The sequence below is a fragment of the Erpetoichthys calabaricus genome, chromosome 15 (genome assembly GCF_900747795.2).
Source record: "Erpetoichthys calabaricus chromosome 15, fErpCal1.3, whole genome shotgun sequence".
Classification (NCBI taxonomy): Eukaryota; Metazoa; Chordata; class Cladistia; order Polypteriformes; family Polypteridae; genus Erpetoichthys; species Erpetoichthys calabaricus.
Window position 1 is genome coordinate 27,442,255 of NC_041408.2, and position 576,716 is coordinate 28,018,970.

A 576,716-nucleotide genomic window follows, 5' to 3' on the forward strand; every position below is an offset into this window, starting at 1 on the left:
ACGGATGCCGCGCTGGGCTTTTATTATATAGATTTATTTATTTATAAAGCACTTCATAAACAACATCAAGGCTGACCAACGTGCTGTACAATAAAAACCCAACATATCAGACACACAATAACCAAAGGGTTAAAGAAACAGAAACACATAAACACATAAGAGCTGAAGAAATTCATAATAAAAAGTACACAGATAGTCAACATATCATACTGGGTTAAAGGCCAGGGAGTAAAAGTGTGTTTTTAAATAAGATTTAAAGACAGCAAGAGAAGGAGCCTGCCTAACGTGCAACAGCAAATCATTCCAAAGTTTTGGAGCTGCAACTGAAAAAGCCTGATAACCTTGGAGTTTGCATCGTGCCTTAGGAACACGTAAAAGAATCTGGTCTGCTGACCTGAGAGAGTGAGACGGTACATAAGGGTGCAGCAGTTCCGACAAATAAAATGGGGCACAACCATTAAAGGATTTAAAAACAAATACAAAGATCTTAAAAAGGGTTTGAAAACGAACTGGAAGTCAGTGAAGGGAAGCCAAAATCGGGGTAACATGCTCATGCTTTCTTGTGCCAGTTAAAAATCGAGCAGCGGCATTTTGCACCAGCTGTAGGTGAGCAATGGAGGCCTGGCTAATTCCAAAAAGAAGCACATTGCTTCTTCTTGGAATTAGTTAATCTAGATGAGAGGTTATAAAAGCGTGTATCACTGTTTCAAGGTTGTATTTAGACAAAACAGGCTTGATTTTTGACAGTCGCCTCAACTGGAAAAATCAAGATTTTACCACTGCGGTCACATGGCTATCAAGTTTTAAAGTGGAATACATTTTCACACCTAAATTTGTGATCATGGATTTCTCAAATTGAGCCACAGTGGAAAGGTCGATGCGGGGGGTCCCGCTGGTGCCATTGGGTCTAAATAGCATGACTTTTGTCTTGTTCTCATTAAAATTTTGAAAATTTCAGGGCTCATGCATTCCTGACAGTGTCACCTGATTAAACCACCTCCGCAGGATACCCTAGCATCACCAAACCAGTCTGTACTTCCCAGTTTATCAGATTAGGACCTAACAGTAGAGGGATGATGTTGAAAGAGTTTCTATTCTCAAGTGTCTTTAACATGCTGCAAAGTGGACACAGTGCTGCATCATCATATCCTTTCATACTAGACAAGCTTTTGAAGGTGAGCACCAATTTGTTATAAGTGGCATATTTAGCTTTAGTGTGGGCTTAGATTATTATCCAATTCCTTTTAGTATGTCTGAGAATTTAAGTTGTCATCAATATTTGGATATTGATATTGCAAAGGATTTGTGGCAAATTACTGTGATAAGAGAGGACTGTGGCGAGACATGGTTTTCAATAAATAATCAGGGGTCCCAGGTCATGCAGGCTCCAGGTGGGTACAGGTGCACATGTGAATGTGCACATGCCATTCCAAGGTTGATTGGCTGATTGTGCATTCATGACCACATGCGAGTCAGTTAAGTGCTTCATTCACACCCATCACCTGCACCCACTGGGGCTATAAAGGGAGCCTGCACAGTGAAATCAGGGTCAGAAAAATGAAAGAAAGTCAGAGGTTAAAGGGACACTAGACAGAAGGCAGGATCAGCAGAAAATACGCTATGAGAAGGAATATCCAGGAAGAGTCCCAGGAGAGGAGTATGTGGCCGCTGCTCAATATGGGACTGAGGGCTGCTCCTGCTGGGTGATTTGGAGATTAGAAGTGATGGACCACTTCAGGAGATCTTCTACATAAAGCCAAGGAGCAGCAGTGGGAGTCAGAGGAGTGAGGCTTGGTGCGGAGCCATGCCAGGGGCCTGTGACGCCAGTAGGGGCCCGAGCAGAGTTAAAGGATTGACTGTGCCTGTTGGAAGGACATCTCCTTGGGCTGAAGGATCCCATTCAGGGTAAGCAGAGCAGATGTTGTTTTTCAGAAAACTGCACTGGGGCTTGTATTTTTTTAAGTAGTTTGACAGAATACTGCCGTGACTTTAACCATGTTTTTATTGGATTTGTTTATTGAACACTAGGGGGCTCCGCCCCCTGCTCGCTTCGCTCGCCAACCCCTGGTGTTGGGAATGACAAAGAGCGTGATGTATGAATGAGATATAGAATAGTGTGACGGTGTAGATGATGCAAATAGAAAGCAAACAATAAAGTGTGTGGCACAGTGTAAAGGTTTATTTGAAAATTTCTTTGTACACACCGTTTAAGTGTAAAAGGTAATTCCAGCTCAGAACTTGTAAGGTCATTTAAGATGGTTATTGTTGTGATCAGAGTCAAGTTTGTCAGAGCTTAGAAAGAGTTGTGTCTCTCCAGGAAGTAATGGAATGACTTGGGTATTAATGTTTTCCATATTAATATTTTTTGGACATAATATAGTGCGTTGTGTTAAAAGGGGCATTTGGTCTAATGAGATTGCTGTTCGAAATGTCTCTGTAACTAAGTTGTCGCAGATAAAGGCTTGAGGAATTGTAATAATATGTGCCTGAAGTCCAGCTGTATTGGTGAGTGTACTATCTCTCAGTTGTAATAAGCAATTGTTATGATCTGGTTCTGGACATCGTATCTTTTTTACTAACTGTATCTTTTGAAAGCAATGCCAATTGTCTGCGTATTTTAAGGTGCACTGAACAATAGCTGAGTGCATGGCATCTGGAAGAATAGCTAATCACTGTCTAAAATCTCCTCCTCATAAAAGTACCTTTCCTTCAAATCGAATATTATTATTCATAAACGTTTGTAGAAGTTTATGAATGGTGTTGAGTAAGTGACTTCATGCCATTGAACATTCATCAATAAACAACATTTTTTCAAGACGGATGTCACGTGCAGTGCCACCGTTAATGTTCATAGTGGATACCGATTTGTAGGATCTAATGCAGTTGATAAAGATTTCACTTTCAGGTACATCGTCAGTTATAAGCCTCTGTAGATATTCAGGATATGAATGTAAAGGAGGCAGTCTAATTTGACCCTTTTGACAACAACGTGTAAATGTATAACTTGTATTTCCAGTTGTTTCTTCAGGGAAGTGAACTGAATGACAATGATTGCAAATGACATTCATTAATCCGAATGAATTTTACTGGTGTATGTTTTTCTTGTGCCGTTTGAGAGGCGCGTTGTTGCATGTGTAGTATTTGGGACGTGTTGTTTTGGAGCTGTAATCGATTTGCCTGTGCTGTGTGAGAAGCCTGTTGTAGCCTTCGCTGCCATTAACGTATGTCTGAGACGGGAGGTGTTTCGTTTTGAATCCGTGCCTGTTGCGATGCAGCACTTTGATTGATAGTTTGCGTCATGTGGATCTAGGATGTAGATTTGTGCATATTTGCGTTGTTGATTTGTTTCAGGGTGCACTGTTCCAATGCGATGCAGTATTTGTGCACATATGCGAAAGCAGTATGGGCCATTGCCTTTTGGTGGCCTGATATTTACTCCGGTATATGCAAAAGCAAATGAACCATTGTAGGATCTAATGCAGTTCATAAAGTTTTTACTTTTAGGTACATCGTTAGTTAGAAGCTTTAGTTGAGCTTTGCGTTTTTGGAGTCGAGACATTTTTTCTTTTAGAAATATGGATAAGTAATAAGGAGAATTGCACTCACTGTTAATATGGAGCCTTTTCTGCGGTTGAACGGTTAATAGTGCCTTATTGTAATGAGATCCACCCATGCTGCATAGCCGTCTATTTTGTTGTTTCTTTCGTGTTCGTGTGTTTGTTCCTGTTATCCTTTCCTTTTCGTTTTGTACCCGTGACCGTGTATTCATGACTTGTTTCTTTCTCAGCATGCGAAATATGGATAAGTAATAAGAAGGATCGCAGTCACTGTTAATATGTTTCTTTTTCTGCAGTTGAACGGTTAATAGTGCTTTATTGTAAGGAGATCCACCAATGCTGACACCTATGCTGTCTAGTGTGAAGGTGTTGATGTTCACTTTAGAATATGTGGCTTTGGGTGTCACTTCTTATGGATGTGTGTGTGTGTGGGGGGGGGGGGGGGGGGGGGGGTGTTGAGGATTGTTGTCGCGCGAGCGTCTTCTTTCTTTTTGTGTTCCTGTGTCTTGTTGAATCCCCCTCTTTGTGTGTGTCCCGTCCCTTGCTTGTAGGGTCTGTGGGGTGGTTTTGTGTTCTTTTTTTTGTGTTCCATGGGCTTGTTGAACCCCCCTCTTGGTGTGTGTCCCGTCCGGTGCCTGTGGGGGGGGGGTGCCTTGCTGTTGTGCGCGAGCCTCTTTTTTTTTTTTTTTTTTTTTTTTTTTTTTTTTGGGTCTAGTTTCGTGTGCAATGTGTTTCGTGCTTTGCTTGCGTTTGAATACTTTTTTATGTGCCGTTTCCTTTTTTCGGTGCTCTTTGCGCCTCATTTCTCAATTTTTCCTGAGCTCACTCCTTTTTTCTGTGGTCTTGTCCGCCTCTCTCGCCCTCTTCTATCCGCCTTTCTCGGCTCCTCAGCCGACCCTCGCGGACTCTTTTTGCGCCTGCGCAGTACGTCTTTTTGCAGCTACGGCCCATTGCCGGATGTGCCTGCGTCCATCATCCGGTTTAGCATTCTCGGTTAGTAATATGGATTTTAACCTCCACTTGTCACATTTTATGGATTATTTATATTTATTTATTAATTGGACTGCACTTTCAACAATGCTTTGTTGTCAAATAAAAACTCTATCATTTGCATCAACCCTACCTGACTGTGTGTGTCCTGACTTGTTGCGGCTCATCCTTGGGTACGTTGCCAATGGTTCCAGGTTCATGTGACTTCAAGAAGCAACCAAGCTTCTGGGACGCCAACCCAGACCTACACAATTATTCCCCATGTACTGTATGTTACGATCCATCTAATCCACTTCTGTTTTAGAAAAATGCTTTCAACATGTTTACTTAAGTTAATTGTATTTTAACCTGTATTAGCATATTTAGCAGCTGGTTATTTTTAAACACTTCTTACATCAAGCCTCTTGTCTTTTCTATTAGAAATTTCTCCCTCTCAGCCTGCAACCAGACAAGTAATAATACCTTAATAAGTTGTTCTCTCAATAATGTACAGCTCGTCACCTCCTTTGTCTCTTTAACCCTTTTATATTAATCTAATATTTCTTTTTACACACTCAAAAAACCCTGTTCTCCCTTAGGTTATTTTTCTTTCTAATATTACTTTTGATTTTTTCTAATCAGACTAATAGTTATTAAATGTAGAAGACATGAAGAATGGACATTCTCTTGCATGCTCACAAAATTAATTTGCGCCTATCAATACATATTTTGTCTGTGGACCGCATGTTTATTTCTGATTACCCAAAGGGGGGTGTGGGACCCGCTGGGTTGTAGGGGCCACAACTGGGCCCAAAACCCCAGACACAACTACACACTGACAGTCCCCATTTCAAATCTAGTGCCTTTATTAATAACAAAGCGAACATTAAACAGGCTTCTCTCCAAATAGCACAATCCAATCCTTTGTTTTCATCTTTTTTTCTCTTCCACTTTTCCCAGACAAGTGTTGGCCTTCTCTCCAGACTCCAACTCCCTGGGACAAGTGAAGGGCTCTTTTTTAACATCCAACCTGTGAGTATTTCCGGGCTTAATCCATTGTCTAGTGAAAGCACTTCCACATCAGGCAGAATTATGCCCTGGTCCTAAGGAAGTCAATTCCTCACAGCTCCCTCTGGTGGCTACCACAGTATCTGACATGGCAGCCCTATGGAACCACACTCCGATGCTGCCCTGCATACATCCATACTGTTGCTTGCCAGAAGGGATGCTGCCACCTAGTGTTTTTGGGGGACAATCTGCATATAGCAGGCAGTCTCCCACAGTCCCATATTTCTAATCTTCTGATTCAGGTTAGGTTGCATTCCAATCCATCATGTCCGCACATGGCTTCTGGGACATTAACCCTGGTGCACTTGCTGCTGCAGCATCCCTCCCTGTCCACCTCTAGGCACCAGTGGGGGGATATTGCAACTCCCTTCCTGACCATTCTTTATATTGGACTTCCTGGGCAGACAAGGGAGCAGGGTCCATTCACACCACATATGACTATTTATGATTCCTTGCCTCAACACCCACAGTCTACATGTTACAAAAGACAAAAGGTTACCAAGGCTGCTCCAAAGGTGCAACTTGCAAAATTTCAACAAGTTCTAGAGTAGCTTGAAGGACTTGGCATCTTTTGTCTAAGTGTAACATCTCTGTCTTACGTACACATTAATGAACTTACACAAGTCTTACACGTGGTGACCCAAATGTTGAACTATAGTTGTTGCCCTGAGGACTGTTGCTCCTCAAAACTGATTGGCCCTGGACATTTTACTAGCAGTTCAAGGGATATCTGTGCAGTGATTGGCTGTCGCTGTTGAATCATATTTCTGATGTTTCTTCATATCTGATATTTCTGCCTGATCATATCCATATTACTAACCGAGAATGCTAAACCGGATGATGGACGCAGGCACATCCGGCAATGGGCCGTAGCTGCAAAAAGACGTACTGCGCAGGCGCAAAAAGAGTCCGCGAGGGTCGGCTGAGGAGCCGAGAAAGGCGGATAGAAGAGGGCGAGAGAGGCGGACAAGACCACAGAAAAAAGGAGTGAGCTCAGGAAAAATTGAGAAATGAGGCGCAAAGAGCACCGAAAAAAGGAAACGGCACATAAAAAAGTATTCAAACGCAAGCAAAGCACGAAACACATTGCACACGAAACTAGACCCAAAAAAAAAAAAAAAAAAAAAGAGGCTCGCGCACAACAGCAAGGCACCCCCCCCCCCTACAGGCACCGGACGGGACACACACCAAGAGGGGGATTCAACAAGCCCATGGAACACAAAAAAAAGAACACAAAACCACCCCACAGACCCTACAAGCAAGGGACGGGACACACACAAAGAGGGGGATTCAACAAGACACAGGAACACAAAAAGAAAGAAGACGCTCGCGCGACAACAATCCTCAACACCCCCCCCCCCCCCACACACACACACATCCATAAGAAGTGACACCCAAAGCCACATATTCTAAAGTGAACATCAACACCTTCATACTAGACAGCATAGGTGTCAGCATTGGTGGATCTCCTTACAATAAAGCACTATTAACCGTTCAACTGCAGAAAAAGAAACATATTAACAGTGACTGCGATCCTTCTTATTACTTATCCATATTTCGCATGCTGAGAAAGAAACAAGTCATGAATACACGGTCACGGGTACAAAACGAAAAGGAAAGGATAACAGGAACAAACACACGAACACGAAAGAAACAACAAAATAGACGGCTATGCAGCATGGGTGGATCTCATTACAATAAGGCACTATTAACCGTTCAACCGCAGAAAAGGCTCCATATTAACAGTGAGTGCAATTCTCCTTATTACTTATCCATATTTCTAAAAGAAAAAATGTCTCGACTCCAAAAACGCAAAGCTCAACTAAAGCTTCTAACTAATGATGTACCTAAAAGTAAAAACTTTATGAACTGCATTAGATCCTACAATGGTTCATTTGCTTTTGCATATACCGGAGTAAATATCAGGCCACCAAAAGGCAATGGCCCATACTGCTTTCGCATATGTGCACAAATACTGCATCGCATTGGAACAGTGCACCCTGAAACAAATCAACAACGCAAATATGCACAAATCTACATCCTAGATCCACATGACGCAAACTATCAATCAAAGTGCTGCATCGCAACAGGCACGGATTCAAAACGAAACACCTCCCGTCTCAGACATACGTTAATGGCAGCGAAGGCTACAACAGGCTTCTCACACAGCACAGGCAAATCGATTACAGCTCCAAAACAACACGTCCCAAATACTACACATGCAACAACGCGCCTCTCAAACGGCACAAGAAAAACATACACCAGTAAAATTCATTCGGATTAATGAATGTCATTTGCAATCATTGTCATTCAGTTCACTTCCCTGAAGAAACAACTGGAAATACAAGTTATACATTTACACGTTGTTGTCAAAAGGGTCAAATTAGACTGCCTCCTTTACATTCATATCCTGAATATCTACAGAGGCTTATAACTGACGATGTACCTGAAAGTGAAATCTTTATCAACTGCATTAGATCCTACAAATCGGTATCCACTATGAACATTAACGGTGGCACTGCACGTGACATCCGTCTTGAAAAAATGTTGTTTATTGATGAATGTTCAATGGCATGAAGTCACTTACTCAACACCATTCATAAACTTCTACAAACGTTTATGAATAATAATATTCGATTTGAAGGAAAGGTACTTTTATGAGGAGGAGATTTTAGACAGTGATTAGCTATTCTTCCAGATGCCATGCACTCAGCTATTGTTCAGTGCACCTTAAAATACTCAGACAATTGGCATTGCTTTCAAAAGATACAGTTAGTAAAAAAGATACGATGTCCAGAACCAGATCATAACAATTGCTTATTACAACTGAGAGATAGTACACTCACCAATACAGCTGGACTTCAGGCACATATTATTACAATTCCTCAAGCCTTTATCTGCGACAACTTAGTTACAGAGACATTTCGAACAGCAATCTCATTAGACCAAATGCCCCTTTTAACACAACGCACTATATTATGTCCAAAAAATATTAATATGGAAAACATTAATACCCAAGTCATTCCATTACTTCCTGGAGAGACACAACTCTTTCTAAGCTCTGACAAACTTGACTCTGATCACAACAATAACCATCTTAAATGACCTTACAAGTTCTGAGCTGGAATTACCTTTTACACTTAAACGGTGTGTACAAAGAAATTTTCAAATAAACCTTTACACTGTGTCACACACTTTATTGTTTGCTTTCTATTTGCATCATCTACACCGTCACACTATTCTATATCTCATTCATACATCACGCTCTTTGTCATTCCCAACACCAGGGGTTGGCGAGCGAAGCGAGCAGGGGGCGGAGCCCCCTAGTTAGTTAAGAAACAAATGATATCGCTTCTTTAGCATTATGTACAGTATACCCTTAGAAACATTAGACAAATGTGCTGAATCTGTTTAACAACAAAAATGTTATGTGTAACAGAAATGTGTAAATACCAAAACATCAACATAATCACAGGAGGAAAAGTACATCTAGTGTCCATTGAAGTACCAATTCAGATTTAGCATGCTGTGTCTGCTTCATGTGATATATTTTGAAACAATCACTAGGGTGCATAGGCACTGTTCTTTGCAGATTTTGAAAGATTTTTTTGTAATAATGTTTCTACTGGTAACTGATTCGCTAAATTTTCAGCATCTATCTATCTATCTATCTATCTATCTATCTATCTATCTATCTATCTATCTATCTATCTATCTATCTATCTATCTATCTATCTATCTATCTATCTATCTATCTATCTATCTATCTATCTATCTATCTATCTATCTATCTATCTATCTAGTATTGATAGTTACTGCATTGTGAACAGTGCTCAGGGGCCATACGTGTTTCTTGTTCTTCTACTAGATGGCAATCATTTTACCTTTTTGCCACACAGCTTCACTACTTGACACATTTACATGACATCACAAGAAATACAACAGCAATTTGGTCATACAGTGACACATGCATCGGTTTTCCAGGTGTACCCTTAGCTTCTTTTTTACAGCGTGTGGAACTTGATACTGAATTGTGCTGTTTCGATGCGGTGTACAATATTCATTTATAACCCATTAGACTTTCGTCAATACTTAAGTTGTGATCAGAAACAATCACCTTCTGTATATTTTTGATGATTGTCTGATACATATCCCACAGTTTGTACAATTTTGATGCTGGGTGATTGGCTTAATCATAGTCATCATTATTAGTGAAATGCAGGAATTTCATAATGAGTGAAAAACAACACTTACTCATAACTTCGCTGATAATGGGTGTCTGCAATAATCAGTTACTGGACCAATACTATCTTTGGAGTAGTTTACTCATTATATCTTGCAGTATCAGGAGACTGAAAAACACCCACATGCCAGCAACTGCAACAAGCAAATAGTTTACTGTGACTTAGCATAGCGGTTCATTGCAATGATTGTTTTCTCTATCATATTATCTTCGACAAACTGTGAATAGTCCAGATAACAATGATCAACAGACATCTTTACACCAGGGTCATCCATAAATGTGCAACAAGGAGGTGAAGGATTGCCAGCAGTAGTATGAAGCTGACATCAACTATAAACATCACTGAAATTTGGCATTTTGAAATCTACAAAACAAATGTCAGTTTCATTGACAGTGTCAATGTTTGATGACCAATTCACATTGTCATTACTATCCCTCGATTCAAACAATGGTCCAGGTTTCAGTTTGTTCTAAAACTGGCTTTATGTTTGCCATTGTGTTTTAGGCTAAAGGTTCCGGACCCTCATGAATATTGATGAGTTACCATAGCATTACCATAAAGTGGCAGAGGCTTAAAAATATTCAGAATTTTTTGCAGCAGATTTCATCCACTAGATGGCAGCAAAATACTATCCCATGAGTTATTCAGACTTACTGTAACACTGTAAAGCAAATTATTACAGGTCACCTTGAGTCTGACTCTGGCTTAGCCAAACTTAATAGAATTCTGAACCTGAGTCATGTTTAGGGTTAACGCCAAGGAGGATAAGCAAGCTCCTTTTCTTTTCAGGGGAGAAAATGATTACTGGTTAACAGATTGATTTTCTAAATTGGGGATACACAATTTTACAATTCTTTTTGGTCATTTTAAAAACTTTGTTCTGTACTGGTCTTACTGCCGCTTGTATTTTTTTTCAATTTGTAAAAGACCTGTTTTTAGTAATATGGTGTCTATTGCTGCTCGCTGATATCCCTTTTGCACCACCCCTGTCACCTCTACTTAAAACTGATGCTTATATTACTTTATGTATTCTTCAGGATTTTCCATATTTTGAATATACTACTTCTTATATTGATTATCCTTTGGATAAAATGGGGGGAATTATGGATTAACATATTATTTTATATGTTAGTAAAAGTTTAGCTTAAAAGTACCTGTATGTACAGAGATGCTGGTTTAAATTTCATTTTCAGATTTCTTAATAATTTCTACTTTGCATCAGCAAGGTCGGTTTGAACTTATTTTTCAGACTTGCTTGCCAGACAGGACTGTTTTTCTACTTTTATTATGTTTACTTGAACTGAAGGTTAGAATAGACTTCTTATCATATATACAGCCTTGCCTCTGTCTTTGCTATTATTTAATGCTTTGTGAGAACTGCTTTCATCACTGTGCACATTTGGCTTTTGGCACACTTCTCAAGTGTTTTGCATGTGTTTTGTTTTGCCTAATAAACAGTATCTTAATGTTATGATTCAAATGTACATGATGAAGAGGGTGGGGGCCTGCAAAACATCCAGAGACAAGGCCTACTCCAGGCAGTCTGACACCAAACTCCACAGGATAGTTTCAGCCTACTTGGGCCTAAAGGGCGCCCTAGCCTGTAAAGTTCAAAATATATTAAAAATGCCCTTCCAGGGAAAACAACTGAAAACAAAAATCTGGATAGCTAGGATAGAGCCAAAGCAAAATCTTTATAAACAAAGATTTTTTATTTATACAGGGGATACAAAAATTATTCAGAGGACTTTACTTTTTAAACACTTTATTGTGATGGAGTTTTATTTTAAATGGATAAATTTGTCATTTGTGCCCATAACTCTACACTTAATATCCCATAATGACAAATTGAAAACATGTTTACAAAAATGTTTGCAAATTTATTACAAATAAAAACCTGAAATCTTTCATTTCTGCTGTGGCACTCCAAATTGTGGTCAGTTAGAGCCTGTTTGCGGTAATCATCCACAAGATGTGTTTAGAACGTGATTGGACACCACCTAAGGCAACTTGAATTTTTTGGATTTCATTTTTAAAAGCACATAACTATGTGGAGAAGGTCCACAATTCGCATAGCATATCAGGACAAACACCAAGCCATGAGGTGCAAGGAGATCTGTGTAGACCTCCACGATCAGGGCCATCTGTTAAGCTTTGAGTGTTCCCAGGAGCACAGTGGCCTCTGCAATGGAAAAACTTTGGATCACCAGGTCTCATCCTAGGGTTGGCCATCTGGCCAAACAGAATAACTGGGAAAATGGGCTTTAGTCAGGGAGATGGCCAAGAACCCAATTTTCACTCTAATACAGCTTCAGAAGTCATCTGTTGAAATGGTAGAACCTGTTGGAAGGATAACTGTCTCAGCAGAACTCCATCAATCGAAGCCACTCTGATCAAATGGTATTTAAAGGACTCTGAGGATGAAGATTCTCTGGTCCGATTAGATAAAAACTGAACCACTGGGGCAGAACTCCAAGTATTATGTATGGTGAAGACCAAGCACTGCTCATCAGCTGCCTAATACCATTCACTCAGTGAGGCATGGTGGTGGTAAGATCAGGCTATGGGGGTGCTTCTCAGTGGCAGGGGCAGAGAGACTGGTCAGAACTGAGAAAAAACAATGAATGCAGCCAAATGCAGAGATGTTCTTAAAGAAAACTTGCTGCAGAGTGAATGTGACCTTAGACTGGGGTGATACCCTTCAGCATGACAATGACCCAAAGCATGCAGCCAAGACAATGGTAGAGTGGCTTCAGGACAAATCTCTGACTGTCCTTGAGTGGTCCTTCCAAAGCCCATACTGAAACCCCATAAAACATCTGTGGAGAGACCTTAAAGGTGGTAGTTTACAGATACTTTCGATCCAGTCTAACTGAGCGTGGGAGGATCTGCCAGAAAGAATGGGATAAACTGCCCAAATCCAGGTGGGCAAAGCTTGTAGTGACTCACCCAAGAAGACTGAAAGCTGGAATTGCTGCCAAAGGGGCTTCTACAAATACTGAATTAAGGGTCTGAATACTTACAGTATATGAATAAGAGATTTCAGTTTTTGATTTTTAACAAGTTTGCAAATCTTTCTGAAAACAAGTGTTATGGGTTATGGGAAATGTATCTATTTAAAATGAAATCTGTAACACAATAAAATGTAGAAAGTAAAGGGGTCTGAATACTGTCTGACTCCATTGTAAATGCAAATACTGGTAAACACAAAAGTACAAAATGTTAAACAGAAGGGAAAAAGGGTGTCCCTAAAAGACAACCCAAAGGAAACAAGTCAAAACATATAATCCAATAGTCAAAAACCAGAAACAGAAGCAAAACTAATTCAGAACCACAAAAAACAATACATACTTTTATGTGCACTCTTAGAATGACAATGGTGGTCTTTCAGGTATGGCATCACGGTAGCCCTACCTCTTGGGTTTCCACCCACAAAATTTGAGGAACATGAGAGAGCAAGACAAAATACATGGAAACACAATACTTATGATTTAAATAATTAAAGGAAACATAATCAAAGAAAACACAATGTTACAAAAATCACAAAAAGACAAATCAGTACCACAAACATCTCTATATATATAAAATCCAACGTCTGTCTCTTTGTCTGTATGTCTGTCTGCTTTTCACAAAAGAACTACTTAATGGATTTAGATTGAGTTTTTTTCTATAATTTGCTTGAACATGCCGGTTGATTTTGCGACCTTTCTCATTGTGCTAAGTATCATAGTTAGCTTGTGGTACCGATTTATTTGAGCAAATCCAAGAGAGACGCAGCAGGCCAAGGAGAGGGGGATGGGGCCCTCCTCACTCACGCGACAGCCTCGGGGCATACTTTACCTCCGCTTAGCTAGCGAATGAGAGATCTACTTAATAGATTTGGATCGGGTTTTTTTCTATAATTCACTGGAACATTCCAGTTGATTTTGTGACTTCTCTCTTCACATTATGTATGCGATGTATCATTGTTGGCTTGCAGGAGTTATATATTAGTGCTAATCCGAGACAGAGGCTGTGGGCCTAGGGGAGGGTGAAAGCATGATGTCAGGAGTGAGGAGTCAGTCTACCACTGCGTTTTGGAGCACACCTTGCCTCCGCTTAGCTAGCGATATCTTTTTGTTTATTGATTGTTAAAGTTTGTCCTGTTTCACTACTACATGGGCAAAGCCCTGGGGGATGGCTGGTTATCAATAAAATAAAAAGGCAAATAATGTTTGAAAAAAAAATGAAATAAGCAAAGAATAAACTTTGTTCAGGGCTACAACCCCGTGCAGAGGCGATTCTAGGGATTATGGGGACCTTAAGCAAAAAACAAAAAACTCTCTGGGGCCCTCCAAATCACACTACCCCATGTCCTGACATGGTAAAATTGATTATTATTATTTTAGTGTAATATCTATATTAATAGGATCAAGAGGAAAAACTGAATTATCACAAATCCTTTATTTTAATCTTTCAAAAAACAGATTATATAAATAAGACAAAGCAATAAATACAACATTTGGAGGCGATTCCAGGGACTATGGGGACCCTAGGCAAAAAACAAAAAACTCTCTGGGGCCCTCCAAATCACACTACCCCATGTCCTGACATGGTAAAATTGATTATCATTATTTTAGTGTAATATCTATATTAATAGGATCAAGAGGAAGAACTGAATTATCAAAAATCCTTTATTTTAATCTTGCAAAAAACAGATTATATAAATAAGACAAAAAAATAAATACAACATTTGTGTAGAAAAAAACAATAGAATAAGTACATTGTAAAAATCTAAATATGAAAATGTTAACTAAAATGCAAAATAAATGTACTGGGTCATAAAAATACAATTTGCACATCCAGATATTTAAAAAATAAATTAAAAAGTGCAAATAATAGAAATTTGCAAAACATAAAGCAGTTAGTAAAGATATTACTGTAACTTTGAAAAGGGTGTTGGCTTCAGCAAAAGTGGCCAGTCCAGGTCCTCCCGGTCCACAGACCTTTCAATATTGTGCTCTGTTGAAATCAGAGCAAGCTAAATAACTACGTAACTTAGTTAACTATACTTGGCGCTATGTTAACATGGACATGCTTAGCTAAATCAGCATTAGAGACTCTCTACTACTTATCACTGTCCAGCTTCTTCTTTTCTTTCTGCTTTATCCTTTTTAATGCTTTTCGCTCCTAGACATATAAATCCTCTTCATGATTTACGAAAAAAACGCTGATTACATTAAAAAAGACTAACAGTAACATTCATCACAAACATATTGCCCCACACCTTGTTTTCCAACTGTGTCGTTCTCGTGTATTGAAGCTATACTTCAGGGGTTGGGGGACCTGCAGATTTATCTTTGCAGTGAGTATCTGTGTAAATGGGTGCACCCCCCAAGAGGTCAGAGCCCCAGGCAATTGCCTGCTTTGCCAGTCCTGTTGCTAGCCTCTGACCCTGTGTAAAGCATAACAGCCAATCTACTAATTCTCTTGTGTTTATTTCACAACAGTTACAAAAAGGGCAGGTCATACCCACCCAGTTCCTAGATAGCAGCACACTCTTCCTCTCTGAGATGACTGGGGCAACATCTTTCCCTCTAAGCCTCTGCAACTGGTGAGGTTGGTTAGAGAACCATGTTTTTAAGGAGGATTGATGACTCATGGATGCAATAACCCTAAAGAAGCCTAAAATGGTGAATAATTTTCAGTTCTTTACTTTCTCTTCAGTTTAAATCAAATAGTGCTCAATGAAACCACAGTAGGTGTAAATGGAAGCAAGTTAGATGTTCGTTTGTAATTTGCAACTTATTGCTGATAAGGAGCCATTAAAACAGTGACTGCAGCTATTTGAGACTAAAATAAGCTATTAAGGGTCTGAAATCTTAACAAGCAACACAATTGAAACACTCAAGCAATAAGTGCTTCATTGACAATAAATGACTACTCATGAAACAAAAACCCGCAGCCACTGCGGCCCTCCAGGACTGATGTTGCTCGTCCATGATTTATGACATATTTAAATGAAACAGGGAAAAACAATAGTTGTTGAGAAGAAAACAAGATAAAAGATTTAGAAAGAAATCAAGGGAAGGAATAAGGCACATTTTTATATAATAACTAGCTGTGTAAGCCCATGCTGTAAAAAGCCCGGGCTCCTAGAAACTATTGAAATAGTCATAGAAAAAACTGAAATGCAGAGTCAGTGGTTTCATTTTGCGAACGTGCTCGCCCTCCTTGTCTATCAACGGCTAAGCGAGTTTCTCTCTCATTTGTCTATCCTCGGTGGTTTCACTTTGGTAACAGAGTTGGTTTCTTTCAGCTTCATGCTGTAGCCTCGTACTTCTTTCTTCTTCCGACTCGTTAACTTGGGACCGCCTTGCCAGCTCTTTGAGCTTCATGCTGCAGCCTTGCACTTCCAGGCCGGACAGACAGACATACAGTGGGTACGGAAAGTATTCAGACCCCCTTCAATTTTTCACTCTTTGTCATATTGCAGCCATTTGCTAAAATCATTTAAATTAATTTTTTCCCTCATTAATGTACACACAGCACCCCATATTGACAGACAAAAAAAAGAATTTTTGAAATTGTTGCAGATTTATTAAAAAAGAAAAACTGAAATATCACATGGTCCTAAGTATTCAGACCCTTTGCTCAGTATTTAGTAGAAGCACCCTTTTGAGCTAATACAGCCATGAGTCTTCTTGGGAAAGATGCAACAAGTTTTTCACACCTGGATTTGGGGATCCTCTGCCATTCCTCCTTGCAGATCCTCTCCAGTTCTGTCAGGTTGGATGGTAAACGTTGGTGGACAGCCATTTTTAGGTCTCTCCAGAGATGCTCAATTGGGTTTAAGTCAGGGCTCTGGCTGGGCCATTCAAGAACAGTCACAGAGTTGTTGTGAAGCCACTCCTTCGTTATTTTAGCTGTGTGCTTAGGGTCATTGTCTTGTTGGAAGGTAAACCTTCGGCCCAGTCTGAGGTCCTTAGCATTCTGGAGAAGGTTATTGTCCAGGATATCCCTGTACTTGGCCGCATTCATCTTTCCCTCGATTGCAACCAGTCGTCCTGTCCCTGCAGCTGAAAAACACCCCCACAGCATGATGCTGCCACCACCATGCTTCACTGTAGGGATGGTATTGGCCTGGTGATGAGCGGTGCCTGGTTTTCTCCAAACGTGACGCCTGGCATTCACACCAAAGAGTTCAATCTTTTTCTCATCAGACCAGAGAATTTTCTTTCTCATGGTCTGAGAGTCCTTCATGGCTGCCATGTGCCTTTTACTAAGGAGTGGCTTCTGTCTGGCCACTCTACCATACGGGCCTGATTGGTGGATTGCCGCAGAGATGGTTGTCCTTCTGGAAGGTTCTCCTCTCTCCACAGAGGACCTCTGGAGCTCTGACAGAGTGACCATCGGGTTCTTGGTCACCTCCCTGACTAAGGCCCTTCTCCCCCGATCACTCAGTTTAGATGGTCGGCCAACTCTAGGAAGAGTCCTGGTGGTTTCAAACTTCTTCCACTTACGGATGATGGAGGCCACTGCGCTCATTGGGACCTTCAAAGCAGCAGAAATTTTTCTGTAACCTTCCCCAGATTTGTGCCTCGAGACAATCCTGTCTACAGACAATTCCTTTGACTTCATGCTTGGTTTGTGCTCTGACATGAACTGTCAACTGTGGGACCTTATATAGACAGGTGTGTGCCTTTCCAAATCATGTCTAATCAACTGAATTTACCACAGGTGGACTCCAATTAAGTTGCAGAAACATCTCAAGGATGATCAGGGGAAACAGGATGCACCTGAGCTCAGTTTTGAGCTTCACGGCAAAGGCTGTGAATACTTAAGTACATGTGCTTTCTCAATTTTTTTATTTTTAATAAATTTGCAAAAATCTCAAGGAAACTTTTGTCACGTTGTCATTATGGGGTGTTGTGTGTAGAATCCATCCATTATCCAACCCGCTGAATCCGAACACAGGGTCACGGGGGTCTGCTGGAGCTAATCCCAGCCAACACAGGACACAAGGCAGGAACCAATCCTGGGCAGGGTGCCAACCCACCGCAGTGTGTGTAGAATTCTGAGGAAAAAATGAATTTAATCCATTTTGGAATAAGGCTGTAACATAACAAAATGTGGAAAATGTGATGCGCTGTGAATACTTTCCAGATGCACTGTAATTTACCAGGGAAGGATGAAGGTCTTTTGTTCACCAGATGGCAGCAATACATCAAGGGCAATAATGTATGTCAGCCTGGCATACAACTGAAAAAACAGAAGATGAAGATAGCAAATTTCATATTTACCAATACAAACAATGTTTTCTTCTTTCAATCCCGTTACATTTAAGTTTCAGACTTTCATTGAATCCCCTAAATTTCATAAAAACGAGAGAAGCATCTGTATTTTTAATGTCTATTCTGATTTTCTGTTATAGTGATTTTTGTTGCTATTACTTATTCAAACCATTTAAATATTGTAACCGTACTGTTATTATTGAATTAATTCTTGTTATCATTTTTTTTATTTTGATTGTTTCTAGACTCTTTTATTATAAATTAACAATGTTAAAAAAGAAACACCAGTTACCCATACTGTAATATTTCGGAACAAAATGTCAGGCTATAGTTTTTCTCACGAACGCTTTATACCGTTGCACAGGAAGTGAGCTGTCGGTGACGCTTCCGGTAAGTATTGCCTCCGCCGTAGAAGTGTGTGATTCATTTGTATCGTACTGTTTTATTAGTAAAGTGGGATTTTTCAGTGGTTGAAGGCTAAAGATTGGACTTCGGGTATTTATTTTACTATTATTTAATGATTTTTTTGTATGATTGTCCGTAGTCTGCATGGAAGCGGAGGGTTCGAATCGTTGCAAAGGCACTCGCGGTTCCCTCGCACATCTCCGTGCCTCCCGTGTTATATAGGCGTTTCTAAATTGTCCCGGGATGAGTGTGACTTTAGACGGACTGGCGTCCCATCCAGGACGGGTTCCTAAGTTATAGGCTCCGATGGCGTATGTTATAATGAGCTGTTTCAGAAAACGAGGTGAAGATGAAAGAAGTTGGTTAATTTCCAGTGTACCCGGGGAAAGGCCAAGCAAAATGACACCTTTTATTGGTTAACTAAAAAGATTACAATATGCAAGCTTTCGAGGCAACTCAGGCCCCTTCTTCTTCTTCTTCTTCAAAAAAAAAAAAAAGGTGTAATTTTGCTTGGCTTTTCTCTACATCCATAATGGCTAACACAGTACAACACCCTAGTACTACAGTGTACCCGGGGCGATTTAGTAATACTTCACTTTTTACGCTCAAAGAACGGGAACATTGGTCCTGAAATTTTAATTTGTTGCATTCTGACGCGTTTATAACTCTCGGCGGACTGTGAAGCATGAAGCTTTGTGTCGCTATTATCACGCTTATGTTTAGAGACAACCAGTAAGACTGTATCAAATTAAAAGCTTAAATGGTCACATTACTGCCGTGTGGCTTAATTCCCCTTCAAGGGTTTTTTTTTTTTAATGGGTTTATGTATATGCATGTTGGTATACATTAGTAAGACGTGCAGAATGCGTTTCTTGGTCACACTAGATTGGCCCAGAGATGGACTGGTACCCCCTTTAGGACTGAATCTGGTCTTGTTCCCAGGTGCTGCCGACATAGCGATTTTATCCTGGGTAGTATTAAAAAATGTTGGATGTCTGATTAAAGAAGCAAGAACGTCAGTGTGAAATTAATATTTTTAACACTGTCTTAAAATAGACTTGTGCATGTTGGATTTTGAATTGCATTGCATTACTTGTGATGGTCAAATCACACCAAGATGGTTTATTAAACTTCAATTTTATTCAACTTAGAAACAAAAAAAAAAAATCACCATTCCAGAAAATAAAGACTAAAACATAATGGAGCACTACACACCACACCCCCCTACCCAGTTCGGAGATCCATAATAACCAAAAGCCAAGTTATGAGATAATCCCTCATAAATACTAAGACAGCAAAAGAAAACAAGACAGAGGCAGAGCCCAAATCGGCTCTTTTAGAACAACATTAACAAACCTTTTGTCAAATTCTGGTGAAGTTTTCCTTGTAAGGAAAATTTAATTTCTTTTCTAGTCATTGCTTTTTCATTGAGTCATCAATGGTGGATTGGGATTGTAGCCGTTCAGGAAGTTAGGTTGATGTTTGGCTAATGTAGTATAGGAGATCACAACAGATTTACTGATACATAATCTAATCGTACAGTATCTAGTATTACTTCTGATCACAAAGTACAAATATCTAGAGCAGGGTTCTGAAATTGGGGCTGCATGGCAGCCATGTTGAGATGGACTTTCTTTAAAAAAAAAAAGAGAGCGGACTTTTAAAGAGTGTCTTTAATCTGTGTCACGTAGTTTTTAAATAAGTATAGTTTTTTAGTTATTGCTTTAAAGTAGTCCTGTATCAACATAATTATAGACTAGAGGTGCAGATTTGCAGCCTGTGCAGTACACAAGCATCTCTCAGGGAAGACACACACACACGCCAAAAAACAAAAAAAAAGAAAAAGAGTGAGTTCTGTCTTTCTCACTCTCCACCACTCCTCAACAAGGAGTTTGCACCACGTGTGTGCCTTTATCTTAGGTCCAATTCACCAACATTACAATATTTTTAGTTTTGGTAAATTTTTTTAGTGTACCATCCTTTTTATAATACTTGTAGAATTTGTCAGACTAGGGCCGAAGAATACACAATGTTAACAGTTCTTAATAAATGTGTCTTAATATTGCATTTTAATATTTACTAATATTAATCAGTAGATAAAAAGCTTCTGCTACTGACAGAATTGTCAACATTCGGGAACCTTCATCCTTCCTTAAGGATGCATCCAAAATGCATACGGAAATTAAAAGTATGGAACTTTTTATTTTATATTGAACCATAGTACTGTTCTTACATTAAAAATAACTGATTGAAAAACAATTGTCTTGCATAAAAATTAGGACACACATTAACATAATAAACTTTCAGTAATCATTTGTTAAAATTCCAGAATGGAGTATTAGGGAAGTGGGGCTGAAGAAACATTATCTTAAGTGGTTTGTGCTTTATAAGAGTTCAGTACTGAACAATTTAAGACTGAACAAATAATTGTATTTTGAAACATTCAATTTCCATAGGGGTAGGGCAATAAAAAAAAGAGAAGCCCAGGCCTAGGGATATCACACAACATTTGATTGTATGTGTGTCAATAGTGTGCTGTAGCTAACCATTTACTTTGATTAATAGGTCTACCATTAACCTAAATCATGGTGTGTGATGACTATTAGCAGTAACCAAGGATCCAAGATTGTGTTCAGCTTTGCAGCATGGGATTTGTATTAGTGGGGTGACCTTAAAAGATGGTACTACCTTTTGGGTATCCTCGACTTAAAAAATTTTGGGAACACCTGATCTAGAGCATTGTGAGTTCTAGAGTGTGTAAGAAATAAGTAAATATTTTCCTGCCCAACAGTGTTGGTGTGGAACATTCATAAATGTCTGTTTTTTTACCTGCATTTTTATTACTGTTTAATATTTTTCTTTCTATCTATCTATCTATCTATCTATCTATCTATCTATCTATCTATCTATCTATCTATCTATCTATCTATCTATCTATCTATCTATTTTATAGTGCCTTTCATCTATCTATCTATCTATCTATCTATCTATCTATCTATCTATCTATCTATCTATCTATCTATCTATCTATCTGACCTAGAGAGAGGTCAGTGTATGATCTCATTTGCAGTTAAGAGTTTGTCCTTGACAGATCTTAGATAATTTTTTCTTAAATGATTAGCATGGGTACACAGTTTTAAATGAATCGCGCAATGCTTTGCATCAGTTGAAGAAGAGTGCATGTTATAAAATAATTGAATTTAATTTCTACTCTGAAATATCAATTGAATGAACCCGTAGGTGTTATTGCCTAAGACTGTATAGTAGTGCACACCAGAGCATGTTTTGGGGATGTCGAAGGAAAATCAGAAATGGGTAAACAGCTAGCTAACATGACATTGTCCACATAGAGGTTGAGGAGTAGTGGATAATTTACTGTTTTGGTTGATGTACAAATACTGTATGTGCAACTTTTACTTTGACAGTACAAATCACAATGACTGAGAGAGGCTTTTGGCTCCCTTTGACCCTGTATTGGATTAAGCAGGCTTGAGAAAATAAAATTGTAATTTGTATTATAGCTTTTTTGATAACAATGCTTTCATGTGAAAACTGTAGATACATACACGTGTGTTTTTTATTTTGCTTTTTTTGTGCACTATTCTGGCATTAAGAGTTTTTTTTTTTCTTTTCAGCAAAAGATACCATCATGGATATAAGACCAAACCACACAGTTTATATCAACAATCTAAATGACAAAATTAAAAAAGGAGGTGAGTGAAACCTATTAAATATATACAATATATGTAATTTGGGGTTCTCAGTTATAGTACTAAAAGGAAAAAATTGCCACAGGTTTTTGTGACATTCCGTGTTTTAATTAAAATCCTATTATTGCCACTAATGCAACATATTTTTATGAGTTTCACTTTAGTTCACTGCCTTTGTTAAGTTTCAGAACTATTCCGTTGTCTTAAATGGTTGCTTTCAAAATATAATTGCTTCTTCATTTAATTACTTCTTGCTTTCTTAACTAGCTGTCATATAGTAGTTTGATGCAAATGAACCAACAGCTCAACATTTACTGTAACTTGCTCCCATTTACACATGTATGTGCTGATCATGAAGTAATTGTTTTTAAAGGGTATTTAGAAAGAGAAAAATTAGAGAAGATAAAGTGACGTACTGAGAATTAATAAGCTGCTTCAGTCCACAAAGTGTTTGGGTAGCATTCTCTGAAGAGAAAAACGCTGTCTCCTGTTTTATGGCAGTTAATGGCTGATGTGGAAGAGTATGAGCACTAGGAAACTATTTGTCAAGTTTCATAACCAGCAAGAATTAGTTTCCAGTTTAGATTGACTTTTGCAAAATGTTGCAGACACTGCACCCTTCCAACACCATGATTAAGCTTGTGTGTGTGTGTATTAGAGAACATAAAGATGTAATTTTGATATTTACAGTAGTGACACTTCTTCTCAAAATAAGTTTGACATTTTAACTATCAGCTTTAATACTGAAAGTATCTAAGACACCAACTCCTGATTGCTAAAATAACAAGTACAGTAATCCCTCCTCCATTGCGGGGGTTGCGTTCCAGAGCCACCCGCGAAATAAGAAAATCCGCGAAGTAGAAACCATATGTTTATATAGTTATTTTTATATTGTCATGCTTGGGTCACAGATTTGCGCAGAAACATAGGAGGTTGTAGAGAGACAGGAACGTTATTCAAACACTGCAAACAAACATTTGTCTCTTTTTCAAAAGTTTAAACTGTGCTCCATGACAAGACAGAGATGACAGTTCTGTCTCACAATTAAAAGAATGCAAACATATCTTCCTCTTCAAAGGAGCAAACAAATCAATAGTGCTGTTTGGCTTTTAAGTATGCGAAGCACCACGGCACAAAGCTGTTGAAGGCGGCAGCTCACACCCCCTCCGTCAGGAGCAGGGAGAGATAGAGAGAGACAGATAAAAAAATCAATACGTGCCCTTCGTGCTTTTAAGTATGCGAAGCACCGTTCAGCATGTCGTTTCAGGAAGCAGCTGCAGCTGCACAAAAGATAGCAACGTGAAGATAATCTTTCAGCATTTTTAGACGAGCGTCCGTATCGTCTAGGTGTGCGAACAGCCCCCCTGCTCACACCCCCCTACGTCAGCGCAAGAGAGAGAGAGAGAGAAAGTAAGTTGGGTAGCTTCTCAGCCATCTGCCAATAGCATCCCTTGTATGAAATCAACTGGGCAAACCAACTGAGGAAGCATGTACCAGAAATTAAAAGACCCATTGTCCGCAGAAACCCGCGAAGCAGCGAAAAATTCGCGATAAATTTTTAAATATGCTTACATATAAAATCCGCGATGGAGTGAAGCCGCGAAAGGTGAAGCGCGATATAGTGAGGGATTACTGTAGTCTGAATTTAAAATGAAAATAAAACAGTAATTGATAAAATTAAAAGAATATATATAGATGAAACTGCCTCACATACTTCTTTCTCTGGGTGTTGTTTTCTCTTGGCCAGCTTTAAAAACAGTCTTTGAGATCTTAATGCATAAGCTTCTTTGAATAATGAAACCTCTAGGTGGTATGTTTCACCTACGATTTTGATTGTGTCATAAAATTCAGAACAAAATGTAAAAATGAGAAGTTCCATGTTGTTAAAGGATTTTGATCTTGGTTTTTGTGAAAATTGTTTCTGCTTGGTCCCTAATAAAATTTCAAAATATTGAAAAGGTGCTCTGGATTTTGGATTACTGTACCGCAAAATTTTCAGGGGAATCCTGCCATCATCAGATATAATACGTCTTGCATGGTGGAGTGATGCTTCTTAATAATTTCATTTAGTTTCTATGTGTAGACAAGCATTTCAAAACACAAAAATTGTAGTGTAATTTTTTCCTAATATTGTGTAGGCCTAAAACTCCTTAACAATTAACTTGGCAGTTATTGAGATTTATAGAGTTACAGTAGTATGGCATGATAAAAAAACAAAATGTATGTCCTTTTACTGCACTGTTTTTCATACCATCAAAGACCTTGCCATTATTCTAGCCAATGTTAACTGTCCTCCTTTCTATTAGGCTTAATTTTGTCAAAATTGAGAGTTGGTTATTTTATACCAGGGAGCTCAAGAGTGATGGAAGTTTTATTTCCTCACATCATGAGTTAAAGTATGTACTCATAATTCCCTGTAACTCATCAAAATGCAAAATAAGATACAGTGCTGTCTATAATGTTTGGGGCAAAGACATGTTTTTCTTTGATTTACCCCACTGCAACACTTTTTCTACTGGAAACCCCCACCCCACCCCATTTCATCGCATCATAATGTTTGGAAGACAGCAATGGCAGGTCTATTAAAGCCGTCATATTTAGTACTTTGTCACATATTCCTTATGTGAAATGACTGTTTGAAATTTGCGATTCACAGACATCACCTGGGGCCTCATGTATAAACGGTGCGTACGCACAGAAATGTTGCGTAAGAACGTTTCCACGTTCAAATCGCGATGTATAAAACCTAAACTTGGCGTAAAGCCATGCACATTTCCACAGTACCTCATACCCTGTCGTACGCAAGTTCTCCGCTTTGTTTTGCAGACTGGCGGCACCCGGCATCAAAGCAGTGCTACTGTTCCTATGTGGTTTATCATTCTTTTTCAGACCCACATCCCTGACACGGCTTTATAAATACACTGAAATTAACTGCATATTGTTTATTAGTTTAATGCATCTGATTGTAATTAACCAGTAACAATATAATGGTCCACGGAATGGTCAAACTATTCCAAATACCATAAATGCTTTAACGTTGTTACTCTCACTGCACCTCCTTCTTCTGCTTTCAGCTGCTCCCGTTAGGGGTTGCGGATCATCATTTTCCATATTACTCTCACTGCACCACTCGGAGCAGCTGATTGGAAAGAGAATTATCGGTATACAGCATCAATCACACGCTCAGCCATGCTTCCTATTCGAACTGCTTCTCACACGGCAAACGCTTCAAACCTTTCCTGTACGGACCTCGCGGTTCAGAAACAGTTTCAACCCAAGAGCTCTAAACACACTCAATCAGTCTATCAACTGTCTCCTTGTAGAACTGTTTTGACTTATAAGTATAATCACCTCACTGACGATATCATTTTTAAGATGAAATGCAGCAAAATATGTTTATTATATTATACAGATGAAAGCACTGTATGCTTCATTGGGACAGGCGTGAACGATAGAATAACTAAACATGTACTACGAAGATATTTCAATGTTCTTTAAAAGTTTTGAAGAATATGCGTTATAAGCTTACAGATGGCTTAACGTCTATTACAGAGCTGATTGTGTGGCGATCGGTTACTTGGAGAAAGAAAAGGAAGGACAGGAATTGGAGGTTAGTACGTTTGAAAGGGACAGTACTGCAGGGGCGGCCTTAGGCATGTGCAAACTGTGCACGTGCACAGGGCCACCAAATCCCAGGGGCCGCCACGCCAATATATATTGAATATAAAACAGAGAAAATAACGACACAGCTAAAAACGCAGCGGCAAATTTCGGCAAAAGTTAAACGCTTGTGTCATGAGCACGAGGCGGCTATGCAGTGTTCGCAGCGAACGTGGCCATCTGCCGTGCATAAGATACCATATTGACATTGGCGGGCGAAGGGGCCACAGATTCTTTCTCTGCCCAGGGCCGCAATGAGCCTAGAGCCGCCCCTGAGTACTGCTGCAATAAATTATTTCATCGAAGGTCGTGCACAGTCACTGCGTCACCATATTCCCATGTTTAATAACGTGCTTTAACTCCTATCATCATGAAAATGATATCACGTATACATCTCAGTATTTTAGTTATTCAGAGAGCTGTAATATCATGAATGTAATGGATTTTGTGTCCTGTCGGAGGAAGAGAAAGCCTGTTTAAGAAGCACGTAGTGATTCACACACATAAAACACATAGAAGAACACATACAAAACAAAGCATTTAACGTGCTATTTTCATTACGATGTGATTTGAGAAACTGGTTAATTAAACGATTTTAAGATGAAGTTTATGATGTTCTACTTTAATGACAAAATAAACTACGTAATTAAAGTGGAAATGTCGAGATTGAAGTTGGCATTTCGTGCTTTTTCCCCACTGTGTGCCTTTTTTTTCACTGTACCCTAATAAGCTTTCATATGACACTCAGACGGTGGGCTACGACTCGCCTTTTCATGCCGATATGTGACAACTTTTTTATTTCGGCACTGTGTGACTTTGTGAACTTGAGCTTTCGAGTTTCTCCGACACGCTATGTCACTCGATTAGCTTCCTTTTGTTGTTTATACCACTGTTTAAACCAACAAATAGTACGTTTTTCCTTGCCTCCATTTGGTATTCGCTGAAATTCTTCCATTTTCCCTTTTGCTTTTCCCATTGTCTTTTCACAGAACACTGAGCTTAAGGGCTATTTATATTGCTTTGCATATTCAAAGAGGCGTAATTCTGGGAGGAGTTGGGGCGGGACAGCAGGCGCGTGCACGAGCATTACTTTTCACGCTGATCGGGATTTATGTAGCTGAAGAATGTGGAAGTTTGCGTATGCACAGATTCCTGCATCTGGATTTTTCTGTGCGTAAGCACATTTCGGCTTTTGTGCTTACGTCATGTTATAGTGCGAATTCTACGCACGGCGTTATGCATGAGACCCTTGGTACTGAGGATCTTCTCTAGTGATACTTTGCCAAGCCTCTATTGTAGCCATCTTTAGCTCCTACTTATTTTGGAGGCTTGTCTCCTTTAGTTTTCTCTTCAACATATGGATGCAGTTGGATTTAAATTGAGTGACTGGCTTGGCAATTCATGGATTCTCCATTTTTTAGCTTTGAAAAACTCCTTTGTTGCCTCAGCAGTATGTTTGGATCATTATCTTATTGTAGGATATGTTTGCTGTCCAGTGAGTTTGGAGGCTTTTACTGAAACTTAAGCAGAGCAGATGTTTCAGTACACCTTAGATTTCATTGTACCACGGCCATTAGCAATTCCATCATCAGTGAACAGAAGTGTGCCAGGACCTATGGCAGCCATACATGACCGAGCCATAACACCCCCAGCACCATGTTTAACAGATGAGGTGGTCTGCTTTGGATCTTGGGCAGTTCCTTTTCGTTTCCATACTTATTCCTGCCTGATGCAGGTTTTCCTTTTGTCTGCCCACAAGACCTTTTTCCAGAATTCTGTGTTTCGGTTAATGACGTGTTCTGCAGATAGTCGTCTCTAACACATCCACATCTGCCTCCTGAAGACTGTTTCTGGTCTGTCAGACAGACGTTTGGGGCTTTCTCTTTGCCATAGTGAGAATTCTTCTGTCATTAGCAGTGGAGGTCTTCCTTGGCCTACCAGCCCCTTTGTGATTACTGATCTCACCATTGCATTCTTTCTTCAGGCAATGCTAAGGTTTTTACTGATGTCTCTAATGTTTTTATTCTTTATTTTTAGCCTCATAATGGCTTCCTTGATTGTCATTGGCAAAGCTCTTGTCCTCATGTTGAACAATGGCAACTACAAACTCCAGAGGTAGTCTCTAGGTAGAAGCAAACCTAGGTATGTTATACATGCACTAATAAGGCAATGTGACACACATGAGTAATCACAAACAACTGTGACACCAATTGTCCAAAACATTATGGTGCCTTGAAATAAGGGGACTATGTAGAAATAGTGTTGTAATTTCTACATGGTAGAACAAAATGTATAGAAATACCCCTAAATGAAAGTCTGCAATGCACACTTTAATCAGTGAAATATATATAATCAATTATTTGATTTGTAATTTTAAACTGTGGAGCAGAGGAAAAACATGTTTTTTTCCCTAACACTCATTGACTCCCTTTTTTCCCTTTCCCTCTGTTCCATAACTGACTACAAAGTGTTGCAGTTATCCTTGATGGGTTTTCTGTTGTTTGGTTTAACATAACTCACATTTTAAATTTATCTGTGTATCTCTTGGTCAGTTATTTACTTTGAAGCCATGCAGATATTCTTAAAATAGTTGTATGTCTGTAGAAAAGCTATGTAAAAAGAAAGAAAAGCATTTTCTTTATTCAGACTAGGGGGCTTTGCCCCCTGCTCGCTTCGCTCGCCAACCCCCGTGTTTGGTTTTCCGAACACACTTTTATGATTTTTTTTTCTTTGAATTGTTGCTATTTCATTAGTTTCACTTTTATTTCAGAACTTATGTAAAAACAATATTTGGAATCTTTCGAGTCCAAATATGCTGAATCTTTTAAATGAGGTCAGTGAGACATGTGTTTAATGACTTTGTCAGGTTAGAGATAATGAATACTGGAATTCAAAAGACTCAAAATAAAAAAAAATGTAGGCGCAAAACACATGCAGAGCAAGATACAGAATATGAAAGCAGAAAAAAAAATGACAGTGTCAAAAAAGAAAATAAACCTCGCATTAGCACAAAAAAAAGAGAAATTATTACTCGGAGAAATAACTAAAAGGCGAATAGAGATCGAATATATGGACACAGGTGATATGTCAGAAGTATGTAAATATTTTAATGCTTTGAAGTTTAAGTCTGAGAATTTCAAAAAAGTGTTTACCTCACGTGTATTTATTGGTTACTTTGCAAAAAATATTATTAACTATAATATGTAGATCGCTTTGTCTGTGCTGAAATTCCATACAGTGAAACCTTTCCTGAATTATTTCTAACCTGCTCTGCATGTGTTTGGCCCTTTTGTTTTGTAACCTTTTTATGACGTTTTACTTTGTTTTCTACTCTGTCTTTTATTTCTGACCCTGCTTTGTCCTGCTTTTTTTTCAATGACACCTGGGGCCTCGTGCATAACGCCGTGCGTAGAATTCGCACTATAACATGATGTAAGCACAAAAGCCGAAATGTGCTTATGCACAGAAAAATCCAGATGCAGGAATCTGTGCGATTGCCAAATTCCGCGTTCTTCCGCTACATAAATCCCGCTCAGCGTGGAAATAAATGCACGTGCACACGTTTGCTGTCCCGCCCCAACTCCTCCCAGAATTACACCTCTTTGAATATGCAAATCAATATAAATAGCCATTAAGCCCAGCGTTCTGTGAAAAGACAATGGGAAAAGCACGGGGGAAAATATAAGAATTTCAGTGAATACCATATGGAGGCAAAGAAAAACGTACTATTTGTTGGTTTAAACAGTTATATAATCAACAAAAGGAAGTTAATCGAGTGACATAGCATGTCGGAGAAACTCGAAAGCTCAAGTTCACAAAGTCCCACAGTGCCCAAAATAAAAAAGTTGTCACATATCGGCGTGAAAAGGCGAGTTGTAGCCCACCGTCTGAGTGTCATATGAAAGCTTATTAGGGTACAGAGAAAAAACAATAGGCACACAGTGTGAAAAAAGCACAAAATGTCAACTTTAATCTCGAAATTTCCACTTTAATCACGTAAGGAACAAACCGTGAACGAAGCTGAAGCTCGCTAGTGCTGTGGCACCGTGTAGTTAAAGTTTTATCTGTATAATATAATCAACATATTTTGCTGCATTTCATCTAGGGGTGGGCGGTATGACCAAAATTGTAGTTAAAGTTTTATCTGTATAATATAATCAACATATTTTGCTGCATTTCATCTAGGGGTGGGCGGTATGACCAAAATTCTATATCACGGTATTTTTCTAAATTATCCCGGTTTCACGGTATTGGACGGTATTTTTTTCCCCATGCATGAGTGAATGTTAACCACATTTTCCACTGCAATTACTGCAGTAGACTGGCTAAGAATAACCTATTCCACTGTTATGAGAACTGTACATTGTACAAAAAAACATTTTAATATGCACACAAGTATTAATACAGGTTTGCATGGCCCCATAAAGTGATACTTGTCAAGGGGGTGACACTAATGAAGAGAAGGAATCACATTGCATGACAGTTGCAGTCAAAATATAGAACCTTTTTATTGAACAAATTTTACAAAAACTTAAACTATGATTTTGACAACATATTTTCAACAATCCAAAGAGGCATTTAGACTTAGTAAAATATCCAGAGGTGCTTGTCAAAAGTTGTATTGCACTGAACATGTCTTAGAAAAGTAATAAATAGTAAATATTTTTTGTGAACCAACTACACTTTGTTAATGTTAACCATCTCTGTCCACTGACATGTTAAAGTGACTTTTTCAACAACTTTACCATCAACAAACTGCATAATATTTAAACTAATAAATAATAACAATAAAATAAATAATAGTATTATTACTGATAGCTGCACTATTACTTCAAGACTTAAAGCCCAGGTGCATTACACAGTATTCACCAAATTAAAATAAAATAAAATAAAACAAGTGCAACTTTGTGATGACATCCTTACCAACTGTACCATCATTTAGGCAAACTGCATTAATATAGACCTTGCTTCAAGCTAAGCTATATACATAAATAATAAAACTGCAACTTGCATTTACTGTATAATGCTATTTGTGGTATAGCCCTACGGAAGTGCATTAGGGCCACGGTGAAGAAAAAAAAAATACAGACAGAGGGAAGAAAAAAAACAAACTACCGGTATATGTCAAGAATAAAGTCGACATGCTGACTTTATTCTCGACATTTCCACTTTAATTTTGATGCTTATGTCAAGATTAAAGTCGACATTTCCACTTTATTCTCATAGTTTACTTCATAATTAAAGTAGAATGTCATAAACTAAACTTCATCCTAAAATCAATATTTAATTTACTCGATTTTCTCAAACCCCGTCACAAGTTAATGCAGCACATTAAATGCTTTGTGTTGTGTTCCCCGACCCAGTTGTTAATCACTATGCACCTTAAACTGACTTCCTCTGCACGAAGAGGAGGCAGCAATCACCACACAGAATCCATTCATTTCATGGTATTCCTGCTCTCTAAATATTTAGACTGCTAAGATAAATACTTGATATCATTTTCATGATGAAATGCATTAAAGCATGTATTAAACAAGCACGGTAGTGAGGCGGTAGTGCTGCTCCCTGGCAGTAAGGAGTCCCCAGGTGTATGTTCAGTGTAGAGACCTTTATGGCAGGTGTGACGAGGCTCCAAAAAACTGGATGTATGAATGGGTATCGCACAGGTTTAACTTAAATACAGTAATCCCTCCTCCATTGCGGGGGTTGCATTCCAGAGCCACCCGCGAAATAAGAAAATCCGCGAAGTAGAAACCATATGTTTATAAGGTTATTTTTATATTGTCATGCTTGGGTCACAGATTTGAGCAGAAACACAGGAGGTTGTAGAGAGACAGGAGCGTTATTCAAACACTGCAAACAAACATTTGTCTCTTTTTCAAAAGTTTAAACTGTGCTCCATGACAAGACAGAGATGACAGTTCCGTCTCACAATTAAAAGAATGCAAACATATCTTCCTCTTCAAAGGAGTGCGCGTCAGGAGCAGAGACTGTCAGAAAGAGAGAGGAAAGCAAACAAATCAATAGGGCTGTTTGGCTTTTAAGTATGCGAAGCACTGCGGCACAAAGCTGTTGAAGGCGGCAGCTCACACCCCCTCCGTCAGGAGCAGAGAAAGAGAGAGAGATAGATAGAGACAGAGAAAAACAAACAATCGAAAATCAATACGTGCCCTTCGTGCTTTTAAGTATGCGAAGCACTGTGCAGCATGTCACTTCAGGAAGCAGCTGCACAGAAGGTAGCAACGTGAAGATAATCTTTCAGCATTTTTAGACGAGCGTCCGTATCGTCTAGGTGTGCGAACAGCCCCCCTGCTCAATCCCCCTACGTCAGGAACAGAGAAAGTCAGTGCAAGAGAGAGAGAGAGAGAAAAGTAAGTTGGGTAGCTTCTCAGCCATCTGCCAATAGCGTCCCTTGTATGAAATCAACTGGGCAAATCAACTGAGGAAGCATGTACAAGAAATTAAAAGACCCATTGTCCGCAGAAATCCGCGAACCAGCAAAAAATCTGCGATATATATTTAAATATGCTTACATATAAAATCCGCGATAGAGTGAAGCCGCGAAAGGCGAAGCGCGATACAGCGAGGGATTACTGAATTGTGTAAATATTGGGTTTGTGATCTGGTGGTCGGAGACACGAACACAGAATTCAATGGATGTACTTCTGAGCGGACTTTCTTTATTGCACGCGTGCTGTCTGCCTGATGTACCAAAACCCCAGTTCCTATCCTTCCTTTTACTTTCTCCACATAACCAATCACCACATGATAAATGACTTTGTGAAACTGAAACTAGTTATAAACTTAGCCCACGGAGTGTTCAGAACTTTAAAAATATCTTCACCATACATGTTTAATTATGCCATCAATTCAGGGTTGCGCCCATCCCAGCAAACATTGTGTGCAAGGCAGGAGAAAATCCTGAACGAGTCGCCAGCAAATCGCAGGGTGAATACGAGCAACACATACACTAGCAGGGTCAATATAGCATAACAAAATCCCACATCCTACATGACTTTGAAAGCAAATTGAAGCACATCAAGTAAACCCACCAGAAACAAATGCAAATTCAAAGCAGGGAACACCCAGGACCCCTTTGCTGCGAGGCAGCAGTGTAACCTCCATGATTAATACATGCTTTAATGCATTTCATCATGAAAATGATATCAAGTATTTATCTTAGCATTCTAAATGTTCTGAGAGCAGGAATATCATGAAGTGAATGTATTCTGTGCGGCGATCGCTGCGGGTGCCTCCTCAGTACAAGAGGAAGTCAGTTTAAGAAGCACGTACTCGATTTAACATGGCTCGGGGAACACTTAACACAAAGCATTTAATGTGCTATATAACTTATGACAGGGTTTGAGAAAATCTAGTAAATTAAATATTCATTTTACGATGTTCTACTTTAATGGCAAATTACAAGAATAAAGTCAACATGTCGACTTTAATCTTGACATAAACGGCAAGAATAAAGTAGAAATGTCGAGAATAAAGTCAACATGTAATCACACTATTACACAATACCCAGGTACATTACACAGTATTGAAAACAAATAAAACAAGTACAACTTGGCTTGCAGTATTATCCAGTAGTATAGAAACAGTATTTACACATTTGAACATAATGGTCCACATCTGACCTTTTAAAACTAAAGCATCTCCAGATAACGGACGCGACTCCTTTTTTTCGGCAAAAGTTATTCTGTGTCATGTTCAACTTTATCGTCTGCTACAGCTTCAGTTTCAGTTTCGGAATGTTCTCTGTCCATTTTCAGAGTGCAATACCTACACTACCACTAGCTATTTAGCGGTGTAGCAGTGAAAAAGAGCCCCCGTGCAACACCGCTGTGATTAGCGGTGTAGCAGTGAAAAAGGTCCCCACGTGAACAGTTTCCCGCTGCGTCACGTTCCGAACGTCGTTTAGGCAATTTAAACCGGTGTTGCGGTATAACAAAAATCCATATCATAACAAAAATAAAAAACGGTTTTCGGTAAGAACCGGTATACCGCCCAGCACTAATTTCATCTTAAAAATGATATCGTCATCATATGTAAATACGCGCTTTATACAGTGGCTCAGGTTGTGCAATATTATAACTCTATCATAAGTACAATTACCTCACGGTAATTTGCAAGTACAAACAGTTCTACAAGGAGCACTTGATGGACTGATTGAGTGTGTATATAGTTCTTGGGATGAAACTGTTTGTGAACCGCGAGGTCCGAACAGGAAAGGCTGTGAAGCGTTGGTCGGATAAGAGCAGTTCAAATAGCGAATGGCTGAGGCAGCTAGTGCTTGATGCTGCATACTGATAATTCACTTTCCAATCGCTGTAGATCTGTGATTCACACTCAGATACAGTGATATAAATATTCCGAGTGGTGCAGTGTGAGTAATATGGAAAAAGATGATCCGCTGTTGCAACCCCTAACGGGAGCAGCTAACAGAAGAAGAAGAAGAAGGTGCAGTGAGAGTAACAACGCTAAAGCAGTTATGGTATTTAGAATAGTTTGACCATTCTTTGGACCATTATATTGTTACAGGTAAATTACAATCAGTTGCATTAAATTTATGAACGATATGCGGTTAATTTCAGTGTATTTGATAAAACCGCCGTCGTGGATGTGGATCTAAGAAAGGGTAACCACACAGGAACAGTAGCACTGCTTTGATGCTGGGTGCCGCCAGTCTGCAAAACTGAGCGGAGAACTTGTGTACGACAGAGTATGAGGTACTGTGGAAAAGTGCGTGGCTTTACGCCAAGTGTAGGTTTTATACATCGCGATTTGAACGTGGAAACGTTCTTACACAACAGTTCTGTGCGTACGCACCATTTATACATGAGGCCCCTGGTCCGTGGTGATTATTTTCCCTTTTTCGAGTATTAATTTCCGTTTGTTTGCGCTACTGCAATCTTTACTTTCTTTTTTTATACTTTCTAATTTTCCTACTTTCATATTCTTTAACTTTCTCCACATTTGAATCACGCATACGTTTTTCTTTTTGGAGCCTTTCGAATTCAACTGCTTTCATAATCTGTTCTGTATGTATATAGCGCCAACGTTTGTGAACGTCTTTATGAAGTTCTACTTTGTCTTTTACTCATTGTCTTTTAATTCTGAGCCTGATTGGACGTGCTTTGTTTCATTTCCAGTTGTTACGGGCTGATAATTACTTGCCTTATTTTCTGAATTTGCACCTAGATTATTTTTTCTTTTTTCTTTCCAACACTTTTGAGTCTCTTTTCTCCGCGCTGCTTTCTTCTTCACTTATTTGTTGACATTTCATTTATAACGTATTGTCCTTATACGCTTTATATGCGCTGAGACCCTGGATCTGTATGTGCTCAAATCCTTCACAAGGCTGAATGTTTTGCTGCCCCGTTGTCTTATTTGATAGATTGTAAGTAGGGGCGTGCAAGAATCTCATGTTCTACGTCATCGCGAGACGGTCCTGGGTCAATCTCTTGGCACAATGTCTCATGTTTACGGTCCCTGCAAGACTCACTGTGGCAAGTCTCTTTTGTCTCGCGGGTCTTTTAAGTATCTTCCAAGAAGGTCACGTATTGTAGCCTTGCTTTTGCTTTCCAGGATTTTTTTTTATAATAGAGAGATGTGCATAGGGAAACACGATTTAGATAATCTGTGCATCTTTTGCAAATTTCAAAAACAGCATTATACATTTATAGTGTTGTACCATTCATTTGTGGTTATGTAACTGGAAGTGGATTGTATTGATTTGGGTTTACAATCTTTCATCTAAATTGTTTTGCCATGTACTGAGCATGCAAGTCTCGTAACCACCACTTTGCCAGTGACAAATATAAATCCACCCACAGGATGCTTTGCTGTCAAGTGAATTCCTTGGAAACCATTCTTAAGATTGGTTAATAGTTGAAATGGAGCAACTAATTTGCCTGTGTAAAACTGCAGAACCATTTTAAAAGTGCAGTGTAAAAGAGGCATCTCTGTCAGCCAGTATGTTGCTTGGCTATGTTGAGTTTTGAGTTTATAATAGTAAAATATTTGAAAATGACTTTAGGATGCCATGTTATGAAATGCAGTATACAAAAGCAATGTTTTAGATTAGTAAGTATATTTAAAGTCCTGACTTTAATATATATATATATATATATATATATATATATATATATATATATATATATATATATATATATATATAAATAAAAATATTAATTTATATATATTTTTTGAAGTTTTTTTGCCGTTACGTTTTCTCATTATTTCCACAAACTGTTGTTTTTAGTTTAAGTTTTATTTGCTTTTTTGCCTTCTTTAGGATTTTGTGCCTTATCTAGTGTCCAGGTTTCCAGCGTGCTACTTGGAATTGTCCCAGTTTTCTGGGTGTGTTTGTCTTTTGGGCATTTCCTTTTTCATGACCAAGATGCATGGAAGATCTGATGTCTGATTGCTCTGGCGGCTTTCTAGTTTATTTATCCATCAGTGATACATTTAAGAGGACAATGTATTTTTTTTTCTGTTTCATCTACACTATTACATCTCCAGGACTACCCTTTGAAAGCAGTGTATTAATATTTGACAATTTGTATGTTACAAATAAAAATAGAAGTATAACAATTCATAACACTTTATGATGCTCAGTGTCAGTTAATCATTTACATCTGTAGTTATGAGTTATTTATTGGAAATTGATTAGAAAAACAGAAATCGAAAAAGAATGTAAAAAATATTACACGTCATTTTACAGCTTAGTGCCAAAAACTTGTGATAAATAATGGTGTTAATACCGTAATATGTAACTTGTTTAAACATAAAATGTTGAAATTACCCAACATTGGTATTGCGATTGAAATATTTTTATCAAGCAGTAAGTTTTGTCATTTGGTTTTTGAGACAGTTGTTGTTTCCAATACATTACATGCAAAATATGTAATGTTTAACGGAATTTTAAATATTCTTTATTTTTATTTTTTTGTTATTGTAGAACTCAAGCGCTCTCTGTATGCACTGTTTTCTCAGTTTGGCCAAGTAATTGAAATTGTGGCATTGAAGACAATGAAGATGAGAGGCCAAGCTTTTGTTGTTTTTAAAGAGCTTACTTCAGCTACAAATGCTTTACGGCAGCTCCAGGGATTTCCCTTTTACAATAAGCCAATGGTGAGTTAAAATGCTTTCATTATGTATAATTTAAAATTGAACACTTATTTAAGCTCTTGCTCAGTAATGGGCTGTTCATAAATTATTAATAGGCTGTTAAAGGAGTTCTAGTCTTAATGTGACATTTGCGGAGAAATGAATTAGTAGATTCTGTTCATAGTGTGAGAAAATATTTATATGTGTATTGTAAATGTAATTAAGTTCTCTTTCCTTTTACCAGCGCATTCAGTATGCTAAAACAGATTCCGATATTCTTTCTAAAGTGAAGGGTACATTTGCTGATAAAGATAAGAAGAAGGAAAGGAAAAAGAAAGCTCAGGAGCAGGCAGCTGCAAATGCATTGAAGAAACCCCAACAGGTAATGAGTTGCTTGCATCCACACTCGAGTCCAGATGAATTAAGAATGTGTGTTTTATTGAAAATGTGGGCAATTCACAAATGTGTTTTCTTAATGGGGATTTTTTCATTCTTCTTCCTTTGTAGGGAAGCTCAAATCAACCTGTTTCTGCTACTCAGAGTTTATCGGTATGTTGTTAACTATTAATATTTTGGGTGGCTATTTTGACAAATGCAATGTCTGTTAATGTTTTATGTACGACTGTGTACTAACATTAACTTATTCTGCAGTAACACGCAAGCTAGCACAAGTTCTACATCCATAATTGTTTATTGAAAACGTGTTGTCCTCAGGTTGAATTGTTTTTGTACATTACATGAAATAGGCACAAACATTCAAAATATAACTCAAAGCACATCATAAGCTATTGAAATATTATATGCTTCTATAAATATATGCCAGTGATAGAGCACTTTTTAAGTTGAGAGATATGCTTTTGCCAGTTACAATTTGTGTTTGATAGGATGAAGGAATTTTTATTGTTAGTGATTTGCTGAATAGAACCTCTATATTAAATGTGCAGTAATGCTTTGTGTAATTCTGTCCACTTCAATCACTGCTTGTTTTTCTTCTTTTTTCCTTTATAGACGCCTGACAATCCTCCTAATAATATCCTGTTCCTTAATAATCTACCTGAAGAAACTAATGAAATGATGCTGTCTATGCTTTTTAACCAGTGAGTTTTGAGCAGCTTTTTTATATATATCTCCCAAATTACCAAAGAAAAAACAATTCTGAGATCAATTGTTTATTGCCAAAACCCTTGTTTTCCATATTTTGCAGAACTTCTTAAACAACTCAAATTTACACTGAATTGACCAGCTCAGTTGATATGTTTTTAGCATCCTGGGTGATAATTTTGGGCGGTTGAGACTGTGAAATTATACTTGTTATTGGCAGCATATGATAGCAGTGCAAGAAGACTGCTTTAAGCTATATGCAGGCAATTATGCAGATTGCTAAATATCTTGGTATATAATAGTAAATGACAGTCATAACAAAATTTTATTCCTAAACCTGTTTACAATTGAGTTACATGTGTGGTGGTCGTAATGTTATAACAAGCTTTTTTGACCCAAGCCTGAGTATATGAGAAGACTGTAGACACCTAGACACCTAGAAAAAATATGAACATATTATTATAAAAGCACAATTGTTTTGCTATAGCACTGTTTTTCTGTTAAACAAGGATGCAAGAAAGGGCAGCGAGAGTATACATTTACAATTTTAAGTGATGCTGGGTAGAACTTAATGTTTCTGCTACACCTTATAATATATACTACCTGGCTAAAAAAACGTCACCTCCTGGATTACACTAAGCAAATAGGTAAGCACCATCCAATGGATAAGTACTGGAGTGATTAATATGTTTCAGCTGGCAACAAGATATTTAACACTAACTGATGCAGTAAATAGCTTCTCATTTTTAAAACAACCATACTGGAAGATGTATTCTGTGTGTGTGGAAAAGATGTTACACTGTTTCTGAAGGGTCAAATTATTGGCCTGCATCATGCAAAGAAAACACCTAAGGAGATTGCTGAACTAGTAAAATTGGGTTAAGAACTGTCCAACCTGGAAGCATAGTGGTGAACCATCATCTTAAAGGAAGAAATGTAGTCAGAAAAAAAATCAATGATCGTGATCAGATATCACTTAAATATTTTGTGAAATCAAATTGTAAAAAATTAACAGTACAAATCACGGCTATGTTTAATAGTGAAAGTAAGAGCATTCCCACATATTCAATTAGAAGAGAACTCGAGGTATTGGGACAAAACAGCTAAACCACTTATCAGTCAGGTTAATTGGGGGGAAAAAAGGCTTTGATTTGCTAGGGAGCCTAAAGATTGGACTTTGGAGCAGTGGAAAAAGGTCACATGGTCTGATGAGTCCAGATTTACCCTGTTCCAAAGTGATGGGTACATCAGGGTATGAAGAGAGGTGGATGAAGTGATGCACCCATCATGCCTAGTGCCTACCGTACAAACCTGTGAGGACTGTGTTATGATGTGGGGTTGGTCGGGTCTAGGTTCAACAATGTTATGTGCCCAAAAATGAGGTCAGCTGACTCTCTGAATATACTGAATGACCATGTTTTTCCATCAGTGGGTTTTTTTTCTTCCCTGATGGTACAGGCGTATTCCAAGATGACAATGCCAGGATTCATTGGGCTCAAATTGTAAAAGAGTGGTTCAAGGACCTTGAGACATCATTTTCACACACTGATTGGTCACCAGGGTCCAGACCTTAATCCCACTGGGAATCTTAGGGATGTGCTGGAGAAGACTTTAAGCAACAGTCATCAATATAAGATCCAATCATCAGTATAAGATCTTGGCGAAAAATGAATGCCACTCTGGACAGAAATAAATGATGTGACATTGCATAAGCTTATTGAAATGATACCATGGCGAATGCACGCCGTAAAATCAGCTCTACTAAAGGGCGTGAGTTTTTTTTGGCCAGGCAGTGTTTATAAACACAAAATGGGTTTATGGGTTGCTTAAGTATAATAAGTGATTAAATCTTTTAACTGCAATTACATTGATATCATTTGAATAGCTATTTGTTGTAAATTATAGTTGTGTGAATGTGTCTTCAGCAGCAAGTATACATGTTAGTATGCCCTCCTTGGGCCCAGTGCTCTTGATTTAACTTCTGCTGCCCTGTATTGGAAAACCAAGGTTCAGAAATGAATTTTTGAGTCGGGCATGCAGTTTTTGTCTCTCTGTGTTTTTCACTTCTCCTATTTTGATTGCTATTGTATATATTTAACATGACACAAAGTAATGAGCATTTTTACTCAAATTTAAAAAAAAAAATTTTTACATTCACATATTCAAAATCTATAGTAATGTTAAAATGTGAGGAAGAGGCTTACAAGCTAATGCAAATACTTAATAATATAATGATATTGTTTGCAAGCATCTGTGAAAGAGAAGCAAGAAGATTAATTCCACTTTTTTAATGATATGATGTGAATAATTAGTTTTCTCCATTTTCACATTAAGAGGTGCTGTTCTGTTAATACATGATTATGGTGAGTTTTAATCAGAAATTTAAAAATATATCTTATTCTTTTAGGTTTCCTGGTTTTAAGGAAGTTCGGTTGGTACCTGGACGCCATGACATAGCATTTGTAGAGTTTAAAAATGAAGAAATGGCAGGAACTGCAAAGGATGCTTTACAGGGCTTCAAAATAACTTCATCAAATGCAATGAAGATCACGTATGCCAAAAAATAGTGTTATAGCTATTTGGTTTGGAAATACTTTAGGGAGCTTCATTTTTTAATATGTCATATAAAGCCATGTACACCTGGTTTCAATCTTTGAGGTATTTAAAGTTTTTGTTGTACATGTCGGATTTTCCTTTCCAGGAATATAATGTTTGGTGTGTCTTTTGTGGAAAAGCACACATTTCTAGTTAAAGTCAAAGTTGGATAAAATTTCAAATGCTGTATTGTTTCCTTTGTATTTTTTTGTATATTTTTTTCAGTAAGCATTTCTATAAAAGTAGTGTTATAGAATACTGCATGTTTGTACAGTACTGTTCACTGAAATATGAATGATGCATTTTTCTTTTTCAATAAATAACATGTTAAGTATTTTTTTTCTTTTCTCATTCATGTTTATACATCATCATAGTTTAAATATCTGGTATTTTCTTGCATAAAATGTTGCAATTTTTAGAAAACCTAAATGTGAATATATTAATTTGCTGCTGCTTTGTGTGAATATCCTCACACGAGGATTTCTTTGAGAGTTGTTGGCTGTTCTTTAGAGTTGAATTCTGAGGTTGACTGCACTGTGTAGCTCTGTAAAATTTGCAAAGAGCGGATTTGCATTGAGCCATTTATGGCATCCTAAGTTTCTCTGTTCTTGAATGGTCTCCACTGGTTATGGTTATGGTGTCCATATTACAAAAAGGACACAGCAGCACTCAAGAAAGTTCAGAGAAGAGTGACCAGACTGAGTGGTCAGAGCTGTGAGGAGAGATTGAAGGAACTGAATCTTTTCAGTTTAAGCAAATGTGGATTAAGAAGAGATATGATTGAAGTGTTTAAAATTATGAAATGAATTAGTACAATGGATCAAGACTGTGACTTTAAAATAAAGAATGCAGAGTCAAGGTTGGAAATTTGTTAAAGGCATATTTCTTGCAAATATTAAAGTTTTTCTTCACACAAAGAACCATAGACTCATGGGATAAATTGCTGAGTAGTGCAGTAGAGAGTAGGACTTTAGGGGCCTTCACATCTCTGCTTGATGTTATTTTGGACAATCTTGGTGAACAGGAAGGATGAGCTTGTTAGGGCTGAAAGGCCTGTTCTTGCTACAGTTTTCTAATGTTTTAATGAACTTTTCATTTACTTCAGTTTAGAAATAATGACTTCCTGTGCTAAAAAATAAAATTTGTAGCAATTTGGTGTGTAACATTCAAGAACTATTAGATCTTCTCCTATTCAAGTGGTAGGCTGATACTTTTCCTCCTAAATGGGCATTACCAACTGCAGTCCTGTGTGCTTAATTACAGGATTTTGTTTTAGATAGTTATCTTCTTTATAATAACAGATTTTGTTAAGTGTTCTTGTTTTTCTTTGGTTTTCTCTTGTTTTTTTTCCACTTTGAACATTCAGATAGTGGTATTCTTTCAGGGTCCACTACAGACCATAGGTTGCAACACCTAAATCCTTAGTGTATGTCAGAGTCATATACAAAAAGTAGATTAAGACCACCAACAAGTGATGATCTTCCCAAAGGTTGCTTGTCCAGCTATCTCAAGTCTCAAAGCAAATTTATTCTTTTTGCCCACTGCTGCCCTCCTTTGCTTTGTCTGTTCTGCCCACAAGCTTGCTTGCTACTGGGACACATTTTTCCTAATGGACTTATTGTTGTTCTTCAGTCAAGCCTCTTGCTAATATTTTCAGGCACTGGTTGACCAACTACAGTGATCCCTCACTATATCACGCTTCGACTTTCATGGCTTCACTCTATCGCGATTTTTTTCTAATACACGCTTACATCACTATGCATGTGCTTTCTGAAAACTTTTATCTGAGCCTCACGATGGCTCCTAAACGTGCTGCTTTTTCTAAGCCTTCTGATAATGAAACTAAGCGCCGGAGGAAGATGCTTACCATCCAGGAGAAGGTGAAACTCTTGGATATGATCAAAGATGGCAATACCCTACAAAAGCCTCCTTACGCATATGAAAAGACAGCGCCAGCAACTGCCTATCAAGATGTTCTTCAGCCGCGCACCCAGACACCCACTGCCTACTCCTAGTACTCCTTCAGCGGAAGAAGACAACGAAGCACCTGCTGAAGATACTGCACCACCTACTGAGCTCGTGCCTTCATAGGTTAGTGGTTGTGTGTAAGAACTGTGTGTGTGTGTAATTAAATGTACAGTACAATAATAATAATATATTTTTAATGTCTAATGTGTCTTATTTTCTCTTATTTTGTCTAATATATTGGGTAATACGAGTGTAATGGTGACTAAAGGGTGTTATTTCATGCCTAGAGGGCTCTAATAATGTTAAAAAAACGTATTTAGAAGGTCGTAATCAGGTTTTCTATACTCTAACTGCGAAAATATTCGATTTATAAATAAAGAATCCTAGTTCGCGAAAATTCATTTATCACGGTAGAGTCTGGAACGGATTAACCGTGATAAACGAGGGTTCACTGTAATATAAAGGATGGGGTTGGCTTAACATTTCCCAGCTAGGACTGGACCTGACTTACATGTTCCATCAATGTTAAAGGTGCCCTTAGGTGGAAATCCGCTAACTCTTTGTGGTATCTTTTTACGACGGACCCTGTAGCTGATAAACAGAATGTAAAGGGAGCCCCATTATCTATATTTCCCTAGTGGATCAGTTTACTTGTCTGTCCTCTGTCTTCAGTTTACTGTTAGGTACAAACACACAGTGGAGTGAATACGCTAAAGATTACTGGGCATATTAAATAAAATAGTTGTAGCCTTGTGAACATCCTTCACTGAATATGTGATGGATGGAGCTTTGCGTGTGGTTTCAGTGAAAGGAGCATGAATAAGTCCTTATACCCCACTGGATTTTCATCCACTGGCTGCCAGTGGACTTCTGGGGGCATCAAGAAATCTGTACCTGTGTACCTTGTGATGACCACCACACCATGTCTACTGTAATAGGCAGAACGGCGGTCAACCTACAAGACTTTGGGTAATACAGTACCTGAAGGACGTACATTTTGTTCCTTGCTACCTTTCAGCCCTGGCCCAGGGGTTTTAGAGCATTCTCTCCATCATGGTGTTCACTTTGGTGTCTATTATACACGTTTGAATATTTAGATGATGCATTTATCAAAAGTGATTTTTGCATGTCAAAGGGAATGGAAACAAATACTGGGTAACCACACCTGTACTAATCCAGACTGTTATAAATTATTTTTGAGTGCTATTTAATTAGATGTCACATCTAAGTGGTAAATTTATAGGAAAAGGTGGAAATTTAATGAATAATGTGGATAGTGCATAACAACCAGAAGAACTGGCTAAGGGTCAGTTGACCTCTCGAGATGATCTCATCTTATGATGATACACAGGCAGCACATAGCAAGGTATTACTATAGACTGTACTGACGTTGCTTTTTTTTTTTTTTCCTGTCTGGTGTTACTCTGAACTGTGATCGTGATATTGGAGGACTAGTTTAGGATTTACTGTTACACAAACAATAAAATATATTATCTGAATGTAGGGCATTCCCAACACATATCACCTAGAAAGGCAAACACTTGATAACATAACTCATAATCTATGTCTTGTTCTGCATATATTTCTTATAATTTTAGTTGAGACAGATGTGCGTGACCCCTCCTTTAACCGCCACCTTATCGTGGTGGAGGGGTTTGCGTGTCCCAATGATCCTAAGAGCTCTGTTGTCCGGGGCTTTATGCCCCTGGTAGGGCTACCCAAGGCAAACTGGTCCTAGGTGAGGGATGAGACAAAGAGCGGTTATACAAACCTCCTATGATGGAAAACAATTTTGGACGGCGTTTTCCCTTGCCCGGACGCGGGTCACCGGGGCCCCACTCTGGAGCCAGGCCTGGAGGTGGGGCTCGATGGCGAGCGCCTGGTGGCCGGGCCTGCACCCATGGGGCTCGGCCGGGCACAGCCCAAAGAGGCAACGTGGGTCCCCCTTCCCATGGGCTCACCAACTATGGGAGGGGCCAAGGAGGTCGGGTGCAGTGTGAGTTGGGTGGTGGCCGAAGGCGGGGACCTTGGCGGTCCGATCCTCGGCTACAGAAGCTGGCTCTTGGGACGTGGAATGTCACCTCTCTGAAGGGGAAGGAGCCTGAGCTGGTGCGCGAAGTTGAGAGGTTCCGGCTAGATATAGTCGGACTCACCTCGACGAACAGCTTGGACTCTGGAACCAATCTCCTTGAGAGGGGCTGGACTCTGTACCACTCTGGAGTTGCCCCCGGTGAGAGGTGCCAAGCGGGTGTGGGTATACTTATTGCCCCCCGACTTGGAGCCTGTACATTGGGGTTTACCCCGGTGGACGAGAGGGTAGCCTCCCTTCGCCTTCGGGTGGGGGGACGGGTCCTAACTGTTGTTTGTGCGTATGCACCGAACAGCAGTTCGGAGTACCCACCCTTGTTTTGGAGTCCATGGAGGGGGTGCTAGAGGGCATACCTTCTGGGGACTCCCTCGTTCTGCTGGGAGACTTCAATGCTCACGTGGGCAATGACAGTGAGACCTGGAAGGGCGTGATTGGGAGGAATGGCCCCCCCGATCTGAACCCGAGCGGTGTTTTGTTATTGGACTTCTGTGCTCGTCACGGATTGTCCATAACGAACACCATGTTCAAGCATAGGGGTGTTCATATGTGCACTTGGCACCAGTACACCCTAGGCCTCAGTTCGATGATCGACTTTGTGGTCGTGTCGTCGGACTTGCGGCCACGTCTTGGACACTCGGGTGAAGAGAGGGGTGGAGCTGTCAACTGATCACCACCTGGTGGTGAGTTGGCTTCGATGGTGGGGAAGGATGCCGGTCAGGCGTGGTAGGCCCAAACGTGTTGTGAGGGTCTGCTGGGAACGTCTGGCAGAGCCCCCTGTCAGAAGTAGCTTCAACTCCCACCTCCGGCAGAACTTGACATTGAGTCCGAATGGGCCATGTTCCGTGCCTCTATTGTTGAGGCAGCTGACCGGAGCTGTGGCCGTAAGGTGGTCGGTGCCTGTCGTGGTGGCAATCCCCGAACCCGTTGGTGGACACCGGCGGTGAAGGATGCCGTCAAGCTGAAGAAGGAGTCCTACCGGTCCCTTTTGTCCTGTGGGACCCTGGAGGCAGCTGATAGGTATCGACAGGCCAAGCGGAATGCGGCTTTGGTGGTTGCTGAGGCAAAAACTCAGGCGTGGGAGGAGTTTGGGGAGGCCATGGAGAACGACTTTCGGATGGCTTCGAGGAGATTCTGGTCCACCATCTGGCGTCTCAGGAAGGGGAAGCAGTGCAGTGTCAACACTGTATATGGTGGGGATGGTGCGCTGCTGACCTCGACTCGGGACGTTGTGGGTCGGTGGGGGGAGTACTTTGAAGACCTCCTCAATCCCATTAACATGCCTTCCAATGAGGAAGCAGAGCCTGGGGACTCAGAGGTGGGCTCCCCCATCTCTGGGACTGAGGTCACCGAGGCGGTCAAAAAACTCCTTGGTGGCAGGGCCCCAGGGGTGGATGAGATACGCCCGGAGTTCCTCAAGGCTCTGGATGTTGTAGGACTGTCTTGGCTGACACGCCTCTGCAACATCGCGTGGACATCAGGGACAGTGCCTCTGGATTGGCAGACCGGGGTGGTGGTCCCCCTCTTTAAGAAGGGGGATCGGAGGGTGTGTTCCAACTATAGAGGGATCACACTCCTCAGCCTCCCTGGAAAAGTCTATTCAGGGGTCCTGGAGAGGAGGGTCCGTCGGATAGTCGAGCCTCGGATTCAGGAGGAACAGTGTGGTTTTCGTCCTGGTCGCGGAACAGTGGACCAGCTCTATACCCTTAGCAGGGTCCTGGAGGGTGCATGGGAGTTTGCCCAACCAGTCTACATGTGTTTTGTGGACTTGGAAAAGGCATTCGACCGTGTCCCTCGGGGAATCCTGTGGGGGGTACTCCGAGAGTATGGGGAACCGGACCCCCTGATAAGGGCTGTTCTTCGGTCCCTGTACGATCGTTGCCAGAGCCTGGTCCGCATTGCCGGCAGTAAGTCGAACCCGTTTCCAGTGAGAGTTGGACTCCGCTAGGGCTGCCCTTTGTCACCGATTCTGTTCATAACTTTTATGGACAGAATTTCTAGGCGCAGCCAGGGCGTTGAGGGGGTCCGGTTTGGTGGGCTCAGGATTGGGTCACTGCTTTTTGCAGATGATGTTGTCCTGTTTGCTTCATCAGGCTGTGATCTTCAGCTCTCTCTGGATCGGTTTGCAGCCGAGTGTGAAGCGGCTGGGATGAGAATCAGCACCTCCAAATCCGAGACCATGGTCCTCAGCCGGAAAAGGGTGGAGTGCCCTCTCAGGGTTGGTAGCGAGATCCTGCCCCAAGTGGAGGAGTTCAAGTATCTCGGGGTCTTGTTCACGAGTGAGGGAAGAATGGAGCGTGAGATCGACAGGCGGATCGGTGTGGCATCCGCAGTAATGCGGGCGTTGCATCGGTCTGTCCTGGTGAAAAAGGAGCTGAGCCGCAAGGCGAAGCTCTCAATTTACCAGTCGATCTATGTTCCTACCCTCACCTATGGTCATGAGCTATGGGTAGTGACCGAAAGAACGAGATCGCGAATACAAGCGGCTGAAATGAGTTTCCTCCGCAGGGCGTCTGGGCTCTCCCTTAAAGATAGGGTGAGAAGCTCAGTCATCCGGGAGGGGCTCAGAGTAGAGCCGCTGCTCCTCCACATCGAGAGGAGTCAGATGAGGTGGCTCGGGCATCTGATCAGGATGCCTCCTGGACGCCTCCCTGGTGAGGTGTTCCGGGCACGTCTAACCGGGAGGAGGCCCAGGGGAAGACCCAGGACACGCTGGAGGGACTATGTCTCTCGACTGGCCTGGGAACGCCTTGGGATTCTCCTGGAAGAGCTAGAAGAAGTGGCCGGGGAGAGGGAAGTCTGGGCATCTCTGCTCAAGCTGTTGCCCCCGCGACCCGACCTCGGATAAGCAGGAGACGATGGATGGATGGACAGATGTGCGTGAGGTAACACGACTGACTGCCTGCCTGCCAAGTGGTGTTCTAGTGTGCACTTGAGCTGTGGGTGAGAGGTGAATCGAGACTTGCTGTAGATTAAAACCAACTGCCATTGCAGGGGGTACGTTGGAGCTGTTGAAGGGGAACAAATTTGTGAATTAACTTAAACCACCATGTGAGGAGTTCTGATTAAGTACAGTAGTAAATGTCAGATGACATGGGGAATACTGATTGGTAAGGACAAGAAAAAGCACATAAAAGCAAATGCATCCATTGGAGGCGTTACAAATGATTTGAATCATTTTATATACAATAACAACATGAAAACCACCTGCCTAATATTGAGTAGGTCCCCCTTGTATCACCAAAGCAGCTGTGACCCGTTGAGCCATGGACTTCACTGGACATCTGGAGTGTCTTGTGGTATCTGGAACCCAAGACATTAGCAGATGATCCTTTAAGTCTTGTAAGACTTGTGTTTCCATCATATTCCATTGATGCTCAATAGGACTGAGATTTGGGGAATTTGGAGGCCAAGTCAGCACCTTGAACTCTTTGTCATGTTCTTCAAACTGGGCCTGAACAATTTTTGCAGCGTGGCAGGGCACATTTTCCTGCTGAAAGAAGCCACTGCCATCAGGGAATTCTTCTGCCATGAAGGGGTGTGTATGATCTATAACAATCTTTAGGTAGGTGGTATGTGTCAAAGTAACATCCACTAAAATGCTAGAACCAAACGTTACCCAACAACAACATTTATTCATATAGCACATTTTCATACAAATAATGTAGCTCAAAGTGCTTTACATGATGAAGAAAGACAAAATAAATAAGAATTAAAATAAGGGAGCACTAATTAGCATAGAATAAAAGTAAGGTCCGATGGCCAGGGAGGACAGAAAAAAAAAAAACAGAACATTACCCAGAGCATCAATGTGTCTCTCCTGGCTTACCTTCTTACCATAGTGCATCCTGCTGTCACCTCTTCCCCAGGTAAATGACGCACATACACACTTGACCATCCTCATGATTTAAAAGAAAACCTGATTCATTAGACCAGACCACCTTCTTCCATTGCTTCATAGTCCAATTCTGATGCTCACGTGCCCATTGTAGCAGTGGACAGTGGTCAGCATTGGCACTTTGACTGGTCTGCTGCTGCATAGCCCCCCATACACAGCAAGCTGTGGTGCACTGTGTGTTCGGACACTTTCCTCACATTGTTTTTCAGCAATGTGTGCTTCAGTAGCTCTTTGGACCAGATGGGTTAGTCTTTGTTCCCCACAAACATCAATGAGCCTTGGTAGCACACCGGTTGTCCTTCCTTGGACCACTTTTGATAGGTCCTACCACTGCATATCAGGAACACTCCACAAGACCTGCCATTTTGGAGTTGCTCTGATCCAGTTGTGTAGCCATCACAGTTTGGCTCTTTGTTAAGGTCACTCAAATATTACGCTTGCCCATTTTTGGTGTTTCCAAAACTTCACCTTCAAGAACTGACTGTTCACTTGCTGCCTTATCTATCCCACCGCACAACAGGTTCCATTGTAACGAGATAATCAATTTGATAATTTGATTCACTTCACCTGACAGTGGTGTGAATGTTGTGACTGATCGGTGTAGACAACATCCATCCTGATTTGGACTGAACTATAGTGTGGTAATGAATCTGTCCTACATATGTAACTCTGTTGTGGCACAGAAGTTTTCAAGTTCAGTCCTTGCAGACAGTCCCTGTGTCTGCACATTATCGTCTCAGCTAACTTCTGCGCTTCTGCTTATTTTTCATCTGTCACAATCAGAATTTTCATTCTGCTCTCCTGAATAGTCAGGTTATTCTTTACTAATAAGGGTGTCGGTGGGTCTGACACTCAAGTAACCACAGCATTTCAGGATTCAGCATCGTTTGCCCCTTGTCCTAAGAAATGTTTAAAAAGAAGCAAGGAAAACAATTATGAGTTGTAGTGAACTCACCAGCACAGAACGTCTCCATGTAAGGGTGAGAGAACAGAAGCCATATTAGTTGCTACTCTGCAATCAATACAACATCTCCTTCAGTGAGCTCTATCCAGGACTAGAAGGTTACTGACGTGCTGCGCTGTAGGCTGGGGGGAGTGTTTTCAAGTTTAGTCCTGAACCCCGGTGGCTGCAGGCTTTTGTCCCAACCAATACTTTAATCAGTGAGTCATTTTCTTTCCTTTAATTGATAGCATTGTTTAATTAGCTGACATTTTTCCTTCTGCTATTTTGCATTAAGGATAGCGCAATAATGAGAGATTTGTAAGAAATGAATTTTCTGCCATAACTTTAAATGCAAACCTCATTTATTTTTTGATTCAGCTTTTCTGTGGCATTTGCTTTCTTAAACGTAGCCAAATACAGACAATTACATTTTCCCGATTGCTAAGACGCATTTTCCAAAACGTTAACATCTGTCTCAAAAGTGCATTTCCCAAGTCTGTAAAGGCAGTTATCACAACACTGTATCACAAGTGCAAAAGGGCCAAAAATGCCCAAAACTTTGACAACATGTACCGAAACACGCAAAAGAAGTAATCACTAAAATATCGTCCCCATAAAGAAAGCACACTTGACCAATACATAGGTCAGGGGTCTCTAACTCTGGTCCTGGGGGGCTGCAGTGGCTGCAGGTTTTCATTCTAACCCTTTTCTTAATCGATGACCAGTTTTGCTGCTAATTAACTCCTTTTCCTTTCATTTTCATTGACTTGTTTTTTTTAAAGATTTGTTCCCTGAATGGCTTCATTTCTTTTCTTAAATGGCACCCTAACAGAAATGAAATGTGTAGTCAATGAGCCAACAGATGACCAACTAAGTCAGGATCTGAAACTCCAAACAGTTGCTTAATTAGGCTCTGATTCTTGTTGTTAATTAAACCCATATCTTTAATTCCATTGCTTGTTGCTGCTCTCATTGTGCAATAGCAGACATTTCCCTCAACAACTTGTGTACCCTCTGAACTGGCTTACATTGGTGGTGTCACATCATTTGAAACAAGTGTCATCAATTTTGGGTCCCAGTGTTCAATTCATGACAGCTGTGCTTTTTTTTGTGTTTACCTTGAGCCACTTAGGGTTACTGTTATGCATCACAAGTGCAATGCGGTACAAAATCTGTTTTATGGCATCAGAATATGTTTAGAGTTTTGAAATAAGAGTCAATGAGATCTGCAAATTGTGTTTCACTAGGTGAACATTGTTCATGGTATTGTCAAAGAAGGAGTGATTCGATAGATTAGTTCACGCCACTGAGCTTTTGGCTCAGAGAATGGGGTTTAGTGTTGTAGAATAATGGCACAAGATCAAGATAACGATTTGCGGATTGGCCCTTTAGTTTGTCTGGCAGAGTAGCCAAAAAAGACTGAAACCAGTCTGGAAAGCTGTAAACAATGAAAAAGACCACAGATAAATGAAAAGACTGAGAATTTATATCAAGGTGACAGGAAGCAGGGTGAGATCATCAGGGGCCTCATGTATAACGCCATGCGTAGAACTCACACTATAACATGGTGTAAGCACAAAAGCGGGATTGTGCGTACGCACAGAAAAATCCAGATACAGGAATCTGTGCGCACGCATACTTTCACGTTCTTCCACTACATAAATCCCGATTTGCGTGAAAAGTAACGCACGTGCACGCGCCTTCTGTCCCGCCCCAACTCCTCCCAGAATTACGCCTCTTTGAATATGCAAATCAATATAAATAGCCTTCTGTGAAAAGACAATGGGAAAAGCACAGGGGAAAATATAAGAATTTCAGCGAATACCAAGTGGAGGCAAAGGAAAAACATACTATTTGTTGGTTTACACAGTGGTATAATCCATCCATCCATCCATTGTCTCCCGCTTATCCGAGGTCGGGTCGCGGGGGCAGCAGCTTGAGCAGAGATGCCCAGACTTCCCTCTCCCCGGCCACTTCTTCTAGCTCTTCTGGGAGAATCCCAAGGCGTTCCCAGGCCAGTCGAGAGACATAGTCCCTCCAGCGTGTCCTGGGTCTTCCCCGGGGCCTCCTCCCGGTTGGACGTGCCCGGAACACCTCACCAGGGAGGCGTCCAGGAGGCATCCTGATCAGATGCCCGAGCCACCTCATCTGACTCCTCTCGATGCGGAGGAGCAGCGGCTCTACTCTGAGCCCCTCCCGGATGACTGAGCTTCTCACCCTATCTTTAAGGGAAAGCCCAGACACCCTGCGGAGGAAACTCATTTCAGCCGCTTGTATTCGCGATCTCGTTCTTTCGGTCACTACCCATAGCTCATGACCATAGGTGAGGGTAGGAACATAGATCGACTGGTAAATTGAGAGCTTCGCCTTGCGGCTCAGCTCCTTTTTCACCACGACAGACCGATGCAATGCCCGCATTACTGCGGATGCCACACCGATCCGCCTGTCGATCTCACGCTCCATTCTTCCCTCACTCGTGAACAAGACCCCGAGATACTTGAACTCCTCCACTTGGGGCAGGATCTCGCTACCAACCCTGAGAGGGCACTCCACCCTTTTCCGGCTGGGGACCATGGTCTCGGATTTGGAGGTGCTGATTCTCATCCCAGCCGCTTCACACTCGGCTGCGAACCGATCCAGAGAGAGCTGAAGATCACGGCCTGATGAAGCAAACAGGACAACATCATCTGCAAAAAGCAGTGACCCAATCCTGAGCCCACCAAACCGGACCCCCTCAACACCCTGGCTGCGCCTAGAAATTCTGTCCATAAAAGTTATGAACAGAATCGGTGACAAAGGGCAGCCCTGGCGGAGTCCAACTCTCACTGGAAACGGGTTCGACTTACTGCCGGCAATGCGGACCAAGCTCTGGCACCGATCGTACAGGGACTGAACAGCCCTTATCAGGGGGGCTGGTACCCCATACTCTCGGAGTACCCCCCACAGGATTCCCCGAGGGACACGGTCGAATGCCTTTTCTAAGTCCACAAAACACATGTAGACTGGTTGGGCAAACTCCATGCACCCTCCAGGACCCTGCTAAGGGTATAGAGCTGGTCCACTGTTCCGCGACCAGGACGAAAACCACACTGTTCCTCCTGAATCCGAGGCTCGACTATCCGACGGACCCTCCTCTCCAGGACCCCTGAATAGACTTTTCCAGGGAGGCTGAGGAGTGTGATCCCTCTGTAGTTGGAACACACCCTCCGATCCCCCTTCTTAAAGAGGGGGACCACCACCCCGGTCTGCCAATCCAGAGGCACTGTCCCTGATGTCCATGCGATGTTGCAGAGGCGTGTCAGCCAAGACAGTCCTACAACATCCAGAGCCTTGAGGAACTCCGGGCGTATCTCATCCACCCCTGGGGCCCTGCCACCAAGGAGTTTTTTGACCACCTCGGTGACCTCAGTCCCAGAGATGGGGGAGCCCACCTCTGAGTCCCCAGGCTCTGCTTCCTCATTGGAAGGCATGTTAATGGGATTGAGGAGGTCTTCGAAGTATTCCCCCCACCGACCCACAACGTCCCGAGTCGAGGTCAGCAGCGCACCATCCCCACCATATACAGTGTTGACACTGCACTGCTTCCCCTTCCTGAGACGCCGGATGGTGGACCAGAATCTCCTCGAAGCCGTCCGAAAGTCATTCTCCATGGCCTCCCCAAACTCCTCCCACGCCCGAGTTTTTGCCTCAGCAACCACCAAAGCCGCATTCCGCTTGGCCTGCCGTTACCTATCAGCTGCCTCCGGGGTCCCACAGGACAAAAGGGTCCTGTAGGACTCCTTCTTCAGCTTGACGGCATCCTTCACCGCCGGTGTCCACCAGCGGGTTCGGGGATTGCCGCCACGACAGGCACGACCACCTTACGGCCACAGCTCCGGTCAGCTGCCTCAACAATAGAGGCACGGAACATGGCCCATTCGGACTCAATGTCCCCCACCTCCCTCGGGATGTGGTCGAAGTTCTGCCGGAGGTGGGAGTTGAAGCTACTTCTGACAGGGGGCTCTGCCAGACGTTCCCAGCAGACCCTCACAACACGTTTGGGCCTACCACGCCTGACCGGCATCCTCCCCCACCATCGAAGCCAACTCACCACCAGGTGGTGATCAGTTGACAGCTCCGCCCCTCTCTTCACCCGAGTGTCCAAGACATGTGGCCGCAAGTCCGACGACACGACCACAAAGTCGATCATCGAACTGAGGCCTAGGGTGTCCTGGTGCCAAGTGCACATATGAACACCCCTATGCTTGAACATGGTGTTCGTTATGGGTTGATCGAGTGACAGAGTGTCGGAGAAACTCGAAAGATCAAATTCACAAAGTCGCACAGTGCCCGAAATAAAAAAGAAATCACATATCAAAGTCGCTGTGAAAAGGCGAGTTGTAGCCCACCGTCTGAGTGTCATATGAAAGCGTATTAGGGTACAAACAAAAAACATAGGCACACAGTTGGAAAAAAGCACGAAATGTCAACTTTAATCTCGAAATTTCCACTTTAATCACGTAGTTTATTTTGCCATTAAAGTAGAACATCATAAACTTCATCTTAAAATCGTTTATTTTACTAGTTTCTCAAGTAGCACGTTAAATGCTTTTCTCCGTGTTTGATCTTCTATGTGCTCTATGTGTGTGAATCACTACGTGCTTCCGTACTTTCTCTTTCTCCGACAGGACACAGAATGCATTACATTCGAGATATTACAGCTCTCTGAATAATTAAAATACTGAGATGTATACATGATATCATTTTCATGATGATAGGAATGAAAGCATGTTATTAAACATGGGAACACGGTGGCACAGTGATTGTTCATATCTCACGCAAGAGGCTTGCTGCACCATGTGTGACCTTCGATGAAATAATTTATTACAGAAGTACTGTCTCTTTCAAACGTACTAACCTCCAATTCCTGTCCATACTTTTCTTTCTCCAATCGCCACACAATCAGCTCTGTAATAGACGTTAAGCCATTTGTAAGCTTAGAACGCCAATTCTTCAAAACTTTTAAGGAAAATTGAAATATCTTCGTAGTACCTGTTTAATTATTCTATTCGTCTATCCTTCCAGTGTCGCATCAGCACCAGCAAGAATACAGCGCAAGGCAGGAGCTATCCTTGAACTAGCTATACGCTGCGGCACCGTGTCCTCACATGTTTAATTATTAGCAATACAGATTATTTAAATGAAGTTAAAGTTTAATCTGTATACTATAAGCAACATATTTTGCTGCATTTCATCTTAAAAATGATACTGTCATCATACGCGCTTTATAAAGTAGCGCAGGTTGTGCAATATTATAACTGTAGTGCAAGTTTACAGTGAGGTGATTGAGTGCGTTTATAGTTCTTGGGATGAAACTGTTTCTGAAACGCGAGGTCCGTACAGGAAAGGGTATGATGCTTTTTGCCGTGGTTGAGGTAGTGTGTACTTGAAACTGTATACCGATAATTCTCTTTCCGATCATCTGCTGCTGTGATTCACACTCAGATACAGTGATATAAATACTCCGAGTGGTGCAGTGAGAGTAATATGGAAAAAGATGATCCGCAGTGGCAACCCTTAACGGGAACAGCAAAAAGAAGAACAAGATGCAGTGAGCGTAATAACGCTAAAGCAGTTCTGGTATTTGGAATACTATGGCTATTCCCTGGCCCATTATATTGCAGCAGGTTAATTACAATCAGATGCATTAAATTTATGAACGATATGCGGTTAATTTCAGTGTATTTGATAAAGCCACCGCCGTGGATGTGGATCTAAGAAAGGGTAACCACACAGGAACAGTAGCACTGCTTTGACACTGGGTGCCGCCAGTCTGCAAAACCGGGCGGATAAATTGCGTACGCCAAGGAATGAGTTACCGTGGAAATGTGCGTGGCTTTACGCCAAGTTTAGGTTTTATACATCTCGATTTGAGCGTGGAAAGGTTTGTACGCAACATTTCTGTGCGTACGCACCGTTTATACATGAGGCCCCAGGTTAGGATTGAAGTGAGGTCATCAGGTTGGGACAGAAGTGAGGTCATCAAGGTGGGATGGAAGTGAGGTCATCAGGTTGGAACGGAAGTGAGGTCATCAAGGTTGGGACAGAAGTGAGGTCATAAGGTTGCAATGGAAGTAAGGTCATCAAGGTTGGATGGAAGTGAGGTTATCAAGGTGGGACGGAAGTGAGGTCATCAAGGTTGGGACGGAAGTGAGGTCGTCTGGAAGGGAGGAAAGTTACTTAATCTTCTGTGGGTCTGTTAGAAGAAAGAGAGAAGGCATTAGTACCCTTTCTCTAACTCTTTTCCTGCTGTATTCACGCCCTGAATTGGACCATTTCGCTGTCCTCTAATCACATGTGTGTGACAGTGTTTTAGCACTTCTGAAAAACTGCAACGTATGGTCTCAAATTTTATTGACTGCACCTACAGGAACCTTTGCTCCTTCAGCCTCTTATTATTTCTGGAGAAAGGAACCCTGTAGAGCCGTTTTCATTGTTACAGGACGTCTCTTCAGCACCCTATCTATAGTAGCGAGGCTAACAGTGGTGGTGTTCTGGAAGGTGGGGTCATCTTGAAGAATGGCGCTCTGGATGTCACAAAGTCTAATCGCATTGTTGGCCCTCATTATGTTAACAATTGTTATCTCTTGTTGTGGTAAAAATAATGGGCCTCTGCCACCAGAATGGGGTAGTGGTACAGTCCTGAAATGGCACAAACATGAATCCACGAAGTCAACAGTACAAATGTCTGTTACAGTATGCATTACCAAGTTTGCACAGAAACAGTCAAATATATATGCAATGTGCAGGATTTTGGTTACATAACGTTTTCGTTTCTGAGCGCTCCTATGGATGCCACTGAGGTGTGGCTTAGTTGTGCCTGGACCTCTTCGCCCAACCTCAGACATGCTTAGGCCATGGTTTATTAAATGGTCAGCAACAGTGGCTCTGATCTCATTTGATTTTTTTATTCAACTTTGATGCCCCCTTGCATCTTCCTTGTCCTCTCACCCCTCCACCATGCATTCAGACACCTCTACCTCTTGCTCTTACATTTGCTGCTTGCTCCATTGTTTTCCTGTAACAACACTGAGGTAGACCTTATTATGGTTTGTATTTAGTAATTGGTTACAAATAGCCATGACTTGCACATGTAGAATGGGGGGGGGGGGGTCCTCATTATTCTTATATACCTTCTAACAAACTGCCAAACAAATACACTGCTCATTGTACATTATATTTAGCATGCAATGAATTTATACAATGAACTGTTATGCTGATATGAATGAGGAATGCATGTTCCTAAATGATAAAAAGTCCATCTGTTCTGATTGCTTTATCAGCATCAATTGAGAATTGTGTCTATACAATGGTGCCTGTACTTGGTGATTTGCAAAATGTGCTTTACTAATTGCCAGATAGCGCATACACATTAAGCAATGAAACAGCGCTGTGGCCAGTGGTGTTAAGGTTGTGGAGTACTGAGTCTATGTTACGGGAATGAGGTTAGCAAAACTGTAATGATCAGCAGACAGAGGTGCAAGAGACACTGAATGCTAAAGGGCTGCAGCTACAGTACACCACTGTTATTTACTTGTGCACCTATTACCCAATAATGGCTTAAATAATATTACCAAAGAATAAAATATTAAATGTCAAGATAAGAATAATGAATTTATACCTGTCTGACACACCTAAATACTTGATTCATCCAGGAGTCATTTAACACAATACGTTTTGTCTTTTCTGGTGCGATGGTGGCTTAGCTCTTGCCTGCCATCTCCCAGCAGATGGTGCTGTTGTGCAAAAATTAAGAAAGCAATAAACTCACCTCAATTGTTGTAAAATGTTTAGAGCCAACTTAACTCAGTCGTCAATATATATATTGTCGTGGATGGCCGTGTGCCTTAGAAGTACCGGGGGAACAAGTTTGGACAGATCATTACCAGCCCCCCTGGGTGGCAGCCATGCCTCAGACTCCTGCATGGCTTCATGAGAGATGGAGTTGGACACAGCCCTGTTGGGATCTGGGGGTGTCGCCACGGGGCGCTGCAGCTGTTCCTGAGCCCATGTGGGCGGTTCTTCTGCCACACCGGGTGACTTATATAAGGGGCCAGCGGACATTACTCTGTGAGCCAGAGTTGGGAGTAGGGAGACAAAGCTTGCCGAGGAGGAGTGGAGGAAAAAGGAGAGAAAAGAAAAGAGTATTGTGTTTAGAGGTTGTTACCTACCAGGTAACACTTGTGGTTTGTTGGTCACTTAGCAGATGTCCGCCACGTCCCCTCAGTTGCGAGAAGCAGATCATAGATATGTCATACAGTATCTGCCAAATAATACAAAGAGTACACAACACGTGTTCCGCCCTAATTGGGGCTCATCAGGTTTACGCACCTTTGCTTCCACTTACAGGGATCAAACCTCGGCTAATGACACTGCGCCACAGCAGCTGGTACACTTATTTGACAGGGTAACCACCTGATAATCAGACTGCAATTCAGACTTAAAAAGAATTTAATACTCCAGTCTTTACCCTGCCAAATAAGCGAAACCAGCCACGATGGCACAGCATCAGAGGTTTTGCCTTTGGCGCTGACATCCGAGGTTCAATCCCTGTAATGGGATGCAAAAGTGTGTACATCTGACCCGCCCCAGTAAGGATGAAAAATGTGTCATGTACTCTTTGTATTATGTGGCATATACTGTATCACAAATATATAGTAGTGCCCCAATGGATGGATTCTCTGCTCTTCACCTGGCTCTTTGAGGTGGCTCACTATCCTTAAAAGGACTACTCAGCTTTTGTCATACTAGTTGTAAAAGCATGTGTGTCTGTGTAGTGTTGCCGTTTTTATAGGTGCCCCTGTTATTGATGAAGTAATGCCAGCTTAGTGTCTTGGCAGATGTAACTTGTCCAGCTCTGTTGCATAGCCCTCGCTTCAAAGTTACTGTCCCCAGCGGCCACTTCCAGCTCGTTGAAACTTCAGTCGTGCACCAGGAGTTGAGGGCACATCAGTAGGGTTTGGGAGCGCTGTGTTGTCAGATGGCACAGCAGGGATGTTGCGTACGTGCTACACTGGCAGGTGGCACAACAAGGATATTAAGTGCTGTGCTGCCATGCGGTGCAACAGAGGTGTTCAACATTGATCAGTTACAGGCAAGAAGGCAAACCTTCTGGTGTGGAGATGCAGATGTGCCGATCTCAGTGCTGTTTTCCATTACTGAACTGGCACTGCAAGCCATCTTCTGTAATCCTTACATTATGAATGAATTTTATTATATGGTTTGTTGCAGCAAGCGTTTGGGTGATTTGTTGAAAAATAGTTTATCACCACATCAGAAATACAGGGAACAAACATGCTAAACGTTTGGGCATCAACCCAGCCATCCCTGTTTAATTCTCTTTCCACAAGTGCCCTTTGGTGAGAGAAAGTCAAAGTCAAATAGAAAAACAAGCCCTTCATGAGTTAAACATTTCATTGGATCTCTGATTACATCTCTGGGGGTCGCTCTGTTCATGGACTCAACAGAACATTAGAAAGATTTAGACGAGAACAAGCCATTCAGCACAACAAAGCTTGCCTGTCCTGTTCCCTCAGTTCTCCTAAAATAACATCAAGTTGAGGTTTGAGGGTCCCCAAAGTCCTACTGTCTACCACTCTACTTGGTCGCTTATTCCAGGTGTCTGTGGTTCTCTGTGTAAAGAAAAACGTCCTAATGTTTGTGTGAAATTTACTCCAACTGTGTCCTTGTGTTCTTGATGAACTCATTTCTCGATCCACTGCTCTCTTTATAATTTTAAACACTTCACTCATGTCTCCTCTCAATCTTCTTTTGCTTAAACTGTAAATTCCCAGCTCTTTTAATCTTCATAATTCATCCCCTGCAGTCCTGGACTCAGCCTGGTTGCTCCTCTTTGGACTTTTTCTAGCACTTCTATGTCCATTTTGTAGTTTGGAGACCAAAACTGCACACAGGACTCATTCCAATGTGTTTGAATTTTTTTCTGCCCCGACTGGAAAGGTAGCAAAACATGGCAACAGGCTGGCCTCTTCTATAATGGCTGAATACTGACATACAAGTTCTACCGTACATCCTGCCATGACAGGCTGAATGAGATTCGACTTCTCTCATATGTTGCCCTGAAAATATCAAGTGTAGGGAATTCACAAAAAATGGCCAGGCCCTTGATGACAGTGCTCACAGGCTGGATCTTGTCCTGTGTACCTTTTAGATAATTTTAAAATAGTTTAATGTGGCAGATCAAAACGTTTTAGCTGAATCATGTTGTTTCCGTCATTACCCAAAGCTCATGACCACAGATGAGGTAGGAATGTAGATCAACTGATAAATCGAGAGCGTCACCTTCTGACTCAGCTCCTTCTTCACCACTACAAATTGGTATAGTGACTGCATAACTGTGCTCACCACCCCAATCTGTCTGTTGATCTCACTATACCTTTTCCCCTCACTCGTGAACAAGACCCCGAGGTACTTAAACTTCTCACTTCAGGTAGAAACTCACCGTCCACTTGGAGAGGACAGTTCAGCTTTTTCTTACTGAGGACCATGGCCTCAGATTTGGAGGTGCTGATCCTCATCCCCACCTCCACACACTTGGTCATAAACCATCCTAGTGTGTGCTGGAGTTTACAGCCCGATGAAGTCAACAGCATCATGTCACCTAAAAAAGGAGTGATGCAATTCTAAGGCCACTGAACTGGACATCCTCCTCACCTTGATATCCTGTCCATGAAAATCACAAATAGAGGAAAGGAGAAAAACAGTACCAGGAATATATGATAAAACGATTATGTCCAGATCCCTTTTGTTGTCACAGACATGCATGGGATACTTGGAAGGTGTGGATCAGTACTTGACAACTTGAACTCTGAGGACTTTCAAAACTTGACTTGATGTTATGTTATTTTGTAAGAATTAAGTGGACACGACTGGCAAGCTCTTTTGGGCTGAATGGTCCAGATTGTTGTAATGTTCTGCCTTGGCTTGAAAAATGGACGTACTTGGTAGAGTTTTGTATCTTTTCCTCCATGCCCCATACTCTCCATTGTAAAGTGCCAGGGTAGCAGGGTATTTTTTGAAATTTATAGAAAGTGCTTAACTTCAGAACACAATTTCTCATGGCAAATACGTATATAGTATGTTTGTGAAGAAGTAACTTTGACTTTAAAAATACCAAACTTATCCTTTGAGCTGTTTTGATTTGCATTTGGAGTTGCAGCATATATACATAAGGAGAATTATTATATTTCCCTATTCATTGCCCCAATTTGGACTTTTTGATTGTTTATCTGGGTTCCCCAAACCATCAAATTGTACTAAGCAGGATTAACAATGCAATGTTTTCAATGACATTTTTAAAAGTTCTCTAAAGTTTCCAATTCTTATTTCCCTTTCCATTGTCACCCAATCATTTTGTAATTTTGTTCCCCTTACACTTGATTAACTTACTCGATTGTTTTTCCCAAATAAGAGTGGGAGGTCCATATGTGCAAAGCATACAATTATTCAACTCAAGATTATATATCGAGCACATCTGCTTGTTTAAAATTGTCAAAAATGTTTCCAGTGCAAGATCCAACCTGCGAACGTTGCAATCAAGTTCAAGCCTCACAGGGCCGCTTGTTCTGGACCTGCACCAAATTAACATTATTCTGGACCAAAATCTTTAAATGCCTATCAGACAGCCTTGGTATCACAATCCCTCCTAATCCACTAACAGCTGTGTTTGGTGGGCTCACAGGTGGGTTTAAAGTGGAGAAGGACAAACAAACTGTGATTGCCTTTACTACACTACTGGCACGTAGACTTATCTTGCTCAACGGGAAGAATCCTAACTCTCCTATTCTAAGTCAGTGGGTAACTGATGTTATATATTATTTGAAATTGGAAAAAATCAAATTCTCACTTAGAGGATCTGTGCAGGACTTTTTCAAAATCTGTCAGGATCTGATCAATAACATTTTAGAATAAGCTTTTAAAGCAATGAGGCAGCAGATTCTCTCCCCTTTTTTCCTTTTTTTTCTCCATTTATCGTTATTCACTTATTAATTCATCTACTTACTTATTTTTACTAGCTTTAAGTTTTACTCTACTGGCTTAGCTCTCTTTCTCAGGGGTGGGAGTTGTTTTATTTTCAATCTTATTTTTGTAAGAATTGATTTATTTGTATGGAATGATGTGTGATTTTAATAAAATCAATAAAATAAAATAAAAAAAAAGAGTGGGAGGTCGTGTTTTTGGTTACAGAACCCCAAACCTGTGGACCGGTCTGCCTGTTGCTGTAAGAGGAGCCCCCTCAGTCTCAGCCTTTAAATCCCAGCTGAAGACCCACTGTTTCAGTTTAGCATACCCTGACTAGAGCTGCTGATTAACTGTGTCATAAAGTATGCAGTTTTTGAATTGCGTGGGATTTTTTTGTTTGAAGGTTGTCAGCACTGTTCCTATCATTTTTGCTATCTAGTATCACTCCGATTAGTAGACCATTTGTCGTTTTTCCATTTAGTAGCCATGGAGCGGTTCAGTATCGAGCAACGCATTCTTATTGTGAAAACTCATTACAAAAACGGGGAGTGCTACACAGAGACTGTCCGTAAACTTTACGAGATCTTTGAATGTGACAATGCCCCCTACTGCAACAACAGTTTCAAGGCTGGTACAGAAATTCGAAGAATCTGGGTCAGTTGCAACCAGAAAATCGCCCAGTCGAAACTGTAATGTTTGAACGCAACAAAACATTGTGGTAATGCAAGACAGTGTGAATGTGAGCCCCATGAAGTCGTTTACAACAGCTGGGTATGTCACCATCTTCGGTGTATCGAATACTGAAAAAAGATCTTCATATTCACCCCTACAAGATTCAGTTGACACAAGAGCTGAAACCAGCAGATAATGCAAAATGGCAAAGATTCGCCGATTGGATTTTGGAACAAGAGGACGACAATTCTTCAAAAAGAATATTTTTCAATGACGAGGCACATTTCCATCTCTCGGGGTATGTCAACAAACAAAACTGCTGCATTTGGGGTGACAAAAACCCTAGAGTGATCCAAGAGCACGAAATGCATCCCCTATGAGCCACGGTTTGGTGTGGTTTTTGGGCAGGAGGCGTGATTGGCCCCTTCTTTTTTGAAGATGATGATGCAAATTCAATTACTGTAAATGGCAACCATTAATAATAATTAATACTTCTTTGCATTTATATAGCGCTTTTCTCACTACCCAAAGCGCTCAGCAATTGCAGGTTAAGGGCCTTGCTCAAGGGCCCAACAGAGCAGAGTCCCTATTGGCATTTATGGGATTAGAACCGGCAACCTTCTGATTGCCAGTGCAGATCCCTAGCCTCAGAGCCACCAGCTACTCAGAACTATTATCGGGGCATGATCACTAACTTTTTGTGGCCTGCTCTGGAAGAAATGGAGGATGACAGAATTGATGAAATGTGGTTTCAGCAGGACAGGGCTGCCTGCCATACATCCCAGGAGACAATCACCTTTCTTCATGAAAAATTCCCTGAGCGTCTGATCTCGCTTCACGCCGGCGACCAAGAATGGCCTCCGAGGTCATGTGACCTCACACCTTGTGACTTCTTTTTATGGGGATATGTGAAGTCACAAGTTTACGTGAACAAACCTCAAATGATTGCCGAACTGAAGAGGGAAATTCAACGGTTAATCGGTGAAATCGACAGGGACGTCTGCGAAAGAGTTATCTTTAATTTCAACAATCGGGTGACTGCCTGCAGAGAAAGTGGAGGTGGACATATGCTCGATATCATTTTTCATTATTAAATTGAAGTATATGTTGAATGAAATTAAATACAAATTTTGAATTTTGCTTCGATTTTGGCTGATTTATTGCATTTTTAAAAACTGTGTACTTTATGAAACACCCTCTATAATTTACATATTTACAACAACAACAACATTTATTTATATAGCACATTTTCATACAAAAAAGTAGCTCAAAGTGCTTTACATAATGAAGAAAAGAAAAATAAAAGACAAAATAAGAAATTAAAATAAGACAACATTAGTTAACATAGAAAAAGAGTAAGGTCCGATAGCCAGGGGGGAAAGAAAAAACAAAAAAAAAACTCCAGACGGCTGGAGAAAAAAATAAAATCTGCAGGGGTTCCAAGCTACGAGACCGCCCAGTCCCCTCTGGGCATCTAACATAAATAAAATAGTCCTCTTTGTATTTAGGGTTCTCACGGAAGGACTTGATGATGATGGTCATGCAGACTTCTGGCTTTTAATCCATCAATGTTGGAACATCACGGTGCTTTGAGTTGCGCCACCACCAAAAGGACACTGGAAAAGGATACAGAAGAGAGAGTAGGGGTTAGTACAGATTTTAGGAGCCACCATGAATAGTTATTATAATGAATTGGATATACAGAGTATCAGGATTAAATTACAGTGAAGTTATGAGAAGGCCATGTTAAAATAATGTGTTTTCAGCAGTTTTTTGAAGTGCTCCACTGTATTAGCCTGGCAAATTCCTATTGGCAGGCTATTCCAGATTTTAGGTGCATAACAGCAGAAGGCCGGCTGCCTCACCACTTCTTTTAAGTTTTGCTCTTGGAATTCTAAGGAGACACGCATTTGAGGATCTGAGGTTACGATTTGGAATATAAGATGTCAGACATTCCGATATATAAGATAATTATTTAGAAACCTTTACTTATCCTCCACGATTCTGTCTCACTTGGTACCACTGCTCTACTGCCAAGTTGTTTGCCTGCCTATAGAAAAGTCATCTCAGATAAATGAGCACTGCAATCATTGGGTAGAAAGGTCCTTTCATCTGATTGGCTGGCCCAGCCCTGACTCAGCTGTATGTTGGCCAGTAGGAGGGGGAGACGGCTTGTTGGCCGAGGTCTCCAGGACTCTCACTCTGACTGGCTTTGTCTGACTCCTTTCCTACGATCTGGCCGTGGTTCTACAATAAGCTGATGGGGAGATGTTGTTATTTTTCATTTTCACTTTGTTTTTCTGTATCATTATATGTGATAGTTCTGTACGAGGGTTGTCTGGGTTCCACGTGGAATCACTCGAAATAAGTAGCCAAGGATTTTTTTTTCTATTTTTCTCATGTACTTCGATCCTTTTTAAACTTTTTCCAAGTATTCACTGCCAACATCAATGCACTTTTGGGCTCTTCTGACCCAAGCCGCAAAACACTCACGAAAGGCTGTCTTTGGGAGGTTGTCCAGCTGTTCTTTGACAGCTGCAATCAGTTCCTCTCGAGTTTCGAAGTTGTGGCCTCGCAGGGGTTCTGTCACCTTCGGGAAGAGCCAAAAGTCACATGGTGCAAGATCAGGCGAGTAGGGTGGCGGGTTCAAAACGTTGACACCACTGTCTTCAATGAAATGCTTCGTCGCATTAGCCGTGTGGGCTGGCGCATTGTCATGATGCAAAAAGTGCCTTCGCAAGTTCTTGGACCGGCCTCTAGCCATCGCAGAAAAAACGTCAGGCAGGCACTGAGTGGTGTACCACTCAGAGGTTACAGTTGTCCTCTCCATCAGTGGAATTGACGCGACAATGCCATCAATGTTGAAAAAGATGGCAAACATGGTGCGTTTCACCGAGCGGATTCGCCGAGCTTTGAGTGGTGGCGGCGCCCCTTTTTTCGACCAAACCATGCTCTGGCTCTTCGTTTCAAGGTCCAAATTGTAGATCCAGGTCTCGTCTCCAGTGGTGATCATCTTGAAAGTCCTTGATTGGCCATTGTTGAACTTGTCAAGGAAAAACCTGCACCATTCCACGCGAGCTTGCTTTTGTTCCACAGTCAGCAGCCTTGGAACCCATCGGGCACATTTCTTTGTAAAGCCAAGATCTCGTCAAATGATTGTTTGCTTCTCGTGTTCATTCTGAAAGAAGAGAGGGAGCAAAACATCTGAACAAAAACATGCAACCACTTGAATAATCCCTCTACACAGCAGAACAGGTTTTGACAGGCTGACACTCGACAAACGATAAAATTTCCCGCGGAACCCAGACAAACCTCGTATTTAGTGAGTGGTGTGATTTATTCTTGCATTTTGTCTTGAGAGTTGTCACGGTGGGCTGTGCCTTCACTTGGTGAGGTGCTCTGTGCAAGAGCAAAGTAGTTTGTACTGTTGTGAGGTGGCCATGACAGACTGGCCATCGAGATCTGTTTTGTGTGTTGTTTTTACCCCATTGTTTGACACCCATTGTACGCCCAACCTAGCTGGAAAGGGGTCCCTCTTTAAATTCTTTTTCCCCAGATTTTTTCCATTTTTTTTTGGAGATTTTTTTCTTGTCTTCTTAGGCTGGGGGGCTGTCAAAAAACTGGGCCTGTTAAAGCCCACTGAGGCATTCCTTGCGTGAGTTTGAGCTTTACAAGAAATCAGTTGTTGTTGTTTAACTCTAATTATCTTGTACACCTCACTGCTGTGTCGGCACTGAAGCTTTCATTCATTTTATATGACGTGTCCTGAAGCCTGATGGCCATTCTTCAAAGAGAACTTTGATTAGCGTGATTTGAATATCGCTGAAGAAGTAAATCTTTTTAATCAAGAACAAAAATGCCCACTGCAGGGGAAAATTCCAAGTGACATTGAAACAAAGCTCACTAAGTTGGGGAGAAGTCCATAATGCCAAATATCAAACATCAGGAAGAAATATTTGAGTGAGGCTCGAATGGGGGGCTTTGAAGTGAGACCAGCTTCAGCGCTGCTGACTAGGGGGTGCTTGTTTATGTCCATTTTGAGTTATGGATCTTTGGATTTTTTTTTTTTGTTTCGGGGAAGCAGTGGGCGTTCGGTGTGGAACTGATTGGTTAGACATGTTTATCCAGATGTCAGCTCAGATGACTGTGAGCGGCTGGCAGAGTGTTTCGCTCAAAAGAAGCCTTGTTTTACAGGAATGCAGCACACCATGGCACAGCTCCTCGGCTCACTTTTTCTCGTTGGGATTTTATTTCAAGCCACAAGTGGGATTTTTATGGAGAAGTTGTCAAACAAAAAGCTTTGCGCAGATGAAGAATGTTCCTGTGAGTTGAACGACAAGTTTCAAACTTAACATTAGCATAAGCAGGCAGCGAGAAAAGTAAGGCAATGACCAAACCGACGGCGGCAGGTGCTGTGCTTTGTCACTTTTTGAGTGAACGTTGAGAATAAAGCGCCTGGCTTGTCTCTTCCCCGATGACTTTGTGTGGTGGCTTTACTTCTGATTTGCAGCTCATGAACCTCTTGTTTCTCTTGTTTCAGACACCATCTCACTGGCTCAAGCTAAAGAGGACTTCACTGCTCCTGACTGCAGGTTCATAAACTTCAGGAGTGATCAGCTCATCTATGTGTACGCCAAGCTGCTTCCTGATGAAGGGGCTGGAGAGTACTGGTTGGGAAGTGTAAGTCCACTTTTTGATCTGTCACTTGTTGCAATGGTAAGAATATTCTAATGCAGCCACAGAAATGCAGGCACTCACAACTTTTTCATCTTCAATTTCAATTTTTCAATTCGCCTCAGAGTTTATTGTTGTTATTTTGTGGTACTCTTTTTGCTGACCATGTAACATGTGCAGCACTCAACTCTTAGGGATTCAAGTTCTCGTTTGTAGCCCTCGTCAGGGTTGTACACTTGTTCTTTTTTGGGAGATTTGTCTTGTCTTCTAAGAGAGTCATGGCTGGGGGTCTGTTAAAGCCCACTGAAGCATTTCTTAAGTGATGTTTGAGCTTTACAAGAAATCAATTGTTGTTGTTGTTCTCCATGTCTCTGTTGGCTGTAGAACCCAACCAACAAGAGACTACACTCATGCCTCAGTGTAGGACTTGGGCATTTTGGAAAGGACATTCGAGAAGCTGCTTGTCACACAAGCATACAGTGCATCCGGAAAGTATTCCCAGCGCATCACTTTTTCCACATTTTGTTATGTTACAGCCTTATTCCAAAATGGATTCAATTCATTTTTTCCTCCGAATTCTACACACAACACCCCATAATGACAACGTGAAAAAAGTTTACTTGAGGTTTTTGCAAATTTATTAAAAATAATAAAACTGAGAAAGCACATGTACATAAGTATTCACAGCCTTTGCCATGAAGCTCGAAATTGAACTCAGGTGCATTCTGTTTCTCCTGATCATCCTTGAGATATTTCTGCAGCTTAATTGGAGTCCATCTGTGGTAAATTCAGTTGTTTGGACATTTTTTGGAAAGGCACACACCTGTCTATAGAAGGTCCCCCAGTTGACAGTTCATGTCAGAGCACAAACCAAGCATGAAGTCAAAGGAATTGTCTGTAGACCCCCAAGACAGGATTGTCTCGAGGCACAAATCTGGGGAAGGTTACAGAAAAATTTCTGCTGCTTTGAAGGTCCCAATGAGCACAGTGGCCTCCATCATCCGTAAGTGGAAGAAGTTCGAAACCACCAGGACTCTTCCTAGAGCTGGCCGGCCATCTAAACTGAGCGATTGGGGGAGAAGGGCCTTAGTCAGGGAGGTGACCAAGAACCCGATGGTCACTCTGTCAGAGCTCCAGAGGTCCTCTGTGGAGAGAGGAGAACCTTCCAGAAGGACAACCATCTCTGCAGCAATCCACCAATCAGGCCTGTATGGTAGAGTGGCCAGACGGAAGCCACTCCTTAGTAAAAAGCACATGGCAGCCCGCCTGGAGTTTGCCAAAAGGCACCTGAAGGATTCTCAGACCATGAGAAACAAAATTCTCTGGTCTGATGAGACAAAGATTGAACTCTTTGGTGTGAATGCCAGGCGTCACGTTTGGAGGAAACCAGGCACCGCTCATCACCAGGCCAATACCATCTCTACAGTGAAGCATGGTGGTGGCAGCATCATGCTGTGGGGATGTTTTTCAGTGGCAGGGACTGGGAGACTAGTCAGGATAAAGGGAAAGATGACTGCAGCAATGTACAGAGACATCCTGGATGAAAACCTGCTTCAGAGCGCTCTTGACGTCAGACTGGGGCAACGGTTCATCTTTCAGCAGGACAACGACCCTAAGCACACAGCCAAGATATCAAAGGAGTGGCTTCAGGACAACTCTGTGAATGTCCTTGAGTGGCCCAGCCAGAGCCCAGACTTGAATCAGATTGAACATCTCTGGAGAGATCTTAAAATGGCTGTGCACCGACGCTTCCCATCCAACCTGATGGAGCTTGAGAGGTGCTGCAAAGAGGAATGGGTGAAACTGGCCAAGGATAGGTGTGCCAAGCTTGTGGCATCATATTCAAAAAGACTTGAGGCTGTAATTGCTGCCAAAGGTGCATCGACAAAGTATTGAGCAAAGTCTGTGAATACTTATGTACATGGGATTTCTCAGTTTTTTTATTTTTAATAAATTTGTAAAAATCTCAAGTAAACTTTTTTCACGTTGTCATTATGGGGTGTTGTGTGTAGAATTCTGAGGAAAAAAATGAATTTAATCCATTTTGGAATAAGGCTGTAACATAACAAAATGTGGAAAAAGTGATGCGCTGTGAATACTTTTCGGATGCACTGTATGCATGTCATCCTGAGGCTCCACACTGAGCACACAACTGTTCATTTGCTACATCTTCCAGGTTGGAACCATCACTGCTCTTAACAGCAGGAATCAGCTTTGAATGGGACCCGTCCACACTCCCAAGAGACCAAATTAGAGTCACCTCTCCGCATGTCCTTGAAAATTTACATACAGACACCCCACTACTGGAAGGTCCCAATTTAAACAATAAAACACAGGCAGGAGAAAGCGTCAATCATTATTCTTTATCTTATTAGTGCGTATCTTATTAGCAACATGTTACAAAGAAAAAAGTGTCCTCTGCGCAATATTTATACAATTCATGGATTAGGTCACTACTCAAAAAAGGAATTCATTACATAATCAGAAAACTTTTAACATGATTGGTTACACCAAGTTGCTAATGGGACATGGCAAATGTTGATAGCTTAAATTACTTTTTAAATCTTATTTTTATTCTTAGTTTTGGAGACGTGCGAGTTCCCCTACAGGTTTATTTGGTTTTGAACAATAAGACAAAGACCTACTTCTTTATGATTCGGTGGAGTGGTGGCTCTGAGGCTAGGGATATGAAGTGGCAATCGGAAAGTTGGTGGTTCGAATCCCGCAAATGCCAGACGTGACTCTACTTTGTTGTGACCGTGAGCAAGGCCCTTAACCTGCAATTGCTCCGTCCTGGGTATGATGTTAATCTGCATTCAGCCCTGCATGAGGGCCTTCCAACCTGCGGGTTGGTGGCAGATTTGGCACACCGGCCACCATAAAAAGCCTCTCACTGGTTCCATTCCATTTGAACTAGTGTGGTGCTGAGGTGTCACCTGCCACATGGCTGCACTTGGGTCCTAATCTGGGATCCTGAGTTGGTTTGTCATATGGTGGGTGCAGCAATGTGCTGTATCAGCGCCTGCTCCTAACCTCTCCTCTCTCTGGGTACAAAACAGGAAACTTAGTACTCAGTGAAAATATAGAAAAATGATTATGCCATAAAATATAACATTTTCTCTTAAGGGGTTATATAAAATAACAAGAAATGTATTTATCATAGTGAATAATAAAATAACAGCGTCAGCTTTTAAGCATAAGTTCAGAAGGATATGAGACTCAGACACATGCCAGGTGCACACTGGACCAGGGTTCAAATTCAATTCTTACAAATCCTGGACTTCTCAGAAAAAGTCCATGCATACATTGGGAGAAGGTGTAAACTGTAAATGGTCAGAGACAGGGCCAGGAATTCTCTGAGTCAGCCAAGCTAAAGACTGCGCCACCGTAACACCCAGCTATTATAAAGATGAGTTCATTGATGGATCATAGATAGTTCTCATTGTTTGTCCAACATGACAAAAATGAAATTGCTCTGAATGAATAACGCAATTTTTTTTTTAAATATACTGTAGTCTTGCCTTGAGTGCACTCAAATAAAAAAGGGCTGTCTTAACGTACGGGCACAATGGGCACTGGCCGGGGGCCCATTATGTTTCTGATGCCTATGTATGTTTCAGTTTTGCTATCAAACCAGGGGCACCAGTGCAGTACTTTGCCCAGTGGCCTGCGATGCTGTCTAAGATGGCCCTGAGTGCAGCCATTGAATGAATTCTTGACCTCCACAGTAAAATGAAGAACTTTGAAAATTTTGTTCAGGGTTAATTAGGAGTAAGGCAGACTTCGGGGGGCTGCATTCAGATAAGATGTTAGGAATACAGCCTGTTATATTTATCAATGAATTCCTCTAGCATTTTTGTTTGTTTACCAAGTTTACACACGGCCTGACAATGACCAATAGTTTTCTCAAAAACCCCCATTTAATGTGCGTTTCTATAAATTGTCATTGAAATGCGTCTCCAGTGTCTGTTCGTGTTTATCTGCGACGTACAATGCATTGCAGCTACTAACCCGTAGTTAAAATGGGAACCTACACACTTCATAATGACCCCAAAACAAAAAGTGAAAAGAAGGTGGTAAAGTAATTTAGTGGTATTGCACAATGCCAAATATGTGAGAGGCTCATGAACGAGATGGTAGCTTCACTATCACCAGTGGTTAGTGGTCCTGGACACTCGCACAGGGCCTGTTTTTGAATAGCAGACCATTTAAAATGCACATCTTTGGGATGTGGGAGGAAATTCAGAGCATTTCAAATAAAAAAAAGAAACAAGAAAAATATGCAAACTGAACGCAGGTAGTGACATGGCCTGGGATTCAATCGCTGCCCTGTAATTAAAACTGTGCTCAGGTTGTACTGTACCAAGATGCTACTTTTAAACTAAAAAAAAAACAAAAGTATTAAAAAGAAAAAAAAAAACACCAAAAATTCAATTGAATTCTTTATTGTCATGTGTACAAGTCAATAGCGTAGCGTGGGTGTCACCCGCCCGGGGCGGAGGAAAATTCCGCCGCCCCCTTATTTAGGTATGGTTCAAATTTTTACAAGACATTATTATTATTTATTGTGAAATTTTGCCGCCCCCTAAAAGTGCCGCCCGGGGCGGGTCGTCCATGCCGCCCCCACTACGCTACGCCACTGGTACAAGTACAAGTACCATGTACAATGAAATGCTTGCTTGCATGTGCCCCCAAAGACAGTGAACATAGACAAAAAAACACACAATAAATAAATGAATATAAATAAGTAAATAAATAAAACCAGAATCCTAGGAATAAATAGAGACAGTGGCAGAAGTATATGTGCACGTAGCAGTGGAGGTGACACAAGGTTACTGATTGTTCATGAGTCTGATTGCAGTTGGGTAGAAACTGTTCCTGAACCTGGTGGTGCTCGTCCAAATGGACTTTAGTCGCTTCCCAGATGGGAGAAGGGTGAAAAGTGACAGTGCAGGGTGGCTGGGGTCCCGCCTGATACGGTTCATTTTCCTGAGACAGCGTGTAGTGTGGATGTCATGGATCGCAGGGAGCCTGTGATCTGCTGTACTGTGTTCACTACCTGCTGCAGAGCTCCACAGTCCTGAACTGAGCAGTTGCTGTACCAGGATGTGATGCATCCTGTCAAGATGGATTCCACAGTACACCTGTAGAATCTGCACAGGGTTGTGGGGGACATCTGAGACTTAGTCTCCTGAGGAAGTAGAGGTGTTGTTGGGCTTTCTTGACTACTGCCAAAGTGTGACTTGCCCATTTAAGGTCAGCAGTGAGGGTGACTCCGAGGAATCTAAAGCTGCTGACCTGCTCCACAGCCTCACCTCCGATGTAGATGGGGCTGTGCTCTGTTGCCTGTTTGCGGAAATCCACAATTATCTCCTTAGTTTTGCTAATGTTGAGGGTGAGGTTGTTGTCCTGACACCATTCTGCCAGGAGTCTGACCTCCTCCCTGCAGGCCATCTCATCGTCCTCGCTGATCAGACCTATTACAGTGGTATCGTCAGCAAACTTGAGGATGGTGTTAGAGCTGTACTTAGCTACGCAGTCATGGGTGTAGAGAGAGTAAAGCTGGGGGCTCAGTACGCTACCCTGCGGGGTGCCAGTGTTGATGGTGATGATGGAGGAGGTTTTTCCACCAATACGCACTTGCTGAGGTCTGCCGATGAGGAAGTCCAGTACCCAGTTGCACAGTGGAGAGCTAAGCCCCAGATACAGGAGTTTAGCGATGAGCTGGGATGGAATGACTGTGTTAAATGCAGAGCTGTAGTCCACAAACAGCAGCCTAGCATAACAGTTCTTGTTCTCCAGATGAGACAGGGTGGTGTGAAATGTTATGGAGATGGCATCCTCAGTGGACCTGTTGCAGTGTTAGGCAAACTGGAGGGGGTCCAGACTGTACAGAATGGTGCATATGGCACTTCAATGCAAATTTCACAATAGTGACACAGCAGGAAATCACTCAACGGCCGATTTGACAATACAATACAACCAATACTGTGTAATAATATACAGAGAGGTACATTCACTTATATTATATTTATTATGCACGCAGATAAATTTAGAGTCAAATGAACTGAAAATTAAATGAAGTGAACAACCTCAGTTACATTTCAGTTTAGACTAAGCACAGTGGGTCAAATGAAGTAAACAAGGTGCATAGACAGACAGATTGTTACCGGGGTGGTGGCTTCCTAATGCCTCCGCGCATGTCGACCTTTACAGATCCATGTGTGCTTGTGTGTGTTTGTTCATTTCTTTCTCTTCATCACCCAGCAAGTGCTCTGCTGAGGCAAACAAGCTGTCTTTGTGTGTGTGAATGTGTGTGTGTGACCTTTGACCCCCCCCTTTGACATAAAAATAAATAATACACTACTCTGTAACCCTGAACCGGATGCACAGGTTAGAGAATGAAAGAATAATACATGAAAATAATTACATTGCATTCATCTTTTGGCACAGTATGTAATAATAAAAAAATGAATTTATATGTAAACATTCTTTCCAATAACTCATTAAACATTCCATAAATATAGCTCTTGAAAAGGCGACTCTGAAGCTTTGACACCACTGTACCACAATGCCACTCCTGAATGCGATCAAAACAATGAAATACATCTTGCCATCAAAATCACTTACTGTATATGTATCCCAAGAGAAATCAACTTAATTTCTGTCACAAAATCAGACCAGCAGGGTGGTTAACTGTAGACACATTCCCAGCCCACAAACCTCTCTTTCTAAAATAATAGATTAGGCACCGGGTGAGGGCAGTGGTCTGGTGGGCCGTCATGGGAATTTTCAGAAGAGCACACTGTAGGTAAACAGACTGCTGTTAATGACTTTGGCTTGGAACAGGCAGTCCTGTAGATTTGTTGTACAATTTCTTAACTAGACCAGGGTTTGGGTTAGGGTTAGGGTTATCAGGTGTCTCAGAATAACTCCTAGGAATTGGACTAAAAGTCTGGGGAGGATAAGACTAGGACATGAGAAGTAGTTATGAAGCGCCCTGCACTCACTACCAGGGAAGAGTAGGAGATCACATTTGAGAATGAATGACATCACCTCGAGACACAAAACGGCACTGATGAAGGTGTTTTGTAGTGTCATTGGAAACCATGCTAATGCTTTGTAGTTTTTAGATACAAATGCTAAGGCTTTGTCACAAAGAGCTACCCTTAGAAGGCAATAATAACAATTCTTCTTCTTCTTCTTTTGGCTGCTCCCGTTAGTGGTTGCCACAGTGGATTGTCTTCTTCCATATCGTCCTGTCTTCTGCATCTTGTTCTCTTACACCCACCACCTGTATGTCCTCTCTCAGCACATCCATAAACCTTCTCTTAGGCCTTCCTCTTTTCCTCTTCCCTGGCAGCTCTATTCTTAGCATCCTTCTCCCAATATACTCATCATCTCTCCTCTGCACATGTCCAAACCAACGCAATCTCACCTCTCTGACTTTGTCTCCCAACCGTCCAACTTGAGCTGACCCCCTAATGTACTCATTCTAATCCTAGCCATCCTCGTCACTCCCAATGCAAATCTTAGCATTGTTAACTCTGCCACCTCCAGCTCTGTTTCCTGCTTTCTGGTCAGTGCCACCTTCTCCAACCCATATAACATAGCTGGTCTCACTACCATCCTGTAGACCTTCCCTTTCACTCTTGCTGATACCCGTCTGTCACACATCACTCCTGACACTCTTCTCCACCCATTCCACCCTGCCTGCACTCTCTTTTTCACCTCTCTTCTACAATCCCCATTACTCTGTACTGTTGATCCCAAGTATTTAAACTCATTCACCTTCGCCAACTCTACTCCCTGCATCCTCGCCTTTCCACTGACCTCCCTCTCATTCACACACATGTATTCTGTCTTGTTCCTACTGACCTTCATTCCTCCCCTATCCAGAGCATATCTCCACCTCTCCTGGGTCTCCTCAACCTGCTCCCTACTATCGCTACAGATCACAGTATCATCAGCAAACATCATAGTCCACGGGGACTCCTGTCTAATCTCGTCTGTCAACCTGTCCATCACCATTGCAAATAAGAAAGGGCTCAGAGCCAATCCCTGATGTAATCCCACCTCCACTTTGAATGCATTCGTCACTCCTACCGCAGACCTCACCACTGTCACATTTCCCTCATACATATCCTGTACAACTCTTATGTACTTCTCTGCCACTCCCGACTTCCTCATACAATACCACAGCTCCTCTCGAGGCACCCTGTCATATGCTTTCTCCAGGTCCACAAAGACGCAATGAAACTCCTTCTGGCCTTCTCTATACTTCTCCATCAACACCCTCAGAGCAAACATTGCATCTGTGGTGCTCTTTCTTGGCATGAAACCATACTTCTGCTCACTAATCATCACCTCCCTTCTTAACCGAGCTTCCACTTCTCTTTCCTATAACTTCATGCTGTGTGCTCAATAATAACAATAATTAATAATAATAATAATATTCAAAGGTTTTGTGCAAAACATTTTGTGCCACACTCATGAATTATTCATGCATTGAACTGGCCACTTCACAAGAGCAACATTGTTAAGAAGTACAGAGATAGCAAAACTGAGGCACTTAGACACACCGAATGATAACGGGCACATTTATTTAACAATGTATGGTCTCAGCTGTACTTCCAGAAGAATCAACTTTCCGTTCACCACGGTGATCCTTGTGCTTTTTCTCATTTCCATCATCTTTCAGAGGTGCGTACCATGTCTGTCTCCAGGATCCCGCATTTATCCTCTTTGAGGCTCTATTTACTGTAAGTAAAGCCTCTGGAGTCTCTGCCTGCCTCCTTGAACCTTCCTGGTTTAATGTGAATGCTTCAGAGAAGTGTGGAATACACTGTGACATTTAACTGTCAATCATCCATCTTGCCCCGCCTGTCTTCAGGGTAATATGCTGGCTATCACATAGCAGTTTGCATCCATGGCCATCTGTGTGTTGATGCTGTCATATCGCTTGTGATTCACTTGTGTGTGCTCATCCACATGCAGATCGTGGAGGCCAACTCAGGATGAATTTGACTCTCAACACTTCTTTTCTTCAACAGTTTTGCATGTTAGGCTTTGTCAGGGTTAGGATTACCAGTCCTAGGCCTGCCACAACTGCAACCCAGGTGACTTACCGTACAGGCCACTTCATGAGCACAGTATTAAGAGGGGCTTTATGATCAGGTCAGTGTGTTATGGGTACAGTTGCATGGTATCACTCCACAGGTCCATACTGTTTCCTCATGGCCATGTCACAGTGTTGCACTCAAGGCTCCCATCTGTATTGTTAAGCTGGCCCTGAAGGATCCCTTCTTATAAGCTTCATAATTAGTCATATTTTGAATTCTAAACCTTTCCATTTGTCTATCTGAATGGGCATCCAGGCTTTATTAACCCTTTTTCAAACTCATGCTCAGGTGGGATTTCCTAGTGTGCCACCCTTGGCCATGTGAACCCAAACCAGAGGTGGAAATGTGAACTGCCATGATTATAAAGGAGAGAGAAACAGAACACAAGTAGAAGAAGAGCTTGTGACGGAGAACAAAATAAATGCAAGGAGCGATGAAAATTGCCAACAGGAGGATCAAAGGAAAGTAGGGATCTGCTCCTGATTATCCCGTTGTTTTACAATGTTTGTCTCATTTTCCTTTCAGAAAACATTTACAATTAATTCTGGAATGATTCTGCCTCCAGGTTTCCAAAGTTCAAACCCATAAAGTGAAGTCATGCTTCTTTATCATGTTTTCTCTTTGACAGGTTTACAGTGAACGTTTAGTGGAGCAGATGGGGGTCATTGGTTTTTTTCCAAGCAACCTAGTCACGGAGACTAATGTTTTCAAGAAAGAAAATGTTGAAATTCCAACAACAGTAAGTAGCGTGACAAACTGCGGACATGCTAAAATGATTTCCTTCTTTCTGGTCTTTGAGGCAGCTCTTGCCAGATGTTTCCTCACTGACAAGGTAAATGTTGGTATTATTAAAAACACACCTCTAAGAACTTTGACAACAGATAAACTTCTATTAGTTTGTCAGGATGGAAGAGCTAAAACATAGTGGATAAATGGCATTTGTTTCATGGTTTTGGAGCACCCTTACACAAATATACTGTAGTAGAAATAAGTGCAGGGTGTAGCTTGCTCCATCATGACACTTGTGACTTAGTTTGATGGGGCCTTTGGCCCTTTCAAAATGCGGTTTGCTCGTTCTTCTCATGTTTGTGAGGACTTCCTTCTGTGATCCACAGATACAGTCAGGTCCATAAGCATTTGGACAGTGATACAGTTTTCATTATTTTGGCTTTGTGCGCCACCACAATGGATTTGAAACAAAGCAATCAAGATGTGATTGAAATGTGTAGACTTTCAGCTTTAATTCAAGGGGTTTAACAAAAATATTGCATGAGTTGTTTAGAAAAGACAGCCATTTTGGGTGCAGAAAAAGCATTTGATATGGTCAAATGGAACTACCTCTTCGCTACATTGGAGAAATTTGGGTTTGGCCAGAACATTTGTGCATGGATCAAACTACTGTATACCAATGTAGAAGCTCCAGTTTGTATTAGCAACATTAATTCAGACTACTTTAAACTGGAATGTGGTACCAGACAAGGATATCTCTTGTCACCACTGCTATTTGCAGTCACTATTGAGCCACTGGCAGTTCACTGTCGAAATACTTATGAGATAAAGGGGATTATTGTTCTTTATCAGTATGCTGCTGCTGGAGTATGTGAATTTCCCCTTGGGATTAAGTATCTATCTATCTATCTATCTATCTATCTATCTATCTATCTATCTATCTATCTATCTATCTATCTATCTATCTATCTATCTGTCTGTCTGTCTGTCTGTCTGTCTGTCTGTCTGTCTGTCTGTCTGTCTGTCTGTCTGTCTGTCTGTCTGTCTGTCTAATCAAAGAAGGACTGGAACAGAAAGTTTCTCTATATGCAGATGATATGGTGCTGTATATATCAGACCCACAAAATACTGTGCCTGCAGTCCTAACAGCACTATAGGAATTTCTGGTCTCAGAATCAATTTGAATAATTGTGCTCTTTCCAGTGAATTCTCAAACACACAATATTAGATTGGACACCTTCCCTTTTATCATTGCAGATCAGTTTAAATACCTAGAGGTAAACATCACAAGTAGGCATAAAGCTCTCTATCAACAAAATTTCTGTGTCTGTATGGAAAAAATTAAGCAGGACTTGCATAGATGGTCAACCCTTCATCTCACTCTAGCTGGAAGAATTAACTTTGTTAAGATGAATATCCTTCCTAAGCTTCCCTTTTTATTTCAAAACATTCCAATATATATCAATAGATCTTTCCATCCATCCATCAATCCATCCATCCATTATCCAACCCGTTATATCCTAACACAGGGTCACGGGGGCCTGCTGGAGCCAATCCCAGCCAACACAGGGCGCAAGGCAGGAACAATTAAAAAAAAAAATTAGATTCAACCATAACCTAATTTATTTGGAATTCAAAACATCCACATATCCAAAGAGCGACCTTACAAACACGTAAGGCAGAAGGTGGCATGGTTCTACCTAACTTTCAATTTTATTACTGGGCAGCAAACATACAATCTAAAAAAAGCTGGACACAAATGGATGAACATACAAAGGCTTGGTCCACTATGGAAATAAAATCCTGCAGTACTTCTTTATATTCCCTGCTTTGTACCCCAATAAGTACAAGTCATTGCTAATATACTAATAACCCAATTGTGCTTCATGTGGAACCAATGTAAGAAGCATTTTAAGACAGAGAAGCTTTTATCTGTGGCACCTCTGCACGAGAACCACCTTTTTCCACCCTCTCAAACGTATGCAGTTTTTAATATCTGGAAAACATTCAGGATTAAATCACTCAGAGATCTGTACATAGACAACGTCTTTTCATTCTTCGAACAATTACATTCCAAATTTAACTTTCCAGCAACGCATTTTTTTCACTACCTTCAAATCAGAAACTCTGTTAAACAGAACCTGCCCAATTGTCCTTACCTCCCACCTACCTCTATGCTGGAAAAAATATTGATCAGTCTTGAGGACTCAGACAGCATTTTTATAATATATAAAAACATTTTACAGTCCCTCCTTCTCAAAGATCAGAGACCAGAGGACAGTGGCAAAAGGATCTCTCACTCAACATCTCAGAAAAGGAGTGGAAAGTAGCAATGCACAGAATTCACTCGAGCTCCATATGCGCAAAGCTTAGAATTATTCAACTCAGAATTATATATCGAGCAAATCTCTCTCCCTTAAAATTGTCCAAAATGTTTCCAGCACAAGATCCAACCTGCGAACCCTGCAATCATGTTCTGGCCTCATTAGGTCACATGTTCTGGACCTGCACCAAATTAATATCATTTTGGTCCAAAATTTTTAAATGCCTATCAGACAGCCTTGGAGTCACAATCCCTCCTAACCCACAAACAGCTGTGTTTGGTGGGCTCACAGAGGGGCTTAAAGTGGAGAAGGACAAACAAACTGTGATTGCCTTTACTACACTACTGGCACATAGACTTTTCTTGCTCAACGTGAAGAATCCTAACTCTCCTATTCTAAGTCAGTGGGTAATTGATGTTATAAATGATCAGAAACTGGAAAAAATCAAATTCACACTTAAAGGTAAAGGATCTGTGCAGAACTTTTTCAAAACCTGGCAGGATCTAATCAATAACATTTTAGAATAAGCTTTTAAATTGAGGAAGCAGATTCTCTCCCCTCTTTTACTCTATTTATCTTTATTCATTTATTAATTTATCTATTTACTTATTTTTACTAGCATAAAGTTTTACTATGTTAGCCATGCTGTCTTTCTCAGGGGTGGGGGTTGATTTGTTTTGAACCTTTTTGTTTTTTTTTTTGTAAAACTTGAGTTACTGTATTGGTATGGAATGTTATCTATACTAATAAAAGGCAAAGCCCTCACTCACTCACTCACTCACTCACTCACTCACTCACTCACTCACTCACTCACTCACTCACTCACTCACTCACTCACTCACTCACTCACTCACTCACTCATCACTAATTCTCCAACTTCCCGTGTAGGTGGAAGGCTGAAATTTGGCAGGCTCATTCCTTACAGCTTACTTACAAAAGTTAGACAGGTTTCATTTCGAAATTCAAAGCGTTACGGTCATAACTGGAACCTCTTTTTTGTCCATATGCTGTAATGGACTGCAGCTCGCTGGCCGTGGGAGGTGGGGTTGCGTATCGCGTCATCACGCCTCCCACGTAATCACATGAACTGACTGTGAACGCAGTACGTAGAAAACAAGGAAGAGCCCCAAAGAGCGCTGAAGAAAACATTCATTACACAATTGAGAAGGCAGCGAAACAATAAGAAGCGAGCGAGTGACGAACACAAGCATATTCATAAGTGCAGCTAAGGCGGAAGCAAAGCACGATGTAAACCGTAAGTTTAAATTAAGTTTGGCAAGATTGCTTTTCTCCTGTACAACTATACGTTGCATTCTCAACAGTAAGCTTGCACGACTTGGTCATATTACAACCGGAGTGCTGAACTGACAACGTGGTATACAAAGAGAACTATAACAATTGTAATAAACGAACAATAAAACAATACAGAACCGCTAAGCAAGGAGAAAGGACGGCCTTATATGGCGTTCGTTTATAAAACAGAGGACAGGCTGTGTAAAGGCAGCTTCACAAAAAAACAGATCCTTAACAAATTGTTATTGGTATATTTTCCCTCAATTTAAAAAGGTTTTCTTTTCTTCTTAATTCAAATTTAAAAGCAATACTTCACCGCTGCGAAGCCCCTCTAGCGCTGACGTCCGAGGTTCGATTCCCGTAAGGGAGTGCAGTGAGTGTGTACGCCTGATGAGCCAAGAATTAGGGCGAAACACATGTCGCGTACTCTTTGCATTATTTGACAGTAAACTATTTTCAACCATTCTATGATCTGCTTCTCACAACTGAAGGCACCGTGGCGGATGTTAGCTGACTTGCTGGCCAACCATAAGCGTTACCTGGTAGGTAACCACCCATACAATCAGATTGTGATTCAGACTACGAATGCCGTGAATATATATACAGTATATATATGTTTACATAAACTCTTTAACACACTACTTCTCCGCTGCGAAGCGCGGGTATTTTGCTAGTTTGATTTTAATAAAATCAATAAAATTAAAAAAAAAAAAAAGACAGCCACTCTTATATGTGGTCCCCCGTTTTTCAGGGGCTCAAAGTATTTGAACAAACTAACATAATCATGAATATAATAATCATTTTCAATATTTGGTTGAAGATCCTTTACAGTTAATGACTGCCCGAAGTCTTAACCCATGGCCACCGCCAAGTGTTGTGCGTCCATCCTCAAGATGCTTTACTGCGGCTGTCTTCAGTTTCTGTTTGTTCGTTGTACTTTCTGCCTTCAGTTTTGTCTTCAGCAAGTGAAATGCTTGTCCAGTTGGGTTGAAGTCATTTGATGGACTTGGCCATTGAAGAACATTCAAACTACTTTGCCTTGAACAGCCCTTGGTTTGCTGTCACAGTATGTTTTGGCTCATTGTCCATCTGTACTGTGAAGCGTCATCCTATCAGTTTTGCAGCATTTGGCTGAGTCTGAGCAGACAGTGTCATCATGTACACTTCAGAATTCATCCTGCTATTTCTGCCATCAGTCATATCATCAATAAACACCAGTGACTGACTTCAATTGGCAGCCATGCATGCACATACCATAACACTGCCTTGTTTCACAGATGATGTGGTATTCATCAGATCATGAGCTGTTTCTTCTCTTCTCCATACTCTTCTCTTCTCTTCTCTTTCCAATATTCTGTTATTATATCAATCTTTGTTTCCTTTGTCCAAAGAAAATTGTTCCAGAACTGAACCAGGGTTTTAAAAATGATTTCTGACAAAGTCTAATCTGCCCTCCCTATGCTTGAGGTGTTTCAGTGGTTTACACTTTGTGGCAAACCCTCTGTCTTTACTTTCATGAAGTATTCTCTTGATTGTAGACTTTAGAAATGATAGGCCCACCTCCTGGAGAGTGTACTCGGTTTGGCTAAATGTTCTACTTCACCAAGGACAGAATTCAACAATCATCCAGCACAGTTGTCTTCTGTGGTTTTCCAGACCTTCTGGTGTTGCTGAGCTCACCAGTGCGTTCCTTCTCTTTAAGAATGTACCAGATGGTTGATTTGACCACTCCTGGTATTTCTGCTCTTTCTCTAAAGGATTTGTTTTGTTTTCTCAGCCAAATGATGGACTGTTTTTACCTGTATGGTCAGCTCTTTGGACCTCATATTAAGAGTTCACAGTGACAGCTTCAAAGTGCAAATTCCACAGTTGGAATCAGTTACACAGACCTTTCACCTGTCTAATACTTAATGAAATAATGAGGGACATGCTCCCACCAGGATATGGATCAGCTTGTCAGTCAAATGTCCATGTATTTTTGAGCCCCTGTAAATGAGGGGGTACTATGTAGAAAAATGGCTATCATTCCTAAACGCCTCATACAATATTTTTGGTAAACCCGTAAAATTAAAGCTCCAAGACAACACTTCAATCACATAATGATTACTTTATTTTAAATCCATTGTGCCTGAGCCAATTGTGCCACTGTCCAAATACTTATGGACCTGACTGCTTGTCTCAAAAGTTAGTGGGCTCTCCTCTAGTGGTACTAACTAATGCAGTCCGAGTTACAGAGTACAGTGAAATTCTTACCTGAAAGTCCAACAGTGGGCGGCACGGTGGCACAGTGGGTAGCGCTGCTGCCTTGCAGTTGGGAGACCTGGGTTCGCTTCCCGGGTCCTGCCTGCGTGGAGTTTGCATGTTCTCCTCGTGTCTGCGTGGGTTTCCTCCGGGCGCTCCGGTTTCCTCCCACAGTCCAAAGACATGCAGGTTAGGTGGATTGGCGATTCTAAATTGGCCCTAGTATGTGCTTGGTGTGTGTGTTTGTGTGTGTCCTGTGGTGGGTTGGCACTCTGCCCGGGATTGATTCCTGCCTTGTGCCCTGTGTTGGCTGGGATTGGCTCCAGCAGACCCCCTTGACCCTGTGTTCAGATTCAGTGGGTTGGAAAATGGATGGATGGAAGTCCAACAGGCTGTATGTCACCACTCTTGGCCACCATTAGATATCTCACCATTAAACAGAAGATAACTGGGCTGATCCAAGTAAACCAAAAGTCAGTAAGCATAATTCATTCAATTAAACTCAATTCAATTTAATTTTATTGTTCCAAGAGGGAGGTTTGGTTTGTTGGCAGGTTTCACAGAGAGACCACACTTAGTACAAATAAATATAATATAGCAGTGAGCAAACATGTGAGTGTGAAACATTACACATAGAAATTGAACCAACATTTGAGTCTGACTGATGACTGGTGCGAATGATAGCTGTTCATATCATGATTTACTCTGCCCCATTGCTTTGGACCAAACAATAAAGGAAATTAAAAAAAACTGCGTAAAATCATTGTTTCCTTATTGCTATAATTAACATACAGTGTTTTGTCATTAAAATGTTATGTTGCATACCCCAAAGCTATGTTGCAACATTTTTTTTTTTTAATTCTCTCAAAGATGGCCAAATTGCGGGCGGCACGGTGGCGCAGTGGTAGCGCTGCTGCCTCGCAGTTAGGAGACCCGGGTTCGCTTCCCGGGTCCTCCCTGTGTGGAGTTTGCATGTTCTCCCCGTGTCTGCGTGGGTTTCCTCCGGGCGCTCCGGTTTCCTCCCACAGTCCAAAGACATGCAGGTTAGGTGGATTGGCGATTCTAAATTGGCCCTAGTGTGTGCTTGGTGTGTGGGTGTGTTTGTGTGTGTCCTGTGGTGGGTTGGCACCCTGCCCGGGATTGGTTCCTGCCCTGTGTTGACTGGGATTGGCTCCAGCAGACCCCCGTGACCCTGTGTTTGGATTCAACGGGTTGGAAAATGGATGGATGGCCAAATTGCAGCATCACGGCACCAAGTGGCCCTCTTGAGCGTCCTCATTGACCTGCACACAATGTGACGGACAGACTCTTATCTACTAAATGAGAGGGATGATACCCTGTTTCAAAAGGTTTTTGAAGGCATTTTTGAATCTTGTATACTATACCCAGTATCATTTCTTTGTCAGCTGTATACATTCTGACAGAGTTAGATCTGCGCTTCACAAAGGGGGTGGTGTGGGGGGATTGGTTTCTTCAACAATGCCTATTTACGCTATGGATACTTATCTGAAAGATAAGAGAGAAAGTAAAAGCAGAGAGAAAGAATTCTGTTTTTGTACTGCTTCAAAGACGTGCTACTTGTAGATAATTCATGGCAGTTTTTTTCTGGGTACTTCTGACACATTCACTGACACTTTTAATGGAGTTTGTAAGCTCAATCCAACCCTATGGAAATAAGAATAATATCCAGAGTGCAGTTTTTTGTAAAAGCAGAATTTTTCTGTTTATTCTGCTGTACCATATTTGTACAACATAACCAGCTGAAAGAGGAATATCTGACCTTTACTTTGAGGTACAGAACCTGAATACCAAGTGAAAGATGATGACATAATAGCAAGTTAAAGTAGCAGCTAACCCTTTGAACACGGTCCTCCCCAGCAAAATGAAATATTTTGATTTATAAAAGTAAAATGTATTTGCTGATGACATTGTGATCTGTAGCGATAGTAGGGAGCAGGTTGAGGAGACCCTGGAGTGGTGGAGGTTTGCTCTAGAGAGGAGAGGAATGAAGGTCAGTAGGAACAAAACAGAATACATGTGTGTAAATGAGAGGGAGGTCAGTGGAATGGTGAGGATGTAGAGAGTAGAGTTGGTGAAGGTGGATGAGTTTAAATACTTGGGATCAACAGTACAGAGTAATGGGAATTGTGGAAGAGAGGTGAAGAAGAGAGTGCAGGCAGGGTGGAATGGATGGAGAAGAGTGTCAGGAGTAATTTGTGACAGACTGGTATCAGCAAGAGTGAAAGGGAAGGTCTACAGGACGGTAGTGAGACCAGCTATGTTATATGGGTTGGAGATGGTGGCACTGACCAGAAAGCAGGAGACAGAGTTGGAGATAGCAGAGTTAAAGATGCTAAAATTTGCAATGGGTGTGATGAGGATGGACAGGATTAGAAATGAGGACATTAGAGGGTCAATTCAAGTTGGACGGTAGGGAGACAAAGTCAGAGAGGCGAGATTGCGTTGGTTTGGACATGTGCAGAGGAGAGATGCTGGGTATACAGGGAGAAGGATATTAAGGATAGAGCTGTCAGGGAAGAGGAAAAGAAGAATGCCTAAGCAAAGGTTTATGGATGTGGTGAGAGAGGACATGCAGGTGATGGGTGTAACAAAACAAGATGCAAAGGACAGAAAGATATGGAAGAAGATGATCCGCTGTGGCAACCCCTAACGGGAGCAGCCGAAAGAAGAAGTAGAAGATAAAAGTAAAATGTATAAAAGTATACTTACAACAACCAACTAATGGGTCACTTACATGGGCTCTGGACTTCAAGTCCCAAAGTAAAACTGGAAAGCTGAGGCTGCACAAGTGCACACCAGAGAAAAGCTACGGAAGAACACTGCATGGCTAAAGGACCTGCGCATGCAACCCAAAAACAGGCCAGTAGTGCCAGACTCAAGGAAAAGTTCACATCTTCTAGAAGGAAATTGTTTTTTTCTAGACAAGAAATTGAATTTAGCATGTCATGGAAAACTGGATAAAGAAAATGGATAAAAAAATGCAAGAAATTAACTCACATTTCCGAGGGTAAAGCAAAAGGTAAAGGCAATTTAAAAATGACATGGTAACCGCAACGTATAAAAAGAGAAAGAGAATTTTGGGGGTGCAGAGACATCAAACTACGGATAAAATGAAGAGTCTACAATGCAGTTCGTATGAGCCAAACAATTAAGAGAAGATTGGATGTGTTTGTGCAAAGATGCTGGAGACAAACTATGGGAATAAGATTAGTAACGAGGATTTGAGAGAAAAGACTGGTCAAATGGAGCTGAGTGAAATAAGCGTATTGAGAATGATAAGATGGACAGGACACATAAGGCACATGTGTGACTCAAGAAGACCAATAAGATGTATTTCAGTAGGAAGGAGAAGAGCAGGAAGGTCAAGAAAGAGGTGGAAAGACATGGCAATAGATGAAGCAAGAGACAGAGGAACAAGAGGATGAAACCTGGAAGAAGTGGCACGGGATAGAGAGAAGTGGAGGAAGCTTCATAGCTGGTGGGGACGCAGCGTTGAAGATGATGGAAGTGTGGCTAACTAACAAAATAACCAACCACATCTGGTGAGGTTGTGCCCCACTGGTCCTTAATAGAGAAAATCCACTGTTTTTCACACCAATAATTTTTCATATGTATATCTATACATATTCATATGTATGTCTTTTTGATCATTCTTGGATATTTGCCCCAATAGTGATTTTGTGGCCTGGATGTGACACTATAAGTGTAAGCGTGTGCGTGTGTTGGCACTGCATTGTATTATTTAATGTGGCATTTTGTGATGTCCGTTCACACTGTATGCATCTATGAAAGGGATTAAACATCGAGGAATCCAAAAATAACTAGTTTTTCATTTTGTTGTGATTTGAGAAAGTAAAAAGTGTTTATCATCTTGCTTCATCGCCATTTTGTTTGACCTCAGATACCGCATTTTTGTGCACTTCCATATGAGTGACATCCAGGGTCACACCACGTGTGTCACTAGGAGTCAAGGGGACATCAACCACCTCCATACACTTCCTGGTTTCCGAGACTGGATAAAAACTGTGGTGGTGTGAGACTCTTGTGATGAAACTTTCTCCTGGCTGGAAACCTTGTTTATGGCATTCAAGTCTTTGATTTTTGGTTAACATTTCAATTCTTGATGACAAATCAGTTAGACTTTTGGTTATGACCTGGCCTTGATTTTGATCGACGCTTCATCTCCTGATGTTATTTAATACAAACTCACTTTATCTCATTCTGAGTCAGTGCACCTTGTAGCAGTGCCATCTCCTGCTTTAAGTTTAAAGCTGCTAAGATGGGCTACAGGTCTTCCTGAACACTGTATTTGAATAAGTAAGGTGAAACATTCAACAATAACTAAGATTCTTACATCAGTGGAAAGTGTGAATGTGCCACTGGCAACAAAAAAGGAGAAAGTAATGAAGTAAAGTGGCCATGTTATTCAGTTAAGCAAGATGTTCGTTCTTTGGAACATAAATGAATTTTTTGTATGTTTCTTTTCAAAATAGCTCATATTACTCACCTAGAGGAGACACTGGAGGTGCTCTTAGTGGTATACATCTGCTCAAGTGCTGCATGCATTTCCTGAAAAATGTAATCCTCAACATACAATTTCAGAAATAGTCCTGAGACATCTGTTATGTGTCCATCTCAGTAAGCGGGCACTTTGAGGAGGCTGAACCCACAAGTACTTGCAATGTTTGCCTGGTGCTTCATAATGTGTTGTCATACTTGATGTAGTCTGGTGTCCTGCGAAATCCCTTTGACGGACATGCATTGCCACAATTTTCTGAAGAGCATGAGGCAGCCTTAGAGTTGTGCGGTGCCAGCGCCAAGAGTAGCTGACACAAGGCAGAAACCATGCCTGGACAAGGCACCGGCCCATCTGAGAGGATACTCATGCATTCATTCACAACGGGATGGTTTTAGAGCTGCCCATACACCTCACCTGCATGTCTTTGGTATGTGGGAGGCAAATTCATGGAAACATCTACATGTGTAGATTTGAACTCAAGTGCTTGAAACTGTAAAGCAGTACCGCTGACTTCTGCATGATCCATAAAGTAGCCGTAATCAGGTACTAAGCACTCTAAAAGCTGCGTTGCCTCCTCGGTGTGGTGTGTGCTTTTCATTCCAATTCCTTTTTTTTTTTCTTCAGGACATCGACTTCTTCTGTGACTGAAATGATGGAGGCTGGCTGATGCAGACGTGGCTTATTAAGTGAGGGCACGCGCAATGCCTGAAATTGGGAAGGAAAAGCTGCTACTTTCAAACAGAATGCAAATGTAAGCGCATCTGACATTGCAGAATTACTGGCAAATGCTTTTTTGTGGCTCGATCAAATAAAAGTGCATGATGCAGTGCGTGTCTCTTTTCATTATTTTTTTCTCATTAGTTTTGAGATGAGAGTCTAAAAAAATCTGTAAAACAAAAGCATGCATGACCACGCACTGACATGTAAATGTTTTGTCTTACTTCTGTGACAATTTCTCATGTTAACAGGTCCAGGTCATGCTTACTACATGCACTTAGCATGTGATTACATTCTTTGCCATCTTTTGAGGTGGCCACGTCTTCTAGCCTAGGATGAGACCTCCTTCCAGTGCCACCTGCTAGGAAAACTGAGGTCCTAAGTGCAATCTTTTTGGGCCCCCACCCACACCCACACCGAGACCACACCAAAGCTGGCAGCACTGTAAGGATTATTGTTTTTTGATTTCTCAGGTGTCTTCAGTACCATCCAGCCATCACTGTTAAGGGGTAAACTCAGAGATATGCAGGTGGATAAGCCTGTAGTGTCTGGGATGATGGACTACCTGTCAAGCAGACCACAGTTTGTGAGACTCAAGGACTGTGTGAGCAACACTGGAGCAGCACAAGGAGCCTTCAGTCTGCACACCTCAGACTCCAGGTCATGTCACTTGCAGAAATATTCAGATGATTCTGCACTTATGGGGTGTACTGATAAGGGGATGAGATAAAGGAGAAGAGTCAAGGGGAGAACTTTATTTCTTGGTGCAAAAACTCTATAACTTAACATCAGCAACACCAAGGAACTGGTTATTGACTTTCACAACACTAAAGAGCTTCTATGTCTGTTCATTATTCAAGGAGTTGATGTAGAGGTGGTTCATCCTACAAGTGTTTGGGGGTCTACATTACTGATAGCTTGGGCTGGTCTCAGGACACAGAGGAACAATGGGTGACATCAAGGGTCGTGCTGCATGTGTCACTAGGACTCACTTGAGCCTCACAAACTGTGGTCTGCCTGACATATAGTCCATTATCCAGGACACCAGAGGCTCCTCCACTTCATATCTCTGAGTTTAACTCTTAACAGTTATGGCTGGATGGTATTGAAGGTGCTGGAGAAATCAAAAAACATAATCCTCAAAGTGCTGTAAACTTTGTCCAGGTGAGAATAATTCTTATGGAACAGACCGATAACTGTATGCTCCACTCCAAAATTTGACTGGTAGGCAAACTGCAGTGGATCCAAGTGGTCTACTATAAGAGGACTCGTATAGACCAGGACCAGTCTCTCAAAGGTCTTCACGATATGAGATGTAAGTGCCAGGGGTCTGTAGTTATTAGGTGAAGAGGCACCAGGTGTCTTTCAACATCTGCAATAAGATGCTGCAGATGTTCTATCAAACGGTTGTGGTGAGCGCCCTCTTCTACGCGGTGGTGTGCTGTGGAGGCAGGGACGCCTCACGCCTGGACAAACTGGTGAGGAAGGCAGGCTCTATTGTAGGCACGGAGCTGGACAGTTTGACATCTGTGGCAGAGCGACGGGTGCTGAGCAGGCTCCTGTCAATTATAGAGAATCCACTGCATCCACTAAACAGTATCATCTCCAGACAGAGGAGCAGCTTCAGCGACAGACTGCAGTCACCGTCCTGCTCCACTGACAGACTGAGAAGATCGTTCCTCCCCCACACTATGCGACTCTTCATTTCCACCAGAGGGGTAAACGTTAACATTATATAAAGTTATTGTCTGTTATACCTGCCTCACACTCTCCACCTTGCACTTTTAACTTGCACTGTGTTTTTATCACTCTTTAATTAATATTGTTTTTATCAGTATGCTGGTGCTGGAGTATGTGAATTTCCTCTTGGGGATTAATAAAGTATCTATCTATCTATCTATCTATCTATCTATCTATCTATCTATCTATCTATCTATCTATCTATCTATCTATCTATCTATCTATCTATCTATCTATCTATCTATCTATCTATCTATCTATCTATCTATCTATCTATGTTGCTACAGGACCAACACAGGATGTTTTCCACACTAGTGGCACTTTCTGAATCCTTAGGGACAGACTGAACAGGTGACAGAGGACACCTCAAAGTTGGTCAGCACGGGCCTTAAGAACTCGTGGACTGACTCCATCTGGTCTCACAGCTTTTCCTGTATGTAGCTCCCTCAGTTGTCTCCTTACTTGTTCTTCAGTTATGAACAGTCCTAAGTGATGGCCAGAGGTGGACTGCAGTTGACCTGATAGGAGTTGTTGAGGTAGTAGGGATGGTGTGGAGAGACTGCTCATTGGAAGAAGGTGGAAGTGGGAGGGAAAAATTTATTGCAAGATGCTACAAAAAAATTACAATTACAATTACAAAAGATAATTCATTAACTTAAATGATACTAAAAAAATAAATAATAATATTGATGTAAACGTAACTACTACATGACACTAGGGCGTGCGATCGCTGACTCGTCTCTTTTGTCACTCACAGCTCAGACAAGACTCCCATTGACGGTCACTGCTAGAAACACAAGGCGACTCATTCGGGAGGTGAGCTACCCGCACTCTGGAGCTCCAACCCTGAAGCCTGACCGCTCTCCAGAACCAGTAAACCACAGCTACAGAATAATATTTTGCTTTTGTTTCCTTACCACGCCACCGAGCACTTGCTACTTTAAGTTACTTTATTATTTTCAGTAAACAGAGCGGCAACATTTCCTCTTGACTCCTGTCATATACTCGACTGATGACAAAATACATAACATTAGAAATGGCAGAGTTGTTAAATATGGATTCAGTTGCTAACCTCATTTGTTAAGCCTCTGATGATTATAACTACTGTATAGGTCGCATGGTATGGTCAGATAGCCAAGTAGGACAGGAAAATTAAAACTGCAAGTGGAAAGATACCGGGGAAAATTACAGACCACCCAGCTGTGACTAAGCGTTCTTTCTATACAGCATAATTGAGCTAATGCAGTTCACTGCTGTTATGATGCACTGTGTTAGAACACTGGAGTGTCCATCTTCCTTCCAATATGGCTAGAGGCTGCAGAAAAATGGAGGAGAAAGGTAAGAGGTAAGTAATATTTACAGATTTATGAAGTAAATGATTCCATGACAAATTCAAATTTTTTGGCTCCGTGGCTAAGGATCTGCGCTGGTATCTGGAAGGTTGCCGTATCAAATCCTGTTACTGCCAGAAGAGATCCTATGCCGTTGGGCCCTTAACCTGAAACTTGCTCCAGGGGTGCTGTACAATGTCTGGCCATGTACTGTGACCCCCAAAGGTCATACAAAAAGATAATTTCCCCTCAGGGAGTCAATTAAATCAAAAGGAAAAAAAACACAACTATGAGAATGGCAACTTTAAACAGTGTAAGGCGACTCCTACGCTACAAGGCCCGTGTGCTTTAGGAATTTTCTAGAATGTTCCGTGGTGTCAGACTGGCATATCTCTATTGGCATTTCAGATATTTTGTGCCTCACCACTTCTCTATATATATAAAATCCAATGTCTGTCTCTCTGTCTGCTTTTCACGAGAGAACTACTTAACGGATTTAGATCAGTTTTTTTCTACAATTTGCTTGAACATTCTGGTTGATTTTGCGACTTCTCTCATCACGCTAAGTATCATAGTTCACTTGCAAGAGTGCTTTATTCACACTAATCCGACACAGCGGCTCCGAGCTGAGGGGAGGGGGATACGTGACGTCAGGAGTGGGGAGCCAGGCAGGGCCCTCCTCACTCACACGCCAGCTTTCGTTCAAGTCAGTGTACCTCTGGCCATGTTTTGGAGCGTATCTTACCTCCGCTTAGCTAGTGATACCTATTTGTTTATTGATTTGTCCTGTTTCACTGCTACGCGGGCGGAGCCATGGGGGACAGCTAGTCTTTAATAATAAGCAAATAGTAATACGACGAGAAATGCCATGCTCAGCTCTTAATCGTCCATTCTGAAATGTTCTGGTACAATGCACAGCTGTGAGGTCAAAGCAGGACCAGCCCTGGACAGGACACAGGTCCCTATCACATGCACACCATGTTTAGAATGACTACTTAATCTGATCAGCATGTTTCTGGGATGTGGAAGAAAAACTGCAACACCTGGAGGGAAACTCACAGTGTTATGAGGAGGCCATGCAAACTTCATTAATAACAACCAGGCATTTGGTTTAATCCGAGGACCCTGAACTCGAGGGGCAGCTGTACTCATCACTGTGTTGTACTTGACACTACCCACAAAATAAAGCTTATAAAATGGTGGCATTTGGCTTTGCTTCTTCCAGATTACAAGATTTTATTGGGAATACTACGAGGCTGAAAGCAAGACATTATGGGGGACTGGTAGGACAAGACCAGGTGTGTGCTACTCCTGAAAAAAGTCGTGCATTTTTGTCACTTGAGGGATGTCATTGTGGTAAAGTGAGGTCAGTGGGTGTTTGGCATTTTAAATAAATAATTGCTGCATTTGTGTCTCTGTGTGGGGGTTATGGTAGTGTGACGATGTGGGTGCAGACGGCCCTGCACTTGTGCACAGGTGAAAGATTGTTCACGACCCTAACTGACGCCGGGAACTACTGATGTCCAGCTGTGCCACGTCCCCATTTTAAAAGGGAAGCGAGAGTGCGATAGAGGACAATCGAGAAAGAAGAACAGACGGAGGCTAAAGGGAGAAAGACAGAGGGCAGGACTTGGAAGGAGCCGGAGTGAGCGAGCAGAAGGGAACAGGCTTCAGGGAGGGAAGGAAGGCAGCTGGAAAGGAAAGCCCCTTGAGTGACGTGAGAGGTTGATGCCCTGGGGGCTAACGGAGTGATCAGTCTGACTGAGCAACTTGTGGGAGCCAGAGCGATGCGCACTAAAAGGAGCGACTCGCCATGGAAGACATCGGGGGTCAAGGAGGCATGGGAGGAGAGCTCCAACAAGAGCGCCATGGCCATTGCGGTCTCAAGCCTAAGGTCCGGAGAAGGAGCCAGGCTGTAGTCATGGGACAACAGGGACCCAGAGCTGCGGAAGGTCAGCTGTGTGTGTCAGTAAGGCGACTCCTGCGCTGCAAGGCCTGTATGGGATTTTAACCTCCACTTCACCTTATGTTTTTATGGGATTATTCAATGAACTATTTTCTGAGCACTGAGCATTTTGAAGACTTGTTTCTGGACTTGGTTTTTAATAAAAGCACTGAACACTTTTACACCATCCCCTGGCTTCATGTGTGTTTTGTCCTCATCTGTTATACTCATCCGGTTACATTATGGATGGTGTCGGATTCAAGAGGCTCCCATAAAAATGAAGAGGGAGCAAGGAGTTGACCCGCACCGTCACACTCATACATTATACAGATGACCAGCAGTGGAATTTGTCAGGCTTTAACCTTATCATAGGGATGGCCTACGACAGACTAGCTCATCTCTTAGGCAGAAGATAATGGAAACCATGAAATCCACAAGGGAATCTGAAGAAAGAATAAGTAAACTGAATAATGATACTAAGAGTAAAATAAGAATTAATTACAAAGGGTATGCTGACTGCCTTTGCAAGAGGAGCAATGCAAACGTGACTTTTGTCAGCACTTTCCAAACAAGAGGGGATAACACGACAGAAGGAGCGGTAATCCTGGGCAGTGGAGAACAGTGAGATAAGGTTCAATTCTGTACTAAAGCATATGCAGGATGTGACCATCCTGAGCATGGACAGAATTGAATAAACTGTGTTTGGTGAAGCCTAGGCGTGAAAAATGTGATTGTGCGTTAAGAGGGGAATGTGAAAATAGGAGGAAAGGAGACAGCAAGCATTCTCTGAATTTGCTATTAAAAGAGACTTATAGAAATGGAGAGTTGGGAAAGCTTTTAAAAGTAATTATATATGGAAATGGAAATGTTAAATGTATTTAATTAAGATCATCCTTACATATATATATATACACACTGGTTAGTTTATCTGAATTTAAACATATACTGTAAACAGGTAGTAATATGTAGCCCGTCTACTCTAACTGTGTGTAGAAAGGGCCCTGAGTTCTTTACTCCAATGCCTAATTTACTCTAACGCTAATTACTTTTATATTTTGAGTCTCGGGTCACTATAAATAAAACCTTATTACTTAAGTCTAGCAATACATTGGTCAGGTTATAACAAATAAATAAAGGTAGTTAATATTTGTTCCCAAAGCAATAGTTTATGCTACACAGAAAAATATAATAAAACATCAAGAAACTGGGTTATAAAAAATGATAAACTCCCCGTTTAATTATAGACTAACAAAACAAAATTAATAGAACTGGAAATAATCAGGAATTCTCTTTTACCCAAACAAATAATCATAAATTATATTACACCGTTCCAAAAAAACAAAAATACACTCAATCTTGTCAAACTTATAAATCGCTGCAGGCCTGATTCGGTGCTTGGAAGCGTTGAGACCAAAAACTCAGCGGTCGGTTCACTCCACCAGGAGCAACAAATAAAATAAAAGTGATACCTTACTTTACGTCTGTGGTATTAGTTCAACAAATCCTCCTAATCCCTCTGTCTCTGTCCGTGAGCAGGGAACAGCTGCTGAGTGTATCCTAAATCGTCTCCGTCTCCAAATCAGCGATCGTCCATAAGAAGTGCGTTGAGCTGAGTTAGCTGCTGCCTCCGTCGGTTCACGCTGCTACTTCCCCTCACTGAATTAACGAGTGGCTCTTCGCCGGATAGACACTGCAAACCTCTAATTGAAATTCTCAGTCTATATCAGCAATTTGTACTCCTGTAAATTATCTTTACAATTTGCCTCCCAAACTTTTTGCCACACCACCTCGGCGTCACGTCCTTTCTTTTTGCACATTCTCTCTCAGCCTGTTCTCCCACCCCCTTCTGTTTTTCTACAACATCCGGTTACTAAAATAAAAGTCTGCATAACCACATAAAATAACTACTACTCTAAAATTAACAGTTTAAAACACAAACATTTCACATTTTTACATCAGTAACTTATTTACATCAATCACTTATTTATGCAAATTTCTAGCTGGGCTACAAATATAACATAGGAGGGGGAGTCAAGCTTCTTCTTCTTCTTCTTCTTTTGGCTGCTCCCGTTAGGGGTTGCCACAGCGGATCATCTTCTTCCATATCTTTCTGTCCCCTACATCTTGTTCTGTCACACCCATCACCTGCATGTTCTCTCTCAGCACATCCATAAACCTCCTCTTAGGCCTTCCTCTTTTCCTCTTCCCTGGCAGCTCTATCCTTAGCATCCTTCTCCCAATATACTCATCATCTCTCCTCTGCACATGTCCAAACTAATACAATCTCACCTCTCTGACTTTGTCTTCCAACCGTCCAACTTGAGCTGACCCTCTAATGTACTCATTTCTAATCCTATCCATCCTCGTCATTCCCAATGCAAATCTTAACATCTTTAACTCTGCCACCTCCAGCTCTGTCTCCTGCTTTCTGGTCAGTGCCACCGTCTCCAACCCATATAACATAGCTGGTCTCTATACCGTCCTGTAGACCTTCTCTTTCACTCTTGCTGGTACCCGTCTGTCACAAATTACTCCTGACACTCTTCTCCACCCATTCCACCCTGCCTGCACTCTCTTCTTCACCTCTCTTCCACAATCCCCATTACTCTGTACTGTTGATCCCAAGTATTTAAACTCATCCACCTTCGTCAACTCTACTCCCTGCATCCTCACCATTCCAGTGACCTCCCTCTCATTTACACACATGTATTCTGTTTTGTTCCTACTGACCTTCATTCCTCTCCTCTCTAGAGCATATCTCCACCTCTCCAGGGTCTCCTCAACCTGCTCCCTACTATCGCTACAGATCACAATGTCATCAGCAAACATCACAGTCCACAGGGACTCCTGCCTAATCTCGTCTGTCAACCTGTCCATCACCATTGCAAATAAGAAAGTACTCAGAGCCGATCCCTGATGTAATCCCACCTAATCCTACGACTAGCCTAAAATAAATAATTAAAAAAAAAAATCTGTCATAGATACTAATAGTGTTTATATTTATATTAACTATATTTAGAATGAAACATCCTTAATTTTAACATTTTTGATACTTTAATGACCTTTTTAGATATTATTTTATATTGAATTACACTATATTATTATTTTTATTATTTTTTAAATCCTTTCTTATACCATAGACAATCAAAATGTTTAAGTAATGTGGACTAAAGTTGCTTCTGGGGTCCCTCCAGGATTGGGAGCCCTGAAGCTTAAGCTTCCTTAGTTTCATAGTAGATGATCTGATGTTCCCTTCAACCTGACTCCATAATGGATGGATATTTTATGCTTTTTAGCAATACTGAGTATAAAGAGTGCCCTCCATAATGTTTGGGACAAAGACACATTTTTACTTGATTTACCCCTCTGCACCAAAGTTTAAAATTACAAATCAAACAATTCAGATGTGATTAAAGTGCCTATTGCAGACTTTCATTTAAGGGGATTTTCATATATTTTGGTCACACCATGTAGAAATGACAACACTTTTTCTACATGGCCCCCCCCCCCCACTTCAGTACTCTGTACTGTTGATCTCAATTATTCAAACTCATCCACCTTCGCCAACTCTACTCCCTGCATCCTCACCATTCCACTGACCTCCCTCTCATTTACACACATGTATTTCGTCTTGTTCCTACTGACCTTCATTCCTCTCCTTTCCTCTCATATCTCCACCTCTCCAGGGTCTCCTCAACCTGCTCCCTACTATCGCTACAGATCACAATGTCATCAGCAAACATCATAGTCCATCATAGTCCAGGTCTGTCAACCTGTCCATCACCATTGCAAATAAGAAAGGGCTCAGAGCTGATCCCTGGTGTAATCCCACCTCCAACTTGAATGCATCCGTCTAAAGATAGAAAATTGGATTTATTAGAAAATGGAGCGAGCCTTAACAACACTGCTAATGTCGTTTCTCAATGTAGTCTCCACCCTTCTCAATGCACTTGTGCCACCTGCCAGGAAGTGCCGGGATTCCAGCAGAATGAAAGGTTTTGTCTTTTCCTCATAATCCACTCGTGCACCCGAGTTATTGTCGAACACAACATGCTGAGGGGTGCTACAGTCACTAGTGCAAGTTACTGTGACTTGTTGGAGACCAACGTGAAGCCTGCTATTTGATTCATGAGGTGGGGACTGCTGTCTCAAGGAGACCTTGTGTTGCAAGACAATGCCCGTCTACCCACACACTGCTAAGAACACCAAGACTTCTCTGGAGAAAGTGAAGTTTGAGGTATTGCCACATCCTCCTTATTCGCCAGATTTGGCACCATGTGATTTCCACCTTTTTGGACTGCTAAAAAAACATCTGGGTGGTCGTCGATTCAAGAAAGATGACGACATGATGAAAGCGGTGCACGAGTAGTGGTGAGGACATGACAGGACCTTTTATTCTGCAGGAATCCAGGAAATGCATTGAGAAGGGTGGAGACTACATTGAGAAATGACGTTATCAGTTTGGTTAAGGTTCATCCCATTTGCTAATAAATCCCATTTTCTAACTTTAGCTTGACCCCCCCTCATAAAATAGTATTTGCTTTAACATTTACATAGCTCCCAGCATTCTTCCATATTATTTGCATGCATTCCAGAATTCTCTGTTTCTTCAAAAGCATTCCTATGAGTTATTGTCATGTGGCCCCCCTTTATGAGTTAACTGGACCTGCCTACAGTTCATGTTACAAACCTGGGAAGTGAACCCACAATCTCCTTACTGCAAAGCAGCAGCACTACCACTGTGCCACTTGTGCGCAACCTTCTGGTGATCCCTCTTTGGCCTCACCGTGTTTACAGTAATAGCAATGGGTCAGGCATCGCTGCCAAGTGTTGGGTTGTCTGCCTCTTAGTGCACCAAGTGGAGCTTTGCAGGTTTTCCTTCGGGCTGATTGTCTATCACCCATGCATTGTTACCCCATAGCAGCTCAGTCCTGTGCCATCTTGCTGATGTTCTTGCTCCTAGAAAGCTCTTGCTGACCAAGTGCCTTCTAACAAAGAAAAAAGTTGAAAAAGATATAAGGAGTATATAGGAGGCAGTCCAATCAGTAATAAAAGTAAGGAAGGATTTAAGGCACAAGAGATTTTGAGAGGGCGGCACGGTGGCGCAGTGGGTAGCGCTGCTGCCTCGCAGTTGGGAGACCTGTGGACCTGGGTTCGCTTCCCGGGTCCTCCCTGCATGGAGTTTGCATGTTCTCCCCGTGTCTGCGTGGGTTTCCTCCAGGCGCTCCGGTTTCCTCCCACAGTCCAAAGATGTGCAGGTTAGGTGGATTGGCGATTCTAAATTGGCCCTAGTGTGTGCTTGGTGTGTGGGTGTGTTTGTGTGTGTCCTGCGGTAGGTTGGCACCCTGCCCGGGATTGGTTCCTGCCTTGTGCCCTGTGTTGGCTGGGATTGGCTCCAGCAGACCCCCGTGACCCTGTGTTCGGATTCAGCGGGTTGGAAAATGGATGGATGGATGGAGAGGATGGGGTGGCTTAGTAGGTGCAGAGGAGAGTGCAACATGGAAGACTGAGGAATGAATACAAGAAATGGTCGTCTGAGCAAATACAATATGTCATGAAAACAGAAAAAAAGCAAAACACTGTGACAGTTCATAAAAAAATGACCGCTGTACAAGGACAACAAAAATTAAATGGATTTCTCAAATGGCACTAAAGACACTCAGAACTATGCAGAGAAAGACAGAAGAAAGATGAAGAGGAAAGTGGATGAGAACCTGGAGTTGTGGTCCTCAACAACTTACCTCATTGATTAAAAGACCAGAATTTGTCTGTTTTACATAACAGATTTTGTTCAAAAAATAAAAATCTAGAAAACACTTTGTCTGTGTTAAATTGCTAAAGTACAAAAGGTTTCTACTTGCAATGTTTATAAGGAAGACCAGATCAAAATCAAAATGAGTACAGGATACACACGTGATCAAGAGCACACACTCCGCACATGGTGACTCGACCCCAGAGCTCAGTCTGCACTGTGGAAACTGGCAGGACAAACTCTCATTGAAGATCTGGATTTGGAGCCTTCAAAAATATTAAAAAAGCGACGCTGACAAGATCCGACTGACTGGACGAGTGAGTGAAACATTAAGAAGGTTTAAAGGACTTGAAATTTAAAAAGATTACTTTATAACAAGAAGTAAGTATGTGTGAGTCAGTGTAATTGGGGGCAGTGCAGGTCCAAATCACATAAAATATCAGCTGTTTCAGTAAATGTTCTGTCATAATGCTCAGGTAGTTCTAATAAATATTGATTTGTTTAGAATATTTATACTTGTCTGTTTTTTTTTTATGTACTTTTATTTATTTTCCACATTCTTTTGATTGGTGTTAGATAATAATATTAATACTACTACCACTGCTAATATTTATTATTATTATTATTATACATTAATATAGCGCAATTAAAATATTGAATGCAAGTCAATGTACTGTCACAGGTGGCTGAGTGTGGTCCGCATTCAGCTGCCTATAAAAGGGTCCGCCTCCCGACAATCAAGGCTGGAGTCGGGTGAGGAGGTGGGCGAAGAGAGGCCCTGTGTGTAGAGAAGAGACGGCTAGGGAAGAAGCTGGGATTGTGAGAGACTGTGGAAGGTGTTTGGTGGCGGTGCACATAGGACTTGTAAATATTAGAGTGTGAATAAACGTGTGGTGATGCCTGAAACCGTGTCCTCCTGTCTGTGTCCGGGCTGTACCCTTTCACAGTGGCGTAGTCAGCAGGATGCTGCACCTGGCTCAAGGTGCGGGCCTGCATATCAGAAAAAGTCTATGGAAGGCCCGGCACAGCAGGAAAGCTCAACCACATGCCGCAGGGGCGGCGTGCACCAAACCCCGCAGGGAAATGTGGAGTCGCGGACCAGTAGCGGTCCGCCATTGGACTTTATATTTCAGGGGCGGCTCAAGGACGCGGTGGCAGCAGGAGGAGTTGCCGTGAAGGACGGGCTGCAGCTTCGACTCCCTGTGAGAGAGGAGGACGAGATGGCCGCCGACCAGAAGTCCCTCCTCGTGACAGGCACAGGATTGGACAGTGTGTCCTGTTTTCTCGCAAATGATTGGTCGGAGGCGGGAGCAGGGAATATCCATCTCGTGCCCCGAAGAAACCCGAGTGGGCCGCAGGGAAGGGCCCATAGAGAGCAGTCGGCGAGTGACGCTGCTCGCAAGGTAAGCTCACCGCCATCTGTTCCTCTCTCCTTGGCAGCGGTTTTGCAGGAGCTGCAAGAAGAGCTGCGGCTTGTGCTATCGCTGCCGGCAGAGCGATGTGCCCTTTCGGGCGGAGACGCAGGAGTCAGGAGGGATGGCAGTGGCGTTTGATCAGGAGCCGCAGGCAAAGGAGGATTGGCGCGCTGCAGGAGCTTCTGACCAGAGAGGCACAGCGGGGAAGGTAAGTGGGACTGACCTCGTGAAGCTCCGGACGCCAGTGGGGCTGGGTCTGCCCTCTTGCAATGGGCAGATTCGAACCGTCACGGCGTCCCAAAATGAAAGGAGGAAGCGGCTTGAGGAAGCCAGTTCCTCCAATACGGGAGGACGTGCAGCTGGGTGTGTGCGTCCCTCAAAGGGCCGTCCTCTGCGGAGGCAGAGGAATAAACCATTGGCTGGGAGGAGACGAGCACATGTGCTCCCGCTGGTGGTCCCGGGGCAAGGACTGAGGACTTGTCGGGCTGGGAAGCCGAGAAAAGGAGCATCGGGGTGCTGATCGCGGCCAAGAGCGTTGGCCCAACTGAGGACAAGCCGATGGGCCGCGTCAGGGCAACGCCTCCGCCCTTGTTTTTCTTTTGAAATTGCAGGATCGGGCCCTAGGCTATGGAGTGTCAGCTTGCCACCGAGGAAGGCCAGTCCTCGCGGATCGGTCTGCTGGCCCCTGGAGGTCTCAGCTAGCAGGGGAGTATTGTCACAGGTGGCTGGGTGTGGTTGGCATTCGGCTGCCTATAAAAGGGTCCGCCTCCCGACAATCAAGGCTGGAGTCGGGTGAGGAGGTGGACAAGGTCGGAGAAGGAGGTGGGTGAAGAGAGGCCCTGTGTATAGAGAAGAGACGGCTAGGGAAGAAGCTGGGATTGTGAGAGACTGTGGAAGGTGTTTGGTGGCGGTGCACATAGGACTTGTAAATATTAGAGTGTGAATAAACGTGTGGTGATGCCTGAAACCGTGTCCTCCTGTCTGTGTCCGGGCTGTACCCTTTCACAGTGCTTAATAAAAAAATTACAATATCAATTACCATTAATATACATACAGTTTAAAACAGATACTAGTAAGTGATACTGACACAACAAAAATAATAATACTAATAATATCTAATCTCTAAGGCACAATTCATGTTTGTTTGTTAATTGTCTGCACATCTTTATTTTTTAAGCCATAGGCTTGATATTTGGCACACAAACCAAAAGTCAGGTATTTAGTTAGATAGATTTGAAAGGCACTATATGAGATAGATAGATAGATAGATAGATAGATAGATAGATAGATAGATAGATAGATAGATAGATAGATAGATAGATAGAACTTTATTTGTCCCCACAGGGAGATTTGGCTTTTCATAGAAGCTCGTTAAATAAATAAATAATTGCGCAGATACATAAATAGACCTCCACCCATGATACGGTCTTGACACACACCAGAATGACTCCAAAGGATGACTTCAGACATGGCAGTCCCACTCACAGTGAGGCATTATGCCAGCATATTGCATTTGGGATTATGTAGCCCCTATTGCATTTCTTGACACACTTGACATCAGCCCCTCCTTCAGATTCACCATTTCAGATACACAGCCACACAGTTAGAAACATTTTCACAGTGTAGCCCTCAGGCCAGGTATGGACGTGTGAAGTATAAAGTATGTTGTGTGTGTGGTGTTTGTATGATCTCTCCATGTCTGTGTGTTTTCCTCTGGCTGCTCTGGTTTTATCCCATAGTCCAAAGACATGCACATTAGGTGGATTAGCAATGCTAATCTGGCCCTGTGTGTGTTCCCCCAGCAATGGATTAGCGTCCTGACCTGTCCTGTTCTTGTCTTGCATAGCTGGTCCTCGCTCTGCCACTGCATCTAAGACATGGCCACTGGGAAAAGAAAACCAAAAGGACCCCACGGAAGTCATGTTGCTGTTCAGGTTTAATTTAGCGAGTTGTCTGATTAGGATGACACAGAAAAATAAATACATCATCAGCCCCTCGTCATATATATCAACGCTCTCTCCAGCCAGATGAAATGTGCGATTGGCAGTCATTGAGTCATTATCCACAAATTACATAAAATTACATTTTACAAATGAAACACCTTTACATCAAACGCAACATATGCATATATAATTAAACAAAAGCCTACCTGAATAGCATGATACAGAAGAATAAGCGACACATTGTCAGCCTCTCATCATGTATATCCCCTCTGCACTCACAGGACATAGAAAAGAAAAAAGGGAGAACAAGTTACAGGCCAAATGAACGTCATAAAATGAAGAAAAAGAAGAACAAAAGGTATATAATTCACCCCATTCATTACTTTCACAGTAAAAAAAAATAATCAGAATGGCAGCTCACGCTTTCTGTTCCTCCCTCCAGCCAGACTAAGTGCGACTGGAGTATGGGGGTGTTGGGCATGACCCCCCATGTGTAGAGAGGTGTGCAAAGCCTGCAAGTCATGACACAGGAGCAAAGGTCAAGAATGTATATACAGTATGTAAATACAGATAAAAAATAATTTAAAACAATCGTATCATAACCTAAATTCAATATTATTAAATGAATGAGGTATTTTGGGGAAATTAAACACATTTAATAAATCCCTGCAGAGATTAAATAAAATTAAACGTGAAAATGTCAACATTTTCTAAGCATGAATCTGAAACTGAAATAAAGCTAATATTACAAGATCTTTGTTGATGATATAATAGAAAGTGCAAATGTGAGAATATTATTATCCATATTACTAACCGAGAATGGTAAACTGGATGGCATGGACGCAGGCACAAGGCGAAAACCGGATGGCATGGACGCAGGTACACAGCGATGGGACCATGAGACGTACTGCGCAGGCGCGTACAGCGCACGTCTCATAAACCGCAAGCGAAGTCGTATCCACCGCGAACGAAGGAGTCACGGCCCAAACACGAAAGAGCTCAACTGACGTGAATGAGAAATGAAGCAACAACGCGCCCATAGCTAACGACTAACGACACAGCCACACACAAAAGAGGATTCTGTGCTGCACCCCAGATTCAAACGGAAGAGGCTACGGAGGCCCCACAGGTCTACAAATATAGGGCGCAGGCGTCACCGCCATATTGTGAGTGGCACTACTGCGGAGTGAAGGCGCAGGCGTCACCGCCATATTGTGAGTGGCACTACTGCGGAGTGAAGGCGCAGGCGTCACCGCCATATTGTGAGTGGCACTACTGCGGAGTGAAGTTAGGAATAATGTGCTGCTTAGGATTGTACAAACCGCTGAACGCTTTACACCAAATTCAAACACAATACAGCTCAACGATACAAACACGAGCCCACCTGGATAAGATCAATGGACGCAGGCGCCCACAACGTGCGTCTGAAACTGCGGAAGCAAAGCAGGCACGGGTTCAAAAAGAACGAGCTCGACTGATATGTAAATCACATTACAGTGATGCATCATTGACAGTACAACCACAGAAAATGCTCAGTATTAACAGTATAACAGTAAGTGCAATTATCCATATTACTAACGGTGAACAACGGATAACTAATGGAGTCACGGTCACGGCTCCAAAACGATCCAGCTCGACTAACGGAGCTACAAACACACGCCCGCATGGATAAAGAAAATAAACGTGGGCGCCTACTACGCGCGTCTGAAACCGCGGAAGCAAAACTGTCTCAGCTCCAGAACCAAACAGCTCGACTAAAGGAGCTACAAAAATGCGCCAGCATGGACAAATACAATGAACATAGGCGCCTACAACGCGCATCTGAAACTGCGGAAGCAAAGCAGGCACGGGGGATTGGCAAGCGAAGCGAGCAGGGGGCAAAGTCCCCTAGTTATTTACTGTTGAATTCTGCAATGTACTTGTAATATTTCTATTGTATTGTATTGAGGATTACTTGTGTTCTGTTCTGTGTATTGTATTGTATTGTATTGACCCCCTTCTTTTTGAGACCCACTGCATGCCCAACCTACCTGGAGAGGGGTCTCTCTTTGAACTGCCTTTTCTAAGGTTTCTTCCATGTTTTTTCCCGACAAGGGTTTTTTGGGGAGTTTTTTCCTTGTCTTCTTAGAGAGTCAAGGCTGTTGGGCTGTCAAGAGGCAGGGCCTGTTAAAGCCCATTGCGGCACTTCTTGTGTGATTTTGGGCTATACAAAAATAAATTGCATTGTATTATTTTTTTTGTAAATGTGAGTGATTGAAGGGGATCTGCTTAAGTACTTTCATAAAATGATTGTATGTTTTACATGCATTAAACAAATCACCAAATCTATTTGAAAATACAAAAGCTCAACTTATCCTTATTATCATTAATATTTATTTTGTACGACATTTATTATGATGACCTTGATCTTGTGTTGTGTTATTAGTTAACTTAAATATAGGCTGACCTGTAGCAATTAATAATAGCCATGTTAAAACACTCTCCTCATTTGAATAAAAAAGTCCTATGCTCATTAAACAAAAACACTCAGAAGTGCTGTCGGAAATTGTGTGTCACGCCTGGGCACATGGGAGGCACCTTAAGGGCACTGGTGATGGCAATTAGCCACTGAACCAAGGGTTGCTGCCATGGTCTAATGCCTTCTCTCTTCCTTCCACCGCAGAACGGTAGACTGACAGCCACTCCACCACTGACATCACTTCTGTTGTCCTCCCTCTTAGGACCCGCCCCTTCCTGCCATGTGACTATATAATTCTGGGAACCGGTACCTCTTGTTCTCAGTTCTGTTCTGAACTTGCATCTGGAAAGACATCTCCACAAATTATTGGGTGCTGCATTATTGTGCATTCCTTCAAACTATATGTGGTCACCAAGATGGTGTTACAGATCTTTTACTTTGTTGTGTCTCCTTTTTACCAACGATACATAAAATACTTGTATTGGTATCAAATTCAGAAAGAGTAGTATTGACCATCCCTGTTGTCCACCACTGAAAGTTCTGCGACTATTTAAGAGGCTGATTGTGATGTGATATGATTTATGTGAGCAGAATGCACAGTGGCAACTGACAGAAACAAGATAACAGGCAAATGCCACATAGAAGGGTCTTTCAACAGGAATGACAAAACAAAAACTCCAAAGGGGCACCAATGCCTGCTGCATATTTTCAGTTAGTAAATCTCTTGACATAGAAGGTGTGTGTCATATAGACACAGTAAGTATAATGGTGTGTCTGAAAGGTAGAATTACTGTACACTCACCAAACAAATTATTTGGAAGACCCGTACACCTGCTTATGTCTGCAATTATCTAATCAGCCAATCATGTGGCAGCAGCACTATGCATATAATCACGCAGACAGGTCAGGAGCTTCAGTCAAACACCAGAATGTAGAAAACATGAGATCTCACTGATTTGCATGATTGTCGGGGGCCGGCTGGAGTATTTCTGTAACTGCCGATCTCCTGGGATTTTCAAGCATAACTTTCTTTAGAGTTTACTCGGAATGTTGGGAACAATAATCATCCAGTGGAAAAACGGAATGGAATGGAAACAACAAGGGGACAAAAGAGGTCAGAAGAGAATGGCTAGAGTGGTTCAAGCTGAGAGAAAGGCTATGGAAACGTAGATAACCAGTCTGTACAACTGGGGTGAGCAGAAAAGCATCTCAAATTGCACGTCAGACCTTGAGATGGATGGAGTGCAACAGCAGAACATCACGTCAGGTTCCACTCCTGCCAGTGGGGAACAGAAAGCTGAGGCTGCAGTGGGCACAGACTCTCCAAAACTGGACAGCTGAAGACTGGAAAAATGGAACCTGGTCTGAGGAATGGTCAAACTGCCTGAAGAAGGGGCCTGAGTTGCCTTGAAATCTTCCATATTGTAATTTCTTCAGTTAGCCAATAAAATGGGTCATTTTGCTTGACTTCTCATTACAGCAACAGCATGAATCCATGCATCCAACCTTCATTGTGTCAACAACCCAGGCTGCTGCTGGTGGTGGCTTAATGGCGTGGGATATGCTATCTTGGCACACTTTGGGCCTGTTAATTGTGATCAATCATCACTTGAATGCCACGGCCTATCTGAATGTTGTTGCTGACCATGGGCATTCCCTCATGGCTACAGTTTACCCATCTTCTATTGGCCACTTCCAGCATGGTAATGCATCAAGTCACAAAACAACAGTCATCTCAAACTGGATTCATGAACATGACAATGAGCTCAGTGTTTTTCAGTAGCCTTCGTAGCCCCCAATGCTGAATGGGATGTGGTGGAACAGGAGATTTGCAGCATGAATGTGCAACTGACAAATCTGCAGAAACTGCGTGATGAAATCACATCAACATGGAGCGGAACCTCAAAGGAACATTTCCAACATCTTCTGGAATCCATGCCGCAAAGAATTGAGGCAGTTATGAGAGCAAGGAGGAGGTCCTTCTCAATGTTTGTATGGTGGTCCGTAGAATTTGCTCATTGAGTGGCTTCACAGTATGGAGATCTGGGTTCACATCCCGAGTCCTCCAACTGTGGACTTTGCATGTTCTCCCCACGTCTGGTACCTCCGGTTTCCTCCCACAGTCCAAAGACAGGTTGGTGAACAGGCCCTAGTGTATGGCTGAAGTGTGGGTTTGTATTTGGCCTGAGATGGGTTTGTTCCTGTCTTGTGTCTCATGCTAGCTGGGATAGGCTCCAGCAACCCCAAAAACTCTAGTCTGGATTAGGTGAGTTAGAAAATGGCTGAGTTATGGTGTAATAAGAACCACACAGTATCTATCACTCCTTGACTCATGTGAGAACAGACCTTGATAGGGCTTCAGATCTTTTGAACTGTAGTAAAGACATATGGGCATAGGGTGCCCTTCACCTTTTGTACTTCTTCATGATAATTCTGGTTTTCTTGTTTCCTGGATGGACATACTTTATTTGAAAGCCAAGCTGAAATACACCTTCTAGCATACAGTTATACTTGTATGGAAGAAAATGCCTGTCTGAAGGAGATGTACTAAGGCCGACTGGATGTTTGTCACGTAAGTCCTTTGCCAAATGAATGTTTCAGCAAGACATAAGAAATCCGATAGTTATTAAAGACACTTTGCTGTTCTTCACAAACAGGCGGCTTGACATTTATTGGTCATTTAGCACAATTTCCAAATGAGGCAAGACTGTCATTCCATCTTGTTCATAATACTGCATAATGAGTGCTGAATAGAAACGAAGGATGTTACGCTTTAACATTGTTATGTACTAATGAGAAATATCATGTACTAAAAAGTCATAGCAGCACTTTAAACTGTGCAGATAAACAATACATAGACTGAAAGACTTGGCCTACGTTTACAAGCTGAGGGAAATAAATCTTTTAGGCTTTTGTAAGGAAGGCTGTGTCCACTGTAACAAAAATAAAAATGTTACATTTATGGTAAACATCTTCCAGCTGTGGATGCCAGAATTTTACCGTAAAAAAGAAGGTGACAGTATTTTTAGGTCTAGAGCATAACTTTATAGTAAATAACTGTTTTTTCTTTATAACACTTTATAGTGGAAGTCAATGTTTAGCCATAACCTGATATCCAAGCACTGTAATAAATATGCCAATCATTATAAAATGTTATCAGGCGCAAACCCCAGTACACAGCCAAGTAACAACAACCAACTGCAAACATGGTATATTACTTAATTATTTACAGTGGGACCTCGGTTCACGAACGTCTCAGTACACGTACAAAACGGTTTACGACCAAAAAGTTCGCCAAACTTTTGCCTCGGTTCACGACCACACACTCGGTATACGAACAAGACAGGTTCCCTTTCGGTTTGTACATGTTCAGTCTCTCCCTGTGCACTTCCTGTGCAGCGAGCAAGAGAGAGAGCGTGACACACACACATACACTCACACACACAAACACAAACACAGGCAGCGCGAGAGAGAGGCAGCACGAGAGACAGAGGCACACACACAGGAGCATGAGAGAGAGAGACAAACGCGCGCACACACACACAGGAGCGTGCGAGAGAGAGGCGGCACACACACAGGAGCGCGCTAGAGAGACACACACACAGGCACTCCAGGCTTGCAAAAGAGAGACGCACACACACACAGGCGCACGGGAGAGAGAGAGAGAGAGAGAGCGAGAGAGAGAGAGAGAGGGAGGGATGCATAAGGTAGAGAAGGCTTGTTTTTGTTTTCAGTTCTGTTTGCAGTGATCGGTTCGTAGCCTGCATTTTTGTAATGTTACTTTTCTTGGTGGTTTATTAAATTACGGATTTTTCAAATGTTCATTTTTTCCCCTGTGCTTAAAACTCATCAAAAAATAGTGTTTTTAGCAAGCGGTTCCTAGCACTATAGCACGAACTATTGCAGTGTTAGTTTTCTCTGTTGTTCAAGGTTTTCTCAGTGTTATTCAATGTTTTTACATTTAGTTTACTATTACGCTGTGCATTCTATGGTGTTATTAACTATATTTGTGCTTAAAAACTAAAAAAATATATATATTTACATACAGTTCGTACGGTCTGGAACGGATTAATTGTATTTATATACAATCCTATGGGGGAAATTGCTTCGGTTCACGACCAACTCGGTTTACGACCAGAGTTTTGGAACGAATTATGGTCATGAACCGAGGTTCCACTGTACATTGAAAAGAATTCAATTTATAAGGAAGTTATGGCACATTGTCTGGTGGAGAAGTAAAGTTTGCTTTTGTGGTGTACACTGTAAAAAATGTCAACAAATTTAATGGTAAAAATACTGTAAATGGTGAAAATAAAATACCTTTTCTGAAAAAAGGAAAGTTGCCTTATATTGTACTGCAAATTACCTGTATATCTTAAACAGTACATTTCATTATTTTTTACACCCAAGTTCTGTAAAATCGATATTTTTCTACCTTCAACATATGCTACATGCCAATTGCTGGTACATTACTGTCACACTGAAAAAATCACTGTTAATTTTACAGCGTAAAACTCTTAAATAGCGAAGGTAAACGACTGTAAAGTGTAAAACACTAAAGTGCTGGACCAGTAACACCGAGGTCATGATATTTGCATAAGGACACGCCCCTTTCACCATATCGTTCCTGGTGAATCACAAAACTTTGCACATTAGGGAAAAAACTTCAACAAAGTGAGCAGACTTATTTTTCTCTGCGTGCAGAATGTTTTTTTGAAGTTATGGAAGCTGATTTATTGTGGGTTGTATTCGATAAGCTGGCACACCAGTAGGGCACCAAACAGCACAAAAGCAAACTTTACTTCTCCACCAGACAAAGTGCCGGAACTTCCTTAAACACTGAATTCTTTTCAATGTACTTAATTAAATGATACATGTTTGCTATTGGTTGTTGTTACTTTAATGATGCAAGCTGTGCACAGGGAGTTTGATCCTGACAATACTTTCTAATGGTTGATTGATTGGCATATTTATTACAGTGCATGGATTTCGCAAGAACGACAAAGAGACATTGGAAAAGTTTAGGGCAGCCACCCGTATAATATTTCCCGGGTGCAAAATCTATCAAAAAGAACAGACATGTTCACACGACTGAGTCCAAAACAGAACTGACTTGCTGCCTTAAAATGGTGGCCTTTAAATGCGAGTAGAGGAAGTGATGTCATTAGGGTCGGAACTGGCAGTGACGTCATTGGTTGCCCCAGAACCGGGTGGGACTGCCCAAGAATAGTCTGCAAGGAATTGAGAGGGAGAATCAGTGCACTTCGCTGCTCCCTGGTCAGGCGTGGAATTACTTTTATTCAAGCCCTTTAGTTGTCCCCTAATCATAAGTGTGTGTCACTGGTTGTGGTTAAACATTCCCTTCTGTTGGAATGTGTTGTAAAGAAAAAACAATTATTTATTACAAAGTTATACCGTAGACCTAGAAATACTGTCACCTTATCAAATTACAGTAAGATTCTGGTAACGCAGAATTGTAAAAAATGACATTTTTATTGACCTAAAAATATCATCACCTTTTTTATTACAGTAAAATTCTGGCAACCCACCCGCCAGTATTTTACTGTAAATTTAACATTATTTTTTTTTTTACAGTGCCCTACCGATGTGCCAGCTTATCGACTACAACCCACCATGAATCATCTTCTATAAACTCAAAAAATCTTCAGCACGCAGGGAAAAACAAGCCTGCTAACTCGGTTTCAGTTTTGTTTTCTCCCCACTGTGCAAAGGTATGCGGTTCATCAGGAACAATATGGTAAAGGGGGCGTGTCCTTATGCAAATATTGCATCTTCGGTGTTACTGACACAGAGTTGTACCACTTTACACTTTACAGTCGTTTACCTTCGCTATTTTGGAGTTTTACGCTGCAAAATTAACAGCATTTTTTTCAGTGTGACTGTAATGTATTAATAATTGGTATGCAGCATATTCTGAAAGTAGAAAAATATCTAGTTTACAAAACTAGGCTGTAAAAAATAATGAAATGTATTGTTTGAGATATACAGGTAATTTTCAGTAGATTATAAGGTAACATTCCTTTTTTCAGGAAAGGTATTTTACTTTCACCATTCACAGTATTTTTACCGTTAAATTTATTGACCTTTTCTTAAAATGTGGAACTGCATCCATTTAATCTTCTAAACATGCTGTTCCCTCATGGAGAGATTGACAAGCCTGGCAGCATCAGACGCAATGTAGGAACCAGTCCATATTCAAACTGGCCCATTTAAATGTACCAGTCTACCTAATATGCACGTCTTTGGGCACTCATAAAAACCCAGGTGTTGTGATTAGTCTTACTTATAAAATTTTCTTGGGCTTCCTTGAAGCTGGAAACCTAATTTTAGTGTCAAGTTTTGGGTTTTGTCAACCAAGGAACCTAAATCTATAATTAGAATTATATTTAGCGCCTTCATTTTGAAGTTCATTAATTGTTACGGTCTGCCTAATCTGGGTGGTTCATCGTGTGGTGGGTGCAGCAATCCGTTGTAATCAGAGCATGCTCCCAACCTTGCTCCATGCACCCTCAGAAGCCATGTTGCTTTGGCAGTTGGCATCCAGGTGGCGACATCAGAGGTGGCTGTAAATCATCCGGTCTGCACAGGAAGGAAGAGAAAAGGCATTAGTAAACAGTGCCACCCTGTGGATTAGTGAGGAATTACCACCACCAGAGCCTTTAAGCTGTCCTCAAGGTGCACATGTGTGAACTAGTACATACATGCATTTATCATACTTCCATAATCCTTGTGTTTACTAATAAACTAGCGACTTGGCGCACGCTACGCTCCGCGTTGGATGACCACAGTTGAAGGACTCCCTGTTTAAACGCGGCTGCCAGTCGTGAACTGGGTCCTTCATCGCACCGCATTTGATTTTTGCATGGGAAACAAAATTTCAAAACAAAACCCATGATTCATGAAGTGTGGGACGCAGACTAATCAGAATCGTATACGTTGTGTAAATGGTTGTAAGGAAGAGGAGGATCATACCGTTGAGGACGTCCTGTGCTTGTCGAGGGGGCATGTAGTGGTACTTCATTCTGAAGAGCAAAGCGATGTAGGTCATTTGAGTGGTCTTCATTAACTTCGTCAGTGACATGCAGCACTGTGTCATCGCGTCCGTCACCTTCATTGCACATAGTAATGTCTGTGGAGTCACACAATCCCGTGGCATTCGAGTGGACAGAGTCGAGTACTTCTTGGTAAACAACGTTCTGTGTGAAGTATTTATTAGTATCTTGTAGTAATTTCCCTTGACTTTTGCAAGGCAATATTTTGACTTTCACTTTTGGAAAACGTTTTCCTCTGGAGAAGGCGACATAGAGCTGGCCATGTGTGAAGACAGGCTCAGGTAGGAATATACCTACAAGATCTAGTGTTTGTCATACGCTATTACAATAAATAAGGCGCCGGGTCAATCGGAGTGGGAATTGCCTTCTGTGCATGTCAAAAGGCAGGTCAGAGTCATCCATAGTATCGAGACCTATCCTGGGGATGAAGACGTGTTGACCACAGTGTTTACCAGTGATTATGTTTGCTTCAAGTAAGTGGTCATGCGTAGTGTGTCCTCTCTCTCTGTAGGAGTTTGTCTATTACGGTTGTTTTGCAATCGTAAGGACCTCTCGTCGGGTGTCTCATTGGCACACTTTTGCCTCTTTCTTTCGCGATCACGGCGTAATGTGTCTTCTCTCTCTGTAGGGGTTTCAGTTGCCTTTCGTTGTGCGGCAGAGACGCGTCGTTGAGCTAATCTGTGTGAATGCTGAGTGTCCGTTTCTTGCGAGCGACTGGCATGCCTTTGCCTCTTTGCTTCGTGATGACGCTGTAATGTGTCCTCTCTCGCAGCAGCAGGTTCAGTTGCCTTTCGTTTCGGCATTGTTCCGTAAGGTCTCCTCCGTACAAGTGCACATGGGTACCTGAAGACGGAAAGGCATAGTGGGCCGGAAGGGAGAAAATAGAAAATCGCGGCTTGAAACACACGAATTGGTGACCAGGGGAACCATCCGACTCAGACGCAGGGATCGAAATACTCACGTGCACAAAGGGGAAAGAACGGAGGCGGGTAAGCAGGAATTCTGAGAGGGGAAGGACTGGGGCTTTTCTACGGGGGCGGCTATACAGCCAAAAGGAACCCGGACCCGGACCCGGACGCCGCGCTGGGCTTTTATTATATAGATTGTATTATGCTGTTCCTTAAAACGAGTGTGCCTCAGTTACCTTGATATATATATATATATATATATATATATATATATATATATATATATATATAGTGAATAAAGGTGCTATATAAGCGTCCGACCCGGCACAGACTCACACTGAGACACGTATAAATTGAACACAACTTTTTATTTTCTCTTCAGCCGTGGGGCACGTCTTCCCCGTGTCCCACAGGCCCAACACAGTCCCACAAGCACTTAGCACAACACAAATCTTTTTCTTCACCTGTGGGGCACGTCTTCCCCGTGAACCCCACAGGTATAACACAGTCCCAAAGTACCTCTTTCTCAAGACAGCAATCCTTCCTTTGGCAACACCACTCCTCTCAGGCACCTCGTCCTCTTCCTCCCGATTCTGGCCCTGAGTGCTGGTTGCTGGCTTCATTTATGGCCCTCCTGGGAGTGCTCTTGGTGCTTGCTCACCTGTTCCCAATTGCATTCCCATGTGGGGCCCATGATTAGACCAGCTGGGCTTAACCATCTCTGTCTCGCCCCCTGGTGGCCATCCCAGGTCTCCACAGGGTTGGGAAGAACTCCATCTTCCATGAAACCCTGTGGGAAACTGAGGCATCAACCAGGGAGGCTGCCACCAAGCGTCCCGGGGGAGGTATTGAGGAGTCCATGGCTGCTCCCCCGGAATACAAGTAGAAGGGACGTCCTGGCCGGGCATGAACCCTGGCCATCCTCTTCAATATATATATAAGTCTAAAATATATACATGTTACAGCCAAAACCCAAAGTTCAGCCAGTTCCCGAATTGGCCGGCCATTTTGCATTTTGGCTGCGAGGTGTGGACAAAGTCCAAATTGCTAGAAATTACCAGTGTATATGCTACTTTGGCCGGCCATTTCGCGAAGTGGAGAGAACTCCCTGGCCAAAATCTGATGTGATGATGTAAGACTGTCCTCTCAAGGTGTGAAGATGCTTAAAAACTTTCAGATGCAGATTCAGTTTTCAGCACGAGAAACTGCTCAAGGCGGGTCTGGTTCAGAAAGCGGATGCCACTTGAGACGGCCTTCCCCTCACCCAAACACTAACCTTAAGGTCAATAAAATAGCTCGCAGATGTTAAGTCACTATTTTAGGGGTAAAATGATAGCAGAAATATGAAACCTACTTCTATACCTAATCTTAATTATTGTGAAACAACCAAGTGGCGTCCGCTTTCTGAACAAGAGCCGCCAATGGTTGCACTCGATGCAATTGCACTACTAAGTGCGCAACAAATCGCTGCTCGTGCCTTTAATCTTCCGACTTTGGCTGTTCGCTCCATTCCATTTCGCAAACTGGCTGGCCAAATCCCGAAATCGAGGAAAAGATCGGACATTGGCTGGTCAATTTTCAGCGACATTGGCCATTTCCCGATTTGTCCGGACACTTCCCACTTTGGCCGATTTCAGGTTTTGGCCGTAACATATATATATATCTAAAGGCCAGAGAAAGGTAAGGTAAATAAAGTAGGGGCCTTGCTGAAGTATTTGGTTAATTACCAGTACTGATGAAGTTAAGATGGATGATTAATTAACTTAAATTTCACTCAATTCCTACATTAAATTGGCAGCACTGGATGGGCAGGTTAAAATTTCTTCTTCAAACCCTGTAAACCCAAGGAGCTTGATGAACTGAATGGTCTCCTAAAACATTAATTTTCCTTATTTGGTAAGCTGGTTTCTTTGCTCTCTCAGTGTCTCATCTGTCTGTTTTTAAAACATGAAGGGTACTTTGGTAACAGACACCTACCAACCATTAGGCCTCGCTGTATCTGACATCTGACCTGGCCAGCTTAAAATGAAGTAGCCTAGATCGTCCAGATTTATGAGACTTGTCCAGAACTCTGCTGCCTATCACATTATTCTTTTGAAAGCAAACACAGCTATAATAGTTTTATGTAGTCAACCTCATAAACCTCCAGCGACTTTATTTTTTATAAATCATTCAACATTATTTCCTTAATTGAAATTAACTTACAAATAAAAAGTAAGAAAGAAAAAAGCTTCTGAGGCTGATAAAAAAAAATGGTCGGAGCCATTCAATGAAATCTCATCCAGGCAGAAGACAGAGCAGGTGCAGGTTGTGCTAATAGTCTGATGAAAGCTGGAGCGGAGAGGCGGAGGAGTGGGAAAGAGTTAGAGAATAATGAAAAGTGCTTTCTCCTTGCAACCAACTGCAAATGAAAAACCTTTCAGTAATAATTGCCAAGTGCATCTTAGTGCATAAACGCTTCAAATGCATTGCCACTTGAAGAAGAACACAGAGACAATGGAACAGGCCACTGACCTTAACGGAGAGAAGAGAGGTATTTTCTTATTGTTACTGAAGGCAACACATCGAAGTCAGTTTTACCAAGCAATGCTGCCACCTCAACACGCAAAAAGAGTAAAAGGTAGTGCAGTGCTGGGAACGGCCCCTATGGCAGAGCAAAGTGTCCAACGAGAAAGACTGTCCATCCAGCATTAAATGTGAGCCAACTATATATAACATGAGGATAGGTAGAGCCAACATTGTCTGGAATCCTCCTCCATCTACCCGTAAGACTTACTAAGCTTAGCAGCTGCATGTCTCTTTTCATTTTTTTGCTTACTGCTATTTTCTGAATTGCTCTTTTCACACTATACATTACTTTTCAAAAAGAAGAACAAGTGCACTATGGCCAGATTATTTCTGAGAAGCCAAGCTAAAGCAGGAATGACTCTAACGTCTTCAGCCTGGTAAAATGCTATCAACTTCCATAAGTATACTTTTGCAACCAGAATAATAACGACTTACACTTTCACCTGAGCTGCGTGTGACAGAATGATAAAAGGTGCTGGAGACAATAGATCTGAAAAAAGAGGCTGATAGCCTTGAGAATGTAAGGACTTGCACTAGCTGACAGACAGGTAGGCAAACATCAATTCTTCTTCTTCTTCTTTCGGCTGCTCCCATTAGGGGTTGCCACAGCGGATCATCTTCTTCCATATCTTTCTGTCCTCTGAATCTTGTTCTGTTACACCCATCACCTGCATGTCCTCTCTCACCACATCCATAAACCTCCTCTTAGGCCTTCCCCTTTTCCTCTTCCCTGGCAGCTCAATCCTTAACATCCTTCTCCCAATATACCCAGCATCTCTCCTCTGCACATGTCCAAACCAACACAATCTCGCCTCTCTGACTTTGTCTCCCAACCGTCCAACTTGAGCTGACTGTCTAGTGTCCTCATTTCTAATCCTGTCCATCCTCGTCACACCCAATGCAAATCTTAGCATCTTTAACTCTGCTACCTCCAGCTCTGTCTCCTGCTTTCTGGTCAGTGCCACCTTCTCCAACCCATATAAGATAGCTGGTCTCACTACCGTCCTGTAGACCTTCCCTTTCACTCTTACTGATACCCGTCTGTCACAAATCACTCCTGACACTCTTCTCCACCCATTCCACCCTGCCTGCACTCTCTTTTTCACCTCTCTTCAACAATCCCCATTACTCTGTACTGTTGATCCCAAGTATTTAAACTCATTCACCAACTCTACTCCTTGCATCCTTACCATTCCACTGACCTCCCTCTCATTTACACACATGTATTCTGTCTTGTTCCTACTGACCTTCATTCCTCTCCTCTCCAGAGCATATCTCCACCTCTCCAGGGTCTCCTCAACCTGCTCCCTACTCTCACTACATATCACAATGTCAGCAGCAAACATCATAGTCCATGGGGACTCCTGTCTAATCTTGTCTGTCAACCTGTCCATCACCACTGCAAGTAAGAAAGGGCTCAGAGCCGATCCCTAATGTAATCTCACCTCCACCTTGAATGCATCCGTCACTCCTACCACAGACCTCACCACTGTCACACTTCCCTCGTACATATCCTGTACAACTCTTATGTACTTCTCTGCCACTCCCGACTTCCTCATACAATACCACAGCTCCTCTTGAGGCACCCTGTCATATGCTTTCTCCAGGTCCATAAAGACACAATGCAACTCCTTCTGACCTTCTCTAACTTCTCCATCAACACCCTCAGAGCAAACATTGCATCTGTGGTGCTCTTTCTTGGCATGAAACCATACTGCTGCTCACTAATCATCACCTCACTTCTTAACGTAGCTTCCACTACTCTTTCCCATAACTTCATGCTGTGGCTCATCAATTGTATCACCCTGTAGTTACTGCAGTCCAGCACATCCCCCTTATTCTTAAATATCGGCACCAGTACACTTCTTCTTCACTCCTCATTCATCCTCTCACTTTCCAAGATTCCATTAAACAATCTGGTTAAAAACTCCACTGCCATCTCTTCTAAACACCTCCATGTTTCCACATGTATGTCATCTGGACCAACGGCTTTTCCATCTTCATCCTCGTCATAGCTGTCCTTACTTCCTCCTTGCTAATCCGTTGCACTTCCTGATTCACTATCTCCAAAATCATCATTTCTGCTTCACTTTACAACTCAGGCCACCTTGGTTTATGAAGATCTTTCTCTCAAAAGATTCTGTGAGCATACCCTGGCCACCAGATTACCAGATTTATAGTTTACCCATCTGCTTGTCACCTTTCATACTTTCATATATTTTTTTTGGATGCACTGTTGATGGGTAAAAATAATGTGATGTCTATCAAATTTCAAATTCAAAACAGAAATAGCCTTACTGGGTTTTTTTTGCACAGATTTGGGACTGGTGAAGCATGGAGTAGGGGACTGACTCAAGCCTTCAAAGGGGATGAAGGACTACATTTCATAGTACATTGTGGCAGCGTGTAGCTGGCCCCTAAAATCTGATGAGTACATAAAGATTAAGTGCTACCTTAACGGCCGATTCACACTTAAGCCTTGCAAATTCCTAGCGTTGCTTGGGCATTTGTCATGTGTTTTAAAGATGTTTTACAAGGATCTTGCAAATGTTTTCTGGCTTTTTTGGGGATTTTTGGGTGTGCTTTTCAAGCACTTTTTCAGCATTTTCAAAGAAGTGTTTTGCAGGGAGAATATGGCGAGCATTGTTTCTACATGTGTTGTGAAGTGATTTTTAATTGGTTTCAGTGTCTTTTTGAGTTCAATGCAGTTCCTATTATTTTACAGTTACTTTTTATTTTTTAATTGGACTTTTGTTTTCATTGAATGGGTTTACCAGGGCTGCGGTGGGTTGGCACCCTGCCCGGGATTGGTTCCTGCCTTGTGCCCTATGTTGGCTGGGATTGGCTCCAGCAGACCCCCGTGACCCTGTGTTCGGATTCAGCGGGTTGGAAAATGGATGGATGGATGGATGGTTTACCAGGGTGATACCCCAACCTTTCCCTGCTCTTGACTGCCTCCTTGCCGCCGGTCACAAGCTTCAGACCGTACACAGTAATGTATACAGCAATGCAGTTGGCAACACATATATAGTAATGAACACTGCTACTTAAAGAAACAAAACTAACATATATAAGCCTAATACAATGGAACCAGTCAGTCAATCACTTTCCAACCTGCTATATCCTAACACAGGGTCACGAGGGTCTGCTGGGGCCAATCCCAGCCAGCACAGGGCACAAGGCAGGAACAAACTCCGGGCAGGGTGCCAGTACACTGCAGGACACACACACACACACCAGGGACAACGCACATAACCTGCATGGCTTTGGACTGTGGGAAGAAACCCACGCAGACATGGGGAGAACATGCAAGGAGGAACCGGGAAGCGAACCCAGGTCTCCTTACTGCGAGGCAGCAGTGCTACCACTGTGCCACTATGCCACCCACAATGGAACCATCACAAGAAATTATTTTTTGTGCTGTCACACACATGTGAGTAGGAGGAAGATGAGAAAGTAATTCCATGCCAGGACAGGGGGTAACGGGGCGCACTAAACCTTTCTCTATTTTTCTCTGCAGACCAAACGCAGGAAGTCCTTCCTGATTTCTCATACAAGACATCACTTCCGGTTCCGACTCCCAATAAGATGTTACTTCCAGTTCCAGCACCAAGAAAGACGCCACATCTGGTTCCGACATAGATGACATCACTTCCTTTGATGGCCTTTAAAGCCACCATCTTTGCCACTGCTCATCAGTTTGTAGCGGGGCTACATAGTAGAAATAGTGTTGTTCAATATTTATACTGAGTGTGTTTTGTTTCCATCGTGCCGTTTGCTGTTTGTGTGCGTCAGTGAATGTCGTCCCCATAAATACAGGGGGGATGGATGATGGAAAGAGACCGCAGCCCCAAGATGGAAAACACCTGTTTACAATCAATCAATTACATCTGGCTCAGTACTATATAAACAATCAGGAGAGAACAGGGAGTAGAGAGGAGAAAGACGGAGATTACATTTTCACGTCAACGCACCAACTTTACCTGCTGTTTCCACATCGTGCTTTTGTAACCAGAATTTTTTTTTCATTCCGCCGGACTTACTTCAAACCAGTCATCACCAGATACCCCAGGGTTGGACTACATCATCCACCACAAGCCGAGGATTCACGGTGAGGTTGCTCCATTTTTTCCGGGAAATTCAAATACATCACTTATCTGTTGATCAGTCATCCGCATTCAGGACAGTTGTATACTCGGACTCAAGTTCACTTTCATTGGCATTTTCCGTATTCATTCATTGTTATTCGTGTCTTGTGTTCGTTGTATGTTACTGGGACAAGGGAGGGTTTGTTATTGTGTATATACAGTGCATCCGGAAAGTATTCACAGCGCATCACTTTTTCCACATTTTGTTATGTTACAGCCTTATTCCAAAATGGATTAAATTCATTTTTTCTCTCAGAATTCTACACACAACAACCCATAATGACAACGTGAAAAAAGTTTACTTGAGGTTTTTGCAAATTTATTAAAAATAAAAAAATTGAGAAAACGCATGTACATAAGTATTCACAGCCTTTGCCATGAAGCTCAAAATTGAGCTCAGGTGCATCCTGTTTCTCCTGATCATCCTTGAGATGTTTCTGCAGCTTCATTGGAGTCCACCTGTGGTAAATTCAGTTGACTGGACATGATTTGGAAAGGCACACACCTGTCTATACACAGGTCCCACAGTTGACAGTTCATGTCAGAGCACAAACCAAGCATGAAGTCAAAGAAATTGTCTGTAGACCTCCGAGACAGGATTGTCTTGAGGCACAAATCTGGGGAAGGTTACAGAAAAATTTCTGCTGCTTTGAAGGTCCCAATGAGCAAATGTGGCCACCATCATCTGTACGTGGAAGAAGTTCGAAACCACCAGGACTCTTCCTAGAGCTGGCCTGGCATCTAAACTGAGCGATCGGGGGAAAAGGGCCTTAGTCAGGGAGGTGACCAAGAACCCAATGGTCACTCTGTCAGAGTTCCAGAGGTCCTCTGTGGAGAGAGGAGAACCTTCCAGAAGGACAACCATCTCTGCAGCAATCCACCAATCAGGCCTGTATGGTAGAGTGGCCAGACGGAAGCCACTCCTTAGTAAAAGGCACATGGTAGCCTGCCTGGAGTTTGCCAAAAGGCACCTGAAGGACTCTCAGACCATGAGAAAGAAAATTCTCTGGTCTGATGGGACAAAGATTGAACTCTTTGGTGTGAATGCCAGGCGTCACGTTTGGAGGAAACCAGGCACCGCTCATCACCAGGCCAATACCATCCCTACAGTGAAGCATGGTGGTGGCAGCATCATGCTGTGGGGATGTTTTTCAGCGGCAGGAACTGGGAGACTAGTCAGGATAAAGGGAAAGATGACTGCAGCAATGTACAGAGACATCCTGGATGAAAACCTGCTCCAGAGCGCTCTTGACCTCAGACTTGGGTGACGGTTCATCTTTCAGCAGGACAACGACCCTAAGCACACAGCCAAGATATCAAAGGAGTGGCTTCAGGACAACTCTGTGAATGTCCTTGAGTGGCCCAGCCAGAGCCCAGACTTGAATCCGATTGAACATCTCTGGAGAGATCTTAAAATGGCTGTGCACCGACGCTTCCCATCCAACCTCATGGAGCTTGAGAGGTGCTGCAAAGAGGAATGGGCGAAACTGGCCAAGGATAGGTGTGCCAAGCTTGTGGCATCACATTCAAAAAGACTTGAGGCTGTAATTGCTGCCAAAGGTGCATCGACAAAGTATTGAGCAAAGGCTGTGAATACTTATGTACATGGGATTTCTCAGTTTTTTTTATTTTTAATAAATTTGCAAAAACCTCAAGTAAATTTTTTTCACGTTGTCATTATGGGGTGTTGTGTGTAGAATTCTGAGGAAAAAATGAATTTAATCCATTTTGGAATAAGGCTGTAACATAACAAAATGTGGAAAAAGTGATGCGCTGTGAATACTTTCCGGATGCACTGTATATGGTGTTGTCACGTTGCTGCTTTGGTGGAGGGATATACATATGTATATTTTCTACGTGGGGAATGTGCAGTACTGTTTTGTTGTGTTCTATATAATATATTCACTTATTTTTACATATCTGCTTTTTTTTTAGCTTATTTTTAAACCATCGATTGTGGGGAAAAGTTTATTTGTTAGAGATACGGGTTGGTATTTATAGATTAGCCTCAGTTATTTATCCAGGCCACAGGTCTTGGAAGTTTAGCTGCCGGCTGGGTAAGGGGTCGGCCGTTACAAATTCATATTGAGAACTCGCGCTGAGCATATCTGTGCAATTTCAATTAACCACTGCAGCTAGGTAAAATATATGGGTGGCTGCCCCAAATCTTATTGTGCGTCAGAGGGTGTCTTCTTTCACAGTGCGTATCATCGATTTTTCTCTTCAGTTTTGTGCAAACTATTTTTGCTATAAATTTTACTAAGATTTTCAAAATGAAGACACTTGGACTTGGAAAGTCTTGCGTTGTACCCAATGTTTGAATCTTTGTAGTAGCTGCAGAATTTTGGAAACATTGAAAAAGCACAGCTACAGTTCCAATTCAATGCAATTTATTCTAATGGAATGCAATAAAGATAGATAGATAGATAGATAGATAGATAGATAGATAGATAGATAGATAGATAGGTAGATAGATAGATAGATAGATAGATAGATAGATAGATAGATAGATAGATAGATAGATACTTTATTTGCAAATTGTTCGTTTCATTCTCACAATCTTTTTAACATTTGCTTTAGATGCTTAAAAATGTCTCCCTTGGGACATCTCCTCTTATCAACAGGAGTGGGAGAGTCACACGTTCTGGAAGAGACTTCAGGTTTGGAGGTGAGCCTCTGTTACTGTGCCTGCTCCTCGGAGTCCAATGAAGCAAAAATGGCAGAGAAGCAACAAACTGGACACTCTTTGAGCCTCAAAACCACCAACTGTCTATAACATGACAAACTCAATATGCCCTTTAGACACTCACGACAAATACTTCAAATGAAGTTATGCAAACATAAACAATGCGGTTAAAACAATAGATATACATTTACTGGATTGTACAATCATAAGGCTTTTACCGGTGCACAAATGATGTGTAGAGTAGAAAGGCAACCTTCCATGACCACTAGAAGATTCACAGCAAAATAAATCACTGGCCCACAGTTCCATGGCCACGATAAATGTGTTACTTCTCCATGTCTGATAAATGAAGCCCACTGTGGCTAAGTGCAGGAACGACAGGTCGTAACAACTGGAAACAGTTGGGACATCAACCGGGTTGTCCCTTTTATTACACTTCCTAACGTAAAGTGCGCTTCTTTGGTGTTAATGAATGGTCAAATTAATGACATAATACAGTGGCTCTGAGGCTGTCACAAAAAGTAGGGTCCTTCACGGAGCTCTGTCCGGCGGTCTATTCAGGTTGTAAAAAGACACCTCCTTTCAGGCTGTCGGGCTTCTCATATTGGGTGGTCCGGAAGTGTCATCTGTGGGTGGGTTCTTGCAGCTGCAGGGAGAAAAGGAAAAGAAGTGTTTAGTGACAGCGCCCCCTCTTGCCCCACATCTTGAGTGAGCCAGTGAGGAGGTCCTCCGATGCGCATGCGTGACACAACTAAATAGTTCTACCATCACATCATTAAAAAAATGATGCATTTTACTAAAATAAAAAAAATAACTAAACTAGAATCAGAAAACTGTCAAAAAATGAGTCTCACTTAATGCATTTACGTGCACTTCAATAACCAGGTTAGTCACTGAAACCTGATTTCCAAAAAGCCACAAAAACCCTTATTCCAATCTGAGAAAATGGAGTATTGGCCTCTGAGAAACCTTATGAACAAAGACAGAGTAATCCACAAATAATCCAATCGTGTGGCCATGTCAGTCCTTCACTGGTTTACTGTTACGGATCTGGAGTTGCACTCTGTCAGCCTGCTCATGCATTTGCTTCTAGCAGCCATAGGTAGAAGTGTTCACAAAATACATTTTTTAAAGGCAAAGGTTCTGCGATTGCTTTATTCCTTCTCCTGGTTTAAACAATCTGTCTCAATATTTCAGAAATCTCTAAATGTATGTGGATGAGCTGAAAGTACAGTGCTACGCTCAGCAACACAATACAATACAATTTATTTTTGTATAGCCCAAAATCACACAAGAAGTGCCGCAATGGGCTTTAACAGGCCCTGCCTCTTGACAGCCTTGACTCTCTAAGAAGACAAGGAAAAACTCCCCAAAAAACCCTTGTAGGGAAAAAAATGGAAGAAACTTTGGGAAAGGCAGTTCAAAGAGAGACCCCTTTCCAGGTAGGTTGGGCGGGCAGTGGGTGTCAAAAAGAATACACAGAACAGAACAAATCCTCAAAACAGTATAAAAATAAAAAGTTTACAAGTACAGAGCAGAATTCAACAGTAGATGATATCACATAATATGATTTGGATTTGTTTAGAGTCCTTGAGACCTCAGCCATCAAGCTGCCTCCCCCTATTGGCCATTCCACAGCTGAAACAGCGCTGGGCCAGCCAATCCGATGAAAGGACCCCTCTTTCCCACAATTCCTGCGATCCTGCATCAGGGATGACTTTATCTTAGACAGGCAAAACAACTTGGCAGGTGGGCTGTGGCACCAAGTGCCACATTTGAGTATCAAGAAGAGAAACACAATAGGTGATGGTTAGTATCCAATTCTAACTATCATGTTACTTATGTTTTAGTGCTAATGACTAACAACGGAGATGCAGTCTGTACAGTTAATCAGCAGCTCTAGTCAGGGTATGCTAAACTGAAGTAGTGAGTGTTCAGCCGGGATTTAAAAGCTGAGACCGAAGGGGCATCTCTTATAGTAGCAGGCAGACCATTCCACAGTTTAGGGGCCCTGTAACTAAAAGCTTGACCTCCCACTGTTATTTTATTAATTTTTGGAATCATAATCTTGATAACAGCACATTAAAGGTAATATGCGTTACGTGGTCTGATTATTTTTTAAAGTAACACAGTACTTATGCTACTGAAGTAAGAATACCTGCTTTGTTATTATTCCAGCAGCACTGCGTCTAAGACAGGAGGCACACATAGAGGATTGCCGGGCCTTTGCAGGGCTCAGTCTCACCACCAAGCAGAAAGGAGTTTGGTGCTTACAATCCAGTAATGAGAACTTATAAATAAAGCATCAGTTTGACCAAACTTATTTATAAAACACCCATCGCAGGCGTCGTGCTTATTTTCAAATTCCTGGTGGTCAAAGATGGTGTTGTAACTCTTTCTTGTGCAGTTTAATGACATCAGAACATTTTGCCAAAGGAGAACTCCAGAAGATTACTTGCGCATGATGCAAACGGGGATATTTAAGAAAGCAGGTGTCACCTTAACCAGGCTATTCATTTTAATCTGATACTGATTGCGTTGGTTTGGACATGTGCAGAGGAGAGATGCTGAGTATATTGGGAGAAGGATGCTAAGGATAGAGCTGCCAGGAAAGAGGAAAAGGCCTAAGTGAAGGTTTATGGATGTGCTGAGAGAGGACATGCAGATGATGAGTGTAACAGAACAATATGTAGAGGACAGAAAGATATGGAAGAAGACGATCTGCTGTGGCGACCCCAAATGGGAGCAGCTGAAAGAAGAAGAAGACTGTGTATAGGTGAGTACTTAAAATAACGGTTTGATGACACTCTACTGAGTTGTGCGGTTCCTCACAGAATCATTACTTGACAAAAGACACACTACATTTTGTTCTTCGCTTAAGAAATTTGTTCTTTGGGCTTTGAAAATGAGAAGAAAACGTAAAATGTTAATGTACAGTAGCTACCTGGAAGGATACAAGCAGATCAAGAAAACCTGAACTTAGCCTGGGTGATAGCATGCATCAAGTGTCCTTTAAAAGCCACGAAGCATTTCACAAATCTATTACCAGTTATTCGTGGATATTTTTGGAACACAGATAAAAAAGGTTTTTTCATGGTCTAGGATGGCTCTTTGGAAACCAAGAGATATGGTTCTCACTCTTAAGAGAGCATAGGGGTGAACGTCAGAGAATTAAAAAAGCAGCAGTTACCCCATGTTATCTCTGCAGACAAGTGATCCAATGTCTATCTAGTTTTAGTTTAATGTCATTAGTGCTCAAAAAACATGCAGCTTGCTATGGCAACATAGATTGAACCAGGCGCCCCCTTCTGGTGTAGGTGAAATTGCAGCAGCAGCTTCAATGAGAAAACCTGCTTCAAACTTGGCTTGTCACACCTTCATTTAATCAGTAAATGTTTTGCCTTTCCTCACGAATTAAAGAACCGAATGCTAAAAGGAAATCTATTACCGTAAGTGACATTTTGATGACGTACTAAAAAGAGGAGTTTACTCTGTGACTTTGATTTGCTGACTGGGTTTCCGAGGCAGCGTGAGTTTCGATTGACGTTAGCCGCCTGAGTCCTTCTTAAGTTCGCGATTGCCGTTAGCCGCCTGAGTCCATCTTAAGTTCGCGATTGCCGTTAGCCGTCTGAGTCCTTCTTAAGTTCGCGATTGCCGTTAGCCGCCTGAATCCTTCTTAAGTTGGCGTTTTTCAAAGGACTGCAGCCCCGTCTGAGCGGCGGCTCTTCTTTTTAATCGCGTCTTGCAGTCGCAGATTGTATTGAATGAGCCGCCTGTCTGGCGCGGGCGCGCGCACGCGCACTTTGCTCGTCCCTTCAGGCGCTTGTCCTCTCGTCGGCCCACTGTAAGAAGACACCGCGTCCGCGCCGTTCCCGTTGTCTTGCCGACTTGCTTGAAGTGTGCGGCTTTTTTGTGTTGCCGTGGACACACCGTCAGCGAGCGCTCACCTGTGGCAGGCAGCATGCAGGACGGGAGGCCGGTGGTCACGCAGATGAGCGGGTATTATTTAGGAACGGTAAGGTCCCGTTTCTTGGGGCAGGGCAGGTATGACTTACACCGCGACTGAGTCTTCTGAGACTCGTACAGTTGCTGATCAGAGAGGCATTGGAAAGTTTGGCGGTGTAACTGGAGTCTACATGGTGTTAGTGTTTGATTTTGGAAATGTTGTTGGACACCTCAGAGAAATGAAGGGAGACCATACTTTAACGAGAGAATACCCTTCGCGGTTAGGAAAGGTGACATGACTAGAGTGGGTGCTGAATTCTTTTTTATCAGTGGCACGTGTAAGATAAAACAAATAATTTGTATCTCTGGAATGGATTGCCCTAAACAGTCCAGTTTGAGTTTCGGAAGAGATTTGTAGATCAACAGGAAAGTATATTATTGGGCAGAACGTCGTGAATGGGTTAAACTGAAATCCATATTGTCTGCCTTTGCTCCAGTGCTGCCTGGATAGGCTCTGGCATTGGGAGACCCGGAAATAAATGTTAAGAGAAGAGGTAGAAAGAGAATTAGTTCTCTTATCACCTGCCTGTAGTTAATTAGGCTGCAGTATGTAGCTTCCTTTATACTGAACCAGCTTGTAAAGTCCTTTATAGGTGAAACTGCAGTATGACACACAGTTCTGTCGCCTAAAATAAACAGTGCGCCCCACATGATGATAAGTGAAACTACCAGCACTGAAAAGTGAAGAAGTATTACACTCATACACATGTCCTACTTACAAACGATTCAAAGTATTACACACATCCCAATCTGTTCCTTGGAGAGTCGTAGTCAGGGCAGCTGATGGAACGGTCCTTACTGATGACATTACAGTTGTGATCTGCTGGGCTGGCTACTTTGGGCAGTTGTTCAAAGCTGATCCTCCGGCTAGGATGTTGGATGTCTCTGGGTCCACGGTTCTTGAGGCTGATCTTCTAATTAGCTGTGAACCTCCCAATCTTACTGAGATTGCACAGGTGGTGAACTAGCTGAGGAGGGGAAAGGCTGCAGGGATCTGTGGTATCCGGGGTGAACTTCTCCAGGCTGGTGGTAAGGCTGTCCTCCTGGCAGGCCAAGCTATCTTTTCTTCCATTTGGGAGACTGGCATCATCCCAACTGAGTGGAAAACGGAACTTGTCGTCCCTATCTGGAAAGGGAAGGGTGATCGCCTGGATTGCGGCAACTACAGGGGGATAACACTGCTCTCGGTGCCGGGTAGGGTTGTCCTCAATAGGATCCGTGATCACTTGCTCACCTACCAGCGACCGAAACAGTCTGGTTTTACGCCTAAGAAGTCTACCATCAACTGCATCCTGGCACTGAGGGTTCTCATGAAGTGCAAATGCGAATATTGGCAGAGTTTCTTTGCAGCTTTTGTCGATTTTCATAAAGCATTCAACTCAGTTGATCGATCTGCCTTTTGGGACATCCTGAGACTTCATGGGATACCCCCAAAGTTTCTGGATATCATGAGCAGACTGTCCACTGGTACTGTGAATGCTGTGCAGAGTGGAGGCAGAGCCTCTGTGTTTTTCCCAGTTGATTCTGGGGTTTGTCAGGGGTGTGTTCTGCTCCTACTCTGTTCAATGCTTGCATGGACTGGGTGTTGGGCAAGGTCGTGGGGTCCAGCGGCTGTGGGGCATCTGTTGGTGAAGAGAGATTCACTGATCTTGACTTTGTTGACGATGTGGAGATCTTCGCGGAGTCAATGGAGGCTCTGATCGGGGCGTTCGAGAGACTGAGTGAGGAGTCTGAGTGTCTGGGCTTGTGAGTGTCCTGATAAAAACCAAGATCCAGGCGTTTAATGACCTCTTGGGCACAGCCATCAGCAGTGTGTCTGTTTGCGGAGAGAGTGTTGACCTTGTTGAGAGGTTTACTTACCTTGGCAGTGACATTCTTGTCTCTGGTGACTCTTCCTATGAAGTCAGTAGACAGATTGGTAGAGTATGGAGCTGGATCATGAGGTCACTGGAAAGGGGTGTGTGGTGCTCCTGATATCCTTGCAAAAGGACGAAGGTCCAAGTCTTTAGAGTCCTTGTGCTATGGTTGCGAGACATGGACGTGGTCACGGAGTCCCAAATGAGGCACATTACTTGCATTGATGGGGAACATCAGTTACAGCACTACGGCCATGTGCCACAATTCCCCAAGGGTGATCTGACTCATAGGATACTCACTGTTGAGGACCTGAGTGGCTGGACCAGGCCAAGGGGATGCCCATGTAATACCTGGCTACGGCAGATAGATGGTCATTCCTGGAGGGTGGGACTGGAGCATGTGTCTACCTGGGGGATTGCCAACCGGGATCCTGCACCCTTTTGTTGTGTGGTAAGTGCATGCTCCCCAACCTGACTTGAACTGCTAACATGCTAGGAATTACCAGAAGATGGTATTCAATAAGAGATTGGCACATACATTCCAGAAGAGGTGGCATGATTTGGAAACACTACATTCACACAAAGAAGTCATGCACTGCCAGCAAATGGAAAAGTTGGTAACATTACATTCTTTGGCCACAGGGAAATTGCAGGTTTGCAGAAGTGATGGTTTGGATATGTCACAACCAACTATTTCTTGAATTTGGCACCAAACTTTGAACTCCCTTACAGCACGTGAGGTAATACACAGATTTATAGATTTCCCCACCACTTCTTGTGACGTAATGTTAAAGCAAGTTGTATTAATGCTGTTTTTCTTGGAGTTTTTGTGTGACTGATGGCATTTGCATGAAGATCATTGCCCTAAATGTGAATCGAGCACCAACAGGTGAATCATAAGAGATACCACAGTATCAGCACACAGGTGGTTATGGCTGCAGACTCTCTTATTCTTGATGTCGTTGTTAAGTGTTAATAGTTATGTGCAGCTTAGCTCAATATCCTACCTTTATTATGTTTTCCTTCTTCATCTCCCCCTATTACTTTAATTATTATTATGGTTACAGTTATTATCATTGTGGTGAAGCGTCCTTATCAGAAGACTACAAAACATCTCCTTGATTTTCAAGGAAAACTACGAAATAACTTCATGAGTGCCGTTTCGTGGCATGGTGATGACATTCATTCTCAAAGGTGAACTCTTACTCCTCTCTGGGAGGGCCTTCATAACTACGTCTCGTGTCCTACTCTGGGTTAAGGCAGATTCTGATCCTAATCAGACTTTTAGTGCAATTCCTGGGAGTAATTCTGAGATTTTATACATACTGGCACTGGAGTATTTTTAGAGAAATCAACACATATGGGAGATTTTGTAAACTCAACCCAGCCCACCCGGAGTAAGATTTGAGCCCCGGGTACTGACTGCCATTTTTTAATTCACTAATTTGCGTTTTATACATTTCGACCGACGCGTACAATGAGACAGACTGGTTGGAAGAAGACAAACACTGAAATCGTTTTTTAAATGGCACCTTTCTCTTTATTTCTCATACTCCTCAGGTCTGATGCCGATCCATTATTTTCTATTTAAATATCAGCAGAAGGTGAAGCAGCAACTTAGGTCTTAGTCTGAACTCTGACTGCGCAGACACAGTCAACAGTGGACATTTTTAATATGAAGTTAACCTTTAGCTTGTGACTCTCAGGTGTCATTCTGCTTGAGCTCATTTAAGTTCTATAAAAGATGAGTGAACAAGATTTATGTCTTATGTGCAATTTGAAAGAGTATACCTTTTGTATCCTTTGCTGAATTTAAATCTCTGTATAGCAAAGTACGTAAAGGCATCTTTAACAGCGTACTTTCAGACATTCAAAAAGATATTTATTATTGTTTTTTTTGGTGTATGCAGTGAGAAATCAAATAAAATGACCCCTTTTATTGGCTAACATAAAAAAACATTACAATATGCAAGCTTTCGAGGCAACTCAGGCCCCTTCTTCAGGCAAGCTGAATTTTTTTGTAGAAAGAGAAATGACAATGTGGCCTGCAGAGGGCAGTATAAAGCAAGCAGAGCTTTCTCGCTTAATTCCTTTAGTTGGTTTGTTGTGCAGCTTAAGTGTTGAGGTGAGAAGTGAAGTTCTGTTTCTGGTTCTTCTTCAAAATATCTCTTTGTGAACCCTGTGTGCACATCTTCTGCCTATATCTAAAAAAAAAAAAATTTTATCCTTCAAAGAAGATGACATACCTATGGAAGCATGGAGGTGTTTAGGAGAGATGGCAGTGGAGTTTTTAACCAGATTGTTTAATGGAATCTTGGAAAGTGAGAGGATGCCTGAGGAGTGGAGAAGAAGTGTACTGGTGCTGATATTTAAGAATAAGGGGGATGTGCAGGACTGTAGTAACTACAGGGGGATACAATTGATGAGCCACAGCATGAAGTTATGGGAAAGAGTAGTGGAAGCTCGGTTAAGAAGTGAGGTGATGATTAGTGAGCAGCAGTATGGTTTCATGCCAAGAAAGAGAACCACAGATGCAATGTTTTCTCTGAGGATTTTGATGGAGAAGTTTAGAGAAGGCCAGAAGGAGTTTCATTGCGTCTTTGTGGACCTGGAGAAAGCATATGACAAGGTGCTTCGAGAGGAGCTGTGATATTGTATGAGGAAGTCGGGATTGGCAGAGAAGTATGTAAGAGTTGTACAGGATATGTACGAGGGAAGTGTGACAGTGGTGAGGTCTGCGGTAGGAGTGACGGATGCATTCAAGGTGGAGGTGGGATTATATCAGGGATCGGCTCTGAGCCCTTTCTTATTCGCAATGGTGATGGACAAGTTGACAGATGAGATTAGACAGGAGTCCCCGTGGACTATGATGTTTGCTGATGACATTGTGATCTGTAGCGATAGTAGGGAGCAGATTGAGGAGACCCTGGAGAGGTGGAGATATGCTCTAGAGAGGAGAGGAATGAAGGTCAGTGAGAACAAGACAGAATACATGTGTGTGAATGAGAGGGAGGTCAGTGGAATGGTGAGGATGCAGGGAGTAGAGTTCGTGAAGGTGGATAAGTTTAAATACTTGGGATCAACAGTACAGCGTAATGGGGATTGTGGAAGAGAGGTGAAAAAGAGAGTGCAGGCAGGGTGGAAGGGGTGGAGAAGAGTGTCAGGAGTCATTTGTGACAGACGAGTATCAGCAAGAGTGAAAGGGAAGATCTACAGGACAGTAGTGAGACCAGCTATGTTATATGGGTTGGAGACGGTGGCACTGACCAGAAAGCAGGAGACCGAGCTGGAGGTGGCAGAGTTAAAGATGCTAAGATTTGCACTGGGCGTGAAGAGGATAGATAGGATTAGAAATGAGGACATTAGAGGGTCAGCTCAAGTTGGACGGTTGGGAGACAAAGTCAGAGAGGCGAGATTGTGCTGGTTTGGACATGTGCAGAGCAGAGATGATGAGTATATTGGGAGAAGGATGTTAAGGATAGAGCTGCCAGGGAAGAGGAAAAGAGGAAGGCCTAAGAGAAGGTTTATGGATGTAGTGAGAGAGGACATGCAGGTGATGGGTGTAACAGAACAAGATGTAGAGGACAGGAAGATATGGAAGAAGATGATCTGCTGTGGTGACCCCTAATGGGAGCAGCCGAAAAAAGAAGAAGAATGAATCCAAGCAAGCATGGCATCAATTCCATTGTTTTGTTTCATTCATGGCCAGCTTGACAAAAATGCTTTCCATTTTTTTGGAACAGTGCTTTTGCAGCTGCCTTCCCTTTTTTGTACTTAGGCTGTCTATTATTAGGTGAAGAGAAGCTACTTTACCATTTAATTGTGCCCTTTGGATTCAATTCTAAAGACTAAAGCTGAACTGTAACTTGCAACACTTTATGCATCACAAAAAAACAGAAAACTACACAAAACATTGAAGAAAGAGGATAGCTTCAGTAAGAGCTGAATGTGAATGCCGATCGTTTTCCCAGATTCTTGAAAACATACAGTAGCTTCATCTGCCCAGCGTCCAAGCTACACAGACACGGAGTGTCCCTGTAATATCTCAGCAAAAGTCACTGGGAAACTAAAAGGTAAGCAGTGAGAGTCAAGGGTACTTTAGATGGTAAAAAGGTGCAAGAAAATGATCTCGAAAGGGTCCTGATGCTTACATTTAAGACTGATTAAAGCCCCCTGGTTTAACTGCCACTAATGAAAGAAGCATTTTCTTGATAGTAAACAGACGTTATCTTGTAAATGTCTCACAGGCATTGACTCAGCTGCACCTTTCAGAGAAAAATGGATTGCTTTTCAATACTAAAAACGGTATTTAATGTAGCAGTGGTTTTCCCCCAGGAATTCTACTAAAGTAAAGTACCTTAATGTTTAATAATAAGAATAATTTGATCACACATTCATTGACAATTTTAATTGCACTTTGTCTGCTTTGCCCCTCACAGGCCGGCTCTCCATTAATGAGGCGACGCACAGGAGCTGCTGGAATTTACAGACGGGGAAGATGTAGAGTCCAGACTGTAGCAGAAACCCAGCGTTATGTAGGTACTGATAGAATACACGTTGCATTTGGGGTATTTTTTTATCAGCTTTACGTATATAATATGAGACTGAAATAAATTTATTGACATATTCCCATTGTATTGATTCTATGTGGAACTCTAATGTAGAACTTTCTCGTCACTGGCCTTAAAGCTACTCAGAAGTGCTCAGAAGCCCAGTGTAATGTAGGCCCTGCTGGAATATACAGTACATTTAATTTGTGGTATTTTATCTGCTTTAAGTATATAATAACTGCTGAAATAAATTGATTGACATGTTCATTGTTATACTGCTTCTATGTGGAACTCTAAGGCAGGGCTTTCTCATCTCTGGCCTTAAAGCTACTCGGTAGTGCTCAGATTGCTTTATTTTCGAGCAAAGAGGAGGTAAAAAAAAACTGTATTTGTTTCCCATTGTATCACCGTTTAAGAGGGGATTTCGGAGGAGCAACCATGTCTCCTTGGGGTGTGTTCAGCTCCCCTCTTCACAATGCGAGTGGCAGAGAGGCGAAGTGGCTGGTGAGTGAAGTGAGCAGGAGGTAAGCCATCTTGTATGTATATATATATATATATATATATATATATATTCATTGCATTCGTAGTCTGTGTCACAATCTGATTGTATGGGTGGTTACCTACCAGGTAACGCTTGTGGTTGGTCAGCAAGTCGGCTAACGTCTGCCACGGTGCCCTCCTTCAGTTGCGAGAAGCAGATCATAGAATGGTTGAAACAGCTTACTGTCAAATAATGCAAAGAGTTTGCGACACGTGTTTCGCCCTAATTCTTGGCTCATCAGGCGTACACACTCACTGCACTCCCTTACAGGAATCGAACCTCGGACATCAGCGCTAGAGGCGAAGCCCCTAACATTGCGCCACAGCGTGTGGTTCGTTTATTTGACAGCATGTAGATCGGGGTAATTACATTCATTGCATTCGTAGTCTGTGTCACAATCTGATTGTATGGGTGGTTACCTACCAGGTAACGCTTGTGGTTGGTCAGCAAGTCGGCTAACATCTGCCATGGTGCCCTCCTTCAGTTGCGAGAAGCAGATCATAGAATGGTACGCCTGATGAGCCCAGAATTAGGGCGAAACACGTGTCGCGTGCTCTTTGCATTATTTGACAGTAAACTATTTCAACCATATATATATATATATATTGTAACAAAGGCATTATATAGCGCCCGACCTGACACAAATTGGACATGGGAGACACATATAAAAGTACAAAAGACTTTTATTTTCTTCAGCTGGAGGGCACGTCATCCCCCCAGCCACAACACAGTCCCAAGTACAAACCCCACACTATTACACTCCTTTTCTCTTCCTCTCTTTCACCATCACTCCTCCACAAGCTTTGTCCTCCTTCCACCCGACTCTGGCCGCTGAGTGGTGGTTGCTGGCTCCTTTTATGGCCCACCAGGTGCTTGATCACCTGTTTCCGGTTGCACTCCCGGTTGGGGCTGAAGATTAAACCAGCTGGGCTCAGGGACCCATACCACGCCCCCTGGCGGCCACCAAAGACCCCAACAGGGCTGTGGAGAACTCCCATCTCCCATGAAGCCCTGCGAGAGACTAAGGCACTGCTCCAACCCAGGGGGGTGGCCATTCAGTGTCCAGGGGGAGGTACTGCACTGTCCAGGGCTGCTCCCCCTGAATACACATCGAAGAGGCGTCCCGGCCAGGCATGGGAACCGGCTGTCCGCCACAATATATATATCTGTATAATACGCTGTTCGTTTGTCTGTCCAGGATTTTAAATCACCTGTAGCTCGCAAACCATTTCACCTATTGACTTGAAATTTGGTACACATATACTACGTGATGTCTACTATCCACTTTTGGGGTGATGATTTTATTACTGTTTTTATTTTTATTTTATTTTATTGTAGAATCAACTCTCAGCAGCGTGCAGTACGGGCGCCGTTCTCATTCCCTACCACCTTCGCTAATGATTCTTGAGGCAGATTGAAGACTTAAGTGCCAGATTAAGTGAAAAATTAAAGAAAACGTACTAAGTAATTGCAACACAAAAACTAACTTAATCAGTTTTAACGTGAAAAGATGCTGACAAAAGAAGAGAAGCAGTGGGCCACTAGGGTGGAGAAAAGAAGATCTGCTCAGGAAGGAGCAAGCACATCAACGTCTGAGCAAATGAATGCTAAACGTACGGAGAAAGAGGATGAATACTAGGAATGCTCAAGTCAAGTGTATTCACTGCACGTCATCGTGCAGTGCGCCGTTACTGGTATATATATAAATTACTAGCTGTGTAAGCCCATGCTGGTCCTAGAAACTATTGAAATCGCTAGAAAAAAAATTGAAATGTAGAGATGTCAGGTAATTGACAGGAACTACTCTGGGCATCTCTCTCCTAGGAGGTTTCGTTTTGCTGATGTGCTCACCTCGCTTCTGCGTTAGCGGCTAAGCGAGTGACACTTTCTTCGTAGGTTTCATTTTGCCGACATTGCTGGCTTCACTTGCGTATCCTCGGCGGTGGAGCCCTTACCCCGACTGCATCTCTCACTTCCGGGCACACTTCCACGTGTAGACGTTTATATACAAGATATGGTATAGAGAATACAGTATAAGTAAAGAACAGCTAAAGAGTACAGGAGAGAATATAAAAAAACAAATGATAAAATTAGGATGGGTACCGTTATCATAGAAGAAGTGAAATAGAATTGAGCTAAGAGTCAAGTTGAAATGGGGGCAACAAGGAACATGGGAGTCTTTACACAATCTCACCACTTAAGCGTTCTGATGCGGCGTTTGCCCTGAAATAGAGGCGTTTCTGTGGCGTCCTCCTGTGTTTTTGTTGTTCCTCACCATTGCTTTTTCGGCCTGTTTGAGGTAAAGCTAGCTTTCACATGGTGAGCTTGTTTCTGCTGGGCTTTGTTGATAAAGCTCCTTAGTATTTGAAAGGTGAAAGGTGTCTTCTGCAGACAAGCAAAATAAAAGCAATAAGACATGAAGATAAAAACTGCAATAAATTAGCCTCATGAATTAGGTGCCTCGCTCTTACTTCTCGTGACTAGAGGAAATAAGACTTGCGTTTTAAACAAACTGCAGGGGCGTTAATGTATACCAGCAGTTCCGAGAAAACATTTTCCGAGATCAATAAAATAATCATTAAGAAAAGAATGTTGTTTTTCTTTTCAAGAGCCTCTTAATACATGGAGCAGGCGAATTCAAAGTTAGCAGACATAACATCGCCCCCGCTTTTGCATTTAATCTCATTTTCATTTTAATAGATCAGGTTTCTATGGCAACATGTTCCACTATAACTCCAGCTTGGTCCCTCAATTTCCTGAATCACCTATAAGGATGATATCAGGTGCTGAGAGAATGTGACCAGTAAGAAAGATGACCTGAAGTTATATAAAAACTAATCTAGCGTACCTCTCAGAGTGGCTCAATTTGTGTTTTGTATAAAAAAAAAACAAAATGGAAACTGATGCAAGCGCAACTCTGAACCCAACTTTATTCTTGATATAATAGGTAACCTTAATAGTCAACTGAGGGGAAAAAAAGAAACGCATCCTGAGCCTGACTGTTTGAGTTCTGATGGTCTTCCTTTCATTAGGTGCTTATAACTACTACCCGCCCAGGATCGCAACCTATGACAATAAGCCAAGCAGTAAGCAGACAACGCCATTCACTTGTCAAATTATGAAACTGCTCTGCCTAGTTATTATTTTGGAAAGAAGACACCTTGACCTGGAACAAAGTAATCAATGTTTACTGAATGAGGAGTTATTTCAGCTGTTTATTTTCCTTGCATTTCATTTTCCCTTTAAACTGTTTGCTGGTTACTGAGGTCATATGTGATTTGCTATAAATGACTTTTCTATTGATTTTTGTTTGCTAGCTGGTGCTTCAGATGAAGTGGCCGATTCTCTGCTCTTTGTGCCGGCAGCACAGCTTTCTTTGCTTGCTCTCCTTGGATAATTAAGGTCATCCTTCATGAGACTTTCCACTAAGACTTTCTGTTTCTACAGCCTCGCCATTATAATCTGTCATTTTTGTTATTCTGCTAGTATACAAAGTCAGCAGTTGTCATCATTCTGAACTTCTTGGCCTGTTGCAGTGTGTGTGTGTAACCCTGGGATGTATGTCTTAGTCTCGAGCATGTATTAGAGGAATAAATAAATGGACTGAAAACATCGTGCAGAACACGATTCAGAAGGACACAAACTATTCATCCATCCATCCATTTTCCAACCCACTGAATCCGAACACAGGGTCTCTGCTGGAGCCAATCCCAGCCAACACAGGGCACAAGGCAGGAACCAATCCTGGGCAGGGTGCCAACCCACCGCAGGACACACACAAACACACCCACACACACACTAGGGCCAATTTAGAATGGCCAATCCACCTAACCTGCATGTCTTTGGACTGTGGGAGGAAACCCACGCAGACACGGGGAGAACATGCAAACTCCACGCAGGGAGGACCCGGGAAGCGAACCCAGGTCCCCAGATCTCCCAACTGCGAGACAGCAGCGCTACCCACTGCGCCACCGTGTCGCCCACCAAACTATTCATTTTGTCTTTAATATTTTTGAGTTCTTTTCATTTTTACATCTACTTTTCTTTTTGTTCACAGGCCATGGCTTTTCCTGTAGAGAGTGTTTGAACGTAAATGGCTAAGGTTTTACATTGAAGTAAATCAATGTCTGAGGGCTCCTTTCCGATTACTGTCTCTCGTGCAACTTTCCCTTTAGTCGAAAACCCAGAATTACCGATTGTTTAATGTGTAGTGCGATTGAGTGTGCTGGGTCATACAAAGGCTAAGAGCATCTGTAGACCAGAAAGAAGATTAATCTAATAGGGGACGTTATGGCTGAGACGCACAGAGGCTTCTCAGTGGGCCTGTATCATTATTGGTGTAAGACCCTCGCTGGCCAACTGATCTGAGTAACTGCTGATGTGAGTGTTTTAGTGGTGGGCCTGTGAGGGGGCATTCTTTTGTGATATGTATTAGGCCCTGCTCCAAACGGCAACACGGAATGAGAAAAATGGAAACTGTGGCATCAGTGAAGAATTTAAAAATGAGGCCAGTATTATTTTGATGTCATATTGTCCCTAGCCGCTCTTCTTGTGGTTGTAACTAGGCTTTCAGAACTCATCACGATTTATGTCAAATTATCTTTTAAATGTTTGGATGAAAATACTCGTCGTTTAGTGAAAATGTGGTAAGCTGAAATTGAGTTGCACATGTTAATCCTTTAGTCATTCATAAAAACACTGCAGAAAGAATAGTAACATGTGTTGCACTCAGTATATGATAGTGCTCATCCATTGACTTGCCTTCCATTAAGGAGATGGCTTCATAGACTTCAAGGAGGCATGCCTTGATGTAGGGGAGCCATAGCCTGTTTAGACTTTCCTTAGTTTGTTTGCGGACAACCAGAGGGGCTGCCCTTTTTTTATAGAGGAAGGCTGACAAGCAGGAATAAAAGTTTCTTGCTTGAAAGCTGACTCCATCTTCTTACCCATCCTCAGCCATGCTCATGAACTCTGGGTAGTGACTGAAAGAATAAGATTGCAAGTACAGTGCATCCGGAAAGTATTCACAGCGCATCACTTTTTCCACATTTTGTTATGTTACAGCCTTATTCCAAAATGGATTAAATTTATTTTTTTCCTCAGAATTCTACACACAACACCCCATAATGACAGCGTGAAAAAAGTTTACCTGAGATTTTTGCAAATTTACTAAAAATAAAAAAATTGAGAAAGCACATGTACATAACTATTCACAGCCTTTGCCGTGAAGCTCAAAATTGAGCTCAGGTGCATCCTGTTTCCCCTGATCATCCTTGAGATGTTTCTGCAGCTTAATTGGAGTCCACCTGTGGTAAATTCAGTTGACTGGACATGATTTGGAAAGGCACACACCTGTCTATAGAAGGTCCTACAGTTGACAGTTCATGTCAGAGCACAAACCAAGCATGAAGTCAAAGGAATTGTCTGTAGACCTCTGAGACAGGATTGTCTCGAGGCACAAATCTGGGGAAGGTCACAGAAAAATTTTTGCTGCTTTGAAGGTCCCAATGAGCACAGTGGCCTCCATCATCCGTAAGTGGAAGAAGTTTGAAACCACCAGGACTCTTCCTAGAGCTGGCCGGCCATCTAAACTGAGCGATTGGGGGAGAAGGGCCTTAGTCAGGGAAGTGACCAAGAACCCGATGGTCACTCTGTCAGAGCTCCAGAGGTCCTCTGTGAAGAGAGGAGAACTTTCCAGAAGGACAACCATCTCTGCAGCAATCCACTAATCAGGCCTGTATGGTAGAGTGGCCAGATGGAAGCCACTCCTTAGTAAAAGGCACATGGCAGTCCGCCTGGAGTTTGCCAAAAGGCACCTGAAGGACTCTCAGACCATGAGAAACAAAAATTCTCTGGTCTGATGAGACAAAGATTGAACTCTTTGGTGTGAATGCCAGGCGTCATGTTTGGAGGAAACCAGGCACCGCTCATCACCAGGCCAATACCATCCCTACAGTGAGGCATGGTGGTGGCAGCATCATGCTGTGGGGATGTTTTTCAGCGGCAGGAACTGGGAGACTAGTCAGGATAAAGGGAAAGGTGACTGCAGCAATGTACAGAGACATCCTGGATGAAAACCTGCTCCAGAGTGCTCTTGACCTCAGACTGGGGTGACGGTTCATCTTTCAGCAGGACAACGACCCTAAGCACACAGCCAAGATATCAAAGGAGTGGCTTCAGGACAACTCTGTGAATGTCCTTGAGTGGTCCAGCCAGAGCCCAGACTTGAATCTGATTGAACATCTCTGGAGAGATCTTAAAATGGATGTGCACCGACGCTTCCCATCCAACCTGATGGAGCTTGAGCGGTGCTGCAAAGAGGAATGGGCGAAACTGGCCAAGGATAGGTGTGCCAAGCTTGTGGCATCATATTCAAAAAGACTGGAGGCTGGAATTGCTGCCAAAGGTGCATCGACAAAGTATTGAGCAAAGGCTGTGAATACTTATGTACATGTGATGTCTCAGTTTTTTTATTTTTAATAAATTTGTAAAAACCTCAAGTAAACTTTTTTCACATTGTCATTATGGGGTGTTGTGTGTAGAATTCTGAGGAAAAAAATGAATTTAATCCATTTTGGAATAAGGCTGTAACATAACAAAATGTGGAAAAAGTGATGTGCTGTAAATACTTTCCGGATGCACTGTATAAGCAGTTAAAATGAGCTCCTGAAGAAGGGTTACTGGACTCGGGAAGACCTTGGAGTGGAAGCGCCTGCTTTTCTGGATTGAGAGGTGCCAGCTGAAGTGGTTTGGGTAGGTGCTTAGAATGATGCCCCCAGATGCCACCCCTCTGGTAGGAGAACATCGAGGAACAGACCCAGGACACACTAGAGCAGTGATTTGTAACTTTTTTTGAGTCATGGACCCCTTTAAGAATCTGATGAAAGCTATGGACCCCCTTCCCCAGAAATATTCGCATAAACATGATTTTGCATGCAATGGAGGTGGCCGAGGAGAGGGAGGTCTGGGCTTCCCTGCTTAGGCTCCTGTCCCCACGACCCGACCTTGGATAAGTGGTGGATGATGGATGGATGGATGGATGAATAAAATGTACTTTCTTTATCGAGATTTGATTGTCTCATACATATATGACATACACAAAGTATTATTAGCCTTTAAAGCAGTGGTTCCCAACCCTTTTTTTGGCCATGCCCCACCTCGGCCTCTCTAAAATCATGATGTCCCCCACTGTAACATCTGCCTTATTCTTATTATTACCTGTTCAAAAAGTGAACTCCTACTCATGTGGAGGAAGCCTATAATGTCATTAATTTGGTCTAAACAAGCTTCCAAAGAACATGGAAACAAAAGAGGGAAAGAATAGTTGAAGTACTGACAAAGAAATCACTAAGAAATTGTTAAAAAAAAAATATATAATATGAAATAATAGGAAAACACAGTTTTGAAAACATATAATAAGAGACATGATATTCATAAATATAAAATCACTTTAATGACAGCTTTTTCTGTAATATTTTGATCATTTTATATTTTTGTTATATTACAAAATTTTATAATCATTGTTACAATTCATATTATTTTAATGGTAAAAACGATTGCTAAGGGTGGCACGGTGCGGCAGTGGTAGCGCTGCTGCCTCGCAGTAAGGAGGCCTGGGTTTGCTTCCCAGGTCCTCCCTGCGTGGAGTTTGCATGTTCTCCCCATGTCTTCGTGGGTTTCCTCCCACAGTCCAAAGACATGCAGGTTAGGTGCATTGGCGATCCTAAATTGTCCCTAGTGTGTGTGTGTGCCCTGTGGTGGGTTGGCACCCTGCCCGGGATTTGTTCCTGCCTTGCACCCTGTGCTGGCTGGGATTGGCTCCAGCAGACCCCCATGACCCTGTGTTTGGATTCAGCGGGTTGCAAAATGGATGGATGGATGTGTGCTGTGTGTGTGTGTGTGTGTGTGTGTGTATGTGTGTGTGCCCTGTGGTGGGCTGGCACCCTGCCTGGGGTTTGTTCCTGCCTTGCGCCCTGTGCTTGCTGGGATTGGCTCCAGCAGACCCCCATGACGCTGTGTTTGGATTCAGCGGGTTGCAAAATGGATGGATGGATGTGTGCTGTGTGTGTGTGTGTGTGTGTGTGTATGTGTGTGTGCCCTGTGGTGGGCTGGCACCCTGCCTGGGGTTTGTTCCTGCCTTGCGCCCTGTGCTTGCTGGGATTGGCTCCAGCAGACCCCCATGACGCTGTGTTTGGATTCAGCGGGTTGCAAAATGGATGGATGGATGTGTGCTGTGTGTGTGTGTATGTGTGTGTGCCCTGTGGTGGGTTGGCACCCTGCCCGGGGTTTGCTCCTGCCTTGTGCCCTGTGCTGGCTGGGATTGGCTCCAGCAGACCCCCATGACCCTGTGTTTGGATTCAGCGGGTTGCAAAATGGATGGATGGATGTGTGCTGTGTGTGTGTGTGTGTGTGTATGTGTGTGTGCCCTGTGGTGGGCTGGCACCCTGCCCGGGGTTTGTTCCTGCCTTGCGCCCTGTGCTGGCTGGGATTGGCTCCAGCAGACCCCCATGACGCTGTGTTTGGATTCAGCGGGTTGCAAAATGGATGGATGGATGTGTGCTGTGTGTGTGTGTATGTGTGTGTGCCCTGTGGTGGGTTGGCACCCTGCCCGGGGTTTGTTACTGCCTTGTGCCCTGTGCTGGCTGGGATTGGCTCCAGCAGACCCCCATGACGCTGTTTTTGGATTCAGCGGGTTGCAAAATGGATGGATGGATGTGTGCTGTGTGTGTGTGTATGTGTGTGTGCCCTGTGGTGGGCTGGCACCCTGCCCGGGGTTTGTTTCTGCCTTGTGCCCTGTGCTGGCTGAGATTGGCTCCAGCAGACCCCCATGTTAGGATATAGCGGGTTGGAAAATGACTGACTCACGGACTGAACGATTTCTAAGTAGAAAAACCCAAGTCGGTTGTAAAATCATAAATTGAAGGGTTCTTCACTATCCCTTCTATATTTATATAAATATATAAATGTCTCTGTAAAAAAATAAATTTATTTGTTCATTTTTTTTCTTTCATTTTTAACAGTGAAATTCTGTTTTTTTCATTTTATAAATTGTTTAAACGTACCTAAATTCTCGAATTGCCCCCCTAAAAAATCAAATTGCGCCCCACATTGGGAATCACCACTTTAAAGTAAACAATCTAAAAAAAACGCTCCTTTTTATGTCAAAAGTAATGGCCACTGATTATAATTATGAGATACAATCCTCTTGTGCAAATTAAATCAGATCTACTACTACTACTATGTTTTCCACTACTACTACTGCTTTATCTACTCTAAATCAACAGTACCGGGCAGTACAGTGAATATAAAAGTTAGTTTTTATCTGACCCTCACGGACCCCCTGAAACCCATCCATGGACCCCTGCACTACAGGAATCATATCTATCCACTCCCCGAGTGTGGAGTTTTCCTCATGAAATTCTGGTCACCTCAGCCAAGAAAGCTGCTACTGTGATCCTGGGAGCCTAGGAAATGTGAAACAGAAATAATGTTGTTGGTGAAGCTGAAACAAGAAAGCCGAACTGCAGTTTTCATGGCTTGGTGCCAGTGTTTGTGTTATTTTTGTTCTATTTGTAACCCACCCATCCACCTTTGCTTTTTGTAGAACAAGATCGAGTTGCTGCGGGTAAGAGAACCTGATCGTATCCTGTGCGCAGCCCAAGTGCAGGTCAGTGGCTATAATGTAATATTTTTACTTCTTGCCTGTGGATGCTGGTACAGCAGGAATCTTCTGCTGCTGTTTCTCACTTCACAGAAGAGGATGAGGAGCATTGTTTGGAGAGGAAAATGCTTGTTGTGGCAAACGCATCATTTTTGTGGGGTTTACACCAGAAGCATTCTGACATTTACTTTTGTGTGCTTCCATTGGATTGTCTTAATAAGCAACTTTCATTCAACTTAAACACTAATTAGTCTGCTAAACCTAATGACTTCTAGCTTCTTAAAGAGCCAATCAGGAGCAGGGAAATGGGTTTCCAAGGCGACGTTCTTAATTGTTGCCTCTGCTGAGTGACAGCAAGCGACTGAGGAAGCCATGTGCACATTAACCAGGACATTCTGTACTCTGGTGCTGCTCTCTGCTCTCCCCTTACTGGCCTAAAAAGCCATTTTTAGCGGATCAGCAGATGCTTGATATTGCGGTTTGTGAGTTGATTTCATCTGAGAAAGCAGAGAAAAGCCAAGCAAAATGACGCCTTTTATTGGCTAACTAAAAAGATTACAATATGCAAGCTTTCGAGGCAACTCAGGCCCCTTCTTTAGGCAAGATGTAATCAAGAAAGCAAAAAGGGAAAGCAATCTGCTCTGGGATGCTCTTCTCTGTGGCAAGCATCCTGCCTTTTATTTGATCCTATTGGTAACATTAATTCATTTGGTCCTGGAAATTGTCATCTAGGTGGAAATGCCAGCATATACATTATATCTGCCACCATTCAAATGATCATGAAACTGTGTGGCTGAAGGTAAATGACTCTCTCAGAAAGGCAACTTTCATGTGGCTGAAATCCACTTGATGATCTTGCTAAGTGCTTACCTACTCGCTGAAAATCACTGTTATGATTGTAATCTACTAGAATAACAGCCATAGCCTACTTTGCAACAGTTAGAGTTTACAGGTTTAAGTTTAAGGGTTAAGGTTTAAGGTTTCTTTATTCAGTCATGTTTACACAAGAAAACATAAAATTTGCCTTCTCAGTTGCATCTAATAACAGACAGAATGAAATAAAACAGACAAATAGAAATAATAAAGGTTAAGGTAAGGCAGTTAGATATATATTTACACCAAAAAAAAAAAAAGGTTACAGGATATATATTTATCCATTATCCAACCCACTGAATCTGAACAAAGGGTCACGGGGGTCTGCTGGAGCCAATCCCAGCCAACACAGGGTACAAGGCAGGAACCAATCCCGGGCAGGGTGCCAACCCACCGCAGGACACACACAAACACACACTAGGGCCAATTTAGAATCGCCAATCCACCTAACCTGCATGTCTTTGGGAGGAAACCACGCAGACACAGGGAGAACATGCAAACTCCACGCAGGGAGGACCCGGGAAGCGAACCCAGGTCTACTAACTGCGAGGCAGCAGTGTTACCCACTGCGCCACCTTGCCGCCCTACAGGATATATATCAAAGCCATAATCATTATCTTCGATATTTCTTATTGAAAAGTCGTATGGCACTAGGAAGAAAGGAGTTTCTGGAGCGATTTGTGTGGGTTTTCAAAGCGGCCACCCTTCTGATTTACTGAACTTTAGTTCTACATGTAATGGATGACTGTCATCAGTTGAGATGATTTCCAGTTTCTTTAACATTGCCCTCTGACACACACTAGTAAAATCATCTACATCAGCCCCAATAACTTTAACTGCATATTTCGTTATCTGCTGGAGCTTTTTTGAGTTTTGGTTTGTCAGACTATTTAACCAGGCAATGAAACTGAAAGTGATCACAGACTGGATCATACTGCGATGGAAGGACAACAACATACAGATTTCTGTCTCTTAAAATCAAATATCATTTCTTTGGTCTTTTTTACATTCAGAGTGAGAGAGTTTTTATTGCACCAGTATACCATACAGTCCACTTGATTTCATCCTCCCCAGATATGCATCCTATGATCATGGTGTCCTCCGCATACTTGATAATGGAGCATTGGTCATTGTTCTGTCTCAGGTGGTTCTATTCAATAAGGGCGCGCACAAAAAGGCGACCTTCAAAAGGGCGACCTAAATTGGGCGCGGAGAATAAAAGCGCACATAAATAAAAGCGATCTTCAAAAGGGCGACCTCAATTGAGCGCCGAATAAAGGCGCGCGTAAATAAAGGAATGCTTCAAAAGGATGACCTTCGGAGCGAATTAAATTAATTGTCCTTGATTATGCTAATAGACCGCACCTCGAATATCTACGTGGCATTGTACATAATCTACAGCTTCAAGTGTAACTTGCTTTCACCTTTTTATACATTCAGTCATTGCCTTAATCTAATTTTCTGTAATTTTGAAAACAACGAAATATAGAGAGCTTTAGAAATAATTCGTTAGAAGTAGTTTGTTAGAAGTTCATGCATTAATTAATTGGACGTTTTAATATTCTTGCTTTCACCTTTTTATACGTTCAATCATTGCCTTTATCTAATAAATTTTCTGTAATTTTGTTGCGTTTGCCTTTATTCGCTGCGCCCAATTGACGTCACCCTTTTTGAAGCACTCCTTTATTTATGCGCGCAGTTATTCGCCGCTCAATTGAGGTCATCCTTTTGAAGGTCGCCTTTATGTGCCCGCCCTTATTGACGGATACCGTCTCAGGTCACTTGTGTACAGAGTAAACAGTAATGGTGATAAGACACACCCCTGCGGACTTCCTATGTTTGAATGAATGACTATTGAAAAAGTGTCCTGAACTTTAACTGTCTGTGAACGATTTAAAAGAAAGTTCTGAATCCATAGGGCGGAGTGGTGGCTCTGAGGCTAGGGACCTGCACTGGCAATTGGAAGGTTGCCGGTTCGAATCCCATAAATGCCAAAAAGAGACTCTGCTCTGTTGGGCCCTTGAGCAAAGCCCTTAACCTGCAATTGCTGAGCACTTTGAGTAGTGAGAAAAGTGCTACATAAATGCAAAGAATTATTATTATAGTGTAATAAATAGGTTTACATTCATACTGTTCAATTTCCCAATCAGTATATGAGGCTGTATAGTATTGAACGCTGAAGAAAAATCCAAAAATACTGCTCTGACATATGAACCAGGCTGATCAAGAAAGGTGTAGATTTGATGTAAGATAACAAGCAGAGCATCTTCCATACTTCTGTTTGCACAATAAGAAGGTACACTTCTTCTTACAGTACAGATTGGGCTAGTTTATAACTTTGGAAATATTACTGACCTTTGGCCTCATTTTGATGAGTTCGTTAAGATGGCATAAGTCTGAAAGCATGGGAGACAGGGATGTGACTATAACTCCATAAAGTCTCCGGGGATAGCTGTCTTCGCTTACTTTGTTTATAGCAGGCTGCCACGATGTAATGTGACTGACTACCTGACTGTATATGTTGGTAGTTTTCTAATTTCCTCTCTTTAGAAATGAATGCTCCCTCACTTTATTACCATTGGTTTTTGGGGATGGAAATGATTGTGTCCCTCCATATTCCATCTGGAATACTGAACAGATGCTGTCCTGATCCCTCTTATAGTTGATCCCACTGAGGTGTGTGCTCAGAAGTTTAACACCAAGGCTATTTCCACCAGGGGTCATCATGGTCGCGGCAGCATCTTCTAATGTGTCCAGGTGGGCGGCCATGTGTAACAGAGTTGTGTACACACTGCTAAAAAGCTTTAGAAGACAGCAGGCAGATGGTGATCATTTACCATAGTAAATAAATGTTATTCATTATGTAAGGAATGAGTGCCTCAATGAGAGCATGAAGTGCAAAGAGGGTGGCTTCCAGGAAATTATTTCTCGAGTGTTTGCCAGTAGGTAAACAGCCTATTCAGTTTGCACCGCATGGAATGCACTTTGCAGCTAGAGCTGTGCTAGACTTTCAAATGTGTGCCACGGGTAAAGTCAGCTATTCATGTGTCACCCTAATAAGATGGCATCATCTCACACAATGCACATTTGTGTCCCTCCATCACATATTTATAAGGGCAAAGTGCAGAGGAAGAGGCCCTCACATTTGCCCTTTTTCTCATTTTGCCCACTGCTAACCATCACTTTAACTCTGCTAAAGTGGATATTTATTGTGTCTTCTGTGTTACTTCCCTTCATGCTTACAAAATACAGCACAGCATTTAAGCTGATGTACTGTATGGTAATAATAGACAGTGACTACTCAAATATATTATATATTAAATAATAGTCCCCCGAAATAACTGTTCTGGACTTTCATCTTAGTGAACTTGACGTGCTGTATGTTTGCATCAACGAAGATGTCTTGTTTGGTGAATTTCCATCTAAATGATATTAGCTGTTAGGTTTTTTTTTATTATCCAGGAATTGTAACTCACTTGTATTTTTATTCTGAGCTCTTCACTTGTAATGATCAATCTTGTAACCTTGTCCTGTAATGTTTGTTCCCAAACGTTCCCCCAGAATGACATTTACTTGATTATGTTAATCTCTTTTGTAAGCCGCTTTGGATAAAAGTGTCTCCTATGCAAAACTCTCTATTATAAAAAAAAGTCTTGGAAGGTTGGAAGGAGACGAGACGTGATTTTCTCAGAGAGAGACACTTTCACGTCCTGTGAGACAAATCTTTGTGCCAAAAGATTTAACCACGCCCAGGGCCGGAAATAAAAGACAAAGAGTAAATGACAAAGTAGAACGTTGTAAAGAATTCAAACACGTTGGCGCGATACACATGCAGAGCAGGTTAGAGATAATGGATGTGCGAAAATTCGAAAGTCTCAAAAAAAGAATAGTAAAGATCGCATTAGTGCAAACAAACAGAAATTATTACTCGAAGTAACGGGACAGCGAAAAGAGATTGAATATATTGTTCTGATTTAAACTTTAAGTCGGAGACTTGTAGATCATCTAATTCGTGTTGCCATCAGGGAAAAAAAAAAGTAGTGTTTCTTCCCAATCAAGAGTCGTATCCGCGAGAATGCAAAGATTTGTTGTTTAGTGAAAGTGAATTCCCATGAGAGAAAATTTCAAGCCCCGCGAGACAAGAGCTTATGCAAAGAGATTTGGAAAAGTTCTGCCCACATAACCACACACACGGTTCAATCAGTTCTCATTTGTGTGAATGCTATTGTCAGACACATTTCTTGTAGAGAGAAAGAAACGATATTCACTCACAGGCAGTCATACGTTGCGTTGTCACGATGTTATTCCAAACACGGAATCAAAATTCAATGTGATATTGACGAAAAGGTAAAAGCGAAAAGAGATCGAATATATGGACATAGGTGATATGACAGAAGTGCGCCGCGTGAGATGCAGATCATGTGGCACCACCACCACCACAGCAGCAGCAGCAGCAAGCCAGCAGCTGATTGAGCAAAGAGGAGGTAAAAAAAAACTATTTGTTTCCAATTGTGTCACCGTTTAAAAGGGGAGTTTCGGAGGAGCGACCGCGTCTCCTTGGGGTGCATTCAGCCCCCCTTTTCACAACGCAAGCGGCAGAGACGTGAAGTGGCTGGTGTGTAGCACAGGCCATTGGCGAGTAAAGCGAGCAGGTGGCAAAGCCGCCTAGTAAATATAAAATGTAAATGGGTGAGACACACTGTATATGGGAGGAAATAAGTATAAAGTAAGGCGCTTCCTTCAAATTCGAGTTTACTGCCGTGTTCAGAATGCAATGAAATTCTTACTTGCATGTAGGACCAGCAAGTATTATCAGCCAAACATGGACCTCTCTACTTTACCAGCTTAGATGGTATTGTGGGGTAAAGACAGTTAGGTTGTCTCACCGGGGAATCCAAAGCTAGCCAGGCAAACATGAAGTAAGAATGTATTGTTTCTGCCCACTAAACTAGTGCTGGAGTTTCCTGCAGTGTTGGATTTGAGTTCCCTGCATTGTTATGGAGTCCTTGCTAAAATTGTACTACATTGACACTCTACTCGAGTTAACAGTTCTGGAAAAGAGAGAAATGAGCTCGTGAAAGAAAGATGTATCTGGTGTTTGAGACATTAAAGCCCAATCTTGAAAAGCTGTTAGGTTTTGGTGAAAAATGTGAGCTCATTTGTTTTTTGTCATTTTTAGTGAAGTTAACACCAAGAAAAGACTGAGAATGGAGATTCCTGTTATGTAGATACTGAGCGTGTTTTTCATTTTTTTGCTTCCTTGCAGCCAAAGAACATTAGAGAAGAACAAAAGAAATGCCCTCTTCTCCCACTTCCTCCTCCTCGCTCTCAGAAACGCACTCCCCAGTCCTTGGAAGAGCTAAGAAGGCTGACAAGGTAAGAACTAACATTCTAAGGGGGCCCAAATTTATAAAACACTGGATAGTGAAGTCTCTGTGAATGGTGGGATTTGGCCTCTTTTTCTGGATGTGGATTCATGTATGTGACATCACAAACAGTCTCTGCACCTAGTTCTTGGCAGTGCTGTTGCCAAAATGGGCTGTTTCACTTGTTTCACCATTTATAGGCAATGAATTTGATCTTTAAATTGCTTTGTTTTGGCCTGTTGACTCTTATCATCTGTTGGGTTACTTCTTCAAGCCATTAGAAACAAGCACTAGTACATGGAGTAAGCATCCTCACCAGATATTTCTGAAGAAGCTCTTCACATGACGTCACCTCCGTTTTACAATTTAGTGGATGCATTTTCTTTATTTATATTGCTAGATTGCCTAGGAGTCATTGGGTAATAAAATGGCCTTAGACCCACAGAGGTCAAGTTTTTCTAAAATTGTTATCATCCTGTCTCAAATGTATGTTTGTGTACTCCAGTAGCCTTTTAGTATAGATAATCTGTGATGCTACTCATTGCCTTTTCAGAATATTAAAGCTTTGTCTATACAGGTAGTCCCCAAGTTATAGACATCCGACATACGACTTACAAACGGGGCCGCAGCTGCTCCTTCATCTGTCTGGGGGACGCGACGCAGGCTCCTCAGTAACTGTCGCTCCGTCATCTTCGGCCTGGGGATGCTGCAAGTGGTGGCTGGAGGGGCAATTTCGCTGCTCGCGCAGTGTAGTGTCCCTTGTAGCAGATAGAGGCGTGGTCCACCTCTTGAACCCTCAGGTACCACTCTGAACACCAGGTGAAAGTATAATTATTACAGTAATCCCTCCTCCATCGCGGGGGTTGCGTTCCAGAGCCACCCGCGAAATAAGAAAATCCGCGAAGTAGAAACCATATGTTTATATGGTTATTTTTATATATTTTAAGCCCTTACAAACTCTCCCACACTATTATAAACATTTCACGCACAGTTATACAGCATAAACCCTTTGTATTCTCTTAGATATTAGGTAAGATTCGTTGAAATTATGTATGTAAAGACAGTTTACATACAGTAAAACCTAAATATTATTTTAAAGATATCGAGCGTCTCTGATATCATACGTTACAGCCATTACAACAGACAGGCCACCAGCAATAAATATGTACAATGCAAGAAAAATTGTATACAGTAAAATGAGTGTACAGCGACACTAAACTATGTACATGTAATAAGTACTGTACGTAAATAATTAATTATGGTTACTCACCAACAATGACACGGCGACTTGTCCGATAACGATGAGTTTAATTTTACTGCACAACAAAGGATAGCGTTACAGCTCTTCTAAAGGAGCCTCTTGAGGCGACTGTTTAGCACCGCCGTTGTTCTTCTTCCAGCACTTTTCAATCCAAATCCCTAAAGCAGATTCCATCCAGACTACTGCCTTATCACGTCCCCTTGCAACTCGTTTTGCGCCCTGATTAAAGGACACTGCAGCCGTAGATCTTATATGCTTTTCCTCCTTTTTAAATAAAAAGAATCGTGGACTCATTGATGCTGTAATTTTGTCCTGCAGCGATGTAGCTGTTTCCTTCCTTCAACATATCCAAAACTTTTACCTTTTCTGCAATCCTGAAGCATTAGCAGTAACGTGCATTAATGCTGAATGAGTGAGATGAGACTTCCTGGTTAATGCAGCACTCCGTTGCTGAGCCAATCAGCAGCACACAGGAACTTAACTGCGTGCTCTGATTGGGTAGCTTCTCAGCCATCCGCCAATAGCGTCCCTTGTTTGAATTCAAATGCGTCCCTTGTTTGAATTCAAATGGGCAAATCAACTGAGGAAGCACACGTACTGTAGACCGCAGACATCCGCGAAGCAGTGAAAAATCCGCGATATATATTCACATATGCTTACATTTAAAATCCGCGATGGAGTGAAGCCGCGAAAGACGAAGCGCGATATAGCGAGGGATCACTGTATTTATTTTATAATTAAACTGTGCACAAATCACCCTCCACTCCACACTCATAAACTACAATTCTCTCTCTCTCTCAAACAATCCTCCTCGCCCAGACACTTCGCCCTCCTACCTCCCAGCTCAGCTCAGTGTCTGGGCTTTCCCACAATCCTTTTATATCCCCTGACCCGGAAGTGGTTCCCGTCCAAACCCACAAGTCCTTATTCCCTCCGGGTCAGGGTAAACAGTCCTTTTCTTCAGCCCGGGAGCACGTCATTCCTTCCTGTCACATGATGATGACGCACTCCCGGGTTATAGGGCACATAAGAGCCCACTAGCCCCCTTACAGTGACTCCTGGTGGTCCGCAAGGTATCCAGCAGGGCTGTGTATACAAACTACAAAGTCCATGAGGCCCTGCTGGAACTCGGGGCACGATCATGCTGTCCGGAGGGCTCCTCCTGGCGGCCTGGGGGTGGCGACCGGAGTCTGTAGCCGGCCGTCCATCACACCCTCGAGCAGCTCCGATTGATGAATGGCCACACCCCATTCATTCTCAGTGGGCAGCTAGGTGCACGGCAAGCTATGACCTGGGGTCCATAGACGCCGGGGCCACAGCTACCACTTGTGTGCAGGACGGAGGCTCGATGGGGTGGTTCACTGCCTGCCCACCACGCCGCCGCAGCTACCGTTCCTGACTGCCCTGCTTGTTCTCAGTGGCTGGCTGGTGATGCTGCAAGCGGCGACCCGGTTGTGGCTGAATGGAGGCCATTGAGGGTGAATGGGGCAGCGGGGGGCAGCATTGTAGTGTGCCTCGGGTGGCTGCCTGTTGAATGGGGGCAGTGGTGGGCGATTCACTACCCACCTTGGCTGCACCCTGTTCGCTCTTGGTGGGCTGACGCTGCAGGCAGCATACTGTATGCAAGTGGAGGTGACTGTGTGGTGGGCGAATGGTGAATCGCCCCTCGCCACCCCCATTCATTCTCAATAACAAGCCTGCTTGTACTGTTACGTACATAGTAAGAATTTGTCTCTCGTCAGTACACCAGACGTGCTGGCGAGGGGTGCCTTCCTACTGTGATAGTGGGTACAGTGCTGTGCAGAAGAGCTCATCTTAACCTTTTGTCTTCACCCTTCAACAATGTCTCTGAAACACAAATCTGATGCAAGTGCTGGTGATATAGTAAAGAAGAGAAAAACTATCACCATGGAAGATAAAGTAGAAATAATAAAAAGGTCAGAGAGGTGAAACTCCATCATTTATTGGCAGAGCACTTGGTTACAGTCGGTCAACAACAACATTTATTAAAATAATGTACCTGTTCTGACTTACATACAAATTCAACTTAAGAACAAACCTACAGTCCCTATCTCGTATGTAACCTTGAGACTGCCTGTAGTCAGTTTCACCTGGGCTCTGGTCATCTTCCCTGTAATTATTTTTGTTTTATTCGCTGATCAATTTCCTGTAATCTTTTTTTTCTGTGTGCAATTTGCTTTTCTTAACCCTCAGCTGGCTTTATATTAGTCTAATCTATAATGGAACTAGTTTCAAGTCAATGTCATCAAAATCTGCAGTCCGCTTCATCGGGGTCATTTTTCAGCTCAGTCTTGTCTCTTTTTAATTAAGAGAAAGTGTTTTGTAGTGGCATTTGTCTATTATTTTGGAATAGGATGTCCATCATGGATGCTAGATGCTGGTGGTGTTCTCATATAATAACATCAATCACGTGTCTTTCAAGTAAAGTAATTCATATTCTGTCCCAGCTAATGAACCGTAACATAGAAACTGTACAAAGTGATTAATATAAATGGAAACCAGCAATATCTGTCTATTAATTAAGTGTTGAACTATGGCCAATTGACAATGGATGAGAGAAGAAAACTCTGGGGGATTAAATGTCCATTGTAAGAGAGAAAATTGAAGGCAAAGTCAGACATAGTTACTATCCTAGAGACTTAGACCAGCTAGCTGATCCCCAAATTGTTCCATCCAATGATTCCAAGACTGGCAGTATCTGAGATGACTTTTCCATTGGTGGAAGAACAGCTTGGTTGTAGAGCAGAGGCACCAAGTGCTGCAACAAGATACAGAGAAGAGAAACAGAATAGAGGAGGGTTAGTAACAGTTTATAAATATTGTATTACTTATATTTTTCCACATATCACTATCAAACTAAGATTCAATATGCTCAGATACTCGTCCTGTTCTAGTCGGGGTATGCTATACTAAAGGCGTGAGTCTTCAGCCTGGATTTAAAAGGTAAGATGAAAGAAACATTTCCTACATAAACAGGCAGGCCATTCCATTGCTTAGGGACCCTTTAGCTAAAAGCTTGACATCTCACTATTATTTTAATAATTCTTGGAAATCTAAGTAGGCCAGCATCTTAAAATCTTAATGTGCACTCTGTTTTTTGAGTAATGATTTGATTAGTAAATGATTTGATTAGTATAAGTTTTGATAAGTAAGCAGGGCCATGGCTGTTAAAGGCTTTATAGGTTAAAAGGAGGATTTTGAATTCAGCTCTAAGCTTGACTAGGAATCAGTATAAGGACTTGTGATCTGGAATTATGTGTTCATACTTTCTAGTTCTTGTAATGTGTCTTGCAGCAAAATATTGAATTAACTGAAAACTGCATAAAGAAGGACCTGAACAGCCAGTAAGCACACTGTAGTAATCATTCCTACTAGAAATAAAGGCACGATTCATTTCTCAGTATCCTGTATATTTAGAATGTGTCTTAAATTTTCACATTTTTAGGGTGGAAAACAATGTTTTAGATGTTTTTGTGATATGTCTTTTAAAAAGATAATGTCTAAACAGTGTGCTAAGTCAGTAAAAACTAGTGGCAATTCCAATGGAGTTAAACAGCAACAGAATATTGCGTTTGTCAGCATCATCCCCATGTAAATAAAACTACATTATTTTCTGTATTCAGGGAGAAGTAATTGTCATCCATCCTTTACTTTAACTTACTGACACAATTAATTAATTAATGTTCTGACCTCAGTGGCTATTGTATCACAGAGTCTTCTATATCTCTGATAGGCTATGTAAATTAGAAAGCTATTGTGCTTTGTTACTTAAAAGGGGCACATGATCCCTGTAGGAGATAGATAGATAGATAGATAGATAGATAGATAGATAGATAGATAGATAGATAGATAGATAGATAGATAGATAGATACTTTATTAATCCCAAGGGGAAATTCACAGTTAGTCAGCTAGCTGAATCCATTGTTCAGGAACAATTAAACACAATACCATTGTGTTATGATTCTGGTATTTGAATTCATCCTCTTTCACTTTTGTTTTAATTTTGAGCTTTTGATTATTTTTCATCATTATATTGTTAGTCATTATTCTTATGTTGGGGAGTTCGATTCCTGTTGCTATTCTGTGGCTTCCTGTTATTTTTCCATTCATTATTAATTTTTATTGTTTTATTTTTAATATATTGTGCCACCATTTTCTTGGCTGGTGGGCATTGCCATTTTGTTCTGTTTTGTTGTTACATCATGGCGTCAATGAAGCACAATTTCTAACAGGCTTTTTCTCATCTCCTTGTCTCCAACACACTGAGTGTCCAGAACGTCTTGGTATAATCGATTTAGTGCTCCAAGGAGAATCTCGAGCTAACATATTGGAGTCATTGTGATTCTCCAGCACCAAAGTATGAAGAAAATCAGACAAAGTGGTTGCTTTTTTTTTTTTATGATTCTTATTGGTGAGTGTGTCATTCGTGTTGAAGTCTTTTTGTTACTTAGTATCAGCGATTCAAAGTGATGGTGTGTTAGAGGTGGACATTAGGCAGAAAGTCCAGGTGGGATGAAAAATCGGAAGAAACTGTAGTGGAATACTCAGTGATATAAGGGTAACTGTCAAAAACAAATAAGGAGAAATTTACTAGAACAATGAGTTTTCCCCACCCTGGACCGTCAACGTGTTGTTTTGTTGGGGTTTCCACACCTTAGTGACGCTCAAGGCCAGGATGTCTGGAGATTTGTGCTCCTGGTAGGGTCTCCCTTAGTGAACGGTTTTGGGCTGAGAGGTTACAAAGAGAACGGTTCTCAATGACCGTCATGATGGTACAAATTCAAAGACTGTGGGCCCTCCCCAGTGTAAGGTTACCAGGACCCACCTCTGGAGCCAGGCCTAGGGGTGACATTCGCTTTGTGTGTCTGGTAGTCTGGCAACCCACATAACCTGCTGTGGCTCAGCCCAAGACAACAGCATGGAGCTTTCTTGTGTGCTCACCACCTGCAAGACAAAGGATGAGGGTCAGGTTGGATGATGGTTTTTGTGACAGGCATAGGCAGGAAAGATCTAGTCAGACAGTTTCCTTAGGTGAACGCAGTGAGAGTTGTGCCTGAATGCTTGACGTTAAGTGAAATTCATTCGCTGTGGGTGTTGGACTTTGTCTAGGATTCCTGCCTTGCACCCTGTGTTGGCTGGGATTGGCTCCAGCAGACCCCCGTGACCCTGTGTTAGGATATAGCAGGTTGGATAATGGATGGATGGATGGATGAACATCTTGTTATTGCTGTCGTTTGTGGTTTTCATGGACAGGATATTAAGGTGCAGCTGAAGATGTGAGGATATTCAATTGAGGAGACCATACAGATGATGGTGTTGCCTCATCTGACTGTGACCATTTGCCTGCACTTAACTGATTCGCTGTCAAGTGTCAAGTGGCTGGGATGAGGATCAGTGCCTCCAAATCTGAGGTCATGGGTCTGTCTGTAAAAAGAATGGATTGCACTGTCCAGGTGGTGGGAAGGGCAACTGCACTTCGTGCAGGAAATGTTGGCTCTTGTAAAATAAAAAAAGGTAAGTCAAGCTGTTATCAAATCGAGGCAGCACGATTTGATAAGATAACATAGTGGGGTGTCAGTCGCCAAATAAAAACATACAGGATTAAACTAAACAGTATTCTTTTCCCTTTTACACATTCAGTAAAAATATATCCCTAATTTTAAATTTCATCTTTGTGTGTCAAGCAAGCAACCTCAAAAGATATGCGTTGGTTGAGGAAGCTAAGTATGCTTTCCTCACACTGAAATTACCATCCATCCATCTATTATCCAACCTGCTATATCCTAACTACAGGGTCACGGGGGTCTGCTGGAGCCAATCCCAGCCAACACAGGGTGCAAGGCAGGAACCAATCCCGGGCAGGGTGCCAACCCACCGCAGATATCACGTCATCCATCCATCCATCCATTTTCCAACCCGCTGAATCCGAACACAGGGTCACGGGGGTCTGCTGGAGCCAATCCCAGCCAACACAGGGCACAAGGCAGGAACCAATCCTGGACAGGGCACCAACCCACTGCAGGACACACACACACACACACACACACACACACACACACACTAGGGACAATTTAGAATCGCTAATTCACCTAACCTGCATGTCTTTGGACTGTGGGAGGAAACCCACGCAGACATGGGGAGAACATGCAAACTCCACGCAGGGAGAACCCGGGAAGCAAACTCAGGTCTCCTATCTGAGAGGCAGCAACGCTACCACTGCACCACCCTGAAATTACCATTTTTATTTATTTTTTTATTATATTAACCGCCATATTTCAGATTTTCCTTTTATTCCCCATTATGTTTGTTGAGAAAGGAAAGCAACTTTTATTGGCTTTGATAAATGCTTAACATTTTACAACAGCAAATTAGGGATCTCAGGTTCAACAGTAAAGAGGAACAGGATCAGGAGCAAAGCGATACTTGTAGGGTGCTGGAGAAGGCTTTAGAATGTATTGTCAGTACAGCCGCTAATCAAAAAGCAGAGAAGTGGGGCAGAAAAATCCGTCCAAATTAACTATTAAAAATTGTTAAAATGCTGATCTTGGAAGTATTGTGTAAAACACTTGCAAAATACAAAAGTATTCTGTTTGGAGTAACACTAAGCTGAAATTAGTGTGAGGTTAAAAAAAAGGATCATTCTTTAACAATCAAATATAAGTGTTTAGTTTTGAATAAGAATGTTTTAATGTAGATTTGTATTATATTTGAATAGTGATGTTCATTCTGACAGTCCTAATATACTGTATATAATACTACCAGACAAAGGTTTAAGAAGACTCCGATTTTTCCAGTTTTCATTAGTAGTGGGGTGTTAGCCAATATGGCTACAATGAGAAGTCAAGCAAAATGACACCTTGTGTAGGCTGACTGACCAGTTTACAATATGCAGGCTTTCAAAGGCAACTCAGGCCCCTTCTTCCATCAAGTTGTAGTCTGTTCAGCTAGCTAATAAAAGGGGTTGTTTTGCTTCACTTCTCATTGCTTCCAGTTTTCATTGAAATGTAAGCTGTTCAAGTCCAGTGAGTAACCTAAAATGGAGTGAACTGACAGAGGTTTAAAAAAAAACAAGGTTACAAAAAATAGAAAAATTAATTATGCATGGAACAAGTAATGGGTTATCAACTTACAGCTTTTCTACAGCAATGGAAGTTCATGAAGTCTTGAAAGTTAATGCAAACAATTTCTTCAGGTGTGCCAGCTTTTGTTGATTACTTAAAAACCTTCAGTCTGAGTAAAAGCAGAGTCGCTACACACTCTGAAACAGGGGTAGGCAACGTCAGTCCTGGAGGTTGTCATTCGTTTTGTTGCTTAATTAGAAACCAAAGATTGCCAATCTCAGACCTTATTTAATTTTATGGCTTGTTACTCTGCTGTGTAAGGTTCTTATATTCATAGATTTTTTCCTTTCCAATGATATCATCCAAATGATTTGAAGCCTAAAACAGATCATTTTCAGTCTGTCACATTCTTCTCTTAAGTGTTTTATTAAACCCAACAGTGCATGATGAACACACACAGATGTAAATGGAAACAAGCTAGATGGAGAATTGCTATCTGCTTTGACATTTACATCTTATTGCTAATAAGGAGCCATTGAAGCAGTGACTGCAGCTCTTTAAGATTGAAATAAGCAATTAAGGGTGGAGAACCCTAATGAGAGACCACTAAAATGAAGCATTAAAATGTAATTTCAGCAATAAGGGCTTCATCCACAATAGTTGACTTCTCATTAAGAAACTGGGTTGGAACAAAAACCTGCAGCCACTGTGGCCCTCCAGGACCAACACTGCCCACCCCTGCTCTAAAGCATTATTTGGACAATATATCTAATTGGAGAGTAAAAAGCAATTAACAAAGAAAGCTGGACAGACCATTATAACTCATAAAAGTGTCTGCCTTTCCTTTAGAGAAATTGCAAAGAAAGCCAAGGTGTCTGTGCGTCCAGTCTCCTACACTATCAAAGAGAACTGGAGGAGACTTAGATGAACACGTCTGACAGACCCAAAGCTACAAAAGAATCAGAAGTCAAGTTTCTGAGAGTGAACAGCTTGTGTGAGCGAATGGATAAATTGAGTACTAGAATGAAGAAGTTAAGTATGATACAAGTGGAACAATGTCAGGATATTCAGACGGACAGACAGACAGACAGACAGACAGACAGACAGACAGACAGACAGACAGACAGACAGACAGACAGACAGACAGACAGACAGACAGACAGACAGATAGATAGATAGATAGATAGATAGATAGATAGATAGATAGATAGATAGATAGATACTTTATTAATCCCAAGGGGAAATTCACATACTCCTGCAGCAGCATACTGATACAAAAAACAATATTAAATTAAAGAGTAATAAAAATGCAGGTAAAAACAGACAATAATTTTGTATAATATTAACGTTTACCCCCCCAGGTGGAATTGAAGAGTCGCATAATGTGGGGGAGGAACGATCTTCTCAGTCTGTCAGTGGAGCAGGACAGTGACAGCAGTCTGTCGCTGAAGTTGCTCCTCTGTCTGGAGATGACACTGTTTAGTGGATGCAGTGGATTCCCCATGATTGACAGGAGCCTGCTCAGTACCCGTCGCTCCTCCACGGATGTCAAACTGTCCAGCTCCATGCCTACAATAGAGCCTGCCTTCCTCACCAGTTTGTCCAGGCATGAGGCGTCTCTCTTCTTTATGCTGTCTTCCCAGCACACCACCGCGTAGAAGAGGGCACTTTCCACAACCGTCTGGTAGAACATCTGCAGCATCTTATTGCAGATGTTGAAGGACGCCAGCCTTCTAAGAAAATATAGTCAGCTCTGTCCTTTCTTACACAGAGCATCAGTATTGGCAGACCAGTCCAATTTATCATCCACCTGCTCTCCAAGGAATTTATAGGTCTGCACCCTCTGCACACAGTCACCTCTGACGATCACGGGGTCCAGGAGAGGTCTGGGCCTCCTAAAATCCACCACCAGCTCCTTGGTTTTGCTGGTGTTCAGGTGTAGGTGGTTTGAGTCGCACCATTTAACAAAGTCCTTGATTAGGTTCCTATACTCCTCCTCCTGCCCACTCCTGATGCAGCCCATGATAGCAGCGTCGTCAGCGAACTTTTGCACGTGGCAAGACTCCGAATTGTATTGGAAGTCCGATGTATATAGGCTGAACAGGACCGGAGAAAGTACAGTCCCCTGCGGCGCTCCTGTGTTGCTGACCACAATGTCAGACCTGCAGTTCCCGAGATGCACATACTGAGGTCTGTTTGTAAGATAGTCCACGATCCATGCCACCAGGTATGAATCTACTCCCATCTCTGTCAGCTTGTCCCTAAGGAGCAGAGCTTGGATTGTGTTGAAGATGCTAGAGAAGTCCAGAAACATAATTCTTACAGCACCACTGCCTCTGTCCAAGTGGGAGAGGGATCGGTGTAGCATATACAGTAGATGATGGCATCCTCCGCTCCCACCTTCTCCTTGTATGCAAACTGCAGAGGGTCGAGGGCGTGTTGAACCTGTGGCCTCAGGTGGTGAAGCAGCAGCCTCTCCAAGGTCTTCATCACATGTGACGTCAGAGCGACAGGCTGGAAGTCGTTCAGCTCACTAGGACGTGATACCTTTGGGACTGGGGTGATACAAGATGTTTTCCAAAGCCTCAGGACTCTCCCCTGTTCCAGGCTCAGGTTGAAGATGCACTGTAGAGGACCCCCCAGCTCCGATGCACAGACCTTCAGCAGTCGTGGCGATACTCCATCTGGACCCGCTGCTTTGCTGGCACGAAGTCTCTTCAGCTCTTTGCTCACCTGCGCTGCCGTAATTGCGGGTGGGTATGTCTCTCCTATGCTGGTATCAGCAGAAGGATGGGTGGAGGGTGCAGTACTCCGAGGTGAGAGTGGGTTAGGGTGGTCAAACCTGTTAAAGAAGTTGTTCATTTGGTTTGCTCTCTTCACATCTCTCTCGATGGAGGCACCCCGCTTCGAGCTGCAGCCAGTGATGATCTTCATCCCATCCCACACTTCCTTCATGCTGTTATTCTGCAACTTCTGCTCCAGCTTTCTCTGGTACTGCTCCTTCGCTGCCCTGAGCTGGACTCTGAGTTCCTTCTGCACGCGCTTAAGCTCATGCTGATCACTGCCTTTAAAAGCCCTTTTCTTCTGGTTCAAAAGGTCCTTGATGTCACTTGTAATACATAGCTTGTTGTTAGCATAGCAGCGTACTTTTCTTACTGGAACTACAATGTCCATACAGAAGTTGATGTAGTCAGTGGTGCAGTCAACAACCTCCTCAATGTTCTTACTATGTGTTCCCTGCAGGATATCCCAGTCTGTAGTTCCAAAGCAGTCTCTCAGTGCCTGCTCTGCCTCAGGGGACCACTTCCTGAATGAGCGTGTGGTTGTAGATAGATAGATTAGATACTTTATTAATTCCAAGGGGAAATTCACATGGACCCTCACTTTTGGTTTGTAGTGAGGCTGAAGCAGAACCAGGTTATGATCTGCTTTCCCAAGCGCAGGCAGCGGGGTGGCGCTGTATGCGTCTTTAACGTTTGCATACAGTATGTCAATAGTCTTTTTTCCCCGGGTGTTACAGTCCACATACTGGGAGAAGGCAGGTAATGTTTTGTCCAGCGTCACATGTTTAAAATCTCCAGCGATTAGCACAAGCGCCTCAGGGTGCTGCGTTTGTAACTTAGCAACAGCAGAATGGATGATGTCACTCGCTGTCTCCACGTCCCGAGGAGGGATGTAAACAGTAACAACTTTGACGTGTCCAAACTCTCTGGGCAAGTAATAGGGACGCAAACTTACGGCCAACAGTTCGATGTCCCTGCAGCAAGTGGAGACTTTGACGTTAACATTTCCAGAGTTCCACCACCTTGTATTGACATAGAGAGCTAGACCTCCACCTTTGTGCTTCACACAGGTACTTGTGTCTCTGTCCGCTCTAACTGTGCTAAACCCGGGTAGCTCCACTATGATGACTAACATAACACTATGTGACCTGTAGGGAGAGTAACAGCACCTCTCCAAACCCCAAACACAACCTCACAGGTAGAGTCCCGGGTTCAAACACGTACTTTTATTTTACAAAGTACCTTTACCAGGTGTATTCCTTGACAGCACAGCAAAGTACAAGAAAGCAAACCCTTTCTCCTCCCAGGTGAGTGTTGCCCAACTTCTGTCCCAATTCCGACTTGCCATATGATGTCGAGGGCCTCCTTTTTCAACCCAATCCAGGAGTTATTCAGGCATCTATAACTCATCTTTCAGCTTAGGCAGAAACTCAAACCTTCACCTCCTGATTGTTTCCCCTGGTGGCGCCCAAGGGACCCAACAAAGCAGTGCTATGGAGCCGCAACTCCCAGGTTACCCTCTGGGTGACCATACTGGAGTTTATTATAAGGGATGGAGGAACAACCTGCACATGGAAGACAGTCTCCCATTGCCTCATATGTGTGGTCTCCCGATATTACTTGTCCCATTCGGGATGCCCATTCCATTTTGTTCATCCTGTGTGCTAGCATCCCATCTGCATATGAGATTCCCATCTATTGTTTCTGGGATGCCTAAACTGGTGCACCTTTCTTCTATATCATTCATGATGTTGGCCTCCCAACCAGATAAGGGAAGGGAGTCTGTTTTGGTTGGGATGCTGGTCTGTCCATTACAACTAGTACAGCACTTCCTTAGTGTGTACCTACCTTACCATGGCATCAAGCCTACATGCAGCCAAGGCTGCACTCCAGCATGGGTACTGCTTCTGCTCTGTGGAACTCTATGTTCTGTTTGTCCTGCATCCTTTCTTTATGGACATACCTTCTTAAAGGCCCTCATTACACTTTAAAGTCGTGACCCCTGCTTCTAAGCACGCAGTAGCACCTTAGCAGCAGCTGGACTGGTTTTCCCAGATCTGTGAGCCTTCATAACACAAGGCCTGCTGTTGATCTTACTCTGTCTGTTGGGTAGCTGTGTCTTAGGTGTTTTGCTAGACTTGGTTAGTGTCCTTGTCAATTTCTCAACATGTGGTGTCCTTGGTCGATACCAAGATACTCTCATTTGAAATGCTCCCTGGGAATCTGCAATCTATTCCATTACCATGCCAGGTGCTGCGGGGACGTGTCTGGCGTGTTCTTGGCTAGCCGATTCTTTTATTCTCATGCTCAAGACAGGCCTCATGTGTATTAAGTTCTCAGCAGACCTCCTTACCTTGCAGTGTTGTCCCTAAGTGGGGCGTAAATGCAGTCGTTTCTCACCAATTTGCTAGGCTAGCTTTTGCTTTATGTGATCATGAGAGTGCAAGTAATTTTTACTTATAAAGAGGCCTTTATGTTTAGCAGTTGATCTTTCTCAAGGCATGAAAACAGGAGATGGAAGACGGATGTTCATAAGAGAGAGCAGGTGGCACATGCACTTTGACGTGCGGTAAATTAAATGTAATCTAAATTAATGTGAAGTTATGCATGAGGGCCTTTAAGCATATATGTATAGATACACATATTCTAATATATATGTTACCGGCAATGTATGAAACGCAGGCATTGTATAGAATGCCTAGGCAATATATAGAATGCCGAAAACTGGACGTCAATTAATCAAAACGATTAATATGTCACAGATTTCCTAGGCATTCTATGCAATGCCAAAAGACAAACTGGCAAAGTATAAAATAGTCCCGCTAATGACGTTTCTAATGTCACGTGACTTTCGACGCTCGCCTCAGACGGAGAATTCCCCATTTGCATTTCAGTGCAATTTAAAATAAAATTGTTTCCTTCCTTGTTGCAACAAGTAGGTTCATATTTTATTTTCTGTTGTTTTCCTCAGTAAGAAGTCCTATACTTTATTTTGTATTTCTTTCTTTTTCATATACGTCTTTTCAATAAAAGCCTTTTCATGACTCTCTTTTTAAACTTTGCCTAAATAGCATTTGTCGTTCTATACAATGCTAAGGGAAAGTATATATAATCTTAATACATAATTCGCCAGCCTCCTCACTCACTCACTCACTCACTCACTCACTCACTCACTCACTCACTCACTCACTCACTCACTCACTCACTCACTCACTCACTCACTCACTCACTTACTCACTCACTCACTCACGTCTGTCCAAAGCCGAATGCGCAGTCGCCTTCTGTGCAGCTGGCCGAAAAACCTTACGAGACCGACATTGCGGCAGGCGACGGATTTACGGCCGCGAAAATTCAAAGAGAAAGTCGACTTCGACCGACATCCAACCCCAACATCGCGGCAGGTGGCGGATTTACGGCCGCAAAAATTCAAAGAGAAAGGCGACTTCGATTGAAGCTCTAGAGACCTGAAAGGTGATTTCGACTACAGCTCGAGGCCTAATTACGCATTCTGATTCAATTACGCATTCATTCAATACACCTATATCAGGTTTGTGGTGCTTATACTTATTACTATTCCACTCGTGCCCGTTTCATCTTACGTTGTCGAAACGGGCTCTTTGTCTAGTATTAAAATAATTCTGATATTTCATACTTTGCCCAAAAACACCAGACATTCTATACAATGCCCGCGTTTCATACATTGCCGGTAACATATATAAAATATTCATCACTAGGTGCTAATGCAAGATTTCTGTCAGCTGCAGCCTATCCTGGCATCATCAGGCACACCTTGGATGGTATGTCCACGTTCTCTTTATGTCTTTGCCAAGACACCTTATCATTGTCATATGGACATACCCGCAGACGCTGACTAAGTTGGGGATCAGACCTGTGCCCCTCAGAGGAGTGAGGTAGCAGCTTTGAACACTTTATTACTGGACCACCCATCCACTCATTCCCAAGTAAGGTTTAATTCACTTTTGAGGTGCATATAGAGTTTAGGGTACGGGAAGCTGGCGCCTGTTCTGACAGTAATGGGTATAAGGTGAGAACAAACCCAGTACCGGACACTAGTCCATCACAGGGCCCTCACGTTCACCCAGGGCAAAATCCATGCAGCCAATCCCTGAGACCCTGGACCCTTGATGCAGCTCCGACTGTGTTACCATGCCACCTTTATACTATTGTGAGGAAGAAAAATGTTTAATAGCTAACTTTTTTCAAGCCTTTAAATTGGCATCAGAAGTGCTGTGCACGATAAGTAGAACTTTTTACACTGAAGCTGACATCACTGGTCATTGAAGAGCAACATTTTGTGTTTTTTCGATCTTTTTAGGGAGCAGGGAATAGAAGACCTGCCCGTGCTTTCTTGGTTGTGCAATGTGAGAACTATGTCTGTACATCAAAGAGCAGCCTCTTGGCCTTCATCCTCCTGACATTTGTGTAGAAATAATGGCTTAACCCTTGACATGTGAAATGCTCCACCTTTAACTCAAAAGTCTTTGTGTCTCTCATTTTCTGCTGTTTATTCCCCTGTGAAGAGATAATTTGTCAGGTCTTGCCAAAAGTCACACAAAGCTAGGAATACTTAAAAAAAAAACTGGTACCAGCTGACAAATGTATGAGACTAAGGGGGGCCCTAAACGTCTGGCCTAAAATCAATTCTGAATGTGAAAAGACATTTTGGTTCAGTGAAACTTTCTGCAGGCCTTTACTGACCTCTTGGGCACAGCTGTCATCAGTGTGTCTGTCTGCAGAGAGCATGTCGACCTCGTCGAGAGGTTTACTTACCTTGGCAGTGACATTCACGTGTCTGGTGACTCTTCCTATGAAGCCAGTAGACGGACTGGGAGTGCAAAGGGGGTCATGATGTCCCCGGAAATGAGTGTGTGCAAAAGGTCGAAGGTCCAACTCTTTAGAGTCCTGGTGCTTCCTGTCTTGCTATATGGTTGCGAGACATGGACGCTATCCAGTGACCTGAGACAAAGACTCGACTCCTTTGGTACTTCGTCTCTTCGGAGAATCCTTGGGTGCTGCTGGTTTGACTTTGTGTCGAATGAGTGGCTGCTTACAGAGTCCCAAATCAGGCACATTACCAGCATTGTCAGGGAGCGTCAGTTACAGCACTTTGGCCATGTGGTGCGATTCCCAGACGGTGATCCTCATTGCTGAGGACTTGAGTAGCTGGATCAGACCAAGAGGCCGCCCACGTAACACCTGGCTGCAGCAGATAGAGGGTTGTTTCTGGAGGGTGGGACTGGACCTCGTGTTTGCCTTGGGGGTTGCCAGCTGGGATCCCATGCTGTTTTGTCATGTGGTAGGTACAGCAAAGTACAGAAATGTAGCTGGCTGGTGAATCTGCCAAGCCTTTATAGGAAGGAGGACGTGTGTGGGGTGATACTTGTGTTTCTTGCTTCAATCCCACGACACATTTAAGATGTTAGATGTTTATTCACTGTTATATCATTGAGTTGGCAGCAGTAGCACTAATGCACCATGGATGCAGTGCCCAGAGTTGATTATCCTTGTATGCTTGTATCTCACTCGGTGCTGTTATTCCTTCCAGATCCTCAAAGAAATGTTGGTTTGGCTAGTTAATTAAAAAAGGAGCCTCTCTAGGTGTGTCAGTCAGTGGGCCTAGTGATGGACTGGTGACATGTACAGGGATGATTCCTGCTGTGTACCTGGTGCTGCCAGGGTTGGTAAACCCCACCCCATGACCCTGCAACCCTGAATTGGATGAAGGAGGTTTGAGAATGTTGTGCTATCTTGGAATTGGTCTGCTGTCAGGCCTTTATTATGTTGCTTATCTCGCCCTGAGGCGGCATAAGGAAATCTCTTAGCATGGTTTTGGCCAAGATGAAGCAATTATCCGTTTCTTATAAGCAGATGGCTCTTGATTCTGCCAGTTTCCCTGTGGGCGTGCTGAATGAATACATTCTTTCTGAAAGTACTAAATTGTTCACAAGTGATGTCTATACTGAAAACTAAGTGTCAGGATTTGATAGGCTGTGTCTTAGGAGCACATTGATTTGTAGCTTTGGTAAATGGGTACGTAGAGAAAAGAAAAACTGCTCATATACCCTAACAATTGTGTCAGAAAATGTTCTCTATAACATGATACATATTGATAGCTTACTTGAATAGAATGACTCTGCATCACCAACCACACAAAAGAAGCAGCGCTACATTGGTTATTAAATGGACTCCCTTTCTGTGGTCAGAAAGCTCAGTAATAGTTATGTCATTGTGCACAGTCTAAGGATTAATCTCCCCTCATGGGGCTATATGATTAAAATGGGATGTCCAGAGAAGAGAGGGAATGCCAGTGAGAAATTACTGAGACTCATATGCAAATGTGAAGCCTTGTGTCTTATGCTGCTTTCCATGTTGGAAAATGGGGTCAAATTTATTAAACTTGCATACGCACAAAAAGAAGCCCGAAATGTGCATACGCCACTTTCCACACAAACGTTGGGACTTATAAAAGAAAACTTGATAGGACATGCGTATATTTTACTGCAACTCTGAGCCATTCATACACAACACTGCAGAGAAACTGGGGAATGAGGACACCCTTGATAAAACTATCTATCTATCTATCTATCTATCTATCTATCTATCTATCTATCTATCTATCTATCTATCTATCTATCTATCTATCTATCTATCTATCTATCTATCTATCTATCTATCTATCTATCTATCTATCTATTACACAGTGCCTTTCATATCTATCTATCTATCTATCTATCTATCTATCTATCTATCTATCTATCTATCTATCTATCTATCTATCTATCTATCTATCTATCTATCTATCTATCTATCTATCTATCTATCTATCTATCTATCTATCTATCTAGGTGGGCCTCATTCTCGGCATACAGAATGCTCTATATGTCATGGTTTATAGCCAATTACTAGCATACTGGTCTGACACAACATGGCTTGTTTGGCCCTACTTGAAAACTAAGCAAATGGCCATCTCTGGAAAGGAACAAGCTTTTCTGTCAGAACTGGCAGGATTTTTTTTGCCTATGATCACAACTAGCTTAAGAGCTGATTTAAGTTCCCAGAAGCCATTTGATTTTCCTAACGTAATAAGGGCAACTGCCAGTACTTATAGTAAGCAATAAGGGCACCTAGCAAGAATTTTTTTACCCGTAAGCAGTGACAATCCATTAAAGTACAAGTTATTGGTGATGCCAGGATGAGACTGACGGACCTCATGGGTTCGTGGCCAGATCAACTCATGATTCATTCTTTCAGGGTAGAGTAGTGTTGGCAGACGACTTGCTCATTGTACTATACTTGATGGCTGGCTTCTTGGTACGGTAGCTAGCTGAACCATTGGTGTTTTATGTGTTCTCTAGCATTCATTGTAACAGTAATGTCATTACATGTGGCATGCTGGTGATGCTGGTGCCTTATGCCTTACTCTGACCCAGAGCACACTACAGGATTTAAACTCAGATGCTGATCTCTAGATGCATCAGGTGAGAGGCTGGTCTACCAGACAATGGATGTCCAAGGTTGATTAGAATGATCCATATATGACTGTTTCAGGGTGGCACCTGAGCAGGGTTCGAGGCACATTCATTTACACACATATACAAGATGACTGTGATTTCCTAAAGGTAAATTGAACACAAAAGTGCATATGCCAGGATTTATAAATCAGATTTTTTTCCAGCAGATGCATATTTTCATGGTCAAATCCAGGCAAACCTTTATAAATGGGATCCCTGGCCTGGAGTTAAAAGCAACATTTTCTTTTTAAAAACTAGGGGGCTCTGCCCCCTGCTCGCTTCGCTCGCCCACCCCCAGGTTTGTTTTACCGGATATACAATTTAAAGAGATTGTTATTTTCATGGGAATTGTTACATATACATTATTTTCACTTTTACTTTAAAACTTTTGTAAAAACAATACTTGTCCTTTATTTCCGGCCCCGGGTGTGGATAAGTCTCTTTCTCGCAGGACGTATAACGCTGCTCGTGTTGTGAAGGGGGTGCTGAAGGCATTTGAAGAGATATGATCGGTTCAGCTGCTGTCTTTCTGCTCCTGCTGCTGGCGAGCTGCGTGTTCTGCTTGTCACATGTCGATCATTTCAAAGCCTGTACTGCAGCTGTCCTTTTGCCACTGCATGTCTCTGCCACTCGCGTTGCTGGGGGGGGAGGGGGGTGGGGCTGAACGCATGCTAAGGAGAAGCGGTCAGATCATCTGCTGGCTTGCTGCTGCTGCTGGTGAGCTGCGTGTTCTGCTTGTCGCTTGTCGTTGTTTTAAGAACTGGGAGCACATGAAGTGTGTCTGCCAAAAGCATTCCAACAACTGCTAGGTTTCGATATCCGTGAACTTGTTTTAAATATTGTCTCACTGCCTTGTCTCACGTGACGTTAAAGTGTCTCTCGCGGGACGTCAGATTGTCTTCCGAGAAGATCACGTCTCGTCTCCCTTGTCTCCCTCTCAAGATTTTTTTTATAACAGAGAGATGTCTACAGGGCCATGCAGGTTTCTGTTTGCCTTATTTGGTTTTTTGAGTGAGTTTAACTCTCTTTGGTTTACTATCCTTGACGCTTGCTCCATCTCTTCTGTTCCAAGACATTTGATTCAGTACTTTCTGTTTATGCCTGGAATTACTGAGAAATCAAATGGGTGGAGTCCCTGAACACGTCACACAACGTCTACTTACATAAACACAATCAAGCACTGAATAAGACAGAAGCTGTACGTGTGCTGCAGGTGCTAATTCACATTTTGAAATACTGTATATACAGTATATTACCACTTTAAGTGCCATAAAGTATTCTACTTTATAGTAGATAGATAGATAGATAGATAGATAGATAGATAGATAGATAGATAGATAGATAGATAGATAGATAGATAGATACTTTATTAATCCCAATGGGAAATTCACATTCTCCAGCAGCAGCATACTGATACAAAAAATAATATTAAATTAAAGATTGATAATAATGCAGGTGAAAAACAGACAATAACTTTGTATAATGTTAAATGTTAACGTTTACCCCCCCGGGTGGAATTAAAGAGTCGCATAGTTTGGGGGAGGAACGATCTCCTCAATCTGTCAGTGGAGCAGGACAGTGACAGCAGTCTGTCGCTGAAGCTGCTCCTCTGTCTGGAGATGACATTATTTAGTGGATGCAGTGGATTCTCCATAATTGATAGGAGCCTGCTGAGCGCCCATCGCTCTGCCACAGATGTTAAACTGTCCAGCTCCATGCCAACAATAGAGACTGCCTTCCTCACCAGTTTGTCCAGGCGTGAGGCGTCTTTCCTCTTAATGCTGCCTCCCCAGCACACCACCGCGTAGAAGAGGGCGCTCGCCACAACCGTCTGATAGAACATCTGCAGCACCTAATTGCAGATGTTGGACGCCAGCCTTCTAAGGAAGTATAGTCGGCTCTGTCCTTTCTTGCACAGCGCATCAGTATTGGCAGTCCAGTCTAATTTATCATCCAGCTGCACTCCCAGATATTTATAGGTCTGCACCATCTGCACACAGTCACCTTTGATGATCACGGGGTCCATGAGGGGTCTGGGCCTCCTAAAATCCACCACCAGCTCTTTGGTTTTGCTGGTGTTCAGGTGTAGGTGGTTTGAGTCGCACCATTTAACAAAGTCATTGATTAGGTTCCTATACTCCTCCTCCAGCCCATTCCTGATACAGCCCACGATAGCAGTGTCATCAGCAAACTTTTGCACGTGGCAGGACTCCGAGTTGTATTGGAAGTCCGATGTATATAGGCTGAACAGGACCGGAGAAAGTACAGTCCCTTGTGGCGCTCCTGTGTTGCTGACCACAATGTCAGACGTGCAGTTCCCAAGACGCACATACTGAGGTCTGTCTTTAAGATAGTCCACGATCCATGCCACTAGGTATGAATCTACTCCCATCTCTGTCAGCTTGTCCCTAAGGAGCAGAGGTTGGATGGTGTTGAAGGCGCTAGAGAAGTCTAGAAACATAATTCTTACAGCACCACTGCCTCTGTCTAAGTGGGAGAGGTTTAAATTTAACATTTAAGGTTTAGTTTAAATTTACTCTAGTAAGACGCTTTCCTGTCACATTTTAAAGGTATTGCAGCATATTACAGCCACACACATGTAACAAAATGAAACTCAAGCCTTACGACACATTAAATCATTTTTTCGGACTCTGCCTCAGACTATAGAGCCCTGTAATGACAAATGTAACGGTAGAGATAATGTATATTGTGAAAATTTAGAATCCCAAAATAGTTCAGCTTAACATCTTTTTTTTTTTTTTTTTAATAAATCAATCTAAGCTCTAAAGAGCCCAGATCGTTGGTTGGAAAATTAGTGAACTGACAGCTGAAAGGAAATGTTGCTATTTTGAAATGGTGCTTGCATGAATCAGCCAACACGCAGAACTGTTGGGTCACAGTATGCAGGCTGTCATGTGGCTTCATGTGGAGCCTGAATTTCACAGCGGCTTGCTAAGATGCTGTCAGAAACATTTTATATTACTGCAACTGCCGTCACAAAGGCTGTTTGTGCGATGCGCTTTTCACACAATGCATTGGGCAGGAGCTGCTAATCCACACATATCTTTTAATGGAAAAGGGCTTTAAGCAAACTAGACCTTTAAAGGTTACTGAATCAAATGTGGACATGGTTATTAAATGCTCTTTCATGCAAACAAATTGCAATTTTTTTTCCACTTTTTGGAGACACTTTTCTGCACTTCTTTAAAATAGGATTTGTGTTTTACCCAATGCTCCCAATATTTTTATAGTAGAAACACATGGGTCTGCGTTTAAAATAATGTTTTACATGCGTACGATAGATAATACACACACCGAGAAAAATGCAACGACAGGAGCATATTCCATAAAACAGACCAATTGTGCAAATATTGTTTTGATTGAAAGAGGGTCTTATGCCAGCCATTTTTGGTTCCACCAGAGGATTAGGGTGAGTTCTGCTCGGTAACCAAGGCTACTAAGTGTCACCCTTTAAGATGAAGCTTAGCATAGCATTGTGGCCTGAGAGTTCAGGAAGTGTTTTTTCAGTCTTGGAGGTTGATCACTTTTTTTAAGCATGCCTAATGTTGCTGCATTCCTTATTACACTATCTGATATGAGTGGCAAAATAAAAAAAAAAATTTGAATGTGCACGTCAGTAGGCTTTGTGCCCTAGGAATCAAGTTACCTGAACTATTCTATAACATTTCAGTAATCATTTACCACTCTGACGCTGATCTTCCTGATCATAAAATAGGTAATTATGATAGCAATTGACGAGAAGAATTCAGAATTAATTGCAGAATTGCGATATTTGGGGTTCCTCTAGTTTGCCTCATTCTCTTGCACGATTTGGCTCATAAACTAATCGGCACGTCATCATCTCATAACAGGCTTAAGTTTCGAGTTTGGTATTTTCTGTCCAAGACCCTCCTCAAGAATCTGTGACACACACATCCCATAATTGAGATATCAATATTTTCGGTATCAGGGCACCCTAAAACATCGAGATCCGTCAAAAACCGGAGATCGAAATATTTAATGACTCTAAAGCTTTCGCTCCTCCCCCATAGATGATAGGTTATGGTGGTGGAGGGCGCAAAGCCAAAAATGGACCATGTCTGGTTTCTCTCAGGGAAAGGTGAATAAACATGTTAGAGCTAGTGCTAATCGTTATGATGGAGTCCATGGGGTGTTTAACGTTGGCTCCAGGAATGCTGAGGGTGAGAGAATTCTGGTGTTTGCTGATGTGATGGACATTATTGTGTACAACACCACATTTTAAATGGAGGAAATGAAGTTAAATCTGGTGGTGTAAGGATCACGATGGACTAGGAATGTCGATAGTAACTTGGTAAAAAAAATGTGAAGGCGATTCCCAGGAGAAGGTTGCTTAGTTGAAGGCAATCTCTTAGTCAGAGGCATGAAGAAAAATAAGAGGAAGTATATCCTAAAGCTGAAGGTCATGAATTTGAAGGCAAAGGTTGTAGCAACCGCAAGATACAGGAACGCGATTCCTGCACTTCACAACCCGAAAGGGAAGTGGACGATATTTGAAGGATAAAATAGCATTACCATATTTGGTTCTCGGCCCCTCTTGTCCCCTATGCACACCCTGAAATAACTGGCAAAAACTTACATGCAAAAGAAAGTGGGACTGATAAATATATTGAAATTTGCTGTTTACATTTACTTGCCCGGTACCTGAGTGCTCATTAGTGAACCCCTTCCCCAGACGCCCTCCCCAGCGGCCAAATCCTAACCCCCAGTTTGACACAGACAATAAAAAAAAATAAGTAAAAAAAACTGTTCTTTGAGAATGCAAAAAGAAAGATTTAACGTAGTCAACATATAAGGAGAAAAACCCTGCAGTTCAGTTCCTACCGTATGGCAGGAGAAAACACAATAGTCCTCTGACGAAATGGCTTCTCCGTGGACTATCACGAAGAAACGCAACTCATGAATCCGACGCACCAGACGGGAGCACCCGGAGAACACCAGTACCTGGCGTCTTCTCGGGGATTCGTCACCTGATTATTTCTTCGGGGTGGCCACCCACAAATAGCAGATGTCCCTGGGTGAAGTAAGATCCTGAATGATTCTTAGAACGTAGATAGTCGCATCCTTGCCTTCAGCTTTTTCCTTCCTTTTGTTTTTTTCCCCTTCCTTGATCCGCCATTTCCCTTAAAAAGAAAAAGTTTCCCGCCAAAAACATCCTTTCCCCTCTCGGTTGTTATGGAAACATGACGCCGGCAACAGGCATCTGGAATATTTACCAGGCGGGATCCTCCCAGCACTGGGATGTCATCAAAAGTGCCTGAAGGGCTATTTACAGACAGCCAACATTATAAAGTGACGGACAGTCCAGCAGGCCAATCCGACTGTCAAGTTATGTAGCCTTGCTACAAGGTGAGTAGCAAATTTGCTAAAATATTGATATTGTCTTAGACGGATCCTTGCCTGGCCGGGATGCCTCTTCATCGCAAGGACCAGAGGAGCAAGCGTGGTCAGAGCATTACCTCCCCCGGGACGCTAGATGGCGGTCCACATGGGTTGCAGCGGTCCCTCAGACTCGCGCAGGGCTTCATGGGAGATGGAGTTGTATACAGCTTTGTTGGGATCTGGGGGCGCTGCCAAGGGGCGCTGCAGCTGCTCCTGAGCCCGTATGGGCAATCCTTTCACCACACCTGGAAGTCCTGCTGGAAGTAGGTCATCAAGCACCTGGAGCACTTTTGGGTAACATATAAAAGGAGCCAGCAGCCACCACTCAGGGAGCCAGAGTCGGGAGGAGGGAGACAAAGCTTGCTGAGGAGGAGTGGAGGAAAAAGAAAAGAGAGTATTATGTTTAGATGTTGAGCTTGTGCTTTGGGACTGTGTTGTGGCTTCTGGGAATGGTGAAGACTTGCCCACAAGTGAAGAAAGAAAATAAAAAGCTTGTGTTTTTATAAGTATGCCTCCTGTGTCTGTCTGTGTCGGGATGAGTGGCTGCTACGTCCTCTACATTTGTCACAATAGCAAGAAATAGTGAGATTTCAACATCGTCAGCTGTGACTGGCGAATGGGGAGTGATATGAATGTCTGGTTGAAAAAAATCGAGTTACGTTTGTGGATGGACAAAGGGGCCTCAGAGTCTCAAAGAAAAATGATGGTGGATTGCTGATGTAGAGATGGCAATAGATGGAAAGAGTAGGTGCTATAAGGTGTGGCACAAAGCAAAAGTAGAAGGTGACAGCGGTCTATAAGGAAGTAAAGTAAAATGTTAGAACGGCTATTCAGAGAATGCAAGAAGGAAAGAGACAGGAGCATGGAAGTGAGCTGCAGTGTGAGAAGAAAGAGAAATGTTTTCCTGATTGTGAAGCAGATGGCAGTAGAACGTCAGGATGTAATAGGTATGAATTGCTTTAAACTGCTGAAGGAAACATTGCAATTGACCTTAATGGGAATAAAGATACCTGGAAGATGCTTGTGGAAAAATGACCACATGAGGAGCACTAATGGGGTTTTCATTGTGGGAAAGTAGAAGGACTGGGTTGTACGTCTTTGAAAGTGGAGGTCATCAAAGCACTGAAGAAGATTACAATAGACACAGGAGAGGCCCTAGCTGTAGTGGCGTTGGAAATTCTGAATGCGACAGATTGTTCTGGAGTTGAAGGTTGACTGACCACTGCAACATGATTTTGTGTGAAGTGAGGTTCCCAAAAGAAGTACACTTATTCTACAGTAGTATACAAAGGAAAATGGAATTCACTGGAGTGTGGATCATATCACACAAGCAAGGTTTTGGAGTGCATAATGAAGGGAGATGAGCGAGTACTAAAGATAATAATCAGGAATTGAGGGAAATTTATTGAAATATAGTTTGGCTTCATGCCTGAGAAGGAAACAACAGATGCAATCTTTGCTGTCAGTCAAATTCAGAAAAAGCATCCTTTGATGGGAAAGAAGCTGCATTATGGTGTATCTGTAGGCCTGGAGAAGGCATATTGATAGGGTGTCATGAGAGGTGGTGAGGAGAGAGCATTGAGAGAAATTGGGCTGGATGAATGGTTAATGTCAATAGTGATGATTATGTACGCGGAAACACAAACCACATTCTGGACAGAAGATAGGAATGGGGTCATTTTTGAGGTACAGGTGGGGCTACACCAAGCAGTGCGGTTCAAAGGTCATAAGGAGCCCTAGGCAGTCTTCAGAGCACACACTCATTGAGTTTCCAAAATGGCACCCCTCGGTGTCCATTAAGCGTGGACTATATGGAAAAATCCATAGCGCCCCTTGAAATACCAAATCAGTGGCCCCCTGTGTCCAGAGCACGTCCCTTAACTTCCATAAATGGTGGCCCTTGGAGGACTGCACCCTCAGTGGTTGCCTGTGTCACAAAATAGATTGTCTGGCTCTGATATTGTGAGTCTGTTGCTTGCCATGATTGTGATGAAAGTGTGATGAGAGAGGTTCATGGTGTTGTGCGTTTTTAAGTTAAATAATCTGAGGGAGCAGACTTCAGGCGTACACATGTGCATGTAAAAATGGGATGCGGTGCTTGGCTGATCGTTCATTCATGTGTATATACATGAGGGTCTGTCAAGCATATCATGCCTCGGAGTTGGCGATTGCAGCACCTGTGCACAGAGGCAGCTTAAAAAAGAGACTGGATAAGAACTGTGAGTGAGAAGGTAGTATCAGGTGTCTGGGCCAGTGTGAGGAAGAAGAGGCAAGTGGTCTGTGATTTCGTGAGAGGAGCAAAAAGAACAACGCTCCTGGAAAGGATCGTCCTCCACTGAGTTCATGTGGAGGAGCGGAAGACGATGGTGGTATCCTCCTAGGGATCCCAAAGATGCTGAGTGGAGCATCCCCACACCCCACAGCATTACACTGCCACCACCAGCCTATATTAGGGGTGTGAGTTAAACTTAGCACTGAGATTAGAAAGCGTCACATTAAAATATATATCTATATGAGTTTAAATACAATATATGTGAATGTGGGTAAAAAATTCCATGGCCTACTTTTACATTCCCATATGAAGTGTAGATATCTAGCAACGTGATTGCTAATGGGCAAATGAGAGAAATCTGAATGTTACATTTCACTTTAGGATCGTTGATTTGATTCCACTCTGTAGCTAATGTTATTTCTTTCAAATCACCTTCCCACCCAAATCAATGTTTTCGTAACGTGTGGCTGTGTGGCATTAGGTGGGCTGTGTGGCATTAGGTGGGCTAAAAAATATATAAAAAAAAGATTTTTAAATGACACGATTTTATTCAAAAATGTACTAAAAAGTGAAAAATATTTTTTTTCTTGTACTAATATTTCATTGATCATATGAGACTAAAATTAAATCGTGAAGTGCCCATAAACAAATTGATTTTGTGTCATTAGAAATTAATTTTATTTCAAAGTCACTTTGGATTAAATTGACAAGTATTCAATAATAATGGTGAATCACTCACTAATGATTACAATGCACTACTTAGTTCATTCAGTTGTTTCAAATGTGAAACACTTAAAGGCCACAATGTTCCCTATTTATGTAAAAGAGAGGCTAGCAGGGACGTTCAGAGTATGGATTTACTGTACCATGTTTGACATTTTTTTCTGCACAAGATTCCTTGCATTTCTGTACATGCAATAGGCAAAATAAAATCCATAGCTGGTGTGTGCTCATCATCTTTCTTTTTAATTACATCAGCTGGAGTGAGGAGCAAATCCCAAATTTACTCCAGAATTAAGCAGAAATCAGCCTCAAAGCAGTCATTTTAGTAATTATTTTTTACAGATTAAAGAGCCCTGAAATCATGGGGTCTTCCAAGTGGTATGTCGGCTAACCAGAACTGCATACAATTTTAAAAAAGTTATGTGTACTATTTGTTATTAGACTGAGGCCTGTCCATGTCATTGTTATATTGTGGTGCAGAAAGCTGGCATATACTGTATAGGAACCATTGGAACGTTTTGGTTCAATTTTAAACAATCAAACTGTAGAATATATTTTACACCCCAAAAAGAAATTAACTGTAAAAGCATTACGAGGAGGCAGCTTTAGCTTTTCAAACGTCAAGCAGCTCAATTTAGGTGCAGTTTCATTTAATATACAGTACGTCCCTTGAGGTTATAGGAATAGATTGAAATATCTAAGTGGTATGGAGGAAGTCTGTAAATTGATATCTCTCTATTATAAAAAAAATTCTTGCCTTGAAAGCAAAAGCAAGGCTGCGATACATGATCTTCTCGGAAGACATTTAAAAGACATGCGAGACCAAAGAGACTTGCCACGGTGCATCTCGCGGGGACCGTAAACATGAGACATTGTGCCAAGAGATTGACCCAGAACCGTCTCGCGACATAGAACATGATATTCTTGCAAGACACGCCCTACTTACAATCTACCAAATAAGACAACGGGGCTGCAAAACTTTCAGTCTTGTGAAGGATTTGAGCACACACAGATCCGGGGTCTCAGCGCATATAAAGCGTATAAGGACAATACGTTATAAATGAAACGACGACGAATAAGCGAAGAAGAAGGCAGCGCAGAGAAAAGAGACTCAAAAGTGTTGGAAAGAAAAAATAATCTAGGTGCAAATTCAGAAAATAAGGCAAGTAATTATCAGCCGTAACAAGTGGAGTTGAAACAAAGCACGTCCAATCGGGCTCAGAATTAAAAGACAGAGTAAAAGACAAAGTAGAACTTCATAAAGACATTCACAAACGTTGCCGCTATACACATGCAGAGCAGATTATGAAACAGTGCAATTCGAAAGGCTCCAAAAACAAAAAAAATGTATGCGCGATTCAAATGTGAAGAAAGTTAAAGAATATGAAAGTAGGAAAATTAGAAAGTATAAAAAAAGAAAGTAAAGATTGCAGTAGCACAAACAAATGGAAATTAATACTCGAAAAAGGGAAAATAATCACCACGGACCAGGTGTCATTGAAAAAAAAGCAGGACAAAGCGAGGTTAGAAATAAAAGACAGAGTAGAAAACAAAGTAAAACGTCATAAAGAAGTTACAAAACAAAAGGGCCAAACACATGCAGAGCAGGTTAGAGATAATTCAGGATAGGTTTCTCTGTTTGGAATTTCAGCACAGAAAAAGCGATCTACATCATCATCAGTTAATAATTTTTTTTGCAAAGTAACCAATAAATGCATGTGAGGTAAAACACGTTTTTGAAATTCTCTGACTTAAACTTCAAAGCCTTACAATATTTACATACTTCTGACATATCACTTGTGTCCATATATTCGATCTCTATTCGCCTTTTAGTTATTTCTCAGAGTAATAATTTCTCTTTTTTTGCGCTAATGCGATGTTTACTTTCTTTTTTGACACTTTCGTTTTTTTCTGCTTTCATATTCTGTATCTTGCTCTGCATGTGTTTCGTGCCTACATTTTTTTGGGGTCTTTTGAATTCCAGTATTCATTATCTCTAACCTGACAGTCATTAAACACATGTCTCACTGACCTCATTTAAAAGATTCAGCATATTTCGACTCGAAAGATTCCAAATATTGTTTTTACAGAAGTTCTGAAATAAAAGTGAAACTAATGAAATAACAACAATTCAAAGAAAAAAAAATCTTAAAAGTGTGTCCGGAAAACCAAACACGGGGGTTGGTGAGCGAAGCAAGCAGGGGGAGTAGCCCCCTAGTACTTCTTTATTTTCTTTTTATGACGAGCTACAGCATTTTTGATTCTGGTTTCACAAGTGCTGTAATAAGAAGTTAGCAGCTAAAACCGAGATCTTTATAGCACCCTTAGAGCTGCTTGTTACAAGTTCACTTGCTGAAAGTGCATACATATCATCCCATTAAGTTGCAAGGGGCTCTTTTTTGTTTTTCTATACACAAGAAGGCATTTATTATGCTGCATACTTTCATTCTGCTGCCAAATATTTTGTTAAGTATACACCTCTATGCTGTTTAGAATTAGATGTTTACTTCTTTCTTTTTGTAAATTAAATGAAGAGATTACAAAAGACAAGACAGAAAATTAGCAATCCAGTACTGACATCAAAAAGACAGCCTTGGTGTTGAAGGAAATTCTGTGTACTGCAAATGATTTGTAACATCTAATAGTAATGCATGGGGCGGCACGGTGGCGCAGTGGGTAGCGCTGCTGCCTTGCAGTTGGTAGACCTGGGGACCTGGGTTCGCTTCCCGGGTCCTCCCTGCGTGGAGTTTGCATGTTCTCCCCGTGTCTGCGTGGGTTTCCTCCCACAGTCCAAAGACATGCAGGTTAGGTGGATTGGCGATTCTAAATTGGCCCTGGTGTGTGGGTGTGTTTGTGTGTGTCCTGCGGTGGGTTGGCACCCTGCCCAAGATTGGTTCCTGTGTTGGCTGGGATTGGCTCCAGCAGACTCCCGTGACCCTGTGTTCGGATTCAGCGGGTTGGAAAATGGATGGATAGTAATGCAGTGTATGATACAGTATCTTCTTAGAACAATCCACTAACGTAGTGTTTCTAAACCCATGGGTCGCGACCCACTCAAGATAAAAATAAAAAATACAACTCTGTGATATTGCATTCTGTTTATCACCATGCTCATTACACCAAGGGAAACCCCCTGTTCTTTGTTATCATTCCATTTAGCATCAGGCTCATTACAGTTAGGGGAAAGCGCTTCCATGTTTTTGTATTATATTCTGTTTATTATTACGCTGCTTACACCAAGAGGTACACACACACTTCGTTCTTATATTCCATTTAGCATCATTACAGCTAAGGGGGAAGTTCTTCAACATTTTTTAACTCATCATCACGTTGTGTGTCCTGAGGTCAAAAAGCCCGTGAACCCCTGTAGTAGAGTCTTAAGCATGAAAATATAAGAGGCAAGGATTCAGAGCAGTGAAAACATTAGTTTAAATAGAAAACAAATCATCATAGAGCAAGCCTCTTTTTTTGTCATTTGTATATTTTAAAAGTGAGGTTTGATTTTTTTTGTTGTGTGAAGTGGAAGTTTAAAGAAATGATTCTTAAGCAGTGTAGTGCACCTCTGATGCTCCAGTTGAATTATTTGCACAGTTTTGGGAGCCATAATTGATATAAGGGGAAAATGTCTAGAGAAGAATTACTGGGCTTACTTCTGTCATCGGAAGTGTACAATATAAATATATAACTTTTCATCTCAGTGGCGTAGCTAGCTTGCTGAAGACCACTGTGCAGCGCCCTGAGGTGGGCCCCTCCTGTCTAGTATAATTGTTAGTAATTTATTTGCAACTACATCCCAGGGGCCGGCTGGGCAGTGGCATCCACGTCACTATCAGATCACACGCTGGTGACAAACAAACCAGCTCTAAATAAAATTTGTAATAACTTTGTAGATTGCTTTATTACAGCTGCTGTTACTTAGCAAAAATAAAATAAATTGTGAGAATGTGATGTGGGAGGTTTAGGTAGTACAGTGATCCCTCGCTGTATCGCGCTTCGCCTTTCGCGGCTTCACTCTATCGCGGATTTTATATGTAAGCATATTTAAATATATATCGCGGATTTTTTGCTGGTTCGCGGATTTCTGCGGACAATGGGTCTTTTAATTTCTGGTACATGCTTCCTCAGTTGGTTTGCCCAGTTGATTTCATACAAGGGACGCTATTGGCAGATGGCTGAGAAGCTACCCAACTTACTTTTCTTTCTCTCTCTCTTGCGCTGACTTTTTCTGATCCTGACGTAGGGGGATTGAGCAGGGGGGCTGTTCGCACACCTAGACGATACGGACGCTCGTCTAAAAATGCTGAAAGATTATCTTCACGTTGGCTACCTTCTGTGCAGCTGCTTCGTGAAGCGACATGCAGCACGGTGCTTCGCATACTTAAAAGCACGAAGGCCACGTATTGATTTTTTTATCTGTCTATCTCTCCCTGCTCCTGACGGAGGGGGTGTGAGCTGCCACCTTCAACAGCTTTGTACCGGCGGTGCTTCGCATACTTAAAAGCCAAACAGCCCTATTGATTTGTTTGCTTTTCTCTCTATCTCTGTGACATGATCTGCTCCTGACACGCACTCCTTTGAAGAGGAAGATATGTTTGCATTCTTTTAATTGTGAGACAGAACTGTCATCTCTGTCTTGTCATGGAGCACAGTTTAAACTTTTGAAAAAGAGACAAATGTTTGTTTGCAGTGTTTGAATAATGTTCCTGTCTCTCTACAACCTCCTGTGTTTCTGCGCAAATCTGTGACCCAAGCATGACAATATAAAAATAACCATATAAACATATGGTTTCTACTTCGCGGATTTTCTTATTTCGCGGGTGGCTCTGGAACGCAACCCCCGCGATGGAGGAGGGATTACTGTAGTACTAGTACATACATCTATGTAAGATGTGGACTTGCTTACTTTTACAAGACAAATTTGTGAAAGAAGATGATTAAAATGTAACGTAAGATAGAAAGTAGAAACTGTTCTGTGCTATGAAATGAAACAATTTCAATTTGTAACAAATTAAAGCGACAACACCGGCTGACAGGATACTACTACACAGTTGACCTGTTTTACACAAGTTCTGAGAAAATGAACATTATAAAGTGGTGACGCTCACAAATCCTCACAGTAGTGACACTAATGCACAGTAAGCCATATCAAAGTACATAATAAAACAGATTACAGACATGTTAGACTGTTAAAGTTTACAAAAACTGAACTGACTGACAAGTCACAAATCATATTACTTATAATATCACTTCTTCTTATTCTGTCGGATGCTCCTATTAGGGGTTGCCCCAGCAGGCACCTTAAAATACTTGTTTGCTTGCGTTTTGTTGCACAAACGTCTCAGCAAAGTTTGACACGTCAAGTTGTCTGGTACGCTCGTTTTCGATTGATAGTACAGCCAGGCCACTAAGTCTGTATTGAGACGTGGTGCTTGTGACAACATTTTTGATGAGTTTTAACTTGGAGAACAATTGTTCACATGCAGCAACAGTTACTGGTATGGTCAGCGGTAACGTCACTGGAAGTAGACGACAGTGCACAGTGATCTATTAGCAACAGTTCAGCTACTTCAAAAACAGTCGACTTGGTTGACAGGATCGATTTAAAACATGCAGGAAATGAGAACCATTGAGCGGAAAACGCCGGTGAAATGTCGGTGTTATAGCGTTCAAGGAGAAGATCGACAGTAGCATACAATTCATTATCAGCCATGACGAGGTCAGAGTGGATGATAACAAGACATCGAACGTTGAAGCCACTGCATCGAGACTGTGAAACCGCTGTTTTAGTTAAGTAGTTAAAATAAAAAGAAAAAAAAATCTACACATCCCCGAGTGGGCCCTCCAAACTCATAGGCCCTTGTGCTTTGTACAATCTGCACAATCCATTACTACGCCAGTGTTTCATCTTAAGAAAACAAAGAGAAAAAGTAAACATCCATTTAGCTATCCGTATTCTTAACTTGTTTTTTCGATGTGAAAGATAAGTTACTGGAGGATATGACAAATAAATTTTGCTCAGATGTTAGATAATATTACTGTTGATACAGTACATGAAACACATTAGCTGGCAGAGTAGTTGAAAATTGCACCTTGCAGATTGTCAAATCATAACTGCATATATTTATATGTCTGGTTGAGAGGCCCTTTGTTATCAAAACTTAGCCTTATAACTTTTTGTGACATTTTGGCTGTACCATCAAGATGGCCGGCACAGGTTCAAGAATGGGAGCAGCACCCGTGTACCTTTGGTCCATGGCAATGGTGGAATCTCGTGTTTACTGCTCCATGATAGAGTCCTTATTGGACAGAACATACTTATTTTAGCCCTGCAAAACAAATGTGAATTGTTAAGAAGAACACTGGCAATTTGAACCACATCACTCCATCTGGAATACTACCAAACCCTTGAGTTTGTGTCTTTGCTTTAACTTTGCTCTGCTTTATCTTTTCTCATATAAGAATTCCCATTACATTACATCAAATGTACTCTTAGGGTGTTGCAAGTAGAGTAAATGTTGGCGCAGAGAAGTATGTAAGAGTTGTTCAAGATATGTACAAGGGAAGTGTGACAGTGGTGAGGTCTGTGGTAGGAGTGACGGAGGAATTTATTGAGCAGGTGGGATTACAGCAGGGATCGGTGATGCAGGGAGTAGAGTTGGCGAAGGTGGATGAGTTTAAATACTTGGGATCAACAGTACAGAGTAACGGGGATTGTGGAGGAGAGGTGAAAAAGAGAGTGCAGGCAGGGTGGAATGGGTGGAGAAGAATGTCGGGTATCAGCAAGAGTGAAAGGGAAGGTCTACAGGATGGTAGTGAGACCAGTTATGTTATATGGGTTGGAGACGGTGGCACTGACCAGAAAGCAGGAGACCGAGCTGGAGATGACAGAGTTAAAGATGTTAAGATTTGCATTGGGTGTGACGAGAATGGACAGGATTAGAAATGAGGACATTAGAGGGTCAGCTCAAGTTGGACGGTTGGGAGACAAAGTCAGAGAGGCGAGATTGCATTGGTTTGGACATGTGCAGAGGAGAGATGCTGGGTATATTGGGAGAAGGATGCTAAGGATAGAGCTGCCAGGTAAGAGGAAAAGAGGAAGACCTAAGAGAAGGTTTATGGATGTGGTGAGAGAGGACGTGCAGGTGATGGGTGTAACAGAACAAGATGCAGAGGACAGGAAGATATGGAAGAAGATGATCTGCTGTGGCAACCCCTAACGGGAGCAGCCGAAAGAAGAAGAAGAATTAAATGTAGGTGCACTTTATGAGTTCCTCTATGTGCAGAATGTACTCATAAAACAAACATATCATGACTACAGTAATGCTCCTCTTTTTCAAGCCTGAAAATTGGGTCAGTTTTTAGATACGGTGGACCAACGACCCAGTCTCCCTTGGCACTTTTGTTACGCCTGTTTGCAGCTCACCTGACCAATGACACCAGTCTGTCCTGTTTTAAAGTAATACTTAAAATTCATGTGATCAGTCAACACAAATATCAGGATTAAAGAAGAATCATAATATAGTAAGCCTGAGATACATTTATGGGAGAATTGGTATTACCACCATACTGTTACAACAGACCAAAGGATATTTTATGCAGGAATATACACAAACCAGTAATGGCACACTGTATAATAACGTGCAGTGAATACACTTGACTTGACATTCCTAGTTTTCATTCTCTTTCTCTGTATGTTTAGCATTCATTTGCTCAGAGGTTGATGTGCTTTCTGCTTCCTGAGCAGCTCTTCTTTCCTCCACCCTAGTGGCCCACTTCTTCTCTTCTTTCGTCGGCATCTCTTGCGTTAAGACTGATTAAGTCAGTGTTTGTGTTGCAATTACTTAGTACATTTTCTTTAATTTTACACTTAAGCTGGCACTTAAGTCTTCAATCTGCCTCAAGAATGATTTAAGATATGAAGAGGTAGGGAAAGTAACGGCGAAGATGGTAGGGATGAGAATGGCACCCGTACGCATGCGCTGCATGGCTGCACTGCTGGCTGATTCTACAATAAAATAAATATAAAATAAAAAGAGAAATAACCTTGGAGGTCAATTATCACTCCGAAAGCGGATAGCAGACGTCGTGTAGTATATGTGTAGTGTGATATTGGTGCTTGGTTGGTGCCGACACCGACACAGACCGACACCAGAGGCACGGGTAAAATAAACAAAAAAGATTTATTTTTTCTTCAGCCATGGGGCACGTCTTCCCCGTGTTCCACAGGCCCTACACAGTCCCTAAAACACACAAAGAAAAATCACCCCAAATCACACTCTTTGTCTTCCTCCACTCCTCCCAGGCAGCTTTGCCCTCCTCCTCCCGACTCTGGTGCCCTGATTAGTGGCTGCAGGCTCCTCTTATAGCCCACCCAGAAGTGCTGCCGGTGCTCGTTGACCTACGTCCAGCTGTACTTCCGGGTGTGGCTGCGCTCCCGTTAAGCCGTGCAGCTCTATGCAGCTCTTCATGGCGGAGGCCACAGATCCCAACCCAGATGAGCTCCGGTGTTCCATGAAAGTGGCCCCGACGCAACCCAGGGGGGCTGCCAACAAAGGTTTCCGAGGGATGTAGCGTGGCTCCCATGGCTGCTCCCCTGGATCTAGTGACAAAGGGGTGTCCCGGCCAGGCATGGGTTCCAGCCGTCCGCCACAGTACCAAATTTCAGGTCAATAGTTCAAACGGCTTGCGAGCTACAGGTGATTTAAAATCCTGGACAGACAAACGGACAGCCATGGTAGCGTATTATATATAAAGATAAAGCTTGTATTTTAAAAATGCATGGAAATGGCGATATAACATGTATTGTTGATTTAACGTTTTGATATGTTAAGCTAGCAACCAACTGAATTTATTACAATCTCCTCAACTTTGTATTGGAAAAATCTTAATACATAATTCGCCAGTCTCCTCACTCACTCACTCACTCACTCACTCACTCACTCACTCACTCACTCACTCACTCACTCACTCACTCACTCACTCACTCACTCACTCACTCACTCACTCACTCACTCACTCACTCACGTCTGTCCGAAGCCGAATGCGCAGTCGCCTTCTGCTCAGCTGCCTGAAGAACCTTACAAGACCGACATTGTGGCAGGCAGCGGATTTACGGCCACGAAAATTCAAAGAGAAAGGCGACTACGGCCGCAAATATTCAAAGAGAAAGGCGAATTCGACCGACATCCAACTCCAACATCGTGGGAGGCGGCGGATTTATGGCCACAAAAATTCAAAGAGAAAGGTGACTTCGATTAAAGCTCTAGAGGCCTGAAAGGCGATTTCGACTACAGCTCAAGGCCTAATTACGCATTCATTCAATACACCTATATCAGGTTTGTGGTGCTTATACTTATTATATATTATGCTATTCCACTCGTGCCCGTTTCATCTTACGTTGTCGAAACGGGCTCTTTGTCTAGTGTGCCTATAAAACGTGCGTTTCTGTGCCCCTCTTACTCTTTTTCCTACTTGCTTTATAAACTCTTTGAAATGTATGTTTATAAGATTATAATTGGTTCTTAGCACACTGTTTCTGCCAGCAAAGGAAGATCTCATGCTGCTTTGCTAAGCAAGAAGCCACAATTAATGTGACAATGGAACATGGCCTTAACACACACACACATCCATCCAGTACTTACAATAACAGTCTGCATGACCAAAGCATATGATGTAAAAGAAAAGAGCATCCTTCTGACACAAACAGCGCGAGAGTACTAGCATATGCTGACTGCATTATGACTCAGTAGTAGGACCGGCAAAAGGAGCGTACATAGCAGAGCAGGCGGAGTGCCATAGTGACAAGAGCAGACAAGGGACAACCAGGAGCTTTACAGAGTACAGTGCCTTCAAATCCACACAATTTACAAGAAATACGTTATAGCACGTTAATCTATTTGGAGGAGACCACCCCACATCACTGAGAACCCAAAATAAAAGAAAAATCAGGTCGATAGAGCAAGTAGTGACATCTCACATGTCTCCACCTGACTATTTTTAGAAACAGCAAGTAACCAGCACAGTCTATGATTTCAGCATTATAAACACAACCGAAAGCAGCATATTGTATTCTGCTTCTTCACATTCAAGCACTAATGGTACACACATGGCTTCTGAAAAGTCAATATTCTCCTAAGGTGCGGTCTGCGCTACTCCAGCCAAATAGCTGCTAAGAGACGGGAAACTTGCCCTTTTACTGAAAGTGTGTTTGTTTTTCTAACGTGTTTTGTGCTAAATGCTGACATGTTCTCATTAATGCTCATGGTCAAGCGACTTCAAAAGGGGCACTTGAGGGGAGCAGATTTGTCATTTTTATTTTTTTATGTTACTTTCTAATGGATGTGCCTTGGTGAAAATTTGTCCAAGGCTCTGATGGGGAACCTTAGTAAATCAGTGGGCTCATACATTAAATCCATTTATCCGCTGTAGTCCAGACAGATATGATACCTCAGTATAACAAATTAAGGCTCTCCTGTGCTGTTTGTTTAAATACAATAGCTTGAGTATCCAAAGGATGGGTTGTGTGGGTCCATTCAATGCCAAGTTGTTTCTGCAGTTTATCAGATGTCACAGATGGCCGGGGTCCTTGTCCGGCCGAGACACCTCTTCACTGAGAGGACTCGGGGAGCAAGCGTGGCCAGAACTGTTCCTCCCCCGGGATGCAAGATGGCAGTCCCCATGGATTGCAGTGGTGCCTCGGACTCCTCTGGCTTCATGGGAGATGGAGTTGGATACAGCCGTGTTCAGTGATGTGTGGTGAGGTTCATGGCTGGTGAGGCACGGACTTCTTCACAGTCTGATTTACAAATATATGAACCCAAAAGAGTAGCTTATTTAGTATTCAATTGGCAGCATGCACACTGACTTCTGGTTATGTTTCATATCTCATCAGCATTCTTTACACACACATAGTTAAGGCGCATATTTGGCTAAGAAAGAACGTTACATTTATAGCAGCGAGAGAGAGCAGAGAGAGCGCATTTGTTCTGCACCCTCCATGTGTTCTAAATTTGCCATTGCAATTCCACAATTCACACTCATTCACTACAAATGGAAGTATTGAGTATAGAGTGGTGTACAGTTTAAAAGTTTTTAATTCTGATGCTTTGATCAGTTTTAATACAGACTGTTCAACAAAAGGATAACACGAAAAACAAAAGTATTTTATTTAGGGTCAAAATTTAGTTTTTAAATTTTGGATTGTTTCTTTCTTAGTCTGATCCCATTTTTTATAAAATTGAAAACCATTTACTGTCTTACCTTTATTTGTAAATGAAGTCCATGTGCTTATCCTTCCCCACGAAAATCTATGTCAATTTCTTGTATCAGTTCTCCTTATTTTCCTTTAGTTTAAAAAATCTTAATCTTCCATTTTGGCAGTCAATCGGAACAAAAAAATAAAAATAAACGGAGCGCAGCAGTGCATTTGACTTTCTGATATTGCTGACTTATTGGCGCCTCTGCATAGAAGAACAGCAGCAACAAGCACCTGTTGGGCTCACGTGGCCCCTTTGGTGCGGCATGGAACTGTCTGCCTCACCTTGTGCCTTTTCACTGCGGTTTTATGTCCAATCAGCAAGACTAAATATGTCACACACATTCGTTAAAGATATATTAGCCAGACTGTGGAAAGTCAGGGTGTATAATAAACACGTCTGCAAAGATTATATTGGTGACACACAGAGAGACAGCAACAGGCACGCGCCAATTGCAGGCATCAACCCCGTGTGTGACGGAGAGCGCAGTCCAAGGTGAGGTGAGGCTCGTTGCTGCCACACCTCACATTTCTCCCCTGTATTTGAACAAGAAATGCGCCAGTTCAGTGATTTTGACTTTAAAAATGATCAAAGTTACAGGAATCATACAGAAAACAAATTTATAGCACAGGCCAGTGGACACATTTATTTTATGTTATCATTATTAGTTATTTTACTAAACATGATGACAAGTGAGGCTCTGCCTCCCCTGACCGCACGTCCCTGGCCCTGTTAGGATCCATGGGCGCCACCATGGGATGTTGCAGCTGCTGCTGAGCCTTGGAGAGCAGCTCTTCCGCCACTCCCAGAATTAGGTCAACAAGCCCCTGGAGCACTTCCGGGTGCCTTATAAAAGGAGTCAGAGTCAGGAGGAGGGAGGCGAAGCTTGCCGAGGAGTGGAGAAAAAGGAGGAAGGAAAGTAAAGTATTGTGTTTGTGTTTTGGGACTGTGTTGTTGTGGCAAAGGCGCTATATATACGTCGACCCGACACAGACTGACAACGGAAGCACATGTAAAAATCAAAGAAAAAGGACTTTTATTTTTCTTCAGCTGTGGGGCACGTCTTCCCCGTGTCCCACAGGCCCAACACAGTCCCCAAACAGCACACAAAGTAAATCGCTCCAAACCACACTCTTCTTCCTCCACTACTCCTCCCAGGCAGCTTCGTCCTCCTCATCCTCCCGACTCTGGCACCTAGAGTAGTGGCTGCAGGCTCCTCTTATAGCACCCCCAGAAGTGCTCCAGGTGACCTACTTCAGGCTGCACTTCCGGACGTGGCTGCTGTCCTGCCCACATGGGCTTGTTAAGCCATGCAGCTCCCCCTGGCGGTGGCCATGGAGCCCAACAGGGATGTGCTCCAGTGTTCCACCATTGTGGCCCCAATGCAACCCGGGGGGGGGGGTGCCACCAAGTGTTCCGGGGAACGTAGGGTGTAGCCCAACGTAGGGACCCGGCCGCCCACCACAGTTGTGTACTTGTGAGAATGGGGAAGACGTTCTCCACGAGGAAAGAAAATAAAATAAAAAGCTTGGGCATTTATAAGTGTGCCTCCTGCATCTGTCTGTGTCGGGTTAAGCACTGGTATAGCGCCATCTATTGTCACACAGTCTAAATAAAAAAGTTCCATTGAACCCCATTTTTCTAATTACTATTTTTATGTTATTAAAGTGAAGCCTACTAAAAAGAGTGAGCATGACGGCAGCTCTCGCTTCAGGCTAGGTCTGAGTAATAAGTCTGTTTTGCCCTGGAAACCATGTCCTCTGCTGCCAGTGCTGTCACTTCAATTTGATTAACTTTGGCAGAATCCTACAGTGGGTGGACTTTGGCTCCCTGTCATATAGTGAAAATAACTGATGGTCCTGGTTTTTTTGCCTTCTTTTCTACACTGTTGGGAAAATGCGAGGCATGCTGTGGAAACTGTAACTGCCAACACATCTAACTGAAGTTTAGATTTGACTTTCTGTGTATTTGGATTGGGATATGATAATGATTATGATAATAAGAATACGAATGAAAGGCTCTTCAGTGGTTGGCACCGCTGCTATAGTGGTGACCCCCTGTTACGTAAGTGCCACTTTGAGCAGGACTGAAGATTCTGATGTATTAAACTACTCTTCCATACGAGTTCAAGAAATTTATTACCAGACACAGGTAAATTCCATCCATCCATTTTCCAACCCGCTGAATCCAAACACAGGGTCACGGGGGTCTGCTGGAGCCAATCCCAGCCAACACAGGGCACAAGGCAGGAACCAATCCTGGGCAGGGTGCCAACCCACCACAGGACACAGGTAAATTAAAGAACATAATAAACTTATTAAACTTGGCCTAACATATTTCCAAAGATGCCATTTCTTTTACTTGAAACGTACGTAATCACATCCAACAAAAAACTGTTGCTCAATGTCCTGCTCAACAGCAATCATCTGACCCAATCTCCTTTACAGAATTAAAGCTAGAAGCAGGACAGACTAGTGGAGCACCTATCTATTGTACACAAAGGCAGGATGAATCAACTAATGGTTACACTTTACATATGATTATACAAACGACTCTTACAGTTGTCTTACAGATACAGCTTCTTGCATTCAGATTAAATGCTTGATCATTGCTAGTGTCAGGTTTCCATGTTCAGGTCAGTTAAATGTATTTTGCGCAGTGCTCCTTAAAGAGCTTTCCCCATGTCTGCCTGGTTTGTCCTGCCACATCCCCCAGAGACATGCATGCTCGAATATTTGAAGATGTGAGATTGGCCCTGTGTGATTGTTCAAGTTTAGCGTTAGGTAGGCTTTATTATCCCAGAGGACTGATTACATCTTGCCTGAAGAAGGGGCCTGGGTTGCCTCAAAAGCTTGCATATTGTAATCTTTTTTGTTAGCCAATAAAGGGAGTCATTTTGCTTGACTTCTCACTTTATCCCAGAGGGAAATTTGTTTGCAGCAGGAAAGTACAAAAGCAGAAGACATTGTTACAGCAGATAAACAAGGACACAACACTTGGCAACCAATGTTCCTGCAAAAAAACACACACAATCGAGATCAATACAAAGAAGAAGAATTACTTTCAGCTGTACACAAAATAATAATAATGCAGAATTTATCATTTAGCAACAGCCCTACAAATAACAGATTTTCAAATGCTGTTAGCTCTAGGAATAAAGGAGTTCTTAAACCTTTACCTTTGGAAACCTAAATCTGCAGCTTGATGGCAGCAGCTGGAATTTAGAGCAGAGAGGATGGCTGCTGTCTGATAGAACTGAGTTGGCTTTCTTTGTCTTGTAATTATTAGTGTATGTTTGATTGGGCCCAGGGATGGACTGGCAGCCTGCCCAGGATGGGTTCCTGCCTTGGACTTAAGTGCTGTGGCTGCTGCTAAGATAAGCCACAGCTCATCTTGGTCCTGAACTGGGTCAAGCATGCCTGAAAATGTTATATAATATATAAACAAGTAACAATTGATATTATGTAGCACTTTTTAAGACAGTAGAAGAAAATGTTTTACTAATAATAAGATAACATTGACCAGTGTAAAGTTAAAAATCATAATACAGGATGTCCATAAAGTCCTTGTGCAATTTAAAATAGTTGTAACTTTATAAGTATATGTGATAGAAAGAATCTGTAAAAAGGATTTAGAAAGAAGAAACACATTTTTGATTGTTCTTGTTAATTTTCAACACGTTCACCATCATTACTAATACAAAGGGTAATACGATTCTGTAGCTCTCGGAAAACATTTTCAAGCTGATTTGCAATAATACCAGCGATCACATCAGTTATCCTCGCTTGCAAGTCTTCTAAAGATCGAGGTTTGGTTGAATAAACATTAGTCTTCACATGTCCCCATAAATAGAAATCCAATGGGGTCAAATCTGGCAAACGTGGAGACCAAGAAAATGGTCGACCTCTTCCAATCCATCTGTTAGGGAATTTCTCATGTAGAGACTGTCTAACATGCAAAGCAAAGTGACAAGGAGTACCATCTTGTTGAAACACTGTATTCTCTATCAGTCCTAATTGTTCAAGTTGAGGAATAAAGTCATTTTGCAGTATCCATATTACTAACCGAGAATGGTAAACCGGATGGCATGGACGCAGGGACACGGCGATGGGACCATGAGACGTACTGCGCAGGCGCGTACAGCGCGCATCTCATAAACCGCACGCAAAGTTGTTTCCACCGTGCACGAAGGAGTCACGGCCCAAAAACGAAAGAGCTCAACTGACGTGAATGAGAAATGAAGCAAGAATGCGCCCATGGCTAACGACTACCGACAGCCACACAAAAAAGAGGACTCTGCGCTGCAGCCCAGATTCAAGCGGAAGAGGCTACGGAGGCCCCGCGGGTCCATAAAGTACGGAAGGCGCAGGCGTCAGCACCATATTGTGAGTGGCACTACTGCGGAGTAAAGGCACAGGTGTCACCGCCATATTGTGAGTGGCACTACTGCGGAGTGAAGTTAGGAATACAGGATACCCAACGCCGGGGGTAGGCGAGCGAAGCGAGCAGGGGGCGGAGCCCCTTTGTTTCTAAATAGCTATCACCATTAACAACACACCCTTCAAAAAAGAATGACCCTATGACTCGATTTTTTCTTAAAGTACACCACACATTACCTTTGGGAGAATCTCTTTCATGTTCAACAGAGTTATGCGGATTTTCAGTTCCCCAAATACGGCAAAAATAAAACTTCTAAAGACAAAAAAAAAACTAGGTACATCAAGCTTTCTAATCCTTTCTATCACATATACTTACAAAGTTACAACTACAGTGGTGTGAAAAACTATTTGCCCCCTTCCTGATTTCTTATTCTTTTGCATGTTTGTCACACAAAATGTTTGTGATCATCAAACACATTTAACCATTAGTCAAATATAACACAAGTAAACACAAAATGCAGTTTTTAAATGATGGTTTTTATTATTTAGGGAGAAAAAAAATCCAAACCTACATGGCCCTGTGTGAAAAAGTAAATGCCTCTAGAGCTTTAATCGAAGTCACCTTTCTCTTTGAATTTTTGCGGCCGTAAATCCGCCGCCTCCCGCGATGTTGGAGTTGGATGTTGGTCGAATTCGCCTTTCTCTTTGAATATTTGCGGCCGTAAATCCGCTGCCTGCCGCAATGTCTGTCTTGTAAGGTTTTTCAGGCAGCTGAGCAGAAGGCGACTGCGCATTCGGCTTCGGACAGACGTGAGTGAGTGAGTGAGTGAGTGAGTGAGTGAGGAGACTGGCGAATTATGTATTAAGATTTTTCCAATACAAAGTTGAGGAGATTGTAATAAATTCAGTTGGTTGCTAGCTTAACATATCCAAACGTTAAATCAACAATACATGTCATATCGCCATTTCCATGCATTTTTAAAATACAAGCTTTATCTTTATATATAATACGCTACCATGGCTGTCCATTTGTCTGTCCAGGATTTTAAATCACCTGTAGCTTGCAAGCCGTTTGAACTATTGACCTGAAATTTGGTACTGTGGCGGACGGCTGGAACCCATGCCCGGCCGGGACACCCCTTTGTCACTAGATCCGGGGGAGCAGCCATGGGAGCCACGCTACATCCCTCGGAAACCTTTGTTGGCAGCCCCCCTGGGTTGCGTCGGGGCCACTTTCATGGAACACCGAAGCTCATCTGGGTTGGGATCCGTGGCCTCCGCCAGGAAGAGCTGCATAGAGCTGTATGGCTTAACGAGCCCATCGGGGCGGGAGCGCAGCCAAACCCGGAAGTACAGCTGGAAGTAGGTCAACGAGCACCGGCAGCACTTCCGGGTGGGCTATAAGAGGAGCCTGCAGCCACTACTCAGGGCGCCAGAGTCGGGAGGAGGAGGAGGGCAAAGCTGCCTGGGAGGAGTGGAGGAAGACAAAGAGTGTGATTTGGGGTGATTTTTCTTTGTGTGTTTTGGGGACTGTGTAGGGCCTGTGGGACACGGGGAAGACGTGCCCCATGGCTGAAGAAAAAATAAATCTTTTTTGTTTATTTTACCCGTGCCTCTGGTGTCGGTCTGTGTCAGGTCGGCACCAACCAAGCACCAATATCACACTACACATATACTGTATTTTAAACTGCACACGGACTTTATGGACACCCTGTATTACACTCACCCTTTAAAACAAAATGAAAAATCAGAAATCCAGTAGCTAGGTGATCTGTCAACCCATTCATTTATGGAAAGCAGCTGATTCAGTTTTGGAGCTGTGGGGCGTGTTGTGTGAAAAGAAAGATCTTCACTCCAGTTTCTTGTGATTTAATTGTGAAGCTAACATAACATTCACATCTTTGAGGTGTGCCAAGAGAGGCAGAGCTCTCAGCGAAGACCTCACATCAGATACAGGACGATGAACATGCAGATTTTATACAGACAGGTTACGGGGCTGCAATGATGAGGGAGCAGTCCTAATGATGTGCTTACACGCTGTTTAATGGCAATTAGAAAAGCAGAAGATAAAAACAAAAGAGAAACACACACACACAAAACAAGGATGAAAAAGTTAATTTGACAAACATTAAGAACGTGTGGCTTGGATAATGAAGAGCTGATGCTGCTGTATACAGTGCATCCGGACAGTATTCACAGCGCATCACTGTTTCCACATTTTGTTATGTTACAGCCTTATTCCAAAATGGATTAAATTCATTTTTTCCCTCAGAATTCTACACACAACACCCCATAATGACAACGTGAAAAAAGTTTACTTGAGGTTTTCACAAATTTATTAAAAATAAAAAAACTGAGAAATCCCATGTACATAAGTATTCACAGCCTTTGCTCAATACTTTGTCGATGCACCTTTGGCAGCAATTACAGCCTCAAGTCTTGTTGAATATGATGCCACAAGCTTGGCACACCTATCCTTGGCCAGTTTCTGCCATTCCTCTTTGCAGCACCTCTCAACCTCCATCAGGTTGGATGGGAAGCGTCGGTGCACAGCCATTTTAAGATCTCTCCAGAGATGTTCAATCGGATTCAAGTCTGGGCTCTGGCTGGGCCACTCAAGGACATTCACAGAGTTGTCCTGAAGCCACTCCTTTGATATCTTGGCTGTGTGCTTAGGGTCGTTGTCCTGCTGAAAGATGAACCGTCGCCCCAGTCTGAGGTCAAGAGCGCTCTGGAGCAGGTTTTCATCCAGGATGTCTCTGTACGTTGCTGCAGTCATCTTTCCCTTTATCCTGACTAGTCTCCCAGTCCCTGCCACTGAAAAACATCCCCACAGCATGATGCTGCCACCACCATGCTTCACTGTAGGGATGGTGCCAGGTTTCCTCCAAACATGACGCCTGGCATTCACACCAAAGAGTTCAATCTTTGTCTCATCAGACCAGAGAATTTTCTTTCTCATGGTCTGAGAGTCCTTCAGGTGCCTTTTGACAAACTCCAGGTGGGCTGCCATGTACCTTTTACTAAGGAGTGGCTTCCGTCTGGCCACTCTACCATACAGGCCTGATTGGTGGATTGCTGCAGAGATGGTTGTCCTTCTGGAAGGTTCTCCTCTCTCCACAGAGGACCTCTGGAGCTCTGACAGAGTGACCATCGAGTTCTTGGTTGCCTCCCTGACTAAGGTCCTTCTCCCCCCGATCGCTCAGTTTAGATGGCCGGCAAGCTCTTCCACTTACGGATGATGGAGGCCACTGTGCTCATTGGGACCTTCAAAGCAGCAGAAATTTTTCTGTAACCTTCCCCAGATTTGTGCCTCGAGACAATCCTGTCTCGGAGGTCTACAGACAATTCCTTTGACTTCATGCTTGGTTTGTGCTCTGACATGAACTGTCAACTGTGGGACCTTATGTAGACAGGTGTGTGCCTTTCCAAATCATGTCCAGTCAACTGAATTTACCACAGGTGGACTCCAATGAAGCTGCAGAAACATCTCAAGGATGATCAGGGGAAACGGGATGCACCTGAGCTCAATTTTGAGCTTCATGGCAAAGGCTGTGAATACTTATGTACATGTGCTTTCTCAATTTTTTTATTTTTAATAAATTTGCAAAAACCTCAAGTAAACTTTTTTCACGTTGTCATTATGGGGTGTTGTGTGTAGAATTCTGAGGAAAAAATGAATTTAATCCATTTTAGAATAAGGCTGTAACATAACAAAATGTGGAAAAAGTGATGCTCTGTGAATACTTTCCGGATGCACTGTACGTGGCAGTAAGATGGTGGCTAGTTATCTGTCAAAACAACCATATATACTTATTAAGTAATGAAAGCAAATCTATACACTGTAAACACATTCTTCAAAGAGAACACAATGATAAATGAGACTCTGTATTCAAGGGAAGATCATTTTAGATTATTTTTAAGAGGTCTTTAGGAATAATATGTATATCCAACCATCCATCCTTTTTCTGAACCTGCTTATTCAGGGTAGGGTCATGGGTAAGCACAAGGCACAAGGTAGGTACAATCCCTGTCCCAGTCCATTGCAGAGTAAACACACACACACACACGCACACACACACACACACACTAGGGCCAATTAAACATTACCAATTCACCTAACCTGCAAGTCTTTAGGCTGTGGAAAGAAACCAGAAATATTATCCAGAAATAATATGTGGAATCTTTAAATCAACCCTAAACAACCAATTCAAATCAGCAAAAATAACTGTTGTGGGATCTCCTGTTGCTTTTTGTCAAACGTCTTGCTGCTGAATTTTCTACAGCCTTAAGCTCTACTCTGTATGTGTACAGAGAATTGTAGCGATTGTCTGCAAATCAGTGTGTGATACAGTTAATGTAACGTGCTTGTCCTGCGGATTACTCATAGCCACAGTAACTGGTATATGTAACATTCTCATACTTCCTGTGGCAGACGGCCGGACCCCTTACCCAGCCAGGATGCCCTGAGTATGGAAGGACTGGGGGCGAGAGTATTTGTAAGACTGTTTCTCCCTTATACCAACAGAGGGTAGCCCCCTTGGCTTGCAGCGGGGGCCATGGGTTATGAGCATGGAAGCTCAACCCTGCCGGGGCCCGTGGCCACCACCAGGGGGCGCCTGGACTTAAAGGACTCCAGGTGCCCAACAAACTTCTTCCACCAGGGATAGAGGACTGATGATAGAGGACACAGAAGTGCTCCGTTGAGGAAAAATTTGATACTTTAATATAGAGGTTAGGAGCAGGCGCTGATACAGCGCATTGCTGCACTCACCACATGACAAATCAACTCAGGATCCCCAGATTGGGATCCCCAGATTAGGACCCAAGTGCATCCATGCAATGGGAGACACCTCAGCACCACGCTAGTTCAGATAAAATGGAACCAGTGTGAGGTTTTTCATGGTGGCTGGAGTGCCAATTCTGCCACCAACCCCCAGGTTTTCCCCTGCAGGTTGGTTCTACCTGCAGGGCTGGATGCAGATTAACGGCATAACCAGCATTTCCGGTAAACGTCCAGGCACCCCAGCAGGGTTGAGCTTCCATGCTTACAACCCATGGCCCCACTGCAACCTAAGGGGGTTGCTCTCTGTCGGTCCGGGGGAGATACAGCCTTTCAAATACTGTCACCCTAGATCCTTTCATACTCAGGGCGTCCCGGCTGTCCACCACACTCCTTAATCCAATTCAGGATTGTGGTGAGCCAGTATCTATTTCAGTGGTATTAGGTAGAGCTGTGGATGGGGCACTAGTGCATTACGAAGCATTCTTATGACCATGTCGACTCTCACGCAAGGCCAATTTTGAATCTCCAGTTATACAGTAACTGGTATTTGTTTGAAACCAGTTTTATTTTTGCAGTCAAATTTTGAAGGAGTACGCACATTCATCAGGGAGAGGTGTAAGCAGTGAAGAGAGCAGCTGTAGAAGACTCATCAATAGAAACTCAACTGGCAGTTCTCAGATGAAGATCTCTGGAGGAAGCTACTGTTACCCTGTAGCCAAAACTCAGCAAGTCCAGTATCTCCAGGTAAGACATTTGTGAAAACAACTATATCAATAAGTGCCAACGTATCTCAGTTTTAGCCATCAGTCCTTATCTAGTTGTTGTATACCGGTTTGTAAAAAGTGATGGCTTTCCTTTTATCTCTATGTAATCTTCTGTAAGTTAGAAACCAAAGATCTACTCATTTGTACTCATTTGTTTTCCGTTTTCTGTTCCAAGACTTTTAATTCTACTTGGGTGCCATTTTGTCTTAAATTCAATACCTAAAGTTCATTCTACACTAGTGGTCTAATCTGGAATTGAAATACTCCTTACTTCTACTGCCTTCTGACAGACTTAATGCACCTTTACTCTGAGATACCTCATTTTCTTACTCTGGTTGTGCCATTGCTTGATTTTGGCTTCTCCAGACTATTGCATTTTTGCTGGAGCCCCTGCTCTACCAAACACTACCAGACTGTAATACAAAGCATGTAGTGACTGAGCCCACCATGGCACACATCATTTGATGGGATAGAGGACTGATGATAGAGGAGTAATGCGCAGTTTGAAGGTTTTTTTTATAACTTGCACACAGAAGTGCTCCGTTCTATCTTAGATAACACCTGAGAAAGGACCTGAGAAAAAATTTGAGACTTTAATATAGAGGTTAGGAGCAGGCGCTGATACAGCACATTGCTGCACTCACCACATGACAAATCAACTCAGGATCCCCAGATTAGGATCCCCAGATTAGGACCCAAGTGCAGCCATGCAACGGGTGACACCTCAGCACCACGCTAGTTCAGATAAAATGGAACCAGTGTGAGGTTTTTTATGGTGGCTGGAGTGCCAATTCTGCCACCAACCCCCAGGTTTACCCCTGCAGGTTGGAGGGCCTACCTGCAGGAGTGGATGCAGATTAACGTCATACCCTGGACAAAGCAATTGCAGGTTACGGGCCTTGGTCAGGGGCCCAACAGAGTAGAGTCCCTTGTGGTATTTACGTGATTCAAACCGGCAACCTTCCGATTGTCAGTGCAGGTCCACCACTCTGCCCACATGTAGCTGTGAAGCTCTAGCATATTTTTTAGACGTCTTTCACTTTCTATTTACTGTGCATCTGCATTCAGGCTACTTCTGAGTGGTATATTATGGTGGGAGCTCTCATATGCGACACATTATTTCATGTCTTTATTTTGGCCCTAGACACACAAAACCTTCCAAAATATGTCATTGGAATTTTGTAGGCAACCTTCCCCTCTGTGTCAGAGGGTCATTGCACAAAGGAAATTTAGCAGCATGACTCATCTTCGTCAGACAAACAGGTGAAGAGCCCAGCTGCGTCAGCCGGAAATATTTCTGTTTACACGGTAAACTGACATGGAGTATTGTTTTGCCTACAGAGATTCAAAGTCGTTCCGGTTTCTATCGTAAGGAATGTACAAGTGTCCTAGTTGTCACAGCTTGTATACCTATCAGGTGTTTGCTTAGTTTCAATTAGTACATTTGTTTGAAAAGCTCAGTGGATGCAAGATGTGCATGTCATTACTATAAAATGACTTTGTGTAAAGAAGATTTAAGTGTCATTTTGATGCTAATTAGCTAGATGTTTTTCAATGAAACTCCTGCTTCCTGGAAATGAACAGTACAGTGGAAAATTCAGGATTCACACTAAGGCATCATGATGCAAGAAACTTATTGCCTTTCCACTTTCTGTAACCCATGGAAGCTCAACACCTTTGCATCTGTCCTGTATATGGGCGGCGCACAGGCTTCCTTTACATCACTGTATATCTGCGCATCCATTCCTCCCTAAATCCATTCATTTTCTGATCCCATCTATTGATCCAGGCTTTGAGAAATGGGGGAGGCTAAAACCTTTCATGGAAGCATTAGTGTAATTCAGGAGACAAAACTGTAAGGCATTATACTGCAGGGTACATTTGCACATATTTCTTGGCTAGTTAATTTAATATATAGTTTAATATGTACAGTACATACAATTGTAAAGTGAATAGGAGCAATTATTAATAAGAAAGTTGAGCTACATAAATCAACTGTTGTGGCAGAAATCAACATCTCTATTAAAGAAGCTTATCCTCTAACAGGACAAATCAGTAATCAGGCAGGAGAAAAGCGCATCCATCTGCGTCATTTAGGAGTCTTCAGCTAATGCTTGAACAGACAGCATTCTTCTCCAGGCATGATCAGAGTGGTCACATAGTAAAGATACAGGTCTATTTTATAAGCAACTGAATTTACATAACAGTGTTAATCAATGCAGACATTTACTCTGGTTGGTTTGTTAGTTTACACCTAAATGATCTACAGTGCATCCAGAAAGTATTCACAGCGCGTCACTTTTTCCACATTTTGTTATGTTACAGCCTTATTCCAAAATGGATTAAATTCATTTTTTTCCTCAGAATTCTACACACAACACCCCATAATGGCAACGTGAAAAAAGTTTACTTGAGGTTTTTGCAAATTTATTAAAAATAAAAAAACTGAGAAATCCCATGTACATAAGTATTCACAGCCTTTGCTCAATACTTTGTCGATGCACCTTTGGCAGCAATTACAGCCTCAAGTCTTTTTGAATATGATGCCACAAGCTTGGCACACCTATCCTTGGCCAGTTTCGCCCATTCCTCTTTGCAGCACCTCTCAAGCTCCATCAGGTTGGATGGGAAGCGTCGGTGCACAGCCATTTTAAGATCTCTCCAGAGATGATCAATTGGATTCAAGTCTGGACTCTGGCTGGGCCACTCAAGGACATTCACAGAGTTGTCCTGAAGCCACTCCTTTGATATCTTGGCTGTGTGCTTAGGGTCGTTGTCCTGCTGAAAGTTGAACCGTCGCCCCAGTCTGAGATCAAGAGCGCTCTGGAGCAGATTTTCATCCAGGATGTCTCAGTACATTGCTGCAGTCATCTTTCCCTTTATCCTGACTAGTCTCCCAGTCCCTGCCGCTGAAAAACATCCCCACAGCGTGATGCTGCCACCACCACACTTCACTGTAGGGATGGTATTGGCCTGGTGATGAGCGGTGCCTGGTTTCCTCCAAACATGACACCTGGCATTCACACCAAAGAGTTCAATCTTTGTCTCATCAGACCAGAGAATTTTCTTTCTCATGGTCTGAGAATCCTTCAGGTGCCTTTTGGTAAACTCCAGGCGGGCTGCCATGTGCCTTTTACTAAGGAGTGGCTTCCATCTGGCCACTCTACCATACAGGCCTGATTGGTGGATTGCTGCAGAGATGGTTGTCCTTCTGGAAGGTTCTCCTCTCCCCACAGAGGACCTCTGGAGCTCTGACAGAGTGACCATCGGGTTCTTGGTCACCTCCCTGACTAAGGCCCTTCTCCCCCGATCGCTCAGTTTAGATGGCCGGCCAGCTCTAGGAAGAGTCCTGGTGGTTTCGAACTTCTTCCACTTACGGATGATGGAGGCCACTGTGCTCATTGGGACCTTCAAAGCAGCAGAAATTTTTCTGTAACCTTCCCCAGATTTGTGCCTTGAGACAATCCTGTCTCGGAGGTCTACAGACAATTCCTTTGACTTCATGCTTGGTTTGTGCTCTGACATGAACTGTCAACTGTGGGACCTTATATAGACAGGTGTGTGCCTTTCCAAATCATGTCCAGTCAACTGAATTTACCACAGGTGGACTCCAATTGAACTGCAGAAACATCTCAAGGATGATCAGGGGTGACAGGATGCACCTGAGCTCAATTTTGAGCTTCATGGCAAAGGCTGTGAAAACTTATGTACATGTGCTTTCTCAAATTTTTTATTTTTAATAAATTTGCAAAAATCTCAAGTAAACTTTTTTCACGTTGTCATTATGGGGTGTTGTGTGTAGAATTCTGAAGAAAAAAATGAATTTAATCCATTTTGGAATAAGGCTGTAACATAACAAAATGTGGAAAAAGTGATGCACTGTGAATACTTTCCGGATGCACTGTATAGTATACAGTGGTTCCCAACATTTTTTTGGCCATGCCCCACCTCTGCCCCTCTAAAATCATGATGTCCCCCACTGTAACATATACCTTATTCTTAATATTACCTGTTCAAAAAGTGAACTCCTACTCATGTGGAGGAAGCCCATAAAGTCATCAGTTTGGTCTAAACAAGCTTCCAAAGAACATGGAAACAAAAGAGGGAAAGGATAGTTGAAGTACTGACAAAGAAATCACTAAGAAATTGTTAAAAAAAAAATATATAATATGAAGTAATAGGAAACACAGTTTTGAAAACATATAATAAGAGACATGATATTCATAAATATAAAATAACTTTAATGACAGCTTTTTCTGTAATATTTTGATCATTTTATATTTTTGTTATATTTGAAAATTTTATAATTGTTGTTACAATTCATATTATTTTAATGGTAAAAACGATTTCTAAGTAGAAAAACCCAAGTCGGTTGTAAAATCATAAATTAAAGGGTTCTTCACCATCTCTTCTATGTTTATATAAATATCTAAATTGTTTATTTTTTCTATCATTTTTAGCAGTGAATTTCTGTTTTTTCCTAAATTTTTGAATTGCCCCCCATAAAAAATCAAATTGCCCCACGTTGGGAATCACCGCTACCGTGGCTATCCGTTTGTCTGTCCAGGATTTTTAATCACCTGTAGCTCACAAACCGTTTGACCTATTGACCTGACATTTGCTACACATATACTATGTGATGTCTACTATCCGCTTTCGGGGTGATAATTGTCCCAAAAATGTTATTCCTATTTTTATTTTATTGCAGAATCAACTTTCGGCAGCGGCCAGCAGGGGCCGTGCGGCACATGCATACAGTTGCCATTTTCATTCCCTACCACCTTTGCCATCACTTCTTCTACCTCTTCATACCTTAAATCATTCTTGAGGCAGATTGAAGACTTAAGTGCCAGCTTAAGTGAAAAATGAAGGAAAACATACTAAGTAATTGCAACACAAACACTGACTTAATCAGTTTTTAACGCAAGAAGATGCTGACGAAAGAAGAGAAGCAGTGGGCCACTATGGTGGAGGAAAGCAGAAGTGCTCAGGAAGCAGCAAGCACGTCAACCTCTGAGCAAACGAATGATAAACGTACAGAGAAAGAGAATGAAAACTATGAATGCTCAAGTCAAGTGTATTCACTGCCTGTTATCGTGCAGCGCGCTGCTACTGGTATAAAATAAAAGTCTATTTTGATACATTCTGGTTCTTCTTATACTCTTCGGGTTGAGCCACCACCCTTGAAATTTCTGTGTATATAGCAACAGACCGATCTTGTTGAATACAGGTCATCTGATCTCTTAGTCATCCTTCAGTACATTTTTTTGTATGCTTGACCTTTATCTGGCTTCCACATATGCCATAAGAGGTTTCTGACATCTATTGACACATTATGCTATTCCTTGAAGATAAATGCTATATGAAAACACTTTATCCTTAACGACTACGTGACGCATAAGTCTAACCTTTCTTCCACAGTACGGGTGTATTAGTGAACATTCAACATGGGGAGGCAGAGGACACTGTGTTTCACTAATATACTAACATTTTATTAGGAAGCAACATCAATTACTTATCTAAGTAAGGTGGCATATAAGCCAGAAACTAAACCAAATGATAAAGACATTAATAGGAAAGCGTTTAAATGAGTGCAAAATTGGCAACAGGAAGAAGTGATTTATGGTCTGAGTAACCTTTTTCTGAATTAAGTTATGTTAAAAATGTACTCTATCAGGGATCAGTGCTTGGCCACTGCTGTTTTAAAATTATGTAAATAACCTGGGCCAGAATGTAAAGGTAAAAATAATGTAAAAAATGGGTTTACACTGAAGTTGAATCTAAACCAAAGGGGAAAATATCTGCAAAATTCTTACAGGTGGACTTTAACAGCATTTAGATTTGGGCAGATATTAGTCAGATGTAACTAATTATAAGTAAATGTTTTACACTTATAAAGTGCAAATATTAGAATTATTTACACGATGGAGGGGACAGGGTCCATGCATCCATCCATTCTCTTCCGCTTATCCGAGGTCGGGTCGCGGGGGCAGCAGCTTGAGCAGAGATGCCCAGACTTCCCTCTCCCCGGCCACTTCTTCAAGCTCTTCCGAGAGAATCCCGAGACGTTCCCAGGCCATCCGGGAGACATAGTCCCTCCAGCGTGTCCTGGGTCTTCCCCGGGGCCTCCTCCCAGTTAGACGTGCCCGGAACACCTCACCAGGGAGGCGTCCAGGAGGCATTCTGATCAGATGCCCGAGCCACCTCATCTGACTCCTCTCGATGCGGAGGAGCAGCGGCTCTACTCTGAGTCCCTCCCGGATGACTGAGCTTCTCACCCTATCTTTAAGGGAAAGCCCAGACACCCTGCGGAGGAAACTCATTTCAGCCGCTTGTATTCGCGATCTCGTTCTTTCGGTCACTACCCATAGCTCATGACCATAGGTGAGGGTAGGAACATAGATCGACTGGTAAATTGAGAGCTTTGCCTTACGGCTCAGCTCCTTTTTTACCACGACAGACCGATACAGAGCCCGCATCACTGCAGACACTGCACCGATCCGCCTGTCGATCTCATGCTCCATTCTTCCCTCACTCATGAACAAGACCCCGAGATACTTGAATTCCTCCACTTGAGGCAGGATCTCGCTCCCAACCCTGAGAGGGCACTCCACCCTTTTCCGGCTGAGGACCATGGTCTCGGATTTGGAGGTGCTGATTCCCATCCCAGTCGCTTCACACTCAGCTGCAAACCAATCCAGTGAGAGCTGAAGATCACGGCCTGATGAAGTAAACAGGACAACATCATCTGCAAAAAGCAGTGACCCAATCCTGAGTCCACCAAACCCGGACCCCCTCAACACCCTGGCTGTGCCTAGAAATTCTGTCCATAAAAGTTATGAACAGAATCGTTGACAAAGGGCAGCCCTGGTGGAGTCCAACTCTCACTGGAAACGGGTTCGACTTACTGCCGGCAATGCGGACCAAGCTCTGGCACCGATCGTACAGAGACTAAACAGCCCTTATCAGGGGGTCCGGTACCCCATACTCTCGGAGTACTCCCCACAGGATTCCCTGAGGGACATGGTCGAACACCTTTTCCAAGTCCACAAAACACATGTAGACTGGTTGGGCAAACTCCCATGCACCCTCCAGGACTCTGCTAAGGGTGTAGAGCTGGTCCACTGTTCCGCGACCAGGACGAAAACCACACTGTTCCTCCTGAATCCGAGGTTCGACTATCCGACGGACCCTCCTCTCCAGAACCCCTGAATAGACTTTTCCAGGGAGGCTGAGGAGTGTGATCCCTCTGTAGTTGGAACACACCCTCCGGTCCCCCTTCTTAAAGAGGGGAACCACCACCCTGGTCTGCCAATCCAGAGGCACTGTCCCTGATGTCCATGTGATGTTGCAGAGGGGTGTCAACCAAGACAGTTCTACAACATCCAGAGCCTTGAGGAACTCCGGGTGTATCTCATCCATCCTTGGGGCCCTGCTACCAAGGAGTTTTTTGACCACCTCGATGACCTCAGTCCCAGAGATGGGGGAGCCCACCTCCGAGTCCCCAGGCTCTGCTTCCTCATTGGAAGGCATGTTAGTGGGATTGAGGAGGTCTTCAAAGTACTCCCCCCACAGACCCACAACGTCCCAAATCGAGGTCAGCAGCGCACCATCCCCACCATATACATTGTTGACACTACACTGCTTCCCCCTCCTGAGACGCTGGACGGTTGACCAGAATCTCCACGAAGCCGTCTGAAAGTCGTTCTCCATGGCCTCCCCAAACTCCTCCCATGCCCGAGTTTTTGCCTCAGCAACCACCGAAGCCGCATTCCGCTTGGCCTGCCGGTACCTATCAGCTGCCTCCAGGGTCCCACAGGACAAAAGGGACCGGTAGGACTCCTTCTTCAGCTTGACAGCATCCCTTAGCGCTGGTGTCCACCAATGGGTTCGGGGATTGCCGCCACGACAGGCACCGACCACCTTACGGCCACAGCTCCGGTCAGCTGCCTCAACAATAGAGGCACGGAACATGGCCCATTCCGACTCAATGTCCCCCACCTCCCTCGGGATGTGGTCGAAGTTCTGCCGGAGGTGGGAGTTTAAGCTACTGCTGACAGGGGACTCTGCCAGACATTCCCAGCAGATCCTCACAACACTTTTGGGCCTACCAGGCCTGACCGGCATCCTCCCCCACCATCGAAGCCAACTCACCACCAGGTGGTGATCAGTTGACAGCTCTGCCCCTCTCTTCACCCGAGTGTCCAAGACATGTGGCCACAAGTCCGACGACACGACCACAAAGTCGATCATTGAACTGAGGCCTAGGGTGTCCTGGTGCCAAGTGCACATATGAACGCCCGTATGCTTGAACATGTTGTTCGTTATGGACAATCCGTGACGAGCACTGAAGTCCAATAACAAAACACCACTCGGGTTCAGATCGGGGGGGCCATTCCTCCCAATCACGCCCTTCCAGGTCTCACTGTCATTGCCCACGTGAGCATTGAAGTCTCCCAGCAGAACGAGGGGGTCCCCAGAAGGTATACCCTCTAGCACCCCCTCCAGGGACTCCAAAAAGGGTGGGTACTCCGAACTGCTGTTCGGCGCATACGCACAAACAACAGTTAAGACCCGTCCCCCCATCCGAAGGCGAAGGGAGGCTACCCTCTCATCCACCGGGGTAAACCCCAATGTACAGGCTCCAAGTCGGGGGGCAATAAGTATACCCACACCCGCTCGGCGCCTCTCACCAGGGGGAACTCCAGAGTGGTAGAGAGTCCAGCCCCTCTCAAGGAGATTGGTTCCAGAGTCCAAGCTGTGCGTCGAGATGAGCCCGACTATATCTAGCCGGAAACCTCTCAACCTCGCGCACAAGCTCAGGCTCCTTCCCCTTCAGAGAGATAACATTCCACGTCCCAAGAGCCAGCTTCTGTAGCCGAGGATCGGACCGCCAAGGTCCCCGCCTTCGGCCACCACCCAACTCACACTGCACCCGACCTCCTTGGCCCCTCCCATAGGTGGTGAGCCCATGGGAAGGGGGATAGGTTCTGAAATGTGAAAAGTTCACCATATGAGAAAAACTTGTTTGTTTTCCACAATTCAGTTCAATATCATAATTCCAATTCAGTTGCTTTCTGGAGAGGATCTTCTTGTAGGCAAACCACAACAGTTTCATTTGGATTGATGATGTCTGAAATCCAGTCCATTTTCCATTGCAAAATCAGATAGTTGACAGAAAGCTTCTAGAATGTTACATATCTGTTGAATGGTAGGAAAAAACTACGAGTAAATGGATGCCATATGCTTAAGCGTGATATCTTCATAAGAAGTATTCTAGAATATGTGACAGTTTAGTCTCTAATCATAAAAAGTCATATTAACAATATTAAAATGAGACAAAAACTGATAAAAGGGTTGGGTTTCTGCCTCATATATTCAGAATCCTTTCAATAATTAAAGTGATTGAAATCAATTTTTTTATGAGAGTGAGTAGCTCTTCGGACTGAGTCCAAACATGCAACTGCAAAGGAGGGAAAGTAGATGTTTCTTATAGCTTCTGGGGAGGAAGAGGTGGGACCAAAGAACAGACAGAGAGAAAGGCTTTAGTGCGCCCGTCATCCCCTGCTCTGACTTACTGTGTTCAGCCAAGTCCACTGACTGCCTCCCATGCGCTCATGTGTGACAACACACATTATCATCCATCCATCCATTTTCCAACCCGCTGAATCCGAACACAGGGTCACGGGGGTCTGCTGGAGCCAATCCCAGCCAACACAGGGCACAAGGCAGGAACCAATCCCAGGCAGGGTGCCAACCCACCGCAGGACACACACAAACACACCCACACACCAAGCACACACTAGGGCCAATTTAGAAACACACATTATCAGATATCTATAATTCATTTTAAGATATCTTACAATGCACTTTGTGGTGTGGCAGCATTTGTATTACATCACATTTAGCACACAAAAAAAAAATTGTGAGTGTGCGCGCCTCGACTTTCTCATATACTGAGATAGAGGAAAAGGTCATCAGAACCACTTCCAGTTGCACAATATTTCTCAAATATCATATCCCTTTGTTTCTCATCATAACAAATTGATAATATTGATACACAATCATTCATCTCTATTTATAATAAAACTTTATATTAACATTATATTTTCACACACACAGTGAGGTCGAAAACGGTGGTGGAATTTTTTCATGATTATATATGCATTACCTCGATTACGTGCAAAATAAAAAGAGTCCTATTTAGCTAAAAACACAGAAAAAGTGTTAGTATTATATAATATTTGTTGCAATAAATTGCTGTAGGTAAAACTGCATCTAGCAATAATGGCGGAAATTTAAAAAAATATCATAAAATGAAATGTATTACCAGGAACACGATGGGGACGTAGCAGCTTATTGTTCCCATTACATCTTTATATTTACATGGCATGTTCAATGTTTACATGTTATTCTTAAACTGATGATGTGTAAATTGAAATAAAATTAATAAGTCCTAGAAAGAATATGTGTTATACTGAATACAGTTTTTAATATTGTGTACACATTTATATTTCCATGATACAAAAATTCGGATGGTTGCTTAAATAAAATACTACTTCTGGTTGAGTAATTTTTCTCAAATTTCATATCTGATTGCTTTTTATCATTATAAATCTCTATACAAAATTTGAATCATCTGTCTATAATTATAACCATAGATTACTTGAAAATTTTTACAAAAGTATTCAGTTAAAGTACAACTGGAAGTGGCCCAGCAGACCCCCGTGACCCTGTGTTCGGATTCAGCGGGTTGGAAAATGGATGGATGGATGGATGGAAGTGGCCCAAAAGTTGATAGGATTCCTTATTTTTGATATAAAGCGGGTGTACAAAACCTCATTGACCAAAGAGGGCAAAGTGTTTTTGAGTTATCGTGTTTACACACAGACAGATATAACTTCAAAAATGGTATTTTCGGATTTAGGAAGGTCTAAAACGTCAAGATTCATCAAAGTCTTGAGGTTTAATTTTTTCAAGATTCCTATAATTTCTCTAAACTATGTATTGTATATGAGAAAGTAAAAAAGTTTTCTGAGATTTCCAAATTTTGTAATTGCGAATAAAGGATTGTAGACTTGTATAATGAAGCCTAAAACTAAGCACAGTTCTGCTTGGCACTTAGATTGTCAGACATACTGTATTTCATTCTGTAGTGTGTCTTTGCTGTGAATAAGAATCTTGATCTAGGACGTGATTTAGTACATGTAAAAGTTAGAAAATTAAGTCTGCTGATCAAAATCTAAGAAAGATTTTTGTGTTACTTAAATAACTCATTATTATAAGTGAATTATTTCCAAAAAAAGTAGATATTTTTAAACACCAACAACTCTTCATGGCATTCCCATCTGTACTTCAGTTGTAAATGGAATAGAAATATAGTCACTTCCCTAACAGATGCTTGTTTCATGGTTGACCACCCTAAAATGCATTCTGTTTTTTTTTTTGTCTCCCATTTATCAGGGTGATGAATACAAAAGGCTGACACGTGGCTTCCATGATGCTATCTCAATTAGGTAAAAAAAAATGTTAACAAGCAAAACTTTTTTTATAATCATGAAAACTGGAGAAATGTCAATGAAAAGAGATCAGTTCTCCAGTAATGGAAATTTCCCCCAGTGGAAAGCAAGATTTCATGTTTCCCACATTGGCTAGGATCTTGTGATCTCTTTACCTGTTTTTACCTTTATGAAAGTTTTCTTATGTATGCATAAATATGAAAAAGGAAATGCACGGTAACGACTAATGTGCGCCACTGCGCTCTGCCTTCAGTAAATATTCTCCGATTTTCCTTCCTTGGTAGAAATCTTCAAACTCACCGGGAGCACAGAGAACCACACACAAAGAGCTGCAGCAGTCTGCCGTCGCTAGCCTGTCCCATCAGTAGCAGAGCCGCTGGGACATCTCCAGTTTGTGGAAAGACCACACCCCACGAACACCAAGGTACTGCATTAACCTATTCTTGTTATCCAGCTCTGTTAAAATTTATTTTAATTCTTTTCTATGGAAATAATCTTTAAAGAGAAAAAAAATAAAACCTAGTGCACATTTGTGTAAATAGCAGTTAACTTCAGTAGATTTAAAAATGAAAATTTCAGAATCCAGTCCCAATATTACTTGTCTCATACCCTCACACGAAATGATGTATTACAACAACAACAACATTTATTTATATAGCACATTTTCATACAAAAAGTAGCTCAAAGTGCTTTACATAATGAAGAAAAGAAAAATAAAAGACAAAATAAGAAATTAAAATAAGACAACATTAATTAACATAGAAAAGAGTAAGGTCCGATGGCCAGGGGGGACAGAAAAAACAAAAAAAAAAAACTCCAGACGGCTGGAGAAAAAAATAAAATCTGCAGGGGTTCCAGGCCACGAGACCGCCCAGTCCCGTCTGGGCATTCTACCTAACATAAATGAAATAGTCCTCTTTGTAGTTAGGGTTCTCACGGAAGGTCTTGATGATGATGGTCATGCAGACTTCTGGCTTTTAATCCATCACTGTTGGAACATCACGGTGCTTTGAGTAGATGGTGGCCGCCACCAACAGGACACCGGAAAAGGAAACAGAAGAGAGAGTAGGGGTTAGTACCGATTTTAGAGCCACCATGAATAGTTATTATAATGAATTGAATATACAGAGTATCAGGATTAAATTACAGTGAAGTTATGAGAAGGCCATGTTAAAGTAATGTGTTTTCAGCAGTTTTTTAAAGTGCTCCACTGTATTAGCCTGGCGAATTCCTATTGGCAGACTATTCCAGATTTTAGGTGCATAACAGCAGAAGGCCGGCTCACCACTTCTTTTAAGTTTTGCTCTTGGAATTCTAAGGAGACACTCATTTGAGGATCTGAGGTTACGATTTGGAATATAAGATGTCAGACATTCCGATATATAAGATGGGGCGAGATTATTTAAGGCTTTATAAACCATAAGCAGAATTTTAAAGTCAATCCTGAATGACACAGGTAACCAGTGTAGTGACATCAAAACTGGAGAAATGTGCTTGGATTTTCTTTCTGTTTAGGATTCTAGCAGCTGCATTCTGCACTAGTTGCAAACGATTGATGTCTTTTTTGGGTAGTCCTGAGAGGAGTGCGTTACAGTAATCTAGTTGACTGAAAACAAATGCGTGAACTATTTTCTCAGCATCTTTCAATGATATAAGAGGTCTAACTTTTGCTATGTTTCTTAAGTGAAAAAATGCTGTCCTAGTGATCTGATTAATATGTGATTTAAAATTCAGATTACAGTCAACAGTTACCCCTAAGCTTTTTACCTCCGTCTTGACTTTTAATCCTAATGCATCCAGTTTATTTCTAATAGCCTCATTGTATCCATTTTTGCCAATCACTAAGATTTTAGTTTTCTCTTTATTTAGCTTGAGAAAGTTACTATTCATCCATTCTGAAATACAAGTCAGACATTGTGTTAGTGAATCAAGAGAATCGGGGTCATCAGGTGCTATTGATAAATACATGTATTAAGGACAGAGGCGCTTTATATACAGTACTGGACACTCCCAGATCGGTGCTACTGGAATGTTTCTTTAATGTGGACAGTAGTAGAGAGATGGGTGTCGTGTTCTAAGTGCTCTCCTCAATCATACGATCATTTTCTGTCCGGCCAAACACATATTGGTTTATACCAGGGGTCTCCAACATGTTGCTCGCGAGCTACCGGTAGCTCACAAACCCCTTTCCAAGTAGATCGCCAAAGGGTTAATGAATCCTACATAAATTTGCAAACTTGATTAGTCAAATTAGGTGTGGGCGATCTTTCCAAAAAATGTAAAAGTAGCTCTCAGGGGGGGAAAAAAGGTTGGAGACCCCTGGTTTATACTATTTAAAAAGCTTGTATAATGTTGAAGAAGAAAAGATGGTGCTCAGCTTTGCTATAGTGTGCTGTAAGTGGAAAGGGTTTCAGCATTCAGAAACAGGAGGGAGCAGTCTGATTGAGGTAGTGATATATTGGCAGGTTGACTTGAGTTTATTAGTCCTCCAAACATGCAAGCTTCTCTACAGTACTTACTAGCAAAATAAGACATGTCATCATTTTTCTTTTCTTTTTAGGCCTACTCCCTCCTTCAGAAAAATGGTTTTACAAAGGCAATCTATTTAAGAAAAAATGCTAAGCATTAATAAAGCTTTTAATTACTGGTGTGCAGAAAGAAAGAACAGAATGACTTTATCTGTTTTAGTGTGGATGAAAATAGATTGTTTGGCAAGCATTCCATTGTTTTCTGGATGTTTTGGCCTTTCGTTCCTTACCAGGTGTTTTTTGATATCTTTAAGGACATGTGGACAACTGGTTCCTTGGCAACAAGAAGACGAGATCCATAACCTTAGGACCATTATGTCTTATCTCCAGGTCTCTTCAGCTGAAGCAAAGAGCAAGCGAACATGAAGACACTATGCGGGTAAAATCACATCTTGAAAGTAAAGAAAATGGCTGTTCCCTAAATTGAAAATAACCATGAAAGGCAAACGATTTCCATCCAGGCAGCCACGATAGCCCAACTAAAGACGCTCTCAAAAATAAACTTCCAGGACTGCTTCGCAAAGTGATAGGAGTGTTGGGATAAGTGCATTCGAAGTGGAGGAGAGGATTTTGAGGTTGACTAGTAGTTGTAAATCTTTTACTGCAATAAACGTTACTTTTTTAAAACATTTGCCGAATTTTTTGATCACACCTCATATTACGACATTAATGTCAAGGGAACATAAGAGCCAAATGCTTTAAGAGCAACTAAATTTTTAGTGATAGGGTGACCCCCCCATTTAATAGAGACATCTCCAGCCTGGTGTGCTCAGAGCACAGTTATGGATGCCACAAACTCAGTAATGATTTTGAGGCTGGTGGAAGATGTGATTCCATAGGAAGGAAATGAATACTGCCTCAACTGAAGTTCTAGAGGCGAGAGGAGGCAGTGAGGGAGGACTTAGAGGACAGGATCACGAAAGAGCCTCAGTTGCTTGATACTTTTTGAGTTTGACATCTGGGTAAGCCACACAGCTATGCAGACAGGATTAAGAATTGCTGAGACATGCTCAGAAAAGCCAGCAGGGCTTTCTTTTTGTCGACACTCTTTTGACCCTTTTTATCATAACATCCTGCTGTTTATTTAAAAATGCTGCAGTTTTTGTTTCCTTTTGCCTCTTTGGTATTTATGTGACTTTGGAGTACTGCTCTGTCTCTCCACATATTAATCCTGTTATTTGGCAAGACCTATAAGGGCATCAAAATCTTTTGTTAATTTTATTGCAATTTGCTTGTCACCTCTGCCTTTTTCAACCTCACAACTATAAATACGGGAAAATATTAATTTAGTATTGTGGCTTTATTAGTGGTATAAGGAACAATGAAAGCTAAAGCATTTTGATTCTTTTCTAAGCACACCCTTAAACATAACTCATTTCTTAATATGCGATCTATTCATGCATTGACTCTTGCCAACCTTCTTGTTTTTCAGTTACATGTCGGTGTCTAGCAGGGTTACTAAATTTGCCGATGTTTGATTATTTGTCTCCTGAACAGGCATCTGACCCTCTGACTGATGAGAATTCCTTGAAATTAGAAAAATCATCAAAGCCAAAAGGTAAGAAATCAAGAGAGTGCCCTACTGTTAAGATGCAATGACATGCCTCATAATACAGTTTCACGAAGTTGTTACAAAGCTCCTTATTTTTTGTTTTAGAATGTGTGACTCACACACTGTGGGGAGTATGCAGAGGAGTAAGATAAGCACCATAATGGCTATCTATTTTTGTTCTAAAAATTTAGGGGAATCTCTACCAGGTGGATACTTTATTCATGCTTAAAAATTTGAGACCTTCTCCATTATCTAAGGTTCCCTACAAGCTACAATACTGCCTTTTGATACACCGTGCATTCTTCTGTTCCTTGGCTCTGAGTTGGGCGAGCTCTTTAGCGTAATGTGCCACTGTACATAAAAGAAATTGTACTGTAACGTTTTTGGGGTTGTACTCAAGATGTTACTAAGAGCTTCTTATCCTTTCTGCTGTCCACATCATTATTATGTTGTCTCCTAGATTTGCTTGAACCTCAGTGTTTAGACCAGGGGTGTCCAACTCTGGTCCTGGAGGGCCACAGCAGCTGCAGGTTTTCATTCTAACCCTTTTCCTAATCAGCGAGCAGTTTTCACTGCTAATTAACTCCTTTTTCCTTCTTTTTAATAGCCCTGTTTTTAAGGATTCAGTACTTTAAATTGATTCGTTTCTTCATTAAATGGCAGCCAAACAGAAATGAGATGTGAAATGAGCCAACAGATGACCAGTTAAATTGGAACGTCAAACTCCAGCCAATTTCACTCCAACCAGTTTCTTAACGACAAGCCAATTCCTGCTGTTAATTAAAGCCATTATTGAATATCAGGACGTGTTGCTGCTCTCATTCTGACACAGCTGACTGATGATTTTTCGTTTTTTCTAAGACCACCATCAAGATGTTTTGGTGACCTGAACAGACCAAACATGACTGAGACCTTCACCTTTCTTTATTTTTTGGGTAGCTGGTCATGTGGCAGCTCGTTTTGTGTCTTATTATTGTTTGGCTGCTCATTAAGGAAAACAACTAAACAATTAAGGAAACAACTAAGGGGTCTGAATCATGTCAATCAAAACTAAGACAAAACAAGTCAATCAGCAGCAAAAACGGCACACTAATTAAGAAGTTGGTTAGAATGAAAACCTGCAGACACTGCGGCCCACCAGGACCAGTGTTGGACATTACAGGTTTAGACTAAAGGTCCATCCCATTTTTGATCCATGTGCATAACTAGCAGTAGCAAGAAGCTGAGATGATCACAGTCTGCCTTTTTCAGGCACGGCAACAGTTTCAAGCTCCTACGGTGTTTCCTGGCCAACTCAGGGACATCCTCTACCTCACATTCTGAGATTTCTAGATTGTGCTTGCTTACCACCAAATGCTGATTAGTTGACAGGTCTGCACATCTCTTTACCAGGGCATCCACAACATACACACTCCAGGAAAAAGACACAGCAACTCTCACATCAGATATTAAACGTTGACCCAACATACTGCTACATTGCAGTTACGAGCAGTGTTGGGGATAACGTATTAAAAGTAACATGTGTGATGTAGTCAGGTTACTCATTAAAATAACGAGCAACCTAATGCAATACAACTGAAGAAGAGGTTAAGCATGTGCATAGCATGCAATCGAGTGAAAAGAACTGAACCAGAGTTATAAATATACATTTAATCCTGCATGTGCTGAGTGGTAAATTTACTACGCCCAGTTTAGGGTCACAGGGAGCCAGTGCTTATCAGAGCACCACTGGGTTTAAGGCAAGTACGCCAGTCCTTCGCATGGCTCAATCACAGAGCCAAGTAGAGGGTTCTGCATGCAATCCAGTAACAGAAACCTAGGAATAAAAAGTCAGTTTAGTTTGAGTCCAGTTATTATTTTGAAACAGTGTGATCAGGTGATGCAGTGGTCAGTGTTCCTACCACGAATCTTCAGAGGCTGTTGGTGGGGCTATGAAAAGAGGAAGGATGTTATTTAATTCAGAAGAAAACAATCAAATATGGCTGTGTTTCTGCTCTTTTTATACAGTATATTGGATTAGGATTTAATTACAAATGTTGGACAGTGAAATATGCAGTTTTTACTACAAATGAAAAAAGTAACACACTCTTTGTAATGCATTACATTTTATAAAACTAGTGGGCTCTGCCCCCCTGCTCGCTTCGCTTGCCAACCCCCGGGTGGGTGCTACGCACTAGCCACTTCGCGGCTCTGCCGCTCACATTTGGGGAAGCAGATGTACAATTTAAACAGATTTTTATTTTCATAGGAATTGTTACAAATGTATAATAGAACTATTTTACATTACAGCGAGTAATTAACCATAGTAAAAAAATAGTAAAACGTAATAAATTGAAAGAAAATTATGTTTCATGTTGCGTTAGAGGTATTCATTGTGTTATACGTTTTTGTTCTGTTTGGCTTTGAAATTAACATGCAAATACTTTTTAAACTTACACTTTTACTGTAAAACTTCAGTAAAAAAATTTTTGAATTAACTTTCGTCATTATCGCATCGAATTTTGATTCCATGTTTGCAGTTACATCGTGACAATGCAACATATAACTGCCCGTGAGTGAATATCGTTTCTTTCTCTCTAATAAATAAACTGACTTTTTCGAATGTTTGTTCCTGTCATTTGTTAATTGTCATAGCAAAAGCTTTTCTAACAGGAAACTGTAAACGTTGTAATACGAATGGCATATCAAGATCTCCTTTGGTGTCTAATGTTATCTGTTGAAGATGTACTACATCACCTTTCTTGTCGCCTGTTAAAATTTTACATGACAGAATTGTTCGACCAATTTTGAATACAACTAATCTTGTCCTATTGCTTAGCCCATCACTCATACATAAATTACACAACAACATTACGACACATCCTTCTTTCTACAGTAATTCGGCCGGTGGAAGACCGGATGGTGTTAACGGTTGTAGATAGTCTATGGGATATTGTAAGTTGATGTTTTCATCTTCCGCACCATCACCACCAACTGTTTCAGCATAGTCTATTGATATGCATTGAACCAATTTACCGTGCAACTGATCGACAATTTTCATGTTCATTCGTTTGACTTCATCGTTTCACTGTGTTTGGATTGCCCGTGTACTCATTTTTTCTGTTAATAACCCTTCAGGATGAAATTATTCAATAAGATTTGGACATAATAAGTCTTCTTTTATTGGGAATTTAAAGAGAGGAAAACATAAAAATTTATGAGCTGAGAGCGCAGGAACTGTGTCTGTCAAAAGCATTCGCACAAATGAGAGGTGAGAGGACCGTGGACGTGGGCTGTTAACTGGAAATGGTTGAGAGGTTGAAAAAAATCTCTTGGCAATAGTCTTGTCTCAAGATTTTCTTTTATAATACAGAGATAACTGTATAACAAACATCTTTAGTTACATTATTTGTAAGCAATGAGTAATGTAACTAAGTTACTTTTAAAAGTAAGTTCTCAAGTACTGGTTATGAGTAACTTGGTGTTTGAATGTGATGCTTGTTATGAGCAACCCTTGATTTGCATAACTTACTACAGTAATCCCTCGCTACTTCGCGGTTCACTTTTCGCGGATTCACGACTTCGCGGATTTTTAAATACAAGTGATTGCCCGCCTATCGCGGAAGTTATGTTCCAGACCCATCAGCAACAGGAGAAAATCCGTGATATAGAAAGACCATATAAATAAACATTTTTTTAGTTTAAGCCTTAAAATACCCATCCCACATGCTTTAAACACATGTAAACTTATAAAACACACTTTGTTAACACATATGATATGTGGATGTCGGGCTAAGGATATGAGTAACATCTCACTATTATAAAACATTTTAACTTCACGCAAGACAAGACAGTGAGACAGGAAAATTGGTGATGTACACCTAAAAGCCTGATTGTACAGGCTTTTAAATTATTGACACGCAGAGCGACAAGCAGCACAAAGCCAGCACAAAGTCCACTTCTCCTTAGCGTTCATTCAGCTCCCCACCCCCTTGACAATGCGAAGTGGCAAGAGCCTACTGCGCTTCCGGGGAGGGGGGGTTTGAGCGAAGGTGCGTTCAGCTCTCACACACCCACACACACACTCCTCGAGCAGAGCGACAAGCAGGCATTTTGGCAGAAGCAGCACAAAGTCCATTTCTGCTCAGCGTGAGTTCAGCTGCCCCCCTTCACAAAGCGAGTGCAGACACATTGACGTCTGATCGCTGCGTGCAGGCAGTGTGCAGTGTTGGTCTGCGGTGTTTAAGAATGTAGAAAGTGTTTAAGAGCATAGGAAGTGTTTATAAGAGTGTGGGAAAGGTTAACAAGAGAGTGAGAAAGGTTTATAAGAGTGTGGGAAGGGTTTATAAAGCCTTAAAATATGTATAAATAATAAAATAAATATAGGTCGCTACTTCGCGGATTTCACCTATCGCGGGGGGGCTCTGGAACGTAACCCCCGCGATAGGTGAGGGATTACTGTATTCAGATTCAGTTCAGGCACAAAATCCGTCCCAATCACACTACAGTGAACCCTCGTTTTTCACGGTTAATCCGTTCCAGACTCTACCGTGATAAATGAATTTTCGCGAAGTAGGATACTTTATTTATAAATCGAATATTTTCGCAGTTAGAGTATAGAAAACCTGTTTACGACCTTCTAAATATATTGTTTAACATTATTAGAGCTCTCTAGACATGAACTAACACCCTTTAGCCACCATTACACTCATATTACCCAAATATATTAGACAAAATAAGAGAAAATAAGACATATTAGACGTTACAAATATCATATTATTACTAGGCTCACCCGCCTTTTAAGGCGACCGACTTTTATCCTCAATTTGTGTGCGCTCCATGTGTAGGCCTACATCAGGCATGTAAGTGTAGGGAATGAGAACATCAAAGTGCCCATTCATAACATCTCCCGAAAACCTACGTTTTTTTATCCCCTCGAGTGCCTGTCCAAAGTCGTACAATGTCAGCCTGAATCTGTACCGCTAAAGACGGAGTTTCATGCACTAAATAAGCTATAGATGAGAATAAGCAAGCACCATCTCCCCTGATATTTACTACGCGGTGCGGCATTTGTACTCCATCAACATTAATTATTTCCAGAGACATAATTTTGTCTATTTTTCCAGCACATCACGCACAAAAGCAAGGGAACGATGGGAGCACCAGAACTCGTGTCGCTTCCTACCACAAGCCGCAAGTAGTAAGTCTGTGATAAGCGGAATACCGCTACGCTTTGCACTCACGGGACGGAAGGACAATCCTGACCGCTTTTATATAGTAGATTATTGTACTGTACATTTAATTACACACACACACAGTTCTTACACACAACCACTAACCTATGAAGGCAGTAGGAGAGTCTTCAGGTGGTGCAGTATCTTCAGCAGGTGCGTCGTTGTCTTCTTCCGCTGAAGGAGTACTAGGAGTAGGCAGTGGGTGTCTGGGTGCGCGGCTGAAGAACATCTTGATAGGCTTTTGCTGGCGCTGTCTTTTCATATGTGTGAGGAGGCTTTTGTAGGGTATTGCCATCTTTGATCATATCCAAGAGTTTCACCTTCTCCTGGATGGTAAGCATCTTCCTCCGGCGCTTAGTTTTATTGTCAGAATGCTTAGAAAAAGCAGCACGTTTAGGAGCCATCGTGGGGTTTAGATAAAAGTTCTCAGAAAGCACATGCGTAGTGACGTAAGCATGTATGAGAAAAAATCGCGATAAAGTGAAGCCGCGAAAGTCGAAGCGTGATATAGTGAGGGATCACTGTACTTCATTAATTTCTGCCTTTTCCTACTTGTACATTGGAATCTCCCAGCAGGACTACATAGTCAGTAGATGGTACCCCTAAATGGATGAATGCTATGATACTATAATAATAATTGTTTATAAGAACATATTCGTTAAAACCAGTGAAAATTTTACTCTCTGCCATTCAAAGTTGGACTGGCGCATCTCCCATATCAGAAAGTTTCTGTGGGGGAACTTCAGCTTATTAGAGATACAGTACATGTGCATATATACGTAAGTGTGACTCACATCTTGCCTGTTTGTCACCCTGAAACAACCATATGTGGACCGTGCTAATCATCCTCATACTTATATAATGAACAGATTTACCTGGAAGGTGAGAGAGCGGCAAAAACAGAGAAAAGAGGCAAAAGGCAAAACTTTGAAGTGTGTGAGATGGAAGTTGTTGTCTCCAAATCAGAGCACACAAAGAATCTTTATTTTGTGGCCTAAGTGCAGGTGTCATCAACAAATTCAAATATGTTGAATGGTAATATGTTACTGTAGAGTGAATGGAGTGAGCTCAACCACACCATGCTGGGAAAAAAAAATGTCTGACTTCAGGAGAAGAAGTGGATCACTCATCCCCAGCAGTGTGTGATTGTAGCAGGAGAGGGAATAGCACATCTTGCTCTCTGGTTTCCATCTGTAAATTGCATATGTCATTGGCAATGCCTTATTATGCAGCATTATGGCAGAACAGTCTGGAGATACAGATGTGGCAGGTGAGACAGCAGCAGAAGAATCGGGTAAAACACATAACCTATGCCTTTGAGTGAAATAACAAAATTCAGTTGTCAGTAGGTGGATAGGGGAAAGGGGCATCTGCATTTAAGGAGTTTCCTGGTGTCGTTCCACAACTGAGCGCACGCAATGCCTCAGTTTTTCACTCTGGGTGTGTGTCTAGCATGGGGCGCTAGCTCCCTGGGAACAAGTTCTTTCGTAATTACTTCCATCCATCCATCCATCCACCCATTATCCAAACTACAGGGTCACTGGGGTCTGCTGGAGCCAATCCCAGCCAAAACAAGTTGCAAGGCAGGAAACAATCCCCGGGCAGGGCCCCAGCCCACCACAGGGCACACACACACACACCCACACACCAAGCACACATTAGGGACAATTTAGGATCGCCAATCCACCTAACCTGCATGTCTTTGGACTGTGGGAGGAAACCGGAGCGCCCGGAGGAAACCCACGCAGACATGGGGAGAACATGCAGACTCCATGCAGGGAGGACCTAGGAAGTGAACCCGGGTCTCCTAACTGTGAGGCAGCAGCGCTACCCACTGCGCCACCGTGCCACCCTCGTAATTACTTAACCTACTTAATCTATATAGATATAACATTAAAGACGATACCCCTCCCAAGTGATACAGCGGTAAGAAATCATGTAGGAGAAATAACTTAGCTTTGTTTCATGTCGGCTTACACTGCATATGATAGAAAGACGAACGAAGTCAGTGAAAAAACCCAAGGCATGGGGTCTGTCGGTGTCGCCAGTGCAGTGGAAAGCATTTTCAGGAACAGGTGGTGGTATCTCCCATCTGCGTGTTGGCTTCAAAGGTGTTCCTGGCAATGTGCTAAGGCTTTATACTGGTTTCTTCACGTGCAGTGCCCCCTTAGGCGAACGTGCATTTCCAAACAAGGCAACGATGCTTAAACGAGGATACAATTCCATGCTGACTTAACAGATAGAAATAGCGCACGGTTACAGTATCTCACAGTTTGACTGCACGCTGTCTATTTGTTTCAGTCTATCTTATGTCATACGCATGCCTAGCAGTTCTGTGTGAACCCCTGTGCTTAATCTGGCTATGTGTCAGCTGTGCATGTGAGCATAATAAAACAGATTTATAAGATATATTTGCACAGAGCACAGTGGCATATGAAACTTATGCCTACAGGGGGTTAGGGAAAGGCATAAGGTGCCAGTGTCTGAGAGGGGAGCCTCTGTCACCTGGCACATGATTTTGATTGCTGTTACAATGAATAGTATAAACCCTATAAAACACCGATGCCAGTTGCCTTATCAGCAAGATAACCATCACATACAGTGCCGTCACCAAGTCATTTGCCAGCTCTACTTTGCCTCAAAATAAATGAATCATGGATTGAGCTATGATGTTTGTTAGTCTCATCTTGGCATCACAGAAAATGTGAACATTAATGGAATATAAATTCTATTTAGGGACCTTAGGGACTTCCAAAACTGGACTTGATGTTTCTTTGGAAGACTTAAGTGGATAGGACTGGCAAGCTTTGTTGGGCTGAATGGCACGTTCTTGTCTAAATCTTTCTAATGTTCTAAAAATGCTTATGGTTAACAAAAGCAGTGTCATTCTCGTTAGATGCCCTTTCTGGAACGTGAGTGGCGTCAATCGCCTTGATTACTTTTGGAAAACCGGACACTGCTGTAGATTTCCTACATGTCCACACCATATGAAAACTAAATGTAGCACCTCAACAAGTCACTTAATGCTTTTCAGCATGGTGGACATGATGGCGCTGAAGCTTGGTTGAGATATTCTGCATCCGTCAGCCAGTTCCATCTACCAGGTGTCTGTTGCCAGAATGCCAACCGTCGTTAAAACCGGGATATGAACAAGTAGAGCCCAGTCTGTATTTCTAATGCCTGCTCCAAGTCAGCACATAGTTCCAAGAGAATGGCTGTTTAAATTATAAAATTGGGTTATAAGCCAGTCATCACCATGGAAAAAAGAATCCTGCCAGTCCCTAAAATTTCATTACCTTCATATATGTTCATTAGCTTACTCTTCAAGTAGCGCCAAACAAGGCATGTTGTGTGAAACCATTAGATTATGAATAGGTCGTATTTTATCATTTTTTGTATGCAGGGAGAGAATCACACCTGTATTTTTACTAACTGACAACTGATTGCATTGGCTTCTAATCCTGAGAAATGACAACAGGTGGACTATTTAAACTAAGGGAAACCCAAGAAAGTTCTTCAGTGCAAATCGCAGCAATGGCCCTTTAAAAGGCAACTAAAGTAGAGTATATGCCTCATATTCATCACTTTTGAGGTGTAATATGTTTATCATGTCCATGCATACTATGCTGGTATGAATTATTATGCTTGTGAGTCATTGCTTGCTTTTCCTGGTTTATCAAAGGTGTCATAATCTCCCACTTTCGCTGAAATGTTGCATATTGATGGGTTGAAGTTGCTGTAAATACATGCAAGTTCTCTCTTAAATCTGTTTTCTAAATCCCAAATTTGGCATGGGAAGTTGTGTTCGCACATTTTCGGCCTCTTTTTGTACTTAAGGTAGTTTTATAAATCTGACCCCTGACCTCAACCACTTCCCTGCAGTTGGTGGGACTTCTTAATTGTGTTGAGCCCAACCAAGTGTGCTTTGCTCACCAGTACTCCCAATAGCTCCAGGAAATGTTTCGAGTATTTCTGTTCAAGTCAACCTTGTGGATTGCTCTTTATGTGTCCCATGCCCTTAGCCCATTTTTCTCAGGTTCCTCCTACAATCTGTAGGTTTAAGAAGCACTGAAGCACTCCAGCCCTTTCTCCATGTCAAGGTGTTGAGGTAATTCTCCTTAAATAACGGTTGAGATCACCATCATAATGTTCCCAAGATAGACATCATTTATCATGTCAGATCGAATGCAGTCACCAAGTGAATTGGTTTTAAAAGCTAGGATTATTTTGCATAACATCTATTTGAAAGACATAGGTGTTGTAGCAGTAGAGGCTTTTGTCCACCTCTTGAACCCTCAGGTACCACTCCAAACACCGAATAAAAGTCCAAGACTTCTTTATTCTATAATTATACTGTGCACTAAGCACCCTCCACTCCACACTACTCATATAAATCAATACACTCCAATAACCACAATTCCTCCACTCCCAGACACTTAGCCACCCTACCTCCCAGCTCAGCTCAGTGTCTGAGCTTTCCCAGAGTCCTTTTATACACCCACCCTATTGGGTGTTCCTGCCCAATAGTCCACAAGTCCTTATTCCTTCCGGGTCAGGGTAAACAGTCCTTATCTTCACCCCGGAAGCACGTTGTTTCTTCCTGTCCTTGGAGTATGACGCACTTCCGGGTTATAGGGCATATATAAGTCCACGGGCCTCCCGACAGCAACTCCCAGTGGTCCCCAAGGTATCCAGCAGGGCTGTGCATAAAAACTACATAGTCCACGAGGCCCTGCTGGAATTCGGGGCCCGTCCATGCTGTCGGGAGAGCTCCTCCCTGCGGCCTGGGGGTGAGGGCCGGAATAGGAAGCCAGCCATCAATCACAGTGTAAACCAGTCAGCATTCAGATAAATGGTGTAATCCATAACACGTCCTATATCCTCATAGCTCTAACACTCTCAGAATAGTCTGATTGATTATAAATCATAGGCAAGCAGTTTATCATTATATAGGAACTTCTTATATATAATAATAGAGTTAAACAGTTAAAATATCATAAGGCTTTCATTGTCGCCATGGTAAATGTGCTGGATATACCGTAAATGGTACAGAAAGTACAGAAAAAGCACACTCAGGAACGCCCACAAACTTACACAGAAACGTTTTCTTAATATAAGGTCATAATCCTAGGAGAAGGCAGAAGAAAATAGTTTAAGTAACATTTAACCATGACATTTGCATTAAATTTACTGTAGCCAAAGGCAGAAATGGCTGAAATCAAAGAATTTTATACTAAATGAAATTAGGGTCCCCTCTTCTAGTCAAATTTTAGCCATTATGTATTTTTATTAGTTTACTCACTTATTTTGTGAATAATATTTCGAGCATATTTAAAATTGTGTTGTACATGACAAGATAACACTGTAGGCAACATCCTATGTGCGAGTGTTTAAGAATCACGAGAGGCGGCCTGGAGGCTGCAGCCCTGTTTCTTTGTAGTGACGTCGCCAAGACATGCGTCAGCTAGAATAGTGAGGTGTGTTTAAAAGATATATTAAACTAGTAAGTGAGTCCATGTTAGTTAATTTAAAGAGTTGAAGAGTAAAAATTACATACTGTTACATACTTTGTTTTCAGTTTAATTTTTTCTTGAAATGTGAATTAACATCTTTATTGAAATGTCAGCCTCTGAATATAAAAAAATTGTAAGCAGCCAACAGCATTGTTCTAACACATTAATATAAAAAGGCACAATATTTAACATAGGAAGGCATTCTGTTTAGCAAACCATAAATCCAATGCTCATGTAATGAATCGTTAGAATTTCAGTCATTTTCTTCCCTTGAGAAATGTTTCTGGCAGAGTGGAATACATCACTTTTTCCTTTTTTCCCTTGGGTTTGTGGTGAAACTCACTGGTAAGTATTCGGATGTTGTGAATGGATGACACAATCTTCAGTCAGCCCCTCCAAAGGGACGTTTTTCAGCAATGTAAACCCATGAGAAGTTGTGTTTATTAATAAGTTAGCAAGACACGAATGTATTTGAAATTTAAGTACATTTGAAACAGATTTACAATAGTTTGCCTTCTTGTGTACTGTCACAAGATTACACGTGTTTTGCCATGATTGTCATTTTTAAGTATTTTTATTATACACTGCTTTTTTCTGCTCACTCCCATCTCATATTCTGTGGTCTGATAATTTCAAAGCAGAAAGGCACATTTGTTTAAAGAAATGATCGTGTCTGAGTGTGGGTGTTAGCATGGGTGTACGCCGTGACGAACTGGCTTCCCATTCAAGGCAGGTTACCACTTTACATTAAATAGTGCCAAGTGCTTTAAGGAGAATTGGACTGGGTGGTCTCACATCAAGTCAAGCTTCATAAACCAGAAAAGAAGGAGAACTTATGAAACAATAATGTTTTAATCAGAAATGAACAGGTCATATGTAGAAATGTGATTTGCACTGTAACTAGGCATTTAGCTCATGACAGCAAACTGTAAATGCGTTATATTAAAAGTATTTTTATCCAATAAGGCATCTAGTTTGTGTGCAAACAAAAAAAACCACCTTACAAGCAATTGCTATTTTAAAATCACAAAAATGAAAGTAGGAGCAATGGAGATCTGCTAATCAAAAGAGTCCCTCTTAAACTATTTAATACAATTTATAGATTGTAAAAAGGAGAGCAGGAGACACAGAGAGGTTTGGGGATGGCCACCCCGTATACTGAAATTGCAGTAAAAGAAAACCTGAGGTTACAATCGAGTTCAAAAATAGGAACTGGTAACAGAGGGCAGAGACCCAGCTACAGGGGATGCACAAACCAGTGTGTTTCTTCACGCCGGTCCCAAGCCAGGATAAATAGGAAGGGTTATGTCAGGAAGGGCATCCGGTGTAAAATTTTGCCAGATCAATATGCGGACAACAATACAAATATCCATACCTGATCAGTCGAGCCCCGGGTTAACAGTACTGTTAGCCAACAGGGTGCTGGCAGAAATTGGGCTACTGTTGGCCGAAGAAGTAGAAGGAGAAAAAGAGGGGGGGAGACGTGTCCAGAAACAGAAGAACAGGAGGAAGGTAAAGACAGTGGAACTGAGAGTAGCAACTTTGAATGTTGGCAGTATGACTGGTAAGGGAAAAGAGTTAGCAGATATATGATGGAGAAAAGGAAGTTTGATATATTGTGCATGCAAGAGACTAAATGGAAGGAGAGTAAGGCCAGGTGGATCGGAGGTCGATTCAAATTGTTCTATCATGGTGTGGATGGGAGGAGAGATGGTGTAGGGGTTATTCTGAAGGAACAGTATGTCAAGAGTGTTTTGGATGTGAAAAGAGTGTCAGGCAGAGTAATGATTATGAAGCTGGAAATAGGAGGTGTGATGATGAATGTTGTTAGTGCTGTGGTGGATTGCCGGCTTCCTATTCCGGCCCTCACCCCCAGGCCGCCAGGAGGAGCTCTCAACAACAGCATGGACGTGCCCCGAGTTCCAGCAGGGCCTCATGGACTATGTAGTTTTTATACACAGCCCTGCTGGATACCTTGGGGACCACTAGGAGTCGCTGTCGGGAAGCCCGTGGACTCATATGTGCCCTATAACCTGGAAGTACGTCCTGGTCACGTGAGCAGGAGAGATGACGTGCTTCCAGGTTGAAGATAAGGACTTTTACCCTGACCCGGAAGGAATAAGGAATTGTGGACTGTTGGGCAGGAACACCTCCAGGTCAGGGTGTGTAAAAGGACTCTGGGAAAGCCCAGACACGGAGCTGAACTGGGAGGTAGGGTGGCGAAGTGTCTGGGAGTGGAGGATTGGTATTTGAGATAGTGTATTGATTTATATGAGTAGTGTGGAGTGGAGGGTGCTTTGTGCACGTGATTATTGTACAATAAAGAAAATTGTACTATTACCTGGTGTTTGGAGTGGTACCTGAGGGTTCAAGAGGTGGACACACGCCTCTGCTGCTACAGTGCATATGCACCGCAAGTTGGGTGTGAAATGTTATGAGAAAGAAGATTTCTGGAGTGAGTTAGATGAAGTGATGAACAGTGGACCCAAGGGACAGAAAGTGGTGATTGGAGCGGATTTCAATGGACATGCTGGTGAAGGGAACAGAGGAGATGAGGAGGTGATGGGTAGGTATGGTGTCAAGGAGAGGAATGAAGAAGGTCAGATGATAGTGAATTTTGCAAGAAGGATGGGCATGGCTGTGGTGAATACATATTTTAAGAAGAGGGAGGAACATAGGGTGACGTACAAGAGTGGAGGAAGATGTACGCAGGTAGATTACATCCTATCCTATTACAAATGGAGGAAGCCAAATGGCAAGACAATTACCAAGGTGGGATCTCGATGTATACAGTCTGCCATTTTCCATCGCTGCGATGGAAGGATTTTCAGGATGGATGACGTTATCACCCATCTGTCCATTGGCTTCAAGGTTTTTGGCTGCTGTCCAAGTCTTTTATACAGTTTTCTCCACGTGCAGGCCTTACTTCGGTTTCAAACAAGGCAAGGAGAGGATTCAATTTCATCTCTAACATACAGAAATAGTACAATGCCCATTTTTGCAGTTGTCCCCTTCTCTCTTCAAATGCTTGCCTAGCAGTTCTAAATGTTGAGAGACCCTCTGTGTGCTAAATCTGGCCTGTACATGTGAGTGGATTTATAAAATATTTTTTGTACAGAGCACAGTGACATTAAACTTATATTCAGATTACAGTTACTTTTGCTGGTAGTTGAAAAAAACGCCTCATTTTAGATGAGTGAGGTGAGGTTAGGAGCAGGCGCTGATACAGCACATTGCCACACCCACCACATGACGCACCAACTCTGGATGTGATGAAAAAAGATTTAGTTTATTAAATTCATTGTGGTGATTTTTCAAATCAAAAACTTTTATAAGACATCAGAAGTTCCATCCCTGACTTTCTAACATGTCCTAGGTAACTTAATGCTAAATCACAGCAATGTTGCCCTTTGAGACACATTTCTGTATTCTGGAAATGACATGCGCACACAGAGATGATGAACATACAGAATGGCCAGGATGTTTGCATGTTGAGTGTAACAGTGATGTCTTTGTCTTCTTAATGTTTTTTTTTTCCTTATTTTGCATTTTTGTGATTTGCTTATGAATAGTACAGCTCATTTATTATTGAAAAATACGAGTGAGAAACTTGATTTTCATTTCAGCTGCCAGGCATATTTTAGAAAAACGCATAATTAGCATCAGCAAAAGGCAACACATCTGTAGCCATGCATTGATGTGCTGTTATGTAGAATAATAAAGTTGAGAATAGTCTGTTTAGGAGAAAAAAAAAAGATTTTCAAAAAGTGAGAACATCTGCCTGATAAACAAAATGATTCTGTGATGACAGAAATTGCATTTCCATGTGATGTATGGTGTGTGTCGAGTAGGTTGACAAGGAAAATGGAGCTGCCTGAAAGTAGCAGTTATCACAAAAGCTTTCCCAGAGCGTGTTGTATGGTAGGTTGTGGATGACAAGTGTCAGGGTCTCGTATTTTGAGTATTGTTTAAATCTCATCAGATGTTATCTGTGTAAAGTTTTGCTTCTATTTTGTATTTTTTTTTTTTACCTCAAGGAGTCCATTGGCTTAACTTATTCTTGTATAACATGTCTGGTTATGATTTAGATTTTTTATTTGGGCTGTTTTATCGTCACCATTGCAGTGGTGCTATTGTTGAATCCTGTTGCCAAGACCTTCCCAGAGTGGACATGTCATCAGGGCTCTGCCAATCCCAGATAAATGTCATTGAGAACTATACTTCCTCATCAAACTACACTGATTTCAAAACTCTTCAGACCTTTCGAAAAATATTCTTTGTTTTGTTCTGTGATTTTTGAACTCATTCTTGACTTTGATTTTGTATTGTGATTCTTGGCATGTATTGGGATTTTGTTGGGATTCTTGACACATTAGGGGGGCACTGGGCACCTAGTATTTGTACGAGAGACCTAGAGAGGAGAGAGAACCAAGCTGGTAACATGAGAGCTCCTGTGCCGTTGGGAATACAAGGATCCTTAGGGTGCTGGGTTTCCCAGAAGGCTAATAGGCAATGACACCAGTGCAGGCCAGAGTGAGATGTGTTCCTAAGCAAACACATAGAATATTTCTTCAAGATGACAGAGGATTATTCATTCTAGTAAGTGTCAGAGAAAGTACGGCCAAGAAGGGCAGTAAACACTTTGGAATGACCTGGATTTCTGGATTAATTACTCAGAAAGGACATGGCTGAAAGAAAGGGAGAGACGCTTTGGGTTAAGAAGGAGCATTCTGCATGTTATGTGAGCAATTGGGCAAGCCACCCCGCCAGATAAGTGTGGCAACATGACCTGTGTAGTGAGACCAGCAGTGACACCTACGTTTTACCTTGTGCTTTGTGTTCTATCTGTTTTGTATTGCTGTCTTATGTGTTTTAATGGAAACATGGTGTATCTGTACTTCTAGGCTTTATTATGACTGCCACCATTATAAGTATGTAATTGTAAAAAATATTCATACCATATGCATATTTACTGCATATATATGGACTTTAATATATGTTAGTTTTTTAATAACATAAATATTAATAACTAGACAAAGAGCCCGTTTCGACAATGTAAGATGAAACAGGCACGAATGGAATAGTAAGTAATAAGTATAAGCACAATAAGTATAAACCTGATATAGGTGTATTGAATGAATGCGTAATTAGGCCTGGAGCTGTAGTCGAAATCGCCTTTCAGGCCTCTAGAGCTTTAATTGAAGTCGCCTTTCTCTTTGAATTTTTGCGGCCGTAAATCCGCCGCCTGCTGCAATGTTGGTCGAAGTCACCTTTCTTTTTGAAATTTCGCGGCCGTAAATCCGCCGCCTGCTGCGATGTCTGTCTCGTAAGGTTTTTCGGGCAGCTGCGCAGAAGGCGACTGCGCATTCGGCTTCGGACGGACCCTGCCACGATGTTGGTTGAAGTCGTCTTTCTCTTTGAATTTTCGCGGGCGTAAATCCGCTGCCTGCCGCGATGTTGGTCGAAGTCGCCTTTCTCTTTGAATTTTCGCAGCCGTAAATCCGCCGCCTGCCGCGATGTCGGTCTCGTAAGGTTTTTCGGGCAGTTGCGCAGAAGGCGATTGCGCATTCAGCTTCGGACGGACGTGAGTGAGTGAGGAGACTGGCAAATTATTATTATTGATAATAAAAATAATAAATATAACAATATTAAGCTAATAAAAGCAGGCTGCACATAGGAGAACTACAAAATTTTATTTGACACAGCACCCTTTCTTAAATTCTGCTGTTCATGGTATTTTGGGAAAACGAAAAGCATGTGAAAATCAACTTGTCACAGAACTCTACAATAAAGTTTTATGAAATATAATGAAAGGCTGGCTTTGGGTGAACCATGACTTTTCATGTAAAGATAAAGTTTTGCATACAGTAGATTAGTCTGTGATTAATAAAAGCAAGTAAACTTTCCATAAATAGCAGAATATAATTTAGAGGTTTGATTTTTGATTGGCCATGCAGAGAGTCTCTTTTTCATGATTTCTATTTCTGAATGACTTTCACCACTCTTGACGTTTAATCCTCATAATTCAGTCTTCCCACTGTTGGTCATTGTTATATACTTGCATTGACCATGACAAATTGAACCCCATGTCCTAGTTTAATGTTCCTCTTTCCCCTAAATATTGTCCCAAAGGCTCTCCCACCCTCTGTAGGCCTTTCTCATACTGTTCTGCTGACTACAGCAATCTAAACTGTAGTTGTAGTGCCCCTCACTCCAGAGTTCTGACACATTTTAGCGTAAATGTGAAATTGGAAAACACACTTTTTTTTTAATAGTTTATCTTTTTAGTGTAGACCATTACAGGCTTCTCATTGCTGCTTTTAAACAAGTAAACTGTTATAAACATTGTTTTTCAACAGAACAGTTGTTTGTACAGAATAAATATATGTACTTAATAAATTTTAATTTTAGATAACATTAAAATCAAAATGAATTGCTCTGACAATAATGCTTTCATATGTGATACATTAAAGCCCAAGATTTATATATATATATATATTTTTATTTTTTTCATGCCAACATTCTTGATTAACATTGTCATTAATTATTTATTGCTAGGCTCGTCTTTCAAAAAACAATTATGTCTGTTATCCACTGTGCTTCTTAATTGCTAATTCACAGCAGAAAATCTGAACATTTATCAGAATGGCTTTCCTCTCTCACTTTCCACCGAAGGCAATTCTTTGCTGGCTACCTCTGGAATTGACTTAACATAAGACATTTGACAAACAAGAGGAGACCAGTCAACCCATCAAGGCCATTTGTTTAGCTAATAGCTAAGCTGTCTGAATATCTCATCCAGATTTTTCTTCTTTTCAGGGTTTCTGCTTCAGCTACACATCTTAGTAGTTTGTTCCAGATCCGCAAAACTCTTTGTGTAAAGAAGTGCTTCTTGGCTTCAGTTCTAAATGTAATTCCCCTTAATTTCCACTGATGTTCTCAAGTATGTGACTCACCTTTAGGAAGAAAGAATTCTGCTCTGTCTACTTTAGCAATGCCATTGAGGATTTTAAAGCATTAGATTAGGTCCCCACGCAGTCTCCTCAGCTTGAGCCTGTCACAGTAGGACATGTCCTCAAGTCCCAGGATGTACTCGGTTGCTCTCCTCTGCACAGCATCAAGTCCTGCTGTGTCTTTCTTGTACTGTGTTGTCCAAAACTGCATGAAAAACTTCAGATTTGGTCTTATGAGTGTGTTGTATAGTTTGAGCATTACATCCCTTGACTTAAATTCAACAGTTTTTATGATATAACCTAACATTTTATTTGTCTTTTAGTTGCTTCTGTGCTTTGCATAGTCAATGAAAATGATGTGTCAGCATAAACCTCTAAATCAGTTTCTGAGGCCCCTTTCTGTAGCTCAGTGTCTCCCATCTTGTATTTACTGGTATATTTGGTGTTTCATTTGCCCACATGTAGCACTTTCTACTTAATAAAGTATCTATCTATCTATCTATCTATCTATCTATCTATCTATCTATCTATCTATCTATCTATCTATCTATCTATCTATCTATCTATCTATCTATCTATCTATCTATCTATCTATCTATCTATCTATCTATCTATCTGTACATTAAACTGCATTTTCCAGTCAAAGGATTTTTTAACGTCTAGGTAATTTCTAGGCATTCTTCACTCTTTGGATATTAGATGGTACAGTAGCAGTTTATGCTTTATTTATTTATTTTATTTTAATTGCACAGTTCCCCTATCCTCACTCTAGGTATTAACAACTTTTTCAAATGTAGACAAAGTAAATAGTAAAATATTTTTCCTAACAAACAACATTTATTCCCACAATATGGGTATGCATAGACAGATGGTGGATCAGATATTGTTGAGTTTCTGTTGTCCACTGAATTGCATCAGAGTTATCACCCCAGGACAGCCATTCACCATGAGGTAATCAGCTTTAAGGTTATTTTCTGACATCATGAAGCATGAAGTGCATAAAAAAGCCTGTAAAACTGAGGTCTCAAAAAAAAGACCTACTCATATCTTTCTATGTCTCTATCATAAAAAAAAAATCTTTGGGAGGGAGACTGGGGAGACGAGACGTGATCTTCTCGGAAGACAATTTGAAGTCCCGTGAGAGACACTTTAACTTGCTCCCAGCTCTTAAAACAACGACCAGCAAAACACGCAGCTCGCCATCAGCAGAAACCCAGCAGATGATCCGACTACTTCTCTTTGCATGCGTTCAGCCACCCTAACCCCCCCTCACCCCTCTTAACCCCACTTCACAACGCAAGAGGCAAAGACGCGAAGTGGCAAAAGGACAACTGCTGTACAGACTTTAAAATGATCGACGGGCAGCATGACAGCAGTGGAAAGACAACAGATGATCCGACGGCATCTCCTTAGCATGCGTTCAGCCCCCCCAACAACGCAAGCAGTGTTATACGTTCTGCGAGAAAGAGATTTAACTACGTCTGGGGCTGGAAATAAAGAACAAGTATTGTTTTTACAACGTCACATGAGACAAGGCAGTGAGACATCATTTAAAACAAGTCCACAGACATCTAACCATGCAGTTGTAGGATTGCTGTTGGCAGACACTTTTCATGTGCTCTTAGCTCTCAAAACAACGACAAACGACAAGCAAAACACGCAGCTCGCCAGCAGAAGAAACCCAGCAGATGATCTGACCGCTTCTCCTTGCGTGTGATTAGCCACCCTAACACCCCCCCCCCCCCCCATTCACAATGCGAGAAGCAGAGACGTAAAGTGGAAAAAGGACAGCTGCTGTACAAGCTTTAAAATGATCAACGGGCAGTGCAACAGCAGCAGAAAGACAACAGATGATTTGACGGCATCTCCTTAGCTTGCGTTCAGCTGCCACCCTTTGACAATGCGAGCAGCATTATATGTTCTGCGAGAAAGAGATTTAACCATGCCCGGGCCCGGAAATTAAGGAAATGTATTGTTTTTACAACGTCATGCGAGACAAGGCAGCGAGACATCATTTAAAACAAGTCCATAGACATCTAACCATGCAGTTGTTGGATTGCTGTTGGCAGACACGCTTCATGTGCTCCCAGCTCTTAAAACAATGACAAGCGACAAGCAGAACACACAGCTCGCCAGCAGCAAAAGCCAGCAGATGATCTGACTGCTTCCCCTTAGCGTGTGTTCAGCCGCACCCCCTTCACAATGCAAGCAGCGTTATACGTCCAGCGAGAAAGAGATGTAACCACACCCAAGGCCGGAAATAAAGGACAAGTATTGTTTTTACAAAAGTTTTAAAGTTAAAGTGAAAATAATGCATATGTAACAATTCCCATGAAACTAACAATCTCTTTAAATTGTATATCTGGTAAACCAAACCCGGGGTTGGGCGAGCGAAGCGAGTAGGGGGCAGAGCCCCCTAGTTAAAAAAAAAAAATCTTGGGTCGAGACGTGATTTTCTCAGAGACACTTTAACATCCCGCAAGAAAAGGAGGACAGCTGCTGTACAGGCTTTTAAATGTTTGAAGCACAGCGCGACATGCTGATCACACAGCATGGCAGCAGCAGCAAGCAGCAAGCCAGCTGATTGAGCAAAGAGGGGGGAAAAAAATGTATTTGTTTCCCATTTTATCACCGTTTAAGAGGGGGTTTCGGAGGAGCGACCGCATCTCCTTAGTGTGCGTTCAGCCCACCTCTTGACATTGTGAGAGGCAGAGACGCGAAGTGGCTGGCCCCCTAGTCATTCATCAAAACTTTGAGCTTGGACACAAAAAGACAAAAATGGTCACTATTTAAGTTCAATTAAGACAAATAGATTATTAAGCCTTTTTACAAACAATCTGTGCTATATGATATGAGACTGTTAGAATAATTCAAATGTGCCTGATGCACCAATAAAAACAGAAATAGGAGTAAAATGTGCATTATGAACAGAATAAGATCTCAAAGTAAAGAGCGGAGCAGCCAAAACATTAACACCCAACAACATAAATGTGTTCTTGAGATATAGGAAAATAGGCCAAAACATTCACTCTGTATGGACAAGTAAGAAACAGAGCAGAGTTTTATTATATACCACCATTTACACACTGAACATTATAACAAACTACAGAGTACAATGCAGTCATCCATAGAAGTACATTTTCAGGAGACAATGCTGACAGATTAAGAGAAGAATCAATTTTGAGGTCTTAATCCACAAGACATCAGTGTGCCAAACACATGTAGTGTGCACTTCAAGAATTGAAGAACTGATTTCTTAAAATGCCCTATAAGTCTTTATCCTGATTAGAAAAATCTGGTTATGGGCCTCTGAGAATCCTGATTAACAGGGATACCTTTCTCTGTGAATAACCCGATTATGTGGCCATGTAAACCCTTAACCAGGTTACTGTGTAGGATTTTGTAGTCTGTTGTGTGTCCATCACACTCTGTCAGCCTATACATGCGCTTACTTCACACACGCTTTCAGCAGCCACAAAATACCATCTCCAGAGGCAACTGTTCGGGCAATCGCATTATTACTTCCGCTGGTCTCGATAGTACAGAAATCTCTAAAGCCATGTTGATGAGCTGAACATACAGTGCTAAACTCAGCAACACAATCTCAAGAGCAATGAATGTTACGTTGTCCAATTACTTTTTACAGTAACAAGTAGCCTAACGCAATACTTTTTTATTGAAGTAAAAGTACTTTGCATCATTATCATTATTATTATTATTATTATTATTATTATTATTATTATTATTCCAGCAGCACTGGGTGGAAGGCAAGACGCACACGTAGCGGGTCCTTTGCAGGACTCAATCACACAGCCAAGCTGAAAAGAGTGTGCTGTGTGCAATAGGGTAGCAGAAACCAATGATTAAAACATCAATTTGACTAAACAGATTTATAAAACACAAGAAAATAGTCCCAGGCGTCATGCTTTGGATGCATGGTGGCTGATGACGATGTTGAACTCTTTTTTTTTTTTGTGCAGCTTAATGATGCCAGAATGTTTTTCTAAAGGGAGAACTCCAGAAGATTACTTATGCATGTAATGCGGATTGTTAAGAAGTCGAGTTTCTGCCTTGACTCCGTTATTCTCTTTAATCCAGTTATGCTCACGCTTATAAACAGGCTGACTCTAAGAAACTTAGCAGTAGAGTGTTGTACCGTAATTTGTAAGATGAAATACCTAAGCTAAGTTTTCATTTCAAATGGAAAGAAACACTCCCAAGATGATCTCCGTTTCATTTCACACACAAGTATTATGGTTTCTGAGTAGTTAGGCTCCTGGGGCCTCATGTATAACGCCATGCGCAGAATTGACACTATAACACAAAAAAATCCAGATGCATAAATCTGTGCGAATGCCAACTTCCACGTTCTTCCGCTCCATAAATCCCGGTCAGCGTGAAAAGTAATGCATGTGCACGCGCCTGCTGTCCCTCCCCAACTCCTCCCAGAATTACGCCTCTTTGAATATGCAAATAAATATAAATAGCCCTTAAGGTCAGCGTTCTGTGAAAAGACAATGGCAAAAGCACGGGGGGAATAGAAGAATTTCAGCGAATACCAAGTGGAGGCACAGAAAAACGTACTATTTGTTGTTTTAAACAGTGATATAAACAACAAAAGGAAGTTGATCGAGTGACATAGAGTGTCAGAGAAACTCGAAAGCTGAAGTTCACAAAGTCGCACAGTGCCGAAATAAAAAAGAAGTGGTCAGATATCAAAGTTGCAGTGAAAAGGCGAGTCGTAATCCACTGTCTGAGTGTCATATGAAAGCTTATTAGGGTACAGAGAAAAAAAAAAGGCACACAGTGGGAAAAAAGCACGAAATGTCAACTTTAATCTCTAAATTTCCACTTTAATCACGTAGTTTATTTTGTCATTAAAGTAGAACATCATAAACTTCATCTTAAAATCATTTTAATTTACTAGTTTCTCAAATCCCATCGTAACTAAAGTAGCACGTTAAATACTTTGTTTTGTATTTGATCTTCTACGTGCTCTATGTGTGTGAATCACTACCTGCTTCTTAAACGGGCTTTCTCTTCCTCCGACAGGACACAGAATTCATTACATTCGTGATATTACAGCTCTCTGAATAATTAAAATACTGAGATGTATACTTTTTATCATTTTCATGATGATAGGAGTTAAAGCATGTTATTAAACATGGGAACATGGTGGTGCAGTGATTGTTCACATCTCACGCAAGATGCTTGCTGCGCCGTGCGCGACCTTCGATCAAATACTTTATTGTAGCAGTACTGTCTCTTTCAAACGTACTAACCTCCAATTCCTGTCCTTCCTTTTCTTTCTTCAAGTACCCAATTGCCACACAATCAGCTCTGTGATAGATGTTAAGCCATCTGTAAGCTTAGAATGCTGATTCTTCAAAACTTTTAAGGAACATTGAAATATGTTTGTAGTACGTGTTTAATTATTCTATCCATCTATCCTTCCAGCACCAGCAAGAATACAGTGCGAGGCAGGAACAATACGTGAATGGAGCGCCAGCTGCTCGCTAGCGCTGTGGCACTGTGTCCTCACATGTTTATTTATTAACAATATAGATTATTTAAATTAACTTAAAATTTTATCTGTATAATTTAATAAACATATTTTGCTGCATTTCATCTTAAAAATGATATTGTCATCATATTTAAATACGCGCTTTATAAAGTGGCTCAGGTTGTGCAATATTATAACTGTATCGCAAGTTTACAGTGAGATAATTGTACTTATAAGTACAAACAGTTCTACAAGGAGCACTTGATGGATTGATTGAGTGCGTTTATAGTTCTTGGGATGAAACTGTTTCTAAACCACATGGAAAAGCTCTGAAGCGTTTGTCACATGAGAGCAGTTCAATAGACAGCATGGCCGAGGCAGCATGTGCTTGATGCTGTATACCGATAATTCTCTTTCTGATCAGCTGCTGTTGAGCTGTGATTCCACACTCAGATACAGTGATATAAATACTCCGAGTGGTGCAGTGAGAGTAATATGGAAAAAACTGCAAAACTGAGCAGAGAACTTGCGTACGCCAGGGTATGAGCTACTGTGAAAATGTGCTTGGCTTTACGCCAAGTTTAGGGTTTATACATCACAATTTGAGTGTGGAAACGTTCGTACGCAACATTTTTGTGCGTTTATACATGAGGCCCCTGGAGTTTAGCAGTCAAAGCTGCCTATTCAGCGCCTACCACTTATTAGTGTGTGAGCCTGCTGCTGTAGACCTTCTTGCAATGAATAAACCACTCAATCAGACTCAAACAAAAAGTGCTGTGTAGATAGTGTTGATGTTACTCACACTCTTCCTCCACTGTGATGGGCTATGTCACCATCCAGAATGTACCATCAAGCCAAACCCCATCAGACATGAGGCTAAAAAAGGGGAATTCTTTAAGGCTGATGTGCACTTGTATATTTTAGAGAATACATGTTGTGATAAGCTGCCCGGACACAGACAGACAGACACCATTCTCAAGTCCACCACACATTTATTATACATAATATGTACAATTATGGTGCACAAACCCAGTGCCTCAAGCACCAATATCCCCAAAGTCCAGGCCTCTTTCTCTCTCTGCCTACACGTCAGGTCGCCTCCTCTCTCCTGCCTCCAAACTTTGTCCACTCCTCACCCGACTCCAGTCCTTCTTTGCAGGGAGGTGGCCCCTTTTATAAGTGCCCAGATGGACTCCAGGTGATCCCCGACACTCCCTAGACACTCCCCTGTGTGGCGGAAGTGCCGGCTGTGTTCCCAGAAGCCCTCCTGTTGTTCCCAGTCTTCTTCCCCCCAGCACTTCCTGGTGTGGCGGAAGTGTTGGGGTTCCGGGTCCTTCAGGCATGGGGGCGCCCCCTGGCGGAGACCACGGGCCCCTACAGGGTTGAGCTTCCAAGCCCTGCACCCGTGGCCCCTAAAGGAACCAGGGCAGTCGCCCTCTCGTGGTCTGGAGGAGGCAAGAGCCCTCCTCCTGTCTTCCTGGGCGTCCCGGCTGGGTGCCACCCCCAGCCGTCTGCCACAATGTCCAAATATGTATCTCTTACTTCTGCGTGTATACTATCTGACTGCAGGGAATATAGATGTGTAGGACATGAAAAACAAACTCTTATTAACCATGCAGTTTTAGCCAATATTTTATATATTAATCACAAGCAAAATATCTCTTTCTTTCATCTTAGATAGATAGATAGATAGATAGATAGATAGATAGATAGATAGATAGATAGATAGATAGATAGATACTTTATTAATCCCAAGGGGAAATTCACATACTCCAGCAGCAGCATACTGATAAAGAAAATATTAAATTAAAGAGTGATAACAATGCAGGTATAACAGACAATAATTTTGTATAATGTGAACGTTTACCCCCCCAGGTGGAATTGAAGATTCGTATAGTGTGGGGGAGGAACGATCTCCTCAGTCTGTCAGTGGAGCAGGACAGTCACAGCAGTCTGTCGCTGAAGCTGCTCCTCTGTCTGGAGATGACACTGTTTAGTGGACGCAGTGGATTCTCCATTATTGATAGGAGCCTGCTCAGTACCCGTCGCTCTGCCACGGATGTCAATACAACTCAGAGTCCTGCCACGTGCAAATGTTCGCTGACGACACTGCTATCGTGGGCTGCATCAGGAGTGGGCAGGAGGAGGAGTATAGGGACCTAATCAAGGACTTTGTTAAATGGTGCGACTCAAACCACCTACAGCTGAACACCAGCAAAACCAAGGAGCTGGTGGTGGATTTTAGGAGGCCCAGGCCCCTCATGGACCCCGTGATCATCAGAGGTGACTGTGTGCAGAGGGTGCAGACCTATAAATACCTGGGAGTGCAGCTGGATGATAAATTGGACTGTTCCTGAGACACTGAGGTCTGTCTTTAAGATAGTCCACGATCCATGCCACTAGGTATGAATCTACTCCCATCTCTGTCAGCTTGTCCTTAAGGAGCAGAGGTTTGATGGTGTTGAAGGCGCTAGAGAAGTCCAGAAACATAATTCTTACAGCACCACTGCCTCTGTCCAAGTGGGAGAGGGATCAGTGTATCATGTAGATGATGGCATCCTCCGTTCACTCCTTGTCCTGGTATGCGAACTGCAGAGGGTCGATGGCGTGACGGACCTGTGGCCTCAGGTGGTGAAGCAGCAGCCTCTCCATGGTTTTCATCACATGCGAAGTCAGAGCGACAGGCCGGAAGTCATTCAGCTCACTAGAATGTGATACCTTTGGGACTGGGGTGATGCAAGATGTTTTCCAAAGCCTCGGGACTCTCCCCTGTTCCAGGCTCAGGTTGAAGATGCTCTGTAGAGGACTCCCTAGCTCCAATGCACAGGCCTTCCGCCGTCATGGCGATACTCCATCTGGACCCGCTGCTTTGCTGGCACAAAGTCTCCTCAGCTCTCTGCTTACCTGGGCTGCTGTAATTGTGGGTTGGGGTAAACTCCCTCCTATGCTGGTATCAGCAGAAGGATGGGTGGAGGGTGCAGTACTCTGAGGTGAGAGTGGGTTAGGTTGGTCAAACCTGTTAAAAATGTTGTTCATCTGGTTTGCTCTCTAACACATTTCTCTCGATGGTGGCACCCCGCTTCGAGCTGCAGCCAGTGATGATCTTCATCCCATCCCACACTTCCTTCATGCTGTTATTCTGCAACTTCTGCTCCAGCTTTCTCCTGTACTGCTCCTTCGCCGCCCAGAGCAACTGTTGACTGCAGAATTAATCTGTTTCTCAAAAGAGAGGTTACTGTCAAAGATCAAGATTGCGGACTTGAGGTTTGCAAAAGACAGAGATAGAGCCGAGAAGTCCAAGACCAATTTGGGCTTTAGCTGATGGATCCACTATAAGCACCTCTGTTTTATTTTGATTCAGATCAAGAAAATTATTAGCCATCCAGGATCTTAGTTCAAAAAGACAGTTGTGCAGTTGATTCATTGCAGAGCTGCAGACGGGAATATAATAAATGTAAATTCCCTGGTCCTCCCTGTGTGGAAAGCGCTTTGAGTAGTGAGAAAAGCGCTATATAAATGTAAAGAATTATTATTATTATTATAAACCTGTGTATCATCAGCATAGCACTGAAAAGAAATGTTAAATTTCCTAAAAATAGCTCCAAAAGGATGAAGGTATATGGAGAATAAAATAGAACCCAAAATGGATCCCAGAGGAACACCACATTTAAGAGGAGCATTAGATGAAAAAGAGGAATTTAAAGTCACTGAAAAGTGTCTACCAGTTAGATATGACCTGAACCAGTTAAGAGCAGCCCCTTTAAGCACAACAAGATGTTCAAGCCGCAACAGCAATATCTCATAGTCAATAGTGTCAAAGGCAGCGGACAGGTCAAGGAGGACAAGGACTGCAGCGCCACACAAGTCAGTAATAATAGAGATGTAATTGAATACTTTCAGGAGGGCCGTCTCAACACCATGATAACGCCTAAAGCCAGATTGGTAGATCTCAAATAAATTATTGGAGTTAAGGTGATCAACCAATTGATTATAAATAATTCTTTCTAATATTTTAACCAGAAATGGCAATTGGGAAATCGGGCGAAAATTGGCTAAAACTCCAGGATCTAATTCAGCCTTTTTTAGACAGGGACGGACAGCAGAATGTTTAAAAAATGAGGGCACAACCCCCACGCTTATAGAATCATTGAATGGCTAGTAAAGATGGGCCCAAAACATTAAAGTCTTCCACTAAGAGACGTGGTGGTACTATATCGAGAGGACTGTGAGTAGGTTTAAGGGTGTCAATACTGTGAAAGTGAGACAAGATCAAAAGATTCCAAGACAACGCCATGATTAACAGTAGGAAGTTCATAGCCAGTTGGAACAAAACCACAGCGGATTGTATCAATTTTACTGAGAAAGAATGAAAGAAACTTACATGAAAGAACAGTACTATTTCATCCTGTCACAGAATGAGGGCGAATGACCACATTAATTTAATTAAATAAGACCCTAGAATTCTTAAAATAACTGGATACTAAATCAGCGAAGAAATCATGTTTAGCTTTCTTAACTGCATTCTGGAAGTTGAATAGAGAAGTCCTAAAAATCTGTTTAGAAACAATCAGTCCATCTTTTTTCCAACCCCATTCTGCAGTTCGACAGGCACGGTGTAGCGGTCACGTAGTTTAATTTAGCCAGGGAGCAGGTCTTCCCTTATTACAGCATATCTTGAGCGGAGCAATTGAGTCTAAAACTGTTTTACAAGAAGAATTAAATTCTTAAACAGAACCATCGATACCATCATATTGGACATGTACATCAAGAGTCAAGTTAGATAAAGGAGTTTGGGGATCAGTAAAACACAGAGATGAATCAAATACTGTGTTTAGCCATAGTGACTACAATGGGAAAGAAACTCTTTATACAGTATGTGTGGAGGAATTCTATCTATCTATCTATCTATCTATCTATCTATCTATCTATCTATCTATCTATCTATCTATCTATCTATCTATCTATCTATCTATCTATCTATCTATCTATCTATCTATCTATCTATCTATCATTTAAATAGCTTCTGTAAAAAGCCAAATTTTCCCCTTTGGTCAAATAAGGTTCCATCTGTCTATGTGGATAATTTAACAAGTTTGCTTGTATCACCTTTGAGATGGCTGTACTATGGAGGTGCAGTGATTAGCACTACTGCATAACTGTGCCAGAGTCACTGCTGCTTTAATGTTGAGTTTGGATTTAGCATGTTCTCTCCATGACTGTGTGATATTTTTTTTTCAAAGGCATATATTTTATGTTGATTGCTGTCCCGGCATGAATTAGCGTTTATGTGAACGAGGTCCCGCAATGAACTGCCACTCTGTCCAGGGTTCTTTCTCAAACCTGATTCCGCCACATGCACAAGACCCACACATACCTCATTTGGATTAAGTGGGTTTCAGAAAGAAAGCCTACATATTTTTGGTGCCACATTTCTTGATGTACTGCACTATTTTTACTGCTCAAAACCTTGTAGCCACATTGCTCATCATCAGCATTCTGGCTTGAAATTCATATCAATAAGACCACTACATTTTAGGAATGAAATGTTTTACTTATTTGATCAGGGTGGCATGGTGGCGCAGTGGTAGCGCTGCTGCCTCGCAGTTAGGAGACCTGGATTCACTTCCCGGGTCCTCCCTGCTTGGAGTTTGCATGTTCTCCCCGTGTCTGCGTGGGTTTCCACCGGGTGCTCTGGTTTCCTCCCACAGTCCAAAGATATGCATGTTAGGTGCATTGGCGATCCTAAATTGTCCCTAGTGTGTGCTTGGTATGTGTGTGCCCTGTGGTAGGCTGGTGCCCTGCCCGGGATTTGTTCCTGCCTTGTGCCCTGTGCTGGCTGGGATTGGCTCCAGCAGACCCCTGTGTTAGGATATAGCGGGTTGGATAATGACTGACTTATTTGATCAACACAAGATAAAGGGACCCATAATTACAGTATACATAAAATTCTACTTTTCTTATTCTGTACATATGTCCAGTTCACTTTAGGTTTAAAGGTATTATTTTAGTCATGGAGTGTCTGATTTATAAAAACAAAACCAACCAAAAATAAAAAACAGACCTTAATTTCTGGCTGCAGACTTGCAATTCATTCAGAGCACAGTCCTTGACTATGTGTGTGTAGTATTAAATAATTAATGGCCCTGAAACTTAGGCTCTGTTTACAGAATATACATTGTGTATCTAAGATATTGGAAAGGTTCAAAAGGTCACATGCCTTACATGAATATGATTCATGACTTTTTAATTGTATAACAACAAAGCTGGCCTGGCTGAGGTGCAGTAGGTAGGCACAAAGCTGTAATCCATCTAAAAAGAGTTTCAGGGAGGAATTCCAGTGAATCCAAAGCCAATATGGTGCAACACGACTGAGCACATTTTACAGAACACAACTTACCCTAGGAAGTGGGGTGGTCTGGAGGGGGTCATGATATGCGTACCCAGTGGCTCCGTCAGCTCACTTTTTATGTACTGCCATTTTTATATTATACAGGAGCCATCATGGTGATTTTTCTTTTTTGTTTTTATAAGTTATTCTTCACAGAACTGTTCCATCTGGTACAGAAACGCTAGAAAGGTACTGGCCATCTATCTTGCATGTAGAAAAGATGAAGTTACTAATATTTTTTTTCAAAATAAATAGCATGAAAATAATCTCATGCAGTTCAAATTGGGTTGAAAATGTTTCATACCTGAAAAGTGCAGGGCATTACTTTGTTTGACATAATCAGAGGCTAATCTAACCTTATTTTGAGACACCAGATGAACAGCAATTCTGAATTTGTTTTGTTTCTTATTGTCACTTAGAGAGGCCGCATCAGAGAAAGAAAGGCAAATAACACAAGATGAGTATTTCACTTTGGTTTGTTCTCGTTTGATATTTCCTGGAGAGGGCCACACACTCACCGACACTCACTCATATTTGGTCAGTTTAGTGAAATCTATAAACTTAACATGAGTGTCTGTGAAAAGTGAGAAGAAACTGATTACCTAGAGAGAGCTGTCTTACCAGCATCACAGGCCCCTGTTAGGATAGCAAAACTGGATTATATATTTGTGAATTTCCCCTTGGGATTAATAAAGTATCTATCTATCTATCTATCTATCTATCTATCTATCTATCTATCTATCTATCTATCTATCTATCTATCTATCTATCTATCTATCTATCTATCTATCTATCTATCTATCTATCTATCTATCTACTGGTTGCAGTGTATGAAGTTTTCTATTTCATACTATTTCATTCTGTTTCATATGATCAATTGGCAAGGAAAACAAGCCTTGGTTGAGTGTTCATAGTTGGGGAATATTAATGCTCTCTGTTTTCATTTGCCACATCTTTCCTCCTAAGCCGGCTCCACCTCTGCAGCAGCCATATAGATTAACATAATGGTCTCTTTCTGTTTACATATAACTTTTCATCATTCATCTAGTCATCTGTGGAGAAAAGCATTTTCTGATATACATTAGTATTTTTCTTTGATATTGTTTTGGTTGCCATGTTAATTCTATAAAATCGACATGTCCTAGTATATAAGGCACTAGCTGAAATACCCAGCGTTGCCTGGGAGGAAAATAAAGTAATTTTTTTTAATTGCTTGAGAAAAATATAATTAAAAAAAAACACAACTTTAAAAATAAAAATAAATTAACAAACAATGAAGACTCACTAATTACGCTCGGAACCAGACAACTCTATTTAATTTCAAAAGCAACAGGGGCGCGATGGTGCTTAAACATAAAGAACGCTAGCAGTCACCTCTAGTTTCCCCTCTGGTGGTCGTTTTGGGTGTCAACTGGATGATAACATGCATACAAAACCGCAAGATCACGCCCCCCACCCCCACCCTACCCAGAAGGGGGTGGGTTAGGGTTGATTTCACCCTACACTATTATTGGTTAACCAATGAGAAACATGTGTACCAAGTTTCATGAAAATCGTTCCAGCTGTTCGGAAGTGATGCTGGAACATACATACATACACACACACATTGACTTTTATATATATGTAGCTGTACCCCGTGGCTGCGCCCACATTGTAATGAGCCAGGACAAACTTTAAAAATCAATAGACGTTTCACTATATCCGATTGTGTTCAGCTCTGACGGGAAAGTGTTCCCCGTGTGGGGAGAAAGGGCACATGGGCGTGATATCTCTGGCAATCAGCAGCTACCCTCTACAACACACGTAGCTCTGATGTCTCTCTCAAAAATGTCAAACGTTACTGCTTTACTAATCTGTACATGATAATATCTGTTGAACAAACAGGTATCGCTAGCTAAGCGGAGGCAAAGTGCACTCCAACATGTGGCGAGACGTAGACTTTAACTTGAACAGAGGCTGGCGCGTGAATGAGGAAGGCCCCGCCCCCCTGCTCTCGGCCCACAGCCACTCTCTTGGATTTGCATAAATACATCGGTACCGCAAGGGAACGATGGTACTTAGCGTGATGAGAGAAGTCGCAAAATCAACCGGAAAGTTCAAGCAAATTATAGAAACCAAGCAGATCTAAATCCGTTAAGTAGTTCTCTCATGAAAAACAGACAGACGTACAGACGTTGGATTTTTATACGTATATGTAGAGATTCTCCATAACAGTATTATGTATTCCAAAGTGTACATTTTAAGTGGTTGTTTTATATTTAATGCCTAATGATATCATTGCTCTAACTATCCTGACATTGTTCCAGCAGAGTTGTACAAATAGCCGACCCAGCACTCTGACCCCGAGCTTCTCACTTCCTCTCTGGAAAGTAAATTGGGGTGTGCGAAAAAAGACAAATTCCTAATACAAGAAATTGTATATGGCAAATAGTGTAGATTATCATAATCTATTTTCAGATTCGCTTTCCTGACCAGTGGCATAGCTAGGGGAGGGCGGAGGGGGTGGCACATTTTTGGGGGTGGCATTATTGGCCAAAAGGCTCAGTACAATTTGTGTGTAAACTGCAGGGTTTGGAAAAATATCACTCATGAATGAAAAAAGTAAAATTCTCTGATTTTTATCCACAAATGCTTCAAAAATAATTTTCTGACTGTCCTTCTGTGACGGCATCAGACACAGCAGTTGAAATTTCTGAGGCAATAACAAAAATAAACATAAACATTACACCGATAATAATTTCTAGGAAGATAAACAACTTATAATTTTGTTTTGTTATCAGTCCGAATGCGTTCTTGCTCTGTGCAGAAAACATCCCCACCTCTCACTTGTACGCTACACCGGTTCTGGTTTTCGCAGTGTAATTGTATTAAACTAATGGCTTATCAGTGCGTCTATACTATATTCTTGCTTAGTTGATGCTTATAAATAACTATATGTGAAGGTTATTGCTGTTTCTCTATATATGAATAAAGCTATGCAAAATTGATCTTAATTTTTCTCTATACGTCATTTAAATTTTCTATTTAAATAGGTTGACATATTCAGATATGTTGGAGGGCAGCAAATTGAAGCACCGCCCCTCCCCAAGCGGCACAAACTCGAGCTACGCCACTGCTCCTGACCAGGAGCTGTTTGTTCAAAAACACATTGAAGGACAAGTGAGAGGCATTCTTTTATATTTAAGTAAACATTGTTACATCCAGAACAGAGCTGATCTTTTTGCCTGTCTTGTAGTTCTGCTCAGATTATGTATGCATGGAGCCTCTTGCATTTTTCCTGAGTGATGTTCGGCTGTCCAGAGCTAGTCGAAGATTGGTGGCAGTGATTGACTCCTGGGTAGTGAGACTGTGATTCGGAGATTGAGTGATTATAGCCAGATAGTGGTGATGCCCGCCTCAAGCAGTCTTTACCATCCGCTGTCATTCTTCATGCCCACGAGATCACAGCAATATTCTGAAAACATAAGAGGCAGCAGTAAATATCATCCTCGCCTCCAAAATGCACTGTGAGGCATTCAATATCCTGACCTGAAAGTAGTCCCTTCATTTCTGTATGATTCTTTTCATTTTCAGACTGCGTATGCACAATGCTGCCAAATCCATTCATCTCCCATTTACTGAACCCCGCATAAAGCACTGCAGGGTCATTTGGGCAGGCCTGTGACAGCAGCATCAGGCACAGGGCGTAAGCCAACCCTTGATGGGGTGAGGACTTGAACCCAGATTTCTAAAGCCACGAGGCAGCACTACCATCTAGTGCACCACCCACATTTTCAGACATTGCACAATTCATGATATTGTTTGCGAGCCTACATTTAGCTTTAATAATTGAAAATAAAAAGCTATAAAAAGAGAAACAAGCAAACAAAAGACATAATCCAAATCTTCTAAAAGCAAACACATTCAATTCCTAATGTTTATAACATTGTTATTACTTTTTCCACTTTTTCCCAAAGTTGTGTTTTGGAACATCAGTAATACTTCAGGTGCTGACACTTCCAGGTCATGCAACAGTTTCCCTGCAGGACCCTGTGACGATGCGGATTCATGCATGCTCCCATCTTCTGTCCAGGAGCATTTAAACCTGTCACCGTCGGTAACAACAATGGAGCAAGGGGATGGTGTATAAAAGTGCCAAGTGCTTTTATTTAAAACAATAATCAAAACAGTGTTCAAATTAAATAAAGTGCAGTGATTCAAAATCTCTTCATTAAATACATAATCCATAAAAACAGTAGTGAAACATGGAGGTTAAAAACAATAGAAAAAAGTCTTCTTAAAAATAGTGAGGTTAATATAATGCAGGAAACATTCTTTTTTTTAAAAAAAAAACAACAACAACAAGCCCGGCGCCTTTTTACTTGGCGGCTCCCCTGCTTCCCCCGTCTGGCTTCTCAACAGGGGATTCGCCTTTCCTGCCTTCTCTTCACTCTGCTGTTGGTCGTTCTCCTCTCTGATCCCTGGCTCCGGTAGGCACCAACGAACAGCGACTTGGGATTCCCCAACGACCAGGGCTCTCACGCTGGGGAAAACCACATCCCAAGTCCTGACTTCCTCAGCCTTCTCGGCCATAGGCGGCCAGTCACCCACCTTCCGGTCACTCCCACCCTTCAGAATAAACTCTGCAGGAGCAACCACTACTGCTACTCCTCGGTTGTCGGCCTAACACCCAAGCACCCTGATCAGCTGCGTGCGAGCATGCAGTCACTCGCTCGCTCTCCCGCACCGACTTTCTCCTGCTACTACAGCTTCCAGCTCTCCTGCAACCTCCAGCTTTCTTTCACCTGTTGTCTCTCTTTTCCTTTCTTTTTTTTCTCCTTTCATTATTTCCTTTCTTTCTTCTCCTAGCCGACTCGCGCTTCTATTTATCAAGAGGGCATGGCCGCTATGGCAAAATCAGCAGCCCCAGGAACAATCACGGATGCGGACCGTTTCTCACCTGTGCACTAAGGTGAAAAACGGCCACATCGTGAATCGCCCTGAGAACCGCTTCAGCCACACAACCACAAATGCCCACTCGCTAAGCCGCGAGCACGGTGATTATTTATTTTAAAATGGGCCTTTGATGGGAGCTGTGGACCCTCTATACCACAGACCCCCTGCAGGGCACCCACCCTGCTGGACTACAGATCCCAGCATGCCCTGCGGGTGTACATATGGGTACCTTAGACCAGGGATGCTGCCATCTTGTGTCTCTGGGAGAGCAGATAGTTCGCATAATTTATTGCTCCCTATCCTTCTGGTATAATCATCTCCAGGTCAGACAATGGTCCTCGACTGAGCCCTTCTGGGATGTCAGCATCTGCACTGCATCTTTGGCACCTTTTGCCCATCTCTTGGCTGAGGCAGGGAACATCCTGCCTTTGTTCCTGTCCCAGTATTTGTTTGCTTTGCTGGTTGGGCACAGGTTTTTGAACCGGGTCGTCAGGCCATGCTTGCCATCCTTTACAACATATACAAGTAGGCCATTTAATTTTGGCCTGGTTTTATTGTGTCATAGTTAGAAATATTAACCAAGTGATCTATTGCTTTTCACTACGGCAGGCAATTTTCATTTCAATCCAAAAGCACACAGATTGCGAGTCATAGCAAAAATCAAAGCAGACATATTACATTCTACCTTAATGGCAGCTCTGTTTATATTGCATTTCAGTTTGAGACCACGCTTTAAAACTGAAAGTAATCAACTGACCAATCAGGATCAAAATGTGGGACAAGGGTCATCAACAATTGGGGAAAAAGGCTTTCCAATCACACGTGTGTTGTACTGCACCTTACTTGAAAGAAGGTGCCATCTCATGGAATGGGTGGAAGCTGGCAAGACATAAGGTAAATAGAAAGGTGGCGAGGGCAAAAGAAAAGGCGTATGATGAGTTGTACGAAAAGTTGGACACTAAAGAGGGAGAAAAGGACCTGTACCGATTGACTAGACAGAGGGACAAAAACTGGGAAAGATGTGCAGCAGGTTAGGGTGATAAAGGATAAAGATGGAAACGTTCTCACAAGCGAGGAGGGTGTGTTGAGCAGATGGGAAGAGTACTTTGAGAGGCTGATGAATGAAGAGAATGAGAGAGAGAAGAGGTTGGATGATGTGGAGATAATGAATCAGGAAGTGCAACGGATTAGCAAGGAGAAAGTAAGGACAGCTATGAAGAGGATGAAAAATGGAAAGGCCGTTGGTCCAGATGACATACCTGTGGAAGCATGGAGGTGTTTAGGAGAGATGGCAGTGGAGTTTTTAACCAGATTGTTTAATGCAATCTTGGAAAGTGAGAGGATGCCTGAGGAGTGGAGAAGAAGTGTACTGGTGCCGATATTTAAGGATAAGGGGGATGTGCAGGACTGCAGTAACTACAGGGTGATACAATTGATGAGCCACAGCATGAAGTTATGGGAAAGAGTAGTGGAAGCTAGGTTAAGAAGTGAGGTGATGATTAGTGAGCAGCAGTATGGTTTCATGCCAAGAAAGAGCACCACAGATGTGATGTTTGCTCTGAGGGTGTTAATAGGAAAGTATAGAGAAGGCCAGAAGGAGTTGCATTGTGTCTTTGTGGACCTGGAGAAAGCATATGACAGGGTGCCTTGAGAGGAGTTGTGGTATTGTATGAGATAGTCGGGAGTGTGGAGAAGTACGTAAGAGTTGTACAGGATATGTACGAGGGAGGTGTGACCACGGTGAGGTCTGTGGTAGGAGTGATGGATGTATTCAAAGTGGAGGTGGGATTACATCAGGGATCGGCTCTGAGCCCTTTCTTATTTGCAATGGTGATGGACAGGTTGACAGAGGAGATTAGACAGGAGTCCCTGTGGACTATGATGTTTGCTGATGACATTGTGATCTGTAGCGATAGTAGGGAGCAGGTTGAGGAGACCCTGGAGAGGTGGAGATATGCTCTAGAGAGGAGAGGAATGGAGGTCAGTAGGAAAAAGACAGAATACATGTGTGTGAATGAGAGGGAGGTCAGAGGAATGGTGAGGATGCAGGGAGTAGAGTTGGTGAAGGTGGATGAGTTTAAATACTTGGGATCAACAGTACAGCATAATGGGGATTGTGGAGGAGAGGTGAAAAGGAGAGTGCAGGCAGGGTGGAATGGGTGGAGAAGAGTGTCAGGAGTAGTTTGTGACAGACGGGTATCAGCAAGAGTGAAAGGGAAGGTCTAGGACAGTAGTGAGGCCAGCTATGTTATATGGGTTGGAGATGGTGGCACTGACCAGAACACAGGAGACAGAGCTGGAGGTGGCAGAGTTAAAGATGTTAAGATTTGCATAGGGTGTGACGAGGATGTACAGGATTAGAAATGAGGACGTTAGAGGGTCAGCTCAAGTTGGACGGTTGGGAGACAAAGTCAGAGAGGTGAGATTGCATTGGTTTGGACATGTGCAGAGGAGAGATGCTGGGTATATTGGGAGAAGGATGCTAAGGATAGAGCTGCCAGGGAAGAGGAAAAGAGGAAGGCCCAAGAGAAGGTTTATGGATGTGGTGAGAGAGGACATGCAGGTGATGGGTGTGACAGAACAAGATGTAGAGGACAGGAAGATATGGAAGAAGATGATCCGCTGTGGTGACCCCTAACAGGAGCAGCTGAAAGAAGAAGATTCTCTTGTAAGTTGAAAGAACAAAAAGCTATGTAATATCTGATTATCACAGAAACTATGAATAAAAAGGTTACAAAGAAACTAAGCTTGGTGATGCTAACACATGTTTCACTGTACCATCACAAAAAAACTGCACTGCTTAATTTAACATGTGTCAAAGGAAAATATCTTTAGACATCATAACTTTTTCAATGAGACACAAAACTTACTTTTTGCTGTTTCAGTTAACCACTCCACAGTTCATAATGACTAAACTTATACTTGCTGCCAGAATTCAGAAACGTTTAGAAGTGGAAGGCCACTTTCCCCAGCTGTTGATGCCCCATACCCCATTTTTTGATGCTGATTGGTCATTTGATTACCTTTAGTTGTGACAATTAAAATGTGGTCTCAAACTGAAATGGAATACACACGGGACAGTGTCTGCTTTGCTTTTCGTTATGACATGCGATCTTCTTCTTCTTTTGGCTGCTCCCATTAGGGGTTGCCACAGCAGATCATCTTGACGTGCGATCTACATATATGAATTAAAGTGCAATATGCTTTTGTATTGCATTTGAAACTGAAACTAATATTGTGTGCCATAGTGAAAAGCAATTGATCATTTGGTTGATATGTTTTTAATTACAACTCGATAAAACTGTCCCAAAATTAAATGACCCACTTGTATATGTACTGCATTTCAACGCAGTTAACACATTGGATTGCATTTCATATTGGCACAGATAACTAGACATATATAAATGAAAGACCTCTTTGTGTGTGTGTATGGAGCAGTGTACTCTACTCACGCTCAACCGCAGTCACTGGATTGTGCATGCATCCACTTTTACATTTTTTTGGCATTTGTGCGCTCCCCAGTTCTCACTACAAAAGACCTTTGTGTGTGTGTGTGTGTGTGTGTGTGTGTGTGTGTGTGTGTGTGTGTGTGCATGGAATAGTCCACTCTGCTCACACTCAATCACAGCCACAGGTTGGTATGAATTCTACGGACAATGCAGAAGTTTAAGCAAGTGTGACTTACACTTGCTAAGATGGCACATGCATGCACCTCACTTGTCATTCAGCCCAAGCAGACAAACTCAGCTTTGTGGTACATGCATGTTGTATGTTCACACAACAAGCTACCATACATTTTCCTTAGACAGGTTCCAGCCTGTCCTGCTCAATTTGTGCCCCAGCTGCACTCAACTATATGTCCATCCCGGCCCACTTAGCTGACACCTCTGCAAGTTCACCAATAAAGTATAACTGCTAGGGAGTCTTCAGGTTGTTTTTTGTCCTGAAGAGCACACACAGCTAGTCTTCCATATCGAAGAGCCAACACTTGCGTGAAGCTATGCTAATGTTGGAAGTCCAGACCAGGTGGTACTTGGCAAAGACTTCTGAGTGGACATGTGGACAGTAATTCACAGTAGTGTGAATTTCCCTTTGGGATTAATAAAGTATCTATCTATCTATCTATCTATCTATCTATCTATCTATCTATCTATCTATCTATCTATCTATCTATCTATCTATCTATCTATCTATCTATCTATCTATCTATCTATCTATCTATCTATCTATCTACAGTGAGGAACATAAGTATTTGAACACCCTACGATTTTGCAAGTTCTCCCACTTAGAAATCATGGAGGGGTTTGAAATTCACATTGTAGGTGCATTCCCACTGTGAGAGACAGAATGTAAAAAAAAAAATTCAGGAAATCACATTGTATGATTTGTACAGAATTTATTTGTATTGCACTGCTGCACATAAGTATTTGAACACCTGAGAAAATCAGTGTTAATATTTGGTACAGAAGCCTTTGTTTGCAATTACAGAGGTCAAACGTTCTTGACCAGGTTTGCACACACTGCAGCAGGGATTTTGGCCCACTCCTCCACACAGATCTCCTCTAGATCTGTCAGGTTCCGGTGCTGGCGCTGAGCAACACGGAGTTCCAGCTCCCTCCAAAGATTTTCGATTGGATTTAGGTCTGGAGACTGGCTAGGCCACTCAAGAACCTTGATATGCTTCTTACGGAGCCACTCCTTGGTTATCCTGGCTGTGTGCTTCGGGTCATTGTCATGTTGGAAGACCCAGCCACGACCCATCTTCAGTGCTCTGACTGAGGGAAGGAGGTTGTTGCTCAAAATCTCACAATACATGGCCCCATTCATCCTCTCCTTAATACAGTGCAGTCATCCTGTCCTCTTCGCAGAAAGCACCCCCAAAGCATGATGTTTCCATCCCCATGCTTCACAGTAGGGATGGTGTTCTTGGGATGCAACTCCTCCTTCTTTTTCCTCCAAACACGGCGAGTGAAGTTTAGACCAAAAAGTTCTATTTTGGTCTCATCTGACCACATGACTTTCTCCCATGCCTCCTCTGGATCATCCAGATGGTCATTGGCAAACTTCAGACGAGCCTGGACTCGTGATGACTTGAGCAGGGGAACCTTCCGTGCAATGCCTGATTTGAAACCATAACGGCATAGTGTTCTACCAACAGTGACCTTTGAAACTGTGGTCCCAGCTCTCTTCATGTCATTGACCAGCTCCTCCCGTGTAGTTCTGGGCTGGTTCCTCACCTTTCTTATCATCTGTGATACCCCACGAGGTGAGATCTTGCATGGAGCCCCAGTCCGAGGGAGACTGGCCGTCGTCTTTAGCCTCTTCCATTTTCTGACAATTGCTCCAACAGTTGATCTATTTTCACCAAGCTGCTTGGCAATTGCCCTGTAGCCCTTTCCAGCCTTGTAGAGGTCCACAATTTTGTCTCTGGTGTCTTTTGACAGCTCTGTTGTCTTACCCATGGTAGTAGTTGGAGTCTAACTGACTGTGAGGTGGACAGGTGTCTTTAAAGAGCTCAGACAGGTGCTACTAATTAAGATTACTAAGTGGAGTAGAGGTGGACTTCTTAAAGGCAGAGTAACAGGTCTTTGAGAGCCAGAATTCTTGCTGATTGCCAGGTGTTCAAATACTTATGTGCAGCAGTGCAATACAAATAAATTCTGTACAAATCATACAATGTGATTTCCTGAATTTTTTTTTTACATTCTGTCTCTCACAGTGGGAATGCACCTACAATGTGAATTTCAGACCCCTCCATGATTTCTAAGTGGGAGAACTTGCAAAATCACAGGGTGTTCAAATACAGTACTTATGTTCCTCACTCTATCTATCTATCTATCTATCTATCTATCTATCTATCTATCTATCTATCTATCTATCTATCTATCTATCTATCTATCTATCTATCTATCTATCTATCTATTATATAGTGCCTATCTATCTATCTATCTATCTATCTATCTATCTATCTATCTATCTATCTATCTATCTATCTATCTATCTATCTATCTATTATATAGTGCCTATCTATCTATCTATCTATCTATCTATCTATCTATCTATCTATCTATCTATCTATCTATCTATCTATCTATCTATCATATATTGCCTTATCTATCTATCTATCATATATTGCCTTATCTATCTATCTATCTATCTATCTATCTATCTATCTATCTATCTATCTATCTATCTATCTATCTATCTATCTATCTATCTATCTATCTATCTATCTATCTATCTATCTATCTATCTATCTATCTATCTATCATATATTGCCTTATCTATCTATCTATCATATATTGCCTTATCTATCTATCTATCTATCTATCTATCTATCTATCTATCTATCTATCTATCTATCTATCTATCTATCTATCTATCTATCTATCTATCTATCTATCTATCTATCTATCTATCTATCTTATGGCCTCTGAAACAGGAAAATCCAGTAATTTCATGAGACGCTTGCTGTCCTGTTCCTGTTTAGCCACTTTTTTTTTTTTTTTTTTTTTTTTGCATATACAGTGGAACCTTGGGTCACAACCGTAATTCATTCCAAAACTCTGGTCGCAACCCGATTTGGTTGTGACCCGAAGTAATTTTCCCCCATAGGATCGTATGTAAATACAATTAATCCATTCCGGACTGTATGAGCTGTATGTAAATATATATTTTTTTAAAGATTTTTAAGCACAAAAATAGTTAATTATATTGTACCATAGAATGCACAGTGTAATAGTAAAGTCTATGTTTACTTACTTCTTCTGCTTGGGCTCTCTCGCTCGCTCGTGCTTTTGCTCTCTCTCTCTCTCTCTCTTTCGTTCTCTGTCTTTCTCGCTCGCTCGCACTCTCGCGCTCTCTCTCTCTCACTCTCTTGCTCTCTCTCTCTCTCTTTCGCTCGCTCGCTGCACAGGGAATGCACAGGGAGAGACTGAACACGTGCGGAAATCATCGGTGCGTACAAACCAGAAGAGAAACGAAATAGAGCACAAAGAGTTCACAGCTAATGCACAGGGAGAGACTGAACACGTGTGGAAATCATCGGCGCGTACAAACTGGAAGGGAAACAGGCTTGTTCGTCACCCGAGTGTGTGGTCGTGAACAGATGCAAAAGTTTGGTGAACTTTTTGGTCATAACCCGATTTGTACGTGGTCCGAGACGCTCGTGACCCGAGGTTCCACTGTACCACTTGCCTGTCACTTTGAGTTTGAAGCCATGAAGAATGCTAATCTAACCTTTGTCCTGCTTTTCACAGATGAATCTGCCACTTCCAGCAAGGAGCAGCGTAGCTTAGAACTAGGGATTGTAGTTGCCAAGGATTCAGCGCTGTCTGCGCAGTCAGTTGAAAATGAAGGACAGCAGAGTGACATTCCATCAGAAATGGAGAACAAAAATGTGAGTCAAGCTCCCACAAAGCAAATTGAGGTTATCATCGAGCTGAAGACAGAAGGGGACAGCGGCAATGACAAATGAAGGAAGTGAGGAGAGAAGCACACCAGAGGGACACCAAAGTGAGTGCGCACAGAAAATGTGGATTATACACTTTCAATTTTTATTACTTATGGAGCAATAGAATTATTTTTTTTTTAAACATTTTTTTTGTGAAGTGGCTACCATAAGTAATTAATCGAACTTATGCTAGATGAGTGCTTACTGCCCAGACCACTCAGCCCTGGTCCTGGATGCCTATAAGAGTGAACCACTAGTGAGTGTGTTGCTTCAACTGGCATTGTGATTTTGTTTTTTTGTTGCTCGAGTGGCTGTTTAAGGGCAGACTTAACTTTATTTGAGTAGCAGTGAACAACAACTTTTGCCAGAACCAGGAGATGTAAGAGTTCAAAGCTGGCAAGAGAAGTAGCAAGCTAGATATGATAATGATTGAGCTATATAGATTAACTGTCAGAGGTTTTTAAAAAATGTAATTTACAGAGTTATATACAAAGGCCTTTGTCGGGGAACAAGTAATTGATTAACAATTTGTAGCTTTTCTACAGAAATGGGAGTTAATAAGGCCTTGAAAGCTGATGCAAACAATTTCTGCAGGTGTCACAACTTTTGTTGATTACTTTCAAAACTTCTGTTTGAATAAAAGCAGTATTGGAACAAACTGTGTTGCTATACCACCTAAACTATCTAAACTAACTTAACTAAAGAAGACAGACAGATATTATAACTTTTAAAAGTGTCGGTCTTTGCTTTAGAGAAATTGCAAAAAAAGCCAAGGTGTCCATGAGTACAGTCTCCTACACCATCAAAAGGAACTTGCAAAGTGGAGGAATCTGACAGGAACAGGTCTGGCAGACCCAAAGCCATAACAGAATTGGAAGACGACTTTCTGAGGGTCAATAGCTTGTGTGATATGCACCTGACAGGACAATCAATTATGGCTGAACAACTATGCAGTAGCCATATCTTCAATTGTTAATTTGTTCTGTTCTTTAATTTCAGAGGACATTGACACTGGTGTGGTTCCTGGCCCAGGCAAACCTCTATTTCTTATTTCTCGTTTTTAGCAACGTCTTTCTTACTTCCACCAGACCTGTCAAACCTGCAGCTCAAGGTCTTCTCTTGATTGTTGAAAGTGACACTTGCTTACTTTGGTCACTCTCCTATGTCTCCTATACAATATATATAGCCATCCATTCTTCTTCCAGGGCCACTTTATCCTGAGTATGGTCATGATGAAACTGGAGCAAATCTCAGCATATTCATGGACAAATTTGTTGGTACTCTCCATGAAAAAATAAAAACCCACAATTGTATCTGAAACTACTTGAAACTGATAAAAGTAATTGGCACCCATCATTGTTTATTCTCCATTTAACAAAAATCTGACTGTGCTTTAGAGTTTTAATTCAACAGAATATATCAAATAAGAACACAACTGAAAACAGAATGGACAGAAATGATGGGACCCTTAACCTAAAATTTTGTTGCACAGCATTTAGAGCCGTGAAATGATTGCTGGAGTTGCAAATTTCCTCCATATTTCACAGTATATATCGTGGTCTTTTCTTTGAAAGCTTTATTTTTTCATCTGTGAACACAGAGCTGATGTGACTTGCAGAAGACCTCCAGTTTTCTCTCATCTATTCAAAGGACCTTCTCTCACAAGAACTGTGACTTGTCAATATGCATTTTAGCAAATTCCAGTCTCACTTTTGTATGTTTTTCTTTCAACAGAGGACTCCTACTGTGTCTTCTTTCATCGAGCCCACTGTCACTCAAAAAACAATCAGGCACTGATGGACCTTTACGTTGGAGTTCAGCTTGTATCTCTTCAGAACTTGTCTTTGGCTTTTTGTCTGCCTTTCTCATGATCCTTCTGTTCATTCTGGAGTCGATTCTCCACTTGCGGTCACGTCCAGGGTGGTTGGCTGCAGTCCATGGACCTTAAACTTCTTAATATTTGCCACTGTTGTCACAGGAACATCAAGCTGCTTGCAGATGGTCTTCTAGCCTTTCCCTTTCACATGCGTGTCTATCATTTTCTTTCTGATCTCCTCAGACTACTCTCTCCTTCTCTTTCTCTGGTCTGTGTTCAGTGTGGGACACACGATGATACCAAACAGAAGAGTGACGACTGTTCTTCATTTAAATGGGCTGAATGACTGTTTGAACGATTGGTGACATGTGTGATACTAATTCAGGAAAACAGCTAGTTTAAAAAATCACTTGCATCTAATTATTTACAATATCTTCTAGGGTTACCAACAAATATGTACTGGCCACTTTAGAAGATCTTTATAGAATAACCAGTACTTGATCTCTTGTCACACTTGATTTGCCTTGCTGACATATCAGTGGCATGCAGGTATGCTGGAGACAATCACGTTTCATTTAACAGGGGAAAACACAACTTTTTCAATGAGCTGGTAGGGACCAAAACATCTATCTATCTATCTATCTATCTATCTATCTATCTATCTATCTATCTATCTATCTATCTATCTATCTATCTATCTATCTATCTATCTATCTATCTATCTATCTATCTATCTATCTATCTATCTATCTATCTATCTATCTATCTATCTATTATATAGTGCCTATCTATCTATCTATCTATCTATCTATCTATCTATCTATCTATCTATCTATCTATCTATCTATCTATCTATCTATCATATATTGCCTTATCTATCTATCTATCTATCTATCTATCTATCTATCTATCTATCTATCTATCTATCTATCTATCTATCTATCTATCTATCTATCTATCTATCTATCTCTCATATAGTGCCTATCTATCTATCTATCTATCTATCTATCTATCTATCTATCTATCTATCTATCTATCTATCTATCTATCTATCTATCTATCTATCTATCTATCTATCTATCTATCTATCTATCTATCATATATTGCCTTATCTATCTATCTATCTATCTATCTATCTATCTATCTATCTATCTATCTATCTATCTATCTATCTATCTATCTATCTATCTATCTATCATATATTGCCTTATCTATCTATCTATCTATCTATCTATCTATCTATCTATCTATCTATCTATCTATCTATCTATCTATCTATCTATCTCTCATATAGTGCCTATCTATCTATCTATCTATCTATCTATCTATCTATCTATCTATCTATCTATCTATCTATCTATCTATCTATCTATCTATCTATCTCTCATATAGTGCCTATCTATCTATCTATCTATCTATCTATCTATCTATCTATCTATCTATCTATCTATCTATCTATCTATCTATCTATCTATCTATCTATCTATCTATCTATCATATATTGCCTTATCTATCTATCTATCTATCTATCTATCTATCTATCTATCTATCTATCATATATTGCCTTATCTATCTATCTATCTATCTATCTATCTATCTATCTATCTATCTATCTATCTATCTATCTATCTATCTATCTATCTATCTATCTATCTATCTATCTATCTATCTATCTATCATCTACAGGGTGAGTCAAAATTATGTTAACCTTTGAATTGCAGGAACAATTTATTCACAAAACATACTTCATGTGCAAGATGATTTACAGGAAAGTCCCAACCTGTTCACCTTCATGTTCAACACACAAAAACCAACGAGCAACAGTACCATGTAAAGCCTGGACACACATTCCGCGGGGAGTAGATGATACCACAGCCTGTATTCTGTCCTTCAGGTCATTGATATCACAGACTTTCCTGCTATACACCCGTCTCTTCACCAGACACCATAACCAGAAATCACAGAGTGTCAAATCAGAGGAGTGTGGAGGCCATGGCAATGGTCCACCACGACCTATCCATCGATGTGGAAAGGTTGAGATAAAAATAATCCATTAGTGTTAACATAATTTTGACTCAACCTGTATATATATATAATATATACTGGAAAAGATTCTGCCTCTGACGTGGCAGTCTAAGGTCTGAAGATGTTTTGTGGCAAGTAATGAAGTTTTAATAGTAACAAAGATACACCAGGCAGTTGGTCATTTGTGGATCTTACAAAAATAAGACCTCTTCTTTAACTGCACAAGAGATGTCACAAGAAAAAAATAATTTTCTGTGATTTCTAAAGCATTGAACCGTTGAGACTTTACCTGAAGTATAATCCAAACAGGAGGTTTTTAAGTTCATCTTTACAAGAAATATAAGTTCATACCGTTAAATCACTTGATTCTGGATTGTCACGGAAATAGAAGAAATATGTTCATCACAGTCTTAAGTGATATTACAGGATGGTTGATGGTTCTGGGAGACTGTAAAGGAGTGAGCACATCTGCAGCCCTTTGGTTAGGGGTATTATTACTTATATTCAAACCAAACCGAGTGTTGATCCACAGTATTTGCAAATGTAAGGAGAGCAATTTTATGAAACTTTGAGTTTGCAGTTTGGACTAATATCTCATTTATATGCTGGGCTTGCCAAAATGAATTGAAGCTGGACCCATAATCGTACTTCCAGGTCCACATCATTTCCATTTAATCTGCAGACCTGAGTTTACTTCATCTAATACAACAATGAAGACTTTACAGGCAATTTCTCCTTCTGATGATGTAGACTCACAGGCACTGTTGCAAAAGACTGAAAATCTTTTAGAAAATGTCTTTGGAGATGCACTGCAGCATACAGCAAAACGTATAAAGACACGAGAACAGGAATCTCATTCTGTAGAGAACACCAGACAGTGAATCAAGCTTGATAATGGAAACATAAAAATCAGAAGGAAAAAATATATTGTTGTTTCGTGAAGTCTTTGTGGGACGTATCGTGAGACGTTTGCATAGGCCGCTTTAGCCTCTAACTTATATTCACTTTTACGTATTTCTCTGGAATGGCTATGCCTGCTGCTCAGTGACGCTCTGCACCATGGGAAAGGAATTACAGTTTTTAATTGCAAGTAACGCCATCTGCCAAGTGAGTGCCACACTATAAAGGAGAAACGTTACATTTTGCTTCCATTACTAACATGTGAATAAATGTTCTTAATTAAACCAGCTCTCTAGGGCTGCTAGGGCAGGCTCCGGTCGCTGCAATTCCAGTAATAGAAATGAACGACTGGGTACAAGATCTGTGATGGAGGGTAAACGTGAGAACTCACTTTTGACTGCACCGTGGCCAGATTTAATTAAGAATGTTACTCCTTGGTATTAACACTAAAGTTTAATGTGGCATCCTGAGACATTGATCGAACCATTCTGTATGTTCCCTGGACATGCACGCAATTGCCGTGAATTGCTGGAATTAAAGGCGCTCTACTGATGCATACACACACTTCCCGACACCACGCAGCTGGTGGTTCGTTTGTGCTGCCTCCCCGCAAACCCGAGACCTGGTACGGCATATTTTCCTGTCTTCGGTCCGGCCGATAATGGAAATGCGAAATGGAGGAATTCTCCAGGGTGCTGAATTTGCAAGCGGAGGCTCACCCGGACACACCCACGCGCGCTCATTGGCTGCCACTCGACAGGACGTCATGCGGAGAAATCCTTCGGCGGTGTGATGATGAATTATAGATGAAAGGAGGCTGAAGATGCAGATTTGGGGACAAACACAACACGAGCTGCACCCGCACGAGCTGTGTTTCAACCACGATACATCGAAGTTCAGAGAGCTCACCTTCCGCAGCATGCATCCTGGACAGTGTTAACCCGTGCCCAGTGTTAGCGAGCGTCCCCTGGGTACCCGTTAGCAGCATTTGCCATCGTCGCTGCATTCACATCCGAGACCACAATGAGGGGATTTAACAAGGATGGGACTACAGTCGTGCTCGCATTGCTAGGTGCACTTGTGTTTGCGACGGCAGCAGCAGAAGGAGCGATCTACACCAATCATTTCTTGGTCCAGTTGCACGATGGAGGGGATGATGTAGCCAAGCAAGTAGCTGCCGATCATGGATTTTACAGTGCAAGGAAGGTAGGGGCACTTTTCTAATTGAACAATTCTCAACAGGGAGAATACATTAAAAAAGGGACAACATCAAAAATGGACATAAGTTAATAAGAGCAAGCAAACGAATTGCACCAAAGTCCCAGCGAGCAAGGGGGATGGGTGTGGGGGCGGGGTTGTGATCGTCTTTTCGTGCCCGAGTCCCGGCTCGTTTTGCACTTGCGGTACACATTCGTTCCTTTAGAAACGGTGCTCGTAAGCTGAGAAGAGTGGTCCTGTTTCCACTGAACCCGAAGACTGAGAGTCGGGGAGAGCTTTAACAGAGCGTCACATAGTGCCCACATTCTCTAATGGCATCTCATCTTCCTTCTTACTTCTGTTGTCACCTCACTTAGTGTGCTGAGGAGAACATGTTTGACATAAATGCAAATCTGCACTCGGCAGGTGTTAGTTAAACTTTTTTAAGATTCGTTTCGGAAGCAGAACTTTATCAAATGATTTAAAAAAAAAATGTGGGTAGAGGTTGCCCTTCCTGGAGCTTTAAGTGTATAAGCCAGTTTTTAACAGCCGAAGTTGTTACTATTCAAACAGTCAAACCTGATTAAAGGCGATTAAATGTTTTATTTCGTTCATCTATTCATCCAACTTCCAGTAGGGCTACGGGAGCCAAACCTGAAATGTATATGGTCCCTAATTTGAAATTGCTCTCAAGTCTCCGACCTCGTCTATATTATGTAACAGCAATTACAACAAGTCCGCGATGAACGCTCAACTCGCATACACGTCGGGCTGCTGGGTAATAAAACGGAAACTGAAGTTTTCACACTGAGAGTAAGGCTGGATCAGGACGGGGCCCCGAGAACTGAAACTGCCCGCTTTCATCTTCATCGTGCTCCTTGTCCCAGATCTTTTAATAAAGGCCAGAACCGAGCTGTTAGAATCCTCATGTACTGTATGTTACACCCGCTATTTATTGGAATGTGCATTGCCCGTTTAACAAACCCACCTCTTTTTGATTTTTTTAATATAGACATTCAGTTAATGACTTTATAAAGCTGTGTGACTAAGATCTACGTGGGCTCCGAACACCCGCAGCGCTTATGTTCTTTGGTCATATTCGTTTTAAAACTATGAGCATAAAATGAAGTGCTAGGGCCGCGGACCGCCTGAGCTTTGTCGGTTATTTAGCCGTGGCAAGTCTTCATGTGCTCTGTGGCATAGGACAGCAGCAATGATCCCCATCGTTATCATATATAGATACATAAATATACAGCATATACATTACGTACTGTACAATTTCAGCCCGCATTAATTCATTTTTAATACGTTATAAGAGCAGACGGGGATTGGAGCCAGCGTGGTGTCCAGGCTCTGGACTTCAAACCCTGTGGCTGTGGGTTCAAATCCCGCTACTGACACCACTATGTGACCTGAGCAAGTCACATGACCTGCCTGTGCTCCAATTGAAGAAAACAAAAAGAAATGGAAGCAATCGTATCATAAATGGTGTAAGTCGCCTTGGATAGAGACGTCAGCCGAACAAGTAAACAGAAATGAGCCTTTCCCGGTGGGATCAGGTGCAAAATAGGGACCATCTTTGGACAAGGCACCAGTCCATTGCACAATAATAATAAAATAAATAACCCTGAGGATTAACTGCTACAGGAAAGGATTTCCCAATTTAATTTAGTGAGTTCAGTAATTGGATTCATAAATGAATTATACAGTTATCCGTTATTTTTCCGTGCACTCTAATCATAATAATAACAATGATAATAATAATATTCCCTAAGGTCTATCTTCTTGCATGCTTAGGGGGGCTTAGGGTGATGACGGTGAGAGTTTTATATTCCTGATAGGGCAATCCATTCAGGTAATGTCTAGGAGAAGGGTCCAGACTAAACCCCCTCCAGCAGACATATTAAATATTAAATGAAAAAAACGGTTAAAGCAAGAAATGGAATTCTTATCAGCTCAGTCATCACCCGGGATAAAGAGGATTGTCAATTTGGTAGAGGCCCACACTCGAAAAGTGAACTACAATCTCCCTCGGCTACTGGCGGTCAAAGCAACACTGGGTACTGCAATGGCCACTCCAAGGAGAGGTGGGCCGGACCACAAGACCCAGACGGCTATGCCTGTTTTGTGGGCTCCAAGGCATGAAATGGACAAAAGATATCAACGAGTTCATCATGCGTACGTACATATTATACAATTACAGAATTAGAAACAGACATTAGAAACACAAACCAGACAAAGAAGAACAACCTCATCCCACAAACAAGACTCGGACAAAAACAACAGGAATTTGCTACTAACTTACAGAAACAAACAGGAGATGCCAGCAGTAATAATTCAGTCTTGTCTGACATGCAGGCAGATGAACACATTCAGCAGTGCCCACCCTAGAATGGTGGACACTACATCCACTACAACCCACCAAGACACTGTCCATCGAGGATTACTTACTGCTGCACAGACTGACAGGACATTGAGAGAACTCTCACACAACACACAGAAACTGACCCCACTCGGCGTCCCCTTATACCAAAACCACTAAACACAAAGAAACTGCCACTAATAGCAAAACCCATTAATGAAGATACACCTAAAGATGTGCATACAATAATATATTGTGACCAGTAGGGGGCGTTACAGCACCCAAAACACCAGACACAACATAACAACACAAGTCCCGGGTTCATATAAAAGGTTTATTTTAATAAAGTATCTTGACAAAAGGCTTCTTTGTAATAATCAACACAAGCACAATTCTCTAATCCAGTGGCCCCCAAACTCGATCCTGGGGACCCCCTGTGGCTGCAGGTTTTTGTTCCAACCAACGTCCGTTTTTCATTGGCCTCTTAGCCTAATTAAGGGAGTCATTATTTCCCTGTTTCTGTGTTTTGGAGTCAATGTAGAAAATACAAAATTAAGTTTGGTAGATTTTTATTAAAATGTAATAAGCAGGTATATGGAGAATATGACTCTTTTTTTTAAGGCATTAACAGTATTTTCTACCTAATTTTCATTCTGCTTTTCCAGGTGTTCTGGTTATTTAATTGATTATTTACTAATCAGTGAGTCGTTGCTGCTTTCATCATCCTGGGTGTCTGCTATGCTGGTTGCTAATTGTCACGGAGCAAACTACACAGGAAAATAATAGGAAAGCAACAAAGGAGAGTTAAGCATTTATAGCTTTAGGAAAAAAATAGAAATACTTCTAAATGTCTTATAAATGTAAAAACATACTGTTGTGTTTTTCTGAATGCAGAATAAGAGAAGAGTAAAAAAGAGCAGTTCATTAAATGAGACCAGTTGTTATCGATTATTATCACCGATTGGGAATCTGGTTGGAACAAAAACCTGCAGCCACAGTTTGGGAAGCACTGACCTAATCTCTTTTTCTTTCTTCTTCCACTCCTCCGCTCCCCTCAGGTGAGCTTTGTCCTGATTCCACCCAACTCCAGCTTGCCTGGATGAGAACATGTGAACATAAGAAATGTGATAAACAAGAGGAGACCATTCAGTCCAGCCAGCCCATTTGTTTACCTAATAGCTGAGCTGTTCTAATATCTCATCCAGAGGTTATTAACGTTGAGCGGAGTCTTTCCTCTTACTCCCTGTTCTAGGGCACAGTCCATTGGAAGCACTTCCGGGTTACATGGACACCCCACAAAGTAGGGAGCACAGATGCCTGCAGTAGCCCCTTGCAGCACCCATGGAGTTCAACAATGCTACCCCTTGGGACTGCAGTTCCCAGCATGCCTTGTAGGTGTTCATACTAGTAGCACCACCCAAGGATGCTGTCAGGGAGGCATGAAGCCCTGATAAGTTCTCTCCCCTAGTACTTCTGTCACATCAGCCTCCTGGGTGGTTATTGCTTCTTGGTCCAACCCTACCAAGATGCCACCATACCCACTTCTGCAATGTCATTTTCCTACCTCTCTCCTGGCTGAGGCAGGACGATCCTTGATTTCCATCTTGTGTCTCCAAAGGGCTGGCATCACGTCCAGGTAAGGAACCTTGCCCTATCCTGGCCAGTGTGTGCTGTCCATCACAATATACATATGTAGTCACCACCATCACACACATTGGAATGAAAGCATGGAACAGACAAAACACGACAATATCACACCAACCCAGAAACGCATCTGGGAATAAAGTGCAGAAACACAGATGAGGGACATTAGATACGACTTAGGCTGATTAGCACAGCACAAGGAGAACAACACATCAGAAACCTTCATCAAATATCCATCCATCCATTTTCCAACCCGCTGAATCTGAACACAGGGTCACGGGGGTCTGCTGGAGCCAATCCCAGCCAACACAGGGCACAAGGCAGGAACCAATCCCGGGCAGGGTGCCAACCCACCGCAGGACACACACAAACACACCCACACACCAAGCACACACTGGGGACAATTTAGAATCACCAATCCACCTAACCTGCATGTCTTTGGACTGTGGGAGGAAACCGGAGCACCCGGAAGAAACCCACGCAGACACAGGGAGAACATGCAAACTCCACGCAGGGAGGACCCGAGAAGCGAACCCAGGTCCCCAGGTCTCCCAACTGCGAGGCAGCAGCACTACCCACTGTGCCACCGTGCCACCCTCATCAAATATTTAAGAGATTAAAAACACGCACAAAACATGAAAAGCACACTGTACATATAGACTCATACAAAGATTCACTTAAACAAAAACTCGTAGTTAAAACACAGAGGCTAAAATGGTACAAATTATGCGTAGTGCAAAAACAACACAACTCACAACTCCAAAACAACGAAATACCATTTTACAGACACATACGGAATACCGTATATACTCATGTATAAGCTGGGTCTTGAAACCCGAAAAATCGATCATAAAATCAGACCCCAACTTATATGCCAGTTCAAAAATACGACACTTAATTTTTTTTTTTACATCTTCTTGCCTCCTCCAATCTCGCATCAGTTTCTTAGACACATCGAATTTTGTTGCAGCAGCGCAGTTACCAATTTCTTTGGCTACTTCAATGACGTTTAATTTAAAGTCAGCTTCGTATTTTCTTCTGATCGAACGCTCCATCGTAGATAAGGGATGCTCTTACGATAAAGGTGTATGAGGGTATGAGATACAAAAAACACAAATCAGTACAAACGTCGCTTTGGAATAGTTCGGGTATTACCGTGTGGTCACGTAGGCACAATAGAGAGAGAAAGAGGTTAGGAGCATGCACTGATACAGCGCATTGCCGCACCCACACAGAAATAAAAGGCCATGTGCTCCGTGGTTACTCTGTCAGATGGGCATTAGCATAATCCCTTGTACCAAAAGCGTGAGTTTTCTGCATTCGACGTATATGACCGACATTATAAAATACCAGAAATTATACTGTAAAATCAAGTCCCGACCTATCTGCGGGAGAACTTATCCGTGAGTATATACGGTAATACAACAATAGAAACCACTGGCACCCCAACACAGGAGAACCTCACACAGTCCTGGTTGTCCCGCTGGTCAGATGTGGTTCAGCATTCATGGACACCTGAAGCAAATCACCTGAACTGATCTCACAGACACAACGAGCAAAATACACAACTGGAGGTCACAAGGCTTGGATGGAATTCTCACTTTATGGTATAAGAGGTCCACCACTCTGTGCTTGGTGCTTGCAGATAAACTGACATCCATTATACACAGCCCACGAGAGACGCCTCAATTTTTAACAGGAGGCATCACATACATGGAACCCAAGTGAAAAGGTACCACAGAACCCAAAAATACAGGCCTCTCACCCATCTGTCTATGCTCTACAAAATGATTACCTCAAGCCCAACACACAAAATATACTCACACGTCAGAGATAACGATATACTCACAGAACATCAAGAAGACTGCAGCAGGCAACACATGGGCTGTAAGGAACAGCCTGTAATTGACCTAAAAATACAGAAAGCTACACACAGGATGCGTTAACTACAAATGACAGTGTCCCACACACATGGTTTACATCTGTACACCCCGTACTCATACACTGCTTGGGGACATTGGAGAACAACACTACATGGTCATCAATATGCACAGAATCACTACAAACAAGATGAGGTGTCCTAGCCCTCTCTGGTTCTGTCCCGCTATCCATCCATTGTCTAACAGTTTAAACAACATACAATATGGAGACAAAGTCAAAAAGCAATACTAATAACACTCTCTTTCTCATCTGGTTTGTACAACTGACACAAGAACAAACAGGAAAAGGTTTAGGCACTTTCATGATCCCCATATATTCTGAGGAGCAAAACAAGCAAAATGTTACCCAAGCTGTGGTCATTCAAAAGAAAGACAGGTTTGAAAAATTTAATTTTGGGGCGCCAACCTGGCTGTCCTCGTTTACTTAAAGGAAAAAAACAAAAACAAGCGCTTGATGGGGTTAAAACAGAACAAAACCGCTGCTACCAAATAACGCGGGCTGACAAGATATAGATGCTTCCTTCTAGGTTACAGAGGAGCTCCTTCTCTCGGTTCGCTTGGTCATGAAGTGATGCCTCCTTCTGGGCGTTTGTGCTTTTATGGCTCAGGGACTGGAAGGGGCGGAGTCAGTGGCCCTCACTGGGTGGGGTCTCTGGTCCTTATCCCAGAGGGTCATTCTTATATTGACATTCCTACATGTAAACTGAGGAATGAAGTCCTATCTTTACTGGACTGTTATGATTTGGCACAACATGTTGATTTTCCTACTCACTCTGGTGGTCATATATCGGACATGTGGGTTATCTGACGACAGCACTTCTAGCAGTGATTTGGGACTCTTTGATCATAAAGCAGTACTTTTCACTCTCTCATTACCTTTTCCTCCTCTTACCTGTAATCTTTGGAATTTTTTCTGAATCCTTAAAATATCTGCCCCTCTATCCTTGCTGGATCCATCTCTGATCTTTTTCTGTCATGCCCTATCCATCAACATTTGATAGTCTTATTGACCTCTATAACCGAGCCCTTCACTCGACACTAGATAAAACTGCTCCATTAAAACATCAGGAGGCTTTGTTTAAGCGTTCAGCTCCATGGCATAATTCAGAATTACGGTCTATGAAAGCAGCTAGCTGATGCCTTGAGCGGATGTCACGTAAGCCTGGCCTCACTGTGCACATCCAGGCTTTCTCTGACCACCAAAGGGCTCACAAGGATGTGCTAACTGCAGCCAAGAACACACATTATGTCAGAATAACAGAAAGTGGCCATGATAACCTGAGGGCTTTGTTCTCTGTAGTTAATAAACTACTTCAATCTGCATCTGGCCAGATTATCTCTGTGAAAAAACCTCAATTTTTTTCTGTAATAAAATTAGAGATCTAAATAATTCAACTAACATAAATCCATCATCCATTTATATCCTTCCCTGGCTTCCCACTCCATCCAGCTCCTTTTCTAAATTCTCACCAATCACATCTTCATTTGTTAATGACCTTCTTTGGAAGGTGAGGCCAACTACTTGTGTACTGTACCCCCATTCCCACCATAATTCTTAAATTCTGCCTTCATGCCATAACAATAATAAATACATCCCTTGACACTTTTAAAATCGATTCTGTAACCCCAATGTTAAAAAAGTCTGCTTCTTGGTGCTGGCAATCTTAATAATTTCCGTCCCATCTCTCACTTACCTTTTCTGTCCAAACGTCTTGAGCGTGTTGTAGCCTCCCAATTCACCTGTTACTTAACTTCTAATAATCTGACAGAACGTGTTCAGTTTGAGTTCAGAGCATGGCACAGCTGTGAAACTACCCTTCTTGGCGTAACCAAGGATTTATGTATGGCAGCATATTAATTCTGGTAGACCTCAGTGCAGCTTTTGACACGGTCAGACATGACAGTCCAGAATGGAGAACATGCTGGGTATCTCTGGCACTGCCCTCCGGTGGTTTAAGTCCTGTCTGTCTGAAAGGTCCAGCTTAGCTTTAATCACACAAGGAGTTCCTCAGGGCTCTGTCCTCAACCCTCTGCTCTTCTGCATCTACATGTGTCTCTTGGCCATATTTTTTGTAGCTTTGGACTGGGTTATTATTATTTTTATGCAGGTGATACTCAGCTCTATTTCAATATGAAAAGGGAAACTTCATCAGAACTTTCTCAGCTCACAACTTGCCTCAGGGAAATTTAAACCTGGATGTAGCAGAACTCTTTAATATTAAATTACAACAAAACTGAACTCCTACAAATTGACACTAAAACGCAACTTAAGAAAATGATCTCCCTTTCTTGATTGTGATCTCATCAGACCTTCTTCTAATACAAAGAATCTTGGTGTCATTTTTGATTCCTCCCTCTCTTATTCCACCCACATGAACGACATTAAGAAACTTTCTTACTTTCACCTCCATAACATATCCCATGTTTGCTCATTCCTCTCCTTTTCTGATGCAGAAAGTCCATGCTTTTATCACATCCTCGATAACCCTCAATTATTACAAGTTCCTACTGGCAGGAGCCCCTTCTAATCTTATATCACATCTCCAGTTAATTCAAAACTCTGCTGCAAGAGTCCTTACATGGACCAGCAACAGTGAGCACATCACACCCATCCTGCTTCACCTTCACTGGCTCCCTGTGTCTTACAGGGTTGAATTTAAAATTCTATTAATAACCTACAAAGCTTTAAATGGCCTTGCACCGGGCTACATCAGCGACCTTCACCGTCACTAGGCACCTGTTCATCCACTGAGGTCCTCTTGATTCTGGCAGTCTTGTTGTTCCCCACACTAACCTGCACTCCATGGGTGACGGGGCCTTCAGCCGTATGGCACCAGACCTCCTGAAATTAATGAGATCAGCTGACTCCATTCAATCCTTTATAAAGCATCTTAAAACTCATCTGTTCAGGAAGGCTTTTAACTTAACCTGACATTCTGTCCCTTCTTTCAGTTTGCCTCTCTATCCAGATACTCAGGATAATCTCTGTGTGTATCATAAACAATGTGATTTGTTCAAGCTTTCCTTCTAGTACTGAATTTAGTATTTTTCACTGGTTTATTGATTTTTATTCTATGTTATGCTTCATATATCCCGTATCTATATGTTCTAGTGTTCTATGCAGAAAATATTTGTATCCGATGCCACATTTACCCTGCGGTTCTTTCTGAGACTCTGTGAAGAACTTTGAGCATGGAGAAGGAGCTATATAAATAAAATGTATTATTATTATTACTACTGAGGAAAAGGACGGCAAGACATTTAGCAGCAGAGCCCCCTCTCAGACTGTGTTGGACTTACATATCTGTATATGTGTGGAGATGGAATCAGCTGCAGGCCTCCGCAGATCTGTGATTCAGCAGCTCTGGTGGACTGTCAATTGGTTTTCAGGTTTTTGTCACTTGGTTCACGTGACTTGAGACAGACTCAAACCTCCACCACCCCCCCGACGCCAGTCCTAATCTTAACCATAGTGCAAACAGGCGTTATGACTGACGCATAATATAAAGCAACAGCCTCCTCAATGGAGTGCAGCTCTGAAGGTCTACAGCGTGACAAGGCATTATGTCTTTTCTGACTGGAGTCCAAGATCGGACTGAGGTGAGATGGAGCAGGAGGTACTTATATGGGATCCAGGCAAGAAGAGGCAGGTCCAGGAGGGCGTAGGATGAAAGTGACGTTAGAGGTGCAGGTCTTTCGTCCTGCTGAGGGTACAGAAGGAAAGGCATTAGGCAACAGTGCCAACCCCTGGTCTGGAGGAGAATTACAATCATTGGAGCCCTTCAGCTGTAAGCATGTAACAATGGTCAGTAGCAAAGGGACTATCCCAAAATAATAATACTTTGAATAATAATAATAATAATTTCTTGAACTCTTTTTTCTCTTTTATTACTAGTAACTAAACCAATGTTTAATGACATAAGTCTGCCAAGAGCAGCAAATAAAGAAAGGGCCATTGAGAGTCCCCACCCGATTCTTTTAAGCAAACCTGTTAGAACTTTTACTGAAGGAAGTTGCTGATGTGGAGTTAAATGTGAATAACTTGTGAGCATCTTCCTGCAGCTGCTCAAATTTGTAACGTTAGGAGGATGCGCTCTCAATAGGTTTTAAGAAACGTTGAACTTTGAGGTGAAAAGTCCATCAGATAGCTATAGTATTTTTTGGAAGTCTGTTCTTGTGTTCAAGCAATCAAATCATGATAGCTTGTTCTAGGCACTGTGAATACAAACCTCAAGAGTTTGCACCCATGAGTCTGATTTTAAGACCTTCTTCTTGTGGATGTTACAGAGCAGGGGTGAGCAACATCAGTCCTGCAGGTTTTTCCTCTAACCCAGTCATTTATTTTTCCATTTGGTGGTCTTGCATGGTAACATTTCCCACCCTTAATTGCTAATTTTGGTCTTAAACAGCTGCATTCACTGTTTTTAATGGCTCCTGATTAGCAATTAGATGCAAATGACCAAGGAACTAGCAATTCCCTATCTAACTTGTCTCCATTTACAATTGTATGGATTCTTCTTGAATTATTTGTTTTAATTAAATATATGGAAGGAAACTAAAGAGAAGAATGTGAAGGACTGAGAAATACTCATCTGTTTAAGGCTTCAAATCCTGGTTGGAAACGAAAATAATCCATGATGTAAGAATGAGTTGACACAATGAGTTAAAACACAAACAAGTGTGAGTGATGGCCTGCATCCTTACCAGGCTAGGGTGTCTTCAGGATAGCAGGACCAAGGGAGAAAGTCTGTACCAGACATTATCTCCCCCAGAGCACTAGATGGTAGCCCCCAGGGTTTCAGTGGTGCCTTGGATTCCCACAGGGCATCATAGACAAGGAGTTGCTCAACTCAGCCCTATTGAGTTCCATGGGTGCTGCCAGGGGGTACTGCAGGAACAGGAGAGCCCTACTTCATGAAGTGCTTGCTGAGGAAGGTGGACAATGCTTGCAAGGATATGTGTAGGAGGCAGTCACTGGAAGAAGGAAGAAAAGAGTTAGTTTGAGTTCTTAATTGTTCTTGTTGCTGTGGTGGGAAATGCTTGTGGAAGAGTTTCCTACAATATAAGACTCTTTGCCTTTTAAACTTGTGTCTGAGACTGCTTGTGTTGGGTATTTAGGGAGCTGGAGTGCCCCCATGATGTCCACACAAGCCATGGAGTAAAATAGATTTGTTATTGGGAAGGATCGATTTTGAATTAAGCAACTCAAATAGAACAAAAGCTTGAAGCAACTGCGGCCCTCCAGGACCGAAGTTGCACACCATTGTTATAGAGTATCAAAGCACCCATTGGGGATCTTCCCTCCATTACAACATGAGGTGGCCTGTACAACACTGCTTTATTCAATTAATGAAAGCAGGACTCAAAAAGCATGTACAGAAAAAAAGAACAGAAAATGGATGGTTGTATGTTTTAGGTAAGTGATATTTATTTTCATCAGATGTTCAGGGAAAGCTATGGTACTTCATAAATCAAGTTCAGCCACTGAGCACAAAAGTGTAACCCGACATCAACAGTGAGGAAGTGGCTAAGGGCTAAATGGAGGGGCAGCATCTTCATCACGTGCAACAGGCCACCCCTCTGTCCTGCACTTGGAGGCAAGGCAGGAGGCAGTCCAAAGGAGGGTGCCAATCCATTACAGAGCACACTCACGCTTGCTCACACATGGCCAGTTTAGAGTCACCCATTAACCCAGCCTGTACATCTATAGCATGTGTGAGAGGAAAACCAGAGTACCAGAAGAACAAAACATCCAAAATGAGGTGAACGTGCACACTCTCTAGCTGGTTTACAGTCCATACTGGCTACACACCTACAGCAACATATATATTATTTGGTTGACACCTTTGCCCAAGGCGACTTACAGTTGGTTAAATTTTTTTTGTTTTTTCCAGTTGGTAGGTGTCAGTAGTGGGATTAGTCGGAAGTACAAAGCCTTACTATCCACACTTCTTTTTCTGTCTCTTGCTGTGCACATGCAGTCACCTCCTATGGATACCTAAAATATGGACACTGACTACTGGCCTTGTGGTAGCCGATTGAAACCATTAGTCAGTCATTTGTCCTGAATGGGGTCATGGTGGATTGGGGTGCCAGAGCCTATCCCAGTCAACACAGGGCACAATGTAGGAACAAACCCTAGAAAGGGCGCCAGTCCATCGTAGGGCAAACACACACACTAGGGCCAATTTAGCAACACCAATCCACATAGCCTGCATGTCATTGGACTGTGGGAGGAAACCACAGCACCGGGAGGAGACCCACACAGATACAGGGAGAACATGCAAACTCTACGCTGGGAGGACACGGGACGTGAACCCTGGTCTCTTTACTGCAAGGGAACAGCGCTGCCCAATTCAAACCATTAAATCGATTCATTACCTCATATTAGACTTGTGGTGATGATGTTATCAGAAATGAAAATTCACTGGGGATTTGTGTATAAATTAATTTGAGGTCAATGGACTCCAGGCTGAAGCATAGGGTGTGCTATAAGATACACTTTAAGGGTAAAATACGCTAATGTGAATGTGTTTTCATATTCTGGAACTCAGCCATGAAGACATCATTGGCAGAAGGAGTAAAGATGGCACAACTTCTAGACGATTTCTGCACTCATACAATGTAGACTGTCTGAAGACACTTCGTCTTACTGCTCTGTGGACTTTACACTCATCTTAAGCTCTGCTTAGAGTTAGATGGTTTTCCTCCTTGATAACAATGGTACCCATGACCCCCAGAATAACAATGCCACAGTGTCTTGAAGGCCAGTGTCCATTTTCCCTTTAACTCTCACTTGCACTGAACAAAAAGTAAAAGAGAAGTAGTGCAGATATCACGAGGAGCAAACATGAAACACAAAATGGCTTAGACTGACAAACTCCTTATATGAAAGTCTTCACCTCCCTCCCTTCTGTCCAAGCCTTCTGTATCTTCAGAGGTTTGTGGTGCAGGGAGCAGAAGACGTTTCACAATTGCTAACCTGGTGATACTGCCATCTGTTGGTGTCTGTGCGAAATGCCATCTACAGCATGGCATTCACTCTACAGCCCCCAGGTCTTCATCCGTTCTGGATGTTCCCCGAGTATGGGCCTTCTTCTGAGCCCCATGGATGAAATGTGTCAATTTCTCATCTCATTCTTCCTTTGACGAGTTGACAAGTGGGTGGAAGTGAAATTGTGAGTCGTGTGCCTTAACTATTCTATCAGATTTGACACTTTGGAACTCTTAAAGGGCCTGCTTGTCCCTAAACTGGAGGAACATTTTAATCAGCACAGGTGGCTGTCTTTTTTCCCTTGCTGTGCAATTTGTTCATTCCAGCCACTTTGTAGTCCCAGGGGTCCTCCACGGTTAATGAAAGCTTTTCAGTAGAGGATTACAGAACCTGGATGATTGTCAAAACCACAATAGACCCAAGAAGCTGTTTTCTGATGGCACACTGGCTTTTCCTTTAAACTACTAGACTGAAGCTCTCCACGGCCTGACATGCCATTTGCCTTGAGCTCAGGATTTGAGAGCTCAGCTCAGCCGCCTGAAAATCTCAGGCCCCTGACAATTATGGCTGGGCACCTGGGCCCCCTGGCTCCGTACTGTGATAATTTTGCCTCCCCTAGCTGATCCAGTGACGTGCATATGCTACAATTAAGCTTAACATCAATCACATTGAAATTTCGCACAGCTGTAATAAAATGTATATAATATCGTATCGCATGTCATGTCTCATGGTGCGTGGAGGGTCTGGTAGCTCTGAATTAAAATTACTAACAGAGTCAACATATCCTTTTGCAACATTATTATTTCTGTATTTGTATCTCATGATATGATATCAACAGTCACAGTGCCTACCTTTGGATATTAACATTTGTGTCATACACGGCCTTGACGTGAATCACCTCATCTTTCAAATGATGTGACAGATCCTTTGGATATTTTGCATCTAAATTTGCACAAGAGGCTGAGATCGCCTCCGTGCTCATGCTCCTAAAGTTTAAAATTGGACCAAAAAGGCAACATGTTGTTTAGGCTTTCAAAACACCCAGACAATTCTGAAATTAAGGAATCAACATAACGTGAAATGTGCCTCTTTTGAATCTTACTTCTGGATCTTGGGATTCCTGATCATCTGCTTCTGCTTCAGGTCCGTCAGACTCGATAAGATGTCTTGGTCTTTTGTGACGCTGACCTGATTTGAACACTGCAGGGATTTCCATTTCATTTGCCGCAGCTTTAGCCTCACGCAAAAGAGCCTTCCACTACTCGGGGTCCCTGACTGGTGTCATGGTTGCCTCCCCCTGGCGGCGGCTCTAACACTGCTGTGCTTACCTTGACCATCTTTCAGATACCATCTTATTAAATTTATGTTAAGTGTGTCAGCCCTGGGCTTGACCATGAAATGATCTGCTTTAAGTTCTTATCTCATCCTCCCTTTCTGACATGCGTCACAGTCCTTTATCAGTTTCATGATGGGCCTTTCTCTTGCTCTCAGGTTATAACCCTTGGGTGTTTGCGTCTTTCCACTCCTTTGTTTTATTTCTTGTGCTGTGAGCAGATTGGAGCAGCTTCTTCTAGCCTTTGAGAAATGCCAAATCAGCAGATTCTTCCAGACTAAGAAGGCTGATGTTGACGTATAATGAGATGGAAATCTGAAGAACCCAGTGGTGCAAGCAGGTGAACTGTGATTCCTGAAATGTATGAAGATATTTGAGGCAAAATAATTTTTACAGGACATATACTCTGTACTAAATTAAAACACATGCACTACGTACAGAAATGCATACACTATAGTAGGTGATCGTATTTTCAAAAATGCATCACTCAGAAAGTTAAGTGTCATATGAATATGTAGTATGCACCAAAATGTTACCTGCAATTTGTTTCCAGATTTTGGCAAATGAAAAATTTAATAATCACATTGTGGCTGATATGTCTGGGATGTGTTGACGGGTCTGCAGCGCTGATGTGTGCCTGCGACACCAGGGGTGAATACTAAGCAATCGGAAAAAACTCCAGAATAGACTACATGGTCCTATTAGAACATCAGGTCTTTAGAAAAGTTACAATGACAATAGGTCATTCACCCCAACAAACTCGTCCATCTTATTCACCTGGTCAGGTCAGGTCAGGCTGGGGAGAATGCACTGATACAGAACATTGCCAAAGTCACCACATGACTTTCTGGTTGGCAACCTCCCAGGCAGACACGGTCCAGTCCCCACTAGAAATGACCCTCTATCTGCCTCAGCCAGGTGTCATGTGGGCATCCCCTTTGCCTGGTGCAGCCGCTTGGGTCCTCAGCAATCAGAATCCTGTGAGCCGGATCACCCTTGGGCAATCGCGTCTCATGGCTATAGTACCGTAACTGACGCTCCCTCACAATGCAGGTAATGTGCCTCATTCAGGACTTCATGAGCAACTGTTTGTTCAACATAAAGTCAAACCAGTGGTACCCAAGGATTTTCCGGAGAGACACAGTATCAAAGGAGTCCAGCCTTCACCTCAGGTCAGTAGATAACGTCCATGTCTCACAACAATATAGCAAGACAGGAAGTACCACGACTCTAAAGACTTGGACCTTCGTCTTTTTGCATAGATATCGGGAGCACCACACACCCCTTTCCAGCGACCTCATGACCCCCCATGCTCTCCCAATTCGTCTACTGACTTCATAGGAAGAGTCACCAGAGACATGAATGTCACTGCCAAGGTAAGTAAACCTCTCGACAAAGTCGATACTCTCTCCGCAAACAGACACACTGCTGATGGCTGTGCCCAAGAGGTCATTAAAGGCCTGGATCTTGGTTTTTATCCAGGACAGTCGCCATCCCAGACACTCAGACTCCTCACTCAGTCTCTTGAGTGCCCCGATCAGAGCCTTCATTGACTCCATGAAGATCACAGCATCGTCAGCAAAGTCAAGATCCGTGAATCTCTCTCCACCAACAGATGCCCCACAGCCACTGGACCCCACGACCTTGACCAACACCCAATCTATACAAGCATTAAACAGAGCAGGAGCAGAAAACACCCCTGACGAACCCCAGAATCAACTGGGAAAAACGCAGAGGTTTTGCCTCCACTCTGCACAGCACTCACAGTACCAGTGGACAGGCCGACCATGATATCCAGAAACCTCGAGGGGATTCCGCGAACCATCAGGATGTCCCACAGGGCAGCTTGATTAACTGAGTCGAACGCTTTCCGAAAATCGACAAAGGCTGCAAATAAACTCTGCCGATATTTGATTTTGCACTCCATTATAAAGCTTAGTGCCAGGATGCGGTCGATGGTAGACTTCTTAGATATAAAACCAGACTGCTCCGGTCGATGGTAGGTGAGCAAGTGATCACAGATCCTGTTGAGGACGACCCTAGCAAGGACCTTACCCGACACAGACAGCAGTGCTATCCCCCTGTAGTTGCTGCAATCCAGGCGATCACCCTTCCCTTTCCAGATAGGGACGACAAGTTCCATTTTCCAGTCAGTTGGGATGATGCCAGTCTCCCAAATGGAGGCAAAGATTGCTTGCAATGCCAGGAGATGGCCTTACCACCAGCCTGGAGAAGTTCACCCCGGATACCACTGATCCCTGCAGCCTTCCCTACCCTCAGTTTGCGCAATCTCAGTGAGATTGGGTGGTTCACAGCTAATTGGAGGATCAACTTCAAGAACGATTAACACAGAGATGTCTAATGTCCTACTCAGAGGATCAGCTTTAAACAGCTGCTCAAAGCAAAGTGAGTCAGGATATGAAAGTCTCTAACATCCTACAATCCACCACACTACTTGGTACTTTAGTCTATGTTTCTGTGGTTCTTTGTGTGAAGGAAAACTTTCTAACATTTGGGTGTAATCTGTGTTTTTGTTGCAGGATTCACAGCATTTTAAAGTAACAACTAGGATCCACTGTACTAATTCAACTTAATAAAAGGACAAGTGTCTGTGTGTCTGTCGGTGTGTCCGTCTGGTTGCAATGTCTCTGCTATCCAACAGATGGCACCTCACAAACGATAGCACTGCTTTTAGGAATCCTGGACCAAATGGTTAGGTAGCAGAGACATAGCAAGCAGAGCAACTGCACTGCAAACTTTGCTGCTGAAGTCTACGCTGATTTCAACTCATCTTAGACGGGTAGCACAGCTGGTTCCTTTCATAATTTTAAACCCTTCAATCTTAATTTTTTTGATTAGATTTTTTGATTTCATATTGTTTATCCCCTGAGGGGAATGTGTCTTTTTTCATGACCTTTGGGGGGTCAGATCACAGGGTCAGCCATTGTACAGTGCCCTTGGAGCAATTTTTAGGTTAAGGGACTTGCTTAAGGGCCCAATGGAGTAGAATCCCTTTTGAGATTTGAACCAGCAACCTTCCAGATACCAGCACAGAACCACGGAGCAAAAATCTGTTTACTGAACACACATTTCTATTTGATTAAAATGAGAAGGATCAACTCCTTCAGTCTCTCCTCATAATTCACACCTCTCAGATCCAATCTTTATAACACACTGGTGAAGCCTCATCTGGAGTCCTGTGTGCAGTTTTAGACTGCAGGCTACCAAAAAGACATAACGGCACTGGAAAAGGCCCAGAGATGAGCAACCAGCCTGATTCCAGAACTGCAGGGCTGGAGAGCTGAGCCTTTTCAGTTTAAGCAAAAGGAGATTAACAGGAGACATGACTGAAGCATTTAAAATTATAAAGAGAATTAGTCCTGTGGATCCAGGCAGTTACCTTGAAGTGAATTCAACAAGAACAAGAGGACAAAGTTGGAAACTTGTTAAGGGTAAATTTTGCACTAACATTTGAATATTTTTCTTCACACAGAGAACCAAAAACACATGGAATAAGCGACCAAGTAGTGTGGTAGACAGTAGGACTTTAGGGACCACCAAAACTCGACTTGATGTCGTCTTAGTGGATATGACTGGCAAGCTTTGCTCGGCTAAATGGCCTGTTCTTGTGTAAATCTTTCTAATGTTCTAACCTGTGTGCTCTATGCCGAAATGCAGACTTTTTATCTATACTAATTAATAAAAGGCAAAGCCCTCACTGACTCACTGACTGACTGACTGACTGACTGACTCATCACTAATTCTGCAACTTCCCGTGTAGGTGGAAGGCTGAAATTTGGCAGGCTGATTCCTTACAGCTTACTTACAAAAGTTAGGCAGGTTTCATTTCGAAATTCAACGCGTAATGGTCATAACTGGAACCTCTTTTTTCACAATATACTGTAATGGACGGCAGCTCGATGGCCGTGGGAGGAGGAGTTGAGTGTCACGTCATCACGCCTCCCACGTAATCACGTGAAAAGACTGTGAACGCAGTAGGGACAAATGAAGGAGGAGCCGCAAACAGCGAAGAACAAAAAATTCATTAAACAATTGAGAAGGGAGCGAAACAATAAGAAGCGAGCGAGTGAAGCATACAAGCATGTTCATAAGGGAAACAAAGCACGGTGTAAAACGTAAGTTTAAATTAAGTTTATAGAAACGCTCCCGCTGTGGATTGCAATAACATATTCGCGAGATAAAAGTTTAATGAGAAGACACGAGGTATAAACGAACCACACGCCGTAGCGCAACGTTAGGGGCAACAGTTTCAACCATTCTATGATCTGCTTCTCGCAACTCAAAGACGGCACATGGCGGATGTTAGCCGACTTGCTGACCGCAACGTTAGGGGCTTCAACTCTGGCGCTGACGATAGAGATTCGATTCCCGAGAGGGGATGCGTTGAGTGTGTATGCCTGATGAGCCCAGAATTAGGGAGAAACACGTGTCGCATACTCTTTGCATTATTTGAAAGTAAACTATTAAAACCATTCTATGATCAGCTTCTGGGAACAGAAAGAGGGCACGTGGCGGAATGTAAGGCGACTTCCTGACCAACCACAAGTGTAACCTGGCAGGTAACCATCCATACAGTCAGATTGTGATTCAGAAAACGAATGCCATGAATGTAATTACCACGATCTACATACTGTCAAATAAACGAAACACACGCCGTAGCGCGACAGCTGTGAAAAGCGAGGTTCACAAAAAAACAGATCCTTAACAAATTGTTATTGGTATATTTTCGATCCGTTTAAAAAGGTTTTATTTTCTTCTTAAAAAATTAAAAGCAGTACTTCGCCGCAACGAAGCACGAGAATTTGGCTATATATATCTGCTTCTCACAATTAAAAGAGGGCACGTGGCGGATTTTAGACGACTTCATGACCAAACATAAGTGTTACCTGCCAGGTAGGGTTACCACTTTTAATACAAAAAAATAAGGGACGCATACTGCAGCGGGTGCCACATCCCAGTGCCAACACTTTGCAGACTCTACTTAAAAGACCCGCCCTCCTCACTGGACAGTTAAAATGACCAATCAAACTAACGATGACATCAAGTATTACCCAATCAAAAGTAGGAAAGGAGGCATCTTCATAAAATGCGTGTGGGATGATTTGCATGAGACGCTGCTTTAAAAAAAAATGATAAAAAAAATACGGGACAAATCCCGTCCCGTATTGATTCAAAACGGGACGTGCAATTTCATTCTCAAATACAGGACGATTCCGTATTTTAAAGGACGGGTGGCAACCCTACAGTGCCAGGTAACCACCCATACAATCAGATTGTGATTCAGACTAGGAATGCAATGAATGTAATTACCCCGATCTACATACAAGGCGAAAGTCTTGCAACATTCAAAGATGATGGTTTGGGATAAGTACACCAAGGAACATAAAAGAGCTTATGAAGCCTTGAACCGAAGAAAGCAAGATCTCAGAGATCGTAAAAAAAAAAAATAGGAGGTAATGTCGTTTTACTCGCTGTAGATTTTAGTCAAACATTACCAGTTATTCCACGAGGGAGACCAGCAGATGAACTCAACGCGTGTTTAAAATCCATGCTTCTCCCACGCTCGGTTATATGTCGCGTGTTCTCGGGTAGGTGCACCAAAAAATGTATACATTTAAGCATGTAATGGGCAAACAAAAAATGAGGTATACCCGAAGGCACTGCAGTAGTACTTAATGTAACTTTACTTCTTAAATGTTAATGTTTTACTGTTTAATAATTTATACGCTTCTTATATGTTGTTCAAATTCTTTTATCAAAATACCAGTGACAGCGCAATGCACGATAACATGGAGTGAATACACCATACGCATCCGCCCACGGCCGCCCTGGTGTGCGCAGATAGGAGTTAATTCTACAATAAAATAAAATAAAGATAAAAAGAGTAATACAATCATCACCCATAAAGCGGATAGTAGACGTGACATACTATATGTGTACCAGATTTCAAGTCAATAGGTGAAACGGTTTGCGAGCTACAGGTGATTTAAAATCCTGGACAGACAAACCAATAGCCACGGTAGCAAATTATAGAAGAAGATTTTACTGTGGGCGGCATGGTGGCGCAGTGGGTAGCGCTGCTGCCTCGCAGTTGGGAGATCTGGGGACCTGGGTTCGATTCCCGGGTCCTCCCTGCGTGGAGTTTGCATGTTCTCCCCGTGTCTGCGTGGGTTTCCTCCGGGCGCTCCGGTTTCCTCCCACAGTCCAAAGACATGCAGGTTAGGTGGATTGGCGATTCTAAATTGGCCCTAGTGTGTGCTTGGTGTGTGTGTGTGTTTGTGTGTGTCCTGCGGTGGGTTGGCACCCTGCCCAGGATTGTTTCCTGCCTTGTGCCCTGTGTTGGCTGGGATTGGCTCCGGCAGACCCCCGTGACCCTGTGTTCGGATTCAGCGGGTTGGAAAATGGATGGATGGATGGATTTTACTGTTTAATAATTTATATTTATATGAAATGTGCTTCTTATATATTACTTCATATTCTCATATGATAATGATGTTAATGTTGTTTATATTGATTTCTATGTTATTGAAACTGCATGTATGTGTGTATATGTATGTATATATATATATATATATATATATATATATATATATATATACATATATATATATATGTGTATACATATTTATGTGTATATATATATATATATATATATATATATATATATATATATATATATATATATATATATATATAATATATGTGTATGTGTGTATATATATATATATATACTACCATATATTATGTATATGTATATATATATGACAGCAACACTCATAACAGTGACAACACAATTACATTGACAATCATGTTACGTTATTTTTAAAATGTTTCCTTTTCTTTTTCATAACCTCTTTAACACACTACTTCTCCGCTGCGAAGCGCGGGTATTTTGCTATTTATCTATATATATAAAGGAGAGTTGTGATCCGAGAGACTGTGTTTGTGTGTTTGTGGAGGGATGGAGAGTTAAGGCGGGTGTTGGAGTCACGTGATCATCTCCTCTCCCATTCACCTCATTTCATTCACTTCATTTCGCTCCAAGCTGAGCTCCGCAGCTGGCGTGGTCTTGCTGTTCTTGATTTGCTTTTCACATGGCCAAGTATACGTTGCATGCTCAAGAGTAAGCTCAGCGCACAACTTGGTCATATTACAACCGGAGGAGCGAACTGACAACATGGTATACAAAGAGATCCTTAACAAATAATTGTTGGTATAATTTCCCTCAGTTTATTATTTAAAATTTTACAGCAGTACTTCGCCGCTGCGAAGCGCGGGTATTTTGCTAGTATACTATATTTTGCAAGGTGTAAATTGTACACTGAAGTACTAACTACTGAAATACATAATACTATAGTGAAACCTTCACAATTTATAATGAGACTTTTATACGGTGTAGTGAAACACAAAGATCGTTTTTAAAATAAACTCTTTGAAGTAATACTAGGGTGTTTAACTGTGTTAGCCATTATGGATGTAGTGAGAAGTCAAGCAAAATGACACCTTTTATTGGCTAACTAAAAAGATAACAATATGCAAGCTTTTGAGGCAACTCAGTCCCCTTTTTAACGCAAAATGTAATCTCACTATTTGAAGTGAAAGACATGTAATGCACAATGCAGGGCAGTAACTACATACTGCACCTTATTGCATACCGTTAATAATAAATGTAATCAGGGTGTACAGTAAATAAATTAAATAAACACATATTTGAAAGAATTCACCAGCCAGCTCCTGCCTTGTACCCTATTGCAGGGTCGTCTTTCCCCACAAGTGCTTCAGTATGTCAGACTCAGATGCTCTTCACCCTGCCGCCCGTGGAATGGGGCGTGATTATATGTGGGCGGATACAAACGTTTACCCCGCCCAATGCAACTGGCGTCACACACTTGCATCCCGCCCACACATTCAAATAGCAGGACTGTAGTGATGGGAATTCCAGCTCTTTTAAGAGAGCCGGCTCTTATGGCTCGGCTCACTTAAAAGAGCCGGCTCTTTCAGCTCCCAAGTGGCTCTTCAGATTTTTTTGGTGCTAAAATGAAATTATTACCAAAAATAATGTAAAATTATAAGTGAAGTGAATTACTAACGTACAAAACATACATTATATCAAATGTTTATTATTTATATGTCTTATAACATGGTGCAGAATAATAAATTTTAAGGTACAAAAACAAACCATCTCAATTTGAGAAAGATCCAATATTTTTAATTATTTACAGTGAAACAACATAAGCTTAGAGAATCACAAAACAAAATATAAATAATGTGTAAAACAAAAAAGTAGCATCCAGGAAACAGTTTTAGCTAGTCTTTAAAGAAGGTTGGCATTAAGAAAAACCAAGTGCCTCAGCTTTGAGGGGTTGATCCTGTTTCTTCTCTCTGTTATTATCTGCCCTGTTTTGGAGAAGATTCTCTCTGAGGGGACTGATGTTGCTACAATGCACAGTCTCTGTGCCATTATATGCATAAGACGTGGGTAAACTGAAGCCTTGGTCTCCCACCAGCTCAGTGGGTCTGCGCTTCTTTGGAAAAGAGGCTTCTCAAGATACGATCTCACTTCCAGTATTGCATCTGCTGAGGGATTCCTTCTTTTCTGAGTGTCTCCAGGACCAGTTGCTCGTTCTTCAAAGAACCTCCAAACAGCAGATGCTTGTGGCTCCTCTTGTTCATCCTCTGTTCCCTTTTCTCCCTCTTGGCCCCCTGGCATTGGAGCTGGCTGGAAGTATCTTGCTGCTGCACTTATTCTCTGAAGAGCTTCATCAGCCGCTCTGTTTTCATTAAAGGCCAACCTTTTGAATCTTGGGTCAAGCATGGTGGTTTCTGAAAGAATACTGTTGTATTCTATTCTGTGAAACTTTCTGTCCATGGATGCACAGAGAGCAGCCACTAACTCTGCCACTTTCCCTGTGGTTACTCTGGTCTGGTGCTCAGTTGTTACTCTCTGCAGACCCTTGCACAGGATCAGCATTTTGGATGCTGTAACATAGCTGAAAATGAGTAAAGAATAACTGTTAAAATTATGCTTTGTTTTATTTAGCAGTATATATTATTCCCATTCATGTCTAATCAACTTTTCATACCAATAATGCAACAACAACTAATAAAAATGATAATAATAATTGAATAATAATGATATTAATAACAATAATAATAATGTAGTAGCATTTGTACACTGTACGTGTCTGCACTGATCTCCACAGTGACCTGCTCAAATGGCTCCAGAACCATGCATGTCTCCTGCAGCACCTCCCATTCCTCTTGGCTCAGAGGATCAACTGGTGCACTGATAACAGCCAGGGTAGAGATGACTGCATCCTTGGACTCCAGAATCCATTTTAGCATATGAAAGGTTGAGTTCCACCTTGTAATGCACTCCTGTTTGAGCTTGAGTTCAGGCATGCCCATCTGTCGTTGGGTAGATTTGAGCTTCTCTGTGGCTGTTGTGCTCCTGTGGAAGAATTCCATTATTGCCTTCACTTTGTCCACAGTGGGTTTCATCACCTTCAGAGCATCTCTCACAAACAGGTTAATTGTGTGTGCAAGACATGGGTGGTGGATCCATTTCAGGATTTTAATTGCTTTAATTATGTTAGCTGCATTGTCACTGACACAACAAACCACTTTGTTTTCCACATCCCACTCTTTTGCCACTTTGAGCAGCTCCTCTGCTAAGTTATCAGAAGTGTGTCTGTCACTGAACTCAAAACAATCCAGAAGACAGGTCACCATTTTGTAATTTTTCAATAAAGTGGCAAGTAACTGACATGTAGGATGTGGTGGTGCGGGATGTCCAACAGTCAGTTGTCAGGCAAACTCCTGGGGCTTTTTTAACTCTCTCTTGCAGTGAAGCACATTTTCTGTCATATAGGTTTGGGATAATTGTGTGGGAGAGAGTTTTCCTGCTTGGAATTACATAAAATGGATTGAGAGCATGAGTAAAGGTCCTGAATCCTTTGTCTTCCACGATTGAAAATGGTTGGAAATCACGTGCAATCATTTTAGCCAATTCCTCATCAATTGTGTTCTGTTTAACTGGAGTTATGGCTTTTTGCACAAACTGTCTCATAGAGCTCTGGGTTGTAGGTCTAGGTGTAGGTCTGGATGACGGTGTAGACATTGTCAAACTGGCACTTTCAACAGTTGCAGTAGACAAACTGTCACTTTCATTAGTAGCAGGTTCACTTGCTTGTCTTTTTTCTCCGAACTGCACTGATGGATGTACAGTTCTCATGTGCCGGTGCAGATTATTTGTAGAGCCTGTTCGATATGAGATTTTAACCTTGCACGCTCTACACTCTGCCTTTGTATTATCAATGTAATTGAAATGTATCCAAATTTTACTCCTTTCCTATGGTCACTCATTTTGTCGCGCGCGTGTCCTTCCCTCCTGTTTCTCTCTCTGAGCGTGTGTGTGGTGTTTGTCTGTAGCACCGCCCCTCCCCCTCCTGCTCCTGCTCAGTGCAGACACGCATTTTCTAGTTGACCAATCCCATGCAGCTTGGAAAAAAAAATAAGAGAAATAAAAAAAGCGGCTCCGACTCCGGCTCACAGACAGGAGCCGGTGTTCTGACGATTTGTCCTACTTTGTTGAAGTATCCTACCATAGTTTATTTCGACAGATATATCTATCGATTGGTGCTACCTTATCGAAACATCCTACCTTTATAATGCATATGGGTAGATCATCTCGATGGGGTAAATAACACTAACTAAACATCCTACCTTCATAATGCATATGGGTAGATCATCTCGATGGGGTAAATAACACTAACTAAACATCCTACCTTTATAATGCATATGGGTAGATCATCTCGATGGGGTAAATAACACTAACTAAACATCCTACCTTTATTATACACATGGGTAGATAATCTCGATGGTGTAAATAACACTAACTAAACATCCTACCTTCATAATGCATATGGGTAGATCATCTCGATGGGGTAAATAACACTAACTAAACATCCTACCTTTATAATGCATATGGGTAGATCATCTCGATGGGGTAAATAACACTAACTAAACATCCTACCTTTATTATACACATGGGTAGATCATCTCGATGGGGTAAATAACACTAACTAAACATCCTACCTTTATTATACACATGGGTGGATCATCTCGATGGGGTAAATAACACTAACTAAACATCCTACCTCTATTATACATATGGGTGGATCATCTCGATGGGGTAAATAACACTAACTAAACATCCTACCTTTATAATGCATATGGGTAGATCATCTTGATGGGGTAAATAACACTAACTAAACATCCTACCTTTATTATACACATGGGTAGATCATCTCGATGGGGTAAATAACACTAACTAAACATCCTACCTTTATTATACACATGGGTAGATCATCTCGATGGGGTAAATAACACTAACTAAACATCCTACCTTTATTATACACATGGGTAGATAATCTCGATGGTGTAAACAACACTAACTAAACATCCTACCTTCATAATGCATATGGGTAGATCATCTCGATGGGGTAAGTAACACTAACTAAACATCCTACCTTTATAATGCATATGGGTAGATCATCTCGATGGGGTAAATAAAACTAACTAAACATCCTACCTTTATTATACACATGGGTAGATCATCTCAATGGGGTAAATAACACTAACTAAACATCCTACCTTTATTATACACATGGGTGGATCATCTCGATGGGGTAAATAACACTAACTAAACATCCTACCTCTATTATACACATGGGTGGATCATCTCGATGGGGTAAATAACACTAACTAAACATCCTACCTTTATAATGCATATGGGTAGATCATCTCGATGGGGTAAATAACACTAACTAAACATCCTACCTTTATTATACACATGGGTAGATCATCTCGATGGGGTAAATAACACTAACTAAACATCCTACCTTTATTATACACATGGGTAGATCATCTCAATGGAGTAAATAACACTAACTAAACATCCTACCTTTATTATACATTTGGGTGGATCATCTCGATGGGGTAAATAACACTAACTAAACATCCTACCTTTATTATACACATGGGTAGATCATCTCGATGGGGTAAATAACACTAACTAAACATCCTACCTTTATTATACACATGGGTAGATCATCTCAATGGGGTAAATAACACTAACTAAACATCCTACCTTTATTATACACATGGGTAGATGATCTCGATGGGGTAAATAACACTAACTAAACATCCTACCTTTATTATACACATGGGTAGATCATCTCGATGGAGTAAATAACACTAACTAAACATCCTACCTTTATTATACATATGGGTGGATCATCTCGATGGGGTAAATAACACTAACTAAACATCCTACCTTTATTATACACATGGGTAGATCATCTCGATGGGGTAAATAACACTAACTAAACATCCTACCTTTATTATACACATGGGTAGATCATCTCGATGGGGTAAATAACACTAACTAAACATCCTACCTTTATTATACACATGGGTGGATCATCTCAATGGAGTAAATAACACTAACTAAACATCCTACCTTTATTATACACATGGGTGGATCATCTCAATGGAGTAAATAACACTAACTAAACATCCTACCTTTATTATACACATGGGTAGATCATCTCGATGGGGTAAATAACACTAACTAAACATCCTACCTTTATTATACACATGGGTAGATCATCTCAATGGAGTAAATAACACTAACTAAACATCCTACCTTTATTATACATATGGGTGGATCATCTCGATGGGGTAAATAACACTAACTAAACATCCTACCTTTATTATACACATGGGTAGATCATCTCGATGGGGTAAATAACACTAACTAAACATCCTACCTTTATTATACACATGGGTAGATCATCTCAATGGGGTAAATAACACTAACTAAACATCCTACCTTTATTATACACATGGGTAGATCATCTCGATGGAGTAAATAACACTAACTAAACATCCTACCTTTATTATACATATGGGTGGATCATCTCGATGGGGTAAATAACACTAACTAAACATCCTACCTTTATTATACACATGGGTAGATCATCTCGATGGGGTAAATAACACTAACTAAACATCCTACCTTTATAATGCATATGGGTAGATCATCTCGATGGGGTAAATAACACTAACTAAACATCCTACCTTTATTATACACATGGGTAGATCATCTCGATGGGGTAAATAACACTAACTAAACATCCTACCTTTATTATACACATGGGTAGATCATCTCGATGGGGTAAATAACACTAACTAAACATCCTACCTTTATTATACACATGGGTGGATCATCTCAATGGAGTAAATAACACTAACTAAACATCCTACCTTTATTATACACATGGGTAGATCATCTCGATGGGGTAAATAACACTAACTAAACATCCTACCTTTATTATACACATGGGTAGATCATCTCGATGGGGTAAATAACACTAACTAAACATCCTACCTTTATAATGCATATGGGTAGATCATCTCGATGGGGTAAATAACACTAACTAAACATCCTACCTTTGTAATGCATATGGGTAGATCATCTCAATGGGGTAAATAACACTAACTAAACATCCTACCTTTATTATACACATGGGTAGATCATCTCGATGGGGTAAATAACACTAACTAAACATCCTACCTTTATAATGCATATGGGTAGATCATCTCGATGGGGTAAATAACACTAACTAAACATCCTACCTTTATTATACACATGGGTGGATCATCTCAATGGAGTAAATAACACTAACTAAACATCCTACCTTTATTATACACATGGGTAGATCATCTCGATGGGGTAAATAACACTAACTAAACATCCTACCTTTATAATGCATATGGGTAGATCATCTCGATGGGGTAAATAACACTAACTAAACATCCTACCTTTGTAATGCATATGGGTAGATCATCTCAATGGGGTAAATAACACTAACTAAACATCCTACCTTTATTATACACATGGGTAGATCATCTCGATGGGGTAAATAACACTAACTAAACATCCTACCTTTGTAATGCATATGGGTAGATCATCTCAATGGGGTAAATAACACTAACTAAACATCCTACCTTTATTATACACATGGGTGGATCATCTCAATGGAGTAAATAACACTAACTAAACATCCTACCTTTATTATACACATGGGTAGATCATCTCGATGGGGTAAATAACACTAACTAAACATCCTACCTTTATTATACACATGGGTGGATCATCTCAATGGAGTAAATAACACTAACTAAACATCCTACCTTTATTATACACATGGGTAGATCATCTCGATGGGGTAAATAACACTAACTAAACATCCTACCTTTATTATACACATGGGTAGATCATCTCAATGGGGTAAATAACACTAACTAAACATCCTACCTTTATTATACACATGGGTAGATCATCTCAATGGGGTAAATAACACTAACTAAACATCCTACCTTTATTATACACATGGGTGGATCATCTCAATGGAGTAAATAACACTAACTAAACATCCTACCTTTATTATACACATGGGTGGATCATCTCGATGGAGTAAATAACACTAACTAAACATCCTACCTTTATTATACACATGGGTAGATCATCTCGATGGGGTAAATAACACTAACTAAACATCCTACCTTTATAATGCATATGGGTAGATCATCTCGATGGGGTAAATAACACTAACTAAACATCCTACCTTTATTATACACATGGGTAGATCATCTCAATGGGGTAAATAACACTAACTAAACATCCTACCTTTGTAATGCATATGGGTAGATCATCTCAATGGGGTAAATAACACTAACTAAACATCCTACCTTTATTATACACATGGGTAGATCATCTCGATGGGGTAAATAACACTAACTAAACATCCTACCTTTATTATACACATGGGTGGATCATCTCAATGGAGTAAATAACACTAACTAAACATCCTACCTTTATTATACACATGGGTAGATCATCTCGATGGGGTAAATAACACTAACTAAACATCCTACCTTTATTATACACATGGGTGGATCATCTCAATGGGGTAAATAACACTAACTAAACATCCTACCTTTATTATACACATGGGTGGATCATCTCAATGGAGTAAATAACACTAACTAAACATCCTACCTTTATTATACACATGGGTGGATCATCTCGATGGGGTAAATAACACTAACTAAACATCCTACCTTTATAATACATATGGGTACATCAGTAACACATTTCCAAGGACTGAAATATACTGCAAAGCTGACACATTATATACTATACAGTATAGTATAACAAAATAAACAACAACTGTATTACATACAACATTATAAAGTATGTGTAATATTTTCTATTGAACATATTAAGTGAAACTTTTAAGGTCCATGAAGCACCTTATTTGAGGGCATTTCAAATAAAACAATAGCACATCATAGGAAGAATAGAAAGGCTTTAATTTACATACATTTGTGAACAATAAAACACTCCAACAACAAAGACCAAAGAACAATAATTATTTATCTATACATTTTTTACAAACATATGTTATTTCAATTTTTTCATTGTATTTTTCACATTCAAAATGTGCCCAGCGACTGCACATATCACACTGCACCTGAAAAATAAAACATAACGATTAGTCTGAACATGGAAACAGTAATAATAATGACTGATTCAATTAACTATTTCTTCCGATGCAGCCAAGCAGGTGTAGAAGCAGTTAATATGTTACTTGTTAAGTTATATTACTAGACCCCAAGAACAAAATTATGAAGACTGAAAATGAGCATAGTAGGATATTATATTATTTTGGATGGTACATGTTGAAATATTGTTACCATTTCAATTGTGCTTTTGTTGGGATCATCTTCAAGCTTGGAACAAACCAAGCAATAACCTTCTGCATTGCCTATAATCACAGTTGTTCTCATTAGTATACAAGCTTTAACATCAGTCATTTGATTAATTTTCAGTATTTTGAAAAAGCAATAGTAGTGTTAGGTGTAACACACTGCTATTATTCAAAATAAGAAAATAATCTTCACTCAATATTTAATTTACTTTCAATTATTTTATTGCTAGTATGCTAATATTTGCGGCTTCTGACAAAATAATTCCCCAAGCAAACCTAACTTAAAATTTGAAAGTGTGTTGCATCATGTTAGGTTTTCCAAAATGCAATATCAAAGATGTTAATCAGATATCATTACAAACAAGTATTGGACCTTAGAACATTGGGATGCTCCTTTCACATTAACAGAACTTTTGCAGAAGAATCCTTATGAACTGTATGATAAAATATATTACTGTATGTGAATCATATCATTGTATTATCTCTGTATTCAAGGAGAGCACAGTGTCCATCTTTGCAGTTCTCATGGCAGACTCACTGGTTAACACATCCATTAGCCCTCCTTTTGTGAGTTATAAATTTCTTCCCTCTTTTTTTCCATAGCTTAAAAAAGCAAAATAAACAAGTTGTAATTAGCACATTAAATTAACAGTTTATTTATTACACACTATGTCAACAAAAGCAACAGATTACTTGGCATGAATGGTATATACACCGTATATGTTACACCCATCCGTTTATTGTAAGTCGTAGCATTAAACTTATAACGTTATACAATGTCATCAGTTAAAAATACCTTTGCAGTAAACTGTAATAAATGTATTAATGTAGTAAGGATAAGAAAAGCATACATATTACTGAAATACAGTAACACTTACCTCAAACTTCAACACTAGGTAGGACAGATCGACAAGCAGTTGGTAAGCTTCGAGAAAAGTTGCGTAATTTTGGTCTGCGCATGCGTAGTATCAGTAAGCAGATCATTTCGATGGGTAGAATGTTTCGTTAGAACACCGGCTCCGATCGTTCGCTTCAAACAGCCGGCTCCAAGAGCCGTTTCGTTCGCGACCGACACATCACTAAGGACTAGCACCTTTTCTTCGATACGACCTTGAATTGTATTTAAAGGGTGTGAAAGTACAATAGGTAAAATGGATCACAAGTGTATCTATAAAGCAACAATAGCTAAGTTTCCATCCAGTTTTTTGCGACGTTTTGTTATCGACAAACAGAATATACGTAAAAAAAATGTGCGAAATTTGCTGTCTCCAGCCTGTTTCCATCAAACTGGCTTTTTATCGATAAAATGGTGTGCGTGATGACGTCATCCCCCCCCAAAACGAACTGTCGCATAACTTTTGTTGTATCGCGAAAAAAATCTGCCCTTGAGCCGTTTCCATACATAATTTTGTGTATGTCGCAAATTATCTACCTTTTGTTTTCCACGTTACACCCCCTCCACTAAACAAAGAAATGGAGAGATTATTCAGACAGTTTTTTGAAATTTGCCAGCTTACTGTTATTTCAGTTTCACAAATAATTGGAATTGTACATAATATCCGAAGGCAGCAGAATGAAGCAGTTGCTTGTCTGATAGCCCTAGAGCTCGAAGAAAGTACCCCAGTGCGACGAAACCCACGGGTATGGGAGAGACGATGGAATAAGACCTTCTGGGAGGAGGTGGTGGAGAGACACTTAACAGAAAATCTCTGGCTGCAACATTTTATAATGACACGGCCGACGTTTGACATGTTGTGTGGATTCATCAGTCCTGATGTTGCGCCCATCACAGGTTGCCACCGACCACCGGTTCCAACCCAAAAGCGGATTGCCATCGCCCTTTACAAGCTGGCAACCTGCGCCGAGTATAGAGTAGTTGGAGAAACTTTCGTGGTTAGTAAAACTACCGTCCATCGATGTGTATATGCTGTGTGCACCGCTATTAAAGAAAAATTAATGCGGCGTTATATCAGACTTCCGACTGTAGCGGAGGCCAATGAAATTGCATACCGCAATTCCTTGGTGCATCTTGTGCCACAGATTTACGGTGCGCTGGATGGCACGCATGTGCCTATTCTTCCCCCGACGGAAGGCTACCGCGATTACATTAATCGCAAAGGGTGGCCATCTATTGTTCTCCAGGCCCTTGTTGATGACAGGTGCATGATACGAGACATTTGCGTTGGCACTCCTGGAAGTGCCCATGATGCAGCTGTGTTTGCAGCATCGGATCTGTACAGGTGAGCCTACCTTTCAACATCCCTTCACAGTGCGATAACAACTGAATTAACCTGCTTCCCTTAAGGTTTTTAATTAAAACTGAAATTTGAATTAATACAAAATAACGACGTTTAATCAAAAAAAAAAAACTCTCTTCATCAGACCATGCGAGCCGCTCCGCCATTCTCGTTTTGATTGCACGTGATGAAAATGTGACACATTTATTTGCGTTAAAGCCCTTTTTTCCGACAAAAACTGTTTCCAATGTAGTTTTTGCGACATCTGAAGTATCGACATGGAATTTATGCGCTAAAGTTAAACGGAAAAATATTATGTCGACATGTACAACATTTCATCGGTAATTAGCATTTCCATCAGCTATATCGGTAAAAAATTTGAAGCGCTAAATATTTTTTCGCAAAAACTCCTTGGATGGAAACCTGGCTAATGAGCACATTTTTCATTGCTATAAAGAGAAACGGTGGATGTGTTAACTTGCCTCATGGAATACAACGCAGCGGCAGTCGGAGTTTTTTAGATTACACACAGCTCACTGCGAATACACAGCTCTAAAAACATACCACAGGGTACACACACACACACATTCACAAACCCCTATTTGTTAAGATGTTACTTCTGTGCTAGTGGTTGACTGATGAACTAATTTATGCGTAATCACAATTCTTTTTGAGTCAATTCAATAAAAGTTAGCTATTAAATGTGCTTGCATGCAGTGTATAAAATGAAATCTCTAGGCGAGGAACGAAAAGTGCGTAGAGATGCGGTGACAGGAGAAGTGCAATGAATGATTTTCTAAAACTGACACAGAATACATTGTTTGCCCTATAAAATTAAGGAAAGGGACTAAATATATGTGGCTGACCTGTGAGTGAAGCACTTGATAGTCTCATTAGTAAAGTTTTCTTTAAATAAATATTTCTGTTACGTTCAACTGTATTGGAATCATATATCACAGAACCCAAAGAACATTTCAATATGCGGTGGTGTATATTCTCCTTCAGTTGAGATCACATGTACTTTTATGGATTGTTTCTGCCGCAAACGGACTCTCCTACAGATGTGCTTGTTGTCTTTTCTTTCTGCCTTATTGTATAAATATTACTGTTAGCATTCACTCAATAAATACCCCTTACGTGTAGCGAAGGAGTTCGGTCTGTACAGGGCGGCTAATGCCAGTGTCCAGACCACCAGTCTTTCCAAAAGCCCTATGAACACCGGGCATTACTACCAGGCATTTTGTACTGGAATATACTATAACTGGAGCTGCGTAATCAGCTTCTGTTTTCATGGTTGTTTGGTTTACGCTTATGTTAAATGGGATTGAGAAGAACGTTTTTGGAGTGATGTGATCAATTGTATACTTAAGAACTGTTTTTCGTCGAACGTGATAATACACGTAACACCTAAAAACTGAAAAATGCGTAAGATAAAACTAATCAGATTTTATAAAACCTGGCGTGCTCAACATTTTTACGCAATCACGATGATCATGTTTGTGAAAAGTACCGTAAGCCCCGCCCCCGGGCCATGCTAATCAACCTTATACATATGCGATTAAGATGCTGCGGACCTTCATTGGCTGCTAGGGAAGCCACATGACGCATCCATCTTATCTTAAGTTAGAGGCTCGCAAAGAACCTTTAATTTGTGGCATCCATCCATTATCCAACCCGCTATATCCTAAGTACAGGGTCACGGGGGTCTGCTGGAGCCAATCCCAGCCAACACAGGGCGCAAGGCAGGAAACAAACATCGTGCAGGGCACCACAGGGCCACACCCAGAACACTTTAGAATCGCCCATGCACTTAACCTGCATGTCTTTGAACTGTGGGAGGAAACCCACGCAAACGGGGAGAACATGCAGGGAAGCGAACCCAGGTCTCCTAACTGCGTGCCGCCCGTGGCCTAAGCAGCAAGCGCAAATATGTTGAATTGCAAGATGCTACTGCTGCTGTTAATTGCCGTGAGGTCTAGCCACACCATGACTGAAATAAAAGAAAAGACAAAAGGTCCAGTCTCTTGCGACGATCGTGCGCGTAACGGGAGGAGGATAAAACAAATTAACGCTTATCTGTAATCAGAGATGCCTTTTTATGTGGCATTATGCCATAGCAGTCGCGACGTTTGTCAGTCTCATCTTAGAATCACAGATGACTCGCGTGCTAACAGAAAGTAACTGGCTATGGTTAACAAAGGCACCTTCATTCTCGCTAGGTGACCTAATTGCAGTATGAGTGCATTAAAGACCTCCGATAACGTTAGGAAAACAGTTCGCTTGTCCAAATTGCTTTTTTGTGTTGTTAATAAACATGTTATGTTATGTGCACCCACACCTTACGAAAACTGGATGTAGCACTTCGTCGGTCGGTTTATGGCTCCCAGCACAGCGGGCACGACTGAGTGAAGCTTGGCTTACATATTCCTGACCTGTCCACCAGTTCCTTAAAGTGACATCAGGTAGCCAATATAAACTGACTAAAAAATAAAAACAGTTCTTCAGTGCAACTGTGTAGCATCGCCCCTCTTAAAATGTAACTAAAATACAGTCTGCGCATCATATTCATTACATTTGAGCTTTAATATTTTTGTCACTTCAACTCACATTATAATAATGACTAAGTGATATGAATTATTACACTTACGAGTTGTCATTTAGCTGATTTGGCCACATTTCCTGATTTGACCGAGGGTGTCGTCATTCCCCAGAGCCTCCGAAATGTTGCCCACGCATGTCTCAGAGTTGGTGTCCGTAAATCTACGCACATCCCCCCGTCACGTTTTCTTTTATAAATAACGAGTTTTGCGCAGGAAGTTGCGTACGCACATCTCGAGTCTCCTTTTGTGGGTACGAAAGAGACCCCAGGTAAATACAGTATTAACAATGACTTGTCTGCGTGTGTGTGTCAGCCTGTAACTGCAGGGGGCGCTTATTTAATGTTCTTTATCAACGGAGGTAATATTAATAATGGCCACACAAGCTTGAAGCAGAGCGATGAACTTTGCATGAAGTGGTCTTTTTGCTGGCGGCTGCTGACTCATTGCAGTTTATCTGACTTGAGCAACATTTCAGACGCCTTCATCTGGAGTCATATAGAAACGGAGGCTTCCAAGATTCCAGCCTTTGTGTAGGTCATCATTCTTAATCCAGCTGCCACGTCCTCGCTAGAGCTGATAAAGAGCACATTGCGTTTGTTCTGTGAAGCCTCTTATCTGTTCTGCACGTACTCATTCCACTTTCTCTGGAGACAGACAGGGCATCCTAATAGTAGCAACCTGTATGTGATCTGGTAGGTGTAAGCTGTGACTCAGAAATGGGGGTCTGCCGAAGGGGCACTCTGTCCGTTCCTGTGGGCTTACATGAACTATTTATGCAGTGGTCAGCCTTCTGTGTGGAGATATCCGCTTGATATGTACTGTATGTACTTGACGTCCATCTAAATATTAAAAGATAAATCTAATTTAAGATAAAATTTAATTTAAGAGCTGTCTGGAGCTGAAGCCTACACAAGCATTAAAGGGCACTAAGCAGGACCCAATGGCAAAATGGCAAAACCACTTGTACCCCCGTTGAGTCAATTTAGTGTTGCTAGCCAGCCTAATCTACCTCTACTTGTGGGATTTGAGATGATGCATGAACGCCATAATAGCCATTTGAAAACAGGGAGGTTGCACAATATCTATAAAAATGAGTGGGCAGCAAGGCTGACCACTGCTCCTCAGTGCCACCCTGTACGCTATTGTCAAGACTGTCCATTGATCTAATGATTATCCTGTCCATCCATTTGTCCATCTCTGTCACTCCCCCCTTCCTGTGTGTACTTTCATACAGGCAAAAAGATGAGGTAGATTTATGGAAGGAAGAGTTGTTGATATTGGCATTAGTGAGGGCGAGCAATCCTCCATCACACCGCTTCACCTCTTATGGGGAATCCATGTGGCAAGCCGTTGTCAGGACGATGAGGAATTGGCAGGAAGTAGCACCAGTCTGTTGGACCCTTGGTAGGACAGGGGTTGTGGTTGAGTCAGTCTTAGTGAGGACCTCACCTTTGACCTTGTCACCATGTGTGGACCTACCTGGAGTGCGCGACTCGCAGTGGCATTGCTCAGGGGATCATCGATCACATAAACCACTCCACCATGTTAAGAAGCTGACTCAGTGGAGGGTGTACGCTACACGATGACAAGAAAACAGCCGCGTTTGGAAGCAGAGGACCAGTTTGCACAAAAACCAACAAAGCAAAGGATCCAAAAAGAAGGCAATGATTTATAGACCTCATCGGCCATTTTGAAATGCCCATCATTGATGATAACATTCCAAAAAGTCCTTGCTGCAGTCCCTGACTAACTCTTACACAAGGCAGTGATTAGCGGGTTGTGTGGAGTGGTCCTCTTCATGATCTGGAGGAGTCATATCCTTTTGATATTGATACTTTTGAAATGACTCATTACATGATCCAGGTGTCCTCTGGTGGTTTTGTTTCTCTGGAGCTTTCAGAATCTTCTTCAAATCTGTTTCGATCCTAAGAGTCTTGCTGTGGTATTTTGGTGCCACCTCTTTACTGCCAAGCTCTTGTACTGCCATTGAGGTCCTTGGAATCAAAGAACGGAAAGATCCTGTCTTCATATTAGAGAGTCCAGAACAGACTTAGAGTGTAGAGTGCCCAGGTGTTGGCCAATGGAGACTGTATCTGACTTTGTCTGTTGTACAGTGGACTCACAAGGTATTCAGACCCCTTCAGGGGGGCTGGGTGGTCTCGTCGCTCCTGCAGATTTTGTTTTTTTTTTTTCTCCAGCCCTCTGGAGTTTTTATTTGTTTTTTTATTTGTTTTTTCTGTCCTCCTGGTTATTAGACCTTACTTTATTCTTTGTTACTTCGTATTGCCTAATGTTATTTTTGTGTTTTTCTTTTTTCTTTCTTTATCTTGTATGAAAGTGTGCTCTAGAAATAAATGTTGTTGTTGTTCACTTTCTGCACACTTTACTGTGTTGTAGATTCCATTTTAAAAGAATAAATTTGCCTATCAATTTACACTCAGTGAACCATAATTACAAAGTGAAAACATTTTTTAGAAAGGTTTACAAATGTATTCAAAATCAAAAACTGCAATCTTACCCATCACATCAGCATTTAGACCTTTTGCTGTGAAACTCCAAATTGTGGTCAGGGGCCTCCTGTTTGCTTTAATTATCCGTGATGTGTGTAGAACTTGACTGGAGTCCGCTTGTGGAAAATGGAATTGACTGGGCACACACCTGTGTGTAGAGGGTCCACCATTCACACCACCGACTGAACACTCACACGTGAAGTATGGAAGATTATTTGTGGCAAAATGAAATGCAATCCAAAGCGTCGACTACTCTCAACGTTTCTCTATCCTGGTGGCGAGCATTACGTTTAGTCAATATGGACTGTGGAGTGGTTATCTGAAACGGCAAAAAGTAAGTTTAGCTATCGCTGAAAAACTTCACTCTTATGTTGAGTTGTCTAAAGTTGCTTTCCTTTTATACAAGCAGTGTGATTACATTTTCAAGGTGTGAGTTGTTAGCGATTTTAATTACATACTGAATATAGTAAACATTTGTCAGCATCATAGAGTTTGGTTCCTCCGTAGTTTTTTATTCATACCCTGTGTGACTGCGATACTATACTATACAGATACTATACAGCGTGGACACCAGTGGGCACTTCATCTCCCCAAACACCCAACACAAGCAGGCTTGGACACAAGTATAAAAGGCAAAGAGTCTTGATTCGATGGAAACTCTTGTTTATCAAGCGTTTCCCACCACCACAGCCACAAGTACCAGCAATAAAGCACAGTTTAGCACAACAAATCAACTATTTGTCTTCTTTCTCTCCCACTGCCTCCTCCACTCCTCCTGGCAACCTTTGTCCACCTCCTCCCAACTCTGGTTCATCCATGTGAGGCAGGCAGCTCCTTTTATCTAATCCCCGGGAGTGCTTTCAGTCACATGACACTGAGGTTAGAGTCCTCCCAAATCCCGCAGCTCCCTATGGCAGCCTCCCACCCTAGGACTTCAATACCCGGCATGCCTTGTGGGCACCTATGTAGGGATCCGAGCCTGAGCTCACTGCCATCTAAGCGTCCTGGGGGAGACAAAGCCCTGTGCAAGGTGTCTCCCCCCTGTCTTTCCACCTCATGGGTGTCCCAACCCAGGTAAGAATGTGGGCTGCTCCACACAACAGTCTTTCCCTTCTTTTGACATGTGAGAGATTGAAATCATCATCAGGCAGAGTGGTGGCTCTGAGGCTAGGGATCTGCACTGGCAATTGGAAGGTTGCTGGTTCAAATCCCGTAAATGCCAACAGGGACTCTACTCTGTTGGGCCCTTGAGTAAGGCCATTAACCTGCAATTGCTGAGCACTTTGTGTAGTGAGAAAAAAAGTGCTATATAAATGCAAAGAATTATTATTATTATTGAGATTGCCAGCTTCCACCCATTCATTGAGATGGCAGACCCCCTGCCTTATCAAACCCCGTTCACCTTCCTTTCAAGTGCAACACACGTGATTGGAACGCCTGTTTCCCCAACTGTTCACACCTTTTGCCCCACCTTTTGATGCTGTTTAGTCATTTGATTGATTTTAGTTTTGGTGCGATTAACACATCATCGTGAATCAAAATGCAATACATGGAGCAACATCTACTTTGTATCCTATGGACATGAATTAAAATGTAATGTTCTTTTGCATTTTAAACTAACATGAAATTTGAGTGCCGCAGTGAAGAGCAATTGCTCACTTTGTTGATATGTTTTTAAGTATGACATGATAAAACCTGATAAAACCAAAATCAAATGGCCCACTTGTATAAGTATTGCATTTGAGTGTAGTTAACACGTTGGATTGCATTTCATTTTGGCTCGAGTAATCTCCCATAGTAAAGAGCCTGTCCGGAGACCAACGAGGAAACCAGACCTGTCTGATTTTATCCCAGCTAGTTGGTCTCAGTTGCTGGGTATGTCACATTAAGTGACCGTGTTCATGGGACCGCATCGCTGCCTGCCTCTGAGCGGTTGAGATGATGTAAATGAAGGCTACAACTGAAAATTGCTGGAAAAGTTGTCCAAATGGACTTACGCGTAGCCTTAACCTGAACATCTTGTAACGGCCGACCCCTTTTCCCAGACCGGCCACTACACTACCAAGACTTAGACTCTCAAGACGATAACAAGCCGTACTCCTTACAGATTGTCCTTTTTTCCCCCGACACGATGAAATAACAAGCAAATAGTAGACAGAAATGTAAAATCAAATGCTGATATATTGTAAGTGATTATTATATATACACACGAGGATAGACGAATACTTAATAATATGTAACTGCACACAAACCACCACTATCCCAATGATATATATATTATATACACGAGAGCACAGATATTCAACAATAATACTATTTACAAAGACCCTCCTTTGCCCCTAAACAATAAATGAATTATCACAGCACATAAACATGAACACTGATTAATAATAAACAGCAGATGAAATGTATATGATAAGTGAGTCCCAAAGCTGTAAAACTCCGGTGGATATTGACGACTGGCTGATGTGATACCTTGCTTCCTCCCGACAATATAAAAACGACCTCACCACATATGTCCTCAGCAATAGTTGGTGTGAATCCAAACCCCGGGGTTTCTCTGCACAGGTTGCTGTAAATGTTGATCTGGATCTTGAGAAAAGCAAGTAATGGAATGGCACAGAAAATGGGATGATGGGTAGAAATGACTGTAAATAATGGCTCCTTCCTTTTCACGATCTTCGTTCTCTTTATTTCTCTCTCTTTCTTTGCTCTCCTTTCCTTTACGCTCCTCTAGTTTAAATAATGACATAATGATGTAATTGGTGGAAAACAACAGGTAATTTCCGTCTCGGGGTGCGGTCTCCCTTCATCATACTTCCCCTTTGATCTTATGGGGGACAACATTTACTTACTGTATACACACATACAGCATAGCAAACGGGACGATGAAAACAAAATGCACTCAGCACATACAAAAACAAATACTTATTATTATTTAGCCCCACTACAATCTGATTCATTCATTCTCACTGGCACTTTGCTTTGTTTTAACACTTTGAACGACATCTACATGCACAAGCAGAGCACAAGACGAATGACTCCATGTAGCACACGAAAGGTAATCTGAGGGTAAGTTTAATCAAAATGAAAATGAATTTAGTTATTATTGTATTCGATTTTGATTTACTTTTAAACATTGTTGTGTTTTTTCAGTATGTTTTTCAAAACTTAATTAGTTTTGTTTTTCTGTTAGTTAATGAGTTGCTTTTTCAATCATTTTAGTTTCAGTTTTCCTTAATAATAATAACCTTACATGGTATATAAAAACAAATGTACCGCCGTCATCCTAGGCGTACTGTAAATTAAACTGATTTTTACGACTTGGTATGGGATGTGATATTTAAGCAGCTGCAGAATGAACACAGGTAAACATGGAAGTGGGAACGAGGCTTTGGGGGGCCAGCATTCCTCGCTTTCCACACACATACACACACAAATTGGACCTTTAGAAACTCTTTAGTGAGTTTCACTTTGCTGTTGTGAAACGCCAGCGAAATAAATTTTACTCTCAGTTTGTCAAAACTGTATGCAAATTGAAATTTGATAGTTGGGCTCTTCACATCGTTGTCTAAGCTGCTGAAGTCCTGAACAGGGTCACTGGAGCCTAACTGAGCTGGACAGGGTGCAAGGCAGGAACAAACCATGGACAGGGCGTCAGTCCATCGCGGGGTGAACACACCCACACACACACACACAGAGGCCAATTTAGTGTCACCAATCCACCTAAGCTTCATGTCTTTAGAATGTGGCAGGAAACCCACACAGACATGGGGAGAACATGCAAACTCCTGGGTCTCCTTACTAAGAGGCAGCAGCACTGTGCCACCCTAATGTTTATAGACTATACAAATTCCATCATACACTGGTTGGTCTAAACACGCACCAGCAATAACATAAATATAGTGGGGAAAAACAAGTATTGAACACGTCAACATTTTTTTCAATAAATATATTTCCAATGAGGCTATTCACATGAAATTCTCACCAGACATTGGAATTAAATCAGGAAATTGTCAAATATAAAAAAATCACAACATGAAAGGCCATAAATGAAGATATCCATATTACTAACCGAGAATGGTAAACCGGATATGGACGCAGGGACCTGCCCGTGGACGCAGGAGACATAGTGCGCAGGTGCCACAAAAACGCCCACCCCCTCGCCCCAGAGTGAAACGGGAGAGACTACGAACCGTCTGACATGCCGCAAGCAGGATAAAGTGAGGTCAGAAATAAAAGACAGAGTAGGAAACAAAGTAAAATGTCATAAAGAGGTTAAAGAACACATGGAGAGCAGGTTATAGATGATGAAAACTGGAATGCAACAGCTTCAAAAAAACCTAGGCATGAAACACGTGCACAGCGAGATACAGAATATAAAAGCAGAAAAAACGACAGTTAAATATCCACACCACACAGCGGAAGCAGACCCGGAAGGTGCAGGCGCCTACATCGCGTGTCGGAAGGCGCGGGAAAGTACGAAAGGCAAAGGCGCCTACACAGCATGGTAAAACCCGACATAATACGGAAGGCGCAGGTGTTGCCGCCATATTGTGAGTGGCACTACTGCGTAGTGAAGGCGCAGGCGTCACCACCATATTGTGCGTGGCACTACTGCGGAATTAAGTTAGGAATAATGTGCTGCTTGGGATCGTACAAAACGCCAAACGCGACCCACCGTCTGAAACTGCGGAGGCAAAGCAGGCACGGGTTCAAACCGAACGAGCTCGACTGACGGATATACGCCTACAATGCGCGTTTCAAACCGCAGAAGCAGGGCAAGCACGGGTTCAAAACAATGCAAGCTCCTACAACGCACGTCTGAAACTACGGCTGCCCAGCGGGCACGGGTTCAAAACGCCAGGGGTAGGCGAGCGAAGCGAGCAGGGGGCGGAGCCCCCTTGTGTGTAATAAAGTGGAATGAGACATAGTTTGAAACCAAAGCTCTGAAAGCAGTTCTGCTGACTGTGCCACTGGCGCTGACCACCATGTGCTGTCAATCCGTCCATTTACTGAGCAAACTTAGTGCATCATGGAGAATTGCCACTTATTCAGGCAGCTTGAATGTTGAGTGGAACTGCATCAGCCCATTTTCAGGGGGACACTCTTTATCACACAAAGTCAACTTAAAGTCATGTAGAAAGCTACAACAAACACACACAAACACACACACACATACGCACACGCACACACGTACACACACACACACACACACAGGTATCTCAGATTCAAGAGGGGACATGCAAACTTCACACAAAGTGTGACTATGCTGAGACTGGCACACACTCATATGAACATGAAATCTGCGTAAATCATCCAAATCAGGAACAGACTGCTAACACCCAAATCTTTAGCAGATTTAATCAATATATGAGACAAAAATACAAGGCACTTAACCTGAAAATTGCTCCAGGGCACTGTACAATGGCTGACCCTGCACTCTGACCCCCAAAAGGTCATTAAAAAAGATAATTGCCCTTCGGGGATTAATGCGGTGTTCCAAAAACATACAAGACTAGGAGATTCACTGGGAGACTTAAAAAAGTAGGAAATAAACAAAGAGAAGACAAGCTCCTTATTCCCAACTGTGTTCTTGTCTTATCCCTACTTATTTTGCCAAATAGCCCATAACCTGAACATTGCCCCAGGGGCTCTGTACAATGGATGACCCTGTGCTCTGACCCCCCAAAAGATCATGCGGCAAGACAACTTTTCCTCAAGGACTAACAAAGTATATCAAAAAGAGACAAAAAAAGTTAGGCCTCAAAAACAGAGAATGATACAGAAGATGCAGCATGATTCAGAAACGGTTTAAAGTCAAAACCATCCTTCATCAGAACCTAAACCCAAGAATCAAAGTCCAATTAATGGAAGCTAAAGTTTGATTGTCAGAAATCAATACTAGCAATCTCATTAGGCTTTCACAAAACATTCACAAACTGGAACAAAGAGTGACACCCTAGCAATGTGTCATTATGTCCTAGCAGTGGTCACTCAAAATGGCGTCTCCAATAAATACAAAATGGCATTGCGGTAATATTTCAAAACAAAATAAATCATTCCAACTAATGAAGTTTATACTAAGGAAACATTTTTAGAGCAAATGTGATTCAAAAGATAAGAAAAATACTGTCAGTTTAAAGAAAATGCATGCAATAACCATAATTATAGCACTAACTATAAGATGGTGTGGCTTATCCACTTGCACACTCTTCAAAGTACAATGCCACAAGTACCCACTCTGTCTTTCTCTCTCTCTCCACACTTTGGCTACACTACACCATGCCAGTCAAGTCACTGACCCACCTGCTGGGAGCGCATTAGTATATTGTAGTATTAGTATTTATTTGTATTGTGTATCATTAGTCTGGTGGCATCATCTCATTGCCATTACATCTATTTTGTGTGTCTGTTTTCTTCAGAGTCGCCATTGCTGGGCACCTGATGCACATGCCACAGGATGCCTGAAGATATGATATTCACATTACCAAAGATGGCGACAAGCAGGAAACAGCATCCAAACTTTAATTAAAGAAGCAACTTTGCAAGATACATGCTTGAGCAAAAGAGTAATTTTTAGGGAAAAGATTCCAATTTTGACTTTAGACCATTACAACAACTGAGATGAGAACCGGTCATTAAAAGCAACAATCTCATCCATCCTATTCTTGGTGATTGTCTAAAATAACATCAAGTTGAGATCTGCAGGTCCCTAAAGTTCTACTCTACACCGCATTACTTGCTAATTTGTTTTAATGTACCTATGGTTGTTTGCGTGCACAAAAACTTTCTAACATTTTTGCGTAATCGTCCCTTAACAATTGTGTCCTCCATGTTCCTGCTACAGATGTTATTTTAAAGTAACAGCAGTGTACCAACACTTTTCATAATTTTAAAAGCTTCAATCATGTCACCTCTTTATCTTGATTTGCTTAAACTGAAAACGTTCAGCTCTGTTAATCTCTCCTCATGGCTCATACCTTTCAGTCCTGGAATCAGCCTTGCATTTTCTTGTGCTGCTTTGTCTTTGTTGTAATATGGAGACCAAAACTGAACACTGTACTCGAGGTGAGGCCTCACCAGTGCCTTATAAAGCTGAAGTATAACCTCTCTTTGACTTGGACTCCACACGTCATGCTGTTAGTGTTCTTGATCACTTCAGAACACTGCCAGGATATAGAGTGATGAGTCCACCATGACCCCTAGCTCCTTCTCATAAGCAGAACTCTCGATTTTCAGGCCTACCATTGTCTATTCAGAACTACTTCCTACGTGTAACATGTTAAATTTACTGACATTAAATTTCATCTACCACATAGCAACTGGTTTATTGTCCTTTGTACTTTGGTAAATGATCTAACGACTTGTGTATCGACCTTAGGAATGCCCTTTGAAACTGCTCTTAAAGAAAGATTTGAAATCATCACTGCTACTTATTAGTACCAATTATGCCTGATAGGACCTGTCACTAGTGCTCTTTGAATACAACAGCAACTCGCCTCTTGAAACGAATTGTGACAACGAATAACGACCAGTTATGGGTTTGTTTATCAAGGTGGTGCCTGTAAGTAAATGAGATTCAACCTACAGTAGATGTCCTAATGATGAGGGGCTGGATGGGCCCATCAGAGTTGCTTAAATGAGGAAGTGTACTGCTGTGTTTTATTTACCTCAGAATTGTGATGTCTGAGTTGGAAAGTGAGTAAGGTTCCTTTAACAGAATGGGAATTGTGGGCTGGAGGAGTGGTGCGGGAGATTAAAAAACAGAAAGAAAGAAAGCAATTAAAGCAGTGAATAGAGTTTATGCTATGCACCTGTTTCTGAGTTATTTGTAATAAGCAAGATGCGATAGGAAGTTGGATGTTGGAGGAGGCAATGACGTCAAACCCAAGTTGACCATATTCTAGTAAAACATTTCTTTTACTGGATGTTTCTAGGAAAACCTTTATTGTACTTGCTCTTTTAGAGCACAGGCAACTACTGAACAACACGCGGTATTTTTGGCATCCCAACACCATAGCAACATATCCGTGGATAGAAGTTTGACGGTGCTCTGTGTACGACTGATTTAATGAGACACAAATAGACAGAAGTGCTAATTAACAGGATAGTACTACAGCTCTCACTAAAGTTCATGGTGTATGTCTCAATTATGGACTGACATTATAACGTGAAGTGGGGCAAACCTGGACTTGATAGACCAGCCATGAGTTTCCAAGTATGACATCTGACTTGTTAGGGTTTTCCAGTTGAAAATTCCAATTTTCCTGTTCAAACAGAACACAATATAAGGTGTCAAGGATTGTATTCGGGGCTCTCACCCGTCTCCAAATAGTTCACATGACCCCCTGGTAGTTCTTTAACCAAGGATGGGCACAATGGCGAGCGAGAGGCAACAACTGAGTTTGCAAGTTTATCAAAATGGAGTTCTCATAAGGAAGTATAAGGCAGGTAAAATGAAGTCCATAAATAATCTCCTATAAAAAATCGATGCTCATGTGCAGGTTGAATAAAATGAACAATAAATGCTTAAAAATGAAAGATCTCAAGGCTTCTCCAACCCAACAAGTCACACCATCAGCTACGCTCCCTACTAGGGCCTGACCACACCACCTCCTCTTCAGTACTGCTCTCACTTGCTCTCCTGCTTTTGCCTTGGCATTAAACTTTTAACACTTGTCCTCTCAATCGTTCTCATTTCACCCCCTATCTCCTCTTTAAAGTACTGGCAAGCGTAGGTGCCTAATTGGGCATCCCGGGGTGTTAATGAGGCAATCGGCTGAACTATGAGCATCCGCATTTGAATGCACAATCAGCCGATCACCTCATCAAACCCTGCAGATGTTCCACTACAAAGCCACACATCTGCACCACTCCTTCTGAACTTAACCACACTGTTTGTGTATTTTTTTCTATTAAAATTCAAACTACCGCGTTAGCTTGTATGACTTATAGTTGAAAGGTCTCAGAATTGTGTTGTATGCAGCTAAGAGTTATGCTGGGAAATGTTTGCACGCACAGGACGGCGTAAGGAGGAGAGGAGAAACGGGAACTAAACTGAGGAACATGTAAGGCTTGCTGCAGGAGACGGACAGAAGGTGAGAAGAGATAAGGCTCCATTCTGCTGATCTCCTTCTATTTTTGAGCTGTTCACCATAAAAATACCTCTGCCTAGTAAATGGTAGAAGTCGATCATAAAAACACCATGGATCACCCTATCCCTGCTAACCAATCATTATATTAGATCCTATAAAACCACTCTCTAGGTTTGTTTTGCTGAACTGAGAGCTTGTAGTGGTAAAAAACTGTCTGACCTGACTTGAGCTCCTGTGTCACTCTTCACTTGCGCTGCCACATGGGACACTAGCAGGTGTAAGCTGAAGCCTGCTAATGGAAGTGGTTTGTATTGAGTAGAATCCATCTATACATCACCCAGCAACAAAAATGTGTGTTAGCCTGCAGGTGAGGGTCTCTAAGAGTTAATATCTGCTTAACATCTGCCCATTTTCAAAGAAGGCAGGAACTGACCCTGGATTATGTACAATTCAATGGCGCACACTCTCCATGCCTACAAGATGGCTCCGTTAACAACAACAACAACAACAACATTTATTTCTATAGCATATTTTCATACAAACAATGTAGCTCAAAGTGCTTTACATGATGAAGAAAGAGAAAAAAGACAAAATAAATAAGAATTACAATTAGGGAACACTAATTAACATAAAAGTAATGTCCGATGGCCAGAGAGGACAGAAAAAACAAAAAAATAAAATCTGCAGGGGTTACGAGGCCACGAGACCACCCAGCCCCCTACAGGCATTCTACCTAACATAAATTACCTCATTATATTCAGGATTCTTATGGAAGAGTCATCAATGAACCTAATTTGCAAATCTTTTGGAGCTGATGGAAAAGTAGAATATCTGGGAATAACACCCAAGAGGACACGTGAGAATCTGCAGAGTCCATGCTGTCATTGACCAGGTCCAGGCTTTAGGTTAGCTTTGATTACAATAGATAAACTTTATTAATCCCAAACGGAAAGTAGATGCACACAGCAGCAGAAACATAAAAAAACAAAGATACAGACTCACAGGACAACTAATGCAATCAATCAATCAATCAATCAATCAATCAATCAATCAATCAATCAATCAATCAATCAATCAATCAATCAATCAATCAATCAATATTAAATTAATATTGTGCAGGAATTGCAAAAAGAACTTAAAGGGTATCAGCATTTAGTCAAGGACGTCAGGAGAAAGCATTGAATTGTTTGATAGCAGAAGGCAGGAAGACCCCCGCAGACACATGTTTCTTTGCACACCATGGAGGAATAAACATGTGACCATAAGTGCTCAAAGAGAGTGCATCATGGAGGCAATGGAGGGGAGTTTCCATAGTGACATCCTGTCTTGCCACCCATCCTCTTTTTCATAGCAACTTCCAAATGTGTCCAGGGTTCACCCAGTGATGGAGCAGGCTATCCCGACAAGCTTGATTAGGCATTGTGTTTCTTTAGAACCTCAAGTTGCTTCCCCAGAATGCCACAGCGTAGAACACCACACTGGCTGCTATGGACTGGTAGAACATTTCCAGCAGTTTACTGCACACATCTAAAGACCTGAGTCTCCTTAAGATGTCCAGTCTTTTCTGGCCCTTCTTTTACAGAGCCACTGTGTTGTTTGACCAATCTAGTTTATTGTTTATATGAACCCCCAGGTACCTGTAGCTCTGCACCACTTCCACATCCTCCTCCTGAACGGTGACTGGTCTCAGAGGCTCCTTAACATGCCAGAAGTCCATCACCAGCTCTTTTGTCTTGCTATTGTTGACTTGCAGGTGATTCTCCCTGCACCACAAGATCAAGTCCTCCACAAGCTTCCTGTACTCTGACTCATCTCCATTACTAATGCCTATGATGGAGGAGTCATCTGAAAATTTCTGGTTTTGGCAAGCGCTGGTATTATGCTGGAAGTCTGTTGTGTAGAGGTGTGAAGAGGAAGGGAGACAGGACAGTTCAGACAGACCACTACCATTTCTGACACACACAGTCCATGGGCCTCACAAACTGCCATCTGTTGGTCAGGTAGTCCATAATCCAGGAGTCTGTAGGGGCATCAAAATGCAAATTTCTTTCCAGGCGATGAGCAGAATGGTGTTAAAGGTACTGGAAAAAATCAATGGAGGTCCTCCTGAGTACTGCGTCAGCTTTGTCCAAGTGGGAGTAGGCTCTGTGGAGCCTGGAGATCACTTAGGTATGCCTGACAGGCAAACTGCAGAGGCCCCAGATGTTCTAGAACCATATATCGGACTTTCATTCTTACTTGAGCTTTGAAGCAGCTGCACTAACCACTTTCACATTCTATTTATTTTATTTAAAAAAGAATGAGATTCAGGCCATGAAACGGGTGGTGCTCCTCCAGTCTAAATATATATTAAGTGTAGATGGCAGTGCAGCAGATAGATTTACATCTCGTACCTCTTTTTGGCCAGTTGAGACTGTTTTGAGAATTTTAAATTAGATTGTATATTTCTTTACAACTACAGACTAAATAAATTTAAAATAGAGAGAGTTGGAATATAAATTATGCATGGCGCCTACAAGAGCTGTTTAACAGTATAGCTTGCTGGAGCAGGAATTAGACTTTAAACCTGACACTTAGCACTTCAGTCTCCACCGACGGCTCCCTTTGATATCCTGACCAGTTTTTTTAACCTGCCAATGTCCCATTTGTAAAAACAAAGACATACTACAGAAAGGTGCTATGTATATAAAATACATATTTTCAATATTTATTTTAAATTTATTTAATTTTTTCAAAGAAAAACAGAAGCTAAAGTCATTCTCGACCTGGGACCACATATTTCTCCTTTATTTCAACTTTATAATCTCACCAGTCATCTTCTCTAATGGCAGCTTTTTCTCATCTAGTCTCACCTGTCCTGGCTTTGCCTCCTTCTTCTCTTCCTATTGAGGATTCCCTGCTTATTCCTTTTCAGATTCACACCTGATGAAGAATGAATAGCTAAAACGTTGTGTCTTTAAAGTTCTTTCCTTTTCAGCATGCACATAACCATTAAGCTTTTATTGTTTGCCTACTGTTCAACACCAAGGGAACAAATACAGTGCCTTCCATAATATTTGGGACAAAGACACATTTTTTCCTTGATTTCTTCTCTACAATTTAAAATTACAAATCAAACAATTTAGATGTGATTAAAGTGCACATTGCAGACTTTCATTTAAGGGGATTTGCACACATTTTAGTCACACCATGTAGAAATGACAACTCTTTGTCTATATGGTCTCCTCATTTCAGGGCACCATAATGTTTGGAACAATTGCCGTCACAGGTGTTTGAGATTTGTTGCTTCATAAGATAACTTGGCTTGCTTCTACCCTTTGGAAACTGTAGTCGTCATTGTTCAACAGGAGGACAAGAGCTGTGCCAATGAAAGTCAAAGATGCCATTATGAGGCTGAAAAACAAGAATAAAGGAATTTGAGACATCAGTAAAACCTTAGGATAATCTAAATCAACTGTCTGGAATATCATGAACAAGAAAGAACACACTGGTAAGCTCAGAAATCACGAAGGGACTGGTAGGCCAAGGAAGACCTCCACTGATGGTGACAGAAGAATCCCCACTATGGTAAAGAAAAAAGCCCCAAATGCCTGTCTGATGGATCAGAAAGTCTTCAGGGGAGCAGATGTAGATGTGTCAGAGATGACTATCAGCAGAACACATCATGAACAGAAATACAGAGGCCACACAGCAAGACGCAGACCACTAGTTAGCCACAAAAACATGATGGCCAGATTTCAGTTTTATGAAAGAGGACTTAAAACAGTCTGCAGAATTCTGGGAAAGGTCTTGTGGACATATGAGACAAAGATGATCAGATCAGAGTGAAGGCAATAGTAAAGTGTGGCGACCAAAAGGAACTGCCCGAGATCCAAAGCAGACCACCTCATCTGTTAAACATGGTAGTGGGGGGTCTTCTGGCTTGGGCATGTATGGCTGCCACAGGTCCTGACACACTTCTCTACATTGATGATGGAATTGCTGAGTGCAGTCGCACAATGAATTCTGAGGTGTGTTGAAACATCTGCTCTGCTCGAGTTCAGTAAGTGCCTTCAAACTCATTGGAGGCGCTTCATCCTACAACAAGATAAAGATCCAAACATACTGCTGAGGCAACACAGGAGTTTTTTTCAAAACTAAAAAATTGGAAAATTGTTGAATGGCCAAACCAGTCACTCAATTTCAATTCAATTGAGAAGGTCATCCATATCCTAAAGAGAAAACTTAAGGGGACAAGACCCCCAAAACAAGCAGGAGCTGAACATGGCCGCGTTAGAGGCTTAGCATAGCATCAGCAGAGAAGATCCTAAGCACCTGGTGATGTCTATGAAGCGCCGACCTCAAGCAAAATATGACGGCTTTAATAGACCTACCATTGCTGTGTCCAAACATTATGGTGCCCTGAAATGGGGGGACCCTGTAGAAAAAGTGTGTCACCAAAATGTATGCATATTCTCTTAAATGAAAGTGTTTTTGGATTGTGTGATATATGTGTAAATATATAAATTGTGGAACAGAGGGGTAAATTAAGGAAGAATGTGTCCTTGTCTCAAACATTATGGAGGCCACTGTAGCTTCTTATCAAGGCAGTCATTAAAAGTCAGCAGAAAGGTCAAAGCCAGATGGACATGTCACCCTCTCTCTGTTTCCCTTTTTTTCCTCAGCTTCCTTTCGGCGACAACCTGTTCCATTTTTATCACCACGGCATTCCAAAAGCAAGGAGAAGACGCAGCCTTCAGCACAGACAGCATCTTGAAAAAGATCCAAGGGTAAGCCTCCCCGGTGCCGGCTATTTCCATCCCTGTGCTTGGTAGTTACTGTGGCAACTGTGCTGCGTACGGTCAGTTAATCAGGGAGTGTGACAACGGAAAATTTCTGCGTGTTTTCCTTTGGCGTGCAGAACAAAAAAAAAAGATTAACAGAGGTGGAGAATGGATTTTTTTTAAAATTAAAGTGCTCTCGCTTTTTGGCCAGGATACTAAGATGCAGGTGACGTGCTGTTCTTATCAGTGGTGTTTTTTACAGTAGGCTTATGCTTATTACTGTAAATGTCACCACAGTTATTTGCCTTGCAGTTCTTCCACCTTCTAAATGAATGCATTTGCTTGTTCCTGTTGTAAGAAGTCCAGGAGTGAGAAACTGGCTAGTGGTGATAGACACCAAGCTGAAGGTGCCCCTCACTCGCCTCAAATTTAGGGTCCCTGTTTAATCTCACTCATCCTGCCATAGATACTTGAGGCAATAAAATGGATCAATTTGGAGCGTTACCCTGAAGGCAATGCACTAATAAAAGTGTAGCGGTCTTTACTGCCCAATGATATCCTGGCAAGCGTTTTATGTGGTGTGTGTTCTAGTCATGCAGGTAATTGCTGTAATCACCGTAAAAGCGGTGTGACATATAAATGGAGGCTCTGCTTTTATTTTCTATATTTTAACATTTAACAGCCAAATTAGTGAATAAACACAAGAGGTAATTGCTACTTCATGGTGCTTCAAGGGCAGTGCATGAAGGGTAAAGAAATGCGAGATGGATGAGTCAGGCTAAAGGGTGGTCTGCTGCTGATGAAAGCCTACCGCCAGCCCAGGTTAGTAAGTGGAGCATTAGACTGTCAAGCTATGTTGAGCAGACATATACAATGGCACCTCTCATTTCTGGACACAGGGGCTCGGATGATGTTTTGGGACTCTCTGACCGTTGATGGTGTGTCTCATTGGGTTTGTCTCTGGTAACTCTGCTCCACATGGACGCATCAAGAGATTATAAAGGAGGATGGGGCTTTAGCTCCGCAGCCTGCCTTGCCATCTATCCAATATCTTCTTGCCCTCCCAATTCTTCTTTCACTTGTAGACTAAATGTCATGTGCCAGCTGTTCGTCACATTTTCTATCTGGTAATTTGTGCATTTTGTTGAACTTTTACACTACTCTGGTGGCAAAAATGTTCTTGTTGAGATACAGTGGGTACGGAAAGTATTCAGACCCCCTTCAATTTTTCACTCAAACAAAACTGACATCCAGCCACTCATCATTGGCGGGGCCTGTGTGGAGAGGGTTCCGGTGTTCAGGTTTCTGGGTATGGAGCTGGAGGATGACCTGACCTGGAGCGCCAACACCAAGGAGCTGCTAAAGAAGGTGCAGCAGAGACTGTATTTTCTGAGAATTCTCAGGAAGAACCACCTCCCAAAAAATCTGCTCCTTGCTTTTTATCATTGTTCCATCGAGAGTGTGCTCACGTATGGACTGTGTGTGTGGTACGGCAGCTGCACTTCCTCAGAAAAGAAAGCGCTCCACAGGGTCGTCAGGATAGCGGAGAGAACAATTGGTTGTACCCTCCCCACTCTGGAACAAATCTACACCTCCTGAAGCCGCAAAAAAGCAATAGACATTTCACAGGACTCATCACATCCCGGTCATTGCCTCTTCCAGCTTTTGCCATCGGGCAAGAGATACAGAGCTATGAAAACTAGGACAAACCGCCTTAAAAACAGCTTTTATCCGAAAGCAATCATGGCCCTGAACTCAGAATAAAACTGCTCCATATTATTCTTCCAATGTGCAATATAGACCTTAAGTCAACAAGTGCAATTTGTATATTTATTACTATTCGGTTTGTTATTATTTTCTCTCGTCTTGTCTTTTTGTCTTTTTAACTCTTATTCCTCACACTGAGTCGATTGCACCTTCAATTTCATTGTTCCTTTGTAAAAGTGACAATGACAATAAAGATCTATCTACCTATCTATCTATCTATATTGCAGCCATTTGCTAAAATCATTTAAATTATTTTTTTTCCTCATTAATGTACACACAGCACCCCATATTGACAGACAAAAAAAAGAATTTTTGAAATTGTTGCATATTTATTAAAAAAGAAAAACTGAAATATCACATGGTCCTAAGTATTCAGACCCTTTGCTATGACACTCATATATTTAACTCCGGTGCTTTCCATTTCTTCTGATCATCCTTGAGATCACCTTCATTTGAGTCCAGCTGTGTTTGATTATACTGATTGGACTTGATTAGGAAAGCCACACACCTGTCTATATAAGACCTTACAGCTCACAATGCATGTCAGAGCAAATGAGAATCATGAGGTCAAAGGAACTGCCTGAAGAGCTCAGAGACAGAATTGTGGCAAGGCACAGATCTGGCCAAGGTTACAAAAAAATTTCTGCTGCACTTAAGGTTCCCAAGAGCACAGTGGCCTCCATAATCCTTAAATGGAAGATGTTTGGGACGACCAGAACCCTTCCTAGAGCTGGCCGTCCGGCCAAGCTGAGCTACCGGGGGTGAAGAGCCTTGGTGAGAGAGGTAAAGAAGAACCCAAAGATCACTTTGGCTGAGCTCCAGAGATGCAGTCAGGAGATGGGAGAAAGTTGTAGAAAGTCAACCATCACTGCAGCCCACTACCAGTCAGGGCTTTATGGCAGAGTGGCCTGTCGGAAGCCTCTCCTCAGTGCAAGACACATGACAGCCCGCATGGAGTTTGCTAAAAGACACCTGAAGGACTCTGAGATGGTGAGACCAAGATAGAACTTTTTGGCCTTAATTCTAAGCAGTATGTGTGGAGACAACCAGGCACTGCTCATCACTTGTCCAATACAGTCCCCACAGTGAAGCATGGCGGTGGCAGCATCATGCTGTGGGGGTGTTTTTCAGCTGCAGGGACAGGACGACTGGTTGCAATCGAGGGAAAGATGAATGCGGCCAAGTACAGGGATATCCTGGACAAAAACCTTCTCCAGAGTGCTAAGGACCTCAGACTGGGTCGAAGGTTTACCTTCCAACAAGACAATGACCCTAAGCACACAGCTAAAATAACGAAGGAATGGCTTCACAACAACTTTGTGACTGTTCTTGAATGGCCCAGCCAGAGCCCTCACTTAAACCCAATTGAGCATCTCTGGAGAGACCTGAAAATGGCTGTCCACCAACGTTTACCATCCAACCTGACAGAACTGGAGAGGATCTGCAAGGAGGAATGGCAGAGGATCCCCAAATCCAGGTGTGAAAAACTTGTTGCATCTTTCCCAAGAAGACTCATGGCTGTATTAGCTCAAAAGGGTGCTTCTACTAAATACTGAGCAAAGGGTCTGAATACTTAGGACCATGTGATATTTCAGTTTTTCTTTTTTAATAAATCTGCAACAATTTCAAAAATTCTTTTTTTTTGTCTGTCAATATGGGGTGCTGTGTGTACATTAATGAGGGAAAAAATTAATTTAAATGATTTTAGCAAATGGCTGCAATATGACAAAGAGTGAAAAACTGAAGGGGGTCTGAATACTTTCTGTTCCCACTGTATCTAAAGGAACATGTCAGGTGAAAACACGGAATCACACTCTCCTTCCAAAAGGTTTCAACATAGGTTGGTCCCAGATTCATGTATGCTTTAGATATCATGAAGAGGTCAAGTGTTCTGGGATGGCAAGGTTGCCCTTCCAAGAAATGGGGTGTGTTTTTTGCTATGATTATAAAGCACATGTCTGTTCTTGGCTTGCATGTTCCCTTTTTCTTACTCCTTGATATCATATTAGAGTGTGACAATTTAAACCTTTATTCTCCATTGGTAGACACCATTAATAATACTGTAATAATAATAGATTTTATTTATATAGCGCCTTTCCTTTCAAATCGCTCAATTAAATTAAATCCACTGTCTCTAAAACTCCACCGCCTTTTCCCTTACCTTGAATTCCAGACTCAAATCCACTGAAACTAAAGTTGTCCTTGCACTTTTTAGGCCAGTCTGGTGCCTGTTTTGCAGGTCTACTTATTATTAGACAGGATTAGAGAACAATAGAATGAACGCCATTGTCGAGTTATCACTTTGGAGCAAACCGCCAAGGAAGGACGCTGCTTGCTTTTTCATTTAGTTGCCCTGCCTGAGCTCTTCCTGACGGCCCGAGATATGCGGCTGTGTGGGGCTCATCACAATTCGGATCTCCAGCGTTTCTCAAGGCCGCTTCCCCAGGCGCAGCTGCTAGAAAGACAATGAACGCCCCAACTATCCAAACACTTGTCTAAGTTGGCTTTTGAATTTCCACTCTGCAAATAAAGATAAGCTTGTTTACAAATGATTACTGGTACACTCATGATGTTCGGCCTCACTGTTTGACTTCATAATTGGCGCACTACTCACTGCTTTTTCAATCTGGCCTGAAGCTTGTTCTCTGAATGGCTTTAGTGTGTCTCAGCCAAGCTGAGCTCCACTTGAGATGGCAGGGGTGTTGGCTCGCTCTGTGACAGGCTGCTCTCCATTTGAGGTCTCCCATGATAGTGGAATGACATGGGGGGGTGGATATGGTCTGTTATCCAGCTTAGAATCCTTGGCTGTGAAACATGAGTCAAGGATCTGGTAACAGAAAAGTGTTTCCAAGGTTAGGAGCAGTCAGCTTAGAGATGCTCAGATACATACAAAACAAAAACACAGATTTACAGAAATCCCCAGAAACAGATTAACTCTTTAAGGGCTATTTTTTTTTTGTATCTTTTCTCCCAGGGCTGAATATTTTTCCAAAAACTAACTTTTTTTTAAAATGAACACAAAGCAATTGTTTAACATATCAAATCAACAAAAAATATTTATTTTTGACAAATGTTACTGTTTTGCATGTTGCATGAGACTGCATACTACAGTATATGATTTCACATACTGTACATGTTACAAAGCAAGTCCTGCAAAGTATGATATCGCTCAAAGCACTCAAATGCACTGCTTACAATACGTGTTGCACTGGCCTCTTCTTTTGCTGTGGGTTTCCACTTTGAAAAACGAGAATACGGAGCAAGCGCATACCGCGATTCAAAAAATTGCTCTGCATACCTGTTTGTCTCGTCTGACAGTAGCTGAAAAGCGGCATCAGGAGAGAGCAGCCTGAAGTAGTCCAGCAGCAGGTGATCTGTCATGTTCAACAGCAAGCCATGCCGTCTTGTGAAGTCCGGTAGCCAGTTCGGCTCCCACGGATCAATGTCTGGGTATTCCTCCCACGCGAACCTTGCTGTAGGTGCATCGGCTGTGCAAATGCGCTCAGCTGGCAGTCGATCAGCTGGGGCGGCATCGGCTGGTGTTCGATCAGCTGATGCCGGCTCCTCACTCTCTTGCTCGATCTCCTGATCACTGTCAATAAAATCCGATTCTGAAAAATCAGAGTCTGTCTCAGCGATAATATGCAAAACATCGTCTGCTGAGTATTTTCTTTTCCGCACTCGCTTCGCTCCCTTGTGAGATGTCGATGCCATCTTGCCTTTGTTTACATTTGTTTACATTTCGCAACTCACGCACACGCAAGGATTAGATGGCGAGTCAATTAGTCTAACATTCCTCCAAGCAGGGAGGGAATGCCTGTGACGTGACAGTGAGTTTTGTTGCCATTAACAGCTGATTGTTGCCCTCTATCACAGGATGTCGACTTTTGTCGACATTCGCCCTCAACCCCTCCTGTTGACAAAAGTCGACATCTGCCCTAAAAGAGTTAATGAAATCTGCCTTAGGGGGTTCTCCCAGCTGGCATGTTAAGATGCTAACTACAATACCATCCGTGCTTCAGACCAGGTCATCCACCTGGCCAGTACATGGATGGGACGCTATCAAGAAAAATAATAGGGTTGTTAATAGAAGAGGTGTTGCTGAGGACAACAAGGGGCACTTACCCTGAGGGCTGGGTGTAGAGTCCAGAGCAGTGATGGGGACACTGTGCGGTAAATATGGCACCGTCTTTCAGATGAGATGTAAAACCGAGGTCCTGACTTTCTGTGGTCATTAAAAATCCCTGGGAATCCGTTCAAAAGATTAGGGTGCATCTCCTGGCTAAATTGCCCACCATGCCTGGTCATTCTGGGCCTTGAATCATCCTCTGGCTCTAATTGATTAACCATCTCTCACCCCTTTAACACCTAATAGATAATGTGTAGTGAGTGGACTGGCACAACAATGGCTGCCATCACATCATTAAGGTGGGTGTTACACATAGGTGGTGGTTGAACTGGTCCACTACTGTCTATGTAGAGTGCTCTGAGTAGTGAGAAAAGTGGCATATAAATGTAAAAAAGTTTTATAATTACAGGGTAAACCAGTGACCCCATTCAACCATCTCTTGGTGCGGCAGTCTATAAGCAGGAAGTGCGCTGATCAAACTCCTCCACCCACTCCACAATGTCCAATCCCTCTAAATTTAATTATTTTAATAAAGTGACAAAAAGATCTCTTATTTTTACACACAATGAAGTCTACTCTTTGTAGCCATCGCCATTAAGATCCCCAATCCCCAACCATGGAACATCTTGAGATGGCCCTGAGTGCAAAGTCAGCATGTGGAAAATGCCCACTACACTTTACTAATCTCTGCAAAAGCTGAAAGATGTGCCTGAGTTTAACAACTGAGTCAGGAACAGATTCTTCTTTGGTTTATATGGACATGTTGGCAAAAGGACCACTGTGCCAATTAATTCTGAGAGTTCCCCTGCCCGGTTAACAGCATGCAGCAGTGAGAGAGACAGAAAATCCATTGTATTGAATGTAAAGTAAACCTCCATGGGGTTCTTTCTGTGCTCTTAACCAAATATCTCCCAGCAAGTCCTAAACCCATCATCCCGTCCAACCTCACAAGTTGCCTCAGCTCTCTCCTGTCTGGTGGGGTAGTGATTTTACTGCTGCTTCTTTAAAATGCTAACACTAACAATAGCACACACGTCAACTACTAAATTAATTCTTCTGTTTCTAGAGCATTTCCCATTTCCAGGCCTTCTCCACTCTCGTCTGTTGTATATTTCCTCACCTGATACCCCCATTCTCCCTTATATGCCCCTTCACACAGTTCATCCACTTTCTCTTTGGTCGTTCTCTTTTTCTCTGTCTGATGCCTCCATATCCATGATTCTTTTGCCCACATTGTTAACCTCTCTCCCCATTGTATTTCTATACCCCTTTTACCTTTCTTCCTGGATTTTTATTTGAGATTTCCACAAATTTAACTGTACTCCTGATTGTCTCTTTCCTTATCTTGTCAAGCTTTGTTACTCCACACATCCTTCTCAACCTCATCATTCATGTAGCTCTGTCTGTTCTTAAGGCCTTCTAATGCTTGTCTTGTGGTGTACCATCCTGTAGCTGCAGTGTTGTATAGTGACAAAGTAGAAGTACTTTGTTACTGTCCTTTAGTATTTTTGAGAATATTTCAACTTTACTTGAGCATACATTTTCTGTTTACTTTAGCTTTTAATTATTACATTTCAAACACAAATGATTACTTTTACTCTCATATATTTTGCTAGAAATATTTGTTACTGCAGTGTTAAATGAGAAAACAAATGGGCTATGCCAATACACATAATGCTGTGCTCATTCAATTTTTTAAAATCCTGCTTTTCAAATGTGTGAAACTAACACCAACATCCAGCCATCTATGCATGCTATCCAAGGGCCCCTCATAGCATCATGCAGAATGTGACATTGTCATGATCAGGGCCGAATTTTAGGGTCATATTGACTTTTCTGTATTAGATGCCACTTTGCATAACCGTCGCTAGGATTGCATCCCGTGTTTCTAGGGTTTGTGGTGTCTGGGATTCGCATCTGATTTTTTTGTCCTAAGTTGAACTGGAAAATGCGTGTATAAGTCAAAACAAAATAAATGAAGTGACTGAACTCACACGAAAGGCAAGAATCAAATCAGGCAAGAAGACAAAACCACGAAGATCAATTAGCAAAGAGAGAAAGCTTGGTGCAATTACTGATGCTTCATTCTGTCGTGCAAATGAACCTTAGGTTATGACCCTGGAGACCACGACCCTAAAAACACAGGACATGATTCTAAAGACAGTTATGCAAAATGGCACCTAATACAGAAAAAGCAATAGTACCCTAAAATTCGGCACTGATCATGACAGGCAAACAATGTTGGTGATGCCCAGTTGAAGTCTCAGTCATTCTCTGTGCCGATGCTGAGTTCACACGCTGTCCTTACTGCAGTTTTCCAAAAGAGGTGGGACTGGATATTTGGGGCGGGGCTAGATATTGGAGAAACACAATTCCCATCTCAGTTGCACAGCTGAGGCCAATGTTTTCAGGCCATGTCCTCAAGACAGCCAGCCGGACTGACTGCGAGAGGTACTTGTACGGTCATGTGCTCTAGTTGACATTGTCGTCTGTGTGGTTCACATACCTTTTCACATTATTCTGGGCATTTGAGCTCCATAGCAGATCATGAACTACAGTCAACCCTCTGTATGTGTCGGGGATTGGTTCTGGGACCCCTTCACGGAAGCAAAAATCCCTGGATACTCAAGTCCCTTATAAAGAATGGTGTAGTATTTGCAAATAACCTACACACATCCTCCTGAACACTTTAAATCATCTCTAGATTACTTATAATACATAAAATGATGTAAATGCTATGTAAATAGTTGTTATACTGTATTGTTTAGGGAATAATGACTTTGGTAAGCGACATGCCACTTTACAAAGATCTTAGATTTTTATTTTCTCATTGAGATGCAGCACTTTACACATCCCCCTTGGCCTTTGAGGAATTGCTTTGACCACTTATTCGCTTTTTAGGATCCTTTTTTGTAGAAACAAATGCTATGCACAATGTGACACCAAGGCCCTCATAGTTCTTTACAGTTGGAGTTTGATGGCCATGTCCCTCTTGGTGTGTGAGCATATACCCCTTAATTTTCATACATGGTGCCCCTCAGGTGATGGCACCCTAGACAGCCACCTGTGTCATCTAATGCATTAATTGGCTCTGCTCACCTTTGACATCTGACCATTTCATGACCTGAATGACTGGAAACCTTTATAGACACATTGTTGTAAAAGTTTTTTGCTAACACTTAGCATGAGCTGTCATATTGGGACCAAAACTGTGCCCTTGCCTTTTCTGAAGTCTGTATGGAATGTTCCTCGGGTAGGTGATTGGTTGCTTCAAAGTCTCACCTAATGAATTAAAGTTTAACATTGAAGTAGCTATCCCACCATTACACCATTTCTGTAGGTTATTTGATAATGTGAATTTTCCCTTGGGATTAATAAAGTATCTATCTATCTATCTATCTATCTATCTATCTATCTATCTATCTATCTATCTATCTATCTATCTATCTATCTATCTATCTATCTATCTATCTATCTATCTATCTATCTATCTATCTATCTATCTATCTATCTATCTATCTATCTATCTATTTCAAGAATCCGAACACCTCACACTGCTTATGATCTAACATTGGACAGAGCGTAGGCAAATGTCCGTCCAGCTTAGCTACACCTCACCACTAGGTTCAGTACAGACTCATTGTTGTTGTGGGAAGGTCTGATGGAGTTGTGCCTGTCCAATCAGACTGCTAGGCCAGTCCATGAATAATTTTTTAATGACAAAAATACTCTTTTGTTTAAAATACACAAAGAACAGAATGGCTTCATAACCTGCTTTATTCACACACATGGTGTATAAACGTTACCTTCTGCAGGAGGTGTGCAGGCCTCCGAAGTTGCAAATGTAGACTGCTAATAATTATAAAGCAGAGCCCATCATTTCTGAGAAATTACATTATAGATATTAGCAAATGCATAAAATTGCCCCCTGCTACTTAATTACATGACTCTTTATCTGATTTTGGGCTGGAAAATCCTCTCATTGACTACAAAATTCAACTAACGAGTGGTAAGAGCGGGATTTACATAACTTAGACACGGACGATTCTAACCAGGTTATATGGAGCAAATTCCAATGGAGCTTTATATGGGGTGAGTATTTACTTTGGTCTCCATCCATCCTTTACAGTGTGTACGCATTGTTTCACACCGGACACTATCTTTCTGTTGGTGTGGCTTGGTGATGTGGTATTCTGGTACTGAGTGTATCATTAACATAATCTGTAGCATTTGATTAACATAGTAACTGATTGATGCTCTTGTATTAAGCCATCAACAGTCATTGTGGTGTTCAAAGCCTGCAGTGCTTTTATTTGTTGGTTGTGTTTTTGTGATATTTGGTTAACTCTGTAGGGAGGTAACTGAGCGAGACGTCTGCTCTGTTGACGAGAGGGCACCCCTCATTATAAATCATCTCTTCAAACTAATGCTTGATTGATTGGTGCATCTCTGATGTTCATTTAATTTAAATTATGTTGACATCAATGCTTTGTTATAATAGTTTAATAGAATTCATTTTATTTTTTTGTTGACTAGCGGACACCAGTAAAAATGCAAAGGCCTGGCTTAAGATTTGGGTTAGGCAGTGGGTCTGGTTTTCTAGCCCTCTCCTTCATCACTTTCACCATTTATGTTAATAGGCATTTGTGACACCCACGGTTGGCATTACCTCTTCTTGAACCTGGATATTGATAATCATGTACCAAGATGGAGTAGATCGAAGGAGGACTCACAGCAACAAGATGGTGCAAAACATTGACCAGTACTATTTTTTTTTTTATTTTTCATGTTCAAAAGTGCAGTGCAGTCGTAATCTTATATATAAATGTCTACGCGTGGAAGTGTGTGTGTGTCTGTCCAGCTCGGAAGTGGTGGAGTCAGGGTAAGGGCTCCACCTCCGAGGAAACAGAAACTCGCTTAGCCGCTAATACACAAGCGAGGCGAACACATCAACAAAGTGGCATCCCGTTTACTTTTCCTCCTGTCGCTAATACAGAAGTGAGATGAGCACGTCGGCAAAACGAAACCTCCGAAGAAAGACAAAATTGCTTAGCCGCTAATACACAAGTGAGGCAAACCTGTCGGCAAAATGAATCCTCCAACGAGAGAGACACCCAGAGTAGTTCCTTTCAATTACCTGGCATCTCTACATTTCAATTTTTTTTCTGACGATTTCAATAGTTTCCAGGACCCCTGGGCTTTTTACAGCATGGGCTTACACAGCTAGTAAATAAAAAAATAATCCGTGACAAAAGCAGTGTCTCTGTGGAAGTTAATATCCCAGTAATGAAATAAAGAATTAAAACACAGTTAAAAACAAGGTTAAAACACAGAATATGTCCATTAGAACAGTCACAAGCCTCTGTACATCCTTCAATAGCCATCTGCAGGGTCTCTTCACCTAGCAGAGACATCTGAGGGTACCCAGGGAGCCCTGCTCCCTTCTCCCACTGCCATCGCTTATGTCAATGGGACCTCTCACTCAGCAGGGCTTCTTCCCCAACCACTGTGCCTCCTCTCCGCTGCACTGACTCGGCCATGATCAATGGCACTCTTTTTTCACCATCGACTTATCCTCTCTCCTTACTGTTGTGGCACGTGGCTGGGGCCATGGGTACAGAGCTGGGAAGCTCAACCCAGTACGGGCCCGTGGTCACTGTCAGGGGGCGCGCCAGTGCCTGGAGAGCCCTGGACCTCAGCACTTCCGCCACACCCGGAAGTGCTGGGGGGAAGAAGACTGGGGACACCCGGAGGGCTTCCAGGAGCACAGCCGGCACTTCCGCCACACAGGGGAGTGTCCGTGGAGGAGTGTCGGGAAGCACCTGGAGCCCATCCCGGTGTGTATAAAAGGGGCCGCCTCCCTGCACACGATGACTGGAGTCGGGCGAGGAGTGGACGAAGTCTGAGTGGAGAAGGGTGGAGGCGGCCTGAACAAAGCAGGCACTGAGAAGAGAGACCTGGACTTTGGGGGATTGGTGCTGGAGGCACTGGGTTTGTGCGTACTGGACCTTGTAAATAGTGTAAATAAACGTGTGTTGGGTGAAAATATGATGTCCATCTGTCTGTGTCCGGGTTGCTTCTCACACTGTTCTCTTTCTACTGTCCTGCTCAGACTTTTTATATACTCAGAGCGTCAATGAGAGAACCAGCCTGGCTGATCATGCCTTCATGTGCAAACGTGACCAGCCAGTTTCCTTATTAACCACTCTGGGGACGCACAGCTTCACAGCTACATGCACCTACACCCATGAAGCCCTAGCTGCATTGTTTTTCTTGACTAAAATCTGCACCATCATGGATCCCTAACGTGTTTTAAGTCAGCATTACGCTGTCACCACTTAATAAAATGGTTCCCATTTGCCTCACCCTAAAAACTGTTGGTCTTATGGCGAAAGTTCCAGCAGCAGGATGATGACATGCACTGCCCAACGTTGTGTATTGAATAAATAAGTGAATGTGTCATTCAGGGAGTCGGTACTTCCATTTCTAAAAATGATAATCACCCAGCATTCCTGAAAGGTGTTATTGTGAATTTTGAATGACTTTTCTGCAGTGGAACTAACAGTGGTACAAGTGCAGTTTTATATTTCACTAGCCACAATACCTGTCAAAGACAGGTAACAGAATCATTAAAAAATATTTGCCATCTCTTGCCCAACATGTACTTTGCCTTTGATTTCGAGTGTGTGCGAACATCTCTTCATTGTTGCTCCTTCTCTCAAGCGCATTCACATAAAGCCCGCTACTCAGACTCTGTTGTTATTTTCAAGCTGCCTTTCTTTCCTTCTGTCTTAGAAGGCAACTCTCTTAGTGTGGCTCATATGCTTTTACTCCTCCTCACGAGTCTCACACACGCACAAAGCTAAACTGACCAATGACAACAAAGCCAAACTGACCAATCAGCTTGCTCTGAGGGACTGGACACACTGAGCTTAGATAGATAGATAGATAGATAGATAGATAGATAGATAGATAGATAGATAGATAGATAGATAGATAGATAGATAGATAGATACTTTATTAATCCCCAAGGGAAAATTCACATACTCCAGCAGCAGCATACTGATAAAAAAACAATATTAAATTAAAGAGTAATAAAAATGCCGTGCAAGTTAAAAAATGCAAGGTGGAGAGTGCAAGGCAGGTATACCAGTCAATAACATTGTATAATGTCGCTGAAGCTGCTCCTCTGTCTGGAGATGATACTGTTCAGTGGATGCAGTGGATTCTCCATTATTGACAGGAGCCTGCTCAGCGCCCGTCGTTCTGCCACAGATGTCAAACTGTCCAGCTCCGTGCCTACAATAGAGCCTGCCTTCCTCACCAGTTTGTCCAGGTGTGAGGCGTCCCTCTTCTTTATGCTGCCTCCCCAGCACACCACCGCGTAGAAGAGGGCGCTTGCCACAACCATCTGATAGAACATCTTCAGCATCTTATTGCAGATGTTGAAGGATGCCAGCCTTCTAAGGAAATATAGTCAGCTCTGTCCTTTCTTGCACAGAGAATCAGTATTGGCAGTCCAGTCTAATTTATCATCCAGCTGCACTCCCAGGTATTTATAGGCCTGTACCCTCTGCACACAGTCACCTCTGATGATCACGGGGTCCATGAGGGGCCTGAGCCTCCTAAATCCACCACCAGCTCCTTGGTTTTGCTGGTGTTCAGTTGTAGGTGGTTTGAGTCGCACCATTTAACAAAGTCCTTGATTAGGTCCCTATACTCCTCCTCCTGCCCACTCCTGATGCAGCCCACGATAGCAGTGTCATCAGCAAACTTTTGCACGTGGCAGGAATCCGAGTTGTATTGGAAGTCTGATGTATATAGGCTGAACAGGGCCGGAGAAAGTACAGTCCCCTGTGACGCTCCTGTGTTGCTGACCACAATGTCAGACCTACAGTTCCTGAGACGCACATACGAAGGTCTGTCTGTAAGATAGTCCATGATCCATGCCACCAGGTATGAATCTACTCCCATCTCTGTCAGCTTGTCCCTGAGGAGCAGCGGTTGGATGATGTTGAAGGCGCTAGAGAAGTCCAGAAACATAATTCTTACTGCACCACTGCCTCTGTCCAAGTGGGAGAGGGATCGGTGTACCATATACAGTAGATGATGGCATCCTCCGCTCCCACCTTCTCCTGGTATGCAAACTGCAGAGGGTCGAGGGTGAGGTGGACCTGTGGCCTCAGGTGGTGAAGCAGCAGCCACTCCATGGTCTTCATCAAATGTGGCGACAGGGTTAGGGTTATAATAATGATAAGTTTTATTTATGTAGTGCCTTTCATACACTCAAGGACACTTTACAATTTGATACACACATTAACAAGACAGTAGAAGTTACAAGAAAACGAATAATACTCATTGAAAAGATGTGTTTTTAACAGGAGTTTGAAATGAATAAGAGATTGAAGACTGAGAGGAAGAGCATTCCAAATTTTAGGGGCCATCACACCGAAAGCTGTGCCACCCATAGTTACTAACCTGTATTTAGGTATAGTGAGTAAGTTAGTGTCTGATGATCTTAATGCACGAGCAGGAGTGTAAGGAAGCAGCAGTTCAGACAGATAATGAGGGGCTAAACCATGAAGGGCTTTAAAGGTGAGAAGAATAATTTTATATCTGAATCTTGAAGAAATTTATAATATAATTTAGAAGCCTTGTTGTTCCTCTGCATACTGCATGCGGTCATCACTGTAGGTAAAGAGTGCAGCACGAGTAAAAATTGTGAGGTACAGAATGGATTTACAGTATCTGGTGCTATAAAAAATACAAATAGACTCCACTACCCTAACAAAACCCATCAACTACTCCACAACTAATAGCATCCATCTATATTCTCTCATTCCCTGCGGTGGGTTGGCACCCTGCCCAGGATTGTTTCCTGCCTTGTGCCCTGTGTTGGCTGGGATTGGCTCCAGCAGACCCCCGTGACCCTGTGTTCGGATTCAGCGGGTTGGAAAATGGATGGATGGATATATTCTCTCATTCCTCAATCAAAGATGCTTGGGCTTTCTGATTTTCTCAGTAGGTTAGGGATTTGGTTGCCGGGGGGTCAGTGGGTGCTTTTAGCAGAATGATTATCGAGTCGTGTCCATTTCAAATCTTTCACAGGAGGTGATGAAGCACTCTGTGCATTGGTTACCCTGCATGCTGTCCTCCTGATGAGGCAATCAGCCAATCTAGCAGCGATCGTTAGCCTTAAACAATGACAAGGAAATAGAATTGAAGTGTTCTGGTCTGCAACGACGGCCTCAGGCATGCAACACATGGATTAGTGGGGGATTGATTTATTTACTAAGTTCTATTGATCAACATTTTCCCTTGGGAATAATCTCAGCAAGTAACGACAAAGACAAAATTCAATTTAGAATCATGCATTATGGAGAACTGGGTCAGAGATGGGATGTAGGACAAGCATTGTTCTTCATGCCTTGAGGTTACAATTGGCCATGTCATCACAGATTAAAGTGAAGATAGTAATTCTGGCAAAAGTGGAAGAATTGGAGGGTGATATTTAGAAAGGAGAATAGCTGGGAGGATTAAATGTTGGGTAGGCAGAGAATGATGACCAGTAAATCAGTGTGACCATGTAGCTAGCACCTATTGGGGTTCAGTGGGGAACTTAGCTGAGGCTGTAAGGCTCTCCATCTCACTGCAGACTGTGTATTTTAAACTATGCAATGTCAGACTTTCCTCAGAATAGATGAGGTTTACTGCTGAGGGCTTTAAATGATTCTCACTTAGATTGTTTTTTTGCAGAACTAGGTGGCTTTGCCCCCTGCTCACTTTGCTCGCCAACCCCCAAGGAGACATAGTCGCTCCTCCTGATACAATGGGAAACAAGTAACAGTTGTTTTTGGTACCTCCTCTTTGCTTGATTAGTTTCTGGCTTGTGTAATCTGCACCTTGTGCGGTGCTTTGAACGTTTAAAAGCCTGTACAGCACCTAAATATTCAATCTCTTTTCGCTGTTCCATTATTTCACCGAGTAATATTTTCCATTTGCTTGCGCTAATGCAATCTTTACTCTCATTTTTTGAGTCTTTTGAATTTTTCTACTTCCATTATCTCTAACCTGCTCTGCATGTGTATCACGGGACTTGCTTCCAAAGGTTGTAAGTATGACGTGACTTGTCCGTCTCGCAGGAAGTGAAAGTGTATTTCTGTCTCTCTGTCTCTCTTCAAAAGATCATGTCTCGTCGCTGGAAAAAAGTCTCCTGGATTCTATCAGGACCACGGAGATGGAGCTGGGAAACTCAACCCTGTGGGGATTCAGTGGGGCTGCCCTCTTGCGCTCAGGGAAAGATAATGCCCCTCTCCCGGTCCGTCCTTCTTCCAGGCATCCTGGTGGGGCAGGATCCCTGGTTGTCTGCCACAACGTTCTATTCCACTTTCTTGTATGGTGTGTCTTTGTGGATAATTTTACCTAACTCTGTACTCAATGAGAGTTACTCAGCTGATCTTCTGTGGACTGTGTCGGCAGACCCGGCCGGGATGCCCTGGAGGACCGGAAGAGGGTTTGCACCTTCCCCAGACCACGTGGGGGCGACCGCCCTGGTACCTATGGGAACCACGGGTACAGAGCTTTGAAGCTGTGCTGGGGGGAAGAGAAGTGGGGACACCCGGAGTGCTTCCGGGTGCGCAGCTGGCACTTCTGCCACACAGGGGAGGGCTGGTAGAAGATTGCTGGGAAGCACCTGGAGCAAATCCGGGTGATTATAAAAGGGGCCGCCTCCCTCCATTTGATGGCTGGAGTCGGGTGGAAGAGGACAGAGCTCGGAGGAGAGGAGTGGAGGCGGTCAGAGACAAAGAGAAAAGGCATTGTGAAAGGGCCTGGACTTTGGGGTGATTGGTGCTGCAGCACTGGGTTGTGTGTGTCCTACTTGTATATATTTGTATAATAAACATGTGTTGGGTGACAAAACGATGTCTACCTGTCTGTGTCCGGCCTGTTCCCCACAACTGATATAAAGAGTTGAAACTGAGATAATGCAATGAGAGATGGTCTGCGATGATTAGATCAGCATTGTGTCTCATTCTGGCCCTAAAAAATGCTTCAGGATAGAAAGTACAAAGGTAAAAACAATCTGTCTACTTGAAAAGGGCCGTTAACTGGACAGTGCATTGCATCATGGAACTACTCCAGGCTATGTCACGTTGTGATGTTTAAGTGAATTCCCTTCTTCCTGAAACATCAACAATGTCCATCTTTTATTTTTTTATAGGTGAGGAATGTTCTACAGCAGGAAGGATTTGGTAGAAGGAAGCGTGGCTACAGGGACATCAATGAAATTGATGTCAATATGAATGACCCTCTGTTTTCTAAGCAGTGGTACCTGGTAAGTGCAGTTAAGCTCTAATTGTAAAAATGCTACTGTACTTAAGACTCCTTTATCACACCCAATATGTGTTTGTACACAAATTCCACACGTCTCTTCTCCTTAGGTAATAACAGTAGTATCCCTTCTGTGACTTCTTTCTTTTCAGGTGTGTTTGTATTAAATGCATAAAGCACCTATTGTGAAAGCCCATGTCTGTTTGTCTGTCCATCTGTCCGCATGAAATAACAATTTTGTTGAGCTCTGGCACACTTATTCTTCAAAGGAAATTTTCTTCAGGTATCTCGTACTGACTGTTCTGTATGACGTTTTATAATCTCAAAATCTCTCTTTGAGAAACATTGGCAAATTTGCGAACTCGTCCATCTGAAACAGAGAAACGATCCATCAGTGGCATAGCTCGAGTTTGTGCCGCTCAGGGCGGGGCGCTGCTTTAATTTGCCGCCCTGCAACATATCTGAATATGTTAACCTATTTAAATAGGAAATTAAATGATGGATAGAGAAAAATTAAGATACGTTTTGTATAGATTTATTCATATATGGAGAAACAGCAATAATGTTTCACATGTAATTATTTATAAGCATCAACTAGACAAGAATATAGTATAGACACACTGATAAGCCATGTTCTAATCATTAGCTTAATATAATTGCGCTGCGAAAACCAGAACCAGTGTAGTGTACAAATGAGAGGTGGGGATGTTTTCTGCGCAAAGCAAGAATGCATTTGGATTGATAACGAAACGAAATTATAAATTGTAAATTAGTTGTTTATCTTCCTAAAAATTATTATCGGTGTAATTTTTATGTTTACTTTTGTTATAGCCTCATAAATTTCAACTGCTGTGTCTGATGCCGTCACAGAAGGCCAGTCTGAAAATTATTTTTGAAGCATTTGTGGATAAAAATCTGAGAATTTTACTTTTTTCAGTCATGAGTGATATTTTTCCAAACCCTGCTGTTTACACATGAATTGTACGGAGCCTTTTGGCCAATAATGCCGCCCCTAAAAATGTGCCGCCAGGGGCGGACCACCCACTCCGCCCTCTCCTAGCTACGCCATCAGTTTGCTGTTTCAATTTTATCATGAGAGTGGTTGCTTGAACTCGAATATTTTGTATGTGTTCCTCTTTTCACTCGTATGACAGCCTCTCGGATCTCTAATGCAAGTGAGTCAAACATCGGGCAGTGTTCACGCGCACAAACAGCTCACACAGCTGCGCCTTCTCTTGCTGCTTTAGGTAAATTCATTAATAGAGTACAAAAAAGTCACTTCTCTGGAAATAAAAAGCAGTTATGTAAGCATTTATAAGACTACATTTGTTGAACGATATTATCTGCAGATTATTGCCGACATAATCAACCAGTAGCTAAATGGTGTTTGTGAACGCTAGACGTCGCTGTTGCCCCTTTAAACCCAAAAGACAGATACGCAGACACAGGGTAAAAGCACGAAGAAGTTCTTTGAATTATTCTCCTCTTCAAACAGTGCTCCCTAAGCACCACAGCCACCATAAACAATTAAATAAACAATCACAATATTCTTTCTCTTTTCCTCCACACCTCCCAGCAAGCCTTGTCCACCTCCACCCGACTCTGGCTCGCTTGCTGGGTTCACCTCAGTCCTTTATATAGTGCCCATCCCAGAAGTGCTTCTGTTCTTCCTCCCACATGACTTGCCAGCACTTCCGGGTGAGATGGAGGACTTGAATTTATCTTCAGCCTGGAAGTACTTCATAGCTTCCGTCCTTATGACTTGGGAGTATTTCCAGGCTTTGGATGAGATGTAACTCCTCCGGTCCTCTTGCAGTGTCCTCTGGCGGCATCCTCGGCACCCAGCAGGGCTGTGGTATTAAACTACATGTCCCATAGTGCGTTGGGGAATCCGGGGTGCGGCTGCAGTCCGGGGAGCTGCCATCTAGCATTTTGGGGGAGGCAGTGTCCTTGAAAATCTGCCTTCCCCTATCCTTCCATTGCCCGTCTCTTACATGTTTGAAATAATTTATTAACACGGGAACGGTGCAGCTGCCCTAACTGGTGTAAACACAGGACGAGTATGAAAATGGACATCGCGAGGTGGGGGGATTTAATGGCTTAAGCCCCTGATCTCTGACAACCAGCCCCACTTGTAATATATATATGAACAATGATGGTAAACTCCTGGTCTTCTTGCCCATCGTGCACCACTTGCATTCCTGTAATACAATAAATCAGCTCCTTTCCAAGTTCTTACTTATTTATATAATTTTAGCAAATTACTGAGGTTTGAACTAATAATAATAGCTGGATGGGGAGCTTATTTCAGTTCCTTTTCTCCCTTTAAAGGTAAAATTAATAAAGATTTTATGCTAGCATTGATCATTTTGCATTAATAGATATTTTTCAAACATTTTTAATGGAGTCTACAAACTCATGTCATTGCATTTTTTTATCACTTTGAATAGGAATCATTGTTACAAAACTCTTTAATAAACAAAAATGTAATAACGGATTCTTGGATGAAGTTAATAAAAATTGTGAAAAGCTCCAAATTTCACATCTGTGAATTTAGTCGCCAAGCGCAACCGACTGCTGTGCCACACATCCATCGTCTCTCTTGTTTACTTTGCTGTTGGAAACGAGCATCTGAAGACACTGAAATCCCTCATAGCTCTGCCATCGTGGTGTCTCTTACTCATCCTGCGGTGACACCCTTTGTGTCATTCTGCCACATAATTATTGCTGTCCGGGGGAGGCTCAGGACTAAAAGTGCACAACAGAGCAGAAGATAAACATACGCTGCAGTGGAGAAGGTAATTCTGAAGTCTGTCACATTCCTGCTGGCCAGCATGCTGAATGCTCAGCGCCATACTTCAGAACTGCCTCCTGCAGTGCATGGCGCCAGTGCCACTGTCAAAGGGCAAAGCAGCGCCTGGCAAACAATTGTGTGGAACATTTGATGTGTGTAATTCCGGGTAAGTGGTCTGAATAAACACTGGAACATGATCCATGGAGACCCACATGCTTCGTTCCAACTAATACAATCAATACAAATCTTTTTACTTTTCCTAAATAAAGAAAAAAATTCACAGAACACACAAGAAGTGAAAAACATACCTGGAAGAGGCTTCTAAAAACTTACAACTATTGAAAAACACACAACTCCAAACAGCAAGAGGCCAGACGTGGACAAATTTATTGGTGGACCTTCATGACAAAAGAAGAACCCACAATTGTCTCTGAAATAATTTGAAATTGGCAAAAGTCATTGGCACCCATCATTGTTTGCTTTACAGCTTTGATTCAAAAGAATATTTTCAAATAATAACATAAATGAAAATGGCTTGGACAAAAATGATAGAAGCCTTAAATTAATATTTTGTTACACAACCTTTAGAGGCCATCACTACAAACAAGTGATTCCCAGACTGAAGGGCACCCAGACTGACTCGCCATTTTAATTTACAGAAGACACTGTTTGTGGCGTGCATGTCTGTCTTCTGAACAAGTTTTTGACAAAGTTAGTTTAAATGCTACCATAAACTTCCAAATAAGAGCACACAGCTCAGACTCTGATTTCAGAAGTGATTCCAAATTCCTTAGTACATACACTCCTATAAAATTTGGCTTTTTAACAGCACTTTACTGGTTTGTGTGGTTCCACTGTAATGGACAGCAGGGCTGGGTTGATGCCCGTACCCTAACCTGGAAGTGTAGTGGGTAGATGGGAGGGACTGCCTTCAAAGAGTACATGCCCCTCTGACACACTAGATGGCAGCATTTCTGGTCCAGTATGCCCATTCATTTGCCTGTACAGCATGTTGAGGGTTGCTGGCCCGTGGGGCAGCCCTGCTGGGTTCCCAGAGTGCCAACTTCTGGGGACTGCTGTCCCTACTTTCAGGTGCTTCTGCCTGACCCGGCAGTCCCAGACGTATTGCTTGGGCCCAGTATAAAATGGGTCACCTCTGTCCACTCAGGAGTCAGAGTCAGGAGAAGGTGACGTGGGAGGTGTAGAAGAGGAAGCTTATTGCTTGTTGTACAGTCTAGAAAGAGGGAAACTGACTTCCCACTGAGGTATAGCATGAAATGAATTTGTTTTATTTGAGCCCAGAACTATGTTGTGAAGTTATGTGTGGGGGTTTGGGGTGCTGCAATCACCCCTACAGGTCACACCTCCTACAACCATTGCTTGACAAAGAACCAATTTATTTCTGGGAAGGGATTTGCATATAAATTCGGACTTTAGGTCTTTGATAAGGCTCATAGTACAGTAAGTGGACAAAACAGTAATCTTTAATGAATAGGAAGATTCTAACAGAACAAGAATATCTGAACTCAGCCTGTGTTATTGAATGCAGCGACATTCCTTTAAAACATTATGAACCCATTGGTAATGAACAAATCCACCTTAATAAAAGGATACTGTAAGTGTCTGGGTGTCCATCTAGATGCCATACCTCTGTCATTCCAACAGATGGCACATCACAAACATTAACACTACTTTTACAAATCTCATGTCAAATAGCATATAACAAAGACATATGCCATACATGATGCACTGCAAATGTTAATACTGTGGTCTTTATTGATTACTTAGATTTCAACCCATCTTAGATGGGTAGCACAGCTAATCTGTTAGAATCTATTAAGGGTGTAATAAGATAGATAGATAGATAGATAGATAGATAGATAGATAGATAGATAGATAGATAGATAGATAGATAGATAGATAGATAGATAGATAGATAGATAGATAGATAGATAGATAGATACTTTATTAATCCCAATGGGAAATTCACATTCTCCAGCAGCAGCATACTGATACAATAAATAATATTAAATTAAAGAATGATAATAATGCAGGTGAAAAACAGACAATAACTTTGTATAATGTTAAATGTTAACGTTTACCCCCCGGGTGGAATTAAAGAGTCGCATAGTTTGGGGGAGGAACGATCTCCTCAATCTGTCAGTGGAGCAGGACAGTGACAGCAGTCTGTCACTGAAGCTGCTCTTCTGTCTGGAGATGATACTATTTAGTGGATGCAGTGGATTCTCCATAATTGATAAGAGCCTGCTGAGCGCCCTTCGCTCTGCCACAGATGTCAAACTGTCCAGCTCCATGCCAACAATAGAGCCTGCCTTCCTCACCAGTTTGTCCAGGCGTGAGGCGTCTTTCCTCTTAATGCTGCCTCCCCAGCACACCACCGCGTAGAAGAGGGCGCTCGCCACAACTGTCTGATAGAACATCTGCAGCATCTTATTGCAGATGTTGAAGGACGCGAGCCTTCTAAGGAAGTATAACCGGCTCTGTCCTTTCTTGCACAGCGCATCAGTATTGGCAGTCCAGTCTAATTTATCATCCAGCTGCACTCCCAGATATTTATAGGTCTGCACCATCTGCACACAGTCACCTGTGATGATCATCGGGTCTATGAGGGGTCTGGGCCTCCTAAAATCCACCACCAGCTCCTTGGTTTTGCTGGTGTTCAGTTGTAGGTGGTTTGAGTCGCACCATTTAACAAAGTCATTGATTAGGTCCCTATACTCCTCCTCCAGTCCATTCCTGATGGAGCATGAGATGGCAGCATCCCTGATCTACGACGCCTATAAGGATATCCACAGGGCATGCTGGGATCTGAAGTCTGGCAGGGTTGCTCTGATGGGTTCCGTGGGTGCTGCAGGGATCTGTGAAAACACAAACAAAGGTAAAGGTTGGGGAACTGAATGGTGATCCCCATATATTTTGAAGTTTGTCATTAAAAAAGAAAAGGCTTTTGTAATAAGGACACCTCCAACCAGACTGAGGACATATAGTGCTGGTGCTGAGGTAGAAGGGGTGAGATGAGGCGTCCAGAAAGCAGAAGTGACATCATGAGGTATCAGTCTGTAGTAAGAGAGGTGAGGTGTTAGGAGGCAGTGCCAACCTGCGACTGGGGGTGGAATTCCAAGTCAACACGCCCTGAAGTTGTCTCCTAAGTATGCGTATGTGACAATAGTTACTCTTGGAACTTGTTATGGAACTGAATAAAAGGCTCCTTCTTGGAACCAAAAATGGTCCCTCTATGGCACGAGTCTGAATAACCACTTTGGTTACTATTTTTTTTTTTGTGAGAGTGTACTAAGACCCTTATCTGATGTTCTTGTATAATGTATGTGGCTTCTGAGGCTGTCCAAGGGATTATAGATCTCTGATTGTTTTTGCCAGTGCTTCTCCTTACTTATTGATTATGTGGCTGCATTGTAAGAAAGCCAGTTTAGTGAAATCATCTTAGTCTGTGCATAAATCAAGATCATTTAGTTCTCTTTTGGGATTTAGCGGTAAGAATGTACATTGCACACCTTGGTGCTTTTGGCATGAAGATGGGGTTAGGGCCATACCAGAATTTCTCCACACTGTATGTGTACAGACTTCTTAAACATTAAGTTACTGAACTAATGATATTTGTCCCTCTTGTGCAAACAACTAGCAAAATGCACAAGTTTTGTCACTTCACAAAAAAATCAATCCAACAAGGGGATGCTGGTGGCAGGTATTAGATTATTTTGATACCCTCTGACATCGTCATCATTGGATGTAATACAGTGTAAAGGATGGCAAGCATGGACTGGTGACCCAGTCTGTATGGTTGAAGGTTGAAGGTTCCTTCCAATACCAGAACAGGAATGAAGGCAGGACATTCCCTACCTTTCAATCAAAAGATGGCCAGAAAGTGCCAATGATTTAGGGGTGGGGGTTGATTTGTTTTCAATCCTATGTTTGTAAAAATTGATCTATTTGTATGGAATGTTGTGTGATTACAATAAAATCAATGAAATAAAAAAAAAAAGAAGGTGCCAACGATTCAATGGAGATGCCGACATTCTGGAATGGCTCAGTTGAGGAGATTTGCTCGGGCAGGAAGCCATTATGCCAGGAGATAAATATAGGAACTCCCCCGAGCATGAGATGGCAGCATCCCTGATCTACGATGCCTATAAGAATATATCCACAGGGCATGCTGGGATCTGAAGTCTGGCAGGGTTGCTCTGATGGGTTCCGTGGGTGCTGCAGGGATCTGCGAACATTACATTACATTAGTCCCAGAAGTGCTTCCAATGGGCCATATCCTAACACCTTCCATACTCCTAAGTCCTAGATTAAAGGAGTCAGGAAGCAGAGGACAACACTTGTTTGGGGGAAGAAGAGGAGTAGGATGGAGAAAGAGGAAGACTTTTATTCTTATTGTTGATGTGTGCTATGTGGGGTGATTCTAGAGAGGGTCTGTAAAGATACTGGAAAGAATACAAATTTTTGTGTTTGAACCCATGACTGTTGCTGAGTCAGTTGTGTCGAAGTTTGGAGTGCTTGCTACGTCCCCTGGAGGTCACAACAGAAATACAGTTTTAAACACTTTATAACATGAGAGCTTTGCAGCCATTTGCTTCCCAGAAAGGTCTAATGGCTAAGAACTATATAAAATGAAATGGCAACACCTCAGGTTTAGAACTGAACACCTTTGCTGTGAAAAAGGACAAGTCCTCAATAACATGGAAAGAATACCCAGACTACACACTCTGCAAGGCTGGACCTGCACCCTGCATGCACGATAGCAGGTATGGCGGACGACCTGGGCCCTTGCCCCGCCGGTATGCTTGTATAATGGATGGGCTGGGGGAAAGAGTGTCTTCAGGGCTTTATCTCCCCTAGGAAGATAGAGGACAGCCCCACTGGGTTGCTACAGCACCACGGATTCTCACCTGGCATGCTGGGAGCTGAAGTTTGCTATAGTCCTGTTGGGTTCCGTGGGTATCCCCAGGGTGTGCTGCAGAGCCTGCACAGCCCTATTATGTTGGACTTCCGCCCCACCCAGAGGTGCTGCTGGAAGAACATCACCGGTCACCCGGAGCACTTCTAGGCACCCTATAAATGGAGCCAGCTGACACTTCTCCGATAGCCAAGAGGAGAAGAGAAAAGGGTGCTGTATTGTACTGTGCTTGGGAACTGTGGTACTGTGGGGAATGAGACAAAAGCGTTTCCCATAGCTGAATAAATGTGTCTTGTGTGCTGAACTTGGGCTCTGTGTCTGTTGTGTCCGGGGTTTGGGGAGCTGTACGCCAAACACAGCGCTTACTACATTATCAGAAACTGCTGGTCAGCACGAGGCTAGCAAACAATTATAAAAATATATTTTTCATATATGCGCCTGTGTTTCTATAACAGGAGTCTGCCCTTCATTGAAATGGAAGCATCATATTAATTATCTTCTTTTCCTTTACAGCTACCTTCAAAAGTATTCACCCCATCGGTGTTTGTCCTGTTTTGTCGCATTACAACCTGGAATTAAAATGGAATTTTAGGATCTTAGCATCATTTGATTTACACAAAACATGTCTACCACTTGAAGGTGCAAAATATTCTTTATTGTGACACAAACAATAAATAAGACAAACAAACAGAAATAATGGCGTGCATAGATATTCACCCCCTCGAGTGTACAGTAATCTTCAAGTCATCCCACAGATTCTCCATTGGATTGAGGTCTGGGCTTTGATGAGGCCATTCTAAGACATTTCAATGTTTCCCTTTAAACCACTCCAGTGTCACTTTAGCAGTATATTTAGGCTCGCTGCCCTACTGGAAGGTGAACCTTCGTCCCAGTCTCAAGTCTCTGGCAGACTGAAACAGGTTTTCCTCAAGAACTGCCCTGTGCTTTGTGCTGTCCATCTTTCTTTCAATCCTGACCAGTCCTCCTGTCCCTGCCGATAAAAACATCTCCACAACATGATGCTGCCATCACCACACTTCACTGTGGGAGTGGTGTGCTTGGATGATGGGATATGTTAGCTTTTTGCCACACAGACGTTTCCCACGATGGACAAAATGTTCAATTTTAGTCTCAACTGACTAGAGAACCTTCTTCCATGTTTTTGGAGAGTCTGCTGGGCAAACTCTAAACATGTTTTCTTATTTGTTTCTTTAAGTAATGGCTTTTTTCTTGCCACTCTTCCATAAAGCCCCAGTCTGTGGAGTGTTTGGCTTAAAGCAGTCCTATGGACAGACACTTCAACCTCCGCTGTGGATCTTTGCTGCTCCTTCAGTGTTAATCTTTGCATCTTCATTGCATCTCTGATTAATGCCCTTCTTGCATGGTCTGTGAGTTTTGGTGAGTGGTCTTATCTTGTCAGATTTGTAGCAGTGCCATATTCTTCCCATTTTGTTATAATTGATTTAATGGTGCTCCATGGGATATTCAAAGTTTGGGTAATTTTTTTATAACCCTAACCTAATCTATACTTCTCCACAACTTTGTCTCTGACCTGTTTGGAGTGCTCCTTGGTCTTCACGTTGCTTGCTTTGTGGTGTTGCAGACTCAGGGCCCTTTCAGAACAGATCTAGTTATACTAACTCTGTGTGACAGATCATGTGACACTTTGATTGTATGCAGGTGGACGACCTAATCAACTAATTATGTGACTACTGAAGTTAATTGGTTGGATCAGATCTTATTTAGGGGTTTCATAGCAATGAGGATGACTACATATGCACTGACAGCTTTTCAGTTTTTACACATTCTTTATATATACAAGGTATTTTATTTTCATTCCACTTCAACAATTTGAACTATATTGTTAAGTCTATTTCATAAAATTCGAATGAAAATCCATTTTAATTCCATGTTGTAAAACAACAAAACAGAAGAAACACCGAGGGGGACTTGCTTGATGGCTTTTTCAAATTTAGGATGGTCCTCCTCAGCAATGGGTGAAAATCAAGACACAGCAACATGTCTAACATACGATGCATTCCTAATATTGACCTCTGTTCTTTTTTTTTTTTTTCAAAATACTGTTGCTATCTTTAAGGCACAAATGCTACTGGACTTTCTGTTCCTCTTTGTTGTGGTGTGCTCCGTGGTCTTGACTGGGAAAAGCTGAAACTGGAAATACAAACCAAAAAATACAACAGGTTGTTCCTATGTTATTATGGATGATAACCTTCAAGCCCAATCTCTAAATTGGAAAGTTCAGGTTGCATGATGTGCATAGACACTCAAGGGTGTGGAGAACATTGCAGGGCCAATTGCTCAAGCCCCATCAACTGGAAACAGGCTTGAAGCATCTGGCACGATGTTTCTAGATAATGTGATAGGAAATTAGTGTAAAACATGCTTTACAAGACAAAGCCAAGACTTTGGTAACACTTTAGATACTGCAAAACAACATCTATGATACATTTACTGTGCAAGACCTTACAAAGGCTTCTTTCGTTCTCCATAACACTTACAAAGCATCCGTGAAGTGTTCATTCATCTCTGCAATGTGACCTTCACTTCGGAGTGGTCCAAGGTGGCTTCACTCAAACACATTTCTCTACATATTTAGTATATGACCTGTGAATTCTTCATATTAACAAGTAATTTTACCAGCATATCAATATGTCACACTGCACAGACATCAATTAATCATCTAGTGATATTTTTAAGTGTTTTGAAGACCAAAAGATGCCTTTGTTAAGGTCTTCCTACATAAGATTCAATGAGTAACAGAGATACATTTTTACAGTACCTAAACTAAATTATTATAAACATTATAGCAATAAGTTAAACCACAGAGGAAACTTATTAATATTAATTCTTTACATTTATATAACGCTTTTCTCAACTCTCAAAGTGCTTTACACAGTGAGTGGGGAGCTACTTGAACCACCACTAATGTGCAGCATCCATCTGGCTGATTCAACGGCAGCCATTTTGTGCTCACCACACATGAGTTTTTATTAGGCGAAGGGGTGGGAGGCTGTTAGCCAATTAGAGATAGGGGATGATTAGGGGACCAGAAAAACTAGGCCATGGTGAACAGTTTTGCCAGGACATCGGGATGCCCCCTTCTCTTTTCAAGAGATGCTCAGGGCTCTTTGATGGCACCATTTTTACATTACAGTGTCTCCATCACTGCACTGGAACATTAGGATCCACACACAGACCACAGGGTAACCCCCCCCCCCCCCGCTGGCCTGACCACTTGACTAGATGTTAATTTGAACAATTTAGGCCAGTGGTTCCCAAATTCGATCCTGAGGACCCCCTGTAGCTGCAGGTTTTTGTTCCAACCAGATTCCCAATCAGTGATAATAATCGATACCAACTGGTTTCATTTAATGAGCTGGTCTTTTTTACTCTTCTCTTATTCTGCATTCAGAAAAACACAACAGTACGGTTTTTACATTTATAAGACATTTAGAAATATTTCTGTTTTTTCCTAAAGCTATAAATGCTTAACTCTCCTTTGTTGTTTTCCTATTATTTTCCTGTGTAGTTTTCTCCCTTCATTTAACCCTAATATTGACAATTAACAACCAGTACAGCAGACACCCAGGATGATGAAAGCAGCAATGACTCACTAATTAGTAAATAATCAATTGAATAACAAGAACATCTGGAAAAGCGGAATGAAAATTAGTTTTAAAATACTGTTAATGACTTAAAAAACCTACATATTCCTCATATAGCTACTTATTACATTTTAATAGGAATCTACCAAACGTAGCAATTTCTACATTGACTCCAAAACACAGAAACTGGGAAATAACGACTCACTTAATTAGGCTAAGAGACCAATGAAAAACAGAATTTGGTTGGAACAAAAACCTGCAGCCATAGGAGGTCCCCAGGATCGAGTTTGGGACCCACTAATCTAGGTGAATAGGATGGACAAATGTATTGAGCTGAATGGCCCTTTCTTATCATTTTTTTTTCAAATAATATTCTGATGATAGCAGCAACTGCCATTGCTTACTACATGGACCAATGGTGAGGAAATGTGTGACACCATGAGACCACTTCTCTACAAGATGGCAGTGTGGACAAGCCCACAGGCAAACATTAAAGCAGCAAAACTTGTTTAAGTACAACTGACTACCCGTTGATTATTGTGAGTTTGAACACCAGTCTGGAGATCATAGATGAAGAACTGGAACAAGACATACCTGTAGTCAGAGAGGCGGAAGTCAAAACCAGTTTGAGCTCCAGTTTGCAGGTTAGGACGCTCACATCCGTTGCTAGCATGGCACTTTGAGGAAGTCGTTTGTAAGTTGGCATTGCAATCACTGAAGTTAGTGGATTTCAAAAATTCAAACCTTCGTGTGTGCTTGTTACTGAGCTTTCCGTTTTCTCTCTGTCTTGATAGGTTTTTCATTATGCGCTGGGTTTAGTTACATCATCTGTCAGTCCTCTGGTAATGCCCCTTTTGGAAATGACTGCATCTTCTGGTCCTTCTCCCCTTGACCTAGTAGCCATCCATACTACCAACTCTAAGAAAAATAAGCTTTAATTAATATGCTAATTTCTGTGGCAAGGTAAATGAATATGTATTCGTATATTATGGCCTTCAGGGGGTGTAGCAGTACCCCAAAACCCCAGACACAATTCCCAAGTGCAAATAACAGTCCATCTCTCAACAGACTTATCTTCATCGTCTTCCCTGTATGTTTCCCTCTTCCTTCCACACTTCTCAAGAAGCTGTGTCCACCTCATCCGTACTCTAACTCTCAGAGGCTCCTTTTATGTTGGACCTGGGAGTACTTCCAGTGCCCCAAAGATACACCTGGTCTGCCCTGATCTCTTTAAAAGGGAGTTGATCTCCCTCTGCAACTCCCCAGGTACCCCAGCATGGCTGCTCACCAGGACTACAGCTCCCAGGTAGCCCTGCAGGTGCACCAAAAGCGGGCCCCAGTTGCTGAATGCTGCTACCCCTTGTATGGGAGGGTTATCTGTCTACAGTGGGCTGTACCCTTCTGTCTTTCCAGTGCAGCCGGGCAGCCCATCCGTCCCTGACCTTCAATTATAATGAGTAGGTAAGGAGACACTGATACCGCGTCTTCTGGGACACTCTGTATATGTACAGTATATGTCTCTCTATTATATTAAAAAATCCTTCGACGCAATGAGTCTTTTTGGAGGGAAGACTTGTTGGAAGAGAGAGTTTTTTCAAGTCACGTCCTCCCCTCAAACATTTTCAAACAATACCACAGTCCTCTAGCACAAAGAAATGAGGAAGTCAAACAAATTAACACCAAAAATGTTGATCGGTTACACAGCAAATTCGTTAAATGTGTATCAATAGACTATGCTGAAACAGCTGGTGGTGATCATGTGGAAGAAGAAAACATCAACTTACAATATCCCGAAAAAGATCTACAACCGTTAACATCATCCGGTCTTCCACCGCACGAATTACTATAGAAAGAAGGATGTATCCAAGAAAAGTAATGTAGTACATCTCCCGCGGATAACATTAGACAACAAAGGAAATCTTGATATGCCATTCGTATTAAAACGTTAACAGTTTCCAGGTAGAATAGCTGTTGCAAAGACGTTTAACAAATCTCAGAGCCAAACGTTCAAAAAAGTCATTTTATTTAATATAGAAAAAGAAACGAAATTAAACATTGGGCAGTTATATGTTGCATTGATGCATATGTAACAATTCCCATTAAAATAACAATCTGTTTAACTTGTACATCCGCATCCCCATGTGCGAGTGGCAGAACCACAAAGAGGCTAATGCGTAGTGCAGGCATGGGGGTTGGCAAGCGAAGCGAGCAGGGTATATATTTATATATATATATATATACTGTATATATGTTGTGATAAGTCAACCACTCTAGACATCATAAAGGTTTGGGGCAGCCGCCCATATATCATAACCCGGCTGCAGAACTTTAAATATTTGAACAAAGGTGTTCAAAAGATTGAGTCCAAATCAGAACAGTCAGACTGGTAGCTTTAAAGGTCCGTAGAGGAAATGACATCATCAGGGCCGGAACTGGAAGTGATGTCATCTCTGGTGCCAGAAGTAGGTGGGATTTCCCAGGACTGACCTGCAAGGAACTGAGAAAGACAGTCAATACACCCTACCGCCCCTTGGTCTGGTGTAGTATTACCATTACTCAAGCCTTTTAGCTGCCTCCTATTCACACATGTGTGTCAATGTGTATATATATACAGTGGTGTGAAAAACTATTTGCCCCCTTCCTGATTTCTTATTCTTTTGCATGTTTGTCACACAAAATGTTTCTGATCATCAAACACATTTAACCATTAGTCAAATATAACACAAGTAAACACAAAATGCAGTTTTTAAATGATGGTGTTTATTATTTAGGGAGAAAAAAAATCCAAACCTACATGGCCCTGTGTGAAAAAGTAATTGCCCCCTTGTTAAAAAATAACCTAACTGTGGTGTATCACACCTAAGTTCAATTTCCGTAGCCATCCCCAGGCCTGATTACTGCCACACCTGTTTCAATCAAGAAATCACTTAAATAGGAGCTGCCTGACACAGAGAAGTAGACCAAAAGCACCTCAAAAGCTAGATATCATGCCAAGATCCAAAGAAATTCAGGAACAAATGAGAACAGAAGTAATTGAGATCTATCAGTCTGGTAAAGGTTATAAAGCCATTTCTAAAGCTTTGGGACTCCAGCGAACCACAGTGAGAGCCATTATCCACAAATGGCAAAAACATGGAACAGTGGTGAACCTTCCCAGGAGTGGCCGGCCGACCAAAATTACCCCAAGAGCGCAGAGACGACTCATCCGAGAGGTCACGAAAGACCCCAGGACAACGTCTAAAGAACTGCAGGCCTCACTTGCCTCAATTAAGGTCAGTGTTCACGACTCCACCATAAGAAAGAGACTGGGCAAAAACGGCCTGCATGGCAGATGTCCAAGACGCAAACCACTGTTAAGCATAAAGAACATTAGGGCTCGTCTCAATTTTGCGAAGAAACATCTCAATGATTGCCAAGACTTTTGGGAAAATACCTTGTGGACTGATGAGACAAAAGTTGAACTTTTTGGAAGGCAAATGTCCCGTTACATCTGGCGTAAAAGGAACACAGCATTTCAGAAAAAGAACATCATACCAACAGTAAAATATGGTGGTGGTAGTGTGATGGTCTGGGGTTGTTTTGCTGCTTCAGGACCTGGAAGGCTTGCTGTGATAGATGGAACCATGAATTCTACTGTCTACCAAAAAATCCTGAAGGAGAATGTCCGGCCATCTGTTCGTCAACTCAAGCTGAAGCGATCTTGGGTGCTGCAACAGGACAATGACCCAAAACACACCAGCAAATCCACCTCTGAATGGCTGAAGAAAAACAAAATGAAGACTTTGGAGTGGCCTAGTCAAAGTCCTGACCTGAATCCAACTGAGATGCTATGGCATGACCTTAAAAAGGCGGTTCATGCTAGAAAACCCTCAAATAAAGCTGAATTACAACAATTTTGCAAAGATGAGTGGGCCAAAATTCGTCCAGAGCGCTGAAAAAGACTCATTGCAAGTTATCGCAAACGCTTGATTGCAGTTATTGCTGCTAAGGGTGGCCCAACCAGTTATTAGGTTCAGGGGGCAATTACTTTTTCACACAGGGCCATGTAGGTTTGGATTTTTTTTCTCCCTAAATAATAAACACCACCATTTAAAAACTGCATTTTGTGTTTACTTGTGTTATATTTGACTAATGGTTAAATGTGTTTGATGATCAGAAACATTTTGTGTGACAAACATGCAAAAGAATAAGAAATCAGGAAGGGGGCAAATAGTTTTTCACACCACTGTATATATATATCTCCCTATTATATATCTTTGTATATGTATATGTATATTGTGACCACTAGGAGCGTAACAGCACCACAAACTCCAGACACAGTTTCACCAACACAGTCACAGGTTCAAATAACAATTGTTTAATGTTCACAAATACAGTGGAACCTCGGTTTGCGAGTAACTTGGTTTATGAGTGTTTTGCAAAACGAGCTAAAATTTTTAATAAATTTTGACTTGATAAACGAGCGAGGTCTTGCAGTACGAATAGTATATACACGCTTTGTCTGCTGAGCGTCATGTGATCTCAACTAAGCTGATGGTTCTTCTCTCTCTCTCTCGCTGCGGGATTGTGGGCAGTCATCTCCTATTCTCCATCTGAGTCGGCATGCCTCACTCATATCGTCAACATCCGTACGAGCGTATACTATTTACTACAGCATTGTGGGTGTGTGTGCATGCGTGCGTGTGTGTGTGCTGTGACATGTGAGACCCCGTCTTGCACCCCAAAACACGAAGCTGAGTCTCAGTACTTTAGCAACACCAGCCTTATTCCGCTTGAAACAGCAACAGCGCGGTTATTTATTGTAGCAGGATCTGCCACTCTCCTATACACAGACACAGTAGTCAGACAGGGTCGTGGCCAAGTAGTAGCCTACTGTGCCCTGCGCATTTATAATGTTCCTTTTTCCTTGTATCACCCATCGACAGGCAGGCGCTTATAGCATGTCCGCGATCTTTTCGGATTCACTTTTACGGTGAACTGCTACAGCGCTGGGAGACTGCGATTGCTTTGGGAAGCTCTTCCGCGTGTCATCCCGTTGGGTGGAATCCCACAAGAGTTTAGAAACTCACTCACACCAGCCATGATTCTTTTCAAAGGTAAAGTGCAGGTTAATTTGTTTTATGTATTTTTACTTTATATTTTGTATTAATCATTTTTATATGAATAGTTTTTTGATTTGTGGAACGAATCATCTGAGTTTCCATTATTTCTTATGGGGAAATTCACTTTGATATACGAGTGCTTTGGACTACGAGCACGTTTCCGGAACGAATTATGCTCGCAAACCGAGGTTCCACTGTACCTTTAAGAGATTTCTCTGAAATTATTACAACACAAGTTAAACAGAACCGATGTCAATAATTCTTTTGCGCTCCTCTTACACTCCTTCTACAAACCCCAGCAAGCATTGTCCACCTCCTCCCGACTCTGACTCTGCTATGGATATGAGATGTCCCCCTCTTTTAATATGAACCCAGGAGCAGTTCTGGTGTACAACAGAGCATTGTGGAAGCATTTCCGGTTCAGATGGAAGCCTCTCAAAGAGGGGACAGTTCTCCCCAGCAATTCCCACTGGTAGTCCCAGCAGGACTACAATTCCCAACATACCCTGCAGGTGTATGCGTGGGTGTACCATCCCAGGAGTGTTACCACCTAGAGTTTTCCCCAATCCATTCAAGTTGTAGCTCTCTCCAGGAACAGGCACACCCTCCAATGTGGCTGGAACCTCGGTCCAATGCCATCTCCCATTATAGTATGTATATGTATGTGTAATTGAGTATATATGTAAACAAGGCAATTAGGCTCACAAGCCATAGTGATATATTGATTAATAGTTATTCATTATTCTCATTTCTGCAGCAACCTCTTTGGCAGAATCTCTATAAATCAATACCATTTTATTGATGGATCACAACAAGGAGCTCTATGTGTAGATAAAAACTGCAGCCAAAACTGCTCCTAACTACACAAATCACCAGCCCAGCTACACACGAGAGTACCAAGTAGTCACCCTTTGATTAGAACCCCAGTGCTGCCGCCACGCAGGATCTGAGGACATCTAAGATGATAAATGATATGGAATGAGACAGCATGAGGCAAGGGTGAGTCAAGTATTAGCTTCAGTTGTATGGAATGTGGACAGATATGATAACCGTAACACAGAAAAAGGAAAAGACCACAATAACATGGCAGATCCAGTTTCACTCACACCCCACGTGCCATTTGTCTCCGACACTCATACTAATACCACTGAGCTCCTGGGGCACACGTGAACTGAAAGTGCCATATCCATCATCTCAAATTATGAGACAGATTTAGGAAAAGGTTAAGTAATGGAAAAGTAAAACTGTCAACTCACTTCGACGGAAGCGAAAGTAGAAGCGAATTTTGATTGTGACATGTGGCCTCCAGAGTCCATCTTAGTAAACTGTTTTTCTTTCTCTTCATTCCTGTACTACACTGACCTTTGAACCAAGTGTGCTCTAATTCTTTGTCTGCCCTCATCAGATAAACACAGGCCAAGCAGATGGGACACCTGGACTGGATCTAAATGTGGCTGAAGCCTGGGACCTGGGTTACACAGGAAGAGGAGTAACCATTGCAATCATGGATGATGGTAAGAGAGGCTTCTAACTTGACATTATTGTACAGTAGTGTCACTGGTGAGAACCATATACTTTATTACAATGACTGTATCGCCCAAACTATATCTAACTATTATGCTCACATTATTTCTTCCAATGAAAGCAACACCAAGTTATTGTTTTCACTGCTTAATAATATCACACCACCCCCAGATTCTTTACCTTCTCACCTTTACTCAACTGATTTTTGCAATTCCCTTATGTCCTTTTTTAATGAAAAAATCCAGAAGATTCATCAGTTTCTCGGTACGGATTCCTCCAGTACTTCATTTGAATTTCACCCACCAACTCACTCATTTTCCACTTTTCAGCTTCCTACTTTCTCAGAAATCTCAGATCTTGTCTGTAAGTCTAAGCCATCCATCTGTCAACTGGACCCCCTCCCTACAGTTCTGGTCAAAGCCTGCCTCCCCTCTCTGGTCCCTCTTATTTCTGCTATAATCCACTCTTCTCTCACTACTTGTACTGTTCCTTCATCTTTTAAAACTGCTGCAATAACCCCAATACTGAAAAAACCTGGAACCGATCCGACTAATTTCAGTAATTTTCGTTTTATTTCTAATCTACCCTTCATTTCCAAAATTCTTGAAAAAAATAGTGACTATTCAACTTCATTCTCATTTATCTCAAAATAATCTGTATGAACAGTTCCAGTTTGGTTTTCACCCCCTCCACAGTACAGAAACGGCACATAAAAATGACTAATGACCTCCTTATGGCAGCTGATTCTGGTTTAATTCCTATTCTCATCCTCCTTGATCTGAGTGCAGCCATTGATAACTCTTTGTCAAACTACTCTTCTCAATAGGTTATCTTCGATTGGCATTACCCACACTCCACTGGATTGGTTCAGATCCTACCTCTCAGGCCACAATCAGTTTGTTCAGCTTAAAACTTTCACATCCCAACCCACCGCTGTCACTTCAGGTGGGCTCTGTCCTGGGGCCCCTCCTTTTCATTATTTACCTCCTTCCCCTTGGTAATATCTTTCGTAAATATAACATTAGCTTCCACTGTTATGCTGATGACACCCAGCTCTATCTCACTAGCAAACCTACTGCTTCCTTTCCACCCTCCGCACTTATTGATTGCATAGCAGAAATCAAATCCTGGTTTTCTTCAAATTTTCTTTAATTAAATAACAAGTGACAAAATGGAGGTTCTTCTCATTGGCACAAAATCAACTTTATCCAAAACTGATCATTTTTCATTTGTTATTCCTTCCCCACAGGTTAAAAGTCTGGGTGTCATCCTTGACAGTACTTTATCCTTACAGTCCCACATCAATAACATCTCCTGGTCTGCATATTTCCAATTCTGTAACATTAATCGTATTCGTCCCTCCCTCACTCCCCACACCACTGCTATCCTTGTTCATAGCCTTGTCACTTCTGGTCTGGATTATTGCAATTCTCTTTTCTTTGGTTTTTATCGCAAATCTCTTTATAAGCTTCAACTGGTCCAGAATTCAGCTGCCCACATCATTACTAGAACCCCCTCTATTCACCATATCACTCCCGTTTTGCAGCAGCTTCATTGGCATCCAGTTAAGTTCTGCATTCAATTCAAAATTCTCCTGTTAACTTTTAAGGCTCTCCACAACATTGCCCCTCCATATTTGTCGGACCTCCTCCATGTTGCCATTCCCTCCCGTACCCTTAGATCCTCTTCCTCCATCCACTTGACTGTCCCCTTCGTCCGTCGTACCACCACGGGGAAGAGAGCATTCAGTTGCTCTGCTCCCCAGCTCTGGAACTCACTACCATCTGAGCTTAGAAATATTGAATCATTTTCACTTTTTCAGATCTAAACTTAAAACTCATTTGTTTAAGGCTGCTTTTTCTCATTGATTACAATTGCTCCATCTGATTTTAATTTTTGTATTTTAGAGTTGTTTATAATCTGTGTTTTATCTATTGTTTGGTGTCCTTGAGTGTTTAGAAAGGCGCCTACAAATAAATAAAATGTATTATTATTAAATCACTCCACATGACTGAGCAGACTTCTAAGATCTGCTGCATCAGCGAGGGTATCAGTTTACACATCACACCAAGGAGTTCCTCTAGCTCCCAAGCCAAGTGGACTTCCACCTGCAAGTGTACATCTTATGCAACAGTAGGCTCTCATTTTTGCTCTCCATTGCTCCACTCACACAGAGCAAATCCAGATGACACAACAATTTGTCACTGCCCAGGAATTCACTCAGGGTGTCAACCCTCCATTTAACTGCTCATCCTCCCTCAGACAACAGTAGTGGAACTCAAGCCTACGCACTCCTAAACATCCAAGCAAACTGCCTCCTAACGGTCAACAATCTTCTTAAGTGTTGGAAGAACTAAGGGCTGCTGACCCACAGAATCACTGTCATGGGTTCTCATAAAGTCATTGGCCATACTGGGTTTGACATTTATTTCTTGTCATGCTGGCACGTGGTCACAACATGTAGGAACAAAACACACCCCAATACCCCATTTAACAAGTGGGCACTCAAAACCACGTCTTAAGTGAGAAGAAAAGCAATCATACATTCTGAACACCCCCCCCCCCCATATACTTGTCTGTCAGACCCAGCTACATTAATGCCCGCCCTGGCACATGTGACAGCAAATTCAATGGCTGTCTACACCCAGTAGTTTCCCATTAGTAACTCACAATGGACTGCTGAGTTGCAGAGCCCAGGCTGATTTTTAACAGATACAGCTCATGATAATCTGGCCATTACTGCATAAAGTCATATATAATAAAATCCCAGCCTCTTTATAAGCAGAGGCAATATAATAAAAATAAATGAATAACAGTAATTATAATAAATTGTTCCCAGCGCCATTTGAGAGGTTTCACAAGTGAATGCTATCAATGACAGAGAATTGGCAGCGGAAAACAAGAAGGCGGTAGTTGGTGGGGTTTCGGCCGGATGGGGGGGGGGGGGGGGGGGGGGATGTGGGGGGTGTTGCAAGCTATTTTTATATCTGATATTCAGTCGCTGCTGCAGTGCTGGCACTGGGCATCTCAGCTGATTTCCAAGATTTAGAACTGAATACAACCATGGCACTGGCATCTGTCAGTTTTAATAGTCAGAGCAGAAGAGATGAAGAGCCGCCTCAGCACTCCGGCTCATCCGATCCCTTTTCATCCAGGATTGATTGGTTGTGCTTAACACTCAAGCAATGCTGCTGAACATGTCCAGGAAGAAGAGTTATTTAGAAATCCTCCCAAGTGGACAGCGCACAACTTCTGAATGCTCAGGATGCAAATTGTGTTCCTCTCACGGGATCACGGTGCCAGTTTTTGAACATTATAAACATGCTAAGACATGGTTCCCAATCTGTCTTGTTGCTAAGCAGCTGAAGGGCTGCTGTTCAGTTCTATAAATTATTTATGAGTGGGATTCTGTAATAGCACTGAGCGGCTGGAGGGATGATCTGATGAATAACAGGGCAAAAGGTCAGAAGGGGAGGATTAATTGGGGCACATCAGTTTCAGAATGCAGAGCAGAAGCCCTGCTAACAGTCGTCCTGCCAATGGCGCCACTGACGCACCACCAGCTTCTTTCTCACCTCTGTCTTCTCCTACAGTGGATCTTCTGTGAGATAGGAGACTGCAGAGACAGATGTTGCGAGGCCTAAATGTAATAATTTCACTTAAATGAGTAAATCTAAAGAATTTCACTGAATATAAATTCAATACAACCTACAGTGCTCTCCATAATGTTTGGGACAAAGACACATTTTTCCTTGATGTACCCCTCTGCTCCACAGTTTAAAATCCATCCATCCATCCATTTTCCAACCCGCTGAATCCGAACACAGGGTCACGGGGGTCTGCTGGAGCCAATCCCAGCCAACACAGGGCACAAGGCAGGAACCAATCCTGGGCAGGGTGCCAACCCACCGCAGGACACACACAAACACACCCACCACACACTAGGGCCAATTCAGAATCACCAGTCTACCTAACTTGCATGTCTTTGGACTGTGGGAGGAACCCACGCAGACACGGGGAGAACATGCAAACTCCACGCAGGGAGGACCCGGAAAACGAACCCAGGTCCCCAGGTCTCCCAACTGCGAGGCAGCAGCGCTACCCACTGCGCCACCGTGCCACCCAGTTTAAAATTACAAATCAAACAATTCAGACGTGATTACAGTACACATTGCAGACTTTCATTTAAGGGATTTGGCACATATTTCAGTCACACAGTGTAGAAATGGCAACACTTTTTCTACACAGTCCCCCCACTTCAGGTCACCATAATGTTTGGGACAACTGCCATCACAGGTGTTTGGGATTCAATGCTTCATAAGATACCTCAGCTTGCTTTTACCCTTTGGAATCTGTAGTTCCTATTGTTCAACACGAGGACAAGAGCTGTGACAATGAAAGTCAAAGACGCCATTATGAGGCTGAAAAACAAGAATAAAAGCATTTGAGACATCAGTAAAACTTCAGGGTTACATAACTGTCTGGAATATCTTTAAGAAGAAAGAACACACTGGTGACTTAACATCTTAACAACTAAAGAAACTGAACAACTTATTTATAAGTCTAGACAGCATTACTATGAACACGGAGAAAAAGCTAATAAGCTTTTAGCTCAACAAATTCATAAACAAGAAGTTCACAATGCAATACCAGTAATCACCAACAAGAATGGAGAAGAAATCATCGACCATAATAAAATAATGCACACATTTAGAGATTACTATAAGTCTTTATATTCCACTGAGCCCAAAGAAGACAACACGCAATCTAATGCATTTCTGGATAATTCACAAATACCACAAATAGATGCTTTAAGTGCTGAGGAACTAGATAAACCTCTAACGCTAACAGAATTACTAGACGCTATAAAGTCACTACAAAGCGGGAAATCATCAGGCCCTGATGGTTACCCCGTAGAGTTTTATAAGAAATTCTCCACTCAGCTAGCTCCACTCTTATTGGTAACATTTACAGAAGCTAAAGACCACCAAATACTACCTCAAACATTTCGACAAGCATTAATCACCGTCTTTCCTAAACAAAATAAGGACTTGTTACAATGTGCATCATATAGACCAATTTCACTCCTGAATAATGATGTTAAGATACTCTCAAAAATCCTAGCTAGAAGGATGGAGAAAGTGCTGCCCTCGGTAATATCACAAGATCAAACTGGATTTATTAAAGGCCGACATCTATCTTCAAATCTCCGACGCTTGTTTAATGTTATATATTCACCAGCAAAATCAAACACCCCAGAGATATTACTATCATTAGACGCAGAAAAGGCATTTGACATGATCGAATGGAATTACCTTTTCACTGCATTGGAGAAATTTGGGTTTGGCCCGAATATTTGTGCTTGGATTAAACTACTGTATACCAGTCCAGAAGCTTCAGTTTGTATTAATAAAATTTGCTCAGACTACTTTAAACTAGAACGTGGTACCAGACAAGGATGTCCCTTGTCGCCACTGTTGTTTGCAATCGCTATTGAACCACTGGCGGTTCACTGCCGAAATTCTCATCAGATAAAGGGGATTGTCAGAGAAGGACTGGAACAGAAAATTTCTTTATATGCAGATGATATGGTCTTATATATATCGGACCCAGAAAACACTGTCCCTGCTGTTTTAACAGCACTAACAGAATTTCAAAAGATATCTGGTCTTAGAATTAATCTGAATAAAAGTATACTCTTTCCAGTGAACTCACAAGCATATAATAATAAATTAGACACCCTACCTTTTACCATAGCAGATCAGTTTAAATACCTAGGGGTAAATATCACAAGTAAACATAAAGCTCTTTATCAACAAAATTTTGGCGTCTGTATGGAAAAAATTAAGCAAGACTTGCATAGATGGTCAACCCTTCATCTCACTCTAGCCGGAAGAATTAACATCGTTAAGATGAATATCCTTCCTAAACTTCTCTTTTTATTTCAAAACATTTCAATATATATCAATAAATCGTTTTTTAAACAGTTAGATTCAATAATAACCTCATTCATTTGGAACTCAAAACACCCACGTATCCGAAGAGCGACCCTACAAAGACCTCAGGCAGAAGGTGGCATGGCTTTACCTAATTTTCAGTTTTATTACTGGGCAGCAAACATACAAGCCATAAAAACCTGGACACAAATAAATGCACATACACAGGCTTGGTCTGCAATAGAAGTAAAATCCTGTAGTACTTCTTTATATTCCCTGCTCTGCTCTCCAATAAATGAAAGTTATCGCAAATATACTAATAACCCAATTGTGCTTTACTCACTCAGAATATGGAACCAAATTAGGAAGCATTTTAAGATGGAAAATCTTTTATCAGTGGCACCTCTGCAAGGGAACCACCTCTTTCAACCTTCGCAAGTATATCCAGTTTTTAATACCTGGAAAAGTTTTGGGATTAAAATGCTCAGAGATCTTTATATAGACAACATATTTACATCTTTTGAACAATTACGTTCAAAATTTAACCTCCCAGCTACACATTTCTTTTACTATCTTCAAATTAGAAATTTTGTTAAACAGAAATTGCCCGATTTCCCCCACCTTGCACCCTCCACAATGCTGGAAAAAATACTGCTCAATTCCGAGGAAACAAACACTATTTCCGCAATATATAAAATCTTATTAGAGTCCCTACCTTTCAAAGATCCAAGAGGACATTGGGAAGAAGATCTCTTAATCAATATATCAGAAAAGGAGTGGAAGGTAGCAAAGCAGAGAATTCACTCGAGTTCTATATGCGCAAAGCATAGAATTATTCAACTAAAAATTATATATCGAGCTCATCTGTCTCGCTTAAAACTGTCCAAAATGTTTCCAGGCCAGGATCCAACCTGCGAGCGCTGCAACCAAGCTCCTGCCTCACTGGGTCACATGTTTTGGGCCTGCACCAAACTAACATCATTTTGGACAAAAATTTTTAAGTGCCTCTCAGACAGCCTTGGTATCACAATCCCTCCTAACCCACTAACAGCTGTGTTTGGTGTCCTTCCAGATGGACTTGAATTGGAGAAGGACAAACAAACGGTGATCGCATTCACTACACTCTTGGCACGCAGACTTATTTTGTTAAATTGGAAGAATCCTAATTCTCCTCTTATAAGTCAGTGGGAAACTGATGTTTTATATTATTTGAAATTGGAAAAAATCAAATTTTCAGTTAGAGGATCTGTACAAAATTTTTTCAAAACTTGGCAGGATTTAATCAATATTATTTTAGAATAAGAGAATTAACTATTATTGCATTTAACTCCCTTCTCCATCTCTTATTTATATAGATATTTACTTCTCCCCTTCTTTTGTCTAATGTTGCCTTATTAAAAAGCTTAAAGCAATTTTCCTTTAGCTAAGCTCTCCTTCTCAGGGGTGGGGTTTGATTTGTCTTCAAATTTGTTGGGTTATAAATTGATCTGTTTGTATGGAATGATTACAATGAAAATTAATAAAATAAAAATATTAAAAAAAAAAAAAAAAAGAACACACTGGTGAGCTCGGTAATCACAAAGGGACTGGTAGGCCAAGGAAGACCTCCACTGCTAACGACAGGAGAATCCTCACTAGGGCAAAGAAAATGCCCCAAATGCCTGTCTGAACGGTCGATGTGGACTATCTGCAGAAGACGTCATGAACAGAAACACAGAGGCCACACTACAAGATACAAACCACTAGTTAGCCACACAAACAGGATGTCCAGATTACAGTTTGAGGAAAAGGACTTAAAAGAGCCTGCAGAATTCTGGGAAAAGGTCTTGTGGACAGATGAGTCAAAGACGAACCTGATCAGAGTGATGACAAGAGCAAAGTGTGGAAATGAAAAGGAACTGCCCGAGATCCAAAGCAGACCACCTCATCTGTTAAACATGGTGCTGGCCGTGTTCTGGCTTGGTCATGTATGGCTGCCACAGTTCCTGGCACACTCCTCTTCACTAATGATGGAACTGCTGACGGCCATGGCACAATGAAATCTGAGGTGCATAGAAACTTCTGATCTGCTCAAGTTCAGTAAATGGCTCCAAACTGATTGGACGGCGCTTCATACTTCAACAAGGTACAGATCCAAACATACTGCTGAGGCAGCACAGGAGTTTATCAGAGCTACAAAATGGAAAATTCTTCAATGGCCAAACCAGTCACCAAATTTCAATGCAATTGAGCAGGCCTTCTGTATATTGAACAGAAAACTTAAGGAGACAAGTCCCCCAGGAGCTGAAGATGGCTGCATTAGAGGCTTGGCAGAGCATCACAAGAGGAGACCCCCAGCACCTGGTGATGTCTGTGAATCACAGATTTCAGACAGTCATTACATGTGAGGGACTTGCGACAAAGAACTAAATATGACAGCAGCTTTAATAGACCTGCCATTGCTGTGTCCCTAACATTATGGTGCTCTGAAATTGGGGGAACCCTGTAGACAAAGTGTTGTGTGACCAAAATGTGTGGGAATCCCCTTAACTGAGAATCTGTATCTGAATGGCTTGCTTTGTAATTTTAAATTGTGGAGCAGAGGGGTAAATTAAGGAAAAATTAGTCTCTTTCTCCTGCGGTGGATTGGCACCCTGCCCGGGATTAGTTCCTGCCTTGTGCCCTGTGTTGGCTGGGATTGGCTCCAGCAGACCCCCGTGACCCTGTGTTCGGATTCAGTGGGTTGGAAAATGGATGGATGGATAGTCTCTTTCCCAAACATTATGGAGGGCACTGTATATGTCTCCTTTATCACAAGGAGCTACTAAATGTATACTAGCATAAGAACTAGTGGAAAGGACTGAAGAACCTCAGAACATACTTTAAAAGTCAAATATCACCCCAGCCTACCTTATCTCTGATGCTGGCAGTACCTTAACACCCACCTTAAAAGTGGGTACATTTCTTTCTGTCTGTCTGCCTGTTAGTCTGTCCAGTTGCCATGTCTCAGTCATTCCAAAAGATGCCATATCACAAACATTTTTAGTAAAAAACTGCACCAGATGATGCATCACAAACATTAACTCTGCGTTCACGAATCCCATCCCAAATGGCGTATAACAGACACATATGCAAGGCATGGTGCACTGCAAACGTGAACACTGAGGTTCACGCTGATTGCTTTCAATTCATCCCATTTTAGATGAGTTCCACTACTAGTTCTCATGCCGGAAGCTGTCTGGCAACCTGTGGTGAGTATCATGAAGTGTATTACTTGGCTATCATTGAGATCTGCTGTACTGTTGCATTACAAACACTCCATTAGCAGTGACCTTTCGTAAGGAAGGTAACACAGTAATAGCCAGTGCATCACAAACCCACTGCTAAGTGAGCAGCTCAGCACTACTATGCTGATTCTCACTTTTTGCTACAATGGCGCTGTGAAGTGAATCATGCTGCCACATTAGTAAGTTATTTGTCATCTTTGACTGGGCTCTTGGGTAATGATGCTGACTGAACCCAACTTGAACTGCACAAAAGGTCACTGAACCCCCCTGGTCAGTAGCTTTCTCTGGGATTCCATGTGCTTGCTACTTACTTGACATTTACTAAATCAAGATGATAAATGGAAGATAAAAAACAAAACATATTACTCATTGCTATTCCATAAGTAAATTTATACAAAGACAAGCTGTGCTACCTGCCTAAGATGGGTTTGAAGTCGAAGTAACCAACAGACCTCAGCGTTAACATTTGCAGTGCACCATGCCTTATATATGTCTCTGTTATATGCCTTTTGGGATGGGATTTGTAAAAGCAGAGTTAATGTTTGTGATGCGCCATCTGTTGGAATGACAAAAGCAATGCTTTTTATTACTAAAAATGTTTGTGATGCGCCGTCTATTAGAATGACAGAGACATAGCAACCGGATGGACACATAAACAGACACACAGACACATATCCTTTTATTAAAGTGGATAAATAAGTCCATGTCATTTCATTGTGCTCCACAGTTCTTTAATACACATTAGGTTTAAACAGTTGTTGATTCCCCTTGACAAGTGAACAGCTTGTTACTCTGAAAGTTTAGAATGCAAGACCCCACTTCCGTACCATCATTCCACTCCACAGAGCAGAAGCAGATGGAGATGCAGTGACTCACTACCACAGCCAGCCATTCTGCTCCCCTTTGCCTGGGATGCAGAATTTTAACTCTTCAACAGAAGCTTAGATTAATGTAATGAGCCTGAGTGTTCACTTTGACAAATAAAGTTAATGCACTTTTAATGACTAAAATACAAGTCCAGTTCACTGTGTAGAGGATGTTGCACTCCTTCAGTCCTATGACAGACAGCAGGAATGGGCGGATAAATCTCATACCGTTACTTTGCAGGAAGGCCTGTGTAGTGGTGCAGTGGAAGGGCAGGGTGGGGACAGGCTGCCAAGAGTACATGCTCCTCTGACACATTGGGTGGCAGCATTCCTGGGCCATTATGCCCATTTACAGGCCTGCAGAGCATGCTGGGAGTTGCATGTCCGTGGATGCTGACAGGGGGAGCTGCTAGAGAGGACTGTCCATACTTTGTTGGGAGAGTTGGGAGAGGAGTTGGACTAAGATCACTCAGGAGGAGCGGAGGGAAAGTGACGAGTGTTATAGTTGTGTACTGGAGAGAGATTGAGACCTGTGTAAGGTACTGTAAAATAAAATCAAAGGTTTACATCACAACTGTCAAAAAGGTTTGGAGGCTGTGAGACACCCCTACAGGTCACAGTCCCTGAACAGTTTGCACACTAATTCCACTTTATTCCACTTCTCAATGGAAAACAAACAAGATGTTAAAACAATTTATATGATAAAGAATTAGTTAAGAATTCACACAAAACATTAAAAGGCGTCCTTAAGTGCAGAACACTGAAGCAGTTTGTCAAAAACTTACAGTATGAGTTATCATACCTGCATAGTTATACCTGCATTTTTATCACTCTTTAATTTATTGTTTTTTATCAGTATGCTGCTGCTGCTGGAGTATGTGAATTTCCCCTTGGGATTAATAAAGTATCTATCTATCTATCTATCTATCTATCTATCTATCTATCTATCTATCTATCTATCTATCTATCTATCTATCTATCTATCTATCTATCTATCTATCTATCTATCTATCTATCTATCTATCACACAGTGCCTTTCATATCTATCTATCTATCTATCTATCTATCTATCTATCTATCTATCTATCTATCTATCTATCTATCTATCTATCTATCTATCTATCTATCTATCTATCTATCTAGTATGTTGCACACATCAACAAATGCACTTTTATACTTAGATATATACAGGCAGCTCCATAAAGATTTGGACTGTGACACGTTTTTCAGAATTTTGGCCTTGCACACCGGCACAGTGGACCTGAAACCCAGCACTAGGAGATGGCCGTGGGTTAACACTTCAGGTAGTCATTGACTGTAAAGGAATTTCAAGCAAATATTGAAAATGATCATTATATTCATGACCAGGTTAGTTTGTTCAAATACTTTAGAGCCCCTGAAAATCGGGGGGCTGAGGCTATGGAGAAAAATGTCTGTCATTTAAATGGCTCATACGATATTTTTGGTAAACCCCTTAAATTAAAGCTGAAAGGCTACACTTCAAACACATGATGATTGCTTTGTTTCAAATCCATTGTGGTGTCGGACTGAACCAAAATTATTAAAATTGCCTCACTGTCCAAATACTTATGGACCTGACTGTACAAACACATATGTACCATACACTGCTTGAATTCTTTTTTCCCCAGTGGTTCACATTTACATGCAACACTTTCAACAACCAGTGTGGTTAAAATCTGACATGCGTCTCCTGTCATGGTATCACTTCAAGCCTCTGTCGTCATCAAGAAAACATGTAAAGACCAACTGTAATGAAAGAGAAGATGAATGGTGGCAAAAGAAGCAAATGCCCTCCTTAAGGCCAACCTCACAGGTGGCACAGTGGTAGTGCTGCTGCTTTGCAGTACGGAGATTGTGGGTTCGATTCCTGGGTCCTCCCTGTGTGGAGAGCGCTTTGAGTAGTGAGAAAAGTGTTATATAAATGTAAAGAATTATTATTATTATTAACTTTAAGGAACTTACAGTATATTGTAGCAAATGCATGTTGCTTTTAGAGAAGATCTGCCCTGTCCAGGCTTCATGTCTGACTGTGAATTTCCCCTTGGGATTAATAAAGTATCTATCTATCTATCTATCTATCTATCTATCTATCTATCTATCTATCTATCTATCTATCTATCTATCTATCTATCTATCTATCTATCTATCTATCTATCTATCTATCTATCTATCTATCTATCTATCTATCTATCTGATTTCATTTTGACCAAAGTTTAGCACTACTAAGAATTAAAGGCTTAAAATGAAAAGCTCTCTTCTTTTATATATTATTTAAAGTCAGTGTCAGAGAAAACCTGTTTTCAGTTATTCTCAGTTGTGTGGCCAAGTGATTAAGGCACCGAACGGTCAAGCATGTGTCCTCAGGCCCTTGGAGTGTGTGCTACAGAGGGTGCCATTTCACCTACAAATGCTGAAGCAGAAACAATTGCGGTTGGAATTTGTAAGCCATTTTGGAGGAATCTGCCAGATGAATGTGCTTATGCTGTAATTCCCAATCACTAGGTAGGAACCAAAAGAAAAAGAGAACAAGCAGAAGAAAGGAAGCTTCTGGACAGAACTATTGGGCTCCATGATATGGCGTGTAGTTCAGCAGTGCAGGAGCTTCTCTGGCTTCTCTGGGTTGGTAGATGCTGTTTGAGCACATGAAAAGTAATCGCAGGAATAAAATTTACGAGACCACATTTTTTGTTGCCCCATGCATTCAGAACAACAAAACCATAAAAAATGGTCTGACTTTCCACCATAAGCTGCTCTCCAACACCTTACATGGTGTGCACAATCAATGCACTATACAAATTAGAACTTCCAACAGACAAACAGGTAGACTACAGTTTTGGGGTAAAGAGAAGAGAAGTGGAATGCTAAGTAAACTGTACAAGATCATCATCACAACTATTAGATTTGACACATCCCATGGCGAAGAGAAGGCCGAGCTCCGGTCCCAGTAAGCCCACACAGTGCTTGAACATTTGGACTGCACTCTCTAATGGTTTCCTGTTTCTCTTCCTGCAGGAATCGACTACCTACACCCTGATCTGGCCTCCAATTACGTAAGTACCTAAGGCTAGCGGGCATGCAGCCAGAGAGTGGAGGCTGAAGCCTGGGAGACATGCTGTTCTTTTTGCTCAACGTGTAGTAGATAAAGAGAGAATGTTCTGACGTAGTAGTGGGTGCTTTCAGGCTCCGCAGCTGTTTAACCTTAATCTGATGTGGTTTGACAATTCGTTCATTCTTTTGTTTTGCCGCGATCACTTTCTTCTACCTTTTTCTCATTGAGAATGTAGGAAAGGAAAATTAATTATGACTTGTCCAACCAGGGACAGTCATATTGTTGGGGGGGGGGGGGGGGGGGGATTTAACTTGTCAATCAATTATTGGTTTTGCGTTTGTCAATGCCAGTAACTGACTAAATAAATCGGTAAGGCTCCTACTTTATTTACTTTACCCTTCTCTGTCTCCACTTGTTGGACTTGTATCAAGGTAACTGCAACACACTTGTTTTAAGAAACAGAATTGAACAATGTATTGATTAACACAAGGATTGCAGAAATATACCGCAAGTATATATATATATATATTATATTGTGATCCTTCAGGGGTCATACCACTCACCAAACCACAAGTTCAAAACAGCACACCTTTATTCTTTAGTGGGGAAGCATCTTTTTCTTGCTTCCCACTTCACCACACAGTATACAGCACCAAATATAAATACACAAAGTCTTTTCTTCTTCTTCTCTCTCCCTCTCTCTACTTTGCCTCCTCTCCTCTTCACAAGTGTTGTCCTCCACCACCCGACATTGGCTCACTGATTGGTGGTGAGGCGGCTCCTTTAATAGCACACCCAGAAGTGCTCCAGGTGTTTCTCAACCTTCTACTGGCTGACTGTGGTGGAAGAGGTACCTCCAAGGACCCAGTAGCACCTGCAGCACCCCCTGGCAGCACCCATGGAGCCCAACAGGACTGTCCCAAACTACAAGTTCCAACATCCCCTGCGGGGATCCGTGGTGCTGTAGCAACCCAGGGGGGCTCCTCTCTAGTGTCTTGAGGGAGATAATGTCCTGAATACAGTCTCTCTCTCTGTTCTTCCACCCAGCTGGCGTCCCGTCACAATATACTGATGTATAAGACAAAACGCAGACAAGTTAGACAAACATATAACATAGAAGAGGCTGGCTGTTTACTGGTACTTAGAGTTCTAATTTTTCTTGGCACAGATGAACAGTTTTATGACACCAAGGTGATGTCCGATGTTGTGTGGAGTTGTTACTTTGCATTGGAAGTCACTCTTTCCCTTTGCTGCATTATCCTTTGTCTGGGGTGTGCTCTGCTTTTCTCAGTTAAGCTCTTTGCTGTGTCATCTGCATTACTGTTTCTGGCACATGAGTTTAGATGCAGAAGTCCCTTTCTTGAAGTCAGACTGGCACACAGCTTTGGCTTGGCAAGCTGTATCTCAGCTTTCGAGTCCACAAAGACAAGAGGATTCAGCTCCTCCAGGAAGAGAACAGTTCATCTGGATTTTTTTAGTTTCAGAGAGAAGGTTTCAGAAGGTCATTTTGCAGATTTCAATTCCTTGAGAGAATTCCAGAGAAGATGCCCTGAGAGATATCCAGAGAATATGCTCAGGTGAAATGAGTGTAACTACTTTATGAAGAAAGATGGAACCTCTCCTGATTGGATGAAAGTTACTTCCAGTCACAAAATCAGGGTCTTCTCATAGGCGAGTTCTTCTGTCCATCCCAGTTGTCATTCCTTGAACTATAGCTCTTTACTCATGCTTGAGTCCATTTTGTACTTTTTGACTCAAGAAGTTTGCAAAGGGGCCCCTGGAGTGATTTCAGTTCAACTCTGATTTACACCTTTATTATCAGATGGAGTCCAGGCAGATCCTGATACAAGTCGGAGTACAGTTGCCTAGTTTGGGATGCCGCAAGCTGGATGTTTGTTAAATCCGCTGCCCTAAGAGGCCTGGTGTTCCACTAAAGCTTAGCAGAATGGGCAATTCCCACTTTGCCCTACCAGGATGTCCTGGTTTTGCACAGATATCAACGGATGCTTTCCCGTAATGAGTCTGCTGGATCATGTGCATCAATCTGTGATGTAGTAGATGGCAGTTTATGTAAGAATGAGTGGTTGCCATTAGCATTCATCTGATCTTTATGACTGATAAAGTAAAGACTATCATGTTTTTTCAAAGAAATCTTTAATATAAATAAAGATTTCAGGTTTTCCACTTTGCTGGTTCTTGACTTTGAGTTTTGGTGTGTCCTGTTTATGAAAGTTTGACCTCTGTCCATTTAACATTTTGGATTGCTGGAGTTGTGAAACAGTAGTAATGCAGGCATCCAAAAGAAATGTTGAGGTGCCAGCTGGGACACCCTGTTTACTTACAAGATAACAGGCACTTGATGGTAGACAGCCTTAGCTGTAGGCTAAGACAACGTTGGTGATAGAAGCAGTCAAGTTTTAAGGTAGGAGCTCCATCTCGCAGCTTACTCATCTCCCAAATGAGACGTCTCCTGCCAGGAGCCCCTGATTTTATAGCTTGTGTCAGTTGTCCTCACAGGGCAAATGGGAGAGAAGGTGGTTAGCGATTGCACCCCCTGGTGTCCTGGGGTGGTAGCGCTTACTTTTGATGAGCCAAGAAGGTACCCCTCTGACGTGACACTTATTAGCAATACTATTCTATACCCATTTCTGAATCGATATATTATCTAAGCCAGCAGGCCACTTCTAGAAGCTTATGGCACTTCCAAATCTTAAGGAGCTTTATAGACAATTCACAAGGAAAAGTTCAGACCAAACCAGTAACCTTCTGCCTGTCAGTCATCACTCAGTCCACCATTATCATTAATGAAAGAGATGAGAAGGCCTGAAGAAAGCGTGTCTCTTCCAAACTGAAAGGGAGTGGAAATAAAGGCTTGTTGACTTTCTAATTTTGTAATTTCTCACTTGTCAGGTTCTCGCCCAAATGTAAATATTTGACTTCAAGTTAGAAATGTAAATTTCGGCTCATTTAATATGTGCCACCTTGCCAGCAACCCATTAGGGATGGACTCCTAGTAGCCGGCAAATATCAAGGCAGTTAAATGGCCTGGAAAGTCCATGAACAGTCTTCTTAAGGGTAGTTGACTAATCAATATCAAAAATGTCCTTTCCTTTGTCACCTATAAGGGAGTCCTGGGGATGATTATCACTCAACTTCCCATCTTGGATCAGCTGTCATTAGCTGGTGTTTTTGCTTTCATTTACTCTCAACTCAGCCTACACAATGAATCAGACTTTTCACTTTATGCCCAATAGACATTGGACACCCTGAGCAGTGCCGCCATGTCACCTCAAGCAAATCTCAAGTTTCCTTTCAGTTCTTAATAACCAGAACAAGGAAGCCATGGCCACTCTGACTGACTTTTGAATTTTAACAAACACACAACCTGAAAGCTTCTCGCTGCATCGACAGGTTAAATTATGGTTTCTGTGGAAGCATAAAACTCAAGCCGCACCTCACAAAGTAAAGGTTTTCGGGGGAATTTCCTTCATTTTCATTGTCTTCACATAGAAAACCACAGACACATGGAGTTAATGACTATGCTAGGGTCCTTCAAAACTCAACTTGATGTCATCTTAGAAAAATTCAGTGGATAGGATTGGTGAGCTTGGTTGGGCTGAATGGCCTGTTCTTGTCAACATTTCTCTAATGTTCTAATATGCAAGGAGAAATCAAAGCAAAAGAGGGGCAAATGGGGAGAAACATTCACGGGGGTGCATTTCACATGAAATGATTTGTGCAAAATGCTGTGGCCTTATTGACATTTTGTAGGCAGTCCCTCAAATGTCCCACAAAAGTAGCATAGGTGATAACTTCTTGAATCTCAGGGCCGTTGACAGTGATTTTGAGAAAATCTGAATTGCATCGCCTCACCTGATTGCCCTGTTTGAAGAGTACCATAATGACAAGACACATGTGATGATTCTGTCTGTCAGAGTGGGGTCTTATTAAAGGCAACAGCACCACCCTTATTGTTCTTTACACTTGTGTGCTCTTTCTCATTTCAGAATGCAGAAGCCAGCTATGATTTTAGCAGCAACGACCCGTATCCCTACCCTCGCTACACAAACGACTGGTTTAACAGGTAAGTCCTGCTAAAGGCCTGCAAACTGCAGACCCTGTACCCATCAAGCACAGCCTTAATGCATGGCTTTGGAGAGTAAAAAAGAAAAACAAAACACTTGACCTTTCTTAGCTCTACTTTTCGTTTAAGTGACTCTCTACTCTGTCCTCACGCCAAGCTAAGTGATCTGTTAAAAGTTTTAAATGGATTTAGTTAGCAGAGAGCGAGCGTGTGTGTGTTTCTGTGTGTATAGTTTCGATTGATACCTTTATCCAAGGCACCTCAGGATACGTAATAACTGTTTGCAGATGTTTTTTACAGCAGCTGAAGTGATTTCCCAGGGTCACACAGGCAGGCAGGTGGGAACTGAACGGGCAGCCTTCAGTGTGTTAGCCACCACATGTCTTCTACCAGTCAAACGTTTCGGCCCACCTAGAAATGTTCATGTTTTTGACAGAAATTGATTTACTTTTTAGAAAGAGACCATTAAATTGAATTAAAAACATAGCCAAGCCATTGCAAGTGTTTCTAATGGCTTTTACAGTTTGAAGTTAGTCTTTTTCCTCTTCATCTTTTCACCATTCTTCAAACCTTCTCCATACAGCTTAGTCCTGCACCTCCCTTTCCTTCAGATCTTCTTTTACTTTGTGCATCCACCTCTGCTTTCACTTCCCTCATTTTCTCTCCCTCTTTACTTCCATCCCCATCACTCTTCTGCCCACACATCCATACCACTTTCCTGTACTTTTTTAGATATCTCTCCCACTTTTGTTGTACCTCTGATTGTCTTATTCTGTCCTTTTCTGTCACACACCACACATCTCTGCCACATCTAACTTCTCCTCCTGTGATCCCTTTACTGCCCACGACTCAGCTCCTTATGGTGCCAGCCTTAGTGTCAGGAAGGGCATCCGGCTGTAAAACTTTAGCCAAAACCTTAATGATGCAATCAGCTTCAGAAAGCTGCTTGAAATGAATGATTTTTAATTTATTATTCACATATGACTCCAAAGACCCATTTTCAGCAGACATTCCCCCAGTGTCCTAATAATAATTCTATGCATTTATATAGCACTTTTTTTTCCTCACTACTCAAAGTGCTGAGCAATTGCAGGTTAAGGGCCTTGCTCAAGGGCCCAACAGAGTAAAGTCCCGATTGGCATTGACAGGATTTGAACCGGCAACCTTCCGATTGCCAGTGCAGACCCCTAGCCTCAGAGCCACCACTCTGACCTAAGGATATCACGTATTAGTCGAGGTATAGCTGCCATTCTTGAGAGACCATCTATCAGAAATTATTGCAGGGATCCGGGTTCGAATCCCGCTTATGGAACATTGCTGAATGGAAGAATATATCTCTAAAATATTTTTTTTTTAAACTATCTCTTCAACGAACGGTGCTTTGAATTCTACTTTGCAGATTTAGTTGTTTATTTTTCTTTTTTGATTAAACAAAAACTGTTTAATGAATACAACAACAAAATGTTATGTTGTTGTTGTTGTTTAATGAATGATTGATTTGTTAACGAACACATGGACAACAAGCATAGTTAAAATCACAATTAAACAAACTGCCTGCAAATTCTATTGAATCATAATTATAACAAATAATAACGCATTTCACTTACTTATATAGCACCTTTACCATGGTCTCAGACGGCCGCACAGGTAATCAAGAGGGGTACAATAAAAATGAAAGCACAATAAGTATTAATAAACAATAGTTCACAGCCTTGTGTTTGTACATGTTTATAAAATTTGGAAAGTAATATATTCTAGTTGATGCTGACATTTAATTAATTTGAAGTAGGTAAAAATAAATATTTGGAAATATTGCAAAGGGAAATGTTTATATACTTATAGTAAATAGCACACACACCATTTAGTTAATTATATATATCTTCTTCTTATTCATTCGGCTGCTCCCGTTAGGGGTTGCCACAGCAGATCATCTTATATATATTGTGGGGATCAGCCCGGACACAGACAGGTAGACATGTTGATTCACCACACACGTTTATTTACACTAATATTTACAACAGTAGTGAGCACAATACCCAGTGCCGCAGCACCAATCACCCCTTCAGTCCTGGCCACAACACAATGCCTTCTCTCAGTCTCTGGTCCGCCTCCACTCCTCTCCACCAAGCTTCGTTTACTTCCTCCCGACTCTTGCCCCTGACTGTAGGGAGGCGGCCCCTTTTATTCACCCCGGAAGGACTCCAGGTGCTTCCTGAGGGTTTCTGTAGCCACACCCCTGTGTGGCGGAAGCTCTGCCGGTATATCCGGAAGTCCTCCGGGTGTCCCCAATATTCTTCCCCCTAGTACTTCCGGGTGTGGCAGAAGTACTGAGGTCCAGGGCTCCCAAGGCATCGGGGCGCCCCCTGGTGGTGACGGGCCCCTACAGGGTTGAGCTTCCATGCTCTGTACCCATGGCCCCCAAAGCAACCAGGGCGGACACCCCCTCGTGTTCTGGAGGAGGCACAAGCCCTCCTCTTGTCCTCCTGAGCATCCCGTCCGGGTAGGAACCCCAGCCGGGTGCCACAATATATATATATGCTGTTGGGCGGCACGGTGGCGCAGTGGGTAGCGCTGCTGCCTCGCAGTTGGGAGATCTGGGGACCTGCGTTCGATTCCCGGGTCCTCCCTGCGTGGAGTTTGCATGTTCTCCCCGTGTCTGCGTGGGTTTCCTCCGGGCGCTCCAGTTTCCTCCCACAGTCCAAAGACATGCAGGTTAGGTGGATTGGCGATTCTAAATTGGCCCTAGTGTGTGCTTGGTGTGTTTGTGTGTGTCCTGCGGTGAGTTGGTACCCTGCCCAGGATTGTTTCCTGCCTTGTGCCCTGTGTTGGCTGGGATTGGCTCCAGCAGACCCCCGTGACCCTGTGTTCGGATTCAGCGGGTTGGAAAATGGATGGATGGATGGATATTTATACATTATTACATCAGTCTTTACACGTTTTGAACACATACTTAATAAATGTAATAAACTGCACCAAGAATGGTTAAAAATCATTCAAAAAATGTGTACATGAATGTAAATATATCTGCACAAACTGACACTCGTGAGTAACATTTTTAGAAAGTTCAAAATAAAATGCAAATCGCAAAGCGTCTGTGTGCTGACTCGAGCAAGCTTTTGCAGAATACATTAACTGTTCTGGTAGCCAACACGAGCCGTGATTCGCCAATTCTTGGTAGCCAACCGAGCCGTCATTGGTCAATTCTTGGTAGCCGATACGGGCTGCGATTGGCCCGAGCTTTCAATTCTTGGTAGAATTTTGGTAGCAGAAAGCGATCTGATTGGTTTTCGCTACCAAGAATTACCTCGACTCATGGCTGCTCGGGGGCGGCAAAAGGTCAACCTCCTTAGCTTACCTTTAGATAGTAATTTTAAAGGCTAATTGGTTATTAGAGAAACCTTTGTAGTTGCATTGCCACCACTGGGGCCTGTTATTCTGTTCACTTGGATTGCAAGGTACTGGCATTCCTAAAGTTCATTCTTCATTCAAACATGGACAAACTGAAGTAGCTATCATAAAAAATATATCAGTTTATTGTTTTTTGAAGAATAAAGGTTATTCCATATGACAGATTGTCAAGAAACTGAAGATTTCATATAAAAGTTCTTATTACTGTCTTGAGAGAAAAAGACTAACTGGATCTGACTAGGAGAGAAGAAGAAGGGGAAGGAGAATAAGAACACCAGAGTCTGTATTTTAAGAAACCAACACCATTCTAGTTTGCAATTGGCTTCTTCCTTAAATACACACCAAATGCCAGTGTCATCTGAAACAGAGTAAAGACGATTCCAGGATGCTGGCCTTAGAGGTAGAGTTTCAAAGAAAAAGCCGTATCTGAAACTGGCAAATGGAAGAAAATATTAAAGTCAAAGAACACAGACAGTGGTCTGAAGATGACTGGTAAAGCATAATATGGTCAGCAAACTGCTGTCATCTTTTCTCTGCTCTAGATGACACTGGCATTTACTGTGTATTGTAATGGCAAGAGAAGACCAAGAAAAAGGTTTGAGGTAGCCACTGTGTATACTTGAATAGCAAATGCAACAAAACAACACAATGAGTAGCCTTACAAGACAGAGTCTAAACCAGAACTGAAACAAGAGAGAGGAGGTATGGCGGCTTTATAAGGGAGAGACAGGAAGAGGCGTGTTGGTTAGGCTGCATCCAGAAGTACATCAGGCAGGGGGTTGGGAGAGGAATCTAGAGAGGACCTGGAAGTGCTGTTAAGTAGGTTATCATTCTGAGGATCTGTAGAGGAAGGAGAAAAAGTGTCAGTGCGCACTGCCAACCCCTGATCTGGCGTAACGACACATTTAGTCCAGCCGAGAGACTGCCTCCCATGCACACGTGTGTGACAGTATTTAAAGAAGAACCTAACTGAAGACCAGTAAGGTGTTCACTTCTCACACTATACACTCTTACTTATCCTCTTGTAGCAGGTGTGCATCTGGGCCTTCCCCTGCTTAGTCCCAGTTAGTTCTCTCAAAACAGTAATAGACACCTTTGTATGAAATGTTCATACTATGGGCCAAAGAGCACAGACATTGGACAGAAGATGACTGGGAAAGCATAATATGGTATGCATCCTGGAATCGTCTTTTCTCTGTTGAAGATGACACTGGCGTTTGGTGTGTATTTGAAGAAGAACCCAAATGAGGACCTGCAAGGTGTTTTTTCTCTCACTACATACTCTGATGTTTTTATCCTCTTGTGCTGTTTTCCCACTCAGCCTTCCCTTTCTTTTTCTACTCTGGTTAAGTCCATTATGCCCTCTTCTCTTAAGACAGTAATAGCCACCTTTGCAGGAAGTATTCAGTTTCTTGGCAATCCATCACATGGAATAATGTTAACTCTACAAAAAATACAAATAGACAGACATGTTTCTTGAGAATGAAGTCTCACTTTCTAACCCAGAAATGAACTTTGGGAATGCCAGTACCTTGCAGCTCAAGTGAACAGAATGACAGATTTCAGTGGTGCTAATGCAATTACAAATGTTTCTCTAATAACTGTTTAGCATTTAAAATGACTAGTAGCTCAGGTTGGATGGTTTGCAGACAAAGTCAGAGAGGCGAAATTGCATTGGTTGGTTTGGACGTGTGCAGAAGAGAGATGCTAAGTATATTGGGAGAAGGATGCTAAGGATAGAGCTGCCAGGTAAGAGGAACAGAGGAAGGCCTAAGAGAAGGTTTATGGATGTGGTGAGAGAGGTCATGTAGGTGATGGGTGTGACAGAACAAGATGCAGAGGACAGAAAAATATGGAAGAAGATGATCCGCTGTGGCAACCCCTAACGTGAGCAGCCGAAAGAAGAAGAACTAGAATTTAAGGATAAACTCAGGGCAGAATTGGCACTCTAGCCACCAGAAAAACCTCACAGTGGTTCCATTCCATCTGAACTTGTGTGGTGTTGAGGTGTCACCCGTTGCATGGCTACACTTGGTTCCCAATCTGGGATTCAGAGTTAGTTCATCATGTGGTGGGTGTGGCAGTGCGCTGTATCAGCACCTGCTCCTAAACTTTCTCTCCTCAGGGCGTTGACCATTAGGGTACCAAAGGAATGGCTGCTGAAAAAGGGGTTTTGCTATCATATGTGAATAATAAATTAGAAATGAGTAATTTCAAGCATGCGGATGGCTGGCACCCTGCCCGGGGTTTGTTTCCTACCTTGCTCCCTGTGTTGGCTGGGATTGGCTCCAGCAGACCCCCGTGACCCTGTAGTTAGGATATATGATGTAGCTGGATAATGGATGGATGGATAATTTCAAGCAATAAAAGCCAATATATATACTAGTAATGTGTTGACTATGTGTTTACATCAATTTAATGGTATCTTGATTAAGAAAGTATCCATTTCTATCAAAAACATGAACATTTCTTTTTGTGTGCAGTGCACCTAAGATCTGAATGCCACCTAGAACCCAATGGAGTTAGGAAATGATTATTATGGTTTCCTTTGGGGACAGTAACTAAGGTTCAGCTGGTGCACAGCTATGTCCATTGCTTTGTACGTTTAAGCACCCTAATGGTCAATTAAAGAGCACTCAATTAATTGACTGTCAGCTAGTCCTCTCCCCTCCTGGTCCTATTCTTTGTGACTTATTCCCATGACGGCCTATTGGAAGCTCATTCCACAGAGTTTCAGGAGTTAAAAGTTTAATACAAGTAGCGTATTCCATTAGCTCGTTGTTGCTTTCATAAAGTGGCATTAATTGTGGAAAGTGTGAGGCCTGAAGAAATAACTCTTAGGGTTTTTCCACTAAAACAGCAGCTCTGGCAGAGAAGTGGTAGATTACTTACTCGTGGAAGTCATTTGCCTCAAGTTCATTTTAATGATTTAGCTTTCTGTGAAGCAGCTTCAGGCCGACTTCGGCTTTATAATTAAACCTGTGTTAACGGGCTGATCTCTCACTGCCATCCTGGCAACCAAATGAAGGTGATTTTTTTTCCTTGCAAGCCCTAAATGTTGCTTCTACTGGGAGGATAAGGTGCTTCTTTATGCTGCAGAGTGCTTGGCCCCTGCTGACATCTGCAACAGCAAAGTCGGTTAGAAACACACAAAGAAAAGAGAGCTGTCATGCCTTAGTGACGGAAAAATGTCAGGCGTTTAACAATCAGACCCCAGCAGAAAAGAAGTGATGGCAGTCATCATCTCAAAAGCCTTTTGAAAAGAAACATCTGTCGGGAAACCTTTCCATACAAAAGCTGTCAGAGCAACCACTTTGCAAAACAATCAGAAGGAGTGCAGGAGGGAATACAGGTGGCTGCGTGGCACCATCACAAAAGTACAGGTGTGACACAGAATACATCAGCGGATTTAGACGAGCCGACCATCCCATCAGAATTCCAGACAGGTAACCAAACGACTTGACGAAGAGTGTGCTTTGAAATAAAGTCTGACTGAGTTCGACTGAGCTGACAGATGGGCCGGGGCCAGGGAGCTGATTCCAGGGTCCCGAAAAGAACACTTTCACATGTATAAGGCTATTATTATACTAAATTTATTTAGGAGCCTTCTGGGCTTGATTGGCAAACACAGTTAAATATGTTGCGACCCAAACAGGGAGTGTGGCACAGTGGTTAATGCTTTGGACTAGAAACCCTGAGGTTATGGGTTCAAATCCCATTACTGGTACTGTCTGACCATGAGCAAGTCACTTCACCAACCTGTAGGGAAACAGAAATGTCACCAGTTGTATCTCAAATGTCGCTTTGGATAAAGGCGTCAGACAAAAAGGTGAATGTAAATGCAAAAAGTGTTCCTGATTGGCATCAGCATAGTGCCGAATGGGCATTTATAAAATTCCAAACAGGAGTTAAGTAGGAGAATTCCAAACAATGGGAACCGGAGTAATGGATAAGTGTTCAAGCTGTTTCTTGTAGATCTTCAAAGAACTGAACTCACAAAGATTTAAGGATCGGGCCACCACTGAACTGAACGAGTGTCCACAGAGTTCCCGACAGAGGGGTTCACAGAATTCCAAGCAGAGGACACCACCGGGCTGAATGTGTTTTAGATCAACAGCAGCACACATGTGAAAGCTCTTAGATAAGTAAGGATTTGATGGCAGTTCTACATAGGCTGTGATGAGAGGTCATGTTTTACTCTAATGCTGGAATTCTATGAGGAAGCAATAAAAGGATACAATCAAAGTGGAGCATATGATATTATTTATCTTGACTTTCAGAAGGCATTCAATAAGGTGCCACATGAGAGGTTGGGCATCAAACTAAAAGAGCTGGGGGTTCAGGGTGTGGTGTGTAGATGGGTGCAGAATTGGCTCAGACACAGGAAGCAGAGGGTGATGGTACAAGGAACCTCATCAGAATTGGCCGATGTTAAGAGGTGTCCAGCAGGGGTCAGTTCTAGGGCTGCTGCTATTTTAAATATATATAAATGATTTAGATAGGAATATAAGTAAGAAACTGGTTAAGGTTGAAGATGATACCAAAGTAGATGAATTGGCAGATAATCTCGAATCCATTATATCATTACAGAGGGACTTGGACAGCATACAGTCTTGAACAGATTTGTGGAAGATAAGTAAATCAGTAAATGTAAAATATTACATGTAGAAAGTAAGAATGTTAGGTTTGAATACACAATGGAAGGTCTAAAAATCGAGAGTACACCTTATGAGAAGGATTTAGGAGTCGTACTTGACTCATCACTATCTAAATCCACACAGTGTTCAGAATCCATTAAGAAGACTAGCAGAATGTCAGGTTATATAGCACCCTGCTGTGTGGAGTACAAGCCCAGGGAGGTTATTTTCAGGCTTTATAATTCACTGGTGAGGCCTCAAATGGAGTCCTGTGTGCAGTTTTGGTCTCCAGGCTACAAAAAGGACATAGCAGTGCTGGAAGAAGTCAAACGAAGAGGAACTAGGCTGACACAGGGAATGAGTTATGAAGAAAGATTAAAAGAGCTGAGCCTTTTCAGTTTAAATAAAAGGATATTAAGAGGAGATGTGATTGAAGTACTATTTAAAATTATGAAGGGAATTAGTACATTGGATTGAGACTGCTACTTTAAAATGAGTTCATCAAGAACATGTGGACACAGTTGGAAACTTAAGAGCAAATTTTGCACAAACATTAGGAAGTTTTTCTTTACACAGAGAACCATAGACACTTGGACACGGTAGACGGTAGGACTGTAGGAACTTTTAAAACCCAACTTGATGTTATTCTAGAGGAGTTAAGTGGATAGGACTGGTGAGCGTTGATGCGCTGAATGGTCTGTTCTCATCTAGATTGGTCTAATGTTCTAATGTAGCCCCATATGTATGCACATAGGAACGCCAGTGCAGTGTAGCCACATTGGGGGTTACATGTATAGGTTCATAGGTTTATAGTGTCATTACTGTTACATAAATCCATAACCTAAATATTGAGACAAGGGAAAATATAGTGGTGAAAGAGGCCTGGTCTTGGTTTGGTGCCCCAGCACTGCTCCTCTGTTCTTGGTGCTATCATTTACAGTAGTTGTTTTCCTGTTACTTGCAATTATGGGGATTTTTGCCTCTAAGATGTCTCCTTTTGGATTTACGGTTGGATTGTGCCGTTAAGATTTTAGATGATTCTACTTTATATTCCCTTTCCCTTCACTAGTTAAATGAGGAAGCCTTCTTTTATTGTTTAGATCCTAGTGTGTATTCTATTCAGAAAATCTATGAAAACATCTTGTTAATTTAAGTTAAGCCTATTCTAAATTCACTTGTGAAATTTCCAGTTTAGAATGAGGAAACAAGATAAAGATTATAAAGCCTGGGGCACCCAAAGGTGATCCTTGTATAATTTAAATTATATTTTTAATTCAATTCTTTTACATTTATATAGCACTTTTGCATAGTGAGTGGAGAGCCATTTCAAACACTGCCAATGTGCAGCATCCACCTGGATGATGCATCCATCCATCCATCCATTTTCCAACCCGCTGAATCCGAACACAGGGTCACGGGGGTCTGCTGGAGCCAATCCCAGCCAACACAGGGCACAAGGCAGGGAACCAATCCCGGGCAGGGTGCCAACCCACCGCAGGACACATACAAACACACCCACTCACCACTGGATGATGCAATGGCAGCCATTTTGCACCAGAATGTTCACCACATATTAGCTATTAGGTGGTGAAGGGGTGGGAGAGATAGCCAATTAGAGACAGGAGATGATTATGGGGACAGAATGACTAGGCCGAGTTGGGAAATTCAGCCTGGACATCGGGATGCACCCTGCTCTTTACAAAGGATGCCCTGGGATCTCTAACAACCACAGAGAGTAAGGAATTTGGTTTTATGTCTCATCCAAAGGACAGCCCCATTTTTATATGTATGGGCATGCTGGGCAGTTGCCCGGGGGCCCCCACGAGCATAGGGGTACCATACTAATGTATGTACAGTGCATCCGGAAAGTATTCACAGCGCATCACTGTTTCCACATTTTGTTATGTTACAGCCTTATTCCAAAATGGATTAATTCATTTTTTTCCTCAGAATTCTACACACAACACCCCATAATGACAATGTGAAAAAAATTTACTTGAGGTTTTTGCAAATTTATTAAAAATAAAAAATTAAGAAAGCACATGTACATAAGTATTCACAGCCTTTGCCATGAAGCTCAAAATTGAGCTCAGGTGCATCCTGTTTCCCCTGATCATCCTTGAGATGTTTCTGCAGCTTCATTGGAGTCCACCTGTGGTAAATTCAGTTGACTGGACATGATTTGGAAAGGCACACACCTGTCTATATAAGGTCCCACAGTTGACAGTTCATGTCAGAGCACAAACCAAGCATGAAGTCAAAGGAATTGTCTGTAGACCTCCGAGACAGGATTGCCTCGAGGCACAAATCTGGGGAAGATTACAGAAATATTTCTGCTGCTTTGAAGGTCCCAATGAGCACAGTGGCCTCCATCATCCGTAAGTGGAAGAAGTTCAAAACCACCAGGACTCTTCCTAGAGCTGGCCGGCCATCTAAACTGAGTGATCAGGGGAGAAGGGCCTTAGTCAGGGAGGTGACCAAGAACTCGATGGTCACTCTGTCAGAGCTCCAGAGGTCCTCTGTGGAGAGAGGAAAACCTTCCAGAAGGACAACCATCTCTGCAGCAATCCACCAATCAGGCCTGTATGGTAGAGTGGCCAGACGGAAGCCACTCCTTAGTAAAAGGCACATGGCAGCTCGCCTGGAATTTGCCAAAAGTCACCTGAAGGACTCTCAGGCCATGAGAAAGAAAATTCTCTGGTCTAATGAGACAAAGATTGAACTCTGTGGTGTGAATGCCAGACGCCACGTTTGGAGGAAACCAGGCACCGCTCATCACCAGGCCAATACCATCCCTACAGTGAAGCATGGTGGTGGCAGCATCCTGCAGTGGGGACGTTTTTCAGCGGCAGGGACTGGGAGACTAGTCAGGATAAAGGGAAAGATGACTGCAGCAATGTACAGAGACATCCTGGATGAAAACCTGCTCCAGAGCGCTCTTGACCTCAGACTGGGGCGACGGTTCATCTTTCAGCAGGACAACGACCCTAAGCACACAGCCAAGATATCAAAGGAGTGGCTTCAGGACAACTCTGTGAATGTCCTTGAGTGGTCCAGCCAGAGCCCAGACTTGAATCCGATTGAACATCTCTGGAGAGATCTTAAAATGGCTGTGCACCGACGCTTCCCATGCAACCTGATGGAGCTTGAGAGGTGCTGCAAAGAGGAATGGGCGAAACTGGCCAAGGATAGGTGTGCCAAGCTTGTGGCATCATATTCAACAAGACTTGAGGCTGTAATTGCTGCCAAAGGTGCAACGACAAAGTATTGAGCAAAGGCTGTGAATACTTATGTACATGGGATGTCTCAGTTTTTTTATTTTTAATAAATTTGCAAAAATCTCAAGTAAACTTTTTTCATGTTGTCATTATGGGGTGTTGTGTGTAGAATTCTGAGGAAAAAAATGAATTTAATCCATTTTGGAATAAGGCTGTAACATAACAAAATGTGGAAAAAGTGATGCGCTGTGAATACTTTCCGGATGCACTGTATGTTGTGACTTGCTGAGTGGTTGTGTAGGTAGGGGCCCCAGTGCACTGCTTTATAATGTTGTTAAGACAGCCCTGCATTGGGATCCACATTTAGACCACATTGTAGGCTATCCCTGCTGGCCTCACCAACGCCTCTTCCAGCAGCAACCTAAGCTTTCCTGGTTTTTCTCCCATCTGAATATTGTCCAGGCCCAATCATGCTTAGCTTCAGGTGGATGACCTGTACTGAAGGGCAAGTGTTATTGATGATCTGTCCATCAATCATCCTTTCTACAGAGGGAGGAGGAGACGAGGCATTAAGCGAAAGCACCAACCCCTGACTCAGAGTGGAATTACCATTCGACGACCCTGAAGTTGTCCACCATGCGTGCGTGTGTGACACCAGATAATCTTTTCTAAAAGATCTCACACCTCCTCTGCTTCAAATTCCCTCGTTATTATTGTCACAAGTTACTGTGGATTTTCCTGTTTATTTGTGAGGAGGCTGCTTGTGCCTTGTTTGAGGAGAGATCTGTATACTCCACCATTCTTTGTGTGACATATTTGCCTATTTTGCATGCATAAAGTGCATCTTGTTGAAGAATAGAAATGTGTGATCTCAAAATTCATTCGGCTCTTAAATGCAGTGTACATTCAGTGTTCTTAGAGGGATGCATTCCCTTTGCTGCCTGACCCTCTTAGAAAGACCACATTAGACTGTCAGATGGAGAGGGCAGTGCTAACCCAAAGTGACACTTGCATCAAAGGTGCTTATGTAACCAGTGCCTATGGATTTTCTTGTAGCCATGGAACAAGATGTGCTGGTGAAGTTTCAGCAGCGGCAAACAACAACATCTGTGGTGTGGGGGTGGCGTACAGCTCCAAAGTGGCAGGTAAGCAGCTTATTGGACTCCATCCATCTATTTACCAGAGCATTTAACATTCAGTACAGGATAAAATTGTGAAATATGAGAAAACTCAGGCTGGAGGGGAACATCAGATGACACATCTTACATGCTGAACAGCTTTTCTTTCTTTTTCTCTCCTTTTTCAAGGTATTAGAATGCTGGACCAGCCTTTCATGACTGACATTATCGAAGCTTCTTCCATCAGTCACATGCCTCAAGTTATTGATATTTATAGTGCCAGCTGGGGCCCAACAGATGATGGGAAGACAGTAGATGGACCTCGAGAGCTCACCTTACAAGCCATGGCAGACGGAGTGAATAAGGTAGAAAATTGGATGCCACGGGCTTGGCATGTGCCCATTGGATGCAGAGGGATGAATGCTGCTGTGCTACTAATGTCTTAATCTTTTCGAATGAAACGAGAAGCAGGTAGAGGGCCAGCCAATCAGACAAATATGGAAGAAACAATAATAATTGAGTACTGCATAGAGGTCCTTGACATGATAGGGAACTAAAATCAGACTTTCTATGCAGACTTACTGTAGCTTTATCTAAATGCCAAATCCCTCTATTGTTAGCAAAATAACATAATAAAACAACAACTATAGGACAGTAAGCTTAATGCGCACCACAGGCAAATGAATGGAAGGAATTATTAAGGAAAAGATTGAGCAACACATGGTAAGAACAGGAGTTTCACTGAACAATCAGCATGGCTTTAGACAAGGGAGGTCGTGCTTTACTAACATGCTGGAATTCTATGAGGAGCTACAAAAGGATACAACCAAAGTGGTGTGTATGATGTTATTTATCTGGACTTTCAGAAAGCATTCGATAAGGTGCCACATGAGGGGTTGGGCATCACACTGGAAGAGGTGGGAGTTCAGGTTGTGGTGTGTAGATGGGTGCAGAATTGGCTCAGATAAAGGAAGCAGAGGGTGATGGTGTGAGTACCTTATCAGAACTAGATGATGTTAACAGTGGTGTCCAGCAGGGGTCAGTGTTAGGGCCTCTGCTATGTTTAATATACTGTATATATAAACGATTTGGATAGGAATATAAGTGACAAGCTGGTTAAGTTTGCAGATGATACCAAGCTAGGTGAACTGGCAGATAATCCAGAATCCATTATATCATTACAGAAGGACATGGACAGCACACAGGCTTGGGCAGATTTGTGGCAAATGAAATATTATATCATTAAATGTAAAGTAATAGGCATAAGAAGTAAAAATGTGAAGTTTGAATACGCAAAAAATAATGGTCTTTATGAGAAGGATTTAGGAGTCGTAGTGGTCTATCAACTGCCAGACAGTGTTCAGAAGCCATTAAGAAGGCAAATAGAATGTTAAGTTATATAGCGCCTTGATGTGTGGAGTACAAGTCCAAGGAGGTTCTGCTCAAGCTTTATAACACAGTGGTGAGGCTTCATCTGGAGTCCTGTGTTCAGTTTTGGTCTCCGGGCTACAAAAAGGACATAGCAGCGCTAGAGAAAGTCCAAAGAAGAGCGACTAGGCTGATTCCAGGGCTACAGGGGATGAATGAAATATTAAATATTTAGTTTAAGCAAAAGGAAATTGAAAGGAGACATGACTGACGTATTTAAAATTATGAAAGGAATTAGTACAGTGGATCAAGGCTGTCAAGATAGATAGATAGATAGATAGATAGATAGATAGATAGATAGATAGATAGATAGATAGATAGATAGATAGATAGATAGATAGATAGATAGATAGATAGATAGATAGATAGATAGATAGATAGATAGATACTTTATTAATCCCAAGGGGAAATTCACATAGTGTGGTAGATAGTAAGACTTTAGGGGCTTTCAAAACTTGACTTTGATATTAGCTTTGTTGGTCTGAATGGCCTGTTCTCATTTAGATGGTTCTAATAATAAATAATTATTTTTAATACGTAATTGCAAAATGAAACAACGCTAAAGAATGGAAGTTGCATGGTAAGAGCTTGACTCATCTGCAGTTTACTCAGTTTGGAACATTCACTTTCCTAGTTCATCTTGTCCTTCTGATATAATTGTGTGTGACGTGGGGTGGTGCTACCTCTAGATGGGCCACTGAGCAATGGATCAAAACCTTCTGAAACTTCTTATTTGTCACATGCTGGACAAAAGGTCTTGGGAATTGACTTTGTAAAGCCCCTTCTGTTGAGCGTACATCATGTTTATTTGCCACAAGTGCTCAGATGAAATATCTAATGACATCAAGCACAGGTACTGTTCACTTTTCTCTAGAAGTTCCCATAGTTCTTATGTCAATTAGAGAGTTGAGCACATGCAGCCAAATAAATGTCAAGGCAAAAGCGAAGGGCACACAAGTTTGATGGTTTGAGGTGTATTTCCAAAATGTTGAAATTCTGCAGTGATGTGTCCTGATCAGTTAGTACAAATAGTCAGGGTGCATCCCAGGACACATCGCTCATTTATAAAATTATGTAGTTGATCGTCACTTCTGAAAACAGATTTAAAGATCCTAATTATTAAACTTCATACACAAAAATGCATTTTTGGATGCTGAGTCCCATATTTTAACATTTTCTTTCAGTTATTTATTGAATCTCCAGAATTCCTTAAAAATGAGAATGTCTGTATAATACTGAAGTGTATATTATCATTTAAATTGATGTTACTTATCATTATGCAAAAATAATCTAAATGGAATTAAACTGAATTAAATATAATGTCCTTTCTAGGACTGTGGCCTTGGTATGGCAGAAGGTTTGTGGGCTTCAGTGATCCTTGTCTGGAAAGAGCGTGTAGTCTTGATGGGGTACCCAATGGCACATACAACACTTCAATTAGTAGTTCTGAATAAATCCAAGAGAACCTTACCCAGAACCTGGATATCTAGTGCACCAGTGCAGTCAGCCTTGAGAATGGAGTTTGCCAGGCAGTGCCCACATGGGCCAGTTGGTCTCCATTCAAAAAAGCCACATGGAGCGCCAGATGAGCTCCATACCTACAAGCTAAAGCTTAAGGTTCAGGTACAGAGCTAGTTGATTATGGCCAAGAGTGACACAGAGTCAGACATACCAGACCTCGGCAATGGAAACTGGAAGTCATTGATGAAACATACACTTTCATTAAATTGCCCCTAAAATTAGTTTTGCAAGTAATTTTGCAATTTTGAAACATGGAACCGAATGAAATTAGGCTTTTTGGGGAGTTTAGAGTTTTTCGGCGTGTAATGTAATGAATATTGGTCCCAAAGGGTCATTCCACAGCTGTAGCCATAGTCTCCTTCCTCAGCCTCCTTCCAGGCAGCTCCATAGGGTCTCATCTGCCTCATGTACCCCCTGCCTACACATTTACGCCATTCGTGAATATATAATTGTGCCCACAGTGGCCAATTTCTTTGTGAATGTGCTGTAGTATTAGAGGAGCAATAAGTGAACGTTTGTGGAGAATTGCAGGGTGTTTAGCTTTCTCTGGCTTAGCAGATTTGTTGAGTCTTCCTTCGAATCTCATATTCCATCTTATATGATCAGGTCCAGTTTAAAGTTTTGACTGTTCCTTTTTATACGGGCATTTTTCTTTAAAGTCTTTAATTCTTCTGGAAATTGTTGCAGCTGACTGAGGTGGATAAGCTCCGATTCAGCTTTAGCTCAGACTTCTGAAGACATCAGGTTTGGTTAAATGTAAGTTTGTATCTTTTCATGTGCTCTGTGATGAGCGTTTTTTTGTTTTTCTGGGTTACTCTTGGATTGGCTGACTTTGAGCTGAAATGTCTTTCTTTCATTTGTTAAGTGCACCAGTATGTCCTTAAGCTTGATAAACCATGCCACAGCGTTCTTTAGGCATAGCCATTCTAAGAAAGTAGGTGATGTGTTTCTTTACAGGTTCAGTAATCTCTTCTACACTTGTCATATTAACTGGATAGATTTTAATTTCTGGATCATCTTCAGAAAGTGAATTATTCAGTTGATCTGGTCCTTTTGGCCACACATGTTCTGGCATTCACAGGAAACGTGGACCTTTTGAGAAAGCTTTCTATGCTTAGCCCTCTGGATGCTTGATCTGCTTAATTTAGGGCAGATGTGATGTACTTCCTTTGTGAGGGTCCTGAATGATTTCTAATCACTGCTCTTCTGTTGGCACTGTTTTCATTTGAAATGTATTTTAGCACTGAGGTGCTATCAGTCCAGAATGTAGATTCTTGTAGGGGTATTTGAAGTTCACCTTTTAGCATCTTGTCCATTTTGACTGCTTTAATGGTTGCTGCTCCAGTCTTGGAATTGTAACACGCTTCAATGATATCACTCTTAATTTCCCTATAAGGAGTGAACAGTGTTTTTCACCTCTTTCATTGGACAAGAGAAGATATGTGACAGTTCCATCTTCACTGGCATCTGCAAAATGGTGCATTTGTGTCGACTTTATGGTTCCAAACCATGCAGGTTTGATGCATCTGTTCACATTGTAGTTCACTAGTAATTGTAAGTCATCCTAACATTTTTTCCATTTCTGAACAAAAAAATAAAAATAGAGATCATTTCATGCGGCAAAACGAGGTTTATCCTTCTAGATCAGATACCCCAGAAACACCCAGCATTATCTTTGTATCGCGGCAAAGTTGACATCACAAACAAGGGCACCCCAGGGAATTTTGAGAAGGATCTCCATGGAGATGGCAGAAACAGAAATCCAGCACAAGGTGCCCAAACAAGACACAAAATGGCGTTGTGACATAATGAGCTTTTTCAGACTAGATTCTAGATCAAATTAAACTACAATTCGAATTCCTTGAGTCTAAAAAAACTTGTAGTCCAGAAACTAGAAACTACACAGGAATTTACACAAAAAATGATAAAAGTTGGAGATCCTAACAGGTGAATAACCAAGATCTGGTACTTGGAGGGGCATGCTTAGCAGGAACAACTTGCCTAATCTGAACCCTAGTAGAGAGTTGTTATTGGATTTCTTGGCTAGTCATGGATTGCCCACATTTAAAAACATGGATACTTATAAGAGTACCTGGGCCAAAGGACAATGATAATTCTTACAGTAGTATCATCCTGTCTGAGGGCACATGTTCTTGACACTCTGGTAAACTGAGGTATTAAACTGTTAACTGACCACCATTTTGGGGTGGGCTGGTTCAAATGGATGGTGCACCTGTTAGACAGACCTAGGAAATAAAATCTATAATGAGGGATTACAGGGAATGACTGCTCAGGATGAGCTCACCACTCACCACAGGAAGACCTTCCCATGCATATCAGGAGACATCAGGGCATAGACTTTGAATTGACCATTTGTAAGATCATGGTAGTTGAGGTTGCTACAAGGAGCTATGGTCCCAAATTTGTTCATCTCTGTCATGGCTAAAACCCTGGAACCCATTGGTATCAAGCTGGAGAAACGCCTTCCATGCATTATTAGTAGTAGGTTCTCCAGATTTCCTGGAGAGGTACTGGTGCACCAAAAAGGCAATAACTTTGGTAATGTCTGAGAGGAAACCTCACGTGTGGGCGGAACAATGGATCTCCTCTTTATTCTTGCAGGTATATTTAAGGGATTATGTCAGTCCTGTTTTCATGTGCTTTGTGAATTTGGAAAAAGCTTATGACTGTGTATCCTGCAGATCTTTGTAAGGAGGGCTTCAGGAATATGGGGTTCCTGGCCACTGCTTTGCATTGTTTGGTCTCTGTTCTTGCAGAATGAGGGTTATGTTCACATACTTCACTTGAAGTTGAGTCTATTCAATGAGCGTGTTGGACTCTGCCAAGGGTGTATCTTGTGTTCTTGTGTTAATGATTTTTATGGTTAGGGTATAAAGACACAGCCAAGGACTGGAGGGTATCCAGTTTGAGGACCTATGGATTGGAACTCTGCTGTTTGAAGATGATGGTGTTCTCCTGGCCTGCAATGATTTGCAGTTGAGTGTGATGTGTCCTAAAAAGAGACTTTAAAAGTACAAATCTGAAGTCAGGGTCCTCTCTTGGAAAAGGATGGGTTGTTTTCTTCAGATAAGAAATGAGCACTTGCCCCAAGTGGAGAAATTTAAGTATCTCAGGGTTTTATTCATGAGTGAGACATGATTCAGTTGTCCAATTGGCAATGAAGCGGTGCAGCAACAATATTTTTGAGAAAATTGTGGCAGTAAAGAGGGAACTAAGTCATTGGTTGAAGCATTTGATTTAATCATCAATCTACGTGTTAATCCTCCCTTATGGTCAGTGACTGAACAGAATGAGACCAGTAGTACTAGTTGCCCAAATTAAGTTCTTATGGAGGTGACAGGGTGAGGATCTAGGCAAAATGAGAGTACCTTTGAGAAAGACTGCTGTTTCATGGAGTTGAGCCTATTGAGGTGTTTTGAAAATGTAGAAAGGATGCTGCGTAGACTTCACCCTTGATAGATAAATATGGCATAGGCCACTGGGAGAAGACTTTTTTTTCCCCACTGTAAACCACCAGGGGGTGTACTGCTCCCCAACCCTGACACAGACTGGTTGAGACACAAGGCTTGCCAGACAACACACCTTTATTTAAATGCGGAAGCGTTTTTCTTTTCTCCCCACTTCACAGCACAGTACAACGCACCAAATATATCACAGTCTCTTCTCTCTTTCTCTCTCTCAATTCTCCACTCCTCCTCCTGCAAGCTTTATCCTCCACCTCCCGACTCTGGCTCCTCAACTAATGGTGAGGCAGCTTCTTTTATAGTAAACCCAGAAGTGCTCCAGAAGTTTCTTGACCTTCTTCTGGCTGCACATCTGGGTGTGGTGGGTGGAAGTGGTTCCACTAAGGACTCAGCTGCACCTGCAGCACCCCCTGGCAGTGCCCACAGAGCCCAGCAGGGCTGCTCCAAACTACAACTCTCGACAAGATGATAACTCCAATGTGGTCTCTTCCTCGGTCCTTCCACCCAATCAGCGTCCTGGCCGGGTAATAGCCCTTGCCATCCATCACACTGCATAATTTACCTTACATTGATATTGGAAAATAATATATTTTGATCAAAGAGTAAAATGTTTACATTAAATAAAGTAAACATTTGGAATTGTTGATATATTCGTTCTACTGCATACACAGTGATTATAAAAAGTATTTACTCGCCTGGAATTTTTATTGTTATACAACAATGAATCCTAGTGGATTTAATTTGTCACTTTTGACACTGATCAACAGCAGAACTCTTTTAGGGCGGATGTTGACATTTGTCGACAGGTAGCCCTGAGGGCTGATGCCAATAAAACTTGACATCCGTTGGTAGAGGGCAATAATCAGCTGTAAACACTGATAAAACATGCTGCTATGTTACTGGCAGACTTTCTTTGTTTGGAGGAATGGTAGATTCATTGACTTTGCGTCTAATCCCTGCTTGTGTGTGAGGAGCAAAGAGCAAATGGCACCGACATCTGGTGAGAGCAGAGCAAAAAACTCAGTGGATACAACAACAACTACAACATTTATTTAAATAACACATTTTAATACAAATGATGTTACTCAAAGTTCTTTACAAGATTAAGAAAATCATAAAAATCAAATTAAGCCATTTTTTTTTGGATTTTATTGATTTTATTAAAATCAAACAACATTTTGAAAAAGATTTGAACTTATCCTGTAAATAAGAATTAGATTTTTCCCAATTTTAGATAATATATAACATCAGTTACCCACTGACTTAAAGAGTTAGGATTCTTCCAGTTGAGCAGGATAAGTCTACGTGCCAGTAGTGTAGTAAAGACAGTTACAGTTTGTTTGTCCTTCTCCACTTTAAGCCCACCTGGAAGTACACCAAACACAGCTGTTAGTGGATTAGGAGGGATTGTGACACCAAGGCTTTCTGATAGGCATTTAAAGATTTTGGTCAAAAATGATGTTAATTTGGTGCAGGTCCCACATGTGACCCAGTGAGCCCAGAACTTGATTGCAACGTTCGCAGGTTGGATCTTGCACTGGAAACATTTTGGACAGTTTTAAACGAGACATATGTGCTCGATATATAATTTGAAGTTGAATAATTGTATGCTTTGTGCATATGGAGCTCGAGTGAATTCTCTGCATTGCTACCATCCACTCCTATTCTGAGATGTTGAGTGAGAGATCCTTTTCCCACTGTACTCTTGGATCTTTGAAAGGAAGGTACTGTAAAATGTTTTTATATATTATAGAAATGCTGTCTGAGTCCTCAAGACTGATCAATACTTTTTTCCAGCATAGAGGTAGTTGGGAGGGGTTCTATTCAATAAGGGCGCACACAAAAAGGCGAGCTTCAAAAGGGCGACCTCAATTGGGCGCAGCGAATAAAGGCAAACGCAACAAAATTATTACAGAAAATTTATTAGATAAAGGCAATGATTGAACGTATAAAAAGGCGAAAGCAAGAATATTAAAACATTCGCTCAATTGAAGTCGCCCTTTTGAAGCTCGCCTTTATTTACGCGCGCCTTTATTCGCCACGCCCAATTGAGGTCGCCCTTTTGAAGCTCGCCTTTTTGTGCGCGCCCTTATTGAAGGATACCGGTGGGAGGTGAGGAAAATTGGGCAGGTTCTGTTTAACAAAGTTTCTGATTTGACGGTAGTGAAAGAAATGTGCTGCTGGAAAGTTAAATTTGGAATGTAATTGTTTGTAGACTGTGATCAGATCTCTAAGTGATTTAATCCTGAATGTTTTCCAATCATTAAAATAATGCGTACGTTTGAAAGGGTTGAAAAAGATGGTTCTCGTGCAGAGGTGCCACAGATAAAAGCTTCTCTGTCTTAAAATGCTTCCTACATTGGTTCCATATTCTGAGTGAGTGAAGCACAGTTGGGTTGTTAGTATATTGGCGATGACTTGTACTTATTGAGATACAAAGCAAGGAATATAAAGAAGTACTGCAGGATTTTATTTCTATTGTGGACCAAGCCTATGTATGTTCATCTGTTTGTGTCCATGTCCAGGTTTTTATAGCTTGTATATTTGCCGCCCAGTAATAAAACTGAAAGTTAGGTAGAGCCATGCCGCCTTCTGCCTTAGGTCTTTGTAGGCTTGCCCTTTGGATATGTGGATGTATTGAATTCCAAATAAATTAGGTTATGGTTGAATCTAATTTCTTAAAAAAATATTTATTGATGTATATTGGAATGTTTTGAAATAAAAAAGAAGCTTAGGAAGGATATTCATCTTAACAATGTTAATTCTTCCAGCTAAAGTGAGATGAAGGGTTGACCATCTATGCAAGTCTTGCTTAATTTATTCCATACAGACGGCAAAATTGTGTTGATAAAGAGCTTTATATTTACTTGTAATGTTTACCCCTAGGTATTTAAACTGATCTGCAATAATAAAAGGGAAGATGTCCAGTCTAATATTAGGCAATACTAAGTAACAAAGGATAAAGTAAGGTCCAATGGCCAGGGAGGACAGAAAGTACAAACAGAAATAAACTCCAGAGGGCTGGAGAAAAAAAAAAAAAAAAATCTGCAGGGGTTCCGAGGCCACGAGACCACCCAGCCCCCACTGGTCATTCTGCTTAAAATAAATGTTCAAAATCAGTCCTCATGATCTTCAGGCTTCATGTGGAAGAATTAGACGATGATGGTCATGTGGAATTCTGGCCTTCAATCCATCAGTGTAGGGACAGCACAGTGCTTTGATCAGTTGGTAGTGGTGCAGATCGCCAGCACAGAAAAGCAGAAAAAGTCATGTTAAAATAATGTGTTTTTAGCAGTTTTTTAAAGTGCTCCACTGTATTAGCCCGGCGAATTCCTATTGGCAGGCTATTCCAGACTTTAGATGCATAACAGCAGAAGGCCGCCTCACCACTTCTTTAAAATTTAGTTCTTGGAATTATTATCAGACACTCATTTGAAGACCTAAGGTTACGATTTGGAGTGTAAGGTGAGAGGCATTCTGAAATATAAAATGGAACGAGATTATTTAAGGCTTTGTAAACCATAAGCAGTAAGTCAATTCTAAATGGCACGGGTAACCAGTGTAATGACAACAAAACTGGAGAGATGTGCTTGGATAATCTTTTCCTAGTTAAGATTCTAGCAGCTGCATTCTGCACTCATTGCAATTGATTGATGTTGTTTTTAGGTAGTCCTGAGAGGAGTGCGTTATTGTAATCTAGTCGACTAATAACTAAACTGTGAACTAATTTCTCAGCATCTTGCAATGTTATAAGAGGTCTAACTTTAACTCTGTTTCTTAAGTGAAAAAATGCTGTCCTAGTAATCTGATTAATATTCAGGTCAGAGTCAATAGTTACCCCTAAATTTTTTACCTCCGTCTTGACTTTTAATCCTAATGCATCAAATTTATTTCTAATACCCTCATTATATCCATTTTTGCCAATCATTAAAATTTCTGTTTTCTCATTATTTAGTTTGAGAAAATTACTACTCATCCATTCAGAAACACAAGTTAAGACATTGGGTCAATGAATCAAGAGAGTCGGGATCATCAGGCGCTATTGATAAATACAGTTGTGTGTCATCAGCATAGCTGTGGTGGTAATGACTTTTTGCGAATTATCGCTGAGTCCAATTTTCATGTGTTGATCTTGGGATTGAACAGCATCAGCTGATCAGACCCTAGCTGATAGCACTCCAGATAACTGGCCCCCAATTGAGCACATTCACGCAGTTGGTTTGCCTGGAAGAAATACTCAGATATCGATCTGTGGGAACCAAGCTGGCTACTTCAAAAGACAGAGCGGCTTGATGGTGGACTCGACAGATTACCAGCCTTTGGACTGCTTCAGGCTGTTCTTTCCTGAGGCTGCCTTTCAGCTAATGTATGATGAGACAAACAGGTACACCAAGCAATTTTTGATTCCTGTGCTGAGAGTGCACTGCCTCCTCATTTTACAAAGTGGAACCTGACAACAAAAGAAGAGATGAAGGCCTACATGAAATTGCAAACAGAGATGGGACTGGACTGGTGCTATAACTACTCCAAACATGCTCTGTCCCCTGGTGACTTTGAACAGGTTATGTTGTGTGAAAGATATGTGCTTCTGCAAAGTTTTATGCAGATGTTGTTGCACACAACTGAAAAAGAGGCACCAGTGCAGCACATAGTGTAAGCAGTATGATGTGGCAATGCACACAATTCTTTGCTTTGAATGTTACCATACCATGCAGGACCATACCATGCAACAGGAATGTAATATGTATGTGACATCACATAGTATAGAGCCTCATACATCAAACAACACAGATACACCTCTCTATTATAATAAAAAAATCTTGAGACGAGACGTGATCTTCTCGGAAAGACACTTTGACGTCCCGCGAGACTAGACTTTACAACCTTTGGAAGCAAGACCCGTGAGATGGTCACTTTTGCACACCACACCCTACTTACAAACAATTTAAAACAAGATCACGGACATCTAACTTCTCAATTGTTGGAATGCTTTTGGCAGACACACTTCATATGCTCCAAGCTCTTAAAAATTGTATACTACGTATATATACGTTCTAGATGGCACATCAATGACTAAGCGAAGAATAAAGAGTAGCAATGTGCAAATTCTGAAAATAAGGAAAGAAATAATCAACCCGTACCAAGTGGAATTGAAAAGCTTGTAGGTCCAAGAAATAAAAGACTTCATAAAGACATTCAAAAACATTGGCGTGATACACATGCCAAGCAGGTTAGCGATTATGAAAGCAGAGGATTTCGAAAGGCTCAAAAAAAACATTGGCGCGATACAAATGTAGAGCAAGTTACAGCTTATGAAAGTAGTAAAATTCGAAAGTATCAAAAAAAGAAATTAAAGATCGCATTAGCACAAACAAATGGACAGCAAAAAGAGATTGAATATGTGGACATAAGTGATATGTCAGAAGTAGGTAGATATTGTAAGGTTTTAAAGTTTAAGTCGGAGACTTGTAGATCGTCTAATTCGTGTTGCCATCAGGGAAAAGTAGAGTTGCCTCCCAATAAAGAGGCGTATCCACGAGAATTAAAAGATTCGTTGTTTGGTGAAAGTGAAATCCACAAACACTACAGGCAAAAAATCAGAGTCTGCAATAATCTTATCACGTTCGCATCATTCAATGCTCAAAATGAAGATTTACACAATAATGGACCATACGCTATGAGAAGTTTAATTTTGAAGAAACCATAATTCAGTCAGTTGTATATTTATGATCACAGAGAAGCAATGCAACATAGAATTGAAAGAGTATGTAACAATTCCCATGAAAATAACAATCTCTTTAAATTGTATATCTGGATAACCAAACCTGGGGTGGGTGAGCGACTTGAGCAGGGGGCAGAGCCCCCTAGTTTGTCATAAATAAATATTTTTTGTTGATTGATTCTTGAAACCATTGCTTTGTGTGCTTTTTAGAAAGCTGAGTTTTTTTGGAAAAATATTCATCCCTGGGACAAAAGGAACAAAAGAAAATTCATCAGCCCTAAAAGAGTTACCGTAAATACCCGCATATAGGACGATACCATGTATAGGATGCAGTGGATTTTTGACCCTAAAAACCATGGAAAAACCTGTGTACCTGTTTATAGGACGCATCCTGATTTTGAGTTACCGGGGTACTAATTAAAAGCTGCTGCCGCCAGCGCCAGTGATTGTATCCATGCGTTTGTGTTAGGCTGGAGTATCTCTGAACAACAACAAAGAGCGAGAAACATACTAGACGGCGAAAATGACGTATCGGTGACGTACAGGTATACAGGTGAATGTATAGTAAAATGAGCTTTCAAACGCCGTGTCATTCTCCAAAATCGATACAGTATTAGCGACGCTACACCTGAGAAATACTTTAATTTGAAATGGTGTGAAATGCCAGTGTGGGGGCAACGGCTAATCGCGCGCGGACTGAGGCATACCTCGGTAGCTACAATTGCAGCACTGCTAACCGACTGTCGCTTGAAAACAAACCTTGAAATTCAAATTGGATTCAAACCATTCCTCTCTGTCCCTGTCACACAGCCATCGAAGGTGAAGGAGAGGCACTGACACACGCGCACACGATCATAAAGTCCAATATCCCATTACGTAGTTTTAAAGATAGCTGTTCATTATTACCCAGTCAACATGGCGAAGACAACACGACAGAGCTATACTGCAATGTTTAAACTGGAAGTGATCACGTACGTGAAAGAGCACGGGAACCAGGCAGCTGAGCGACAATTTGGTCCGACAGAATGCGTAATCAGAAAATGGAGAAAAGCCGAAAGTACCATCAAAGAAATACGAAAAGTAAAGAGGGTGAACAGAGGCTCGAAGGCTCACCACCCTAACATGGAAAAGGCACTCATTAAATGGATTGAAAGTTTGTCCCTGTGACTTACTGTATTACGTAATTATTGCAAATGCCAATCTAACAGGAAATTGTCTGCGTGTAAAAGTAAAAGGCAAATTTGAATCTGATGGGGTCAGGGATATCCGGGGAATATGGTAAGGACAGTTTGTAAGGTATCAGCTGCGATAGTTTAACACTCCAGTACATTGTGGTGAATGCTGGTAACAGTCAGGCGGGCGGGCAGGCGGGCAAGCTATCAAAGTTTGTTGCGTTTGGGAATCGCTGTATGCAGAGTGTAAAACAGTTTGCGAGTGTGGCAGGAGGAGGGTTAGATTTGGCGGGCGGGGCTCTGTCATGTCGTGTGTAGTGAATTGTTGGTGGGTGGGGCTCGGTGAATTATATATATAGATTTATAATTTTTGTAATAAAAGTATCCATGTATAAGACGCACCTGGGTTTTTAGGCCTACTTCTTAAGAAAAAAAAATGCGTCCTATATGCGGGTATTTACGGTAATGTCAATGTGAAAACAGATCTCGCACAGTGGTCTAAATTAATTACATATATACAACATAACCTAATTGTATTCATCTCATTTAATATGACACCCTTAAATCCTTACTGGTGCAGCCAATTGGTTCCAGAAATCACAGAGTTAGTTCAATGGAGATCGCCTGTCTGCAAGGTGATCCATGTGATGAATCAGTATTGTGATCTAACCTACACACGGAAGACAAAAGAACATTCCCAAAAACTCCTTGCAAAGGTGATTTAAACGCACATGTCAGGGGAAGGAGACAAGCAAATGTCCAAGTCACTGATGTCACAAATTCGACAAAGAGCCATAGCAAGGTTTGAGGCAGCCACCCGCATATCATTTCCTGGCTGCAAAATTGAAATAAGTGATAGCACTGATGTGTACAAATCGGAGTCCAAAACAGAACTGAGGGGATAGGGGAAAGGTGGAGGTGTTTAAAGGCCAGTATAGGAAATGACATCAGAGTGGCCGGAACCAGAAGGGTCTTCATCCATAGGTTCAGGACCAGGTGGAATTTCCTGTGAACGGTCTGCAGAAAAGCAAGAAAAAGAGTCAGTGCACTCTACCACATCCTGGTCTGGGTTGGATTCACCCTCATTCAAGCCCTTTAGCTGCCTCGTATGCGCACGTGTGGTCGAAGGTTCGAGGTAAACAGCAGGCAGACAGCAGATGTAGAATAAAAAGAGTAATTTCTTTATTCTTTGGTGAGCAGAGGAAACTATTGCAGCCCCTGTCAGCTTTGTGTCTGACAGTTTACCAACAATAGCTCCCTCTTGTGGGGGGTGCGCTTGATTTTTATAACAGAGTACAGAGACAGCTTGTCATGGGATAAGGTTACACAATTCTTTGGGGGAATTTAGTAATATTACAACACATTTGTCCAAACAACTAAAGTAGAAGTGAAAGAACCTATTACTGTTGATTAAACAAAAATCACAGACGTTTGAACTTTAAAAAAGATTAGCAGTTTTCCTGAGTACAGACTATAAGTCGGCAGTTTGACAAAAATGTTGCAAGTTTGTTCTTCAGCTTTGCGTACACAATCTTTAGTTCATTAGTTTAAGTAAGTCATATTAATAATCAATTAATCCATAGCCTATTAATACAATCTAGTAATATACTTATAGATAAAATGATTATACAGGTAATGGTTTCCCTCTTTTAACAATCTTAATGCATTCACAAAGAACTCTTATACTTACAAATATATATATATGCATATACATTTTCTTAGCATCAGCTGCATAATAATAATTTATTTTCCATCCACCCAGATGCACACAGATAGTAATCATCAAGGCATTTTAGATTTGTTTATCTAAGTACAAAAATAGGTCAAAAGGTCCTCAGTCCAAGATTCTTTGTTCAACTATTATTTATTATTCCACACATGTGTGTGACAATGAATATCTCTTGGAGTCCAGTTAGATCAATCATTTAGAAATGGAAAGAGTATGGCATAGTTGTAAACACATCTACAAAAACAGAGTGATCCTTCAAGAAGAAGACTAGTGAGGGAGGCCACCAAGAGATCTAGGATGACTCTAAAGGTATTACAAGATACAGTGGCTGAGATTGAAGCAACTGCAAAGACAACAACTGTGCTGTGGGTGCTTGACCAGTCAGAGCTTTATGGGAAAGTGGTGAAGAGAAAGCCACAGTTAAAACACATACAATGACATCTTGGCTAGATTTTGTCAAAAAGCAACTGAGAGACTCGGAAGTCTGCTGGAAGAAGGTTCTGTGGTCTGATGAGACCCCAATTGAGCGTTTTGCCCATCAGATTAAATGTCATGTTCATAATAAGCCAAACACAGCTCATTATCAAGACCACACTGTCCCCGCCATGACTTATGGTGGTAGCAGCAGCATACTGCATGGGGATGCTTCTCTGTATCGGGCCCTGAATGGTTTGTGAGGGTAGGGGGAACAATGAAAGCAGTGGAATTCATTGAAATCCTGTCAGAAAACCTGATGCAGTCTGCAAGAAACCTGTACGCTGGGAGAAGATATGTTTTCCAGCAAGATAACAACCCCAAGCATAAAGCCAAAGCTACACAGGAATGGCTTAAAAACAACAACACTAATGTCCTGGAGTAGGCAATCCAACCAAAAAGTTGTGGCCACTCACAGTCCCTAAGCCATGTGACAGAGCTTGAGCAGTTTTGCAAAGGAGAAAGAAAAACAATCAGAGTCCATTTCTGGAAAGCGATTAGAGAGGGACGTCAGATCTGATTCAAGGATGCCATGGCTGCCAAAGGTGCATCTGCTAAAGACTGACTTGAAGTGGTGAATACTTATATTTAATATTTACTCAGATATTTTTTTTGTTTTATTTTTGTAATTAATTTAGATTGCTTTGCAGAGCTCTGTTTTCACTTTGACATTACAGCATCTTTTTGTGTTGATCAGTCTCAAAAAATCCAAATTAAATGCACTGTCATTCAACGTTGTATAACAATAAAATGTGAAAGGGGGCAATGAAATTTGAATTCCTTTATAAGCACCTATGATTTAAAGATGAATGTAAATGTTTTTTGCCATTTGGAATGAACGCAAGTATAAAAATTGTCTGAAGCTTGATTATTGCTCAGGATGTGCAAAGCAGACGTAGCCGTCCATGATGCCAGAGACTCTTTATGAACATTAGCCGTGGCTCTGACTTTGTGGAGAGTGACTGCTCTTATTATCCTCTCATTAGATTTAAATAAGTGGTAATCAAACAGCTGCTCATGAATATTTCTACAGGATACCTTGTGCTCCCAATTTCAGCTTTTCTTCTTTGGCTGGCTGCCGTTTGTCAGTGTGGCTGCTCCTCTTAATAAACAGAAAGAGCAGCCCACTAAAACGTCACGAAGACCCAGGAACTGGGAGATGTTGCTTGGCAGCAGCACTCCTCACACTGCGTCACGCATCTGCCAAATGTACAAAATGATTGTTACGGTTTGGAAGATTCATTTAATTATTTTCTCCTTAAGAGCAGTAGATCCCCAGTTAGAAGTATTGACGTGCCCACGAGGGCACCAGGCGGGCAGGCAGAGAAAGTAAAAATAGACCAATTCACTTTGAAGGCTGCAGCTCTCATGGGGTGAGAGTTTACATCATTTATGCCTCTCAGCGGATGAAGATGGGTTTGGTAGGGCAGACACCTTTTATTCACCCTGCAAAATTAAACGTCTTGTTATGAAGAAGTATATATTTGCAGTATATACTTTATTGGGAAGCAACATTGGGCTGACGTCTCAGCTGAGATGGATGGCATCCCCTTTCCTGGATAGGAAAAGTGTCGCCTCCTTTTACAATGCATACCATACAGTATAATATAAAATAAGCACAAAATAACTCTCTTAAATCTTCTTAATCCAGATTAGGCCCCCGGATAGTTATCCTTGTGACTGACAATCTAAAGACAGTTGCTTTCTACAAGGGTTGTGGACCCAACTTCATGATCTGGGAGTCCAGTGGGTATTTATTGTGTCGCCTGAGGAAACAGAAGCAGACTACATCCATACAGATAATGCCTGGCCATGGGATTTGAAACCAGGACCATGACAAGTCCATGATTTGACAGTGCTATTCACTGCACCACCATGTTATTCCACGTTAGAATCTGTTGTATTAAAGTGCATTTGTTAATAGTAATATGGCCCATCTAGAGAGAACCATTCATGTGTAGGAGTGCAGAACCACAGCATTATTTTTGATGTTGGACCTTTAGCTCCATCCATTTACTGACCTGCCTAATTCAGGCTTAAAGTTCTAGACTGGCTCAGTCTAGGATGGGATGGAGCAATCATGTACAGACACTCAATAACCTAACATGCCTGTCTCTAGTCAATATTAAAAAGTAATAATACATTTTCTTTTAAAGGGCCTTTCAAAATATTCAAGGGCACTGCTGTGGGATAGACTGGGATTATCTATTTTACTAGGCTGGAACTCAAGTCTTGGCTTAACAAACTGTTGCCAAACACTTTTATTGGCAGCTAAAAGTCTGTTTGGCCTCCCTTTAAAATGCAACATCTTGAGCCATATCTGATAAGATGGTCAATACCAGAACATGTAGCAGCCAGTGACATATCTCTCTAAGGACTCAAGTTCTGAACAAAGGATGAGTAAATTTGATAGAGAGAACTTCATACCAGTGGGCATCCAAGACTATGGGCTTACTGTATGTGTACTGAAGATGCCAATGACACAACATCTGTTCCACCCTATAGAAACAGATGTAACACCTTACATAGTTTGCTCTTCTCTCACTATGCTACAGCTTGAACCCATAGCTGATTGGTGTGGCCGCAACATAAGTTGAAGTAATCCCTTTACTCCAGAGGGTAACCGGGCTGGACTGAGATGACAAATAACTACCCTAGTGATGTTATTGATAAGTGGTTCAAAGGAGTATACATACAGCAAAAGAGCAAAGACGCTTTAACTACCCATCCTGTCGGAGATGGAGGGATCAAGAATGACACCAAGACTTTTGACTTGTGAAGACCTGGGAAAGTCAAAGAAAGATTGTTCATTTTCGTTACAACATGTTGGGATGAGATGATCACCATTTAGCCTGATAAGTTACAGTGGTCAACAAGCATTTTGCTACTGGGATTCTTTCAGCTGTACTTTAACAAATTTTACTTGCTGAGTCCAAATCTAAAAACCGTTTTCGTCCAGCACGTCCCGTTTTTTAGTTATGTTGTTCCAGATCTTGGACAACTAGGGTGATTGGACAGTAAAGGCGATACATTTCAGCATTTAAGAAATAAGTTTGGTCTCAAGAAAAGTGAAGCCAAAATTAAGGAAGGTGTTTTTGTTGGCCCTGAAATCCGTGAACTGATGCTTGACGATGAGTTCAAAAAGAAACTGAAGCCAACTGAATCAGCACCCTCACTCGTGCAGGTTGTCCAGAATTTTCTTGACAAGCACAGAGCAGAGAATTATACTGAGCTTGTGGAGAATATGCTGAAAGTATATTAGCTTACAGGAGCCGGAATGTCACTGAAGACACATTTTTTACATTCTCATCTCGACTTTTTTCCACCAAATCTAAGTGATGTCAGAGATGAACATGGGGAAAGATTTCATCAAGATATAAAGGTGATGGAAAACTGATATCGGGAAAAATTCACTCCGAGCATGATGGGTGACTACTGTTGGTTCTTACAAAGAGAGACAGATGTGCAGTACAAGTGCCTCCAACATTTTTGGGCACGCTGACCTCACTTTTATATTGAGGTAAATTGACATAAATATACTTTAACGTCTCTGGTGTTGTCTTCTGGTTTGTTTTCAGAATAAACACATCAAAACAATTTTGGTGGGACATAGTCCAAACTCCAGATAATATATTATATTTATATTCAAAAGTGTCAAAACGTCAATGATGTGTATTTCAAAAACCTGACGTGCTAGCTTCATTCCAATGTCATATATGAAACCAGTGTAAAAAACTTAATAAAGAGCTGATCTGAAGTTCCCAGAAGCAAACAAAAAATATTTTTTTGTAGACCAGTGTTATCGGTCAACAATTTGTTTTACATCAGCCAGTCAGGCAACCAGTGCAAGGGGTGGAAAGGTTAATGTGGGTCCTCTATGTAGCTAGACCTGAGCAAGAGCGGCGTTTGAGGGTGGCAAGTGAGGCGACCACCACAGGCCCCATGCCTAAGGGGGCCCCACTTTTGAGGTCCACGTGTCCTGTTCGAGTGGATTTATCCAGTTATATTCTCAAGTTGTATTTTGATAAAGTCCGGGTGTTATCATGCAAAAATTTAGCTGAATACTGTAATGAGAAAATGTTAAAATTGTTTTTATTAATTTAGTGCGCAAGTTTATACAGTCCACACATACCAGTAACAGTGTTTGACATAACCGGCCCCGTGTGGGGTTGGTCAGCCCTAGGCCCAACACACCCCTAAGGCTGCCTCTGGACTTGAGTATCATCAGCATAGCATTGAAACTGTCAACATCTGATAATGGCACCAGGAGGAAACATATCAATAATAATGAGTAAGGCACCAAAACCAAATCCCTGAATAACACCATGAGACCGACAGGATGGGTAGTTAAAGCGTATTTGCTCTTTTGCTGTATGTATACTCTTTTGAAACCTTCCCTCAGTAAAGCAAGCATATCATTCTAACATACATAAAATAACTTCTTTAAATATCTGTCTTTAGTGCTTTCATATCATCGTTTGTCACCTTCTCTTCAACAATCTATAATGAGGCTCTTATCTGATGACTTTCAGGGCCTGGCAGAGAGATAGATGTAATGACTCTCAAATAGATTCAAGCCCACTTTCTCTGTAGTCATAATTGAGTTGTATATGCTGTACATGCATTTTATTAACTGAAAATGGATATGACATAGAAAGCAAAAGAGAATGGAACAATACGGAGGGCACAAGATGTAAAAAATCAATAACTTTCTTTGACATATAGTAGAAAAATCCAGAATATCCAGAGAAAACCTTAGAACATTCACATCTACACAAACAGTTGGCTGACTACTTCATAGCAGAAGTTTCTAGGGTGCATATTTAATTCTTAACAGAGTATGTTTTATTTTCGAAATGTCTGTCAAATTTGTTTTGAAAGGCATGTGAGGAGGACAGAAGACTATTAAATGTCAGAAACCATTCTTCCACATCCTTGTGAACTTCAGACTTGATGCTGTTTTTTGTATGTTAAAAGTGCCTGAATGAATCTACTAGATAACAATACCTAAAAATAATCATCAGGGACCCTACCTACGTGACCACATTCCACTGTGCCAACAAGCCAAGCACTGTATGGGTGACATTTCTGTTTGAATCTGTAGATGTTAGTCTACGTCTCAAAACTCTAAAGGGAAGGTTAGCTTTGTTGACTTGCGCTAATGTCGGCGACCCAGTAGCCTTTCTTGGAAGCACCCCAATTGTGTGGATAAAAAGAGTTTTTAGGAAGTTTGAGTTTGTTTTGTTTAGAATAAAAATAAATGTATTAGTGATGCCCGGGTTTCCCACAGCTTGCATTACCTCCGTGAACCCGGGATATCAACAGTAATTAAAAAGGGAACAGACTGGACAATGACACAACAAGAATAGATGCAAGAAACAACAAATCAATGTTCAGAAGTGCAGTGCAGATTCAATAAATAAATAATCCCATAAAAACAAGTGCTCTGTGGAGAATTTAAAATCCAATAAATAGATAAAAAAAACTCCAAGGAAAAACCAATCAGGATCAGTCTTTCTTTATTCTCCAGTGCTTCTCTTTCACCTTTGTCTAGCCCTACTCAGTGTAAGTCCTTCTCTGACTCCCTGTCCCAGCCAGACACAACTCTGTCTGTTACCCCTCAGCATCCAGGAGCCTTGTATCTCCCCTGCTCTCAGCTGTGCAATAGGCGATGGTCTGGTCCTTCCCTGGAGCTCCCCTCACTCCGCTCCTTTTCAGGGTTTCCCCACATCTGCTTTGCCACCTTCTTTCCACACTGCTTCACATTTAATCCTCCTCTCTCAATTACTTTTTTTCATTTTTTTGTCCTTTACTTCATCTATCCTGGGTCAGGCTCCTTTCAGGCACCTTTGCAGGTGAGCTCAGTCTTATAAACCACAGGACAGGAAACCATGCAGACATGAACAGCCAGTTTCCCCATTAGTGATACCAGGGACACCCGGCTTCACATCCAAGTGCACCTACACCCACTGAGCCTGAGCACATTGTTTTTATTCTATACATTTGCACCACCACGGACCTCTGCCTTACCTCACCACAGCATTGGACTATGAGGTTCAAGAAACAGTGCAGAAAACGAATCATCTAAATTTAAGCAGATTTCTCCCTGTTGAAATTCCTCAATGCAAATTATTATCCCTTTCCTTCTAAACTGGAAGGCAGCCATCAAGAACTTTATAAAATAGTGTTATCATGGTGATGGGCGAGCTCAGTAACTAGTTAACTGCAAGTAAGTGTGCTTTTATGATGGATTTTACCAAATACAGAAACACTGTAAGCCATTCACTGAGGGTGTGAGCAGCTTATAGACAGTTGTGTATATAGTATTCAAACCAGCACTACTCAAAGTCACAACACACCTTTACAGCCATTATGGAAGTGCAATGAGTTCAATTAAACAAATTGAGACTAATCAATGATTTAATATAGTGATTAGTGTATGAAAAAAAGCATGGAACCTGTCAAGTAATGACAAAGCCAGATGGCAACCCCACTAGAGTGTGACAAGCCCAGCAGTGCTGCCTTTTTATTCATTCTTCACAGCTATCATGCTGGTAGATTGTTCTGTATCTAACTTTCAGAACTACATGTCAGCTTGTACTGCAGTCATTTTACTCATTTTATATACTTTGAAAAGCTTGATGAATGAGGGTAAGGCAGGATCACGCTCTCCTTCAGCATACCTAACACCATAGTGCACCATAGTGCACGTTGAGGCCTTGCATCTGTGCTTGTGCCATTTCCAAAGCATATTCTCTCTCCTCATTTCTTTTTCCAGCTCCATATCCACCATGTTTACCCCTCAAAAGCATCACTCCTCTCATCCAGTCTTACCATCATATCTGCGCTAAGGATAATTCGCTCTTGCCATCCCTTACTCTCTGAATCTCCCTTTCTGGTTCTCCCTCTAAATGTCTCCTTCTCTTCTTCTCAACATCCCAACTGAGGTGCATATGCTGATATTATCTTCACAATGTAATTTCCCAATAATAATCTTATGTTAACTAATTGACCCTCCTAATTTCTCTCACCATTTCTTTGATTTTGTGATCCACCATAATATACTGTATTTTAAAAACATTCCCTAGCTCCGTAGGACATGATGACTTCCATTTTGTTTCATGCAAGGTCTTCTATTCCTCTCTTCTCTAAAATATCCACAATTTCTATTACCCTACTTGTCAATAATCCTACATTCCAAGTGCTGACCGTAGTGCTCTGATGTTTTACTCATTTCATTAATCACAGTCCTTCATGGTATGCCTAGTCCAGTTCGGACACATTAATGGAAGTCAACCATATCTGTCCAACAATTAGTCATTGAAATTCTCCCCGTGTCTGCGTGGGTTTCCTCCCACAGCCCAAAGACATGCAGGTTAGGGGAATTGCTATTTCTAAATTGGCCCTAGTGTGTGATTGGTGTGTGTGTGTGTGTGTGTGTGTGCCCTTGGATGGACTGGCACCCTGTCCAGAGTTTGTTCCCTGCCTAGCGCCCTATGCTAGCTGGGATAGGCTCCAGCAGACCCCTGTGACCCTGTTCAGGACTAAGCGGGTTAAGAAATAACTGACTGACTATGGCCACTTGACAATGGGGAGGAGGAAAACAAAAAACCCTAGTCAGGAACATCCCTAGAGAAAATAAACCTAATAAAATTGTTAACAAGGAACATCAAAGACAATGTTACATATAGTCCTGAAAACCTTAGCCAGGTGGCTGCCCAAACTCTCCTGGGTGCTGTTTACTAGAGTCTATGCTGGGCTGTCTAATCTGATGAAAGAACATTTCCATGTGATGTGCTCCCAATATATGAGATGACCTTTTCGACAGGCAGAAGAACAGTTTGGCAGTAGAGCAGTGGCACCAAGTGCTGCATTAGCAAACAGAGTAGAGAATCAGAACAGAGTAGGGTTGGTAATGGTTTATTAATATTGTATTATTTTATTGTACAAATGACTAATAGATAGATAGATAGATAGATAGATAGATAGATAGATAGATAGATAGATAGATAGATAGATAGATAGATAGATAGATAGATAGATACTTTATTAATCCCAAGGGGAAATTCACATACTCCAGCAGCACCTTACTGATACAAAAAACAATATTAAATTAAAGATTGATAATAATGCAGGTAAAAACAGACAATAACTTTGTATAATGTTAACATTTACCCCCCCCCTCCCCCCCCCGGGTGGAATTGAAGAGTCGCATAGTTTGGGGGAGGAACGATCTCCTCAGTCTGTCAGTGGAGCAGGACGGTGACAGCAATCTGTCGCTGAAGCTGCTCCTCTGTCTGGAGATGACACTGTTTAGTGGATGCAGTGGATTCTCCATAATTGATAGGAGCCTGCTTAGCGCCCGTCGCTCAACCACAGATGTCAAACTGTCCAGCTCCATGCCAACAATAGAGCCTACTTTCCTCACCAGTTTCTCCAGGCGTGAGGTATCCTTCTTCTTAATGCTGCCTCCCCAGCACACAACGGCATAGAAGAGGGCACTCGCCACAACCGTCTGATAGAACATCTGCAGCATCTTATTGCAGATGTTGAAGGACGCCAGTCTTCTAAGGAAGTATAGTCGGCTCTGTCCTTTCTTACACAGAGCATCAGTATTGGCAGTCCAGTCTAATTTATCATCCAGCTGTACTTCCAGGTATTTATAGGTCTGCACCATCTGCACACAGTCATCTCTGATGATCACGGGGTCCATGAGGGGTCTGGGCCTCCTAAATCCACTACCAGCTCCTTGGTTTTGCTGGTGTTCAGGTGTAGGTGGTTTGAGTCGCACCATTTAACAAAGTCATTGATTAGGTCCTTATACTCCTCCTCCTGCCCACTCCTGATGCAGCCCACGATAGCAGTGTCATCAGCGAACTTTTGCATGTGGCAGGACTCCGAGTTGTGTTGGAAATCCGATGTATATAGGCTGAACAGGACCGGAGAAAGTACAGTCCCTTGTGGCGCTCCTGTGTTGCTGACCACAATGTCAGACGTGCAGTTCCCAAGACGCATATACATATATGACAGAGATGCAGTAAGCACAGCTAACCAGCAGCTCTACTCAGGGTATGCCATACTAAAGTAGTGAGTTTTCAGCCTGGAATTAAAGCTGAGATGGATGGGCATCTTCTACAGAAGCATTTCACAGCCTGCTTGTACTGCAGTCTTTCACTCATTTTGGATTCTTTGAAAAGCTTGAGGATTGAGGCAGGTTCATGCTATCCTGTTCAGCAAAACTAACGTCATAGTGCACCAGAGAGGCCTTGCATCTGCGCTTGTTACTCTCAGCATTCCCAGTTAGTGTCTGCATATCTTTAACCTTTACTGCCTTCTGTGAGCTTCTTTAGATAAAGCTTCTCGTTTCACTGTAAGTCTTGCTCTTGCTGTGTTTGTGCTGGCTACGGCAGTGTTTTGGCCTTTAGCAAGACCTTTACTAGGCTCTGTAGTTTATTCTTGTCAGGATGTACGAGCTCTTGCCTGAAGCTGGCTCACATAATCCTGTATTTGTCTGCAGAACTGCATTGGACATGCACTCTTATTGTACTAAAGCTCTCTTGCTTTGTCACTAATTGGGTGTCTTATGGTTTTTTTTCCTAATTCCACAGCAGTTATCTTCTCTTTTTTTCATGCGTTATTGATGTGTACATATATAAATAAGTGAAAGACATCCAAGGCACAGTGACTTATCCATATTAATAATGCAGAAGTAAAATGTTATGAATGTGTAAAGAAAAAATGTAACAATGATTTCTGAGCACCGCTGGGTTGACCTTTGTCTCAGAGGTTCATCTGAAGCTAATGTTTTAATTAGCAGCATTGCCTGCAATTGACTTTCTAATTCTGTTGGCCATGCTGATTCAATTTTAGGCGCTTATTCAATTTTATTAATGCTTTCTGAAAAAATTACAGTGCCACAGAAAAGATCTGTTCTTTCTACATAGGGAGCATACCAGATGACATTAAAGAATGAGTACGCAGGAGCGATAAATAGAGAGGGTGGCACAGAAACATGGCTGTAGGACTTTCATGTGGGAACTGAGCAGAATTGAATTATGTGGCATGATTTTTTTGTTGTCTGTCACAGGGCCGTGGTGGCAAGGGAAGTATCTACGTGTGGGCTTCGGGAGATGGGGGGAGCTATGATGACTGCAACTGTGATGGCTACGCTTCGAGCATGTGGACCATCTCCATCAATTCAGCTATCAATGATGGCCGAACTGCCTTGTATGATGAGAGCTGTTCCTCAACCCTGGCATCCACATTTAGTAATGGCAGGAAGAGGAACCCTGAAGCTGGAGTGGTGAGTCAAGACTTTTTGGAATGTTACAGACAAAAGCCACAAAGCAATTAGTTGCAGGCAGAATTTTTATATAAAAAACTTGATTTTATTGTGGCGACACGGTGGTGCAGTGGGTAGCGCTGCAGCCTCACAGTTAAGAAACCTGGGTTCACTTCCCGGGTCCTCCCTGCGTGGAGTTTGCTCCCACAGTCCAAAGACATGCAAGTTAGGTGGATTGGCAATCCTAAATTGGCTCTGGTGTGTGTGTGTGTGCGCGCGCCCTGCGGTGGGCTGCTGCCCTGCCCGGGGATTGTTTCCTGCCTTGCACCCTGTGTTGGCTGGGATTGGTTCCAGCAGACCCCTGTGTTAGGATATAGTGGGTTGGATAATGGATGGATGAATGATTTTATTGTAACACTATATCTTTGGTTGTCAGACTTAACGATTAGGTTATGATGTTAAATACTTGGATTAGAAAAGCAAAGAAAAGTGAAGAATTAAAAGCAATAGTGCAATGGCTTATACAGCACAGTGAAAACTACCTGCCACCAACACAAGTGCAACTGCCATTTGATTTTGATTTGATACACTTTATTAAATTCCAAGGTGAAAATGTTTTTTCACGTGAACCTTTAGTGGTCAGAGTGTGCAGGGTCAACCATTATACAGCAACCCTGGAGCAATTTACAAGTTAAGGGTCCAACAGAGTAGGATCCTTTCAAGCAGATTTGAATTGGCAACCAACCAGATACCAGTGCAGATCCTTAGCCACCCACACTGCCACCACTCCACCATTTGACTAGTGGGAAAATTCAATGGTGGCACACTGGGCATCAGTGTTTTAGTTTTTTTTTTTTTTTTTAATTTTATTGAGTTTTTTAAAATCAAATAACATTCCATACACATAACTCAAGTTTTACAAAAAAAAAAGGTTTTAAACAAATCAAACCGCAACCCTGAGAAAGAGAGCTAGGCCAGTATAGTAAAAGTTTATGCTAGTAAAATAAGTAAATATATAAATTAATAAATGAATAAAGGTAAATGGAGTAAAACAGGGGAGAGAACCTGCTTCCTCAATTTAAATGCTTATTCTAAAATGTTATTGATTAGAATCTGCCAGGTTTTTAAAAAGTTTTGTACAGATCATCTAAGTGCAAATTTGATTTTTTCTAATTTCAAATAATATAAAACATCAATTACCCACTAACTTAAAAGAGGAAAGTTAGGATTCTTCCAGTTGAGCAGGATAAGTCTACCTGCCAGTAGTGTAGTAAAGGCAATCACAGTTTGTTTGTCCTTCTCCACTTTAAGCCCCTCTGTGAGCCCACCAAACACAGCTGTTAATGGGTCAGGAGGGATTGTGACTCCAAGGCTCTCTGAAAAGCATTTAAAGATTTTGGTCCAGAATGATGTTAATTTGGTAAACACCCAAAACATATAGCACAGTGAGGCCAGAATTTGATTGCAGCATTCGCAGGTTGGATCTTTGGAAACATTTTGGACAATTTTAAACTAGAGAGATGCGCTCGATATATAATTTTGAGTTGAATAATTCTAAGCTTTGCGCATATGGAGCTCGAGTGAATTCTGCCCATTGCTACTTTCAATTCCTTTTCTGAGATGTTAAGTGAGAGATTCTTTTCCCACTGTACTCTGGTCTCTGATCTTTGAAAAGGAGGGACTGTAAAATGGTTTTATATATTGCTAAAAATGCCATCTGAGTCCTCAAGACTGATCAATATTTTTTCCGGCATACAGGTAGGTGGGAGGTGAGGAAAATTGGGCAGGTTCTGTTTAACAAAGTTACTAATCTGAAGATAGTGAAAGAAATGTGTTGCTGGAAAGTTAAATTTGGAATGTAATTGTTCATAGGCTGCAAAGACGTTGTCTATGTACAGATCTCTAAGTGATTTAATCCCAAATGTTTTCCAGACATTAAAAACTGCATACGTTTGAGAGGGTGGAAAAAGGTGGTTTTTGTCTAGAGGTGCCACAGATAAAAGCTTCCTTATCTTAAAATGCTTCCTACATTGGTTCCATATTCTGACTGAGTGAAGCACAATTGGGTTGTTAGTATATTGGCGATGACTTGTACTTATTGGGGTACAAAGCAAGGAATATAAAGAAGTACTGCAGGATTTTATTTCTATTGCGGACCAAGATTGTGTATGTTTATCTATTTGTGTCCATGTCCAGGTTTTTATAGTTTATATGTTTGCTGCCCAGTAATAAAACTGAAAGTTAGGTAGAGCCATGCCACAATCCTACTTAGGTTTTTGTAGGGTCGCTCTTTGGATATATGGATGTTTTGAATTCCAAATAAATGAGGTTATGGTTGAATCTAATTTCTTAAAAAATGATTTATTGATGTATATTGGAATGTTTTGAAGTAAAAAGAGAAGCTTAGGAAGGATATTCATCTTAACAATGTTTATTAATATCTATCTATCTATCTATCTATCTATCTATCTATCTATCTATCTATCTATCTATCTATCTATCTATCTATCTATCTATCTATCTATCTATCTATCTATCTATCTATCTATCTATCTATCTATCTATCTATCTATCTATCTATCTATCTATTCTTCCAGCTAAAGTGAGATGAAGGGTTGACCATCTATGCAAGTTTTAGTTTTAAAAAAGAAAATGCACATTTCATCAGTTGCCTGGTGTTTTTAGAATGTTATTTTTAGCATCTCTTTCACTGACTGTTTGCCATGATCAGTGTGGGATTGACAATGTGTTTATGTGTTCAATGACGAAGATGAGCATGTGACGTCATCATGACTATCTTTATTAAGCTACTCCGGTTACACTTCAGCATCCAAAAAAATAAAGTGCAGATTTCATCTTGAGAAAATAAGTTTGAAATGTTCTGGCAAATAATTCTTGGATATTTCCACAGTTGAAGTGCTGGAAGGGTAAATATTCACTCAGAGACACGTAATGGGTCCGTGGCAGGAATTGAAGCCCTGACTTTTTAATTTACACTGCTACTCAGTAATTGGGTCAGTACCTATTTGAAACAGTGCCTGTTACTGTAGAACTTACTCTTTCCTATAAGCAGATCCAGGTGTACACGGTGATGCACTCTTCATGTGGTTCTTGAACACATTGTGTGTTTTATTCATTGAGTGGCCTGATTAAGTCAAAATTGTTCTAATGAGTACACAATATTGGGGTAAGGAAGGCGCAAGTTTCAAGGTAAGGCTGTTATACTCACTGATCAGGGCAGTGGTACATGTTGATTAGCACATGTAAGCAAGAAGATCTCTGTACTTTATGACCATACTGACCCAATGAAGTTGTGACCCTACAGTCTTTTTCTTCCTTTGCTAGGGCTCAGTTGCCTTGCCAGTTGCCTACCTTTGCCTATCCTCCATATCGTCCTATTCCCTTAACCCCTCCCTCTCATATCTCTCTACACACAGCCCCACTGCATACAACCTGAGCCTCGGTCTCCCCCTGGACGTTCTCCATGTGACAGATCTTTTCCTGACTCTATCAATCATCTACACCATTGTTTTTCCTAACCCAATGCCCATACATCTCCATCCAGCATCTCTGATTTTCTCCCTGATGCTTACCACTCCTGCCCTTCTCCTAATCTCTTCATTCCTCAGTCTGTCTCTCATTGAGACACCCAAAGCCCACTTCAGCATTCTCTCTTATTTAACATTTTATCGATTTTATTAAAAGCAAATAACATTCAATTCAAGCAAGTCAAATTTTACAGAACTAAGTTCAAGTCAAATCAACCACTTCAGCATTCTCATTTCACTTCTCACAGGTTCTTCATTTGTTTTTCGTACTGCTAGTATTTTCACACTGAGGTTCATTTAACTACTTGCATTGGCTTGTTAAACAGATCTTTAACTTTACTTTGCTTGGCATCCTTTTATCTCCTTGTACTTTCTGCCATCTTTTCCATACTGCCTTTATTCTCTCACCTATTTCTGCTTTAAACATCCCCCTCACTGTTATAACCGGTCCATTTAAACATCTCTACCTTCTTCATGTCTAAGCCCACTTTATCCTGTATTAACAGTCTCTCCCCTCTCCTGCTATCATGAACCATGACTTCCGATTTTACAGCCCTTCTTTCAATCTTGCTTGTGCCAAGGCCCCCTGCCATTCAATTGTCCTTCCTTGTAATTCTTCCTATGACTTTGCTCGCTCACAGGGTCACCACCATATAACAATTCTTGGAATTCAGCCACTCCTGATACTCTCACTAAGTGCATCCACCATAAGGACAAAGAGGAAAGGGATAAGAGCCAAGTCTTGATGCTAACCGACTTGGACATTAAAAATTTCTGTTTCTCCATATGCAGCTCCAACTGTTGTTACTGATCCTCATATATCATTTTAACCAATCTTTTCAGCTTTTCCAGAACTTTCCTCTTCCTTAGACACCAAAGCACTGTATCTCTTGGGACACAAAGCCTTATTTTTATCTAAAAGTGCATAATATTGCTTTTCATTTTCTTCTAACCTCCATCTCTGAAACTGACACATAATAAATGTATAGTTTTTCCCATTTAAGGAACCAATACTTCATTTTATTGAAAGAAAGAAAGAAAGAAAGAAAGAAAGAAAGAACTAATGAACAAATGAATGAACGAACAAACTAATGAACGAATTAACTAACTAACTAACTAACTAACTAACTAACTAACTAACTAACTAACTAACTAACTAACTAACTAACTTACTTACTTACTTACTTACTTACTTACTTACTTACTTTATTGTTTCCTGGGGGAAGTTTGGCTTTTTACAGAAGCTCATTAAATAAGTAAATACACATACACACACACACACACTATTGTCTCAACACACAGTAGATTGACAAAAAAAGAGAAAGAAATCTTCTGTCTTGGTAGTCCCAGTCCCACTGAGGCCTTATGCAGGCATGTTGCTTTTGATACAAAGGACCCCCGTAGGCACACTTCTGCTGAATGATTTGTTGGCTGAAATTCCTCAGTGTTGGTGTGTCAGAGAGAGGATGTGCAGCATTGTTCATAATGGCACTCAGTTTTGTTTTAATTCTCACCTTTGCTGTGACCTCCAGGGGGCCAAGAGTATGTCACATAAATGAGACTGCACTTTTAATTAACTTGTTGATTCGGTGGGCCTCTCATGAAGTCATGTTACCAGCTCAGCACAACACAGAGTAGAAAATCACATTGGCCATCACAGAGTTATAGAAGATGTGAAGGACATCGCTACTTACATTAAAGGAATGCATTCAAATAAGAATAAATAGGCATATCAGCCCTTTCTTATATTGTTCTTCTGTGTTATGTGACCAGTCCATTGATATGTCATTGATGTGGACCCCCAACTACTTGCTGCAGTACACCACCTTTACATCCACTTCATGAATAGTGTACTGGGCGTAGAGGCTCTTTGGTACAATGAAAGTCAATAACCAGTTGTTGGTTTTGGTGGTGTTGAGTTGCAGACAATTCTTTCTGCACCAAGAAGCAAAGATCTTGTATGATTACAAGTCCTCTTAATGTTTCTGATCCTTTCATTTTGGTATTTTTGTAGTAGTAGGGTGATGTACAGTGTTTACCATTATGGATGTAATGAGAAATTAAGCAAAATGACACTTTTTATTAGATAGCTGAATAGATCACAATACGCAAGCTTTCAAGGCAGCTCAGGCCCCTTCTTGAGGTGAGCTGTAGCGATTAACAGTTTCATGAAATGTTCTATTAACTTAACCTCATAATAGTTTCCACAGTCTCTCTTGTTTTTAAACAAAGAAACTAGGTCACCCTTTCGTCTAGTCATTCCAAAGTGCTTCCACCAGTTCCAGGAGCTAGTCCTCTCCATCTTCCTCCAATGCTTTCAGCATCATGTCAGTACCCCTGTGGGTCCAGGAGCTTTTTTTTTTTCTTCCCTACACTTCAATTAACACCTTCTTATTTTCAAATCTTTGCATTTCCATCACTGGCCCTTCTATCTTTCCAACAACTGTATGTCAAGTTGCTCCTGTTGTTCTCTGAATTTAATAGTTGCTCATAGTATTCCTTCCATCTATTCTTAATAACTCTCATTTTTCAGGATATTTATATATCTGTCCTTCAAATTACACAGCCCCTTTCTAAATCTTGTTTTTCTTATACAGACATCTTTCTCCTTCAGTTTCCAATTTCCCATATAGATCATCTTCTGCCCTTGTTCTTGCTATCGTCACTGCTCCTTTTGTCTTTCTTTTTGACTCATTGCGTACAATACAATACAATACAGTTTATTTTTGTATAGCCCAAAATCACACAGGAAGTGCCACAATGGGCTTTAACAGGCCCTGACTCTTGACAGCCCCCCAACCTTGACTCTCTAAGAAGACTAGGAAAAACTCCCAAAAAAACCTTGTTGGAAAAAATGGAAGAAACCTTGGGAAAGGAAGTTCAAAGAGAGACCCCTTTCCAGGTAGTGCATTTATTATTTATTATTTATTTATTATTTATTGAGTGCATTTATATGCTCTTTAACAATCTGGTTATTCACAGAAATCTGGTTTGCAAAATGCCATGTAAACCCTTATTCTGGATAGATAGATAGATAGATAGATAGATAGATAGATAGATAGATAGATAGATAGATAGATAGATAGATAGATAGATAGATAGATAGATAGATAGATAGATAGATAGATAGATAGATAGATAGATAGATAGATACTTTATTAATCCCAAGAGGAAATTCACAAAGAGTTAGAGAAGCCTGGTTATTGGTCTCTGAGAAACCTGGTTAACAGAAGTCCATATCTCCACAAATAACCCAGTTACTTAGTCATGTGAGTTCTTTGTAGTGTGCACATGTCCATTGCACTCTGTTTGCTTGCTTAGCTTCACACACACATTCAGTAGCTACGGGTAGAAGCACTAACAAGATCAACTTCCTGAATCAAAATCTCAGACTATCACACTATTCCTTCTCCTCATTGTAATAACTTGTCTCAATATTTCTGAAACTGCTAAATTTACGTTGATGAGATGAACATAATCTTGGCAGCACAATCTGGGGCGCAGCAGGGTAACTCTCCCATCATTCCTTTCATCGTCAAATCCATCACCAAAAGCCTGTGCTTTTTTAAGGCCTTCTTTAATATTACTTTAAAGTTCACAGCACACTTTCTGACAGATCTTCTCATCAGAATGTAATCTACCTGACTTTGAAGTCCACCGCTCTTATAAGTTATCAGATGCTACTTCACATTCTGGAAGCAGGTGTTCAAGCACATCAGCCCAAAACTCAGTGCCATTTCCAAAACATATTCTACCTCTTCATTTCTTTTTCCAGTTCCATATCCACCATATTTAACCCTCCTTATGTGTTACTCCTCACTCCCACTCTAACAGTCATATCTGCCCCAAGGATAATCCATTCTCTTTGTCCTGTGTCCCATTTGCTTTCAGGTTTCGTCTTTAAATGCGTCCTTTCTTCTTCTCAGCATCACATTTGAGGTGCACAGGCTGATATTATCTTCACAATTTAATTTCCTCAATAATAATCTTATGTTAACTAATTTATCATCGACCCTCCTAACTTCACTCACTTTATCCCACACAATTTCTTTGATTCTGTGATCCACAATAATACAGTATATTTTAAAACCATTCCCTATCTCCCTAGAACATAATCCCTTTCATTTTGTTTCATGTGAGTACTTCTGTTCCTCTCTCTAAAACATCCACTATTTCTGTTACCCTACATGTTATGAATCCTACATTTCCCAACTTTAGTACTCTGATATTTCATTCATTTCATTAATCACAGTCATATCCATCATGGTATGCCTAGTTCAGTTCTGACACCAATAAGGAGATCCCAGCTCATGTCACGTATAGGGCACACCAAAGCATTTCTAGCATTGTTATACTCATTTGGCAGAGCTTACAATTTGGGATCAAATTTTATTTAGTTTCAGTTCAATTCAATTTTTTTGTGCATAGTTCTCTTCGATGAGTGCAGACACAGTGTGCTCTGTGACAAGTTCTCAGGTAAAACTCAAGTATAGATTTTACAAATTACTTCATTCAGAACTAGTACACATAAATACACAGATTTCTTTAAACCCAAAGTAAAAACTGATTAACGTAAATGAAAAGCAGCCATATCTGTCTAATAGTTAATCGTTGAACCATGGCCAATGGAGGAAAGGAAAACAAAAACTCAAGTCAGCAACATCTCTGGAGAAAATAAACCACTGGGGTTGTTCACAGTCAATTGTAAGAAAGAACATCAAAGGCAAAGTGAGACATAGTCCGAGTCCTGGAGATCTTGGCAAACTAGCTGCCCACCCCATCCTGGGTGTTGTATGCTCTAAAGATTAAGTTGCCTCTAAGGAGAGATAAGTAATATTTACATGTAAGTAAGAATTTAACCTTTCTCTGTCCATGTGACAATAAGGAACCCATAAGCCTACGTACAATACACCAATCAGCCACAACATTTAAACCACTGACAGGTGAAGTTAAGCACATTGATTATTTTCTTAAAATGGCACCTGTTGTGGGGTGGGATGTATTTAGGCAGCAAGTGTACAGTTGGTTTTTGGAAGTGTTGGATGCAGGAAAAATAGGAAAGTGTAAAGATCTGAGTGACCTTGACAAGGGCCAAATTGTAATGGCTGAATGACTGGGTCAGTGGTTAATACCTACCAAAAGAGGTCTGAGGGGGTACAACATGTGGACCAGCACCAAAGGCTTATTGATGCTTTTAGGGAGTGAAGGTTAGCCCATTTGGTCCTATCCCACAGAAGAGCTTCTGTAGCACAAATTGGTGAAACACTTAATGCTGGCCATGAGAGAAAGGTATCTGAACACACAGTGCATCACAGCTTGCCATGTATAGGGCAGTGCAGCCACAGTCCATTCAGTGTGCCCAAACTGACCACTGTCCACTACTGAAAGTGCCTACAATAGCACATGAGCATCAGAACTGGACTATGGAGTAATAGAAGAAGCTGGCATAGTCTGGCGACTTTTAGATCATGTGGCTGGCTGGGTACACTTGTGTCATTTACCTGGGCAAGAGATGGCAGCAAGATGGACTATGGGAAGAAGGCAAGTTGTTAGAAACAGTGTGATGCTCTGGGCAATGTTCTTTGGGGAAACAATGGGTCCTGGCATTCACGTAGATATCACCTTGACTCATATCACTTACCTAAATACTGATGCAGGCTACGTACACCCTTTCATGGCAACATTATTACATGATGGCAGTGGCCTCTTGCAACTGGATAATGTGCCCTGCCACACTGCAAAAATTGTTTAGGAAAGGATTGCAGAATGTAACAATGAGTTCAAGGTGTTGAACTTGGCCTCCAAATTCCCCAGATCTCAATCTGATCGTGCATCTGTGGGACGTGCAGGAAAAACAAGTCAAAGTTCATGGAGGCCCCACCTCACAAATTACCGGATGTAAAGAATCTTCTGCTAATGGTTTCGTGCCAGACTCCAGAGGACACCTTCAGAGGTGTTGTGGAGTCCATGGCTCAATGCGTCAGAGCTGTTTTCGCGGCACAATAGTAGGCGGGTGGTTCTAATGTTGTGGCTACTTGGTGTATGTGGCTACCAATATATTATGCTATTGACAGAATCAGGCACGGCAAATACACTCCTTGTGCTCATGAATACAAACTTATACAGCACACAATATTCTTTTAAAATGTGTCTTTATTCCACAAATTTATATTACAATATGAGTTCTTAGGGCCTCCGCAGCCTCTTCCGTTTGACTCTGGGGTGCAGTGCAGAATCCTCTTTTTTGTGTGGCTGTGTTGTTAGTCGTTAGCTATGGGCGCGTTGTTGCTTCATGTCTTATTCACGTTAGTTGAGCTCTTTCGTTTTTGGACCATGACTCCTTCATTCGCGGTGGATCAGACTTCGCTTGCGGTTTATGAGACGCGCACTTTCGGTGCCTGCGCACTATGTCTCATGGTCCCATCGCCGTGTACCTGCGTCCATGCCTTCCGGTTTACCATTCTCGGTTAGTAATATGGATACTTTTGGCCAGATCCTAAAATAATAAAATATACACATAGATCAATGCAAAACATATTAAGTTTTAACCCTGCGCCATGTCACTAACGACAAGTTTGTTGGGTATCTTGGTTTTGATGGGACCACCTTATTGTGTGATAATCCTGCCATTCACCTGCTGTTTATGAACTGTCACAAGAGCGTAGGCAGGCATCCAGTAAGGCAGCTACTTATAGTACAACCAACCAAGCATATAAAATTTCACATCACCATGATTTCAGTTTTACATAATCTTTTAATATTTAGTAGAAAGAGGGAAACAAGAACCAATCTATAAGGCAGTGTTTCCTTCTAAAGAGTGCCTTTCTAAGTGAGGATAACCAAAAGAAATGCTATGTTGTAAACAATACAATGAATAGTACCACAAATAGTGTGGTAAACAAGAGGCCTGCAGATACGTGGCAGCTGTCCAGCCCATGAGTCAGAGCTCTCAAAAATCTGAGGGCAAATTGTGGAGAGGAGAAGAGACAACATTCCAGTTTATTTTAGTTAACTAAACAGTAAATCTGTGAATGCTACCATTAATTGTTGTGGATTCCCAGCACAGTCACATTCAATGCTCACAGAATAAGAGTTCTGGTAGGGTCAGCATTTTTTTTTGTCACAACGCGATGTGTCACCTGTAGGTGACTATAGTGAGGAGGGATGGGGGGAGCAAGCAGCGTTTTATTAAGAGAGAAGCTGAATGATAAGTTATCTGTGTAATTAGCTGAAGCCGCCGAGAAAGGCCAGTGCTACAGCATGTTGAATATCCGCTCCGTGCTGTGTTGCTTTATCAAGTAAAAGGTGACTCAAGTGTTTAACATTACAAGGAAATATCAGTGCATCTGCAATAAATGAGGAAAAGGGAACTGAATGGATATTTATTATCTTGACAGCTCTGAAATGTAAAAAGTGAGGTGAGCATCATTTTATTATATTTCTCTCCAAAGATGACATTCTGATTTGCTCTTTTCCGTGCATGGTCTGACAGATGTATCGGTTTTGCGGAGCCAAACAACCCATCATGTACATCTGGGTGACATTCCAGACCCCAAGGGGCAATGAACCTTATTCTCCTTTTTTTATATCTCCATCTTGGTTGGCATGATATGAAGCTCCTGTTGACCTGTTGATCTGTCAGCTCCCATTCACACTCCTGGAGCTTCCAGAGAGAAGTATGGAGTATATGAGGTGTGCTGTTTTAATCTTCATTACCCTTTCATTTCATTTGCTTATCAAGTTATGAATAATGTCATCTTTCTAAAGATCGTGACTTTTGAGACAAAACCAGACACAGAGTCATCTATGTAGAGTCTGCTGTATTTGATCCATGCTTCAAATGGTGGAGAAGTTTAAAGAAGAGCTTGATTCTGAGAAATTGTTTTGGGGGGATGAACCCGCATCACACACACATTCGCACACACACGCACACACACGCACACACACACACACACACACATACACACACACAAGCACATCGTGATTGAATTCATTGCCTTTAAGTCAGGCTCTTTATATTGAAGAAATGGAGGTGTAGTTGCAACAGTGGACCTTCTGAATCTTAACCTGACTTAAAGAATCTGCCTCAATAGTATTTGTTAGTGGTTAAAATTGAATGGACAGAGAGCATGGCAGAACTTGGAAGAATCCAATTCCCTTTCTGATTATTGTCAATGTTTCCTCCCTACCATTTACACATTTATTTTCTTATCTGCTAAATGAAGTAGAGTGTCTAGGGGAGCCAGAATCCATTCTGCCCTCAAAAGGACCAATAGAAGGTACCAATCCCTTACAACTTCCTTCAAATGCCCGAGGGCAGCTCATATTTTTCTATCTGTTCTCACAAAGGTCTATAGGTGCACAGTAGAGTCCATCCTTACTAGCTGAATCAAATCTTGGTATGGCACCTGCTCTGCTCATGACCGTAAATCACTGCAGAGTTTGGTGAAGGTGGCACTGAATATTACTCGCATCGAATTGCCTTCTCTTTAGGACTTGTACAACACTCGCCTGTCTCAGAAAGACAAACAGGATAGTTAAAGACCTCAGCCATCATGCATAGCTGTTTTTCTCACAGCGTTCTTCAGAACTATTGGCACTTGCACTAGCAGGCATAGGGAGAGTGTCAGATCAGACGCCAAACACCAGATAAAAGTCCAATAATAATATTTATTATTAATAAACAGTGCACCAAGCACCCTTTTCTCCACAATACTCATAAATAACCAATAATACAATCAATAATCAATTCTCCACTCTCCCAGACACGTTGCCACCCTTCCACCCAGCTCAGCTCAATCTCTGGGATTTCCCATAGTCCTTTTATAGTCTGTGACCTGGAAGTGCTTCTGAACCCTGAATCCATGTGACTTCCAAGCACTTCCGGGTCAGATCAAAAAGTCTTTTCATTCCGGAAGTACGTCATTCCTCCTATCCATGTGACTAGGACGTACTTCCGGGTTATAGGGCACGTATGAGTCTCTGGGCCTCCCTGCGGCGTCCTCTGTTGGCCCTCAAGGTATCTAGCAAGGCTGTAAAGGAAAACTCCACTGTCCATGCTTTCCTGTTGGCATTCAGGGCACCTCTATACTGCATGGAGGGCTCCACCTGGCGGCCTGGGGGTAATGGCCGAGATGACTGGGATGATATATATAGTGGTCGTGGAAGGTATTACACTGGATAAAGCCCATTGTGGCACTCCCTGTTATTTTGGGCTATACAAAAAATAAATCATTGTTGTTGTTGCTGTTGCTGTTGTAGATTCATTGCTGTTGTAGATTCACATAAATGTTGGGACATCAACCAGGTAACCCTGCTTAATCAATCAAGCAAAAACAAATGCGTACAGTGCTCAATGGCGCGCCTAAATCAAGCAAAGGATCATTTCAACCATCTTGCAATGGATCTGGATTGGAGCTCCGTCTCTGTCAAATGTCACTCCACAATGAGGTGCCACCTTCTGTGAGTATATATATATATATATATATATATATATATATATATATATATAGTCCTCCATAGGAAGGAATATACTGTATGTAGAAATATATAACCGGAAGGGGCGGGGTCAGTTGCCCTTATTGGGCAACTTCTCTGTGCTGTGTAGGACAGAAAGAGATGATATCGTTGAGGACAGTGCCCCCTCCTCTCCCAAGATGGTATTTCTTATCAGGGATGGTGATCCTCAGGCACTCAAGTGTAACAATGTATATCTACTTGATAATAAAACACTAAGGTCTGTGTTTCCAGTCTCTCTAATTGGTCAGTTTGCCTTTGGTGACATGATAGAAAAAGATGTAAAGATGTATGAGGCACACAGAGACAGTGACCTTCAAAAACAGCAGGAATAAAATGAGGAAGAAAATGAGAAAGATGCCCCAAAAATAATGACAGACTCTGAGACGTAAACTTTACAGGAATGCTCTTCAGAAAGGGAACGCCGGTGAAGAGATGTTTAAACACACATGAAATATGGATGAAAGGTGGTGAAGGTACATCCAGAGCAAGAGATAGCAAATATTTTTGAGTTATATATTCACGGCATTCGTAGTCTGTGTCACAATCTGATTGTATGGGTGGTTACCTACCAGGTAACGCTTGTGGTTGGCCAGCAAGTCTGCTAACATCCGCCACATTGCCCTCAGTTGTGAGAAGCAGATCATAGAATGGTTGAAATAGTTTACTGTCAAATAATGCAAAGAGTACGCAACACGTGTTTCACCCTAATTCTGGGCTCATCAGGCATACACACTCACTGCACTCCCTCTCGGGAATCGAACCTCGGACGTCAGCGGCGAAGCCCCTAACGTTGCACCACGGCGTGTGGTTCGTTTATTTGACAGCATGTAGATCGGGGTAATTACATTCACGGCATTCGTAGTCTGAATCACAATCTGATTGTATGGGTGGTTACCTACCAGGTAACGCTTGTGGTTGGCCAGCAAGTCAGCTAACATCTGCCACGGTGCCCTCAGTTGTGAGAAGCAGATCATAGAATGGTTGAAATAGTTTACTGTCAAATAATGCAGAGTACGCAACATGTGTTTCACCCTAATTCTGGGCTCATCAGGCATACACACTCACTGCACTCCCTCTCGGGAATCGAACCTCGGACGTCAGCGGCGAAGCCCCTAACGTTGCGCCACGGCGTGTGGTTCGTTTATTTGACAGCATGTAGATCGGGGTAATTACATTCACGGCATTCGTAGTCTGTGTCACAATCTGATTGTATGGGTGGTTGCAGTAGAGTGTGTACGCCTGATGAGCCCAGAATTAGGGCGAAACACGTGTCGCGTACTCTTTGCATTATTTGACAGTAAACTATTTCAACCATATATATATATATATATATATATATATATATATGTTATACAGTATCTGACAAATAATACAAAGAGTACATGACACATGTTTTGCCCTTATTGTGGTTTTATAGGTGTACGCACTTTTGCATCGGGGGATTGAACCGCGGACATCAGTGCCTGAGGTGAAGCCTCTGATGTTGCAGCATATTTGCTTATTTGACAGGGTGAAGATTGGAGTACAGTATTACCTAATAGTTAACCACCTAATAATCAAATTGAGATTCAGAACTAAGAGTGTAATACTATGATCTTCACCCTTCGCCCAACATTCAAAGTTCAATCCCCATAAGCGGAAACAAAAGAGTGTACACCTGACAAGCCCCAATAAGGGTGAAACATGTGTTGTGTATATACATGGCAGATACTGTATCACATATCTATGATCTGCTTCTCGTAACTGAGAGGACGTGGTGGATGTTTGCCAACTGGCTGATCAACCACAGGCATTACCTGGTAGGTGACCACGTAAATAATCACATTGCAATTCAGAATGTAATATATATATATGTGAATTGCAGCCTAAGTTGCCTGTTCTTAGCTGACAGGAGTGTCTCCTGCTGCTGTAGCCCATCTGCTTCAAGGTTCGACATGTTGTGTTCAGAGATGCTCTTCTGCACACCTCGGTTCTAATGAGTGGTTATTTGAGTTACTATTGCCTTTCTATCAGCTTGAACCAGTCTGACCATTCTCACCTGACATCAACAAGGCATTTTTGCCCAGGGATGTGCCGCTCACTGGATATTTTCCCTTTTCTAGACCATTCTCTGTAAACCCTAAGAGACTGTTGTGCATGTAAATCCCAGTAGATTAGCAGTTCCTGAAATACTCAGAGCAGTCTGTCTGGCACCAACAACCACTCCAAGTTCAAAGTCACTTCAATCAACTTCCTTCTTCATTCTGATGCTCGGTTTGAACTTCAGCAGGCTGTCTTCACAATGTCCACAGACTGAAATTCATTGAGTTGGTGCCGTGTGATTTGCTGATTAGATATTTGTGTTAACAAGCAGCTGAACAGGTGTACCTAATAAAATGTGCAGTGAGTGTATATAAATTGCATGTTATGTATAATTTATTTATTTATCTATCTATCTATTTATTGTTTATGTTGTATTTTTGTTAAATGTTTTGAGTAGACATGCAAGTGATAAATTCATTGTACTTTGTAGACATGACAACAAACGTGACTTGACTTGAGCAGTTCCACACAAGTCTCCCTCAATCAATTTACTGAAACTATCCTTCCAGAGCAGATTCATGGTTAGCTGTACCCCGTCTTGGCAGCGGTGGGCACAAGGCAGAGCCCAGTCCTAAGGAGGGCATCAGTAACTCCCAGAGATCACACTCACATTGAGTCACGCCAGACCAATTTAGAGTGACCAATTAACTGCCTTTGAGGGAGGAAGGTTGGATCCTAAACCCATGTAAATGTGATGAGCGTTAATGTAGAACTGAGTCTCGTGGAAATCCTGCATGCCACTAGACTAGTGCTATAATAAATGCTCCCTGAATGCCCCCTTCAATTATTTGTAATTTGCAGGTTTTCATTTGAGCCTTTATTCGAATGCTCTTGAAAATAGCAGGACATTAATTGCACATTCTACTAATGCAGTAAGTACACTATACGTTACAGCGCGCATAATGAGCTGCATTTTCAAGTGAACCCTCTACTCTAATTGTCTGCTGCTCCATTCTAACTGAGATGCTGGAGAGCTGATTGTAAGAGATGATTTACGCTTCTGCTGACATTTGTCATCTTTTTCTTTATCACCGCAGGCTACCACCGATTTGTATGGAAACTGCACCCTGCGCCACTCAGGGACTTCAGCTGCTGCTCCAGAAGCAGCCGGGGTGTTTGCCTTGGCCTTAGAAGCAAAGTAGGTATCTTCAATAGCACAGAAAAGTTGGCACCTGGTTCAAAAATATGTATGATGATTGTAATTAGGGAGTGGCAAAGCAAACAAAGCTGTAAAAAGGGATTTAAACTTTCGGGCTGTGACTCAGTATTCTAATTGTCAACAGCCGACATTATTTGCTCAGTTTTAGTTTGCCCTCCATCATCTTCCATGGTAGACATTTCATGTTGGTGACAGCACCTCTGTTGTTTTCAGTTCCTGTGGGGCATGGTGTGGTGTCACTCTGTTACAATATCTGCCATCATATGCTCCACATTCGGTGAGCTTCATCATCCTGTTATTGGCTGTACAACCACATTCAATGTGTGCACCTTTAGAGCTCAAACTGGCTAACCACCTTGCCTCTCTCTCATATACTGTATAAAAGACACGGTTCTCTTCTGGTTAGATGTGATGCAATGGCAGAGACTTAACAGTAATGAGCATTCATGTGTCAAAGAGGCAGCACAATGACATTAAAGCCACCTCTAGGGTGTTTGAAGGCCAGGGTGTTCTCTTAAACTTTGGAAATCGAGACATTTGTTATTTGGATCTGTTGATATACTCACCTACTCTCTGTCTGATGTGACTTGCTGCTCATAATGCTCTCGGCAGAGATTTTTTAGGTTAATGGACACTAGTTCCTCTAACCCATGAAAGACTTTCTATTGGCTCACAGGTAATTGTCTATGGTCTGCCACAAGGTGGAGCTGGTCACATTTATGTAATAACAGATGTGGCCTATGGGGTGCACCGGACCCCAAACCCCAGACACAACTACACAGGGACAGTCCTGTGTTCAACCAAAGGTTATTTTTAGTTTCAAACAATATCTTTGACAAGCTTTGTTTCCTTAGTGATACACCATTCTATTCCATTAGATAGATAGATAGATAGATAGATAGATAGATAGATAGATAGATAGATAGATAGATAGATAGATAGATAGATAGATACTTTATTAATCCCAAGGGGAAATAGCCAATCCAATCCTTTTCAGTTTCTCACATACGAAGTATAGGGAAAGTATTGCAATCATCCAAAAATTCGACCTTGAGGTTTTGATGAATCTCCGTGTTTCAGACCTCCCTGAGTCCAATTTACTCTCTCGTAGGGAAGTATTGTAATCGTCCAAAAATTCAATTTCGAGATTTTGATGAATCTTAACGTTTTAGACCTCCCTGAGTCTGAAAATACCATTTTTGGAATTATATTTCTGTGTCTGTCTCTGTGTGTGTGTATGTAAACACGATAACCTGAGAACAGTTTCACTTAGGTCAACCAAATTTTGCATACAAGTATTAAGTACAAAATGTAGATTTCTATCAACGTTTGAGCTATTTCCACTAACCGGAAGTGGTTCTTTTTTATTCATGCAGCTGCAGAGTCCAATTTATTCAACTTTACTTTTATAATATTTGTTAAATATATTATTAATTTGATTTTATTTGTTGTTGATGGTTCATGAATGTACATAATATAAAAATATAATCATCGTCTTGCAGTTTACTCCTCAAATATCCATTCCCATACCTGAGGAAACGAGAAAGTCTAGGGGAGATCACTCCCGATTTTTCTTGTCTCCTTCACTCTTCCCAGGCAGGTGCTGTGCAAGTTCTCTGCCGACGCCAACTCTCTGAGCCAAGTAAAGTGCTCTCTTTTAACTTCTGGTGCTTAACCTATTGCCTCCAGGAAGCACTTCCATGTCAGGCATAACCACAACGGTCCTTGTACCGTGATTATCTGAGAGCCCCCAGGGCAAGCCCATGGAACCACAACCCTCATGCTTCCCTACAGCTATCCATAATGGAGCTTGACAGACCGAATGCTGCCACCCAGTGCACAGGGGGATGCTCTGCCCATAGCAGACTGTCGCCCATTGTGTTGTCCTTCTCAGTTCCCAAGTCTTTCCCACTGTTAGAATGCCAGGACCTAAGTAGCTACTGAAATTTTCTTCCACATCCAGGTCCTGGCATGGAAAGGAGATATTGTCACTCCCTTCCTGACCTTCCATTATCCATACAGGCTTCATCCCTCACATAGACAAGAAGGTGAAGGGTAGATCAAAATTCAAAGCAAGGTTCAAAACTTTAAAGGAAGTGAAAGGTATAAGGTGTTCAGTTGTTAATCCAAAATCAAAGTAGAAATCTCAAGTACTAAAAATCATAGACTGAGAAATCACTAACAAATATTCACTCCCCAAATTCTTTGCGTTCTTCTCTGTAAACTCCAATACCCGGCAGTGAATTGGCAGTGAGGCATGAGTTGCAACCCCTGAAATGGCAATGACATGCAGCGTCTGTGGAAAAGCATTATATGTTAGGGAAGCTGCAAAATATTTTCAGCTATCTTAAAGCTACTTCAAAACACAAGATTAAATGTGGTATTTAAATTCCTTGAGTGTCAAAACCACATCATAGATGTATAACTTTTATTCAAAAAAATGAAGGAAAAAAAAACTGCTGATCATAACAGCCTATCCTTCAATGTTTCTGCTCCTAAAAGTTAAACCATTTATCACAAGTCCTTACAAAGTAAAAGCACTGAAAGAAGAGCAGAATCAGCTATAAAAAGCACTCTGTTCTTGTAAGAATGTGGGGTTGCTGTATGCGCTTTAATTAAAAATGACACTGTAACCTCAAAAAGGGGCATTCATGAATGCATCCTCAGTGTGTCCACCATTGTTGTGTGCGTGCAATATGTAAGTTTCGGAAAATTTTCCTCAAGAATTTTCTAAACATAGAGAAGAATTTTCGGTTCTGCAAATTTTGTCAGTTCAGGTCCTGAAGCATCAAGGCATCAGCACACCAATACACTTCCACCACCATGACTGACTGTTGCTATGATGCTCTTACTGTGGAATGTTATATTTGGTTTTACTTCAGTTTTAAGTAACTGATGTTACAGGCTTAATTTAAATTTGCTCTCCATCACTTTGTGTATGCTTACATGTGTTTTCTGTTTAGGCCATAACTGTCTCACAAAGGTAGCAACAGTGTATCCTAACGGCACTGGACAAAAGGATGGATGGGAGAGAAGTCCATAACATACACAGCCCCACTACCGCATTTTCTCCAGGGAAATGATCTATCCATCTATTATATAGTGCCTCTCTAGCCACCGTAAAAAAACTCACATTGTTCTATTGTGGTGCTGAGGTGTCACCCACTGCACTTGGGTCCTAATCCAGGTGGTTTGGTGTGTGATGGGTGCAACAACGGGCTGTCAGTGCAGGCTCCCAACCTCTCCTCCTCCTCCTCCTCCTATCTATCTATCTATCTATCTATCTATCTATCTATCTATCTATCTATCTATCTATCTATCTATCTATCTATCTATCTATCTATCTATCTATCTATCTATCTATCTATTATATAGTGCCTTTCATATCTATCTATCTATCTATCTATCTATCTATCTATCTATCTATCTATCTATCTATCTATCTATCTATCTATCTATCTATCTATCTATCTATCTATTATATAGTGCCTTTCATATCTATCTATCTATCTATCTATCTATCTATCTATCTATCTATCTATCTATCTATCTATCTATCTATCTATCTATCTATCTATTATATAGTGCCTTTCATATCTATCTATCTATCTATCTATCTATCTATCTATCTATCTATCTATCTATCTATCTATCTATCTATCTATCTATCTATCTATCTATCTATCTATCTATCTATCTATCTATCTATCTATCTATCTATCTATCTATCTATCTATCTATCTAAGAACATTTACCAACAATTTAGCAATGTACAAACTCCACTCTGATTGTAGGTAGAGCATAAAGTGAGATAGGAACCATTGTGTGCAAAACAAAACAGAAAAAAAGTAAGACCTGTCAACACACTCCCTATCACTTATCTGTCTTTTGATGATAAGAATCATGTCATACTTCCACTCCTGTGGCCAAGGCAGCCTGAACCTACATGGCAAGGAACATACCTTGCAATAAGTACCAGTCTGTTGCATGACATACACTTAGAGAAAGTTATTTTACAGAAAATCACGAACATCAGTAAAGCCTCTTGTACAAGAAGTTCCTCATACTTGAAAGCTGTGGTATGTTACACATGAACAGGGACACGCTATCAGTGATGTAACCTGGGGTTCACTGAGTGTTTTGGGTCTTTCAAAATCAGGCACCTTCGCCCAGGTGTCCCAGCCGGGTTCATCAAGCCCCAAATTGTGTCCCAGCATCAACTGACCACAGCTCTGACCTCTTAATTTATTGTCTTCTGCCAGCTGTCTCTCTGTAACTACAGAAGCTGATTTAATGGGTTTTCTCATTGCCTCCCTCATGTCACCCAGCAGCATTAGGCCTTTGCACAATGAGCACCATGACCATTTACTTGGTTGTTGGTTGTAAGCGTTTAATTAAAAAAAGAGATAGTAAGGCTGAAAACAATGGTCAAGATCTCCAGCCATTTGTCCTTATGCTGTCCCTGCTCGTTCCCCTGGACATGTGAGGTGCTGTCATTATTAAATTTTGCTCTAATTACCATGCAGGTGCCTTTTTGCTTTTTTTAAATGGAACTTGTGCAAACACTACATAAAGTTGAGTTCTTCTTGGTCTAAAATATCTGCTTGTTTTCATGTTTAATACTAAGAATGCTGCGTGTCTCTTTCTCACTTTTGTAACCTGTTTTTTTACTTTTCAGAAATTTGCAAAACAGATGAAAATATTTAACACAATTAGGTTCAATTTATATTTTATTCATTGCGCCCCTTGGCAGGGATGTGCTGAAGGAAAAAATGTGATCTGTGAAGTCACAGGCTGGCAGCCATGCTTTCATTCCCTTTGATATTATTTCACTTCTAAAGAAATTGCTCGAGGTGTCTGTAAATTTTTAATGTGCTTCTGATGTCCTGCACACTTAGAGTATTAAAAGTTCTGAATGCTGCACAGCTGCTTGTTTGTCGCTCTTGTGCCGATGTGGGTGTTATTTTTCCATTTCGTGTCTAATGTTTGAATTAAGCTGAGCAGTTACTGCAGATCAGCACATCCTGAAGCTACTGGAGACAAAGCCTGGCTTGGCACGAGGATTTCACTTTTGTAGTTTGCTCAGCTCACTTTTGCAACACTTTCATCAATTTCCTTACTCTGTTATCCAGCTGTGTTGTACTGGGCCTCGCAAGGCAGTAATGCACCTTTTTGTGCCGCCATTTGGAAGCTGCCATGTATTTCTGCTGTTTTCATTTTCACAGTGTTAACAGCAAATGCTCCATCTGGTTCTTTGCATAGTAGAGAGATGCACCGTGCCCTCCACGGTGTTTTTCCTTAATGTACCCCTCTGCACCCCAGTTTCAAATTACAAATCAAATCATTTAGACAAGATTAAAGTGCACATTACAGACTTTCATTTATGGTGATTTGCATACATTTCAGTCACACTGCACCTTTTCTACAGGGTCCCCCCCATTTCAGGGCACCATAATGTTTGGACACAGCAATGGCAGGTCTATTAAAGCCGCTGTCATATTTAGTTCTTTGTCGCATGTCCCTCACATGCAATGACTGCTTGAAGTCTGCGATTCATAGACATCACCAGGTGCTGACAATCTTCTCTGGTGATGCTCTGCCAAGCCTCTAATGCAGCCATCTTCAGCTCCTGCTTGTTTTGGGGGCTTGTCCCCTTAAGTTTTCTCTTCAGCATAGGGAAGGCCTGCTCAGTTGGATTTAAATTGACTGACAGGCTTGGCCATTCAAACATTTTCCATTTTTTTAGCTTTGAAAAACTCCTGTGTTGCCTCAGCAGAATGTTTGGCATTATCCTATTGTAGGATGAAGAGCCGCCCGATGAATTTGGAGGCATTTACTGGAATTTGAGCAGCTCAGATGTTTCTACACACCTCAGAATTCATTGTGCCACGGCCATCAGCAGTTCTATCATCAGTGAAGAGAAGTGTGCCAGGAACTATGGCAGCCATACTTGCCCAAGCCAGAACACCCCCAGCACCATGTTTAACAGAAGAAGTGGTCTGCTTTGGATCTTGAGCAGTTCCTTTTGGTCTCTACACTTTGCTCTTGCCATCACTCAGACTCAGATCAGGTTCATCTTTGTCTCGTGTGTCCACAAGACCATTCACAGAATCCTGCAGGCTCTTTGAAGTCCTTTTTCACAAACTGTAATCTGGTCATCCTGTTTTTGTGGCTAACTAGTGGTCTGCGTCTTGCAGTGTAGCCTCTGAATTTATGAAGTCTTCTGCAGATAGTCGTCTCTGACACATCCACATTGGCCTCCTGAAGAGTGTTTCTGACCTGTCAGAAAGGTGTTTTTGGGCTTCTTCTGTCATCAGCAGTAGAGTTCTTGGCCTACCAGTCCCTTTGTGATTACTGAGCTCACCAGTGTGTTCTTTCTTCTTCATGATATTCCAGACAGTTGATTTTGGTCATCCTAAGGTTTTACTGATGTCTCAAATTGCTTTATTCTTGTTTTAAAGCCTAATAATGGTGTCTTTGACTTTCACTGGCACAGCTCTTGTTCTCATGTTGAACAATGGCAACTACAGACTTCAAAGGGTAGAAGCAAGCTGAGTTGTCTTATGAAGCAATTAAACCCACCTGAGGAATCTCAAACAACTGTGACACCAATTGTCCCAAACATTATGCTGCCCAGGAGACCGTGCATAAAACGTGTTGTCATTTCTACATGGCGTGACTGAAAGATATGCAAATACCTTAAATGAAAGTCTGCAATGTGCACTTTAATCACGTCTGAATTGTTTGAATTGTAATTTTAAACTGTGGAGCAGAGGGGGAAACTGATAGATAATGTGTCTTTGTCCCAAACATTCTGGAGGGCACCGTACATGTGAGATGCAGCCACATTCTCATCTGGGCCCTGCTTGTCCTTCCCAGAGGCTTGTTTTCATGAGCTGTGCTACTGTTTGTGGAAACCCTCCAAGTTTGTTATCACTCATCAGTGCTCAGTTTGCAAGACAAGTACTGAAGAGCCTTGGCAAACAAAACCACTGACCTTTTGTATTTACTGAACTGCCTTGCAGTACGTCCAGTGTGAAAGATTACAAGAGGCATCTGTGACATTTCAAGGAAAGCGCCTGAGATTTAAAAAAAAAATCTCACAAAAATACAAACTCAGAGATGTCACAGATTAGTAACTGAGTAAAGCATTCCGCAAATTAAGGGTATACCTTCTTTATTTTTAATCAAGGCTGGAACTCCACCATTAAGGGACAATAGCTGAAGAAAATGATAGGAAAAGTGTCTACGTTTCTATGCTTAATTTCTAAAGGGAATTAAAAAGTACAAAAATGTGCTGAAATTTATATAAATTTAAAGACATTATATATACCTTTACAGGAAATACAACCCTGATTCTAAAAAAAGAAAGTGTGTGCATAGTAGCTGCGGTTTTAATAGTAACAATCTTTTCCATTATTAAATGTTACCTTATGGAAGCAGATAAATTGGGCCTTGTACAGCAGATCCTTAGTTAGCTTGTTACAATAAAGGGTCAGCCATAACTTCATAGTGCATTCCGTACATTTCTGCGGTTGTTGTTGTTGTTTTCTTCTCTGTATCTGTTTTCTTTAATTTCTCAGCCCAAATCTAACCTGGCGTGACATGCAGCACCTCACAGTGTTAACCTCGAAGAGAAACCAGCTTCATGATGAAGTTCATAAATGGCGACGAAATGGTGTCGGCCTTGAGTTCAACCACTTGTTTGGATATGGCGTTCTAGATGCTGGTGGAATGGTGAAGATGGCCAAAGACTGGAGGACAGTGCCAGAGAGATTCCACTGTGTGGGAGGATCAGTCCAAGACACACAGTAAGTGACTATAAGCTATGGAAGATTACTTGTGGTAAAATTACCGTATATACTCATGTATAAGTCGGATCTTAAAATCTGAAAAAATCAATCAAAAAATCAGACCTCGACTTATACGCCCATTCAAAAATGAGACATTTAATTTTTTCTTTATTACATCTTCTTGCCTCCTCCAATCTCGCATCAGTTCCTCAGACGCATCGAATTTTGTTACAGCAGCGCAGTTACCAATTTCTTTTGCCATTTAAACGGCTTTAATTTAAAACCATTGTCACAAAGGCGCTATATTGCGCCCAACCCGGCACAGACTTGACACAGGAGGCACTATCAAATACAACTATTTTATTATTCTTCAGCTGGAGGGCACGTCTTCCCCGTAAACCCCCCAGCTACAACACAGTTCCAAGCACTGTTCACCACCAGTACAGCCCAAACACAAAACCTTCTTCTCCTTGGCACCACCACTCCTCTCTAGCAACCTTGTCCTCCTCCACCCGACTCTGGCCTGAGAGTGGTGGTCGCTGGCTCCTTTTATAGGTCACCTGGAAGTGCTCCAGGTGCTTGATTACCGAGTTCCGGCGGCACTTCCAGGTGTGACGAATCTGTTGCCCATACGGGCTCAGGAGCCCCAAACACAGCACCCCCTGGCGGTACCTGCGGGACCCAACAGGGCTGCCCCCAACTCCAATTCCCAGGGAGCCCTGTGGGAAACTCAGGCACTACTCCGGCCCAGGGGGGCGGCCATCTAGCATCCAGGGGGAGGTGTTGCACTTTCCAGGGCTGCTCCCCCCGAATATAGTGTGCAGGGGCGTCCCGGCTGGGCATGGATGCCAGCCGCCTGCCACACCATCTTAATATTTTCTTCTGATCGAACACTCCATCGTAGATAAGGGATACTCTTATGATAAAGGTGTATGAGGGTGTGAGATATAAAAAACACAAAACAGTGCAAACATCACTTCGGAATAGTTTGGGTACAATACTTAGAAAAAAAGGCCATGTGCTCCATGGTTACTCTCTCAGGTGGGCGTTAGCATATCATAATCTCTGGCACCAATAGTGTGAGTTTTCCGCATTCGACTTATAAGACTGACACTATAAAATACCTGAAATTATACGGTAAAATCAACTCCCGACTCATCCACAGGAGAGCCTATCTGCGAGTATATACGATAAATGCAATCCAACATGTTAACTACACTTAAATGCAATACAAATGTAAGCGGGATATTTAATTTTGCCACTGATTCATTGTGTCGTAATTAAAAACAGTGATTGTTTTTCACTATGGCATGCGATTTTCGTGTCAGTTTAGAATGCAATTCAAAAGCATATTGCATTTTAATTCATATTCGTAGATCGTGTGTCATAACTAAAAGAAAAGCAGACGTATTGAATTTCAGTGGTAGCTCCGTTTGTACTGCATTTCGATTCGAGACCACACTTTGGTCTTGCCAAAACTAAACGTAATCAAATGACCAATCAGCATTAAAAGGTGGGGCAAGGGGCATGAACAGTTGCGGAAAGAGGCATTCCAGTCTCTAGTGTGTTGTACTTGGAATGAAGTCCATTGGGAGTTGATAAGGCAGGGGACCCAGTGTCTTATTGAAGACGGTGGCTGTGTAATCAGCTTCGTAGTTTTCTTGTAGACTGAGTTCCAATTCACTTTCTCTTACTGGTTCCCTTGTTTGCAAGAAGTAAGCTGCATAAGTGCAATCCCCTAAGTATTGTAGCAGTCCATAACATTGTGCAATGTTAGCTACACTCCAGGTACATGAAGGTCCTCACTACTGATGTTTCCTGTGTCGAGTACTCACATTGACCACTTAACTCAACATAATTTGATCTGCTTCTCTTGTCACACTGCCGGCTCATTCCCACTGTTGCAGATCTGAGTGAAACTCCTACATAAAAATCATTGAGAAGGAGAGAAACACAATAAGAAAAAGACACAGTGTTTTAATATTACTGTAGCTAATGGGATAATGAACAAGAAACATTTTTTGGTTAATGAACAAAGTTATCCAAAACCAGATGGCAATGTGTGAAAAAGAAATTGTCCTAACTGATTGGACACAGCCATGATTCATCACAACATCCCTTCTCAATTTAAACCAGATTTATTCCGATGCTATTACCATAGTCAATACAATACAAAAATCCCAAAATCCAGCAAGCACATAATGCCACAATCAACTTAAATTCCTGAAGAAACCCGAAAAAACAGCTGCTGATATCTGTTTGTCTGTAATGGGCTACAAAGTCATTTCGAAGTCTCTGGGACACTCAACCAGAATGAGAGGCACAATCTACAAATGGAAAACACTTAGAATAGTAATTTATCTTCACAGAAGTTTCTGGCCTACTAAAATTACTTCACGGGTGCAGCATAAAATCATCCAGGAAGTTGCAAAGGATCCCAAACAAAATTCAAAGAGTTGTTTCCCTTTCCTTACCAAAGGTCAGTATTCATAACTCCGTAATCAGAAAGACACCGGATGACAATGAGCTTCATTGGAGAGAAACAAGGCAGAAATCCACTTCTGACGAAGAAGAACATGAATGCTCATCTCTCATCTGCCTCGGTGTATTGCCAAGCCTTTGAGAGAATGTTTCATGGAGAAGTGAGACACAAGTGAGACACAAGTGGAACTTTTTGGATAACGCGGGGGGTCCCATTATGTTCTGCGTAAAGCAAACACTGCACTTCAAAGTAAAACCATCACAGGACCTCGGAAACTTGTTATGAACTGCTCAAAAAAATTAAAGGAACTCTTTGAAAACGCATCAGATCTCAATGGGAACAAAAATCCTGCTGGATATCTCTACTGATATGGACTGGGTAATGTGTTAGGAATGAAGGGATGCCACATCGTTTGATGGAAATGAAAATTATCGACCTACAGAGGGCTGAATTCAAAGATACCCTGAAAATCAAAGTGAATAAATGATGCAGCAGGCTAGTCCATTTTGCCAAAATTTCATTGCAGCTACTCAAAATCGTACTTGGTAGTTTGCATGGTCCCCAAGTGCTTGTATGCATGCCTTACAACGTCAGGGCATGCTCCTAATGAGATGACGAATGGTGTCCTGGGGGATCTCCTCCCAGATCTGGACCAGGGCATCACTGAGTTCCTGGACAGTCTGAGGTACAACCGAGTGGTGTCAGATGGACTGAAACAATGTCCCAGAGGTGTTCTATTGGATTTAGGTCAGGCAAGTGTAGGGGCCAGTCAATGGTATCAATTCCTTCATCCTCCAGGAACTATCTGCATACCCTCGCCACATGAGGCCAGGCATTGTTGTGCACCTGGAGGAACTCAGGACCCACTGTACCAGCACAGGGTCTGACAATGGGTCCAAGGATTTCATCCTGATACCTAATGGCAGTCAAGGTGCTGTTGTCTAGCCTGTAGAGATCTGTGCATCCCTTCATGGATATGCTTTCCCAGACCATCACTGAGTCACCACCAAACCGGTCATGCTAAATGATGTTACATGCAGCATAACGTTCTCCTCGGCTTCTCTAGACCCTTTCACATCTGTCACATGTGCTCAGGGTGAACCTGCTCTCATCTGTGAAAAGCACAGGGCGCCTGTGGTGGACCTGCCAGTTCTGGTATTCTATGGCAAATGACAATCGAGCTCCACGCTGCTGGGCAGAGAGCACAGGGCCCACTATAGGACGTCGGGCCCTCAGGCCACCCTCATGAAGTCTGTTTCAGATTGTTTGGTCAGAAACATTCACACCAGTGGCCTGCTGCAGGTCATTTTGTAGGGATCTGTCAGTGCTCATCCTGTTCCTCCTTGCCCAAAGGAGCAGATACCGGTCCTGTTGGTGGGTTAAGGATCTTCTACGGCTCTGTCCAGCTCTTCTAGAGCAACTGCCTGCCTCCTGGAATTTCCTCTGTGCCCTTGAGACTGTACTGGGAGACACAGCAAACCTTCTGGCAGTGGCACGTATTGATGTGCCATCCTGGAGAAGTTGGACTACCTGTGCCACCTCTGTAGGGTCCAGGTATTGCCTCACACTACCAGTAGTGACACTGACCGTAGCCAAATGCAAAACTAGTGAAAAAACAGACGAGGAGGAAAAAATGTCAGTGGCCTCCACCTATTAAACCATTTCTGTTTTGGGGGTCATCTCATTGTTGCCCCTCTAGTGCACCTGTTGTTAATTTCATTAACACCAAAGAGGCTAAAACTGATTAACAACCCCCTCTGCTACTTAACTGACCAGATCAACAGCCCAGAAGTTTCATTGACTTGTATACTCTGATTACAAAGTGTTCCTTTAATTTTTTTGAGCAGTGTACTTTAAGGAAACGTGAATTCTCCGCTGTATCAGAAAATTCTTAAAGGAAGAATGTCTTCTCGTGAGCTGAAATTGAATACAATACAAAAGCTTCAAAAAGCAAAAGCAATTCCACATCAGAGTAACTGAAAAGAAGCAAAATTATTGTCGAGTAGACTATTGCCATACCATCTATACACATACTTTGGTATATTATAGGTATGAAATTACAGTGCAATATTTAGACATAAATATGACAAAAATATGACAAATATAAATATGACAAATAACAATACAGAAGGCTGTGTCATTTCACATAATGGAATGTAGAACAAAGAGCAGCATCTGCTCAGATCGACATCATATTGACAATCAGTCAGGGTCACTTTGGACTGGCCTTGTTAAAGTCTGCACCAAAATCCAACAGAGGTGCTGTGGCAGGACCTGAAATAAGCAGCTCATGCTCATTGTTGATTTTACATGTTTTTATTTTTATTTTTTATCAAAGCAATTCTGCAGGCAAGCGTGTGCTAAAATCCTCAACAGTGATGTGAAAGACTGATGCTAAATTATAGGAAGTGTTTGGTCGTTGCCATTACAGCTAAAGATGGTATATTCACTTACTAAATGTAAGGAGGTAATTCATTTTTTCTTTTGTTGGAGAAATGTGTTCATTAAACAAATTACATAACAAAAAAAGTGTTATCTTTTCACTCCGACAAAGTACCTGATTTAAGACCTATGTACATTCAGTGTCAAAAATCTTAAATAGGGAACATTTCGAAGTGGCAAAAACATTACTTTTTAACTGCACCATAAATGAGGAGAATGAATTCCAAATGTAGAAAGTGCTTCATTAATTTAGGGCGAGAGAATTATCTGAAAAATAAAAGCAAGTCTAACAAGCAACAAATATGCTCAGATGAAGGAAGAGAAATTAGAAGAAAAAACAAATGAAAAAGATTTGGAAGAGCAGAGTTCATAAAAAAGGCACAAGCAAAAAGAAAGCGTGTTTAAACAGTCTCTAGTAGAAAAAGATAGCAAATATTTGATTGTAATTGTATTTTGGCTCTTACACTGTGGCAGTTAGCCAAACTGGCAGGATTGATGAGCTGGCTGAGAGCAGCGTCAATAGCGGTGTGTGCCTGAACGTGAAGCCGCGCGCAATGAATGCCAATTACTTTCCTACTCATTGTAACTTCTGAGAAATGACTTTCAGGGTCCAATTAAGTGAAAACTGACCTGGGGCTTCCTTTGTTTTCGTTTCCCAGTTTATAATATCATTTTATAAACTGCAGAGAAAAGGCTTAAATTATCTCTCTCTTTTGAAGGGAAAAATTACCTGAAATAGCCATTAATTGAAAAATGGGATATTTTATTAATTCTTTTTCCATGAAAGGGATTACTATTGTTCATTCAGTCAACCTGTATTTTACAACACACTGTACCAACACACTTGGTCAGGACTCATCTTAGACCAGGCATATTTACTGACAAGGGAGTTTAGACCTGTGACACTCAGATAATATTCATCTATCTATTACCTGTATATGGTGCCTTATCTATCTATCTATCTATCTATCTATCTATCTATCTATCTATCTATCTATCTATCTATCTATCTATCTATCTATCTATCTATCTATCTATCTATCTATCTATCTATCTATCTATCTATGTTGCTACAGGACCAACACAGGATGTTTTCCACACCAGTGGCACTTTCTGAACCCTTAGGGACAGACTGAACAGGTGACAGAGGACACCTCAAAGTTGGTCAGCACAAGCCTTAAGAACTCGTGGACTGACTCCATCTGGTCTCACAGCTTTTCCTGCGTGTAGCTCCCTCAGTTGTCTCCTTACTTGTTCTTCAGTTATGAACAGTCCTCAGTAATGGCCAGAGGTGGACTGCAATTGACCTAGTAGGAGTTGTTGAGGTAGTAGGGATGGTGTGGAGAGACTGCTCATTAGAAGAAGATGGCAGTGGGAGGGAAAAAATCTATCTATCTATCTATCTATCTATCTATCTATCTATCTATCTATCTATCTATCTATCTATCTATCTATCTATCTATCTATCTATCTATCTATCTATCTATCTATCTATCTATCTATCTATCTATCTATCTATTGTAGTCACCAGTGGGCACTGCAGCTCCCCAAAATCCCAACACAACAGTCTCAGACACAAATACACTAAGCACAATAGGCTTTATTGTGGGAAACTCTTACACAGAAGCATTTCACACACACCACAATCACCACTCTAATACTTTATTCTTTACAATACTGTTGTCTCTTGCCTTCTCTCCTCTGTTCTTCCATAAGGTTTGTTCTCCTCCTCCTCCTGACTCTGACACCCCAGACTAAAGTGGACTGCTCCTTTTACATTACACCCGGGATCACATCTGGTGTTCCCGAAACTATGGCTCAGAAGCACTTTCGGGTGGAGTTGGACCCCAACACAACAGGGTTCACAAGTCCTCCCAGCACCCCCTGGCAGCACCCCCAGAACCCAACAGGTCTGAGCTGATGAATTCCAATTCCCCAGATGGCCTGTAGGAATCTGTGGTGATGCTGCAACTCAGGGTGGCTGCCATCTAGTGTTCTGGAGGAGACAATATCCTGTGCAAATTGTCTTCCCCTGATCTTCCACGCCGTGTACTGTCCTGGCCAGGTAAGGTTCTCAATACATCTCAATGCCATCTTTGAGTCCCCCACACTATCTATCTATCTATCTATCTATCTATCTATCTATCTATCTATCTATCTATCTATCTATCTATCTATCTATCTATCTATCTATCTATCTATCTATCTATCTATCTATCTATCTATCATTATAAGACAGCAGTGCTTTCTCTCTCCCTCTTTCTCTGTCTCTTCTGTGCAAGATGAAGCAATCTTCCCAGCTGCCTAAAATTAAGTACTTTAAAGAAGTCCCACATCAAGTACAGCTTCAGACTGTGGCTTTTCAGCTTTCTAGCAGTAATGGCTAGAAGGATGAGATGAACCCTGACAGATTCTAACACCTTGGTATTCTTGCGTAGGTGTTGTTGAACCCTGAAGCCATTTTGAAATTACTCAATTCTCAGCTCTGCAGTTTCAGTAAAATTAAATTGAGAGTACTTGGCTGTGCATTCAGAGCTCTGGGCATTGCGCATTGCAGCTCTGCTGAAAAGAGATGAAGATGAGCAGCCATTCTATTTTCCGCTCTGCACATTTCACCTTTAGCTCTACTGGCTTGATTTACCACAAAACAAGCCTATAAATAGGAGCCTTTGAGAGTTCAGCACTATTCAGCACAAAAGGCACTGGCTATTGCTTGCAATGTAAAATAGTTTAAATCTTGCTGCACTACAGTGAAGTTTCAGGGAAATCATATGAGGAGCAAATGGAGGTGAAGCAACAAGGTGCTCATATGTGGTCAAGAACTGGAAAACTGAGGCGTAAATAAAGTATGTTCCTAAAGAAAGATAAAGCCGAATATACAGTGATGAAAGTTTGAAGAAGAATATGCAATTTCACTTCAGTTGAATTAATTTTCAACATTTTTCTACAAATTAAAAGAGTCTCAGTTTCAAACTTCACACCAACCGATTTTCTTAATTAGAACATGCTGCCATTGAGTAAAAACATATTCTTTAATTAAATGGCTTGTTAGTGGTCTCATTCTTCCATATCAGACACTTCTGGTATTGTCGATTTTCCTTTCCATTTCTCAGAACATTATCAGAACTGAGAGGTTTGACAAACAGCGGGAGAGCTCATTTAGTTAATAACTGAGCTGTTCCAGTATCTCATCCAGATTCTTCTTACAGGTTGTCCAGGATTTTGCTTCCACTGCCTGGCTCATTAGTTTGTTTCAGATCCCCTCACCTCTTGCATTAAGAAGTGCTTTCTGGCATCAGTCTCAAGTGCAATTCTCCTTAATTTCCACTGATGTCTTTGTGTGATTCACTGTTAAGTTGAAAGAATTCTGATGGATCTACTTTATCGATGCTTTTGAGGATTTTGAAGACCTGGATTAGGTCCCCATGCAGTCTCCTCTGTTTAATGTTTAATTCTCTGAGCCTGTCACAGTACAACACGTCCTTAAGTCCCAGGATGCACCTGGTTGCTCTCCTCTGCACAGGTTCTTGTGCTGCTGTGTTATTGTGTCTGATGACTCTTCTCAGTCCTCCCTTTTTTGTGACTTGTTTCCATATATTTTATTGAAACAGATCATTTATAATAAATGTACAGGTAGAAATGAGCCAAAGTTGGCAGCTTATCCATTAGGACCCTTGTTAGTCTTTGCTAGTTAAAAAAAATGAAGTAATTATGCGGCTAATCTGAAGAGTAAAACAAGTAATGAGCAGTTTTGAATCTGGAGAAGTGATTGAACCAAAAATATCCCATAAACGATATGCTCCATATGGGTTTAAAGAAAACCTCAGGCCACACTGACTTTCCAGGACCAAGACTAGGGCCCCCCTGCAAGCCCTAACCCTAACCCCAGTTTAAGTGGAAATGCTTATCTGCATGTGGGATGCACCTCAATCTCTTGCTTTATTACATTTTTCACATATTGCTTAACAAAAAAATGGAACAGTTACCTGTGAGGGAGATTATAGTAACAGCAGCAGGTCCTTTGTGCCCTGACCTACAGGGGGTGTTGCAGCACCACGAACATGACTCACCTGTACTCAAATCTTTGAGTAACATGAAGCCTCATAGGGCCGAATTAAAAGGCTATCATCTTTTTGTCGTTGCAGCAAAATCCCAGCTGAGGACAAACTGATTCTCACCATTAACACAGACGCGTGTGAAGGAAAGGACAACTTTGTGCGCTATTTAGAGCACGTGCAGGCAGTGATCACCGTGAATTCTTCCAGACGAGGAGATCTGACTGTCAACATGACCTCACCCATGGGCACCAAATCCATCCTGCTGAGTCGACGGCCACGAGATGATGACTCCAAAGTTGGCTTTGACAAGTGGCCCTTTATGACCACACATACCTGGGGAGAAGACCCCAGAGGAAGCTGGGTGCTGGAAGTTGGCTTTCAGGGAGGGTTACCCCAAAAAGGAGTGCTGAAGGAATGGACGCTGATGCTCCATGGGACACAAAGTGCCCCTTACATAGACCAAATTGTGCGAGATTACCAGTCCAAACTAGCCATGTCCAAAAAAGAGGAGCTGGAGGAAGAGCTGGATGAGGCTGTGGAGCGAAGCCTGAAGACTTTGCTGAACAACAACTAGTGCTCCTGATGTCTGCATGTTGATCTTCTGTTTCCAGCTGCTCTCGTAAAGTATTTCTCCCTCTGCGCCTTCTCCTTGTTCTTCTGACAATGCTTCTAGTAGGCACAAGACTGCACCCTGGTGACACTGTTCCCTTTTCCTCCTTTATGTCTTTCTTTCTGTTTTCAGCTAGCACTGTCTCATTTTGAGTTGTTTTCCACACACCACTGCTGATTTCATGTACAGCTTGTGACTGTCAATGATTGTGTGTGCTGTTCTACTTAAAAGTTCATATCTTGCAAACAAAGCAGTGACATTTTTTCCTTTATATTTTTATTACAAATCCTGTTTATATAAAAACTAAAAGAAAGGTGTTGCAGCCTATGCTTTTTAGTCTGTTTCTTTAGTGCTTTGGCTCGGACGTAATTAAAGGCACCAGGAAGAACGCTGGAAGTATTTCGACATTTCTTTTGTTCTCTCGTGGTAGGAATCAGTAGAGGAGAGACTGGCTGAGTACATTTTAATTAGTGGGGAATGGAAGGAATGCTTTTAGGTATCCCATCTAGTGGTCACTCGGAGGGAAAGCATCCCCTGCATAAGGCACCACACATACTCGGTGACAGCAGCTTTGAGCCACAGAGTGATCTTTCTGTATGTTACAGCAAAGGGTTTCAACAGTTTATGGGTTTGCATGCACTGCGCATAAGAAACTTCTAGAAGAACATTAATACAATATACATATATGAAGCAAACACTCACTTTATTAAAGCATTGCAACACACAGCAAATGTCAAAGTGGTGAGTGTACTGCATACACGTTAGAGCTCATCCATAATTTAGGAGCCTTTATCTGCGGCCTTCTTCTTGCTTGTTTTCTCTATTGTGGTCTCTACTATCATTGCTGTTTCCTCATAGGCCTGAACTTTGTCATCATCAGAGAATCTTTCCACAGACTCGACCACTTCGACTTTCTCGTAGCTCATGGTGTCGGTTGCCGGGCCACTTCTGCCTGGCATCCTGTTCTCTCTCTTGGGATCTTTAGGAGGCACATTTATTTCTGGACAGGGAGGAGTGGGTGGTTCTTGGTGTCCATTTCTATCTTTCCTCTTGCAGTCATCATTTTCATTCTTATTAGACGTAGGAGCAGGCTGCGGCTGGGGTTGTGGCTGGGGTTGCGGCTGGGGCTGAGGAGTAGATTTGCTGCCATCTTCATCTGCTGGCAAGGAATCTTGGTAGATTGTGACAATAACATTTCCAGAAGATGGTGAGGTGGAGCAGAAGAACGGATCTACGTAGCTGCCCTCACCTGTTACAAGTACATAACGGCCCTTAGTGTAAAAGTCAGCAAGGCCCTCTGGCTTTTTGTATCGTCTCATTTTCTCCTTGACTAGGTTGCATAGTGTATCAAAGGCTTTACTTATCTGCGCTCCATCAGGCACATCGGTGGGGCTGACACTCTGGTGGAGCTCCTCCTCCCCCTCTTTCTTTTTTTGGACACCATCTACCTCTAGAGCTTCTTCTCTTGAATCCTCTGCGGCATTGACCAACACATCTTTGGTGACCATTTCCTTTTTCTTCGTTATCTTTTTGGTGAGGCTTTTCTGCCGGGGTTTCACGTTTGTAATTTCTTGAACCACTTGAGTTATATCTGTGTGAAGAGAGCACATAAAAGGAGAATCCTAAAAGTAAGTTGAGTCCTGATTCCTTTGCTTCTTAATTTGCGGCCCACGAGTGGTGAGGCTCGTTGTGGCCCTAGAGGAAGAGAATACCCCGGGCATAGAAACACACCTGAGGGCCTTTCCCTTGATGCTGTAATGCTTCAGCCATCTACGGGACTAATATCAGTCAAGTGTACTGGGCTGACCTGCTCCCAACTGGACCTAATTGATCACAAACAGCTTTCCTTTCCTTCTTGTCACCACCTTTTCAGACTGTCTCACACTCATTTCCTATTTTGTCGTAGTGGTGCTTACCTTTACCTCGAGTAGCAGCAGATGGTGAAAAGCTGTGCTGATAACTTGTGGGAAACAAGGTTACAGGACTTCCAGTTATTGCCAAATTGAGCCTGCAAGGAAAACACAGAGGATTGTTTTCTTATACAAAACAGAACAGCTGTCGTGCACATGTTAGAGTGCTCGTCTCCGTTGCCATACCTCAGAGCGACTACAAAACAAAAAACAAAAGAAAACACTTTTGCCGGGTCACCTTTTGACCACAAAAGTCAATAGACACATGGGACTCAAAAATGTCACCAGAAAAAGAGTTTGGAGTTTTTCTCATTCCAAGCCATGTCATGGACACTCTACTTAAGGAGACAGGTGGCATGTTTGTACAACTGTGCGTTTGTGCATGTGGGAATTTGTATGCTGCACATTCACAGTCTGTCTGCGTCTGGTAAACCTGTGTGCAACTGGTTGGAAACAATTATAGCACATCTGCATGTTCTCTTTGTGTATTGTGCATCAAAGCCAGTGTATAATTGTGCATGTATGTATTGTAAGGTACACTCTGGAAGTCTTGAGGACATGCAGGTGCCCATTTCAGTGATATTTTACATTGGAAAATGGATTCCTGTTGGGCTCACAATGTGGTGAACTGGCAGACTGGAACTCGATGTGGGGCACTTAGTGACTAGCAGGAGGCAACATGGCCTTACTACGCTTTGTAGTGTCCATGTTCACAAACCCTCTATTAGTGGGGTGTGAATGGCGGCCTGCCCACAGGCAGGCCTGTCACGTTGCATGAACAGTATGTCCCATCCAGGACTTAGGGAGCACCTGTTATCCTCGTTCTCAATGATTCTCTTGTATCTCTCCAGCTCGTTCTCCAAGGAGGTCTGATACATGGCCAGGTGACGGCACTCGCTGGTGTACTTCTCCAAAGTCCTCTCTGCTTCTTCGGTTTCCTTACGCAGGCTTTCGATTTGCTCATTGTATTGCTGTATTTCATCATCGTAAGTCTCTTGTGTGTTTTTTGTTGCCTGCTCCAGAACTAAAGTCTTAGGAGAAAAACAAAAGGGAAGCCATCTGGAATTAGTGTTCATAGCTGTTAAAATGCCACAAGCGACATAAATCAAAAACCAGTGATTTACAGGTATAGCAGGCTTTGATGGTACTGAAATACAGCAAGTCTTAAAATAATAATTATGATTCACATTTATATTGTGCTTTTCTTGCTACTCAAAGCATTTAAGTGAGTGGGGAGCCACTTCAGGCACCACTAATGTGCAGCACTCACCTGGATGATGCGATGGCAGCCATTTTTGTGCCAGTACTCTCACCGCACATTAGCTATTAGGTGGTGAAGTAGTGAGAGAGAGATAGCCAGGGGATGATTAGGGGGTCAGAATGACTAGGCTATGGAGGGCTATTTAGCCAAGACATCGGGATTTACAAAGGATTCCCAGGAATCCTTAATGACTACAGAGAGTCAAGACCTTGGTTTTACATCTCATCCGAAGGACAGCATCATATTTATAGCACAGTGTTCCTGTCACTGCACTGGGGCATTGGGATGCACATTCAGACCACAGGGTAAGTGCCCCCTGCTCGCCTCACCAAACACCTCTTCCAGCGGCAACCCAAGCTTTTCCTGGTTGGTCTCCCATCCAAGTACCGGCCGGGCCTGAACATGCTTAACTTTAGGTGGATGACCTCTTTTGAAGCTCAGCACCTCTTGTATCTCAGTCCAGGTTATAGAAAACCCATTCATTTTTCTAATCCACTTAATTCAAACTCAGGGTTTGCTGCTAGGTTCCTTTTAAATACTTCCAGTTTTTCAACACTAGGGGATAGTAAAGTGTAAATAAACAGAGGAGTTTCACCATCTGCTGGAGGAACCTTGAAAACACTAGCATTCAAGGTTGGCTGGAAATAGAATGCTGATGGGAAGATGATTAGACAGACCTAGGTAAGTTTCTTAGATCAAAATGTATTTTAACGTCTGATTCTATCTTGGCATTCTTGAAGCTGACACCTCAAGGGTGGCCTGGTACATTTCATTACTTGTCCAGGAACAGAAATGATTAATCAATATGACCGATTTAAGAAGAAGGCCTGGGCTTATGAGTTATGAGTTTCCATATCACATTAAGCACAGTGTTAATCTCCTTGGCTCAAGTTCAGCATTATTACTAATGTTATTATTATTTGTCAGTAGCCATTACTCATGGTGATTTACAAGATCAGAATCTTTTACTCTTGCTTACATACTTTTTAACATAAATAGAGCAAAATCGGTTCTTCGTGCTCAGCGATTTTCAAGTAGAAGGAGCCTAATCCCTCTAAATGATTTCCCTGTGTATGTGTTTGTGTGCCCAGGTGAAGCCGGCACTGGCCTGCCTGGCTCTCCTCTGACCTTTCTGACCCATTCAGTAGATTCTGGCTCTGTGCAGCCCTGACCATGATGGGAACACTCCAGCTTAATATGAATGAATGCACACCACAAGGAGGCTGAAGGTGCTGACTATACTGTACATTAAAGTCCAACAGGTAATATGAGAGGACCGTGGAGGATCAGGATCACAGTGACTGAAAGCTTCAGACAGTTTACAGTTGCCAATTTAACTTAATCTACACGTCTTTATAACTTCTGTAAGTTCATTTTTGAGCATAACTGGACATCATTGCTCGTTCATCTTCATGCTTTCCTTTCTGTGCTTGACCTGAGATTTTAGAATAAATGACACTATGAAAATTAGCACAGAACTTGACTGATCTCGCAGTAAGATGAACCACAAGGAGTCATTTTCTCCTTCTTCAGTTCACTAATACAAAAACGTGGACAAATATGTTGGTCCCCTTACAGCTCATTGAAAAAGTGCTATACACCTTGTGAAATGCGATTAAATGAAAAGTGATTGTCCCCTATTATACCTGCATGCCTTTGATATGTCATTGAGTCAAGCAAAGCAAGCGTGAAAAGAGGTCAAGTATTACTTATTCTACAAAGAGATTCTAACATGGCCTGGACACATCTGTTGGTACCTCTGGAGAAGATCCTATATAACTAAATTAGAGTGAATTTTAAAGCTAGCTGTTTTCTTTAATTAGGATCACACGTGTCTCCAATCATGCAGTCAGTCATTCGGGTGATTTAAATGGAGAAAAGTCGTCACTCTGCTGTTTGGTATCATCAGGTTTCCCACACTGAACATGGACCAGAGAAAGCAAAAGAGAGATTTATCTGAGGAGATCAGAAAGACAATGATAGACAAGCATGTGAAAGGTAAAGGCTGGAAGACCATCTGCAAGCAGCTTAATGTTCCTGTGCCTACACTTACAAAAATGACTAAGAAGTGATGGTCCATAGGACTGTAGCTAACTTCCCTAGACACGGCCGCAAAAAGAAAATTGACCCCAGAATGGGCAAAAGGATAGTGAGAATGGTAGACAAAAAGTCAAGGACAACTTCCAAAGAGATACAAGCTGAACTCCAGGGTCAAGGTCCATCAGTGTCTGATTGCTTTTTGAGTGACAGTGGGCTCAATGAAAGAAGCCCAGGAGGACTCCACATAAAACATTTACTAATATTTGATGCATTTTGACAAGCCACAATGCTTTTGGAAGAAGGTCATTTGGATAGATGAGACAAAACTGGAGCTTTTTGGCAAGTCACATCAGCTCTGTGTCCACAGACGAACAAATGAAAGAACACCAGACCTACTGTAAAACATGGAGTAGGCTCGGTTATGTTTTGAGGCTGCTTTTCTGCGTTTGGCATGGTGTGACTTGAATCTGCACTAGAAATGTTGAAATCTCAAGACTATCAAGACATTCTGGAGTGAAATATAATGCCCAGTATCAGATAGCTCTTTCCCAGTCTCAGGTCATGAATCCTACAACAGGATAATGAGCCAAAACACACAGCTTCTTCTTCTTCTTTTAGCTACTCCCGTTAGGGGTTGCCACAGTGGATCATCTTCTTCCATATCTTTTTGTTCTCTGCATCTTGTTCTGTTACACCCATCACCTGCATGTCCTCTCTCACCAAATCCATAAACCTCCTCTTAGGTCTTCCTCTGTTCCTCTTCCCTGGCAGCTCTATCCTTAGCATCCTTCTCACAATATACTCAGTATCTCTCCACTGCACATGTTCAAAACAACGCAATCTCACCTTTCTGACATTGTCTACCAACTGTCCAACTTGAGCTGACCCTCTAATGTACTAGTTTCTAATCCTATCCATCCTCATCACACCCAATGCAAATCTTAGCATCTTTAACTCTGCTACCTCCAGCTCTGTCTCCTGCTTCCTGGTCAGTGCCACCATCTCCAACCCATATAACATAGCTGGTCTCACTACCATTCTGTAGACCTTCCCTTTCACTCTTGCTGATATCCGTCTGTCAGAAATCACTCCTGACACTCTTCTCCACCCGTTCCACCATGCCTGCACTCTCTTTTTCACCTCTCTTCCACAATCCCCATTACTCTGTACTGTTGATCCCAAGTATTTAAACTCATCCACCTTCGCCAACTCTACTCCTTGCATCCTCACCATTCCACTGACCTCCCTCTCATTTACACACATGTATTCTGTCTTGTTCCTACTGACCATCATTCCTCTACTCTCCAGAGCATTTCTCCACCTCTCCAGGGTCTCCTCAACCTGCTCCCTACTATCGCTACAGATCACAATGTCATCAGCAAACATCACAGTCCACAGGGACTCCTGTCTAAACTTGTCTGTCAACCTGTCCATCACCATTGCAAATAAGAAAGGGCTCAGAGCTGATCTCTGATGTAATCCCACCTCCACCTTGAATGCATCCATCATTCCTACCGCAGACTTCACCACGGTCTCACCTCCCTCGTACATATCCTGTACAACTCTTACATACAGTACTTCTCTGCCACTCCCGACTTCCTCATACAATACCACAACTCCTGTCAAGGCACCCTGTCATATGCTTTCTCCAGGTCCACAAAGACGCAATGCAACTCCTTCTGGCCTTCTCTATACTTCTCCATCAACATCCTCAGAGCAAACATCACATCTGTGGTGCTCTTTCTTGGCATGAAACCATACTGCTGCTCACTAATCATCACCTCACTTCTTAACCTAGCTTCCACTACTCTTTCCCATAACTTCATGCTGTGGCTCATCAATTTTATCCCCCTGTAGTTACTACAGTCCTGCACATCCCCCTTATTCTTAAATATCAGCACCAGTACAATTCTTCTTCACTCCCCAGGCATCCTCTCACTTTCCAAGATTCTATTAAACAATCTGGTTAAAAACTCCACTGCCATCTCTCCTAAACACCTCCATGCTTCCATAGGTATGTCATCTGGACCAACGGCTTTTCCATTCTTCATCCCCTTCATAGCTGTCTTTACTTCCTCCTTGCTAATCCGTTGCACTTCCTGATTCGCTATCTCCACATCATCCAACCTTTTCTCTCTCTCGTTCTCTTCATTCATCAGCCTCTTATAGTACTCTTTCCATCTGCTCAACACACCCTCCTCGCTTGTGAGTACATTTCCATCTTTCCCTGCTTTGTCCCTCTGTCTAGCCAATCAGTACAGATCCTTTTCTCCCTCTTTAGTGTCCAACCTCTCATAGAACTCATCATACGCCTTTTCTTTTGCCTTCGCCACCTCTCTCTTCACCTTGCGCCTTATCTCCTTGTACTCTTGTCTACTTTCTGCATCTCTCTGACTATCCCACTTCTTCTTTGCCATCCTCTTCCTCTGTATACTCTCCTGTACTTCCCCATTCCACCACCACGTTTCCTTTTCCTCCTTCCTCTGTCCAGATGCCACACCAAGCACTCTTCTTGCTGTCACCCTTACTACATCTGCTGCAGTTTCCCAGCTGTCTGGTAACTCTTCACTACCACCCAGTGCCTGTCTCACCTTCTCCCTAAACTCAACCTTGCATTCTTCCTTTTTTAAATTCCACCATTTGATCCTTGGCTCTGCCCTCACACTCTTCCTCTTTTTGATCTCCAACGTCATCCTACAGACCACCATCCTATGCAGCTTAACTACACTTTCCCCTGCCACCACTTTGCAGTCTTCAATCTCCTTCAGATTGACTCTTCTGCATAGGATGTAATCTACCTGTGTGCATCTTCATCCACTCTTGTACGTAACCCTATGTTCCTCCCTCTTCTTAAAATACCTATTCACCACAGCCATGTCCATCCTTTTGGCAAAATCCACTATCCTCTGACCTTCTTCATTCAAGCCAAAACAAACAGCTAAAAGACCCAAAAAACATTGGACTATTCTGAAGTGGCCTTCTATGAGCCCTGATTTGAATTCTATCAAATATCTATGGAAAGAGCTGAAACGCCCAGTCTGGTGAAGACCCCCTTCAAACCTGACCCAGCTGGACAAGTGGGCCAAACGACCTGTGGGGAGGAGCATAAGTCTCATGGAGAGCTCCAGGAATCACTTGTGTGCAGTAATGGCCTCTAAAGGTTGTGTAACAAAATATTAGGTGAAGGGTCCCATCATTTTTGTCCATGCCATTTTCCTTTGTGTTATTATTTGAAATATTCTTTGAAATCAAAGCTCTAAAGCAGAGTCTGATTTTTTCATAAATATGGAATAAACAAACATGGGTGCTAATTATGTTTGTCAGTTTCAAATTATTTCAGGGACAATTGTGGGATGTTCTTTTTTGTGGAGTGGCACCAACAAATTTGTCCACGTCTGTATTTTTTTTATTTATTTATTTTTTTCTAAATGTCAGGTTACACTGAACAGACTCACACATGAGCGACAATAAATAGGAGGCTCTGCTGGTGCAAACTGAACTCCCCATGTCTGAAGGTTGCTTAGACAAACAGCATTAGAGGCTCACCAAAGTGGCCAAATGCGTTTCTGTGAAGTAAGATGCTTAGGTCTACTAAATGTCATGGAAAAAGAAAACCCAAGACATTATTTGGAATTCCGGGCTGAATTTTAACACATTGGGAATGAACTGAATTGAATGCAACACCCGAATCTTAAAAGAAACAATGAAAAGCGACACCCGCTTGCAAACCTCTAGTGACTGAGCTGAGCAGCTAAGATTGATGAGATTTGTATTTCCCTGGGCAGAAGCTTGAAGTCATAAGGTCAAAATGCACATTATATTTAGAAGCCATTTCCAAGGCTGAATGTTTAGTATGTGTGTTACAGGAATTAAACAAGAATGGGGAAGCACTAGTTTGGCATACTAGTAATACCAACCTCAGTTTGCAGCCTGTGCTTCTGGGCATGCAGCTGGCAGAGGGTGCTCTTATACTCATCCAGCTGCTTCTGCAAGGCATGAAGTCTTCTGGGAGCAAATAGCTTCTCTGGACCCTGGAGAGATGGGATATTTTTTTTTTATTTGGGAAAGTTACTGCTGAGGTATTTTTTCAATTAGAAACAACAGATTAGGAATCTAAAAATATATATGTTTTGTTATTGGTATGTCTTAATTCAATTGAACACTCATTACTTCTGCAGCACCTTCTGCACATTCTCTGAAAGAGCAGTGTCCTAAAACGTGTACCTGGGAGAGCCCCACAGGCAGACGTGGTGTGCTCTGGATGATCTGCTGCAAAATGTTGACGTAAGTCTGAATTTCAGCAAGGTTCTAGAAAGAGAAACAAAAGAAAACCTGTTAGGCATTTCATACATATCACAGGAAGGCTGAATGGAAATGGCCTGGTACCTGTTAGATTTTTCAGGTTAACATACCAAAAAACTGTTTATGAAAATGAAATACGCACTAGGTACTCTAAACGTCTGGTCTATATTATGGCCCGATAAGCCCAGAAGACAAATGACTAGTAAAACAGTGGGTGACCAATCACAAAGAGAAGATTCCTGCTTTTTAGAATAGAATAATAAAAACCATGCCACGCAGGCCCCTCACAGCTGACTGAGCAGAACATCCAGGTATCCAGGCCCACCCTGTTGTCCAGATTCAGTGTTGGATTAGCGCTTTGGAGGACACAGAGTACACCTTTGTCTGCTTACCTTTTTGTGTCTGTCTTTAGTTGCATTGATGTCATCCTGTAGGAACTGAGCTTGAATCTGCAGCTCCAGGTTCATCAACAAGGCACCATCAGTTTCCTGAAACAGAATGAGGATGTTAGCCGATGTTACTGTCAAAAAGTGGGCCTGACTGGGTGAACGGGGGCAGCTGAAATGCTAGTCAATCCAAAGCAGTTGAATCCTGAGCCTGAGAGAAATCCAGCTAGGCCTCCAAACTCCCATCCATCCACCTTCCTCCACTCAAAAATCAATTTGTCTGCTCCATCCTGAAGCAGCTTCTCTTTTTCTCCTCTTAACTTCACCTTATTGAGCTGGTCCAGTGTGGCACGAAGTTGCTGCTGATATTCACATTCGTTTCTGTACCTAAAATAGGACAACACATCATAATTATTTGCTGATCTCCTGAAGATGCAGGCACAGCAGATGACAGCGGCTGTCACGGACACATTTACTCATAAGGATATAACTTGCACAAGGTGACTGTAATTAAAAACAACACGTCTAACAACACTGGCTGGCATGGTCGCATGATGATGACACTGCTGCTTCACATAGCTAGCATCCTGGGTTTGAATCCCACATCCAATTGTTGTCTGTGCAGGGTCTGCATGTTCTCCCTGTTCCTGTGTTGTGTTTACTCCCATGTCACCAAAGATATTCTGCTAAGTTTAATTCAAAATGTGGTGCTGTGTCAGCCAGACCTGCATCCAAGTGGCAGTTTCCTTCCTGATACCCACTGCTAGCAAGGTAGGGTTCAACCACTGCAACTCTGAATTGGACTAAGCAGGTCTGAGAATGTTATGTCTGGTCTTGGTGACACAAAGGTGCACTAGCGCGCATTGCTGTGTGACATTTCCCAGCCTCTGCACTGCTTGCTTGGATTTTACATGTTCTACTCATATCTGGTTCTTCTCCAGATACTCTGGCTTTCTTTCCACTTTCCAAAGATTAATTGTTAACTAAATTGGCCCTTTATATGTGATGATTGTGATTCCTGCCTTCTACCTGACTCCAGCCATAATGGCCCTGGAATGCAATCAGTAGCTTAGTAATCTCTGGATATTTATCGTATTCTTCACAAACATAAGAGTTGTGATTGACCCTAAAATGCAAAGAGACAATGCAAAGCTGGGCAACATGATGACACAGTGGTTAGCTTTGAAGTTCAAGAATTGAATCCTGCACTTATTTGATGTGTGCGCGGAAGTCTTGTTCTTCCTGTGTCAGCACAGGTCTTCCTCACACATATTTATTGGTGATTTTTCTGATGAGTGTGAATTTGGGTGTGTGCGATGGACTGCATCCTGATGACTTATGCTGCTGGGATAGGATCTGTCCATCCATAACCCTACAGTGGTGTAAGGAGGTTTAATAATGTCAATGTGAGGTTAAATCACAGACAGATTAACATTTTAATGGATCAATCCTGGTTGGAACGTTGATGTAGTGGTTAAAGCTACTGAATCCCAGCTCCAGAAGACCAGGTTCAGGTATCAGGAAAATCAACATCTGTGTTTGTGTGTCCTCCCCGTGTACTGTATTTTCTTTCCGGAAGTGTTATTCTGAATGACCATGGAGTGCGTATTCTGGAGTGTGCCCTATGATGGACTGGCACCACATCCAGGACTCATTTCTGCCTTACCCCTATGGAGTTTATATAACACCTTTCACACCCGTAGAATACAAATCACAGCATTCCTATTAAAAATCCCACAATCTGTTGCTTGTTGCACAACTGAAGAAGACAATATAATAAGATCTTCATATGCAGCCTATTCAAAATGTGGGAAACTCAGTTTTATGGGATAAACCTGAGAATGTATTTGTGCACTAAGTACTCAGGATCTTTGGACAGACACTTCTAGGTTTGCTGTGTCAATTCTGAAAAGCTGAGCCTGGACTTAGTCAGATATGAGTGCTGACTATAACCTTACTATGGAGAATTTTCTTTCAGTCATATGTGCTGAAGGAGGTGAGAGGTGCATTTTTGTGCCTTATAGACCTGCATAAAACTAAGCTCATGGATTCTTTATTGCATATTATTTGAAAAGGTGACTGTTATTAGACTAACGATAAGTGACTAAGTGTGCTCCAGGTCACATCACATCACTGTTATCATGTTCTGCAGGGATTAATAGAGAGTGCTGGCTGTGACGGGCACTATAGATTCTTAAATGAATTGTGATGGGCACTGACCCCTCTATTGGCTCAATAACCTGTTTTGATGGGTACGGAATGGTAAGCTCTGTAAAAAGGAATCCCAGTGTCCCAGTGCTACCGGCTGAACTTACTTGTTCTGAAACTCCTCCAACATTCGCTCAGCATCTTTGAGGTCCCTCTCCAGCTTGGAACGGTCAGAAGACAGCTCCCGAATCCTCTGTTGGTTGACTGCAATCTGTTCAGTGAACGCTTCCTCTAGGCCAGCCAGCTCCTCCATCCGGTGCAGGGTTTCCAGTTGCTTCCTGAAGACGGCATTTCTTTGCTCCAGCACCCTGGCTCGGTTGATGTACTTGGCAAAGCGGCCATTGAGCTCCTGCAGGCTTTCCCATCCTTGAATGGCAGACCCCAGGCCGTAGTTTTGCTCTTCAAACGTGTCTGAGCGCTCGAATTTCTTCTTGTGCACTTCATGTTTGTAACTGGTCTTGTACATCCCAAAGGCACTCCGGCTTGCTGATCTGCACCCTCTGCTCCAGCTGGGCACACTGGAAATAGTGTGCTTTTGGGAAAGATTGCTGCCCCATCGCACCTTCCAGGCCCTTACAGCTCCTATTGTACTTGGCTGAATGGAGTAGAAAGGAGGGGTGTCACATGCTTTTCCAAGCGATTGTTTCAAAAAGCTAACACTGCTCTTTTTCTCAGTGTAATCGATTGTGTTTGTGTCCAAAAAAGAAAGAACTCGGCTGCTCTGTGATAAACATGCCGTCAGCTGTTTCAGTGGGTCAAATTTAAAATAACACACCACCTGGAGAGCCAAACTCCAGGCAAACATGTCACCTCATTTTACGCTTCAATCTGTATCTGTGTCATGTGAGGGGTCAGCAAAATAAAAGGAATAAAATTTGCAGCAGGTGTTTGAGTTGTACACAAAATGTGGTCAGAGGAGGCCATGCTGGTGTTTATCCCTATCACAATAAGCAATCTGATGTTGTTGCACTTGTACCAGACTACCAGCTGCTCCACTTCCATTCTGTACATTGTCTCATCATCCTCATCGATTAGCTTTTTGTTAATCATTTTGAGAGTAGGAGATTTGGTTTTGAACACTGATGACACACCTTGATTTGGGAGTTGTGTTCTTTATACACATTGCATTAGCTGGGCTGATTAGTAGTATTTCTTAGTTAAACATGGACTACTCCTACCTTAATGACAATCACCCTGTAGCGCTCACACCCATCATCACCAATTGCTTCAAGTGAATCATCATTGCTGATGAGACCCACTACCACCATGTCATCAGCAAACTTGATAATACTGTTGGAGCTGTACATTGCAATACACTCATGAGGTAGCAAGGTGAAAAGAAGTGGGCTGAGCACAAATCCCTGGGGGGTACCAATCCTCAGCATTTGGTGATGGAGATGTTATTGCCGATGTGGACTGTACCAGGAAGTCCAAAATCCAGATACAAAGGGAATAACTGTGGCCCTGCAGCCTCAGCTCTCCCATCAGGTTCTGAAGGATAATGGTATTGAATGATGAACTGCAACTAATAAACAGTATTCTGACATAGGGGTTTTTTCTTGTCCAGGTTAGACATGGCAGGTGAAGAGCAGATGTTATGGCATCTTGGGTGGGCTGACTGGAATGGTAGGTCAAACTGCTGGGGGTTATGTGATGTAGACAGTTGTGTTTTCATGTGCCCCATGACCACCCTCTTGAAGCACATGGTGATGATGGCTGTGAACAACAACAGCATTTATCTATATAGCACATTTTCATACAAATAATGTAGCTCAAAGTGCTTTACATGAAGAAGAAAGAGAAAAAAGACAAAGTAAGAATTAAAATAAGAGAACACTAATTAACATAGAATAAAAGTAAGATCCGATGGCCAGGGAGGACAGAAAAAACAAAAAAAACTCCAGACAGCTGGAGAAAAAATAAAATCTGCAGGGGTTCCAGGCCACGAGACCACCCAGCCCCATCTAGACATTTTACCTAACATAGTCAGTCAGTCCTCATTGTATTCAGGGTTCTCATGGAAGGACTTGATGATGACGGTCACATGGACTTCTGGCCTTTAATCCATCAATGCAGGGACATCATGGTGCTTTGATTAGGTGGTGGTGGCGCTGGTTGCCACCACAGAAAACCAGAAAAAGAACAGAAAAGAGAGTAGGGGTTAGTATGGATTTTGGAGCCACCATCAATAGTAATGATAATTAATTGAATATGCAGAGCATCAGGATTAAATTAAAATAAAGTTATGAGAAAGCCATGTTAAAGTAATGTGTTTTTAGCAGTTTTTTAAAGTGCTCCACCGTGTCAGCCTGGCGAATTCCTATTGGCAGGCTATTCCAGATTTTAGGTGCATAACAACAGAAGGCCGCCTCACCACTTCTTTAAAGTTTAGCCCTTGGAATTCTAAGCAGCTGCGGTGGGTTGGCACCCTGCCCAGGATTGTTTCCTGCCTTGTGCCCTGTGTTGGCTGGGATTGGCTCCAGCAGACCCCCGTGACCCTGTGTTCGGATTCAGCGGGTTGGTTAATGGATGGATGAATTCTAAGCAGACACTCATTTGAAGATCTAAGGTTACGATTTGGAATATAAGATGTCAGACATTCCGATATATAAGATGGAGCGAGATTATTTAAGGCTTTGTAAACCATAAGCAGTATTTTAAAGTCAATTCTGAATGACAAAAGTAACCAGTGTAGTGACATCAAAACTGGAGAGATGTGCTCGGATTTTCTTTTCCTAGTTAGGATTCTAGCAGCTGCATTCTGCACTAGTTGCAAACGATCGATGTCTTTTTTGGGTAATAATAATAATAATAATACATTTTATTTATATAGCGCCTTTCCCATGCTCTGGGCACTTACAGAATATAATAAAGAACGGCAGAATATACAGTATATAGCATTGTACAAACCAGATAAATAAATAAAGAAGATTAAGAGAGTAAATTCTGAAAAAAAACAGACAACATAATTGATGGTCTCGCACACACATACAGGTTACATGACCATCTTGACAGAGAAGTAAACTGAGAGAAGGGTAATAAAGTCAAGTAGAGCTAAAAGCCTTCCTGAACAGATGAGTTTTGAGTTGTTTTTTAAAAGAATTCATGGAGTCAGCTGACCTGATTAATTTTGGTAGGTCATTCCAGAGTCTGGGTGCTATACAACTGAAGGCCCTGTCACCCATGGAGTGTAGATTAGTGAGGGGCACAACAAGATTACCAGAATCAGAGGACCTTAGTGGGCGGGCAGGCACATAGTGATGGAGAAGGTCACTGATGTAGTTTGGTGCGAGGTTATTTAAAGCTTTGTAGGTTATTAGTAGGATTTTATATTCGATTCTGTAGGACACAGGGAGCCAGTGAAGACGTAGCAGGATGGGTGTGATGTTCTCGCTGCTGCTGGTTCGAGTAAGGACTCTTGCAGCTGAGTTTTGAATAAGCTGGAGCTGTGATATAAGATTAGAAGGGGCACCTGCCAGTAGGGAATTACAATAATCGATGCGGGATGTGATAAAAGCATGGACAAGTTTCTCAGCATTAGAGAAGGAGAGGAAGGAGCGAACACGGGATATGTTATGGAGGTGAAAGTAAGGAAGTTTCTTAATGTGATTTATGTGGGCGGAATAAGTGAGGGAGGAATCAAAAATGACACCAAGATTTTTTTACAGTAGAGGCAGGTCTGATGAGATCACTGCCAAGATGGACTGGGAAGGAGCTCATTTTATTAAGTTGCATTTTAGTCCCAATTTGCAGGAGTTCAGTTTTATTGCAATTTAATTTTAAAGAGTTCTGCTCCATCCAGGTTTTAATTTCACTAAGGCAGGTTGTGAGCTGAGAAAGCTCTGATGAAGTTCCACTTTTAACATTGAAGTAGAGCTGAGTATCATCTGCATAAAAATGATAACCCAATCCATAACTATGGATAATATGGCCAAGGGGAAGCATATAAATACAGAAAAGCAGAGGACCGAGGACAGAGCCCTGAGGGACTCCTTGTGTGACTGGCACGGAGTTGGATCTGCTGTTGCCAAGACTAACAAACTCTTGCCTATCAGTCAGATAGGACTTGAACCACTGGAGGGCAGTGCCAGAGATACCCAGCATGTTCTCCATTCTGGACAGTAGGATGTCATGTCTAACAGTGTCAAATGCTGCACTGAGGTCTAACAGAATTAATATGCTAGTTTGTCCAGAGTCTGCTGCCATAAGCAAATCATTGGTTACCCATAGCAGAGCAGTTTCACAGCAGTGCCGCGCCCTGAAACCAGACTGAAAGGGTTTCATCAAATTATTATTAATTATTATCAGGGTAGTCCTGAGAGGAGTGCGTTACAGTAATCTAGTCGACTGAAAACAAAAGTGTAAACTAATTTCTCAGCATCTTTCAATGATATAAGAGTTCTAACTTTTGCTATATTTCTTAAGTGAAAAAATGCTGTCCTAGTGATCTGATTAATATGCGATTTAAAATTCAGGTCACAGTCAACAGTTACCCCTAAATTCTTTACCTCCGTCTTGACTTTTAATCCTAATGCATCAAGTTTATTTCTAATAACCTCATTATATCCATTATTGCCAATCACTAAAATTTCAGTTTTGTCTTTATTTAGCTTTAGAAAATTACTATTCATCCATTCAGAAATACAAATAAGACATTGTGTTAGTGAATCAAGAGAATCAGGGTCATCAGGTGCTATTGATAAATACAGCTGCGTGTCATCAGCATAGCTGTGGTAATTCACGTTATGCCCCGAGATAATCTGACCTAATGGAAGCATGTGGATCGAAAAGAGCAGTGGACCCAGGATAGAGCCTTGTGGAACACCATATAGAATATCATGTGTCTTTGAAGTATAATTACCACAACTAACAAAGAATTTTCTACATGCCAAGTAGGATTCAAACCAATTTAAGAGATTGCCAGAGAGGCCAACTCACTGATTAAGGCGATTTCTAAGAATATTGTGCAGTAGTCCACTTCCCATATCTAACTAGTATTTAAAGAGTAGGACTCTAGGGACCTTCAAAACTTCATGTTGCTTTGGAGGTATCCGGTGGATAGGATTGGCAAGCTTTGTTGGGATAAATGGGATGTTCTCCTCAAACATTCTTCTAATGTTCTAATTTATTATATTGATATACTAATATGTATAGTCACTGAGAAATAAATAATATTTACAGAAGACAAGGCTAACCGAAAATCTGACCAGTTGGGTAATGAAAGAGAGGAAAACAAAAACTGTAACTGAAATCAAACCTTTCTATAGCAACAGCCTTTTGGAATAAACAAAGACAAATTGTGGCTCATCCAGGCAACCTAAATGTCCTTCCCGGTTCCTGGTGTCCAATCCTTTGGTTTATTATATTTTAGAGTCTATTACTGTAGTAAATGATTGAAACAGAAGTGAAAATCAGGGATTGAGTGGTTGTTTAATGAGTGATTCCCTCTTGGGTGTGATTACTTCATGACCACATGTAATTTAACTGTTGCAATGTCTGTCGCCTCATTAGCACAGAATAATTATACTTTATTTATTTTTTAAATGCAAAACATGGCACAATTTCTGCTAAGTTGGTGCAGGAAATTCTCTTAGTCTCTTAATTAGTCTCTTTTTCTTAATTTCTGGAAATTCATTTTCTATAATTTAGTTCTTCTTGGACTCTCTGTGTTGTGGATTAACAGGTGTGACCAGGAGGAGGTGCCTTAGAGCTCAAGTCTCAGACACAACTAGGCAGACATGAGTCCCAGTTTCAAAAAATCTTTTATTAGCACAAATGTTGTCTACTGTATAAATAAGAATCAATATACTCACAGTATGTTTTTTTTCATTTTGTTTCATTTGCTCCTCCACTCCTCCAAAGAAAGCTTTGTCCACTCCATCCTGACTGCAACTTCTCAAGTAAGTTGGAATGGCCATTTTATGTCAGACCTGTGAGTACTTCTAGTGCCAGAACATTGAACCCAAGAAGCACTGCTTGGTTAGGTGGAACAGCAATGAACCAAGGGAGTCCTCTCCCAGCAGTGCCACCAAGGAACCCAGCAGGCAGGACTGTCCTCCAGAACTATAAACAGAAGGCATGCCAGAGGAGCACTGCCACCTAGAATACTGAGGGAATATTTGCTCTTGAGAGTTAGTCTCCCTATTTCTATCGATTACTCTTCTCTATCACCTCATCAACCCTAGTTGTCCACCATTAATGATTGGCTTCCTGGGCAGGTAAGGCTTCCATCCCAGTCCATCTGTGTTGATCACACAGTTCCAGCATCAAAGACTAACAGTAAGTGATATAACTAATTTAAAACTTGGTGGATAGTCTGACTTATTTCTTTGGCTTTTCTATTTACTTATATTACTTTTAGTGATGGTCTCAGTAACTTGACTGCCAGTCTCTCTCATGACTGTCCTGGAACTTTTCTTTGCTTCCTTTTCTGGTAATTTCCCCTCACGGAGATTGTTGAGAGGGTCTTTTATTTATTTATTGCTGAGGCTACTGCATCATAGATGCAGCATTTTGGATACAAACCCTACACCCTGTCATTGGCTTAATTATTATAAACCCATTTCAAATATACCCTTTCTCCCTGAAATATTTGAAAAAGTTGTTGCAATTCAGGTTAAGTCTCACCTTACATATCCAAATTTATTTGAGAAATTCCAGTCTGGCTTCTGCACCAGTCATAGTATAGAAAAAACAGTAAAATATGTTACAAACAACATCCTCTTATCCTCTGGTGAAGGAATACCTCAAAAATGATATTGTTAGAATTAAGAACAGTGTTTCACATCACTGATCATTCTAACTTGTCGCATAGGCTCGAAAATGACATTGGGGTCACAGGCACTGTCCTTGTCTGGTTTAGTTCTTATTTATCAAATCGATTTGAGTATGTACAGAAATGTGCTGACAGTACTCCATCATTACCTGGTTCTGCTTCAGCCTCACTACAAACCAAGAGTGAGGGAGCTACCTTCAACCACACGCTCATTCAGGAAGTGGTCACCTGAGGCAGAGCAGGCTCTGAGAGACTGCTTTGGAACTACGGACTGGGATATCCTGCAGGGATCTTATAGTGAGAACATTGAGGATGTTGTTGACTGCACTACTGGCTACATCAACTTCTTTATGGACATTGTAGTTCCAGTAAGAACAGTACGCTGCTATGCTAACAACAAGCCATGGATTACAAGTGACGTCAAGGGCCTTTTGAACCAGAAGAAAAGGGCTTTTAAAGGTGGTGATCAGCATGAGCTTAAGCGCATGCAGAAGGAACTCCGAGTCCAGCTCAGGGCGGCGAAGGAGCAGTACAGGAGAAAGCTGGAGCAGAAGTTGCAGAATAACAGCATGAAGGAAGTGTGGGATGGGATGAAGATCATCACTGGCTGCAGCTTGAAGCGGGGTGCCACCATCGAGAGAGATGTGGAGAGAGCAAACCAGATGAACAACTTTTTTAACAGATTTGACCACACTAACTCACTCTCACCTTGGAGTACTGCACCCTCCACCCATCCTTCTGCTGATACCAGCATAGGAGAGACATCCCCACCCACAATTACAGCAGCCCAGGTAAGCAGAGAGCTGAGGAGACTTTGTGCCAGCAAAGCAGCGGGTCCAGATGGAGTATCGCCACGACTGCTTAAGGTCTGTGCATCGGAGCTGGGGGGTTCTATACAGCGCATCTTCAACCTGAGCCTGGAACAGGGGAGAGTCTCCAGGCTTTGGAAAACATCTTGCATCACCCCAGTCCCAAAGGTATCACATCCTAGTGAGCTGAATGACTTCCGGCCTGTCGCTCTGATGTCGCATGTGATGAAAACCATGGAGAGGCTGTTGCTTCACCACCTGAGGCCACAGGTCCATCACGCCCTCGACCCTCTGCAGTTTGCATACCAGGAGAAGGTGGGAGCGGAGGATGCCATCATCTACATGCTACACCGATCCCTCTCCCACTTGGACAGAGGCAGTGGTGCTGTAAGAATTATGTTTCTGGACTTCTCTAGCACCTTCAACACAATCCAACATATGCCCCTTAGGGACAAGCTGACAGAGATGGGAGTAGATTCACACCTGGTGGCATGGATCGTGGACTATCTTAAAGACAGACCTCAGTATGTGCGTCTCGGGAACTGCAGGTCTGACATTGTGGTCAGCAAAACAGGAGCACCGCAGGGGACTGTACTTTCTCCGGCCCTGTTCAGCCTATATACATTGGACTTCCAATACAACTCAGAGTCCTGTCACGTGCAAAAGCTTGCTGACGACACTGCTATCGTGGGCTGCATCAGGAGTGGGCAGGAGGAGGAGTATAGGAACCTAATCAAGGACTTTGTTAGATGGTGCAACTCAAACCACCTACACCTGAACACCAGCAAAACCAAGGAGCTGGTGGTGGATTTTAGGAGGCCCAGGCCCCTCACGGACCCTGTGATCATCAGAGGTGACTGTGTGCAGAGAGTGCAGCTGGATGATAAATTGGACTGGACTGTCAATACTGATGCTCTGTGTAAGAAAGGACAGAGCCAGCTATACTGTACATCCTTAGAAGGCTGGTATCCTTCAACATCTGCAATAAGATGCTGCAGATGTTCTATCAGGCGGTTGTGGCGAGCGCCCTCTTCTACGCGGTGGTGTGCTGGGGAGGCAGCATAAAGAAGAGGGACGCCTCACGCCTGGACAAACTGGTGAGGAATGCAGGCTCTATTGTAGGCATGGAGCTGGACAGTTTGACATGCTGCTGCTGGAGTATGTGAATTTCTCCTTGGAATTAATAAAGTATCTATCTATCTATCTATCTATCTATCTATCTATCTATCTATCTATCTATCTATCTATCTATCTATCTATCTATCTATCTATCTATCTATCTATCTATCTATCTATCTATCTATCTATCTATCTATCTATCTATCTATCTATCTATCTATCTACAGTGCATCCAGAAAGTATTCAGAGCACATCACTTTTTCCACATTTTGTTAAGTTACAGCCTTATTCCAAAATGGATTAAATTCATTTTTTTCCTCAGAATTCTACACACAACACCCCATAATGACAACATGAAAAAAGTTTACTTGAGGTTTTTGCAAATTTATTAAAAATAAAAAAATTGAGAAAGCCCATGTACATAAGTATTCACAGCCTTTGCTCAATACTTTGTGATAATTGACCTAAATTAGACTTCACTTCCGGGTGTGGCTGTGCCATAGCCCAGACGGGCTCAGGAAGCCATGCAGCTCCCCCTGGTGGTGGCCATGGAGCCCCACAGGGATGAGTTTTGGTGTAACATAATTATGGCCCAGATACAACCCAGGGGGGCTGCCACTAAGTGTTCCGGAGGACATAGTGTGCATCCCATGGCTGCTCCCCCGGATCCAGTGTCAAAGGGGCCTACTGACCATCCACCACACCATATAATTGCATGGGTTTGCTCACATATTATCAACGATGTACAGGGTAAGTTAATTTGGCCAATTTAAATTGGCCCCTGTGTGGGTATGGCTGTGTGACTCTGTATGTGTGTGATTGACTGGTGCTCTGCTGTGAGCCCAGTATGGCTGGGGTAGGGCAGATTTAAAAATGTTCTTTTGTTTTATGGTTGTAATGTTTATTTCATGAGTTTTCCCAATTCAATAACAAGTTGTTCATAAAAAAATAACACAGTGACCTGGAGATACCCACTGTAGCTTAGCAAGAAATACACATTGATGCTCTTTGGCAAATTGTACTACTTTTTCTCTCTTAACCTTCTCCTATTCAGTATGAACCACTCATTATTAATAAATATTTTATAACAAGATGAAAAGGGTGGTTGAGCTGGCTCTCTGCTTAACTTAGATTTTGAAGTCTTTCTATACAGTATTTTAACTTTGTTTTCAGCTTCAATGTTTCTTTTAGCTTTCCTTTCATAAGGCTTGTCTTTTCATCTATCAGCTTCTTTTGTCCTTTTTGTTTGCCGGATAATAACTTCTGATTAGGGTTGGAAACACCATGATATGATATAAACAGAATATTTGGGTCATGATATGATATTGTTGTGAGTTTTTTAATGTTTTGCTATATACACTCACTGGCCACTTTATTAGGTACTCCTTGCTAGTATCGGGTTGGACCCCCTTTTGCCTTCAGAACTGCCGTAATTCTTCATGGCATAGATTCAGCAAGGTGCTGGAAACATTCCTCGTGGATTTTGGTCCATATTGACATGATAGCATTACGCAGTTGCTGCAGATTTGTTGGCTGCACATCCATGATGCAAATCCCCTGCTCCACCACAACTTCAAGGTGCTCTATTGGATTGAGATCTGGTGACTGTGGAAGACATTTGAGTACAGTGAGCTCATTGTCATGTTCAAGAAACCAATTTGAGATGATCTGAGCTTTGTGACATGGTGTGTTATCCTGCCGAAAGTAGCCATCACAAGATGAGTACACTGAGGTCATAAAGGGATGGACATGGTCAGCAACAACACTCAGTTAGGCTGTGGCATTTAAACAATGCTCAGTTCATACTAAGGAGCCCAAAGTGTGCCAAGAAAATATCCCTCACATCATTACACCACCACCAGCCTGAACCGTTGACAATACAATACAATACAGTTTATTTTTGTATAGCCCAAAATCACGCAAGAAGTGCTGCAATGGGCTTTAACAGGCCCTGCCTCTTGACAGCCCCCCAGCCGTGACTCTCTAAGAACACAAGGAAAAACTCCCAAAAAAACCTAGTAGGGAAAAATGCAAGAAACCTTGGGAAAGGCAGTTCAAAGAGAGACCCCTTTCCAGGTAGGCTGGGCGTGCAGTGGGTGTCAAAAGAAGGAGGTCAATATAATACTGTACAATACACAGAACAGAACAAATCCTCAATACAGTATAAAAATAAAAGTTTTAGAAGTATGGAGCAGAATTTAACAGTAGATGATATCACATAATAAGATTTGGATATTTTTAGAGTCCTGGAGACCTCATCCATCAAGCTGCCTCTCCCATTTGGCCATTCCACGGGTGAAACAGTGCTGGGCCAGACAATCCAATGAAAGGACCCCTCTTTCCCACGATTCCTGCGATCCTCCATCAGGGATGACTTTACCTTAGGCAGGCAAAACAACTTGGCAGGTCCACCGTGGCACCAAGTGCCACATTTGAGTACAGAGAAGAGAAACAGAATAGGTGAGGGTTAGTATCCAATTCTAACTATCATGTTACTTATGTTTTAGTGCTAATGACTAACAACAGAGATGTAGTATGTACAGTAAATCAGCAGCTCTAGTCAGGATATGCTAAACTGAAGTAGTGAGTCTTCAGCCGGGATTTAAAAGCTGAGACCGAAGGGGCATCTCTTATAGTAGCAGGCAGACCATTCCACAGTTCAGGGCCTTGTAACTAAAAGCTCGACCTCCCATTGTTATTATATTAAACCTTGGAACCATAAGCAGACCGGCATCTTGAAATCTTAATGTGCGCTCTGGTTTGTAAGTCATGATAAGTACAGACAAGTAAGCCGGACTTTGGCCATGTAATGCTTTATATGTTAAAATGAGGATTTTGAAATCTGCCCTAAACTTAACCGGGAGCCAGTGTAAGGATTTAAGAACTGGAGTTATGTGTTCATATTTTCTTGTTCTTGTAATAATTCTTGCAGCCGCATTTTGGATTAACTGGAGGCTGTATAGAGAACAGTTTGAACATCCAGTGAAAACTGCATTGCAGTAGTCAATCCTACTAGAGATAAATGCATGAATTAATTTCTGACACAAGGCAGGATGGATCCATGCTTTCATGTTGTTGACTCCAAATTCTGACCCTACCATCTGAATGTCACAGCAGAAATTTAGACTCATCAGACCAGACAACTTTTTTCTAATCTTCTCTTGTCCAATTTTGGTGAACCCAGTTGCCTATTCTTGGCTGACAGGAGTGGCACCCACGGTGGTCTCCTGCTGCTGTAGCCCATCTGCTTCAAGGTTGAATATGTTGTGTGTTCAGAGATGTTCATCTGCATACCTCGGTTGTAACGAGTGCTTATTTAAGTTACTGTTGCCTTTCTATCACTCGAACTAGTCTAGCCATTCTCTAACCTCTGGCATCAACAAGGCATTTTCTCCCAGAGATCTACATACAGTAAAACCTAAATATTATTTTAAAGATATCGAGCGTCTCCGATATCATACGTTACAGCCATTACAACAGACAGGCCACCAGCAATAAATACGTACAATGCAAGAAAAATTGTATACAGTAAAATGTGTGTACAGCGGCACTAAACTATGTACATGTAATAAGTACTGTACGTAAAAAATTAATTATGGTTACTCACCAACAATGACACGACGACTTGTCCGATAACGATGAGTTTAATTTTACTGCACAACAAAGGATAGCGTTACAGCTCTTCTAAAGGAGCCTCTTCAGGCGACTGTTTAGCACCGCCGTTGTTCTTCTTCCAGCACTCTTCAATCCAAATCCCTAAAGCAGATTCCATCCAGACTACTGCCTGATCACGTCCCCTTGCAACTCGTTTTGCGCCCTGATTAAAGGACACTGCGGCCGTAGATCTTATATGCTTTTCCTCCTTTTTAAATAAAAAGAATCGTGGACTCATTGATGCTATAATTGTGTCCTACAGCGGTGTAGCTGTTTCCTTCCTTCAACATATCCAAAACCTTTACCTTTTCTGCAATCCTGAAGCATTAGCAGTAACGTGCATTAATGCTGAATGAGTGAAATGAGACTTCCTGGTTAATGCAGCACTCCGTTGCTGAGCCAATCAGCAGCACACAGGAACTTAACTGCGTGCTCTGATTGGGTAGCTTCTCAGCCATCCGCCAATAGCGTCCCTTGTTTGAATTCAAATGCGTCCCTTGTTTGAATTCAAATGGACAAATCAACTGAGGAAGCACACGTACTGTAGACCGCAGACATCCGCGAAGCAGTGAAAAATCCGCGATATATATTCACATAGATAGATAGATAGATAGATACTTTATTAATCCCAATGGGATATGCTTACATTTAAAATCCGCGATGGAGTGAAGCCGCGAAAGACGAAGCGCGATATAGCGAGGGATCACTGTATATGTGGGCCTTTTGATGTGTGCAATCAACATGGGCTGCATCTTTAACGTCACAAAAATTTGAGCCCTGAATTTCTTTTGTGTTGAAGAACTGCCATGCTTCTCGTATGTCTACTGTTGTTTGACTCTGGGTTGTAGTTATGTACCAATAATTCACATGAGGACAAGAGCTGTGCCAGTGAAAGTAAAAGAAGCCATTATGAGGCTGAAAGACAAGAATAAAAGCATTCGAGACATCAGTAAAACCTTAGGATGACCAAAATCAACTGTCTGGAATATCTTTAAGAAGAAAGAATACACTGGTGAGCTCAGTAATCCTTGGTAGGCCAAGGAAGACCTCCACAGTTCATGACATAAGAATTCTCACTATGGTCAAGAAAAAGCTCACAAACTCCTGTCTGATGGATCAGAAAGTCTTCAGGGGGGCAGATGTGGATGTGTCAGAGACGACTATCAGCAGAAGACTTCATGAACAGAAACACAGAGGCCAAACTGCAAGAAGCAGACCACTAGTTAGTGACAAAAACAGGATGGCCAGATTACAGTTGTGAAAAAGGACTTCAAAAAGCCTGCAGAATTGTGGGAAAAGTTCTTAGGGGACAGACGAAACAAAGATGAACCTGAATCAAAGTGATGGCAAGAGCAAAGTGTGGAGACCAAAAGGAACTGCCCAAGATCCAAAGCAAACAACCTCATCTGTTAAACATGGTGGTGAAGGTGTTATGGCTTGGGCATGTATGGCTGCCACAGGTCCTGGCACACTTCTCTTCACTGATGATGGAACTGCTGAGTGCAGTGGTACAATGAATTCTAAGGTGTGTAGAAACATCTGATCTGTTCAAGTTCAGTAACAGAATCCAAACTCATTGGATGGTGCTTCATCCTACAACAGGATAATGATCCAAAATTAGTGCTGAGGAAACACTTTTCTGCCTTCCATATGCTGAAGAGGAAACCTAAGGGGACAAGCCCCCCAAAACAAGCAGGAGCTGAAGATGTCTGCATTAGAGGCTTGGCAGAGCATCAACAGAGAAGATCCTCAGCACCTGGTGATGTCTATGAATCACAAACTTCAAGCAGTCATTGCATGAAAGGGATTACGCGACAAAGTATTAAATATGACAGCGGCTTTAATAGACCTGCCATTGCTGTGTCCTAACATTATGGATGGCACTGTAACACTGGAGGTAACTATGACATCATCTTATTTATTTACTTTCACTTCAACATCATTTTGTTTTTGTTGAAGCCTCCATTTTGAGGTTCCATTACCAGCAGCCATGTCCCTTGAAGTAGTGTAGGATGGTGTCATCAGTTTATAAGTGAACTTGACAGGGATCTCATTGTACAAGTTGTGGGATATGGCCGGCCTGTCACCCCGGCCAACACCCGCAGGCCACCAGATGGAGCTCTCCCTGCGGCATGGAAGTGCCCTGAATACCAGCAGGGAATCATGGACGATGGAGTTTTCCTTTACAGCCCTGCTGGATACCACAGGGGCCAACAGATGATGCTGCAGGGAGGCCCAGAGAGTTGTTTGTGCCCTATAACCCGAAAGTACGTCGTAGGCAAGGCAACAAAGGAAATGACGTGCTTCCGGGATGAAGAAAAGGGTTTTTTATCTGACCCGGAAGTGATAAGGAATCACAGGGACTGTAGGGTTGGAACCACTTCCGGGTCAGGGAACATAAAAGGATGATGGGAAATCCCAGACGCTGAGCTGAGCTGGGTGGAAGGGTGGCAACGCGTCTGGGAGTGGAGGATTGATTGTTTATTTGTGATTATCGATTTATATTGGAGTATTGTGGAGTGGTGGTGCTTGGTGCACACTATTATTATAATAAATAATCATTATTTGGACTTTTATCCGGTGTCTGACATCTGGTCTGAGAGTTCAAGGGGTCATGGGGACCTTTAAACTGTCACAAAGTTTAAGGTTAGACAGTGAATAATCTGTGCATCTTTTCTAAATTGATTTCTGGCAAACGACCTAAGGTTGTGTTCTTTATTGTTGATCTTCCTAACTGGGTTGTGTGAAAGATCAACATTATTCCTGGTTTTGAACCTTGTTTGTCAGTGACTTGTTCTTATTTCCTTGTCCCTGTTCAACCCTTACACCTGGGGACCTGGGTTCGATTCCCGGGTCCTCCCTGCGTGGAGTTTGCATGTTCTCCCCGTGTCTGCATGGGTTTCCTCCGGGCGCTCCGGTTTCCTCCCACAGTCCAAAGACATGCTGGTTAGGTGAATTGGCGATTCTAAATTGGCCCTAGTGTGTGCTTGGTGTGTGGGTGTGTTTGTGTGTGTCCTGCAGTGGGTTGGCACCCTGCCCAGGATTGGTTCCTGCCTTGTGCCCTGTGTTGGCTGGGATTGGCTCCAGCAGACCCCCGTGACCCTGTGTTCGGATTCAGCGGGTTGGAAAATGGATGGATGGATGTTCAACCCTTTCCAGCTCATGTACTTTGGTGATCAGTCCATGTATACAATCTTAAATAAAAATAGCCAAATAAACCAGTAAAGAATTATAATTGAGAAGATTTTAAACCAAAAATATTAAAGATTTAACTAATTAATTTTCCATACAGGAAAAATATCTTAGTAATTAGTAAACAATCCAGAAACAATAATAAACCAAGTCTAAGAAATTAACCCCTTAGCAGAATATTTAACAACTAGCCGTGCTGCCATCTAAGATGGCTTGAAGTCAAAGTAGTCAATATAGACCTTAGAGTTAAGATTTGCAGTACACCATGTAATGCATATGTCCCGGATATATGCCATTTGGTATGGGATTCGTAAAAGCAGTGTTAATGTTTGTGATGCACCAGCTGCTGGAATGACATAGTCGTAGCAATGGGACAGACACACAGAAACTTATCATTTTATTAAGGTGGTTAAGTGAAAACCCCAAACTTAAACAAAAGGCTTTTTTAAACAGAACCTTAAATAATTTAAAAATATCTCACAGGTTAAAATGGAAACGGGAGGCCAAGCGGAGCAACCAAAAGACACAAAAGTCATAGCCCTAGTGATTAAACTGGAACAGAACTGGGTCTTAAATGGGGTGATCTCCCACGATGAGGCCGTAGAACACCTAAGTGATTGGGAGATCCCACTCTTTGGTTCAATTAATAAACTGAAGCTGACTAAGTTACAACCAAAAGTAATTCAATGAATTAGAACATTTAACAATCACTGAAGGAAAATAAATCTACAACAATAAGCTCAGATGAAAACAGGTTGAAACAAAGAAAAAGAAACAAAAAGGGAAAATAAAAGAGACATAAACAGGACTGAGCCCCTGTGCAATCCTTAATATAGTGTCTGCTATCTCATGCTCTTTAATTCTCCTATGTACTTTACTCCACAGTGCTGACATTTTCTTTGTAGTTATTATGAAAGGCCACACTGAATTTGGATCAATTTCAAAAGTCGTCCCGTTACAACAGAAGTCTTCAGAACATCTCTGGACGGTGGCATATGAAGTTCATGAAGCGTAAAAAATGTAATGACAGCACAATACTTGATTTTGTGTTTTTCTGCATTGATGTTGACTCTGGCTCTGTATATAAAGCATAATGAAACTTTGCAAGCCAAAGAGGCAAAAATGGGCATTTTTCTATCAAGAAAGGAAGGAAAATCCATACCTTGTGGTCAAAAGGAACAGGTAGTGGTAGGATACCAAAAATAAAGGGAGGAAAATACGAAGAACCTGTACCACACTCAAGAGCCAAAAATCAGGTTAATATTTATCCTTTAAGGATCTTCATGGTGGAACTGCAGGCGCTATATTAAAAAGCAAGCTGCCCTCTGCCTTGGTGTGCTGATCCCTCGCTATGCTGCCATCAGATCAGGTTTGCAGCTACTTCTTATGATAAAGGGGCCTTACTATCCACTATGTTGGTTTCCCTTTCCCTGACAATAGCAGGATACCACACTTATAATATGCAGTTAACTGTGGTGATTATATTAACACCAAACTAATGCACAAAATAAAAGATACATATGTACAGCTTGCCAACACAAAATGAACACGACACAACATAACAACATAAACAACAGTTATCAGTCCAATAAATATTAAATCCTATGATATGAAAGATCAAACTATAATCACATTAAGTCCAGTTAAATGCGATATAGAAGATGGAGAATCTTTCCATGTAAAAGTTTATTCCTTACCACCTCTTCCACAACCTTTTAGGGGCCCACTCCTCTAGGGGAAAAGCTCATATTTTGTCCCACCATAATGGCTACACATTGTGACTCTAGATTGGGCAAAGCAGGAGTTCTGCATCAAAAGCTTTTAGGTTGAGATGTCCTTCACCAGCATAACAGAACAATCATTTATGTGTAACATCACAATATCCAGAACCCCACTTTGCTTTCAAACATAAAGACCAACCCGTCATGAGTCAGTGAAAAATGAACGAAGGAGAAGAAGGGTTTAAAGCTGAAACAATAAGTGTAACTTTATAAGCTTTGATCTGATTGACTCTCATTATTGTGCACACAAGCCTTCATCAAAATGGCAAATGCCTTTTTCAGAGAAGACCAACAGATTATGTCGTCTGTTGTGGCTGCACATCTGAATATCAGCCATAGAGGTGCACATGCCATACTGCATCATTCCTTGGGATATCGTAAAGTTTATGCAAGATGGATACCCAAAAAGCCCACTGATCTGCACAAATAAACATCCTTCCATGAATTTCAGCAAGTTTCACATCCTCTGCCTAAAGAAATCTTGTTACATTGCATTGTTGAACAATGGTGCAATCATGTAGCGGAGCATCCATGTCCATTTGACTGTGGCTTTACTAGACTAACAGCAGAGCACTGTGATGTGTGTGTGTGTGCGTGCGTGTGTGTGTGTGTGTTCAAATTACCCATAAGCCATTGCAAATGTACAAGCCTTTCGCGGCTTCACTCCATCGCGGATTTTATATGTAAGCATATTTAAATATATATCGCGGATTTTTTGCTGGTTCGTGGATTTCTGCGGACAATGGGTCTTTTAATTTCTGGTACATGCTTCCTCAGTTGGTTTGCCCAGTTGATTTCATACAAGGGACGCTATTGGCAGATGGCTGAGAAGCTACCCAACTTACTTTTCTCTCTCTCTTGCGCTGACTTTCTCTGATCCTGACGTAGGGGGATTGAGCAGGGGGGCTGTTTGCACACCTAGACGATACGGACGCTCGTCTAAAAATGCTGAAAGATTATCTTCATGTTGCTACCTTCTGTGCAGCTGCTTCCTGAAGCGACATGCTGCACGGTGCTTCGCATACTTAAAAGCTCGAAGGGCACATATTGATTTTTGATTGAAAAACAAACTCTGTCTCTCTCTATCTCTCTCTCTCTCTCTCTCTCTCTCTCTGCTTCTGACGGAGGGGGTGTGAGCTGCCGCCTTCAACAGCTTTGTGCCGGCGGTGCTTCGCATACTTAAAAGCCAAACAGCCCTATTGATTTGTTTGCTTTCCTCTCTGTTTCTGACAGTCTCTGCTCCTGACGCGAACTCCTTTGAAGAGGAAGATATGTTTGCATTCTTTTAATTGTGAGACAGAACTGTCACCTCTGTCTTGTCATGGAGCACAGTTTAAACTTTTGAAAAAGAGACAAATGTTTGTTGGCAGTGTTTGAATAACGTTCCTGTCTCTCTACAACCTCCTGTGTTTCTGTGCAAATCTGTGACCCAAGCATGACAATATAAAAATAACCATATAAACATATGGTTTCTACTTCACGGATTTTCTTATTTCGCGGGTGGCTCTGGAACGCAACCCCCGTAATGGAGGAGGGATTACTGTATTGTATTATGCCATCTTCTAGCCATTGTGATTACCAAATAATTTTCAAATTGCCTTTACCTTTTAGTTTACACTAGTAGATATCTAAAATTTTAAAATAAATTTGGCTTCTGCTAAAATCTGAATATGAAGGAGGCCACTTTAGTTTATAGCATTCCTAAGTACTTGATTTTCTCTTGACAATGCTTGCAATTTATATACTTTATGTTAACCATTTTCTTCTCTGCAACATTGCAAAAACCAAAATAAATCCTGTAGTTCAGGAGAGCACTGCAAGTTCCACAAAGAAATGTTGGGCGCCAACCTGGGCATCCCTGTTTAATTCCACAAAAAAAAAAAACGAAAAAGGGCCGCTATGCATGCCAATGCAAGAACTCAAATTCAAACAAGACAGCCATCAGGATGGGCTCTGGTCACTGAGAAAAGAGCTCTGTCCTGCAGTGTGCTCTGTTCAAGACTGAACACCTCCGTCCGGCAACTGCAGGCTTTATAGGTGAAGGAGCAGAAGGGGCGGAGCCAGTTGGCCTCACTGGGTGTCTTCTCTGTAATGCGGAGGGAACAAAAGAGGAGAAGGCTATCGCCAACACCCCCTCTCAACCTGGGGTGGTAGTACCTACCTCAGATGACCCTGCAGAGTGAACCACAGATGCACAGGTGTGACCACCCAAATACTTGACTTTAACAGACAGATGATTTTTGTACCTGAATTTTTGCAGCCATGCGGATGTTAGAAGTTTTTTTTTGCTTGCAAAAGAAATGCTTGCAGACTATTTAGTTCTCACAAGGTACAACAAAAAAGTGATCACAGTAATTGAATTTTGGTATGAAACTACCTACATCAATACAACATGCTTAACCTTTAAATGCAAACAAAATAATCCTGGTACTTGTTATCAGCTCATCAATAAAAAATGACAGATATTAGTCTAAAATAAGATTATATTGATTTTTTTCTTCCACCCCTCTCCTTACCACCTATTTTAAGATGACCTTAAAAGAGTTCATCCAGAAGCAAACGCCATTAGCAGTCTGCTCGACTCCAGTTTTGCATCCCATTATATGTATATATTTTTAGTTTGTTGAAATATTCTGCTCTGGACTAAAATTAGCATCAAGGTCAAAGGTCCGCTAAAACAGCATGTCATGTAATATTGTCATTGATTTGCAGAAACAGTGAAGCTGCTGAGTTGTCGTCATAGCTGTTCGTGCTTTCTCTGCCACTTTATTTTCTTCATGCTTTCTGTGGCTGACATTTGATTTAGAGTTGGGCAGGGTGCAGCTGTTTCAAGCTAATTCCAGGCATCTTCTAAGTTTGAAAAGTTATTTCGATGAAATTCAGAACAGAATCAACATCTGTAATAATGTGCTCAGTATGCTACTCACTTACACATACAAAATATTACGTCCCTCCAGGCAGTCCGTGTTTTTGTCAAACGTGACCAGTTTGGCTCACCCTCATTCACTGTCTCCATGGGTGATTTTAGAATATTATTCATTCATCTTTTCAACCTCTTTATTTCTATACAGGCGGAGTGGGAAGTCTCTCTAGGCATCATCAGATTCAACCCCAGCGCACTGCATGGGAAATGTACACATTTTCTCAATCTTACTTACAATGGGCTTATTTAGAGTTGCTAAATAAACTTAAATGCACTTCTTTAAGATATAAAACACTACAGACATGATGACAATATGCAAACCATTCATTTTCCACCTCTTATCTGAGACATAATTACAGAGCCAACAGTTTTAGCAGTGAGCTCCATAAGTCCCTTTCCTTAACCACACTTGCTAACTAATACTGTGGGGTCCCTAAGGCATTTGCAGGCCATCTGGGAGATATAATCCTCCCAATGGACTCCCCTGATCTCATCCCAGCAGGTCGTGTCTATAAAACCTCCTCTGGAAGGCATCAGATGCCCGAACCACCTCAATTGACTCCCCTCAATGTGGAGGGTCAGTGAATCTACTCTAAGACACTGAGAATAGATTTCCACTGGACAATCTAATCTTCTATCCTACATCATGGTGAAATGGTGCGTTCAGTTTTGATAACAACTCTCCATTCAGTCCAACATACAGTAGCTTGTCAGTCCATACTCATCCATCTTTTGTAAAACATCTTCCAGTCAAGTATCGAAGGTTCTCATAGTACTGTCATGTACAGTATATGTGTATTATTTTATTCCTCATACTGTATGTATGGTTCTTTGCACGAAGAATAACTTTCTAAAATTTGCTTAAAATTTCACTTAACCAGTTTTCCATATGTGTGTCCAGTGAGTTGACAAACTAATCTTAAAGGAACAGCTGGAACCCACTGATCTAATTTCCTTTTAATCATTTTGAACACTTCGGTCATGTCTTGCTAGATTTAAGTATAGTGTTTGACACCACTGACCATTCTATTTTACTGCACCGGCTGGAACATAACATTAGGCTCATGGGCACTTTCCTTGTCTGATTTTGTTCTTATTTATCAAATTGATTCCAATACGTACAGAAATGTGCTGGCAGTACTCCATCTTTATATACAGAAGCGAAATATGGTGTCCCGCAGCGCTCAGAACTGGGATTTAACACTTTTTTTTTTACTTTACATGCTTCTATTGGGATTTTTCTTTAGAAAACATAAAGTTAATTTTCACTCATCCACAGATGACACCCAGTTATACCTTTCTTTTCCACCAAATGGTATAGTATAGGAACCTAATCAAGGACTTTGTTAAATGGTGTGACTCAAACCACTGACAACTGAACACCAGCAAAACCAAGGAGCTGGTGGTGGATTTTAGGAGACCCAGGCCCCTCATGGACCCCATGATCATCAGAGGTGACTGTGTGCAGAGGGTACAGACCTATAAATACCTGGGAGTGCAGCTGGATGATAAACTGGACTGGACTGCCAATACTGATGCTCTGTGTAAGAAAGGACAGAGCCAACTATACTTCCTTAGAAGGCTGGCGTCCTTCAACATCTGTAATAAGATGCTGCAGATGTTCTATCAGTCAGTTGTGGCGAGTGCCCTCTTCTATGCAGTGGTGTGCTGGGGAAGCAGCATTAAGAAGAAAGACGCCTCATGCCTGGACAAACTGGTGAGGAAGGCAGGCTCTATTGTAGGCACAGAGCTGGACAGTTTGACATCCATGGCAGAGCGACGGGCGCTCAGCAGGCTCCTGTCAATCATGGAGAATCCACTGCATTCACTAAACAATATCATCTCCAGACAGAGGAGCAGCTTCAGTGACAGACTGCTGTCACTGTCCTGCTCCACTGACAGACTGAGGAGATCGTTCCTCCCCCACAATATGCGACTCCTCAATTCCACCCGGGGGGGTAAACATTAACATTATACAAAGTTATTGTATGTTTTTACCTGCATTATTATCACTCTTTAATTTAATATTGTTCTTTATCAGTATGCTGCTGCTGGAGTATGTGAATTTCCCCTTGGGATTATCTATCTATCTATCTATCTATCTATCTATCTATCTATCTATCTATCTATCTATCTATCTATCTATCTATCTATCTATCTATCTATCTATCTATCTATCTATCTATCTATCTATCTATCTATCTATCTATCTATCTATCTATCTACAGTGCATCCGGAAAGTATTCACAGCGCATCACTTTTTCCACATTTTGTTATGTTACAGCCTTATTCCAAAATGGATAAAATTCATTTTTTTCCTCAGAATTCTACACACAACACCCCATAATGACAACGTGAAAAAAGTTTACTTGAGGTTTTTGCAAATTTATTAAAAATAAAAAAATTGAGAAAGCACATGTACATAAGTATTCACAGCCTTTGCCATGAAGCTCGAAATTGAGCTCTGGTGCATCCCGTTTCCCCTGATCATCCTTGAGATGTTTCTGCAGCTTAATTGGAGTCCACCTGTGGTAAATTCAGTTGGTTGGACATGATTTGGAAAGGCACACACCTGTCTATATAAGGTCCCACAGTTGACAGTTCACACTTCAGAGCACAAACCAAGCATGAAGTCAAAGGAATTGTCCGTAGACCTCCGAGACAGGACTGTCTCGAGGCACAAATCTGGGGAAGGTTACAGAAAAATTTCTGCTGCTTTGAAGGTCCCAATGAGCACAGTGGCCTCCATCATCCGTAAGTGGAAGAAAGTTTGAAACCACCAGGACTCTTCCTAGAGTTGGCCGGCCATCTAAACTGAGCGATCGGGGGAGAAGGACCTTAGTCAGGGAGGTGACCAAGAACCCAATGGTCACTCTGTCAGAGCTCCAGAGGTCCTCTGTGGAGAGAGGAGAACCTTCCAGAAGGACAACCATCTCTGCAGCAATCCACCAATCAGGCCTGTATGGTAGAGTGGCCAGACGGAAGCCACTCCTTAGTAAAAGGCACATGGCAGCCCGCTTGTAGTTTGCCAAAAGGCACCTGAAGGACTCTCAGACCATGAGAAAGAAAATTCTCTGGTCTGATGAGACAAAGATTGAACTCTTTGGCGTGAATGCCAAAGGAGGAAACCAGGCACTGCTCATCACCAGGCCAATACCATCCCTACAGTGAAGCATGGTGGTGGCAGCATCATGCTGTGGGGATGTTTTTCAGTGGCAGGAACTGGGAGACTAGTCAGGATAAAGGGAAAGATGACTGCAGCAATGTACAGAGACATCCTGGATGAAAACCTGCTCCAGAGCGCTCTTGACCTCAGACTGGGGCGACGGTTCATCTTTCAGCAGGACAACGACCCTAAGCACACAGCCAAGATATCAAAGGAGTGGCTTCAGGACAACTCTGTGAATGTCCTTGAGTGGCCTAGCCAGAGCCCAGACTTGAATCCGATTGAACATCTCAGGAGAGATCTTAAAATAGTTGTGCACCGACGCTTCCCATCCAACCTAATGGAGCTAGAGAGGTGCTGCAAAGAGGAATGGGCGAAACTGGCCAAGGATAGGTGTGCCAAGCTTGTGGCATCATATTCAAAAAGACTTGAGGCTGTAATTGCTGCCAAAGGTGCATCGACAAAGTATTGAGCAAAGGCTGTGAATACTTATGTACATGGGATTTCTCAGTTTTTTTATTTTTAATAAATTTGCAAAAACCTCAAGTAAACTTTTTTCATGTTGTCATTATGGGGTGTTGTGTGTAGAATTCTGAGGAAAAAAATGAATTTAATCCATTTTGGAATAAGGCTGTAACATAACAAAATGTGGAAAAAGTGATGCGCTGTGAATACTTTCTGGATGCACTCTATCTATCTATCTATCTATCTATCTATCTATCTATCTATCTATCTATCTATCTATCTATCTATCTATCTATCTATCTATCTATCTATCTATCTATCTATCAAATGATGCTTCTCCGATGTTTTCCTTAATTAGATGTGTCAGTGAGTTAAAGGAGGGGGTGGATGCGAACTACTTACAGCAGAAACAGCAACTACTACTTACAACAGAAATTTTAATTATTGGAGGAAATGATGCTGATCACAACAATATTTTGTCATTATTGAACATTGGAATCACCACTAGTCTTACTGAAACGGCCCTCAATCTAGGCGTTACCTTTGACACTAGCACATTGTTTAAAAAGTTTAAAGGAACAGCTGGAACACACTGCTCATTCCCCTTCCATCATTTTGAACGCTTCTGTCATGTCTTGTTAGACTGAAGTGCAGCATTTGACACATTACAAAACTACGAAAAACGTCGTTTCTATCTTAAAAATGTTGGAAAATGAAGGTGTTTTCTAAATATGCTTTTACTTCTAGTAGGACTGACTACTGCAATGCAGTGTTCACGGGCTGCTCAAATCATTCATTATACAGCATTCATCCATCCAACCATCCATTTTCCAACCCGCTGAATCCGAATACAGGGACCCGGGGATCTGCTGGAGCCAATCCCAGCCAACACAGGGCACAAGACAGGAACCAATCCCGGGCAGGGTGCCAACCCACCACAGGACACACACAAACACACCCACACACCAAACACACACTAGGGTCAATTTAGAATCGCCAATCCACCTAACTTGCATGTCTTTGGACTGTGGGAGGAAACCGGGAGCGCCCGGAGGAAACCCACGCAGACACGGGGAGAACATGCAAACTCCACGCAGGGAGGACCCGGGAAGCGAACCCAGGTCCCCAGGTCTCCCAACTGCGAGGCAGCAGCACTACCCACTGCGCCACCGTGCTGCCCTATACAGCATTCAGTTTATTCAAAATTCTGCTGTAAGAATTATTACAAGAACAAGAAAATACAAACACATAACTCCAGTTCTTAAATCCTTGTACTGGCTCCCGGTCAAGTTTAGGGCAGATTTCAAAATCCCCCTTTTAACATTGTGACAAGTTTAGAGGGTGTAGCAGCCACTCAACCTGACACAGACAGACACAGGAGGCATTTATAAAAACACAATTTTTTTAAAATTATTTTTTCTTCACCTCGTGGGAAATGCCTTCCCCGTTTCCCACAGACACAACACAGTCTCACTAAGCACAATCACAGCACAATACTCTCTTTCTCTATTCTTTTCTTTTTCTTTTCTTTCTACTCCATTCTTCCTCAGCAAGCTTCGTCTCCTTTCCCCCAACTCTGGCTCACGGAGTACTGTCTGCTGGCTCCTTTTATACATCACCCGGAAGTGCTCCAGGTGCTTGATGACCTACTTCCGGCAGCACTTCCGGGTGTGGTGAAAAGATTGTTCATACGGGCTAAAGAGCAGCTGCAGCACCCCATGGCAGGGAGACCCCGGATCCCAATAGGGCTGTAGACAACTCCATCTCCCATGAAGCCCTGCAGGAGTCTGAGGCACCGCTACAACCCATGGAGGCCGACATCTAGCGTCTCGGGGGAGGTAATGTTCTGCCCACACTTGATCCTCCGGTCCTCTCTGCGAAGAGGTATCCCGGCCGGAAAAGGACCCAAGGCATCTGTGACACTGCCCCTCCCTCAGCTGAGCATCGTGGGAAATAGCGGCCTGTCCCGCGAGGGCTGGTTCTTTCCAGGATGGGGAAATGATGTCATCTGGTCCTCTTTGCTTCTGCTGGTCCATCCATTATATCATGCCTGCCAAACATAAAATTATTTTTCTGTCCCACCAACTACTCTACTCCTACTGTGGCTTTGCTGTCAATGCAGTGTGACAATCAACAAAAAGCCTTTGAATGCATTCAAAAATCATCAGACTCCCAACTTTATGAAATGTTCTGTAGGGGGTATTTTAGCACCATTTACAAAGCAGATTTTCTTTAATCTAATTGAGATGTTTATCTTTGTTTCTCAGACTTTTGCAGAGGGCAGCCTGTGCAGTCATTCCCCACAATTGAGATTAAATGGGAAGCCCAGTGTTCTGTTCCACTCTCATTCATTTTTTTTGTTTGTTGACTCTCTTAATCACATTTATACAAGAAGTTATATTCCCTCATTAATCTTAAAATCTATATATATAAATGTCAATGTATGTGTATGTGTGTATGTATGTATGTTCCAGCATCACTTCCGATTTTCATGAAACTTGGTACACATGTTTCTCAATTGTCGACTAAAAATACTGTTGGGTGAAATCAACCCTAACCCACCCCCTTCTGGGTAGGGTGGGGGTGATCTTGCGGCCTTGTATGCATGTTATCATCCAGTTGACACCTGAAACGACCACCAGAGGGTGAACTGGAGGTGACTGCCAGCATTCTTTATGTGTGAGCGCCACTGCGCCCCTGTTGCTTTTGAAATTAAATAGAATTGGCCGGTTCTGAGTGTAAGACCGCACATTAGTGAGTCTTCGTTGTTTGTTAATTTATTTTTATTTTTAAAGTTGTGTTTTATTTTTAAGGATATTTTTCTGAAACGATTAAAAAAAAAAACACTTTATTTTCCTTCCGGGCAATACTGGGTATTTCAGAAAAAATGCAAATTTGTTTATGGCAACTCAGTGTTGAGCTGTGATTGACAGATTCATTTCACACTCGGCTTATTCTTTGCTCCTACTGTTTATTCCAATTAGAGGCCAGCATTAACACTGAACCATTCTGGACTGTAAGTGCTGTGGCTCCTGCGCTGAAGCTACTGGGAGTGATGTTGTACCAGGGCCCTAGATGTACAATTTTCTAAAGGGGAAGGTCAAAATTGTGAAATACCCCCCAAAATAATTTAAACTACAAATAAATATTTATTATATTTACTAGGCAATAATTAACTTTAAAGGACTGTTAGAATTGTTAATAAAAAATGACAATTATACAATAGATTAAGTTTCAGTTAGGTTTTAGAACAAATCATAGTGCAGAAACTTCACTGGTTAAAGTGGTGAATGACTTGTGACTTGTGTTGTTGTTCTACTAGAGCTGAATGTAGAATTTGACAGTACAGACCACAGTATTCTTATAAATCTTTTCTATTTTATTTTCTACTAGCAAAATACCCGTGCTTCGCAGCAGCGAAGTACTGCTTTAAAATTTTTATTAAGAAGAAAAGTAAACCTTTTTAAACTGAGGGAAAATATACCAATGATTATTTGTTAAGGATCTCTTTGTATACCAAGTTGTCAGTTCGGCCCTCCGGTTGTAATATGACCAAGCTGTGTGCTGAGCTTTCTCTTGAGCATGCGACGTATAGTTGGCCATGTGAAAAGCAATTTTGCCTCAAATCAATGCCAACCTTTTGTAGGGTCTGTCCCTGAGACTTATTAATTGTCATTGCGAAGCAGAGCCTTACTGGAAATTGGAGGTGTTTGAATTGAAATGGGTTTCATCGATAACTTCACATCCAGCTTTTGAGAGTTTAAACATTCATAAACATCAAAGTGTCCACTACTCAAATCGTCACCTGTGAATATAAGATGTTTAAGAGGCATTGGCGGTTGTCCAAAGGTGTAAAATATTTGGCCATTTCGGTACACTTGAAAGCGACAACTGAATAATTCAGTGGCAGCCATCAACTCACATGCAGAACCATAGGTGAAGGGCTTAGGCATTTCACTCTTATAGTGCTCCTGTGTAGTATAATTATCTCCTGTACCGTAATCAGTCCACACCTTGAACCTGTCCCAGTCATTCAGTACATAAGACACAACGTTCCTCCGGATATCAAGAGTGAGCCTGATATGGCCGTACAATATGTAACACAGAGAACGGAAAAGGCAGTTGCCATCTCCGGGCATGGAAACCACTCGATAGACATGTTAATGGGGGTACGGTTGGAACGATAAAGGAAATGAGTACCTGAACAATGTAAACTAAGTCTAAAATACCTACACAATAACTATAATCATAATAAACGAACAATAAAACAGTGGAGAAGCCGTGGATTAAATAAAAAGGCTACAGTTATCAGCAGGGAGACGAGAATACCGTGGCAAAGCAAGGAAGGGAATGAAGAGACCGGAGCAACGGACGGCCTTATATAGGCAGGCAGCAACTACGTGGGAGACGTGGGGATGGGGGACCCAACGCCGCCTCACACGGCAACCGAGCTACAGGCTATGGACGTATATATGTACGTAAGTAGGATTCAGTTAGCATTGGGAACCCATGTACCAAATTTCTTGAAGATGGGCCCATAAGTAACAAAGACTGTTGGAAAGTTCAATATGGTGGCCGACAGTGGCGTCATACCACTGAAATAAGTACGTACATTGGTTTTGTGAAGATGGGGCCATAAATAAGAAAGTTTAACATGGTGGACGTTGTGGACCGTTATGACCGTTACGTGTAGAATTTCGAAATGAAACCTGCTTAACTTTTGTAAGTAAGATGTAAGGAATGAGCCTGCCAAATTTCAGCCTTCTACCTACACGGGAAGTTGGAGAATTAGTGATGAGTGAGTCAGTAAGTCAGTGAGGGCTTTGCCTTTTATTAGTATAGACTAGCAAAATACCCGCGCTTCGCAGCGGAGAAGTAGTGTGTTAAAGAGGTTATGTAAACATATATATACATATACATATATACACATATCTACACATACATATATATACATATATATATACACATATCAACATATATATATATATATATATACACATACATATACACATATACATAAACACACACATATACATACATCCATCCATCCATCCTCTTCATATATACATATATACATACATACATACATAGTGCGTAATAACACGGGTTGTGATTGTTACATGGGAGGGAGACGACAAATCACAGCTTCCCGCTTTCTAATCGGGCCTGTGATTGGTGCTTTGTCTGATGCCTAGATCCCACAGTATGTCCCCTTAGGAGAGGCGTTAGGCAAGTGTAATTGAATAGCGGTGCTGCAAGTTTAGCTTTACACCTGTTTTTAAGGCTTATTGACTGAAAGGGGCTTTCATGAAAAAACTTAGGGCTTTGCTACAGGATACACCCTCCACAAGTTAAGGAAGTAAAAATAAAGGTATATATTTCTGTTTTATTTAAACCTTTTAAGTTTGTATGCGGGCGGCATGGTGGCGCAGTGAAAGGTGCCAGTTAGGAGACCCGGGTTCACTTCCCTGCATGGAGTTTGAATGTTCTCCCCGTGTCTGTCTGGGTTTCCTCCGGGTACTCCGGTTTCCTCCCACAGTCCAAAGACATGCAGGTTAGGTGCATTGGCGATTCTAAATTGTCCCTGGTGTGTGGATGTGTGTGGGTGTGTGCGCCCTGCGGTGGGCTGGCACATTGCCCGGGGCTTGTTTCCTGCCTTGTGCCCTGTGTTGGCAGGGATTGGCTCCTGTATTTAGGATATAGCGGGATGGATAATGGATGGATGGACATCTGTATGCATAGCCCTATTTGCCCGTTTTTGTTTTTTTTCTTTCTTCAGTAATATTTCAGTAAACCCGGAGCTTGTCAGTTCAAATCCTGGTACTGACACCACTGTGTGACCCTGAGGAAGTCACTTCACCTGCCTGTGCTGCAAAAAACAAAAGTAATGTAACAAATTGTACCTCAGATGTTGTAAGTTGGTGGAATAAAGGCATAAGTAAAATAGATAAATATGTATTATACACATAGGAACTATTCATTTATTTTCAGTTAAGTCATCTGCAGCAAACTTTTATAAATGAGGGTTTCTCATTTTTAGATAGTGCAAACTGTTTCTTCTTCATTGACGTTTTGTCTTGGAGAGCTTTTTTCATTTCATTGAAAATGAAAGCAGCAGCTGCCAAAATATGTAGCTTTCTTATTAATTTTTCAACATTGTGTAAAATAAATTTATAAAGTAACATAAAAGGTTTAAATACTGGTTATCCTTTTACACTAAAATATTACTAAAGAGATACAAAAAAAGTAAAATGGATATGTTCTTTTTCTTTAAGGAGATTAAATATTACTGAAGAAAGAAAAAAAAAATTAAACAGCCAAATGGGGCTATGCATACAAACTTAAAAGGTTTAAATAAAACAGAAATATATATTTTATTTTTACTTGCTTAACTTGTGGAGGGTGTATCCTGTAGCAAAGCCCTAACTTTTTTCGTGAAAGCCCGTTTCAGTCAATAAGTCTTAAAAAAACGTGTAAAGATATTGACAATAAGCTAAGCAAACCCAGGAAGACATGGAATCGTTTAAATCAAGTATCATTACATCATCCTTTCTTAAAGAGAAGTAAGGCAGTACTTATAAGCTTACATATTTATATATAGACATACATATATATATATATATATATATGTATATCCGAAGCCGTGCAAGCACACTCTTGAGAATGAAACGTATAGTTGTACAGAAGAAAAGCAATCTTGCCTCAAATGAATGGCAACCTTTTGTAGGTCTATGAACTTAATTTAAAATTTAGGTTTACACGGTGCTTTCTTTCTGAAGTACCTGCACTCATGAATATGTCTGTATGTGTCAGTCGGTCAAATGCACGCGCTTCGCACCGGCGAAGTACCGCTTTTAAATTTTTATTAAGAAGAAAATAAAACCTTTTTAAATTGAGGGAAAATATACTAATAACAGTTTGTTAAGGATCTGTTTTTTTGTGAAGCTGCCTTTACTCGAGTGATCACTTCGACCTGACTTGGTGGCCAACTATAAGCGTTACCTGGTAGGTAACCACCCATACAATCAGATTGTGAATCAGACTACGAATGCCGTGAATGTAATTACACACTCACTGCACTTGCTTACGGTAATCGAACCTCGGACGTCAGCGCTAGAGGGGCTTAGCAGCGGTGAAGTATTGCTTTTAAATTTTAATTAAGAACAAAAGAAAACCTCAGAGGTTTGATTCCCGTAAGGGAGTGAAGTGAGTGGCCGGTTACCTACCAGGTAACGCTTATGGTTGGACAGCAAGTGACGTAACATCAGCCACGGTGCCTTCAGTTGTGAGAAGCAGATCATAGAATGATTGAAAATAGTTTTGCATTTACCTATTTAGTAAAAGGCGAGCTTTTAAGCCTGAGAAATCACCCCGTAAATGCATACGTTTAATTGCACATGTGTTAATATGTATGGTTACATAGTATTAAAAGACAGTGAACAACGTGATTTACCTTTGTTCCCGCGTTTGATAAAAGGCGAGCTTTTAAGCCTGAGAAATCACCCCGTAAATGCACACGTTTAATTGCACATGTTTTAATATGTATGCTTACACAGTATTAAAAGACACTCAAAAATTAACGTCATTTACCTTCGTTCCCGCGTTTGACTCGTGCTGTAAATCTCTTCCTTGTTTTTAGTTCACGTGATTACGTAGGAGGCGTGATGACGCGATACGTGACTCCGCCTCCTCCATTAGAGTATATGGACAAAAAACATGTTCCAGTTATGACCATTACGCGTAGAATTTCGAAATGAAACCTGCCTAACTTTTGTAAGTAAGCTGTAAGGAATGAGCCTGCCAAATTTCAGCCTTCCACCTATACGGGAAGTTTGAGAATTAGTGATGAGTGAGTGAGTGAGTCAGTCAGTCAGTCAGTCAGTCAGTGAGTCAGTGAGGGCTTTGCCTTTTATTAATATGTATAGATTATATTTCCTTCTTTTTGGTATTGTTAAATTTAATAAATACCGCTTTGCTTTAATATTTCCTATACTTAAGTCTTTTATCTATAGTGACTGAAATAATGAGAGTGTTGGAAAAACTGCCACTTTCTTTCCCACAGAGTTTGTCAAGGCTATAGAGGTCACTTCTCAATAATCAGAACAACTGCAGTACAAGTCAGACATTGTGATGTTGGTAAGTTACATATAACAACAACATTTATTTATATAGCACATTTTCATACAAACAATGTAGCTTTAAAGTGCTTTACGTGATGAAGAAAGACAAAAAAGACAAAATAAATAATTAAAATTAGGGAACACTAATTAACATAGAATAAAAATAGGGTCCGATGGCCAGGGAGGACAGAAAAAACAACAAAAAAACTCCAGATAGCTGGAAAATAAAAATAAAATCTGCAGGGGTTCCAGGCAACAAGACCACCCAGCACCCTCTAGGCATTCTACCTAACGTAACTGACCTCAATCAGTCCTCATTGTATTCAGGGTTCACGTGGAAGAACTTGATGATGATGGTCATGTGGACTTCTGGCCTTTAATCCATCAATGTAGGGACATCACGGTGCTTTGATTAGGTGGTTGGTGGCGCAGGTCGCCACCACAGAAAACAGGAAAAAGAACAGAAGAGAAAGTAGGGGTTGGTACGGATTTTGGAGCCACCATGAATAATAGTGATAATTAATTGAATTTACAGAGCATCAGGATTTAGCTAAGATGAAGCTATGAGAAAGCCATGTTAAAGTAATCTGTTTTCAGCAGTTTTTTAAAGTGCTCCACTGTATTAGCCTGGTGAATTCCTATTGGCAGGCTATTCCAGATTTTAGGTGCATAACAGCAGAAGGCCACCTCACCACTTCTTTTGAGTTTAGCTCTTGGAATTCTAAGCAGACACTCATTTGAAGATCTAAGGTTACAATTTGGAGTGTAAGATGTAAGACATTCCGATATATAAGATGGAGCAAGATTATTTAAGGCTTTATAAACTATAAGCAGTATTTTAAAGTCAATTCTGAATGACACAGGTAACCAGTGTAGTGATATCAAAACTGGAGAGATGTGCTCGGATTTTCTTTTCTGAGTTAAGATTCTAGTAGCTGCATTCTGCAATCGATTGATGTCTTTTTTCGGTAGTCCTGAGAGGAGTAAATTACAGTAATCTAGCTGACTGAAAACAAAAACGTGAACTAATTTTTCAGCATCTTGCAATGTTATAAGAGATCTAACTTTTGCTATATTTCTTAAGTGGAAAAATGCTGTCCTAGTAATCTGATTAATATGTGATTTAAAATTCAGGTCAGAGTCAATAGTTACCCCTAAATTCTTTACCTCCATCTTGACTTTTAATCCTAATGCATTAAGTTTATTTCTAATAACCTCATTATATCCATTACTAGCCGACACCCGCCATAGCATACGGTGGTGTAAGAATAGGAACGGAAAACGGTGAGAAAGGAATTCAGAAATCAAGAAGAAATAAATACTTCTTGAAAGACACAGTTGTGCATAGGTGTTCTGGTGGAGAAGACAGAAAATGAGTCGAAAGATCTAACCCTAGAAAAAGCCACGTACAACTGAAGACTGAAGACTGGTATCAGGTCTGTGCTGTGGTCTTTGGGTATCCGACAATGCATGTAGAATTTCCGGCCAAGCAGGATTACATGTGAAAGTGATAAATAAATCAGGCTTTCCGAGATTACGTACTGTGGCCATGGCATCCTGATAGTTTTGTTGCATGTATCTTGGATTTCCTGGAAATGTGGACAGTAATATGATCATTTTGCCTACACGTACGTTGTTATTTTCAGCATTTGCTTGCAGTGCGTCTGATAGTCCTTTGTATTGTTCCACGCGCAGATCTTTTTGATGTAATCTGAGATAGTTGAGACGCGCACCCTCTGTTTTAAAATACGCATTGTCACAGGTGGCTGGGTGTGGTCGGCATTCAGCTGCCTATGAAAGGGTCCGCCTCCCGACAATCAAGGCTGGAGTCGGGTGAGGAGGCGGACAAGGTCGGAGAAGGAGGTGGGCGAAGAGAGGCCCTGTGTGTAGAGAAGAGACAGCTAGGGAAGAAGCCGGGATTGTGAGAGACTGTGGGGGGTGTTTGGTGGCGGTGCACATACAGTAGAGACTTTGTATATATTGTGTGAATAAACGTGTGGTGATGGCTATGAACGTGTCCTCCTGTCTGTGTCCGGGCTGTACCCTTTCACAGCATCTACAACGAACTGTTGGAATAGTTTGCCACTGGAGTGCAAAATACTAAATGTATTCCTCATTGCTAATCTGTACGCGTAAAATTGGCATTGAGTAAGCCTTATTCGCTTGGTGGTTCTTTTATCAGGAACATGTTGTAAATCTCTGTGTCAGCCAATGTCTGTTTGTAAGGGAATAAAAGTGGGTAAACCACAGCATTGCAATTCATATCGAGCGTGGAAATCTGTTTACAGGAGTTGTCTATGGGATAGATGCAAATGTCCCTTTCGGCAGGCGGTTCGCCATCTCCTCCGACGAAAATCGTTGCAACATCGGTGTGACATGTCGGGGCATTTTATCGGGCCAGCGTAGGGAAGGGTTTGGAAGAGGACGAATAGGAATCGAGAAATGCCGTGTCGGCTGCGTGTGGGTGGGACCGGTTTTGAAGTGGAAGCAGGACAAACCAGAAGAGTAATATATATAAGAGATTGCCAATCACTAAAATTTCTGTTTTCTCTTTATTTAGTATGAGAAAATTACTACTCATCCATTCGGAAACACAAGTGAGACATTGTATCAGTGAACCAAAAGTGTTGTGCTTTTATGTGTGTTTTTAAGTGGAATATTGTGGGGTGACTGGCAACTGGTACTCTTAAAAACCTGGTTCTGTAATGGTACTTTATGGTTCTTTACTGGATTGTGTGGTTCCTCATAGAACTATCGCTTGACAAAGTGGCATTTCATTCTGGGAAGGGTTCTTTGCCTAAGAAATCGATTCTCAGTGCTTTGGAAAACCACCTAATATGAAGAAAGAAAAAAACCCAAAACAAAACCAAATCTTTAATGTATGGTAGATTACCTAGCAGGACACCAACAGATTAAGAAAACCTGAACTTAGCCTGTGTGATTGTATACAGTCAGAGTCCTATTTACAGTAAGTCAGGACCCATTGGTGTCTGCTACTGTCTATTCATAGCTATTCACTTTATGGTGCCTATTTTGGATCTAAATAAACAAGGGGGCTCCGCCCCCTGCTCGCTTCGCTCGCCTACCCCCGGCGTTGGGTATCCCGAAATACATTAGTCGAGCTCGTTCATTTTGGAGCCGTGCCCGCTTTGCCCGCGGCATTTCAGACGCGCGTTGTAGGCGCCTGCGTTCATTGATTTTATCCAGACGGGCTCGTGTTTGTATATCCGTTAGTCGAGGTCGTTCATTTTGAACCCGTGCCTGCTTTGCTTCCGCAGTTTCAGATGCACGTTGTAGGCGCCTGCGTTCATTGATCTTATCCAGGTGGGCTCATGTTTGTATCGTTGAGCTGTATTGTGTCTGAATTTGGTGTAAAGCGTTCAGCGGTTTGTACAATCCCAAGCAGCACATTATTCCAAACTTCACTCCGCAGTAGTGCCACTCACAATATGGCGGTGACGCCTGCGCCTTCACTCCGCAGTAGTGCCACTCACAATATGGCGGCGATGCCTGCGCCTTCCGTAGTATCTTTGTGGACCTGTGGGGCCTCCGTAGCCTCTCACGTTTGACTCTGGAGTGCAGCGCAGAATCCTCTTTTGTGTGTGGCTGTGTCGTTAGTGGTAGCTATGGGCGCGTTGTTGCTTCATTTCTCATTCACGTTAGTTGAGCTCTTTCGTTCTTGGTCCATGAGTTCTTCGTTCGCGGTGGATACAACTTCGCTTGCGGGTTTATGAGACACGCGCCTGCGCAGTACGTCTCATGGTCCCATCGCCGTGTCCCTGCGAGCACATTATTCCTAACTTCACTCCGCAGTAGTGCCACTCACAATATGGCAGTGACACCTGCGCCTTCAAAACGCAGTAGTGCCACTCACAATATGGCGGTGACGCCTGCGCCTTCCATAGTATCTTTGTGGACCTGTGGGGCCTCCGTAGCCTCTCACGTTTGACTCTGGGGTGCAGCGCAGAATCCTCTTTTTTGTGTGGTTGTGTCGTTAGTGGTAGCTATGGGCGCATTGTTGCTTCATTTCTCATTCACATTAGTTGAGCTCTTTCGTTCTTGGTCCGTGAGTCCTTCGTTCGCGGTGGATACGACTTCTCTTGCGGGTTTATGAGACGCGCGCCTGTGCAGTACGTCTAATGGTCCCATAGCCGTGTCCCTGCGTCCATATCCGGTTTATTCTCGGTTAGTAATATGGATAAAGATTATTTCTGAAACCTTCATATGGATGGGTCTTTTGGGAACCAAAACTGGTTGCCCTATTGCATCCCTCTGAAGAACTGCACTGGCACCTTTATTTGTAAGAGTGCAGGATTGCTACGTGTGTGCTTATCTGTGTGTGTGAGAAGATGAACCCAATAAAAGCTCCTGGTAAGTATTACATGTTTCACAGTAATACAACCCTGTAGATTTTGGATTTATTGCAGTATGCAAGGCCTGAAAATCCGATGTCAGAGTTACATAATTTAGGCTAGATGTTGGATTTTTTAGGAAGCAGAACTCACATGCACACTTAACAGTAAGAGTGGTTTTGTCATTGTGTCACATTCAAAACGGAAATTCTTCTTGAATTGCACCTCACGTCCTTGAATTGAATTTAGCCTTAGGTTATTAGTTTTGTCTTCCTGAGATTAAAAAAAATTAAAGTTTATGGCTTATTTTATGTTCATTTAAAATTTAGTTTTGCAGCTAAGTGGAATGAAAAATAAGCAATTATAAATAAAGATAATTTCTGTCAAAGATTGAAATACAGATTTCCTTTCAAATACATATTGAGAATATTAGATTGCAAAAGGAAATCGTCAGATTAGGTTGCACATCATTTCTACTTAATTGAGTTAAAACGCTGCATAAATGTACAAGTAGATAAATTATGGTGCATCTTGACTTTATGTCATAAAATAGACAGCAGCGTTTACGTCTAATAAGGTCCAGTCATTGATATGTCCATCTTGTGAACCTGCTTTATCCATTATAAGGTACGAGGGAATCTCAGCAAATCCTGGCAGTAGTGGGTGCTGGGATTGAACAAACCCTGCATGTGCAGCACAGTGACTGAAATAATACGCACACTAATTAGAGTCGCCAGTGAGTGTGTTCTGCACATCGTTAAGATAGAGAGCGCTCATCACAGGGGCCTCCACTTCGTGGAGAAGTGAGTCCGTAGACACAGCCAGTGTGCCACTGTAGTGCCTGTCAGCTGGAATGAACTCGACCAGCCAAAAGCTTGGCCACCAATACACAGGAAGGAGGTGTGTTGGACTATGGGATACTGGGTGACAGAAGGGGACTTCACGCTGGTGTGGCAGGAGTTGGTAACAAGACTGGAGGTGAGGGCACATAAACTTTATTTTTTAACACTCTGAAACACATTAATAAAAAGAGAGAATGGGCAGTTAGGATGAAAGGACCGAGTTGTCATCAAAAAAGATAACTACGTTTGTCCACCATCTTTGTTAAGCTTGAGGTTGCAATGAAATGCATAGAAGATTACAGCTCTACACTGACGTCATTGTTTCATACAAACTCAAGAGAAGTGTTTACAGTACAAACCGTGAATTGTGAAAGACTCACTGCAGCAAAGTTGGCACAAACCTTATCAGAGTTGCTGTTAACAGAGCGGATGCCCCCCTATAAGTACTTGGGGGTCCTCTATAGCACAGAGGAGCTATAGAAGAGAACACAGAGCAGGCTCTTTTTAATTAGGCAACTGCATTCCTTTAATATGGAAAGTGACATCCTTCATATCTTCTGCACCTCTGTGATGGCCAGTGTGGTTTTCTGTGCTGTGGTGTACTGGGCTGGTAATGTTACTTCAAGAGAGGCCCACTAAATCAACAAGCTAATTAAAAGGGCAGATTCAGTTATGGGACACACTTTGGACACCCTGGAAGTCAAAGTGAAGGAGAGAATGAAAACAAAACAGAGTGCCATTAAGAACAATGCTGCACATCCTCTCTCTGACACAACAACACTGAGGACTTTCAGCCAACGAATAATTCAGCAGATGTGCGTCAAGACATGCAACAGGGGCTCCTTCATGCCAACAGCAATACACCTGTATAGCGCTTCACTGGGACTGTAAAATGCCAAACTTTCCCCTGGGAACAAATAAAGATCTATCTATCTATCTATCTATCTATCTATCTATCTATCTATCTATCTATCTATCTATCTATCTATCTATCTATCTATCTATCTATCTATCTATCTATCTATCTATCTATCTATCTATCTATCTATCTATCTATCTATCTATCTATCTATCTATCTATCTATCTATCTATCTGAGCCTGGAACAGGGGAGAGTCCCGAGGCTTTGGAAAACATCTTGCATCACCCCAGTCCCAAAGGTATCACGTCCTAGCGAACTGAATGACTTCCGGCCTGTTGCTCTGATGTCACATATGATGAAGACCATGGAGCGGCCCTCGACCCTCTGCAGTTCGCATACCAGGAGAAGGTGTTATGTTTCTAGACTTCTCTAGTGCCTTCAACACCATCCAACCTCTGCTCCTTAGGGACAAGCTGACAGAGATGGGAGTAGATTCATACCTAGTGGCATGGATCGTGGACTATCTTACAAACAGACCTCAGTATGTGCGTCTCGGGAACTGCAGGTCTGACATTGTGGTCAGCAACACAGGAGCGCCGCAGGGGACTGTACTTTCTCCAGTCCTGTTCAGCGTACATCGGACTTCCAATACAACTCGGAGTCCTGCCACGTGCAAAAGTTTGCTGACAACACTGCTATCGTGGGCTGTATCAGGAGTGGGCAGGAGGAGGAGTATAGGAACCTCATCAATGACTTTGTTAAATGGTGCGACTCAAACCACCTACACCTGAACACCAGCAAAACCAAGGAGCTGGTGGTGGATTTTAGGAGGCCCAGGCCCCTCCTGGACCCCATGATCATCAGAGGTGACTGTGTGCAGAGGGTACAGACCTATAAATACCTGGGAGTGCAGCTGGACGATAAATTGGACTGGACTGCCAATACTGATTCTCTGTGCAAGAGAGGAGAGAGCCGACTATACTTCCTTAGAAGACTGGCGTCTTCAACATCTGCAAAAAGATGCTGCAGATGTTCTATCAGACGGTTGTAGCGAGCGCCCTCTTCTACGCAGTGGTGTGCTGGGGAGGCAGCATAAAGAAGAAGGACGCCTGACGCCTGGACAAACTGGTGAGGAAGGCAGGCTCTATTGTAAGCATGGAGCTGGACAGTTTGACATCCGTGGCAGAGCGACGGGCGCTCCTGCCAATAATGGAGAATCCACTGCATCCACTAAACAGTGTCATCTCCAGACAGAGGAGCAGCTTCAGCGACAGACTGCTGTCACCATCCTGCTCCACTGACAGACTGAGAAGATCGTTCCTCCCCCAAACTATGCGACTCTTCAATTCCTCCCAGGGGGGTAAACGTTAACATTATTCAAATTTATTATCTGTTTTTACCTGCATTTTTATTACTCTTTAATTTAATTTTGTTTTTTGTATCAGTATACTGCTGCTGGAGTATGTGAATTTCCCCTTGGGATTAATAAAGTATCTATCTATCTATCTATCTATCTATCTATCTATCTATCTATCTATCTATCTATCTATCTATCTATCTATCTAAGGCAAAACAGAAAACTTGAAGCAGCTTCCATGGCAACTACAAAGGAGTTTGGTAGACAGTAATTGTTTGGGGACCACCAAATCCTGATGTGATGTTTATTTTGCAGAAACTACGTATATACCAACAGCAATAAACCTGGACAACAAAACAAAAATAATAATTCTTTACATTTATATAGTGCTTTTCTGTCTACTCAAAGCGCTTTACATAGTGAGTGGGGAGCCACTTCATCCCCTACTAATGTGCAGCATCCTCCCGGATGAAGTGGCACAGCCATTTTTGTGCCAGTATGCTCACCACACACTAGCTGTTAGTTGGTGTAGGGATAAGAGACAGTTAGCCAGTTAGTAACAGGGGATTATTAGGGGCATCAGAATGACCAGTTTGTAATGGGCAGTTTAGCCAGGATATCAAGGTACACCCTACTCTTTTCAAAAGATGCCCATGGATCTTTAATGACCAAAGAGAATCGGGACCTTGATTTTACTTCTCATCCAAAGGATGGTGCCATCTTTACAGCACAGTGTCCCTGTCACTGCATTGGGGTCCACATTCAGACCACAGGGTAAACGCCCCACGCTGGCCTCTCCAACATCTCTTCCAGCAGCAACCCAAGCTGTTCCTGTTTGCCTTTTACTGTGACTGTAACAGCCAAGTCAGAAGTTTTCTTTCCTTTGAGTCATTCTGGCGTGTGCTCAGACCATAGACTGTGTATGAGTCCGCGTGTGTGTGTGTGTGTTGGGCAGAATGGTCTGTTCTTGTCTAAGTCGTTCTAATGTTCTCATGTGAAGTGCAAGGTCATGTTCTCTGTCAAGTCTGACCGTACACCGATTTTCGAGCAGCTAACTTGGGATGCTCGTACGCTGCTGGCCTCGGTCTCCGTTTCTCAGCACGTAAATGGAAAGGAAAGGCAGAGGGGCGTAACTGCGGGTGGGGAGCTGAGGCAGGTGTGCTGCTTTTAAGAATGTTCTGTTATTACCGAAGACCCTCGCGATAGGACGCCAGGTCATGCTTTGTTAAACGAGTCTCGTAATTGCACATTTTATTTTAAGTATTCAGGGAAAAAGAAACGTGCAGGGAACATGGCGTGAGGCGCTCTACGTCTGCGCGATTTTCATTATTGCAGTTTCTGCGGCGCTTTGTTCCGAGATCGGCACACATCTGCCACCTTTCTACAGCTTTAACTCGTTCACTGCGAAGTGAAATTCTGCAAAATTTTCCATCTGTCATGAGCATAACGCCACCGGATCAGAGAAGTTAAAGCTCAGATAAGATCGAGTACGGTCTACATGACCTTTATCTGCAGGTTCAAGACAAGACTAATGTGTCAAGGAATGAGCTATAAATTAAGGAAGGCGCTCTGTGCCAACTCCACATGGCATCAGTATCAGGTCAGTGGCCTGATTCGAGGAGGTAGAAAGCTAAATTCACTTATAATGTTAATGAATGCTGCTGTCATAATGGTATGTTAATAGGATTAAAATTTTTCTCAGTTTACTGTTAATCTAATGCAAGAATGCAAATTATGCCCAGTTTAATTAGTTATGTCAGCGCTTTATGCCGGAAAAGTCGTACAAGTGTCCTATGCCCGCATAATCATTAACGAGTGTTGTATAAAAATGAATTTAAAAGTGTTGTACAAAAATGAATTTAAAAAACAGCAACGATTATGAATTAAAAAAAAAATATGTAACAAGTACTCCTCGGAAAAAATGCAGCCTGGTTCCTGCCTTGTACCCGATGTCCGAATATAAAGTCGACTCAGCCTTTTCACAGATATTAGGTCGCAGATTGTGTATGGTACATAGATGGGATCCGAATTTTGTCCCGTATTCAATTTACTCATTTTACTCGCTATTTTCATTGTAGAAACGATGGTGTAATCGGTTAGTTTTAGTTATAAGGTAAGAGCTATAAACAATGGTGCCAATCACCGTCTGCAAACTTGACTAGAATCCAGATTAGCAGCCGAGCCATGACTATGGGGTCAGCAAGAGAATAAAGTAGAATTCTGCGAGTAGAACGTCCCCTGTGGTGTGCAGTGTGTGAGGGGAATAGAGAAAAAATATCAAAGCGCGACGTGAAAACGTGGAAAATGAGTGTCTCACAGTGCTGACAGCTCCACTTTTTCTCATTATATTACTCAATAATCTTAATGCAAGAGAGGTACAAAAAAAAAAAACTCTCCACGCACTTAAAGTTGACTTATCATATTCGTTTTATAAACGAGTTTTTTTGCAAAACCTCTTGGTTAAGAAAAATAACGGGTCCAAACAGAATGGGGAAGCACATTGGTGCTAAAGCCCAGAAAATCAAACATTACTACCTGTTTAAATTATGATCTCATATCATTCACCTTATATCATATTATGTTATTATATTATCTCATATCACCATACCCGTCCATTATTAACCCTTTTATTTCAATAGCACATCAATCCCAAGCACTTCGGAGGCAAGTGCGCGCGCATGCTCAGTCACTCGCGGCTGATTTAGCGCAGCCAGCAAACGTGACTCGCGCAGTTTCTAACGCATTTGGGGGTATTGAAGAAAGCCTACAGGAACACAAGAAGACAACGCCCTACCGTTTGTAACGTCCCCATTTTATTTACTTCTATAATTGCAATTTAATAATAATTACACTTTTTATATTAACTGGTATTACAGGATGACACTATAGCCACCGTATGATATATAGACGAGGATGAAGTTGGGTGCTTATTCTTATCCAGCCAGCTATTTATTCACATACCTTGTGCAAAACTGTTTCTTATTCAAAGTTAACAGAAAGACAGATGTCTCTGATAAATAACAGTTGTAGTATTGACTGGCCCAAATGCCGGTCCCTGAGGTCAAATGGATTGCAAAGCTGGCGCATTTCCATATCTAATGAATAAGATTTACTGTGATGTTTAGGGACACCGCAATTGTCACAGTTTTTAGAAAAGACAGATGCCATTTTTAATTTCCAATTGAGTTTTGTGTGGCCCAACACACATATCTTGATGAAATGGGCTGGTAAAGTTGGCACAGTGTCATATCTAATGAACTGGATTTACTTTGATTTTTAAAGGGCACAGTAAAGAGATAAATGTCATTGGGCCACCCCAATTGTCATGGTTTTGAGAAAAGACAGATGCCGTTATATACTGTCAGTTGGGGTTTGCCCTGTCCAATGTAATGACGTGGTTGAGGTTGACTGCCAAATTTGGTGTACTCTAATGAGAGAAATTACAATGTAGATAAGGTCAGAAAGGGCAGCATGGTGGCGCAGTGGTAGCGCTCTGTGGAGTTTGCATGTTCTCCCCGTGTCTGCGTGGGTTTCCTCCGGGTGCTCCGGTTTCCTCCCACAGTCCAAAGACATGCAGGTTAGGTGGATTGGCAATTCTAAATTGTCCCTAGCGTGTGCTTGGTGTGTGTGTGCACCCTGTGGTGGGCTGCTGCCCTGCCCAGGGTCTGTTTTCTGCCTTATGTCCTGTGTTGGCTGGGATTGGCTCCAGCAGACCCATATGACCCTGTAGTTCGGATATAGTGGGTTGAATAATGGATGGATGGAGAATGGATGGATGGATAAGGGTCAGAAACAATATAAAGGAAATTCCAGTTCTGAAATTTACAGATATAAACAAATTTGTTGGTCCTGTTATAGGTCAATTAAAAAGTGTTGTTTTGCCCCTTAAAAGCAATTAAATGAAAAGCGATTACCCCCTGTTACACCTGCATGCCTTTGATATGTCATTGAGTCAAGTAGAGCAACAGTGAAAAGAGGTCAAGTATTACTTATTTACAAAGAGATTCTAACATGGCCTGGACACATCTGTTGGTAGCTCTGGAGAAGATCCTAAATAAGTGGCTTAGAGCGGCTGTTCAGATTAGCTTTTTTCCTGAATTAGTATCACGCATGTCACCAATTGTTCAATCAGTTATTCAGCCCATTTAAATGGAGAACAGTCGTTACTCTGCTGTTTGGTATCATCATGTGTCCCACACTGAACACAGACCACAGAAAGAGAAGGAGAGAGTCATCTGACAAAATCAGAAAGAAAATGATAGACAAACACGTAAAAAGCAAAGACTGGAAGACCATCTGCAAGCTGCGTGATATTCCTGTGACAACAATTGCAAATATTAAGAAGTTTAAGGTCCATGGGATTGCAGTCAACCTCCCTGGACATGGCCACAAGTGGAAAATCAACCCCAGAATGGACAGAAGGATAGTGAGAATGGTAGACAAAAAGTCAAGGACAACTTCCAAAGTGATACAAGCTGAAGTCCGGGGTTAAGGTCCATCAGTGTCTGATCACATCATCCACTGCTTTTTGAATGACAGTGGGCTCAATGGAAGAAGAACCTGGAGGAGTACATAAATACAGAAAAAAGCCAGACTGTAATTTGCTCAAATGCACATCGACACGTCACAATGCTTCTGGGAGAAGGTCCTTTAGACAGATGAAATGAAACTGGAGCTTTTTGTCAAGTCACATCAGTTCTGTGTCCACAGATAAAAAATGAAAGAACACCAGACCTACTATGAAACATGGAAGAGGCTTGGTTATGTTTTGGGCCTGTTTTGTTGCGTCTGGCACAGGGTGTCTTGAGTCTGTGGAGGGAACAAAGAAATCTCAAGACTGTGAAGACATTCTGGAATGAAACATACTGCCCAGTGTCAGAGAGTTCTGTCTCAGTTGCAAGTCATGGATCCTCCATCAGGATAATAAGCCAAAATGCAGAGCTAAAAGCGTTCAAGAATGAGAGAGGTTAGGAGCACACGACGGTTAAGAAGAAAACATTGGACTATCTGAAGTGGCCTTCTATGAGCTCTGATTTGAATCCTATCAAACATCTATGGAAGGAGCTGAAACACGCAGTCTGATGAAGACCCCCTTCAAACCTGACCCAGCTGGACGAGAGGAGCAGAAGTCTCATGGAGAGCTCCAGGAATCACTTGTGTACAGTGATGGCCTCTAAAGATTGTGGAACAAAATATTAGGTGAAGGGTCCCATCATTATTGTCCATGCCATTTCATTTGTGTTATTATTTAAAACCAGTAACAGCGTACTGCATGATAACGTTTAGTGAATACACTTGACTTGAGCACTCATAGTTTTCATCCTCTTTCTCTGTACGGTTACCATTCGTTTGTTGCTTCCTGAGCGGCTCTTCTTTTCTCCACTCTAGTGGTCCACTTCTTCACTTCTTTCGTCGGCATCTTCTCAAGTCAAAACGGATTAAGTCAGTGTTTGTGTTGCAATTAAAGTCTGATTTGTGCTAAATACGGAATAAACAACAATGGGTGCCAATGACTTTGCCAGTTTAAAGCTATTTCAGAGACAACTGTAGTTTCTTCTGTTTTTTGAGGAGGGGCACAAACAAATTTGTCCACATCTGAATATTGTGTCTTTTACACACAAGACCCAGTGGTGTAGCTAGGGGCGGGCGGAGGGGGCGGTTCACCCCAGGCAACACATTTTTGGGGGCGGCATTATTGGCCAAAAGACTCAGTACAATTCGTGTATAAGCAGCAGGGTTCGGAAAAATATCACTCATGAATGAAAAAAGTAAAATTCTCTGATTTTTATCCACAAATGCTTCAAGAATAATTTTCAGACTGTCCTTCTGTGATGGCATCAGGCACAGCAGCTGAAATTTATGAGGTAATAACAAAAATAAACATAAACATTACACTAATAATAGAAGATAAACAGCTAATTTACAATTTACAATTTCGTTTCGTTATCAATCCGAATGCGTTCTTGCTCTGTGCAGAAAACATCTCCACCTCTCACTTGTACGCTACACTGGTTCTGGTTTTCACAGCGTAATTGTATTAAACTAATAATTAGAACAGGGCTTATCAGAGCGTCTATACTACAGTATATTCTTGTCTAGTTGATGCTTATAAATAATTATATGTGAAAAATTATTGCTGCTTCTCCATATATGAATAAATCTATATAAAATGTATATTAATTTTTCTCTATCCGTCATTTTAATAGGTTAACATATTCAGATATGTTGGAGGGCGGCAAATTGAAGCAGCGCCCTGCCCTGAGCGGCACCAACTTGAGCTACGCCACTAACTAGACCTCCTCAGAGTGCATGAAAAAAGCAATATGCAGTGTTACAAAGTGCTCAACTCACAAAGGAGAAGAGTGTTGTCTACAGTGCCCCCCAGAAAATGGAGCTGGGCACAGCAGGTGAAACATACTAGAAAAGGTTAATGTACTCAGAGGAGGTGAATAATGAAGACAGAGTACGGAGAAAAGGAGAAGAATTAAAGATAACAGCAACATCTCTACCAGACTGAGCGGTGAAAGGGGTCATCATGTTGACCAGAGATTGCAGGTTTCCATGACAGTGCGCAGAAGTGATTAAGAAGAAGAGTTTTAAGAAGAACGGAGAGACGCTTTACGAGAGGAAAGCCATGAAGGTGACAGCCATTGCAGAAATGTCAGGAGGCTTTAAACAGAACATGTAGGGTGGCGGGGCTGTGACCCTAATTGGATGAATTTGTGTGCCGTGGAATTCAGCCTGGTGGGTGAGATAATGAGGTTGTAAATAGGAAGGCCGGGATTTCAAAGGAGTTTGAAAAGCAAAAATAAATAAATTAATTAATAAATAAACCAGTTTTCTTGTATCTGCTTTTGTATAACACAGCCATATTACAGCAATATTAAAAGAAGACAGGAACCAGCTTTGGGAGTGGGGGGGGGGGGGGGGGGGCATTAATCATATTCAAAAATCGCATACAAATAAATTTGACATCTGGGTGGAAAAACAGAATACAAACCAGAAACACAGGGAGAACATGTAAGCTGTACCTAGACAATATGAGGCTGAGATTCAAACCCAGGACTCTGGAGTTGTGTGCCAGGCACTTCCATTTTATTATCACAGGTTAAACTAACACTTTTGCTTTTGAAATGGTGTAAGAAATTAAAGTATCCAAGGAAAACCCACAGGAAGAACTTGCAAGTACCACACAGTTGGTGTCTGAAGATATTGTAGATTCAAACCCAGGGTTAGGTGTCTGTGGGCCACCATAGCCAAACACTGAGCCTCTGTGCCCATTGGATGATATGGAAATAAAGAACTGGTGCTGACCAAGACAGAGTGGGGTCCCCTTGTGGGTTCCAGAGTGGGCTTATATACACAGATTTTAGAGAAGAGTCGGGGAATTGAGAGTGGTGGAGTCCCCTTTGAGGTCCAAAAGTGCATTAATGTAATATAACTGTATTGGAGAGTGGAGGGGTGGGTGGTGGTGGTGGGCGCCCTCCTTGAAAGACTTGTACTTCTAAAATTTATATTTTTTATTTCTTACTATATTGAGAAATTGTTCTGTTCTGTGTACTGTACTGAATTGTATTGTATTGACCCCCTTCTTTTGACACCCACTGCACGCCCAATCTACCTGGAAAGGGGTCTCTCTTTGAACTGCCTTTCCCAAGGTTTCTTCCATTTTCCCTACTAGGTTTTTTTGGGAGTTTTTTCTTGTCTTCTTAGAGAGTCAAGGCTGGGGGGCTGTCAAGAGGCAGGGCCTGTTAAAGCCCATTGCGGCACTTCTTGTGTGATTTTGGGCTATACAAAAATAAACTGTATTGTATTGTATTGTATTGAAAGAGCGAATACTTGGTAAAAAGACGATTCTTTTTAAAATAAGTTTTGGTCATTTGCGGCGAAGTGCCAGTGCACAACGATACGATCACATTAACCACTGGTGCTCATCAGGTAAAAATAGAGAAGTCCTGGTGAATGCCTGACCACTTCAACTACTGACATCGCACCCTTTTTGAGTTACTACTTAGCATTAAGGAGTGCTTAAGGTGGTTAGTGTGTACGTATATAGATAGATAGATAGATAGATAGATAGATAGATAGATAGATAGATAGATAGATAGATAGATAGATAGATAGATAGATAGATAGATAGATAGATAGATAGATAGATAGATAGATAGATAGATAGATAGATAGATATTTCATTAATCCCAAGGGGAAATTCACATACTCAGGGAGCAGCATGATGATAAAGAAAATATTAAATTAAAGAGTGATAACAATGCAGGTATACAGACAGACAATAACTTTGAATAATGTTAACATTTACCCATTCCCCCCCCCCACACGGGTGGTATTGAGGAGTCACATAGTGTGAGGGAGGAACGATCTCCTCAGTCTGTCAGTGGAGCAGGACATTGACAGCAGTCTGTCGCTGAAGCTGCTCCTCTGTCTGGAGATGATACTGATTAGTGGATGCAGTGGATTCTCCATGATTGATAGGAGTCTGCTCAGTGCCCATCGCTCTACCACAGATGTCAAACTGTCCAGCTCAATGCCTACAATGGAGCCTGCCTTCCTCACCAGTTTGTCCAGGTGTGAGGCGTCCCTCTTCTTTATGCTGCCTCCCCAGCATACCACCGCGTAGAAGAGGGCGCACGCCACAACCGTCTGATAGAACATCTGCAGCATCTTATTGCAGATGTTGAAGGATGCCAGCCTTCTATATAAACTCTTAATGCATATTTATAGGGTGAAACTGCGCACTGTGAATATTCCAAAGGACTAGAAAATAGCACATATTAGCTAATTATATTTAAAGGGTGACTGTGCAGATCCAGGTCACTGTATACAGTAAACTTAACGTATATCACAGGTAAGTCAAAGGAAGGAATTATTAAAGGTAAAATTGAGCAACACATAGCAAGAACAGGAGTTTTACTGAACAGTTAGCATGTGTGAAGAAGAAGGAGGTCGCGTTTTATTAACATGTTGGAATTCTGTGAGGAAGCAACAAAAGGATCTGATCAAAGTGGAGCAGATGATATTCTTTATCTGGACTTTCAGAAAGGATTTGATGAGGGGCCACATGAAAGGTTGGACATCAAACTAAAAGAAGTGGGACTTCATGGTGTGGTGTGTAGATGGGTGAAGAATTGGTGTCCAGATAATCTGTTGAATTGTTACAAAGGGGCAAAGACAGTATACAGGCTTGGGCAGATCTGTGGCAGATGAAATGTAATGTAAGTTAATGTAAAGAAAGTATTACACGTAGGAAGTGAAAACATTGAATCTGAATACATAATGAGAGGTCTAAAACTGGAAAGCACTCCTTATGTGAAGGATTTAGGAGTTGTAGTGGACTCATCACTATCCACTGCCAGACGGTGTTCAGAAGCCATTAAGAAAGGCAACAGAATGTTAGGTTATATAGCGCCTTGATGTCTGGAGTAGTTCAAGGAGCTTATACTTAAGCTTTATAATGCGCTGGTTAGACCTCATCTGCAGTCCTGTGTACAGTTGTAGACTCCAGGCTACATAGCAGCACTAGAAAAAGTCCAGAGAAGAGCAACCAGGCTGATTCCGGGACTGCAGGGATGAATTACGAAGAAAGATTAAAAGAGCTGAGCCTTTTAGTTTAAGCAAAAGTAGATTAAGAGGAGACATGAATGAAATTAAGAAGGGACTGTGGCAAGCGGCTGGGGTGGTACCCAGCCGGGATGCCCAGGAGGACCGGAGGAGGGCTTATGCCTCCTCCAGACCATGAGGGGGTGACCGCTCTGGTGGTTTTGGGGACCACGGGAACAGAGCTTAGAAGCTCAACCCTATAGGGGCCCATGGTCACTGCCAGGGGGCGCCTCAATGCCTGTGGAGCCTTGGCCCTCAGCACTTCCACCACACCCGGAGGTGGACACCAGGGACACCCGGAGTGCTTCTGGGTGCGCAGCCGGTACTACCGTCACACCAGGAAGGGCCGGTGGAAAATAATCAGGAGGCACCTGGAGCACATCCGGGTGAGCTTAAAAAGGGGCCGCCTCCCTCCATTCGAGTGCTGGAGTCAGGAGCGGAGAAAGACGGAGTCTTGGAGGAGAGGAGTGGAGGTGGACCTGAGGAAGGCATTGTGAAGGAAGGCCTGGACTTTGGGGAAGTACTGGGGTTGTGTGTGCATTTACTTGTATATATTATGTATAATAAACGTGTGTTGGGTGAACTGTCTGTGTCCGGGCCATGCTCCACAGGACTTAGTCCAGTGGATTGAGACTGTTACTTTAAAATGAATTCATTAAGAACAAGGGGACAGTTGGAAATATGTTAAGGTTAAATTTCTCCACAGACATTAGGAAGTTGTACTTTATCAGAGAACCACAGACACATGGAATAAGCTGCCAAGTATTATAGTAGACAGTAAGATTTGAGGGGATTTCAAAATTCGACTTGATCTTATTTTGGAAGAATTAAGTGGATAGGACTGGATAACTTTGTTGGGCAGAACAAACTTTTCTCATTCAGATTGTTCTATCAAACGTTTGGCTGGTGGTAGAAACCATATTTTACCAAAAATAACCTAAACAAACACAGGGGGAGCATGTGGACTGAGCCGCAAGCCAATACTAGATCATTAGAGTTCGGGTTAGGGTTAGTCTTGCCAGTCACTGCAATACTGTGCCACTCACAATAAAGAGGTGATATTGCTCAACTGTAGATTTGCATTTTTGGTTTCACTTGTGGCAATGATTTTTTTTTCCAAACGAATGTCTAAAATCCCTAATATAAGTGGCTTGCTCAGACTACATGACTCCCGGCAGAAGGTTTCTTAGGCTTCCTTCCTTGCCTAGCTGATCCTTTAATCCCTTGACGAAGAGGAACTCCGCGACTTGACCATCTCATTAAATACAATGTGACTGCTGCCCTCTTGTGGTCCTTATTCGACCACACTGTGTGCCTGAACTCCAAGCTTTTCCCTTTTTTGATGCTTTGCCTTCTTCTGTTTCGTTTTTCTGGCCAGCAGTAGCCAGGGAGGCTGGAATCGTAATCATAATGAATCCGACAGGTAAAAAAGCCTATCTATCTATCTATCTATCTATCTATCTATCTATCTATCTATCTATCTATCTATCTATCTATCTATCTATCTATCTATCTATCTATCTATCTATCTATCTATCTATCTAAAAGCCAAATACCACTGACTCACTCATCACGAAATCTCCCAAACCATGAGGACTTGGGAGGTGCTCCCTAAGAAACGGTTTTAAAAGCGCGTTCTGTCTGTCCACTTTTCACGAGAGAATTACTTAACAGATTTAGATCTGGTTGTTTTTTATAGTTTGCTTGAACTTTGAACTTGATTTTGCGACTTCTCTCATCGCGCTAAGTACTATCGTTCGCTTGCGGTACCGATGTATTTATGCAAATCCAAGAGAGTGGCTGTGGGCCGAGAGCAGGGGGGCGGGGCCTTCCTCATTCACTCACCAGCCTCTGTTCGAGTTAGTCTACGTCTCGCCACGTGTTGGAGTGCACCTTTCCTCCGCTTAGCTAGTGATACCTGTTTGTTCAACAGACATTATCATCTACAGATTGTTAAAGAGTAACATTTGACGTTTTTGAGAGAGAGATCAGAGCTACGTGTGTTGTAGAGGGTAGCTGCTGATTGGCAGAGATATCACGGCCATGTGCTTTTCTCCCCACGCGGGGAACGCTCTCCAGTCAGAGCTGAATACGATCAGATATAGTGAAACGTCTATTGATTTTTAAAGTTTGTCCTGGTTCATTACAATGTGGGCGCAGCCACGGGGTACAGATATATATATGGAAGAGAAGGTCTGTGATACGGTTTGCATATTTGCAGCTGGAGATCCACAAAGGGAGAAAAAATGAATCACGTATCATAAAGTAGTTTTTATTCCTGAGCTCAGCAAACAATCAACTTAAATCAGAACCCCCACCCCACCTGGCACTCACTCCCTCATCACCACAATGTGTCAGAAGGTACAGCGCACATCCTGGCCAAGTGGGGCGTCAGAATAGCACACAAACCCACGAACAATCTGCGCACAGTCCTCTTTAATGCCAAAAACAAGAAATCGACAGCAGAAACACGAAACGCAGTTTATAGTATCCCATGCAGGTCTTGCTCAGCTGTATACATAGGACAAACTTCAAAAAGAATCTCAACACGTGTACAGGAACATCGCAACGCCGTCAGAAGAAAGGACGCACTATCATTGATCTATGCACATACTAAATAAACAGTTCACACATTTAACTGGGACAAGGTAAAAGTAAAATTTAAGGCCAGTACTAAAAGTGCCAGAGAGTTGGCCGAGTCTTGGCTATCAAATGAAAACGCCATCAACAGACACTTGGACATAAATCCAGCATATGCTAACTTAAGAAGAACATGTACAAAATAAATAAACTATACAACCAAAGTTGATCATACTGACTTGGTCGCACTAAACAGGCATCTGTGTGGTAAACTTTAAAGAAATGACATAAATCAATCCGACACCGGGTTTAAAGCTTCTCTCTGTCACCTAAACATAAACCATTTGTGACAAATCGATCATTAGCAAATCAGTCTTAATCGTTTAATCGAACCCGTCGGCGCCCGTACGCGCATTATAGTCAGTCGCGGATACACATCGGTCTACAGTGGCCTAGCTTAGTGGGGGCGGCCCGCCCCGGTCGGCACTTTTAGGGGGCGGCAAAATTTCACAATAAATAATAATAATATCTTGTAAAAAATTTGAACCATACCTAAATAAGGGGGCGGCGGAATTTTCCTCCGTCCCGGGCAGCTGACACCCACGCTACGCTAGCGTCGGTCTAATAAAACTGACATCTCGGGCACGTAGTTGAAGCGCTCCCTCAATTCAGATTACCGTTTGGGTTCTGAAATTTTGAAGACAGCACTTTGAAAATCCTTTTTTAAGTCGTGACCTTAGCAGCTTCCTTCGTTAGCGAGGTTTCATATTTTCCGAATTTATGGGTCATTGTGTTAAAACGTCTTCTGCAACGTTTCACGTGTCAGTTTGTGCTATGGACCACTGAACACTGTCAGTTCCAGGTGAATGGGAACACGGAAGAAACAAACTCGTGCAGTGAAAAAAATGTACAAAAAATGCAAAGAGTCGTATTTTGTGAGAAAAGCGTAAATTGAGCTGTCACATCCGATATATCTCATTAGAGTTCTTACGGCACTTTAAATGTCGGGCAGCCACGTTTGTTTTCTGTCTGATTACGTTACGTTTCTCCTTAAATTGGCTTAAACATTACAATTACAATATTGCAGCTTGAAATTCCGATTGGGCATTTCAAATGTTTCAGTAGAAATCTCAATTTAGGAGATACGGCGCACACTTCACGGCTGGTTTCTTGCGTTGCGCTGGATAATGCCAAGAAAAGCTCTGGATTTCATCCTGACCAAGCAAACATGCCCACAGTGGCCCCCTGTGGGTAAACCAAGGGCAGTGTCGACTTGGGAAAACTAGACATTAGTCTAATGTGGGGGCTGCCATAAGTGGCCCTTTAGCAAAGGTTTCCTCGTGGCCTAAGTCGCTGGCAGTACAAGTTCATAAAATGTCATCACTACACTACGAAAAATTCATTTAAGGTTAAAAAGACTGATAGCTGTGGTTGCCGTAATTTTACCTTAAAAATGCGGCGACGATACTGTAGCGACCTCCCGGTAGCAAGAAGGAAAACACAGCAGGACAAAGAAGTGATTGCAGAACAGTTTACTGTTAACAGCGTAAGAAGAATACTGTATACGAATGTAAAACAACAACAACAAAGGGAATTGAAGAGGAACTATTTACAATCTCCTATAAACCTCTCATTGGTGTGACCCTGAGAGACCCCCTAAAAGAAATCCGCGGCTCCTTTCACAGAATCCTCCCTACCCCAGCGCTCGAACCTCACCCTCATGTACCATATGTTCGCCTCCATTTCTAGCCCCTCCCAATAACATCCAATTACAGAGCCGCGGCCCCATACGTCACGTCAACGCCAGCAGTTCTAGAATAGCAGTTACTATATACGACTGCTATTTAAGGGAACCGACTCCTTACAGCATGCTCTGCCACACTTGACCTGCTTATAGAAAAATGCATTTTAATTTTTTTCTTTTTTTACACCCCGAAAACAACTCTAAAAAGCCTTTTAAAAGGATACAAAGTTCCTAATGCCTCTATCCAGTATCTCTCCTACTTAAGGTGAACTGTTTTATTCCAGACCCTGTCATGTTCTATCCCGAACATAACAGGCCAATGATTTTCCAAACCAAAATCGTCTGCCTTTTCTGACTCTCTGTAAATCTAAGATGTTGGACAAACCCAGATCTTAAAGCATTTCTGGTCTCCCCAATGTAAATAAGCCCACAAGGTCCACACTGGATTCCATGCAATTAACTGGTGTCAATTGATATGGCTGATAGATAGATAGTTCCCTATTTGTTTGCTTATTTTTAAGAATTTTTTATGTATAAAGGGAACAACCCAGGCACATTTATTCCTTTTTTTCTTAATTGTACATGATGCAGTTATACGACAGAAGTTAAGGTTTGGGGTTAGTATGGAGGATAAATGGTTAGGTTTAGGGGTTAGTTAGTGTTGGAGGTTATTTTTTTAATGTTAAGGTTTGGTGTGGTTAGCATGTCAATCAATTTGATTTGTAACGAGCTATTAACGTTTATTACCAAACTGCTAGTTTAGACGTGCAGTGATGTCACTTCCGCCCTAAAACCGCTGGTGTAGCCCTGAGATGACGTATGGTGCTGTGGTTCTGCATGTCGATACATCTCGCTCCTCCATTTAGGGTACCACCCCTTTTCTTCCTTCTGATGCCAATCATTTCCCTGACGTCAGTCCTCTGTGCTGCTCTCCGCTACCGACAGTCCCCCAATAGCCAGGCTTCATGCCAGCAGGGATGCTACAATATTTTAAGTCTACGATATAACTTTTTAAAGCTGTATATTATACAGTAAATAACTGTTGTTTGCAGCACATCCATATTACTAAACGAGAATGGTAAACCAGATATGGACGCAGGGACCTGCCCGTGGACGCAAAAGACATACTGCGCAAGTGCCACACAAAGCCCCCCCCCCCAGTGAAACGGGAGAGACTACGCACGTGCGCAGGTGCCACACAAAGCCCCCCCCCCCCCCGAGCAAAACGGGAGAGACTACGAACCGTCAGAGTAGGAAACAAAGTAAAACGTCATAAAGAGGTTAAAGAACAGGGACAGACACATGGAGAGCAGGTTACAGAACAAAGCCCCCCTGCCCAGAGTAAAACGAGAAACGCTACGAACCGTCTGACATGCCGCAAGCAGGATAAAGCGAGGTCAGAAATAAAACACAGAGTAGGAAACAACCTCAAACTTTATAAAGGGATTAAAGAACGGGGACGAACACATGGAGAGCGGGTTACAGATGATGAAAACTGGAATGCAACAGCTTCAAAAAAACCTAGGCACAAAACACATGCACACCGAGATACAGAATATAAAGACAGAAACAACGACAGTTAAACGTCCACACCACACAGCGGAGGTGGACCCGGAAGGTGCAGGCGCCTACATTGTGCGTCAGAAGGCGCGATAAAGTACAAAAGGCAAAGGCGCCTACACAGCATGGTAAAAACCGACATAATACGGCAACCGCAGGCGTCGCCGCCATATTGTGAGTGGCACTAATGCGTGGTGAAAGCGCAGGAGGAGACATAGTAAAACAAGAGGCGTCAACACCCCGCCCCAGAGTGAAATGGGACACACTACGGAGTCCACAAAGGTTCATACATCAAACCCGAGATGGTACGGACACGCGTCTGAAACCGCGGAAGCAAAACTGTCTCGGCTCCAAAACCAAACAGCTCAACAACTAACACAGCTTCGACACCGAGCCCGCGTGGATAGATCTAATGAACATGGACGCCTACAACGTGCGTCTCAAACTGCGTAGGCAAAGCAGGCACGGATTCAACACGACACAGCTCCAGTAACCGAGATACAAACACGCGCCTGCCTGGATATAATTAATGCACGCAGGCGCCTACAACGTGCATGATGCATTATTAACAGTACGATAAACATCACAGTATCGCAAACAAATGAAAATTCTTAGTCAAAAAAGGGAAAATATATTCACCACGGACCAAGTGTCATTGAAACAAAAACAGAATAAAGCGAGATCAGAAATGAAAGACAGAGTAGAAAGCAAAGTAAAACGTCATAAACAGGTTAAACGAGGGGGCCAAACACATGGACAGCAGGTTACAGATAATGAAGACCGGAATTCAAAAGCTTAAAAAAAAAAAGCTTGACTCCTCGATCCTCACACGTGGCTGCCCAACGGGCGTGGGTTCAAAACACCGGGGGTAGGCGAGCGAAGCGAGCAGGGGGCAGAGCCCCCTTGTTATAATAGAAACAAAGGTTTTCCCATAAGCTGAAATGCACACTGTAAAACGTTTGCTGATCATTAAACCATCAAAAAAGCTATCAGAAGCACAGACCGGCATTCAATAAAATAACAGCAATCAATAACAAGCATGTTATGCCATTTAATTTTATATGTGGAAAATAACAAGAGTGTTTAATGAAGTTATGACATGGTGTCTGGTGGAGAAGAAAATATTGCCTTTGCGGCACAGGATGTGCGTGCTATACAGGTATGTTTGCCAGTTTTTCAAAAACAATAAATCAGCTTCCATAACCTCAAAAAGCCTTCAGTACTTGAGGGGAAAAATAAGTTTGCTAACTCTGTTTATGTTTTTTCTCCATTGTGCAAAAGTGTGCAGGTCGTCAGGAACAATATGGTAAGAGGGGGCGTTCCCTTATGCAAATATCATAATTGTATGCAAATGTAGAAATCGGAGCCAAAAGAAAATGCATAGCTCTGAAAAATAGCATCATACTGTCACCCAGTAGGGAAATCCCAACTATGCCACCTAGTGAGGTTTTTTGGACACTAGGACGTTTTCACCACCCTATTAACTCCCCATTTTTAGTTCAAATTCTGGGACCCAAAAACAGGCACAAGCAGCAATGCTTCAATGGCCAATGAAAACCCCCTTTTACACAATTAAAAACATTCAATAAATCTTCCTTTTTTTCTTCTCGGTTTGGGTAAAGGAACAATCAATCTCCCTACAGTCTTTAGGCTGATTCTCCTGGAGACCCACTCCGACGTTCCGTCCACTTGACAGTCATCCTCCTTACAAGAATAAACTGCATCAAATAAAGGCAGGAAGCGTCTAAACATCTGAATCACCCGATTGAACGTGGTGCCGATTTGCCACTATCTCTGACTCGGCCCCCAGGATTTTAATACTTAACTTATAGTCAGTGGCTTCTTGCTTCCTCAAGGAAAACTACACCAGGTTCTGCTCCCGGACCACTTGAACACGACCCACCAGAAGACGAATATACATTGCTGGCCCCGCTGTAGCCACTGCCACTTCTAAAATGTCCTGGATCTGTTTTCTGTCTTTTCCCCACTTTTTTTCTTGTCCTTTCATGCCCGTCATCAACATAAATCCGGCAACCATCCGTCCTTCTTCTGCCTCCAAGAGACCCCTTTTTTCCTTTGTTAACACCATCAATCCAATTCCCACCTAATTAAATACAGTTTCAACAGACGTGAAAATAAAAATACAATTAGAAACCAGTGAATTCAATTAAACAAGTACTCAATCAAAAAAAGAAACATACAGTGCATCCGGAAAGTATTCACAGCGCATCACTTTTTCCACATTTTGTTATGTTACAGCCTTATTCCAAAATGGATTAAATTCATTTTTTCCTCAGAATTCTACACACAACACCCCATAATGACAACGTGAAAAAAGTTTACTTCAGGTTTTTACAAATTTATTAAAAATAAAAAAACTGAGAAAGCACATGTACATAAGTATTCACAGCCTTTGCCATGAAGCTCAAAATTGAGCTCAGGTTCATCCTGTTTCCCCTGATCATCCTTGAGATGTTTCTGCAGCTTAACTGGAGTCCACCTGTGGTAAATTCAGTTGACTGGACATGATTTGGAAAGGCACACACCTGTCTATATAAGGTCCCACAGTTGATAGTTCATGTCAGAGCACAAACCAAGCATTAAGTCAAAGGAATTGTCTGTAGACCTCCGAGACAGGATTGTCTCGAGGCACAAATCTGGGGAAGGTTACAGAAAAATTTCTGCTGCTTTGAAGGTCCCAATGAGCACAGTGGCCTCCATCATCTATAAGTGGAAGAAGTTCGAAACCACCAGGACTCTTCCTAGAGCTGGCCGGCCATCTAAACTGAGCGATCGGGGGAGAAGGGCCTTAGTCAGGGAGGTGACCAAGAACCCGATGGTCACTCTGTCAGAGCTCCAGAGGTCCTCTGTGGAGAGAGGAGAACCTTCCAGAAGGACAACCATCTCTGCAGCAATCCACCAATCAGGCCTGTATGGTAGAGTGGCCAGACGGAAGCCACTCCTTAGTAAAAGGCACATGGCAGCCCGCCTGGAGTTTGCCAAAAGGCACCTGAAGGACTCTCAGACCATGAGAAAGAAAATTCTCTGGTCTGATGAGACAAAGATTGAACTCTTTGGTGTGAATACCAGGCGTCACGTTTGGAGGAAACCAGGCACCGCTCATCACCAGGCCAATACCATCCCTACAGTGAAGCATGATGGTGGCAGCATCATGCTGTAGGGATGTTTTTCAGCGGCAGGGACTGGGAGAATAGTCAGGATAAAGGGAAAGATGACTTCAGCAATGTACAGAGACATCCTGGATGAAAACCTGCTCCAGAGCGCTCTTCACCTCAGACTGGGGTGACGGTTCATCTTTCAGCAGGACAACGACCCTAAGCTCACAGCCAAGATATCAAAGGAGTGGCTTCAGGACAACCCTGTAAATGTCCCTGAGTGGCCCAGCCAGAGCCCAGACTTGAATCTGATTGAACATCTCTGGAGAGATCTTAAAATGGCTGTGCACCGATGCTTCCCATCCAACCTGATGGAGCTTGAGAGGTGCTGCAAAGAGGAATGGGCGAAACTGGCCAAGGATAGGTGTGCCAAGCTTGTGGCATCATATTCAAAAAGACTTGAGGCTGTAATTGCCAAAGGTGCATCGACAAAGTATTGAGCAAAGGCTGTGAATACTTATGTACATGTGATTTCTCAGTTTTTTTATTTTGAATAAATTTGCAGAAACCTCAAGTAAACTTTTTTCACGTTGTCATTATGGGGTGTTGTGTGTAGAATTCTGAGGAAAAATATGAATTTAATCCATTTTGGAATAAGGCTGTAACATAACAAAATGTGGAAAAAGTGTTGCGCTGTGAATACTTTCCGAATGCACTGTACCACAAAGTGCAATCTATCTACTGTCACACACGTGCGATTAGGAGGCAGTCAACAAGCCCTGAGGTGAGTGAAATATTGTGAGTCAAAGGGTTGATTTACGGTACTAACGCCTCTCTCTCTCTCATCAGACAAAAAGAAGAAAAGTAACAAACCTCCCATACTTGCGGGTTCCAAAGATGGCCGCTGATCGTCACTTCTGGCTCCCTCTTATGACGTCACTGCCGGCGCCTGTTCAATGATGTCACATCCGGTCTCCAGAAGATGATGTCACTTCCACCACCACACGTCCGGTTCCTTTTGATGACATTGCATCCATCAGGAAGCCACGACGTCATTTCCTGCCACATCGTTTCCGTCAGCCATATTTGTACTGTATATTAACGCCATCATTGTAAATCCACTTGTCATCTGCTGTAAACAGTACTTGATCATCAAACGTTTGCCTTTTTTCTTTCTTTGTCCTTTGAACATTATACGGGGACAGTCCACAACTCTTTTGCTGTGTGGAAGCGTTATTTCTTCCTTATTACACTACTCAACAATAAAACATACTTTAAAAATAAAAGAAACCCTCTGTGCATTAAAATACTGTTGCAATACTCTATATGGCAACATCATAATCTTATTTTACCTCATCAAAGACCAATTGACCAACAGATGGCAGCTTGTGAGGCTGAGAGACTGTGTGTCAGAAATGGTGGTGTGTAATACTGGCGCACCTCATGTTGAACTGTCCTGTCCTTCCAGTGCAATACCAGTGCTTGCCATTACCAGAAATGTTCAGATGACTCCTCCATCATAGGCTGCATTGAATAGTCAGACCACAGGAAAGTTGTGTGGTTCAGGGAGAACCACTGGCAACTCAACATCAGCAAGAAAAAAGAGCTGGTGATGGACTTCAGGTGTTCCAGGGACCCTCTGAGACCAGTCACTATTCAGGGGGAGGATGTGGAAGTGTTGCAGAGCTTCAAGTAACCAGGGGTTGACCAAAAAAACAACAAACTGGACTGATCTGACAACACAGTGGCTCTCTACAAGAAGGACTGGAACAGACAGGACTAGCTAAGTAGACTAAGGCTTCTTGACGTGAGAAACAAGCTGTTGGAAATGTTCTACCAGTCCATAGTAGCCTGTTTGTTGCTCTACACTGTGTGTTGCTCTGTGGTCTTCTGAGGAAGCAACCTGAGCTCAAAAGAAGCGCAATGCCTGAACAAACATATCAGGTGAATCTACTCCATCGGAGTGTGAACCCTGGACACACTTGGAAGCTGGTGCAGAAAAGTGGATGCCCTCAATGAAAATTCCACCTCATAATTTTCAGTAGGCACTCTCCTTGGAGCACTTTTAGGAACAGGCTTATTCCACCATGGTGTGCTCGGAAACGCCTCTGACGGTCATTTCTGCCCTCTGCTATCAGGCAATTCAATGCTTCCACCAGATGTACTCATTAAGATTATTTTTATGTATTTATTTATTTTTGTTTTTATTGATTATTCGATTGTATTATCTGTCTTGTAAGTCAGTATCCTTGTTTTTTGCGTTTCTGCTCCTGTATCTGCATCTGAATTTCCCCACGGGATTAACAGAGTTTACCTAATCTCATCTAATGATCTAGAGAAGACAACAGGAGCACCAAAAGTACCTCAACTGACTGCTGACTTCATCTCTGTCATCCTTTATCTCGGATCTCTTGACAGAGCCTGACTGTGGATTTGTATGCTGAAAGATTCTTTAATGCAGGCAAAGTATAAAAGTATTCTTTGTTTTCTTGATGTGGTTGTTTTCTTGACATTGTGGCTTTGAAGTGGCACTGTAAGCAGAGCGACCTTTCCACAGTGCTATTCCCAGCATTAAATCTGGTCCATGTGAGAAGACAGTACTACCTGCTGGACTCCACTTATTCCAGTTGTATTTGGTTACAAGGCTGGTGCCAATCCTTGCTAAAAATGTGCAAACTCCACTGACACAGTGCTTGGCCGAGAAATGAAAAATCTGAACCACTGTGCCAACCAAGCAGCAAAGTCGAAACACTTCTGCTGATGAAGTTCCACCAGGCTACCTTCCAGAGACCCTTTATGTAAATGTATTTGCATATTCTTGATTCACTGGGGGTTAAAACCTGAAGTTAATTATGTATGCAGCAATTTATATATGCAATGCACAAAAACACGCATTCAGTTGTTCATATAGTAATTCACATAGGAAGCCTGGACCTTTCAAATAAGATGAAAGGTGGTCTTGGTTTTTGAGGTGCCAAGCACAGCGAGTCTGTCTTAATTGGATGCCCCTGTTTATTTCACGGACCAGCTTCATAATAAGGACCTCACTCTGCATTTCATAAATTACGACAATTAAATCTCCAACTTGTGGCTCCTTAATTTAAAGACTGCGTGTATAATGAGCTCGCATTTCTGCCAAACTGTGAATGGAGTGCATGGCTCACAGGTTGGTTTTAATTGTAAATGTTACTTTTGGATAGAAGTACAATTATTAAGGGATATTAGTGGCTTCGATTCCTCCAGTTCGGCTGTCTGTTTTTCCACTTGTTTCATTTGCATGCTTGTTAAAGTTTTGTTTGGCTAAGATATGCATAATAAGTCACTAATTATAAAGAGACCTAAACAACAAAAGAGAACTAAACCAATAGGTTTGACTGTCAGGCATCAACAGATTTACCTGACCCTTCTGTCACCGTTATTATATTTGAATGTAATTGCTTTTTGTACAAACTCTTTAAACTGTAAGCTATTGTCTTTCATTTTATCTTGGCATGAAACAACAATTGGCCTCATGATAGATGTATAGAGTTGCAGAAACCAACTTATGTTAGTGCATGTGAGGACCACCTTACTGGCTCTGAGTTGGCATGCGGTACCACTTTGGGGTGAGAGGGGGTACTGTCACTAACTGTCTTGCTTCATCAGAGAAGACAACCAAAGAGACCGAGTGACCACACCCCCATCATTCCCATAAGCCCCGCCTCTTCCGGGCTGAAGCATATAAAAAAGCCCATCCCTAGAAGAAGGCGTCTCACTCACGACTTGAACTCTCAGCTGGATGGAACTGCCGGTTAGACTTGACAAGGAAAGGAATGCTGCTTCAGCACCTGGTTTATGTTTTAGTGCCTATTTATTTCTTGCCTTTCATTTATAATTAGACAAGACATGAGTAGATGGTTTGGCCCAGCAGACACACCAACTATTTTTGGGACTCTGCAAGTCACTCTGTTCTAAATGCTGTATTAAATCATTTTAAATCTGTGAAGTGAAGCACATGACTTCAAATTCTTTAACAAAGGTTAAAAATGTACGTTAATCTTAGCAATTTAAAAGATGCCATGTATTTTTCTATGAGCTCTACTGTGTTACAAATGGCAAGGGAGGCTTTTTCTTTTCCACACGAATTTGACTAACTTTGAACCTCATTGGTTGAAGGGGAACAACCGTGGAGTGATAACTTTGATGTTCCAGTAGCAACAGAACCTCAATGGAATCAGACTGACTGAAGCCCAACAAGCTTGACTGACCACACTGGTAAGCACACTAATTCATATCAACACTCCAGTTCAGTTCAATTCAATGTATTTTCATATTGCTCTTTTAAACAAATGCATAAATACATATGTGTGAGTCAGTGGAAATAATTAAAGTAATAGAAATGTTTTTATAATATTGTCTCGGCCTCAAAGGAAGATCTTGGGAAAAAGTCTGGTAAATGAAGTAAAATACGAATATTAAATCATCTTAAAAGAGGAAGAGCCTGACAAAAGGTATGACTAGCTCCAATCGAATGAAACATAAGAGAAAAGAACAATTTTAACTCTTTGAGGGCTGAATATTTTTTCCAAAAAGCAATGGTTTCACTCAGAAGTCAACATAAAACGTCTGTTGCTGCATGCTGTGGCTGTCAGTTTGCCAAGAATGTGCGGCTTACTTGCTGCCAGGCTGTCTTTGTGTGGCTGGGACATGGTCGCAGTGCATTACAATCTGGTTTCTACCTCTTATCATTGTTAAGTGGCTGTCCTCCCTGGCGAACATTGTCAGTACCACGACTAGCTGGGAACCAATCAGCTGAAGCTGGAACCTCACATTCATCTTTGATCGCTTGTATCAAAAACTTGAGTACGACAAGTCCTAGTCCAGTTCAGAGATAATAGGCAACAACGTCGTCCACAAAGTATTTTGCTTTACACATTCGCTTTTATCTCTCGCCAGATGTCAGTGCCATTTTTGCCGTTGTGTGTGCCTTGCTACTCACGAGAGTGCAGGGAATCCCGGTCAAACCAATGAATCTAACTTTCCTTCTAGCAATGAGAGTCCAACTAAAATGTAACGATGGGTTTTGTCACAGTTTACAGTTGATTACCATCGTCAACTTTTGACAAAAGTCAACATCAGCCCTGAAAGAGTTAAAGGAGAAAGGAAACCCTACAATGGCAGTAAGTCTCACGTGCAATGGAAAAACCTAGTAACTGCCATTTTTTTTTCAAAATTGAGTTTTTGTAGTTTTTGAAGTTACAAGGTCTTTCCTGATGTTATAAAGTAGTGGAGATGACCAAATATGTCTTCATTCTGGTCATAGCACGATGGAAGAAACTAGTATGTACACAGTATTTCACATACTGCAGGACAAAAGCCTAGCAAATACACTGACCAATGAGGAAAGACCGCCTGCCAATGAAAACGTCAGATTATGATCACGTGATTTAAATGTCAGGTCTTGTTCATTCATGAAAAAAAAGCAATATTGTGTACGTGAAGCTCAGGAAAAATTAAATCTAGAAATCGTTAATTATAGGGTCAACATAATTTTCTCAATTTTCCAAAAACTAGATTTTCCCATAGTTGGTGAGAAGTGATTGGAATAAGTCAATACCTGACAGATCTAGGCCAGCTAACATTCTGTGTCATCATGGGCACCGTACAAACACATTCTTTTGGAATAATCATACAATGATCTGATCTTTGTTCGACACATCTGATGCTGAAAGTTCTCACCAATCTTGTTCTTTGCAGGCCCGGTTCTAGCGGTTGTGCAAAGGGTGCATGCATGAAGGCGGCCGAATATAGAGGGTGGCCACCTGAACAAAATGCAGGCTCGGCGCAGGGCTCATCTTTTCCCGTCGAACATCAGTAACTTGCTTCAAAGAAAAACGGGCAAGTCATAACACGTGAATTGTGGCAGCTCAAGTATGCAGCACATCAATCAGAAGTTTTTTGTAGTGTTAATCGGAATTTTACTGATGAATTAATTAAACTCGTTGCCAATTCGTTAAATGCGTAAGTCAAGTTTTCTTCTACTTACGAAGAAATTTTCTTTAATTTTTTTTGACATTAAGGAAATTGTGGCGGCATGGTGGCGCAGTGGGTAGCGCTGCTGCCTCGCAGTTGGGAGACCTTGGGACCTGGGTTCACTTCCCGGGTCTTCCCTGCGTGGAGTTTGCATGTTCTCCCCGTGGGTTTCGTCCGGGCGCTCCAGTTTTCTCCCACAGTCCAAAAACATGCAGGTTAGGTGGATTGGTGATTCTAAATTGGCCCTAGTGTGTGCTTGATGTGTGGGTGTGTTTGTGTGTGTCCTGCGGTGGGTTGGCACACTGCCCAGGATTGGTTCCTGCCTTGTGCCCTGTGTTGGCTGGAATTGGCTCCAGCAGACCTCCATGACCCTGTGTTCGGCTTCAGTGGGTTGGAAAATGGATGGAAATTGCAAAATTTTTTAATTTTAAATACACTGGTTTAGAAAACGAATGAAGGTATTATAGGGTGAGGGGGCCACTGAAATTAAATGGCACGATGGCGGCTTTTCCTCTAGAACTGGGCCTGGTTCTTTGGCCAAGAGAAGCTTAGATAAGAAAGCAAGAAGACACTAAAGGAGCATGGGAAAAAAATTGTGATAGTTTATTATGTCACAGCAACCGACACAATTTTATCCATCCATCTATCCATTTTATGAACGAGTTTAATGTTGCAGGGATGCCGGATCTTACCCAAGTAGCACTGTGTTCAAAGCACAATCCAACCCTGGATTTGACTCCAGTCTTTTACAGGAAATATCTACACGTTCACTCATAACAGATCAGTTTAGAAAATCAGATCAACATAACTTTAACATTTTTGGGATATGATAAGAAAACCGGAGAACCCAGATAAAGCCTGCATGGCCATGGTGAGAAGGTACAAACTCCACATAAGCCCTAATTTTAGATAAACTGTTTATAGTTGTATTTCACAGCGTGAACACCCAAACTAGCAGATCAGGTAAGGGTACTGTAATTGCATTTGTTGAGGATTTCCAAATAGTTCAAAATAATTCAAATGGAGTTACCAGAAAGGCATTCCAGCAATAGTATGACTCATTGTACAGTACATGGAAAAGTCCACATTCCAGGGGCCTCATGTATAAACGGTGCGTACGCACTGAAATGTTGCGTACTCCTGTTTCCACGCTCAAATCGCGATGTATAAAACCTAAACTTGGCGTAAAGCCACGCACATTTCCACAGTAACTCATACCTTGGAGTACGCAATTTCTCCGCACGGTTTTGCAGATTGGCGGCACCCAGCATCAAAGCAGTGCTACTGTTCCTGCGTAGTCACCCTTTCTTTCTTAGCTCCACATTACTGACGCGGCTTTATAAATACACTGAAACTAACTGCATATTGTTTATTAGTGTAATGTGTCTGATTGTAATTAACCTGCAGCAATATAATGGTCCTGGGAATAGCCATAGTATTCCAAATACCATAACTGCTTTAGCGTTGTAACTCTCACTGCATCTTCTTCTTCTTTCAGCTGCTCCCGTTAAGGGTTGCCACAGCAGATCATCTTTTTCCATATTACTCTCACTGCACCACTCGGAGTATTTACATCACTGTATCTGAGTGGGGAATCACAGCAGCAGCAGATCGGAAAGTAGAAATATCAGAAATATCGGTATACAGCATGAAGCAGACGCTGCCTGAGCCACGGCAAAATGCTTTAGAGACTTCCCAGTACGGACTTCGCGGTTTAGAAAAGGTTTCATCCCAAGAACTATAAACGCACTCAATCAGTCCTTGTAGAACTGTTTACTTATGAGTACAATTACCTCACTGTAAACTTGCACTACAGTTATAATATTGCACAACCTGCGCCACTTTATAAAGAGTGTATTTACATATGATGACGGTATTCATTTTTAAGATGAAATGCAGCAAAATATGTTGATTATATTATACAGATAAAACTTTAACTTCATTTAAATAATCTGTATTGTTAATAATTAAACATGTGAGGACACGGTGCCGCAGCGCTAGCTAGTTCAGGGATTGTTCCTGCATTGCGTTGTATTCTTGCGCTGACGCGACACTGGAATGATAGACGGATGGAATAATTAAACATGTACTATGAAGATATTTCAATGTTCCTTAAAAGTTTTGAAGAATCGCCGTTCTAAGCTTACAGATGGCTGCACGTCTATTACAGAGCTGATTGTGTGGCGATTGGGTATTTGGAGAAAGAAAAGTAAGGACAGGAATTGGAGGTTAGTACGTTTGAAAGGGACAGTACTGCTGTGATAAATTATTTCATTGAAGGTCGCGCATGGCGCAGCAAGCCTCATGCGTGAGATATGAACAAGCACTGTGCCACCGTGTTCCCATGTTTAATAACATGCTTTCATTCCTATCATCATGAAAAAGATATCACGTATACATCTCAGTATTTTAATTATTCAGAGAGCTGTAATATCACGAATGTAATGGATTATGTGTCCTGTTGGAGAAAGAGAAAGCCCATTTAAGAAGCAGGTAGTGATTCACACACAGAGCACAAAGAAGATCAAATACAGAACAAAGCATTTAACGTCCTATTTTAGTTACAATGGGATTTGAGAAACTAGTAAACAATTTTAAGATGAAGTTTATGATGTTCTACTTTAATGGTAAAATAAACTACGTGATTAAAGTGGAAATTTCGAGATTAAAGTTGACATTTCCTGCTTTTTTCCTACTGTGTGCCTATTTTTTTTTGTCTGTACCCTAAAAAACTTTCATACGACACTCAGACGGTGGGCTACGACTCGCCTTTTCACGGCGACTTTGATATGTGATTTCTTTTTTATTTCAGGCACTGTGTGACTTTGTGAACTTGAGCTTTCGAGTTTCTCCGACACTCTATCACTTGATCAACTTCCTTTTGTTGATTAGACCACTGTTTGAACCAACAAATTGTACGTTTTTCCTTTGCCTCCACTTGGTATTCGCTGAAATTTTTATATTTTCCCCCGTGCTTTTCCCATTGTCTTTTCTCAGAAGGCTATTTATATTGATTTGCATATTCAAAGAGGCGTAATTCTGGGAGGAGTTGGGGCGGGACAGAAGGCGCGTGCACGTGCGTTACTTTTCACGCTGATCGGGATTTATGTAGTGGAAGAACGTGAAAGTTTGCATACGTACAGATTCCTGCATCTGGATTTTTCTGTGCGTACGCACAATCCCGCTTTTGTGCTTACGCCATGTTATAGTGTGAGTTCTACGCACGGCGTTATACATGAGGCCCCAGGTGTCTTTGTTTAAGATTTTTGTGAAATTCAAAGCAAACAGTTCCCACAAAATAAGGAAAAGAGTCGATAATACACGCAAAAAAGGGAAAAAACTAAATGTCTTGTCTATGGTAATATCATATTATGTGATATCATCTACTGTTAAATTCTACTCTGTACTTCTAAAATTTTTATTTTTATAGTGTATTGTGGGTTTGTTCTGTTCTGTGTATTGTATTGTATCGACCCCCTTCTTTTTGAGACCCACTGCACACCCAACCTACCTGGAAAGGGGTCTCTCTTTGAACTGCCTTTTCCACGGTTTCTTCCATTTTTTCCCTACAAGGGTTTTTTTTGGGAGTTTTTCCTTGTCTTCTTAGAGAGTCAAGGCTGGGGGGCTGTCAAGAGGCAGGGCCTATTAAAGCCCATTGCGGCACCCCTTGTGAGATTTTGGGCTATACAAAAAATAAATTGTATTGTATTGTATTGTATGGCATTCCACTTGAGGCTTAAGTAACTAAGTGAAGGCTTGTATTTGTTAATCATTCACCACATCTACAGTGTCGCATGCTACACTTAGGCAACAGTTTAAGGGCTTCCGTGATGGTATTTCTCCACTGCTCCAGGGGTTGGCATTGTGTGATAATGCTTTCTCTTTTTACCCCTCTGTAGACTACAGGACTGATGTCACCTTGAAGTCATTTCTGGTGTCTGCCCACCTGGACCTGCCTCTTCCTGGCGTAAACCAACACACCCAGAAACTCTGCTATCTTTGAGTCAGTTCAGTCTTGGAGTCCCGTCTGAAAAGACGTTACTTTAATACTATGAATGATTTGTTGTTTATTATTTGAATCAATTATATGGGGCTGCCTCTTGTGTCATCTTGTTCTTACAATGGTCAGATAACTCTGTGCCCTTAATGCCTTCCTGACTAACAGTTCATGTTTCTCTCCAGCTGTCTCACTTTAATCTAAGAGCTATACTACTGTCACCCAGAGCTATTCCATTCCTTTTAACTTATAGGGGAGGAACATAATCATCCATTATCCGTGTTAAAGCTATGTACATTATATTATAGTTCAAACTATTCAAACACTAAGGTATATTTTCCATTAACATTAATTGGCCCTTACTGGTATGCTACAATGAAGTAGTAGAATTTCAGCCTCAATTTAAATTCTGAGGCTAATTGAGTTGCCACTTAGGCTTACGGGCTGACCTTCCTAAATGGAGCTTATCAATATTCTGCAGACAATTAACATTGAAAAATCAAAATGCAGACACAGCATGAGGCCTTAATGGTGTGCCAGATGTTTTGATTTAATTTTTTTTTTTTATTTTAAAGTTTATTTGTAATTGAGTCAAGAAGAATACAATAAATAAATACTGCAACCTTTCAGAAAAGCATATGCAACATGTTCTAAACCCAAGGAAGCCTGTCCCAGCATGCTGTTCCAATTTTAAATATAGTTGTCTGTGTTAAGTGTGTCCCGCACCTCTGTTACACTTAGTAATAAACAGGCATCTCGCTATGTCTTCTGTAAGATCAAAAGCTCCTTAGAAAAATTCCATTGGCTATACATCCACCTTTTAATTCAGGATACTTGCATGGCTTTGCTTTTCTTTCCAGAGATGAACCTTGTTTAAATTTCTAACCCAAAAGCTGGGTGCGACAGGCTTTTTAAAATGATAAAATGCAAATGTTGCACCTGAGATTCTCCTCCTGCATATCTTCTTGATTTTGGGAAAAGAAGAAAACTGGAGGCTTCCAGGTTAGTTTCACTTGTGGTTAGGAACTTTGCATGGAAGTAAAAATTTCATTGAATTTCTATACGATAATCCTGAACTTGAACCTTCAAGAACACACTAAGTACCTGGTGTGGAACAGTTCTAGTTATGATGAAAGCTGCACATTCCATTCTGTGCACATCACGACAGGTGACATGGCCTCATACAAACCGATATTTAATCACTAAAGCCTTGACCTGTCATGCTTGACTGCTCCTTTGAACTCTCCTGCTTGGAATTGACTTCAATAAAGGAAAATTAGAGTGCTTTTCTGCAGGGAGAGGAGAACTGCGTGTGCCACGCTTAATGTGTGCGTGCCAATGGAAGAATCATACATTTTCTTCTGTCTTTGCTGCAATGTCATATTTGCCTCAAGTCCAGTTCATAATTACATTAAGGTGGTCCTCATTTAAAGCCTATCTACTGTAGAGAAATGGCTAATAAAGCAGCTTTAAAGATGGAGAGTGCACGCAATAACGAGATTTCATAACTTATGAGCAATTCTGAGAACTGAAAGTGTCTGTAAGTTCAGCAAGCTGGAAATTTAAATGAGAGTGGGTCTCATTAATGGACAGAAAATCATAAGAGATTAACATTTGGGTTTATTTTTTTTTTTTGCAGTGGTCATAAGGTATATTAAAAGAGATGAGTCCTTTTCAAGAAGATGAACACATTTTCGAAAAAAGTGATAAGCTTAAGCAAGTAATCCCCTTACAAAGTATAGTGTGTGACTTGCTATGCTGGATGGCTTCAGATATTTTTCAAAACTCACTAGCATATAAAGCCCATTTAAATGTAATTATAAGGCACTAATAAAACTTTAACGGATTCTGCTCACAAGTGTTTCCATTTGAAATCTTGGATTAAAGTAATGGAACTGTGTCTGGAAAAGTGCTGGACTGCTAAGCAATGGAAACGTTACAAAACATATTTAATGCAAACAATCATTTGAAAAAAATTGGTATAGAATCAGGAAATCACTCAGTAGAAGATTCTACCATCTTCTTTTTCTTCTTCTTTCGGCTGCTCCCGTTAGATGTCGCCACAGCAGATCATCTTCTTCCATATCTTTTTGTCCTCTGTATCTTGTTCTGTTACACCCATCACCTGCATGTCCTCTCTCACCACATCCATAAACCTTCGCTTAGGCCTTCCTCTTTTCCTCTTACCTGGCAGCTCTGTCCTTAGCATCCTTCTCCCAATATACTCAGCATCTCTCCTCTGTGCATGTCCAAACCAATGCAATCTCGTCTCTCTGACTTTGTCTCTCAACTGTCCAACTTCAGCTGACCCTCTAATGTACTCATTTCTAATCCTTGCCATCCTCGTCAAACCCAATGCAAATCTTAGCATCTTTAACTCTGCCACCTCCAGCTCTGTCTACTGCTTTCTGGTCAGTGCCACCGTCTCCAACTCATATAACATAGCTGGTCTCACTACTGTCCTGTAGACCTTCCCTTTCACTCTTGCTGATACCCATCTTGTTCCTACTGACCTTCATTCCTTTCCTCTCTAGAGCATATCTCCACCTCTCCAGGGTCTCCTCAACCTGTTCCCTATTATCGCTACAGATCACAATGTCATCAGCAAACATCACAGTCCACAGGGACTCCTGTCTAATCTTGTCTGTCAACCTGTCCATCACCATTGCAAATAAGAAAGGGCTCAGAGTCGATCCCTGATGTAATCCCACCTCCACCTTGAATACATCCATCACTCCTACCGCAGACCTCACCACTGTCATACTTCCCTCGTACATATCCTGTACAACTCTTACATACTTCTCTGCCACTCCCGACTTCCTCATACAATACCACAGCTCATCTCAAGGCATCCTGTCATATGCTTTCTCCAGGTTCACAAAGACACAATGCAACTCCTTCTGGCCTTCTCTATACTTCTCCATCAACACCCTCAGAGCAAACAGCGCACCTGTGGTGCTCTTTCTTGACGTGAAACCATACTGCTGCTCATATGATCCTCACCTCACTTAACATAGCTTCCACTACTCTTTCCCATAACTTCATGCTGTGGCTCATCAATTTTATCCCCCTGTAGTTACTACAGTCCTGCACATCCTCCTTATTCTTAAATATCGGCACCAGTACACTTCTTCTCCACTCCTCAGGCATCCTCTCACTTTTCAAGATTCCATTAAACAATCTGGTTAAAAACTCCACTGCCATCTCTCCTAAACACCTCCATGCTTCCACAGCTATGTCATCTGAACCAACGGCTTTTTCATTCTTCATCCTCATCATAGCTGTCCTTACTTCCTCCTTGCTAATCTGTTGCACTTCCTGATTCACTATCTCCACATCATCCAACCTCTTCTCTCTCTCATTCTCTTCATTCATCAGCCTCTCAAAGTACTCTTTCCATCTACTCAACACACTCTCCTCGCTTGTGAGTATGTTTCCATCTTTGTCCTTTATCACCCTAACCTGCTGCACATCTTTCCCAGCTCTGTCCCTCTGTCTAGTCTATTGGTACAGGTCCTTCTCTCCCTCCTTAGTGTCCAACCTCTCATACAACTCATCATATGCTTTTTCTTAAAGCCTTCGTCACCTCTCTCTTCACCTTGTGCCTTATCTCCTTGTACTCTTGTCTACTTTCTGCATCTCTCTGACTATCCCACTTCTTCTTTGCCATCCTCTTCCTCTGTATACCCTCCTGTACTTCCCCATTCCACCACCAGGTTTCCTTTTCCTCCTTCCTCTGTCCAGATGTCACACCAAGCACCCTTCTTGCTGTCACCCTTACTACATCTGCTGTAGTTTCCCAGCTGTCTGGTAACTCTTCACTACCACCCAGTGCCTGTCTCACCTTCTCCCTAAACTCAAGCTTGCAGTCTTACTTTTTCAACTTCCACCATTTGATCCTTGGCTCTGCCTCACTCTATCATCTGTTAAGCATGGCGCTGGGGATGTTATGGCTTGAGCGTGTATGGCTGCCACAGGTCCTGGCACACTTCTCTTTGTTAATGATGGAACTGCTGAGTGCAGTGGCACAATGAATTCCAAGGTGTAATGAAACATCTGATCTGCTCAAGTTCAGTAAATGCGTCCAAACTCACTGGGCAGCACTTCATCGTACAACAAGATAATGATCCAAACATACTGTTGAGGTAACAAAGGAATTTTTCAAAGGTAAACATTAGAGAATTCATGAATGGCCAAACCAGTCACACAATTTAAATTCAGTTGAGTATGTCTTCCATGTGGCATGTGACAAACCTAAAGGGACAAGCCCCCAAAACAAGCAGGAGCTGAAGATGGCTGCATTAGAGGCTTGGCAGAGCATCACCAGAGAAAATCCTCAATACCTGGTGATGTCTATGAATCACAGACTTCAAACAGTCATTGCAAGTGAGGGATATGCACTAACGACCTAAATATGATGACTTTAATAGACCTGCCATTACTGTGTCCAAACATTATGCAGCCCTGAAATGAGGGGACCATGTAGAAAAAGTGTCTTTGCTGCAAACATTCTGAAGGGCACAGTATTTATATTTATTACATATTGTCACACACACAGGGGTAGCTAAAGGGCCCAAGCGAACGTGAAAGTACAAATGACGGGGGAACAGGACAGAGTACTAATGCTTTTTTCTTCTCATCAACAGAAAAACAGAAGAACAACAGCTGTAAAATACCTCGATTTCACACAATCTCATCACTTTCAGCTTCCACTATCCAAGACGTCACCTCCATCCCATAATGATATCATCAGCTCCGGTCCCACGCAAACGATTTCACTTCCAGCTTTATCTCATGACGTTGACCATCCACCGAAGAAGACGTCATTTCCACCTTTTCATTTCCTGCCAACTCAGTTCCGTTTATTGTTTGTCCTACTTCCTCTTTGTCTACATAAAACGTCTCAGAAATCTCAATGCCTCTGTCAAATGTCTTATTGTGCCATTTACGACCCGATTTCAACCCTTTAAACCGTAGAAACAAAGCCAAACATTATATGGGGAGTTCCCCCAACCCTTAATGGTACTTCTGTGTCTTTTTATCATTCACGATATACATTTAGATTTAACGTAAAAAGAACAGGAAACTGAACAAAATAAACAGTTTAAATAATACTTACTTTGAAACTAGGTACTGTCACACAAGTGCGATTAGGAGGAAGCTGAGTGGATCAATTGGAGGTAATTATCCGCCAGGCCAGGTGGTGGTGGAGTGTGCTAAACCTTCTTCTTTCGTCTCTGCAGGCCAAATATGGGAAACCTACCTGATTTAACAACAACATCACTTACGGCACCAAGAAAGACGTCACTTCTGGTTCTGGCCTCAGATGACATTACTTCTGGTATCACCCTTTAAAGCTGCCATCTTTTCCACAACTAATTTAGTTCAGTCTGGAACTTGACTCATGCACATCAGTGCTTATTTCAAAACTCTTTTTTGCAGCCAGGGACAAAATACAAGTGGCTGCCTCAAACCTCTCCAGTGTGTTGAGACTCATTCTTTTACTGCACATTGGGTCAAATTGTAATGGCCGACCCCTTATCCAGACCAGCCACTATACTACCAAGACTATTCCTTGGATCACCTGAGGTTTCTTGCTCTAATAACAAGCCGTACTCCTTACAAGTTGTCTTACTTTTTTTGACACGATGAAATAACCAGAAAACAGTAACAGATATGTAAAATCAAACACGGATATATTGTAAATTGAAAAGACAGACAAATATTCAATAATATATATATATATATATATATATATATATATATATATGCATGCAAAACACCACTATCCCCAAAACACCAGTGACTAATTACTATATAAGAACACAAATATACAAATATTTACTTTGAACCTTCCTTTGCACCTAAACAATAAACAAAAACATCCATCCATCCATCCATTTTCCAACCCGCTGAATCCGAACACAGGGTCACGGGGGTCTGCTGGAGCCAATCCACAGCCAACAAGGCAGGAACCAATCCCAGGCAGGGTGCCAACCCACCGCAGGACACACACAAACACACCCACACACCGTGTCGTGATGTTGAATTAATGGTTGAAAAAGCAATCAGAGGAATAATGCAATAAACGGCAGTGATGAGTTTGAAAATGATCGAGTAAATTGTCTCCTTACTCCTCTCGATTTGTCTCCTCTCTCTCTCTCTCTCACCTCACCTCTCTCTTTTGCCTTCACTCCTCTTTTTTTAAATGCAAAATGTCCCGGATGTATCTGGTGATACATTACCAGGTGACCAGGGCTGCGGTCTCTCTCTATCATCCTTCCCCTCTTCACTTACAGGGACAACATTTACTGACACACATATAATGGACAGTAAACGGGAAGATGAAAACAAAACGCACTCAGCACCGACAAAAATAAATACTTACTATGTAACCCCGCTACAAAATGAAGTAAACAAGCTGCATAGACAGACAGATTGGTACAGGGGTGGCTTAATGCCTCTGTGCACGCCAATCCATTCATTTCTTTTTCTTCGTCATCCAGCATGTGCTCTGTTAGGGCAAACAAGCCGTCAGCTGTCTTCACCTATGAATTTTGTGTGTGTAGACGCCGTGTGTGAGTATATGTATAATTGAATAAATTATGTACCTCAAAATGTAATTATGCAAAAAATTTAGCAAATCATTTCACCTGATCATATAACTAAACAGAGCAACCTGTAAAATCCTAGTTAAATTAAATGGTTTCTTCAGCTATTATCATTGGACATAAGTCAGACTGTTTTTGAAGGCTATGGAACAAACAGGGCCAGAAAAAATAGGCCTGAAGTCTCTAACAAGGCAAAAATGCTGCAATGTTTGAAGAAGACAGCTCCAGCTTTTCAGAAGTTATCATTGTACAAAGGTGTCAGAGAAAATTCTCAATAAATAAAGAACAGTCACCTATATTTCTGCAATCCATCATTACAAACAAAATTCAAAATGGACATCCTTTTATTACATGAACTAGATGTGCTAGCCCTTCTAAGAAGATTAAAATCTGAGGAATCAATGTTTTTGTATTTGATACATATGTTGTCCATTTGGGCTGGTATAATAATACAAACTCAGTCCCTTTCCCACTTAGTGGCTTTTTCCTCTTCGAATACAGCCGTCCATTTTCATTGCTTCCTCTCTAACTGATCGCTCTTATTGTTCAAGTGTTTAGCTGGGAAAATGTGGTGGTGGTCACTGACGCATAGGCCTGGTTTAAGCACCTCTAGCCTAGTCTAGTCGTGGCTTTGGTTTTTGAGTCATTGTTATTTTCACTCATCCATTACCCACCACTCAAAAATACCAGTCACTTATGTGGCAAACAGGGATGGATCTCCCAACCATGGAGACACCAGGGTCCCCCACCTTCTCCAACTTCTGCTGAAAGACAGAACCAACCAACACGTTGATTAAGAGTGTATTGTTCATCCAAATGCTTTTGAAGAATGAAGTGTGACAGATGGCAACCCAAATTAATTTCACTATCGTCAGGCACAGTCACATTTGCTGTAAGAGCCATTTGTTAGTCAGGTTATGTTAAACTGATTTAATTAGTTATGTTAAAATGTTCAAATTTTCCTATATATTAGTGTATAGGCTATGGGAGGTTCTATTATAAACCCTACAAGCTAAACTGTAAATGGAGTATTTTGATTATTTCTTGTCATTCTGACTACACGGTAGTTCAGTTCATGATCTGCCTTGCGGTTAGTACAGCACGGAGGGCAAACAGTTTCAAACTGTATGTACATGCAGAACGTACTGAACATAAGTAAGTTTACTATTGAGAAATAACACAACCTTTAAGTATAGAAAGTAACTGAAGTTTAACATGAGAAACCACGATTGTAGAAGAAAACTTTTTTCCTTTTTGCCTTTTATTCTGCGTGTGTAATGACTTTTTTCTGAATTTTTGTGATATGTTCCTTTTTATATTTGCACTAAACTTGAACTTGAACTAAACTGGACTGAGAACTTTCTTTTGTTACGTGTTTAACTCCTGCTGGATCCTACCTTGCCAATTCAGTAGCTGCTCGATTTTGGAAACTTGTAGAAAATGCAGCTACATTTGGAATAATGATGCATCAATCCCAGTCTTGCTTTTTCACATTAAGATGAGATCGAGAATATGATGAAACCTCTGGAAGTCTGAGCTCCACCCTGCCTTGATGTTAACACTGGAGGCCTGCTCGTAGAAGTGGTATAATGGTGTGGGGTGTGTTTTCATTGAGAGGATATCTTTGGAGATCAGGTGAACAGGCTTTTTAACAGTTTAATGGTCCAAACCACCAATCTCAGAAAGGAAACAAACAAAAACTATCAATGAATTCCTACCTTCCTCTCCCTAGTCACCCTCTCTGAAACAGCGGAAGTGAGATGTTTACCAGGGTGACTGGAATCACTAGCACTTACAGAGTGTTGTTCACTTGGTTGGCTGTTGTCAAGGGGTTTCTCTTCACCATGGAAATGATTCTGCGATTATCCACCACTGTTGTCTTCTGTGGACGTCCAGGTCTTTTTGCGTTGCTGAGTTCACCAGTGCTTGCTTTCTTTCTCAGGATGTACCAAACTGTAGATTTTGCCACTCGTAATATTGTAGCAATTTCTCGGATGGGTTTTTTCTGTTTTCGCAGCTTAAGGATGGCTTCTTTCACCTGCATGGAGAGCTCCTTTGACCACATGTTGTCTGTTCACAGCAAAATCTTCCACATGCAAGCACCACACCTCAAATCAACTCCAGGCCTTTTATGTGCTTAATTGATAATGACATAACGACGGACTTGCCCACACCTGTCCATGAAATAGCCTTTGAGTCAATTGTCCAATTACTTTTGAGCCCCTGAAATGAAGGGATTGTGTTAAAAAAATGCTTTAGTTGCCTCTCATTTTTATGCAATCGTTTTGTTCACCCCACTGAATTAAAGCTGAAAGTCTGCACTTCAACTGCATCTGAGTTGTTTCATTTAAAATTCATTGTGGTAATGTACACAACCAAAATGAGAAAAAAGTTGTCTGTCCAAATATTTATGGACCTAACTGTAGCTAAACTTAACAGTCAGCAAACAGACTTGGCCACATTTTTATGATGTATTGACACTCACTCTCTTCGCCTGACTGGACATGAATAAAACGTTTGTCTTCTCCTTCAGAGATCTCAAATAAGCCTCCAGTTATCACCAAGAAGGAATCTCCATGGGTGATACTCAGAAGGTTTCTCAAGTTGTCCTCTCTGAGATGGCAGAGGTGAAATGCAAACCTGGGTTACTGGAATCAGAAGTTCCATTTTCACCACTCAGCTGAAGAAGACCTCAGTCAGCCAGCAGCAGGCTGCTTACCTTCTGAAGCGACTTTCCTGTGCAACTGCTCTGTCTGTCTCACTCTGACTGCATGTGCCGCTGGTTACAAATGCCATGTTGGACTCAAGTCTCTGTAAATAAAAGCTTTCTGAAACATTAAGGGCACCACTTCGCATATTCAAAAGATGTAACTAATAAAGTAGCCACTTAGAAAATAAGGTCCTTGAAGTGAAAGACCAAAGTAAACAGTGTGAAGAAATCACAAATCCAACAAAGATGTTTGGGTTGGCCACCCCATAAACTTGAAAAGTATTGAAAAATAGGAATAATAAATAATGTAAATAGTGTCTTTTCAGAACGAGCTCAATACAGAACTGGACTGTGGCTAACAAAATGGTGTTTATGTATGGTTTGGAGAGGAAATGAGGTCAGGAGAGTCAGGCAGATCTTCCTTCTGATAGTCTGCAGAGGAGGAAAGAGAGAAGGTGTTATCTGACAGCACCAGCCCTTGGTCCGGTGGAAAATTGCACTTATTCGGGCCCATAAACTGTCTCCTAACAGCACGTGTGTGACAACAGATGGTGGCAACATCTCAGTAGATACTGGACATCTCATCATCTCTCTATTATAAAAAAAAATCTTCGGAAAATCTTGGGAGGCAGACGAGACGTGGTCTTCTTGGAAGACAATTTGACGTCCCGTGAGAGACACTTTAACGTCACACGAGACAAGGCAGTGAGACAAAAGGACAGCTGCTATACAGGCTTTTAAATGATAGACATGCTGTGCGATAAGCAGAACACACATCTCGGCAGCAGCAGCTCAAAGCCGGCAGCTGATCCGTCCGCATCTCCTTAGCCAGCGTTCAGCTCCCCCCTTCACAATGCGAGCGGGAGATGAGCGAAGTGATCGAGAACATGATCATCACAGAGAGAAACTTTGACATCACACAGGACACGTGAAAAACACGTAAGATGGTGACTTTTGCAAGTCACGCCCTACTTACAAACCATTTAAAACAAGTTCACTGACATCTAACCTAGCAGTTGTTGGAATGCTTTTGGCAGACAAACTTCATTTGCTCCCAGCTCTTAAAACAATGACAAGCGACAAGCAGAACACGCAGCTCGCCAGCAGCAGCAGCTGCAGCAAGCCAGCAGATGATCTGACTGCATCTCCTTAGCGTGCGTTTAGTACCCCCAGCAGAGACGCGAAGTAGCAAAAGGACAGCTGCTGTACAGGCTTTTAAATGATCGACGCAAAGCATGACAAGCAGAACACGCAGCTCGCCAGCAGCAAGACACCAGCTGAAACGACCACATCTCCTTAGAATGCATTCAGTACCCCCACCCCCTTCACAACGTGAGTAGTGTTATACATACGCCCGGGGCAGGAAATAAAGGACAAATATTGTTCTTACAAAAGTTTTAAAGTCAAAGTGAAAGTAATGCATTTCTAACAATTCCCATGAAAATAACAATCTCTTTAAATTGTTTATCTAATAAACCAAACCTGGAGGTGGGCGAGTGAAGCGAGCAGGGGTGGAGCCCCCTAGTCTTATATATAAACGTGTACAGGTGGAAGTGTGTGTGTCTCTCCGGCCTGGACGTGAGAACTGGAGTCGGACTAAGGGCTCCACCTCTTAGGATACACAAGCGAGGCCAGCAACGTCACAAAACGAAACCTCTGAAGAAAGTCACTCTCTTAGCCACTAATACAGAAGTGAAGCGAGCATATCGGCAAAATGAATCCTCCTAGGAGAGAGATGCCCAGAGTAGTTCCTTTCAATTATCTGACATCTCAACATTTCATTTTTTTTTCTGACGATTTCAATAGTTTCCAGGACCCCGTGGTTTTTATAGCACAGGCTTACACAGCTAGTCAGAATATAATGGGAAATGCAAGTTGTTTTAGAAAGAATACAATACATATCTAAAATATTCTCTGCAGATAAGTCTGACATTACACTACATGACTTAAAAGTCAGTGAGCATGTTACACTTAATGGCCTTAGTTGCTGTATCATGTTGTCGTGAGGATGTCAGATTACACAGTTAGTAATCACTACAGATGACACATTACTCAGGCCCCATGGAGATTCTGACAATTAAAAATTTCCTATTGTTGCCAGGAAATATCTTGCAGTTGACACATTTTGACAGCCAATCAATGTGGAGCGTTGTTTTTCTTTCTCCACTCTCATTTTTTATTATTAGGGCTGACACCTTTAGCCAAGGTGATTTACAACAACTGTGATACAATTAGTTATGTTTGGTTTTGTTTTGCCAATTGGAGGTCTGGCAAGTGAAGTGACTTGCTCATGGTCACACAGTGTCAGTAGTGGGTTTTGAACAAATGACCTCAGGTTTTAAAGTCACTATGTCACACTGCCTGCACTCTGTCATGCTATGACAATGACAAGACATTAAATTGATTTTTATACTTGGGCCAATCCAGAACTACCTTTTCATTTGTTTCTCCTTGCCACCATTACCTTTTTCCTGTTCTTCTTTTCCTTGCAGATTTGTTTGGGCTCTTCTCTGTTTGTGGGCATCGCACGCATTGTATCCCCTGCTAAACTGTCATTGGTTGTCAGCTCTCACATACAAAGAATTCCGCTCCATCGACATTTCATGACTACTTGTACAGTACTATGACTGGCTGAGTCACTGAGAATGTCACACTACTCCCTGTTCAAGACTTGCCGAGATTACGCAAATAACGGCCGTGACTAAAAGCTCAACAAAAAGTCATGTGGTGTGACAGATATTTACAAAAATATAAAATAAAAAATTGAATCACAGAGAGAGAGAGAGAAAGTAAGTGTAACATGAACAACAGAAACATTTGTTATCTCACACATCCACCCGTCCCTCCATGTTCAAACCTAATTTTCCAGTTCATGGTCATACTAAACTGGCAGCGATGGGTGAAAAGGTAAAACCCACCTTGAATGAGGTGTAGCTATCAAACGCAGGGCACATTCATGCACATATATTCTGACTCATACAACATCAGTTTTGAGTTTTCAGCTGAATTAACACATGCATTTTATATTTTAAAAGAAAACAGGAATACCTGGAGAAAAGCAGGAATAGACATGGGAAGAAAGTGCCGGCTCCATTCAGGCAGCACTCTGGCTAGGATTCAGACTCAGGACTCCGAAGCTGTGTCACTCTCAAGCCATTAGTACTAGAGTCAGTCAGTCAGTGTCCAACCCGCTATATCCTAACACAGGGGTCTGCTGGAGCCAATCCCAGCCAGCACAGGACGCAAGGCAGGATCAAATCCTGGGCAGGGTGCCAGCCCACACACATCAATGCACCTAACCTGCATGTCTTTGGACTGTGGGAGGAAACCGGAGCACCCAGAGGAAACCACACAGACATGGGGAGAACATGCAAACTCCATGCAGGGAGGACCTGAGAAGCGAACGCGGGTCTCCTAACTGCGAGGCAGCAGCGCTACCACTGCGCCACCATGCCGCCCTAGTACTAGAGTGAAATGGTTTAAGTGGAAAGAAAGATAAACCCAACAGAACATGTCCCTTAAATTGTACAGTTGTGCAGGACTACTGAAATTCAGTCTGTAACCTTTGAACAACACATTAGCAAAATTGTGCCCTCCGGGGGGAGAAATTTAAAAACCTTTAATACAGAATTTGTATTATTGTGACAGTTTAGGTGAGCATTGCAAAAAATATTGTGACAGAATGTTTAAGAGAACAGGCTCCTATAATACTTTTACAGTATGTACAATTATGCAGCTCTTGACTTAGTGCTCAGCCCACCATCGAGCCCCACAGACAGGGACAGAATAATAAATAGACTACATCTTTGGGTGGACAGTCAAATTGATAGGTGAAAAATAACTGAAACAATGTAAAGAAAGCACAATCATTAGTAATATACATATGGTTATTATCCTGTGATTTCATATTTATTCATCATCGGCTGACTTTTTATTCTTGCAATTTTCACACAGCTGGAAATCTGTCACTTCGACAAAATAAAGGAGTAGTAATGCAACCAACATTAGGCTGAGATGCCCATTATTCTGCTCACGAAGTCCTGTTGTCAGGCATGAGTGCCTTGGTGACACTCTCTCTTAGTTGTATTGTTTCAGATTCACAATGCATTCTGCTTCTTTGAACACTCCTGAGCTTTAAAAACACTCCATTTCAATCTTGTCTTGGTGTATGTAGTAAACCATTCTCCAGCAAAGACACATGCAACCCACAGGCATGATTATATACACACATTGCATACATCTATATATACATACTGTATATTATGGGGTGCCAACAGGCAAATATATAGAGCTTCTGAATGTAAAGATTGACTTTATATATTCAGAAATTACTTTATTCAAAAATCCAAAAAACATATCATACGGCCAGTAGCCTTACCCGGTCAGGATGCCCATGAGATAGCAGGACCAAGGGAAAGAGTGTGCACAGGGCATTATCTCATCCAGAGCACTAGATGACACTCCAAATCCCATCCCCCCCCAAACACCAGAGTGCAGTGTTGCCTAGGATTCCCGCAGGGCAACATGGGACATGGAGTTCTTCGACTGGGCCCTGTTAGATTCTATGAGTGCCGCCAGGTGGTGGTGCAGGGACTGTTTCATGGAGTTTCTGTCTCACCTGGAAGTACTTTCGGACCATGTGTACGGAAGGCCAGAAGTACTCCCAGGTGGAAGTTAAAAGGAGCTGACTGCCTCAGATAGAGGAGCCAGAGTTGGGTGGAAGGTGGACAAAAATGGGAGAGTGGAGGAGGCAGTGACCAGTGAGACGCCTGGAAGGACCGGGAGAGGACTACACCCTGGTTGGTATGGGGACCACAAGAACAGAGTAAGGAAGCTCAACCATGTAGGGGCCCGTGGTCACTGCCAGGGGGCGCCCAGATGTCTAAGAAGCCCTGGACGTCAGCACTTCTGCCACACCTGGAGGTACTGGTGGAAGGAAAATCAGGGACACCTGGAGTGCTTCCGAGTGCTCAGCCGGCACTTCCGCCACACTGGGAAGTGCCGCAGGAAACTCATCGGGAGGCACCTGGAGCACATCCGGGTGGACATAAAAGGGGCCGCCTCCCTCCATTCATCAGCTGGAGTCTGGTGAAAGTGGACATAGCTTGGAGGAGATGAGTACAGGCAATGAAGGAAGGCATTGGAAGAGGCCTGGACTAAGGGTGTGTGGTGCAGGGGCACTGGGTTGTGTGGTTTGGGACTTTAACTTGTAAATATGTATAATTAACTTGTGTATGGTTTTGAATCATCGGTGTCTGCCTGTCTGTGTCCGGGCTGGTTCCCACAATTTATATATATATATATATATATATATATATATATATATATATATATATATATATATATATATATATATATATACACTAGGGGGGCGCCCAACCCCAAGTTGTGCCCATAATATTATTAAAATCTGTAAGTGTACAAAAGAAAAATTATTATTTATTGGAGTCAAAATCAGGAAATTCTATAAATATGTAAAAGAAAAAAAATATAATTTAACAGAGTAAAAATCATAAAACGACAATAAAATATTTACTCTCTTACTGATTGGAGTATTCCTGTTAAACTGAGGTCCACAATGCTCGATGAGTATTTATAATAGACTAAATAAACAATACATTCGTTTTAACTAACATTCTTATAAACCATGACTTTCTTGATTTTTTAGTTTATAATTTAAAAACAGAATAAGAATCTGAAAATCTAACATCACATTAAAGTTCGATAAATTCTGAAAAGAATGATACCAAACATATATATGTAGGTGACAAAAAAATGTCACATAGAAACATCACATAAAATCATTGCACAAAATCATTGCACTTATAGGCTTAAGATTTTATTTATACTATACTGTATATAATTATATATATATATATATATACAGCCTTATTCCAAAATGGATTCAATTCATTTTTTTCCTCAGAATTCTACACACAACACCCCATAATGACAACGTGAAAAAAGTTTACTTGAGATTTTTGCAAATTTATTAAAAATAAAAAAATTGAGAAAGCACATGTACATAAGTATTCACAGCCTTTGCCATGAAGCTCAAAATTGAGCTCAGGTGCATCCTGTTTCTCCTGATCATCCTTGAGATGTTTCTGCAGCTTCATTGAAGTCCACCTGTGGTAAATTCAGTTGACTGGACATGATTTGGAAAGGCACACACCTGTCTATATAAGGTCCCACAGTTGACAGTTCATGTCAGAGCACAAACCAAGCATGAAATCAAAGGAATTGTCTGTAGACCTCCGAGACAGGATTGTCTCGAGGCACAAATCTGGGGAAGGTTACAGAAAAATTTCTGCTGCTTTGAAGGTCCCAATGAGCACAGTGGCCTCCATCATCCGTAAGTAGAAGAAGTTCGAAACCACAAGGACTCTTCCTAGAGCTGGCCGGCCATCTAAAGTGAACGTTCGGGGGAGAAGGGCCTTAGTCAGGGAGGTGAACAAGAACCCAATGGTCACTGTCAGAGCTCCAGAGGTCCTCTGTGGAGAGAGGAGAACCTTCCAGAAGGACAACCATCTCTGCAGCAATCCACCAATCAGGCCTGTATGGTAGAGTGGCCAGATGGAAGCCACTCCTTAGTAAAAGGCACATGGCAGCCCCCCTGGAGTTTGCCAAAAGGCACCTGAAGGACTCTCAGACCATCAGAAAGAAAATTCTCTGGTCTGATGAGACAAAGACTGAACTCTTTGGTGTGAATGCCAGGCGTCACGTTTGGAGGAAACCAGGCACCGCTCATCACCAGGCCAATACCATCCCTACAGTGAAGCATGGTGGTGGCAGCATCATGCTGTGGGGATGTTTTTCAGCGACAGGGACTGGGAGACTAGTCAGGATAAAGGGAAAGATGACTGCAGCAATGTACAGAGACATCCTGGATGAAAACCTGCTCCAGAGCGCTCTTGACCTCAGACTGGGGCGACGGTTCATCTTTCAGCAGGACAACGACCCTAAGCACACAGCCAAGATATCAAAGGAGTGGCTTCAGGACAACGCTGTGAATGTCCTTGAGTGGTCCAGCCAGAGCCCAGACTTGAATCCGATTGAACATCTCTGGAGAGATCTTAAAATGGCTGTGCACCGACGCTTCCCATCCAACCTGATGGAGCTTGAGAGGTGCTGCAAAGAGGAATGGGCGAAACTGGCCAAGGATAGGTGTGCCAAGCTTGTGGCATCATATTCAAAAAGACTTGAGGCTGTAATTGCTGCCAAAGGTGCATCGACAAAGTATTGAGCAAAGGCTGTGAATACTTATGTACATGGGATTTCTCAGCTTTTTTTATTTTTAATAAATTTGCAAAAACCTCAAGTAAACTTTTTTCTCGTTGTCATAGGACCCTTTCATAAGCATAGAAATGTTGCTCCTGCCATACAAATAATTTCATGTTGGATGTAATGCCAAGAAGTGGATTTTAAGCTCCTTAATACTAAAGGAAGAACTGAATCTGATGGCGGACACATGGGTCAAAGGAGTTGGGGGCAGACTCTAAGATTGTAAGAAACAGATGATGATGAAGAGAGAGAAATATAAAGAGAAAAGGGATACTATTGGGTAGAAGTGGTCCAGTGTGCGAGGCCCCTGATACACTGCCTATGTAGGTAAGTGGTGGTGGATCTACATTTTTGGAGCCCTGAAGTTTGACCTATTAAGGGGGTCCCTTCGCAACCACCATCAAGGTCTGGGTAAATACTGTTAATCTTCTTCAGTGAGGTTGTTCCACAAAAGATCACCACACACTTTTAAAACTGTAACCTCTACATTTCAGATTTTTATTAAAATGACTGTACTGGATGTTCTCGCATGTCAAAGTCATTGGTGTGAATTAAAATATCCTCTCCCTTATAGTTTTTGACATATGGGGGGATGAATGTTAAAGTCATTTCTGGGGTCCCTCCTGGATTAGGGGCCCTGAAGTTTATTCGTTTCATAATACGTTCACTGATGTAGGTAGGCCCAAGAATCAGATAGGTTTTATTGTTCACTCTGGGGTTTTATTTTGTGCTTACAATTATTGAACCTGTGACGTTACGAGAAGAGAGAAGCCATAAAGGCATCATTTGCTGCCAGAATCTGTGTATAGAAAATCTTATTTAGTGCTTAGAAATTCATGTATCTTAATATGTGAAATGTTCAAGTATGAAGTATCATGTATCCTATTAAACATATTTTTAAGCACGAGACAGAGAACAAACTAGGCCTTTCTTTATGGGGAAAAGAATTGTCATTTTGGTGAGCTACAGTCATAGCAAGATGATTTTTAAAAATCTTTTAAGGGAAAAAAAAAGTCAAACTCACAGTCAAATGAGTTAGATAGATAGATGGATAGGACATTGACAGCAGTCTGTCGCTGAAGCTGCTCCTCTGTCTGGAAATGATACTGTTCAGTGGATGCAGTGGCTCAGCGCTCGTCGCTCTGCCACAGATGTCAAACTGTCCAGCTCCATGCCTACAATAGAGCTTGCCTTCTTCAGCAGTTTGTCCAGGTGTGAGGTGTCCCTCTTCTTTATGCTGCCTCCCCAGCACACCACCGCATAGAAGAGGGCGCCCGCCACAACCGTCTGATAGAACATCTGCAGCATCTTATTGCAGATGTTGAAGGACGCCAGCCTTCTAAGGAAGTATAGTCGGCTCTGTCCTTTCTTACACAGAGTATCAGTATTGGCAGTCCAGTCCAATTTATCATCCAGCTGCACTCCCAGGTATTTATAGGTCTGCACCATCTGCACACAGTCACCTCTGATGATCACGGGGTCCAGGAGGGGCCTGGGCCTCCTAAAATCCACCACCAGCTCCTTGGTTTTGCTGGTGTTCAGTTGTAGGTGGTTTGAGTCGCACCATTTAACAAAGTCCTTGATTAGGTTCCTATACTCCTCCTCCTGCCCACTCCTGATGCAGCCCACGATAGCAGTGTCGTCAGCGAACTTTTGCACGTGGCAGAACTCCGAGTTGTATTGGAAGTCCGATGTATATAGGCTGAACAGGACCAGAGAAAGTACAGTCCCCTGCGGTGCTCCTGTGTTGCTGACCACAATGTCAGACGTGCAGTTCCCAAGACGCACATACTGAGGTCTGTCTGTAAGATAGTCCACGATCCATGCCACCAGGTATGAATCTACTCCCATCTCTGTCAGCTTGTCCCTAAGGAGCAGAGGTTGGATGGTGTTGAAGGCGCTAGAGAAGTCCAGAAACATAATTCTTACAGCACCACTGCCTCTGTCCAAGTGGGAGAGGGATCGGTGTAGCATGTAGATGATGGCATTCTCTGCTCCCACCTTCTCCTGGTATGCGAACTACAGAAGGTCGAGGGCGTGGCGGACCTGTGGCCTCAGGTGGTGAATCAGCAGCCGCTCCATGGTCTTCATGTTTGTAGTTTGCAGAATCTTTCCTTAAATGTACGAGGGACATTCAAAAAGTTTCCACACTTTTTTAAAATTCTATTTATTATGAAATTCAAAAACAAATTACATCACTTTTCTACATAGTCACATTCCTTGCAATTTTCCCAGCGTCGTACCAATGTTTTAATGCCATCGGCAAAATCTGTTTTCACAAATCAGTTCCAGGGTTCTTTCTTCATTCCTCGTGGTAGTGACTGTAGCTGGACATCCAGAGTACTCTACATCTGTCCCACTAGTACAGCTATTTTCTAACATTTCAATCCACTCATAGACGACTCTACGAGAGAGAACTTTATCCCCATACTGAGCACACATGTAGAGATGAATTTGTGCTCCTGGCACACCTTCTGCCCACAACAAGCGTATGACAGAATGCTGTTCCTCTTTGGTGCAATTTCTAAGTTTCACAGCCATCTTCACCACAGGGTGACAACTCTTATACTTAACTGCAAGGGCAGCCAGCTTGCCAGACAGAACTAGTCACATGACCCACTCAGACACGACCAATGACTACTCCTCCCGCCTTCACCGTTTCCCACAAAAATATAAAATTGTGGGAACTTTTTGAACTTTTCTCTCATATTTTTTGTTACTTGTCCTCGCGTTAGTCTCTTGTAAGATCTTTCCTTTACCTTGTACTGTAAAGTTATTGTCATGATGAGGATTTTATTTATTTTTCAGTTATTTTTCTTTGCCCATTAAGAATCATCAAGACTGCTTTTTGGGGATTTTGAAGATTAAGAAACCTCATGATCACATTTGTTTTTTTGCATTCTTCATGATGGTAAAAATGATTATTTACTCTGACACAATGCCATTTTGTCTTTGTTAAGGATGTCAGTATTTCGAGTATTTTTGTTGATTGGTTGCTATGCCGCTCCTACACAGGGCCAAGTGGACATGTGATGCGTGACATCATCAAATCGCAGTTATAAAGGTCAGCGTCATACACTTCTCATTTGTGCAAATCGGATTCTCCCAGAGACTTTTCCTTGCATTTCAATTCATTTCTCGACCCCTGGTTTAGAAAGTATTGCTCTGTTTCTTTTACTACAATTAATCTTTAACAATTTGGCTTACTTATTTCTTCTTCAATTTTTTGATCCTGCACCATTTCTTGACTATGATCCATGTTTCACATTCTGAGCTGGTTTCATCAATCTGGTGTTGACCCCCTTTCTTGTTTATTGAAATCTCCTGAATTCATCTCCACTTAAAAGCAGCTGCCACCAGACAGTGCGTAAAAGAGTGCTTAAATACGTAGTTTGAGAACGATATTTAAAAATAACTAAAAACACACCATTGTCTGTGTCTTTAATTTGATCGATGTGAGTCCTGGACTCATTCATAAATGTACATGAGTCATCTAACAATCTCACTCTGCTCTTTTTCGCTCATCACCTCTAGGAGGGGGGCTAAAGGCACTTGAGTTTACTGAGACCCCCAGAATGACCCCACCGTTTTCTATAGACTGTCTTTACACAAATAAGGATCTCCACATCTCCAGTAAAATTGTGTTTTTTTGAAGAAAGGGACCATCCACTTAGGTAACCCTAATCCTCAAAATAGGAAATTCAAATCACAAACCTCATTTCTTCTCCATAAATTCATCCTCTTCCTGATGATATTTGCTTCTAAAGAAGAGACTTTTTCTTGGATAGATTAAGAATGTGTTAGCATCCCAAGACCTTTCATAAATGTCACAAGGTCTTTTCCTTCAAAAAAGCAATTTCTGAAAGCTATTAAATTGTAATAAAAGTGAGTTAATAATGTATTTTGCTGCACCTCCAGGTCAGGCATCTGTACAATTTCAATAGATGCGTTTTATGTTTTCATTTTTTTACTCTCTGACAGATCTCTTATATTGTCAGTTTTTCACTACAACTGATTGCTGAACTGGAGGCCAGTTTTTGCCTGAGTTGAACTAGATGATGGCATTTTGCTTTTAGCCCTCAAGTCTATGCTGTGCTCATATAAGACAAGGCCAAAGACAGAAAAAGAAACATGTCAGCATCGTCTGATGGGGCGAAACACCACAGGTTTACTCTTGAATCTGTCGCTACTGACTGACTCCACCTAGAATGAAGAAAATATGGCTTCAAAATGAATGTTTCAATTTTAAATGAGTTTAATTCTGATAGTTTGTGGGGTTACATTAAAGACCCCAGTGTAGTGGACAGTGATCCAGCTCTGGACTGTGTGACAATCCATTCCTGTAACACTCACAGCGTGAAGAATATAAAAACTCCTGTCCCACCCGGCCAGGACTCCTTCATAATGGACGGACCACGGGAGAGAGCTTTACGTCTCCTGGAATGGCACAGGGCAGCCCCCCTGGCTTAGGGCAGTGCCACGGGTTTGGAGCTTTTAAGCTCAGCCCTGTTAGGGCCTGTGGTCACCAACAGGGGCCACATGGAGAATGGCAGAGCCAGACATCCTGCTAGAAGAAGATCAGGGGACACCTAGAGCACTTCCAGGTGCTCTATAAAAAGAGCCACCTCACTCCATTTAAGGAGCCAGAGTCAGGAGGGTGAGGGTGACGAAGCTTGCCGGAGTAGGAGTGGAGGCGAAGGAGAAAGAGAGAGAGAGAGAAGAGAAAGAAAGAAGAAGGCAGAGCCATCTTAACAGCATTGTAGGCCCCCGGGGCAAAGCAGTGCACTTGGGCCCATACCTACACAACCACTCACAGGGATAAAAATGTAAACGGTCGATAAAATTAAACATATCTTGATTGTATTGGTACTTCCAACAAAATCAGTGTTTAAACATTAAAACACATGCTGTACAACAAAGATTAATGAACAGAAATGTTTGAACAATATAACATGAGCCTTGAAAAACACAAACATTTCAACATATAAATGAAACTCAATGGCACAGTATGAAATTACTCTGAACTATTTACTGTTAATCAAGTGTTCAACACAAACATTTGCGAAGTTTCTTTGCAGAGAATTGAGTTGAAGTGACGTTAACATATACGCTTTGACTTTATGTAGTACGTGAAATCTGTACACATACAGTACATCCAGAAAGTATTCACAGCGCATCACTTTTTCCACATTTTGTTATGTTACAGTCTTATTCCAAAATGGATTAAATTCATTTTTTTCCTCAGAATTCTACACACAACACCCCATAATGACAACGTGAAAAAAGTTTACTTGAGGTTTTTGCAAATTTATTAAAAATAAAAAAATTGAGAAAGCACATGTACATAAGTATTCACAGCCTTTGCCGTGAAGCTCAAAATTGAGCATCCATTCCCCTGATCATCCTTGAGATGTTTCTGCAGCTTAATTGGAGTCCACCTGTGGTAAATTCAGTTGACTGGACATGATTTGGAAAGGCACACACCTGTCTATATAAGGTCCCACAGTTGACAGTTCATGTCAGAGCACAAACCAAGCATGAAGTCAAAGGAATTGTCTGTAGACCTCCGAGACAGGATTGTCTCGAGGCATAAATCTGGGGAAGGTTACAGAAAAATTTCTACTGCTTTGAAGGTCCCAATGAGCACAGTGGCCTCCATCATCCGTAAGTGGAAGAAGTTCGAAACCACCAGGACTCTTCTTAGAGCTGGCCGGCCATCTAAACTGAGCGATCAGGGGAGAAGGGCCTTAGTCAGGGAGGTGACCAAGAACCCGATAGTCACTCTGTCAGAGCTCCAGAGGTCCTCTGTGGAGAGAGGAGAACCTTCCAGAAGGACAACCATCTCTGCAGCAATCCACCAATCAGGCCTGTATGGTATAGTGGCCAGACAGAAGTCACTCTTTAGTAAAAGGCACATGGCAGCCCGCCTGGAGTTTGCCAAAAGGCACCTGAAGGACTCTCAGACCATGAGAAAGAAAATTCTCTGGTCTGATGAGACAAAGATTGAACTCTTTGGTGTGAATGTCAGGCGTCACGTTTGGAGGAAACCAGGCACCGCTCATCACCAGGCCAATACCTTCCCTACAGTGAAGCATGGTGGTGGCAGCATCATGCTGTGGGGATGGGAGACTAGTCAGGATAAAGGGAAAGATGACTGCAGCAATGTACAGAGACATCCTGGATGAAAACCTGCTCCAGAGCGCTCTTGACCTCAGACTGGGGCGACGGTTCATCTTTCAGCAGGACAACGACCCTAAGCACACAGCCAAGATATCAAAAGAGTGACTTCAGGACAACTCTGTGAATGTCCTTGATTGGCCCAGCCAGAGCCCAGACTTGAATCCGATTGAACATCTCTGGGGAGATCTTAAAATGGCTGTGCACCGACGCTTCCCATCCAACCTGATGGAGCTTGAGAGGTGCTGCAAAGAGGAATGGGTGACACTGGCCAAGGATAGGTGTGCCAAGCTTGTGGCATCATATTCAAAAAGACTTGAGGCTGTAATTGCTGCCAAAGGTGCATCGACAAAGTATTGAGCAAAGGCTGTGAATACTTATGTACATGGGATTTCTCAGTTTTTTTATTTTTAATGAATTTGCAAAAACCTCAAGTAAACTTTTTTCACATTGTCATTATGGGGTGTTGTGTGCAGAATTCTGAGGAAAAAAATGAATTTAATCCATTTTGGAATAAGGCTGTAACATAACAAAATGTGGAAAAAGTGATGCGCTGTGAATACTTTCCGGATGCACTGTACTGGCACGTGAGGTCGCAGAGGTGACCGTGACACTAAATCAGAGGCGAATGCCAATGTCCTCTCTGTAACACAATAAGAAATATTTATAGTTTAGTATAGTATAGTATTTAGTTATTGACAGCAAGTCACGGCATACATAGATTACCATGGGGCACCTATGCTGTCCAGCCTGCCCATGCGTTTAGACGGCCCTGGAAGAAGGGCAAAGAAAATTTGGGAACAGTTTGGAAATCGTTCCCCCTGAAAATAAAGTGTATTGTGCTTGGAACTTGTGCCTGGTGTCTGTCTGTGTCGGGTCTGGGTGGCTGGATCGCCCCCCTGCAGGCCATACCCCATAGACACAATGGCTGAGATGAGTATTTATAAGGGACTAAATAAACAATCCATTCGTTTTAACTGACATTCTTCTAAACCATGACTTTTTTGATATTTCAGTTTATAATTTAAAAACGGAACAAGAATCTGAAAATCTAACAACATCACATTAAAGTTATATAAATTGTGAAAAGAATGATACCAAACATATATATGTAGGTTTTAAAATAAGCCCGATTTAAAGCGTGACAAAAAAAGTGACATAGAAACGTCACATAAAATTGTTGCACAAAATCTTTGCACTTTTAGGCTTAGGATTTTATATCTAGAGAGAGTAGATTATGCAGAGCAACCTGAAGGAACGCCACAAGTCTGACGAGAGCATAGATAAGTGGACGGAGATCAGTTTAGTTACCTCAAGCTGGTCAGCAAACTGCACACAGTAGTGAGGAGAAGCCCATTTCGAGTGCTTGTTCCTTCAGTCTTACACAGAAGAGTTTGTTTCAAGTTGTTTCTCTTTCTTTATCAAAATTAATGTGTTAATAAGACTTAGACATGAGTATAAATAACAACAGAGTCACACCTCTCATTCATGGCTGCCTACTGTAATGTATTCATGGTCAATTGAAGAAAGAAAAGATAATCTGAATAAGACTGATGTTTTTAACGCAGAGTATCCACACCACACTTGACCTGAACCAGAAGAGGCCCGTGTTAAGCTCAGCGGCTCAGCACTGAGAATCCTGCATATTTATTGTCATAATGTTTGAGATTAGTAAAGCTGTGCCTGTTTATCAAATGAGTCAGTTCATATAAAGGTAGATCACATCATAATCAGCTTTTATGTGAAGGCATGCTAACGTTCATCTGATTTAGAATGATAAGTAGATCAGTACAACTCCTGCCGCATCGGTCACGGCAGAAACAAATCTGAGATAAATTACAAGAAACAGTTACAGTAAGAGTTTCCTTTAAATTAAATGAATTACTGAGATATAGACATTAGACGGTAGACTGTCTCCATACTTAAAATTAGAATTGCCATGCATGTCGTTCAGGATGTGGCAGGAAAACAAAATGTATCTGGAGAAAAACCTGCACAAGCATGTTAGGCTGAATGGGCTGTTCTTGTCAGAATTGCTTGCTCGAGTGTTCTAAATGAGATGAGAAGTCAAGATGTGTTAAGTCCCCACAGCTAACAACTGGGCACACTCTTTTAACACAGGGCTTGCTATAAACCAAGGGGACCAACAGTATATTGACCTACAGGTGCTTCAGTTCGACTTCTTGACATTTTGCAAGTGACTGATGGGTGTCTGTCATGTCTCAGCCAGGGTTCTTCCCCTGAGTGAGGTTTGAATTTATGTATTGTGTCTCTTTTGTTCATTTTTGATTCTTCAATTTATGTTGATTATGTACATTATTCTTTATTTCTGGATTTATCTATGTATATTAGCTGCCTTTTCTTTTTCTATGTTCCGTGTGTGTTATGGGTGGTCCACAAAGAGCTGGAGCCTACCTACCAATCACCTCTACTTTATAAATCTGGAGGGTCTTCTACAGTTTCTGGTGATTCAGTTCTAACTCGATAAGGTGTTTCTTGAGTTTCTGTGATTTATTAGGTTTCGGGATTATTGAACCTTGTTGCTCTGTTTTTGACTATGTTTCGAGACTTGTTTGCACTGAATTGCCTTAGTGTTTGTGGGCAATTCCTTTACATTTTGTGCCTCATGGAGCTTCATTGTTATCGAAGAGCATTTTGTGAAAATAAACTTTTTATTTTATAATGATTCAGGGCTGGCTCTTATTACAAGCCAGGGTTTGATGGCAAGATCCCCCTCTTGTGGCCATTTCTGGAACAGCTTTTGGAGCTGATTGGGATTTACAGTACGTATGTGCTTTGGAACTCACAGAACATGACAGATTTTGAGATTTTTGTTTTTCTAAATCTCATTGGCTACCAAAAAGCACACTCTTTTTCTGATCTGGCCTTTCCTAATCTCTTCCTTCTTTAATCTCTGTCTTTACTAAGTCCAAAAAACACACAAAATCAGGGTGACATGGCAGTACTATTAGCAACTATTGCCTCACAGCTCCTGAATCAGATCCTGGCCTGCATAATGTCAGAGTGGAGTTTGCACATTCTCCTCATGTCTGTCTGCTTTTTTTTTGTCTGTCTACTCCAGCACAGTGGCATAGCTTGGGGGGGGCAAGGGGGGACATCTGTCCCCGGGGCGCAGCATCCCGGGGGGCACCATATTGATGTTTCTTTCCTTATCCCATTACATTTTGGCAAACAGGAGGGAGCATGAAATCTTCAGTTGTCCCCGGGTGCTGAACACCCTAGCTACGCCTCTGCTCCAGCATTCCTCCCACTTTCCCAAAACTGAGTCTAAATTGGCAGTGTAGGAATGCATCCTATGATGGATTAACAACTCGTTCAAGCCTTGTTCCTGCCTTATGTCTGAAGCTTCCTCTGTGACCCTGACTGGATTAAATGGGTTTAAGTTTGGACAGATGGAAACAAGCAGGAGTTTCGATTAGTGACTTGACTTTCAATGCCAATGCAGTGCTAGTGCTGGAATAACCTAATCACACACTCACTTTTAATATTTGGGAAGTTCAAGGTAAAAGAAATTCTGAGACAAAGAAGACAAATTAGTAAATATAATAATCATAAGTTTTATTTATTTATTTATAAGGCACCTTTCTAAACACTCAAGGACAATGAACAATAGATAAAACACACATTATAAACAAAACTAAAAATACAACAATTAAAATCAGACAGAGCAATAATCAAAGAGAAAAAGCAGTCTTAAACAGATGAGTTTACATTTGAAAAGTGAGAATGATTAAATATTTCTAAGCTCAGATGGTAGTGAGTTCCAAAGCTGGGGAGCAGAGCAACTGAATGCTCTCCTCCCCATAGTGGTAAGACGGGTGAAGGGGACAGTCAAGAGGATGGAGGAAGAGGATCTAAGGGTACGGGAGGGAATGGCAACATGGAGGAGGTTGGACAGATATGGAGGGGCAAAGTTGTGGATAGCCTCAAATGTTAACAGGAGAATTTTGAAGTAAATATGGAACTTAACAGGAAGCCAGTGAAGCTGCTGCTAGACAAAAGTGACATGGTGAATAGAGGGGTGTCACACACATGCGATTAGGGGACAGTCAGCAGGCTCTATCGCATGTGAAACTACAAGAAATGGGGATCCGGATCACGGTATTAATGCTTTTCTCTCTCTTTCACCTACAGAAATATTCCTGAATAAAAAGTCCATACCTCAACGAGTATACCGATCTCCACCACATTTCCACACCCTGAAAGTGAGGGAATCACCTCACTTCTGGTCCTGTCCTGATGACTTCAGTTCCGTCCCTCCGCTCCTGATGTCATCTGCAGCTCCATCCCTCTTCATCACTTCTGTTAATTTGATTTGTCCCTCTATAAAAAGACTCCTGACCCTTGGTGGCTCTGAGGCTTAGGGATCTGCACTGGCAATCGGAAGGTTGCCGGTTCGAATCCTGTAAATGCCAAAGGGGACTCTGCTCTGTTGGGCCCTTGAGCAAGGCCCTTAACCTGCAATTGCTGAGCACTTTGAGTAGTGAGAAAGAGCGCTATATAAATGCAAAGAATTATTATTATTATTAAATGTGTCGAACTTTTTGTTGTAACCTTGACCTTGTTGTTGAGTACTGGAACCAATAAACAGTATACGGGGAGGCTCCCCAACCCTTAATCTGTCTCATTTGCTTTATTTATCACAGATTGGTGTAGTTGGCAGGATTAATTGTTTGTACAATGTCGACAGAACAAGACCTGAATAAAGTGCTTGGGACAATACTTACTGAGTTGCAGACCATCAAGCTACATTTGGGCGATACCTGGACGAAATTGGCGGAGACTGAAGCCCGACTTTCAGCTACAGAAGTGGTAAAGCCGGAGGCCATTTGACCTCCGCCCCCTCCACTGGTGGCTTTGGCAGAAGGGGATGATATCAAGTCATATTTAACATTTGAGCACACTGCTGTGCGCAACTTATGGCCGAGATGGAGTTGGGTGGAAGAGGACAGAGCTGGCAAGAGAGGAGTGGAGGCAGTGAAGAAAAGGCAATAAAAAGAGAAAGGAGTGGAAAAGGACTGTGAGTCTTTGGGCACTGTGTTTGTACTGTGTTGTGAAGAGGAAACAAAAATAATCCATGTGTGTTGTGGATATCTGGTGTTGTGTCTGTCTGTGTCCGGGGCTTCTTTCAAAGGGGGTTCTAGTAATAATGTGGGCAGCTGAATTCTGGACCAGCTGAAGCTTATAGAGAGATTTGCGAGAAAGACCAAAGACAAGGGAATTGCAGTAATCCAGATGAGAAGTGACAAGGCTATGAACAAGGATAGCAGTGGTGTGGGGAGTGAGGGAGGGGCGAATTCAATTCATGTTACGCAGGTGGAAATATGCAGACCAGGAGATGTTATTGATGTGGGACTGAAAGAATAAAGTACTGTCAAGGATGACACCCAGACTCTTAACCTGTGGGGAAGGGGAGACAGAGGAATTGTCAATAACAAATGAAAAATGATTGGTTTTGGATAATGCTGATTTTGCACCAATGAGGAGAACCTCAGTTATTGTCTGTCTGCTGAGCTCAGAGCTACACATGGAGAACCAACATGCACTGAGGATGAACCATCTGGTGTACTTCATAATCACCAGCAACTCTTTTTTTTCTCTTTAACTACCTGTCTTGCAGAAAATACAAAGATTAAACAAGACATGCTGTACGTCAAACTCACAACAAAGAAAAGCAGCCCTCTTTTGACACCCAACCTACCTGGAGAGGGGTCTCTCTTTGATCTGCCTTTCCCAAGGTTTCTTCCATGTTTTTCCTTAAAAGGGTTTTTTTTGGGAGTTTTTCCTTGTCTTCTTAGAGAGTCAAGGCTGGGGGGCTGTCAAGAGGTAGGGCCTGTTAGAGCCCATTGCTGCACTTCTTGTGTGATTTTTGGGCTATACAAAAATAAATTGTATTGTATTAAGTTACATGTCTGCATGAAAGCTGTGTCTAAGCAACACTAAACTGTCAAATGAAAATGTGCGTGTGTGTGTGGCAACAGTAGCAAGCTTACCAAGAAAACGCCATAGTGGGATACTTCCTGATTTCACAAAGAAATTGTCTAGAGGTATCTGAGGACAAGGAGTGGCAAAGGTTATGGTATGTCATGCAAGTAAGAAGATCCAGGCGCTGATTAATTTGCATGACCTTAAACTCCGGCTGTAAACAAAAGCAAATGAGATGTTGGAAAAAAAAACATTTTGACAATACGGACAACAGAGAGCCACCTAAACGTAAGGAAGAAAAGAACCCAGTATTAGAATGACGGGGCAGTTCAAATTATCCGTAAAAAGGACCTACGTGTTCAGAATAGTTGCACAAGTGAAGTGAAGGTCTTATTAGGGGATAATTCAAGAAGTATTTCTGGACTAAGCCATTCATTAACATCTAAGAAATGAGCAACCAAAAGTGAAGGATTAGATGTGTTGAAAACAAGGCCGTAACTCAATAGACCTCAACCAGAAATTAGTAGAGAAGGTAGCATTCTGATGTTAATAAAAGATTTGGAAATAAAGTTTGGAAAAACGAAACAGCATGGACTTTGTATAAAAATAAGAGCGAGAGAGGAGGTTGGGAGCATGCGCTGATAAGAGCACGTTGCCACACCCGGATAGTACAATAGGTGACACCTCAGCACCACACTGAACAGTGTGAGGTTATTTACAGTGACTGGAGTGTCAATCCTGCCACCAACCCCGAAGTATTCCCTTCAAGATGGAGGAGGGCTGGATGCAGATTAACGTCATACCCAGGACAAAGCAACAGCAGGTTAAGGGCCTTGCTGAAGGGCTCAGTAAAGCAGAGTCACTTCTGGTGTTTATGGGATTCAAACCGGCAACCTTCCAATTGCTGGCACAGATCCCTAGCCTCAGAGCTACCACTCCATCCTGTTCTTAAATAAGATGGCTATCAAAACCTAGTGACCATGATGTCACATGTGGACGTAGCCAAGAAGCACTTCTTTACACTTGTGAGCAGCTGAAACTGACAACCAAGTCATGCAGATGAAGCAGAAACTGACACCTTTAAGATGCATCTGGATGAGATGTTGGGACAGTTTAGCTATTAGTTTAACAAATGGACTTGATGGACTGCATGGTCCCCTCTCATTTGTCAAATTTCTTATATTATTTTGCTCACTATTAATATACCAAATTCCAAATGGAAAATAGCATTTGCCAATAAAAAAACCTGCTGATCATGATGTATGTAATATAGTAATGCAATATGACTTGATGGCACTGTGGGTAGCACAGTTGGCTTACATTTTTGTGCCTCTCACTCCTGTAATGCAAGAAGCAAACTCTATTTCACTGGGCCCCTGAGCAAGGCCCTTAACCTGCCATCACTCCATCCTGGGTATGACATTAATCTGCAAGCAGGTCCTCCAATTTACAGGGAAACTCGGGGGTTGATGGCAGGATTGGTACTCCAGCCACTATTAAAAAATATATATACTGTATAAAAAATACTTTTTAAAAACCATGCTTATATTAAGTTAAAAAGTGTACTAAAAAGTAAAAAATAAGTCTCTCATACATCACAATAAAAGGTGGCCGCTTTTGCTAAGATTTTAAGAAGTGTTTTTTTGAATGTTGATTGATGAAAAGCACCCACGCTTTTATTTTACAAGTGATGTTACTTTTTAGTACACTTTTTAACTTAATATAAACATGGTTTTTAAAAAGTATTTTTATATATATATTATTTTCAACTTTTTAGTCTTTGGGTTTGTTTTAGTATAATTTTGTAATCAATATTTTAACACTTTCTGTAATATTTCTATCCATTACTAGCGCCATCTATTGGTGAAATCTTGAACTATTCTTCATATGAAAATTTAATTTCTTAATTAATATGGATTCATCAATCAATTAGTGAAACTGATTATTGATTCACTAGACAAAGAGCCCGTTTCGACAACGTATGATGAAACGGGCATGAGTGGAATAGTAATAAGTATAAGCACCACAAACCTGATCTAGGTGTATTGAATGAATGCGTAATTAGGCCTCGAGCTGTAGTCGAAATCGCCTTTCAGGCCTCTACAGCTTTAATCGAAGTTGCCTTTCTCTTTGAATTTTCGCGGCCGTAAATCCGGCGTCTGCGCGATGTTGGTCGAAGTCGCCTTTCTCTTTGAATTTTCGCGGCCGTAAATCCACCGCCTGCCACGATGTCGGTCTCGTAAGGTTTTTCGGGCAGCTGCGCAGAAGGCGACTGCGCATTCGGCTTCGGACAGACGTGAGTGAGTGAGTGAGTGAGTGAGTGAGTGAGTGAGTGAGTGAGTGAGTGAGTGAGTGAGTGAGTGAGTGAGTGAGTGAGTGAGTGAGTGAGTGAGTGAGTGAGTGAGTGAATGAGTGAGGAGACTGGCGAATTATATATAAGATGTATTGTCAATATGCAGCTTCTATTAAAGAGTATGAGCATGAGGTTGGCTCCCAATCTCATGCTCATACTCTTTAATAGAAGCTGCATATTCTGTCTGTCAAAGGGGGACATTTTTTTTTGTGCACTGGGTGGTTCCATTAGGCACCCATTGTTGGGACTGGGGGGTGAGAAGTTAAAAGGCTGTCTGCAGGATGTAAGTATTTGCTGTATTGCAAAGGAGTCACCACTTTGAAGTTTATGGCTGGTTGAGATTACAAACAATACCACGTGTGATAAAAGAACTGCTGCTTCCTTGGAGAATCCTGGATAATCCAGTTACTGATTGTGTCAGGGTTGTTTGTGGAGGTATTTGCTGTCTTGCAAAGGAGTTACCATTTTGAAGTCTGGCCTTGGAGGATGTCTGTATTTATCTGACTTGGAAATATTGGTTTCGAATCAACATATCAGTACTTATTCATGATTGGTAACAATTCCTTTTTTTAACTTGTGTTTTCATTAATTGTTAAACCCAGGAAATGCAGATGTACCATTGTTTAATCTGATTGTCCAGAACTGATAATGGCAGGGACTGAAGTAGATTTAAACTCCTGGGCAGCAGAAGGCAGGGGGACAGTCCACAGAAAACGCTGCCAAGACACTCGGACAGAGCAGGGGCTTGCAGGCAGACAAGGGTACCTGGCTGGCACGATGTGAGGCACAAGGACGGCAACACTTCCAGGGAGGAAGAGACATCTCCACAAAGAGACGCCGGATGTGGGTTCAGCGAGAGAGGGAATCCGCATGAAAGGACCAAGCAAAGCTGACAGACGAGAAATGAGGCGTGCCTAGGTCCCAGCAACACAAGGAGCCCAGAGTGGAAGAAAAAGGAACAACGAAGAGACGCTGACAATTTGACACAACTTCTGTAGGGGAACGAGTGTCCAGTGAACAGAGTGCATCCATGGACAGTTGAACAATTAAGTGTTGGGGTAACACAGTGCACAAACTGGACTCTGCACCACTAAAGGTTGTATCCTCCGATTCTTGTTTTTAATGGACTTTTAGAGTGTGGACTGTGTATTTTCCTTTTAAAAAAGGAAATTAATTCCTGATATGTTTAGATTTTGTTATGTTCGTTTATCTTTTTAATGTACCTTATATTGTCTTGTGTAATAGATCTTACTGTTGCTTTGTTCTGAAATTACTGTTGTGTCTTACATTGTGTGTTTACTCACCGCCCAATTTAAAGAAATCTGTGTGCTATTATTGGTAAATTTCAGGAGTTTACAGTCTCTTAATAAAACTGGGTGGCGTAGTCGGATATTTTAATGGTGTCTAAGTTAGATTACCTATAAGTGTGACCAGACACCTGTTACATGTCCATGTCTGGATGACTTTTTACTGTTATCACTTTTTCTTCCCACCTCTTAAAATTGTGCATGTTAGGCAAACTGATATTGGTAAATGTGTTTTTTACTGGTGAATTCTTATGCGGGTGGCATGGTGGCGCAGTGGGTAGCGCTGCTGCCTCGCAGTTGGGAGACCTGGGGACCTGGGTTCGCTTCCCGGGTCCTCCCTCTGTGGAGTTTGCATGTTCTCCCCGTGTCTGTGTGGGTTTCCTCTGGGTGCTCCGGTTTCCTCCCACAGTCCAAAGACATGCTGGTCAGGTGGATTGGCGATTCTAAATTGGCCCTAGTGTGTGCTTGGTGTTTGTGTGTGTCCTGCGGTGGGTTGGCACCCTGCCCAGGATTGGTTCCTGCCTTGTGCCCCGGGATTGGCTCCAGAGGACCCCCGTGACCCTGTGTTTGGATTCTGCGGGTTGGAATATGGGTGGATGGATTCTTATGCTGCTAAATGTGCTCCATAACCGGATGATTCTGCCTTGCACCTAACTCTGCTGGAAGAAGTGCTGACTGATACGCTACAGCTCTGTCATGGAATGGATGAAATGAGGTTTGCCAGTTCATCCATACATTCATTTTATAAAAACATCCCAGCAAACAAATTGACACTGAGCAAGTGTAGGTCCAGATTGGGCAAACACATTCATTGGTCCCAAAACATTGGCTCGGTTTGGGCAAACAGAAATGCAGTCCACACTTGGTCAGAAGCCTGAAAAAATCCATACCTTACTAGTCCATCCATCCATTTTCTATACCTGCTTACGCAAGGTAAGGTTGCCAGGCACCTGGAGCCTATCCCAGCAAGCAATGGGCACAGACAGTAACAACCCCATAAGAGAGCACCTGCCCATCAGAGGGTGAACACGCTCAAACACATACACAGAACTGGGCACATTTAGCACCACAAGTCCAACAAGCCTGCATGATTAACCTGGAGTGTGGGATGAAACCAGAACACCTGGAGGAAACCAACATAGATACACAGGTAGGACCTGGGATGTGAACTGTGTGCATGCTTGCTGGGCTGTTTACACAATTAATGTTAATATTTCTGTTTGCTGTGTTACAACTCCAGTAGCTTATGACACCAAAGCAGCATTTCTCAATCTGCACAACCAGCCGTTGGTGTACATACAGTGTGAGCCAAAATGAAGGACCACGTTTCTCAAGGTCATCGTGTGAGGTAGAGGCAGTCAAGTGGGTTGGGGTGGGAGTCCTTTGATAGGCGATCCCATGCCATAGTCTGGTGCACACTGTGCTTTCACTGCCAAAGCGTTCTTCAAAAACAATGAATCCATCATCACTACGCAATGGACATTCTGAACCCACTTCAGCATTCCTTCTAACGGTGACATCCCAAATCAGAAAACAATTCTTCAGTGGGTGGCTAAATTTAAACAGACAGGTACAACATTGAACAGAAAATCTTCAGGCCGTCCTTGGACTGTACGAACGCCTGAAAACATCCAAGCTGTAAGGGCATCGATTTTGCAGTCTCCCAGATGTTCTGTGGACAAACATGCTTCTGCCTTAGGAATTTCCAACATGCCTTTAAGGACGATTTTGCATGAGGACCATAATTTCTATCCATACAAAATAATGGTAGTGCAGGAACTCATGGAGAGAGACTGGGAGACCAAGAGAGAGTTGTGCATGATCATTCTACAAACCGTTTATCGAGATGCCACCATCATGTGCAGCAATGAGTCACATTTCCATTGGAATGGTTGCGTGAATAAGCAAAACTTTCTCTATTTGGCTGAAACCAACCCACATGAACTTCATCAGAGACCCCTACTCTGTGAGTATATTACAGTTTGGTGTGCTGTTGCAGAATTTGGCATTGTAAGCCCTCACTTTTTTGAGGTGGGGCAACAGTGACCGTCACTTCTGAACGTTACATTGAAATGTTAGAGAACTTTTTGCAGCCCAAACTGGAAAAAATGGATGTGGAGTATGACTGGTTTCAGCTCATACGACATGGAGATCCATGCAAGTTTTGTGGGAGATGTTTCCAGAGAAGCTGATCTCCCTGCGCAGAGATATCGGGTGGCCTGATCTCACTCTGTGCAATTTCTTGTTGTGGGGCTATCTCAAGTTGAAGGTATACACACACCGACCTCAAAACAACAGCCCCTCAAGGACACTATTTGCCACAAAATTGCCGCTATTCCCCTTGAAATGGCCAAACGAGTCATGCGAGCATTCAGAGATCATCTCGAAGAGTGTATCGCTAATGATGGCCATCACCTTGAAGACATCATTTTTAAAACACAGTAAAAAAATGTATTTTGTATACCCTTTCTTGTGTCGTAATGAAATATATTTTATCTTGTAGTGTTTTTGTAGAATAAATGTTTGAAATGTGATACTTCTTTTTGGCTCACCCTGTAATGGCTGCTCATGTTAGCCAATGACTACAGGATTTAACTACAGACAGTCATTTAATCAAAAGCTCATTTATTTGTCTTATTGAACTCTTGTTTCGGTAGACTTCTTGCTTCCCAGTTTTTAAGTTTGGACTCAATGTGTTACAAAATGTGTGTCCAGAATAAGCCACCGCTCCATAGGCAACTAAAGCACAGACTGTTTAAGAATTAACTGGATGTAAGAGATGTAAGAGCAAGAAGAGCTGACTTCATGAGAGAAAGGGACTGAATGGTCTCATCAAGTTAGAACATGAAAATATTAGTACCGTTTTGATGAGAATAGGTTATTCAACCCAACAAGCATGTCCATCCTATTCACTTAGCTAGTCCGAAATAACATCGAGTTGAGATTCGAAAGTCCCTAAAAACCCACTCCCCACCACACTAGGTGTTCATTTGCTCCATGTGATGTGGTTCTTTGTGTGGAAAAAAGCTTTTTAATATTGTGTCAAATCTTACAAATTCCAATCGTGTCCACATGTTCTTAGTGCAGAATTTATTTTAAAGTAAGAGCTGAGATCCACTGTACTAATTCCTATCATAAATTGACACACTACAATCATGTCCACTCTTAATCTCAATTTGCTTAAACTCAAAAAGTTCAATCCCTTCAATCTCCCCTCATAGTGCACACCTCTTAGTCCTGGGAGCAGTCTTCTCAATCTTCTCTGGATTTTCTCTAGCAATGCTTTGCCATTTTTGTAATAAGGAGACGAAAACTCTACACCGAATCCCCAGTACATTTGTCGACTTGCTCATATTCATGGGTCTTCCTACTGATTTGGGGTCTCATAATCACACAAGGAAAGGGAATTGATGAAGTTTTGTGTGAACAAGAAAGGTATTTATGGTGAAACATTAGGCCATTAACACAACTTAAGAGGGCACACTTACAGGCAGGTCCATAAGTATTTGGACGGTGACACAGTTTTCATCATTTTGGCTCTTTGCACCACCACAATGGATTTGAAACAAAGCAATCAAAATGTGATTGAAGTGTAGACTTTTAGCTTTAATTCAAGGGGTTTAACAAAGATATTATATGAGCTGTTTAGAAAAGAAAGACATTTTTATATTTGTATCATAAATATTTGGACAAAGCAACATAATCATGAATATAACAAACATTTTCAATATTTGCTTGAAAATCCTTTACAGTCAATGACTGCCAGAAGTCTGAACTCATGGCCACCTCCAAGTGCTGGGTGTCCATCCTAGTGATGCTTTACCAGGCCTTTACTGCGGCTGTCTTCAGGTGATGTTTTTTCGTTGGACTTTCTGCCTTCAGTTTTGTCTTCAACAAGTGAAATGCATGTCCAGTTGGGTTGAGGTCAGTTGATTGACTTGGCCATTGAAGAACATTCCACTACTTTGCATTGAAAAGCCCTTGGTTTGCTGTCACAGTATGCTTGGGCTCATTGTCTATCTGTACTGTGAAGCGTCATCCTATCAGTTTTGCAGCATTTGGCTGAATCAGAAGAGACAGTGTTGCCCTGTACACTTCAGAATTCATTCTGCTACTTCTGCCAGCAGCAGGGCCAGCGATACCATTCAGGTGAATTAGGCATTTGCTTAGGACGCAGATCAGATCATAAATAGGGGGTGGGCGGGACACAGTCGCAGGGCACAAAATAATTTAGCACTGGCACTGGCCAGCAGTCACATCATCAATAAATACCACTGACTGACTTGCATTGGCAGCCATGCATGATCATGCCATAACACTACCTCAACAGTGTTTCACATGTGATGTGGTTTTCATCAGATCATGAGCCATTTCTTCTCTTCTCTTTCCAACATTCTGTTATTATATTGATCTTAGTTTCCTTTGTCCAAAGAGAACAGTTCCAGAACTGGACATGCGTTTAAAATGTTTTCTGGCAAAGTCTAATCTGTCCTTCCTATGCTTGAAGTTTAGCAGTGGTTTGCACCTTGTGGTAAACCCTCTGTTTTTACTTTCATGAAGTCTTCTCTTGATTGTAGACTTTGGCAATGATAGGTCTACTTCCCAGAGAGTGTACTTGGTTTGGCTAAATGTTCTTCTTCACCAAGGACAGAATTCAACAATCATCCAGCACAGTTGTCTTCTGTGGTTGTCCAGACCTTCTGGTGTTACTGAGCTCACCAGTGTTCCTTAACTTTAAGAATGTATCAGATGGTTGATTCGACCACTCCTGGTGTTTCTGCTGTCCTAATGATGGACTGCTTTTACTTTGTACGGTCAGCTCTTTGGACCTCGTATTAAGAGTTCACAGTGACAAATTCCAAATGCAATTTCCACAGTTAGAACCAACTCCAGACCTTTCACCTGCTTAATAGTTAATGGAATAATGAGAGACCTGCTCACACCGGGCTATGGAGCAGCTTGTCAGTGAAATGTTCAAATACTTTTGAGCCCCTGGAAAGAGGAGGGGGCTATGCAGAAAAATGGCTGTCATTCCTAAATGGCTCATAGAACATTTTTTGTGAACCCCTTAAATTAAATCTGAAAGTCAACACTTCAATCACATTTTGATTGTTTTATTTGAAATCCACTGTGGTGGCATACAGAGCCAAAATTATGAAAACTGTGTCACTGTCCAAACACTTATGGACCTGACTGTAACCTTAAGAAGAGGTCTTGAATCATTAGAATGGCATTTGCCTTTACCTAATGCCTATTTTTTCATTTTTGCTTTATTAATTATCTGGTGCCAAAAGGCCATTAGTCTATTTAGCTATTATTTTAACAAAGCTTTGGTGAGCATGATTTTAAATAAATTAGTGTTTAGTCTAAATTAATCTCTATTCATTTTCCATGTCACATCAGCAACTCAGGACACTCTGTTTCTCAAGTTTTTATATATTATTTTCACACAGTAATCGGTGTACTTATACTTACAGTATGTCTTAATGCATGCCAATACAATTTCACACACTGATAATACTTTTTAGTTTAACAACTTTAAGTTTATTGTATCATCGTGGACCACAAACCATCGCAGTTCACAGGTTTGCACTGTCGTAACTGCCGGTGCTGCTCCTGGATTATAACAACCTCCAGAAGCAGCCTCTAATCAGCCCGAGTTAGTAGGAGACTCCTGGAAGATGCTGCTTTTGAACATTGAAAGTGAAGTACCTCCCGGTGATCTCAGCTGAGATGTCTACACAGCCTCCATCATCCTGCACAGCACTGCAATGCACATGAGTACACTGGACACTAGTATCAGGGGACTTTACTACAACTGCCTACTTAGTGTTATGTTTAACCAGGAAAAACAAGCCAAAAATGATGATTTTTTTTCAACAAAATAAACATGTAAATTCCAGGAAGTCAACATGGATACAGTTGAAAAGGCCTGTCTAATGTCAACTGCTGTATTGATGTACATTTCATAAAAGCTCTTTGTGAAACAGCTACCTACACACAGGCCGATGTTGCAGTCACTACAATAGAAGTCTGATCCTTCACATGATTTTCTTATATATATATTTTTCTGTTGTTTGCACACAAGATAGTAGAATATCAGTGCCTGTCCTGCACAATTGATGCCTCCCTTGTGTTATTGTATGCTACCAAGGCTTAGTGACTTCTACATTTCCCCTAACGCAAACATTGACAGCTGCTACATTGTGAACAGTGCCTAGGGGTCTAACGTTCTGCTTGTCCTTGCACAGTTATTTAGCCTTTTTGTCATGGAGCTACTGTCACACCACAGTGAACCTTCAGGTGATCAAGTTCACCGGGCGTATCATGGCAGTCATACAGTGTCATATCATGCATCAGTTTCACTTTCTCTTTCAGGGTCTGAAGATCAATTCACATCATCATTGTTATTACATGATTTGAGCAACAGTTCAGTTTCAATTCATCCTAAAACTGCCTTTATGGCCTTTTGATTGCCGTTGTGTTTATCTTTGAAGGCTCCGCCCCATTCATAAATATTGATGGATATTGTATGTTACCAATACAGTGGCAGAAAGCACAGAAATGCTCTCTCATTTTTTTGTAGTATGATGTTATTTCATCCAGTAGATGGCAGCAGAACACTGTTATTAGGGCTTACTAATATAAAGCATATGCATTATACGTCAACCTGAACCTGACTCGGGTTTAACCATAATGGCAGAGAATTCTGTGCCCGAATCACACATGGTGTTAACACCAAGGAGCTTAATCAAATAAACAGACTATCTTGAAAACACTAATGATAGGATAGTATCATACATATTTTAATACTTTGCAGTGCAAAACACTATGGAGTTTTCTAGTGGTGGCACTATCTATCTATCTATCTATCTATCTATCTATCTATCTATCTATCTATCTATCTATCTATCTATCTATCTATCTATCTATCTATCTATCTATCTATCTATCTATCTATCTATCTATCTATCTATCTATCTATCTATCTATCTATCTATCTATCTATCTAACGCAAAAAGAAAACCAGAAGCACCTTCCAAGCAAACTCCAAAGGAAATTTGGTAGACAGTAATTGTTTGGGGACCACCAAATCCTGATGTGATGTTATTTTGCAGAAATTAGGTATATACAAACAGTAATAAACCTGGAAAACAAAACAATAATAATAATTTTTTACATTTATATAGAGCTTTTCTGTCTACTCATAGTGCTTTATATAGTGAGTGGGGAGCCACTTCATCCCCCACTAATGTGCAGCATCCACCTGGATGATGTGGCGCAGTCATTTTTGTGCCAGTATGCTCACCACACAGTAGCTGTTAGTTGGTGTAGGGGTAAGAGACAGATAACCAATTAGTGACAGGGGATTATTAGGGGCATCAGAATCTATCTACCTTTTGGCATGTATGTGCATCTGGGGACCATCTTCTGGGATCTGAAGAGTTAAGCAGTTCCACCCTGTGACGTGAGGGAACACTGATGCCAACAGTATCTTCTCTTTTCCCCATAACACTAAAAAGTTGCCCAGGTCCCCACAACACCCAGAGAAGGACCCACATCATCTATCACCAACACTTTAAAAGTGAGGCGCTCCTGAAGAATGGCGTCTCAGACTGACCTGGAAGTTGAGGAGGACAGAGCTCCAACTTGTGTTAATTCTTTTATACGGCTGTCTGCAGCCACCTTGATTTGTTCTGTTTTGTTTTTGTGTTTAAACAGCCATCTTTTTTGTTAACATGGAAAGGGGGGACTTGGTTGGTACACCAACCTTTTCTCTTCGTATTTTGGTGTGCCTCCCGGCTACATTACATTGGCTCAGCTGGCATGGAGCCTGAACCAGTAGACCTAGCAGAGCTCAAGCAAACAGCTCAAGGAACAAGTGCACCAACAACATCATGAAGTAGTTGCTTAACAAAATAAACTGGCTGTATTATTCTGTAATTGTGGCTGTGATAGTGGGAAACGCTTTGGGAAGAGTTTCCCATGAAATAAAAAGGTTCTTGTGTGCTTTTAACTTGTGTCCTGTGTCTGTTGTGTTGGGTTTGGGGGAGCTGAAGCACCCTCTAGTGTCCACATTACCCAGAATTAATATAATACTTTTGTAATCCTCAAACTGTCACATTCCCAGTTTCCCTCTACACAGTAAAATTAAGTTTTATGTACATGACTATCCCAAGGAGGAGGAAGACGATGGGAGCATACGCTGATTACAGTGTGTTGTCGCACCCACCACATGACAAACCACCCAGATTGGGGCCTGAGTGCAGCCGTGCAACAGGTGACACCTCATAGATTTGCATGAAGTCTGATATTTTGGATAAAGAATCGTCCCTTTTGATGTCGAGATTCTCCAAGGGATTTCTGCACCTTTGTCTACTTGGAAAGAAAGTTAAAAACCTTTAATGAATTGATTTTTCTCCAAATGCCATGGGGGTTGTAGAAGCTGATTTATGATACTTTTTTGACACACATCACCCACCCTACATTAAAATAGTGTCTTTTTTTTTTGTTTCCTTACAACAATATAGTGGTCATAGAAGATAAGAGTTGACTGGCACCCTGGCTTGGGAGTGGATGGTTCCTGACAATGGCCGGTAAGCCATGATAAAAGATGGACATGGATGGGCAGGTTAGTGGTGCTGGGTTGGTTAGTGGTACCTTTCTTCATTGTGAGACCATTATGAGGGAAGGAGAGAGGGTGACAAGAACACCGGTTGGCAGTATGCCTGTGGTATGGCTCTGTTAGACCAGGTTTATACTTCACGTGACATGATGCATGCTCTAGCGGACGCTACTGTTACGCAAGTGTTGTACTGTTCATACTTTATGTAAATCTGGAAGATTCCACTAGGTGGCAGTGTGAGATATCATCACGGTGAGAACAGGTTCGGCTTCTCTGTGTTGTGAATTGTCTGAAACATCCATTAACTTCCGATGACACCTCATCTCTGAAAAGGATGTTTAATGATTAAATCCATCAATCCAGGGATGCACCCATTACAGCAAGCATTGGCGCGAGACAGAAACAATCCCTAGATGGGGCATCAGCTCATCACAAGGTTATCACAAGCAGACACATACACTGGTGTCATTTTAGCATCACCAAATACTCAAACCTTCATGTCTTTGGAAGAAAACTGGAGCACACTGTGGAAACCCAGCAGGAAAACAAGCAAACTCCAGGCAGGGAACACCAGGGACGTGAGTCCCTGCGAGACAGCAGTGCTACCGCTATGCCACTGTGCCGCCCCCACATATGTAATTACAGTAATCCCTCCTCCATCGCGGGGGTTGCGTTCCAGAGCCACCCACGAAATAAGAAAATCCGCGAAGTAGAAACCATATGTTTATATGGTTATTTTTATATTGTCATGCTTGGGTCACAGATTTGTGCAGAAACACAGGAGGTTGTAGAGAGACAGGAACATTATTCAAACACTGCAAACAAACATTTGTCTCTTTTTCAAAAGTTTAAACTGTGCTCCATGACAAGACAGAGATGACAGTTCCGTCTCACAATTAAAAGAATGCAAACATATTTTCCTCTTCAAAGGAGTGCGCGTCAGGAGCGGAGTCTGTCAGAAAGACAGAGGAAAGCAAACAAATCAATAGGGCTGTTTGCTTTTAAGTATGCGAAGCACCGCAGCACAAAGCTGTTGAAGGCGGCAGCTCACACCCCCTCCGTCAGGAGCAGGGAGAGAGAGAGAGAGAGAGAGACAGAGTTTGTTTTTCAATCAAAAATCAGTATGTGCCCTTCGATCTTTTAAGTATGCGAAGCACCGTTCAGCATGTCGTTTCAGGAAGCAGCTGCACAAAAGATAGCAACGTGAAGATAATCTTTCAGCATTTTTAGATGAGCGTCCGTATCGTCTAGGTGTGCGAACAGCCCCCCTGCTCACACCCCCTACGTCAGGATCAGAGAAAGTCAGTGCAAGAGAGACAGAGAAAAGTAAGTTGGGTAGCTTCTCAGCCATCTGCCAATAGCGTCCCTTGTATGAAATCAACTGGGCAAACCAACTGAGGAAGCATGTACCAGAAATTAAAAGACCCATTGTCCGCAGAAATCTGCGAACCAGCAAAAAATCTGCGATATATATTTAAATATGCTTACATATAAAATCCACGATGGAGTGAAGCCGCGAAAGGCGAAGCGCGATATAGTGAGGGATTACTGTATTAACAGTATTCATTATTTAAATGAAGTTAACGACTTATCTGTAAACTGTAACATACATGCTTTAATGCATTTCATCATGAAAGTGATATCAGTTACAAATCTAAGGATTCTAAATGTGCAGAGAGCTGGAATATCATAAATGTAATATGTTCTGTGTGGTGATCTATTGCTGCTTGCCTCTGCTGTCAGTTCAGGAGGAAGCCCCAGAAGTGTGTAGTGATTTAACAACTGGGTCGGTTTTTAGATGGCGTTTATGACGGTCTGCTTTAATGATAAAGTAAACTAAGAGGTTAAAGTGGACATTTCAAGATTAAAGCCGAAATATCCACTTTAATGTTCTTAATTTTTTTCTCTGTGGCTCAAATACGCCGCTGTACATTCTGATGCTGTTGTGAAGGTGCAAAGAAGACGGCACAGAAGATGGTATGTGAGACTTTTAAAATGTTCGTGTCATTAGGTTAATATAAATATAAAAGCATCACAAATGCATTTGTATGTCAGCATTTTGCTTCACCATTCATCAAACATTGAAGCACGCACATCGATCCCAGAGGATCCGCATAGCGGCTTTCTGTCACATGTAGGTAGTAACCAGAGACTCTGACGTCACATTCCGACTTTTATCACACTATGCCCCCCTGATTTTTTTGCCAGTACTGTAACTCGTACACGCGTCACGTTAATTTCTGAGGATGTGCTCAAAGGACGTGTCAAATGAACACTGGGAACGCGTGGCAGCCATGATGTGTGCGTGTATGCATTCTGAGCGTTAAGTATAAATGGGCCCTAAGGCTGCACAGGAGTTGTAGCTTTACTAGGCAACTCTGTTGGAGTTCTCTGGTGCTGCTAGGGGGAGCTCCTCTGTTACAGAGAGGTTCCACCAGAACCAGAAGTGCTTCTAGATGGCATCCTATTGTACTCCGGTGTTCAGGTTGAAAAGCAATCATTCTACTTCATCCAACAGTCAGAGTCTGGAGGAGGTGGACAAGACTTGCTTAGAGGAGAGTGGAGGTGGAAAAGAAAAGAAATTGTGAAGGATTTACCAGATGATGACCACCTGTAAATCGAAGTTTGTTTAAATAAGAATATTTTTCCTTGAACCCTTGACTATGTGTATAGCATGTCTATGGGCATTTGGAGTGCAGGTCACAATAGTTAATGTTAAGAAAAATAGAACTTATTTAACTTTTGCGGTAATAAGAGAATCACTACACACTTAACCAACCTTTTGTGTTCTACAAATTTATTGCCACTGACTGCAATTTTCGTTCCTATGTAGTGAAATAAAGTTTAGAAGGATTGATTTAAGACACATTTATACACTCAACTAAAAAAATGCTTAATAAACATATGGAATGTACGTTTAATTAAAGGAATTCAGCTACTTTAATTCTACACAAAGAAATGCATACTTACCATAACTACTGTATGTTATGTTTTCTGAACTCAAATTGAATCCATCAACTTAAAAAGTTTTCAGTGGCAAGTGAAGCGAGGATGGGGCCAAAGCCCCCTAGTAATTAAGAAGAAAGAACACACTGGTGAGCTCATTAATCACAAAGGGACTGGTATACCAAGGAAGACCTCCACTGCTGGTGACAGAAGAATCCTCACTATGGTCAAGGAAAAGCCCCACATGCCTGTCTGATCGATCATACACAGTCTTCAGGGGGCAGATGTGGATGTCAGAGATGACTATCTGCAGAAGATGTCATAAACAGAAATACAGAGGCCACACTGCAAGATGCAGACCACTAGTTAGCCACACAAACAGGATGGCCAGATTGTAGTTTGTGAAAAAGGACTTAAAAGAGCCTGCAGAATTCTGGAAAAAGGTCTTGTGGACACACGAGACAAAGATGAACCTGATCAGAATGATGGCAAGACCAAAGTGTGGAGACCAAAAGGAACTGCGCGAGATCCAAAGCAGGCCACCTCATCTGTTAAACATGGTAATGGAAGTGTTCGGGCTTGGGCATGTATGGCTGCCACAGGTCCTGACACACTTCACTGATGATGGAACTGCTGAGTGCAGTCGCACAATGAGTTCTGAAGTGCATATAAATATCTGATCTGTTCAGGTTCAGTAACAGAATCCATACTCACTGGACAGCATTTCATCCTACAACGTCGAGATCAAGAAGAGGAAGACAGTGAGGGCAGAGCCAAGGATCAAATGGTGGAAGATGAAAAAGGAAGACTGCAAGGTTGAGTTTAGGGAGGAGGTGAGACAGGCACTGGGTGGCAGTGAAGAATTACCAGACAGTTGGTAAACTACAGCAGATGTAGTAAGGGTGACAGCAAGAAGGGTGCTTGGCATGACATCTGGACAGAGGAAGGAGGAAAAGGAAACCTGATGGTGGAATGGGAAAGTACAGGAGAGAATAGAGAGGAAGAGGATGGCGAAGAACAAGAGGGATAGTCAGAGAGATGCAGAAAGTAGACAAGAGTACAAGAAAATAAAGCGCAAGGTGAAGAGAGAAGTGGGAAAGGCTAAAGGAAAGGCATATGATGAGTCATATGAGAGGTTGGACAGTAAGGAGGGAGAAAAGGACCTGTACCGATTGGCTAGACAGAGGGACCGAGCTGAGAAAGATGTGCAACAGGTTAGGGTGATACAGGACAAAGATGGAAACATACTCACAAGTGAGGAGAGTGTGTTGAGCAGATGGAAAGAGTACTTTGAGAGGCTTATGAATGAAGAGAGCGAGAGAAAGAAGAGGTTGGATGATGTGGAGATAGTGAATCAGGAAGTGCAATGGATTAGCAAGGAGGAAGTAAGGACGGCTATGAAGAGGATGAAAAATGGAAAGGCTGTTGGTCCACATGACATACCTATCGAAGCATGGAGGTGTTTAGGAGAGATGGCAGTGGAGTTTTTAACCAGATTGTTTAATGGAATCTTGGAAAGTGAGAGGTTGCCTGAGGAGTGGAGAAGAAGTGTACTGGTGCTGATATTTAAGAATAAGGGGGATGTGCAGGACTGTAGTGACTACAGGGGGATAAAATTGATGAGCCACAGCATGAAGTTATGGGAAAGAGTAGTGGGAACTAGGATAAGAAGTGAGGTGATGATTAGTGAGCAGCAGTATGTTTCATGCCAAGAAAGAACACCACAGATGTGATATTTGCTCTGAGGGTGTTGATGGAGAAGTTTAGAGAAGGCCAGAAGGAGTTGCATTGTGTCTTTGTGGACCTGGAGAAAGCATATGACAGGGTGCCTCGAGCGGGGATGTGGTATTGTATGAGGAAATCGGGAGTGGCTGAGAAGTACATTAGAGTTGTACAGGATATGTACGAGGGAGGTGTGACAGTGGTGAGGTCTGCGGTAGGAGTGATGGATGCATTCAAGGTGGAGGTGGGATTACATCAGGGATCGGCCTTTCTTATTTGCAATGGTGATGGACAGGTTGACAGACGAGATTAGACAGGAGTCCCTGTGGACTATGATGTTTGCTGATGACATTGTGGTCTGTAGCGATAGTAGGGAGCAGGTTGAGGAGACCCTGGAGAGGTGGAGATATGCTCTAGAGAGGAGAGGAATGAAGGTCAGTAGGAACAAGACAGTGTGTAAATGAGAGGGAGTTCAGTAGAGTTGGTGAAGGTGGATGAGTCTAAATACAACAACAGTACAGAGAAACGGGGATTGTGGAAGAGAGGTGAAAAAGAGAGTGCAGGCAGGGTGGAAAGGGTGGAGAAGAGTGTCAGGAGTAATTTGTGACAGACGGGTATCAGCAAGAGTGAAAGGGAAGGTCTACAGGACAGTAGTGAGACCAGCTATGTTATATGGGTTGGAGACGGTGGCACTGACCAGAAAGCAGGAGACAGAGCTGGAGGTGGCAGAGTTAAAGATGCTAAGATTTGCAATGGGCGACATGAACAGGATTAGAAATGAGGACATTAGAGGGTCAATTCAGGTTGGACGGTTGGGAGACAAAGTCTGAGAGGCGAGATTGCATTGGTTTGGACATGTCCAGAGGAGAGATGCTGGGTATATTAGGAGAAGGATGCTAAGGATAGAGCTGCCAGGGAAGAAGAAAAGAGGAAGGCCTAAGCGAAGGTTTATGGATGTGGTGAGAGAGGACATGCAGGTGGTGGGTGTAACAAAACAAAACGCAGAGGACAGAAAGATATGGAAGAAGATGATTTGCTGTGGCAACCCCTAATGGGAGCAGCCGAAAGAAGAAGAAGAATAGACATGCCATTGCTGTGTCCAAACGTTATTGTTTCTTGAAATCGGCGGATGGGTCTATGTAGATAAACGGCAAGAGCAACATGTATTGCAATGCCAGCATTGTCACCCTAGATGGGCGGGTTCTGGGCAGGTGATTGACAGCAGGGTATTCACAGGTGTGCTTAGCTCTCCTTATACCTTTCAAGTCTGAGAAGGTGATAACTGAGAAACTGGGAAAAGGGACACAACACCAGACACCGGTCGACGATCAGGAACAGAGGGAGAGTGGAATGGCCTGCCTAGTGAAGTGACTATTGTTTTCACAGAGTGTTTTCGAGTTTGATTCTGTTGGAAGACTGCTGTAAAATATTTGTTGTGGAATAAACGCGGCCGTTATTGGCCTTAACTTTCATCCGATGTGTGTCTCGGTCATTCTATCTCGTACAGTGTGCAAATCCCCTTTAATGAAAGTCGGTAATGTGCACTTTATTCACGCCTGAACTGTTTGATTTGCTGTTTTAACCTGTGGAGCAGAGGGGTGAATCAAGGATAAATGTGTCTTTGTCCCAAATGTTATGGAGGACAGTGTATGTGTGCAGAATTTGTAACCGCGAGTTAAATTCCATTCACGACAAGATCAATTTACGTTTCACAAAGAGAAATCTAATCAAATCCAAGACCACCAAGGGCAAATATCAACAATCGCTCGATACGTCAGGTCGGAGTTTAAAAAACGTTTACAGGGAACCTTTAAGAAAGCCAGACGCGGAGTTATGAATCAGATCATAGCTGGTAGTGAACAAGGAATGATATCTGACAGCTTTTAACGGAAACTTTTGTTGTTTTCACTTTGAATTTAAACGGTCTTTAGCAAGGCATTGTTAGAGTTCCATTTTGATTTTCTTCATGTTTGTATCTCTCGTTGCTTTAAAACGATTATTATTATTATTATTATTATTATTATTATTATTATTATTATTGTAGTTGTTTATTATTGATAAAATAAGCACTACAGATACAGGATTCAAATAAAGAACTTACACCGTTATTGTTATTATTCGAATTATCATGCATATTTACTGTAAATCCGACTCCTGAAAACCGCGGACTTTGTGACGCTTTTTCCGATTCCAATATCACATTATGAAATTCAGACAATAAGTGCAGTGGCAGGCTGCTGAAAGTAGCCAAACTACATAAATAATTATTGGTGCTGTATAATTTTTCCGTCCACCTGAGTCCCACCCCAACCTCAGCCCATGCTGATGACAAGCCGGCGCCCACCGTTAGAGATACCAGTTTCATATTTCGATTGCCAGTTAATGTTTTTCGAGTCTTAATTTGAAAAATTAGGTTTTGAGAATGGTGGGGTGGAAAAGGTAAAACATATCGATTAATGTAGCTCTTATTTCTCGTTTTGACTTCGCAAGTCGTATTTTAAGATATTTTTCCAAATTTCTGGTCGTGAGCGGCAAGGAAGGTGCAATGCTTTTACTTGTAATGGCAATGCGAAATGAAATCAGTTCATAATATGTAAATATAAATGCACTGTATTATGCGCATCGCAGGTAACCGCACAGTAGCGGATGGGTTAGCGCTGCAGCTCTTTCAATTACCAAAGGTTCTCTCCATTTGTAAAGACATGCAGTGTAGATGAATTGCTTGTTGAGTGTAAATTAAGACTGAGTGTGTGTGGGAGTGAAACCCCTTACAGGACTGCCTTCGATGTTACCGGCAATGTCTTTATCTCTTCACAATCATTTATCGGTTTAATAACGTATAGTTCAGGAAACGAATTACTGAAAGCGTGCAAATCTTAGCACATTTGGATACATTTGGATACGTCTAAGCGGCTCGCATGTGTTCTCTGTCAAACTAAGGATTTGCTTCTGATTTATATTCAAGTATATGATAATAATCGTCGCACGATCGTATTCTTGTATTTTTTTTAACCACAATGATTCTGGCACTTTAAAATGAAGCACAGTTTGCTGGATTGCGTGCGTCACCAAAGCTGTCAGTTTGTGAGCGTCCACTAGAGGGAGGCTGTGGTGACAACCTTAATGCGAAACCTGAGGCGTCGTCGGCGGCAGAGGCAGGCTGCGAGAGAGGAGCATGGCTCGTGTGTGGGAAAAAGTTGAGCCCCTTAAAGCAAAAATAGAAAAAAAGTGAGGAGCCCAATATCAAGGTAGGCGTGACGGTAGAGGACCGCTTTTTAATGTGCGTTTTAAAAATGTTTCAATATTGTGACTTTTTTTTTAAACTATCGTCAATGACAGAAATTCTTTTAAGATGCAATCGCTTTTAACAGAATGCTTCATTAGAATCACGGAAGCAAAGGTGGCAATATTTTTTACAAATTAAGAATGCTAAAAATATGTTTTGTTTTAGAGGTGTATTTCCTTTTCTTTAAAGCGCAATTGACATTTCACAATTGTGTCTATATGGTGTAATGATGGGTAACGTTCACTAAAAATGCTGCCCGGATTGTTCTATAGAAGCTTTAACGGAATGAATAAGTTAAAAAAGCGGGCATACACACACACATATGAATGGGCATGCCTGGTTAATTAGAGGATAACATCTATCTATCTATCTATCTATCTATCTATCTATCTATCTATCTATCTATCTATCTATCTATCTATCTATCTATCTATCTATCTATCTATCTATCTATCTATCTTTTATATAGTGCCTTTCACCTATCTATCTATCTATCTATCTATCTATCTATCTATCTATCTATCTATCTATCTATCTATCTATCTATCTATCTATCTATCTATCTATCTATCTATCTTTTATATAGTGCCTTTCACCTATCTATCTATCTATCTATCTATCTATCTATCTATCTATCTATCTATCTATCTATCTATCTATCTATCTATCTATCTATCTTTTATATAGTGCCTTTCACCTATCTATCTATCTATCTATCTATCTATCTATCTATCTATCTATCTATCTATCTATCTATCTATCTATCTTTTATATAGTGCCTTTCACCTATCTATCTATCTATCTATCTATCTATCTATCTATCTATCTATCTATCTATCTATCTATCTATCTATCTATCTATCATCTATTATTTAGTGCCTTCTCTATCTATCTATCTATCTATCTATCTATCTATCTATCTATCTATCTATCTATCTATCTATCTATCTATCTATCTATCTATCTATCTATTATATAGTGCCTTATCTATCTATCTATCTATCTATCTATCTATCTATCTATCTATCTATCTATCTATCTATCTATCTATCTATCTATCTATCTATCTATCTATCTATCTATCTTTTATATAGTGCCTTTCCTATCTATCTATCTATCTATCTATCTATCTATCTATCTATCTATCTATCTATCTATCTATCTATCTATCTATCTATCTATCATATAGTGCCTTCTCTATCTATCTATCTATCTATCTATCTATCTATCTATCTATCTATCTATCTATCTATCTATCTATCTATCTATCTATCTATCTATCTTTTTATAGTGCCTTTCACCTATCTATCTATCTATCTATCTATCTATCTATCTATCTATCTATCTATCTATCTATCTATCTATCTATCTATCTATCTATCTATCTATCTATCTTATAGTGCCTTTCACCTATCTATCTATCTATCTATCTATCTATCTATCTATCTATCTATCTATCTATCTATCTATCTATCTATCTATCTATCTATCTTATAGTGCCTTTCACCTATCTATCTATCTATCTATCTATCTATCTATCTATCTATCTATCTATCTATCTATCTATCTATCTATCTATCTATCTATCTATCTATCATATAGTGCCTTCTCTATCTATCTATCTATCTATCTATCTATCTATCTATCTATCTATCTATCTATCTATCTATCTATCTATCTATCTATCTATCTATTTTATAGTGCCTTTCACCTATCTATCTATCTATCTATCTATCTATCTATCTATCTATCTATCTATCTATCTATCTATCTATCTATCTATCTATCTATCTATTTTATAGTGCCTTTCACCTATCTATCTATCTATCTATCTATCTATCTATCTATCTATCTATCTATCTATCTATCTATCTATCTATCTATCTATCTATTTTATAGTGCCTTTCACCTATCTATCTATCTATCTATCTATCTATCTATCTATCTATCTATCTATCTATCTATCTATCTATCTATCTATCTATCTATCTATCTATACTGTATACACACATAAAAAGCTGTATCCTTTCCTTTGATTTTATTATTAGATCAGTAGTTATGCAGACCACACCTTGTTTATTGACATTTTTCCTCCTGCCATTTTGAGTTTCTTTCTCTACATTTAGGCTACAAGTTTTTCATCTTTGATCTTCAAGTTGTTTGTCACTAGTTGTTTTTCCCATATAATCTCTAATATCTTGTCTCACTCGTGAAGTCTTTCTGATTATTGTATCCACTGTCTGGTCTTGGCATTGCTATCATTAATAATGCTGCTACTATACTACTACCACTACATCAGATAATAATAATTACATGGAGGTAACTGGCATTTCCTTTTAAAATATTATATCATTTATTCAGGCAGTTCATTATTTTTGTTATTGGGCTTTCCGTCTTTCCCTTCTGATTATTATTATTATTGTTGTTATTATTATTACTATTTTCCCATGTCCTTTAACTAGAGAGAGCAATGTTAAAAACACTGTGACGATGTATGTCTGCAGTGTTTTGAAACATTTGCACACACTATTGTGGATCACTGATAAGGTCTTGTTGTTTGAATTTCAGATACACACCTTGGGAATTAGAACCGAACAAGCAGAGTGTGAATAATGCTCGCTCATTAGTGTACACAACTGTAAATAGCTTCACCTCACGCCGGTAACTGAAGCAGCAGTGAAATTCATTTTTGAAAAGCTTTCCATCCCTTGATTTACCCCCTGGCAAGCCCACAGTGCACTGTCATGGGGGACTACAATTGCAGCAATTTTGCAGCTTTGTATGCAATGCCAGAAGAATTCCTCCCGAAAAGCATTCCATATCCTTACTCATCCAATTGTGATGTCAGTTACGATGATGCAGAAGATGACATTATGGACATAACCCAAGGCAAATCCTTTTTTGCAGCAACCATTGTGATTGGCGTAGTTTTAATATGCATTATGTTAGTCTGTGGCATTGGCAATATTCTGTTTATTGTTGCCTTAGCGAGGTACAAAAAACTTAGAAATCTGACCAATCTTCTTATTGCTAACTTGGCCATATCTGATTTCATTGTATCAATTGTGTGCTGCCCCTTTTTAGTGGACTATTATGTAGTTAAACAACTGTCCTGGCATCATGGATTAGTGCTGTGTGCCTCGGTCAATTACCTCAGGACTGTGTCCCTCTACGTCTCCACTAATGCCCTCTTGGCCATTGCAGTTGACAGGTGAGTTGATTTTTTACGTTTGTTGGTTACACAATGGCTACTTCTTTCTTATATCAAAAATCCAATATCACAGAAGGTTGAGAAGGTTCAGAAAATTGGTGGATGGACTGAGGAATAGATACAATGTGAAAAAATGTAATGTCTGCATTTATTTCCTTAAAAATAAAGGTGCCAAAGTGGTTCTTCAGAGCGATGACCCTAGAGAACCATTTTGGGTTCCCAAAAGAACCATCCATAAAGAACCTTAACTAATTTAGATCTTTAACAGTTTTTATAAATAACCATGGATAAATGATAATGGACTTGTGAAATACCAGTGGATTGGTGATTTTGAACCTTCTCACATATAGCAACACTGGGTGAGTTTGGCTTTTATTGATCTGTTAGTATCCTGCTAGGTAGCCTAGCATACATTAAACATTTCTGTTCTGTCCGTATATTAGTAACCTTTTCAAAGCATAAATATCATATTTCATACACAAAGAATCCTTCCCTGAATGAAATGGGTTTTTGTTAAGCAATGGTTGTGTGAAGAACCACACAACCCAGTAAAGAACCTTTTCAAAAACGTTTCTTTCAGTAGCAACGCAGCACTTTTCATTCATTTGGTTTTTGAGCCACATATTGACAAGCAGGCTGGCAAGAAGACAGAAAACATTCTGCCTGTTGTATGCAGAAGAAGGCAGTAATGAACTTTGGATGAGATGCCAGTCAGTCGTAGGGCACATCCACATGGGAACAAATTATAGCTGTAGTCGGTCTAACCTTTTGTGCATGTGATAAAAAACTGGAGTACTTGGAGAAAACCCATGAAGGCAGAACATAGATAACAACTGGGCAGACATGAACCCACCATGGTGAAGCTGTGGAAAAGCAGCGTATTGTTTCATTAGGCCACATATAAACCTCTTCCTATAGCTGTAACTTCACAAAAGGCAAAGTCACCAGCCTTTTGCCAGACTGCGTATCCTTCCTGCTTTGACATTTGAGAGTCAATCTAGGACAGGGATGTCAAACTCCGGGCCTGGAGGGCCGCAGTGGCTGCAGGTTTTCATTCTAACCCTTTTCTTAATCAGTGACCAGTTTTCACTGCTACTTAACTCCTTTACCCTTCATTTTAATAGCCTTGTTTTTAAGGATTCAGTCCACTGAATTTATTCCTTTCTTCATTAAATGACAGAAGTGAGATGTGAAACGAGCCAACAGATGACCAGCTAAACTGACATTTCAAACTCCAACCAAACAATTTCACTCCAACCGATCTCTTAATGAGAAGCCAATTCCTGCTGTTAATTAAGCTCATTATTTAATTCCATTAATTAATTGCTGCTCTCATTCTGCCACAGCAGACATTTCCAAAACTGTCGATTTTTCTGTTTTTTCTAAGAACACCGTCAAGATGTTTTGGTGACCTGAGAGATCAACCTTATTGAGACCTTCAACTTTCTTTATTTTCAGATATTATGAGATGGGCACAGGAGAGCTGGTCATGCGGTGGCTTGTTTTGTGTCTCATTATTGTTTGGCTGCTAAATAAGGAAAAAGAAACAACTAAGGGGCCCGAGTCAGGTAAATTAAAACTAAGGGAAAAGAAGTTAATTAGCAGCAAAAACTGGTCACTAATAAATGAAAACCTGCAGCCAGTGCAGCCCTCCAGGCCCGGAGTTCGACACCCGTGATCTAGGAGCTCAGAATTTATAATCAGCGATGAAGACGAGCAGATATTTAAAGTCGGAGGTGACAAAAAAATGTTATTTTATGTTTGCATCAGTCTTGATAGAAAACATCATTAGAAAGGTCTTTACAAAGCAACGAGTGTGATGGTTTAAAGCAAGGGTGATCAATGTCGATCCTGGAGGACCACAGTGGCTGCTGGTTTTTGTTCCAGTTGTCAATAGCAGGTCTTATTCAATATCCTGACTTGTTTGTGCTTTAATTCTGCCATGTCAGCTCATTCTTACATCATATAATTTTTTTTTCCTTTCTAATGATATCTTCCAAATGATTTGAAGCCTGGGCGGCACGGTGGTGCAGTGGTAGCGCTGCTGCCTTGCAGTTAGGAGATCCAGGTTCACTTCCCGGGTCCACCCTGTGTGGAGTTTGCATGTTCTCCCCGTGTCTGCGTGGGTTTCCTTCGGGTGCTCCGGTTTCCTCCCACAGTCTAAAGACATGCAGGTTAGGTGGATTGGTGATTCTAAATTGGCCCTAGTGTGTGCTTGGTGTTTGTGTGTGTCCTGCGGTGGGTTGGCACCCTGCCCAGGATTGGTTCCTGCCTTGTGCCCTGTGTTGGCTGGGATTGGCTCCAGCAGACCCCTGTGACCCTGTGTTCGGATTCAGCGGGTTGGAAAATGGACGGATTTGAAGCCTAAAACGAAGAAGTAGTTTTCAGCTCTTTAATAAACTTTCATAAATACTTTAATACACCTATTTGTGCACACTGAATCCACACAGGTCTAAACACAGAACTGCTGGCTCCTTTACCATTTGCTTCTTATTGCTAATACGGAGCCATTAAGACTGAAATAAGCTAATTAAAGTGTTTGAAATCTTGACAAGCGAGACCACTAAAATGAAGCACTTGAGCAATAAGTGCTTCATCTTCATCAACAACAAATGACTTCTCATGAAGTGATTGGGTTGAAACAGAAACCTGCAGCCACTGCGGCTCTCCAGGCCTGACGTTGCTCCCCACCTAAAGGGTCTGAGTCTTCAGTACCAAATCAATGAAGTCACGTTCATTAGCAGCGAAAACTGGACACTAACTAAGAAAATGGTTAGAATGAACAGCCACCGCCATGGCGGCCCTCCAGGATAGGAGCTGGGCACCCCTGGTTTAAAGTAACCAGATTAAATACAAGATCAAAGTTTTACATTCAATGTTTACTTGCCAGTTTTGTGATTTCATTTTAGAAGAATAATTTTTTTGTAGAGCAGTGCTCAATTTCCACGTAGTTTGTCGTTTTTCAATTTGTTTTCTTTGCCTGTGCTTTAAGTTAATTTCCTTTTTTGCATTTCATGCTCAGTGATGCAATTATTTTTTTAGATATCTGGCTATCGTACACCCCCTGAGGCCTCGTATGAAATACCAAACTGCCTATTGTCTTATCACTGGGGTCTGGATCATTCCCATTCTCATTGCCGTGCCCTCTGCCTATTTCTCTACCGAGATGAGCATCCCTCATAGCAGGAGCAACAGTAAAATCTTCTGTGGCCAAATCTGGCCATTTGATCAGAAGCTTTATTACCGGTCCTACTTCCTGGTCATCTTTGGGATTGAGTTTGTGGCACCCGTTTTGGTGATGGCGTTGTGCTACACTCGAATCTCTATGGAGCTCTGGTTCAAAAGTGTTCCCGGATTTCAGACAAAGCAGATCAAAAAAAGGCTCCGGTGCAGAAGGAAAACAGTCATGGTCCTTATTGGCATTTTGACGGCGTATATACTGTGCTGGGCACCTTACTACGGTTATGGCATCCTGCGTGACTTCTATCCTGCAGTCATCTTAAGAGACAGAAATTATCTTATTGCCTACTATATTATCGAATGCATAGCAATGAGCAACAGCATGATCAACACCTTGTGCTTTGTAAGTGTTAAAAATCACACAATCAAATATTTCAAAAAAATTGTCCTGCTGAGGTGGAAATCTACATATTCTTCAAACAGAACTGAAGAATCTGAGCCTCAGACTGCTTCAGTGCCCGTGACAGAGAGATGGACTGCATACAGCTGAAATGAAATGTGCCTGCTTTGTACCTTTATGCTATTTGCCATTCATTTGATGTACTGTGGAATTAATCTAAAATGTCCTGACAGTGTTTGCCTGTAAGATGTTCGTTCAGTCTGAATACAAATATTGATTTTTAGACACAGGTGCCAATGGGCCAGTGAGATGAACTGCACATATGACAAATACTGTACAGCGGTATATATACTGTACATCATCGGATTGATGATGGGGCAACACACATGTATTCAATCTATCCGAAAACCTATACAAACAACAATTTCTTATAAAGAGAAAAATGAGCTTATTTTAACTGCCAAAAAAAATGGATTGATGTGCACTTGAGGGTTCTGCTCTTCAGTCTCAGTTTTCGTGCAGTTTGTTGGTTGATTTGTGATGAAATGCTGAACTGTTGAAAAGTGTCAAATGTGTCCTGAGTTATTCTGTGGTTCAAAGCGCCGTGCCTCTAATTCTCACCTTCCATGCTTTTTCATGCCAGCTGGGCACTAAAATACTGGGCACCATAAGGTGAAGCACATGGTTAATAGACACTAAATGTGCCATTTTGTAATTTTTCATAATCCAATGCATACGGTGCTTTTAATATAAAGAATAAAGTGTATAGAAATTAAACACACAGCTCATTGCTTCCGTCATGTAGGCCTCCACATTTTGTGAAAACAAAGGAAATGTGGCTTATGCTGGCAGAGCAGGTGCAAAGTCATGTAGAGAAAATGGAATTATTTCCAAAAATTGCACATGAAGAGGCATGAGTGTAAATAATACGCATTGTTAGAATGAACATCTGAAGGCAAGTTCATGGCCTCCGGTTCAATACATCTAGAGAGCACAAATAATAATTGTGGGTTTCCTATGGAGTTTAGATTCTTTGCTTTTGCTGTTCAGAATATTGTATTCTACAATGCTTAAGGCAGTCAGATCAGTTTGCTTTTTGGTTTAATTGACAACTTTTTCTAAAATACTTTTTTAGCCCATTTTTTTGTATATCTCTGTGTTGGTTTTCTGAATATATGTCTGATTTTTTTTTCACCTTTTGCAGTCATTTTCCACGGTTTTGTGCCATTCAGTACATTTGTTTTAAAAATAAATTATGATTCATGGTTCCCAGGATGTGTGTGTTTTTTTAATTTTACCAATACACTTCATTAAAAACAAATGACTACAGTTTTCTAAAGAGAAAAGTGTAAGAATGTTTCATTGTTCTGAAATAAAAGAAAAAGTTGAATTTTAGCACAACAGCTTTTTTGTCTATGAGGTCCCGTCACATTCAGCCCACCTTAGGGACACTGCTGAAAACGTGAATGTGAGGTTCAACATGAAGAGTGAGAATAAGTTGTTAAAAAAAAAAAACCCGGTAAGTAACGGTGGTCCTCAATGGTTTAATCAGCACCCTGATGTGGGGATCCTAATGGGTACTGGTAGTTAGTTTAGCAGACACCAGGCCAACAAAACAAAGAAGGGGGTCTTTGAAAAGCCTTCAGCTCAAGACACGTCTTTGGTCTATTGAGACTAACAGGACACCAGAGATGGCTATGTTCTAGTAGGTTGTTATTTATAGGGGCCTGGCAGCAACTCTCTTCTCTAAACGTAGCTTTTCTTGTCAAACTTCACTTGTTTCTATACTTAAAGACGCTTTACTTCACCTTCAGTACACTCTAAACGTACAGCACTGCACGTTCATTAGAGCTTGTTGCATTACATTCTAGATAGATAGATAGATAGATAGATAGATAGATAGATAGATAGATAGATAGATAGATAGATAGATAGATAGATAGATAGATAGATAGATAGATAGATTCTTTATTAATCCCAAGGAGAAATTCACATTTTCCAGCAGCAGCATACTGATACAAAAAACAATATTAAATTAAACAGTGATAATAATGCAGGTAAAAACAGACAATAACTTTGTATAATGTTAACGTTCACCCCCCGGGTGGAATTGAAGAGTCGCATAGTTTGGGGGAGGAACGATCTCCTCAGTGTGTCAGTGGAGCAGGACATTGACAGCAGTCTGTCGCTGAAGCTGCTCCTCTGTCTGGAGATGACACTGATGATACTGTTCAGTGGATGCAGTGGATTCTCCATGATTGATAGGAGCCTGCTCAGTGCCCGTTGCTCTGCCACAGATGTTAAACTGTCCAGCTCCGTGCCTACAATAGAGCCTGCCTTCCTCACCAGTTTGTCCAGGCGTGAGGCGTCTTTCTTCTTAATGCTGCCTCCCCAGCACACCACCACGTAGAAGAGGGCGCTCGCTACAACCATCTGATAGAACATCTGCAGCATCTTATTGCAGATGTTGAAGGACGCCAGCCTTCTAATGAAGTATAGTCGGCTCTGTCCTTTCTTACACAGAGCATCAGTATTGGCAGTCCAGCCTAATTTACCATCCAGCTGGACTCCCAGGTATTTATAGGTCTGCACCATCTGCACACTGTCACCTGTGATGATCACGGGGTCCATGAGGTGTCTGGGCCTCCTAAAATCCACCACCAGCCCCTTGGTTTTGCTGGTGTTCAGGTGTAGGTGGTTTGAGTCGCACCATTTAACAAAGTCATTGATTAGGTTCCTATACTCCTCCTCCTGCAGCCCACGATAGCAGTGTCATAAGCAAACTTTTGCACATGGCAGGACTCCGAGTTGTATTGGAAGTCCGATATATATAGGCTGAACAGGACCGGAGAAAGTACAGTCCCCTGTGGCGCTCCTGTGTTGCTGACCACAATGTCAGACGTGCAGTTCCTAAGACGCACATACTGAGGTCTGTCTTTAAGATAGTCCACGATCCATGCCACCTGGTATGAATCTACTCCCATCTCTATCAGCTTGTCCCTAAGGAGCAGAGGTTGGATTGTGTTGAAGGCGCTAGAGGAGTCCAGAAACATAATTCTTACAGCACCACTGCCTCTGTCCAAGTGGGAGAGGGATTGGTGTAGCATATAGATGATGGCATCCTCCGCTCCCACCTTCTCCTGATATGCAAACTGCAGAGGGTCGAGGGCGTGTTGAATCTGTGGCCTCAGGTGGTGACGCAGCAGCCTCTCCATGGTCTTCATCACATGTGATGTCAGAGCAACAGGCCGGAAGTCATTCAGCTCACTAGGACGTGATACCTTTGGGACTGGGGTGATGCAAGATGTTTTCCAAAGCCTCGGGACTCTCCCCTGTTCCAGGCTCATGTTGAAGATGCGCTGTAGAGGAACCCCCAGCTCCGATGCACAGACCTTCAGCAGTCATGGCGATACTCCATCTGGACCCGCTGCTTTGCTGGCGCGAAGTCTCCTCAGATCTCTGCTCACCTGCGCTGTTGTAATTATGCTTGGGGATGTCTCTCCTATGCTGGTATCAGCAGAAGGATGTGTGGAGGGTGCAATACTCCAAGGTGAGAGTGAGAGTGGGTTAGGGTGGTCAAACCTGTTAAAGAAGTTGTTCATTTGGTTTGCTCTCTTCACATCTCTCTCGATGATGGCACCCCACTTCAAGCTGCAGCCAGTGATGATCTTTATCCCATCCCACACTTCCTTCATGCTGTTATTCTGCAATTTCTGCTCCAGCTTTCTCCTGTACTGCTCCTAAGCCGCCTGAGCTGGACTCGGAGTTCCTTCTGCACGTGCTTGAGCTCATGCTGATCACCGCTTTTAAAAGCCCTTTTCTTCTGGTTCAAAAGGCCCTTGATGTCACTTGTAATCCAATTCTATTGGGCACGTTGAGGCCAAGTTACAAACCGTGTGCCCTCCATAACTTACACACGGCAAGGCAGGTCACTGACTGAGACTAATCTGTAGCCACAGAGACAAGAAATAGTTAGAATGTACCAATTCAATTCAACTTGTGGGGGTTATAAGAACCTCCCATAGATTATGCACTAATATATAGGCAAAAATTTAACATAAGTAAGCAAACACTTCTACCTGCTTGACATAACCTAAATAACTAGCAAATGGCTCTTACACATCCGGACCCTAATTGTTTATGCTAAAGTCAGAAATCAATTACTACAACGTTACTTAGGAAGAGTCTTAACTATTCAAGAATATTTGTATGTAGGCTTAAATTTTAAGTTAAATTTAAAGTTAAGCTTAAATGTAGAAACACAAATACTATTAAGCATGCACAATTTAAGACTAATCATTTCGATTGACGGCTGTTTCTTGAAGTCAGGCACAGTTTATTCACAGGTCTCTCCAGTGTGCTGGTTTTGGTCTGCACACAAACTCTTTGGACCTTGATGACTCGTCCCATTACCCAGGAGTTACAAGGTGTTGTTTCATCTACAATGAGAACAGTGTCACCTGGTTCAACGTTTCTTCTTGATGAAAGCCATTTTTGATGTTCTTAAAGTGTTGGTAAATACTCGTTAGTCCATCTTTTCCAAGGTACTGTACTTGTTTCCAGCACCTTCAGGTACACTGGTCATTTTTAGAAGAAAGTCCTGGGGGTATACTGGGTTGAGTCTTGAGTAATAACAAGTGGAGGAAG

At 41.8% G+C, this 576,716-nt stretch overlaps 6 protein-coding genes across 7 annotated transcripts; 5 read left to right on the forward strand and 1 right to left on the reverse strand.

Moving 5' to 3' along the window:
• Nucleotides 1-18,392: 18,392 nt before the first annotated feature.
• snrpb2 (small nuclear ribonucleoprotein polypeptide B2) lies at nt 18,393-41,034 on the forward strand. 2 transcript variants are annotated; one of them, XM_028820698.2, is made up of 7 exons: nt 18,393-18,606; nt 22,152-22,229; nt 36,856-37,028; nt 37,249-37,386; nt 37,512-37,553; nt 38,013-38,101; nt 40,513-41,034. In XM_028820698.2, the coding sequence occupies exons 2-7, from the start codon at nt 22,166-22,168 to the stop codon at nt 40,670-40,672; spliced, it is 666 nt and encodes a 221-aa protein (XP_028676531.1). In that variant the 5' UTR covers nt 18,393-18,606; nt 22,152-22,165; the 3' UTR covers nt 40,673-41,034. The 2 variants fall into 2 exon arrangements, with proteins under 2 accessions (XP_028676531.1, XP_028676530.1); XM_028820697.2 differs by having other exon boundaries at nt 18,393-18,501.
• Nucleotides 41,035-66,405: 25,371 nt separating this feature from the next.
• Nucleotides 66,406-88,037, forward strand: LOC114665786 (otoraplin-like). Its single transcript, XM_028820405.2, has 4 exons — nt 66,406-66,611; nt 66,829-66,968; nt 76,713-76,823; nt 87,836-88,037. Exons 1-4 carry the CDS (start codon nt 66,485-66,487, stop codon nt 87,857-87,859), a joined length of 402 nt encoding a protein of 133 aa, XP_028676238.1. The 5' UTR covers nt 66,406-66,484; the 3' UTR covers nt 87,860-88,037.
• Nucleotides 88,038-125,744: 37,707 nt separating this feature from the next.
• Nucleotides 125,745-254,993, forward strand: LOC114666116 (uncharacterized). Its single transcript, XM_028820852.2, has 10 exons — nt 125,745-125,910; nt 132,196-132,291; nt 142,452-142,514; nt 148,648-148,757; nt 196,818-196,986; nt 208,470-208,522; nt 208,810-208,949; nt 211,308-211,432; nt 212,551-212,611; nt 254,370-254,993. The coding sequence occupies exons 1-10, from the start codon at nt 125,857-125,859 to the stop codon at nt 254,585-254,587; spliced, it is 1,089 nt and encodes a 362-aa protein (XP_028676685.1). The 5' UTR covers nt 125,745-125,856; the 3' UTR covers nt 254,588-254,993.
• Nucleotides 254,994-260,080: 5,087 nt separating this feature from the next.
• On the forward strand, nt 260,081-436,485 carry pcsk2 (proprotein convertase subtilisin/kexin type 2). The gene is made up of 12 exons (XM_028820415.2): nt 260,081-260,510; nt 311,744-311,848; nt 328,960-329,073; nt 346,936-347,044; nt 360,156-360,193; nt 364,200-364,276; nt 376,596-376,684; nt 376,847-377,022; nt 402,276-402,491; nt 418,657-418,757; nt 426,362-426,589; nt 435,641-436,485. Exons 1-12 carry the CDS (start codon nt 260,328-260,330, stop codon nt 436,125-436,127), a joined length of 1,923 nt encoding a protein of 640 aa, XP_028676248.1. The 5' UTR covers nt 260,081-260,327; the 3' UTR covers nt 436,128-436,485.
• A 101-nt stretch (nt 436,486-436,586) lies between these two features.
• LOC114666220 (filensin) lies at nt 436,587-448,761 on the reverse strand. The gene is made up of 8 exons (XM_028820993.2): nt 448,378-448,761; nt 446,389-446,449; nt 446,069-446,164; nt 445,599-445,682; nt 445,292-445,405; nt 438,884-439,104; nt 438,080-438,171; nt 436,587-437,754 (listed from the first exon to the last, which is right to left on the reverse strand). The coding sequence occupies exons 1-8, from the start codon at nt 448,734-448,736 to the stop codon at nt 436,943-436,945; spliced, it is 1,839 nt and encodes a 612-aa protein (XP_028676826.1). The 5' UTR covers nt 448,737-448,761; the 3' UTR covers nt 436,587-436,942.
• Nucleotides 448,762-564,900: 116,139 nt separating this feature from the next.
• prokr1b (prokineticin receptor 1b) lies at nt 564,901-573,153 on the forward strand. The gene is given in 4 exon segments (XM_051919696.1): nt 564,901-565,240; nt 567,847-568,489; nt 571,532-572,193; nt 572,196-573,153. Coding segments are annotated over 3 exon segments (1,158 nt in total). The 5' UTR covers nt 564,901-565,240; nt 567,847-568,022; the 3' UTR covers nt 572,225-573,153.
• Nucleotides 573,154-576,716: the final 3,563 nt, after the last annotated feature.

Coding starts and splice junctions, on each gene's coding strand:
- snrpb2 (XM_028820698.2), top strand. CDS start 22,166: ATGGATATAAGACCAAACCACACAGTTTATATCAACAATCTAAATGAC. Junction 22,230..36,855: donor TGACAAAATTAAAAAAGGAG/GTGAGTGAAACC, acceptor TTGTTATTGTAG/AACTCAAGCGCTCTCTGTAT. Junction 37,554..38,012: donor CTGCTACTCAGAGTTTATCG/GTATGTTGTTAA, acceptor TTTCCTTTATAG/ACGCCTGACAATCCTCCTAA.
- LOC114665786 (XM_028820405.2), top strand. CDS start 66,485: ATGCAGCACACCATGGCACAGCTCCTCGGCTCACTTTTTCTCGTTGGG. Junction 66,969..76,712: donor GAGAGTACTGGTTGGGAAGT/GTAAGTCCACTT, acceptor TCTCTTTGACAG/GTTTACAGTGAACGTTTAGT. Junction 76,824..87,835: donor ATGTTGAAATTCCAACAACA/GTAAGTAGCGTG, acceptor TTTTTTCTTCAG/GACATCGACTTCTTCTGTGA.
- LOC114666116 (XM_028820852.2), top strand. CDS start 125,857: ATGCAGGACGGGAGGCCGGTGGTCACGCAGATGAGCGGGTATTATTTA. Junction 132,292..142,451: donor TAGCAGAAACCCAGCGTTAT/GTAGGTACTGAT, acceptor TGCTTTTTGTAG/AACAAGATCGAGTTGCTGCG. Junction 208,950..211,307: donor CACACCCCACGAACACCAAG/GTACTGCATTAA, acceptor GATATCTTTAAG/GACATGTGGACAACTGGTTC.
- pcsk2 (XM_028820415.2), top strand. CDS start 260,328: ATGAGGGGATTTAACAAGGATGGGACTACAGTCGTGCTCGCATTGCTA. Junction 311,849..328,959: donor ATCTTGAAAAAGATCCAAGG/GTAAGCCTCCCC, acceptor ATTTTTTTATAG/GTGAGGAATGTTCTACAGCA. Junction 376,685..376,846: donor GTACAGCTCCAAAGTGGCAG/GTAAGCAGCTTA, acceptor TCCTTTTTCAAG/GTATTAGAATGCTGGACCAG.
- LOC114666220 (XM_028820993.2), bottom strand. CDS start 448,736: ATGTACAAGACCAGTTACAAACATGAAGTGCACAAGAAGAAATTCGAG. Junction 446,450..448,377: donor TTGGAGGAGTTTCAGAACAA/GTAAGTTCAGCC, acceptor GTCCTATTTTAG/GTACAGAAACGAATGTGAAT. Junction 445,406..445,598: donor TGCCTGTGGGGCTCTCCCAG/GTACACGTTTTA, acceptor CCATCTCTCCAG/GGTCCAGAGAAGCTATTTGC.